This window comes from Balaenoptera ricei, chromosome 11 (genome assembly GCF_028023285.1).
Source record: "Balaenoptera ricei isolate mBalRic1 chromosome 11, mBalRic1.hap2, whole genome shotgun sequence".
Taxonomy (NCBI): domain Eukaryota; kingdom Metazoa; phylum Chordata; class Mammalia; order Artiodactyla; family Balaenopteridae; genus Balaenoptera; species Balaenoptera ricei.
In genome coordinates, this window is record NC_082649.1 from 80216656 (window position 1) to 80784538 (window position 567883).

At 40.9% G+C, this 567883-nt stretch overlaps 3 protein-coding genes across 4 annotated transcripts; all 3 read left to right on the top strand.

Annotated features, from left to right (window-relative positions):
- Nucleotides 1-167924: 167924 nt before the first annotated feature.
- SYNPR (synaptoporin) lies at nucleotides 167925-464643 on the top strand. Of its 2 annotated transcripts, XM_059937693.1 has the most exons (6): nucleotides 167925-168051; nucleotides 168168-168233; nucleotides 350728-350852; nucleotides 423433-423631; nucleotides 459860-460051; nucleotides 464049-464643. In XM_059937693.1, exons 1-6 carry the CDS (start codon nucleotides 168034-168036, stop codon nucleotides 464304-464306), a joined length of 858 nt encoding a protein of 285 aa, XP_059793676.1. In that variant the 5' UTR covers nucleotides 167925-168033; the 3' UTR covers nucleotides 464307-464643. The 2 variants fall into 2 exon arrangements, with proteins under 2 accessions (XP_059793676.1, XP_059793677.1); XM_059937694.1 differs by lacking the exon at nucleotides 459860-460051.
- LOC132374171 (TM2 domain-containing protein 2-like) lies at nucleotides 392923-393537 on the top strand. Its single transcript, XM_059937692.1, has one exon. The coding sequence runs from the start codon at nucleotides 392923-392925 to the stop codon at nucleotides 393535-393537; it is 615 nt and encodes a 204-aa protein (XP_059793675.1).
- Nucleotides 464644-482108: 17465 nt separating the features above from the next.
- Nucleotides 482109-498330, top strand: SNTN (sentan, cilia apical structure protein). Its single transcript, XM_059937695.1, has 4 exons — nucleotides 482109-482218; nucleotides 484228-484262; nucleotides 492495-492634; nucleotides 498172-498330. The coding sequence occupies exons 1-4, from the start codon at nucleotides 482109-482111 to the stop codon at nucleotides 498328-498330; spliced, it is 444 nt and encodes a 147-aa protein (XP_059793678.1).
- The last annotated feature ends 69553 nt before the right edge of the window (nucleotides 498331-567883 follow it).

The window sequence follows — 567883 nt, forward strand, 5'->3', positions numbered from 1 at the left end:
GCAGCGAATAATCCTTGGTTGAATATGATCTTCAAGGTGTCCAAGGGAAAACAGTATTGATGTTGGAAATCACCTCTGTCTTTATCAGAACCGTCCCATGGTCACCAGTTTAGGGCAACTCAGAACTCAATGATAGACTAGTTAGGCTGCTAGGAGACCAGGCAACAGGTGATGGTGACTTGAACTAGGGTGATAGTATTGGCAGTAATGGAAGAAGTGGGGTCATTATGTATCTAGGAGGCAGGACCAGTAAGACTTGCTGCTGATTTGGATATGGGGGATGAATAAAAGAGCCAACTCAGTTGGGCACTGGCTAGGTGGTGGTGCCATTTCCTCAGCTGGGGAAGACTGAGGGAAGACCAGTCCTGGGGCTATGAAGGAAATCAAGAGTTCTATTTTGGCTATGTTAAATTCCAGGTGCCTATGGGAGATCTAAGTGGAGACATCAAGGATGCAGTTGAAGATAGAACATGGGAGCTCGAGGCATGTGTTGGGGCAGGGAATTTACGGAACGCCATTCTGTGTTCTCCAATATGCTCTATTTTGGGAAGGAAACAAAAGAAGTATGGTCACAGAAACGTTGGTAAAGAGAGAAATAACAGGAAAAGAAAGCCAAGAGGTTGAGAGTCTGAGGGCCAAAAAAGTAACTGAGAAAAAAAGGACCGAGCATCCAAAACCTCTTGATTTGAGCTCATACAATGTGCAAGGCATTGTTCTGTGTGTTTTTACACACGATAGCTTGTGTAATGCTCACCAAAACCTATATTACTGTTGAGAAGACCGAGACTCATAGAATTTAAGTAATTTACCTAAGAATCACAGCTACTTAGGGGCAGAGCTGAGACTCTGAACAAAATTTACCTGACCGTAACACCTGGGTTCAGAATGAATGAGGTGGTCATTCTCCCTTGACATTGAAATAATTTGTTAACAATCAGCAAGGAACAAGGCTTGAGAAAGACACAGGATTTCTATGGCCTGCAAGATGCTTGTCCGCAGATCATCATCCACCGGAGGTCATACTCTTTTTGTCTGCACAATACACACCGCATTCGGAGGGAGTGGGGAGAAAAGAAGTAAAAAGAAGACAACAATTCAAGATAGGGTCATTTTTAAAGAAGAGGTAACAGAGAATTTTTTTTAATTATTATCATATGTCATTTCTGTGTACTGTATAACTTCTTTTTGTTTTGTTTCCTATCAACGCTCCTTGTCCTTGCACTGAGAATTCTCTGATAGGCGTCTGGATTAAAACTGTCCTTCCACCCACCCTAGTCAGTCAATTAGAGTTCACATTTAATTGCTCCATCACCTCAGCGCATGGTTACTTTTTATTCTAAGTTTTTAGCAATATTCTTCTGGAATTCATTGGCTTACTTAATTGGAATGTCCAAGGGATGAACATTTTTCAGGCACCATTGGATTTGGGAATTAAGTGGTATTGTCAGGGACTGGAAGATAACTGGCCATGTCTGCGTCACGTGCTTTCCCTTGCATGTGTAAGGTAGGCAAGCCCCTGGGATTTACAGTTCTATTGGTACCATATGGGGCAGGGGAGGGCACTTCACCAACATGAAAACAACAGAGATCTCCTTCAGTGCTTAGATTAGATGGAAGCCATTGCTGTTATTGTTGCAGTTGCTAGCATCGCTGCTATTTTTACTCCAGCCCCGGGGCGGTAACCAAAGCCACACAATAAACCTGAGATTAGCAGCCAGTCCCTGGTTTGATTATTGACATAGAGAGTGGTTTTTTTTCTTTCTCTTTTGATGAGTTACATGAAGCTTGAACTCCAAGTAGCTCTGCAATCAGTTTCTGAGATCTTGTCAAAAGGATGACAAATCAAGTTGGAAGACAGACCCATTGAAATGTGTGAACAGATTCAATCCTCTCTATGACCTAATGATTCGACTTTATAAATCCAAGACTAGAATTTTATGGAGAAGCTGTTCCTTTTCTTCTTGAGTCTAGGAAGGCAAATCTGGCTTCTTATATCTGCAGGATTTAGTGTTCACATAATAATTGTTTTTTGGTGATCCTTTTGTGGGTTTCCTATAAGACCAACCTGAAAAGGGGGTAGTTAATTTAAGACAGAGTTTACAAACTTGACATGCATAGTGCTCAAGAACTGCAGAATTGTAGCTCTCAGACCTGGCTTGGAGGTGTGTTTTGTTTGGCATGCACAATGTTTTACTAATTTGATAGAGTTGCCAGTATTTTAAAAGTGAATGATTTCACATTTTTAAAAAATCTAGATTTCTACTTAATGGAAGATGTGGCAACAGTGGGCCCACATTCCTGTAATCAGTAGTCAGCAGGAGCTGAATAGCAGCTGCCTCTGTAGTTGGGGCATGGAGCAGTTAGGGATGCATTCTGCTGCAAGTAATAGAGGCATAACCCACAGGGACATCTATTGCTTGCTTAAGGAATCTGAAGGTAGGTTTTGGGGCTTCATTCAAGAGCTTTAACAATGGTATCTTTCTATCTTTTGTTGCCATTCTCAGTGTGTTGGGTTTTTTCTTTTTCTTTGCTATCATATCAATAAGAAGGGAAAGGGGTCATTCAAGGGAGCGCTCCTTCCCATTTACCTCTTTTTTAAGGAAGAGAAAGATTTCTGAGAAGCCACTTCAAAGTCTTTCTCTGCATTTCATTGGCCAGATGCTGGGTCACATGTCCACCCCTAGCTACTAGCAAAGGGTAACGGGATATAATCATTTGTTTACATCAATGCTGATTTATCCCTGGGGGTTGAGAACACTATGACCTGAACAGTCAGGGTTCTGTTAGCAAGAGAAAGGGTTTCAGGAGTGACTAGTCCTGAGCAATCAACAGGGACGGCCACAGGGTTTGTGCTCTCTATCTTATCACAAATCCTCTTCAGGGGTATTACCCCTGGCCACCTTCATTCATTTACTTTCCCTCAATGACCTTTGCAAATGTTGGCATTTTTGGCTCCAAGACCAGATCAACGTTTATCACTTTTCTTGTTCTGATCTGGTTCTGGCAAAACAAGATGATTTATTTGCTATATTAGGGGAACTTTGATTCTAAGTCTCCATTGACTATGCCTAGCTCTGTGACCAGGGACATTGAGTACTTTTTGTGATTTTCTTAAATGTAAAACAAAGGTGTTTTATTAGTGCTAAGATTCCCAGAATTTATATTAGTACCTGATAACTAGTAGTTATTCAAGAAATATTTTGTCCTTTCTAACTCTTAAAAGCTTTGAAAAGTCTTATGAAGAATGTCTTCCTTGTACACCCTAGAATAGTGCTTGGTATATAGACAGTTTTTCCTATATAGAGATATTCTGGCCTCCATATAATTCCTCCTCATGTTCGAAGCAGGAGAAGGAGAAAAAGAGAAAGACAGAGACAGAGATTGATGATTGAGGAGATTATATGTTGTGGCAGTTTTTTGCTTGTATTTTTTAAACGAGCTTAGGGCCCAAGAGATAATTTAGAATATAAAAGCTGTCAGTTAAAAAGGTGATAAAATTAGAATATAATTTTTTTCTAGGTTTCAGATGAATTTATTTGGTCTGATAATGAAATTAAATCTGAGATTTTATTTGGTGGCAATCAATCATTTAACATGAACAACTAGAAGTGGTTTCTATCTTCAATTATATCAAATATATTTTTCATAAAACCACATTATTTTCTCCCTTTTTTGTTTCAAGATCTCATTGTCCATTTAAAATTTTTTCACATACTTACATGATAAAATAATAGGTACCATACATTTAAGCAGTGAGTGCTTACTATATGCAAGACTCAATGCCTAATATGTAGTAGGTACACAGTAAATAATTATTGATGTAAGACAAATGAATTCAAGACCAGTAGAAAGATGGAGTCTCGCCCCTTCAACACGGATATGAATGAATACTTACAGAGGTGGTATAGCAGGTAACTAGGCGCTAGAATCAGATTGCCCTGGATTTGAAGCTTGATTCTGCTGCTTGCTAATCGTGCCTTCAGGACACTCCCTTAACTTTTTAAATAGGAGAATCACTCCTACCCCCCCAGATTGTTTAAAATTTTTTTAAAAATCATGAATGTTAAGTCCTTAGTTCAGTGCCTGGCACAGTGGAAGAGCTCAGTTGGTATTAGCTGTTGCTATTAATCTGTCAACTATTGTGCAGTAATGCTGCACAAAAAAAATCACCTAACTCAATAGCTTACAGTAGTAAGCATTTATTTTTCTTGCCCATGGGCCTGAGGGTCAGCTGGAGAGGTTCTGTGTTGTGATGTGGGTTGACTGGTCTTGGCTCACTCAAGGCGATGGGTTGTGTTCAGTTCTTCTCATCCTCCCTGGATCAGTGTCTACCTGGGGATGTTCCTTCTTATGATGAATGGCAGGAGTGCAAGAGAGCAAACCAAAGCATGCCAACATAAGAGATACTAACTTCATGTCCACATTCTATTGGACGAAATGAGTCACATGTCCAGACCCAAAGTCAATGAGGCAGGAAGTGTTCCACTCAAAGTAGGGAAGTAAGTATTTGCTGAAAATAATCTCACCTATCATAATTTGGAAATTTGGCATCCAAGTAAAACAGCATTTTCTTTAAGTGTCCACCTAATTATTTTTACTGCATCCTTTTTTGCTTCACAGTGGCACCACCATCCCTTCTAGAGCACCAATAGACGTTCTATGCCTATTCCCCATGTGTTAATGGGATTTGGTTACTCTGAATTAATTCATACTAAGGCAATAGTAATAATGTGTTGCCTCCTCCCAGGAGTATTTGTATTTTACATAAGATCTGCTGCAAGGAGAATGGGTAACCCCAAGGAGTGAAGGAATAATGCCGGTATGTTGTGGTGCTGTGACACCTGGATGAAGGAGCAGAGATATCTGTGGATCAATGAGACCCAAGGCAGCGTGGCAACGCCCAGCCCTAGACCAAGCAAAGCTCCCTTGCTGGAAAGCTATTCCTCTGTAGTGTCGCCAAAGAGGTGACGTGCTTACTAGTAAATTTCCTTCTAGATAAATCTCCTGGGCTTCTTGGCCTGAGAGGAGTCTTCGAGAGGAATATTTATTTGACAACTTTTGGCTCCTTATTTAATTGGAGTCATATATCTTCTCTAAAGCCATTTATAAACTGTACCACATTCTATTGATGCAAATTCTGTACAGACACAAGCTCCGTGTTTGAGTTCACATTTCTACTTTTCTATTGTAAACTCGGGAGAATATGTTCCATGGAAATTAATGGGAAATTCTTGCCACCAAATAGCTGTCATCAGTTAGTGCTTTTACTATGATATTAGTAGTAACATGGACTTTACCATGAATGTGTTTCCCATGATATTTTAAAGCCACCTCTTTGAAGAAGACAGAAAATCATGGGACTTTGACTTATTTTTTATGCTCTGTCTCCATTTCGGCAACTCTGATATTTCCTGGGAAACCCTACATTATCATTATGGGATGATTGCTTCAGTGAGCTGAACAATCTACTTGGCCTGGTATTAATCCTGAAGTTCTAATAAGTCACTCAGAGGATTACATAATTTCATAGTACAGCATTCTGTAGCTCAGTTATGTTTTAAATTACTTTGTTAGACATTAATATGTTTTTGTCTTTGTCACAAAGCCAGATGGTATTTCAGGGACATTCCTTCTAAAAGTTCACTATTTTACTTCCCAATTATTTGTCAACTCTGCATTAGATCCTGGGTGCATACGGATTTAGGATTTCAGTTATTTGTAAGGGACCCTGAAGGTTAATACCATAAAGGAATCTTAAATTTTTCTAGGACACAAATATAAGTTGTGTGTGTGGGATGAGTCATCTAGCTGGTAAATGGGCTTCGCTGAAAAACCAGCATATATATTTTAAGGTGCTTTGCTGTTCTCTATTCATTGTTGCAGAAGCAATTGCTTTCCTAATATAATTTTTTAAAGCCTTTTAAAAAGTAGTTGCTAATGTATACTGAGCATTTATGAAGTACCAGACACCTAACGAAGTGCTTAAAATAAATGTCACATGGAGATGCTGTCATGACACCATTTTCCAGGTGAGGGAAACGAGGCTTACTCAAGAGAGGTCTTGTCAAGTTCACACAGTACTAGGTGGTGCAGCCTGGATTTGAACCTGGGAAGTCAAACTCCAGAGCCCAACTCCTTGCTTACTTCCTCCTTCCAGCATTTGTGGTCGACATGAAGAGCTTTACACAATTGGGACTTCTTCTAGACATTCCATGTATTGAAGACATGGAAGGGGAGATGTTATATTTGGCAGTGAGTCAGATCTCTGTACTATTAGGAAAGCAAGAACAAAGATTTGTGAAATTGTTTCAGTGAGTGCTCCAGCCAGTATTTATTCTAATGGCTGTGTAAATGACTTTAGTCCTGTATTTCTAGAATCATTAAAGACCAAGGGGATTACTTATAGTTTCTCCACTCTGCTTTACTGCATTTTGTGGGGAAAAATATAATTCAAAGGGATATACTTGAGAATGTGGTAGTTTTCAAAGGCCTCGGAAAATATCCCACTGAGCTTTCAAGGGCTGTCGTATTACTGTCATTACTTTTTGTTTTATGCTATAGGGTTTATCTGCACAAAGGTGAATATAAATGTAAAATACCTAACACAGGGAATATAATGTCAAATTTCTAGCACATAGCAGTTGGTCATGTATTTGAACTCAGAGATTCACAATTTGTGCCTTAAACTTGAGTCTTTAAGGCCACAGCGTGCAGAGGTTGAGCAGATGGGAAGGGCTACTCTGTGTTTAGAGTTTGGAGGGATAAATGAGAAAGAGTAGTGAAGCTTCAGGGCTTGGGGGCAAAAGCCAGCTAGTGGTAAGAGGGGGGTGTCTTCCAAAAGTGATGCCTTTCCAAAAAATTCTAATGTTACTGTGATAATTATTAGGGCTATAAAGGATGTATTTTGGACAAGGCAGAAAAATAGCAAGACCATGCAATAGTAAGGCAAAGCTCTAAGACTGGTCTTTTTTTTTTTTTTAAACAAACTTGTTCACTCATTAATCACTTATCAATACCTCTAGCCCTAGCTCTATAGCCCTCTTCTTCTGGTTCCAGTAACTAGTTTTCTTTTGGAGGAATGAGTTCTCCTCCACTGCATGCCATTTTGGTGGAATTGTCCTTCCAGGTATACCACCCTCCCTTGCCAAGAGGTAGACCTGTAACCCAAGCTGGACAAATTTTCTTTTTTCTTAGTATTCTAAATCTTTAATGGCATGACATGAAGGCTGCAAAAGCAGTTGGAGATGGTTCATTCCAGCTCTGGTGGCTGAAATTTGTCAGTTTGTTCTTGCTGCCAGGATTCTCAGAGCATCAGTGGTTCCTGGTAGCCTTTTCTCTGTCTGGTTCTTCAGCTTTTCCCTTAAATCTGAACATTTCCCCCAGAACTCTCAATGACTTACTTTGTGCTCAAGTTAGACAGATCCAATCAATTTCTGTTGCTTGCAAACTGAGAATCCTAACTGAAATAGTTGGTTTTATTATAATTAGATGTAGAAGAAGGGATTTAATGATATGATTTCTGAAAATATCTAATAAATGGTTTCAGAAGAGTAGCATTATCTGAAATTCTCAGAAAAAAATAAGCACAATTGTTTTCAAAGCTTTTCAACTGTGTATTTTCCTCTACAACCCAATCGATGCCTGGACAGTAGAACTGAAAACAAATTTCCAAACTGATCTCTCCCTGATGGTTCTAGCAAGAACAGAAACAGGTATACTGAATGTTTGTCTGAAAGAGCGCTCCTTGCCCCTCCCCTGCTATATATATGTATATATATACTTGTGTAGTGTATATATGCGTTTATATATATATGTATATATAAACTTATCTTCCATACTTAAGTTTTTGTTTTGTTACTTATGTGTGCATTCATTCAACAAGTATTTTTCTTTTCTTTTTCTCTTTATGTCAGAGAACAAAGCATGATGCTACTGTTTATTCTCAGATTCTTCTAAAAGCCTGGGGGGCGGTAATCAATAGAACACAAAATGGGATGATCTCCATGGCCATCAGATTGCCAAAAATAGATGCATTCTGAACTTATCATCAGAATGACTTGTTACCATTTGAAAGTAGATGAAGAACGGAGATGCCAGTTATTCATCAACATTCAAATTCCAAGAAACGGTTTTCTATCCATTTATTTTTGAGTAAGTCTTTGGGTCTGGCTGGCTTTTGCTTGGCTTTTTCCACTCCTTCCTAGTTTCTCTTCTGCCAAACATCTAATCATGCTCGGATGCATTCTGCATAATCAACACACTCTTTGCACTTTCGATGACTATTTTAGTACAATAACATTTTAATATCAGTCTGTTCCTTCCCCACATCCTTCTTTGGAATAACTATTTAGCATGATTTGGGCTGAATGCTTTTTTCAGAGTTAATGGTAAAAGTAGTAATAATAGTAATAAGGTCTCCATCTTCTGCTTGATAGCTGAGAGTGTGTGTACTAGTTTCTGTGTCAGATATTGAGGAATCCATTGTAATTTAAGGCTTTGCTTGATTCCTTCAGACAGTTGACTGGAACCTCTTCCTTGATATAATCTGAAGGCAACTGTCAGCACTTAATATCTCTAACAACAATGGAAGAACAGCACAGGAATTTTACAATTAGACATACATGTGTGTTTCTTAGGGCTTCCCAAGAACATGACTCTGAGATAAGGATTAGAGTGTGCCCATTTATAAGGGAAATGATCACAGGAAACAGTAGAGGAATAGGGAAGAAAGCCACTGGAACAAACTTTCACAAGCCAGTTACCATGGTGGACAACTGCAGCTTGATACTTTGGGGGGATCCTGAGAGACGATGTAGAACAATGGAATACCCCAATGAAGAAGGAGGGAGTTGGGGTATGTATTTACCAACTGACGTTGGTTGAGGGCAGCCTTAGGGGCATTTATTCTTCAGTCTTTCACCTGGACACACCTAAGTGAAGTTTGTCTCCACGGCCAGACAAAAATACCCTCAGACATCCAGACAAAACTATAATTCAGAAAGATACATGCTCTCCTATGCTCATAGCAGCACTATTCACAATAGCCAAGACATGGAAACAACCTAAATGTCCATCGACAGATGAATGGATAAAGAAGATGTGGTACATAAATACAATGGAATATTACTCAGCCATTAAAGAAACGAAGCAATGTCATTGCAGCAACATGGATGCAACTAGAGATTACCATACTAAGTGAAGTAAGTCAGAAAGAGAAAGACAAATATCATGTGATATCACCTATATGTGGAATCTAAAATATGGCACAAATAAACCGATCGACCAAACAGAAACAGACTCACAGTTATAGAGAACAGACTTATGATTGCCAAGAGGGGAGGAGAGGTGTGGGAGGGATGGACTGGGAGTTGGGGGTTAGTAGATGCAAACTATTACATATAGAATGGAAAAACAACAAGGTCCTACTGTATAGCACAGGAAACTAATATCCTGGGATAAACCATAATGGAAAATATAAAAAAGAATGTATATATGTGTATAACTTAGTCACTTTGTGTACAGCAGAAATTAACACAACATTGTAAATCAACTATACTTCAATAAAAAAAATAGGTAACCCCCCAGAACCATCAGACAGAGGCTCAGGTGTCAGAGTAAGCAGCCTTCAATGTGAAGAGATTGGTACTGGGCAGGGCCCTGACAGCATCATTTATCCACCTTGCAAATCCCAACACAAAGGAAATCGGGGTGGACGCTTATGAAGAGACCGGATTCAACACTTCTTATGCAGTGTGCTTTGAAGGGAAAGGCATTCTTGCTCCAAGGTTTCTGTTTTTCCGGAAAAATTCAGAGATTTCTATATTCTAGACATACAGTCATTAGAGAATAATTCCTTTGGGTTAAGCCAGTGGGATTCAAAGTAAGGTCCCTGAACCATCTTCATCAAAATTTCCTGGGAATGCTTTATAAAAATTCAGATTCCTGGATCTTAACATCCAGACTGACTCAATCAAATCTCTGAGGGGTTGGAGGACAGAAAGCAGCTCCAAGCAATATTTATGGAGTCCTCCAATTTGACAATACCAGAGTATTTGCCCTTTGCCTGATGACCTCAACATTTAAAAAATGAAAATAGTTTATTTTTTTCCATTAAAATATTAATACATACTCAAATCTATGTAAGTCAGACCTGTCTTATTGCACTTCTGCATCTGCAGTGTTTACCTAGCACAGGCTTGTCACATAGTGAATGCTCAACAGATACTAGTCAAATAAGTGAATTCTTATTATAGAAACTAGAATACAAGCATTCTTGGTGACTGAGTGACTCACACCTTAGTGTGTATAAATTTGTCAACTCTTTTCCTCAAGGAAGGAGGAACAGATGCAGTACTAGAACACTGGGAGCCAGAGGGAAGGAACTCATAAAAATGGAATAAGGATCAGTCTTCCAGCTATAAGATTATCCATCCGCAAAATGAAGATATAGTCAGCACCTGATGTTTTTGCCTGCTCGATAACCATTACTTTGCCATTTGATCCTTCACCCTGATATTCCTTTGGGAAACCACTCCTCCTCCATGCACAGTCCATATTGCTTGTGAAGGTCTGACTTAAATGTGGTCGACCATCTGATTTCATCTCCCAGCTCACGGGTGGTTGATTCAAGAATGGATCTGTGATCCAACTGAGATCAGTTGGAGTTAATCCAAATAAGAAGTTAAAGAGGCTTTCTTAAATTTATAGAGCAGGCAAGATAAATACCTGTTGGCTTTGCTCCAATGGTAAGATATAGGCCTGTAACTGGTGGTGGCCATCTTTATCACCACACAGGGAGATGCTGCTTGAGAATGAAACCAAAAGACAAGGAAGGAGAACCAAGAGTTGGAGAGGGACAGACTCACAAGGACACAGTTGGAGCTCCTGGATCCAGCCATGTCTGAAGCTCCTATAACTGGCATGACTTGCCACTTACATGAGCCAAGGTTGGTTATGTTTTCATCACCTGAAGCAAAAAGAGTCCTGACTGAAAAAAAAGAGTTTGAGACTAACTGATGTCCAAGGAATATCACCAGGTTGTCACTGAACATCCATGGTTGTCTGAAAGAGCTGGACCTGAACCCTTGCTGTACCACTTCTTATCTGGGTGAAACTTGAACTGTTACCTAAGGTTTCCAATCCTCAATTTTCTTCTTAGTATAGAGAACTTGGAATATTATTTACCTATTGGCTTGTGAGGATTATACGCACATTAAGAGTAGCCAGGAAGGTGCAAATAAATGGTAGAGTTATTTATTAAAGTTCTTTTATAGGAATTTTTCTCACTTTAGGACATCCTTGGCTACCACCAGTTACTTAGGACCTTTTAATAATTCCAGAAGCCTCCATTAAGTACTACTGCTCATGAATTAAGGCATGCTCCATACAGAGGGTAATTTTTTTCTGGGAGAGTTCAAGACATTGGATAAGCTCTTTTTCTCCTCATTGCCAGATCATTTGAGGCTGGCAGGGAAGTTATTAGCCTCTTGCAAGGTGTTTGATATTCAATATGATAAAATAGGGAAAATGTAAAGTTGAAGATTGTAACAGACTGTATTTTCCAAAGATTGACACAGCAATATCTCCCATTCCATATGTTCTTCAGCCTTGTGACCTTGCCTCCCTCCATCAAGAGGTAGAATCTAATTCCTCTCCCCTTGAATCTGGGCATTTCTTAGTGATCCACTTTTACCACAGAGTACAAAGGAAGTGACACCAAAGATGTGTCTGAAGACTGGAGTGAACACTCGTTCTCCAGATGCTCCCACTTGGGATACTATCTCACAGAACTGAGCTGCCATGCTGGGAGAAGCCCACGCTACATGAAAAGCCCACAGGTAGGTGCAGTTCATGGTCCCAGCCGATCCCAGCCTTTGAGTCATCCTGGCCCAAGTGCCAGGCATGTGAGTGAAGATACTGCTAGATGACTCCAGGCTCTAGACAATACAGTCACCTCCTAGCTCCAAAGTATTTTCAACTAGGGCTGCAGATGTTATAAGCACAGAAGAGCTGTAACTATTATGCCCTTTCCAAATTCCCGACTCAGAGTCTGCTGTTGTTTTACACCACTAAAATTTGAGATGGTTGCTAATCATTAGCAATAGATAACTAGAACATCAGGGACAGCATAGCTATCAGGGAGCATTCCCTGAGCCTTCAAGACATGATGGTGTTCATTGGGCCAAAGCTCTTTCAAACAGGACATATTTACAATGGCTAACACTAAACAAATGGAACATAAACTAACTAAATCCTTTAGAATAGAACTCGGCACTTTAGGCTGCTAGAATTGGAAGTACATCTGATGATCATCAACCAGAACTCTCTCATTTATAGAAGAGGAAACCACCCCAAGAGTTGGTGTTGTGATGGAAATATTTCCCGTTCAGGAGCCAAGACATACAAGTCTATACTTATATGAATGACATAACAAGCAATGTGGTATAGTATTGCTGGAGCCCTGAGGTCATCCAGACCTGGGCTCAAATATTGACTCCTACCCTACTAGTTGAGTGATCTTTCACAAACCTTCACCAATCTAAGCCTCAGTTTCCCCTATCTGCAAAGCGGAGGGACTCATATCTACTTCATAGATTTATTTTCAGTATTAAATGAGACAAAGAAGCACTGAATATATTTCCTGGTACATGGTAAACATTCCACGCCTTAACTATTAATATTATAAAAGCTGTGTTGAATATTGTGCTCAAAGCCAGTTGCAAATTCTTTTTAATTGGATATATTAGACATACAATATTGTGTAAGTTTAAGGTGTACAACATGTTACCTTGACACATTTATATATTGTAATATGGTTGTTGTAATAATGATATTTATCACGTTACATACTTACAAAGCAATATGATTGTCCATATTCAATATACTGTGTATTAGATCTCTATGCCTTATTTAATTGCAAGTTTGTACCCTTAAATGCCATCAGTCTTATCCTCCTGGCCCCCATCCCCTGGTAGCCATCATTTTATTCTCTGGTTTTTGTTGTTGCTATTGTTTGGACTTTTTGGATTCCACAGATAAGTGATATCATACAGTACTTGTCTTTCTTTGTCTGACATACCTCACTGAGCATAATGTGCTCAAGGCCCATCCATGTCATTGCAAATGGCAAAATATCCTCCTTTCTCATGGCTGAATAATCTTCCACTGTGTATATATATCTCATCTTTTTTATCCATTAGTCTGTTGATGGGCATTATGGGTTGTTTTCATATCTTGGCTATTGTGAATAATGCTATGATAAACATGGGAATGCATATATCTAGTCAAACTCTCGTTCCTATTTCCTTTTGGTATATACCCAGAATTGGAATTGCTGGATTCTAAAATGTTACTTTCAATAAATACAGTAACAATATTCTATGGAGGACCAGAATAAGAATTCTAGCTAATATTCATTAATATGCACACATGCATGAAGTATGCCAAGTTTCTTTACAAGAATTGCTTCCCTTAATTATTACAACAGTGCTATGAATCAGACACCATTACGTCCCATTTAAGAACAAGAAATTGATGCATTAAAAGTGTAGGTACTATGCTCCAGGTCACACAGAGATTAAGCGGTAATCAGATTGCAGACCAACAGCTCTTAATCAGTCTGCCATATTGTGTTTCCCTGTTGGATACATTTCGTTTCAGTTTTGATGTGGGAGCCCTCTTTTAGGTCAAGCCACTACCATATTACACTACCAGCACGGTGCACTCTTCTACAGAAACATGAGGTCTCTCAGGGTTACTACACGAGGTGTAAAGCACGTAACTCCCTAACGCATGCAACAGAGTGATTGAAAGAGAGGGAGACATAACTGAGTAGGGAATGAAGATAGATTCATTTTGGTTCCCATGGGTGATTCAGCATTTTCAAGGTGAATTTAATACGGGAAATGTTGCCAGTTCCTGCTCACTGAAGACCTGATGCCTGACGCCAAAACCACATAAGTGACTCAGGAAAATCTGTCCTTATCATTTTGCATTGGATGTGCTTTTTAAAGATGGGACTGCTCTTTTGCTTTGGTCTTCGGCAGGATGGCAAACAACTCTAATGTTTTTTTCAAGGATCCTCAGCTTACAGTGCACTTCCTGCCCTATAGGTGAAGCAGTAAAAATATTCACTAGACTCTCTCTGCTCAAAGAGTGGTCCATGGACCATCAGGATGAGCATCTTCTGGGAGCTTGTTAGACATGCAGAATTTCAAGACACGCCCCACCCCAAACCTACTAACTCAGAACTTGCATTTTAATAAGATACTTAGGTGATTCAAATACACATTAAAGTTTGAAAAGCACTGTTCTAGACACATATTTATTGAAAACCTCCTCTGTGTCACATACTTTTCTAGGCTTTAAAAGAAGCTGAGAAACTTTCTGGATTCATGCAGGAGAATTTATAAGAATCAAGTAAAAAATAACTCCAGTTATTAATAAGTTTTAGTAAGAAAATAAGACAAGAGTGGCTGAGGCTCCTGGGAAACTTTATTTAGCATGATTGGGAAAGGCAACTCCAAAGATCTGAGACCCAAATGAAGAGAAGAGGTAGATGTGTAAAGGTAAGGGGGAAGGATACTAAGGCAGAGGACAAAGGCAAGTGCAAAGGCCAGGAGGCAAGAATGATTCTGGAGTATCCTGAGAACTGAAGGAAGGTCACGGTAGTTCATGACAGCAAATGCCACAGGAGATGAGGTCATTCATTCAACAAATAGTCACTGAACACACAGAGGTGCTAGGAACTGTCCTAGGTGCTGGAGACATGGCTGTCCACAAAACAAAGGTCCCATCCTAAATGAAGCTCATATTCTAGTGACTGAACCAGACAAGTAACAAACAAATGTGAAAATATGTAACAAAAACTAAAGGAGGATATGGGGGTAGCAAGTTATGGAAGGGGTCTTATCTTAGGAGAGGTGTTGACAAATTATGGAACATGGACCCAATCCAGATGACCACCTGTTTTTGTAAATAAAATTTTATCGGAGCACAGGCATACTCATGAATTTATATGCATTCTATCGATGCTCTCATATAACAATGGAAAAATTGAGTAAGAGATGATATAGTCACAGAGATGATATGGTCCCCAAAGTCTAACATATTTACTATCCGGCCCTTCACAGGAAAGTCTATCTTAAAAGATAGAGTGTCTGGTGGTGGGGTGAAGAGATGGCTCTGTGAGAAAACGATACTTGAGTGAAAAGATAGGCAGGACCCAGATGACATAGGGCCTTTTAGACCATGGAAAAGAGTTTAGGTTTTAAGTGTCACAGAATGTCATTGGATAGTTTTAATTAGGGGGGTAAAATAATCTAATTTATCTTTTTAAGAACTCACTAGCAGTCCACAGGGTTCAAAACTATAGTTGAGCTTCTGCCAAGTTTTAGTCAACCAAGGCACCTGGAGATGACAGCCGAGGTGTTTTCCCTTCGATCTTGGCTCTGTCTAGGTGATGTGGATTTTTGGCCAGGATAAGAACTAAAAGATGTCTAATGCAGAGGAGATGTCCCCTTTTCCACCCTTGTGTTTTGTAACAGCATTATGATTAATAGGGCTTTGTACAATTCCTCATGAATGACTGATTTGGAACAATTCTTTGAAAGGGATGTGGTAATCTAGCCACACTGCATATTTACAGAAGAACAAAGCTGCCCTTATTTTTAGCTTAGTGCCACGATTACTTTTGAATGTCTTGGCTGTCTTTATTCATTCATCTATTCAACAAATATTTATCGAGTGCCTATTATGGACAAGGCCCTGCATCTGGCAGGGTAGATGAAAGGCCTACCTTAGAAAGATCTTATGTAGTGAAGCCAGAAAGACTGAAAAGGCAGCTCTAGGAAAAATTACCAGGCGACTACACCATTCAAAAGAATGAAAGAAATGTGGACTCTCTAAAAGGATTAGGGCTTTTATATTAAAAAGAGGAGGTTGAAAGGAGATATAATTGAAACCATTCCAATCCTGAAGGGCATGGACTCCTTCAACAAACCCAAAGATATTAAAATGAGGGTCACACAACAGGATAAGATGCTAAGAGTTCATATACCTGACATTTATGTAGCACTAGTCCTTTTCAGGTACTGGAAAATGCATTGACTGATTTAATCCTCACAATAATTATTAGTAAGCTTATTATTTTAAGACTGAGAGAACAGAGAAACAGAGAGCATAAGTAACTTTTCCAAGATCACACAGCTTATACTGGTGGAACAAGGACTAGAAACCAGGGGTGTCTGACCCCCAAGCTGATATGGAATGTTTCTCATTCACTTGTTCATATCCTAGGTAATACTGCTAGATTCAAGAAGTTTGGAGGACAAGGAGAGGGGAACTCGAAGAATTCTGTCTTTACCTTTTAAAGCTGATTTTCAGGAAGACAGCTATCTCTTCTACAGCTCTCTTCTTGATACCTTTAACAGGGAATGAATGTTGGCCCAGTGTGGGAATCTTTATACTGTGTGGCAAAGAGAAATTAGCTGAGTATGAATCACTCCATTCTCTGGCTCGGAATTGAAAATACTGAAATTCCTCCTACAGATCCAGTCTAAAGGTAATTGAAGGGTACATGCCGAGTCTCAGTTTATTATTTACAAAAGATAATGTATAAAAGCATTAATAGATGTGACGAAGAAAGTTTGAGAAGCTTATGAATAATAATGCTAGCTAAAATGTGTTGAATGGTTAATACGAAGTCAGTTTTGGGCTAAACACATTATGCACATTATGTGCAACAATCCTATGACTTAATTATTACTGTTATGTCCATCTCCTATGTGAAGGAATTGAGGATTAGAGGTGTTGATTGTGTAACTCTTAGGTGACAGAATCAGGACCTATGCATATCTGTCTGGATATAAACAAAGCTTATGCACTTAAGCACTCTCTATTTGACTAGTGTAATTTTCTCTGCTGCTGACTGCATGTATCATTCAATGTGAGTTTTTAACCTTTAATTCAACTGACCTGCTGGATTCTTGGCAAGACGGCCAAGAAAGAACACAAAGGAAGCTGGTAATGTCTCTGATGTGCAACTCGTGATCAGTAGCTCCTGATATGCCTTCAGCTGTGAATTGTAGCCACGCTGACCTTCCCATCAGTGACTTGGGAAATGAGTCACCCTGAATTACACTCCCGAGGAGGCAATGCCCATTGCAACTCCACATAGAGCAAGGCAGAAATAGGGGAAAAGCAGCTTGACAAATTCCAGTCATACCATTTTTATTAGCCATGAGTCACGTGAAAGACCATAGGGAGAGAAGGGGCAGAGCCTTTCATGGCTTTGCAATTAAAAAAACAACCACTGTAAAAGCTATCTCTGTGGCCTCCTTTTATCAGGACTTTACGCTATTGATGTAGTGATGGATTTGCCTTGATTGGTTGATTGATCCATCCATTCATTTATCCATCCAAATATTTATTAAGCCTAACTGTGTTCAAACTTAATATTCCATGTCATCAGGTCCGCGGCCCTCAAAGTGTGGTCCCCACATCAGTAGCAGCAGCAGCAGCACCTGGAAACATGTTAAAAATGCAGAATCTCAGGCCCACTCTGGACAATCAGAAGCTGGGGGTAGGGTCCAGCAATCTGTGTTTTAACGAGCCCTGCCGTCGATTATGATAGATGCTGAATCACGGACCTAGGCAACACCTATGCCAGAAAGACTTCCCTAACCACCCTCTTCTCCCCAGTCTTGACTGGATCCCTTCAAGGCAGGACCCTGCTTCTCTAGATCACTGGTAGGTCTCTACAGCCTAGTGCAGACTAAGCACGTTTTATTCTCTAATTGAATGGATGAACAAGCAAGGGTATAGAGCTTCATATGTGCGGGGTACCCTTCGTTTTGATCCAGTCCAGTTTCATGATTTGTGGATAAGAGACTCAAGAGTAGAGAGCGGGAAGGACCTAGTTAAGATCTCAAGAAAAGTCTCAGACACACCACGGTCCCAATTACTAATCTAATGCCAATGAACAGAGGATATAGATGACTTTATTCCTCACCCCTCCTTTCTCTTGGAGTTTGACACCATGACCTAGGTCTCCTTCAGAGAAAATCATCAAGACAAAAACCTCAGATTAAGACTTCCCTGGTGGCGCAGTGGTTAAGAATCCGCCTACCAATGCAGGGGACACGGGTTCGAGCCCTTGTCAGGGAAGATCCCACATGCCGCGGAGCAACTAAGCCCGTGCGCCACAACTACTGGGCCTGCGCTGTAGAGCCCGCGAGTGTCAACTACTGAAGCCCGCGTGCCACAACTACTGAAGCCCGCGTGCTTAAAGCCTGTGCTCCGCGACAAGAGAAGCCACCGCTATAAGTGTCATGATTTATGATTATATGAAGGGCTCTGACATGGAAGCTGCTGGCCACCTGTTTGCTATTCATCTCTATTGAGGACAGAGCAGGAGGGGATGTACTTTATCTAGAGCAAGAGAAAATAATCTTAGAGAAGAAAAACAATCTCCCAACAATGAAAAAAGTAGCATACATTCTTCAGGAGGCTCACATTGATGCATTCGTTCAGTCATTCACTCAACAATATTTACTGAACATCTATGAGGCAGGCATTGTGCAAGGTGCTGGAGATTCATCAGTGAGACAAATAATCACAAAAATTGATTAGTTGCAATTGAACTAAGTGCTGTGAAGGAAAATTATATGATTCTGTGAAAGTTTTTAATCTGGGGACCTAAACTATTCCAGAAGGGTTCAGGAGGGCTGCCCTAGAAAGTAACATATACTTTGGGACCTGGAGGGTGAGCAGGAATCAGTGAAATAATGAACAGCCATACCTGGGAAACATTTTAAATTTTCTTGTCGGGATGGTTTATCTATGTTAGAGAGAAGATATAGGCAGAAGGGAATTTGTGCCCAAAGTTGAAGCCGTTGGTAACTTCTCAGAGCCCTTTGCCACCTAAGTATTTAGGCTTTCTGGTTACAGCCATCAGAGGGAGTATGAACTCAAGGCAGGATTCAGGCCAAGGTTAGATCATCTTTTGTTTGTTTATAAAGCCAAACCTTGGAATGATGACCATGGTCAAGTAATCAGTAGCCAGGTTCTTAAAAGACAGAGTGTGCTGTGAAAGATAAAGATGATTTGCTTTGACTTTCTATGCCAGACGGTGCCTTGGTTATTGCGAGTGCCTGAGGACAAAGATAGGAACATGGAGACGTGATCTGGAAATGCAAAGTCTAGATTCTGCAGAGACACTGCTTGCTTGCTTGCTTATTTATTTAATTTACTTCAGAGAGTATTGAGAGAGGCAGAAGAAATAAATGGAAGAAAGCCTAACTTTCATACACTGCTTGCAAAAGACAGACCAAGAGAATGAGGATGATCGTAATGTGTGTTCAGGAAAGCATGTGGTGTTGACTGGGAATAGGACTGTCCCACTGGGAGTAGAATGATCCTTATGCCATATACAACTGAAACATCAACGGGTTCTAGATCTCTTGTGCCAGCAACTCAGCCCATTATTCTGCTAATTCTGTTACACCTGGGGTCAAATGGTACCCAATGCAATCCTAGGTGATTAATTTCTGTTGAAATTGAGCTTGCTCATAATGTGGTCATGTCCTGTGCGCTTGCACTGTAATTATTCAGGATGGTCATGGGGCTTTTTCTTGCAGCTGGAATTAGTACTAACTTCACCTTGTAACAACTGCAGTGTAGACAGGTGAATCTTATTGTCAAGTGGCAGGCTGAAGTTATAGACAAGAAAACATTTAGCTTCTTGAAAGTAGGGATAATAGCTTCTTCCTCTCTGTATCCTTTGTACCTAGAACAGCACTTGATACTGTGGAGCCAGAGACTTAGGGAGAGGAAGACTTGAGGGGGTGGACCTGGGGAGGGAAGGAATAAACAGAGGGAAGAAACCTGATCTGAGCTAGCGATAGATGGTTTTCAACTGCCTGCATATCAGACTCACTGAGAGAGTTTCTGCGCATTTTAATTTTTACTGAATATAACAAGCATAAAGATAACTGTCCACACATTAGTGTACAGCTTGATGGACACACATTAAGAAACAGATTATCATCAGCATCTCAGAAGCTCCCCCTATGCCCCTTTCCAGTCATCTCCCAGGACAAAGGGGAAATACTTTCTGGACTTCCAGATGAGTTTTGCCTGTTTTGGAAATATACATATTGGAATTATCAGCATATACTCTGCTGTCTGGCTTCTTTCACTCAATATTAGGTTTGAGATACTGTGTGGAGCGTTCGTTTGTTCATACTCATTGTTTATTGTGTTCCTTTGTGTGAATGCAAAATTTATGTACTCTTCAAAGGCAATTGGTTCCTCTTCTTTTTTGGCTATTTTGAATAGTACGGTTGTGAACATTTTTGGATATGTCTTTTGGCATGCACAGGGACATTTCTGTTGGGATATATCTCTGTTAGGAGTGAAATTTCTAGGTCATAGGGCGCGTGTAAGTTCAGCTTTAGTAGATTTGCCAAGCAGTTTTCCAAAGCGATTGTCCCACTGTTGTCCATACCCACCTGCAGTGTAGAAGAGTCTGGTTGCTCCACATCCTCATCTACACTTAGTTTTGAGTGTCTTTGTCATTTGTACCTTTTTGGTGAGTATGCAGTCATATTGCTTTGTAGTTTTAAGGTGCACTTCCCTGATGAATAATGAAGTTGAGTACCTTTTCCTATGCTTACTGATCCTTTATATAACCACTGTTTCAAATTTACTGCTCTAGTCTTTTGCCCCATTTCCTATTGGGTTTCCTGTCTTTTTCTCCCTGATTTGTGGGAGTTCTTAACACATTCTGGATATGAGTCACTGATGGATTTATGTATTATAAATATCTTCTTCCACTATAGGGTTTACACTTAAACTTTCTTATTGCCCAGTTTCAATGAACAGAGTTCTTAATTTTAATATAGTCTGATTTATCATGTATTTCTTTATAGTTAGTGCTTTTAGCGTCATTTCACAAAGTTTTTATCTACTTCATGGTAATATTTGTTTTACTTTTTCTTCTAAAAGTTTTATTATTTTACTTTCTTCTTTTAGACATGAAATCCTTTTGGAATCAGCATTTGAATATAGTGTGAAGTAGGGGTCAAGATACATTTTTTTTTTTCCATTTGGATATCCAGCTGATCCAGCTTCCTTTACCTTTCCCAACTCACTAGTCTTCCTTTGTCATAAATCAGGTGACCATACATGTGTGTATCTGTTTCTGGACTCTATTCTGTTCCATCTTCCTATTTGTGTGTCCTCGCACCAATACAACACTAGCTTAACTCTGATAGATAACAAGACCTATTATGAGCCTGAGCGTAAGTCCTACAGATTTGTTCTTCTTCAAGATGGTCTTGGTTACACTTGACTCTTTGCATTTCATTATAAGTTTAGCATCAACTTTCCAATTTTTACACAAAAGAACCTGTTGCAATTCTGACTGGGACTGCATTAGATATATTGATCAGTTTGGGAGACTTGACAATTTAGAATATTGTCTTTTTCCTACTCATGTACATGGTATATTTACTTAAGTTTTCTTGTATAGTGTTTTATAGTTTTTGGTAGTAAATAGTCTTGCAATCTTTTGTTAGATTTATTCTTTGATGCTGTTGAACATGGTACCTGGGCAGCTTTTAAACAATGCTGAGAGTGGACCGTACTCCCTAGAGATGCTGATATAATTCATCTGGGATGAGGACCCGTCCTCAGTGTTCTAATACACAGTCAAGTTTGAATACCTATGCTCTTGATCTAGCCCTTTGCCTGCTCTCAGCAAATTGGTTAACCCTTTGAGTCATTTCATTATCTGAAAACATGGAATAAGATTATCTGCCTCAGCAGGTCAAGAGTGTTCTGTGTTTAGAATTCAGTGCTGAATGTAAAACTCGGAAGCATAATTTGACCTAGATATTCTTTTTTTAATGGATAAATGACAAGATTAATTTTATTTACAAAATACAGTAAAAGCAAACTAATCTGAGGTTGATTTGATCTCATTCTCCTGGGGCTGATGAAGGCTCAAGATTGAAAATAGTCATCATCAAGGCAATGTAATTCTTCCCCTCACTCATAGGAGAGCCTTCCACTGCTTCATCTAGAAGCTGTTCACTCTTATGTTCAGAACAGTTCTAACAGGCGTAGTGATCTGGATTCCCAGACTTCAACAGAAGAGCAGAGGCATGAAGAATAGACCAGAAGGCAAGACCATCAGAAACAAACCCACAGGCATCGGGGGAAGTGACACACACAGCAAAGATAGATGAGCTCTAAGGACAGCAGGCTGGAGCCATTTAGTATAAGCTTAAGGGAAAAATGAGTCAGGAACACTGGAGAGTATTATTTTGTTATGCACAGTCCTATAGCTAATTATCATTATGTAAGCCCCAAATCAGCACAAAAATGCTGTGGGCTTTTCTTAGGATGGTAGGAAAATGGGTAACACAGAGAGCTTCCAAAAAGAATGATTAAAGTGAAATGTTGGCCCTTCTGCTATCTGAAAATACACTGAAATGGTGCTGCTCATCTCTTTGAAATATCAGATAAATGGTATTTTCATTGACCACCTCTCTATGGGTAAAGAGGTAAGCCCTTTTCAACCTCTCTCATTTTATTCCATCTTATGGGGAAATGGTATTAATTATCACAGCACAGCTCTGTCATGGAGGAGGTGAGGGGGGGCACCTCACCTCAAGTCTTTCCTTGATGAGTGAGCGTCCCACATTTAACCCTTTGCTTGTTTGTCATTTAATTAGCTTAGGGCTCATGGTTAAAACCTTGCCTGACTCACACATTTGATTTCCCTATGTTGTCTTCAGGAGCAAATTTAGAAGCAGGATATTTCCAAGGGAATCCAAATTATTCCTCCTTGGAGTTACACCATGCTAATTTCTGCTCCAAAACCTCTGTGCCCAATTGTAGAATAGAATGATCGATATTGCTTTTTATCTGTGAAAATAGACCCTATGAAACCATTATTCAGCACTGAAGAAGCCAGAGCACATGTTTACCCACACTGAGACAAACCAACCTCAGATTAGTGTCCTCTCAACATCTGGGGAAATCCTAGGGATCTGGGTGGCAGATGTTGCTTTCTGCCCACAAGCAAGCAAAAACATGAGTAGGAGCCAGACCTTTGAGCATTTCTCTACCTGATTCAGCAAACACTTATTCCGTCAACAAACATTTATTCAGGCGTTTGCTCTGTGTCTGCTGCTGCAGATATCTGGGCAATGGAATCATGGCTCCGACCTACGGGCTTGTTACTCTGGGAACCCGACAACTTGCTGTATTGTTACATTTTCCTAATATTAGTGTTATAGGGAAATTTAGTCAACATTGAAGCTGCTCTATTTTCTGATAGAAAGATGCCTAATGTATTAGGGGAATTGAGATACGGTTCCTCAAAAGATTTACTCAGCTGTAATTTGGGGTGGGGGGCAGTGGTGTATAACTGAAGGCCATCTGGGTTTGTGATGATAAGCATAGACCCTGGGGCTTGACTTCTGGGTTCAGGTCTCAGCTCTCTATCACTTACTAGCTGTGTGACTGTGGGCACAATGATAAGCTTCTTTGGTTCTCAGTATTCTCATCCATAAAATGGGGATAACATGAATACCTTCCTCATAGTTTGTTGCTAAAATTATTAAATGAGTTAATATACATAAAGAAAGTACCTGGTTTTTGAAAACTTGTTCCATCCAGTGGCAAGGTGTGGGGTTGGTAATGGAAGTGATATACCCCAGGGGTGGGGAGAAGTGTTTGATCCATGACATTGTTTAGAATTTCTGATACTTGGTGATAATTCAAAAAAGACTCATTTTAGTTTAGATTATTATTAGTCTAGATTGTTATTCTTTTGAAATTACCCACTGACAATGTACCCCCTTATTGCCTGCACCTGTGGCAGACTGTGCCTCACCCTACACCCCTCCTCATCCACTGCATACACTAGTTCCAACTTCTACATTTAAGGAAGCCCCCTCTCCATATTTCTTATCAAAATCTATGACATTTAAATTACAGGCTGGTGTCAATACCTAAAAGGGATTTGCTTCAATAACTAGCACTAGGGACTTTCCTGGTGGCACAGTGGATAAGAATACGCCTGCCAATGCAGGGGACAAGGGTTTGATCCCTGGTCCGGGAAGATCCCACATGCCACGGAGCAACCAAGCCCATGCGCCACAACTACTGAGCCCAGATAAAATGCTTCCCTTCTTTGTGCCTTGATTTTCTCATCTATGAACTGGAGAAAAATATTGGTCAAAGAGCAGAGGACTTGGTGAGAGAGAACTGCAATTCTTTTGATCCTTCTCCTTTATTACATCATCTGGTATTTTATGGCAGGAAGTCTAGAGCTGGCACACAACTGGCACTCAAGACATGTTTGTTGAATGAATGAATTGATGAATTCTTACATGAATGAGTAAAATAAAAATGATAGGATGACAGACACCTCAGAGAACTTTCCCTTCCTTGACTTAAACATCTTACCAAGATTTGCAAATTGTATTAGAATTACTAGGCCCCATATCTTAGCACTCCACCCTCTTAGAGTCATTTCCAGGCAATGAACTCAGAGCAACACTATTTACCTTCTTTGAAGAAAACTATGGTTTTCACTGATTATGGTGGTAGAAAATTATTAGTAGTATTCACTTGATCATGTATTAACAGAAATCAAAATCTCAGAGTCAGATTGCTAAGGCCACATACAGTTCTTCCTAGTCCACACATCCCCCAGGCAGCCAATTATACATTTTTTTTCTTGCTTTGAAATATGGTGATTTAAAAAGCAATGGTGGTTGAAAATCTTCTCTCCTGTTGTTTAATCTCAACCTTTTAACTCTACCATCTAATGCACCCAGTTATACTTTCCTTTTTTATAATGGTACAGTTTAAAAGTACATGTATGGACGACTACTCAGCAATAAAAAGGCATTGCATGTTGATACACACAATAACTTGGGTGCATCTTTAAACTTGCTGAATTTCAAAAGCCAGTCTCTGGGCTTCCCTGGTGGCACAATGGTTAAGAATCCGCCTGCCAATGCAGGGGACATGGGTTCGAGCCCAGGTCTGGGAAGATCCCACATGCCGTGGAGCAACGAAGCCCATGCGCCACAACTACTGAGCCTGCGCTCTAGAGCCTGCGAGCCACAACTACTGAGCCCACCTGCCACAATTACTGAGGCCCGTGCGCCTAGAGACCGTGCTCTGCAACGGGAGAGGCCGCCGCAATGAGAAGCCCGTGCAGCGCGGCGCAGAGTGGCCCCCGCTCGCCTCAACTAGAGAGGGCCCACACACAGCAGCGAAGACCCAACGTAGCCAAAAAAAAAAAAAGAATAAATAAAATAAATAAATTTTTTAAAAAAAGCCAGTCTCCAAAGATTATATATGTTTGGTTCATATATTGAGTATCAAAAATTAGTAAACAGAGACCTCAATTAAAATAGAGTCAGAAGGCCAGAAGCAGGAAATCTCATGCACCACAGGAAGAAGAAAGACTTCCTCTTTTCGCCTGGCAAGAACTCAGCCAATGAGAGATCTTCACAACTTTGCCAATGAGAAGTCATTCTGCTTTGAACTCTCAATTCCTCCAATGAACTCTTTGTTTGCTGTAGCCCTCCCAACTTCCTTTCCCCTCTTTAAAAGAATTCTCTCCTTGTTGGGTTTGCAGAGGGAAATTCCATGTGGCTCATCATGATTATAGACCTCAAAATGCAATTTTTTGCTGATATCAAATAAACCCATTTTTGCTGGGGAAATAACTGGCAGTCTATTTGTTCTAAGTCAACAACAGCATTCTTGAAATGACAAAATTATAGAGATGGAGAACATACTAGTGGTTGCCAGGGGTTAGGAAGAGGGGAAGGGAAAGAGGTGGCTATGGTTATAAAAACATAGCATGAGGGACCTTTATGATGGCACAGTTCTGTATCTTGACTGTGGTAGTAATATGAATCTATACTTATGATAGAATTGCATACAAGTAACTATACATACACAAATAAGTGTATGCAAAACAGGTGAATCAAATCTATAGATAGTACTAATAGCAATTTCATGGTTTTGATATTGTAATACTACAGTTATATAAGATGTTACTATTGGGGGAAACTTGGGGGAAGAATATATGGGATCTCTATTATTTCATACAACTCAATATGAATTATCTTAAAATTATCTCAGAATTAAAGTTTTTTCAAAGTATATTTGTATTTTACGGGTATCTCTCTCTCTATATATGTATAAACACACACTATAAAACTCTATTTAGACATCCACCTTAAGAACGTAGAACATTATCATTCCTTTGATGGTCCCGCATCCCTCTTTCTAACGCCAATTTCCCTTTCTCACCTCCAAGAGGAAACACTGTCCTGAATTTTTTGTCTATCATTCTCTTGCTTTTCTTTATAATTTTAACACATGGGTATATACAATAAAGATTATACCAGTATTGGTTGTAATAACCAAAAACTGGACATAAACCCAAATATCCATCAAAAAGATAATAACTAATAAGTTTCAGTCAATTCATACAAAGGGAAAATAAAGATGATTGAAATAAACTGGTCGTATGAATCAGCAAGGTGATTCTCAAAAACATAATTTTGGCAAGAAAACAATGTAGCAGAAATACATCTAGTATAAGGCTATTTATATAAAGTACAAAACCTATTTGAAGCCAAACTATATTACGTAGGATAAACCATATTAGTATTTTACTTTGTAAACTGAACTATCAAAAACCCTAAGGCTTTGGGGGAATACAGGAAAATTTGATCATTTGTCTCCAGGACGATGACAGCAGTACCATATCAATGGTCTTTAGAATTTCTTTTGGTGACCCTGGTTCCCTTTTCAAATCTGCTTCCATTCCCTGGTGAAATGATATGAAGTGAAAATGGTGTCATTTCCCCCATTTTTGAGAAGTCACTTGAAAGATCGTGCTGGCTGCCACTTGAAATTTTGACTGGTTCTGGAATAATAAAAGATCACTTGAAGTTCATCTCATTGGAAGACCTGAAGAAAATCGCATTATTTTGCAGAGCTGCTGATAACCTATGCAACCCATCACGTGGTTTATATAAATGCTCAGTCACAGTTATTATCAAGTGAGCAAGGGCTAGGGAGTGCAGGTGCTGATGCATGCGGATTGGTGCAATTTTAAAACAAATCATCAGTTGGTTTTTCGTCTTTAGTATCAGCCTTTTCCTCTCCTCTGAGAATATGCACTTATGGAGCTATGGCTATCCTGATGATTGACGATCTAACAGGAATACTAACAGAGCCCTCATTCCCTTCCAGGTACTATACTAAGACTTCAGATGTGTTGAGTTGCTTAATCCTCACAACAAACCTGTGGGGGAAACTGAGGCATGAGGGGTTAGGGAATCTCTTCAAAATCACAGGGCTGGCTTGGGGCAGAGCTAGGATTCCATCCCAGGCAGTCCACACTCCGAAGAATCATAGGCAACTATTGCTACAAAGCTGAAGACGTACATATGTGTGTTTCATGAATAGACATATTTCAGAATAGACAATGGAAAAGGTCAGCCTAAGTGGTGAAAAATCTGAAATACATTTTTTAAGACATGTGGCTTTATAATTCTTTAGCTCAGTAAACTCATTCTTTCAGTAGTATTTATACTTAACAGAGATAAAACAGGAAGTGTTGCTTAACTAGGGCTATTTTCTTATAGCTTAGACTCTAGCTATATGTTAGGCTTTAGATTTCACCAGGGAGCAAGGAACCACACTCACACACACACACACACACATAAAACTGATCCTTAATAAGCTCAGGGAAAGATTTTCAATGAATGTGTATGAGAAGAAGCAATGGGGGCCAGGTGTCTATCTTTAATACCCTCCCTCCCCACTCCCTTCTCCTCACCTCTCTCCCCACTCCCTTCTCCTCACCTCTCTCCCCGCCCTCCTCATCACTTCTCCCCCTTCCCTCCCCCACCCATCCCACCTCCCTTTTTCCCCCCTTCTGCCCCTCCTCGCCCAGATAATGCTTAAGCTTAGCCAGGGTTAAGAACACTCATCGGTCAACTGTGCTTCTCAAAGAAGAGCTCCTTGAATTACCAGAGAGTAATTTTACCTTGAAAATCAGAGTCATCTAAGGTACTTGTTAAAAATACAGTCACGGGCCACCTGAGTCAGAATCTCTTATAGACACACTGCTTATTTTAAAAGAGTGATGCTCAAAGGTGTATCTTCAAATGAGAAGGTGTGGTGAGAAACAGTCCCCAGCTGTGGGCAGGGTGTAGAGTAATTGTAATAAAGACATTTTCTTAATTCTAGCTGAGGTTGATCATCTTGTCCTATGTTTATGGCCTTATGAATTTCTTCACCTGAAATGCCTGCTAGCTCCCTAAACCAGATCGTATTAGTTTACTTGTCTTTTTCACATTAACTGGCAGGTATAACATATTCTCTATTTATTCAGACTCTGGTAGATATTCATTGAGCATTGTACTATAGCGCCAGGGCTGTTTCAGGTGCTGGTAATACAATCCAATGAAGCACAGCAAGGCTGCTTCTCTTGTGGGGTCTGCTCTATAGATGTGCGGGAAACAGACACTAAAGTACAAAAGAAATGCTGTAATATTAGATTTTGCTAAGTATATAATGAAAAGTCTCAATATAATGAGAAAGTTACTAGTGCAAGAGGGAATAGTTTCTGTTCTGGAATTGGCTTGTACTTGCTTGCGAGAGCTGACTGCTGAATTTTCAGGAGATTTTTAAGCTGGTTGTTAAACACAGCCTTTATTAAAATTTAATTTATGTCAACTTAAAATTAAATAAACTGAATTAAAAACAAAAGCAGTAAGTACTCAAAACTTCGTTTTCTAATTACTGCATGGCCGTGATCGTCCCTATGGGTTATGTAAGGTGTTACCTCTTTCTAATTCCAGCATCAGGATATCACGTTGGGAGCTTGAAAGAGGACATGGTGGGAGTATGTACACCACAGAAATCGGCAAAGGCTACAAATCAGGGCTTGATTTATTGTTTTGTTGATTGTCTAAAACTTAAGAAAGTTATGGAGAGAATATTAATACTGCAAATTCGGCTGAAAAATGTCTCGTATCAGGACCTGTTCCATTGGATTAGCAATCAAAAAATGGAACAAAATATTCTTTCACTTTTTGAGCAGTGTTCTCCAATTCCTCATTTTCTGTTGACCAGGCCATCAGTATTTTCCTCCCCACTCCCATATGCAAACTCCTCCCAAGTTCAGAATTCTCTGGATTATTTAGAAACAAAACCAAAACCCCTGGGGAGAAACGCTGATCAACTGGGAACCAGCCTTTTTGTTTCACGCTGAGGTCCCTCCCTGGCTGAGGCCTCAGTCCCCATTACAGCTTAATAGGCTGGATCTGACAGAGCTCAGAGATGACATGACAAGGCTTGGATTGTTTATCATTCCTGCTGTCAGTCAGTCAAGCCTCCAGAATGGAGACTCTACCAGTCCTTTCCAGTGCCTCCTGGAGATGGCTTGGATTGATCAAGCCTGAAACCACACCCTAAGAATGTTAGGTCTTGGAAGCTTTTATATATAGAATAGATAAACAACAAGGTCCTACTGTATAGCACAGAGAACTATATTCAATATCCTATGATAAACCATAATAGAAAATATTTTTAAAAAATATACAGGGAATTCCTTGGCGGTCCAGTGATTAGGACCTAGCGCTGTCACTGCTGGGGCCTGGGTTAGATCCCTGGTCGGGGAACTAAGATCCTGCAAGCCCTGTGGTGTGGCCGCCCCCCCCCCCCCAAAAAGGGTATATATGTATAACTGAATCACTTTGCTGTACAGCAGTAATTAACAACATTGTAAATCAACTATATTTCAATTTAAAAAAAAAGAATGTTACATCTTGGCCAACTGCATTGAGCTGCCACATGGCTTCTACTCACGTTCTACTATCAATTTTTTCCAACTGTTCTCAATTGTATCTTTCAAGGAAGGTTTTTTAAAAAAATCTCTGTGCCCAGGCGTGCTATAAAACAGGAAATCAAGACATGGAAACCAAGATCTCTGTTTTCTGGGTTTTTCAGGTAGAGTTGTTAGACAAGCTATGTGTGTGTATAAATTCAAGGTCATTCCAATGGCAGGATTTAGTAGGATCTAATAGAATTTTAGTTCAGAAAAGAGTGCTACTCTGAACTAAAACAATCAGCAATAGTCTAAATATGGATTTAATGGGGACTTCCCTGGCGGTCCAGTGGTTCAGACTTCGCCTTCCAATGCAGGGGGTGTGGGTTCAATCCCTGGTTGGGGAGATAGGATCCCACATGCCTTGCAGCCAAAAAACCAAAACATAAAACAGAAGCAATATTGTAACAAATTCAATAAAGACTTTAAAAATGGTCCACATCAAAAAAAAAAAAAAAATCTTTAAAATAAATAAATAAATAAATATGGATTTGATGAAAATCAGAGTTTCAATCCAAATTTGCCTCCCTTGATAGGACCTAAGTATTTAGGAAAGATAGTCAAGGAAGAGAAAAAAGATGCAGTGAGTGGGAGAGGTCAAGAGCATGGTGGGACTAATACCTGCATCCCTGCATGTGATGGAAGGGCTGTGGGACAAGGGAAGCCAGGAATGGCTCCTGTTCTCTTTTTCTTTGGCTCTCCATCCTGCCCTTATTTCTCATCTTGCCTTTCTGCTTCCTCAAGGCAGGAAACAGGGGTGGTGAAAACAAATTTCCCTAAAGCATAGAGATACATATTCTTTCACTTCTCCTCACCTCTCGTGCCAAGAGCATAGAATTTGGAGACAGATTCCAATGCAGATCAGTCCATTTCTGGGCTGTGTGACCTTAAGGGTGTTTTGTTTTGTCTTTTAGCCTCTTTGAATCTCATGTAATTCATCTATAAACGGGGATTCGGAAGATTTTCCTTGTAGAGTCAGAGGGATTGAATGAATCCATGTTATGACTGTCTATCATGTTATGATGTCTGTTATGGCTAACAGACAGTGGCCACAAATGTCAACTCTTCTACAGTGGCTTTTCCTGTGACATTTATTTATCTTTGAATTTATTGCTGGAGGCTGTTTTCCTCCTGCATCCTCTCTGGTCACCTTTGTTCTTCCAAGTCTTACTTGGTTCCTTTGGTGTGGAATCTTTTATATAATTGATGAAGAAACGAATGAATGGGTGGACAGAGCAAGGACCACCCTGAACTCTTGTTTCTGTAGAGAAGATCTGAGGGAAGGTTGTGTGTCACTTTGCTTCCTTTTTGGTTCCAGTTACCCTTTGTCTTTTTTTTAAACTGTAAGATCACAGCAGGCCTTGATCACTATTCCTGCTCTAACATTGCAAGAATGGCTTCCGGGACATTGGCTGGGAGAAAATAGCAGAACTTGGCTTTGAGTTCCATGAACAAAGGAGTTCTGAGCACTTCTAACAGTATTTGATGACATTATTTCTCCCATTGTATGCTGTTTCCTGCATCCTTGCTGCTGTGTATTGATTGAAAGTGTCTAAAAAGGGTACTGCAAAGGGAAAACTGAAATCATAGGATGTCTCCTACAGAGCATGAGACAGAATGGAGGTGGCGGGGGGGAAAGGAAGCAGATATGGAATAAGGCAATTTGGACAAGGGACAATAAGAATAAAAAGAAAAAGAACATTATAGTAGTGACGATAAAGGAGAAATATGTGGAAAATATTCCTTTGTCAATTCCTAGAATTTTAGGCCCCTAAGGGAGGTTCTGAACTCTTTTTTGTCTGAATGTTAGGAGGGGACCTAATTTTATTCTTGGCACAGGAAGGTCAGATGACAGAATTCTCAGGGTTGTAAGGAACTGTATGTTCAAATGGTGTCACACCATCAGTGATACATAGTCTCCTCCTCTGAATCATTGCCTAAAAGGAATCTAAGCTGAACTTGATTGCCACCAAACTTGTGGAGCTCACTACATACAGTAGAGGCCCATTTCCTACTTGCCCTTCTCTGTGCTTAACTGAAATCTACTTCTCCATCATTTCTACATGCTTGCGTTGTATGCAAGCTCCAGCTTCCTCTTGTTGAGGGACCTCTGGAAAGTTACAAGTTCTGAGCTTTAGTTTCTTCATCTACAAGATTAGTATAATAGTATTTAGTTCATCCAGGTGTGGTAAAAGTTAAATAAAAATAATGCATTTAAAACAACGAGCATCCTCAGGTCCTTCCATGAAGTTTATCTGCTGTGTTTTCCAGGTCTCCCCAATCTGAAAGTCTTTCAGTCCAACTATCATCCTTCAAAATCCTTCCTGGTTTTCAGATTCCATTGAAATTATTCGTGACCACTTCCGCCCTCATCTAACGTTTGCATCACCTACACATAGAGCTCACAGAATTTTGAGAATGTGAAAGGATGTAGTTGACCTGATCCATGAATTCAGATTCCCTCCTATTAAGTTAAAGGTCTGACAGCTGCTTTGCACCCTGTGATAGAGATCCCCAAATCCTCAGACACCCTAAGATCCTTTAGATAAGCTACCAATGATTCCAGGAAAACATATAGTGTAGGATCTATCTGCTTAAAAGTACAAATTCATTTTTTATATTATTATTGTCTTTATACTTTAAATCTTACTTTGTTATACTTATAAAAACACTGTATAATTATGATAGACAAAGGAGAAAATAAATATCCAGCTTATACGAAATATTCATAGTTAATTGTTTTAGGAATTTTGTTTATATCCTTCAGAATTTTTTTTTCTGTTTAACATCCAAAAAGAAAACACATTTGTTTTACAAATTATCAACAGATCTTCTGTTCCACTCTTACCATCTATTTGGAAAGATCTTTAAAGTTCAATTCATGTATTTTATAATTTTTAATGCCTGGATAATATTCCAAGAACGGTTTCCTCAATTGCCTACAGATGGGCAATTTTGATTCCAAATCTTTGATTTCGTAAACAGTGCTGCAGTGAACATTCTTGTACACATCTCTCTCTGCACTTATGTGACTCTTCCCTTAGAGTAAGTTTAAAGGGAACTGGTGGATCTAAATGTGTGTGTGTGTATTTTTTTCTTTAGGTGTGCTGGAGAAGATAACCAAGAGGATGTAACCACTGATTGACCCTAGATTGAGGCCTGAGCAATCAGAGAGGCTCCTCACCCCCTCCCCATCCTTGGGAGGAAAGCTCTGCCCACTCGTCCCACAGTGGGAGCCATTTTCAAGGACACGGCCTTGAGAGAGTAAGGTGTGGTTGAGACCATCTGGATGGTTTATGCGACTGAACCCCATTAAGGCCTCTACATGAACTTTTAAGATTGTGGCAGGTGGGTGCAAAAATCTACTTGCTTTGTGACACCCAAGGAAAACCTTGTAAGTAAGTTCCCTTGCTTGTTAAAACCTACCACCTACCAATCTGGAGTGGCCCACCTCCTTCTTCAGTCTCTCTTTGCGCTTCAGTGAGAGGGGTCAGTTTGTGAACCAACAAGGTCTACTGAATTCATATTAACAAATTGACATCAAGAAAGAAGGTACAGTCAGCCCTCCCTATCCACAGGTTCTGCATCCCCAGATTCAACCAACCGCAAATGGCAAATGTATATACTTCCTAATTATAGAAATTTCCAAAAAGCAGAACTTAAATTTGCCACGTCCCAGGAACTATATACATAGATTTACATTGTATTGGGTATTATAAGTAATATAGAGATGATTTAATTATAGGAAAGGATGTACGTAGGTTAGATGCAAATACTACCCCATTTTATATAAGGCACTTGAGCATCCATGGATTTTGGTATCCTTGGGGGTCCTAGAACCAATCCCTCCACGGATAACAAGGGACGACTGTATCTACACGGTGTATAAATGTGCTGATTTCCTCACCTAGTCTATGATTATTAAATAGAAAGAACTTAGAACGATGCCCAGCTCAATAAATGTATCTATTGTGCTCACTGTCACCATTATTCAATTACTGCTGTTTAAAAAAAATTTTTTTTATTGAAGTATAGTTGATTTACAATGTTATGCCAATCTCTGCTGTACAAAAATTCACCCCCTTTTTTTTTTGTCCATACTATGCAGCATGTGGGATTTTTTTCCCTGACCAGGAATCAAACCTGTACCCCTTGCAGTGGAAGCGCAGAGTCTCAACCACTGGACCGCCGGGGAACTCCCTACTGCTGTTTTCTTGATGTTGTCATCATTTTCCATTTTTTTCCTAGTGGATATCTGTGATGTAATTAAAATGGACTACTTGCTTTTTTCCTAAAAGTATCCCACAGCTCAAATCTCTGTATCTTGCTCATGTTTGTTCTGATTGTAATGTCTTTCTCTTTCATCATCACCTGTCAATATCCTCTGCAGCCTTCAAGGTCTATATTATATAAACAAACTTCATTAATTTTTTTTTCTTTTGAAGCCCTCAACTGCATAATCTCTTCATCCTTGTAATCCCTAATAGTTTTCAGGATATCTCTGATGGAATTATAGCCATTTGCGTTCTTGGTTTAGGATGTAACTACAGTTGACCCTTGAACAACTCTGGGGTTAGAGGTGATGACCTCCTCACAGTCAAAATTCCATGTATGACTTTACAGTCAGCCCTCCGTGTGGCAGTTGTGCATCCTCGGATTCAATCGACTATTGGATCATGTAGTACTACTGTAGATATTTATTGAAAAAAATCCACATATAAGTGGACCCATGCAGTTCAAACCCATGTTGTTCAAGGGTCAACTGTATTAGAATGTAGCTTATTTAAATTTGAGGATTGTGTCTTTTTCATAGCTGCATCCCCAGCAGTGCCTAGCACTCTGGCAGAGACGTATTAGGTGTTAACTAAACAAGTGTGGAATTGAAGAGGCTAGATGCTAACAAGGTACCATCATCTTAAGTACCTTTCCATACAACCAACTGTTTATTACAAAGAATCTAATTTGTAGGCAAATCATCATGGAAGGCGATTTGCCATCCCTTTCAGCAGCGTATGTTGCCTTTAGGGACTTTCAGCAAGGGATAGGCTCACTTAATAATCATATCTGAGGTTGCCTTTATGGAAATTTATATCCCAGAAGACAGATTTATGCTTGACTGGCTTCCCCAGGACTCACAAGTCATACCACCCTCCTCCTCTTTGTTGGTCATGGCACATTTGCATTGAACGATTCAAGATGGTTTGCCACACAGAAGTCAATGAAAATTGCTTTTCATAACAATGAGAATTCCTTGCTCCGGCATGGAGATGTTGAGTTTATAAAGTGATTTCACAGATGTTATTGCACACTTTCAAATGCCAGCTGAATAGGCTGAAAACTGTGGTTTAAAAAAAAAAAGATTAACAAAGTTTTCATTTCTGTTGATGTATCGGATAACACTGAGTAACGTGTTTTTAGTGGGTAAGTGTGGTCCACCCAGCAAGACCTACAGACCACAGAGCCCAGGGGCATCCTGAATATCACTATAGTTCTATCCATTTAAGCACTCACCCTGAACCCTAGGTCCGTACCCGTTTCTCATCCTTCAGCTGAGATGAAAGCTAGAGTGCGACTAAGGAGTCGTCAGACAACTGTAATACCTAGTGACTGATATTCATTCCTGAAAGCCAGAGGTGGGGATCATGTCTAATCCAGACCCAAAATATGTTTTTTCAGGTTAATCTCCCAGGCCAAAGTTGTCTTTGTAGTAGTAGCTGACACACTGTGCTTTATGAAAAGTCCAAAGGGGACATAGGGAATTTATAGATAGAAGCTCAGACCTGAATGGCACCTAAATCCTAAGTTCAGTCCTATTGTTGGATGATTTGCCATTTTCAGCCAGGTCCCACGAGGATCTGCTATGGCTTGAGAGATTGCCATTGGATCAATACTCACACTGCAGTGTTTCAGGCTGCAGTTTCTATAATGTGGGAGGAAGGGGGCTCAGGATGTTTAAGTCGCAGGGAAGAGAGGGAGATCTGGAGAGGAGGGGTGTAATTTGTGGAGCCAGGAAGGCTTCTGGCCTCCGAAGCGGTGCAACAAAACCCTTGCTGCCTTCATATTAAGATGTGCTCTCGATGGATTATGTAACTATGAGGGAATGAATGAAATATGCCTTCTATTTCTCTGTAATTCAAGCAGACCCACTTTAAAAAAATATGTTATGAACAGAGCCTTCGAGTATATTAGTAATGTTTTATTTCTTACTCTGGGGAATAAGAATGCAACTTTCTTTGTGTTTTATTTTCTATCTTGTGCTACATCTTAAATGTCACAAAACATATTCTACAAGGGAAGGAAAAAATCTGATGTACGGCTTCTTATAGTTAACTAATAAATGGTTGATTAGTGATATTATAATATTTTTCCTTTACACACCAATTCCACTTCTGGTGATATGGACCCAGCATGGGGTAGGAGAAGTGAAGCATGAGGGTCACTTAAAATTATGTGAAGATAAGGTTACCATGTAGTTATGGAGGCACAGTGACAAGACAGAAAGAAAGGCTTATCTTTCAGCCTTGCGCTTGTGCCCTGTTACTGGACCACATTGCCTGAAGTACACTGTGAATTGTTAATGTAAACAATTATATATATTCATATGCACACCACTATTGTTTAGAATCACGTGTTGGTATTTTGTACACTAAGAGCCTCCAAACACTGGAGGAGTCTGGCCATTCCCTGGCTGCAAAGGAACCCCTGCTGGTGACCTACTCCAGTGCAGAAAAAGACAGTGAACACCGAGTATGGAGGAAAAGGTTCTAGTTTCACACCCAGTGGGCCATGGAGGTCAGTTCTTAGAGCCTTCCTGTCTCTTCTCAAGGCTCAAATGCAGTGAAATATAGCACTCTGATGAATGAGGACTCCTTCAAGGCTTTCAGCATAATTTGTATATTTTAATGACGGCTAAAGTTGATTAAGCCTTTCTTCTGTTCCCAAGTTCTTTACCTATATTATCTTATTTAATCTTCCCAACAGCCCTATGTGATAGGTCCTATGATTATACCCCTTTTGCTGAAGAGGACATCAAGGCTTAGAAGGGTTAAGTATTAGTTTTCTGAGCTAGAATTTAACCTGAGGGCTGTCTAACTTCAGAGCCTATGTGTTTCAACAATTTGGCATTCTGTCTACACCCACTATGGGCAATCAGAAGGCTCTGACTGATTTCTCGACTCTGGCATAGTGATGGAGGGCTCCAGCCTGGCCTGAGTACAGTCAGGGGTTTCTACAAGCCCCTGATATTTCAGCACTACCTGTCTTCATAAGACTTATCCACATTAAACTAGAAGCTAAGGATCATTTACTAATACGATTCCCAAACTGTATGCCTGAAATCCAGCCATTTGGTAAATCTTTGGCTAGAGGTAAGGGGGAGAAATGCAAGTTCTAACTGTAGTATGATTTGGAAAACCATTTTATAACGTTTCTTTTCTTAAGATTTTTCAGATATATTTTGATTTAGCAATAAACAATAAGGAGAGAGGAAGGGAAGACATTTCAATCATCTTACAAATATTGTTAAAAAGATGCATCCCTTTGGGATATGTAATTCTTAACCAAGTGTCACTTTTTAAAATTCAAATGTCCTTGGGTAGGATGACTGACTATGTTAATTGATAGGAAGGCAAGTCTAACAGAACAGTTATGTATCTGGGCTGTGGAATCATACAACTCTGGGTACAAATTCAGCTATCTCATAGTTGGTTTGTGTAGAAAGAAGGTGGATAAAACAATTCAAACCATCCTGTAACCCAGAGCATTTGCCCTAGTAGTGATGAGACATGTACCATCCAGACACACCATAATTTTCTCAAATGCAAACAATAAAAAATTCAATTCAAATTCTTTAAAAAAAAAAAATGAGTTCTGTTTTAGGCACAGTGGGCTCCAAGTTGAAAATTATTTCATGGGGATCCAGGTTCTCTCTCTGTTTCTTTTGGCTACGCTTTGTTCCCTGTTGGCTCCATTCTTTTTTTAAAATTTTTATTTGATATTATAGTTGATTTACAATGTCGTGTTAGTTTCAGGTGTACAGCAAAACGATTCAGTTATATACATATATCCATTCTTTTTTCAGATTCTTTTCCATATAGGAATATTGAGTAGAGTTCCCTGTGCTATACAGTAGGTCCTCATTGATTATCTATTTTATGTATAGTAGTGTGTATATGTTAATACCAAACTCCTAACTTATCCCACTCCCCTCCTCCCCACATTTCCCCTTTGGTAATCATAAGTTTGTTTTCGAAGTCTGTGAGTCTGTTTCTGTTTTGTGAGTCTGTTTCTGTTTTGCAAATAAGTTCATTTGTATCATTTTTTTTTAGATTCCACCTATAAATGATGCCAAATGATATTTGTCTTTCTCTGTCTGACTTACTTCACTTAGAATGATAATCTCTAGGCCCATCCATGTTGGGGCAAATGGCATTATTTTATTCTTTTTTATGGCTGAGTAATATTCTATTGTATATATGTACCACATCTTCTTTATCCATTCCTCTGTCAATGGACATTTAGCTTGTTTCCATGTCTTGACTATTGTAAGTAGTGCTGCAATAAACACTGGGGTGCAGGTGTCTTCTCCAATTGTGGTTTTCTCCAGATATATGACCAGGAGTGGGATTACTGCATCATATGGTAGCTCTATTCCAACAAAGGCTGGAGAGGGTGTGGAGAAAAGGGAACCCTCTTACACTGCTGGTGGGAATGTAAATTGATACAACCATTATGGAGAACAGTATGGGGGTTCCTTAAAAAACCAAAAATGCACTTTCCTAATGGGGTGACAGGATGGCTGCAAGTCAGTCCAGTCTTATGTTCAGTTTCAACTTCAAAACTGCAATGCCTTATTTCCTTTTTTTTTTTCCCAAAGCAAAGTACTGGGTTAGTCTTGATTGAAGATGTTGGCTTGGCCTAGGTAATGTCCCCATTTCTCCAGCCATTCACTCTGGTTAAGAGGATAGGGTGCTTCAAGATATAGGCTTAGTGCCCAGCTCTCCCACAAATCATGTCATGTCAGTAAAGAGGAGAGTGATTTCCTCAAGACAGTTTGAGTATTTTACTAAAGATGGGGGTTGGTGAATTGTGGGCAGGCAAAAGAATAAAATTCTGTACATAAACCTGTAAGAAAGATCTGTGCACTACTGGATATAAATAGGGCCCGTTCCCTCAGTGGCACAGAATATACATCATTCCAGCAGGGAGGCTTGCCAGCCACCTGATGGATGGGTCTGCTGCTTTCTAGGCTGTTCTGAGTTCTGCTGTAGCTGCTGATTTGAAAAGTCCCCTCCTGCATAACACTGACACCTGGCACACTCGCTTAAGAGCCAGAGGGGGAATTTTCTTCATCCTTTCTTAAAGATGCAATTGTTTCTGACAGCCAGTGTCATCTGCAGTGAGAGATGTCACAGCAGACAGCTGAGCTCAAGGAGACTGCTAGTCTTTGATGATGGTATTAACTCTTACCTAGAAAAGCCAGAGCACTGAAATGTTTGGGTTCGAGGGATTTTCTTAGTAAAATATGTAGTAGGGCAAGGGCTCCTGATGCAATTGCACACAACCCATGTACTTCCCCTGTCACCAGCCATCACATGGTGCTCAATTCATTTGTTCAAATATACTACAGTGTAAACTCCACGAGGGGCAAACTTTGGGTCTCGTTGTTTGCTGTGTCTATTGTGGCTAGCACAGTGCTGGGCAGGCAGCAGAAATTTAAAAAGTATCTGCTGAATGGTTGAGTGAATGACTGAATATAGGAATTTTAAAAGAAATTTAGCACTCATGTGGGTATATTTTATATGTGTGTGTGCATATGTGTGTGTGTGTATATGTGATTGCTGTCATTTTCATCTATTGCTCATATGGGAAATTGAGACATAGTTTTTAGGGAATTTGTATAAAGCCCAACAAGAAATTAATATATTAATCTGTAATATATAATAGATTATTTTAGCACTATTTTTGAAGTCTCTCATGGAAATTACCCAGCTGGCTCAAATATATTCCCTTTTTACAGTGTTCTCCAACCCATTTGTATCATACTTCATTCAACATATACTCGCTACAGAATTAGTGCTTTCCAGACATGTTTACTGTCTCATTTTGATGCTGAACCTCACAACTAGTAGGTATTATAACTCAACCTACAAAGGAGGAATAGAGACTTAGCAGGTAATGTGACACGTCCATAAGCAAGAAGAGCCAATGGCAGCCAAGAAGCACACTGAATTCTCCTGATCTCCAGTATGATGCTTGTCTCCACTGGGAAATCTACTGAGTATAGGGTATTGTCTGTTCCCATGGAGTCTCAGGAACTTTCTTCTGTCTAGTGAACTTGGTGTCTGACATGCCCATTTACTGGGCTTCAATGATGCATGGTTATAAAACAAGAGCAGTCAGGCACATTATTTTCCACAATTATGGCTGATGCTGGAACTCAGTCTAGACTTGCTGTTGATTTCTCATTCTTTTCAGACATAAGTTAATGAAATGGAATATGAAACTAAAGGTCACAATAGGCACAATTCTCTTTGGCTCATGAGATCTGAGTCACCATTTTTCAATGATTGATCTTCTGGCAGAAACACAGTTTCAGATTTTGATCGGCTCATCAAAAATAAGGACAGGAGAATAACAGTTTTCAAGTACGAGAAGGATCAGATTTCTCTGTCTATATACCTCACCCGAGCTGGTTTTTGTTTTTTGTTTGTTTGTTTTTTTTTGATGTTGTCAACTCTTGGATGTCTGACTTCTTAATCAAGATTATTAAGAAAAATAATATTTTTGGACTCTGAGCTCCTGTCACAAATACTCCACAAATTTTCTTAAATGTGCACGCTTTGGAGTTTTAAATCATGAATGGTAGAAATAATACTGATAGTAACATGGATAAATAACTATAATTTCTTGAGTCTAACTAGTATCTTTCTTCCAATGAGGTCAAAAAAATCCCCAAGACTTATTTTTCATGTACTTTGTTTATTTCCCATGTAAGCCAATTAGGGTATGGAGAATTTGAGAAAATTTCAAAAGGAGACATTTTAGATCCAGAGGCATGTCCCCAGATTCCTAACATCTCCATTCTACCAGGCTGCTAGTTTTGGTTACACATTTTTGGATAAAACAATAGAGTCTTAAAGAAGACAATTCAAATGAGGTGAGTTGTGAACTACCATTAAGGATGTTTTTGGAGGATAATAAATGAAACAGGAAAGATAACATGTACCCTTCATGGCTTATATGCTTTGCTTTGTTTTATTTTCCGTGGGACAGGGGTCTTGTTTTCATTCATCACTGTATCCCCAGTGTGTAGAGGACTATCAAAATTAGAGTCTCAACATATATTTGAATGAATAATAAAAAAACAATAATACAAGTGAAAAAAGCTCCACTGATTACTTACTGTGTGCCAATTACTATGCTAATACCCTTACATGGATTAGTTTATCTTTACAACAATCCAGTGAAGCTTGTACCATCATTATCCCACTTTACAGGCAAGGAAAAGGCGTCATAGTGAATTCTAAATTACTAGCTCAAGATCGCCAAGTTAGTAGGCACAGGAACTGAGCTGAGAATATAGGACCACATGAAAACAGAGTCCTTATGTCTAGTAGAATCCAAAAACCAAGGACTGCTGGAGACAAGCTAGGTCTGGTGAGAAATGGAATTTGAAATACACTTAGTATTATCTCAGATCTTATTTCTCTCTCCATCTTTCTCTCTCATGGACCACATGGTCTTCTGTTATTTTTGCTAATTTTCTGTTTATCTTGCACTCTTGACTTGCCTATTCCTTCCCTCTTCTCTCAATTTGTTTTCTATACTTCATGACTTCCACTTCCTTATGGATCCTGCTGCTTCATAACTTGGAGTTACCATGACTCTTGCATCCTAATTCTACCTCAGAGGACTAAATCTACCTTATACCTTCATCTTTGAAGAAAAACACCTATTTAATACTTTAAGTTTTAGTTCCTATTGCCAACAATATTAGTCAGTTTGGGCTGCTACAAAAAACAAAAACAAAACCATAGACTGAAGAGCTTATAAACATTGATTTCTCACAGTTCAGGAGGCTGGAAGTCTGAGCTCAGAGCCAGCATAGTTGAGTTCTGGTGAGAATCCTCTTCCGGGTTGGAGACAGCTAATGGCTAACTTCTTGTTGTATCCTCACGCAGTGGAAAGAAAGCAGTGAAGCAGCTGTCTTGTGATTCTTATAAGGGCACTAATTCCATTCAAGAGGGCTCTGCCCTCATGACCCCATCTAATCCTAATTACCTCCCAAAGGCCCCATCTTCTAATACCATCACATTGAGGGGTAGGGTTAAATTTTACATATTTTAAGGGGACACAAACTTTCAGCCCAGAATACCCACCATCTCATTTTTTTTTTTTTTTTTGAGTTTTCTAATTAAAATTGGTGAGAGCAAGAATCCAGTTAGTCAGCTCACTGGCTGCCTTTACATCCAGCGCCTAACCCAGGCCCACTGCCTGGGCTTTGGGCAGGGTACTCACCCTCCTTGGAATAGAGCTGGTTCCATGCCTCTCTCGAGTTTGAATACTATCTAGTTTATATGTCTCTAAGACATCGTCCTTTTTTGGGCTCTTCATCCGTTGGGACTCTTTTAGTTGAATATGATTTTTAAAAATCCAACATGAGGGACTTCCTGGTGGCGCAGTGGTTGAGAGTCTGCCTGCCAATGCAGGGGACACGGGTTCGATCCCTGGTCCGGGAGGAGCCCACGTGCCGCGGAGCAGCTAGGCCCGTGCGCCACAGCTACTGAGCCTGCGCTCTAGAGCCTGCAAGCCACAACTACTGAGCCTGCGTGCCGCAACTACTGAGGCCCACATGCCTAGAGCCTGTGCTCCGCAACAAGAGAAGCCACCGTGATGAGAAGCCCACGCACCGCAATGAGGAGTAGCCCCTGCTCTCCACAACTAGAGAAAGCCCACGCGCAGCAACAAAGACCCAATGCAGCCATAAATAAGTAAATAAATAAAAATCCAACAGGAGAAGCCAGTTTAAAAATAAAAGGAAATATTTATGCTCGATTCAGAGTACTAGCAGTGTTACGGAGTGCCAGCATCTTTCTCTCTTTTGCTCTGGGCTCAGCTCTCCTCTGTGTTAGAGTCACTCTCACGTAAAATCCTTTCTCATATAGCCCATGCAAGCTGAGAGCTTACATTTTAACGTTTCTAAGTTTAGCAAAAAGACAGACTATGCCTCTATCCTTCAACAAGACATAAACCCTAGCAAAAGGAAGTCAGACTGTGTCTTAAAGGCTCATATTGGGTTATGTGCCCATTCCTGATCCAATCTCAGTTGTTGGGTTGAGCGTGGAGGCGATGAAATGCTCAAGTAGGTACGATTCAGTAACTCGCTAGAGATGAGTTAAAACCAATATCACATAAACAGGGTGGACTCGGACTTCCCTGGAGGTCCAGTGGTTAAGACTCCGCTTCCACTGCAAGGGGCATGGGTTCTATCCCTGGTGGGGGAACTAGGATCCTGCATGCCCAGCAGTGCGGCTAAATAAATAAATAAGGTGGACTCTAAGTGGATTGGGGGGACTATTCAGAGGAAAAATTGGGGGGCTGCCCTCAGAAGAGTGAACGAGTGCTGGGTCCATGGATTTCCCAGTTACAGCTTAGGATGCTGTGCTGGGTTTTGAAGCTGAAAGGGAGGTAGTAAAAGTCCATGCTTTCCATTCTAGGTCACTAGTAGCCTCATCATGGCTGAAATTAGGACACATAAAGAAAATGAAGTTTTTCCTTTCTGGCCTCTGGTCTAAGGCCTGCAGCAAGACTTCCATTTCAGAACTTAGTAGGGTGACATCTCCTCAGCAGAAATGCATCTGTGAGTTTGGTCACAACCCCAAACTGCTACAAGAAAGCTCAGTTTCCTTACTTCCCAATGATGGTTGGATGGGTTCTGCTGCCCATTACAGGAAGAAACAGGGTCCTTTAAAGGAAGAATTTTAAATCACAGGAAGTAAAATGGAAGAACAGAAGGCTGAGGTATGAGAGGAGGCACATTATCTGTAAGAAATGGGTTTTTAAAAGTTTTGCTTTCATTCTTGATTAGTTGTGTGACCTCATGTGAATTACTTAACTTCGGGCATCTGAAAGTTTCTTCATCTGAAAGGTGACGGAATTGGATTAGTTGAGCCTTCTACTTATATTTGGGTTTAATCTGTCCTTCTTACTAGCTTCTGAAGATGGAAGCTTACTCAGTTGATTTTAGAGCTTTCTTGTTTACTAATATAGGCATTGGAAACCTATATATTCCACTATCAGCACTACTTTTGCTGCATCCCACAAATTTTGATTTACTGTGTTTTCATTTTACTTCTCTTCAAAATATGTTTTAATTTCCCTTGAGATTTCCATTTTGATCCATGGATTATTTATAAGGGTGTTGTTTAATTTCCAGATATCTGAGTTTTCTGGACATCTTACTGTTAATAACTTCTAACAATATTGTTGCGGTAAAGAGAATTTCAGTCTTAGGACTGGGTCATAAAACAAGTCTCAGTATATTTTTTTTTTTTTTTTTTTTTTTTTTTTAGAGAGAAAGTCTTTATTTATTTATTTATTTATTTATGGCTGTGTTGGGTCTTCGTTTCTGTGCGAGGGCTTTCTCTAGTTGTGGCAAGTGGGGGCCATCTCTTCATCGCGGTGCGCGGGCTTCTCACTATCACGGCCTCTCTTGTTGCAGAGCACAGGCTCCAGACGCGCAGGCTCAGTAATTGTGGCTCACGGGCCCAGTTGCTCCGTGGTATGTGGGATCTTCCCAGACCAGGGCTCGAACCCGTGTCCCCTGCATTGGCAGGCAGATTCTCAACCACTGCGCCACCAGGGAAGCCCAAGTCTCAGTATATTTTACAATGAACGTGCCATGTGCATTTGAAAATCATATATATTCTGCAGTTGTTGGGTATAGTGTTTTAGAAATGTTTATTAGATAAAGTTGGTTGAAAGAATTGTTCAACTTTTCTCTATGCTTGCTGGGCCGTTTTTTGGTCTTTGTGTTCTATTAATTCATGAGACAGAAATTGTCTATTTCTTTCCTTAGTTCTGTCAGATTTTGCTTTACATATTTTAAAGCTTGGAATTGGATGCATATAAATTTAACGGGTTATGGCTTTTTGATGAGTTGACCCTTTTTAATTAGGTAATTTGCCCTCTTATGTCTGGTAATACTCTTTTTCTTGAAGTCTACCTTGTCTGACATTAATGTAGTGCTTACAGCTTTCTTATGCTAAGTGTTTGCATAGTTTATCTTTTCCACCCTCGTATTTTCAGCCTGTCTGTGTCATCATACTTAAAGTGGTGTTTCTTCCAAACATCATTTCAAAATCCAGTCTGATAACCTCTCACTTTTAATTGAAGAATATAATCTGTTTACATTTTATGTAATTATTGATATAGTTGGGTTTAAGCCTACCATCTTGATATTTGTTTTCTATTTGACCCATCTGTTTGTGTGTGTGTGTGTGTTTCTCCTTCCTGTCTTTGGATGAATAGAAATGGTTTTAGAATTTTCTCTCTTTTTAAAATTCTTTAGTTTTATATCTTTATGTATTTTTTCAGTGATAGCTCCAGAGGCCAGAATGTTCACTTTTAACTTAGTGTTATCAACCTTCAAATACTATGGAACTATTTCATGATGTAGTATATTACAACAGTACCCTTCCATTTCCATCTCTCATCTTTTGTCTTCTTGTTTTCATATTTTACTTCTGCATATTCTGTAAGCCCCACAGAATATTCTTATTCTTTCTTCTTTTAAACAGCCAAACATTTTTAAAGAAAGGTATTATTGTAGATATACAAATAGGTCATAAAAAGGTCTTTACATTTACCTACATATTTATTCTTTCTGATGCTCTCCATTCCCAAAGATTCAGGTTTTTCATCTAATGTTTCTTTTCAGCTGGAAAAATTTCTTTTAGCATTCTTAATATACAGACATGCTGAAAATGAATTCTCAACTTTTATATGTCTGAAAGTGTCTCTATTTTACCTTCATTTTTGAAGAATATTTTCATTAAACATAGTCTAGTTTGACTGTGTGTTCTTTCAGTACTTTAAAGATGTTGTTTTGCTGTCTTCTGCCTCTATTCTTTCTGGTAAGAAGTCACCTATAATTTGTATTATTGTTCCTCAAGATGTAGTATTTCTTTTTCTCACTTTGGCTTCTTTTAAATTTTTTTCTTTATTTTTGTTTTTTAGCAGTTTGACCTCTCTGTGCCTAGTAATGGGTACCTTCTGATTTATCCTGGTGACTAGATTTGTGGGTTGATTTTCATCAATCTTCAGGTATTTTTTGTCCTATTCTCTCTCTCTCTCCTTTTTCTGGGACTCCAGGTACATATATGGTAGATGGTTTTGATAGTGATCCACAGATTGCTGATGCTTTGTTTTATGTTTTGCATTCTTTTTCTCTTTGGGTCAGTGTGGGCAACTTTTCTTGACCTATCTTCAAGCTTGTTGATCCCTGCATTTATTGTATTTAGTCTTCTGTTAAAGCCAAATGAATTTTCTACTTCTGACTTTTTTTTTTTTTTTAATTTCTAGCATCTCAATTTGGTTCTTTTTATAGTTTCTGCTAAAATTCCCCATCTGTTCACACACATTGTCCACCATTCCTTCTAGCTCTTTAATCCATTTTCATCATTATTTTAAATTCCCTCTCTTATATTACTAACATTTGGGTCATCTCTGAGTTTTTTGTCTATTGATTATTTCTTATTTGACCATAGGTCACATGCTCTTGCTTCTTCAAAAGGTCTCACATTTTTTATTGTGTCCTACATACTGTGTCCAAAGACCAGCAGAAATATAAGTAAATATTATTTGTCTCCTGAAAGTGGTATGTTCCTTATTCTGTGGGGCTAATCATATCTGGAGCTGAGTCAATTTAATCTATATTTAGCTTTGACTTAACTTTAGTTAGATTCAGTTCACCTGAAGGGTTTTCCCTTCAGAAGGGCTTGAGATCAAAGTCCTGTAAAAGACTTCTTGGACCTCTCTGTTTTACGGCCTCTCTCAGCATTTTGATCTCAGAGAAGTTCTCTTTGCTCTCAGTGCTGGGTACTTGGGGGATTTCCCTTGGCCTCCTACCCCATCCTCAGCCTTTGGAGGACCACTGAAGTACAGCTTGTTCAAAGTCTGGGATCCCTTGAAAGAATTTCTGTCACCTTTCCCTCACCATTTTCAGTCTTCAGCATCACACCCTCAAGCATTTAGTGAAAGCCTATGGGAAAGAGTTGATGAATGGGTGCAGAATTTCTCCATGGTTGAGGCTTCTTAGGATTCTCATTTCTCCTGCCAGCTCGCATGCAGCCATTAAAAGTTTGTTAAATGTTTGGCTGGTTTATCTTAATCCATGTTTTCACAGATTCCTCTCCCCCACCACAATTCTACTAAGGATAAAATAACTATTTGTTCTCCTCTCTCTTAGGAAGGTCTTATCACTTTCTAGAATTTTAGTTCATTCAATTTCCTTGCACCCTTAGCTCTATGTAGCTAATCCAAGAAGTCCCTTTAGGGTCATTTTAATGATAGCTTTTCAATTCTGAAGACACTGGACATCTGAATAAACTGTTGGAGACAAGGCAAGCATTATCTACTTGTATCATCAGAACCTGTCTCAAACTCCCCTCTTGGGCAATTTTTTAATAGTTGAATAATAGACTCAATTACCAACACAGCAGCCAATGGCAGAAAAATATAGGTGATGGAAGATGGCATACTAATAGTCACTGAAGACGATCCCAAGCTGGGACTCAGCACGGCTGAAGCATGTTTTTTTTTTGCTGCTTTATTTTTGTTGCAATTGTCATTTTCTGTAATAGATACTATTTTGAGTAAAAAAAAAAAAATGTCTTCCTGATATGACAGATGTTGAGACGGTTACTTTTGCTTTTATCAAATGCATAGAAGGAAAATCTAAGCTACATTCTGTGGAAAGGAGGTAATTGACCAAATATCAAGTAGTCAGGTCATCAGTGGAGACAGTGTCCCTGCTGGTTCTTCGCTATGGGTCTAGCTGTTTTGGATCTGTTGTGACATTGATGCAGAGGGAAGAAAGAGAGAAAACACTTTGTATCCTGAAGAAGTGAAAGAGGCTGGACTGAGATCTCAGCCTTTTCATGAAGCACTGTCCTTTGCACTGTCCCTGAGAGCTCATGCCCCTCAGTATCCTGGGTCCAACTGAAGTCCCTAATACTATGCCCTATTAATTGTCACCCAGTTCACATAGGCATAAAGAATGTGCTAGGAAGCTGAGACTTTTTGAAAGTAGAATCTTTTTTTTTCCTAGCACATTCTTACATCTCTCAATATTGGTCTTTTATAGTATGAACACTTAGGTCCCCAGAAAGTCTATTAAATCATCTACAAGGGCAAACGAATGACATTAAGTGCAAGGTGAGTTTGCAGTGGAATTGATTATTTTTCCAGCTGATATCAGTGGAAATCTACTGAGTCTTTACTGCAGTCATGAAAAACAGATCATGTTTGACAAATGTGACTGGATATTTTTATACGTTTCCTCTATTGCCTGATAAGTAGGAGTGAGGGAGGTGGAATATTTGTAAAGTGCATGACATTGAACCCATCGGTAGAGTGATTTCTAAACCTAGCAACACCTCCTTTCTTGGAAGAGTGGAAGTCATCTAGCACAGGGCTTAGGAATATAGGCTTTGAAATTAGACTTTCCTGGCTTTGAGTCTTGACTGTGCCATTTATTGGGGCAGATGTCTATGCCTCAATTTCCCAAGGGTAAGAGAAGCATTTGTTATCTATCTACCTCTTGCTTTTCTCTTAAACATAGTGGTATTCATATGCAATTCTGCACACTGTTTGGCACACAGTTGGCGCTTACTAAGTGGTAATAATTATAATATATGAAAATTAGATCCATGATAGAAGGCCTCAAGAAAACCAAATAGCAAGTATGCTAATAACTTTGAAGGACTTTCTCCAGTTGTACTTGTGTACTCATGTTATTCTAACCTGGAGGTCTGAATGATTATTTTTTCTGCCAATACGATTGACTAGCAGAGAATCAGTTGCTCACAATCTTTTTGTTCAATTTTGTAATGCATGGTAGGATTTAGCAGGAGTGTATTGTTTGCTTTTCTATTAGGTTTTTTTCACAATTCAATATTAAATAGAATTTGTACCTAGAGGGAAAGGAGGACAAGAGAAATTCATCTCCTAAGTTCCATGAGTGTTGGGGTGAAACTGTCTGGAATTCAAAATGTTACTGTGGATAATTGAAAGCTGAATGTCTAAAGGTGCAGGAATGGGAGACAAAGTCAAGTGCCTTTTATTTCTTGGATGGCCTCACCAAGATCTAAGCTCCAAAGTCTAACATTTATGCTTAAGCTCAGGTAGGAATGCTTCCAGTGTTTATTAGTAATGAATCTTACATAATCATGCCACATAGAGCATAAGAGTATAGTTATTAATCTTGTCTCTGGTTATTTATCAATTTCCCTCCCCTGCTTCCCATTACCAAAGGAAGAGGCAAAAGGCAGAAAAATAGAGTGGTTAAGATAAGCCAAGAGGTTGAAGTCAGACAACTTGGATTCAAATCTTGGCTTTCCTCTTGGTAGATACTAAGTCTCAGATTACCCAACTGGAAAACCAGGGTAATGCTTACCTCACTGGGTTCTTGTGAGTTTAAAGGAGATATATAAAATATGGTGTTTCATACATCTTGACTCATCTGATTAATTCAGAAAAGAAAGCTTATGCTTATAGATTCTCCCTCTTGAGTCTGAAGATGGGTGAAGGTTCAGATGTGGGGTGGGGTGATTGTGGGCCATAAGCCACATCTTCAAAGGAGGCTCCAGCCATCTTGCTACTTTCACCCATACACCCATAGTGGCTGTCATTTGGGGTTTGCTAAAGAGAAGACCAATTTGGAGGCAAGTGATGAAGTAGCTTTTTCTCTTAAATTCAGATTGAGTACATAGCTGTGTGTAAGAGCTTCAAAACCTGCCCGATATCATGAACATCAATGTCAGGATTAAATAGGGCCAACCCACTGACAGCTGCCCTGGCTGAGCCACGCATTCATCAGTGAAGGTTCAAAGCTTTGAGATGCACGGTGGGAGCTGCTCTAAGATAAGAGTCACTGTTTCCAGAGGCATCAAGTCAGCAACAGTGTGCCCATCCTTCCGTCAGGGGTGCCAGGAAGGCTAATAGGGACCAAGAGACTGCCTGCAGCAAATATCTATACTCAAGGTATTTCACTCTGTGAGCCCTTTTGTGGTTCCTCATCATTTCTATACAATAAAATTCCTTATTTCAATCAGGAAAATTTGGAAATACTGGCTCTATTATGCCAGTTACCTAAAAAGTTAGATGCCCAGAATGATAGAGTGGAGTCTTAACACTCATCTGTGTCTTATTTATCATTGTAGTCCTCTGGGCTTAGCACAAAGCTTAAAATAGGCATTCTTCTTTTTAAAATTTGCTCATCATCTTCTGCATACTCCCTTATTTGCTCATGTATAGAGACCATCCAATCCAATTTACCATGCCCATTATATAGATAAGAATATTGAGGCCCAGAGAGGGGAAGGAAATTGCTCAGGATCACATCCCTATTCAGTAGTTGAGCAAGGCTGGTGTTACTTGATTGCAAGCAACAGCAATCCCATGTAGATTAAGCAATAGACACATAAATAGACAGACAAATAAGATGGTTACTGGACAACTAATGAATTGAAGGAAGAGCTGAAGACCTAGGCATTGGGAGAGAAGGGAACAAGTATCTTCAGTGGTCTTGGTGACAGGACCTCATTAATAGTCTCTCCAAGATTTTTCCATCCAGTCATTCAGCCTCAGCCACCTCATGTATATAATTGTCCACAATTCAAATTCCTGGAGGAAGAGACTTGATTTGTCATCAGTTCTTGGGACCTTCACCTAAGTTGTAGTCAGGGACTCTGGACCCCATGATTGACCTCCCACTAGAATCACCTAGCGTCAGAGTCAGGGGAAAGTCCCCAAAGGATTCTGAGAAAAGAGAATGAAAAATAATATTCATGAAACAAGTGTAAACTACATGTTTAATATAAGACAAACCCTTTTCCTGAGGCAAAACATTTTAAAAATATATAATTCTTAACTTTCTAGAAAGTTTAACAACAGGCACCTTCTTGGCATAAAATGGTTTCTTTAGTGTAGTTTCGGTTTGATGGTTGATGATCAAGGCCCTTGGGCCCGCCTCCAGCTTTTCTTCCTGGGACATGGCCTTGTTTCTGTGTTGGAAGTAAAAGGAAACTTGCTGTTCTGGGGCTTAACCTACATCTAGAGAACGACTCAGACATGGTGAAGAAGGTGCCCAGTGTATAATATCTTACCTCTCAATGAGCATTTCAATCACTTGAAAAGTCTTATTTGCAGGATTTTTTAAAGCTGTATTAAGCATATCTTGGACAGAGCAAGGGTCAGCCTGAAGTAAAACTATGATACAAGGGAAAAACACCATTGCCCGAGAATAAGGAAGATTGGGTTAGGGTTATGTCTCTGACACTTGCTAGTTTGGATGAGGCTGCTTTACCTTCCTTGACCTCAGGTTTCTTTTAATGTGTGTTATGAGGATGTTGAAGTAGATACTTTCTAAAGAATTAGTAGAACAAGTGAATGTGGAAATGTTTTAAAACTTAACAAAACAAAACTTCACTCCATGGATGAGCCTTAATTTGATTCTTTCAAACACAATTACAGGACATGTAGAAGTAGACAAGACAGACATTAATCAAGCATTCCAAAAAATTAGTTTAATTGCATCTTTATTCTGTCTCTAAGTTGTCTTTTGTATGAAAATCATCTTTGAGCTATTATGGCCACTGTCATCCGCCCTATGATGAAGGTGTGATTGTTTTGAATGCCCGAGCCATCTTGGACGCCCCTTCTTTTCACTACTCTTTCCCACGCTGTAAGTCATTTGGACAATCTGGTGGATTAGGATATCTGGTTAGCAGGCCACCCCACCTCTGACCCCCTTTTTTATTACTTTATCAAGAGCAGAAATTTTAGGCAATAATGGCATTGGCTAAATGCCACTTGTGTAACTTCTTCTCTTAATGGAAACATTCGACAGCAAGTAAGCATAATTTCTGGACAAAAGAAGTTTTTAGAAGGATCTTGCAAATATTACACATTTCATTCCCTTTTTTATGTCTAATTTAATTTCTTTGGTGGGGCCCAGAGAGTTTAATAGTCATATTTTGTTAATTTTATTCCTACCCCCTGCAAGGCAAAGAGAAAATTCACCACTTCATATGTCACCAGCTCCCTGGAGAGTCTCCTTGAATAATCCAGGTGCTCTACTGGACTCTAAGTATAGTCTGGATTCTTGCTCTCAAGGAGCCCACATGTGGTGGGCTTGGGAGAGAAGCTTCTTTCTATTTTCCATTCAATGCATCGTCTGTAAGTGTAATCAATACCTACCCTGTGAAGAGGGCTAAAACCCAACTTCACTTGTGCCTAAGCAAGCCCAGGTAGGAGCCCAAGTGCTGTTTTGTCAGCTGTCAATCAGGTTAGGGAAGAGGCAAATCAGATATAGGAGACAGATTTGTTGCGAGTATTTGTTACATCTCTAAATAATCTGCAACTTTTAAGAAAAGGATTCCCCCCCATCAAACCCTGGTACTAGCAAAAAAGTCATCAAAAATACCCTAATATGGGCTTCCCTGGTGGCGCAGTGGTTGAGAATCTGCCTGCCAATGCAGGGGACACGGGTTCGAGCCCTGGTCCGGGAAGATCCCACATGCCGCGGAGCAACTGGACCCGTGAGCCACAACTACTGAGCCTGCGCGTCTGGAGCCTGTGCTCCGCAACGAGAGGCCGCGATAGAGAGAGGCCCGCGCACCGCGATGAAGAGTGGCCCCCACTTGCCGCAACTAGAGAAAGCCCTCGCACAGAAACGAAGACCCAACACAGCCAAAAATAAATAAATAAATAAATAAATTTATTTAAAAAAAAATACCCTAATGCAGTCAAAAGGGACAAACGTCCAAATATAAGATAAATAAGTACTCTAAGTTAATCACTAAAGGGATGCTGCCTATCAGCTTAAATTATACATAGTGGCCCATCTCTGGGAGCCCTGCCTCCCAGGTAATGAGCGTTAAGCTAACATACCTTTGTTTCGCTCACAGGAAACATCCTGACCAGGCCCACCTGTGAATGGCTGCAGGCAGGAAGAAATTAACATATCCCCTCCGGAGTCTGGCCAGGGACTTTAACACCCTACGCTTTTAGTAGAAAAGAAGGCTGAATTCTAACTCGGGGAAGATGGTTCTTTGGGGGTGCTGGTCCACCATCTTCTCGATCTGCTGGCTTTCCAAATAAAGTTGCTATTCCTTGCCCCAGCAGTTTATTGGCCTGTTGTGTGGCAAGCAGTACGAGCTTGGACTTGGTAACACGTGCAGTTAGAATGGGGCTATGTGACTAGATATAGCCAATGATCTGTGAGCAGATGTGACTTGTGTTACTTTCTGAGCTGAGGTAGTTAACAGTTTGTGTGTCTCATCCATCCCTTTTTCCCTGTCACATGTTCCCAGTGGTGCCGGTTGAAGGTGTCAAAGCCTCTGTCAGCCTCTTTCCTTGAGGACTGTGTATAAGCAGAGTCCCTACATTACCAGACATGTCATGAAAGCTAGAAATAAATTTGTTGAATTAAAAAAAATAGCCTAATGAGCAGACTTATCTGCCACTTTGATATTATTAGACTCCAGGGGATAAATATTTCTGATTATTATAAGAGAGAATTACGGCCTATTTCTCTATGAACCACAGACAACCTTATCTCCATCTTTATTCTTCCAGGCAGCTATGGTGAACATGTAAATATTCTCCCTGCTGTGATTATTAGTGCGGCTGGCCAGAGATGCTCTATTTTCAAGATGCTGATGCAAGAAGATAGGCGCATCAGGAGCAAGGCACCAGGTAAGACCCCGCTGGCAGGTGCTGGTTCGGGTAGTGGTAGCAGCGGGCTTTTGTTGGGACAAGGTTGAAATTGTACTTTGTGTGTTACAAGTAACATATGCCCTCCCCCCAAATTAGATGAAACATGAAGGGGGTTATAGTACAAGGGTCCAGGAGCATTTAATGGAATACAGTGGTGTTAATTACAGTCTGACCTCTGAAGAGACTGGGCTGAGAAATCCAACATCTACTCTCTGTATTTCTGAGGTTAGATGGTCTTTCACTTCCCCTTATTTCTGCACCTCAGCTTCATTTTTTTCTTTTCCAGCACTCCTGCCATATCTCCATCTCTGTACATGCAGAAGCTGGCTGCCCCGGGCTTCCTCATTCACCTGCCCTTGACATGCACAAGTCAAACGGTGAATGAAGACTGAAATTCTCATATCTTTGGGGACTCCAAATCCCCAGGATCAGCTAAATTTGGCCCATTTTGTCCACATAGGGTTCCATCAGAGATTGGAAACCCTCAAGCCCAAATACGGACCCTCAGGAAACTCAAGCCTAATGTGAAGAACCTCTTGCTGAGCACTGCCGCGAGCCCTTCAGGTGTATCGTCTTTGTCTGAAATTCACAGAAACCCTACGAGGTAGGGATTATGATCTCACTTTATACATAACACAGCAGGTCATGAAATTTGCCAGGATCAAATACTTTAAATGGCAGAAATTGAATTTAAACCCACCCCACCTCAACTTCAAAATCCAGGTGCTTCACCACTGCCCTCTCCTGCTCCAAAACAGGGCTTCTCAAATTTCAACCAGCTTCTCAATCGCCTGGAGGGCTCATTAAAACCCAGATTTCTAGGCCCTGTACCCAGAGATTCTGATTCTGTAAGTCTAGGATGGGGGTCAAGAATTTGCATTTCTAACAAGCTCTGCTATGAAGCTGATGTTGCCAGCTAAGGACCACACTGAGTAGCACTGCTGCTGTAACTGATCATGAAAGGAACCGTCTTATGAATTGACAGATCTCTGAGCTGTGAGCACACCACAGAGGTACCCAGAATAAAGGAAGTTCTTGGGAGTTCATTAATTTGCTCTTTCTACTCCCAATGTGTTATGCATTCTGCTTTTAACACATATTTCTAAGAAAGAAAACTCTCTCTGACATAGGGACTCTTGGAAACATACATAGTACATAATCTTTGGAGGTCGTTGTGGAAGTTATCTTCCATACTTTTTCGTTTTAGCCCTCCACTCAAATAAAAAGTCACTCTGAAGCTCTTCAGAGAAATAATTCTGAACAACACTGCCTCACTGGGAGATGGCAGAGATCAGTTTTCTGAACTAGGATAAACAACACCTTCACTCTTCTCACCTGCATATTTTTTAAAAGTTCTTTGTATACAGTAATGAGAATGAACTAAGGGCTACTACACATCTTGGGTGATCTCACACATAAATTGTTAAATAAACAAAGCCAAACACGATAAAGTACACACTGCATGGTACCATTTATATAAAGTTGTAAAATAGGCCAAACTCATCTATGGGGATGGAAATAAGGATCCTGGTTGCTCCTGTGACAGGGTAGCAACTGCAGGGCATCGGGTGGGGGTGGGGTGGGGGAGGAGCTGGGGATGGGAGGATGCGAGGATGCGAATGACCTCTGTTTCCTGGTCTGGATGGTGGTCACATGGGCAAGTTTAGTCGGTGGAAATGCATCAGCTTGTACATGTATGAAGTGAGCACTTTTCTGTATGTATATTATATTCTAATATAAAGTTCAGAGGAGGTAAACAAAAGTCCTTTGTAGAAAAGCAGAATCTAAACTTTATTGAGAGCTTTATCACAACCATGCTAAACTTTCACACCTAGAAAGAAAAAGCCTGAAAGGAAACACTCCAAAATGTTAACCATGGCTGACTCTGAGTAGTGAAAATGTGGTTGGATTTTTTTTTAATATTTTTCTGCATTGTTTCAGTTTTTGGCAATATGCTTGTGTTACATTTATAAAGGTATTTTCACCTAAGTTTTAAAACTAATTAAAGGTAACTTTTTATACAGATGCTTTTATTTAAAAATCAATTCTATTAATTTAGAAGTAAGAGAACCCAGTCACAGCAAATTCACAAAAAGAAACCCCATGTCTACAAATGTCTATTTAATACAAATGTCAAAACAAAAAAGTGGCCATGGGAATCGAGGAACCTTGACATTCACTTTACACCCCATAAATGTTATTTCCCAAGGTCTGTTTTCAGCTTCTGTTGGTATTGGTAAAGCAAGATTCATGAGGGAGAGGCACTTAGTAAGTGTGGAAATGATCATTTCATGAGCTTTGCAAAATAAGATACGAGTGTCCAAGGACCAAGTTATAAATAGAGTGATGAATGAGATTTTAGACCAAAGCTCAGAGATGCTCAAATTCCAGGAAACCCATCTCCTGTTCTTTAGTACTTTGAATATTTGTGACAGTAATAAAATTGAATAAAAATATCGATGTGTCTGTGATCGGAATTTTAAAAGCACTCTTTCATTTCTCCTTGAAGCTCTAGAAAAGTGAAGCTTTTCAAAGAGGCGATACTTTTTACGTTCAACATCTCAACATTTTTGACCAAAGGAGCAATAACAGGTTCTTGAGAGTTGAAGAGAAAAAAGAAATGGTGATGTGATCCTCTATTCTGATCTCTACATATTTCCTGGGGTGTTTCCAGCCGTGGGCAACATCCAACACACGAAGGAAGAGGAGGAGCCATTGGGAAAGAGAGGCCAGTGCCAAGTTGGCTGGCCAGGTGCATATTACTTTGCTGCATTTGGGAGACAATTTTTTTTAAAGGCTTCACGGGTATACCCACCTCCCCTAAAAAACAGAGGTAACTCTTCAATTGACAATGAGTTATCCAATGATATATATATATATATATATATACTATGCACACACACACACACACACGAAGCAATATACACGCATGTAAATATATATAAGCAATGGCACAGTGTGCCAGTACCTCTGGAACACAGGCTCTGAAATCAGTCTCCTTGGGTTTGAATCTTCCTACATGTATGACTGTGGAAAAATTATTTATTTGAATCTCAGCTATAAAATGTGAGAAATTTTTATTCCTTCCTTACTGGGTGATTATGAGGATTATGAAAAATTACACGTGTGCCAGTTATCCATGTACTGCCCCTCAGCTCCCAATTCACCCTTCGGTACCTGTTCCGCGATAATGGATGGAATTTAAGCATCTCTCTTTTACAATGAGCACAACGATAAGCTTTCTCTGTAGAGGGCACTGGAGGGACATTTCAGGAGGAAACGGGCTCTCCTGGTGTTCCAGCTGTGGCACTGGCAGTCACTGTATGGATGGGGGGACATCTGGTGGGGTTCTGCCCCGGTGGTGAGCCCAGAACATGAGGTCCTCAGTGACCTAGCAGCCCCAGTTAGTCTCACCTTCTCAAGGTCCTTTCAATAGGACACTGACATCTCGACTCCCTGCCCCAACCTTCCAACTCCTTCTGCAATCTTGCACGCCCAGTTACCAGCTCCACACCACCTTGCCCCAAGAGTTGCTGCCTACTTGCCCAGCCACTGTGGACCAGCTGTGGCCCAACAAACCAGGGAACTTTCCTACCATCTAGTGAGCTGCAACTATACCTTCTCTGGTGACGACTCAACACCAGCCTTGAGAAGGGGGCGAAGTCCGTCCTTTTTTTGGCACTTTCCCTCAGCTCTCCTACCATATTCAGTATTTTATATCTTATAATCACTCTTTTATCATAGGAATCAGCAAACATTTCCTGTAAGCACATAGTGATTTAAGCCAGGGAAGCGTAGGGTCAACAAAATACAGCCCCAAGGCCCAGTGTAGCCACAGGCCTGGTTTTATATGGCCTGTGATCTAAGAATGGTTTTTATATTTTGGAAGAGTTGGTGGGTAAAGATGAGGAGGAAGGAGAAGGGGAAGGTCCCATGACGAAATTTCCTGCTCTCTGTGGATGTTTAAACTTCCCCAGATGTGTCTTTTTCTCTGTTCTATGTGACCCACATATGAAACTCAATTCTCTTTTCCTGATTTCCATGAAATCACTTTTGGGGTCTCAGTGGGCATGGGGACGTGCCCAGACTATGAACCCTACAAGGGTGGTCACTAAAAGGCAGACACGGCTATGTGTGCTCATATGTATTCATTCAGTCACTGTTGGGTTTGAAGCTTGATTTGTTGGCTCAGGTGAACCTATCACATTGATCAATGTCCCCTGGACCCACACACTGGAAAGGGAGGGTGAAAACAGAGCCTCGTCAGATTGGGTAATTGCCAGGTTCATTTGGGGCTGCTCCAGTTCTGTGATCTTGGTAGATTCATTTTCATAGACTTGTAAGTGTCTCTGTTTGGTGGATATCTTCTCCATGTTTTCTGGCTACATCTCTGCTGTACATTCTTAACACTAATATAGTGTGTGTTTTTTTAAGCTAAAATGTGTAGAGCTTGACCTTTTGAATGTATCCCAATGGACTAAACAGATACATGTAGATAGGAAGCATAATTTTTTTTTTAACATCTTTATTGGAGTATAATTGCTTTACATTGTTGTGTTAGTTGCTGCTGTATAGCAAAGTGAATCAGCTATATGTATACATATATCCCCATATCCCCTCCTTCTCGGGTCTCCCTCCCACCCTCCCTATTGCACCCCTCTAGGTGGTCACAAGGCACTGAGCTGATCTCCCAGGAAGCATACTTTTTAAATAAAGGAGCAGAGTAACAGTCACTGAAGTTGGGAAGTGATGCTGCAGCTTTGCATGCAGATAATTTAAAACTAACTATTATGTGTTTCAGGGCTTAACTTCTTTAACCATTTCTGCTAATTCAGACATCAAGCATCAGTCTTCAGCTCAATTTCTTGACTTTCTGTTTTCATCCATTCTTTACTCATTAACCTCCAACAATTAGGAAAAAAAGAAGCTTCCTACTTAATTATAAAGAAAAGTTCATCTCTCTCTGAGTCAAACTCTAAATTCAGTTTGGGATCTCTCTTACACATCTGGAGATTCATTATTGCTCTCCTTTCCCACCTGGAGATTCATTAATGTGTTCAGCCAACAGACAGCCTGCTGCTCTGGTAACAGAGACTGTGGCATATACAAAGATGTACCACCCAGCTACTCCTTCAAGGAAGGACTTGCTGTCTAGCTGTGGGAGAATGGGGTCAACAGACAGACTCTAGATTTCACCTCTTTCAAGGTTGCCCTCGGTTGCAGAGAGCTTCCCTACCTGAGGTCATGCCCTTCCTGGGGAAGCCTGCAGGGAGTGATTCAGCAAGTTGGCGATATAAAGGGCTACCATCTTGGTGATCAAGACACTCTGATAGGCAAAACTGGCTCCAAAGATTCCCTGCCAAGTTGGCGAGTGTTGTTAGATCTGCAACACAGTTTGGCTTCTCTCTGCCCAACCTGGACCTCTCCCTTCTTTTCAGTAATATTGATCCCCAATAAAAATCTTGCACCGCAAATTCTGACTCAAAATCTGCTCCCAGAGAACACAACCTGTGACAGAAACTTATATTCCCGTTAACACCAAATAATCCATATTTAACCAACACATTCTTGAGTGCCTATTATATGCCAGGCACTGTACTAGGTAGTGGGTTCTCAGCAGTAAAATGATACACTGTGGTTTCTGCCCCATGGAGCTTGAGGTATTATGGAGGAAATAGACAAAACACAAATGAATAAAAGTAGATGGGGGGAATGAACTAGAAATGTTTCAGTTTGTTATAGTTGGCTGGTTCATATTTTATATACCTTCAGTAAATTGACCCAATCCAATTTACTTTGGATCTTTAGACAGAACCTGCTTATAGAATATTAGACCAGTTGTCACTGGGTTTTCTTTCAGTTTGGTGAGTTGTCTCTCTGCCTCCTCATTCTTTATTAAGAAAATTATTCAGACTGCAGCTTTCTGGTTTTAGACAACCCCATTGGCAATTGGAGCATCTATTTCGGAGACATAATTGAAAAGACTGAAGAATGCACTGAGGACCTTTTAGCTGACAGATGCTAAAAAAGAAGCCAAGAGAGCTTGGTCAAGATTTCTGGAATGCCAGAGTTTCTAATTAGAAGGGATGGTATTTACTTCCTGACCTAAACAGTGGCAAGGTTTTAGTCAAGGTGATTTAGAGGAGATTAGACAGGGAGGTAGATGCTTGGGGCATATTGAAAGAGAAAATTGGTTATTCTGCCATTAGCTTTTCCTCTGCAATGTTTTTAGCTTCTAAAACACTTTAATATTGACTTGGACTTTTTGTCCCTTGGCAATTGGGCAGGCTCTAGAACTAATACATGCAGATTGGTTGTACATTTTCTCATTAAGTGTTATCTTCGTTAATCTCCCTAGTGGCAAATTACTTAGGTTTGAAGCATTATTATTGTATCCAAGCCATCATGGTTGCTTTGGGATTATGATGTAACCCAGAAAAATTAACCCCCTCACGTGGGTACCTAGAGGCTTGGCAAAGTTTCCCTTAGCTAGCCAATGTTTGAAATAAGTATATAAAAACAATAATAGTTAATTGTTGAATGTTCATTTTATGCTAAGCACTGTGCCATGTACACGATATACACATTTTCCCATTCCATCCTCACAAGTATCCTACAAGGTAGGTATAATTATCATCTCCATTTTGTAGGTGATGAAAATGAGGGTTGGATGGGTTAAATAATTTGCCTGGAGACAAAGCTAGCAGATGGCAAAGTCAATATAAACATCAGTGCACCTGAATCCAAAACCACGATTACATTCATAATAAAGTAAGGCCCCATTCATTTAGAAGCCACTAAAACAAAGTTTATAAGGTAATTGTTTCATATTCAACAATTCATGTCATTCTGCTTACACATTGCTTTCAATAGTGTTCTAATCGGACTCTGTGTCTGGAGTAAAAATGGCTTGGTCCAGTTCATTTTAATTCAATCCACTAGAAGATTCATATAGCCCATGAAGTGTTATAGTTCCCAGGAAGGGAAAGGAACACAAAGATTAAATAAGATACATTTCCTGCCCTCAATGAAGTCCATCAGAAGATTTTGGTCTTTATATGCTTGGAGTCTGTTACTCCTCACTTTTCATTCCTTCTCTATAGTTTGTGGAAGCTAGACTAGGAAAGGAATGAAGGGAGACTCTTAACTAAAGCATTATTGAGACAACAATTCAAGGCTCAATGTGATATTTGGCAAATAGCCAAGCAAATCTCCCTTGCTCATGTGGGGATGGAACCTATGGCCCCTGCCTTAGTACTACTAGTGTTAAGCAGGCAAAGACAGTCTGTTACATAATTACAGTGTAATGAACACCATTTCTTTGGGGTATAATTCCATCTTTCAGGGGACACTGCTATGCACACATCCACAGAAATATGCCCCTAGCAGTCATATTTGAACTGTATAGCCCTTTCCCAAGACATAGCTGGTTAGTCAATGGATTAACACTAACCCAAGCTGGGCCAATCAGATTATTTTCCCCGGCAATTTTGTATGCCCTATCTCTGTCCTTGTGATTGGCTGAACCAGTAATACCTAAACTTGGGAGCTATGGGGTGGCCGTAAATTTGTATGCAACAAGGAACAAATAAAATCTGTCTGCATCTAGAAGACAAATAATACTGGCATGCAAAGGAAAACAGCCATGAGAAATAAAGAGGATGTCCTGAAAGTTTTTGAATTTCTGGTTCCAGGTAGGTTTCATAAATTCTGGTTATATTCCCCAAGTCATTCCTTTATTCTCAGAATAAGTTCCCATTCTTGGCATAAGCTAGCCAAGAAACCAGAGTGGTTTCTGTCACTTGTCCTCACAGATACTTAACTAGTACAGAGACCAAACTTCGTCTTTACCAGAGCTGCCATGTATGGTGGTTCACTGCACAACACAAGGGGGTGATAGTCACGACACAGTTTGCATTATATAACCACTGCATATATGCAGTGGACCCTGATCTTCAAAGTCACCGAGTCCTTGAGCAACTGATCTCCTGTGTTCAACTCAATTCATTCAGTATTGATCGAGTCACATTTCTATGCCAGAGATTGCACTAGGCAAAGGATACAAAGATTCAAAATAAAATGGTCACAACCTAGGAAAGCAAACCAATGAGAAACAATCACAACATCATGTGATATAGATGATACAGAAGAATGTCCGAGGGGACAGTCACTAACTCCCTTGGGGACATCAAGGGTGGGTTTCACAGAAGAGGAACGCTCAGGCAAGTTCTAGGCAGTGGGGACAGCAAGTGTGAAAGTGGAAGTGCAAGAGCAGAGTACGTGTGCAGAACCGCGGATGGTTGGCAGTTGCTGAAAGTAAAAGGAAAGTGAGGCACGGGGCAGAGCTAGAGGCGGGAACAGGGGCCACACCACGAGGAGCTGGGCCTTCCAAGCTAAGCTGGTACCTCATGCTGTGGACTAAGGCTTCTCACCTTGTAATAACATACAAATCATCTGCGAATCTTGCTTGTAGATTCTGATTCAGTACCTCTGGGGACTCTGCATTTCTCACAAGCTCTGTGGTGATGCCAGTGCCGGTGGCCCATAGCCCACGCTTTGAGGAACAAAGATTGAAGCATTGAAGACAATGAAGCAGGGAATACTCAGGTATTCCAGCAACATCACTCCGCTGTACTGGGATGGTCCTATTAGGCATAGGAGGTGGGGAAGACTTAGGCAGGAAACCATTTAGGAAGATATTTCCATATCCACGTGAGAAATGGTGAAAACAGGAATTAGATTTACTGTGTCAAGTGCTAGGGAGCAATAAAAAGACTTATTCTTTTACTTTCCTGATTCCTCTGGATCAATGCTACAGAATGAAGAATTTTAGATTTATATCCTTAAATAGCACAGTATGTCTGCTGAGTGTTTATTTCTGTATCCACTGCATTCTTTTTTTTTTTTTTTGTATCCACTGCATTCTTAAACCCGTTTCAAAATTATTTTCATTTTAACGCACAAAATCAATTCTACTCTTGATCAAATAATTTGCAAGCAAGTGGTCCTTTCAAGGGGGCTGGATTTCGTGCGAAAATAGGTTTGTGATGAAATGAATTTATCACAAGGAAATGGAGGGCATTGTCGTTTTAACTAGGCTCCAAGCACAGAAGTGAGGTGGCACCTTGGTTTGCTTAAGAATCACCTGGGGTGTTTATTAAAAATGCAAACTCTTCCCCCATCCCTCACCTTCCCTCATCCTTATTTTGAATGTCTTACACGGGCTCAAGCACCCACATTTTAAACCAGCACCTCCAAGATGATCTGATGCAGAGGAAATACCCAAGAGAAATTAATACCAGTCTAGCTCATTTTAGCAAAAACGAATTGCCTCCCTATAATGTACTGTCATTACCTATTACTGATTGGTGCCTCCAAATACTCAAGATGATCCCTGCCTCCAAAGGAATAAATATTCTCAATGAGTTAAGTGATCAGGAAGTTTTATATATCTCTACCGGACATCCTTATTCCTACACCATGTTTATAAAGACACTTGTATCTGGCAAGATTCACAATGCATCACCATTGTTAATAACCCAAATGTAATTCCAAAAGTGTTGTAATACTCATTGTTTCCTGGTAATACAACTCCGACTTTCCAGGTCTGTGTAGAAAACCTCAGAAAGTATGGGTCTTGCTCGGCATCATGTTGCTGTTTAGAGGAAGCAACACTGCAGCAGAATTTTGTCCTATCTTCTAAACAAGTAAATCCAGAAATCGGAAATTCTTATGGTCAGCTGCCTCTCCAGGAATCCAAGAAGAGCTGTAGCTCTCAACCTTGGCTAACATCAGAATCATCCTTTCAGCTTTCAATCACCTTGATGCCAAAGCCACACTCCAGACTCAGGTGGGAAACAGGTATCAGTATTTTCAAAGCTCCCCAGTGATTCCAATATACACCCACATTTGGGAAGCCTGATCTGCATCCTCTGCCAGAGGAGACTTTGCTCTGGTGCTAATGAAGCTTAAGCCTCAGGGCTCGCCATTTCCACACAGATTGCTTACAAAGATGTGTATTTAAATTTGTATTTATGATTTATTTTTCTCAGAGAAGGCCCCTTCAGTCAGTTTGGGTCCTCTGAGATGTGGACAGCAAGAGAGTTTACTGAGGAAGGATAAAGGGGAGAGAAAGCAGGAGGAGGTGGGTAGAGCCTTTAGATTGCAATTCAGGCCTGACACCTATGAAGGGAGAGAAAAAAGGAAGAGTTGGGATTGGGTGGAAAGAACCTCAGAACATAGTCAAGTTATAAGAAAGCCTTGGCCAGGCCAAGGTTCCTTGAAGAAGGTTACTCCTTAGAGGAGCGTGGCATCAAGCAGAATGGGTAGGGCTTTGGAACCTCTCTTGCGCTCAGTTATTGGCTGGAACAACCAGAGGAAAGCAAGGCCTCGTCAAGGATGTCCCAGGGGGTCTAAAGGTGCTGCAGCTGAAGACTGTCAGGCCCCCAGACACCTGCAGCATTTTCTCTGGAAGGTAAATGTGAGCAGTGTGCCTCCATGGACACCCCACCCCCCTCTATATAAGCTTCACACCCCAAAACCTAGACCTGCCCCTTCCTCTGTATTCTTGGCTGAGTTGGGGAAGGAGGGAATTAATCTGACTGCACCAGGGTTAACTGTGAGAATTTACATTAGCAATCCATGGGCCACATTCACAACTTCAATTTTTCTCTTAATTTGCCGAGAAAGCTTGGCTGTGATGTGCAAGTGTTTCCTCTCAAGTGAATAAACACTGAGTGAATAAACACCACCAAGTGGTGATCAATCTGCCAGGCTGTTGTCTTCATGGGCCGGCCATGAAGGAAAACAGGTGAAACTTGGATTTATTCCATTAGTCATACAACGATTTTCATTAAGTGCTTTTCTATAAGCCAAACACTATGTGATGCTCATGCCCAGTGTTCTGGATTCAAGATCTGGTTCCCGTTTTCATGAAGCTTATATTTATTACGTGGAGCTAGACCAAAAGCCAGTGAATGTGTAAATAAGTAAAATAATGACAGCTGTAACAAGTGTTTAAGACAGACACAAAGTACCTTGATAGAGGGTAAGGGGATTGGGCACTCTCTTAGATAAGCTTGTTAGAGAAAGCCTCGCTGAAGTAGGGGACATTGAACTTGAACTTTGGGGGATCAGGGTAGGATGAAGACGGGGAAGGGGAGTGCTCCAGGTAGAGAGGAACCCTTGGTTTGTTCTTAGGGTTGTTCTAAATCTGGGGTGTCTACACAACACTGAGCAATGGAAACCCCAGCACAGAATGAGTCTGGAGAGGTGAGAAAGTCGGACAGACCTTATGGGCTATGGTAGGGAGTCTGAACTGTATTTTAAATACAAGGAAAAGTCATAGCAGGATTTTAGGCAACATGGCAATGTCGGTGGGAATGAAGGTAACATGATCTAGTCGGTGTTTTAAGGGGATCGCTTTGGTTGCCTTGTGGGAATGGATAAGGGGGGGAAGGGGGGAACTGGATACACCAGTTACACTGAGTCTTGAGATTTGGCGTTGGGTGGATGGCTCAGGGGGAGTTGGGGTACCTTAAATGCTTCCAGTATCATTTTTCTGCAGAGTATCTCAGTAGCTTCAAGAACAAGATCAAGTCAGTTTTACATATAGACTCTCCATCCCCCTATCAGGAGGAAATTTTGACCTCCTGGGGAAAGGGCTGGTTGGTAAAACGTCTTCAGATATTTGCAAGAATGTTATAAATAACATAAACGTGAGTCTTTTCTATACTTAGCTGCTCTTGGCAATATTACTATATTGATTTCCTGTCCTTGTTTCCATCCCTTGCTCCTTTCAATTCACAGCTGGCCTCTGTCAAGGATTCTTTTCCCCCCATGCATTAAATTCCATTCTGTTCAAAACCAGCTTGAATCAAATATAACTATGAGAGGTGCCTTATGGACAACACAGAGGCCATGCTGATGCTTTGATATGCAATGGAAGACAGAAGGTGCTGAGGATGTTTAGATGGTAAAAAAAAAGTCAGACAGGGTATAAACTCATTCTGCAAATAATGGAAGGGATCCCGTAAAGAAGTGGAACCAAGCCTATTCAGTGAAGCCCCAAAGACGGAATCAAAAGTCATGAGTAAAAAATCACTACCCATTCCATTCGCCCACCCATCTAACAAACTGGAAGGAGAGAGTCACAGGACTCAGTATTTTAATCTAATTGTAGGATTCATGAAAGGTTTTCCTGAGGAAGTGACGTTTAAATTTAGACCTGAAGGATGCCTTCATCGCAGCCAGATGAACAGAAGAGATAAGCATGTCAAGCAGAGGGAACAGAAAAGGTGCAAAGAATTCGGTACCTCCAAGGACCTGAAAGGAAGCCAGTAGCCTAAGCAGAAAAGAGGGACACTTGGAGGAGAGATTGGAAGGAAGCAGAAGCCAGACCATGGAGGTAGGCTGTGAGAGCAAATTGATTCTAGCTGAGTGTAAATAATACAATTCTGCCACTCATCTGTCCAAAGATGAACTGGCCTGCTGATGAACAAAGGTTGTGAGAAGCTGGGTGACCCTCAAGAAAAATATTGGTTAAAGAAATGAAGCAGGAGACAGGGTAGAAGGAGAGAGGGAGGACTGGATCTCACGGTGCGTTGGGGCCCTTCCAATGCTGAGGGTCTATAATTCCATTATTCCAACAAGTGTGCGATGTAGGCATTTTCGTTTCTTAGGAATTCCAAGGCTGCCTGTCTTTCTACAGTAAGTTTGACATGCAACAAACCTTGGGGTTTTAGATGCTGTAAACAACAAAAAATAAAATGGTGAGGGGGAAGAGATCCATGGTGGGAGGTGGTGAGGTGGAGATGATAGGGTGGTAGCGACGATTAGAGACTTGAGGTCAACGCTCTTAACGTGGGGGGCAAATTTCAGCTGCAAGACACAGTACCTATAATATCACAGTCTGTGGCTAAGACAATGGACTGCTGTCTGTTTCCTGCTGCAGCCCTAGGCCTAGTGTGGCATATTTGCTGAATGAATACATGAATGAAAGTCCCTGCTGTGGTGGTGTGCTCACAGCTGCCCCTCGGTCATTACAAAATGATGATCACTCCAACGCTGCCCATAAATTCCTGGCAATGCGTGAGAGAGGCAGAGGGAACGGAGAGTTAATCAGCTCCTAAGTGTAATCTGCTCATAAACCCTTCATTCCCAGGGAAGAAAAATCAGCCATCCTCCCTTTTCACGTGTCCCCGAGGCTCAGCGCTGGTCATTTCTCTTTTCCTTCAAGGCTGCCTGTGATGTTCCTTTGACCTGATTTCTCCTGTACAGTGTGGCAGCTGAGGATTAGCAGGCTTGTCCGTGTCTGCACTGGAGATGCAGGCTTGCCCGTGCCTGCACTGGAGATGCTGGCTGAGACTTCCCCGACGGACAGCCCTACACCTCCAGTGTGGACAGTCGCCCGCTTTATTGGCTCGGACTATAGACCGCCGTTGGCGAGGTCAGCAGCTTCGGTACTAAGTGAAGACCAAGGAAGAAAATCTGGGGAAGGAAACGTAGTGCCTGGCAGCACACACACTAGTGCGTCCTTTTCTGCGCCAGATCTCAGGCATTCCAGCAAGATCCCTCTATGGTCTAGAGCTCCTAGGAATGGCCCATTTAGAACAAGACTCCCTGCCTAGTAAACATTAGGACATTGAAAGGGCAGTCTCCTCTGATTGTGTGGGTTTCCTAGACTCACTCTGTGTCCACCGGTTTCAGTTTGGGCTCCCTGCAGTTTGAGGCTGCAGGGAGTTTGGGCTCCCTGCAGTTTGAGGCTCATGGTTACAGGGACAGAGATCACAGCAATGCTGTACAAAGTGGCCTGGAGCCAGAGCCAGCTAGTGGCTCTTAGTTATTAATTGCCTATGAGGTGCCAGGCACATATATCACGAGCGTGGTGAACACCGTGACGAGCCACCCAGGTCCCCCTGCAAGCTGTCACTGCAGCTGCTCAAAGTGCCCTTGGCAGACAGCCTTCTCTCATCAGCTCCTTTAGGACTTGCCTCAGCTGCAGAGAGCTGCCTTCCCCAAGGTCACGAGCTTTGATGGGCCGTTTTGATGTCAGAGTTTCCTGTGGGGTCGGCTCAGGCTGGCATTGGACCTGTGTGGCAGCTCCACGTTTCCCTCTGCCCAATCCTGTTTCCTTCCCCTCAACAGGGGTTTGTCACAAGCTCCCTCCTTAAAAAAAAATCTTTACGTGTTCAACTTTGTCTCAGAGTCTACTTCAAGGAGAAGCCAACCCATGAGAGTGATGAAGGATAAAAATGATTGACGTGTGATTTTTCTCCACCTTGCATTCCCCTGTTGCTTCTCTGTGACCTTGAACTATTCATTTAACTTTCTCGGACCTTGTGACTAAAAGACAAATCTTAAATGCCAAAAGCACAAGTGAATGAACTACACATTGAGGTCTCTTACAATCCTAAGACCCAGTTCTTTATAGAATAAAAGTTTTTTCCCCTATTGTGATATGATTATATGAAATTAATAAGGTAATTGCAAAGTTTGTTTTAGTATCTTAAGTGATGCCTACATTATATAGTTGGATCATCACTAGTTCCTGTGAAATATGCAGGGATGTACTGTTTTCCCAGCTCACATTTGGAGAAACTAAATCTCAGAGAAACTAAGTCATTAGCGCAAAGATAGTGATGCTTAATTTTAGATCCAAAACACAAACTCACATCTCCTGAAACTTCTTCTAATACTTACCCCATGCTATTACTCCAATTCTCTTTAGTCTGGTGTCCTTGTATTAGTTACCTATTTCTGCATAACAAGTTACCTTAACCATTAGTGGTTTACAGTAACAAACACTCGTAATTTCTCACAGTTTCTGGGTGTTAGGGAGAGGCTTGGCTGGATCTTTCTGGCCCAGAGTCTCTCTTGAGGTTGCAGTCAGGATGTGGGCTGGTGCTGTGGGCATAAAGGCTGGACTGGAATGGGAGAACCCCCTTCCAACATGGTGTGCTCTCTTGGCTGTTGACTGTAGGCCTTCATTTCTCACTGGCTGTTGATAGGAAGCTTCCCTTCTTCGCCACGTGGAACTGTCCCGAGGACTGCTCGAGTGTCTTCACGACACGGCAGCTCATCTCCCCCAAAAACTCTTTCAAGAGGGAGAGCCACGAGGAAGCTGCAGTGCCTTTTATGACCTAGCTCAGAAGTCACACACCATCACTCCTCCCATATTCTATTCATTTGCAGTGATTCATTAAGTCCCACCTTTTTTCAAGAGGAGTGGAATTAAGCTCCAAATCTTGAAAGGAGGAATGTCGAGGAACTGATGGACACATGTTAAAACCACCACAGCCCTGCTCTTTGGTTGGCTTAAACATTATCCACTAAGGGGGAAATTCAAGCCAGCACAAAGAACCAGATTGGCAAAATTGTACTGCATGAAATTTTTTTTCAGGTGTCACATTAGGTGGCAGTTTGATAGCCCTTTATTCCTTGGCCAGGGTTGGCTTTTAAAAAAATTCAAATAATTCTGTGATAATAATGCAATGATGGAGAATAACTACCGTTTTGCCTGCCTAGGATCCATTCCACTTTCTTCTAATTTCACTTGGGAACCCCCATTCACCTCTCTTAGTCCATGTGGAACTGACGATTTTAATCCATTCCTTCAGGTCCAGACATGGTCAGGTGGCCCAGGCCCGGCCCATCAGCATATTCCATTATTCTAGCCACAGTGACTGGTGCTGGGACAGGCACAGAAGTCATACTGGTTCAGTGATAGTCAATTCCCAAATTTTGTTGGAAGCAGTTTTCCTTCTCTAGGGTTTGCTAGGCTCCTTCCATCATACGGGAAGTTTGCTGAGAGTGAAGTTATCACCAAAGCGAAATGGTGCCCAGACATGGAGAGAGAGAGATCCCTGGTGATGTCATTATTTGCATCTAGGAAGTCCAGCATGATTCAGGCCAGCTGTATCCCTGGATTTTGAAAGCCATAAGGCAATAAAATCCCTACTTTGGTTTTCCTAGTTGCAATCAAGAAGTCCTAATATACTAACCTAAGTAAGAATGTCCATCTCTTATTGAATATAATATGCCAGGACATGTGCTAAGACCTAAATATCATCTCATTTATTTCTTAAAGCAATAACATTTTGAGGGAGATACTATCATTCTCTCCTACAGAAGAGGTTCAGTGAAGGTAAAAATGTGTCATCAGTCATCCTTCAAGGAATAAAGAAGTTGGAGTTTGAACAAAGACTTGTGTGACTAGGTAGCCACACTCCTGGCACTGTGCTGCCCTGACCACTCTTATTGGGGAATTTTAAAATATTTACTGAACCAATTAGGTAAGAGTAGCAATTACTACTGACGACTCAGAGCCTGGTGCTATGCTAAACTTACGTGCGTCATCTCATTCAATCCTCACACTGACTTTAGGATGGAAATGCTCATTTCACAGATGAGGAAAGTGAGGGCCAGAACAGTTCAGCATCTCATCCAAGGTTACACAGCTAGTAAGTAGCAGAGCTGGATTTTGACCCAGATATATCAGAGGAGAAGCCACACATATTCACTTTAATATCCATAAAGATTTAACAATTAGAGTCCATGGGTATTTTAGAAAGAACACCAGGGTCCAATTCAGGACTCTGTAAAAAATATTGTCTCTCCTCCTATTAGGGTGACCAACATACCTTGGCTTCCCCAGGACTTTCTCATTTTAAAAACTGGAAGTTAGGCTGTTCTCCCTACCTTCCACAGGCATTGGCAAGTGGGAAGCCTAGGACGTTTGTCCTTGACTGGCAAATAGGAAAAGAGAATTGGGGCTGCAGACTCCTTCCCACCAAATTCCCAAAGAGAACAGACCTTGTCTCAGGATTCAGAGAAGCTAAGAAACCAGGAGAAGCCTGTGGCCTTAGCAGCTCTTCCATGAGATGAGCATGGAAGGCCAGACCTGGGGATGTTCCAGCTGAAGACGCCCTGAGCATCTAGTTCCCATATGCCCTGATCCTACAAGATATGCTTTAGTTAATCAGCACTTTCAGTCGCAGCAGGCAGTGACCTTTGTCAATAAATACACCTTGCAAGGTGGGAACCTTTCCTTGGAGTAGCTGTGTGTAGTAGGCAGAGAGCAGGTCATGGGGTCCTGTGTCCTAGGTTTGCACCCAGCTTGGCCACAGCTCCTGTGTTACCTCTGGGCCTTGGATTCTTTCAGCCTTAAAGCGCTGTGGGTAGTGACCACCTTAGAGTTTTGCAGTGCAGATTAACGAGTTAACATGCAACAATGCTTTGTATGCTGAAATGCTCCTGAAAATAAAGGATGCTGCTAATGATGTGTTTTACATTACATTTCATTGAAATCAGTATCTTTCTAGCTTAGGTTCTCATTTATGTTCTCAACTATGAACACTGCTGAAGCATTCCATCCGAAGACAGAATTTACAAACAGCTCCATGTGATAGGCAGAAGAATGGTCCCCCAAAGATGCCCATATCTTAATTTCTAGAATTTAGAATTATGTTATGTTACATGGCAAAGTTGGTAATCAGCTGTCATTAACAAGGGTCCTTAAATGTGGAAGAGAGAGGTGGTACAGTCAGTATCAGAGTGATGCAACATGAGAAACACAGGACCGACAGGTCATTGTTGACTTTGAAGGTGGAGGAAGGAGCCACAGCCTCTAGAATTTGAAAAAGGACAAGAAAAGGGATTTTCCCTAGAGCCTTCAGAAGGCAATGCAGCCCTGATGACACCTTGAGTTTAGCTCAGTGAGACCCATTTCAGACTTCTGACCTCCAGAACTGTAAGACAGTACATTTGTGTTGTTTTAAACCAACAACTTTGTGATAATTTGTTATAGCAGCAATAGAAAACAAATACACTCTAAAACCAAGATAATCCAGCAAGAAATATACATAGGATTCTCAAATGAAGTGAAGCAATTACCCTTTGCGAGGTGGATTATTTACTCATGTTTCTCTGGGCAGCCTGCCTATGCAAGTGAGTCTTTTAAGAACTTAAGACACAGTGTTTGATGGATGCATCTATAGTATCTCCCCTGGGTGGTTGTAATCCACAGGAAGACACAGAGGTGCAGGGTTCTGGAGGTAAAATTTGGTTAAAAAAAAAAAAAAAAAAAATCATCAATTTCACTTCTAGTTTATGCTTCCAAAGTCATCTAAACTGCTCTCGGCCCCCCTCTCTAGTTTTATTGGAATCAGTGTTTGAAGATAAATGACAAGGCAGCTGGTACTTCTTGTGGGTTGTTGTTGTTTAATTTATTTTATTTTTGGCTGCATTGGGTCTTTGTTGCTGTGCGCCGGCTTTCTTTTAGTTGCGGTGAGCAGGGGCTACTCTTCATTGTGGTGCACAGACCTCTCATTGCGGTGGCCTCTCTTGTTGCGGAGCACGGGCTCTAGGCACACAGGCTTCAGTAGTTGGGGCACACGGGCTTAGTTGCTCTGTGGCATGTGGGATCTTCCCGGACCAGGGCTCGAACCCGTGTCCCCTGCATTGGCAGGCGGATTCTTAACCACTGCACCACCAGGGAAGCCCTGTGGGTTGTTTTTTAATGTGATATATTTTGCATTCTCTCTAAAGAAGAGGTAGTCGAGCAAAACGGCAGAAAGGCTGCAATTTGCAATTAGACTGACAAGGTTTAAATCGTGCTCCTACCATGTACACGCTATGTGACCCTGTGCAAGTTACACAGCATCCCCAAATCTGTTTTCTCGTTGACAAAACTGGGCTTAGAGAAGAGGAGCTCCCTGAAGACTTAGGCATGTTGAACAGAATAATGATGGTAAAGAGTTTTGCGTGGTGCCTGCCTCATGGTAAGTTCTCTGGAAATGTTCACTGTTACCATCATTGTCTATTTCTGATCTGAAAAAATGAAGCAAAGAATCAAAGCAGCCCAGCATGCGGAGTGTCCTGTGCAAGGGTGGGCACAGCAGGATCAACAGAGGCTGAGGGTGGAACCCAGAAAACCAAGGGGGCTGGGCAAACACTGACTCAGTCATTAGCAGATTTTTGCGATGTGGCTGACTCAGTCCTAATGAAAGCTTGTTCACTCTGCCGGTCTTCCAGGCACCTCAAAACCTGTATTTAGAGAACAGCCAACGAGATGTGTGTATACAGTAAGTATTCATCAAAACTCATTTGCAGCCCTGGGTGCTAGTTTACTGGAGTACATATAACTGAAGGCCTTTATGCCGTTAACAGGATCCAAGGGTTCTATCTGAAGTTCACTTAATTTAGTGGGCAGGACAAGGGCTTTGGAGTCATACAGACATCAATTCAAATCCTGGCTCTGCCACTTTCCAGCTGCCCCTGTTTCTTCACCTATGAAAGGGAGATAATGTTATCTTTCCCCTAGAGATGTTTTTCGGGATGAATGGTGATATGCAAGTGAAGGGCTTGAACACTCCAAGGTGGTCCTTGTCATAGTAGTTAATGTATTATTGGTATGTATTATTTGGGTTCGAAAGACTTGATTCTAGCACTAGCTCCACTGCATAATATGACCTTGGGGAAATCCTAAACCAATTCTGAAGTTGTTTTCTCCTTCTGTACATAGAGGATAACAAAAAGTGATGCATCTACTTTATGGGGCTGTTATGCATGTGAAATGAGACAAGGCTTGTATATACAAGTCTTATGTTTGGAGTCAATTAGAATATAAATTTTCCTGGTTGTGCAAAAAGGCCCTAATGCTCCCAATGTTTTCCCTTATGGGAACCTCTGCAAATGGTACAGCCACCACGGAGTTGTGCTAAGGTGGTGAGATTTTAGCGCTTGGATCCTCATGGTTAATGCCCTACGTGGTTGAGCTCAGTAGACACAGGCTGGGGAGGTGATATGAGCATAGGGAGAGGTGTAGTCAACAGACAATCGGTATCCTTCTGTGTAACCAGCAGGATTAAGTTTCTAGATTCCAGCAGTAGAGCAGGGGCCATCAGCATAAGTAACATGAAGGCCACAATATACAAGAAACTGAGCAGGAATTAACCTCGTAGGGACAGGCACTAAGTCACTCACTTTCTACAAATAATCCCAGTTCGTCTACCCAACCACTTGATCAACTAGAAATAGCTTTTCTCATTTTCTAGCAGAGAAAGTTAAGGCCCAGAGAGGTTAAGGAAACTACCTCTGATCACACAGAGAGCAAAGAGTAGACCTAGGATCTGGGCCCAGATGTGTTCGGGCTCCAAAATTGATGCTCTTTCCACACATCCACATTGTATTCCTGAAGTCCCAGTATGATGATTTCATGACTCTGATACCCAGGTCAGATTGGACACCGACAGGATCCAATAGCATGAATAGCATGCTTAAACCATTAAGTCAGAGGACTTCAGGGGACATACTGAAACCTTCGATCCTGTGGGAGACTTGGCAATAGTCTCAGGATTACTCACTTACCAAGTTTCATTGATTGTGGTATGCAAATATTGACATACTTCTCATATAGCATTTCCCAGGGCATATTCTGTATTATATTATTATTATTAACAACAGTAAAACCCATAACTACCACAACTAAACTATAATTCAACAAACTACCACATTTAAAATTTACTGAAGGCTTTTTATCAACCAGGCACCAGTTAAATATTATTTTTTTTTTTTTAACTTTTGGGTTTGTTTGTTTGTTTGTTTGTTTGTTTGTTTATTTATTTATTTATTTATTTATTTATGGCTGTGTCGGGTCTTCGTTTCTGTGCGAGGGCTTTCTCCAGTTGCGGCAAGCGGGGGCCACTCCTCATCGCGGTGCGCGGGCCTCTCACTATCGCGGCCTCTCTTGTTGCAGAGCACAGGCTCCAGACGCGCAAGCTCAGTAGTTGTGGCTCACGGGCCCAGTTGCTCCGCGGCATGTGGGATCCTCCCAGACCAGGGCTCGAACCCGTGTCCCCCGCACCGGCAGGCGGACTCTCAACCACTGCGCCACCAGGGAAGCCCCCTAAATATTATTTTTAAAGCTACCTTATTAAATACTTAAAATGTTCTTTTGAACTAGATTACCTTTATTTTACAGAAGAGGAAACCAAGTCTTGGAGTGGTTAATTATCATTTTGAAAAAAATAAGTTATATTCTCAAATATATTTTGGAATCCCTTAATTAAAACAATTTGAGCAGTTTTTATTTACTACAGGACTTCTCAGAGCCTTTAATGGATTCAGACTCTTCCAGAAGGGGACACTTATTCAGTGATTGACAAACGTATGTGACACAGGTTGCTTTCTCTATTGGAAAGTTCTCTTTGGCTGCCCTTCTATGACTGCTGGCTTGTCTTCTCTCCCTGGGAATCAGGCCTCATATATTGTACTCATGCCATTCCTTATCTGATCATCTTAAAAAGTCATGAAATTTTTTCTTTTTCAGAAGCTCTTCTTGTTTATGGACTCTGAGAGGGGTGGAGGGAGGTGTGAATTGCTTTTTATAGAGGATTGAGTCACTGATAGTTTGGACTTAACATATGAGACAGTGGCTGTTTCCTGAAGAGTTGCAGAGTTTTGTTCTGAAACATGGAGGTGAAGTCAGCTTTCCATTTTGCAAATTGCAGAAGTCCCCGTGGATAAGAAATAAATGGGAAAATTGGGTTTGCAAAGGTGGCAATGTGAATGGTGCTCTGGCAATGTTTAAACCTGGAGGAAAATTATAGGCATGTGTGGGGTTTTTATCCATTCTTAATTTACCTTATATAATACTTATCAAAGAGCTAGGAGTAGTGTGAAAAACAATAGAAGTGTGTGGGTTCCCTGCCCTCTAAGACCTTACGATTATAAGTTTACATGCAAAAAGTGGTAAAACAGGAACAAGATTTTATTTAAATTGCTCCCATTTTTAATCTCCGTTTCATTTTTTTAAAAATTTTATTTATTCTTTTGGCTGCATTGGGTCTTCGTTGCTGCGTGCGAGCTTTCTCAAGTTGCGGCGAGCGGGGGCTACTCTTGATTGCGGTGTGCAGGCTTCTCATTGTAGTGGCTTCTCTTGTTGTGGAGCACAGACTCTAGGTGCGCGGGTTTCAGTAGTTGTGGCACGTGGGCTCAGTAGTTATGCTCACGGGCTCTAGAGCACAGGCTCAGTAGTTGTGGCACACGGGCTTAGATCCACAGCATGTGGGATCTTCCCGGACCAGGGATCAAACCCATGTCCCCTGCATTGGCAGGTGGATTCTTAACCACTGCACCACCAGGGAAGTCCCTATTTCTAATTAATGTAAAAATTACCTCCTTATAAATCAGTTGGCTTCACCATTTATTTACTTTATGTAAAGTCAACTTCCTCCTTTTGAAAATCACCCCCAGAATTTCAAGGAATACAGAAATACAAACTCCACCTTGGATTAAACCATCTTTGATTAAATATATAACTCCCAAACCACAACATATGAAAACAGAAAGCACATATGTAGGTATGGTAAATGACCATTTACTCAGATGTCAGATTGCACTGAAGAACCTCACGAAAGCTCAGGAATTGAAGGCACCTGGTTTTTCAGATTGTGGCAGTCAGGTAGTGATTGAAAACAGGAATATGTTCTTCAAAGTCAGTATAAGGAACAATTGTACCTGCAGGTCCCAAGACCTCTATCTCTAAGACCCTTCACAAGATGAAAAGAATGGTCCCTGATGGAAATGAACCAAAGAGGCTTCAGACTTGGGATCCCAGCTGCAAAGGAGGGTAGGGAATAATTTTGCCACTGTTTGAGGGTAGCTTCCAGGGACATTTGGCTTGTTCACATGTAAGCCAAATGTGTTTCCATGGCCAGAAAAAAAGAAATCACTCATGGATAAAGTCACAGAAGTTTACAATAAGTAGCTGTATATGTTTTCTAGGGCTACTGTAACAAATTACCACAAAACTGAGTGGTTAAATGCAACAAGTTTATTTTCTCACAGCTCAGGAGGCCAGAAGTCCAAAATCAAGGTGTGGGCAGGACTGGTTCCCTCTGAAAGCATAGGGAGAAACCATTCTATTCCTCTCCCCTAGCTTCAGGTGGTTGTTGGCAATCCTAGGCATTCCTTGGCTTGGACACATCACTCCAATCTCTCCCTCCATTGTCAAATTGCCTTTTCTGTGTCTGTGTCCTCTCCTCTCCTTGTAAGGACACTGGCCATTGGATTTAGGGCCAACCCTAACCTAATATGGTCACATCTCAATCCTTAACCTAACTACATCTGCAAAGAGTTTATTTCCAAATAAGGTCACATTCTGAAGTTCCAGGTGGACGTGAATTTAGAGGGGACACTATTCCACCTACTATAGTAACCTTTGGTATGGCGGCAAATGCTGAGAGGATACGGACAGGGAAATACAGTATCAGCATCTGCTACAAAAATGATCGAAGAATACTGCATACTTTGGAGTAAAATACACCTAGGTTTTAATCTCAAAAAAACCCAGAGTTTACATAAGGTTGGATGAAATAACTAGGCACCTCTGATTGGTCTATTCAGGTTTTTAAAGTAAATTAGGATCATTCCATTAAACAAGTATCTTTACTATAGAATATGCCATCCACTGTGAGGCCCAGAGAAGATGTTGTGACACAGTTCTCAGAGTGAGGAGACTTCCAGTGTAGGGGGACAACATGGACACATCTGAGACAGTTAAAGGGCAGTGCAAAGCAATAAGCAATAAAGTGTTCAATTAAAGCATAAAATTCACTGCCTCAAGTTTGGGCAGAAGAAAAAAAGAAGGTTACGAAATTTTCAAGGACTGGAAAACATGAGTCTCCAGATTCAAAGACCCAACTAGGTACACATCATAATGGCAACAGACAGACCTATGCTGACGTGTCATGACATTTCAGAAGACCAGGGATGAAAATAAGACCATCAAATTATCCAGAGTGGGCGGGGGTACAATTCACATTAAAAAAAAAAAAAAAAGGAAATCAGAAAGGCATTAGGGGAAGTTAGGAGAGAATGAAAGAATAGTTTCAAAATTCTGGCAAAGTTATTGGACCTCAAATTTTATGCCTTCTAAACTATCAATCAAGTATAAGCGTGTGGGGGCCACAGCGGAGGGACACTTTTAAGACTTTCACGTTTCAAAATAATTACCTTCAACGCACCTTTTTTCTTTGTTCTGGCAAGATGGAAGAATGAACTAAGCTAGAGGAATGGAATCCAGAGAGGAGGAGCTTCAACCCAGGTTAAGGGAATTTCCATAACGTTAGCTAAAAGAAACCCCGGGGTTCAAGTTACGCTACAGAGATAGCGGGGTCGATTAAAGCAGAATTGAGGGCACAAGGAGAAATGTCTTCAAGAAACTGCTGAAACTAACAGATTCTAACTTTGTCACTGAAAAGTGTTTTGAAGAGTTATTACAAGGTGTGGAGACATTTCATTGGTGTACATAAAACGGAGCAATAAAAAGCAGTCAATTTTAACTCCAGGTGAGACAAAAGTGGGATAAGAGATTAAATGTAATGATGATACACTACTTCACTGAGCAGTGAGAAGTATTTACATAGTCATAATAGTGAAAGCACTGATGTGTAGTTAATCAAAAATTGTGATGTAATTATATTGAAAGGGGTAGAGGTAAGGGAAATGGAATGTAATAGTACTAACATCATCTATCTAAAGAGGAAGTGATGGACAATGTCTAAATTTGAGAATTCAAGAAGAAGCTTAGGCATTTTTTTTTTTTTTTTTAGAAAATATAGGAAAATAACCAGAAGAAACAGCTAAAGGGTTTTCAGTAGTTGCCCCTGGGGAGATCAAGAGATAGTAAGTGAATGTATCTTGGGGGTGTTGAGTATGTCCTGGTGATTTGGGGTTTCTCGTTGTGTTCTTTGAGTCCCAGGTTTCTCCAGCTCTTCTTCCAATCTGTGAGCTGCCTCAGTTTCCTTCACTGCCACATAGTCCAAAAATATATATATTCTGTTTCACTTAGTGCAATTTGAACTGAGATTCTGTTACAACTAAGAGTCCAGGCTACTACAATGATAAATGTGGATCCCATTAATGTATGTATTCTGATGACTCCCTTTAGAAAATTAGTTCTGATCCATGTTCAATGTCCAGTCTATTCCATATGCTGAATAGACCAGGCCCTTATTATGACACGAGGTTGACCACATTCTGCATCTTCCTCAGGCTTCCCTCCCATCACTCCCAGTTTCCTGTCACACTCTATACATACCCAACTCCTTTTCGTTCCTCCACTGTGCCCCTACCTCAACATGCCCCCTGCCCAGCACTCTCTTCTAAATTGCTTTTTCTATAACCTCTTTTTACATCTGGTTAATGCTTACTTATTTTTCAAGACTCAGCTCAACTGTTCCTTCCCACAGCCTTCTCTGATTTAGTAGGTTGGCCTTCATGGTCCTCAACTGCCCAGCTCCGTGTTAACCCTTCAAACATGTTGTGATTCTGCAATTGTACTTCCGTATCCTCCTTTAGACAAGAAGCTACTTAAAGATTAGAACCATGGATTAGTCATTGTTGTATCCCCAGCACTCACAGTAGTTGTTCAATAAGTGTGTATTGAACTGACCAACTCAGCTTATGTCTACATGGAACAGAGATAAGCGTGATTATCTTGATGTTTCAGATGGCTAAAAAAACCCACCCCTAAGTACGGTGGCTTAAAACAATAACTATTCCGTTTTTTATGATTCTGAGGCTAGAGCATGGCAAGTGGGTACAGCTTGTCCCTATGTTATGGGGTGTTGGCTGAGGTCACACATGTGGCTTCCTTGAGCTGAGAGTCCAGCGAGAACTAGAACATCTAAGATTCACTCATGTGTCTGGCATCTCAGCCGCGTTGGCAGCAATGGCTGGGGCTGGCTGGACCTCTCTCTCCAGGCATCATTTAGTAGCATCACCTGAGCTCCTTGACATGGGTGCTAGATGGCAAAAGGGCAAAACCGAAAGCTGCTAATAGTCTTAAGGCCTCGTTGTTTGGAATTCACCATGTCACTTCTGTTACCTTCTCTCGGTTAAAGCAACTTGCAGGCCCAGCTCAAATTCAAGGAGAGAGAACAGGTTCCAAGGGAAGGATTGACAGGACAAGCCTGGGAGAAATTGCTGGCATCCATCTTTACAGACAATCTACATTTGATAATTCAATCATTTCGGGTAACTAAACCAGATAATTCCATTCGTATATTTTGGAACTAAAATATTTCTGTGGGTTAGATTATCCTTGGAAAAGTCAAGAAGGGTGACTGGGGAGGAGGCACCTTGTTTTGCACACATGATGTTAATTTCAAAGATAAAAATAAATGGCTCAATTATGATATTTGAAGAGCCATGCTCGGACACAGTGCTGATGTTCTTTCCTACAAATAGGAAAGGGATAAGTTGCTTCTGTAGAAAGCTAATGGAGGAAGAAGGGGGCTAATGTGGCTCTATGATAATGGAAACTTTTCGTTAAAGATGACCTATATATACACTACCAAGTGTAAAAGAGATAGCTAGTGGGAAGCAGCCGCACAACACAGGGAGATCAGCTCGGTGCTTTGTGACCACCTAGAGGGGTGGGATAGGGAGGGAGGGAGGGAGACGCAAGAGGGAGGGGATATGGGGATATATGTATGCATATAGCTGATTCACTTTGTTATAAAGCAGAAACTAACACACCATTGTAAAGCAATTATACTCCAATAAAGATGTTAAATAAAAAATGACCTAGATGATATTTCTGAAAATATTAACTGTCCTCGGCCAAAATTTAAAATAATGTCCATGTTTAAAATAACCCATTATACATAGCCATTCTGTCTCGGCATATACTTTTGCACATTAATGCTTTCAAGAATATGGAACTCTCAGAGAATAATGAATGGATATACCTGCATTTTAGCCATGTCCATTACAATAATTAAAATCTAGTATGGCCACAGTTTTTAATTACTTTTCATCATTGCTGCAGTCAATGAAGCTAGCTTTATTACCCACGATAATGTCTCACTTGTAATATATCTTCATAAAACCTGAAAAGAGTTTTCAATTCTGAATTCCAGAGATAGGCTTTTCTGTCTAGCTTTGCTTAGAGCAGAATGCATAAATGAGCCTTATTTGCTTGTTACCTGAAAAGACAAACAATGCAAATGAGACTAAATAGGACTCCTGCTTTTTCCTATCTCTATTTGAATATCGTTTTCTGTGTTTCATTGTATTTTTAATTCTGTGTTGATAACATTTACCCCTTAGGAGAGACAAGTCAAGGCATTTAATGCAGCTTGAGAGAACTAAAGGAAAGGTCTGAAATCTTGGGTTCCAGTTTTGGTTCTGCCACATGCTTGCTGTTCTTAGGCCTTAAGCAAGTCCCTTAAACAAACCAAACCTTATTTTTTTCCAGTTGTATCAAAAGGATAAGCTCATCTTTTCTGCTTTCTTCACAGGTAAGAGAAAGACAGTGAAAGGGCTTTACAAACTATAAATCTCTAAGCAGATGGGAGGAAACAAATTGGTGAAACCATAAATGAGACAATAGAAACCGTAAAAAATCAAAAGTAGATTTGGTCTTTCATTATTTACTCATTTAATATTTATTGAGTGTCTAGAATGTGTTAGGCACTGTGTTCAAGGCTGGAGATTAGTGATAAATCAGACAGTTGAGGCGCCCCCCATCTTTGTGAAGCTGGCAGCCTGACAGGGGAGACATATATTAAACAAGTAAGCAAACAGTTAACATCTCTGTAATAAGTGCTAGAAAGGAGAGGAACAGGACATCGTGAGAGAAACAAACGGTAAGAGCTGAATCGGTAAGACTTCCTGGTATGGGAAGTTGAGCCTGGAGGGTGGGATGGAGTCAGACCAGCAGATAAAGGGGTACACAGGCAGGTCCCAAGCAAAAAGCAACTCAAGGAAGACAAGTATGCCTAGAGGAGCCTGAGGAAGAGAGAGAGGGCAGACATATGAGATAAAACAAAACATGTAGACCATGAAGGATGTTGGCTTTGATTCTGAGCCATGGAAAGTGACAGAAGGCATTTAGGCAGGAGAATGATGGGATCAGATATTATGCTTTATAAAGGTCTCTTTTGCCAATGGGTCGTTAAGTGTCAAAAATGGAAAGAGGAAGCTACCGCAGAGGACCAGAAAGGTGAAGATGGTAGCTTAATTCAGGGATAAGCAGTAGAAATAGTGGGGATTTGATGAATTCAAGATATATGTTGGAGGAAACTGACAGGATTCATTGATAGAATAATTATAATTAGGAAGGATTCCAAGATTTCTGGCTTGAGCAATTAGAAGGGTGGTTCTGCTGATTACAGAAATGAGGAAACTGGAACAAGTTTGTAAGGGAAATAAAAATATACTGTTGTGACATGTTGAAACTGACATTCAGATGGAGCTATCAAGAAGGCAGTTGGCTAGAGAATCAAGATATGGGCTGAAGAAATATGAAAGTCCTGAGAATGCAGACCCATGCTTCTAAATGCCCTCTGGCATAGACTGGGTGAAAAGCTACCAACCCAGGCCATCGCTCTGCTGCCAAGCTTAATCATGCCATGCCTGTGACTGGCTGCATAAGTGGTTTTCTTTTCAGGTCAGGATCCAGCCTTTCCCATTCCCTCCGGAATATCCCTATTCAATTTACCAGTTCTATCCATACACCATTGACCAGAGGGTAGGGCAGTATTCAGACAGATGAAGTCACCTTGTTTGTGAAGGAGTCAACTAGCAGACCTTCTACTACCTTTCTTTCTTTCTTCCTTCCTTCCTTTTTTCAGAACCCAAGAACACTGTGTTAAGAAGTGATAAAAAGTAGTTACCAGTAGTCCAGGCCTAGGGTCAGTTCTACTGAACACCTAGCTTAAAGCGGAGGCATGCAACACAGATGTCAAACGTACTTCACCCTGGCCTGTTCAGTCTACATATCAGAGTGGTACATAATTATAACTTTCTGCATTTCTCTATCTATAGTTGGTGTTTTCTTATTTTATGACTAAGGTAAAGGAAATTGATTTCAATTGGAATGCTTTACTGCTTTCCATATTTATTTTTTCCTAATCTGCATAACATTAGTGCTCTCCTTTTCTTTGATACTGCTGATGACTTAAATGATGAAACACTGTCCCCGATAGAACTCCTGTGTGACAATCTAGACTTGAATCCGAGTGCCAGCACTTACAAACTGTATGGCCTTCAGCTTGTCACATATTTCTTGGTCTCAGCACCATTTAACAAATGGGAAAACTAAGTACCTTGTATCAAGTAAATGAAATAGATAGTCTTAACACAATGCTTGGTACAATGTTAGGGATTTGTGGTTGTTACTATTACTAGATGGATCCAAAGCACTGATTAGTCTTGGGGCTGCACATACCAGGGTCTTAGGAGCTCTCGTGAGGAATACAAAATCAGATTAACAACCATCACTGAATAATGAGAAAGTAGGTTGCTATGGTGATAGAAGTGAGGCTGACCTGAGTGGGCATCTTGAAGGTTGTGCTATTCAGGAGTCCAGTCTGTGCAAAGTTTTGTGAAAATTTCTTCCAATGAACTGAGCTTGAGGCATTGTCTACTCCCAAGAAGGCAGTAGGTATCTTGAAGTCAGTATTATTTCCTTGTATCCTACAAATAGGACTGGTGTCCAAGTTTACCATGTTACCCTGGTGGGACACACCCACGAGAGATGAGGATAGGTTTGGGGTGGGGGGGAGGGAGAGAAAAGTCTTGATACTTACAGGCTATAGAAAGAAATGATTGACAAGCAAAGAATGTGTGAAGTGTAGCATACTGCATTTAGAGACAGTCAAACGCTACTATAAATGGCTTGCTTTGGATTTTTAATCATGCCTTACTTTTTCTAATAATTTTCCGTACATAATGCCCTTTATTCATATGAGATCCTCAACCATTTTACAAATAATTAGGGAGCACCCATTCCATACCTGACTCTGAACCTTACCCCACCTCTGCTAGGTAGGCAAGGAAGGTTGGGGAAACTGATTCTTGGGAGGTGACATGATTTGCTTATCAGTGTCAGGCCTATTCAGTGCTGTTCGGTTTTACCCTTAGGAGCTATTTCTAATGCCTTTGGGACTAGGAGAAATGGAATATATATTAGACCCTTGGAATTCAAAGTTACCATTTCTGTTTTTAACTACTTGTGAACAACCTGAAGCTCCCTGACTTGTAGCATGTGTGCATATATTTTCATTTTTACTGAAGCACGAGTCTGAGTTGCAACAAGGCTGCTGTGTGGGAGTGTGTGTACTGTACATCTGTTGTTTTTGCCTGCCTGGCACCTATTCTCCATCCTTCAGTAAGAGCTCTTGGGTTTACTTTGAGGCACTGTGTCTCACTGTGTTGGATACTGCTATAGTGGGAATGTCAGTCAAGGAACCCTGAGAAGGGTCTGGGCATGTGACCCAAGTTCAATCAGCTGGACTCTCTCTCCTAGGAATCTGAAACTTGAAATAAGAGATATAAGGATGGAAAGTGATTGAGGAAGATCTAGCCCCATTATGATATCCTGAAAATACTGTCCATCCATTTCCGTTATGCTACTAAATGATGCCTGGAGAGAGAGGTCCAGCCAGCCCCAGCCATTGCTGCCAACGTGGCTGAGATGCCAGCTAGCAAATATTTTAGGATTTGTGGGGCATTAGGTCTCTGTCTCAACCACTTGATTCACAGGCTTTCCTTTTTACTCTGTGATCTCCTCATCCTTCTAAGGAAATTCCATGTTGGCAGAATTGATTTCTGTTGCTTGCCACTGAAGAACTCTACTAATGTAGGGTGAATCTCTTGGTTAATGAGCGAGTCTAGTTGGCTTCCCAACATCCACACAGCAATGGAGCTTTCTCTTTATGCCTCCTACTAGTGTAGGGAATAACAATTGAGAAGAAATTAATAAAAGAGTGTCTTAGTAAAAGGGCTAGGTCTGTTGACATCAACAAAAAAGTGAAAAGTCTATAAAAAAAGAAGGTGCGTTGTCAGACGTTTAGCATAAGTTAAAAAACAGAGTGTTAAATTTGTCAGTGGCTTAATTCTATGACTTGAGCTAGCCCTTTATAATTAAACAAATGGTGGGTTTATAACATTGTTTTAGTAAGGGTTCCAAAAAAGATTTTTTTAAATGATCAGAGAAAGATTTAAAATGTTAAAAAATTAATATGTTTTTAAAAAAATATTAAAATGAGGTTTACTTGTGGTATAGGTTCATTCTAGGAATCCTGAGCTTTCCATGTTGGAAGATGGTAAGTCTGTGCAAAGCTTTTTACATTGTGAATCTGGGATTGTGCGATGGTCTCTGAGTATATTCTTCCAGAGTGACAAGATTTCACTTCTGTCAGTACTTCTTTCTGTCTCTGTCTCTTTCTGTTCAAAAAGTAAATATTGTCCTATTTAGATGAAGCAGATAAAAATCAAGTTTTTTCACAATCTGGCATTAGAAGGAATACAAAATGAGCACTGTCCCTGCCTTTAAATAACTGTCCACCTAGCTGAGATGAGGACGTTACCTACCCAGGAAACTGAGTAGTAGAAAGTGGTCAGGTCATTTGAACAGAGAACGCATAGGTCACTGAAGATTTCTCTAACAGTGCTAAACCGAGGGATGCAATAAACCTAGCTTCATCTCAAGCAGCATCACAATCCTTGAGTTCCAGTTCCTTAATTTCCCACAGGAAACCTGAAGGCGAAGGGGAGCTAAGTAACTTTGTCTAAGGTCCTACTTCTGATCCTGGTGTCACTGCAACTAGCAGTTGGTGTTCCCGATTCCTATGCTTAGTAACGTGAATGTAGTCACTCAACCTCACAATAATCCTATGAAATAGGTACCATGACTATTTCCATCTTATAGATGAGGAGACAGGAACTCACTGCAAGGTTAAGTAATTTGTCCCTAGGCTCTGTGGTCCTGCAGTGTGTTCTTGAATACCTCTCTCTACTTTGATACCAACAGTGTATGAGTATATTATGCTGTCTATGACTGGACACAGTTTTGAGATGCAATCTTGAGGGAGGCTGTATAGAATGTAGATTTCCTTCTAACATTATTGTCCACTTTGATCGAGGTCTATCAATAATTTTATAGGTGCATATTATGTGTGAGATAGTCCGCTAGGTGTTTTGGAGGCACTATATTTGATTGTTGCAGCAACACTGAAAAGGAGGTATTATTTTCCTCATCTTGAGAGGAGGAACCTGGATTGGTTTGTCCAAGAACACCTTAATAATAAGTTGCAGAATAGAAATTCAAACCGGGGTCTAGATGGTCCCAAAGCCTATGCCCTTTGCTGCCTTCCAAATCTCAGACTCTGCCTTCTTTAATGCTGTGCTCTAACTTACTGAGCATTTTCTATACTTCCATCCTCATGCCTGTAATCAGAAATGAGTTGGATATTCTTGCTCAACAAAATGCATCCTATTCCAGCCAAGTAGTTCGGCCCCTCAAGGTTCCCCAAAGCCAAATCAACCAGTATTTGGAATGGAAGTCAGACAACAAACCCCAGTGTACTGGAACTGAAAGTTACAACCTAGCTGGGTCGGTGGCTGAAAAACGAATGCGAGACACATAGATAATAAACAGCAGGTTTGGGACGGGAAAGCACGGCATTAAATAATTGAAGCCAGTGAAAGTGGAACATGGGGCCAAGTCTACACAGCTATTTATGAAACTGAGAAATGGAATATTGATGTTTGGTACCAGTACTGAGAGCTTTCCAGTTAATTACATTCCTGGGTGAAATCAGAGAGAAATATGATACATTTTTCAGGGAACAAAATAATTTTTAGTCACTCACTGAGAAATCGGTTAACTCTCTAGCTCACTTACTGTCTGTAAAACCTGGAACAGCAGTCACTGTGAAACACTGAATTTGTGGCCTTGATGTGTCCTAATTTTATTATGAATTTACTGAGCACGTGCTACTTCCCAGGCAAAGATCTTCTCAGAGCTCATAGTTGGTGGAACAGCCACAGAGACAGCTAGATCTAACACATGAAAATTACTAGAATAAGATCCCATTCCTTATGGACTTAGGACACGGGGAGGGGGGAGGGTAAGCTGGGACAAAGTGAGAGAATGGCATGGACATATATACACTACCAAACGTAAAACCGATAGCTAGTGGGAAGCAGCAGCACAGCACAGGGAGCCTCGGTGCTTTGTGACCACCTAGAGGGGTGGGATAGGGAGGATGAGAGGGAGACGCAAGAGGGAGGGGATATGGGGATGTATGCATACATATAGCTGATTCACTTTGTTATACAGCAGAAACTAACACACCACTGTAAAGCAATTATACTCCAATAAAGATGTTAAAAAAAGATCCCATTCCTTTCCCCATCAATCACTACCTTACACAGCTTTTTTCATCAATACTGAAAAATATATATTTATTTGCTTATGTGCCTACTGTCTCCCAAAGTAGAATATAGGCGCCAGTGAAGCAAGGGTTTTGCTTCTTGCTCTGTTCCCATCATTTAGAACTGTGCCTGGCAGATGATAGACATCAAATGCTGAATGAAATGGAGGTAACAGATGAAGAGGTGACCCAATTTGTCCAGGGTGGGCTGGTGAAGGCACCAGAGGGGTCAGTGTTTCAAGCAGAGCCTTGGAAGGTGCACCAGGGTTAATCTATGGAGGAATAAGTTACGAGCATCGTGGAGAAAAGGCAAGGTAGAAACAGACAGATGGATGCATGAAACTGCATAACTGCACGATGTGTTTAGGCATTGAGGATGCAAAGGTTGAGTCCGAGGGAGTGACTGTAAATAGTATACAGTGTGGCCAGATGACGCCATACACGACACACAGCGACGACACAATGGGTTAATCCCCATTCATCAGCCCCCACCTTCCTGGTACCCACTGAGTTCCCCTACTTCCCACTTTGGTTTCCAAAGGTACTTTCTCCAAGAAGCCTTCAGCACCTGTGGCTGGGCTCTAGTATGTTAACTAAGCACGCGGCTCTCTTTAGCCATCTCCGATCTATTTCCTTTAAACTTGGATACGTTAACTTGCTCAACCCATCATATGGTTCTAGCAAAAGAATTTTTAATTGACATTCCCAGTGGCAGAGCTGAATTAAATTGCTTTTGATGGTGAAGGTTTTCATTAACCTAAGATAATCAGGTAGTGTTTGAATGGATAAGAAGTAGCCTAAGTAGTCTCCAAATATGTCATAATCCATTATGTGTCACTTTTTGGCTTGTACTCTTTTTCTTTTTGCTTTTTCACAAGCACTACTGTTTGAATGAGTGCCAAGCTGTTTAGAGTTAAAACTCTTCACTGCAATGAACAGAAAACAACAAAAGCTCAAATTATAGAAGGGGGAATTATTGAGAGAACATTGTGTTAACGTTGTGAGAACATGGAACTCCAGAGCACCTGGGCCTCTTAAATGACTTGAAAAAGAAATTTGAAACAGGTAGTTTTTAATCTCTTAATCTCTCACACCCAGCCCTTTGCCCTCTGTGTCTTTGCCTCTGGCTCTGTCTCCTTCCATCACTCTGTTTCTTCTTTTCTTGCTCCCTTTTCTCCCCCTCTCTCTCTCTCTCACTCTTTTTATCATTCTCTTCCTCTCTTATTATTCTCCCTTCCACTGGCTTTCTTTGCTTTTCATGTTCATAGCTAAGCCTTCCTCACAGCTCTCCAGATTATACTTTCTCCATTTAAGAGACCAGCTCAGATGACTGGCTAATTGCTTAAATCTCTCAGGTTTCACAATCCATAGAAAGGAGGATCTGACTGGCTCGGCTTGAGTTAGGTATTATCCATGGTCCAATCAACGGTGAGCAGCGAAACAGTCACATGATACAAATATGCATAGGAGTGGGTGTGCAGAAGTCCTTTGGGGGTATGGAGAGGAGTATTTCTCAGAGAAAGGGTATCACCACGAGTTGAACGTGTAAGCTAAAAGGTATCTGCTACCTCCAAGCACAGAGTCTGGATGAAAATTCATGGATGAGTTAATATTCTTTTTAAACTAATGCTGGCTATCAAGAAAGCTTGATGAGAGATACTATAAGGAATTTCAGCACTTCGTGTGGAGTGATTCTTCCTTGGGAAAGTTGATCAGACTTTTTGAATGTCAGGCCATTCAGTAGATTTGTAGAGTTCAAGTTCCTAGGTCACCCAAGGCCAGAGAAGCAGATTCATGCAACCTGTTGCTTTAGGGGGAACAAATGTACCCGTTAGCTGATAGGCAAATGTCCCTGCCTAATGGTGTCTCTTTGCAAAGTGGTTTCTTTCCTGTCCTTCCTTGGCTTGCTCAGGTGTGAAATTAGACGGGTAGATGTGACAGTCCAAGTTCCCTTTAGTTCTGGTTTGCTATGATTCCCAGTGAAGGTAAGAGAGGCCCCCACAAGGTCTGGGCTGCTCTCGGAAGGAGCTGCCTTCCTAATCACAGCTCACATGTACATTTGTGCTCGCCAGGCCCTCTGAATTCTCCTCAAAGCCATTATAGCTGAATTTGGGATCCTATTTTTTTTTTCCCCTAGGTAGTCTAAAATTAGATTTGCCGACTTCGCAGCTCCTGTCAGGTGTCTGTTTCTCAAAGCAGAGATTTTTTCAGACTGAGCTTTCAGCTCCTGGGGACTGTGGTTACTTTTTCATCTCCCTAGGCAGAACTCTGAATGATAATGTGGACCTCTGAGCAGGGGCTGCTGGGGTCACCCCACCAGCGGTTAACCATGGAGGCCCTGCACCAAAGCACCCAGCTCTCTTCTGTAGGAGCTGTCACCATGAGAACCCTACACTGCAGACAAAGTCCAGGGCACTGAGGCTGAGACTGGATGTACATGGTCTTATCTGGAAATGACACAATTATTGAAGTGGGGTTGTGATTATGCTCAGATTCCTCTGGGCCTTTGGTGGATGGTGTAAAAATAAAGATGAGAGAGGAAGGGTGCTGCTATTAGGGAGAAGACTCCTTTAATTCCTTCCTGTGGAATGGGTTGTTCATTCACTCAACACTCGCCAAGCACTGTGTATCTTCTAGTTCCTGTATGTTCACCGGGTGCTCTGCTGGATGCTGGGGAAGCAGGAATGTAGACACACGGCTCATCCTCCAGGAAGGGAAGACGGGCTGGCAAACATGTGAACATCAGTCTGGGGCTGTGGTCAGGAGTATCTGTATCCTCTCCTAGTCTTCTTTAAACGTTTGGTAGAATTCACCAGTGAAGCCATCTTGTCCTGGGCTTTTCTTTGTTGGCAGGTTTTTGATTACTGATTCAGTCTTCTTGTCATTGGTCTGTTCAGATTTTCCATTTCCTTATGATTCAGTCTCAGCAGGGTGTATGTCTCTAGGAATCTATCCATTTCTACTAGGTTAACAAATTTGTTGGTGTTTAATTGTTCATGGCAGACCCTTGTGATCCTTATTTCTGTGGCATCAGTTGCAATGTCTCAATTCAATTTTTATTTTGAGTCTTCATTTTCCTTCATTAATCTAACTAAGCATTTCAATTTTATCTCTCAAAAACCAACTCTTAGTTTTGTTGATTTTCCTGTTTTTCTATTCTCTATTTTTTTTCCAATCTTCATCATTTCTTTCCTTCTACTAACTGTGGGATTAGTTTGTTCTCCTTTTTCTAGTTTCTACAGGTGTAAAATTAAGATCTTTCTTTTTTTAATGTAGGTATTTATCGCTTTTCTCTTAGTACTGCTTTTGCTGTAGCCTGCAAGTTTTGTGTTTTTATTTTTGATAAAATTCTTAAAAGAAAACGTGGGGGAAAGCTTCATGATGACAACCTAGGCAATGATTTTTCTGGATATGATACCAAGAGCACAGGCAACAAAAAGCAAAAATAGGCAAATGGGACTACATCGAACTGTAAACCTACCTAGCAAAGGAAACAGTCAATGGAGTGAAAATGGAACTTATGGAAAAGGAGAAAATATTTGCTAGTCACATATCTGGTAAGGGGTTAATATCCAAGAAAAAAAAGAAACTCTCATAATTCAATAGCATAACAGCAACTCATTTTAAAATATTGGCAAAGGACTTGACTAGGCATCTCTCTAAAGAAGCATACCAACAGTCAACAGATACATGAAAAGATGTTCAACATCACTAATCATCAGGGAAATGCAAACCAAAACCACAATGAGATATCATCTCACACCTGTTAGGATGGCAATTATCAAAAAAAAAAAAGGTAGTAAGTGTAGAGAAATTGGAACTCTTGTACACGGTTGGTGGGAATGTAAAATGTTGTGCTCACTAGGGAAAACAGTATCTAGCTTCCTCGAGTTAAAAACAGTACTACCATATCGTCCAGCACTCCCATTCCTGGGTATATATCCAGAAGAATGGAAATCAGGATCTTGAAGAGATATTAGCCCTCCCATGTTCGTTGTAGCATTATTCACAATAACCAAGCTACAGAAACAACCTAAATGTCATTGACAGATGACCGGGTAAAAAAATTTGGTATACACACACAATGGAATATCATTAGACTTAGAAAAGAAAGAAATCCTGTTGTATGTGACAACCTGGATGGAACTGGAGGATATTATGCTAAGAAAAATTACCCAGTCACAGAAAGACAAATACCGCATAATTCCACTTATATGAAGTATCTAAAATAGTCAGACTCCGAAACAGAGTAGAAAGGTGGTTGTCAGGGATTACGAGGAGGGGGGAATGAGAAGTTGCTTCTCAAGGGGTATAAAGTTTCAGTCATACAAGATGAATCAGTTCTACAGATGTGCAGCATTACAATATCATGCCTGTATTAACAATGCTGTGCTGTGCACTTAAAATTTAAGAGACTAGATCTCGTGTTAAGCATTCTTACTGCAATAAAAAAATAAATCCATTTCCTCTCCCCCCCAAGGAAATAAGAAAGGATTTATTGTGACTTTCTACCACTCAAGAATTCTTGGAAGCCAAAGGCCTCACAGCCTTATGAATGCTATTCCTCTAAGAAATGAAGCTATTCTTTTTGGGAGGCAGAGGGCCTGCTCTTTTTGGCATGAAACAGATCTTTCTAGATATTCCAGGTTTTTCAAAGGCCCAAGAAGAAACAAAGAAGAGCTGGGCTGAGTCTCCTGAGAGGTCTGCTTATCATCTTTGAATTCAGGCCGGTGCCCCTTCCCCTTTGGGCTGGCTGTCATGGAGGGCAGCCGTGCCCTGTGGCATCTTCAGAGCCTGAGCGCCTTGCAGGATGATCCCCGGGTCTGCTCCAGGCTGTTATTCCAAGGACTGTGCCTTAAGGAAATACAAAGGCCGCCCAGAAGCTCCATCCCTCCTTTAGGATGGTCCTGAATGCAAACTGCTTTTTAGGCAGGGAGAAGCCTCTGGCTAGAATGGAAGAAGGCCACGGAGTCAGGACACCTGGACTCGGGTCCCTGCTCTGGCAGCGTAACCCTTGCTAAGTCCCGTAGCCGTTACTGGTTTTAGTCGCTTTCCCAGCCTGGGAAATAGGTGATCAGCCCATCTCTCGGGCTTTACCACTGTCGGGCTTCGATTTCAAACAGACCTGAGTTTAAATCCCTGCTTTAACACCCCTGTGGCTTTGGACATTCTGTATCAACAACACTGTTTTATCTACTTGCTATTTCAGGTTAAAATAGTTGCATGGATTTTCCACCAAATTTGGATCTTAAATCTTAAGTCAGACCATCCAACTAACTTAAGTCAGATCACATGACCATATGGGCATACTCTATATCCAGGGTAAGAGATGACCAAGAGGGCAAACTGAGAGGTTACTGTGCTCCACACACTGTACTAGGCACCGGACATGCATTATCTCTTTTATTCTTCACCAGCTCAGGAGGTAGTTACTATCATTACCTATTCTTTGCAGAGAAGGAAGTAGCAACTGAGACTTAATTAACCCTGGGGAGAACAGGTAGTAAGTTATGCAGACCCCTTAGCACAGTTAGTTATGCAGGTCACCTAGCACAGTGCTTGGAAACTGGCAGTAATTATTACTAAAGCTGCTTGATAAGCAACTAACTCTAATACAGAAGAAATCAAATAGCAGCTGTCTGTGCAATGGGCTATGTTAGACTTCTGGTTTTGTGCAGATTCAGAAGACTTTATAGAAGGAAAGATGACTGAGCTGAACCTTGAGTAATAAATGGGATTTTCCTATGAAGACAAGGGTATTGAGGTATGCATAGGGGAGGGTGTTGTAGAAGCACCGAGAATGGCAGAAGCAAAGGCATCAAGGAATACGAGTGCAGGATGTGTTTGGGGTTGGGGAACGGCAGGCGCGCTAGAGCCACTGGGGAGGAACAGCAGAAGTCCAGCCTGGGCTGGCAGCAGTTCGCCCATGTTGGGAAAAATCTGAAATTTACCTTATGGGCCAGAGGCCTCAAACTAGTGGGCCTCTGGCCACATTTGGCCAATATATGTCTTTTATGTGTGCGACCCGGAGCTGTTTTCTCTGATGTTTTGAATTACCAACATTAAAAAATCTTATGTTTTCAGCCAAGCATCCTGAACTCCAGATTTTCCTGAAAAATGGGAATATTTGACCATATTGATTCACCCTTCAGCTGTGGGTGATGTGGAATAATTAAAGGTCATCTAAGAATGATTTACTATGTACTTGTTGTTTACCCCTCTGCTAGAGCAAACAAGTGTACGAATCATCATTGTTTCTTTTAAGGAACTGTCACTCGAGGGCTGGCCTAACCAATATCGTAGCCACTTGCCACATGTAACTATTTTAAATGAAATTAAATGAAATTTGATTTCCTCAGTCACACTAGCCACACTGCAAGTACTCAGTGACCACATGTGGCTAGTGATTACCGTATCGGACGGCACAGATACAGAAATTCCCCTCATGGCAGAAAGTTCCATTGGACAGCACTGCTCTAGAGAGCGGCCAAGGATGAGACACATGAGGCAGTCAGAAAAATACACAACATAAAATAGCAAGCTTAAATGGTGCTGGAGGGGCTTCCCTGGTGGCGCAGCGGTTGAGAATCTGCCTGCCAATGCAGGGGACACGGGTTCGAGCCCTGGTCTGGGAATGATCCCACATGCCACGGAGCAACTGGGCCCGTGAGCCACAACTACTGAGCCTGCGCGTCTGGAGCCTGTGCTCCACAGCAAGAGAGGCCGCGACAGTGAGAGGCCCGCGCACCGTGATGAAGAGAGGCCCCCGCTTGCCACAACTAGAGAAAGCCCTCGCACAGAAACGAAGACCCAACACAGCAAAAATAAATTAATTAAAAAAAAAAAAAAATGGTGCTGGAGAGGTTGGGAGAAGGTGGAAATTTTCACGAGCCTTAATGCAAAGGAAGCTTCGTGAGGGAGGCTGACTTAGGATGGATAGGATTAGATTGGAAGAGAAAAAGAGGTTAGGGTATGAGTAAAGAATAGAAAGGGAATCTATCTGGTAGGAATGCAAATCATCGGATAAATAATTAACAGTAGCTTAAGCAAATAGGAGTTTATTTTTCTCACGTAAAGATATCTGTCCCAGGGACCCAGTGATGTCGGGGCCAGCATGTCTGATATTCTCGTGGTCTTTCCCTGATTATTGTAAGATGGATGTTGGAGATCTAGCCTTTGTGTCTTTAATCAAGGTAGGAAAAATGAGGAAGGAAGGTGTGGTGGCCGACTTCCATTCACTGGCCAGAACAGAGCCACGTCATGTCACATGCAAGGTAGTGCAGAGGCTTTTACAGCTTCTAGTACATGAAGGTAAGGACCAAGGGAGTTGTTACTGGCGGTTCAGCAAAGCCATCTGGCGTCTGCCACAGCTGGGGCCTGGGGAGACATGGTGGGGGAAAAGGCAATGGGCTGAAACCCAGAGACGTAGGTTATAATTGTCACCGTCAACTCTCTGTGTGAGACTTGGAAAATCATATTTATGAGCCTCCCAAATCTCATCCCTTTATGATACTTAAGGCCCCTTTTGAGGAGGCCCACAGTCCATGGTATCATGAGATCCCTGAAGCCATCCTTTCACCTTAAAGTGGAACAAAAAATAAAAACCAGTCGAGAAATGATGCTGACTCTGACTCGGTTAATCAGGGAGTAGATTGTATTAGCTTTCTATCGTTGCTGTAACAAGTCACCACAAATTTAGTGAATTAAAACAACACAAATTTATCGCCTGACAGTTCTGTAGGTTAGAGGTCTGACATCAGTCTCACTGGGCTAAAAATCAGGATGTTGGCAGAGCTGTGCTCCTTTCTGGAAGCTCTAGGGGAGAATCCACGTCCTTGCCCTTTCCAGCTACAGGCTGCCCACATTCCTTGGCTCATGGTCTCTTACTTCATCTTTCTTCCTTTCATTCATTCATTCATTCATTCATTTCTTCCTTCATCTTTAAAGCCAACAAAGTTGCACCTCTCTGTGCCTTCCTTCTGTGCTCACATCTTCTGACTTTCTCTTTTGCTTCCCGATTATGTTGGGCCCATCCAAATAATCCAGGATAATCTCCAATTTTAAACATTTATCTAATTAGCAACCTTAACTTCATCTGCAACCTTAATTCCTCCTTGCCACGTAACCTAACATTTTTTCAGGTTCTGGGAATTAGGATATAAACATCTTTGGGGAGGGGGTGCACATCGTTCTGCCTGCCACAGAGACTTGGGCACAAACTAATCGGATACTGATCCAGAAAATCCATTTTAAGAATTACCCAAGAATACGAGGAAGTAAATGTATATGATTGCAACTTATTGTGCAGATATTTATAATAGCAACAATTCAGGAGGAAAAGCGATGTCCATGAAAAGGCTGTGGTCAAAAAAATTATAGTCCATCTGCAGGATGGAAAATTTTGCAGCCATATCTGTTTATTGATATGGTGTCAATAATACATCAAGTGAAAAAAGCAGATTATAGAATAATTGTATGGTATTAGCCCATCAATACTAAATCTATATGCCCACAGAATGTATGTATATACATACCTTGAATGACTACTAGTGATTAATTCTGGGAGCGGTAGATTTGAGATGCAAGAGATTTTCACTAGATATTTTTAGAATGATTATATATATTCAGAGAAAAAATTTCGTCCTTTTAAAGAGAAAAACTCAGTGTTTAAAAAAAAAGAAAAAAAACCAATTTTATCATTCCTGAATTATTCACCAGTACATACTTCTACTGACAGAAGTCTTCCTTTCCACTTGGAATTCAAACAGTAGTGGCTAAACGAAAAACAGGACACTGCTGGGAGCCATTGTGTGTGTCTGCATTCAAAAATCACAGAGATAATTGTTTGCCACTTTACCTATCTTACTCTTCTGAGTTTTTGAATAATCTTCCAAATGCTATTCCCATTTGTTAGCCTAATACATGGAACCACATTCCACCCAGAAACTTGGAGTTCATTTCTTCATTTCTCTCCTGAGATAGACTAAATCTGAAACCTTACGTAGCTTGGTATTTTGATTTCCAGGTGTCTACAGGGAAATGCGTTCACCATCTCAACAACTAAACCTAGCAAGGACCTACTGTGTGCTAGTTGTGATGCTGTCGTTTCTGGTTCGTGTGAAATGTTCTTATATTCTTTCCTTAAACCTCTTCGTTGTGTGACTTAGTTTGAATGTATTCCCCTTTGCAACAGTACATGCCCTAATTCAGTATTTCCCAAACTGCATTTCTTGGTACTAGTGCTCTCTGTAGTGTATAGGTATTCTAAAGATAACATTCATTTTTTTCTCCAAAGTTTCTCTAATATGCATGCACACACGCACGTAAGTGTATCATAATAAAAACACATAACTGACTTGGGAAATGGGGCACCATTCTCAAGATCAAAAGGAACATGAAAGGCTATACTCAATTCATCAATACTATTAATCTGTAAATTAATGCTTGAGACACACTTACCAGCTCACCCTAGACTGGTATACCACCCTATTAATGATCTCTGGTCTCTGTTATGTATCTTATGCCTTATAATTCTAACATATTTGTGATATTATATTTTATTCTATATTAAACAGAATAGTCACATGTTCATTGTTCCTTACCACAGTTATTTCACCTGCAAGAACATTTTACTTTAATCCTATCATGAATTTTAATTTATAAGCATTTGATGCTCCATCAATCCATTATAATTTTAAAAGGAGCATCATGGTCAAATAATTCTTGAGTTGCTGGCTATAAATGAGAGGTGTCAAGTTTAAGAAGGATGATGATATGTATGTACATGAGAGTTACGGAGACATTCTCATAGTAACACATTATAGTGGTACCCAAGCCTGAACACAGACTGGCCGCACCTGGGCAGCCTCTGCTAAAATACAGAGGTTCCGACTCTAGATCCAATCTCACAAATGTGAGTTTCCTACGGAATGAATCCAGGAACCTGTATTGCTCAGAATCTCTCTAGATGATTCTTCTGCAGTATGTCCTGCAGTGTGACCTGGTTTATAATCCATGAGTACATTCCATTTTATTACATTTATAAAGGAAATTATGCAAGATGAAAATAAATTAAGGTTTTTACTGACTTAAGGGGTATAGTAAACTAATGAAGTTTTATAAGTGAACAAATAAAATGTAGGTCTTTTCAGAATGTACAAAAAATGCTTATTAATATTATAGCATGTTTGATGTAGAGAACAAATGTATGGACACCAGGGGGGGGAAAGCGAAGGGCAGGCGGGGGGGTGGTGGTGGTGGGATGAATTGGGAGACTGGGATTGACATGTGTACACTAATATGTATAAAATAGATAACTAATAAGAACCTGCTGTTTAAAAAAATAAAATTAAATTAACTTTACTTTGGTAAGGTTACCAAAATGTGTAAGTGTAGAGGACTATTTTAATAAATGATCACACATACACATAACATTATGCAGCCTTTCCAATTATATTTATGACATTTGGTGGCAAGGGATAAACCTTCAGTGACAAACTGCTTAAACTTTCATGACACTTTGTCCTGGGAACGACAGGAAGGAGGTGTCCTGTGGCTTCCCCCCTCTTGAGAAGCTCCCTCCTTGTGAACAGGAGACGGGATGCCGACCGAGGCCTATCTTTTCTACAGTCCCTTCCTAAAGACAGCTAGGAACACCCCTGGGGGTTCAGCCACGCTTCCAGCTTCAGCCTGCCATCGGGGCCACCGCAGCTCTGAGCAGCAGTCTACACATTTCCTATCATGTTAGTAGATTTACAAGAATCAGTTTGTAGTCCCAACGCTGGTTCCAAGCATGCACACGAGCTTGGAGTTCAACATTTAAAACTCTAGGGTAACATATCCACCACCTTCCCCTTCGCTTTAGTAGAAGAACTGATTATTTGCCATAAGGAAAAATGACCTTGCTCTCAGTACAAAGAGATATTGGGAAGACGCCTCAGCAGCAAAAATCGAAGGGAGGGAAGGAGAGGGGGAGGGAGGGAGGAAGGAAAAATAATTTTTAAATAAAGATTCATTGTTGTCAAATTAGGATTTGCAAACTGGCATCCATAGGCCACATCAAACCCCAAATTATGTTGTGTTAAGCACACAAGTTTACAAAAAAATTGAATTTGAACCCCTTTAAAAGGGGTGTGCAATCTCTGGTTCACCCTAGCACAGTCCTCATGACTACACCGAGGCCGCTTGATGCACTCATGTCACACGATTGGTCTCAACAGGCACTGAGTGATTCATGACCACTAAACTCTGTTCTTTGTCATTTTAAATTCTGGATTCTCTACAAAGGTTGACATGGAATGCTGATCAGTGTTATAGAGATTCCAGCCAAGAACCACCTTCTCTATCCTCTCCTCGAAGGATCTTGGGACACAAACTTGGATCAACTTGTGAATTATTGGCCAACGTTACGCTGAGAAACAGCTTTCCAATTCTGCAGAAACTAACCCAAACTAATTACAGGATTCGCCAGGGATGGGACCTGTGGCTCCATCTGACCCCACTCCACCAGACCACCAGCTGCCCGATTCTGTTTTTTGGCCACACAGAGGCTGAGCTGCAGATCACCAGCAACCATGTGGTGGGACTAAGACAAGACGGGAGCTGGCCAGTGTGCAGGTCCCCTGCAAGGAGGAGCTGTCAGCCCCCACCTTTTCCTTTTATACAGAGGTCCACAGTGCAAAGCAATCCATCTCCCTTTGTCTAAGTGACATGTAAGTTTTTAACTGTTCTGTTCTTTTTTGGAAAGCCCATAGAATGGAAATGTAAAGTTTCAGTTTCTTGTCTGCCCTTTGTTGGATAAATAGAATTCAATATAGATATGGTTTAGGATATTATCTCCCCACCAACCCCAGAGCACTGATTCATACATAAAGAGTTCAACAAATATTAGCTGAATGAATGAACCTATCCTTGGCCTAGCCTATGTAGTCAAGTACCTATAGCTCAAGGCAACATCTGAAATGTTCTGTAGCTGCTACAAGCAAAATCTGCTGGGTGTTTCGAGAAGAAAGGTTCCTTTTTATTAAAGGTTAGGAAAGATTTTTAGAAGTAGTAGTATCTGAGCTGTACCTAGAAGGATAAGGAAGATGCGCACTTCAGCAAGAATAGAAAAGTATGGAATATTTTGACATAGCAATTTCCTTTGGTCCTTGCTCCTATGCTATTAAAGGGAATCCACTTCAAGTGCGAACCGAAAGTTCCTAAATAGAGGAAAATTTGATTGGAAGTTTCTCGAAAATGAAACAAAAACTTACAAAGTAAGTTTATATTTTACAATCTGTCAATTATAATCACAGAAATTTGCTAAGTTAAACGATGGATCAAGGCTGAGGGGTGTGTGTGTGTGTGTGTGTGCAATACCTTTGTCACAACTGTATGGTAACATGAGATGATTGACCTCTTTCACTTCATACTTGACTTTCACAGATTGGCCATGAAGAGGTCATAAAACTTAAGAGTTTTGATTCCCTTTGGGAACATCATCACTACGGAGACTCTGATACATACTCAGGTAATAAGGATCCCTTGTAGTTGACTTTGGCCAGTATATAAGCAATACATTGAGAAGCTGTGGCTAATAAGGATGGCCAGGTTGACTGGGGCCTTGAACACTGGGATGAAGAAGTAGGGCTTTATTTCCTTACTGGACAGTAGGGAGTCAATGAAGATGTTTGAGCATGAAAGTAACAAAGCTGTCCTTTAGGAAGATTTCTCCGGCAATGCTAGGGAGGGTGGGTTGCAGTGGAGGTTACAGGTGTGCAGACAGTCAGGAGGCTGATGTCATCCATCAACACTCGTGTTTCCTTACAGAATGTTTGTCTATGAGGAGAGGCAAAGATTCCTTGTTTATCAATGCTTTCTGTCCTCCTTTGACTTCCACTGCAATTGATGGTGATGCATACCTTCATTTATCTTTGTATCATGAGAGGCATTTTTCAGAGCCGTTTGCATGTTTTAAGCAGCCCACACAGAGAGGAATGCAATTGGCAATTTGGAACATATTGTCTTTATTCAGATCCGGAATCAGGCCTGAGGGAAGAAGGGTTAAGTAAGACGGAAAGCAGCTCCCCCTCACCCTTTCCCACCTCTGTGAAAACACAAAATTAATGTTTCATCTTGTGATGTTTACTTTAGAAGGTAAACTAAATGAGAAGGCTAGACCTTTGTTTAGGCTAAAGACTCAGTGAACTCCCTGAGATGAAGAAGAGATGACTATAGAGCTGTTATTTCCTAAACATCTTTCTAAAGCAACTTATTTAGTACAACTGCATGTTATCTTTTCAGGGCCTCAAATGGAGTGATATAAGTGATGTACTTTTTCCAGAATGTTACATGAAAATGCTTTTCAACTATGGTACTTTTAAAAATGTGAACACATCCACGTTTCCCCTTCATTCTTTCTTTCAAAGCTCCCCAACCCTCAAACACACACACACACACACACACACACACACACGAATGCACACACCTACTCACTCAAAGGATATAGTCCAGGAAGAGGATAAATGGAGGTTCTGTAGAAGAAAATTAACGCCTTCCAAATAAGAATTTCAGAAGTTAACCTCTCTTTCTCTCAATTACAAGTTCTGAACATGGATACTTAACCACCTATGAACCAGGAATGGGTCTATTTCCTAAGCAAATATTAACAATGACAGCGAAGGGAAAACATGGCAATTTCCTTCCTTGAAACATAAGTGTTTCAAAAGGGTATTGCTAGCAGGTAGAAGGGCCTCAAATCTTTTGGTCCATCTCACTTTCTGGGCTACAGATTTTAACAGTTTTTACAGCCTCTCTACTATAATCTATACTGAATCCTATGAAAACCAGAAAAATCCTGAATTGAACATAATGATGATTTCTTTATTTTTAATCCGGTCCTTTACCCTAAAGGCTCAGTGACTCTTTCTTGGCAGGATGATAAAGGCAGGAAGCACATTTCCCCCCTCCATGTCAGGCAGGCAATCTCAATACCTTTGTATTGAGCTCCTAGTGCTTGTTGGCAATGTTCTAGCCATGAACCAGGCAGAGAGGTCCCTGCCCTCAAAATATTAACTTTCCTGAGGGAGGAGAAGAAACAAATGAACGCAATAAATTCCGTAACTGCTAAATGCCGTGAAGAGATAAAAAGAGGAGTTACCTCCTGCCAGGTCATCTGAATAGACCTCCTTAAGGAGGTGACAGTTGAGTCAGACTTAATTTGGACTTGAATTCCTGTTTGGACTCAAAGTCAGGTTGAGCACACTGATCTAGGTTTAGTTGTCCCAAGACAAAACACCCATTTCAAAAACTGTTGTTTTTTATTTTATTTATTTATTTTTGGCTGCGTTGGGTCTTCGTTGCTGTGCACGGGCTTTCTCTAGTTGCGGTGAGCGGGGGCTACTCTTTGCTGCGGTGCACGGGCCTCTCATTGTGGTGGCTTCTCTTGTTGCAGAGCACGGGCCCTAGGCACGCAGGCTTCAATAGTTGTGGCACGCAGGCTCAGTAGTTGTGGCTCACGGGCTCTAGAGCGCAGGCTCAGTAGTTGTGTGGCACGGGCTTTGTTGCTCCACAACATGTGGGATCTTCCCAGAGCAGGGCTCAAACCCTTGTCCCCTGCATTGGCAGGTGGATTCTTAACCACTACGCCACCAGGGAAGTCCCAAAAACTCGTACTTAAATTCTGTAACCTCACAAAGGCCGTCCCTTTCCACCTTCACAGAATGTAGCAAACAGGGAGCTCGTGTTTTCACAAACTTCTTTGTGGAGTAAGAAACTCTACTACCAGTTTTACAGCAAAGGTTAAATAAATGAACAATTTTGTGGGGTTATGGGGTTTATTATTCCCGTATCATGGATGAGGAAATAGTATTCAAAAAGGTTGCGTTAATGGCCAAAGCTTATATGCACAATAGGTTGAAGAACCTTAGTGACTTAGTACAGTGTTTCTTAAAGGTTCTATAGGTTCTTAAATTTTGATAATGTATTAGCTCTCTGTTGCTGCATAACAAATTACCCCCAAATTTAGCAATTTCAGACAACGTACACTATCCCACAGTTTCTCTGAGGCAAGGCCTCCGACTCAGGGTCTCTCACAAAGCTGTGATCACAGTATCAGTGGCGCTCTAGTCACTTCAAGACTGGACTGGAGGAGGACCTGCTTCCACCACCATTTACTCATTGGTTGGCAGGTGTTATGGGCTATTGGCCAGAGATACCAGCTCCTGCCATGTGAACCTCTCCATAAGGCTACTCATGACATCACAGCTTGCTTTCCCCAGAGCCAGGGGTCAGAGGGAAAGAGAGAACGAGGGATGGAAACTGGAGTCTTTTATAGCCTAATCACAGAAGTGATCTATCCCCTCACTTTTACCACATTCTATTCATTAGATCTGAGACCCTTAGTCTAGTCCACACCTAAGAGGAAGGGATTACACAAAAGTGTGGGAACAAGGAGGGGTGGTTGGAAACTATTTTAGAGTCTGCCTACCAAAAAAAGTTATTTTAAAGTAGTATATAAGTCAAAATAAATCTTTCATTAGACAGCTACTTAAAAATTCAATACTGTATTTGGGGGTACACAATTAAATTGAATGGCTTATCAAACTAATGATTAGAGATGAAAAATAACTTCATTGTTAAAATGGAAAAAACAACAAAATCGATAATCAATTCAAACTGACAAGGGAAACTTAAAACATGCAAATATCTTTTCATTTTATTATACTCCATCAATTTAATACCAGCAAAACAAAATCATCCATCAATTAATGTCAATTTGGATTGTATAGGTTGATTGTTTTGGATGCCTTTATTTGTCAACTTCACAGCAACACTTCAGAGCAGGTTCTAAGATGGGCCTCATTCTACAGCTGAGGGGGCATGGGCACTGAGGTAAGGCAACTTGCCCAAGGTCAACAGCAAGTGAGAGCTAGAAGTTAACAAAGGAAATCTGATTCCAGAGCCCACACTCTTAACAATTTTGGTGAGATCCTGAGATCATAAGAAAAATAAACATTTTAATTAACATAGGTTGCCAGCTCAATTATGAAGGGATTACCCCACCCTTATTTGTCAAGGTGCACTGGATGGGAATCAGATGCACTCCTTTCCATTTCCTCTCAATCAAGTAGCACCCACTTTGCACAGGCAAATACTTAAGCTAAGGGAACATCTTACATCACACACTTATCCCTCATCCAACCATCCAATAGTCCAACCATCCATCCATCCACTCATCTATCCATCTAACACTCCTGAATCATCTACACATCTACCCACCCACCCATTTTTCCAACACTCCTAGTTGATCTGTCTTAAATCCGTGTTTCTCAAACTGCAGCCATTAACCCTCTGGTCTCAATATTTATAGTCATAACTACACACTACTTTGTCTAATTTTTTAGAATATCTACTTTAAAAAGATATAAGTGGCTCCTTTGGCTCCTTTCACAATAGTTGTGAAATTGAGGGCTTCATGTGCCAGTTTATTTTTCTTCAAATATACTTTGAAATAAATTCACAGGAGTTAATTTTTTTTAAAAGGGAGTAGAGGGGTGGTTTACCTACCGCAATTGCCAAACCTTGGGACTCAATTTGTCCCTGTCCTGAAGTGTTAAGAAAGAGGAGGGGGAACAGATGTGCTCCTTTGTCTTTATTTCAGGACCCCCCCCCCCCAGAAGAGAAGGGGAGGAAGGGGAGGATCCAATGACCCAGCTTATCCTGAGGCTCTGGGGAGAGGTAAAGGGGGACCGGTAAAGGACTCTCTCCCTCCCCCACCCACCTAGCCTCCGGCTCAGGGCAATTGACTGGTTTGAAATGAGATTGTTTTCCTGAACACCTGTGGGACCATCCTTGAGTCAATATTTCATATTCATTAACTAATGAACAGCTGGAGACTGGTAAGCCTTTCTGTGAAGGCTGCTTCCCGAGCTTGCTCAAGTAATACCCTCCTCTTCATGGTTCCCCTTCTAGTAGCTGCATTTTGGCTGCCTCCTAAGCATTCACTAGTAGGCGTGGACATTGGAGCCTATGTGAACATTGTCTGGTATCATGTTGGGTCTCTGAAATGTGTATTTGGGCTGTTTGTGTGTATGAGAATAAAGGGAACGCTGGTCACTCAGATCTATGGAGGCCTTTTTGAAGGCTCAGGAGCAGCTTTCCCCCCCAGTCTCCCCTCCCTCCTTCTCTTTCCCTTTGTTGCTCTGTCTCTTCTCTCCTTTTCTTCATTTGTTCCCCCCACCCCTCCTTTCTCTCCACCTGCCTGGTCCTATCCTTCCTTCTTCTCGTTATCTTCATCTCTCCTTCCTCTTTGTTTCTCAATCCTCTTAATTCAACGTAAATTTCTTAAATTATCTGTTTATTTCAGATGCTATCCTTATGGAGGAGACTATTTGGATCAGCCCGAAGAGAGGCTAGTGACAATGATCCTTTCCTTACTGAAGTTTGGGGGGAGGGGGGTTCGGTGCCTACCTCTGAGTTGCTGTAGAATATTCAATCATGTTCATAGACATATGTTTGGCATATAGAAATTGCTCTATAAAAGTTTGATTATTTCCTTCTCCATACTAATTAAACAGTAATAACTCTGAGCACCCTTTTTCACTAAACCAGTGTGACAATTCAATTAGATTATTTGAGAATATACCATGTTTGGCAGATAGTAAGTTTTATTTTAGGCCTTGCCTTATTTCTCAGAGATGAACTTGGGCATTCTTGCTCTTTATCCCTTCATCATGGAGCTCTGTAGAATAATTTTAGTTGCAAAACTGACCATGCTTTGCTTTCCTATGCTTAAGAAAAAACATTCATTGTATACTTTAAACTACTTTGGAGGTACTGTTCGCTGCTGCTTAAATATTCGTAGGGTGCCCTCTTCTGTTTCCTGACAGTAGTAGTGCAGATTATTATATCTTAGGCTGAAAAGTCAGATGCAGTTATTCTGTATAAGATACGGAGGAAACTAGGGTGCTGTTAGCATCACCTCTAACTGCCAGGGTAGCTAAAGGATGCTGAGAGTGGACTGGACGTATTAAGAGGGAAGAACAAATCTGACCCCATATTGGATCTGTTTCTTTTACTTTCAGCTTTGTATTCTATTGCTTTTGCTACAAGTTAATCACTAAAGGGATGTTGCCTATAGCTTAAAGTACACCTAATGGTCCATTTCCAGGAACCCTGCCTCCCACGCCTACAAGTAAAGCTAAAATACCTTTGTTTAGCTCATAGGAAACATCCTGACCATGCCCAACACCCAAACTCAGGCAAGATGGTTCTTTGGGACACCAGTCCACCATCTTCTCCATCTGCTGGTTTTCTGAATAAAGTCGCTATTCCTTGCCCTAACACCTGGTCTCTCGATTGGCCTGTCCTGTGAGTGGTAAGAGCTTGGACTCGGTAACAGTCTACACAGCATTGTCAGAATATCCTATTGTTTGTCAAAATTCTCTAGCAAATACTTTTGGTCTTTCCTATAAATTCATAATTTGCACAGGGAAGAAATGTACCATGAGCCCTTATTATCGGTGAAAAGGCGGAGACAAATCTTTCTCCCTATTTATGGACCCTCCCAAGTGAGGATTACAGTTGACCCTTTAGCAACAAGGGTTTGAACTGTGTGGGTCCACTTATACATGGATTTTTCAATAGTAAATACTACAGTACTCCACAATCTGCAGTTGGTTGAATCAGTGAATGTGCAGCTGTGGATTCACAGGAACCTTGGGTACCAGAGCTGACTAACTTATATTCCAATTTTCCACTATACACAATGTCGGCATCCCTAACCTCTGCCTTCCTCAAGGGTCAACTGTATTTCTCACTTGTTTAAGCTGTGAGTAGATGAGTTTTTTCATTCCTTCCTTAGGACCCTTTGATTGTAAGCAACTGAAACCAAATGAATTCAATTTGAGCAAAATGAGTGAAATTTTTCCAAGGTACAGGGGTTCCTCACAGAACCCAAAGACCATGGGCCCTTGGGCAGAGACTGGAACTTGGCACAGCTGAGCCATCAGGACTGGTGTTCTAATTGCCCCCATTTCTCACTCAGCTGCCATCCTTTCTTTCCGCTTTCTAAAAGTTTTCTCTGCTGCCTGTAAGTATGCATGTCTGAGACCACTGAGGCTGTCTGAGACCAACACCCTTTTCATCCCCATCAAATTACTGTGAGACAGAGAATCAGATTGCCCCTGTTTGAGCCAGGTGTCTAGCCGTGGACCAGTATGGTGAGAGGTGCATGGTGACACAGCAGAACACGGAACTCACTCCTGCAGACAGTTCCTGGCAAGAGTTCGTAAGCAGATGGGCCAACGATTGATGCCCTGAGCTACCTGAATGACTAACCATGAAAGCCAGAGCTGGGCTTGACTATATTCTGTGCCTTAAGGAGGAACTTCTGAAGCTAAGAGCCCGGCCCCTCCCATTCCAAGTGGCAATACCCTGGATCACTGGGGCCGCTCAGGGTGCGACCAGTGAAAGGCATGTCCTTTTCAGTTCGTAGCTACAGACCAAATATCTGAGGACATCTAGAACCCTCAGGAGACTAGCAAACAAACTCTTATCTAAGTCTGAGAAGGTCCTGGAAACATTACTGACAACTCAAAGCTTTTATTGTGGGCTTATTTTTTCCCAAATGGTATTATTATTATCATCATTATTATAGCAATGCCTAAGTTTCACTGTCCTCAAAACATATAGAAAAGCGACACAGTAAATTGAAACCCTCTCTAGTTTCTACCCCATCCCAAGAGACAATGAATGATGACACTTGAAAATATACCAAAATATTTTCCCACGAGTATACAAAATTGTATCTGGGAATCCACTGTATGTAAGATAGAACTTGAGGTGCATGAAATATAACATCCTTTATTTTTCTAAACCAGTTCAGTCACTTGCCAGTGTGTGTGTGTGTTTCCTTTCCTACCTTAAAATCATATAGAAATGTTTGGATTTATTGAATCCAGAAATAGGGGGAAGGGTCCCTAGTCCTCAGTCCCCCAGGGTGCCTCTTCTAGTGCTGTCAGCTTGATCTCCATGTTCTCTGTGCAAAGCTTGGGGTTGAGGTTCCCCATGACTCTGAACTCCACCCAGCTCCCCGGGGCCTCGGTTTATGCAGCTTTCTCCTTTCAGGGCTCTGTGACCTGTGGGTGGTTCACGGAGTGGGATTGAGGTCCCTACCATCCCTAGCACCACTTAGTGCCTCATTGTTGCCAAACTCCAGAGAATACGCTTTCTTCCTCAAATAGAGCCCTTCCAGATTTCTGTATGACGCTCCCCCCCTGCCCCGCACTCCCTTTGGGTGACAACTCTGACTTGCCTACAAAGCCTTTTGAAGGAATTTGCCTTTTAATGAATTACAAAGAAAGGTAATTAAACTCTATAATCTGGCTCTACCGAAATTTCTCTCTATATATGATAGTCATTTAATAATTAGACACTTCTTGAAAGCCCTGTACGATATGTAAATAAGTACTTAAATCTATAGTTTTGTGTTAATTATAGCAACCACTTCTGAAAGTTCCCTATGATCCAGACACCACGCTAAGTTCTTAACCTTCATTAGTTTTGATCCTTACAACAATTTACAAAAGAGGAAACAACTTCAGTCATTTACTAAGGTTATAGAGCTGTGCTAGCAAACAAATATGTGACTCACAAAATTTCACATTTGATTTTTAACTTCAAATTTTAGATTTCATAGGCAATTAATATTTTTCTAGAGCCACATTAAAAAGCCAAATTAATTTTTAAAATATATTTAACTCAATATATCCAAAGGTTACCATTTCAACATGAAAATAGAAAAATTGAGTTATTTTATTTTTTTTGCACCAAGTCTTCAAAATATGCATATGTATTTTTCATTTATAGCAGATCTCAATTTGAACTAGCTGATAAAAACTGCATTTAAATAGTTCTGCCTCAACATCACTAATAATCAGGGAAATGCAAGTCAAAACCACAAGGACATACACCTCACCTGTTAGAATGGCTATTATCAAAAAAACAAATAACAAATGTTGGTAAGGACATGGAAAAAAGGAAACCCTTTTACACTGTTGGTCAGAATGTAAACTGGTACAGCCACTGTGGAAAGCAGTATGGAGTTTCCTCAAAAAATTAAAAATAGAGTTACCATACGACCCAGCAATCCCAATTCTGGGAACTTATCTGAAGGAAACAAAACCAGGAACTTAAAGATGTATGCACCCCCCATGTTCACTGCAGCATTATATCTACAATACCCAAGATATGGAAGTAACCTAAGTGTCTACTGACAGATGACTATTATAATTTTGTATATATAAATATACACACAACAGATTATTATTCAGCTATAAAAAAGGAAATCTTGCCATTTGTGATAGCATAATGGATGCTAAGTGAAATAAGTCAGAGAAAGACAAAGATCTCACTTATATGTGGAATCTTAAAAACCAACCAACCAACCAAACAAAAAGTTAACTCATAGATACGGAGAAGAGGGTTTTGGTTGCCAGAAACAGTGGGTGGGGTGTGGACAAAGTGAGTGAAGGTGGTCAGAAGATACAAACTTCTAGTTACAAAATAAATAAGTCATGGGGATATTAAGCACAACATGATGACTACAGTTAGTAATACTATATTGCATATTTGAAAGTTGCTGAGACTAGATTTTAGAATTTCTCATCACAAGAAAAAAAAATTGTAACTGTGTAAGAATGAATGTTAACTAGACTTACTATGGTGATCATTTTGCAATACATACAAATATCAAATCATTATGTTGTATACCTGAAACTAATAATGTTGTCAATTGTATCTAATAAATATTCTGACTGAATAAGCTTTTTTCAGCCTTTGCCTTTGTTTCTGTATGAACTAGGAGAGGTAAGACAATATCCTTGGCATTCTAGACGAAGGAAATGTATACAGGGCACAGACTAATACATTGAGATATAATATCACCACTCTACCTCAAGTTGATTCCTGTTACTTTGAGTCCTACCTAATTAATGCACTTTTCATTGGGAGGCCCTGAAGATTAGTCTCTCACACACCTGAGCCCTAATTCTAGTCTTGTTTTCTTCCTTTGATTTATTCTGGAAGAACTAAAGCAAAGAGTTTTTCTGCCGTTTCAAACAAGGGGCACTTGCAGGGGTCTAGAAATGTGGGCTGATGTGGGAGGTTGGTTTCTCCTGCTGGTACTTTTTAGTATACGGAGACAAGGAGAAGTCTCAGGGAAGAGACTGCCCAAGAATCTGGACAGCATCTGAGTTGAGTCACTAACGTGCTGAAGCTGGGAAGAAGCCCTGACACGGGGACCAGAAGTATCCAGCTGGGGCCTGGAGCGTGGGGACTCCAAGGGGAAGGCGGGAGAAACTCAGTGTCTCAGGTGGGCAATTGTTGCCACCTTCACTGGTGCTTGTGGCTGAGCATTGAGGCCAAGTGGAAGTGATTTACAGCCTGGTCAGCAAGCTGGTAACTGCAACTCAATAAGGCCTTGCTTAGTCACTTAGGTTGCCTTAGGAAAGGGCCTCGGCTATTCACAGCTTTGTCTGAGCAGCTGGAATCCAATGGAATTTTGTTAAACTCAAGTTTGTTTAAAATTTGAGATATAATTTAGGTAGATAAATTTATCCTTTTTAGTCCATGGTTCTATGAGCTTTCATAAACATCACCATAATCATGATATATAACATCTTCCCAAATTCTCATGCCCCTTTGTAGACAATCCGTAACCCCACCTCTGGCCCCTGGCGATCACTGATTAGGTTTCCTGCCTATTCCAGAAAGTCAGATAAGTGTATTCCTAGAGTATGTAGCCTGTTGAGTTGGCTTCTTTCACTCAGCATAATGCTTCTCGGATTCATTCACGTTGTTATGTGTTTTATTAATTTGTTCCTTTTATACTGTGTAGCATTCCACGGTATGGATATGCTACATTATGTTTATCCATTCATAGGCTGAAAAATATTTGGGTTTTTCTAGCTTTTGATGATTATGAATAAAGCTGTCAAACATCTGTGTATAAAGCCAACCCAGAGGCATTCTCATTTGGATTTTATAAATTCTATAATTTCACAGTACTTCAAAGACTTCAAATTAGCCTCCTCAATGTCAAATTATATGTATACACACACACATAAACATACGCTTAAATAACATGAATGTCCATATATACCTGCTACTTAATAATGTAAAATTATTAAAATGTTTTCAACTATTGACTCCTGGGACATCCAGTCTAGGATCAGCAAGAGCTATCCATTTGAGTTTGACTTCATTCATTGGACTTTTTCCCCCAAATATTCTTTTCCCAACTGGTATTCACACAAAGCAGTAATGTAATAAACATTTCCTTTCGTTTTCATCCCACATCACACTGGTCTTCCTTGCTAAACCCCTGCACTGCTCTAGACTGGGGCTGAGGTGTTTCATCCTTGCACCATGATGATTAACTACTTGCTGTCAATGTTCGCATGAGGTAAAGAAAAACTGGGATCCTTCTGAAAAAAATTACTTTGCTTTTACCCATGAAACATGGGTACATCTGCTGGATTTCTCTTCGAATACTCGCCATTTAACACAGATTAGATTTCCTATCTTTTTTAGATATCTAAAAAGAAGTGCTATTATTTCAGCTGTCATATCAGCCATTTGGCTAGGACTAAGACAAAAACTTCCCCACTGGTTACACGGCTAAGTATCTTAGTTTTGCTCTAGAAGAAAAGCTGACAATTGAACTAAAAAGCAAGCACGCTTCACAAGACTCACAACCTCATGTGTGATGGTTGTAGAGCATGGACTCTGTCTTACTGTATGTTCCTTGATGGCTAGAAATAGTTCTTCAGATTTGTCCTGCCCTACTGATAGTCACCATCTAATTTCCTGACTGTTTAGAGGAGGAGAAGCATCCACCAGAGAGGAGGATTTTCTTTTGTTTCTGTCCCCAAGCATTGGGTTTCTATTATACATTTGGGGGCGCTGAAAGGCTGAAGCTCGGATTACAGGTGAATCAAACTTGATCTTAAGTGTGTCAAAAAAAGAAAAATAACATGAACGGCAATAACTACTGATAGCATTTACTGAACACCTGCTACTTGGTTGATATTGTGCAGAGCACTATATTGTATTCATTACAATATTACTCCCCAAAACAACTCCATAAATTAAATACTCTTATATTACCCCTTTTCTACAGATGAGAAAACTCAAACTCACAGAGGTTAAATAGCTTGCTTAAGCAGGCACAGCTAGTATGTGGCAGAGCTGAGATTGGAACATAGCTGTATTTGACTCCAAATGTATGCCATTAATCACTGCATTTAATTGCATCCTGGATCTGTCCAATAACCCCATGATTCTTCTCTCTGTAGGTAATAGTGGAATTGATATGGCCTATATGCTGCACTGAATATTTTGATTTTCTTAACCTCTTATTCATGGAGCTTAGCCCTCACTATGCCATTCCATGAAGTCAATTTGTCTATTCTGTATTTTTTCCTCAATGCATTGCTCTAATGATATTGTATTTAACTCTAGATATTACAGACTCTGGATGACAGATTCCTTTAGGTTAAACTTTCACAAAGAACTTTCTTTTAGATACACAGCTGGCATTTAATTTCTGAAGCTACTTGGGTTGAATACTGAAGTTCAAAGCAGCCAGAGAAAGGAAGGGGAAGCGTACACGCTGAGAGCTTTGATGTGCCAGCAACTGAAAAGATTTTGTAAAGCCTGAGTTGCTGGTCCCAACAATATTCTGAGTAAATATTATCACTTATTTTACAGATGGGGAAACAAGCTCAGAATAATGAAGACATTTATCCAAGGTCCCTCAGCAAGTAAGTAGTGGGACCGTGATTTAGACTCTTGCTTCTTTTTAATTTTTCAGTCTTGCCCCACACTGGGCTGCTACCTGAATCACAGAAAGAAATACTGACTCCAACTTCAAGGTGTTTATTGCCATGGGTGTGGCAGCATTTTAAAGGCAGCTCCCCAAGCATTTTGGAAGATTTATCTGCTTTCTGAGATGAGCAAACATTAGGACCTGGATGTGCTTTTAAGCTGGCCCAAAGGGATGATACATATGTTGTCTTAATAGAAGCAGCAAAATGGGCCAGCAAGAGGCAGATGGGCATGAGTAACTCTAGGTGTATCCAGGTGCTATCACTCCTGTTTAATTCTGGTGCAATTCCATCTGGAAGTATACATTTTGTGTGTGGATTAGGTTCTAAAACTAGCTAGTGAAAGAGAAAATTGCATAGAGCCAAAATGATCCTTAAAAATTCCTGAGAAAGATGAAATGGTTACTGAACCATTGTCTCGGGTTCCCTAAGCCTGGCTATGCTCCAGTATTAGAACAAAGCGCTCTTCCTTCAGTGGAGTACAAGGTGGAGAAGCAGGTTTGTGCGAAGGGGCTGCGTGGCATGGATACTGCTTCTCTGAGTGGCTAAGCTGTGCACATCCGGAGAGACGCCTGTGCATGTCTCCCAGCCAAAACTCATGCTCAGGCAGCGCCATCTCCAGGGATGTAGCTTTCTTCCTGCTGTGGCCCCATCACCCTGTCTGAAAGGCTTAGGTGTTGAATTACAAATGCAAAACATGTATCTGTGTGGGGCAGCAGTGACAGAATGAGCTGAAATTGACTCCCATAAACGCATTGATAAGGATTTTTAGCAGCCTGGATGGCAGAAAGAGCAGAGATAGCAAAACATGACTTTCCTCTCTTAAATGGGTGATACTGATTGGGAGATACTTGCTATCTGCAACCAGAAATTGCAGAAGGGAAAGAGAGAAAAGAAAAAGGAAAGGGAGGTAATTTTCAGAGTCATTTTAACATTTCGTTTAAAGGAAATAAACTCCTTCAAGAAAAGAGAACTTATAATGAATATATCAAAGTGTCAAAGGGGTTATTTTGTGGTAACTTAAAGGGTATCATTTATGTGGTACATGGGTAACTAGTACATAAAACTTTCTAGGGTATTATTTTTTACTATGTGCCAAATTTTCTTCCATGTGTTACTGAATTGGTTTATTGCATTGATTAGCATCGCTCACAGAGAAGGTATGTGCTATTGAGACTCGAATTAATTAGATTGCCTTTTTGGTGATCTTCTTTACATTAGCTATTAATGTCAGGATCAAAGGCTGTCAGGAGTTTAAGTTTTTTAAAAAACCCGAGAAAACATATTTCAAGAGAAGGGGGGGGCTTCCCTGGTGGCGCAGTGGTTGAGAATCTGCCTGCCAATGCAGGGGACACGGGTTCGAGCCCTGGTCTGGGAAGATCCCACATGCCGCGGAGCAACTGGGCCCGTGAGCCACAACTGCTGAGCCTGCGCGTCTGGAGTTTGTGCTCCGCAACAAGACAGGCCGCGACAGTGAGAGGCCCGCGCACCGCGATGAAGAGTGGCCCCCGCTTGCCGCAACTAGAGAAAGCCCTCGCACGGAAACGAAGACCCAACACAGCCAAAAATAAATAAATAAGTAAATAAAAAATTAAAAAAAAAAAAAGAATTTCGAGAAAAAAAAAAAAAAGAGAAGGGGGGCTGGGAGTAGACAGCTCTGATCTCCTTCCAGCTGTCTATTTGGATCAGCTGTGTGGCTTTGGTGCTGTCTCTGGCTATCTATGCCTTAATTTATTTATGAGCAAAATGAGCATTATTTAACCACATGACTCCTAGAATCCTTTCCAGCATTGTTGGTCTTGGTTATGATGGCCAACATTTTGAAGTTTGGGGCTACCCATTTCAAATCACATTTGAACCCGTCGTTTGAAAAAGCATTACAATTCCTTTTGTTCGACTTATTTTTTCCCATACTCTGCTTGTAGAATTGCTTGAGGGCAGATCCCTCAAATGAAACTCAGATGGGAGAAGAGAAGGGGAAAGGAGATTTGAGCTTCACAGATCGTAAGCAGGTATCCCCCCAGCAGGCCACATACTCAGGGAAGAGAGTAAGAGTAGAGGCAAGCTTTCAACTCAGGACTGAGTAGAATTCCCTGGTTCCCAAAGTGGGTTGAGAGCATGAAAATATTTTTTAAAAACCTCTCTGCATGTCCCAAAGTGAATTCGTTAGGATGTTAACAGGTAGTCTTACCTATTTCTGGTTTTGGTTTGACCCAAGGGCATTTCATGATCAAACACATTTGGGGTTCAACTCTTTCTTTACTGTAGAACTTCTCAGAGACTTCATGTTAATACATATTATGACTCTGCAAGCAAGAGGAAACACTAAGAAACTTAGTGTTTAACTCTTCTTGGACTATGGAACATTTTCTGAAACGTGTTTCTCAGAACTCGTGTTCCATGGAACACCATTTGGAAACATCGGTTCAGGTGTTCTGTATTAGTGAATACAGAAAGCTTCATTCCTGTAATCTGGGGTAGTTGGGGGAAAAAAAACTGATCTATTTGGGTGGCTGTTTTGCAAGGTCAGTGATTTGCAACGTTGGCTAAGTCTCACATCTTTCCAATTCATTTCCTGAAGAAACATGCAGGTGAGCAAAAAAGCACACTGGTCCTCACACAGTACCTAGTCATTATTGCCTCATTGCTTCAAAACATTAATTTAACTCCCCCTTGTTCTTAAGAGAAAGACCTTTAACAAGATCTTCTAGGCCCTGTGTGGTCTGGCCTCATCTGTGCTCCAACTGGTTAAACACCAGTCTTAATTCACATGCTCGTTTTCTGGGGCTGCCATAACAAACTACCACAAATTGGAAGGCTTACAGCAACGTAAATTTATTCTCACAGTTCTGGAGGCTACAAGTCTGCAATCAAAGTGTTGACAGGGCCGTGTTCCCTCTGAAGCCTGTAGGGGAGCATCCTTTCTTGCTTTTCCACCTTCTGGGGCATCCAGGTGTCCCCTGCCTCACTACAGCACAGCTCCAATCTCTACCTCCGTCTTCATGTGGTCATTTTCTGTGTCTGTTTCCTTGTCTGATAATGACACCAATCACATTGGATTAACCAACAACCCTACTCCAGTCTGACCTCACCTTAGCCAGTTACATCTGCAATCACCCTACTTCCAAGTAAGGGCACATTTTGAGGTACGAGTGGTTAGGACTTCAGCATATCTTTTGGGGGGACATGATTCAACCCAAAACAACACCTTGCTCTCTGTTAGGAGTCTTCATCAACTTCTTGAATTACTTAGATATCTCCTCCACACCCTTCATCCCAGGACCTCTGCAAACACTTTTCCTTCCAGCTATTCTTCAGCTGGTTACTCCAACCATTACCCCCCTATTGCTCTTTCCCAGGGTCACTGCTCCATTTCCTAGCCTCGCACAATACTGTCCCATAGCATTTACCCCACTTGTTATTTTCTATTATACCTGTGACTCTTCACATCGTCTTCCTCACCTTCCTTCCTCACAGACAGGGGCTGTGTCAGTTCTGCATCCAGGTGTATCCTTAGCACGGAGCACAGTTCCCAGCACAGCTTAGTGAAAACTGTGCCTTGATATGTTTACCATAATGTATGTGAATAGACAAATGAATCACTAAAATCAATGAAATTAGAGCCTTTCTGAACAGACGTTCCAGAAAGAAGTCTCTACCTTTTCACGTACCACCTAGCGCCTAAAATGAAAGAAACAGAAACGCCCTCAGTGTGGTGTGTTCCTCCTCACTCAGGTGGAGGGCTGGGTGTGCCTCTGGAATTTTGGAGTCGCTGTTAAGTTCCTGTCATTGTTAAAGTCGACTCTTGCAAAACAGTGAAATGATCAGCACACTTCTGAGTGCCAGCTCCTGTCTGTAGCCCCTTTGTGGAGCGTGTATGCTCTTCCCTTAACAGATGCTTGAAAAGAGAAGCTGCATCATTTTCATTCAGTGGATCTCTAAGGAGAACTGAGCTCTGATCGCAAAGCTGCCTTTGTATCGACAGGCTTGTATGAGCAATAGGTCTGTTCCCAGCCTGGCAGGAGTACGTAATGTGCTATCTAGCTCAGTTAGAAACTCCCCTGAAATGAGATGTTGCACATCCTTTCATGGGAATAACTGGACGAGTCTGACCACAAGCCCCAGGAGCATGTTAAAGACAGTGGTGAAAATCCACTGGGTAAGCTTGGTTCAGGAATAAGGGTTTGATGGTTCTCCTGGTGGTTGAGAAAGTTTTTAGCAAGGAAAGGATTCCCCAGAAATATGACTGCTTTTCTTCTGTTCTTCCTTCCACTGAAGATCCTTCTCTGAAATTCTTAGCCCTTGTTCTTTTATTTACTCTAGATTCATGTTTTTTCAAACTGCGGCCCATTTACAACTGAATCACCTAGTGAGAGCATGTCCAAATCTTAATTTCTCCCCAGACTTAGACTTCCCAAGGTAGGGCAGAGGAATCCTTTTTAACAAAATTATGGAGGATTCTTACGTGCCCTAAAATTTAATGACCAGTTTAAGATAAAAATCTACAGTAAGATTTCTTCAATGAATATTTTATCAATTCATCCCAATAGAAAAATTACAATACTTAGGTTTTATGATTTATTTGAATCATTTAAAGTTTGCATTGTTGGAGCTAAAACTTTGAATATGCAACATAGAAATGCATTTAGATTCTAAAAGGAATAGCGTGTCCTTTACACTTTGCAATCACTTTGCATACCATGCCTCTCCTTGTGTGAGGAGCACTGATCCTGGTCATAGATCATGCCACTAGAAGTAGGCACCTGATCTGAGCTGGGCCAATCAGATTAACCCAATTAAAATTAGGTTTGAGAACAGGAATCAGGAGTAATCAGGCTGTGGCTGGGATTGGGTTTATGGCTATCGTCTTGCTCCAGTTGCAACAGAGAAGTAGAGAAAACCATTCTGAAGAAGAGAACAGAATGAAGACAGAATGGCATGCATGCATAAAAAGAAGCACGAGGCTCTCAGGGAGAAGGAAGAAGTTTAGTTACTGATTTTCCAGTATCAGGTACCAGGTCTGATGGGCAATGTGCAATATTTTTTGGTAAAAGAATGCCATTTAGTTTTTGTATTCTTGTTATCCTTGTAACCAAGATTTGTTAATAAAAGTGCAGAATTAATTGGGTGATGAATGAGGTAGGGAGGATGAAGGCTCCACACATCTCGTGTTTTTATTCAATGGCATGTACTAGCCTGACATGTATTTAAGTGTTCAACTCAGTATTAATTTTCCTGTATGTGTTCTGGTCTGGTTTCTCCTGTCTTACTGTTTGAAAATACTAATTCTCTTAAAAGTATATTTGAAATCAGGAACCAGAGCAGGTGGAGTTAGTCTTTGACTTGACGACTTATGGCATTGTCACCAAAGGGAAAATGACTCATAGGCAACATTTGTCACTAACAAGATTTAACAACTGAATAAGCATTCTTAAGCCCCTTTTATGTACTGAGACATCTTCATGACATGGATTTCTGAAATAAACCATCTTTTGTATCCTAAACAAAATCACAAAACAATACCCATAACTCAATGTAGTGTGAATCGTGAGGATCGACAAGTAAAATTCTTGAAAACATAGTTCATCAGAAAGGAAAACTGAGATGCTAGAATTGAAAGACAAGTCATCATCGGGTCTCTTAATTTTAATATCAGTAAATCTGTCTAATTACTGTCTTCAGTAGTTTAGAAAAAAAATTTCTATTCAAAAACTCACCATCAAGCATGATGAACTTTAACAGACCTAAAATAATATGAAAACTAAGCAGCCCTTTCTGCTGCTCTACCCCAGCAAGATGCCCATTTTCATTTATTTCAGCAATGCCAATTTGGTGTTTGTTCTCTGGGAAGAGCCCTTCAGAGAAGATCTTGGGTTCGAGATGGCCAGAAGATAAGGGTTTCATTACTTGTACACACACGCACACACTGAGTCATCAACTTCCACATATGTTTGCTTTTAGAGGACAGAGATGGCTGTCTTAATTAGCTTCACATCTAGAGTAATACCCTTCTCTGAATTAAAATTGCATCCAACAGACACCACACCAGGACCTAATTATTGCAAAACTGGCATGGGGTTTAAATTACTTGGGAAACATTAACTGATTTGTCTCCAGAGTTGGTATGAGGAAAGATGTGGGTTTCTATGCTTATCCCGAGAACTCCCTAATTCTGCTATCGAATCCAGCATAGGAGTTATCATTTCTCACTCTGGGGCACATATGGTCTTCTAATGATGCTACTTCATTAGTTAAAAGGGCATCCTACCACATGTCATCTGGTTTGCCTCCTAGAAACAAGGTCTTGTCTGGCATTTTTTTAAATATGTTCCCATAAAACTCAATCTACGTGTTTGGGGGATGCCTAGTACTGATTCTTCTAGATAGGACTAGCAAGCATTTCTCAAATAATGTTCTCTGAGATGCTCTGATGAAAAAAAAATATTCTGCACTCAAGTAATCTTGGGAAGTCCTGCAAAGGCTATTTCCCTCCTGGAGGATCACAATCCGCCTTGCTACATGAGGTCAGGGACTATGTCTTTCACAGTCATTCTATACCCCTGGGCTCAGTCTGACATTGGTATATAGTAGCTTAGTAAGAAACATGGATTAGATAGAATAGTAAAGGCTCAGGAAGTCTTCGATAAGGAACTATTTACCTTTATTTAGCTTACTATTTCCCCCAAAGGTTTTACCTTAAAAAAAAAAAAAAGTTCTTTGGTAACACTGCAACAGAGGAAGAAGAGAACTAATGCCATGTTTTAACTGCCTCCCTCATTCTTTAGGGTATGCATTCTATTACTTTAGCCCTGCATGTCAAGAGCTAAACATTAGAGAAATGTTGCTTGTGCCCAAAGAGCTCATTAAGTTCCCTTAAAGTTTCCATCCCGCAGTTCCGAGTTAGTTGTAGCTATTACTTCTTGTAGAGAAGTTTGCAGCCCGGAAACCTTGCAAATAAGCAGAGTCAAGAATCGTAAAGTGAAAATAACTGTTAACAACTTGACGTTTTACAGAAGCCTTGTGATCTAGCCTACGTGAGAAGAACAAAGTGTTAAGCTTCCCTTGAAGCCCAGGTGGCTCCAAGACTGCAATCCGCCTTTACCCTTTAATCTTGAACCCTCCTGCTTCCCCTTTTTCCCTTAGTGTAAAAGAAGACTAAATTCTACTCCTAGCAAAGATGGTTCTCTAGGACCTTAGTCTGACGTCTTCTTGGTTTGCTGGCTTTCTGAACAAAGTCGTTATTCCTTGCCCCTTGTCTCTCGACTTACTGGCCAGTCCTGTGGCGAGAAGTAGAAGCTTGGACTTGGTAACAGCACCGTATTACATTCACAGACCATAATTTGATAATGATTATTGTCCTGCATTCTCTAAGGTTTACTTTATTCCTTCAGTAACAGAAATTTTTATAAACCTAAACTCAGCTATCATTCAAAAATACACATCTGGTCTGGAAATCTACATAGCATTTTATATTTGAAAGGTCAGGAAAAGGTAAACAATGGGAGAAATTTTAGAATAGATAAGTCCTTTTACCCCAGAATCAGCTGTCACAAGTTCAAGACACTGACAATTTTAATGTACAATCCAGGGCTTACCACGGCAACTTCTGAGTAATTTGGGGCTCAGCTTAAAACAAGACACAGCTAGGGACAGCTTCTCAATCTTATAAGGCCTCTGTCATCCTCTCAGACCCTTTTGGTGCTACTTCTCCCTTGCTAACGGGTTCAGCTACATCACCTTCTTCCTCTGTAGCATTCATCACAATTTTAATCAAATAATTAGGTAATTATTTGCCTAATAACCATCTTCTCTATAGACTGGAAGCTCCACAAGACATAGATGGTGTTGGTCTTGCTCAGTGCTGCCTAAAATCCTGTGCTTGAGGGGCTTTTTTTTTTTTTAATTTCTTGGATTCATTCAGATTTTCCAATTAAATGGGGCTTAGAAAACTCCATAGAACTCATGTTAGCTAACATTTTTTCCCTAACAGGATATTGTTTTTACTAAGAGAAAAAACAGTCAAACATCATTGTGGAAACCATTTGAGTAATTAAGAGATTTCAGTTGTACCTATTGCACTAATGAAAGTCATTTACTTTTATATCTCTGGTCAGCATTAGTTAAGTACTTTTATTTAACTCAGATGCACCGCCTAACTATGCCCTGGTGCTGAGAATAAAGAAAAGGCTATTTTTAGTGATTGCTTTCCTCCAGGAGCAAGTAATCTAGCCGAAAGCTAAATCCTCATGGAAATTAGGACTGATCAGGCCCTAAGAGAAATCTCATTCTAAGTGAAACAGATTGTCGATGAAAATCGTTTTATACAAGTTCTCTACCTTGAATTCCCTCTTTTCTCGGTATCTCAGGATCAGAGTTTGGGCAAGGTTGCTCTAAATCATGTTTGCGGCAAGTAAAGTAGATTTGCTTAGTCTGGGTTCCTACAATCTTATTTTCCATTCTCTTTTCCTTTCCTTTTTAGTCATTTTCACAATCACCATTCCTGCCCTTTTAACCAGCTGTTCAGAAGACTGAGCAACAGGAGAATGGCTGAAGAATGATGGAGGAAGGTAAAACCACTTAGGTTTTAGTTTAAAAAAAAAAAAAGCCATCTAGATTTCCTATAAGCTGTTTTTATTTTTGCTTTCCCTTTTTTTTCCCCCCTCCCTCTTATTTTTTAACCCTTCTTTCTTTCCATCTTCCTGTATACCCTTCCTTTGGATTTTCTTACTAAATATCTGACGGCTGTTTTACCTATTGTCTCTCACCAATATACCGTTTTGTGGATTCTCAAGCGTTTGTATGCCCAACACACATTCCTACCAAAAATTTAACGTTAAAGATGAATCATTAGCCAATTCATTAAACTCGGAGTTTGTTTATATTTGAGAAATTCCACATAAGATTCTCTTCATTAGACTGTTTTTAATAGAAAAATTTCTGCCTAATACTGAAAGCTGTATCAAGTCAGTAGGTGATAGGAAACTGAAGAAATGCAATGTGGAAAACCACCTCACAGAAGAAAAGCCATAATCCCAGAAGGTAATCACCTTTAGGGGAACTTTAGGGCAGGGTCTGTTCTACACTAGAAACTCTCCCAAGTTCTGTAGATCCACACTTAGAATCTGGAGAATCCTAAAGTCACCTAGTATTGTGTCTTTTGAAAGCAGTGAACACATTTTTCGGACACAGAATTAAGACAGTAAGAAGACAGACTGGAGCTGCTGGAGCTGACAGAGAGGTGCAGGCCATCTGATTTGCCCATTCTCTTTCCCCCGTGTCCCCTGGATAAATTATAAAGTTCAGCAGAACCCATTTCAAAAACCGGGTTTAATTTTATCCTAATTGTAGACAAACAGCACTTTTGGTAATCTAACTTCATACTTAACGTCTTCCTGGGTGCTTCACCGATACCTCACACTCGGTATGCAACAAACTCTTATGGCCACCCTTCAGCCTCTTCCCCAAACTCTAATCTCATTTACTTTCACAAATTAGGCTTGTGGGACAGGGACCACGTCTTTTTCTAAGGAGACCCAAAGTGATAGCCTTTTGCAGAAATTGTATTCTGTGGAATCCCTTCTAGACCTCTCTCTCTCCACAGGTTAGTTCTGCTGTCATTTTGTTCCCTTCAGTTTCTACCTGCCTTAGTAGGGAACAGAGACTTTTCAGAGTCCAAGCGATTTTCAACTTTGGTGAAGAAGAAAAATTAGCCTGCCATTTGAACTTCCCAGTGTTACTGAACCGTCTTCGTTTTGCCCGGCACTCAGCAAACCCAAAATGCCCAGACTCCGAGATTTGCAGCAAAAAGGAGGTTTAGTAGGAAGACAGCCAAGCGAGAAGACAAAAGAACACATCTCAAACCCACCGCCCGCCCGAAAGGCAAAAGGCTGGAGGGGGGGGGTAGCTATCTGGGGTGGGCTATTTATGGGACGCGGAATAAAGCAGCAGGGCAGGTATAGGCGTGCGGGGCGTGGGGAAAGGTGATTGGAAAAACGTGCAGGAATCTTCCTTCTGCGCAGGCGTAACTAGGCTACAGGGCTCCGCACGTGCAATTGGAGGTGCTTAGCACGATCTGAGGGTGGAGTTTTCCGCCCTCTGACGTCAAAAGTTCACCGAGCGGACACTGGCACATGCCCAGTTGGAGGCTCAGTGGGCCTATCTTGGCGTTAACAGGCTCAGCTAGAACTAGACACAGCTGAGTCCAAGTTCCTGGAAAACAACGCAGGTGAACGTCTTATGGTTTAAGCTTACGTGCCCCTTGGAGGACAAGCAAGGCTTTTGTAGCAACAATTAAAACGACCTTGATTAGCGAAGGCAGGTTACAGGTGACATGGACTTAACTAATGACTGGGTAATCATTACCCAATGATTTCACCAGGGATTGTAATGAAGTACTCTGCTGAGAAGTCAGGTTTTAGAAAGTAGTTTGGATCTTTCTTTAGTTGGGGATTTTTGAGGACAGACTCCTTAATATGTGCCATGATCTTGGAAGGATACATTGTTAAATCAGAATTTCCTTTTATTTGGGGTGGATTTCCCCAACTCCATCCAAAAGTCTTTGTGAAACTGCTCCGTATAGGAGGCTCCCTAAGAGGAATCGCAAATCCATGCCTTTAAGAGGGAACCTCAGATATGTCAAACCTTATGCCTCCTTTCTTATAACTCTTATTTCTTATTGGCATCTTTATCTCTCTAGTTATTTCTTTTCATTTAGTTGTTTGTCCCCAATTATTTTTAAATTCTCAAGGGCAGGACGACGTCTTACATTTACTGGAGAGCTGAGCAAATTATACAGATGAAAAATTATAAAAATGCATTCATTGATAATCCTGTCCACTAGTTAATAAAATCTGTACCAAGGTTTTGCTGTCTATTTCTCCATTATTTCCTGCAGACTGTTAGCTATTTATGTGTCAATAGATGGACAAAAGGGAATAGGTGAAAGTGTGGGAATTAATATTTATTGAGAACCTACTCTGTGCCACATATTATACCAGGTGCTTTGTGTGTTTTATTTCATTATACCTTTCCAACTATCCTGAAATGTCAGAACTGTAATCTTCACTTTACAGATGAGAGTTGGCATTGGAATCCAATCTTTTTAGAACTCAGTGACCATAGCTTTGTCTCCAACCTAGGATGCCTCCTGGGGTCTCATAAAAACGACCCATAAATCCTTTTCTCTTTGCATTTTGAGAGAGTAAAACTTGATTCTAAGTACTCTGTGGTTGAAAGGTGTTTTTACTGGAGTTAAGCAAGGGGCCAGAGAAGATCCAGCTGAAAGCTTGTGTTCCCCAATGTGTATTAACAAAACATGAGTTCTTCAGGAGGGTTGAGAGATATTACGTTAAGAATGATTCTGTGGGGGCTTCCCTGGTGGCGCAGTGGTTGAGAATCTGCCTGCTAATGCAGGGGACACGGGTTCGAGCCCTGGTCTGGGAAGATCCCACATGCCACGGAGCAGCTGGGCCCGTGAGCCACAACTACTGAGCCTGCGCGTCTGGAGCCTGTGCCCCGCAACGGGAGGGGCCGCGATAGTGAAAGGCCCGCACACCGCGATGAAGAGCGGTCCCCGCACCGCGATGAAGAGTGGCCCCCGCTTGCCGCAACTAGAGAAAGCCCTCGCACGAACCGAAGACCCAACACAGCCAAAATAAATAAATAAATAAATAAATAAATAAAGTAGCTATTAAAAAAAAAAAAGAATGATTCTGTGGCCAAATAAGTTCGGATACTGCTGGGTTAAACAACATTAAACTGACTTCTTGGAGCTTTTAATTGATTAATTCATTCTACAAATATTTATAGAGTAGCTGGCACTGCACTACTTGCTAGACTATAGACACTGATCCTGCTCTCATGAAACTTTCAGTCTAGTGGGGGAGACATATGTCTAACAAGGAAGATAATTACTTAAAATTTTGGCATGTCCAAGAAACTGAAATTTGGCCGCTCTGTTCAGAGCATACAGAAGAAGAGGGACAGCACGGAGTCTGAAGAGGTGGGAAGTCATCAGATCATACCAGACTTTATACTTCATAGAGTTTGGCTTTTTTTCTATAGTATTTGAAATAGAAAAGCCTCTGAAGCTACACAATGTAAAGTAAATTTTAATAGAGCCACCTTGCTGCTCTGGATAGACATGAGTGACTAAAATGAAAGCTCTACAAGGACAGGGCTTCATCTGTTTTGTTCACTGTTGTAATCAAAGTGACTGGGTCGGTTCCTGGTGCATAATAGGTACCCAATAAACCTTTTTTGAATGACTATGTAATTTGGAGGAGAGCAAGAGTGAAATTTAGAAATCCAGTTAGACAGATATTGCCAGAGTCCAGGTTAGAGGTTATGGAGCTTTAGATCAAGTTTATGTCGGGGAAGAAGGAAAAAAGTCAACAAAATTAAGGACTCTTTTGGAGACAGTAGTATCAGGACTTCCTGGTGGATTTGCTGCTGTAGTTAAACAGGAAGAAAGAACCAAGGATAACTGAATTATCAAGTGGCTAATAATGGATAGGTTGATTATTATGTTACTGTCTCTCAGCTTGAAGGCTGCCCTGCTACACTCCGCCGTATGGTTCTGAGGCTGGAACTCAACAAACCACCTTTCTGCTCTCCCAGCTGCTCCCTGTCAATCTCTGCCAATAGCAAGTGTGACAGAGAGACTGAAAAGCAGGAGGAAAGAGAAGGGCCCAGGTCCTTCCTGTAGGCTTTCTGCTCCCATAAAAATCACTCCAGCCTCCGACTTCTTGACCCTAGAAGCTCTTCCTGCCCATGGCAAGGGCTAACCCAGGTGGCAGTTTTCTGACACTCACAGAACCAGCCTCATGGCCCTCCTTTCAGAGACACCAGTGCCAACTGGCACTACTTCCTTGGGTGTCTGACCTTCACCTCTAATTTTTTTTTAATGTTTTTTACTGTGGTAGAAGTCACATAATATAAAACATACTATTTTAACCCTATTTAACTGTACAGTTCAGTGGCACTAAGTACATTCACATTGTTGTGCAACTCTCACCATCATCCATCTCCCGATTTTTCACCTTCCTAAACTGAAACTCTGTCCCCATTAAACACTAACTCCCCCTCCCCCCTCCCCCCCTGGCCCCTGGCATCTACCAATGTACTTTATGACTCTATGAATTTGACTATTCTAGGTACCTCGTAGAAGTGGAATCAAACGGTATTTGTCTGCATTGAATGTATATTGGAATGCATTTTAAACGTTAACTTAATATATGTCCTGCAAACAGATTGTACCTTCTTTTTTTTCCCCCTGTGCTACGCAGTAGGCCCTCACCAGCCGTCTTCATACATAGTAGTGTATATATGTCAATCCCAATCTCCCAATCCATCCCACCCCCCTCCCCCCTTGGTGTCCATACATTTGTTCTCTACGTCTGTTCACCTCTAACTTTAATGAACTCTGACCTTTTCTCTTGGTTCTCCAGCTAGTGACTGTTCCTTCAACGGCCACTTCTATAATAACTTAGTGTTCTTTGGTCTTTGTCAATTATCTGGTTAACAACTCTATACCTATATATCAAATACAAATATATCTTTGTATTTGAACAAGTCTCTGTTCAAATCACTGTTGTGGTTTCTCTCTCCCAACTGGACTCTGCTCGATCCACTTGGCTTCTGATTGGATTGAGAGGAGTATGGGAAAGACTGGAAGAAGCACAAATCAAATTGAAGGGGATGAAGAGAAGAATTTGGAACTAAATATCTTTAGTTTGAAAGCCTGTGATAACTACAAGTGGCGCTGTCAAGCAGACACTAGGGTAGATAAGTTTAGTGTTCCAAGGGGAAGGTTAAATGATACGTAATTTGGGGAGTCAAGACTTTCGATCCACGGGACTGGATGATTTCACCTTGAAAGAGAATGGAAAGAGATTAAAAGAGATTTCACCTAGAGCGAGAAGAAAAAGGAGCCCTAGGATTGAGCAGCTATTCAATATGTTTATACTCACTGTGAATCAACAATTGTTATGAGAAAGAATCAAATATATTTTAGGAAACGCTGGTCTAATCCTGCTCCCCTTCAGCCATGCAAGGGATGCTGCAGGGGAAGGCAGTGTGGTGAGCAGCCAGGCCCTGGGGGCCTCCTCTGGACCACTGAGAACACGGTCCTCCTTGCGGGCTATGTTGGACCGACGGGCATTCTCAGACCCAGATGCTGAAGGGCAGCCTCCCAGGAAAGGAGAGCAGGGAACAGAATCGCCCCTGCAACGTGTGAAGACATTTTGCTGTCAGCTGCAAGAGCTGAACTGCTAGCTGTATAATGTAGCAGATGTCACCATCCACTTGACGCCACGGAAGTTCAGTCTTACAGGTGTCTGTCTTCTCTGCAGTGTCACTGGCAATTTAAGAAGGATACAGATGAACACCAGTCCCTGACAGAGAGTGTCTTACAGAAAGGGGAGAATCTTCTTCAGTGCTTGGTGGATAATACCCCAGTGTAAAGGATGTCCTTGGGAGGATCTCAAAGCAGCCCAGCAAGCTGGAGAGCCATGCAGATGGTCTGTATGACTCTATCTTAGCCTCTCTGGCCGTGCTTGCTGGTTGCATCCTCATCCCTGACAACACGCCATTGGCACAAAGGAGCACGGTGTGAGGGGGTTTGGCCTGGCAGCATCTTCTCAGGCAGAGATGTAATCTGCCAGCCAAAATCTGGCTGGTGGGGGGAAAAAACTTTCAGGGAGTCCTTGCAAGAGCCATTTAACACTGAATTCAAGGGGAAAACTCACTTGTACTAGCTTTAAAATGCCTTTCCCTTCCCTGAAGTAAGGGCTATCAAACTACTCTTTTTTATTTAAAATGAATCCTTCCAAGCTGAAAAAGTATCTCCTGTGTCGGACCTTCTAGGATCCTAAGCAAAGTACAAAGCAGCCAGGAGATAAACAGACGGACTGAGGGGAGGAATATCTCAGCCCTGCATTTGTGACTCTCCTTTCCCCACATGGAAGTCGGCAGAGTTCTGTGGTTAAATGCATGGGCTCTTAAGTCGGCAAAACCAGATTTGAATCCTGGCATTAATGTTATGCAGCTGTAGAATTTTAGGAAAGTTTGCCTTTTCTGAGTCTCAGTTTCCTTGGTGGTAAAATAGGAATAAGAATTTGTACCATACACTGCTGTAGGGAGAACCAAATTAAGTAACATCTCTAAAGGGGTGAGCACAGAGCCAGGCACATTGTTGATTATCAATAAGTGGCAGCTGATGGTAGTAGTTAAGGCAGCCATCAGAACAGAAGTAGAAGAATATCCTATATGCCTCTGTGCAAGAGACCATACCCAATAGCTGCTTGCAAAGTGCTGAGCAGAGCATGGCTCCTTACTGTAAACTTTTTGTTTAATGGAAGTTGTGTGTCAAGCTTCTGCCACTTTAGAGATCCTTTAAGCAAAATATTCTTCCTAATAAAGGGACCAGCAGTGAACAGCTGTGAGCATGGCCTTGGCTGTCTAGATGAAAGAGGTCAACTCCTTATACAGTGTACTGCAAAGTTTCAGGATAATTCATGGCTCAGCCAAACCCAAAAGGAAGGTGGTGAATGGCAGAACCTAAGACTAGAACAATACCGTGAAAACTTAGAAAGACTGATCCGGAGGAGGTCAGAACTGGTGTTATGCCTTGAGTTTGAGGAAAAGGGTCTATTTCAAATTTTAAAATGATTCTCATCTCTTACAAAATGCCTCCTGACCTCTGTCCTATGATTTTTAACTCGAGGTGAAAGGGGGAGTCTATAGGTGGCTGAAAAAAGACCAATCACATTATTTTTATCTTGATGAGCAAAAGGCATTTCAGAATAAGTGCCAGAAAGTTTTTGTTGCATTTGTGTAGTCAAAACCCTGTAACAGGCTAGGCTAGTTTTAGGCATTGGTAACAACTCCCAAATCTCAGTGGTTTAACCATAAGAATGTATTTCTTGATGACTCAAAATCTGCTGTAGATCAAGCACTCCCTCGGCTGCTGTACTCCATGTAGTGACTCAGAGATCTTATGTTCCCACCTCTCAAACCTGGGCTCCACACTCCTCACGGAAAGGGAAGAGGCTCCACAAGAACACAGGGAGGTTTCACTGCTTGAGCCTGGAAGGGACATGGGTCCTTGAAAGTTGGGCTCCCTGAGAAGACTCATAGATGGTGAGTAACATGCAGGAGGATTAATAAAATATATAGGTTGTAAAAAAAAAAAAAAAAAAAAAACCACGCAGGAGGTTTATTAGGGAATACTTTGGGGATCAACATTTTTGGAAGGGAAGGGAAGAAGCAAAGTTGGAAAGAGAGGGTAGTTGGGCTACGACACAGTCTCAACAAAGGCCTCATCCAACCCCACAATAACTCTGAATTTGGAATAGTCCTTCATGGTTGCCCCCTTTGGAAAAAGGATGGGGCTGGGATTTCTATCCCTAAGTCTCTTAGACATTGCATGTGGGCTGCCTCAGAAAGAGTGTGATACTTTCGGAAAGACGGCTCTCTTCAAACAAGGCCATCCTCTAAGTCTAAGAGGTGAATACTGTCACTTAATCTTCCTAAAAGGTAGGAAAATAGACCTTTCTGTTTGAAGGGGAAGATCTGGGATGCACACACAGCACACCTGTAGCAAGTGGGATGAGTAAGGGGGAAACGTAAAAGACAAATCAGAGAGAGAATATTACATAAAATTATTTTTGGCAACTTGAAACAAAAACCAGACAACAGTCACTTAACTGAAAATGGGTGTATTTTTATCACATTAGAAAAAATCTAGAGGTATGGGGTCCAAGGTGGTATCATATTCTGTGCTATCAGGGCCTCAAGATACCTTTATCTTTTGCTTCTCTATATTGAGCATGTAGGCTTTATCCTCATGGTCATGAAATAGTCACTCTCCCTATGGGTATTCCATTCCTAATCAAGGCAGGAAGAAGATAGGTGAAGGGTAAAAGACCCATGCATGCTGAATTTGTCCTTTTTGGAAATGATGGGGAACAAAAGCTTTCCCAGAAAGACCTCACCAGAAGTCTTCCCCTCATACTTCATCAGCTAGAAATGGGTTGTCTGGCTACTCCTAACTCACATGAATCCAGGGAGTTGAGAGTTTATGACTGAGCTCGTGCTGTCACCCACAGCATCAGATTTCTGCTCACAAGAAAGAAGAGAACATTGATACAGCATTGGATAGTCAACCAGCACTGCCTGCCACGGGCAGGCAGACACCAGATCATGTAGGACCTTGGCATCCAGAGGAAGGAGTTTGGATTTTATTCTAACTGTGACGGGTGGCCATCGAAGGGTGTGAAGGAGGAGAGTGCATGATTGAACTGACTCAGGCAGTTGGATGCAGAATGGGTTATAGAGAGGAAGGGAGGGAGGGGGGAGGCCATACAGGAGGCTGTTGTCGTAGGTCACCAGGGAGATGAGATGGCTCAGGTGACAGGGGCAGCAGTGCACATGGGGTTTACGAAGACTCTCCAAATTTGAACATGTAACTGCCATCTTGGCCAGATAAACCCATTCTGCTTAGACTCCTCCTACCATGAGGGGAGAGAGGATCCTGATAGGTAAACACGGTCTCAATTTGATCAGTCCCTTTAACAGAGCCTGCGGTCTTGGAGCTGGAAGCTAGCCTTCCCTCTAGGAAGATAAGGTAGCATTATCTTCATTTTATAGATGAGACAGTTGCAGCTGCGAGAGACCATACCACCTCTTTAACTTATGATTAAAGGCAATTACTTGAATTTGTTTCTGAATCTGACATTTGTGACACTTTGCTGAGTATTACATTTGTTTCCTTCCTTGATCTTTCTCCTTAGTTTCATTTCTCCTTTATTTATTTTCTCCTCAGTTTACTACGCTCTTAAGATTTCCAGATCTCCCCTTCAATACCTTTTTATGGGTTGAAAAATACTGACTGAAGATATGTATAAATAGCAAAGAGGAGAGAACTCCCCGGTAGCCTTATAAGTATAGAAAAAAAAAATGTTTCTGGAAGTTTTTGTCTGCAAATAAACACAGGCCATCTGGCACCACCAAGCGGCTACTCCAGGAGTTGCACAGGAAAAAGGAAAACTTGTTTTTGCTTCCTGCCCACCTGAGACACCAGACACCAGAAAATAGCTTGATTGCATACATCTTGGAGTGATGTTACTTCATGAGCTTCTCTGAACCCTGGGATTCTCTCATATAGATTTGGAGGAGAGTAAATAGTCTTTATAAGATGGGGGAAAGCATCATTGCTTTAGATCTTTCTTTGACGTGAAATATTCTTATCTCCATATATTCTGAATCCCAGAGAGTTTCCCTGATTTATCCAAGGTCCTACAGCTGGTAGGCAGGAAAACTAGGACTTGATCACTTCTCCCTGGCTCTTTGTCCAGTGTTCTGAAAACTATGGTATCATAAATCACTGTTATATATAGACAACAGTGGCCGGAATAAATCATGCACTTTTAATTAGAAAATCAGTCTTGATAATCCGTGAGGGATAAAGATTGGGACTTCTCTGACTCTGATTCCTGTATCATTTACTGGCGTTCTTTAGTAATTAGTAACCTCTACATGATAGGAACTCATCAAATGTATTTTGAATGAAAGGATGAATGAGTTTCCTTTCTTTTCCATTCAGCGTAGCTGGAGTGCAAACAAACCATGTCCCAAGCCATTCTACAAGTGATCGTGTACCCAGAATATTATTTAACTCCTTTCCCATTGGGCTTGTCTCATAGGCGTTTCCTTGACATAGGAGAACAACTACGGATATATGATGATTACAATGTTTGATTCAAGCAATCAGCAATAAGCTTTCTACATCAGTCTAGTCCCTCAAATTACCAGGTTGTTGGATGATGCCAACTGATGCTGCAAAAAATATGTCTGAACAGTTCTATAAGTATGGGGACAGCCATCAGAATCCTGTCATTATCTCAGTAGACTAACTTTTGAGAAAGCCTTTTCAATAATTGGCAGGAGATACAGTAATGGGACCTTAGCTGTGAAAATTTAATACTCACTCTCAGTCCTAGCCTAAATCTAACAGTGACCACCAATGGGTCTTATATGATTGAATCATCTCTTCTTTTAACTTCAGAGCCTTTATCTTCCTTCCAAGAAAATTCTGCTGAACTTATACTTATAGCTCTTTCTTCTATGCCTATGTCTGTTTAGAATTCTCCACTTTCATTATATCAGAAAACAGGGTAGTACGGTAGACATTTGGAACCAAAGAGCTCTGGATTTGAATCCTGGTATTGGCACCTTATGGATTTATGGTCTTGGGCACAAACCTCAGCCTCCCTGACTTACAGTTTCATCAACTACAAATTAAGGGTATTCATACACTGCAAGATTAGAGATGCATAAAATACTGAGCACAGCATCTGATATATACACACACACACATTATATACTAAACAAATGGGTGCAATTCAATCCTTATTACCATTGTTATCATTAAGCTAATTTCCATCCAAAACAGTTATCTACAAATCTACTTTTTTGAAATTTGGCCTGGGTATGTAAGGTCATTAGGATGGTCTCTTCTGTGTGCAGATATTCTAGGTCAGATAAAAGATCAAATGAGGGTATTTTCCCCTCAGCACTATCATGTAACAGGGGAACTCATCAGCTTCCATTCGCCATCTCTTGGGCCACCTTTCTGTGTTGTGCACAGTTGTAATTTTTCCACAGTATGGAAGTTTAAACTGTATTAATAGGGAAAATCTGCATGGACGTGTGACGATATCAAAAATATCAATTGTACTTTTAGTATCTGTTTTTTGGAGAATGTACATTAAGTTCAAGTACCTATGCATTCAGTAGAGTTTTCACTTAAGTTAGTTCAAGTTAATTAAATTCCTAACTAATCATGACAGCATCTATATGCTTTTGTAAATCAGTCATATGTTTACCATTAGGATGTACTGATTGAGTCCCAAGTCATTGCTTACTGAGTACATGAGTTCTCAGATCCTTTGTGGTAATGCCAAGGTCTTCTATGGGTCCATGGTCCCTGGAAGGGCCTCCCTGATCTGGTCTAGACCTCTCATCTTATAGTCAAAGCTACTCTGGATTAGAGGTGTGAAATGGTTTACCCACGGTCATATGGTTGGTCCATTTCAGAACAAGAAATTGGACCCACGTATCTAGAGCCTTTATCATATACTGATTCTGCCATACTAAAGTTTCCCAAACTTCAATCCTTCTTGTATAACACCTTCAAAATTCTTCCCATATATGTCTATCTCTATGAATATTATTCACTTAATACTTTTGTTCAAATCAAATTTGTTTGCTCACTCCTTAAAACCCAGACTTGTCCTAAGAACTATCCATAAAAACCACTGATTTTAGATGCTAGGTTTCCCCCCCTAAAACTCATTTAATTATTATGCAACTATCAACATTTCTCTATAAAAATGTATCCATGTACCATCTTGCATCATCTCAGACACCACCTGTGGTACATGGACCACCCAGTATATACCCAGGCCAATCCTTGGAGTAGGAATTTCAGTGTTTCTCTTTCCTTCCAGTGCTTTTCTTTTCCCTCTTGCATGTTTCAGTGAGCGCTCTAGATAATCTTGTAAAGATGGAGCTTTAAACTCTTGTGAATTGAGGCACATACCTTGATGCCCCAGAAATGTAATTTAAGCTATATCCGAAATAATACCTGTCTCTAATGTGAATATGCATTGCATGTCTAGGTTCTGGTCTTTTTAATATATTTGCTATTTATTCTTTCTGTTTTCAGAGATTCTGAAGGAAGGATTCTGGTCTGCTACAGTAAATAGAGCATGAAAATCAGGTCTGGCTTGAATTTTATCCTAGACATTAACCCTATCTCAGCTTTTGCAGGCTATTCTTACTGGCTGAGGTGTGGCCAATAATTAACCTTTTTTCCCCCTGCTAAGAACATGTTAACCTTAAAGAGAAGATAGATACACATCATGTTTCAATTTTAAATGCGGTTCTGCACCACTGGATACATTTCTCTCTGTGTTGCCATCCTAGGGGCTGTATGTAAACTAAGCATGGGATAACAGAGTGGTGAAGTGCAGGCACTTGTACTTTGCCTGCCTGGATTTAAGTAACAACTCATCTACTTCTAGTTTTTTAATATTAATTCCTTAGTCCATGTCAGTCTCAGTTTCATCATCTGTAAAATGGGGATAATAATAGCAACTACCTCATAAGGTTGTTATGAGGGATAAATAAGATCTGATGGATTAACCTCTTAGCCCCTTGCTTTACACTTACCAGGAGCTTGGCAAAATTAGTTTTTATTATAATAGTAAGGCTGGTTTACACCTTGGGAATTTAGGGTTTTATATAAGTGGGATGCTCAGGAGATACCATTTTAAAGGGCATGAAATGACCGGTGGTTTCCCACTAAAAAGGGGAAAATGTTAGGTTACTGCCTAGTGACTCCTTCTTATACCCCAATTAAATTCTTAAATCTTCCATCTCAGGAAATCACTCCCATCACAACAAAGAAGTAACACTACTGCTACTTCCTCATGGGGATAATACCATAATACCATTGTTGGGCTGGCCAAATACTAGCACCTAGATTGAAAGTGGTCAACATCCTTCTAAGAAAAGGCCATTTTTTCTTTTAGCAGCTCTTGGGGGTGAGAACCATGCCAAAAAAAAAAAAAAAAGCACATGGCTTCACCAGACACTAAGCCATTCAGGGAAGCAAATGCCTCATGTCAGAAAAGAAAGAAAAAAGAAAAAAAAAAAGAGAGAGAGAAAGAAAGTGCAACCCTTTTGCACAGATTTCTTTATCAAAGCCAAGACAACTTAAAATATAAACTGGCTGATTTACTGGAACATTTATACCCACTTCCCTTATTTGACAATGCTCACTTGCTATTGTTCTTTTAAATCCTAATTCGTTTTGTCCTTACTTGGAAGCTATGTTTCCACCATTTAAAAACAACAACAATAAAGCCATGTGCACAAGATCAAAAGACAGAAATCAAAGAGTTTTAACTCAAAACTGGTATAATCCAGCAGAAAAAAGGAAAAAGAGAAGTGGGGAGCTTCATCTACAGAGGAGACACCAGATTTATAAAGTCATTAAGCATGGTTACTTCATACAGCTCTCAAGTCTGTTTCAAATGAATATTTCAGGTTCTGACTCTCATTAGGACTGTAGCTAAAGGAACTAAAATTTGATAATGCAGCATTTCTTTCTCCATCCCCAGCACTCCCAAAATTATCTAAACTTTTTATAAGATGGTTTATGAAAAATGATGTTGAATTGATGGTCAGGCCACCTGGGGTCTATCCTCAACTCCACTACTAACCGTAGAGGCCTTGAGCTAGTTTATTCCTGGGGCTCATGTCTCTCATCTGTAAAACAGAGGAGGTATTATCACTAACATCCTATAATTGCATCACCCAGAATGACAATGTGTTAGCAACTGAGGAAATATTTTAATCTGAGCAAGTCATTTGATTAAACTAGAAAATAACAAAGGGGGAATAAGTTTTCCAAAGAATACTTTTTCTTTTAACATTTCCATGTGGGAAAAAATCCACATTAAAAAAAAGTTTTAAACCCTCTGATTCTCAAAAAAAAAAAACCAAAAAACACCCCAAAACAACAACAACAAAATCGTACAATTTAAACAAGTTTTGTTCAAAACTCAAAATTCTGATATATTACCCTCTAGTGGAGACTGGAAGCAACGTTGCTAATTCCATCTGAAAGTACATTCAGATCTTTTGTTCACAGGACAGGAGTAGGGGGAGTTTTGTTTAAATTGTAATCATTTACAGTCCTCAAAGTGTAATCCAAAGACCTGGGCCCTCAGAATTAACCCAGCTTGCCAGAGCCCACTCAAGAGCAACTCAACCAGGCTCTTTGAGGGTAGGGTCTAGGGGTCAGCACAGTTAACTGAGAGCTCAGCTAATTCCTAAACCCACTGGAGTTCAAAAACCAATGTTCTAGCTCCCTGAGAGGCATGGTATGAATGTGAGCATTATCATAAATCTAGTGTGTAGTTAGGAGGCAAATCTCTAAACCTTGAGGAGAGGTACAAAGTTAAATTCTCTTTTCTTCATCTCAAGAAGTGGAAAATAAATACAACATCAGTTCCCTGGCAACTCCAAGATAAGGATCATGTTCCTTTGCACAAAACACACGGCGCTTCACGGTCCAGACCCTACATCCCAGCCACCAGGCCCTGGTGCTTCTATTACTCTTTGCCTCTGCCCTGTATTGATACTATTGCCACCGTTAAATTCCACCTAGAAATCTATGCAATTGATTCCGCATATTTAAACGTTATTCACTCTACATGGAATATGCCTTCCTCCAACTTAAATTTGATTGGAAATATCATTCCATTTTTATTTACCATTAATGAAACTGAAAAGGATAATGCTACACAAAATTGAGATCAACGGCAGGAGCATCAAGCGTTGTTCTGCAGGCTGCATTTATTCTATCCCATTTCCATACGCCACTTTTTCCAAGTGTTTGCTGTGCAGAGACAGCCTATAGCAATGTTGCCAATGGCCATGGCCATTCCCCTTTCCAATCACATGGCTGACCTCAAGCCCCCTTCTTCTTTACCTAAGTTTTGAAATACTTGAGCAATAGACCCAGGGCAAGTATAAATAAAGATCAAAATGTCAACTTTATTTCTGACAAAAGCTTGGTTGGAGACTGTGGCTAGATCTTTGGGTACCACTGGAGGGAAGGTTTAGGACTACAGAACAGGCATCCTAACCAAGAACTTCTGCCCTGCATTGTTTTGGGGTCAAGATGGAAGAAAAGGAATCATATTCTGATGTTGTAGTCTTTTAGCAGTTTAGCTCTCCCCAATTTATAAAATGAACAAAGGGCTGCCTCTAAGAAGACCCAGATCTCTAGAAACTCTGGAGATGCCCCTCTGCAGAACTGTTAAATGAGAAAAGTCGACTTTCTAAGCTCTGAAATGTATTTTTCAATATCTATTGAAATGATGACTTGCCTGTAAGCAGAGTTCTTGTTAACAGAGTGCAGTATGTTCTGCTCTGGGCCAGCTGGCCTGTGCTGATTGCTTGTTTCTCATAAAAGATGTTGTTTTGTACATGTTACAGGCGATAGTTAAATGCAGTAGCAAAAATTTCAATTATTAATGTGATACTGAAAAGCTATTTCCTTTCTTAACAAAGTTTTTCTTGATGTAATTGTAGGTTCACATGTAACTGTAAGAAATAATACAGAGAGATCCTTATACACTTTGCCTTATTTTTTCAGTCTATTTTCTCTCTCATGCAGATTGGGTGAATTCTACTGTGTCCTCAAGATCACCACTTTCATCCTCTGTCACCTCCACTCTACTCTTGATACGATCCACTGAGTGATTCATTGGTGATGTTGTATTTTTGAGTTCTATAATTTCCATTTGTTTTTTTTTAAGATAATTTTATTTCCTTGCTGAAACTTTCTATTTTTCCATTTATTTCAAGAGACTTTATAATTGATTGCTGAATCATTTTTATGATGACTGCTCTAAAATTCTGGTCAGATAATTCCAACATCTGATTTATGTCTGTGGATGTTGCCATCCGTTGGCTGTCTTCTGTCATTCAAGTTGTGATTTTCTTGGTTCTTGGTATGACATGATTTCAAGTTGTATTGCGGACATTTTTTCTATTATGTTAGGAGACTCTAGGTCCCATCTAAATCTTCCATTTTAACAGGCAGTCACCTGTTTAGATTTCACTTATAGATCTTGGCCTACTTTGTGGGCTGTGGTTTCAATGGCAGTTTAATTTTCAGAGCCTTTGTGGTATTTGTTTGGTCTGCTTGGTTTATGCCTGATGTTGCAAGCATGACTCCTTTTCCATCTGGGAGAAGAATGACCCTACCTGGGCTGTTAGGTAGGTAGGTAGAATGACCCTACCTGTTCTCTTGTTAGGTCAGGGATTGGGATATGATGGGTCCAGGCCATCTGCCCCTGTTGAGGGGCACCTGCCGCTATTTTATTCCTTAAGTCCTGAGGAAACCATCTCACCTTCCTCTTACACCCTTTCAGCATTCTCCTTGGTTGTCTCTTGTGCTGTTTCCAGGGTTTATATTTCTGTGGAGTGGGGAGGAGCAGGGAGAAACTCATCTACGCCATCTTGCTCTGACCCGAAGTCACTCTATTTCATTTTAAGGAAGGAAAAAACTCAACTGAAACAAATAATTCACACCATTTTTTCTGTGAGTCAGTTTCCATCTGCCATAGGGAAGGGGCAACATTCATTCGCCTTATTGGTTTTGCCCCTTTTCCTCCTCAGCAGTTCCTTCTTTTTCCACTCTCCACCTCCCCTTACTTGCCCCCCCTTTAACCCTCCCATCTACGGAGGTATAATTTTGGAATGATTTTTAAACAGGAGAAACCAGTGGCAGGGAATGCAGAAACACAAAATAAAACAGCTTCCATGTTAGGTTAAACACAAAGGCAGCTACAAAACAGGGAGCTTTAGGTACCAGTGGTTTTGTAGTACTATTAAATGAATTCTGTGATTTCCAATAAGAAGAGATCTGACATTTATTCACTTAATTTTAGTGACTGATGGAGCTTGTATGTTTCAACACTCTTAGCGGTTATTTGTATTTCATAGGGATCAAAGTGAAACAAAACAGAGCCCTAAAGGCATAATTTCAGAGAGCAAAGAAGTGAGGATGTTATTTCCTAACAGTGAGTTTTGAAGTGTGTAGAGGATAATTCAGTATATTCGTATCGTGGAGGAAACTATAGTATTTTTAAAGACTGGATTCTAAAAGTATCACTGCTTTGTTATGTTTTTAATCATAATAGTTCATTTAGTTTGAACTTTCAGAAAGTTTAGAGTTAAGATTTTTAGGTGTGATCAAAACCAAGATTGAGCAATATTGTTTTACAGAATGAAGGGAAACAAACTCTGTCTTCCTATGGAGCTGACCACTAATTAGGCCGTAAGGTGCAGGCTCTTGTCCTTTGAGTGTAAGTTGTAGTGTGTGTTTTCCAGCTCTCTCTATAGATGTGGACTCAGTATCTGTCTTTGCTGACATTTTCGTCTAATACTCTGGCACTGGTCCTTCAAATCCACCTTCCCTCCCCCTTGACTGGGAAAGTATGACAGGTGTTACGTAGTCATCTTACCATTGTCAAGCAACGGTTTCATGCTTAAAAGACTTATGAGATGGACTTAGGTCCTTGACAATCTCATTTCTTTCTTTCTATCCCTATTGGGCTAAGGAGATTCAGTTTAATTAGGCTGGGGTTATATGTGAGATGGGGCAGGTGTCTGATATTCTGCATCGCTTTTATTCCTTTATATCTTACTTCCTCACCCCTCATGAGTTTTGGGGTTTTTTTTACTATTTTTTAAAAATATAAAATGCATTAAGGCCATAACATACAAATCAATCAATATTGGCAAGAGAAGAATTTACTTATTTAGCAGGATAAAAATGTACAATCTTCTTTACTCTAAAAACTTAGCTGTTTTCTGTTTTTCCCTTTTTTTGTATTAGAAGCATTCATCCCATTTTAACAGAGCCCTCACCTCCACTGTCTACACTCTAGGAGAAAAACAAATGCTTTCCCTCACCATGCAGACAATGTTAAAGGCAGTTTCCCCTGCACTTATGGAAAGAGAAAATTTTTCCTGTGACTTATGATTTGTGCTCTGGATGGATGGTCCCCTGAAGTCTAGAAGGAAATAAACCAAGAGACACACCTTTTGTGCGGAGCGATAAAGACGGTCTGGAGGTGTGTCTGGAGGTGGGGAAATAAGTGAGGTGATTGATAAATACAAGTGATCTGACCCTGGGGCACTCGTTCCAGAGGGCACTGTATCATAACCTGTGACATGCCCGGTGAGTGAACCAAGACGAGGATCATTGTAAAGGACATGTTAAAAGGCCTATGACCTACAGTGTCTTGGAGTCATTGCCAGTCACCCACATAGCCTTCGTGTGAGAATTTCCCATTATTCATAATGCAGGCCATGCAGCCTGTGCCGGTTGGGACTCCAGTTTGTACCGGATGGAAACCCTGTTCACTTCATACCAGCACATCACCAGCTGACTTCCCCACGGTGGCAGCATCTCCCTATGCCGTGAGACTTTATACTGTCCCCATCCAAAGGCTCCCTGTGTGTGCACCTCTAGACAATGCCATGGGACCTCTGAAGACCAAGTTCTGAAGCAGGACAGGGATGAGTATGGCCCCTATTTAGCTCATACATGGTTCACTCTGAAGATGTGAAAAACATCTAGGCTTTCCATAGGCTGCAAGGTGGTACCAATCACAAGGTTCCACCTTCACTCTTACAGGATAGAGACAGAAACAGTGGTAGTGTCGAAGGTTGCTTGTGCCTTAGCAGGGGCTGGCGTTGGGGGAGGAAAAGGGGATGGCAAACACAGAGGGAAAGGAGCCCAGAGACTGAACCTGCCGAACCTCTCCTAATGCCGACTCTGAGAGACCTGACCTTGCCCAGGAGCTATTTCCCGCTCTCCAAGGTAAGAGATTCCTGATCCTGTTCAGTCGTGGGGCAATCCTGTACTTCAGGGAAGCCTGGACTCATTACCAACCCCAGAGTGGGTCTAACTTGATCTCTGCCATTTGTGGTAACTCTACTTCCCTTGTCAGGGATCGGTTTGAGAACGGGCCTATGACACATTTCTAATTAGAGATGAGGGTTACACCATGAGGACTTCTAGACATTCTTCCTTTCTCTTAAAAAGATACGCTTATGGAAGAACTAAATTCTCTGCTCCCCTTTCCTCCATCTTGATAGATATTCAGGTTGACACGCCTGGAACTGTTACTGTCATCTCGTGACCGTGCGGGGAAAGCGAGAGATATGAGAAGAATTTAAGCTGCAGCAATAATGAGGTCGAGACACTCAGTTAACCGACTCTGAAATGGCCCTATTTTTAGCTCTTGGATAGATAAGAAAAAAAATCTTTCTCATTGTTTAAGCCAATTTTAGTTGAATTTTCTGTTACCTTCAGCCAAAAGCATACCAAATGAATTAACTACCTGATGAGAAAAGAAATCTTTTGCATCATTTCATGGACTTCTTGTGGATTCATGATCAGCGAGGAGTAACAGTATCTTCTTTCTGGTAATGGACTATACCTACACCCCATTCCAGGTGGTTCTGAGATTGCACAGATGACACTCTATGAAAGAATCTTTCTGTAATTATCAAGCGTTTTTTTCTTTCAGCATGGTCAATATGGGGAATAAAACTGAGGAAAGGATCTCCCGAATTAGACCCTGAATAGATAAAATATTATATAAGAAAGTGAAAATTAGGTGAACACATATGCAAATTCAAAACCAGAAGATAGAAATACCCATTTTCAGAATTGCAAAGCAAACTCAAAATCAGAGAGGTGGGAAGGGGCTTAGGTGAAAATGTATTAGAGCTTTACGAGAAGCAGGTGTAGGCCCTAATAGCTGCATTTGGGGGTTTGGATGCCTGTGCAGAGAAGCTAGTCTAGGACACAGACACTATTTATACAGGGAACTAGAGCTGTGATACCTGCAACAAGCCAGGCGTCACGGGGACGGGCAGACTCCAGCCCCACCAGGTGGGGAAATCAGCAAGGAAGCTTGTTTTATATCCAAGGTTGAATTTAGAGAAAAGTAACCCAAGGAAATTCAAACGCATCATCACGTGAATGAGCAGGTCCAAATTCATGCCATCAGTGTGGAGCAGAAGCTCCTAACTGAGAAATCAACATGAAAACTGACCCAGAATGAGTGAAACCTGTGGACTCTGAGAAGCGGCAAAGCCAACATAACACAAGAGGGAAAATTCCACAGCTCAGGGAGCCCAGGATGCCAGGGAAGTAAGCCTCAACTGGACGAGCTCCCAGTTGAAGATTCAAACCATGGAAGGAAGTGAATCACTGAGAAGGAGAATAGGATGGTGCGACAGAAAGAAAAACTTTTACGAACAAGAAATAATAGAATTATCTAAAAGAAGATTTAAATAAGTATTGTTTTAAATGTTTAAATAGGTAAAGAGGAAATAATAAAGATAAAGCAAGCACAAAACAGTATAATAAGGACAGATTTGAGAAATGGAAAAGGATACAATGGAAATCTTTAAATGACAATCACAAAATCACTGCAATTCTTAAAAATCAATTAACTAGTTGAACAACAGTAAAAATACACACACAAAAATAATGTATATATTGGAACACAGATCTAAGGAAGTGACCTAGAGTATGGAAGAGAGAAATAAAAACAAGAGAAGTTGAGGCCTGCAAGATAGGAAGATGGAGTCTAATATATGTCCGATAGGAGTTCTAGGATAAAACAAAGTGAATGAGGGAGACCTAATGTTATAAGAGAAAATGGTTGAGAATTTTCCAGAATTGAAAAATAGTCATCTAAGGCATCCTAAGGTTTAAAGAGTACCCCAATTTCCATATAGGACAGATGCAAGCAAATTCACATCTAAAAGAATCATTGTGATAAAACTGCAGACTATCAAAGACAGGCGAAATTCTTAAAAGCTACCAGAGACTAAGAGACATATTCCTACAAAGGAATGACTATTCATTCGACTGACAAAAGACTTCTAGTCAGCAATAAGAGCTGATATTTTTGAGTAGTTGCTGTAGGCTGGGCAGTATTTTCAGTATCTCTTATTTAATGTTCATAACAATCTGATGGGGAAAATACCTTACTATCCCCATTTCACATATAAATACAGAACAATGAATAAAAGACAATGGAATAACATATTCAAAGTGGTGAGGCATAAACAATTCTACCTGTAACTCTATCTCTTACCATACCTTCATCAAGAGTGAAGCTTGGAGGTTGTTTCTTTCCTGACATATATTTAATAATCCATAAACATTTGGAAGTTGAATAATAATACAAAATATGTGTCAACTATAACCGCCCCAGAAGTGTCATATTGTGGTAAGTGCTTCAGAGTTATATATATGGTTGTTTTGTGTGTACAGTGAGCAAGGTAGAAACTGGTGGAGTAGATATATTTTTAACCAAATCTTTGTTTTCTCACTGCCCAACCAGACTGATTTAAAGAAGTTATGCAATAAAATATTTGGGTTAAACTAGGACAGTGAGTCCTTTCCAAATATTCCTACAGCACAAAAGATGGTCTTCCGTATCAGTAAAAAGAGAGCCCTTTAAGTATCTCAAACCAAAAGAATCTAATACAAGGGACTGCTTACTCAGATGATAGAATAGCTAAGGAACTAAACAGTATTATGAAGCGACCCTGCATTTAGCAAAAGCAAGGAAGCTACCACCAACCTAGGGCTGGAGTGTGAAAAGCAGGAGGTGGTTGTATCAGAGTTCAGGAGTCAGGGTCCCTGGTGGGCCTGTCTGAAGAAAACTGAGACCATGGAGAGAGGGGACATTCTCTAGGAACTGGAGCCACACAGCTATTACAGCAAGTACTGGAGTTGCCACCTGAAACAGAATGGGGGCTATCCTGGCTTTTCCCCTTCTTGCTCTCCACACTTGCACCCAGAGTCTTCCATTAGCTAAACCCATCTAAAAGCAGAAAGCAAGAGAGCCTGGGAAATGTAGTGTCCTCCAGTACGCAACCGAGGAAAGAAGGGCAGAGAATGGATCTGAGAACAAAAGTCAAGGGATGGACCCAGCTCACCCTTAGCTGATGAGTTCAGGTGAGTGGCTGCGATGGCTTTGAGCGTAAGGGCAGACGTGTTCAGTATCAGAGATCTGTTCAGTGTCTGCTCTGTTCTCTAACTCTCCCATCTGCCTGAGTTCCTCCGCTTTAGCTGGCTAGTCAGTGGTGGCTTGAAAATGACACGTGCATTTTGGGTGTGAATGACTAAATGAACTCCTCTTTCAGGAAAAGGCTTTGCCTTCTTCCAATCAAGCTCTACAAATGGGAACTTCATTTAAGACCATCCATCTACGGAGCTTCGTGTAATACATATATCCTCTCAAAGCTGCTACGCCTAGAAACTTATAGTGTAGTATAAAAGTAGCTTTCCCTGTTGGAATGGCTTTTCTTATTTGTATTCTAAGTAACTCATTTAGGCAGATATCAGAAGTTCCTCTTATTTGCATTTATTTTGCCCACAGAAAATTTACAGTTCACGTGACTGTTCTGCTTCAAAGAAATAATCAAAATACAAATTGCTTGAACTATAAAGGCAGGAGCTTAGAAAACCTGGGAGAAGGAAGAGAAATTAGGGCACATTTGAAACATAAGTGAAAGGGGTTTTTGCCATGGCTATCTTCAAATAACATCTCTAAAGCACAAGTAGAAGAGAATTTTGAGATTTACTTACTTCACAGAAACTTCACCCTTCCTGAAATTTTATTTTAGAGTAAGTGAACCAGAAAAGATGTCAATGTTAAAACTCTGCTTTCCTTTGGAGTAGATAACCAGAAACTATAACATGATTTTTCTGGAATCAGAGTTAAGCAATAACTGGTAGTCATCTTTATCTACCCTCAAAAGAAAAGCCTTTGAACAAAGAATATGCAGTTAATCAAATAAAAAGAATGTTATTTTTTATTTAAAAGATATCAAGGGCTATAATATGAAATTTTATCCAAAATATTTTTTCTTTTGTTCAGCTTCTTTTAGCTTTGATAGAGGTGAACGGTTTAATGAAATATCACAGCATCGACTCTGACGGGCATTTTTGGGATTGAAAATATGCTACTTTTGGTGGTGATGTGGTTAACTGTTAACTAATCTGTCTAAAACTGAGGTAGATTTTATAAACTGTCCCAAATTTTAAAAAATTTAGTGCTATTGTTAGGCAATGATTTTGACTTTTGAACTGCCTGAGTTTATAAATTCTCTACTTAATGTTCAGTGCATATAGTTGGTATCACTTGATCAGTTATGTAAGAAAGCTTTCTTGAGCGTGTGTGTGTGTTTGTGTGTGTGCGTGTGTATATTTCATAAAGCATGTTAGCACCCTCTTCTGTATGACTGTTGAGGCTGTAATTCCTACAATCTTTTTTCATTTCCTAACAGTGAACAGCTTGAATATTCATTAAATTTGCTCCTGATTAAAGTAGCACCTCCGAGTAATTTAATTATACTGTATATTTCAGAAACACTGATAAGTGCTGGAGTCAAAAAACACTTCATTGCTAAATGTTACCCACTGGGAATAAGTGTTGGCTTATGAAAAGGGAAAAAAATGCTGCTTCCACATTTCTCAGAATGAGGATTTCCAATGATTTAAATATACAGAGCTATGCAAGGAGGAAGGGAACACAAGGACAGATAAGGAGAGCAGACTTGTATATTCTTCTCCCAGCTGTCAGTGCTTGAAGAAAAAATGGATGCCCTCGTATGCTCTAATACCAGCCACTGACACAATTAAATATTCTTTTATTCAACTGGATTTTTTAAAAAGAAAATCGGACACCTTTTAAATCAGACTTCCTGGAGTCCCCCAGCTGCTCCTGATAGATACTGTATGAGGCTGATGAGGGAGATGTAACTGAAGTTGTTTGATTGATTCATTCATTCACACACTCATTCATGCTACAGATATTTTCTGAGCATCTATTGTGTGCCAGGCACTCTTCCAGCTACTGGAGATCCAGGGAACAGATCCAAGTTCCCAACCTCATAGAGATGACATTTCTAGCTAGGAAAGATGGATACAATGCAGAAATACGTACAGAATATGCCCGATGATAAATTCTATGTAGAAAAATGAGGCAGGGTGAAGGGGATCAGAAGCGTGGGTGTACAGCAGGTGGGTATTTTATACAAAGTGGTTGGAAACGTCCTCACTGATAAGGTGACATTTGAGCAGAGACTTGGGGTCAGTGAAAGTTTAATCCTCGTAGGGTATTTAAAGAAAGAGTATTCCAGGTGGAAGGAAGAGCATGGGCAAGCTCTCTGAGATTGGACCCTTCAAATATTTCAAATGCTGTCTAGAGGCTCAGCATGACACAGTAGTTAAGACCTCGCTTGACTTTTGGAATTCGAAAACTTGGATAAGATTCTGTATATTAGCAAGTGACAAATTATTCAAAATCTCTGAGCCTTTATTTTCTCACCTACAAAATGGGGATTCCTACAACTTCCTTCTTCCCAGTGTTACTGTAAAGACTAAGTGAGAGTGCAGACAAAGATATTAATTGTAATTGGCATTGTGCTGAGTTCAATAAATGTTAGCTATGACCAGGGAAAAAATGCTTCTCAGGGACACTTGAGTTTTCTGCAACATTTATGTATTGAAATGGATCACACGAATGTTGAACTGGAACTCTCTTCTAATATTAGTGCAAAATTATAACATAAGTAGAAATGTTTCTTTTTCTGTGTGGTCCTGAATAAGCTGTTTTCCCTTTATGAACCTTAAGTTTTGCAAAATAAGGAAATTAAGTTAAACCAGTCACTTCAGTCTAAAGTTTTCAAGGTAGTATGAGAGCTACTTTCCCTGTTTGAAAATTCCTGAAAATGAAATTTTATATTTACCTCCTTTTTTAATTGAAGTATAGTTGATTTGCAGTGTGGTGCCAATCTCTGCTGTGCAGCAAAGTGACTCAGTTATACACATACAGACATTTGTTTTTTTAACATTCTTTTGCATTACAGTTTATCACAGCATATTGAATATAGTTCCCTGTGCTATATATTAGGACCCTGCTGTTTATCCATTCTAAATGTAATATATATATTTACTTCTGATAAGGGTAATGAGGGACTTGACCATTAGGCTTGCTTGGGGCTGAATTACAAAGCGTGGAATTCGGTGGCTAAGACCACTGGCTGTGGAGTGTGATAGTACAGCCAAGGTGCTATCCCAAAAGGTTGCCCAATTTACATTTACCTCAAGAGCAATGCTTTCCCCAAATTCTTGTCTTCTTGAGATATTTTCAAACGGCTCCATCATCCAGGTCTAAGTCCAACACTTGGACTACTTTTGGGTCCCTTCCACAGGGTTAATTCTCCTTCCAACCTTTCTCCCCAAATCCTACTCCTTCCCTTTCTGCCTCTAGAGGGAAAGCCATTTTTCCAAGCTCTTTCCATGAATCAGCCTAAATATGGTCAGATGAAGGGTCACAAGGCTGTGGGGGGAGGGCGAACCAAGAAGGAGAAGGCAGCAGAGGAAAGGGTCCATCTACAGCCATCTCCATGAGGAAAATACGGCCAAAAAATGAGATGAGGAGTCCGGAATCTAGTCTATTCCTTATAAGGCATCTTTCTCCGTGTTTGAAAAGCTGTCTAAGGGTCATACAGCACAGACTGCCTTACCCATCCATATAATCTTTAAATGGGATTAAACAGAACTAGTCAGAGCATTGAAGGGACAGTTAACTGCCCAGAGGCAAAATCATGTACAGAGAGGCTTCGGCATTGCTAGCTATTAAGTAGCAGTTCCAGCAAAGTCTATTCTGAGAAATGCTGCAACTCATATTAAAAATCTCCTTCCTTTTCCCTTGCAGAATGTATCAGACCTCAAAACCTGCTACTGCTGATTCTGCAACTTACTGGATGTTGACTTTGGGCAAGTTTTCCAACCTCTCTTGAGTGTCAGGCTCTATTTATAAAATGGGGGTAATGATAATGACCTAGCAGGGTTGCCTGGCACACAGTATGGCTTCAGGACATGGTAGCAATTATCATCAAGAAAAAGGGGCAGGGTGCTGGTTGTAAGGAGTTACTCAGATTGTAAGGTGCTTTCTAGCTGGAAGACAGGATGCTGATTTGGTTAAGATACAGGTAAGTATGAAATCGAAAATATAAGAAATGGACGTGGAGAAGATCTGAAGAGGGAGAAGTCAGATATTTTAGATGTTACGTGATTTGATTAAGGTGTTGAAAACGTAATCACGCAGTTGGCAATCAGTTCTCATTCATTGCTCCTAAAGTTCTTACGTGTCTTAGCTTCTCTGTGGAATTCTTACCGGCAGCAAATCTATTATAGTGGCAATTCTTTGAAGCAGTGACATCATGGGACATGTGAATGGATGTTCTGCAACACTTGAATTGAGACCAAAATCCGTTGTGCTAATTAGTTATTGGAATCTTTGCATAATTACACATGCTCAAGGGCCATTCACTGGCTTTGTTAGCTGTCTCCCATGTCTGCTATCATGTGACCATTGGACCGAATGCCATTTTGATGAGAACTAGCTCCGTGTTTACAGAGTGGAGATATTACAACATTGTTGGAGCATAATTATTGCCTCTGTGTTGGTGACTCAGTTTTTCATCTTCAGATTTATTTTGTTCCTAACCTTATATAATACTTAGTCAGCTGCTGTCAAATGCATTAAAGACTGGGAAGTAGTAGTTGCCTTAAACTCTATACAACCTGCCTCCCAAAACAAAACTCATTCAATCAATCAGTATATAACTCTTGAGAAAAATTCTATTTAAACCACTTTAGAATTATTTAATACCATATTTTCATATCAATAAGCAATTAAGGCGATGCGAACATATATAGGGTGGATAAACAACAAGGTTCTACTGTATAGCACAGGGAACTATATTCAATATCCTGTGATAAACTATAATAGAAAAGAACATATATATATGTACAACTGAGTCATTTTGCTGTACAGCAGAATTAAATACAACACTGTAAATCAACTATACTTTAATAAAATTTTTAAAAAGCAAACAAATAGAAAAAAAAGCAATTGAGGGAACACAAGGTGCAAAATGCTGGAACATCTGTAAGAATATGTTCAATCTCTCTTTTAATTAAAGACACGGAAAATCAGAAAATAAAGAGATAATATTTTCAGCTATCAGTTTGGAAAAAATTTAAACATGTGATGAAAACCTAGTGGATGACACTATGGAGAAACCAGCATTTCTATACAAGACTGTGGTTTTGTAACCTTTCTGGAAAGGAGATGTGGTGATGTCCATTACTATTTACCATACACCTGCCCTTGCCCATTTTTTCCACGAATTCCAACACTAGGATTTTTACTGTCAATATCTGTACATAAACTTCCAAGCTATGTGGGCAAGGACATGTACTGTAGCTTGTAACAGCGACAACATATGGAAACAACATAAATTACTAACTATAAAGAGTCATAAATAGGATATACGCACATATGTGGGATAATATTTGGTAACGTTAGCTGTTTAGGGAGGGCTGTTTGCTTGAATTTCTTTTCTCTCTGTTATACTGCATGCCTTGCTTCAGGGATCAAAGGGCACAGCAGAATGCAAATGTCAAATAAGTAGAAAATGTTTGGCTTCTGAGTTTCAAAAGCCTTGACCCTGATATTTAGAAGCTTGTGCAGTAAATAAGAGAAACTTACCTATCTGGCCCCATAAATTAAAAATTTCCTGGCTTGGGGAAATGAGGGAGTCAGAAGGGGAGCATATACGTGCACTGGAAAGGAGCTTCCATTGAAGGCTGAATCCAGGGGTGGGAAGTAACAAAAGCTACAGACTATTTTGCTGAGTCTGAGCGAAAAGAAAATTTGCTCGTTAGGTAGATGCCTAGAAACGACCAAGCCCTCTCCTGATGCCCTCCCCACCATTTTGAGAGTATCCTGACATAGTGTTAAAAGAGTAGGGACAGAATGGCTGCCTGGTGTAACTAAAAGATGGGTCTAAAGAGCTTGCAAGACCTCCTCCAAGTCACAGCATGGCAAAGTAATCCCGTGTGTGTGAGAGTGACATATACACATGAAGGAGATCCGAAGGATCTAACGGGACTGGAGTGAGAGCCAGAGATGATCATCAGAGATCTACTAGGGTGGAGGACCAGATGGGACAAATACATCTCAGCATCTGTCAGTCAGCATGGAAAGTCAACAACCAAGCACAAGACTCTGCAGCCACGACCTCTGTTCTACCTAAGCCTCGTGGAACTCAGCTAAATGCCAGACCAAGAATTGGCAGATACTAAGTTTGGACTGCCCAGGGGAACAGAATCCTAAAATAAAATTAAGCTGAATTAAAGAAAAATAAGGATGACTGAATGTCTTCCTTGCCTGAGTTAGTGGGATGAGAGAGTCACTCACTTCACATACCATGAAGTAATGTGCAGCTATTGAAAGTAATGAGGCAGGTATATATGCTCCAATGTGAAAGATCTGCAAGATAAACTTTAAGTTAAAAAAGGCAAGAGAAAGAACAATTTGAGTAGTGTGCATTCCATTTGCACAAAAATGTTATATGTTCTAACTGTTCCCAGGATATGGAAGAAATGATTAACTGTGATTTCCTCTAGAAACTGAGACTCTTCATTTAATACCATTTTATAAAGATTTCTTTTAAACCAAGAGCTTATATTATTTTATGATACATATTTATCATATGTAATAAAATATCCTCTTTATCCTTAAGTCATGTTTTGTGATCCATTACATTTAATTAGAATTCCATTTATGTAGCATTTATTTTGATAATTTCAGAATATAGGATGAAAATGTATCTTTAACATCTTTTGAGTATAGCATAAAGCTGCCAAAGAGAATTCATTTGGTTTTCTTTTTCAGTGAGAAGAGATGTTGCAATCTGCCTTAAGGGAAAACTGCCCTCTCTCCATCATTTCTGTAAAAGTGGATATGCAAACTTGTCTCACCACAAAGCTACAGAAAACTTTCTTAAAAATGTGTCAATAACTAGAATAAGGAGGCATAATTTGAAGAATTGGACAAAGTCATACATTTTCATACACTCTAGCATATGGTCAAACATACAGGTCACAGACACTGGGCATATCATCAAAATTTACATATGCATATAAAGAATGGTTCCTTCAAAGTCATCCTATAGTTATTCCAAGTCACAGAAAACATTTAATAAGTCATTTTGGGGGGAATTACTTTCACCGTTATGGCACGTTGTTTTGAATGACCTAGCAGGTGCCAAATCATCACCCTTTAAGGATAAATTTACATTTTAATAGCACTCAAAGGCCATTTAGAGTCAAGTATGGTGAATAAGGCAGTCAGTCAATTTAGATAATAAATTTACAGTAAAAAAAAAAAGCATGGTATAACTAAAATAACATGACTGCTCTACAGTGCTGAAGGAAACAATGCCTAGCCCCCAAAGAAACTTGAGTGTTTTACAAACTATAGCATCCTTTGAACAACTGCATTGTCTTCCTAACAGAATACTTTAAATTAATTTTGATGAATAAATTTTATCTTGTCTGTTAAAAACCAACCTAATGACTTACAGTAGCATTTTCTATATTAAATTGTTTTAAAATATGGAACTACAAGATTTTTAAAGCTATATTTCTAAATACTTTAGATCAGCATTTAAAGTGGGTCATGACCGAATAGCCAGAGCAATCTTGAGGGAAAAAAACAGAGCTGGAGGAATCAGACATCCTGACTTCAGATTATACTACAAAGCTACAGTAATCAAGACAATATGGTACTGGCACAAAAACAGAAATATAGATCAATGGAACAGCATAGAAAGCCCAGAGATAAACCCAGGCACCTATGGTCAACTAATCTATGACAAAGGAGGCAAGGATATACAATGGAGAAAAGACAGTCTCTTCAGTAAGTGGTGCTGGGAAAACTGGACAGCTACATGTAAAAGAATGAAATTGGAACACTCCCTGACACCATACACAAAAATAAACTTAAAATGGATTAAAGACCTAAATGTAAGACCGGACACTATAAAACTCTTAGAAGAAAACATAGGAAGAACACTCTTTGACATAAATCACAGCAAGATCTTTTTTGACCCACCTCCTACAGTAATGGAAATAAAAACAAAAATAAACAAATGGGACCTAATAAAACTTAAAAGCTTTTGCACAGCAAAGGAAACTGTAAACAAGACTAAAAGACAACCCTCAGAATGGGAGAAAATATTTGCAAACAAATCAATGGACAAAGGATTAATCTCCAAAATATATACATAGCTCATGCAGCTCAATATTAAAAAAACAAACAACCCAATCAAAAAATGCACAGAAGACCTAAATAGACATTTCACCAAAGAAGACATATAGATGGCCAAGAGGCGCATGAAAAGATGTTCAACATCACTAATTATTAGAGAAATGCAAATCAAAACTACAATGAAGTATCACTTCACACTGGTTAGAATGGGCATCATCAGAAAATCTACAAACAACAAATGCTGGAGAGGGTGTGGAGAAAAGGGAATCCTCTTGCACTGTTGGTGGGAATGTAAATTGATACTGCCACTATGGAGAACAGTATGGAGGTTCCTTCAAAAACTAAAAATAAAATTACGATATGACCCAGCAATCCCACTACTGGGAAAATACCCAGAGAAAACCATAATTCAAAAAGACACATGCACCCCAATGTTCATTGCAGCACCATTTACAATAGCCAGGTCATGGAAGCAACCAAAATGCCCATCGACAGACAAATGGATAAAGAAGATGTGGTACACATATACAATGGAATATTACTCGGCCACAAAACAGAACGAAATTGGGTCACTTGTAGAGATGTGGATGGACCTAGAGACTGTCATACAGAGTGAAGTAAGTCAGAAAGAGAAAAACAAATATCATATATTATTGCATATATGTAGAATCTAGAAAAACGGTACAGATGAACCGGTTTGCAAGGCAGAAATAGAGACAAAGATGTAGAGAACAAACATATGGACACCAAAGGGGGAAAGCGGGGAGGGTGTTGGTGGTGGCGGGATGAACTGGGAGATTGGGATTGACATATATACACTAATATGTATAAAATAGATAACTAATAAGAACCTGCTGTATAAAAAAAATAATAAAATTAAAAAAAAAATAAAGTGGGTCATGAAACCAATTTAGTGGTTGCAACCAATATTAAAAATACACAAGAGAAAATACCAGAGTGCATCAAATGTAATCGGCATAGGTATGATTTTATCAAACTGTTTCACTTATATATTTTTAGTCAAGCATTCATTATTCAGCAAAAACGTATTGAGCAAACACAATACACTTGTCAGCCATTTGGACCACCAACTGGTCATCTCTCACCTAGATGGTCTCTAAGATCCGTTCAACCTTAACATTCTCTGAAATATTGAAGTCCAAGTTTAATTGTCTTTTCAAATTTTTTTCCCAGATAATATTTTTAAGTGATGACTGTATGCTGGAATTCTGTGAACACTTTACTATAGTATCTCATGTAATCTTTGTTCCAATTAAAATTGCTGCATAACAAACCATTCTAAAACATAGTGGCTCAAAACCACAGCAATTACTTACTTAGTTCACGAATTTTGAGCTCAAACAGCAATCAACAGAGAAGGCTCACGTCTGTTCCATGTTACGTCAGTTGGGGCAGCTTCACTGGGGTTGGAGAATCTGCTGTCAGGATGTGTTACTGCATGGCTGGCAAGTTGGTGCGGCTGCCAGCTGGGAGCTCAGTCATGGCCAAGGGCAAGGAGACACCACTCCTCTCCATGAGTTTCTAGGACTTCTCAGCATGGCTGGGTGGATGGGTTCCTAGAACAAGCATCCCAAGAGATAGTAAGTGGAGCTGCTAGTTTCTTAAGGCTCCAGAATCTGACACCATGTATTCCACTAGTGAAGTGACCATAAAGCCCAGATTAAATAGGAGGAGACACTGACTCTACTCATTTGATGAGAGAAGTGTCCAAAAATTGGGGGGCCATGTTTCAAACTAACACACCTTCAAATAACCACATGAGGTGTATTTTCTATTAATACATCCCAATCTTATAGACAAGGCAACTGACACAAAGAGATATTCATCAATTTTTCCCAAGGTCACGCAGCTTTTACATGTCACCGAAGACCTGAGTCCAGGTCTTCCTTTGTCCACAGCCAGGCTCCAGTGACGCTGCTGTTCTGTCTCTTCTTGTGATTATAAAACTCTATATAAAACTCTAGGGCTTCCCTGGTGGCGCAGTGGTTGAGAATCTGCCTGCCAATGCAGGGGACGCGGGTTCGAGCCCTGGTCTGGGAAGATCCCACATGCCACGGAGCAACTGGGCCCGTGAGCCACAATTACTGAGCCTGCGCGTCTGGAGCCTGTGCTCCGCAACAAGAGAGGCCGCGATGGTGAGAGGCCCGCGCACCGCGATGAAGAGTGGTCCCCACTTGCCGCAACTGGAGAAAGCCCTCGCACAGAAACGAAGACTCAACACAGTCATAAATAAATAAATAAATAAATAAATAAATAAAAGAACGTGAATTTCTAAAAAAAAAAAAAAAACTCTACAGCCTTCATAATTTATAGTCAGGATTTGCTGCTTGAGGTTAAATGACCCAGGAGTTCCATAAATTGAGAAAAATATGGGTAGGGATCTCATCTGATAGTGAGTAGATGAAAAGGTGAAGGAGCTCAGAAATCTGTGGAAGAAATATGGAAGGATTAGCAGATACATGATCAATATGATGCTTGAATTGAAGCAAAATCATAATAAGACAGTCACTCTTGACTTATTAACTGTTTTGAAAAAATTATGCCAGGTAGAGATGCACATCCCTTAAGCATGAACTGAAATTCTTTGAGCCTTTAAGAGGAAAAATGCTCTAAGTGAAAAGTAATTGTATTATAAGCTGAAACAAGCCCTATCAGCACATAGCAGGGGTATGTGTGTTTTTTTCTTATGTCTCCAGAACTGAATACTAAATAGGGTCTAGTATTTTTTTCTGTGATTTTAATTATAAGTGGTACTTAGATATTCAACATGAAACTCAGTTCTACCCTTTGAAAATAACCTTTGCTCTCTAACACAAAATATAAAAATATTCAAAATTCAGTAGGGTGCAAGACACATTATTGGCTTGTTGACAGAACAAATTTCTTCCTAGAAGGAAAACACAGGAGCCATGCAAAGTCATAGAAATAAATGTGTTTTCAAGTGTTCAGCGTAGAGTGGCAGTTTGGTTTCCAACGACATTCTTTAACTTCGAAAGGTGTGCTTTCTGTTTTTAAAAAACAAAAACTCTTTAACCCTGAGAAACAATGTAAGGACTGTTTTTTTGTTGTTTTTTGGGTTTTTTTACATCTTTATTGGATAATTGCTTTACAATGGTGTGTTCATGTCTGCTTTATAACAAAGTGAATCAGCTATACATATACATATATCCCCATATCTCCTCCCTCTTGCATCTCCCTCCCACCCTCCCTATCCCACCCTTCTAGGTGGTCACAAAGCACCAAGCTGATCTCCCTGTGCTATGTGGCTGCTTCCCACTAGCTGACTATTTTACATTTGGTAGTGTACATATGTCCATGCCACTCTCTCACTTTGTCCCAGCTTACCCTTCCCCCTCCCTGTGTCCTCAAGTTCATTCTCTATGTCTGCGTCTTTATTCCTGTCCTGCCCCTAGGTTCTTCAGAACCATTTTCTTTTTTTTTTTTTTTTAGATTCCATATATATGTTAGCATATGATATTTGTTTTTCTCTTTCTGACTTACTTCACTCTGTATCACAGTCTCTAGATCCATCCACCTCACTACAAATAACTCAATTTCATTTCTTTTTATGGCTGAGTAATAGTCCATTGTATATATGTGCCACATCTTCTTTATCCATTCATCTGTCAGTGGACACTTAGGTTGCTTCCATGTCCTGGCTATTGTAAATAGTCCTGCAATGAACATTGTGGTACACAACTCTTTTTGAATTATGGTTTTCTCAGGGTATATGCCCAGTAGAGGGATTGCTGGGTCATATGGCAGTTCTATTTTTAGTTTTTTAAGGAACCTCCATACTGTTCTCCATAGTGGCTGTATCAATTTACATTCCCACCAACGGTGCAAGAGGATTCCCTTTTCTCCACACCCTCTCCAGCATTTATTGTTTGCAGGTTTTTTGATGATGGCCATTCTGACTGGTGTGAGGTGATACCTCATTGTAGTTTTGATTTGCATTTCTCTGATGATTAGTGATGTTGAGCATCCTTTCATGTGTTTGTTGGCAATCTGTATATCTTCTTTGGAGAAATGTCTATTTAGGTCTTCTGCCCATTTTTGGTTTGGGTTGTTTGTTTTTTTGATATTGAGCTGCATGAGCTGCTTATAAATTTTGGACATTAATCCTTTGTCAGTTGCTTCATTTGCAAATATTTTCTCCCATTCTGAGGGTTGTCTTTTAGTCTTGTTTATGGTTTCCTTTGCTGTGCAAAAGTTTTTAAGTTTCATTAGGTCCCATTTGTTTATTTTTGTTTTTATTTCCATTTCTCTAGGAGGTGGGTCAAAAAGGATCTTGCTGTGATTTATGTCATAGAGTGTTCTGCCTATGTTTTCCTCTAAGAGTTTTATAGTGTCTGGCCTTACATTTAGGTCTTTAATCCATTTTGAGTTTATTTTTGTGTATGGTGTTAGGGAGTGTTCTAATTTCATTCTTTTACATGTAGCTGTCCAGTTTTCCCAGCACCACTTATTGAAGAGGCTGTCTTTTCTCCATTATATATTCTTGCCTCCTTTATCAAAAATAAGGTGACAATAGGTGCGTGGGTTTATCTCTGGGCTTTCTATCCTGTTCCATTGATCTATATTTCTGTTTTTGTGCCAGTACCATACTGTCTTGATGACTGTAGCTTTGTAGTATAGTCTGAAGTCCAGGAGCCTGATTCCTCCAGCTCCGTTTTCTTTCTCAAGATTGCTTTGGCTATTCAGGGTCTTTTGTGTTTCCATACAAATTGTGAAATTTTTTGTTCTAGTTCTGTGAAAAATGCCATTGGTAGTTTGATAGGGATTGCATTAATCTGTAGAGTGCTTTGGGTAGTATAGTTATTTTCACAATGTTGATTCTTCCATTCCAAGAACATGGTATATCTCTCCATCTGTTTGTATCATCTTTAATTTCTTTCATCAGTGTCTTATAGTTTTCTGCATACAGGTCTTTTGTCTCCTTAGGTAAGCACTGCTTTTATTTTTCAGTCAGTAATAAAAATCTTGGCTTCCATGATGTTCAGTACACTAACATGTGGAGAACAAGATGATGTATTTGATCACCAGATGTTCACACTCCATCTGCACTGCTGGGACAATGCCTGTTGCATTCATTTTTGTAATGCCAATACTTAGTATTGTGTTTGTGTTAAGGAGACACTCAATAAACAATTGTTGAATGAATGAGATGTTTCATTTGTTTCAAGAAACAATATTTAGTCCTAACCTATGTCCACTTAATGGATTTAAATCAGATTCATCTATATTTAAAAATACACTTTACCTTGCTTCCTTTACTTGTTACAGAGAAACAGGCACCTTAGAGACCATCTCTTCTAAACCTTTGTTACAAATGAAGAAATGGAGGCCTAGAATCACAAAATCTAGCAAACCTTGCCAATGTTTGCAGATGTTGTAGTGATTCAAACCAGGCAGACCTGCATCCAAGTGAACAAAGACGTTGTTATCCTCATTATCAGTTTGAAACATGGCTACCCCTTACCAAACCAAACATGTGCCCACATTCCCCCAAGTGGGGTGTGGCCTGGAATAGAGGAGAATTTATCACATAAACAAATTCAAGCATTTGTTATTTCTTTTTTCTTTTTCTTTTTTTTTAAGCACCATTAGCCTTATTATTCTATCTTTACATCACTTTTTTTTAACTGCTACATTCAAATGTTGAAAAGTATCTGTTGTGTTTGTTACCAGAGTTCCTGGTACCCTGTAGTTTAACAGGAAGAAAACAAATATAAAGTTGTATTTGTTACAGCAACCTCCTGAGTCTCACTTGTTCTATATACTGGTTACGTCTATGGAGACTGGTTTCCCCACTCTGCTCAAGAGGCACAATGACTAGGAACCATGAAGATGGTTTCATTTCTTTTAAAATCAGTAGAAAAAAAGAAACAATCCAGATTGGATTACATTCATCCTTATACCAACAAAGTCATAAAATACAGTTGTCAATGTTTCTGTAGAGAAAGGGCCCATGAAAGCAAAACTTCCCGGGGTCCAAGAAAATCATGATTTGGCCCTGGGCTCTCCTAGGCTGCTTGAAGAACAGATGACCCTACAGGAGTGCACTGAGCTCATTGAAAATTGGGGCTCAATGGGTGTCCCTGGCAGTTGGAAAAAGTGAGCTGATGTCTGGCTCCCATCTGACAAATATCCTGGGTTAGGTAATGGTGGGGAAGTCCAAGCCAGTGGTGGAAACTGTGGGGGACGTGCTCTCTCAAAGTTTGTTGGGAAAAAGGATTCATACGTTTTTCCTGTGGACCAATCCTGGGCCGCACTTAAGGGCACTGTCATAGGGCTTTCCTGGACTGTCAATAAGACCCCAACAAAAGGGTGCCTGAAGGGACTGCCAGGTTCCTAAGCAGCTGCAGAAGGAGGACATGACCAGCTAAGGTAGGGGCACACGCCTCAGCTTAAGGGGGGCCAGGTGAGTGGTCCCTAACAGGAGCTGGGAGTGTCATTTTGAAGAAGAGAAAATCGTTCAGGCTGAAAGAGAATAAAGCAATTTATAACAATGTCAGTTAACTAAGAGCCTTCCTGCTCCACTGACCTCTGTTTGTTTTTGTCAGAAGATGTTAACAAGGGGAAGAGGAAGGGCCAGAAAAAGGAAGAAGAAGCAAACCACACCATCCTCCACCATGTGTAGGCTTCTTTCCTGCATTAGGTCCTGGCTGGGGCATCGGAGATGAGTAAACTTCTACTCAGTTTTGCCATTTTGATGATTATATGGGAATGGGAAGTCTACATTTCAGAATCAAGACTATTTTAAATGACCATCTAACATTTTATTAAGAGAGCAATCCAGTCATGCCTGAGGTTTGTTTCAGAGGCCTCAGGGACCTTCCCCGCCTCCATCAAATGCAGTTTAAAAGGATCAAGGGAAGGGAAACAAAACAAAACCAAACCTGGCAATTTGTTCAGTATCATCCATTTCAACAAAAATATTCTGACATGGTTAAGAATTTCAGAAATGGTTTCACAAATTCAGATTTCCTGTCACTTGAATATTCATTATTTCACACCATGGAATAATCATTCTTCATGCAAACAAACAGACAAAATGAGCACAGAATTTAACACGTGACTTTACATGCCAAGTCATATGTGAGGCAAAAGAGTTCCCAAAGAGCCTTTATAGAGAGGAAGGTGCCAGTCAATAATAACACGACATCCAGGCAGCAGAAAGACTGGGGATTGAGCAAATCCCCACTTCATGTTGTAGATCGTTGATCACATCAATCAGTCCATTCTTGATACATACAAGGCATGTGTTTGATTGTGATCATTTCTGTTTATATAAAAATATTCATGGAAAATATGGAATATTTTGAAAATTTAGAGAACTTAATATCAAACCTGTTTTCTTATGGGGGAGTTGAATGGAGTTGTTTAGCATTCAAAGTGAGTCCCCCAAATATACTATTTTTTGTAATGTCTTCACTGTGTCAATCTTCAATTTCTAGGTAATTTTACTTATATGAAATATTTGTGAAAAATATTTTTTAAATAACTTTAGTGATAATAAATAACTAAGAATCTAGGGCTTCCCTGGTGGCGCAGTGGTTAAGAATCTGCCTGCCAATGCAGGGGACACAGGTTTGATCCCTGGCCTGGGAGGATCCCATATGCCACAGAGCAACTAAGCCTGTGTGCCCCAACTACTGAGCCTGCGCTCTAGAGCCTGCAAGCCACAACTACTGAGCCCACGAGCCACAACTACTGAAGCCTGCGCACCTAGAGCCCGTGCTCTGCGACAAGAGAAGCCACGACAATGAGAAGCCCGCACACAGCAACGAAGACCCAACACAGCCAAAAATAAAAACAAATAAATAAATAAATTTATAAAAAATAAAAATAAAAAATAAATGACTAAGAATCCATTTATATATTTAAGTATCCCCAATATATATTATACCAATTATAATATAAGCATAAATTCTATTTTCCTAATAATATAAAGATATGATGTGCTTATGAATACAGAAAATAATGATAATGATGAATTTTCCTCACAAATGCTTGACCATGGAAAGGTAGTTGTGAGGGTTCAAGTTGAAATGAGTATTCACACAACTGCTTTTAAAATATGGAAAGCCTGGGACTTCCCTGGTGGTCCAATGCAGGGGACGCAGGTTCGATCCCTGGTCGGGGAACTAAGATCCCACCATGATAAAATGTAAAGTGAAAAATGTAGGCCATGTAATAATCTATATGGTATTATCTCATTTCTGTAAAATATAGCATATATACTATTTGAAATATATAATAGTGCATGTATATTATATTTGGGGGATATATACATATACATATATAATATATGCATACATACACACATAATATATGCAAATATATTCATATATTTTATGTGTATATATGCATATATATCTAATATATGCACTTATATATACACACACATGCACATATATCTCTATACAGGAGATTGTATATTCTTCTGGGCAATGAAAGTAGCAGGTAGAAAAGAGGGATTTCTACCTTAAGTAGTTCTATATTATTTGAAATTTTATATGTATTACTCTTAAAATATCTGTAAAATAAAGAGAAGAAAGGCTACCAGAAGTGTTAATGTGCTTGTATTTCTCTCCATAAACTCTCCATATGCACAAACACGTGCAACTTACACATAAAACCAAAAAACATTACCTTTAATTAATCTTTATATAGCGAGATAAAAGCCGTCAGAGAAAATTACATTTTTCTCTTGGTTAATTTAAACCATGCTAAGGAAAAAGTCATCCAACACTCATTTCGTTAAATGAAGACTTTCATAAACATGCTCCATTTCTTATTCTACCATTGAGCTCAATAGGTCCTTGGCTAGAGAAATAACAGCACTAAGTAGTGATTAACATTTTTTTTTAACTTCAAGACATCAACCTGGGATTGCTAGATCTATCATATTTTAAAATTAAATTATTTTTTAGAGCAGTTTTAGGTTCACAGCAAAATTAAGCAGAAGGCACAGCGATTTCTCATATACCCCCTGCTCCCCACTCCCATGAGCATAGCCTCCCCTGTTATCAACTTCCACTACCTGAGTGGTATAATTTTCACAATTGATGAAGCTACACTGACACAACATAATCACCCAAAGTCCATAGTTCACATTATGGTCACTCTTGGTGTTGCATATTAGATGGGATTGGAAAAATGTATGACATGTATCCATCATTATGGTATCATTCAGAGTGTCTTCATTGCCTTAAAAATCCTCTGTGCGCCACCTATTCATCCCTCCCTCCACCCTAACCTCTGGAAACCACTCTTGTTTTTCCTGTCTCCATAGTATTGCCTTTTCCAGAATGTCATATAGCTGGAATCATACAGTATGCAGCCTTTTCAGATTGGCTTCCAATGTTTAAACGTACATTTAAGGTTCCTCCATGTCTTTTCATGAATTAGTAGCTCAATTAATTTTTTTAATCAAGCATGTTCATGTCACCTCATTAGTATTTAACGTCCTATAACACTAAGGTAAAACAAGATATCCTTTGGATATCTTGAAAAATAAATGAGAACAGTGCTTTTCTTGAGAACAAATGATGTTCCAAAAATCATTACTAGGAAGACTGAAACTAAAGAGCATATAAAGATTGAGAACATGGAATATATAAGAATAAACTTAACCAAGGAGGTAAAAGACTTTTACAGTGAAAATTACAAACACTGATGAAAGAAATCAAAGGCATAAATAAACAGAAAGACATCTGTGTTCATGGATTAGAATCCTTAATAAGGTTAAAAATGTCCATAGCACCCAAAGCAATCAATCTACAATCAACGCAATCCCTATTTAAATCCCAAGTGCATTTTCCACAGAAACAGAAAAAAATTTTAAAATGCATATGGAATCACAAAGACCTTAAATAACCAAAACAATCTTTAGAAAGAAGAACAAATCTGAAGGTATCATGCTTCCTGATTTCAAAATACATTATAAAGTTACAGCAATTAAAATAGTTGGTACCCACATAAAGACAGACGTAGACCAATGGAACAAAATAGAGAACCCAGAAATAAACACAGGCATTTACATTTAACAGATCTTCGACAAGATTGCCAAGATTACATAATCGGGAAAGGATAATCTCTTCAACAAAAGGTGTTGGGGAGGCTGGATATCCATGTGTTCTTTACCACAATTAGAAACAGTTGAGAATGTAGGTGATCATCCTCCTAATATTTAATTAGGTAATTGGGCTTGGTAACGAAATAAAAGGCTCATCAATATCTCCAGTTTCCAGCTGTGGTCTGAGAGATGCATATTTTAGACTTTGGATAATTAGAAGGTATTAAAATAAGTTCAAACTCTCAAGAATTACTGGCTTCAAACTTGGCTTCACTTGCATTTAGTTGTATGAACTTGGGCAAGCGATTCATCTGTCGATGCTTCAGTTTCATTATTTGTGAAATATGGATAATAACTAACTCATAGTGTTATAAGGAGCTTATCATAGTGCCTGGCACATAGCAAACTCTCAATAGAAGTAACTTTCAGGGATGCGGTTGATGATAACTGCTGACCATAGTTTGGGGAAAGGATTCTTTCATTTTCTGTCTCATCTCCCTCTTTCTCTCTTCCTTTTTTTCTAGATTCCTTCCTTCTCTCTTTTTTAGTATTTTTTTTAAAATCTGTCTTCTATTTCTGGCAAAGAGCCTGTGTAATTGTACCTTTCTTCTGGGTATTATTTGCCAAGCAGGTGTAAAAGTGCAGTGCAATATAATTTAGTAAAACCTAATTTTAGGTTCTGGATTTGTGCTTCTCTCTGTGTGAGTGGCTCCAGCAGGGTCCTCACACAGCTGTCAAGCCCTGTGAAAGAACCTAGGCCAGCAGAGAATATGACCATGAAGGACCAAAAGAGTCAATTTTCTAATGTTTCATATTTGACTTAATTTTTTTTTTACTTAAAGGTTTAGATTAGGAAGGAATAAGTAAATGTGTTCTTAGAATCACTGTACAGGGTAAGGTTTTCTTTTGCCTCGTTCAGAGCAGATGCAAAAGCCATTTTGTCATATTGCAACACAAGGTCTAAAGACCATCTGGAGAATTTATTAAAATTAAAAGGATGCAATACAATTTGGATTACATACTTTTATTAAAGATATGAGAGGATCGATCTGATCTTTTCTATCTTCACCATCTGTAAGTTTTTTATATATAAATGTTTCTTAAAACAAGAATAAAATTATTAGAGATTGCAAACACTGCCAAGTAAAACTATTTTTTAAGAAAATTATAAAAATCCCTGCCAAAGCTCTAGTTATAAACATTAAAGAAATAAAAAAACTTTCATATTGAACTGTTATTTTTTGAGGTGTATCAGGAAGCCTCCCTCCTAAAAATGTTTTGAATGACTCAATATTCTTACCAACCAAAAAGAGAGCAGTATTTTGGGGGAAAAGAAATATGAATTCTGAAAAGAAGAAAGGAAATAGAAGAAAACAAATGATTTTTCTAAAGTGTTTATTGTAAGTAGTGGTTGTGTGATAACTACTTGGGGTGCAAATATCATAGACCATCTCCTTACCACTGGGGTAGGTCATGTTTCTTGGCCTTTTAGCAGCTTTCTGTATTAGATTCTTCTGAGTGCTTAACTTGTAACTCCTTTATTCTTTCTTACAAAGTGATGTGGGTGGTATAGTTATTAAGCCCATTTTACAGACAAGGAAACTGAGTGACAAGAGTTTAAGGGACTTACTTGTTCAAGATCACACACCTAGTTAGTGATCAAGCCAGCATATGATGAACTCAGTGAATCTGATTCCAGAACTTGTGTCATCACCTTTTATGCTGGACTCTTGCCTGGGGAAGAAGAATTTACCTCATTCAAAAATTGCAGTGAGTGGTGTTAGATTAACTCAATGCTGTTGTGATCCATGAGTCTGTGAAAACAAGGGAGTGATCCAAGGAGAACGTCAAAAATGATGAGCGTTTTGGAAAACACAGCTAATGATGAACGACAAAAATAATTAGAATGATTGAGCCTTTGAGAGGAGAGGGTATTTTTCTACTTGTGTTCATGGAATAACAGTAGTAGTAGTCATAAGAGTAGTAATAGACAATGGTGCCCATCTTTACTTTCTTTCTGCAGAGGAATTTTGTTTATGTTTCAGCAAGAAAAATATTTTTGCCTAAAGCTTGTGACTTTTTCAGATTTGCAATGGAAACTGCACATCCTCTTTTTCTTGGAAAGTTATGAGGGTGGGAGAAAAATCATGACTCTGCTGTTTACTATCCATAAAAGCTTAGCTGAGATTTTTAAATTTCTTTGAGCCTGTGTTTTCTTGTCTGAACAAGAAACAGCAGTACATACTTATATGGTTGATGAGGATATTAAATGAGGTATGCCTATAGGGGTGCTTAGCATTCTGTCTAGCAACTACTTACTACTTAACACATTGCAAGAGTCATTATTATGATTACTGTTACCATTATTCCCTGCGGTCAATGGTAAGTCCTTTGACATGAGTTTTGGTCCTCTATTGAGCAGGTATTAAAGCCTGGTCATACTGACACAGATAACTTTTGTTTAAAACAAAGATGGAAGTAGAAATAGCAAAAGCATTTTGTGATGCGAGTTCATCTTGGCCAACCACCCTTGAAATTTTATATCAGTTCTGATAGTTAATTAAGAATGATCCTACTTGAATGCTAAAAATTCCATAGGAAGCCTATGGAATCTTATTTTGTGACGAAGTTTTAAGCCAAACAAAAAACACACATCCTTACATGTTATTGAAGCCATTTAAGACTGAAACATAGGTAAGTAAAGATGGCTTTACCTGATCATTGGGTGGAGAGATAATGCTGTCTTTATTGTAAAATTAGAGATCATGAAAATACTTCCACACCATCTCCTGTCCTGTGTACCAGTGACCCCATGCAAACCAAACACACAAATAAATATTACACAAACACGCTACTGGCTTTTGCTTTCACCCTCACTAGTTAAGAAAAGATTTGGAAAGATAAGGTTAGTAGTATGAGTAGAGGGTGAAATATGTAATATTTTGAATGACTTTCACTCATTACGTACTTCCAGTATTTTAAATATCATAACGTGTGGGTAGTATTTCCTCCTGTATTAAGTTGCTATGGATAAAATTTTAAATTACTTTTTCCTTTTTGCCACAAGAGATATAGGAAGATTAAACCCAGGTATGTTATTCCCTGAGAATGAGATTTAATTTGCCTGAATAACTCAAGTCTGTCTACAGCAGGTTGCTACTTTGGTTTTTGGTAGTTTTGATTCCGGATTAACCCTCTTTGAGATTCAAAATGGTTTTTTGAATTTTGTTTATTTTCTTGTCATCAAATATTGGAGCTTGAACAAATTGGGCTTATGGTATATCCCACTACAAGGTAAGATCTGTGAATTCAGGAATTTTGTCAAGCTGTTTATAGTTTACAAAGCAATACTAACACACATTAGCAGGCAGTCCTTACTTGTCGAATGCATAAGTCAAGGTTTCTCGACCTTGGCAACTACTGACATTTTCCATTTGATTCTTCGTTGTGGGCAGCTGTCTTCTGCATTGTAGGATGTTGAACAACATCATTGGCCTCTACCCTCTAGATGCCAGTAGGTGTCAGTAGCACCGACCCACCCCGCCCAGGTGTGACAACCTCAAATGTCTCCAATAATTGCCAAATGTCTCTTGGGGGAGGGAAGGGTCCACGTTGCCCTTTATTGAAACCACTGCAGCAAATGAATGTATTGCCTTGACATGTCAAAGGAAATCTTCCAAACTATAAGTTCCTGGCTGAACACGAATGAAGAATTTGGAAGCTATTTGATTTACATAATCAATACAGGGCACTAAAATGGATCATTTACTCTCCACCAATGTTAACAGGATTGTTGAATCATTTCGAGAGATTTGTTATTGTAAGAGGGAAATTATCTTTCGTCATCATGGGGCAGAAGAGAAGGGGTCACCCTCAGTCACTGAGAGTAATATTGTGGCAGTGTTTTATCATCCCTCCTACTTCTCCCAACCTAGTTCTTAAAGGAACCTAATGTTATTTCCAGGTCCGAATATAGAGGTTCTAGCCCCAATGTCTACAAAGTATTTAACATTGCAAATGGGATATGGAACTCTGGGTTATTTTGGTGACGCAGCTGTTGGCAGCTCATACATTTCTGGAACGTGAGAAGCATCCTCTGACAATGTGCAATTGTTGTCTAAGCGACTACATTGCCATTTGCCACAGTTCTGGCTCCCTTCACATGGTGTTTGGAGGACTTGGAAAATTTGCCACCATATTAGCAAGGAGGAATGTTGGGTGTGAAGACAGGCCTGGGGGAATAGGCTCAGTCATCACACTTCATCCTCGCCAAGTTCTCAGCTCAAATGAAATGCAAGTGGGTGGTATTTTTAAATAAATCAATCTCTCTGTCTATAGAGATACAAATGTTTAGATGACCTTGGGCACATTACTTAGCCTTTCTAACCTGGATATACTCTCCATAAAAGAGGGGATGGCGGTGATGCTTAGATGATGTATTTAAAGTACCTAGCACAGTGGCTGGCATGTAGCGAGAACTAAATTGATATAAGCTATTATGATAATTATCATCATTATTAAACATATGCAGGAGGTGTTATACCGCATAAGCTAGTTGACAATAATGGAAAGAGGAAGGATTCAAGGACAATGAAGTCATACAGGGTGGAATCTTGGTTCAGCTACTTACTAGCTGTGTGAACCCTTGTATCAATCAGCCTAGGTTATGCTGCATTGTAGTAACAAAAGACTTTAACATCTCAGTTGCTTACAACTACAACTTCATTTCTTGCTCAGCTCCACATCCATCAAGGTCCAGTTGCAGCTCTACACTACATCAATCTTATGCCAAGACCCAGGCTGTGAGTGCAGCCTCTGTGTAATATTGTACATTGTATTCATCATAGTAGAAGGAAATTAACAAGATGGCAAATCATGAAGGGGTGCTTAAAACTTCCGCTCAGAAATGCATTCATCACTTCTGCCCACAACCATTGGCCAAAGCAAGTAACATTGCAACTCCTGAGTTCAAAGGGGCAAGGATATATAGTGGAGGGACACTGCAGAGAGTGACAAGACGGTGCCACAATCAACTACACCTCTAATGTGGGCCTCTGAGCCTTCACCTTTGCTTCTGTAGAAGTGTTAGCAGTCAGAAATTCAACTAATACACATGGAGAGATTATGATGTACCAGACTCTGCCCAAGATACCTTATCTACAAAACCTCATCGAGTCCTCATAACAACCAGCTAAATTAATGTTGTTGGCTCCCTTTGACAGATTTTTAAAAACCTGAGGTCTTGAGGACGTTAAATAACCTCACACACAAAATCATATACCAAAATTGCAGGACACACAGTATTTGTAGTTGCATAATGGCTTATTTTTGAAACAACTTGTTTCTAATTGTTTTAGACTCTATCTGCATGTAGGAAGAGCAGTAGGAACAAAACTGGCTGGCTGCAGATGGTGCAACTAGCCCTTTGGAGTTCTGACTCACTAACTTTCTAGTTTTTCTCCAACAAAATCCATGGGCAGGGGGCATCTACATTGGACACTCTTTCTTACCCAGTTTTGGCCTGCTGCCTCCCCTTTTCAGACTCTAAACTATTCATTTGCATCTTTCTCCCCAACTCCTGAATATTAATTACTCTCCCTCCTCCTCTTCCCCCCATCCCCCAACTCCAGACCTTTCTGGCAAATCTTATTAGTAAACAGATGGGCTATCTGTGTTGCTGGGAGACCACTTCATACATGGGATCCAGTCCAAAGGGATTGAGAAGGAAGGGGACATATCAACTACATGGTGGAATGGCTAAGGGTGCTGAAGACTCCTCCTTCTTTTCTGATTATTTTGAATTCAACTCTGGCTTCATTCTCTGCACTCCCCTTCCATGGCCCTCAATTCCATCATCTCTAAAATGAGAATAACACTACTACTAACCCATGGGGGTTTTGTGAATATTTAATGAAGTAATGTTTATAAAGCCCTTAACACAATTTCTGATTCATAGAAAGAACTCAGTTGTTTTGTTGTTGTTTACTAGTTTCGGCAAGCTTAGCAGACTAAGGGAGAAAGAGTATGAGTTGAGGTGGGGATGCACTCAGGCCTATTTATGATGGATTGGGGGAGCTTCATTCGAGGGTTGTATCTTAGGCAAAGGATCTCAGTAGAAACAGCATGAGTTTTAAAGGAACTTCAATTCCAATCCCTGTTTAGCCCCTCATGAGCTATGTTAGCTTGGCTAATTCAGCCTCGCGAAGTCTATTCTCTACTTTTTTTTTTTTTCCTACTTTAAAAATGGACCTTATAATTCTCTCCTGACCTCACACAGTGGCCATGGGATTACCTGCCTGGCACACTGTCCCATATTTTCCTGATTCATTCGTTTCCCCTCTCCCCCTCTAGCTCCCTTCCCCCTGACCTGACCCTCTGCTTACCCCTGAGGGAACGGGCAGTGTTTATCCCGTTCCTTGATGTATCCCAGCACCTGGCACTGCTTGGTCACATGGAGAACGTTCCATGAAGGCTCAGAGAAATGACCGAGTCAGCAGTCTTTCTTTGGTGTTCAGAAGTCACCAGAACGCACACACCTCCCCACGTAAGCTGTGGGGTGCCTCTCTCTCTCTTACCTGGAAACCCCGTCCTCAGGCAGGGGACAGTCTTCCTGAGGGTGCCAGCCTGCTTTCCCCAAACCTACAGCCCCAAAGTTGCCCTGGAGCCTCAGGGCACCGGGCGCGAGGGGCGACGCCAGTCCCAAGGTCGCGGTTGGGCCTCGCCCACCTCCTCGCCCTCCCCTCAGGACCTCGCAGCTGGCCAATTGCAGCCTCCGCCGGGCCGCTGGGCGGGTTCGCGGGTTCCCGCCCCATCCCGGTCTCCCGCCTCCACCGTCGCTCCGCCTCCTCGCCCGCCCCTCCCACCCTCGCCGCCTCTGCTCACCGCACCCGCGCGCAGGCTTCGAGAACCCAGCGTCCGCGAGCCCGTGCCGGGCGCCCAGCTCTCCCCGGCCTAGCTCCTCCGGCTCTTTCCGAAAGGGGGCTTCTGGCTCTGAGGACGAGGACGGTGGTGGCCCTCGAACTTCATTTTCAAAGGCACCGCTGGGTGAGAAGCCCGAGCGAGGCGAGCTATGGACCCCGTGAGCCAGGTAGGACCGACTGGGCAGCGCGGGTGATGGCCGCGGGACCCCCGGGCTCCGGATGCTGCGTCTCCAGCCCCTTCCTCACGCTGTCTCTTTCTCTCTCTTGCCTCCTTGGTCCACAGCTGGCCTCGGCAGGCACCTTCCGGGTGCTGAAGGAGCCCCTTGCCTTCCTGCGAGCCCTGGAATTGGTGAGTAGCGGTGTGTGTGCGGGGAGGGGACCGAGGCAGCGAACCAGTAGTTGAGGAGAGGTCGGGTGCGGTGCTGTCTGCTCGGTTCTGCTCCAAGCCTGGGATGCAAAAGCCGCTTCCTTCAATCCTCCCCACTCCCCAGGTGCCATTCCGGGATGGCATGGCGGGGACAGGATGTAGGGTCCCGGCTTGGTGGCGGGAGCGTGGACGAGTTTTTGCAGGCGCTTAGGCGAGGTGTCACGTCTCATGTCACCGAGGCGCTTGCACACGTTCAGGGGCTGGGGAAAGAAGCCTCCTGGGGAGACCGGGAGGGGAGCAGATGGGGGAGCTGCCGCTGGGCTCTGGCTGCTCACCTGGATTATTGCGGGGGTGAGGGCGTGAGAGGAGGGACCCGGGGCTGAGCGGAGTAGCGAGCGGGGAGGGCTTTGCCAAGCTGAGAAAGTTGGTGAGCACTGGGGCAGCTCTCCGCCCCGCCCGGGATGCTTGGAAGCGCTGCGATCCGCGCTCCGCCGCCGGAGCTCCAGGGAGAGAGAAGCTTCGAGGCTGTGAAAGATACTGCCGTCGAGAGCGGGACTCCTTCCCATCTCAGAGTTTCTCTACTCTGGCTGCTCTCGAGGGCTTTTCTGATTTCTTCTAGAACCTCCCAGCCTTCTCTGTGGAGCTTGCTTCAGCGACGGGGCTTTAGGAAGTTATAGTACTCTTCTGTTCTGTCCCCTTAAAAAACAACTTGCTAGTCCTAGGGCAACTTGTCTGTTGGCAGAGGAGGGAGGCGCAGAAACAGTTACCCAGGGGGCCACAGAGCAATGTTAGTGTCGCTGCTTGCATGATGGTTATTCAGAGTGAAATCTGCGGGTCACACATTCTCTTGCTAGGAGCTCTGAAAGGCGAGCGAACCTATCTGAACAGAAAGTTCAGAGCCCGTCATGTAGCATTAATCACAGGCCCTATCACTGACTAGCTGGGAAGTTATGTAAGAGCGTGTTCTGTCCTCCCAGATCTTAGCTCCAAGGCCCAGTATCCAGCTTTGGCAACACAAACTGTGGTACATGCTTACGTGGATGATCTACAGGGTAATCGCATTTGCCTTGTTTGTAAACCTGCATAAAAATGCACGAATATATCAACCGGACATAACATCAGGACAGCATTTGGAAGGCTTGAACTATTGGTTTGGGGATAGCTATTCTAAAACTGTTTTCCTCACAGCCAGGTTAAAGCAAGCAGGACTCACAGTCTGGGCAGCTTTCAGTTGACTTTCTCAGAGTTCTGCCCACATTCGATCATTCAGCCATTCAACAAACATTCTCTGTGGAAGAGTGATTTTTTTTGCTCAGTGTAAAGGCTGCATTGTCGAGCCATTGTCTCTCAAAACAAAATTCAAAGACCTGACATCATTTCTGACATAATCTCTTATTGTTTCACACTGTCACTGTCACTCACCTGAAACATTAGTTTGTATCCCCTTCAGTCCTGTTGCAATGTTATTTCATGTCACTCCCCACACACAGCCTTTATGAGTATCTTTCAGAGTGTGGTAAACCTGGATGAATTTTTTTTCCATGCAGATTTCTGGACACGAAATAAAAATATTGGGAAGGTGGGTGCCCAGGAATCTGCATTTTAAACAAGCTCCCCGGATAATTCTTATGCACATTAAAGTTAGAGGACTACCACCCTAAGCTATACAAGGAGCCCCCCAAACTCCAAAGCGCTTTTTACCTTAAGGCTCTTGTTATTCTTATTAATACTATATGGAATGCCCTCACCGCCCAAGCCGAGAACAAATGTTTGTCTTTTAACCTCAGCTTAAACATTACCTCCTCAGTGAAGATTTCTCTCATATTTGGTTCTTACCCTTTCCTCTACCCCAAACTGAATGATTCACCCCATTCTTTGGGCTTCCATTACATCTTATCCATTCATTTATTCATGAGAATTTATCACACTGCCTTATAGTTTTTTCTTGGTTGTGTGTGTGTGAGAGAGAGAGAGAGGGAGAGCGAACTTACTACATTTAAAATATTTTTTTGATTTATGTATAGTTGGTTTCCTCTCTCTCTTCTGGGCCTCTAAGGCTCTAAGGAAGAAGGGATTTTGCTTGTAAATCAGTGATTAGCCTCTCATTTGTGGGAGAGAACCCGAATAAGGGACCAATGAAACCTTAAAAGGTCAGATAAGTTAGTTGATCACTACCTTTTGAAAGAGCTAAGGTCAAGAGATGAGAGCAGGGACATAGACGCTTTGAGAAAGTTTATCAAAATGGAGAATGGAAAATATCTCTTCTGTGCATGCCATGGGTGAAGAGTCACTGAGGTCTTTGTTTTCTATGGGAGATAGTGATGAGAGAGTTCTAGCTCTTGGATGGCAGGAAATTTGTTCTGTTTGCTTCTGTGTTCCCCCCAGGTGCCTTTCATGGTGCTCTGTAAACAGTAGTGATCAGCAAAAAGTGTAAATTGAGCATGACAGAGCACTAAAACACCTGGTTTCTCCTGTTCTGTGGGGCAACAGCTTCAAAGTTGGTAGTCTTGAAAGACTTTGAACTACAATCCTTTTTATTTTTCAGTATTTATTCTGTAGAAGTAAAAGTGTATGTAAAGATCTATGTTCAAGGCTATTTACTGCAACATCCTTTGTAGAGGAAAGAACTGGAAACAATTAGTAAGTCTGTTAATAGGAAAATCATTAATGTATGATTCATGCATGCTGTGAAATATTATACTGTCATTAAAAAGATGGGTTAAATTAATATGCATTGCGCTGGCAGTCAGCATAGGTAATTGTGTTTGATAAAATTAAGTGCAGAAAAATGAGTTTCATTCTTAGTATTTGATGAAATTGTTATATGGAAAAAAGCGGTTTTCGGTTTTCCTTCTTTTAATCAACACATGGAAAATGTATTCAGTCAGATTTCAGACTAATGTATAGCATACAATATTTTTGTAAAAATAAAAAAGGAAAATATAGTTTTGTGTGTGAATGTGGGTGCGTGTGTTTGTAATTTGTATAACCATAGATGTATACCTCTGAACTGTTAAAACTGATGTTTTTCCCAAAGGGTGTAATTTGAGGTTCAGTGGGGAGAGGAGAGGGTGAAGGAAAGCTGTGGTCTTCAGGAAGAATCACAGGCATATCACTTGTCCACAGTTGTGCACATGAATAATTTTTTAAAAAAAAGCTTACATTTTAAATGATTTTTTATGGATTGACCATATGAAGCAGTATTACTTCTAAATACAGCCTCCACTTTGAGATTTATTGCCTTGGGGGGAAAATGCACTTTATTGATGTGTTCTTTGCTTAGGAAAGGCTCATGTATACAGTAGATTTAAAGCTTAAAAAACATATAAAAGTCAAGGCTTCAGGGAAAAAGCTTTAGCCAATTTCAAAGACCTTGAGGCAAAACTTCCAAATCCTTAATCTCTACTTAATTGAGGTCAGGGGACTTTCCGCTATCTTTTGGGTCAAAACCAAAATTCAGGACACAGCACTGACTCTGGTGGTCTGTTTTGTTTATTCCCTGATGATAAAATAGGTCCAGAAAAATGTCTTAAACCATCATTTGGAGATGGTAAAAAAATTATTTTTAATTGAACTTACCTTTATTTCTCAGACTTACTAAATTGGTGTAGAATCCTGCCTTCCACTGATCATTCTTATTTTGCTACTTCAATTCTTTGCCAGTAGAATTTTGGCCTGCTTTTTTTTTTTCCTTTTAAAGCATTTTTCTTAATACATTCTTTCTTCTCTCTACTATTTACAAGGCTCTGGATTTGCACCTGTGGATTTATGTGTATGGAATGTAGGGACCCCAACAGTTCCAAATTGTCCAGGACTAGAATTGGTGCACATGTAAGGGCATCAAAGGGACTTCAGCTCCCCCAAATTATATTTGCTTGGCTGGCAGGTCCAGACTCCATCCCTCTAAAATTAACTGCTGGGGCAACTTGCTTGATTCCTCTAATTCTTATTCTCTGACCTCCATCCCCCATTTTGCTACTATTTCTGCTACAACCCCTGGACTCCATATCTCCATTCTGCCTTTCCTTTCTGCCTTTCCAAAGGAGGCCAGCTTATCCAGAGATGCAGCATGTCTGACGTACGAGGCATAGAGCTCCTTGATTTAAATGGAGGCACCTGCTTCCCTAATCTTCATTCCTGAATCTAAATTCTGATCTATGTTTTTCAAACGTCATACTGCTTGCTTGATAAGAATAGTATTTCTGATCATGTTATTGATAATAACACAGTAAGCATGTTTATGATATAATATAATATAGTTATCATTTTAAACTCTTAAGGAGAGAAGTAACAGTAGCTACCTCTGTCATGCAGGCTTCATATGAGGCACTATATTCCAGTGCTTTCCATACATCATCGTATTGAATCTGTATGGCTTACATTCCCATTTCACCACGGAATTCAGGGAATGTTTATAACTCATCAGGGACAAAATTGTAGGAAATGGCAAAGCCAAGATTTGACATTGTCACTCCAAACTGTGTTCTCTTAAATGTTACACTCTTCTGCTTCCTTCAGTGCGACAGGCACCTGCCGTAACTTATCCCTAATCCTCAGAAACGTTAAAAGGCAGATGCTATCCGATTTTGCAGTGTTTATATCACCCACTCTGATATGTATTTCAGGCCTTTTCTGAAAATGCCAAGGAGTGTTTATATTTAGAGACTAACTCAAGAGACATCAATTGTCTTTGATATTGTTTTATTTTCTGTTGGTTATTAATTAACCAAGGTAGAGTAGGTTCTAATTAAAAATCAGTATCTTTTCATTTAAAATATATAGAAAAAGATTTTGATTATAAAGCCAGTAATTTAATCTTATTTTATGTGTCTTTTTTTTCTATTTTCTTAAAAATACCTGTGCATGAGTCAGACAATTTTTTTTTTCTAAGCATAAATAAGACAGGAATTCTAACATACAACTTGTTTAAATTATGAGCAGCAATCTGCCATTGAGGGTGGGATGTAATTTCAAAGCCACATTAATTTGGATTTAATTATAACTTCTAGCTTCTCAAGTAACAAATATCATGTGTAAATGAAATATGAATCAATAAATATACTTTTCATAAAAGAGCAGCTCCCCAGTGGGCTAATGGATTTGTCCCTTCATGCTTTTCTGAGTTTCATTAAGACATTGGTATTTCACCCCACGAGTACAGAAAAAAAGATTAAAATACTACTTATGGATTTGAATCCCAATTTTATTCTTCCACTAGCTTGGTGACCTTGGGCAAGTTATTTAACTTTATTAGGTATCATTTTTTTCTCATCTGTAAAATGGGATTGATAACATCAATAGTTGCTACTTCAAAGGATTGCTATAAATGTCTTAATTCACATAAACCACCTTGCACAGTGCCTGGGCTATAAAAAGTGCTCAACAAATGATTGTGAAGGTGATGATGATGATAGTGATGATGATGATGATGGTGATAATGATGATAACAATTTGAGAGATTCTGGGAACGATGAAAAAGGAAGAAGTAGAAATCTACCGGAGAGTAATTTATAACATTATGGCAACTTCTTGCAAGTTAGAGTCTTGGCAAGGTTCTGACATAGAAAATCTATATTCACGCTTATGTGTGTGCCTCTTTTGAGCCCCTCACCCCTTATACCTTGCTGCCAGGGATTTTTTTTTTACCATAGCATGTGTGACTCTCTAGGGAATTGCTCCTTGGAATAATTGCATTCAAGGAACATTCCAGAGAGGCCAGTGTTGGACCTAAAGGAAAAGAAGAATTGCAGGAACTTAGTTCTCAGGAATTTTTTTGTTGAGGTGTGGGGAGACAGTTTTCCTTATCTTTCTGAAATCATAATCCATAGACATTGCTTATTCTTGAAAGAGTTACATGTATCCAACTGAATTCTCCAGGGTGTAGACAAAGGTTCTTATAGCATCAACCACTATAAGGCACTTACTAACCACACCCTAATACCCAGGTACACCTGGCTCTTGGGAATCATCCAGATAAAAATAGGAGAAGAACCCTGCTCTCATGCTCAAGTAGAAACATCACCCTTAGTTCTCTGTTCCCCAGAGGATTCACATTTCTTCCTGATTCAGGTAAGAAAAATAGTCTTATGTTAATATAAAAAAATAATAAAAAGCCTCTAAGGAATACATCTAAAGAACAATGACTTTCCTTTGAGTCTTCACCTTCTGCAGGCATGTCTTTGACCTCAGCTGTATTTGTAATTATTCTCGTTCATTCTGTTAGCTTAGCCATCCTGTGAGAACCTCACTTCCTCACTGAATTTTGGGGACAACGCCCCTTGCCTACCTTCTCATAGTTTTGGAAATTTTAAGTAAGAACAAGCAAGTAAAACACTTTGTAAACTACTAAGTGTCCTCCAAAAGTAAAAGATAGTTGTGATCATGATGATGGTGAAGATAAGGAGCAGTTTTTTCCAATCTAGGAGACTCTGGATTTCATGAGGTAATTGGTGAAGACTGGGGTGTGAAGTATCTCTGTTCCCTGCGGGGCTGAGCCCTTCTCAACCACTCCCCATCCTCTAGCTTTTGCCCCAGTCTTTTTGGTCTCTTTGGAACCCACAAGAGAGAATGTTGCTGTCTGTTGAAACTGATGCATCATCAAAAGTTGGAGGAAATCCACCCTCAACCCTTTTAGCTCTCATACTAAAAGCCTGTTTCTTGCTCTGTACACATTTCACATTTATTAGATATTTGGGGGGCCTGGTGATGGCCTCTTGCTGGGCTGATGGACTTTTGCACATGCCCCTTCCTATGCTTAGAACACACACTCTCTTTTTTCATCAAACCCCCTTTGGCTGGCAAATTCCTCTTCTCTTTTCAGGTGTCAGTTTAGACATCACTTCTTTTGGACTTCTTTTTTTTTTTTTTTAATTTATTTATTTTTGGCTGCATTGGGTCTTTGTTGCTGCACGTGGGCTTTCTCTAGTTGCGGTGAGCGGGGGCTACTCTTCATTGCGGTGTGCGGGCTTCTCACTGCGATGGCTTCTCTTGCTGAGGAGTACGGGCTCTAGGTGCGTGGGCTTCAGTAGTTGTGGCACACGGGCTCAGTAGTTGTGGCTCGTGGGCTTCAGTAGTTGTGGCTCACGGCCTCTAGAGCGCAGGCTCAGTAGTTGTGGCACACGGGCTTAGTTGCTCTGTAGCATGTAGGATCTTCCCGGACCAGGGATCGAACCCATGCCCCCTGCGTTGGCAGGTGGATTCTTAACCACTGCGCCACCAGGGAAGTCCAACATCACTTCTTTTGGGACGGCCTCTCTGAGTAGGGAGGTCCTTCCAGATGAAGTCAGCCTCCTGATGGCTCCCAGAGCACACTGTTTAATGACTTTTTTTTTACATTTTAGCTCCTCAACCAGACTAAAGGCTCTGTGAAATCAAGGATCTTGTTTGTCTTGTTCATCAGTACATTCTAAGTATCTAACACAGTGCTTGACACATGGTAGGAACACCTCCAGGGGCTTTCATAAGTCCCACCAAAACACCCAGGCAGTTGAACATAGGAACCAGGCAATTGACGATATGCAATATCCTGAGATAAACCATAATGGGAAAGAATATAAAAAAGAATGTATATGTGTATGTATAACTGAATCATTTTGCTGTACAGCAGAAATTAACACAACACTATAGATCAACTGTACTTCAATAAAAGACCCAAAACATCCACGCAGTAGGTGCTTAGTAAGTATTGGTTGAAGGAAGTGAGGGAAAAAAGGAGGGAGGAAAGAGAATAGAGAATGAATAAATGAATCCTTGGGAACACATTGGGTGGAGTGTCAAGTACCTTTCATGATCTCCATTGTGAAGAGGAATTGTAGGGACTCCCATAGAAACAGAGGTTTAGCAGTCAGTCTTGGTTGTGGAGGAGAGTAACTCCTGACTCAACTGTCAAGGAACGAGGGCAGCTGCAGGCATGTCCACTGCACAGCGCGGAAGGAGAAAGAACTCTTAGGGAAATAATCGCGCGAGGACTGGCCCAGGCCCAGGCTGCAGGTCTTGGGTTCAAGGCAGCGCCTTAGCAAGAGTGTTGCCGGTATCGCGCCTTGGCCGCCGTCCCACCGCCTTCGTGGTGTGTTCCCTTTCTGCTGCTCATTGAGCGCGTTCTTTCTGTGATTCTCATCTCACGTCCTAAGAGAAGGAATACGATTGGCTCGGCAGATTATTTGTTCAGGGGACACAGCCGTCAGCTCCAGGCGATATCAGGCTATGGATTGGCTGCCCTGGGCCAGAGGTTCACTGCGAGTCGCTGTCACTTGTGGCCTGAATACAGTGTCATGAGATTCAAAACATGCCCCCTAGACTGTTCTTTAAGTCCCGGGCACTTTAGGCACAGGGAGAGGTGTATGTGTCTGGTGGACGAAGAAGGCAGAACTGGTCATTTTCTTAAGGAGAAGACATTGCCTCTTTGAGATTTGGGGAGCAGGCTTCCTGGAATTCGCTCTGACGAGGGGCCATTGGGGGGGATCCACACTGATAATGCGATCTGGAGCGGCTGCGCCTTTGCCCCTTCAACACGTGGACTCTGCCAGCTTGTGCCACTTGTTCATCAGTTGAAAAGCCTCTTTGTGAGAATAACGATGGGGTTTTTCCCTAGTCATGAGATAGCCCATTCGTGAAGGAAAACATATAACACCAAACCACACATACTTCATCTTTGTTCATAAATTGGTAGGTTAATTCAACCCTGGCCCTTAACAGTAGAAGACTACGTTAATGAGTACCTCAGTTATCTGCTTGTGTTTATTAACGTGGTAGAAAAACATGAATGCATGAATGGATGGGGGGGGGGTTGGTTTGTTTTTAATTTAATATCCCTATGCAAATAAAATTTTTTATCCTGAATGTTTACTCATGGGAGAGTCATTGGGTTGCCTGGTGTGATGGGTCCTGTTTGTTTCAGGAGGGTATGGGGGAGGAATTGATTGACAAGCAAGAATCCCATGAAAAACCTGGAAGGTAGCGTGGGGCTTGAAGGAGCCTGGGCTTTGGAATGAACTTTTTGCTGGAAGGCTGGCTCTTCTCTCCAGCCATGGGACGCTGAGCAGATTACATGATTGTGCTTGTCCTCAGCTCCGAGACCATCAAATGAAGGTCATGAAAGTCACATCTTTGGGTTACTGTGAGGGTTCAGTAAGACAGTGTTTATAAAACCCCCAGCAGAGCATCTGGTTTATATTGAGGCTCCCTAACTGTAACTAAGGAAGAGGTTGTTAAGGACAATGATATGCTATCTGTAAATAAAATTAAGCATTCCAGAATTTTTCAAGAGAGTATAAACATAAAGTTTGCTCAATGTATTATCATCATATTGTTTTTTATTTCTATTCTTCTCTCTTCATTGTGAGATAATCATAAAATATACACAGGTAGTAGTAACACTAATACATAGAGACAAGGACTTAACCTAAGTGCCCTACATGTGTTATTTCACTTGATCTCACTTTACTTTTGAAGGACCAAATAATAACCCTTTTTATATGTGAAGGAACTGAGGCCTAGAGAGGGCAAACAACTTGCTTAAAATCATACAGCAAGCATGTGAGATAGCTAGGACTTGAACCCAGGCAACTAGATGCCAGGCCCCTTAATCTTAATCATTTTTCCATATCACCACCCATTAGTAGTGATCACTCATTACCTCTGAATCTTGAAGTTAAATGATTTCCCCAATGAAAATAGCCAGGACAATATATATAATTGCTTCTTAAAGTCATGTCTTCTTATTCCTCATTCAGGTCCCTTTCTGCTATCTCATGTTGTCAGAGCACAAAGAAAAATATAAATGCTCATCCCCATAATGACTAAGGATGTCCAGACCTTCTCAGGGACCTTTTTCCTTCTCAAAAATACTCCTGAACCCTGAGAAAATTTTACTGATCTGTGTATCTTTTCTAACAAAATCTTTATTCACTGATCCATTGCATAAAGAAATTCAGGTTTAGGAACGTGTTGATGAAACACGCCTATAAAGAGTTTTGTAGAAGTCAGAAAGGATCCAGATATTTAGCAAGATGATGAACACTTAAATTCTTTTTGGATGCCTGATAAATTACTTGAGTCAAACAGATTCCATCATGGATGCAGGAAGAGCAAATGAATTGTCTGCCCATTGTGTGTGTGTGTGTGTATGTGTGTGTGTGAGCTGCCATCCTTTGGATTTGTTACTTTGAAGGATTTGTGTGCCAAATAAGACGTACCCCCTATGGCTTTAACAAGAAGCGCTCACACATCCGTCTCGTCTACCATGAGACTGCTTGGCTGTGCTTTCATGCCCTTAATTCACCTGATGGCTTTGCCTGCACCTGATAGACAGTTGGCATTACCTGCGGGATCCTTCCTGAAGCAGAGATCTAGAAGAATTGGGAAGGTAGAAGGGTTAGATTAGAGGAAAAAGAGATACCAGAAAATTAGTAGGCACAAGCCCATCGTCTGAGTGAAGAATGGAGATCCTGGGAGATACTTAAGCTAGAAAAGGGGGTGGCTTGATGAGTAGAGATTGTGACTGTGATTTGGAATGTGCTGCCTTTAGAGCCATACTAGCTTGGGTTCAACCATAGACCTTGAGTGTGTTCAAGGGCAAATCAACCTTACTGAGTCTCAAGCTCCTCGGGGATTTTACTTACCTAAAAGATATCTTTACATGATAAAAATGAATTCATGACTAAAAACCCTTGGACACACCCTTTCTGTCCCTGACTCTCAACTTCTTGAACTGTAAAATGAGGATAAAATCTAGAACACAGACTTGTGAAGTAAGCTGAACCAACATGTATGAAAGTTCCCATAAGAGGGCTCAATAAATATTGAATGTTCCCAAACCTAGAAAACTAAAGCTCAGGTGTCTGGGGACTCTTTACTATAGGAGCAATGCCTGATGTGTTACCTTTACTTTTCATCTACGGCTGCAGTTATCTGAGGAAAGGGAGAAGGCATATGTTCATGTTTCATAATCATTGACTAGACTGTGTAGAAGAACTTTTTTCGTCAGAATCACATCACAGATTCTATTTATGAAGCAGCTGAAAGCAAAACATGAATATACGTATTTGAAATCTATTTTAGATGATGTGCTTCATTGGTTAAAAAAAACAAAGAATATGTATGAAATTGTTCGTGGCATTAAACTCTAACCTAGAGTTTAGAGGGAAAAGTATAGTCTTTCTGGGGCAAAGACTATGCTTATTAGCAAGAATGATAAATTTGAAGTATAAATATTGTTTATACTTTTTATTACTATTTTAAATTGCTGGCTCCTTTTTGTTTTCTTTTTAATGCCTGGCTTTATTCATTACATTTCCCTCATTTGGTAACAGAAAGAATGACTGGGTTTGACTGTCAGCTCCACCACTGACAAGCTAGGTAACCTTGGGCACTTTACTTAACCCCTTCAGGCCTTTCATATATATGAGTAGATATAATAATAATTAGCAGGAAGAATTATTGTATTGGTTAAATGAGATAACACTTGCAAAGAGTGATGGCTCATAGCAAGCACTCAATACATTTTTATTTCCTTTTCTCCTTTCCCTCAGAATGTGTTTTACTGCCAATGTAAATTTCTAAAGAATTGGTGAAATTCTGGAAAATTTCACAAGAGTCTTTTTGTTTCTCTAGGTGTTCCTCGGTGTTCTCATGTTCTCTCTCTCTCTCTCTCATACACACACACACACACACACACACACACACACGCACACGCACACAACGCATTCTTTGTACTAAAGGCCATAAAGAGCAGGTACCTAAGCCCAATGAATTCGAATGGGACAGTATGATCTGGAAGGTGTGGTTGGCAAGGAGAGAATGATTAGAGTAGATCATCAAGTCCTAGATCAGTGTCCCAGACACATTGGAGCCCCAGGCTGTCTGCAGGCTTCGGCTAGATGACCATGAATTTGTGATGCTTTTCTGAAAGGAATAACATACTTTTTTATTTTAAAGAAAAAGCCCCCATGAACAGTGGGAGTTCACTAAATGGCTGTAAATAAATGAGCTCTTGTTATGTGCCAGGCTCTCCTAAATCAGTGCTATGCACATTATATATACAATTTTATTCAACTCTTACATTGACCTCATAAGGTCCACTTGCCCAAAGCTACAGAGCTGATAGATGACCAAGGCAGGATTTCAAGCCACGTATGTTTGACCTCCTGCCTCTCCCACGCTGCTGTGATCTAAACATACTACGTATATGGGTATTGGGGGGTGGATTTCTTTTGACTTGCTATTTACAGCCATTTTTATGCATAAGTTATTTGTTTAGTAATTTAAAATCATAAAACTATAAGCAAAAGTTAGTAAATCAAAATTACCCAATGTCCTTCTATTGAGAGACAACTAAGGTTAATATTTGGAAAAGTATTCTTTCAGACATGTTGATGTACCTTTTTTCCCTGAAAAAAAAATGATGTGTTAGATTGCTAGGGCTGCCATAACATAGTACCACAAACTGGGTGGCTTTAACAACAGAAATTTATTGTCTCAGTTCTGGAGACCAGAGGTCTGAGATCAAGGTGTGGATAGAGTTGGTTCCTTCTGAAGGCCACGAGGGAGAATCTGTTCTTTACCTTTCTCCTCGTTTCTGGGGGTTTGCTGTCAATCTTTGGTGTTCCTTAACTTGTAGATGATGTATTGCCTGAATTTCTGCCTTTGTCTTCACATGGTGTTCTCCCTGTGTGTGTATCTGTGTCCAGATTTCCCTCTTTATATAACACAAGTCATATTGGATTAGGGCCCACCCAATGCCAGTGTGACTTCATCTTCACTAATTACATCTGCAATGGCCCTATTCCCAAATAAGGTCACATTCTTAGGTACTAAAAGTAAGGATTTCAACATATGAATCTTGGAAGGACACACTTCAACCCATAACAGATGGGTTCTTAGAATAGGCACTACTTTGTCATCTGCTTTGCCACTAGATAAAATATCTTTCTTCACAATTTTAATGGCTGTGTATTATTACACTGTATGCCTATACTAGAAATTATTTAACTAGTCTCTAATTTTAATAGTTTTTAAATGGATATTATTTTTAAAACCTGCAAAGAATCCCTTCTTAAAGATAAATGTTTACTGTACCTCTATTATTATTTACTTAGTTTCCAGATGTAGAATTTCTTGTTCAAAAGGTTATGCATTTTTAAGGTATTTGAAACAAATGTCAGATTGCCCTCCAGTGAGGTGCTTCCACTGTGGGCATTTCCAGTTAAAAGGTTTTCCAATTTCGTAGACAAAAATGTAATTTTGATTGAATTTGTACTTCTTTAATTTGCAGTGAGATTGCACATTTTTTTATAAGATTGTTTATATTCTCATTTTCATTTGGAAACATTTTAATGGGCAGAATGGATTTGTAAAGCAGTAGCTGAGGCTGCCAAATTCATGATGCTGTTAACGTGGGCTTTTATATAAGCTGCTGCCTTAATCTTTCTTGGTCATTGTACTACTCCACCATTTGGAAATTACTTAGATTGTTGTACTCTGACTTGGGTAGAGAGGCAAATACTGAGCCTTCCTTTCTCTGAATCATTATATAAGAATAGATTTATGTAATTTTTAGCATACCAAAGTTAACTTCTGTGTTATGAATCTTTAATAATATAATTTTATAATCTAAATGTATCATCCAATTTGCACTTATTTATATTTTTAATATTAAACTTATTTATCATCAGTAACTTATTTTACCTTAAATGATACTCATAAGTGTTGGTCCATGCTCAGTACCTTTCTGAAATGCGAAGCTCACACATATGTGTGTAGTGACTTAGGCATACAGATTTATACCATACCTTCTTCGGGTTTGAGGCACTTGGAACTTTAATAATTCTTTTGAGGGAAAGGCAGAGTGGATGGGCTGCTATTGCATCATCTGAGGAATCATGGGGTGTATCTGGCTCATGAATGTAGAAAGCCCTATCAATAAAATAAAATGAATTCAGCAGCTGCCTGATGCCAAGGGCATTTCCTCTCTTTCTTGGATCACATTCCTGACCACACTTGCTATTAACAATTGTAACATTATGGATGCAGTCTGCCTCTGCCTCACACAGGGCTATTTTGGGCCACCTTGGCCTCTCTGAATTAAAATAACAGTTGTTAACATTCATTGTATACTTACTGAGCTCCAGGCCCTGTGCAAAATGCTTTCAACAAGTATGCCATTTAATTCTAGCAACTCTATTACAAGCATACATCATTATTTCCCCTTCTTTAGGCAAGAAATCTGAAGATTAGAAAAACAAGTTTACTTGTGTATGGTTTAAGTGTGTGTAGTTGATAACAAAAGAGCTGAGATTTGAACCCAGGTCTTCAGTACTTCAAAAAGATCCTGTGTGCTTCACCTAGCAGTTGCAGAGGAAGAAGAGTTCCCATTCTCTCCCAGAGACCAGATCCCTATGGGAAGAACCATCCCAGCCAACAGGGCTGCCGTCTGTATCCCTAAGTGAACCCAACTGAGGGAAAGGCCCAACCATTTAGCCAGACCGATGGTACCTATCAGGGCAAAATCCCCCAAGGTGGTGGTTTGACTGAACCTACTTATTTGTCTCAGTTAGGTGGGGAATTCTCTTGTGGGCCGGCAGAGCATAATTCTTGAGTTCTCTTTGCAGTTCAAAGGCAAGTACTTTTTTAAAAAAAGCATGTCTAATGAATTCACTTGATAAAACAATAAATGAAAGAAAGCATGGTTTTTATTTGCTTTGAATTATAAAAGCAATTCTGATTTGTAGAAATCAGCACCACAGTGGCCTAGGCAAAGGATGGAAAATACTCAGAAAGAGCCGGGGACTGGTTGCTCCCTGCCTTTTCAGTTTGTCAAGAAGGTCTCCGCCACCCTTTAACTGACCCCCATCTGCTTGTAAAAATGCAAAGATCCTTGAGCTTGTAAACCTTTTGTTTTATTGCCTTGTTTTGGGCGACACTCAGTTTCCTCTCCCATACTGGTTAGCCTGCCTTGGAAGAACCTGGGGAACATGCCCATGGCCATCTGGCTGGTAAATGTTGGGGCCAGAATGCAAACCAGGTCTGCTGGGGGCCAGGCAGCTAATGTGTGAGGAAGCAGGAAGCAGGCTGCCATAAGAGGCAACACTGCGGACCAGAGGTGATGGCATTTCTGCCTATAGATGCAGCTGCTTCCACTCTAGCCAGTTGTTGCTGAGCAGGAGCATAGGCCTAAAGTGTCTAGATGTTTCCACTTTTCTTAAGAAAACAGCAATAAGAATTCTGGTGCTATCCTTGGGAGGTTTTGTGTGTTCTTTTTTAAATGTATTTATTGTATTTATTTATTTTTGGCTGCGTTGGGTCTTTGCTGCTACTGGCAGGCTTTCTCTAGTTGCGGTGAGCAGGGGCTACTTTTCACAGTGCATGGGCTTCTCAATGTGGTGGCTTCTCTTGTTGTGGAGTGCGGGCTTCAGTAGTTGTGGCTCACGGGCTCTAGAGCTCAAGCTCAGTAGTTGTGGTGCACAGGCTTAGTTGCTCGGCGGCATGTGGGATCTTCCCGGACCAGGGCTTGAACCCGTGTCCCCTGCATTGGCAGGCGGATTCTTAACCACTGCGCCACCAGGGAAGCCCCTCCTTGGGAGGTTTTAACGTTGGAACTGTCTTCTATTTTTCAAACACCGGGAGGCCCATACTTTGCAGAATACACAAAGCATGGCTGACTTCTGGATGTAGCCCACAGTCTCCAGCTTGTTCCCACTGAACCCCAGAATCCTGGCACCTGGAGGCTTTGTCTCTATGCCGCCAAGGACCTGGCCCAGTTCCTCTTGCACAGAAAGTTCTCAGGAACCATTTGACTGAAGGATGAATGGGAACTTTGGTGTTCAGAAATTAACCCTAGCTTGGTTTTTGAAATGATGGAATTAGTGACTTCAAGGATCCCTTTTGCCTTTTGTCAGATAAAGTAAAAATTTATTTTCACTAAATATCTAGGAAGCATAAAAATATAAGGTCTATGTCTTGGACCAAAACCATAATGGGAATGGAGGCCGTGGCTCCTAGTAGCAATGTAGGATAAGTTAGTAATACAGCTCTGGGTCCCAGACAGTGCATTGAGAAGAACTGAATTTCTCAGTCAACCAGTGTAATCTCAAAGAATTCTGTTCATAAAAAGTGCAGTTTAATTGTTTATAGTTTAAGGAATCAGTGAATAATGGGGGAGAATTCTGTATATTTATCTAGAGTAGGACTGTCCAATAGAACATTCTGCAATAATGGAAATGTTCTATTCTTCACTGTCCAATGCAGCAGTCACTAGCCATGTGTGGCTATGGATCACTTGAAACTGAGCAACCAAATTTTTAATTTAATTTATTTATAATTAATTTAAATTTAAATAGCTAGTGGTTACCATATTGGACAGCCCGTGTGCAGAGAATCAGACCATCTATCTGTTTTGCAAGGGTGATGTGCTAAAACTTCAGCAAAAAACTTAATAGGGACTGGCTCTGTTCTTTAAAACATTCAATTTTACATTTATTTTTCAACACACATCATACAGTTGGTGGCAGGGAGTTTTTCAAGCCAACTTCTAGAAATTTATCAGACCCTGAATTTTCCGAGCTTTACCAGCTGTTTATGCTTTTTATGCATTTTATGTATTTCCATATGTTTGTGAACTTTATACATTTATATGTCAATTTTATAGATTGAAATAAAAAGATAAAACAAACTAATAACCTTTTCTATTTGCCCCCTGATATGAAGCATGATGACAGTTGTTAAAATTTGTACTAATTTGTTAGCACAAGAATATCTCATAATAATAGTTATTATTTTTTAATGAGGATATGCATTTTATTTGGGAAGCAGGCTAAAAGTTACATAGATTACTCAATATCATGTTATGCAGAAAAATTAATTTCTTTAAGGTTTAGTTATCAAGAAATCATGTTGAGACACTTATTTATTCCATGATAAGCAAGGTAGTCTGGTAATGTTTTGACAGTGGCCATATGAGCAGTATAATTAGCATGCAAGTGTACATTTAAGAGGAATAAGAGCACGGTAATCAGATTAAGAGAGCAACAGTGGTACAGATGCATCACTATTGTGGTGTCAGCCATATGAACAAGACCTGAAAATGAGCAAGTCTGCGTGTCTCACACCCTCCTTGCCCGCCGTTTCAGTCACCCATAGATAGTATAGAATTTTCATGTTGGCCCTAGTGTCCTAGTTTTGCAGTGTCTTTGTTTGGGTTCCCTTGAGAGCAACACCTAAGTCAAAAGCAGCATCTATGAGGGTAATTTACTGGGAAGTGATCCCAGGGAATAGGAATGAGGAACCAGGGAAATGAAATGGGCATGGGGAAGGAGACATAACCAATAACTCATAGGGCTTCCTGAGCGAGCTTCATGCAATGCATCTCAGAACTAAGTACCTTGGGGACAAAAGGGGGAAATAGTAACCTTTTGGCTCCCACCCCTGTTACTCAGGGGTGGCCTCATGGAAAGTAACTCCTGTCTTAGTTTGAGTTTCCCAAAAGCAGACTCTGAGGTAAGGATGACAGTGGTTTCTTTGGCAGGTAATTCCCGCTAACACCGGTAAGGGGGTGGAGAAATGGGACAGGAAATGGAAGGCAATAGAGAACACATTATTTAAAATGTTACCACCATTGGCAATTGAAGGTTAATCCCAGTGGGAGATACTGGAGGCCAGCGTAGAACACTCATTGGCTATAATTGTGTCACCTTGCTATTTCTGAAGAGGCTGGAAGATGTAGTTTGTAGCTGCGTGTGTTGATACCTCCAACAGAACTGTTACTAAAGAAGAGGAAGAGACTGGCTCTTGGGGAGTTACCAGTTTCTGACACAGCTACTCAACAGATATTTTTCAAATAGTTGCTGAATTCTCCACTTTGCTTTGGCTGCATTTATATTTTTAAAAAAATCTTTTCTGATCCTTATCAGAGATCATTAAGCAGAAATCATTTGGTTGCAAGGAACAGGAACCCATTCAAACTGGCTTAGGGGAAAAATAGGATATATTGGAAGGAATCAGGGTTATCAAAAAACAAGATTAGTCGGGCTTCACGAGAGAGAGGAAAAGGAAAGGGAGAGCTGGGAGGTGAAAAATCCCGCCATCGTCTTGCCGCGCCCTTGTTTCATCTGCTCTTCGCTCCTCTTTATATCTTGGCTCCATTTCTCTGACTTTTACTGTCAGTATCTTGCTCTGCTTTTTGTATTCAAGGAAGGCACCATCTGCCCCCTGCCTGATTCTAACCACACAGTAGGAGCATCCAACACTGTTGCTCTTGGCACAGATTCTCCAGAGACGGAGAATGGCTGACTCAGCCTCACCTGTGGTGTGGTTCAGCTAAGGTTCTATCCCCAGATCTGGGCAAAGGAGTAGGACCACATAGTGTACAGAGGCTAGCCAGTGTTGGAGGGAAGGAGATTCTTCTATAAGGGGCAATGAGTGGGGAGAAAAGGGTTGCTATCTCTACTTCACTGAGAGTGACTTTCTTCAAGTATGAGAAATTGCAACATTTATAAGAAGGCAGAATCCCAAGGCAGTTGGTAATCATTGCTGAACCACAAACTCCCAGTAGAATGATGGTAGTAGTTCCACAATCATTGAGAAATGAGCACAAATGAGGTGTCTCTGTGGGTGGTGACCGCCACTTAGATGTTGGGGACACTCCTTTTCAGACCATCTCCTGTGCAGCAGGAAGAGGCTCTTCCATGTTTTGAACATGGCATTGTTGAATTCATTAATCATTAGAGGTGCTTGGTATTAAAATTAGCAGCAGATGATGAGTGTCCTTGATTGCAGAATTGGAATATGTTTTTCACTTGTGGTGCTCCAGAGTGATTGGGATATATTTTTGATAACTGTTCCAAGTTTCCCTGCCAGTTTCAGAAGAACTCTTCACAGAAGAGCTGCTTGGGGTACAGAAATGGGGAGCGGAGGAAGGCGGGAATATGACTCACCTCCAAGTGATGCCTTGCAAATTGTACTTTGGCAAGTGACATTTTATAAAATTTGTTACCCAGAACCCCCTTTAAAAATGCTACCTGTGTTCTGAGTTCTGAGTGTGAATTCTAGAAGGTACATTCTCTCTCTCTCTCCATCCATTCATCCATCCATCCATCTTCATTCTAAGGTAATGTCAGCATGGATCTGCTGACTCAAATGCTTTGGTTTAAAAAAATGTGGCACGGTGTTGGTATTCACTAGCTTGATGCCAGACTTCAGGTATGCTTTAAGGATAAAATAATTGTGCTGGGCTCTGATGGTCTCCTGCCCAGATCCCCTTTACCAGGCTCGTGCACGGCTGTCTTCCTCCTTTAGCTATTGTGAATGTTGATTGCTAACAGATCACAACTGTCCCCTACCCAGAAAATTGCCTTTGGCTGAATGAAAGCCACCAAAACTAGGAACTTATTCTCTGCCCCAGGGGAAACCTACAGCTGGTAACTGTCTAATACTGGGGTACACAAAAGACTGGGTCCCTGGCCTCAGGGTGGGATCATGTCTGGTACAATTCACACTTGAGAGCAGCTGGCAGGGTCAGACTGAAGCCGGCTTCTGGCTGACACCACATCCTTGAGCATCCCCTTCCTTGAGCTCTCCAGGAAACAGCTCTCTGCTGTTTCCTGGAGAGCACTTCCCTGGTAAATCAAGAGCACTCCAATCTCTGTCTCAGGCTCTACCTCTAGGGAACCTGTTCAAAGATAGGGATATTACTGCAGTTAGACCCTATTTTTTTAAAAAGCGTATTGGCAAAGGAAGCTGTGGAGGGTTGGAAATAGTTCTATTAAATGCAGTGAAATAAGATTTAGTGAAAAGAGAACTGGATTTGAAAATCCAGGCTTGAATCTCTGTTCCCCCACATGACCTTAAACAAGTCACTTTCTGAGCCTCCGCTCCCTCGTTGGGAAAATAGGAGTATATAGTGATCTTTCCTTCATCATCTCTTGCAAATCTGGTGTTTTGTAGACATATCCTTTTTTTTTCAGTAGTGTTACTGTGACAAGTTGGAGAAGTAGATCTGGATATTTAGATAATGTTTTGAATGACCTTTAGAATAAGATGTGCTTATTATACCTAATGTAGAGTGGGCCCTTAAAAGTGTTGTGAATTTTGAGCAATTCTTTAAAAATATTTATACTTAAAAAGGCATATGTTTGTAACTATTGGCTTACTTCAGAGACAGCTCAAGCCATAGAACAAAATCTAGAAAAGGTTCCATTACAAGGATTTAGCTATTTTTTTTTTAAGTTGGACTGGTAGGGAAGAAATGGGTAGAGGACATGGTTTAGCATCTCATACTGAGTTTCATGCATATACCAACATTCACTAGTTTGATAAATTTATTTTTGTTCTGAAGTGTATCAACAATTAAAATTTCCTACAGAATTCCTTCACCAAAGTAAAAGACCTTCTGTCCTGAGGCTGTGATATGAATCTTCTGGAAATGACATGTTGTAACATATACAACTCTTCCACATTTATTGCTGCAGGCTTATGCTTAAATACATATGATTTAAGGAGGAGAGTTGAACTATTTTAGAAAATTCTCCATAGAAGCTTAGCAGTAACTAGCAAATGGATGCTTATGACATGAATTTGTGTAACTTTCTGATGCCTTTGGATTTTGTCAAGTTCCCATCTTATCTTCTGCAGCAGCTGCTCACCTGTTGTCTGTCTAATGAATTCATTTCACTCTAATATTGAATGTTACCACAAGCTTCACTGGAATGTATGCTTCATGAGGATAAGCCTATCTGTGAACTTCACCTCTACAATTCCATTACCTAGAGCTGTGCCTGTTTCATTGCAGGCGCTCAGATATTTCCTAAATGAATGGATGTATGAATAAACGAATTAGTCCTTTTCCCACCTGGAATGCCATTCCTCATCAGCATCCCTTGTTTGATCATTTTTTCCCCTGTTGAAATTTTACCCATTCTTCTAGAACCATGTCAAATTCTCAGATTGTTCCTTTTACTTACTTGAACTTTCATGAAAGAAATTTCTTCCTCTGTTTTGGGAGACTCACGGTTTCAGTGTCTGCCCTAATGAGTAAGGCTGGTGTTTCCCAACATAAACTAGGCTTTGCAGCAGGACTCTCTTCCTGTTATTATTCAAACATAATGAACATTATGTCCAAAGCCACAGGACTATAAGTCATTGGAACAGAATTAAATCTTATTGGGCCTGACCCCAAGTTTATTATGCAATCCTCTGCAGCAGTTTATTTCAATAGTCTTCAGATTATCTAGGCATATATTACATTCTTCAGTAAAAGATAATTTTTATCAAAAATTTTAATGTATTGGTTTTCATTATTGAAATAAAGCATCGATAATATTCAACAGCCACATTGAATAAATGTGCATAATTTATCCTATTCATTTAAAAATATTTTTTTCTAAATATAAATGTAACAGATGGTCATCATCCTAAATTTAGAAGTGAACAGTGAGTACAGTAAAGAATTCACTTTCAGAAACGTATATTTTCAGAGGTGAAGATCATCAGGTATAAAAAGTTGCAAAACATTCATATAGAAATACTGGCTTAAGAAATATTCTACCCTGTAATTCAGAACTCAGAAAAAAAATCTGAGAATAAAATGCTCTGTATGACCTTATCTTATAAACATCACTGCTATTTTCATGGTGCCCTATATGCAAGTTTCCCTTTCAAGCAGGGTGACGTAGAGGGAGGGAGGCCTGAGTTTGTTCATCAGAAGACCTTGATTCTGGTCCTGGCTCTGCCGTGTACTAGCTGTTAAGATCCTGGGCAAACCACTTCTCTCTGTGAGTGGTACCTGCTTAGCTTATTGCCCAGATTTTGGAGATCAAATAGTATATGAGCCATGTGTGCGATCATGCCTACTAAACTCTGTATGCGCAGAAGGTAATTCATCCTGTGGAGTCGGACAGATTCATTTTCAAGTTTGAACTCAGTTACTTCCACGTGTGGGAAAGTTTTTCATCTTATCTGTAAAACTGGGATTAAGATACTTACCTCAGACATTTATTGTGACCATGAAATTTTCAAATGCATGTAAAATACTTAGGATAAGTACTCGGCAAAGGCTAGCTACTATAAAGAGTTATGAAGAATGAGGACTTTAGTTTCTTCTATTTCTCCTTTTAAAAAAATCCATTTTCACTTCACAGACATGTTAGACTTTGCTAGCAATTTTGGGTGAGGTTTTGAAAAAAGCTACATCATTGTTTGGTGTTACCCAGTCATCTCCTATAAAGCTGAATGGTCCTTTTGAGTTTTACCAAGAGAAAGCTGAGTTATCTGCAGACATTGGCCATCAGGATCTTCTGTGAGGGTTAAGGGCTGAAGGGTTCATGGCCCAATGAGATCCTCTGTAGTTAATGAAACCCTCTCAGTGAGTAATTCTGGGCAGCTGAGGAGCAAAAGTCTGCTGTTACCAAGGGCTGTAGAACTGATCCAGCATAAAAAGCTGCACCAACCAACTTTACCTTGAAACATCACATGAATTCTCCAATGAGTGCTTTTGGTGTTTCTTTGCTTTTCTTATTCTAGGACTGTTCAAAAAAGCCGTTCATTCCACAGTCAGTGATAGCATTTGAATGGCAAATTTTCTTGAAACAAGTAACAGCTGGGTTCATTTTATATTGCATTGTAAATGGCTGCTAGCAGATCCTTTTCTGCAAGTGGATTCTGTTATAGGAGAAAGCATTTGGGAACTAAGGGGAGAGAGAAAGGTATCACCACTGCCAGCCCAGCTTCCCAAACAACTGTAAGGCCTTCAATCACCTTGAGAATCACTCACCTTGAGTAAGAAAAGTGTGGGTGTCAAAGAAATTTTAAATTACTGGTCATTTGGATGTAGTTTGTCTCTTTAAACAATGTCAGAATTGCTAAGAGCAAAGGAAAGACCAGGCCAGAGAAATGGCATAACTTACAAGGCAATTGATCCTTCAGGTTGCAGGGCATGCTACAACCTTTCATTTCTTGTTAAAAGATTTTGTCTTTCTCTCAGAGCCTCCCAGTTGGAGTTCTCTGATTTAAAAATATCACTAGTGAGAATTGTATGAATGACTCATGAAAAAATACTCGACATTTTCTTCCTCTTGGGACTATAAGTATCACAATCTCCCCCACTCTTTTTTAATGAAAACGTCACGTATGTCTCACTGGAAGGAGAGGATTGGTAATGAAGGGTTGGCCTTTCTGGAAGTTAAATTTCTGTTACTTAATTTTATTAATTAGGTTGTTTAATATAAAATGTATAATTGTATTGTTTAGTGATAAGACAAATTAGTGTCTTAGTAAGTACGATTTCATATGATAATTTTTATTAAATGCTTCTTGTGAAGAAGACTACAATAGTTATTACAAGATTTTACACAAGTTAAGGATCGGGGAAAAAAAAAGTTAAAAAAAAAAAAAAGGGAATTCCCTGGTGGTCCAGTGGTTAGGACTCCTCGCTCTCACTGCCGATAGGACCCAGGTTCAATACCTGGTCAGGGAACTAAAATCCCACGAGCCATGCGGTGTGGCCAAAAAAAAAAAAAAAAGTTTAAGGATAAGATAGATCTTGATTTCAGTCTTGACCCTGCCACGTTACCTATAGAACAACGGGGAAAGTGTTATATTCTTTCTGAGCCTCAGTTTCCAGAGGTATATAATGGGTCAAGTTTTGGAATGACATTATGTACTAGCTGGTCTCCAGGATGGTCCCCAATGACCCTCCCTCCTGGTGTTCACATCTTTGTGTGGTCCCCTCACACACTCCCCCGAATTAGTCTGTCCGGTGGAGAGGCCCGGGAGGCAGAAAACTGAAACCTCCAGCCAACAGCCAGAGGGGAAAGGAGGCCTGCAAAACATCACATGAATGACCTTGAAGGTGTATTCTCCAGCCCTGAGTTGAGCCTTGAGATGCCTCTAGCCCAAGCTGACAGTTTGACTGAGTCTCCTGACACACCCTGAGCCAGAATCATCCAGCTAAGCATTCCTGGGTTCCTGGCCCAGAAAGTGTGTGAAATAGTAAATGTTTGGTATTTTAAGTGGCTAATTTTTGAGCTAATTTGCTACGTAGCAGTTGATAACCAACATGCATGACGACAGGAAGAAGAGTATTTCTTGTACTCTACACATTTGAAAACTTGTTGAATATTTAAGTAGGGAGTATACGAGATTTGTGTCTTAGATTTTCTTCCTTACCTAAACCCTATGTTTTCTGTCAGTTCTCAAACTATATTGTGATTAATAATCACCTGGAGAACTTGCTTAAAAACAGTACACCTGGGCCCCACCACCAGAAATTCTGACTTAATAAATCAAGGCCAGGGCTTAGGCATCTTTCTTTTTAACAAGCACCCACACACCACCTCACAGAAACTCTGCCCTTGTCCAGCTGAGCTGTTTCTCTCAGAACCAACTCCGGTCCTTCGTGTATATCTTACAATGACAGTCCATCCTGGTTTGCCATGGACTTTCCCAGGTCTAATCCTATGTCCCAGGAAATCCCTCAACTGTGGGCTCACTAGGAGGATTGGTCATTTTTGCAACTTCCCATACCAGCCTCTGCAACCAGAATGCCCTCTTCACCCCAGTTTCTGCATCTCTACCTGTCAGCGTCTCACCCAACCTTCAAGGCCCGGTTCAGATGCCACGTCTCCATTCCAGACAGCTTTTCGGGTTCCCCTGAAAATCCTGAGAGCCTTTAGATTCTCAGAGCATGTTTCCTTTTACAGCATCTTATAAAAGTAACATTTGTACCTTCTTTATCCTTTGTAAACTCCTGGAGTCAAGAACTGCTGTCTTACTCATCTCATAATGTCAGGCTCTTTGATTTGAAGTGTGGATTCAAGATCAGGTGCCAGCTTGCTGCAGCCCCGAGGAGCAAACCTTTGGGGCAGGGAAGAAAGCCTCTCTCTTTAGTGAGGTTTCTTAATATGCTCCCTTTCAGTATGTTGGAATTTAAAGTAATCCTGTATTCCTCACTCTGGAAACAGTAAATAGGCTGCCATTATGAATAGGACGCTGCACAAAGGCAGGTGACTTCTTTCCTGACACCTGACAGTTCCTCACTGGCAGCGTGAACTGACATTTTCCTAGGGACTGCCACTTATACCCGACCTCTGTCTGTCAGATTTACGCATGATGAAAAACAATATAAAATTAATTTGTAGATGGCCCATTAAAATTTGCCAAGGAGTTCATTATAATGATAAAGATCAAAGTAGCAGGGAACTCAATATGCTTAATTACAACTTCAAAATGCAAAGAAATCCATCAAAGCACTCTCTCATCCTTGAAAAGGATGAAGTTGTCTATGCCCAGCTTCAGATGGATTCTATACAAAAAGAAGACTGCACTTGGGGGACAGGTAATTTTAATCATGGGTTTGACGTCAACTCGGTTTCGACTTGAGGAAGGCAAATTCATTCAGTTGATCTAGGGAGGGGAGGGAGGCTTTTCTTTTCAACTGTCTTCATTTTTTTTTTAAATTGGGATATAGTTGTTTTACAATGTTGTGTTAGTTTGTACTGTACAGCAAAGTGGAGTTCCCTGTGCTATACAGCAGGTTCTTATTAGTTATCTATTTTATACATATTGGTGTATATATGTCAATCCCAATCTCCCAATTCATCCCCCCCCCACCCCTGCTTCCCCCCTTGGTGTCCATATGTTTGTTCTCTAACATCCGTGTCTCTATTTCTGCCTTGCAAACCCGTTCATCTGTACCATTTTTCTAGATTCCGCATATATGCATTAATATAAGATATTTGTTTTTCTCTTTCTGACTTTCTTCACTCTATATGACAGTCTCTAGGTCCATCCACGTCTCTACAAATGACCCAGTTTTGTTCCTTTTTATGGCAGAGTAATATTCCATTGTATATATGTACCACATCTTCTTTATCCATTCATCTGTCGATGGACATTTAGGTTGCTTCCATGACCTGGCTATTGTAAATAGTGCTGCAATTAACATTGGGGTGCATGTGTTTTTTGAATTATGGTTTTCTCTGGGTATATGCCCAGTCAACTGTCTTCATTTTTATTGTGCTTGCTCTCCTAAAATATAAAATGTACAGTCTCCCTGGTGAAGGCAGAATAACTAGAGGACATTTCTGGGCAATAATAATAATACTCGTTGTCATGTATTGAATACTTAGTCTGTTCTAGGATCTGTGCTAAGTGAATGCATCTCTTTTGGGTGAAGTTTCTCACTATGATCCCTTTGTGAATTTAAAGTAGTCTTGTGCTTTATCCAATGTCGGATAGTGCTTTATTCAACTTAGTTTTCCCAGTAAGACAAAGGAGGCGTTACTGTCTCCATTTTACAAGTGAGGAGATAGAGACTCTGAGATGAAGTGCCTCACCCAGGGGTCACACACAAGCTACAAGAATCATCCAGGATTCAAACCCAGGCAGTCCGACTTCCAAACCCAAGTTCATAGCTACTGCATTACTCCACCACCCTCACCACCTTCTTAAACAAGAGGTTTCTATTGAAATCAATTTGCTTCTAGATAAATCATTTAAAAAATGGTTACTAACACATTGACAAAGTATCAAGTTCACTTTAATTCCTTTATTCCTTAATATGTTTGTTTCCCCAGAAGTTGTATACTAATTATTCATATTTTCTTATTGACCAACATATAATTTCAGAAATGTTTCATGCTCCTTTCTCTTTGCCCTTTAATTAGCAGCTTCCTTGGCCTCTAGCTGGCAGTTTTGTGGTCTTTACTTTCCCTGTCATCTCACCTCTGCCAAACAATTTTTAGTTGAAGAAATTTCTTCATGAAAATCCTTTCTCATGCAGATAATCAGCCCTCAATTTACAAGTTCTATAAATTTCGATTTTCATATATTAAATTGTCTTAACAGAGGTCACACAATGAGATGAAGGGAGACATCCTGTGTTGATGAGATTCCTAGGGGGAGTCTATTTAAAAAGGTCACTTTCAAATAAAAGCTAGACTCTGGTCTAATTGCAGTTGGTATTAAGGGGCTAATAGAGATCTGATATCAGACTTGGGAAGGGCATAGTTCATGGCTCACATTAGGGAAAAATAATGAATACGGATTTTTACCAAAGTTAAGGACTTTGAAGGACAAAGAGTAAAGGAAGATTATCTTTAATAATATTAGAAAATATTAAGGAAGAGGAAGACTGAGGGCCTAAGTATCCATTAAATATAAGAAATAATAGAACTAAGAAAACACTGGTGCGATTTATGTCAGAGAATGTTTTGCCTGTGTTCTCTTCTAGGAGTTTTATGGTGTCACGTCTTATACTTAAGTCTTTAAGGCATCTTGAGTTCATTTTTGTGTATGGTGTGAGGGTGTGTTCTAACTTCATTGATTTACATGCTGTCCAACTTTCCCAACACCACTTGCTGAAGAGACCGTCTTTTTTCCGTCGTATATTATTGCCTCCTTTGTCGAACATTAATCGACCGTAAGTGTGTGGGTTTATTTTGGGCTCTCTATTCTATTCCATTAATCCATATGTCTGTTTTTGTGCCAATACCACACTGTTTTGATTACTGTGGCTTTGTAATATTGTCTAAAGTCTGGGAGAGTTATGCCTCCTGCTTTGTTCTTTTTCCTCAGGATTGCTTCGGCAATTCTGGGTCTTTTGTGGTTCCATATAAATTTTAGGATTATTTGTTCTAATTCTGTGAAAAAAGTATGGGTAATTTGACAGGGATCGCATTAAATCTGTAGATTGCTTGGGTAATATGGCCATTTTAAGAAGATTAATTCTTCCAATCCAGGAGCATGGGATATCTTTCCATTTCTTTGAATCATCTTCAGTTTCCTTTATTAATGTTTTATAGTTCTCAGCATATAAAGCTTTCAGTTATACATATGTATACATTCTTTTTTATATTATTTTCCATTATGGTTTATCGCAGGATATTGAATATAGTTCCCTGTGCTATACAATAGGACCTTGTTCTTTATCTATTTCATATACAGTAGTTTGTATCTGCTAATCCCAAACTCCTAATTATTCCCCCCGCCCCAGCCTTTTCTCCTTTGGTAACTATAAGTTTGCTTTCTGTGTCAGACGGATTCTACCTCATGTTGTCAAGATGGCTATGGCAGCCCCAGCCTATGCCTTCTCAGGTCCAAGTCCACTGGAAAAAATGTCTACTCTTGTTCTCTAAGGTCTTAACAAAAGGTTCATGCTGCCCCATTGGCTCTGATGGACTCACGTGCCCAACACTGAGCCAATCCTGAGGCTGCTGTGGGGCACTGGCTGGCTTAGGCCTTAGAACCAGCAGGGGAGTCCTACCTGAACCACAGCATGAATGTTGGGAGGGCTTGTTTTCCTGATAAAATTAGGAAAGGGGCACATGGGAGCAGCTCAGACCATGAGAGTGTCTTGCTTCAGATGCCTGAGGTAAACACGTACAGACCAGTGTGTTAGAGGGGCTGCTGGTGGGCTGTTCCCTGCACTCTCTTGCCTAGCTAGCTCAAGGCCATCCAGAATACACACACACACATCATTTAATGCAGGTGTCCTTCCCACATTCTGCCAAAAATCAGATGTGTAAAGTTGAGTGTGCACGTGTGAACAGAAGGCAAGAGACGGTGGTGGTATTTTTGTTGTTTTGTTGCTTAGTTTCATTTAAAAACCTTTTTGCTTTCTTTGTGTTTTTAATTAACTTCTGGCTTTCCCCTTAACATCTTACTCTAAGAAGAAATGAGATGTAATTACATTCATAAGAGAATCCCAGTTGTTAGTTTGAGAAATTTCATCTGTGCCTCTGACAACCACTGGCTGACGGTGGGGAAAATGATGGTGAAGGAAATCTGATAGACTTTTCCATGGACATGCCCAGTGTGGCATCTGTAGAAATAGGTGATCTTAAAGGTAAAATAGATGACGTACATAATGCAATCTGAATTTAAAGTTGTGTGTATGTATGTGTGAACATATATATGTACAAATATATACACGTATTCATATCCATCTATGCATACTTTGAAATATTACACAGGATATGTCTTTATCTAAAAAATACCTTCAACACCCATGTTAAAGCCAGTTTTCTATGCATTATTTTCAATTTAATACTCTATCTAAACTTAGCATAGGAAAGACCCTTGTGTGACAGTTAGGAGGCCTGGGACACATTTATCTCTGCAGTTCAATCCTTGTAAGACTTAAAAAAAAAACCTTCCTCTTTCTGAGCCTCACTTTCCTCATTTTTAAAAGGAAAAGGCAGGACAAGATGGTCCCTTTCAGATCTAGAATTCCATGGTTCTCTAGACCCTCCCATTGGGAATATCATAAAGTCCAATGCTGTGCAACTAGGAAATAAATCTAACATTGAAGTGACTCATATAGAATAATTCAAACAACAAAGAATAATGTGTACATCAAAGTCACTCACCCTGTAAGTGGATAGTGTTGGACATGTTGATGAAATTCCATCTAGGATTTTCTTTGCCTCTGTGCCCAAAGATACATGCATATGATTTTACATATGTTAAGATTGACTATACTTGCTGTTCTGTAACCTGCTGGTCAAAGACTTAATTTGCTCTTACTAAAACTATAAATTCACGGCCTTTTACCAGCTGGGATCTAGGTGCTGCCTAGCACGCTCTCTGTTTCCTTAGTCAGCTCTCTCTGCTGTTTAGGGGGACTGTTTCAAACTGGGCCACATCTTAAACTTCAGCCACATCCATCTCTCCCTTCCCTGCCGGCAGACACACTCATTTCCTACTTACAGAGAAGAGAGAACCCGTTTCTTTCAATTTCCTGCTGTAAAGCCCACTTACATAACTTACCCGTGTTCACGCACATCCTTTTCTCCTTCCTTCGTGAAAGAGGTTCCAGGCCTGCTCATTACTGTTCTGTCCACCTGTGTCCTGGCTCCCTGCCTCTCCCAGAGTGGCCTTGCCCCATCCAAGTCTGCTGTACTGAGCTCCCCAAAGGTCTCCACTCCCGGCCCACTAGACCCATCCCAGTTCTTTGAAAAGGGCAACTTCTTTCCTGTCCTAGGACTCGTTCTTGTCCCTGTTTCTGAAATGGTCTTTCCTCTACTCTCCCCAGGGCTGGCCACATTCCATCTTTCACATTTCCATTTCCTTTGCAAGTGCTTCTGTAACAGTCTCAGGAGATGTCTCTTCACCTTGATAGATTCTATATCAGTACCACACTTGTTTCTTTCTCAGCAGTGATCACAGTAGAGATTGTAGGATTCTTGGGTTGTTCCTTTGTTCATTGTCTCTCTCACAGAGTTAGAAACTTCATAACGGCAGAAACTCTGTTTTAACGACTAAGGTATACTCAGGGCCAAGCAGAGTACCAAATACTGTTATCATGTGTTGATCGAATGAATGAATGAATGAATGAACAAATATCTTCCTAACTTGGGAAACATTTCACTTGAAGAAAAGTTGACCTAATTTTTTTTGTTTTTGGGGGTTTTTAAAAATAAATTTTATTTATTTATTTATTTATTTTTGGCTGAGTTGGATCTTCGTTGCTGCATGTGGGCTTTCTCTAGTTGCGGTGAGCGGGGGCTACTCTCCGTTGCAGTGCACGGGCTTCTAACTGCAGTGGCTTCTCTTGTTGCAGAGCACGCGCTCTAGGCGTGCGGGCTTCAGTAGTTGCAGCACATGGGCTCAGTAGTTGTGGCTCGTGAGCTCTAGAGTGCAGGCTCAGTAGTTGTGGCGCACGGGCTTAGTTGCTCTGCGGCATGTGGGATCTTCCCGGACCAGGGATCGAACCCGTGTCCCCTGCATTGGCAGGTGGATTGTTAACCACGGCGCCACCAGGGAAGCCCCCTGACCTAATGTTTTATCTAGGCCAGACTCGTAAACATTTAGAGATTAAATTTTGTGGTATTACCCCAAAGTCTTCATGATTCTAATCCAGGTCTTCTTGAAAAGTTTGCACTGTCTTCTCAGAACCAATTGAATGTTACATACACGTTCACCTGAAAAGTAAGATGTGAATAGACATTTTAATATGTTACATGAATTTAACCCTTTTCCTTACTTGTGTGGTAAGAAATTAATATGGAAGAATTTCCATTTGAAATTGCCCTTACTTCATGGATATGATATAACACTGGAGAGTTCTGACAACGTTCTGCCAAGTCAAAACTTGTTGTAGCCTATTCAAGAGGTTTTAAATAACACATTTTCACAGACATGTGAATTTGGGATTTAGAAAAACTACTTAATTCTGTAAGGTCATTTTATTTTTGTCACTCTACTTTGAGTCCAGTAAGTTAGGAGATGTTTAGTGAATGACTGAGTGAGGGAATGAACCATTATTAGCTGGTTGGTGTAACAGAACTTTTAGACCCTAACAACTTATCCGTACATTTCAGGACTTGTAATTACTAATTTTTTTACTGACTTTCTGCATGGAAATGGCATCACTTTGAGAGACAGAAATTTTTAATCGTAGTTTTGTGCTTTACTCTGTGACCTTGTTGTTCTCTGTTTCCCCCTCTGTAAAATGAAGATGCAGGACTCGGTTTTACAGAAATTCCTACCATTTCAAAGAAATTGTAATCCAAAAGCCAGGAGCAGTAACAGTGCTAGAAAACATGTATTATGGAAAAGTCGGGAGAACAAAGGGCATTGTTTGGATAAGCATGCTGGATGTGGATTGGATTCTTAACTCAAAATAACCTAATTACTTAGACTGCATTTGGAAGTTTATACCCATCAGAAATTTCTTTCAATTATAGAAAAGATTTTACATATTGTGGACTTATTTTTTTTTAAATATCAACATTTTATAGCCTTTTCATTTTGTCAAAATATGCCTTCGGGGGCTTAGTCCAATTCTGACCTATAAATACAGTAACACTTTTCTTTATCATCTTAGTATGTAAGTAAAACTTATTTTATTGTAGGAAAATGAGGCTCCTGGGGAAAAGATCAAAGAGGAAAGTGTGCTTTATTCTCTCTCTAATCTTGCTTTGTTGACAATTGTGAGGGTCACATATTTCAGTAAGAATCCATTTCTATTTCTGGAATAGATTAATGTGATTACTGTTACAAAGATTATGAAAGTCAAGTTGTGGGCACAGAGAAAGGAGCAATTAATTTTGAGCCCCTGAAGGATGAGTGGTATGTGTGTCCAAATCTCCTGCGAGTTTGCTGGTTTCTTAAAAATGTGGATTGTGCTTTATTTTGTCTGTCATTCGAATACCCAGTTCATTGCTTAGCACATGGTAGGTGCTTACGCTTTATCATCTAGAGCGGGAGAAACTCTCTCTGCTTCCCTTTTAGGGAGAAGAGTTTAAATTTCTAGCCCTTTGTATATGCATGGAAGTTCTCTGTGTGTGTACACACATGTCTCCGTGTGGGTAGCCAGTCTGAACACAAAGAAAACACCCCTTGAATAAAATCAGCTGAAGGTTTCCTTGTGCCCTAACATTAGAAGCTCCCAGTGGGCCCTCTGAAGTTTCCCTTGAAGGGGGCAGCTAAAAAGCAGCCATGTCATGCTGGCTGCCAGGGAATTTGCAGTTCTCAGCTCTAAGGAGGTTAATGTTGTGGCTGTTCTTGTCACCAAGGCAGTCCACCCTTGTTACTCACCCAGTGAGGTCTGTGACAACAGTCAGTGGGGAGAGATGTTGCCTTGCAGTGTCCCTGCTTGGCCAGAATGCTAGGAAATTATTCCTCATGGAGGAATAGTAGGAGAACCAACACCAGTTGGAGAGGTTCACAGCAATCCTCTGCATTCAGGGCTTAGAGGAATATAGGGTTCCCATGATATCACTGGCAAACATTTGTATAGATGCTGAAGATACGAGCACGTGTAACAGAGGAGATGGACACACACTTTTGAGAGCCACATATGGACTGGTTACTGTGGTAGGCACTTTACTTTCTCTAACTCATTGATTTCCTATAGATTTTCAAGTAAGTGGTGGTATTTCCACTTTCCAGATGAGGAGACAAAGTCAGAGAGGAGAAGCACTCTCTTGAGGTCATATAGTTTGAAGAGGATAAAAGAGAGCTTGGATCCACATCCACTTGGTACCCCAAAAATCTGCGTGCTTGACCACTGGTCTGTACCGCCTCCACAAATATAAATGTATTTAGAAGTGTTACATTACTGATCATATAAAGGCTTTTTTAAATATACGTCTTTAGGTCTTTAATCCCCACAATGATTCTGTGAGTTAGGTGACTCTGTCCCCATCCTACAAAGGAAAAACTAAAGTGCTAAGAGCCAAGTCACTTGCCCATGACACTCAGCCTTTCGGTGTTACAGCTTAGATCTGTGTGGGGTCAAAGGCCAAGCGCTTTTCACTCAGTCCCAGTGTCTCCCCTGCCCTTGAGAAGCTCCTCACGGAGATGAATAGACACAGATGTAAAGAGATTTACAAGTCCCCATCTAAGACTTACTTGTTTCTTAAGAGTGATCTTTTCTGGAAGAGGCTGCAAAGTCACGGTAAGAGCCACCTGTCCATGGGGCATTTCTCCTGCATAATCATCCCCTTAAGGAACGGGGCGAGGCCATTCATTGGGCATGATCCAGTAAGAGCTTGCTCAGGTAGACACTGAAAAGAAAAGATCAGAAGATAAGACCTTAAACCTCAAAGAGACCTCTTTTTCAAGATCCAGGAAAGGCTCAAACAGAAAGAGTAGTTTAAGCACATCAATAGAATTCAAGTAGCAGGACTCTAGCTGCAGAGCCACTGTGCCATTTGTCAGGGCAGATCTTTTGACATTGGTTCCTTTTGAAACAACAACAGAGTTTTTGAATCCTTAGCAAGCTTTCTCTCAAGGGCAAAATGCTCAAAAGCTGGCTCCAGAGGAAATAAGAAAGGGCCAACGGAATAATATAGATTGACTCAAGGATTAACGATGCTCACTTTGCAATGGACAGTCCACCATTTTTCTCTTCATTTTGTGGTTTCAGTTTCTAAACTTCTGGGTCCTTTGGCAAAACAGCTGGGAACTGGATGAAACATAGTCAGTTCCACGAGCATTCACTGAACTCCTACTGTGATAGAAAGATGAAAGATGAAATTAAGTCTCTGTCCTTGAACTTGATAATTGTTGAGATAAAATATACACAGTTCAGTGATTCAGTTAAGATGGCAGAGTGGAAGGATGTGTGCTCACTCCCTTTTCCAAGAGCATCAGAATCACAACTAACTGCTGAACAGTCATCAACAAGAAGACACTGGAACTCACCAAAAAAGATACCCCACATCCAAAGACAAAAGAGAAGCCGCAATGAGATGGTAGGAGGGGCACAATCACAATAAAATCAAATCCCATAACTGCTGGGTGTGTGAATCACAGACTGGAGAACACTTATACCACAGAAGTCCACCCACTGGAGTGAAGGTTCTGAGCCCCACGTCAGGCTTCCCAACCTGGGGGTCCGGCAACCAGAGGAGGAATTCCTAGAGAATCAGACTTTGAAGGCTACTGGGATTTGATTGCAGGACTTCAACAGAACTGGGGGAAACAGAGACTCCACTCTTGGAGGGCACACACAAAGTAGTGTGCGCATCGGGACCCAGGGGAAGGAGCAGTGACAACAGGGGAGACTGAACCAGACCTATGTGCTAGTGTTGGGGGGTCTCCTGCAGAGGCGGGGGGTGGCTGTGGCTCACCGTGGGGACAAGGACACTGGCAGCAGAAGTTCTGGGAAGTACTTCTTAGCGTGAGCCCTCCCAGAGTTCACCATTAGCCCCACCAAAGAGCCCAGGTAGGCTCCAGTGTTGGGTTGCCTCAGGCCAAACAACCAACAGGGAGGGAAGCCAGCCCTACCCATCAGCAGTCAAGCGGATTAAAGGTTTACTGAGCTCTACCCACCAGAGCAACAGTCAACTCTACCCACCACCAGTCCCTCCCATCAGGAAACTTGCATAAGCCTCTTAGATACCCTCATCCACCAGAGGGCAGACAGCAGAAGCAAGAAGAACTACAGTCCTGCAGCCTGTGGAACAAAAACCACATTCACAGAAAGATAGACAAGATGAAAAGGCAGAGGGCTATGTACGAGATGAAGGAACAAGATAAAACCCCAGAAAAACAAGGAAATGAAGTGGAGATAGGCAACCTTCCAGAAAAAGAATTCAGAATAATGATAGTGAAGATGATCCAGGACCTTGGAATAAGAATGGAGGCAAAGATCGAGAAGATGCAAGAAATGTTTAACAAAGACCTAGAAGAATTAAAGAACAAACAAACAGAAATGAACAATACAGTAACTGAAATGAAAACTACACTAGAAGGAATCAATAGCAGAATAACTGAGGCAAAAGAATGGGTAAGTGACCTGGAAGACAGAATGGTGGAATTCACTGCTGCGGAACAGACTAAAGAAAAAAGAATGAAAAGAAATGAAGACAGCCTAAGAGACCTCTGGGAGAACATTAAATGCAACAACATTCGCATTATAGGGGTCCCAAAAGGAGAAGAGAGAGAGAAAGGACCAAGAAAATATTTGAAGAGATTATAGTCGAAAACTTCCCTAACATGGGAAAGGAAATAGCCACCCAAGTCCAGGAAGCACAGAGAGTCCCAGGCAGGATAAACCCTAGGAGAAACACGCCAAGACACATAGTAATCAAATTGCCGAAAATTAAAGACAAAGAAAAATTATTAAAAGCAACCAAGGAAAAACAACAAATAACATACCAGGGAACTCCCATAAGGTTAACAGCTGATTTCTCAGCAGAAACTCTACAAGCCAGAAGGGAGTGGCATGATATATTTAAAGTGATGAAAGGGAAAAGCCTACAACCAAGACTACTCTACCCGGCAAGGATCTCATTCAGATTCAATGGAGAAATCAAAAGCTTTACAGACAAGCAAAAGCTAAGAGAATTCAGCACCACCAAATCAGCTCTACAACAAATGCTAAAGGAACTTCTTTAAGTGGGAAACACAGAGAAGAAAAGGACCTACAAAAACAAACCCAAAACAATTAAGAAAATGGTAATAGGAACATACATATTGATAATTACCTTAAATGTGAATGGATTAAATGCCCCAAACAAAAGACACAGGCTTGCTGAATGGATACAAAAACAAGACCCATATATATGCTGTCTTCAAGAGACCCACTTCAGACCTAGGAACACATACAGACGGAAACTGAGAGGATGGAAAAAGATATTCCATGCAAGTGGAAATCAAAAGAAAGCTGGAGTAGCTATACTCATATCAGATAAAATAGACTTTAAAATAAAGAGTGTTGGGACTTCCCTGGTGGTGCAGTGGTTAAAAATCCGCCTGCCAATGCAGGGGACATGGGTTCAATCCCTGGTCTGGGAAGATCCCATATGCTGCGGAGCAACTAAACCCGTGCGCCACAACTACAGAGCCTGCGCTCTAGAGCCTGCAAGCCACAACTACTGAGCCCGTGTACCACAACTACTGAAACTTGCGCACCTAGAACATGTGCTCCTCAAGAAGAAAAGCCACCACAGTGAGAAGACCACGCACTGCAACAAAGAGTAGCCCCCACTCACTGCAAGTAGAGAAAGCCCACATGTAGCAATGAAGACCCAACACAGCCAAAAATAAATAAATATGTAATTTTTTTAAAGGTTTAATAAAACAAATAAAATAAGGAGTGTTATAAGAGACAAGGAAAGATACTACATAATGATCAAAGGATCAATCCAAGAAGAAGATATAACAATTATAAATATATATGCACCCAACATAGGAGCACCTCAATACATAAGGCAAATGCTAACAGCTATAAAGGAGAAAATCGACAGTAACACAATAACAGTGAGGGACTTTAACACCTCACTTACACCAATGGACAGATCATCCAGACAGAAAATTAATAAGGAAACATGAGATTTAAATGACACAGTAGACCAGATAGATTTAATTGATATTTATAGGACATTCCATCCAAAAACAGCAGATTACACTTTCTTCTCAAGTGCACACGGAACATTCTCCAGGATAGATCACATCTTGGGTCACAAATCAAGCCTTGGTAAATTTAAGAAAATTGAAATCATATCAAGCATCTTTTCCGACCACAATGCTATGAGATTAGAAATCAATTACAGGGAAAAAAACGTAAAAAACACAAACACATGGAGGCTAAACAATACATTACTAAATAAGCAAGAGATCACTGAAGAAATCAAAGAGGAAATCAAAAAATACCTAGAGACAAATGACAACAAAAACATGACGATCCGAAATCTATGGGGTGCAGCAACAGCAGTTCTAAGAGGGAAGCTTATAGCAATAAAATCCTACCTCAAGAAACAAGAAAAATTTCAAGTAAACAATCTAACCTTACACATAAAAGAACTAGAGAAAGAAGAACTAACAAAACCCAAAGTTAGTAGAAGGAAAGAAATCATAAAGATCAGAGCACAAATAAATGAAATAGGAAAAAAGAAAACAATAGCAAAGATCAAGAAAACTAAAAGCTGGTTCTTTGCAAAGATAAACAAAATCAATAAACCTTTAGCCAGACTCATCAAGAAAAAGAGGGAGAGCACTCAATAAAATTAGAAATGAGAAAGGAGAAGTTACAATGGACACCGCAGAAATGCAAAGCATCATAAGAGACTACTACAAACAACTCTATGCCAATAAAATGGACAACCTGGAAGAAATGGACAGATTCTTAGAAAGGTATAACCCTCCAAGACTGAACCAGGAAGAAATAGAAGATATGAACAGACCAATCACAAGTAATGAAATTGAAACTGTGATTAAAAATCTTCCAACAAACCAAAGTCCAGGACCAGATGGCTTCACAGGTGAATTCTATCAAACATTTAGAGAAGAGCTAACACCCATCTTACTCAAACTCTTCCAAAAAATTGCAGAGGAAGGAACACTCCCAAACTCATTCTATGAGGCCACCATCACCCTGATACCAAAACCAGAAAAAGATACAACAAAAAAAGAAAATTCGAGACCAATATCACTGATGAATATGGATGCAGAAATCCTCAACAAAATACTAGCAAACAGAATCCAACAACACATTAAAAGGATCATACACCATGATCAAGTGGGATTTATCCCAGAGATGCAAGGATTCTTCAATATACACAAATCAATCAATGTGATACACCATATTAACAAATTGAAGAATAAAAACCATATGATCATCTCAATAGATGCAGAAAAAGCTTTTGACAAAATTCAACACCCATTTATGATAAAAACTCTCCAGAAAGTGGGCATAGAGGGGATCTACCTCAACATAATAAAGGCTATATACGACAAACCCACAGGAAACATCATTCTCAGTGGTGAAAAACTGAAAGCATTTCCTCTAAGATCAGGAACAAGACAAGGATGTCCACTTTTGCCACTATTATTCAACGTAGTTTTGGAAGTCCTAGCCACGGCAATCAGAGAAGAAAAAGAAATAAAAGGAATCCGAATTGGAAAAGAAGAAGTAAAGCTGTCACTGTTTGCAGATGACATGATACTATACATAGAGAATCCTAAAGATGCCACCAGAAAACAACTAGAGCTAATCAATGAATTTGGTAAAGTAGCAGGATGCAAAATTAATGCAAAGAAATCTCTTGCATTCCTATATACTAACAACAAAAGATCAGAAAGAGAAATTAAGGAAACAATCCCATTCACCATTGCAACAAAAGAATAAAATACCTAGGAGTAAACCTACCTAAGGAGATAAAAGACTTGTACTCAGAAAACTATAAGACACTGATGAAAGAAATCAAAGATGACACAAACAGATGGAGAGATATACCATGTTCTTGGATTGGAAGAATCAATATTGTGAAAATAACTATACTACCCAAAGCAATCTACAGATTCAATGCAATCCCTATCAAATTACCAATGGCATTTTTTACAGAACTAGAACAAAAAAACTTCACAATTTGTATGGGACACAAAAGACCCCAAATAGCCAAAGCAATCTTGATGGGAAAAAAACGGAGCTGGAGGAATCAGACTCCCTGACTTCAGACTATACTACAAAGCTACAGTAATCAAGACAATATGGTACTGGCACAAAAACAGAAATATAGATCAATGGAACAGCATAGAAAGCCCAGAGATAAACCCACGCACCTATGGTCAACTAATCTATGACAAAGGAGGTAAGGATATATAATGGAGAAAAGAAAGTCTTTTCAGTAAGTGATGCTGGGAAAACTGGACAGCTACATGTAAAAGAATGAAATTAGAACACTCCCTAACACCATACACAAAAATAAACTTTAAATGGATTAAAGACCTAAATGTAAGACTGGACACTATAAAACTCTTAGAGGAAAACATAGGAAGAACACTCTTTGACATAAATCACAGCAAGATCTTTTTTGACCCACCTCCTACAGTAATGGAAATAAAAACAAAAATAAACACATGGGACCTAATGAAACTTAAAAGCTTTTGCACAGCAAAGGAAACTATAAAAAAGATGAAAGACAAACCTCAGAATGGGAGAAAATATTTGCAAACGAATCAACGGACAAAGGATTAATCTCCAAAATATATACATAGCTCATGCAGCTCAATGTTAAAAAAACAAACAACTCAATCAAAAAATGCACAGAAGACCTAAATAGACATTTCTCCAAAGAAGACCTACACATGGCCAAGAGGCACATGAAAAGCTGCTCAACATCACTAATTATTAGAGAAATTCAAATGAAAACTACAATGAGGTATCACCTCACACGGGTTAGAATGGGCATCATCAGAAAATCTACAAACAACAAATGCTGGAGAGGGTGTGGAGAAAAGAGAACCCTCTTGCCCTGTTGGTGGGAATGTAAATTGATACAGCCACTATAGAGAACAGTATGGAGGTTCCTTAAAAAACTAAAAATAAAATTACCATATGACCCAGCAATCCCACTCCTGGGCAAATACCCTGAGAAAACCATAATTCAAAAAGACACATGCACCCCAATGTTCATCGCAGCACTATTTACAATAGCCAAGTCATGGAAGCAACCTAAATGCCCATCGACAGACGAATGGATAAAGAAGATGTGGTACATATACACAATGGAATATTAGCCATAAAAAGGAACAAAATTAGGTCATTTGTAGAGACATGGATGGACCTAGAGACTGTCATACAGAGTGAAGTAAGTCAGAAATAGAAAAACAAATACCGTATATTATCGCATATATGTGGAATCTAGAAAAATGGTACAGATGAACCAGTTTGCAAGGCAGAAATAGAGACACAGATGTAGAGAACAAACATATGGACACCAAGGGGGAAAAGCGGGGAGGGGGTTGGTGGTGGTGGGATGAATTGGGAGATTGGATTGACATATATACACTAATATGTATAAAATAGGTAACTAATAAGAACCTGCTGTATAAAAAAAATAAAATAAAATTCCAAAAAATTATACACAGTTCATTGTCAACTAAAAAAATGCACAGCCTACAAGCTGACAGTTATGTTTTATTCCTGGACATTACTTAGGACTATGGCCCAGGAAACAACCTCCCAGATAGCTCTGAGGAACTGTTCCCAAGAGGTAAGGGAGGAACCAGGATATATAGGAGTTTTTGCTCAGGGTTGGGGTGGGGGAAGACTTGTAGTCAAACATCAAAAGATTACTGCTAATCACAAAAAAACAGACATCTCAAGTTAATGATCTCAGTCTGGGCTCATTGAAATTATTTCTTTGATTTGCATCTCAGCTATCTAGGGCCAGTATCCTGTTTTTCTCCATCCTGAATTCCCCTCGGGGTGCACCGTTAAGGTGGCTCCAGTGGCTGATGGCTTTTTGCGGGGAATGGCAGGCAACATTCTTTGTTTACTGAAATAGCAGGCAACATTCTTTGTCCACACCAGAATGCCTCAGTTCTGTTGGAAAGTACTCCTTTATACTCACAGAGTTATTTATTCCTGAGAGGTGATTTCCTGCTAAGACCTCAGGAAAGGCTTCTTGGAGGAGGAAACATTTGAGTAGTTGTTCTGGATTTAAAGACTATAGGACCTGGTGAGTTATAAATAGAGAGAATGGTGGTTCTAGAATAGGGGGGGAAAAGCAAAAGCAAAAGACACAAATGAAAGAAGGTACATTCAAAGAGATTATATTAAAGTAAGTTCAAAATAGGACAGGAAGTAATGCTTGACTTTCCTTCAGCACTTACTTTGTTCCAAGAATTACGTTAAGTTTTTCACATGCATTCTCTCATTTAATACTCAGAACCTCTCCATGAGATAGGTATTATTATTTGCACTTTACTGATGAGGACAGTGAGGCCCAGAAAGGTTAAGTAACTTGCTCAAGTCACACAGTAGACAGCAGACTCATCATTTAACCCCGATCTGATTGCAAAATCCTAATGTTTAGCCACGGACAATGTACTGCCTCAGTAGATAGTCCTTTGTGGCTGGAATATTGGCCAATAGCAAGAAGTAATACTACTGAAAATTTAATAGTAATTATTATAACTATCACCTGCCTCCAAGGAGTATTTTCAGTGTAAAAGTATGAGGCAAATTACTTTGATCTGACTTGATCCCCACCACAGTTGTGTATCATTAATCTCATTTTAAGATGAGTAAACTGAGAGAGTAACTAACTTGATAAAAGGATGTTAAGGAAGCAGTAGATCTGAATCAGTATCAGTGACCTCAACCATTACATTGTATTGCTTCCTAAGACTGGGACCAGATGACTCCTGTAGCTAACATGGAAATATTAAGGTTTGTGAGCTGGGAGATGATATGGCTTGATCTGGGCTTTTGAATGATTAACCTGGAACTGGCATTGGATAGATTATATTGATAGAATGGAAAATCAGAAGAGAGAGAGCAGTTTTAGGACCTACTGCAAGAGTCCATGTAAGAGGTCCTATCCAGGTGAGATGTGTGGTCCAGGTGGTTGGTCCTGAAAGCTGAAAGTGCAATAGAGACCCCTGGGAGGAGAGACAGGAAGCATTCGGTATCGGGTCTATGAATGATAAGGGTGGCTCTTTGGTGCCTTAAAATCTGGATCTCTTGCTAGAGAGAGAGGCTGCCTTTAGTGAATCTGCTGGCCCTTGAGCTAGGAGCTATTTAGTATGGAGAGAACCTGGAGCTGTGATTACCAGACACTGGGTTGCAGCTGCAGCCACCCAGAATTAGCCTGGCCAGATGGTGATGGGTAACTGGCTGTTGTCCACGGACCTCGAGAGAGAACACAACAAATATCACAAGAGAGAGGCGCATGGCTTCCCATGGACTCAGGAAACTTGCGTTGTGCGTTTCTGATTCTCTCAAGGTATTTTCTTCCCATTTTATCTCAGTTATGTGAACTCAGATTGATAATGATGAAGAATGCTTTATACAAATCAGATTTTCTTTTAATGAGGCCATCTGGTAGGTTGTCTGGATTTGTATATCCTGATAGCCAAAAAGTCCTCCCAGCAGGTAAGAAGCTGAAAAATTCTCTGCTTGTACAGTATTAGTAAAAACTATTTATAGCATGGCAGAACAGCCACTGCAATTACAACTTAATTCTGGGGTGACGAGAGACAGGATGTTAATTAGATCTCTCAGATAATGGTAATGACCACTGACTAGTACCAGGCATTTTTTTTCACATGTAAAAGGTATGAATTCTCAGCATGACTCACTTGGGGTATACAAGAAACATAACTTAACAGTTTCTTTGATAAAATAATTTGAGCCCACAATCTACCTAGTGATCAGAACATCATCCACATACTTTGAAGAAAGGTGTGATTCCGAAATGTGTTAGTCAGGCCAGGTTTGGGATTCAATCATGTTCAGAATCACCCTTCCTCCAGTGTATTCCTCCTTTTGACCCGGGGAGGGTACTAAGCCCAGGAGAGCTTACTAAAGTGCCAACCTGGTGACAGTAGGGAGTGGGTGTCCACCTCTCTGTCTGGACCTGCAGGCCCTCTGCTAGCCTCCTACACTCCATGTAAATTCACTTAATCAGATCTTTATAAACCTGCAAATAGAGACCAGATAATCTGCCAGTTCTGACTGGTCCCCATTAGACTCCTGGCTCAGATAACCTGGTGAGGTGAAGCTCAATCCTCCCGTTATTCCCAGTGGAAACTATCTACACAGCGGGCATCTGACACTTAGCTCCTTGTGCCTGTAACAGGACCTGGTACAGGTCCATTTACCTCTCCTCCTCAGCCAACTTTCACTTCCCCTTTAAGACCCAGGGGAAATTTTGCAGGTCCCATCCTCACAACACTTTAGGGCTCTGGAGGTCTTGGGACTATAAGAGGAGATTCATTTCGTCTCCATACCCGTGTGTCTGAGATGGAACCAGAAGCTGAGAAATTGTCATTTTTATTCATTGGTCCACTTCTGAGGACTCCAGCCCCAGGACAAATGGTGACCCATGTCTCCCCACCTGAATGGGGCTAAGGCAGGGAGAGTAAAAGAAGAGATTGGTAAAGACCTCAAATTATGATTCTGCCACACATGGGTGATCTCTAATCTCCACAGCACCTCTTGGTCATGGAAACAATGACTTTAATGAGGAAAATGAGGCCCTGAAAAGTTAAGGGACATATTAGAGGTCCCACTAAAGCCAGCAGCGGTGCAGGAGTTTGCACAGAGCTGTTTGACTGCAAACGGTGAGCTCTTACCCATCACTCTACAGGTAGTAGAGGCAGAGGCTGGCTTATGTTAATCACATAGAACTTATTTCTCAGGGTATGTATTTGGGACTATTGTATGAACCAAATTACCTTGTGATGGAACGACTTTATTCTTCCATTATCAGCTATCAGGAGCAGTAGTTAAGCCATGTCAGTGTTGTGAAAGTCTCCTTCATACAAATGGGATTATGCTGGGATTCCAAAGGACATCACCATTTCTTGTGGATTAAAAGGAACTTCAGAAGGTCACTGGTTGGGATTTTACTTTGTTTACTCCAGATCACCGAGTGGCCAGTTTTGTCCCAAAGGTGATATCCTGTCATGATGAAACTGAAAGCCTGGAAGCCTAGATTCTGGTCCTTGGTCTTCACCTTCCCACAATGATGCCCCGATACCCGTGTCTTCTTCATCCCCTATTGGTGTCTCTCTGTTAAATAGCACCAAGAAAGGGAGTTGTGGTTGTTAATAACTTGGAGATCTTCAGAAGAAAGCAGAAGTCCATGGCAAGAATTGGACTCAGTAACTCATGGAAGTAATTGAAGGGTTGTGCCTGTACTCTTGCTAATATGGAAATATCTTGGATTTAAATGACCATCAGATCTATTTCCCCACTCCTAACTTTTACCAAAATTAGTAGTGATGTTTTCTCAATCCATTAGAAGACTAAATCCCTTCTAGAAATAAAATGAACCACTGACATTTTATTTTTAGCATTTTGTTTTCTTTTTCAGTGACTTGATATATATTAATTACTAGCTATGTTAAAATTGCAATCATTTGTGCAAATTGGGAGGGGGAAAATAGCCACTGACTATGACGAATGGAGATGAATATACACACTATAAAAGGAAATGTGCCGCCACCAAAATGACTAAAATGAACAAAACAATACTACGTGATAACAAGGTTATAGAAGAATGACGTGATTACAAGGTTATAGAAGAATGAAAGCTTTCTTACACTGCTGGTTGGGGATGTCAGTGGATGTGACTTTGGATAACTATTTAGTAGTACCTACTAAAGTAAATATATATATAGATTCATGTGGAATATATGTAGGTATATCATATATATGCAGTATGTAATTGTATATAATATATATTATATACAGTAATATTATATATTATTATATATAATGTAACTTATACGGCCAAGCAGTTCTTAAGTATGTGTTCCCCAAAAGATACAAATAAATATGTTCATAACAGACTATTTGTAAAACCACACATGTTCATCAGTAGCATGATAGGCACATCCATTGTGGTGTATTTATACACTGAACTACTTACAGCAAGAAGAATGATCAGACTATGAGTTCACACAACATGGATGAATTTAACACAAAAAATAAAAAGAAACTAGATACAGAAGAGAATATAGTAGGTAATTCAATTTTAAAAATGATCTACGGTCTTGGAAGTCAAGACAATAGCTAACTTTGCTGGGAAGAGGGTAGGATGGGACTTCTGGGGTTCTGTTATTTTCTTTTTGTTGATCTAGGAACTGAGTTGATAGATGTGTTCACTCTGTAAAAATTCTTTGAGCTCTTTTGCACTTTTCTGTATGTAATAGGTCAAGAAATTTGCTTTGCAAAGGGCAGTGTGTGAAAAGGACCAGGAGAGGCCCAGATGGAAAAAGCAGGGCAAACTAAATATTGTTAACAAATGAATAAGATATAAATTGTGAAATTTTATTCAAACGTAGACTGTCACGTATGCTGAATCTAAAATAGATTTTCATGGGCCCATCACTAGGTGTTAGCATTACTTTTACAAAAGTCTACAAATTTCATATCTGTCATAAGACCAGATATATCATTCAAGATGTTCAATACTAAGCCATAAAAAATATACATACCCTCAGAAAAACTGTGATAGAAGCAGAGAGTTCCTTCTCACTTTTCCCTTTATCCCCAGGCTCCAGAAGCTCAGAGCCGTCCTCTCCCTCTTTGGGTCTGTCCAGATTCTTTTATTCAGGCAGCACATTTCACTACAATTAGGTGACCCGTTTAGCATTCCTAGCCTGAGTCAGCCCATTTCATATCAAATGAAACTGGTCTATATTTAAAAGGAGGAATTCATAATGTACCAGCATGATCGAAAAACTTAATCACTGGGTTGAGGGCTCCGGGCCCCAGTTCCCCTAACATGCCTGTTCTCTCTGGCTTTGACTCACAATCATGTGTTTTTTAAATGGACAAGAGGATGAGCATAAAAGCAAAATTGCTGGTGACTAAGAATAGTAGCCAGCAGTCCTGGGAAGAATGAAATGCTCCAGGGCTGAGCAGGAAAGCTGTGGAGGCTTGTGCACTGTGGTCGTGCAAACCAGCACATGACCGGAGGATGGATGTGACCTCTGAAGAACCGAATTCCCGAGAGCTGGTGTCTGAATCCACTGTGATTAAATAAACCTGCCACGTTTGTTAATGGCTTGTGTGTAGCCACCAGTATTGGATGGCTTTACTTTTTTTCTGCCTTTTACTTATTATAATGTCCAGGAGAGGCCAGGACCTGTTTTTCCAAATTTACTGTCATATCTCCAACATTTATCAAATAAGATGCACTATAGTAACTGCACATTATATTTCTTATTTGAATGATTTGAATACAATCTGTAAGTCAAATCCAACCTGCAGATGATCTCATCTCTCTCAGTTCTGGAAACTAGGGCCAGTCCTCAAGGTCCTTAGTGCAAAAGTAATAATTATTATCAATGAGCCTAGAAAAATACACTGCCTGTTCAAGCAAATAAATGAAAGACTTGGACTATTCAGCAGACTGGCTCCAGAGCTCTCAATTCACAGTCGAGGGTTTTTTAAATATTAAAAATAATAGCTAATAATAATTGAAAGCTCACTATGTATCAGCCACTAACCGCTTAACCTACATTATAATTTAATTCTCACAATAACCCAAAGAGGTAACTACTCTTCTTAGGCCTATTTTACAGGTGAGAAAACTGAGGCACAGAGAGGTAACTTGCCTAAAATGGTACAGCCATTTAGTGGTCAAGTCAGTATTTGAACCCAGGATCTAAAATAGATAAATATATCTAAAATAGTCTAATCCTTTAACCAACCTGCTCTGCTAACCTTTAGCAAGTCATCATGATGTTATAATTTGCTAACCTGCTAAGCAAGTCATCATGATGTTGTAATTTGGAAGAAAATGGAATGAATTTGTTCTTAATACAGATTATTTCTTGAATCAGACTGAATCTCCAAATGTAATGCAACACATTTCTTGAGGAGAGGACTGTACTTCCTAATGACTAGTAAGGTTGATTACGAGTCTTAGGACCATCCTGGTTTACACCTGGGGCCTGGAACAGTTCACAGTATTCCTTTTCACTCACTAAAGTGTCTCAGGACAATAAACTATATGGTTACCCTATGAACATATTTGTCTTTGCCAAAGATGTCCAGACTTCTCAATTAAAGCTCAGGTGTCTAGAATCTATCAAGGATGAGACCAGTTTCTTCAACTGACCCGGGACTTTCAGGATCAAGACCAGGCTGCAGCTTGACTAGAAACAAGCTGTCCAGGCACCTCTGGGTTTTACCCACAAAGGGGATCCTTGGTTGGCCAAGCAGCCCCCTCTCTTACCTTCCCCTTATTAGAGCAGGGAAGTAACAGCACAGTCTTGAAATCAGATGGCCTGCAGGGGGCCATGTAACACCTTGTTCCCAGGGCTATGGGCATCTGGGCAGAGATTTTAGCATCAATTTGGGCTGGCTGAGCTGAGAGAATCCTGTGATCTGACACGTGTCAGCTCAGCTGTGCCTGGTGTTGTCAGGAAGCTCAATGACCCTTTCTGGGCTTTAAAGTGCTTCTCAGCCCTCAGGAGCCTTTTATCCAGCCCAGGTACCCTACAGAAAAGCAGTCCTGGGGCCCTGTCAGTCCTTGCTGGTGGGACTGGTCAGTCTCCTCCAGGTCCTTTGCGTGCATTCTTCTGAAACACACGACTTCAGGAACAGACCTCTACATAAGAGTTAAACGCCCCTCATGGGAATAGTGAGGACTCTTCTAATTGTGAGTGTTAAAAACATTCCTCAACTGGCTTAGGCAAAACAAACAAACAGACAAATAAAAAAATCCTTTAAACTCTGGGTTCAGATTCCTGCATGAGATATGGCTAGTTCCAGGATTTCAAATGATGTCTTTGGGATCTGTCTTTCTCCATCTCTTGGCTGTTCTTCCCTGTAATTGTAGACAGTTTCATCACACGCAGCCACAATGACCACAACCAGGTCCAAGCTTCCATAGTTCTTCATGCTTGAGACCTCAGAAAAAGAGACCACTGCTCTCTGTGTGCGTTTCAGCCCTTAGATAAATGCTCTAACCCAACAAGAGATAAAAGAGGAGATGGTGAACACTTAAGAAGTGTTTTTATATGCTAGTCACAGTTTAATACTTTATTCACATGTATTAGTTCACTAATCTCTCCATAAGCTATATGAAAGAAAAATTATTATTAGTATTACTATCTCTATTTTACAGATAAGGAAACTGAGGTACAAACAGATTAATTTGTTCAAGGTCATATAGCTCGTAATTGGTGAGCTGATTTTTTAAAAATTTTATTGAAGTATAGTTGATTTACAATGTGTTAATTTCTTCTGTACAGCAAAGTGACTCAGTTATACATATATATATTCTTTTTCATATTCTTTTCCATTATGGTTTGTCACAGGATATTGAATGTAGTTCCCTGTGCTATACAGTAGAACCTTGGTTTTTATCCATCCTATATATAATAGTTTGCCTCTGCTAATCCCAAACTCCCATTCCTTCCCTCCCCTCCCCTCCCCTCCCTCCCTGTTGGCAACCAGAAATCTGTTCTTTATGTCTGTAAATCTGTTTTTGTTTCATACATATGTTGATTTGTACTGTATTTTAGATTCCACATATAAGTGATATCATGATATTTGTCTTTCTCTTTCTGATTTATTAATACTTTGCTTAGTATGATAATCTCGAGGTCCATCCAATGTGCTGCAAATGGCATTATTTCATTCTTTTTGATGGCTGAGTAGTATTCCATTGTATATATGTACCACATCTTCTTTAGGTGAGCTGATATTTGAACCCAGGGAGCCTAACTATGGATATCCCACTGTACCATAGAGGCATATAATGGATAGCTCCACCAGATTAGGAAGAAAGTTTTCTAAAATAAAACTTTCTGTTCAGACAAAAAAACTAACAATAATAGAGGTCACTAACATTGTCCAATAGACCTAAATCATACCTGTACAGGTCACTGAACCCTCCAATTCTTCATCCTCATTATAAGGAAAGTACTGGTCTAGATGAGGATCTGAAATATACAACACACATACCACAACCACCATTATGCCCATTCTATTCCCCTGGCAGACATTGCTAATCTATCATCACATTATTTGTCCCTTAAATCTGGATGCAGCCTCAGGATCCTTCTCCACACACTAATCCAGGGAGCCTTGCTAATTGGACAGAGTTTACAAGTGAAAATGAAACCTTTTGCCATTCTAGGATTAAAAGATCGCTAAAGACATTTCCAAGGCTAATGATTCAGAATTCTTCTGAGGCAGCTGAGGCAGCCAGAAAGCATAATTACAAAGCATAATCACAAGAGTTTATTAGTTGCTATGAGCAAGTGTAGTTCTAAGAATCCTTCAAGAATTCTCTAACCGATACTCCAGTTCATCCTGCCAGACTGTTTGGTTTGTTCCGTCCTTTTTCCTCCTCTTCTAATAAGAACAGAAATAGTGATCACATACCATAAACCCCTCTTCTTATATGTACATGTACATTTGTACCCACTCTCTGAAGTGCATTCCATTAGGACCCCTGAGACAAGCCAGCAGTCTCGAAGGGGTCTAGGGCTCCACTATAAACCCAGGTACATATTTTTACCTGGGGAGCTTGAAATAAATTCTTTACAGGGCCTGAACCTGTTCTCAGAAGCTCTGGGTAGTACACTCTCCCACTTCCTTTATGAGAAAATGGAAACTCACAGAGTTCAAGAGACTTTTCTAAAGTTACACAGCTGGAAGTAACAGAATTGGGTCCTGGATCTCAGGCTTCTAGCAACAAATCTACAAATATATACTGAGCTTTTCCAGTCCAGGTTGTGTGTTCAAACCTAGAAGTTGAGGGTTTGAAAGAGGCTTAAGCCAGTGTTTCTATCTGGCATGTACTTTCTAATTGGCGAGACAGGACGAATAAAAACACTGATGAGGTAACAAGTAGGTGCTCTATGAATCCTGAAGTTACCTTTAGCTTGTGGGCAATCTTGAGGGCTGTGCTTTCATCCTCTCCAGGCTGTGGTCTCTTTCAAATGATATCTAGCATATAGATCTAGAATAAAAAGTTCCAAACCAAGCAAGTGAGGAAGGGAATAAGAAGGCTGAGTCTTCTAATTGGACTTCCTGGAGTCTCATGCCTCCTTGCCTTGGAAACTTGAGGCTTGTGGTTCCCAGAGCATGGCTTTCTCTTTGCTCATGTCTCTGACTCATCCTTTACATGAAGCTCCAACCTCCCTTCAGCAGGAAAGTGTTCCCTGATGGCCACCTCCCACTCCTGCCCTCAAATTTGGTCCCCTTTATTGCCTGTGTGGCCCTGGGCAGCTCACCTGTGTTAGGCTCATAAAGTAACTGATCATTTAATGATTGTTTCTCACCCTGGAGTGTAAACTCCACGAGGGTCAAAATATGTCTGTCCCTTCTCCTGTTGGATCCCCAGGACTTAGTTCAGTACTTTGCTCAGAGTTCCCCTTCAATATATTTATTGGAGGAAGAAAGAAGGGAAGGAGGATGCAAGAGAAAAGAAGAGTATACAACTTACGGTCTTAACCTTAATAATAATTATGAAAATGAGACTAACATTTATTGATCCCTTATGATGTCCCAGGCTGCTTCTCTCATTTCCCTCAGATGTAGGTTTCATCATTCCTATTTTGTAAATAAGAGATCAAAGCCCAGAAAGGTTTCATAGCTCACCTAAAATCACTCTGCTATCAGGTGATGCATAGAGGATGTATCACCTCAGTCTGTCTGACTCCAAGGTTCTTCCTGGAGTCTGTATCATTCGAGAGCAGAGTTTCTTGCCATTGGCTCTATTGACATGTGGGGCCGCGTAATCCTTTATTGTTGGGACTCCCTTGTGCCCTGTAGGATGTTTAGCAGCATCCCTGGCCTCGACTCATAGATGCCAGTTGCAGCATCCCCTACCACCATTTCCAAAAATGTTTCCAGACAGGACCAATGTCCCCTGGGAGACAAAATCATCCCTGGCTGAGAACCACTGTCAGAGAATAATAAGCCACATCCTAAAAGCAGCAGATTGAAATTCATACTTTCTCAAGAACAGCCTTTTTCCTCATCCTTATGTTTATCCTTCCTTTGCTGAATTCAAATTAAGGAAACTTTCAAATCTGGTGAACTCTTCACTGGTTACACTCTCTCTTTGGACTTTTCAGAAACTTGACAAGTAGAAAGTTCCTACTGTCCTCAGTTCAGCCTGGTGTCATCTTTGAATCGGAACAGCAAAGACAATAGCCTCAATTTCAAGGGAAGCCAAGCACTAAAGTAATGGCTCAGACTGAAGGGGTAATTTCTGATTTGCTATTAGATTACCTCTTTTTCGTTCATGGCAGTCACTAGTCCAAAGACAATTATAAAACTTAATCTGCAACTGAATTTTGTCTTTTCCAGCTAACTCATTTTTATATGTTTATTCACATTGAGTGCAAAGGGGAATTGTTTTAAAAGCTGAAATGTTTCACTGAAAGATTTTCTAAACAAACTCTATTTAAAGAACGAAGCAATGGTCTATAGTAATAGAGAAATTGGTGACACCTGGTGGTGGACCCTATTAAAGCTTCTTAGAGTTTAAACAGGGTTACTATTAATTTTTTTAAAAAGAATAATCTGTGCTATTTCAGTCACGTACTATATTTTCGGCTCACAGCTGTTTTAATGAGCAGGGCAGGAGTATATAATTACAAATGGTTTAGCAGTGGAATTCAGAATAGCTAATACAGCTTTTCTTCTGGCATGTAAGAGCCTCCTGCAGGCAGGAACGGGGGCAGAGGCAATCCATATGCTTATAAGACCTCCATCAGGAACTGGCTTTGACTCTTACAATCAGAAAGTTAACCTTGGGTGACTGTAAAATGTGGCCCACCTGGAAAGGGTATGGCTTGGACGAGGTTGCTACAAGGGAGAGTCTGGTGAGATGGGAGATGACTGCTGTTTGCCTGGTGTGGCAAAGGATATAGTCAAGAGACACCAGGTAGGTACACATAACAGCCATTGTCACGGCTACCTTTCATTAGCTCCTCTGCTAAAGTTTGGCCTGAGTTGTCACAGTGGAGTGTGTGTGTGTGTGTGTGTGTCTAGGCAGATGATGGTGCTTAGAGGCCCCTTCACTAGTCACAGGCACTCAGAGTGAAAGCTGGCTGCCTCAGAGGAAAATGCTTCTCTTGCTTTTACAAACCCATTGTGCAGATTTTGAATCCTGGGCTGATTCATAATTGCTATTTCCCTGCGGTCACTCCTGACCCAGCCTCTTGCTAATGAGTGTTTCCTTTGCTTCTTTGTAGCTGCTGAAATTCGTTCCATTAGGAGATGCTTAGAAATCATGCTACTGGAAGACAGTTTAATTCTGGAACAGGGACTGAGCCCCCAAAATGGGCCCTGCTCTAACATCTGGAATATAAAGCCAACTGAGAAATAGCCCTGTACTCGGGGGTACAAAGTCCAGGGGAAACAGTGGTCATGTCAGTGTTGGGTTTGGTGCTTTGGAGACAGAGCACCAAGTGCAAGTGGGCATGAAGGAGGGCTGGGCCAGTAGAACCCACCAGATCTGGAAGTCCACGAGCTTTCCACCTTCCTTGAGTTTGGTTGACCCGGTGCCCTAGGAGTGGTCATGCCTTTGGAAAACTGTTCATCTGAGGGCTTCTTCTGAGCTCAGTAGCCTTAACTCACGTGTTCTCTTGATTAACAAAACTCTCTCACCCTCCTGGCCTTGTACGTTCTGTCTGGGCCGTTGTTCTCTACAGACCCTTCTGCTTGCCTGTCTCCTATCTTTTTTAAAGGCCACTTTCCTGGCTGCACTCAAGTTCACAGCAGCTTCCTTTCTTATGTCTCATTTATCAACAAATAGAAATATTGGATACAGCCTAAATGTCTGACCATTAGAATTTGGTTAAATATATCATGGGATGATAGGCAACAGCAAAAAGTGATGACATATAAAATTGCTTAAAAATATATTCATAATATTTAGTTAAGCAAAAAATTAGATTATAAAAGAGTATGCGTAACATATTCCAGTGGCCACTGCCACAAATTGCTGCTTTAGGATGAAACTAGAAATTGTCCCAAGAAAGTACTGAGTGAGGCCAGGGGGTAGAGGGGTAGAGATCATACATAACAGGATTCCAAATACATAAAATACACATATACACACACTACATGGAGTAAAAGACTGATGAAATTTTCACCAAAATGTTAACAGTGATCACCTCTGGGTATTCATAAACGTTTAATATTTTATAACCTAAAAAATTTCTTTTTAAATCTAGCCTCAAGGCAATCCAATGGAGAAAGGATAGTCTTTTCAACAAATGGTGCTGGAACAACTGGACATTTATTAAAAAAAAAATAAAACTAGACACTGACTTATGCCTTTCACAAAATTCAAGTCAAAATGGATCAGAGACCTAAATGTAAGATCAAAATTATATAACTTCTAAAAGAGGACATAGGAGGAAGTCTAGATGACCCTGGGTTTAGTGATGACTTTTTAGATACAACACCAAAAATATGATCTATGAAAGAAAAAAAATTGAAAAATTCAACTTTATTAATTTTAAAAACTTCTCTCTCCTCTGGGAAGGGTACTGTTAAGAAAATGAAAAGATAAGTCACAGACTGGGAGAAAAAATTTGTAGAACACATATCTGATAAAGGCCTACTAACCAAGTTATATATATATATATTTTAAATCTTGAAACAACAATAACAGAACAATGAAAGACTGTACTGACACCTAGCTTAGGAAGACTGTAGATGGAAAATGCGCATATGAAAAGATGCTCAACATCAGATGTCATTAGAGAATTGCAAATTAAAACAACAATGAGATACCACTACATGCCTGTTAGATTGGCTAAAATGCAAAACAATGACAACACCAAATGCTGGTGAGGATGTGGAGCAACAGGAACTCTCATTCATTGATGGTAGGAATGCAAAATTCTACAGCCACTGTGGAAGGCAGTCTCTGCTTATAGTCTCTACTCTGGAAGGCAGTTTGTCGGTTTCTTACACAGCTAAACCTAGCCCACTATATGATGAAGCAAGTGTGCCCTAGATATTTACCCACATGAGTTGAAAACTTATGTATACACACAACATGGCCCACAAATGTTTATAGCAGCCTTATTCACAATTGCCAAATACTGGAAGCAACCAAGATATCCTTCAATAGTTGGATGGATAAACAAACTGTGGTACCTCTGAACACTGAAATATTATTCAGCAATAAAAAGAAATGAGCTATCAAGCCACAAAAGACATGGAAGAACCTTAAACATATATTGCTAAGTGAAAGAAGCTGGTCTGAAGAGGCTACATACTGTGTGATTCCAATTATATGACATTTTAGGGAAGGCAAAACTGCAGAGATAGTAAAATGATCAGTGGTTGCCAGGGCTTTGGGAGGGATGAATAGGTGAAGCTTAAGGGATGTTTAGGGCAGTGAAACTATTCTGTGTGATACCATAATGGTGTATACATGACATCATGCATTTGACAAAACCCATAGAATATATATCACAAAGAGTGAGCCCTAGTGTGAAGTATGGACTTTAGTTAATAATATTGTATCAGTATTGGTTTCCCAGTTGTAACAAATGTCCACACCAATGCAAGATGTTAATAATAGGGGAAATATGTTTTATGGTGGAGGGGGGCAGTGGAGAGAGGGAACGTATGGGAATTATCTGTTCAATTTTTATGTAAACCTAAAACTGCTCTGAGAAATAAAAATCTATTCCTTTTTTTACAAAGAAATCTGGCCTCCAATAAACCCTTCGAAAACTCTCTTCTGACATTTGGCCCTGTGGCATACCAGTCTGGCTTCTCACCCACTCACATTCATGAGATGGCAAGTCATAAGCGGGGGGAAGTCTAGATGTCTAGTTCCCTCAAAATACCAAAGAAAGCACCTGGGGGTGGGGGCATCTGGCTTTCGTGGTCATCCCTTCTCTTCTTTTTTGAACATCTTCAAACAACGAATCAAGTTGATGACAGTAGAGTAAACCTCCCGGTAGGAGATCTGTCTGAGAAGCCTTCTCAGATGCCTTCTGAATGTTTTTCAGAGGCTCCAAATTCGAGCTTATCTCTGTCAACAGCCTGATGTGTAAGAACCATTAGAGAACCATGGCCCAGATCCTAATCTAAGAGTTACATACACACAGGAGTAGGGTTATTAATTCCATTTATACATGAGAAAAATTGCAGCTCAAGGAGTCTGAGTAGTTTGCCCAAAAGGGCACATAGCTGGTGAACACACATAGTGACACTGCAGGGACCAGTGATCATCATCTCTGCTCTGTTCAGACGGGCTTCCCAGAGGCAGGGACATCTCAGGATCCAGCAGTCCCACCACATGCCAACTTGTTTTCTGGCTTCGCTTGCCTCCTTCAACTCTTACTTTGCATTGCAGCTCCATCACCGTCCAAAGTGGGGTGACCATGCCAGTGAACGTTAGGGTACCCTCGAGACACTACTGATGATTTAAGGTCAGGCAGACAGTCCCTTTTCTAGAATCCTTGCCTCATGCTTTGGCTTTTAATTCCCTGAAGACGATGACTTTTCTTGGCTTCATCTCTGTTATCTGGTACACTGTCAGGTGCTTGGGTAGCACTCAATAAACTTCTGTCGGATGAATAAGTGAATGAATGGAATAATACCTCTATCATAACAGTCATTTCATGCTAACATGTTGTCATTGTCGTTTATTAAGCATATTTTTATGAAGCACCTACTAAATTCTGCGGAGCCATGATGGGGATACAGCAGGAAATGTCCCTGCTCACGTGGTGCTTGTTTTCTGCTGGGAAGAGACAGAGAGTAAGCAAATTAACAAATTTTGTAGTGCATTTAATTTTTTAATTGAATTTTTGTTGAGATAATTGTAGATTCACATGCATGTGTAAGAAATATATATCCCGGATGTGAGACAGTGCAGGACCCATATTGGGGGCTCAGTTCCTGTTCCAGAATTAAACTGTCTTCCAACAGCAACATCATAGTACAAAATCACAACCAGGATAGTGACATCGATACAGTCCACCTTCTTTTTAAGACTTCCTCAGTTTTACTTGTACTTGTGTGTGTGTGTGTGTGTGTGTGTGTGTGTCTACACATCTATATGATTTTATCATGTGCAGGCTCATGTATCCTCCACCACAGTCAAGACAGAAAAGGATCAAGGATCTCTTGTGTTGCCTTTATAACCATATTCACCTCCCTTTCCCATCTTGTCCTGAACCCCTGGCAACCAGTGATCGGTTCTCTTTTTCTATAATTTTCTCTTTTTTAAGAATGTTATATAAATGGACTCTTTCAGTATGTAACCTTTGGGGTCTGGCTTTCTTCAGTCAGGGTAATTCCCTTCAGATTGATCCAGGTTGTTCTGTGTATCAATATTTAGTCCTTCTAATTGCTGAGTAGTAAGTAGTCCATGGTATAGGTGGAGCCCAGTTTGTCTAAGAATTCACTCACTGAAGAATATCTAGGCTGGTTTTGGTTCATGGCTGTTAGAAATGCACATTTGTGTATAGGTTTTGTGTGACTGTAAGTTTTTTTCCTCTCAATATTTTATTATAAAATGTTTCAAACATACGGCAAGGTTGAAACAATTTCAGTGAACACCTATATACCCACTACCCAGATTCTATCATTAATTTTTTAATTAATAGGCTTTATTTTTAAAGCAGTACTTGGTTTACAGAACGGTTGACCAGATAGTGTAGAGGGTTTCCATATACCCGTCCTCCTCTGTATACAGTTTCCCCTGTTATTTATATCTTGCATTCATGTGCTATAGTTGTTACAATTAATAAACCAATATTGATAGATTATTATTAACTGAAGTCCGTAGTTTACATTAGGTTTTCACTCTGTATCATAGTCTTACGAGTTTTGTCAAACGCACAGTGTCGTGTATACACCTTTACTGTATCATACAAAATAGTTTCAGCACCCTAAAAATCCTCTGTGCTCTGCCAATTCATCCCTCCCTTCCTCCCCGCTGGGATCCCGGACAACCACTGATCTTTTTACTGTCTCTGAAATTATACAATATGTGGCCTCTCAGACTGGCTTCTTTCACTTCCCAATGTACATTTAAGGTTCTTCCATGTCTTTCATGGCTTCAGAGCTCCTTTCTTTTTATTGCTGAATAATATTCCGTTGTTGGCGGTACCCCAGTTTGTTTATCCATTCAACTATTGAAGGATATCCCGGTTGCTTTTAGTTTCTGGCAATTATCAATAAGACTGCTATAAACATTTGTGGGCAGTTTTTGTGTGAATGTATGCTTCAACTCATTGGAGTGAGTACTGGGGACACAATTGCTGGATTGGATGGTAGACCGGGTTCAGCTTTGTGAGAAACTGCCCAACTGTGTTCTAGAATGATTGTACCATTTTGTATTCCCACCATCAATGAACGAGAGTTCCTGTTGCTCCACATCCTCATCAGCATTTGGTGTTGGGAGTGTTTGAATTTTAACCACTCGTTGATGTGGTATCTCACAGCTTTAATTTGCAATTCCCTAATGACATTTCATGTTGAGCATCTTTTCATATGCTTTTTTTTGCTGTCTGTGAGATATCTGTTCAGACCTTTTACCCAGTTTTCATTGGGTTGTTTGGTTTTTTTATTGTTGAGTTTTCAGAGTTCTTTGTATATTTTGGATACAAGTTCTTTATCAGACAGTGTTTTGCAAATATGTTCTCCTATTCTGTGTCATGCCTCTTCATTTTATTAACAGTGTCTTTTACAGAGCAAAAGTTTTTAACTTTTAATGAAGCCCAACTTATCAGTTATTTTCTTTCATGCATTGTGTTTTTAGTGTTGTATCTAAGGAGTTTTTACCAAATCCAAACCAACTGGATCTTCTCTTGTCATCTTCTAGAAATATTATAGTTTTGCATTTTATATTGAGATGTATGATTCACTCAAGTTAACTTTGTGAAAGTTGTAAGGTCCATGTTTAGATTTTTTTGTTTGTTTGTTTGTTTTGCACGGGAGTAAGTACTTGCTCCAGCACCATTTGTTGAAAACACTATTCTTTCTTCATTGAATTGCCTTTGTTGCATTGTCAAAATCAGTTGACTCTATTGATGCAGGTCTATTTCTGGGCTCTCTGATCAATTCCATTGGTCTAGTCATCTATTCTGTCTCCTATACCACATTGTATTGATTATTGTAGGTGTTCTTTACCAACCTGAAGAAGTTCCTCTTTAGTCCTAGTTTGCCTGGAGTTTTTAATCATGAATGGCTGTTGGATTTTGTCAAATGATTGATATGATTGTACAATTTTATTTGTTTAGTTTGTTGATGTGGTGAGTCACATTGATTGATGAGTGATGAGTCAAATTTGCATACCTAGGATAAATTTTAGGTACATACTTGGTCATGACCAGTGACCAAGTAGTGACCAGGTATACACTTAGTCATGGTATATAATTATTTATCTACATTGTTGGACAAAGTTTGCTAATGTTTTGTTGAAGATTTTATGCATAAATTCATGAGGGATATTGGTCTGCAGTTTTAAATTCTTTGATGTCTTTGTCAGGGTGATGCTGGCCTCATAAAATGAGTTGAAAAGTGTTCCCTTCTCTTCTGTTTTCTGGAAGAGATGGTGTAAAATTGGTGTTAATTATTTTTTAAATGTTTGGTAGAATTTCTAGTGAAACCTTCTGGGATGAGGATTTCTTTATTGGAAGTTCTTTAATTATAAATTCAGTTTCTTTAATGGCTATAGCATTATCCAGATTGTTTATTTCACGTTGATTGAGTTTTGGTAGTTTATTGTTTTGGAGAATTGGTCCATTTCTTCTAAGCTGTAGAATTTATGAGTATAAAGTTATTTGTCATATTCCCTTATTATTCTTTTGCACATGCTTTTAAATAATAAGTGTTACGAATAAAGTAAAACAAGGATGATAAGGAAAGGCCTCTCCAAGGAGGCGATAGGTGAGTTAAGATCTGAAGGAGCCAGCCATGGATAACTGGAGAAAGCATTCCTGGCAGAGGGAGACGTCAGTGCAGAGGCCCAGAGGAGGGGACAGGCTTGGCATGTTTAAGGAAGAGAAAAACAGCCAGAGTAGGAAAAGCAGTAAGAGAGAGGAGGACTGGGGTTAGAGAATGTGGTGGCTTTGGGCCATGGGAAGGGCCTTAGATGTTATTGTAGAAGTGGGACATCGTTGCATGGCTTAAGGCAGGAGAAACCATGCCTGAATTTATATTGATAAAAGATCGTTACGGCTGCTATGTGGGGAATGGATGCCAGGAGAGCCACGAATCAGAAGACAAGTGATGAAGAGTTGGCAGTTTTCTCTCCAAAAGGATGGTGGCTTGGCTCCCAGGGGTTGCTGGGAAGATGGAGAGCTGGAGCCAGAGTGGGAACATGATTTGAAGATACTGTTTCTATCCCTCTTTGCCCAACTGGCCTGAACTTCTTCTCTTGAGGACGAGGATTAGCCATACTTTTTGGTTGCTCTTTCAGCACAGTTACTTTTTTTCAGACCATCTAAATTTGCAAAGTTGAAATAAAGTTCAGACCATCAAAAATCATTTCAGCTATATTTTTTCTTTTCTTCTGTCCAGAAAGACCATAGACTGGGTGGCTTATAAACAACAGAAATTTATTTCTCATAGTTCTGGAGTCTGGAAAGTCCAGGATCAAGATTGGGGCAGGTTTGGGGTCTGTTTCCTGACTGATAAGAGTGCCATCTTCTTGCTCAGTCCTCACATGGCAGAAGAGGTGGGGAAGCTTTCTGGGGTCTCTTTTTAAGGGTATTAATCCCGTTTATAACCTCCTCACCTCCCAAAGACCCCACCTCCAAATACTATCACATTGGAAATGAGGATTTAACATGAGTTTTGGGGGGACACAGACATTCAGTCTGCAGTTCAGACCATCTAAATCTCTGAAGTTTAAATAAAGATCAGACAATCAAAAACCAGAGCAACACTATTCTGGCTTTTCTTCTACAGCGTTAACGACCCTAAAATTTTTGTACAGGCTCATAATTCACAGCCTCACGTTAGAGGGTTTCTCAAAAAGCCTTCAGCCGTTTGTTTTCTCAGAGCTTTAGGCCATTGTTCAGTTTTGAGAGATAACGAGAGTACAGTTTAATGTGCTACAGATGTCTGGGACGGTGACTCAGGCTCCTGGCAGAAATCCACGCCAGGAAACCTGCTGTTGCAATTCGTATTCTTCGTGTCAGTGCCGGAAACGGATCGAGCTGTAATTGCAGAGTTTATAGTGATGGAAATGCAGCCAAACCCCAAGTGAAGCCTCACAGATGTACATCATTAGGAAAGCTCTCAGCCTCGCTCCTATGCTGTTCAGAGGTGATTCATTTGCAATCAATTTCAAAGATTCTGTTTTCGGGAAGAAAGTTCTCTCACATTGTCTAGCTCCCTTTGAAATCTGCCCTCCTGACACTTTGATAAAAGGTAATAACCAGGGCTTCCCTGGTGGCGCAGTAGTTGAGAATCTGCCTGCCGATGCAGGGGACACGGGTTCGAGCCCTGGTCTGGGAAGATCCCACATGCCGCGGAGCAACTAGGCCCGTGAGCCACAACTACTGAGCCTGCGCGTCTGGAGCCCGTGCTCCGCAACAAGAGAGGCCGCGATAGTGAGAGGCCCGCGCACCGCGGTGAAGAGTGGCCCCCGCTTGCCGCAACTAGCGAAAGCCCTCGCACAGAAACGAAGACCCAACACAGCCAAAAATAAATAAATAAATAAAATTAAAAAAAAAAAATTAGTAGACCCAAATTATGAGTGGATGTGTGGTGAGGGAAGGAAAGAGGAGGGAGAAAAAAAAAAAAAGGTAATAACCAAACTTCTTGTGTTCAACAGAATTTGCTTATAATAACAAGCCTGGCATAAAAAAAAAGAAAAAAAGATCCAAAGTATCAACAGTCCTTTAGATAATGGAATACACCATTTTCCACTTGACCCAATTGTCCAATTGTCTGCAGCCTCTCCCTTTTCCTTACCTATTTTATGATTCGTAAGGAGGCAGACACTTGACCTCACAAGTCAGAAAGCCCTGGATTCTCATTTTAGAAGCTCTGCTTTTTTTCTTAATATGAAAGTCCCCCCAAAATTTTTTTTGGTCAACTCCATTGCATAAACTTTTTGAAATATAGAGGCAATAGTTAATATGTAATTATAATATTAAATCTTATCATATTAATATTTAGATTAATTCCTTCTTTAATGTATTCAGATCCCAGTGGGAAACAGGTGCAGAGTCAAAGAAGATGGTTCACTACAAAGGGAGTATTAATAAGAGTGTAGTTGGTATAGGGGGACCGCATGGGGCAGGGCATTTGCCTGGGGTTTGTAGCAGCAGAGAGGTTCTTATCATAAGCCCAGAGGGATGCAGGAAGAAGCGCCTATGGAATCTGGAAAAAGGGAGCTGTCATGAGAGAGTGGTGACCTCCAGTGAGGGGCATAGCCTGGTCGAGGGGCCCTTGCAGGGAACAAGGCTGAGGAATCAATCACTCTCCCCCTCTTCCCCATCCTCTGATCTCTGGCTGGGCTCCCGTTGGCTGAATCCAACCCATAACAGAGCCCAAGGGAGCCCATGGGTGTGGTCTACCCAGGTTATCTCCTGGGGAGAGGATAAGGGAGAGAAAGTTGGGAGGTGGATCTGGAGAGACAAATTCATATGTTTTTAAAAGATTTCTATCCTAAAATATTAATTTTGAAATATTGTCTTTCATTTCCTGAAACTATTTTATTTGAACTCTATTCATGCATCAATTTTGTTTTCATCACTAGAGCCATCTTTGAGTCACCTAATATGGTTTTATGAGATCTTCACTTTTTAAATATAGAACTTCTAAATCTTTCTATGATCCTATTACTGGAATTTTTTACCCAAGTCACAAACAGACTTTCACATATTATTATCTTTTCATTCTTCTTATAGATAAATTATGTTTATATACTTCGCTATGTAACTACTTACTGTTTTACTTCTAAAAATGATTTTAAGAGGTTATTTTTAATGGTATTTGTTCCTACTACTTGAGAGGTCATACTAATAGAAAGTATGAAATATGTATTAAATTTCTTTGCTTCTCTTTTGACCAATTCTATCAGCTTGCCTTAATAAGTGTACAAAAGTAGTATTGATTGAGGTCACTTCAGAACTGTTGTGCCTTCACCAAGTGGCACTTGGTGATGGAATACCCTATAATTTGAGAGATTTTGTAATGATATACAGGTAAGGCTATCCCTGTTTAATTCAGGAATAATTTTATGAGGGAAACATTCTCTTGTTCAGACATATGATGCTAAAACTATCTAGATCTCAGTTTCTTCATCTGTAGAATAAGAATAATACTTGTACTTGCTTCAGAGAATTACTGAGAAAAATTGAGAGAAGGTAATTAACACAAAACTGAGGACATTCTAAGTACCTAATGTCATTTGGTTTATGTTAATTATTTATAAGGTTTCTCAATGGTCCTAAATAATCCATTTCTTTAAAGAACTATTTTTTTAAAAGAATTTATTTATTTGGCTGCACCGTGTCTTAGTTGCGGCATGCAGGATCTTTTTAGTTGCGGCATGTGGACTCTTAGTTGTGACACATGGGATCTAGTTCTCTGACCAGGGATGGAACCCTGCATTGGGAGGGTTCTGCATAGGGAGCGCAGAGTCTTAGCCATTGGACCACGAGGGAAGTCCCTAAAGAGCTATCTTAACTGACGATTACTCTAAGTCAGACTAGTAGGTAGTAGATTAAAGGCATGATTCAGCAATAATGAAATGCAAATGTGTTGTTGAAAAACATTTTCATCTGGTTGCTGTGGATAAATTCCAGCATTTCCAGTTTGAATTTAGGCAGGAGGCAGGCTAGTTTCTGGACGATTAGAGATGGTTTATGAAGACCTATTTATCTTCTGCCGGAATTCCACACCTACCAGAGTCCTTCTGTAAGTAAACTATTGCTGAATCTACTCGCACCTCTTTCTGTTGGTTTGAGAACTGAAGGACCTTCTGCCTCATTTTAAACAATTCTCTTTGCCCAGTAGGTGGCAGAGCATGGGTGAATCAGTTGTACCTGTCTCGGGTACCAAATGATGCTGTTTTGCCTTGCTTTCGATATTTGTCTTTTAGTTCCGTTCTGGTTCTTTTTCTTGTCTTTCTCTTAAAGGTAAAATGCAAAAAATCAGAATAAGCCATTGAGTTTGTCCAATTATATTTAAGCTAATGAAAGCTTAAACTGTAAGCTGTTCTTAATACCCTGGCATTATATTTCTAAAAGGCAGGTCTTTTGTAGTCCCTTCATGCAGAAACTGGTAAGAAGAGCTAACATGTCATGATTTTCCATTTCAGTATCCCTTCTACGGCATTGTAGGAAAGGAATCTTAATTATCACATTTACAATTATAATTAGTACTCCAAATATTAAGGAGAGGGGAAAACATGTAGGTTAATCCCCCCCCAAACACACACACACACACACACACACACACACTTATTAACTTTTCAGTGGACAGGGAGATTTTTCCTTACAATAAGAAACTGTATCATCCTAGTTTCTCATGCTCGCTAAATCGCCTACAAGGTCTTTGCTGGGGATGTGAGACAAGGAATAGGGGAGTTCTGTCTTGTTCATTTTTTTTTTTTTTTGGCAAATGAGGACTTCAGAGTATACCATGATAGAGGGAGAAAGAAAATCCATATTGCTAAAGTCGTGTGTGTGTGTGAGTGTGTGTGCATGCATGTGCATGCGCACATGTGCTTTGTGGTGAAGAGGACAGAGATGTTTCACCATTATACAGAACATCCCAAAGGCATCAGGCAAAAGTGTAAAGTCAGGTGCCTCAGGGGCCAGGCAGGTCACATGATGCAGGAAGCAGGCTGGCTGTTAGAAAACCATCAATGTGTGAAATAGAAATGACTCTTGCACTCAATAGTGACATCACAGAAGTGTGCATGTGTGCACACGAGAGACAGACACACTGGGGCAACTTGGAGAGCCCTTGCCTCTCGTGGTTAATAGTTTAATAACCAGCAGTGTGTGGGCTGAACCATGTCTGTAGCCTGGAGCTACCCCAGAGCCCATCAGTGAGTGATTTCTTGACCTCTCATCAAGGCACAGCTAGCTACTCGTGGGCACCTCTTAATCCCTCCTTGTTTCACCGGTGAGGAATTTGACCCCCACTGGGGTTACCTGAGGTCAAATCCTCACTTTCTTGACTCTGTGCCTTTTCTGAGACACTTTGCTTCCCTCTTGCATATTTTTCCCTCTAGTACTTAATCCTAATTGTTTCTTAGATTGTCCTAAAGTGACCAGTTATCCCTCATCTTTGTTGGTTTTACAGGAAGACATATGCTCAGTGTCTCATAGGTAAGAATTCTGAGTGATCCACTCACTTGGTCTTGGTGAATTTAAGCCTCAGAACAGATAGGCACCGTGAGTACTGTTCGTTTATTTGTTGCAGGTCTTGCTCTGTTCATCTGCTTACTTCATCTGGTTTCAGGGGTAAAAGGACACTCTGTGCCTAATGGGTTTGACAGTTTGAGTTCAAGCTGCAATATGATATACATCCAGTAGAGGGCAGGTGTGCTTTTCAAATCAAGTGTGTGAGTGTGCAGTAGCGGGGAAATCATTTCAGCTGGCTTTCCTCTAATGCTCCAAGAAGCAAGAATTCTTGGTTGTTTGTTGCTTTAAGGAAATTTAGGCCAGGTTTGTCCTAGCTGATAAAGTAGAAACAGTGGTTTTTTTGCACTTTTAGGCAATAGAGATCAAATTTGGGAGCAGTGGATGATATACTGAGAAATATTAACCGAGATGACAAATTTCTAAGGGAAATGTGACATTTGTCTTTGTTAATCCCAGGCTAGTTTTAGAGTAATGTCCTATGTAGCATAGTGTTCAAAGATTATCTAATATTCATGGTTTCCTTTATTCAACTAATTTGAACTCAAACTAAGAACTTGCTATATGATAAGTAAAGTTCTAGGCACTGGGCATACTGCAGAGACAAGAAAAAGCTCATCCGTGTGGCCATGCAACTTACATTCTAAGTAAGGGTGAAGTAAAACAAGTGAACAAACGAATGATGACCGATTCGGGTAGTTATAACTGCTAAGATGCTATGATAGACGGTGTGGAGGTTGAAGGGCAGTGTGGTTCAGGTGATGTGAAACGTGCTCTCTGAGGAGGTGTCATTGGAGCTGACCTGAATGGAAGGCAGGAGACAGCCAGGCAAAGACTTGGAGGAGGGGGTTCCAGACAGAGGGGACAGCAAGTATGACGGTCCTGGGGTGGGAAGGATGCCAGTGAAGCTGGAGTGAGGAGAGCTGGGAGGAGAGAGGATGAAAATATACTGAAAGAGGTGGTGAGGAACCTTGCACCAAGACGTGCAGGTGTTGGCAAAGAGCTGCTGTTTGCCTCGTAAAATTGTAGTTTTAGTGTCATCCACCCGTTGTTCTTGAAGCTCGCAAAAGAATCTCCCAAGGAGCTTGTCAAATAGGCAGAGTCTGCTGGAGATTCTGATTCAAAGGTCTAAGGTGAGGCCTATGGATCTGTCTCTTTAAGCTCCATGGCTTCCCTTTGCAAGGGGTCCGTGGACCACATTTTGAGAAAACGCTGATTTATCAGTTAGGGTTCTGTGGTTGCAAGCAACAGATTTCAACTCCAGCTAAGTGAAGTAAACAGAGAGTTTATGGAAGGCAGCTGGGGAGCTAATGGAACCAGGGGAAGTTGATTAACAAGACCCAAAGATGTTCTAGGCAGCTAGATTTGCAGAAACAATGGGGCATCTTTTCAAGACACTGCAGTGTAGAGATCAAGTCCAAGCCAGGTACTCTGCCTCCCAGTGCTATTTACCCTTTCATTACCACAGAGTTAGTAAGCATCTACCAAGGGCCAGGCATTGTGCTAGGCACTGGTGATACAGTGATAAACAAGAGAGTCCTTTTAAAACCATATCTTCCTTTCTCCGTGTACATTTATTTGTTAATTGAGCAAACATTTATTAACACCTACTGTATACAAGGTGCTGGGGGTGAAATAGAAATCCACCAAAGAGTCTTCATCTTAAGGAAACATATAATCCGGGAAGATAGGCACAACTAGTTTGTTTGGGGAATTCAGAGGAAAAAGAGATTGCTATCAACCCACAGGAGTTGAGATGTCCTCCCAGGAATAAGCTGGATCATCATTATTCGTCTTCCTTGACAGTGAGGGAGAGAGTTCACGAGGCTGCATATAGTTAGGCGTGCCATGGGCTACCTTCCAAAATGGAACCTCTGACTTTGGCCTTGAGCCTCCTGTGGTTTAAGCAGCACATTCTGGGCTTATGTGACATTCATGATGGGTTATAGAGTCCTCGGTCATGCAACACTGGAGTGGAACTTTGGGGATTAGCCAGGAGTTGGATCACAGTGAGGACAGGTCAGTTGGATGATTCCGGCCCTCCGTAGTCACACTCCCGCCTGACTCACTGGTGACTCCAACCCTCCTCATCTCAGCTCCACTCGAAACAAACCATCCCCTCCACTTACAAACGTTTTACATCACTCTAATCTGTGAATGCATCCAGCTAGGTGACTGAGGCGGGCTTCTTAATGCTGGGGGTGGTGATATGATAGGAATCCATGAAGAGGCATTGTCTTAGCATGGAGAGATCTAATTTTTTGTGTGAATTTTAATACACAAAAGTAGAGTGCTGTCAGCTCCTTGTTTTTCACTTACTTGCTCTTCATGCTTTATGTTACATTTATTTATTTTTTTAATTTTTATTTTATATTGGGGTATAGTTGATTTACAATGTTGTTAGTTTCTGACGTAAAGCAAAGTGATTTAGTTATACATATGCATATATCTATTCTTTTTTAGATTCTTTTCTCATATAGGTTATTACAGAATATTGAGTAGAGTTCCGTGTGCTATACAGTAGGTCCTTGTTGATTATCTATTTTTTGTGTTATGTTTAGAAAGACCAACTGACACTTTAAATTTGAAGAGTTTGGCTTTCTTATGAGGTTGTATATAGGAAAGGTAAGAACACAGATTCTGAAGTCACGCTGCCTGTGTTCAAATCTCAGCTCTGGCACTTCCTCGCTACAAGAACTTAGGCAAGTTGCTGAACTTCTCTCTGCTTCAGTTTCCTCTTTGTAGGAGCTCTAATAATAATAACCATCTTATAGAGTGCATCAGTTAGCAGTTGCCATAAAAGTGCTGCATAACAGGCTACCCTATGACTCAGAGGTTGAGTTGTATAAATAAGAGTCAGTTGGGGGTCAGTGGATTACACTGAGCTGAGATCACCTCGGCTGGTTCCGCTCCAAACTGCAAGTTAGGGTTTGCTACTCCCTGGACCAGCAGACTAGCACTTCTTATGGTGATGGCAAAGTCATAAAATAAAAGCACATAAGGTCTGTTAAGAGATAGGCTTGGAATTGGCACACCATTACTTCTGCCTTGTCCTGTTTACCAAAGCACATGGCCAAGCCCAAACTCAAAGGGCAGAGTTATATACTCTGCCCCTTCAGTAAGAGGAACTGCAAAGTCATATGGCAAAGGGAGTGGCTACGGGGAGGAGTGAAGAATGGAGACAAATAATGCACACAACACATAATGTTATTGTGGGAATTAAATATATGAATATGTGCTAAGTGCTTAGAACGATGCCTGATACATAGTAAATACTATATCAGTACTTGTTTTTTATCACCATTCTTTTTCTAATGTCGTCTTGGTCTAGAAAATTTTGCAGGAATGATCATTAGCATCTTGAGACAGAATGGAGCCTGCTTTATAAGCTAGGGACATGCATGTTTATAATAACCATCATCAATATTTGTTGAGTGTGTTTTCATATCCATTATGTAATGTGACCTTTACAGTAAAGCTGGGGAGTACGAATGACTTTGCCTTTTGCAACTAAGGAGGCAGAAGCTCACAGATGCAGACTTACAGGACAAGAGATCTTAGGATTTCACCCAAGGTTTGTCTGGCTTCAAAGCCTGCGGCAGTGAGACCAGCATCTACTGCAGGCCCTAAGCCCCTGCCTCCCAGATCATTCAGATTTCCAGGGCTAAGATAATGGCCATTGATAATCGTTTTCCCACTGGTTGTCCCAGATCTTCACTGGCCCCACTTCCCAATCCATTCTACACTCATCAGCCAGGGTGATTCTTTAAAAATGCAATTTTGAGCATGCTACTCACCTGCATAGAATCTTGAACAAGTCACTATTACTTTCAGAAATCTTAAGATTCTTAACATCTCCTCCAAGACCCTGATGTTCCAGGTCCTACTTTGCTTTGCATTCTGCATCCCCTCCCATTCTCCCTTGCCTCTGGGTGCTCTGACTTCCCCAGCCCTTGCTCAGGCCCCTTCCTTAGCATGAGACCTTTGCAAATGTTCTTCCTCATGCCTGGGCCTCTCTCCCCCTCTCCCTGGCTCTCCACCTGGTTGTTTGACTCATCTACCATGTTGTAACCTGGAAGACCACTTCCTCCAGGAAGGTGCCCTGTCCTCCCCGAAGATCAGTTCCTTATTGCCTGCATTCTCTCAGGGCTGTTCACCTGCATTAATAGCTCTTGTCAAAGCTGTGACCCTCTGTTGGGTATGATGTCGCCATAGGTAGGATGTGGCTCTTCAGCCTGTGACCTTCTCTACATGCCACCCAGCCTTGGGACTCCAAATTCCCTCCTACTCATCCTTGGTCTCAGCTCAAGCCTGTCTCCTTAAGGAGCAGGACATGGCATTGTTAGTCTTGTCATGCCTCATCCTTCTCTTCTGTAGTACTTTCCACAGTTGTAACTTTTTTATTCATTGTCTGCCTTTTGTAGAAATCGGTAAGCTCCGTGAACTTAGCAATGACTGCCGTGCTCATTGTATTGCTAGCAGCCAGCACAGGGGCTGGTGAAGAAGCTTGGTTAGAGTTGTTTCACTAAACAACATTGGAATCACAAGGCATCAAGAGTGTTTCATCACCCTGGTCTGTTTGGCTAACTTCTATGGGGTTCTTTGGAACTTTGTTCAAGGAATACAACAATCGCATGGCATTTATTAAACACTTACTATGTGTTAGACACTATCCTAAATGCTTTACAAACATTAACTCATTTAAACCGCAGAATAACCCTATTAGGATTCTGTTATCATTCTCTCTATTGCTGATGGGGGAATAAAACTGAGAGAGACAGGTAAAACAGTTTGTTCAAGGTCAATAGGCAATGGTGTCTTCCCTGAATCCCCAAGACTGGGTCAGTGCCCTCCTCATTTTGCTGTGCTCCCAAAGGACTCAGGACATGTGTCATTGTCATTACTGCCCCTCTCCTCATGAGACTGTGAGAGCCAATGGTCTCACTCATCTTTCTAGTCCCCATGTCTACATATCAAGTACCCAATTAATGTTCACTGAATATGAAATATATTTGTCCCAATACAAACCCATAAGCAGCTATAGAAATGGAAAAAGAAGGATTTTCCCAATAGATTAAGGCAAATGAAACTAAGCAAGGAAATCAGTAGAGGTAAGCAAAGCAGAAGTAATAAAATCTATACCTTCATTGACTTGTTGTAAGACCGAAATGATTTAACATGTAAAAAATGCTTAAAACAGTGCTTTTCACATAAAAAATGCCCTGCAAATAGTAACTATCGTTATACAAATCTTTGTGACGTGGCCCAGACATCAGAGACCTGTTTCTCACTTCTCTGGAATTGGAATGGGCTTTCTTGGCTTTGGCATGGTTTGGATCCTGTGTCCTAGCTCTGTCCCTGGTTGTGCCTGGGGGGTGAACAGACCTTAGCTCTACTGCTGCCCTAAGGCTCTCACCCGCTCCCTGTTCCCTGGTCCCATGGTATGCTTTCCCATCTGAGACCCAAAGATCCCTCCCACTTTAGGCTGCCTCTTACCAACCTCTCTGGAATCTCCACTTGTACCTTGGAGCCTGGCCTAGCTAGTTTCTGGCTGAGCTAGGATAGTAGCCCAGGCAGTTTGACATTAGAACCACTGAAGGTAAGCACTTCATGATCTACCTCTTCTTCCTCAAGAGTCTCAAATAAAATTTAATGTCCTCCCATTAATTTTTGATGATACTAAGAGTTTGTAAAAAGCCTTCTATTTTATATTAAGAAATGCAAATATTTTCCATGTTTTTCTTCAACATATACACAGTAAAATGCTGAATACCAGGCACTGTGCCAGGCTCTGAGGAGCACATGAGTGAACAAGAGAAACACCCTTCTCCTTCTTCTAGGTAGTAACCTAATGAGAGGCTGGCCTTCAATAAGATCTCCATAGGACCTTATCTTGTACTTCATGTAGATGAATTTTATCAGATTCTCCCAGCGAGAGAGTATACCCACCTCTAAGTATTTGAATGTGAATTGAATGTCTATACCTGGCCACAGAATAATAGCTTGCCCCCCTCCGAATAGCTCTACTGTTAGGAAAATTCACCTCAAAGTTGGATTGTTTGCACTTCGCGACAGAGGCTCAGTGTAAAATCACAGTGTGCTGGCGAAGGAGAAAAAGCAAACTCCCTGTGGCTTTGAGATGCCTCCTGAAATTTCAGGTTGGCAACTGCTGGCTCTCCCAGAGAGATGCTCTTTTCTGTTTGAAGTTGTGCCTCTCTCCAGCCCCTCCTTACCACCAGGAAGTCACTTTGAACTGCACTGTTGGCTCCAGGCCTTTGAAAACTTCTTGCTAAGGAGACCAGGCAGCAGCTGTGTAATATTTGGTGCAGGCAGCAGCTGTGTAATATTCTGACTTAGAGAGGTGGTTATCTTACAAACACACCTGGTTTCAAGTCCCAGCTCTTTGTGACTACCTTTGTGATTTTAGTCAAGTTTCTTAATGTCTCTGAACTTCAGTATTCATATTTACAGAATGGGGATAATAATAATAATTATATGCATATTTACAGAATGGGGATAAATATAATTATATGCATCAGTTTCTGGTTGCAAGCAACAGAAACTTATTTTCATAAATGTAAGGGGACACAAGGTGGAGAATTTATTTGAAGATTATGGGATAACTTGGGTTATCGCGTAATCTATGGGATCCCATAGGTTATCTACCCATAATCTATGGGTAGATATAGTGAAAATACAAAGAAGCCGACTCAAAGAATGACAATTAAGCAGTCCTGGGGATTCATGAATTAGGAATTAAAAGCTAGTCTCATCAGATTGTCAAATATACATCCTAGTTTGTACCCCTCTTCTGAAATCCAGAGTTACATATCCAACTGCCATGTGAAATCTCCACCTAGAGTTATAATAGGCATCTTAAAATTAATATTTATAAAATAAAATTTGCTTCTTCCTCCAAATCCTGGCCATCCCTATTTTTGTAATCATATCCGTTTTCATCCAGTTACTTTAGCCAAAAATCTTATAGACATCTTCGTTGTCTTCTACTCACACCTCACATCCGGTCCATCAGCAAATTCTTTCAGTTGTGCCTTCAACCTATACCTGATTCTCACCACGTCTCACCTCCCACTCGTCAACCACACAGAAGCCCTCCTACCTTAACTGGACCATTGCAATGACCTCTTATCTCTTCTCCCAGCTTCACTTCTTGCCCCTGTCCCAATTCTATTCTATGCAAAGAAGTCACATTAATTATTTTAAAAACAAAACTAAAACATGTCACTTATCCTTGAACCCTCTAATGACTTTCCATTTCATTAAAAATAAAATCCAACATCTTGAGTTTGGCCTACAGGACCCAACATTATCCAGACACTGGCTACCTCTCCAAACGCACTGTGTAGCTCTCTCCGCCTTACTTGGCACTTGAGCCTCCTCCATAGTCATTGAATAGACTATGGATTCAACCAACCTTGGGTCAATATATTCGAAAAAAACCTCCAGAAATTTCCAATAATCAAAACTTGAGTTTGCCATGGGCAGGTAACTATTTAAATAGTATTTACACTGCATTTACAACTATTTACATAGTATTTACATTGTGATAGGTATTATAAATAACGTTGAGATGATTTGAAGTATACAGGAGCACAGGTTATATGCAAATACTACACCATTTTATGTAAGGGACTTGAGCATCCATGGATTTTGGTATGGGAGCCTGGAGGAAGGTATCTTGGAATCAATCCCCCATGGGTATGGAGGGATGACTATATATTGATTCTACTTTCTGACATCTGTTCCTTTCAGTCCTTTCCTTCTAAAACTTGCTCTATACCTTCAGCCTCTTGCTAGACAAGTAATAAGACAAAATTTCATGGAGAGGCAAAGCCATTATCTGAATGATTCCCAAGGAGAGTGACTGTTAGCACCAGTAGAATTACCTGAATTCCAAACAGTTCCCTGAATATGGAGACTGGGTAGTAGTGAGTATGACGCAAAAATTTCTACAGTATTTATGTGCAACTAATCTGCATGGTAGCAAATACAGCTTTAGGTTTTTATACCATCGAGAGTAATGTTCTTGTGTACTTAAAATATTGGAAGCCAGCATCATTTCCCATAATTATTAGTTGTATTGCTATCCGGTGCTGCAATTTAAAAAATTCTCCATGCACACCATCTGTGTTATAGGAGGAAATATCAGATCTTTGATGTTTAGCTATTTAGCTATTTTCTTCTAAGGAAGATAAGAGAAATAGTAATAATAATAATAATAATTTCTCATGTTTAACTACACATTTTCTCCTTTGAGTGTTAAAAAAATAGATAAGCAGAGCCAGCAACATTTTCTCCTTTCCTTTGTGTATGAATACCGAGACTCTGGAAGTTTCTGAGACTTTCCCAGGGACTATAGCTGGTAGGTGACTGAAGAGCAAAGCAAATTCAATTCTCTTGAAACCATGGCTTAGAGACAGATGAGGTGTTTTCAAAATCTGGCAGCTGACATCCATGGGCTTGTGTTGTTGCTCTTACACTGATTCTCTCTGTGATCTTAGGCAAGTCACTTAACCTTTCTGAGCCTCATTTTCCTCATCTAGAATGCAGAAAATGATAGCGAACTCCTGGGGCTATTGTAGGGATTAAACAAGATGAGCTGCTTTGTACTCATGTAATCATTTATTTACTTATTCATTTAAGTATTATTTGAACCCCACGCAGTTTCAGGTAATGTCTAGATACTCAGAATACAGCCCTCAATAAGACAGTCTTTGCTTTTATGTAACATTCAGACTAGTAGGTAACAGTGAAAGTGCTTTAAGGCTCACGTAATAGTATTTCCTTCTGCTCTTTTTTTATAACCTCCTCTGTAGAATCATTGCCTGCACCAATTATGAAAATTGTGTATGATAATGAGGAAGAGCATTAAGTATGAAAGGAAATTTATCACCACTACCTTATTACTATTGTTGGCACTATTATCCCCAAAGAAGCAGGTTCCTGGATTTGGAAGGATGAGAAAATGTTAACAAATACCACTGAGTAATAATAATATTGAAGTTACCATCTGCAAAAGCTTGCCCATACTCAGCTCCTGTTCTTTCTCCCATTTTCTCTGTCAAAAAGAGGGACCATCAGTCTAGAAATGTAAAACACACCACTGCTAAGGATATTGCATCTACATTGATGTGAAGTGGCAGAAATCTGGATGAGTCCATTTGTCTGTTCTAGATGAATTGTACTTTTGTGCAAGGTAATAAGCGAGCTTCTCAGTTTGTTTGGATATTGGTGATGCTTTTTAAAAAGGGGTGGGAGAGGTAAGTAGATAGTACGACTTATAGATTCAGGAGCTTAATGTCAATCCAGTGGCAAATTTTAGATAATCCAATAGACAGATGGCTTATGAGCACATAGAGAAGGAAGAAGGTAAACCAGAAGTATAAACTTCACTGCCTCTTTAAAAAATTAAGGTTAGATCAAAAGAAATTTTGAATGGATATGTCTGGATGTAAGTAAGGTATTTGGAAAAATCACTCAAGAAATTCTTGTTGTCAGCTTGGATAACAGAGTCAGTGAATTCTAAATTGGTTGAGCTGTCAAACATAAACTGTAAATTAAAAGCCACCAGAGTTCAGATGGTCTCTGTCCTTGGTCCTGATCCATGCCCTGCCACCAATGACTTGTATTAAGACCTCAAGGAGTGGTTCCCAAACATTTGAATTACCAGGGGCACATGGGGGAGATAAAGCTACTTAGATCTAATGTTGGAGATTACGATTCTGTGGGCATGAAATGGGACCTGGGGTGCTCTACTCTAAAGAAGTTACTTTCATCAGTCTTGTAAATGACATTAGCTTGGAGGGTAAATGAATACATTAGGTGGCTGAACTGTAATCTCAAGTGACCTGGATAAACTGAAACAAGGGCCAAGTTTAATGAAATGACATCAAAAAATAGGGGTAAGTGCAAAGGTTTACTTTGGAGGGTCTGGAAAGCCATCGGCACAAGTACAGGAAGGGGGAGTGATAGCTTAAGATCAGTCATTACAAAAAATATTTAGAGGTCAGCTGACTGCAAAGTAAAAACGTGCCAGCAGAGGGCTGTGGCTTCCAACCCAGCAAATGTGAGCTGATGCACAGGATATTTGCCAAGGGACGAGAGTTCAACTATACAGTTTATGACTTACCCCGCAGATTCCACCAAGTGACACCCTGTGTGTTCAACAACCAGAATGTCCTTCTAGAAAAATGAAATTTAGAGTTCGGAATGATCTACAACAGTCTAGTTCAGAGGTACTCAAACAGAGTTGCGTGGATCTCAGGGTTCCACAGGGAGGCTTCCTGGCGCGGGGTTGTGTCGGGGAGGCAGTTGATGGTGCTGAGCACTCCCGCCCCCAAGGGAGCTTCAACCCTAGCAGCTCTGCTAATATCTCTTTTACACTTTAGGTGTCCAAATAGAGGCTTGTATGGGAAATTTAATTTTAAATCTGGTTGATTAAAACTTAACGTGGGGAAATAAAGCTGAAGAATTCCTGAAAAGTCTGTCAGCCTTACAATTTGCTGTCAAAAATATCATCAGGGTATATTTTCTCCAGAGGATGCTAAAAGAGGAAAGAAACATATACAGCGCTCTTTCCATTAATTTGGGGAAAAACTGTTACCCAGGGCAAAAAAAAAGGCCTGCCTCTATCTATCTATCTATCTATCTATCTATCTATCTATCTATCTATCTATCATCTATCTTCTGGATGAAATTGTTCTTTTATTACATTTTCTATTGAGCTGAAAAGCAATGCAAATGTTTTGACCCTTGGTACCACTTCAGCGTGATGAGTCTATAATAAGGACATGCCTCATCTTCTGATTATTTCTCACATAAACGTGGTGAGCAAATGATCTGTGCGAAGCTTTTGATGTTCTCTTCCCTGATTTCCTTTGTTGCAGCAACAGCTCTTTGCTATTTTAAATGATACTGAACATTGTCTGTATAATTCATTAATATTTGCATTTAGTGATTATATCAATAAAAGATATGGGAGACAATTACGCTGAACCTATTTTATTTTCTGCAAAAGAGGCAGAATCTTATTTAGTTTTACTCCTGGCACTCATTAACCCATATATATTCTCTGATTATGTATTGAATTCAATTAGAATTTAAATCTTTTCAAGACTTCCCTGGGATAAAATTGAGGGTTTTCTTTTTCCCTATAGGTTTCTTTTTCTTCTAAAATGCTAATTTTATCTGGAGATGGGGTGAGGAGAGGAATATTTATTGTCTTGGATAAATTTAGACAATCTTTATCACTACAATTATAGGGCTAGAAGAGAGTAACTTCACTATGCTATGAAAGGAAAAAAAGCCAAATATGATATAAACCAAAAAAGGTCGCTCTCAGAAACTTCTGGATCACATCTTCAAGTAAAGAATGTACATCTTTAAAGATAACGTTGTCATCTGGTAAATCATTCATTGCCATTCACTGAGCAAGGGTTTATTGTACTTTCTATATGCTGTTTGCTCCTGTTCAGAAAACAGGGTACATAGAAGACACAGCTCCTTCTTGCTGGCAGCTCATCAGTCTAGGCTAGGAAATAGGAGATGGATACACTTGGAACACACATAGTTTTACAGTCTCTATGCTGGAGTTACAATGAGTGTTGCTGAGTAAGAGTCATAGGACCATTAGTGAGAACTTACTCTGTGCCAGGCACTGTCACTTGCATATATTATCACATTCGCTCCTTACAATGTCCCATTTTGAAAATAAAAAACACCCAAGAGTGGTTAAGAAACTTGCCCAGTGTCACACAGCGAGTGTACAGAGTGAGGATTAAATGAGATACTAAATAGTAAGCAGTAGTCACAGTGCCTGACACACGATGTGCTTCTGGAGCGTCAGCTTGTACAGCAGGTGGTGGCAGTGGCAGTAGTAATACCACATGCCAGTGTCCTTCATATCAACCCCATGAGCTCCTTAGCAGTTTTTTTTTTTATGGAGCTGGGCTGAGTTTTATTTATTATTTATTTTTGGCTGTGTTGGGTCTTTGTTTCTGTGCGAGGGCTTTCTCTAGTTGCGGCAAGCGGGGGCCACTCTTCATCGCGGTGCGCGGGCCTCTCACTATCGTGGCCTATCTTGTTGGGGAGCACAGGCTCCAGACGCGCAGGCTCAGTAATTGTGGCTCACGGGCCCAGCTGCTCCGCGGCATGTGGGATCTTCCCAGACCAGGGCTCGAACCCGTGTCCCCTGCATTGGCAGGCAGACTCTCAACCACTGCGCCACCAGGGAAGCCCTCCTTAGCAGTTTTGATCCTAATATTTCAGTTGAGAAACAGGCCCAGTGAGGGTAAATGACTTGCCTGGGGACACCAGACATTGAAATGGCAAAGCGGGAACTCAAATCTGTCCTTTTTGCTCAGGCTTCCTAGCTCTGGAGTTTGGATTTTGTTCTTCAGAGGGCTGGTATACTCACTGAAAAATTTCTGCAGGGGGTGACGGTGACAACACTGTGGTTAAAGTCTGGCATTGTAGTGATATTTTGGAGAGACTGGCTGGTGAAGGTCAAGTCAGGTAGAGATTAGGGGCGTAGGATCAGTTTGGAGATGATCACATCCATCAAGTGGGATAAAAGTGATGTAATGAGAAACAAGATGTGGGTTTTGACAATAAGGAATGGTTAAAAAAAAAAAAAAAAAAAAGAGGAGATGGGCCTGAGTGATGTGTAGAAGGAAGGCTCTATGGAAATTAATATCAGGCTGTGGAGCATGAAAAGGAGGGTTGGCTAGACCAAGAGCAGGTACAAGGCTAAGGGCTGTGTCTCTTTCATTCAACTGGTATCTGCATTGCTTAGCACAGTGTGTATGTCCCAGCAGGGCTCTCCAAACACTTGTAGGATACATTCATGAATGTCCAAGATAATGCCAGGCTGCCAGCCTGAACATCCTGCACAGAAACAAAGAGAGTGCTGGCAAGAGCGCTGGTTTGAGGGAAAGAGGAATGTGATTTTGCAGATTTTTTTTTTTTTTATTGGAGTATAGTTGATTTACAATGTTGTGTTAGTTTCAGGTGTACAGCACAGTGACTCAGTTATACATATATGTATATTCATTCTTTTTCAGATTCTTTACCCATATAGGTTGTTACAGAATATTGAGTAGAGTTCCCTGTGCTATACAGCAGCTCCTTGTTGGTTATCTATTTTATATATACTAGAGTGTGTATGTTAAAACAATTGCGGATGCAGAGCCTAGCATTGAATGTAAGAGACTCAAGTTTGGAGGCAGTTCAGGTCTGGAGATATCACTTCAGGGCCACCTGTGTAGAAGGTGATGGTTGAAGTGAAAAGGGCAGAGTTTTCTTAAGGAAAGTGAGAACAGAGAAGACCCGGAAGAGTGAGGAGCCCTTCGGTGTGGAAAGTTACGGTCCCGAAGGAAGCAATGTATTTCCAAAAGAAGGCAGCGAACAGTGTCCAGTGCTACAGAATGAACCAGGGGAAGTAGGATGGAGAAATGGTCCTTGAATGTGGCCAAAGAACCTTATCGGTAGCTTTGGAAAGAGCTATTTTATTTATATGGTGTTGTTTCAAGTAGATTGCAAAGACTTGCTGCAGGGATTGTAGTGTGAAAATGATGACCTCTCGTTGATAGATACTCAAAGCAGACCTGAGCCCGGGGGTTTCTTAGAGTTGAGAAGGAAGTTTTATGTGAGGATGCCATTATTTTCAAGATTAGGAAAAAATAAAGCATCCGTGCTTATGGTCTGTGTTATGGGCTGAATTTTGTTCCCCCAAATTCACATGTTGATGTCCCAACCCCTAGTAACTCAGAGTTTAGCTGTATTTGGAAGTAAGGTCTTTAAAGGGTTGATTGAATTAAAATGAGCCAATAGGATGGGGTCCAAACCCAATATGACCGTTGTCCTTACAAGAAGAGAAATATGCCAAAGGTGTGTGTGCACAGTGGGTGAGCACGTCATGAGGCAGCAAGAGGACAGTCATCTGCAAGCCACAGGGAGAGGCCTCAGGAGAAACCAACACTCCTCACACATTCTCTTGGACTTCGAGCCTCTAGAATTGTGAGAAAGTAAATTTCTGTTGTGTAAACCCCCAGTGTGTGGTATTCTGGCAGCCAGAGCTGACTAAGGCAGTCTGCAAGGCGGGGACAAGGGTAAATGTGCAAAGAGGGACAGCCTGGAAAAGAACACTGTACATGCAGAAGCAGTATAAAGTCAGTTGAGAAATTAAAACAATTAAGTGCTTATTGCCAAATAACCTGACCGATGTGATATTTCTTGATCATTTACTTTTCTTAAAACATTTCAATTCTTGTCTTTTTCCACTGAACACACCCATCCATTCCTTTGAAATTTGGAGCCAGGTGTTCAAACTCCCTAAGGTCTGATCTCTTTTTCCATTCTGCTGCCTTTTTGTGGCTGTTGTTATTTAATAAATTGCTATCCATTGGTGTGAAGGTGAATGAGAGAGATATTGCTCTCAAGGCCTTCTATGTCCTTTTCTTAATTTGCTCATAATTGGGATATTTCTCAGTCATCTAGTACTATATTTTACTTACCACTTTAAAGCATTTTTTAGACTCCCTTCTTGTTTCTTCATCATTGTATGAAATTCTGAGATTGATTCAGGCCAGTGAAGACTAAGCAGATTTTCCTTCCCCACCCACAGTATCCAGAGATTCAGAAACTCAGAGCTTGTCCAAGTCCTTTTCTTGTCCCATGAGATTTGTCGTGGATGAACTCCTTCACATTAGCTTATTTGAATCTTCCTATCTGAAGCAGAGAATAAAATTCGAAAGTGGTTTGTGTGGCTTCGTCCTTGTGGATTAGTCACATTCTTTCTGGCTTGTTAAAGCCCACATAATCAGCAAGTGGCTAGAGAGATGGAGGAGTGGTGTAGACGAGTTGTGCATTTGTAGATGTCAACATGCAGTGGATATGTTAATCCTCCTTTATCCTCTGAGTTCTCTGTCCTATGGCAGAAGCTTTCCCCAAATCTAGCCCAAGATGAGAACAATGATATTTTAAAATATTTGGCAAGATTTCATTTAGAAAAACCAGGCCCTTGAGAGTGTTCTGAAAGGACTGACTCTGCCTATATCTGGGATTTCTTTAATCTTTTGATCATCCTTTAGGTAAGTTTAAAAAAAAAAAACGTATTGACAAGCTGTTTAGTGTACCAATAAAGAATCTGTTGGACACTTTCTTTTAATAGAACTTCATAATCTTCTGTAGAGATCTGAAAACAAAATTTGTCCTTATCCCAAATATTATCCTGGAACTTAAATGTGCCCATTTCACGCTGGGATGAAAGTGGACCAATGCCACATGGCTTTTTCTATATGATTTGTGTGCATAGTTGGAAATTTCTAGGTCAGAGGCAAAACTGCAGGATGGATCTTTTGGCACATTTTGGGTTTCAAAATAAGGGGAAATTTTCAAATTTTATATTTTATACTATCAGGTTGGGCTCTGAATTCGTGAGTGAGAACCTTGTAAAAATTTAGTGCTGAGTTGAAGAATCCTGTATAAATAGAGTACATTCAGAAGCTCAGAAAATATCCTCCAAGCCACATCGCTGAATGAAAATTTAAGTAATTTCATTTTTGATTGTATGATTAAAGCACTTTTAGACCCTGAGTCTCCAAGTCCTGCAGGGTTTCCAGTTACACTTATATGATATTTTGATTATAGTTGGTATAAATGGAAGTGCCTACCATCAGTTTTTGCTGAAGACTTAGGTTTACAGTTAAATTCTATTCTACACAGCCGCCCTGACATGATATTTAATGTCAGTATAGTGATTTCATTGGGTACTACTTTAAAAAAAATATTATCTAGATGCCAGTGTGTGCAAAACTCCTATCGCCAGCCCTGACCTGCCCTTGAAATTCCAGACTTGAATATGTAATTGTCCACCAGACATGTCTACTTGGATGTCTTAAGGCATCTAAAAATTAACATGTCCAAAAAGGAATTCTTGGTTTCTGCCTTAAAACCTGCTCCTCCAGAATTCTTCTCCTGTCAGGACATAGCACCACCAATCACCCAACTAAACAGCCCCAAACCTAAGAGTCAACCTTGGTTTCTTTCCTTTTCTCTCCCTTCCCTTTCAAATTCATCAGCAAGTGCTGTCAATAGCACTTTCTGGACATATCTCAAATCCATCTGCTTCTCTCCATCTTCACTACTCCTACCCTAGTCCAAGCCATCACCATCTTTCAAAAGGGCTCCTGCAATAGTCTTCTTTTTTATTTTTATTTTTTTGTGATTCAAAATTTTTATAGATTATACACCATTTATTGTTACTGTAAAATATTGGCTACATTCTCTGTGCTATACAATATATCCTTGTAGCTTATTTATTTTATATGGAGTATTTGGTACCTCTTGATCCTCTACTCCTATCTTGCCCCTCCCCTGCATTAGTCTTCTAACCTGAACCTTCTTGTACTCTTGCCCCTTAAAATCCATTTCCCTTAACAGCTTCAGGAATGATCTTGTTATAGTATGAATCAGTTCACATCACTTCCCTGTGAAACCTCTTATGGTTTCTCCTTACACTTAGGATGAAATACAGACTCTGTAACATGGTCCTACATGATATGACCTCTTGCCCACCTCTCTACCTCATTATACACCTCTCTCTACCTTAGTCACTATTCTCCCTTCACCCTGAGCCTCTTTCTATTTCTGTAAATACGTAAAACTTCCCACCCCAGTGCCTTTGCACTTGCTGAATTTCAGCCCAAAACAATGCCCTGCCTACCACTCCCCTTCTCTTTCATTTCTTCCCCTGATGAGGTCTTTCTCCTCATTCAGGCTTTAGCTCAGGTACCAAGTTATGGGAGTGACCTTTCTTGATCATCTCATCCAAAGTAGCTGCATACATCCCCCTTCTCTTTCTATCACTTCCCTTATATTTGATTCATGCAACTAGTTACCATCTAAAAATTCTTTCTTTCTTTCTTTGTTTACTGACTCTTTCCTCCACTACAATGTAAGCTTTACAAAAGCAAAGACCCTACTTGTCTTATTTGCTATTATATTCCTAGTGCATAACACAGCTCCTGGCACATAATAAATGCTTAGATGCAGAGTCATGTCAGTGTTGTATGCTCATTTTAGTGGTTTCCACAAAGTCATGCCTTAGACTAATTTCCCTCCTTACCATTCCCTCTTAAATATCCCCTTTTACCAACTTCAGCTTACTTAGCTCTGTATGAGTTGAGGTGATAGTTCATTTCCTTTTTTTAAAAATTTATTTATTTATTTTTGGTTGTGTTGGGTCTTCGTTTCTGTGCGAGGGCTTTCTCCAGTTGTGGCGAGAGGGGGCCAGTCTTCATCGCAGTGCGCAGGCCTCTCACTATCGCGGCCTCTCCCGTTGCGGAGCACAGGCTCCAGACGCGCAGGCTCAGTAGTTGTGGCTCACGGGCTTAGTTGCTCCACGGCATGTGGGATCTTCCCAGACCAGGGCTCGAACCCGTGTCCCCTGAATTGGCAGGCGGATTCTTAACCACTGCGCCACCAGGGAAGCCCCGATAATTCATCTCTAAATCGTCAGTAAAAAGGTTAAAGAAAAACCAGGATTAATATATGTCGATAGAGTTTATAGATTCTGATGCTATATAATAGAGATAACATTTTTGAAAAGCATCTGCTGGTCAATGATTTAAACATTTATTTAGCAAAGAGCACATGAAAAATAAATATTTAAGCACCAGAAAAATGTTTTCTTACTGAGATCTCTCTACACAATGTGGCATTTTACTTCCAGCTTTTTAGCCAGTGGTTCTCTAGTTTCCTGAAGCTTAAACAGACAAAGTTAACAATTGTAGGTTTAAAGGGCAACTTGCTCCATGTTAGAAGTCACTTTCAGGTAAGAAAAGAAGTCTTATTTTATAAGTATAATTATCAGGTTTAAGTGAAACTGACGGCCTGGAAAGGTACAATAAAATAGCTTCAGGACAATAGCAGATTTCAATAAGGTAATGCCAACGTATCATCTTTAATGAAATCACATACTTTGAGTTAAAGTCTTTGTTTTAGTGTACTATAAAAATAAAAGATGAAAAAATTTTTTAAAGAATCAAACAGCAAGGGTGAAGCATACCAAGTGAGATACGTTTTAGATGCTTTAAAAAACCTGCTTCATGAAGTCACAATGCTCCAGAAAATTGGAATCTATGTTATTAAACAAAAACATTAATTATATGGTTTTATACTAAACAGAGCACTGTAGAGTTATTATACAGAATGTTCAGTGTTTTGTGATTTTTTTACCCTTACTGCCAAGTTGAATCTTTAATAAACAAGTAGAATGGAAACTGGAGGAAAATAAGAAACTTGGACTGTTAGAATAAATAGGCACAAAATATTAAACAGATCAACTTCACTAAAAAGTCTCATTAGTATTGGTTCAGAAAGTAAAGAATAAAAAGTTCAAGTTATGATTCTTTAGAGTTGATCTATGGATCCATATTAATTTACTATAAGCATAAAATCAAACATTTTATAAAGAAAAATGATACAATGTAGTAGACTATTTTCAACAAGGAATAACTCCATATGTGTACTTAGATAAAATTACAGATATTTATAATATTAGTATTATAACTGGATATCTAATACAATATTTCATTATGTGACTTTATGTTGCCCAAAGTCATAGCATTAAATAACATTAGATCATAGACTGGAAAAGGTATTCACTGTCAAATTCTTTCTCTCTTTAAAACTATTATGGAGGGGCTTCCCTGGTGGCGCAGTGGTTGAGAGTCTGCCTGCCAATGCAGGGGACACGGGTTCGAGCCCTGGTCTGGGAAGATCCCACATGCCGCGGAGCAACTAGGCCCGTGAGCCACAGCTGCTGAGCCTGCGCGTCTGGAGCCTGTGCTCCGCAACAAGAGAGGCCGCGACAGTGAGAGGCCCACGCACCGCGATGAAGAGTGGCCCCCACTTGCCGCAACTAGAGAAAGCCCTCGCACAGAAACGAAGACCCAACACAGCCATAAATAAATAAATAAATAAATAAATAAAAACATGTCAATTCGTTAAAAAAAAAAAAAAAAAAAACAACTATTATGGAATTTTGCAAGCACAAACAAAAGAGAGAATAGTATGTTCACACACTGATCACCCAAGTTCATGTCTCTTGCTAAATTTTAGAAATTTTCAGCCATAATTCTTTGGAGCGCTTTTTCAGCTCTATCCTCTTTCTTCTCTCCTTCTGGGACTCCAATGACATGAGCGTTAGATCTTTTGTTTTAGTCCCACAAATCCCTGAGTCTCTGTTCAATCAGCAAGACAGAAAACGTTTAGACACTAGCTAGTCTACACCAAACACCACTGACAACAGCTGTGGACCCCACCTTCCCCCCAGCCAGCAAAGGTCAAGTGGGAAGGCTAGACTTCCAAGTTCGCCGGGCTGTAATGAGGAGCCCTAAGCACCTACTCCTCACCCCCAACCAGGGTGACGGGAGAAGACTGTGTAGGTAGCCAGGACTTCCCTGCTTGCTGAGCAGTAACAAAGCCCCCCCCCAACCCCCCTGCAGGCTCCAGAAAACCACCTAAGGAGCCTGGATTTCCATCCCTGCTGAAGTGGGTCAGAAGAAGCCTAGTAGTGATGCACCTGTGCCCCACTCCCCTGTAATGCATCCCCTGATGCACCTGTGCTCCCCACTCCTCCTCGGTGGAGGGAGCAGTCACCAGCCACTCGTACTGCTCCAAGCCAGGGAGGATCATCAGAGACCTAGGCGGAGGCTGGATTTCCCCCTCCCACCAACACTAACAAGTAACCCTCTGCTCCTTAGGTGTCATTGGAGGCCCGGTGGGGAACTTGGACTTCTCCTCCCATCTGGCAATAATGAGGCAGCTTTCTCCTCCCCAACCCCTCCTAGAGCGGTATCAGAAGGAAGCCAGTTAAAGCAGAGATTTGGAGTATCATCAGATGAGAGAGACCCTGCTCTTTTCCTAGCCCTTTGTCTAAACAGAGTAGGGACGTTTTAATCTGCACCCCTTGGTGTTTTCAGGGTGCTGGTTTCTTCATCTCTGTGTCTGGGATAAAATAGGCAAAAAGCAAACCCAGGGAACTCACCGCCATGTTGTTTCTTCAGTTCCAAGCTCCCTAGCAGCCTGCCTTTTCCTTTCCCCCTTTCAGAGTCTTCTTATGTCTGTTTTCCATATAATTTCCAGGGTTTGTAGTTGTACTTTGCGCGAGGAATAATGAAAACAATGCCTACTCCCATCTTCCCCCTCGGCTGGTTTTTATGTTCTCACCTCATCCCCTTCTCCTGCCATTTATTTGTTGGAAAAAGGAGTGTTTTTATTTTTTTGTTTGTTTTGAAGAATTTCCAACATTCTGGATTGCTGATTGCATTTTTATGTATCATTTAGTAGGTTCTTCTATTTCCTGTATTTCCATAGGCTGACAGAACCAGAGACTTGATTAGTTTTGGGTTTAAGTCTTTAGACAGATATTTTGTAGATGGTGCTGTGACCGTCACACTAGGAGATGCTAAAAATCTGGACCTCTTACTTTCAGGGAAGTACAGATTTATCAGAGAGCTAAGGAGTTGTTGGCTTTACTCATCCATTATATAGTTTCCTATCAACTTTCTCTGATGACTTTCACATTCAGTTCTCTTTTGGTGCTGATAAAATAGCTCACCTTTTACCCAGTGGCATTCTGAACAAAATTGATCGTAAAATTGAGGAGTAGCAAGCACATGGCAGCCATTGAAGGGTTAATTGGGGAAAACAACTTAGCATGAGACTCATTAGCTCCCAAGAGAAAGAAGTGGATCTGAACCAAGATTTTGCTTTATCCTTCCCACATTTATTAAGCAGATAAGTCAGTCTAGCTCTCCTGGAGCAGCATGAGCAAAGGGATGGAAGAGGCCATTAGTTACCCTAGTAGGACTCCTGCCTGTATGTAGTGACAGCTCTCCTCTTTGCCATCCCAAGAAGCACGTCTTGGCTTCCTGTCTTTCTCCTCTACACCAGTTTAATGGGGAGCTGTCAATACAGTTTTACTAAAGTTTAGTAAAATGTTTGTTTTTTACAGATGACTTCTGTTTATAAGATACCAGTTTTTAATTATGATAGTGATAGAAGCTTTCTTTTGAAAAATAAATGTATTAAAATAAAAACATGAAGTAATATAAAGAGTGTAAAGGTAAAGAACAGTATGGTGAAATATAGCTATGACAATAATTGTATAATAACTAAGCATTAGGTAAATGCTTAATATTTGTGATACTCAGATTAAACACCTAATGACATTGTTGTATCGATGTGGACACCCAGAGAGGAAAAATGCCTTGTCCAAAGCATCACATGATTTGAAGGCAGTCAGTGCTGGATCTGAACTCCAGTTACCTAATGCCTACTTGGTTGCTCCTTTCTGGCTATGCCTTTTTCTCGAATAGTGCTAAGAAGATTGTGTGACCTCAGGGCTAGAGTCTGAGAACGTTTCATTGCAGCACTGTGAAGGCAGGGCCCGGGTCTCTCTTATTTATTGCTGTATCCCCAGCACCTAGTGGAGAGTGCAGCCCAGAGTGAGTGCTTCTTAAACATTCCTAAAATTTGTTGGATACTAATCTACATCCTGCAAAATAGTATCTTTTACTTCTAAATAGAGCATCCTTTGTTGAGATTCAATTAAGGTCAATTTCTCACCTCCTTTCTTCCCCAGAGTCTGTTTATGACATTATCTTTGCCTGACCGAAATATGTTTTCAAGTTTCCTATATCTCAACTAGTCAGTCTCAGGGAAAAGCCTTAGAATTCCTTAACCATGGTTAGAATTTGTCCTAGAAAGGAAATTAACAGTATGTCCTAAGGTAGACCGGTTCATGGTGGTAAAAATAACCACCCATTATAATGCTAGAATGTTCAAGCATTTGGCAAAGTTCTGATGTTAAGCCTTTCAGTCAGTATTTTTTCCAGTTTATTGAGGTATGAATGACAAATAAAAATTGTATATATTTAGGTTGTACACGTGATTTTTTAAAGTGTCATACATGATGATTTAATATACATATGTATTGTGAAATGATTACTACAATCAAGTTTAATGAACACATCCATTACCTCACATAGTTAGCTTTTCTTAGTGAATTTCAAGCATACAATATAGTATTAACTCTAGTCACCATGCTGTACATTAGATCCCCAGAACTCATTCATCTTATAACTGGAAGTTTGTACCCTTTGACCAGCATCTCCCCATTTTGCCCACGTCCGAGCCTCTGGAAACCACCGTTCTACTCTCTGGTTTTATGAGTTCAACTTTTTCAGATTCCGTATGTAAGTGAAATCACACAGCATTTACCTATTTGTGTCTGGCTTATTTTACTTAGCATAATGTCCTCCAGGTTCATGCAAATGGCAGGATTTCCTTCTCTGATATGGATAAATAATATTTCATTATATGTCTTTTATAGATATAGGTGAAATAGATATATGTGTTTGAATATATCACATTTTCTTCATTCATATGTTGATGGATACTTTGGTTGGTTCCATAATAATGGAACAGTGAACACTGGAGTGCAGATATCTCTTCGAGATCGAGATTTCATTTTCTTTGGATATACATCCAGAAGGGAGGCTGCTGGATCATATGGTAATTCTATTTTTAATTTCTTGAGGAGCCTCCATGCTGTTTTCCGTAACGGCTGTACCAATTTACATTCCCATCCATGATGTACAAAGGTTTTCTTTTCCCTGCATCCTACCCAACCTGTTATCTCTTGTCTTTTTTGGTAATATCCATCCTAACAGATGCGAGGTGACACGGCATTGTGGTTTTGATCTGCATTTCCCTGGTGATTAATGATGTAGAGCACCTTTTCATGTACCTGTTGGCCATTTGCATGTCTTCTTTGGAAAATGTGTGTTGAGGTCCTTTGCCCATTTTTTAATTGGGTTGTTTGTTTTTTTGCTATTGAGTTGTAGGAATTCCTTATATATTTTGAATGTTAATGCCTTATCATATTTATGGTTTGCAAATATTTTCTCCCATTCCTTAGGTTGCTTTTTCGTTTGGTTGGTTATTTCCTATGCTGTGCAGACGCTTTTCAGTTTGATGTAGTCCCACTGGTTTATTTTTGTTTTTGTTGCCTGTTCTTTGGGTATCATATCTAAAAAAATCACTGCCAAGACCAATGTCAAGTTGGTTTTTCCCTATGTTTTCTTTTAGGATTTTTACCATTTCAGGTCTTACATTTAAGTTTTTAATCCATTTTGAGTTAAGTTTTTTGAATATGAAGATAGGAATCCAGTTTCATTCCTTTGCATGTGGATATCCACTTTTCCTAACACCATTTATTGAAGAGGCTATCCTTTCCTCATTGTATGTTCTTGGTGCCCTTGTCAAAGATTTGCTGACTGTATATGCATGGGTTTATTTCTGGGTTCTTGATTCTGTTCCATTGGTATATGTGTCTGTTTTTATGCCTGTACCATACTGTTTTAATGACTGTAGCTGTAACACAGTTTGTAATATAGTATGAAGAAGGAAGTGTGATGCCTCCAGCTATGTAATCAGTATTTTTTAGTAGAAATTTATGGAGTTCCTATGTGCGTGGACTGTGCCAAATGCTTGATACTGATTTTTCTCTTTCAGACACCATAACAACCCTGTGAGTTAGGTGCTATTATTACCTCCTTTACTAAAAAATAGAGACCAAGGGTTAGAGATGTTAAGTAACTTGTCCAGTGAAGCATAGCTACTGGCTTTGAAACTGGATTCAGTTTCAGATCTTTCTAACTAGAGAGGAGAACTCTTAACCTCTATTCACACTTGTCCTTGAAATGACTTAATAATTTAGAAGGCATTCTTGAGGTGGAAAGAGCACAAGATTTTTAAAAAAATTTTTTTAGTTGAAGTAGAGTTGGTTTACAATGTTGTGTTAATTTCTGCTGTACAATAAAGTGATTCATTTATACATATATATATATATATACATTCTTTTTAAATATTCTTTTCCATCATGGTTTATCATAGGATACTGAATATATTTCCCTGTGCTATACGGTAAGACCTTGTTGTTTATCCATTCTGTGTATAATAGCTTACATCTGCTAACCCCAGCCTCCCACTCCATTCCTCCCCAAACTCACTCCCCCTTGGCAACCACAAGTCTGTTCTCTATGTCTGTGAGTCTGTTTCTGTTTCATAGATAGGTTTACTTGTGTCATATTTTAGATTCCACTTATAAGTGATATCATATGGTATTTGTTTTTCTCTTTCTGACTTACTTCACTTAGTGTGATAATCTCTAGTTGCATCCATGTTGCTGCAAATGGGGAAGAGCATAAGATTTAGATTTGAGAGGACCCCCTGGCCCCAGCTTTCATACTTAACAGCAAATATAAACTTTACTCACCTAAAACCACTTCCTCGGTTTTTGCATTATACTGATACCTCCAGTATTATTATTTACTCAGTATGTACTTGATACCCTTCTTTGAGTAGATAACTCTGAAGGTAACTACAATGAAGAAGAAAGTATTATTAATATCTTCCTAAATACTACTCACTGCTTTGAAGGTGACAATCATATGTTCCCCCCATCCTTTCATTGCCTTCTCTCCCTTCTTCTCTCCTTCCCTTTCTCTCTTGAAGGTTATTTAGTAAGTATTACGGAGGTGTTAAAGATGTGCTAGCACCAAACTGAGACTTTCTCCTGGGTGTAATAAGAAATACTGAAAAATAATGGAAAAGGGAGTAATTTTTGATAGTGTGGTTCAATGTCATTTAATATTGTGTATCACCTAATATTACCTCTCATTCTAAGAATGTGCCCCACAATTTGAAGATCATTGGCTTAAACTCTTTGAGAATGTTCATCAAAATCAAATGGAAGCATGGAAATGAAATCACTCAGTAAACTGGAAATTTCTTTTAGAACTCTTCCCTTCACACTGAAGAAACATAAACTCATAATTTGGCTGTAACATTAATAGCACCGCTAGCTCTCCTCTCTGCTACCACTGATTTATACTTTTCCAAAAATTATCTAGAAAATGTTTTCAAATGAGGTAGTGGCTGAGGACTGGGAGTATGTGGTTAGACTTTCTATGAGGCCAAGAGAAAACCCTCTATTTCAAGTTTGGGAAAACATACATGATATGCTGTTTAATGCTCTTTTAATGATGGAGTCAGTCAACAACTCTTTTGAAGCATGTGCTATATGTAAGTCACTCTATGGAGAAAAAACAAATATGGTTCTTAACCTCTCAGAACTAAAAGTCTTGCATAGACTATCAAAGCTGAGAGACTCAAGACCAAACGTTCGCCCTATCAAGAGCATACCCGATGAATGCTGAATTATATCTTGGGAATCGTAACTAGCTAGAAGGTCATTAACCTTAATTTCGTCTTGTTCAGCACCTCCTGGCTCCCTATAATGCATCAGGTCTATGGTCCGTACTAATTATTGTGGTCGCACACGGCTAACATATTCAGAGTACTTGTTGAAGATGAAGCTCCATGGTGGATGGCTTCCCACATTTCTCATAACCGCCTGTTATTCATTCTTATTTTACGGGTAAGAAATGGAGGCACAGAGTGTGCCTATGCTGAGTGGCATTTGAACCCTGTTTTAATTGACCCCATGGCTTCTGCCTTGGCTGTTGAGCTTGATTGTCTCACCCCCAAAATAAAGAAATAAACTTCTCCTCCGCTGTAGGAGTCCACATGTTCCTTTGCCGCCTGCCATCTTAGAAGGCATGGGGCAGTGCTGAGTTCTGGAGTAATGACAAGGTGTCTGCCTTCCTCATTAACAGGCTTTGTTTGAATCTTTTCGATGGCATTCTTAATGTTCCTGGAACCTGCTGTGTGTTTGTTTAATTATAATATAGTCTGGCACTTTGACATTTAATTTTCTTGTTTGGCTGTAATTATCTTCTATGAGAGTAAGAGCAGAGTTGGATTATATTTACTTCCTTTTTTCTTTTTCTTTTGTTTTTTTTTCTTAACATGCAAATCTGACTGTGACTCACTGTGTTCCGATGAGCCTCCGTTGCTGGTGACTGACCTGGGCTCACCCTTAAGGGATGTGGCTGTACAGCCAGCCAGGGTCAACCTGCTGGGCGCAGGGGGCTGGTCCTGCGGAACGCTGCGTAGGGCTGCCCAAGGTCAGCACATCAGGCTGTGCCAGAGGACGCTTCTGCATCTTGGCCACAGGAGAACCTTGACAAGACAGCGGGGACCCTGCCAACTGGCCTCGGCTCTTCTTTCCAGATAATTAGGATTTTTCAAAACAAATGGTCTTGCGCCTCAAGAATCCCATTTCTCTGGGGTCAGGTTGTATCTGGCCTGGTAGTCCTCTTAGGAGAACTGCCATCTCTCTAAATCGGGACTATCCTTTAATAGATCATGCGATGTGTCATAGAGCAAAGCAAACTCCGGCACTCACACACAGCGTTATGCTCACGTAATAATTTGACCTGATCCCCACAACAGCCCCACAAGAGAGGGTTTCCTCTCATTTAGTTATTTGCATACCACCTTTGCAATTTTCATTACATCCATGTACTACCTCATATCCAAGTAGACAACAGTATTTTTTTTTCAATCACTACTTTTTAAATAAATGTAAAAATGTAGAGCGCCAAAATATTCGGAAGGAAGGGTACAAATCTGTGATTTTCTCATAGATGGGCTTTACGTCTCTTAACCTTTAGAATTTTCCACTGGCAAGTTCATCGTAGTGATCTCTAAATGTCACTGCAGCCCCTGCCTCTTTCCATACTTAAGTTTACCACTATGTTAAGAGAACTTTAGCGCTGCTGTGATCCTATGTGATTAGAACAACTTTGAATGTATTCTCCTAAATCTTTGTCATCCAGCCAAAGACTCCTCTTTACTAACCTAGCTTCAGAATTTGGAGTGTGGGTAGAGAAAGACAGAGCGGGAAGGAATATAGGAACACAATCATAGTCAAAGAGGCCAAGTTTATCAAAGAGCTGGGCCAGAAGGGGGAGCCGGGGAAACAGGAAAAAGGGGGCGGGGGCTATGGAGGGAGCTGGGGGTTTGAAATGAGAGGTGCGAAACCGCTGTGGCTGTGAGAGCTCGAGGGGAGGGAAACATCTTGGGGATGGGTATATCACTGTGTGTGAACGGTTGAGTTTCCCAGGAAGTTGACCCTGAGTCAGAGATGAGTACTCAGGACATTTATCAGCAAGGACTTGAGTCAACACCTGGGGAGAGGAAGCAGGGTCAGGCAGAGGAAGAAGATGAGCCACAGTATAGTCAGAGAAAGACTTCAGCTGAGCCTGCAGGAGTTCTGAAGGCAGGATGACCCTTCAGAGCTGTCCCCACCATCAGTCAGCCATTGATTGTGGGTTGTCCCAGGAAAGGAGGAGAGGACTCTGGGCAAGGCGGCCCTCTTCATCTGAAGCCATCCCTGAAGGGGCTGCCAGCCGGGTGCTGTCTGCTGGCGGCATGACCCACAGCTTGGGTTAATAGGTCGCTTCTTCCTGAAGGGCTATCTGGGTGGCCCTTCACAGCATCCACCATACTGTGCATTATGAACTGGATGCCATTTAATATTCAAGTAAAATCTGGAGTTACTTTTCAAGCTATATGTATATATATTTTTTAATGGTACATTTAAACAGTGGCTGTGCAGAGACTGAGCCCCGTGAGGCCCAGGGAGTTATTAGATTTATACCCAGAAATTTAATATTAGATTCCCAAAGCTATTAATTGATACCAGCTCACACAACACAAATTTCCATAAGTAGAAAAAAAGGGGTAGGGAGAAATGGTTTTTATTATATTTTTAAAAAATAGTGGTCCTGATCTCTGAAATTAGATCTTTTTGGCCTTTGTATGAGGAGATTTAGAATTTTGGCTACAACTTGGCTTTTATTTTTATCAAATTATGATCAGCAAGAGTAAGAGTGGTGGTATCTTTGGAACTGCTGTGAGAGAAGTTAGGAATAAAAGAGTATGTTTCATTGAGCTCCCCTTGTGCATAGCACATGGAGAAACATGGTGTTAAATGGATGGAGTGTGAGTTTGGACTCCAGACAAAATTTTTTTGGGGGGCTCCAAATAAACAAAGCATATCTTAAGCATAAAAAAGAGAGGAAAGAGAAAATTGTGAGGCTCATCCTGACTGGGGCCCAGTCCAAATGATGTTATCAGGTTGGCTCCATTCTCAGGCAGGTTTCCCCTAAGATGGCTATTGGTGATCGTGGGCTTACATCATCCCCGTTTAAGTACTGAACAGAAAGAGTGTCTCCCCTATCAATGGTTCCAGCCAACTCTGGGACTGATGCTCTTTGGCTGTGATATATGGGGTATACGGATGCCAGTCAGATAAAACACCTAACATCTACCATCCTTTCATACCAAAGTGAAAATTACACCTCTGCCACTTTTATTTGGCAAATTACTTCCATTCTTTTCCCCTCACTGTTCTCATATATAAAATGGGGCTGATAATTCTGATTTGGCAGGATTGGTGTTATGATAGTTGTTGATGTGTACATAAAAGCTCTTTGAAACATAGGGGGTGCTCACTAATTAAGAACTATCATTACAGTTAATAGCAAGCACACTCTGGGTTCTATTCTGTTTCCACAGTATTATCTCACTTTCCATCAGGAACCTATGAAAAGCCTTTAAATTGGACCAAGCACTAATGACATCCATCTTTTCATAGGATAGTTAACGTTGTCCTAGCACCATGAAGGGAAAAACATGTGATATCTCAGCATTTTCCACCCTGCACACAAATTGGCAACAGGGAAATAGTTCTCTCTCTAAAGATCATGATCAACAAATATGTTTTGCAGCCCAATTTTGAATCTTAGTCAAAAGATTGAACAGAAGTAGATAGAATTTCAGTCAGGACTTTCTCTTGATGGTGCATTTAACAAATCAGAGTAGCAAGAATACGTTCTCCAGATGGTACCCAGGTGGCTGTTAAATACCTCAAAGGCAGGAAACCCAGAAAGGGATGAATGACTATGAAATTCAAGTGTGATGGGTTTTGATGTGAGTGACTGAAAGGTTAGAGATAAATGAGACTTTACACCTGAAAGAAAGGGATCTGGGCTGATCTCTGAAAGAGGATACAGTGTCATTGATGATTGCTTTCTGAGGACGTGTATCTCTTTTGCCATCGTGGGAATATAATGCCAACAGCACCATGTAAGAGGAAATAGAGCAGTGTTGTGGTCGGACAATCGTGGGCAAGCATCCTCTTGTGTGAACTTGGGCAAAATGTTTTAATGCCCTAGACCTCGGAGTCTTCATCCTTTCACACATTCCTAGTCATCCTCTGGCTCCAGCCTGATTTTTTTCTTTAATTCTCTTAAAAACACACCTTTCCTCAATGCCTTCTCTCACAGCATTTGCTCTGCCTGGAATGCTCATCTCTGACTTCTCCCAGCTACTCCTCCTTGGAAGTTCTCTGTGCTCCCTGGGTTTTCTGATGCCTCCACAGTTCACTGTGCTGCTCCAGAACCCTCTGCCCTCTTTCTTGTGTTTCCCCGTAGACTGTGTGCCCGTGAAGCTTGGGATCATATCTACTGTGCTCCCAGGTGTATGCTCAATGCCAAGGATAGTGCTGGGCCATAGTAAGTCCTCAATATTTTTTGAATGGATTAATTATCATTAAAATTAGATATACTGAATTTCATCACAACCCAGATGCTTCTAATAATAAGCTTTTGGCCTATTTATGGGGGAAAGCATCAGGGATGGACCTTCCTAGAGTCCTCTCCATCTCTACTGAACGTTCTAGCCAGGCTTCAAAATGGGCTGGTGGACTCCTACCTGCCACCCGTCCTTCAGTCCCTCCCTGGGGCCCGCCCTAGGCCACTGCAGACTCTGCCTCACTGTGACACGGCAAGTCCGTAAAACTGGCACCAGTGTGTCTTTGTGACTCTCCATTTCATATAGGCCTTTATTTTGGCTTCCTGAGGACATTTGTATCTGTTAGTCATTCAGGTAACAGGAATCTACTGAGTACCACTTTGCACCTCTCCCTGGATGGAGGAATCCGGCCTCATGTTTATCTGAATTTGAAGAATTCTGTTTCTGAAGGTCAGTAGTATCAATAGCACCATTAGCACCCACTACCATTTGTTGAGGACTTACTATGTGCTGTATACTATATTAGGGCAATCATAATAATTGCTAATACCTATGAGAATTTATGCGCCACACACACATTAGATATGTCTGTGTGTTTGTGGGTGTGTATGTGTGTGTATAAATACATACTGGCTTAATTCTCACAACAACCTTATGAGGTGGGTGCAATTATTACCTCTCCTAAAGGTGAGAAAAATGAGGCAAAAAAAAATATTAAGTAGCTCGTTGGAGATCACAGGAAGATAGTAGCAGAGCTGAGGTGTGAACCCAGATGAATGGGTTCAGAGTCTGCTTGAACTCCTCTGCTAACCCCGTTTGACAGATGAGGAGACTGTAACTTATGAAAGTAATTTTATGTACCCGAAGTCTAATGGCTAAAAAATAACAGAGGCAAAATAATAATTCAAGTATGCCCAACTTTGGTGGTCCTTGATGACCATGTCTGTTGCTCTTCCCTAAGCTGTGCTGCCTCTTATCAGACGTGAGGGATGAACAGAACCTTCTAAGTGTGAGCTTATGTTATCAGTCATCTCCAACTCCATTAGGACTAGCAACTCTATTGCCTAACTAAAATGCCCATCAATAATTAATATTTGTGTAATGATACGTTTATCATGGAGAAGAGAAGACACAAGAATCAGTCCCAGTAATGGCACCGCACATCCCTCCTTCAAGGTCTCGCATTAGTATACTCAGAGTGGGATATTAGATTGCCTAATTCCAGGCAGTCAAGTTTTCAGAGATGATACTGCTCTCTGGTTTCAGAGGCAAAAATCAAATAGATTTTCAGGTTACACTATTGTACACAAACTCTCCAAATTACTGTTTTCCATCCCACATTTGCCCAACCAGAGGGATGACCATATACACAAAAGGACCCCTAAAATAAGGCTCTTCATGATCCTTGAAGAAATGGCATTGTGTGTCTGTGTGTGTCTGTTTATGGAATTTTGGAAATCTGGTGCCTTCTCTGTGGTTTTAAGCATCATCTGGGGAATAGAGCTGCATCCTTATAAGGCTGCTGTGAGAATCTGGGGAGATAATGTATGGGGGAAGAACTTTGAAAACTGCAAAGCGCTGAACAAATGGAAAGTGGTATTATTCATCATCATCCCAGGAATTCAGTTATACCTCAGGTGCCTGATGGTTCAGCCATAATATCCAGCCCAAGTGGAAACTCTGCTTTTTCTTTAAAGTGATAATGAACGAGGCCTCCATTTTCTTAATGCTGTCACTCAGTAAGCAACATTTTCTTTTTATTAGCTTTTCTTAACACAAGTAATGTATGAATGAATTATTCTTGGGAAAAAAACTATATTAAAATAGCATAGGTAAATCTCCAGTTTTTCTTGATTCACATCCCACTTCCCATCTGGCCTCCTTCCTCAGAGGCAAGCACTATAGTGAGTCTATTTTGATTCTTCTAGACATTTTTTATGCTTTTCGATATGTATATGGCCCTGGAAAACTAAATGGTATGGGTGGGAATCTAGCATAAATGATATCGTTCTATATGCATTGTTCTGTAGCTGGACTCAACTATAAATCACTAGAAATATGCTTGGACATTTATTATTTTGTTACATAGAGACATAAACCATTCATTGGAAAAGCTGTGTGATTTTGAACAGGATCAAATACACCAACATTTATTTTATCCCTCTTCTTACTGTTAAATAGCTTCCTTCCTCCGTCCCTTCCTTCCTTCCTTCCTCTCTCTCTCTCCCTTTCTTTCTTTCTTTCTTTCTCTTTCTTTCTTTCTTTCTCCCTTCCTTCCTTCCTTCCTTTCTTTCTTTCTTTCTCTCTTTCTTTCTTTCTTTTTTTCTTTCTTTCTTTCTTACTTTCTTTCTTTCTTTCTTTCTCTCTCTCTCTCTCTCTCTCTCTCTCTGTAACATAGATAAGGCTACAATAAATAGTCTCATGCATGTTTCCTTCTGCATGTTATGTGAGTGTTTTCCTAAGGTAAATACTAAGTACAGTTATTGGGCCACAGAGTATACAGGTCTCTGAAGTGGCTGCACATTTTATATTTACTCCTTTCATCAGTGTTAGAGAGTGACTATTCCCCCACATTTTCATGGAAATATTGACGTATTTCTTTATGTTTGCTAATTTAATGAATAATAAATGGTATGCCATTGCTATCTCCTTGTTGATGGAGAGCTTTTCATTTCATAGCCTTTGTTTATTTGTCTACAGAACATTTTCTTTTTTTCATTGAAAAAAAGTTCTTTACATATTATGGCTCCTATTTTTGGTCTGTTATATACATATTATAAATACTTTCTAAGTAGGCAAAATTTTAACACCTATCTAAAAGTGTATATAAATAAAATTTTCCTTTTCATACTTCATGTCCTTACATAAATGTCTCCTCTTCAGGGAAATCTTTTTTGACCTCCCAGATCAGATCAGGTCTCTTGGTATACTCCTTCAAGACACCGTGTGCTTTTCCTTCATTGCATCTGGCATAATGCTAATTAATTATTTGACTAATCATTATTTTTTATATCTGTTTCTCCTGTCAGAATGTAATCTTCCCAAGGTCAGGATTGTGTTTCATCTTAGCCAATACTTTTCCCCAGATCATAGCACTATCACATAGTAGGTAAAAAATAAATATATGCTTGGTGATCATATGAGCTTTGGAACAAGTCTCAAGTGACCTTGAACAAGTCTTTTAAAGCTCTCTTAGCCTTTTTCCTTACCTGTAACACATTTTGTAATTCTATTTTCTGCTTGTTCTTCCTTTTTGTTTAATTTGATGTTGGAGTCTAGTTTTTAACTCTACTCATTCTAATCCAGAATTTGGTCTAAATTAAATCTTGTTTTGACTCTGTCCCAAGGGATTATTACTAGAAAAACTGGAAAAAACTGGAAAACTACATTCATATTGAGGATCTCCTGGTTTGGTCCCTGAGGACAATATTGAATGAGAGTCTAAGTGTACTTAACTTTTTGTTCTTGCTTTCTTAAGAATTAGGCAATTGCATCCACATTTTTTTTTTAATCATGGTGAAATCTCTTACCTTTAAAGCAAACCATTTGCAACCTTTTTTGGATCAAAGGAGCCATTCAGCTTTCTTCTAAAGAGGAAATGCTCCCCAGATTTCCGTGGGCGGTAAGTATGTTGAATTGCTATAGGCCACACTGCCAATATCTAACCAAAGAAAGCTGAAATACCAAGTCTCATTCTGTTCAGAATCACTTCTCCAGGATTTTACCTCTGAGAGAATAGAAATATGTTCAAAGAAATAAAAATGTCTTAAGTAATCATGCTTTAAACAGTGCTTTAGCCAAAAGCCAATATTAACCGCTAAAGCAATTCTGAGCTTTAGCATCAGATAAAGTTTACAGTTATCTCATATTTATGGGGCAAAGTTTATTTGAAAAAATCTTCAGTTTAAATAGGCACATTCATTAGGATATGAATCTACTAGCTTATACCACCATATGAAAAGCAGTGCGCTATTATAACCCACACATGGTGGGTAATAATAAGTTTAAATCAGACTTGCTTCAGGGCTTGACTACTGATTATTAAACGGTTTTGATGCTTGAAGGGGAAATCATACTGGTTGCTGGTTTCTGGCTCCGGTTTCCATGTTATTCAGAGAGTTGTGTTGGATGTCCATCCTTCTTTGCCTCAACCACAAGATTATTGAAGATAATGCTACCAAAGGCAATTTGCATGTTGCTTCTTTACTCTGTTAAATTATTTCCTTATAATAAATTTCCAGAAGTAGAAATAGCCTCTTTATGACTCTTAGTATGTGAATTTATCCTAGTGTTTTTCCAGAAGGGTGGCACACATTTTCAGTGCTGCTGGCAAAATATCTGCAATAATAATAATAACCGTAAGAAAACGACTAGCTTCTGTTTGTTGAGTGGTTGTTGTGTGTTAGGCACTGTGCTAAGCACTTTACACACACATTATCTTTTCTGAACCTCCCAACAACCCTGTGTCGTAGGTACTATAATTATGCCTAGTTCCGGATGGAGGTGATGAGATTCAGAGAATCAGAGAGACTAATCAAGTTCCCTAAGGTCACACAGCTCATAAGTGTTGTCTTTCCATTACATGTGAAGTAATAGTAGTATTAACTAGCAATAACAGATAATAAGTATTGAATGTTTAATATATACCAAGTATTGCATGTATAGACATTATATATTATCTATATTATATATATATTATCTGTACATTATCTTTTTAATGTATTTAACTTTATCACTATAACCTTATCTGCATTGGATATTGTACTTCAAATTTTCTTTCTATCTTCTTCTCTTTTTCTTATTTAGTGCGTACAAAATCATCCCTTGGGGTTAAAAAAAATGTTTCTTAATTGTAAAGGTGAGCATCTCTCCTATTCAATATCCAATTTCCTCATCCTTTTTAAGGATTTAATGAGTGAAAACATGGAAAGCATTGAGAGCATTCCCAGCCCATAGTAAGCAGCCTAATAAAGTTAGCTATTACTTAAGAATAACCTAATAATAACCACTCAAGCATAACCAGCCATCTACAGTTGAACTCCTGCCCAGACAGAGACCAGCTGTTGCTGGCTGCGTATTTACCCCCTTGGGGTGATAATACCCGCACATTGGACAGTCCCTTGTATGACGTCAGCTCCACAATTAATTAATTCTGAGGCTGGCATGCCCTCTCCAGGAAAGGACTCTCTGCCCTTCAGTTCAGTGATTCATCATATCACAAGACTCCTCAAGATCTTTCTTCCAAGAAAAGCTATTAGTCTAAAAATGAAACTTCAAGAGCTCCCTTTCTGACAAAACAGGTTTTATAGAAACCCGAGGAAGAAAATTATAAAACCAACTCTGTGGGCTAGTCAATATCCCACGTCTAGAGGGAGAGGGTGCGGGAGAAGTTTTCAATCACTCCTTCCCAAGACATCCTTAAATCAACTTCCCTTTCAGAAACAATATTAGTTCAGGTATCGCCTCTTTCCAACCAACATCTTCAGTTCCCAGACTGGCACTGGCAACATCTTAACCCGTCAAGAACACTCCTGATTAAGTCTCTGGGCTGTCAGGTCATTGGTTTGAAAAGATGTGTGATGGGGGGCTGAGTTCTCCCTCCAGCTCAGGGACCACCAGTACTCAAAATCTGACAAAGAGGCAAACAGTAAAAGTTAAATATTTCATACCTGTGTTTTATTTTGTTTTCTGTGAGAACTCTCTGCTTATGATTCTCTAGTAATAGAATAAGGGAGCAGTCTGAAGCCTTAAGGGCATTGACATGAAAATATGGTGGAGTAGGTTAGCTCTAAGAGGCTTTAAAGAAGGGAGAGAAGAGGAAGTGTTTTGTTGGGTGACAAGGTATCTGGGAGTAGTCTTGGCACTGCGTTTACTGAGACCTGGAGCCCACCACTTAACCTCTCTCCAGTCGTGGATCTAGAAAATGAGAGAGCTGATTCAAATTGGTAGTTTTTAAACTTTTTAATGCAGTGGAACCCTTTAACAAACTCTTACTTGGAACTCTGATGTATGGAACAGACAGAAATCAAGCTACTCTGGTTGAAGTAGAACTGAGGGGCCCAAAGTGCTTGGGCCTTCATTTCACTTATTTCTTCCTTTCCTTTCCCCTCCTCTGATTACTCCCCCATTCTCCTCTTCTGGCAGCTTCTGAGGTACCTTTGAGGAACTCTTGGACCCAGACTGCCACAGTTAGGAAATCATGGCTTTCAGCAATTCCTAAGGTCTTAATGGTTCTGAAGACTTTTGATGTCAGAAGCCAGGTCAGTATCAGGCCATTGAGCATGGTGTAGAAAAAAAGACTGTCAACTTGGGAATTAGGCAGACTTGGGTTTCAATCCATGCTCTGCCATGGGCTAGCCATAGAACGTTGGACAAGTCAGTTATCTTCTTTACAAAAACCCTTTTCTCTTCTGAGGAAGATGAATGCTTCCTCAAAAAACAAAAAGTAATAAAGCCCATGACCAGTGTTCAAGAGATATTAATTCTCTTCTTTCCCGTGTCCCAAGAATTGTCTTTGAAGTAAGTAAAAAGTGACACTGAGATAGGCATTCCGGTAGTTTTGGCAAAGAAATCATTTGGGGGTATGTAACATACTCATAATGGAAAACAGAATCTCCAGTTATCCTTGGAGATGGACAGAGGAGGGAGAAGCTTTTCGCTGTTCCAAGAGGGTTTTATGAAGAGGAGGATGAAAGCTTTCTTAGAAGAACCTAGGATACAAAATGATCAAGTAACCAATTTGGCTCTTGGGAGCATGACTTAGCCCAAGTTTGATTGTTCTTTGCCGTCTGTAAATGAAGTCAGTTGCCAAAGGAAGGAAGGAGTCTTCATTTCAAGTGGTGACAAATTTGACTGTGTAAATAGAGTATGGAGGAAGCGTCTTAGGAGCAGTGCCTTATAAAAAGATTTTGAGTGATCAGTAAAAGCAAATGGCATCTTGGGCTCTGTTAACAAAAACCTGGTCTCTATGACAAAGAGATATGCTCTCTTTACTCTCTGCTGCTTCAAACATGCACGAAGAACTGTATTTGAATCTGACCACTTTAGAGTATTCTTTCAGAGGGATCTATCAGATGATGAGAACTAAATGAGGCAGGAATGAAGAACACATCCCATGGGGCTTCCCTGGCGGTGCAGTGGTTAAGAATCCACCTGCCAATGCAGGGGACATGGGTTCAAGCCCTGGTCCGGGAAAATCCCACATGCCGTGGAGCAACTAAGCCCATGCGCCACAACTACTGAGCCTGCGCTCTAGAGCCCGTGAACCACAACTACTAAGGCCCACGTGCCTGGAGCCCGTGCTCCGCAACAAGAGAAGCCACCGCAATGAGAAGCCCGCACACCACAATGAAGAGTAGGCCCCGCTCATCACAACTAGAGAAAGCCTGCGTGCAGCAACGAAGACCCAACGCAGCCAAAAATAAATAAATAAATAAATAAAAAGAACACATCCCATGAGGAATGTTTGAACGAGACCCAGGCTGGGAAATAGGCAGAAATGAAGACATTTCTTGGGCGAGGAAGCAGGAACACATGACTGCTTTTATGGTAGGAAAAGCTCACCAGGACCTACAGCTAGAACAAATCAGATGCAAGATGTTGGAGAAAGTTTCTCCAACCTTGAACCATTCAGTCTGAGATGCAGAACTCATGCGGAAACTGTCTGATTAGATCAGCTTAGGTCACAATGCCTAGTGCATCGAGGATCTGGCTGTGGTAGACTAGATTATCATGCCAACACTTTACCTCCTCCCAAGTAACAGAATTATACATCCACAGTCATTGCCACGTGCCTTTGTAGTTCGTTTCACTAAATTATATATTTTTGTGTCTTGACTTTGTATTCAGCTATGTAGGTTGCTTTGTCCAATCGAAAGAGGTAGAAGTGACGTGTCAATTCCTAGTCTAGGCCTTGAAAGGTTTCCCATATTTCTGCTTGTTCTTTTGTTCCTCTGCTACTTCTGTGAGAAGGCAATACCTTTATTGTTCAATGGACATGAGAGTCACTGGAAGCTGAGCCAACCCCCAACAAATTCTGTAGAGAAATGAGTGAGCTCAGCCAAGATCAACCAAGCCATCCCACCTGACCCGTAGATGTGTGAGGAAAAGAATGCTGATATGTATATGCAAACAAGATCTGGGGGCTCTTACACAGCAATAGCTTGTTTTCTCAATGAGATACAGTGTATTAGTTATCTGTCACTGCATAGCAAATTAGCCCAAACTTAAAGGCTCAAAATAATAGTAAGTTTTTATTATCTCAAATAATTTCTGTGGGTCAGGCATCCAGAAGCAGCTTAGTTGAAAGGATCTGACTTGGGGTTTTATATGAAGCCACAGTTAAGATGTCAGCCAGGGCTACAACTACCTGAAGGGCTGGGTGGTTTACTTCCAAGATAGCTTACTCACATGGATGGTGAGCTGGAGCTGTCTGTTGGCAGAACACCTCAGTTCCTTGTCACACGGACTTCCCTGCTCATGTGTCCTCACAACCCTGGCAGCTGGCCTTCCCCACAGCAAGAAATTCCCCAAGAGAGAGCTCAAAGAGGGGGCCCAAATTCCTTCTTGGTGATGGATTGGGAAGTCGGCCACCATGACTGTTGCAACATTCTATTCCTTTGAAAAGAGTCTCTAAGTTTAGCCCCCACTTAAGGGGAGGAGAATTCCGCTCCACCATTCAAAAGTAGGTGTGTCAAAGAATCTGGACATATTTTAAAGCCCCACAGGCAGGTACTAGATTAAGAGATCATTGAATCAAACAAAATGCAGGAGAGGTAGTTCCCCAAAATAAAATAAGGTAATTCCCCCCCCCAAAAAAATATTTGAGTTATTTCTCAAAATAAAATGCTAAAGGAAGGGGAAGTGGAAGCAGAGAAATCAAAAAATAAACACAAAAGGAGGAAATGTCATGTAAAGTAGGCTTAGACTCCCTTGATATGCCCTGAGGAAAAGGAATAGGGTAATGTGTGTAAAAGCTCCAGCAAGACAGATATACTGTATACTGACAGATATACTGTGATGGAAGATCCTCTGAGATTGTCCAGAAGAAAGCAAAATTGGCAGTAGAGTGACCAATGGCAGAGGCAAGGTCAGGGCACAAGAACTAGATGTAATACACACAGAAGGTTTAATTATGATGCTGATGAAGAAGAGATTCCAGCTTGAGAGGCATATGTTTATAAATCCTACAGTGCTTTAAAACCTATAATGCAGGTGGATAAAGGAAGAGAGATAGAAAGATGGAATTCATGCACTCATAAAGGTATTATGAGGAAGTCTGGGAGGAGGGTGGCAGCTGCAAGTGAAAGGCAAAGCAGGCATCGAAGAAGATGATTGGATTTGCTGATGAGTGGCCTGTAGTGTAGGCGTGCACTCAACACACAGGCCAGGAATCAAATAAATGCTCGATAAAAGCCATTCAGTTAAGAGCATGCCATTGCTATGGTCAATTAGAAATAAGAAGAAAACGGTGATGATGTTCCTGGTGTTCACCACCAAGTGGAACTCTACCAAAGTGAGGCCAGGAAGTGCTACTTCAATCACGGGCCACTGGTGCTCAGGCCTTGCTGCCTCCCACCATGTCACAGGGGAACTGGCTTAAGGACAAACAGCAAGAGGGTAGGGGGGAAAGGAAATAAAGCACTGTTATCTGCTCGCCGACTTACCTAGGTTGTCTGTGCAAGGTTTGAATGTCATGAACTGTGAACTTTGCAGAGGGCCCTGCATCTAGCCCAGAGCAGAAAACAAACTGCAGGATCAAGTCGATGAGAGAATGAAGACTTAGCTGTTCTGTCAGGAAGGGATAGCACATCCCTGGTACTCTGCCGGCATTCATGGCAGACATCACTAGTTGACTGCACTTCTTTGCAGGTCTGAATGTGGCCATGGGAATCCTTATGGGAATCAAAATGGTGCTCCAAACAGAGTTGCTCCAGTCAATCAGAGTTGTTGCAGGGTGAGCCCTATTTGCCATCCCTAGATCAGTCTCTCTGAAAGTTGAGGAATTCTTGGTCAGTAGGAGATGAAGAAAGCAGCATCCTTGGAAAGGGAGACACCAGAGAAGACAGTATTCTCCAATCTGCTGATCCTCAGAGACACACACTGCTCCCTTGAGACAAAGAGGCCCCTGCTGTTCATCCTTAATTTCATATGTTCAAGCCTGTCTACTCATGAAGAAAGAGGACTATTGCAGAAGAAGGAGCCCCTGCTGTTCTAGTTAAAGATGCAGGTGGAAGTAGCAAAAGGGGTTTGCAGAAGACCACTTTCTACGTCAGGTAATACTGGCATTTGGGGCTGGATAATTCTTTGTTGTGGGGTCCATCCTGTGCATTATCAGATGCTTAGCACCTTATCCTCTGGACACCAGTAGCGCTCCCCACTAAGTTGTGACAATCAAACATGTCTTCGCATATTGTCAAGTTTCCTGCGGTGTTTAAAGGGTGCAGAATCTCCCTCAGTTGAAAACCACTGCTCTAAATGATAAAAATCACAGGGTTGAATTCCAACATGAATTCCAGTTCCCATCTCAAAAATGAAAAAGTATTTTGTAATATTTTTGTCCATGATGATCAGAGCACTGAAGGATTGTAGAAACTCTGCCCTTTCATCATTTTTTCTGCATTAACCCCTCTGGCAGCTTCCCCCTAACAGGAGAAAGGGCCAGTCTGTTTGTGGGTAGAGCTGGGGAGGCTCCCTCCCATTCTGGTAACTCCAAGATGGAGGGAGTGGGTGGGGTATGGACTGTGTATTCACTGAAGGAGAGGGAAGCAAGTAGGGCCACAAGTCTAAGGCCAGTCCCACCTTCAAGCCTTTGCTTTAGCTGTTTCCTCTGCCTGGAGCTCTCTTCTCACAGATCTGCATATGGCTAGTTCTTTTTGATCAAACAGGGCTCAGTTCTAATGTCACTTTTTCAGAGACCACCCAACCAAAAATAGTGCACCCCCTCAATCATGCTTTATCTCATTATACTGTTGCTTTTTTTTTTTACCATAATATTTAACCTCTGAATTTGTTTTCTTAGTTTGAACATGTACTTATTTCCTATTTCCAAACACTCACTAGAGTGTGAGCCCCACTGGGGCAAGGACCTTATCTTTTTCATTCATTGCTGTATTCCTTGTACCTGGCACTGAGTGGCAGCTCAAACAATCTGTGTTGTACAAATGAGTACAGCGTACTGTGCTTGACATGGTCATTACAAGTGTGATGGTAATGCAAATGTGGAAATACAGGGGGCCGTGGGAGTGAGCACAGAGCTTGGAGATCTAAACTGTCTCATAACATGATACGAGACCAGAAGGCTTTGGCCAGGAGTAAAGACTAAAACAGTAAACAGCTATATATATATTCTAGAATGTATATATTAACCCATTTAATCCTCGCAGTAACCCCACGAAGTGGGTACCTTTGTTGGATACCATCACCATTTAACAAATGAGAAAATCAAATGGGTACCCAGAGGCTAAGCTAACTTGCTCAAGGTCATACTACTCGCGGTATGGAGAGCTGAGATGTGAAACTGAATGTTCTCATATTAGAGTCGCACCCTGAACCATCGCACTAATGGAGGAAGACAGAGGTGATGTTGCAGAGGTGAGAGAGAACATGATGTTGGAAGCCGGAATGAGTCCAGGTGGATTATGTGGAGAGAATAAAGAAGAGGGTGGCGAGGGATGAAGTAAGCCGGATAGAAAGGAAGATGATCAAGGAAGACCTCATCAAAAGACCATCATTAGCAAACTCTGGGAGTCTTCCTTAAAGGAACACAACTCTCACATTGCAGCTTAACATCAGCCTTCCCATAAGCCATTGGGTGGATTTAATTTCTTATGACCAGGTCCAATTTATCAGTTGGTGATATTTAGAAAGGTGTTCATGGTAGCTGTCCTACCTTCAACCACCATTTTCTTTTTTTTTTAAATTAATTAATTAATTTATTTATTTTGGCTGTGTTGGGTCTTCGTTTCTGTGCGAGGGCTTTCTCTAGTTGCGGCGAGCAGGGGCCGCTCTTCATCGCGGTGCGCGGGCCTCTCATTATCGCGGCCTCTCTTGTTGCGGAGCACAGGCTCCAGACGCGCAGGCTCAGTAGTTGTGGCTCACGGGCCTAGTTGCTCCACGGCATGTGGGATCTTCCCAGACCAGGGCTCGAATCCGTGTCCCCTGCATTGGCAGGCGGAGTCTCAACCACTGCGCCACCAGGGAAGCCCCCAACCACCATTTACAGGGAGAACAAAAATACTGAGCCGAGATGCATAGCATCCTGGTTTGTTTTTTTTTTTTCAAGAAAAGGCAACAGCATTAGTTTTTATCCTGGAATAGATGGTTTGTCCAGTTGTAGATGCTGTAGAAAGGAAGCTGAATGTTAATTAGATGTCAACAGTAATCATGGTGATTATGTTTTTTGAATAGTTATTGGGAATAGCTGGATCCACATCTAGAATGTGATGTGAATGACATTTTAATAGTTTTTAAGAGAAAAAGAGAGCAGCCTGTTACTAAGAAAATTACAGTGAATAGAATTAGAGTAAAATAGGTTTCTTAACAAAGGAGTGTAACAATGATAATAGTCACACATGAAGTATATAGGATATATTGAGGAAAATCATAAAAAAGAGGTTTTGAGACAGGATCCCTTATTTAAAAGAAAACCAATTATCTTAAATCTCTGCCTCAAGGTTTCATTGGAATATTTTAGGCTGTATCCTTCTGATTTTCCTTAGAACTGGGTCATATCACAGATTTTATAAACGTATCATTTTAATGATATTTTAATTACATGCTTTTTATCTACTACAGGGACTCTGGTTCTGCAATAACTTCTATGATCATCCATTTCATAAGACATTTTTATTTAATTTCTTTTTAGTGTTTTTTAAAATCACAATTTGGAGTATCAATATTTAAGGCAGATATTTATTCTTTTTTTTAATATTGAAGGAGCCCTCCTTATTTATTTATTTAAAGGATGTTCTATTTAAAAGAATCAAGTCACTTGATTCTTTTAAATAGAGCATCTGCTTCATGTATTTAACACATTTCATATAAACCTTGAAGGTAAGGCAAGAGTAATCTACCCTCTCAATCTGGAATTTAAAAATCTACAGAAGGGAAAAGCATTGCTCTAATTCTTTGTAATCACAAATTACCAGTAGGCAGTGTCAAAGAACATCCTAGCATTTATTTAGTCATTCATTCAAAAATATTTGTTTCAGACCTACCAGTGTCACGTGTCACGGAAGAGGAGTGGGCAGTAATCCACACCATTACTTGGTGACATTCCTAAGGAAAAGGACATATTGCCATCGGTATTAGTGGCTCCCTACCACAGCTACTGCAGCCCAGGTGATGGCTGTCCCTCCCCTATCGCAGTTGAGAAACGCGGTTGACATACAGTGATGAACAAGAGAGGCTCAGTCCCTGTCCGTAACCATCTATGGGGGGTCTTCAGGATGCAATAGGTGTGATCAATAGTCTAACAGAAGAAATACCTGAAACTGTGGATCACATGGATGGTATACAACAAGGGTTAAGGAAACCTTTCCAGAAGAAATGGCCTATCAACTGATAGAAGGTGGTACCAACTGCAGAGGTAGGGCAAGAGTGAACATCAGATGCAGAGCACTGAAGGCAAGAGTGTGGGACCCCCACAAGGAAGTGAAAATAGTTGTGTAAGGCCAGCTTGTGAAAGATGGAGGAGGCTATGTTTAGTGTTGAGTTCAGCTAAGTTTAGGACCCTGTGACAGCCAGGACTTTATCTTAAGAGCAATCAGAAGCAGATAAAAAGTGTTGAGCAAGAGAGCGAACAGATCAGATTAACCTTTGAGGAGGCTCCTGCAGGCTGCCATGTGCTGAGTGGTTTGGAAAGACCGAGGCTGTCATCAGGGAGAGTGGTTTGGAGGCGCCTTCCTGCGAGATCCTGGGTAGGAGATGGTGGTGGCTGGAGCTAAGGGGTAAAAAAGAGTAAATGGATTTGAAGAGAGCATTAAGTAACAATCCACAAAACTTGGTTTACTGTAGCTTGACTTCTATGTTACTGGAGAACATTTCGATGTGCTGGGTTCAACAATAATACCAAAATAATAACAGCAATCATAATAATGGCACTTATTGGGTGTCTACTCCATGAAGAGCACTTTTGATTAACACTTCTTATTTAATCTTCACACCACCACCATGAATTAGACACTGTCAGGGATAGAGAGAGAAAACTAGGGACCAGGGAAGTTGAATCTCTTGCCCAGGATCACACTACGAGTAGGTGGCAGAGCCGTGATTTGAGTGCTGGCAGTCTGACTACAGAGACCATGTCCTTGCTGGAAATAAATGTTGGAGACCAATAATGGGATTCATATAGCATCTGAGTCTTGAGGTATGTGGGCTAAGAGTGTAGTTTTTTTATTTTTTACTACCAATACTCTGTTTACTTGTCAGGACCAATATCCTTGGGTTTTCAATGGGATTTATTCCTTTTGCTATGGAGAAAACGTACGTTTGGGGTGGGAAAGAGAAAAAGAGTGAAGAAATCAAATATTTAACAGTCTAAGCATGGATTAGGTATCTAGTACTTTACCTATACCAGGTACTTTTCTAGGTGCTTCATTTTTATTTCTCACTCTGCCAGGTGCAGGGGATGTATTCTTTTTAATCTTCTAAGAAACTCTAGGAGGCAGGAGGTGTGGTTCCATTTGACGGATTCAGAACCCAAGATTGACAGTGGTTTAGCTTTATGTCCAAGGTCATTCCACTAGGACAGGGCAGAGCCCAGCCAGGCTCTTGTTCTCTTTCCAGAGCACACCGCTGCCTCTCGAAGAGAAAAGTAAGACAGAGATGTGCAAGGCAGGTAGACCATGGTGCAGAAAGAAACAAGGATGCAAAAAGTAGAGAAGAAAAAGGAAAGCTTTAATGAGTGTAGAATTTAGAGCTGGGCAATCCCACAGCAGGTGTCATTAGAATAACAGGCTTCTCCTCTCTTTGCATTGGTGCCAAGTTCCTTGATAGCGTGTGTTCTATTAGCTTTAGTGCCCCACTTTGAACTCCACAACAATTAGAAGTCAGGACCAGAACCTAAGTTCCAGTCTAGATATTTTTACTGCTGGTAGAAGTGGTTTGGTGCCCTTTGGATTGTTAAAGATCAGTCCTTGTTGAATAATTGAGAGTCCAAGGAATGTTAGCTCACCTCTGAGTTTCCTTGGAGCAGATGATACCTCGACCCACAGTCCATCTGTCCTTCCCCAGGGTCTTAAAATTGGAGGCCTGAAGCACTGGCAGTTTAAATAATTTATTTACTTATTGAAAGTCACACATGTCCCTGGTGGTAAAGCTTACACAGAGTGATTTCCATCGCATCTTGGCTTTCCATGGAGCAGTCACCTGAACCGTTTACGGCTACAGCAGCAATAACCCATTGCAGCACAGACCAGGAGTGGTTCAAGAGTAGTAATGCTCTGTCCAGGTGGCTTCTTTATCCCTGTGACTGACAGAGGGTCTAAGTTACAGCAAGCTCTCGAAAAATGCTTGAATGAATGAAGAGTAGCAGGAATGATGAGCAGCTTATTCCTGTATAGTGAGGCAGTGTAGTTTAGTGGTCAAGCCTCTGGATGCTGAGATCAGATTGTCTAGGTTCAGATCATCCTAGCTACGTGTTTGACATTTAGCTCTCTTGCCTTCAGTTTTCTCCCCTGTAAAATGGAAATAATACTGTGGTAAGATATTCCACTTCAAGTGCTGAGTAAGGCCTGATGTATAGTAAGTGCTCAGTGTGTTAGCTGTTACTTATTTGTCAGTTTTAATAACTTACAAGTGAAATGCCTTATTTATATATAATCTTCTATCATTTCCCAAAGATACCTTTGCTCAAGAGAAGAAAAAGAAATACACATGCAGAAATCATTCTTTGGAGAGGTGAATCCAGAGGTGCAATCTAATCTTGTTGGGGAGCAAAACAAATGGGGTGAATAGAAAGGGTACTTGGATGTTAGACTATAACCCAGAGTGGGTGTCTCCATTTTCCCACCCAAGTACAGATGCTTGGGCTCTCCCGGCAGTAACATCATGTTGATATTGATGGCCTGTCTTTCAGAAGGTTAGACTACCCAGGTCCATTTGAAGGGGCTGAAACTGTCCACTCGGATTGGGGTCAGCAAAGACGCTGGACCTACTAAGGGCATCTTTCTATTGAATGATTCACAGGCATCTTTAGCACACTGGCTAACTGGGCTCCTTGGAGAGGGGACACGGAGCGCTCACCCGTGGAAGTTCATAGGCTTTGGCTTGGCTTCCCCATGGCTGCCCACAGAGAGCGTGTGCAGTATCCCTGCTCACTCTACCCTCTACTCCTCTTCATGAAGTCTCTCCTCTGTGACTCCACCACCGTCCCTCGGGATTTTGAGCCCCACTCCTCTCTTCCTCTCTTCTCTACCCTCTGGGGCTGAGGCACCCTTGTCTTGTCTCCCTACAGATGGGTCAATCTGCAGCTTGCTTTCTTCTCGTTCTGATAAGATCAGAGCGTAAACCCGATCTCCTTCCTTCCTTCCTCAGAGGCTTCCATTTTGATTCTCAAAAGCCCTTTCTTCTCTCAGCAGCATTCCTTATATATCAAAAGCCATGGTTTCAAAGCTGTTGTTTCTGATGTGGGCTTCAAGAACATAGTTTGGAATTCAGAAACACTGAACATCAATTTCTTTTGTGCTTTTTACATTTCTGCTATAACCACACCAGTTCTCCTTGAGGCAATGTGGTGCTTCTGACTGACAGGATGAAGGGTCATAATCAAGGAAAGGAAGAAAAGTACAACGATGGATGTTTTAAGATCCTATCATGCTACATTACATCCGCTCATTCTGAGTCCCATTTTCAGGTTTCAGCAAGTTGGCCCCTGTCTTTGACTCCATGCTGACACTGGTCCCTGGGCTCTGCTATCATACCCTCACGAAGATATAATATGAGGACCAGTGTGATGTGGGTTTCCTGAGGTTCACACTCATTCATCACAACATCTTTCATCCTTATTTTACAGAGGAGGAAACTGAGATTCAGAAAAGTTGAGGCCATCATTTTTGCTGTTCATCACATTTTCAGCTCCCCTTTTAAGTGCTGTTCCACCCCCTTGGTATTAAGTATACCTATATAATTTATTTGGTAAATATGAGTAGAAGTGATGCATGTTACTTATGGGTGAAACTCTGAGAGTCAATGCACAATTCACCATGCTCTCTTTCTCTGTGTCTCAACAATGTGTTCCAGGTGGTGGAAACTCAATTCACTTACATCCTGGAATAAGAATGACATAGAGCAGAGCCCTGTCTAACCCTTAGTGGACAGGTAATAACACACAAGAAAGATAACTTTGTTGCTTTAAGCCACTGGGTTTTGGAGGTTGTTTGTAAGCCTAACTTGACCTTGATCATCCTGATTAATACAGAAGTCATTCATTCATGCCGTTATTTATCCATTAACTCATTCAACAAATGATTAGTGAATATCTACTCTGTGCCAGATATGGGCTAGGTACTGCAAAAACAAAGCATGATACTTGTTGTTATAGCCTCTGACAACTTATCCACTAAAGTCATGCACTTAATGAAATGATTAAGTTGGGTTTCATACTTAAACCATTGGATTCCAGAGTTTGTGCTCTGAAATGCTGCATTCTACTATCTCAAATAGAGATTTCTAGAATAGTTTACAATTGGTTTTTAAAAATCTTTCAGGGGCTGGGTCTCGTCTATCTTAGCATAGCAGGCTAAATTCCTTACATGTTGTCAGTTCAGTTGTAATGGACAAAGCAAAATAACTTAGACTCACCACCAAAGAGAGGTTGAACAAGATGCCAGAACTTTGGCCATGTTTTATGGGAAAGGCATCAGTCATGTCTTCTGGCTGCCTAGCATCTTTTAAATCCTCTTGTTATGTTTACAGGATTCTCCCACTTGATGGTTCCCACCTCCCCAGTGTGGGAGCCCGAAAACTCACTTCCAGCCTCCTTTGCAGCTAGAACACAGAGCCATATAACAATTCTCTAGGAAGCAGACTCACCCCCTCTAGTCTTTAATTCAGAAACGAGCAATCAGAGGGAGAAGGCTTACTGTGGAATCCGTTTAGCTGGGGAAGGGCAACAGAGAGGTCCCGGTGTTGAGAGCAGTGCTGTTAGGGGTGAGTGCCTGGCATGTGTGTCGCATCTGTAATGAGGCTGCAGTGTTGAAAGCATCGCCTTCAATAGCACCCCTGCTGGGGGGAGCAGCGTTCTTCTCATCAGGCTATTTCTAGAACATGATTTGGGACATTATTCCTGGACGTTTGGCATTAAGCCCAGTTCTCTAAACGTCCCAATAATTCTGTGAGCTACCCACTATCCTTTAATGAACTTGTTTTCTGCTTAATCAGCCACAGTCAGCTTCTGCTTCTTGTAAGGAAGAGCCCCAACTGACGCAGTGTGGAAGCTGAGTCAGAAAAGTTTCCAGCCAGATCCTGGGGAAAGAGAGCAGCAAATGGCTAATCTAAAGGCACGTGGGTGGGAGGGTGGAGAATTAAAGTCTATGAAATCTGAGATCAAAGGTGGGAAGGGTTGAAAAGGAGGCGAGCCTCGGGTTCCCCATGAACAAATTGGGGTGAACAGCATCCTTCTGCAGGCCCATGACTCTTAGATCCATTCATTTAGTCGTTCAACAAATATTTAGAGAGCACAGACTGTGGGCCTGGCTCCACGCTGGGCACCGGAGGATATAATGGTGGATAAACCAGGCATAATCCCAATAGTTTTATGTAATGGGAAGGCTGGTCATAATCAAATGATTGCACTAATGAACAAATACACAATTACAAACGAATAATAAAAGAAAGTGATGTTCTAAGTGCATATAATAGGATGACATGACCAAGTGTGGGAGAGCAGTGAAGCCTTCCTGAGGAGGTGATTTTGGAGCTGAGATCAGAAGAGTAAGGACAAGCAGGGGGTGGGACACAGCAGTAGAACATTCCAGTAGACGTGAGCAGCATGTGCACAGATGCCAGAGACAGAGTGAACATGGTCTATTTGAAGAACTATAAACCTGATGAGATTGAGGGGAACAGAAAAGGTGATAATGGAGTGAGGTAAGGCTGTAGTGATACAGCAGAGTCAGGGAAAACCATGTAGAGTCCAGAAGCTCTATTAAGGATTTTGATCTTTTTCCTAAAATCAACAGGAGGCTCTTGAATTAAGTCATGCGCTAACACTGCCAAATTTGCATTCTGAAATGCCATGCTGATTATAGTGGGGACAGAGTATGTGGTCCAGGAGTGGAATGAATACAAGAAAGTGAATTAGGAGCCTATTGCAATAGTCTAGGCATGAGTGGGTTGCTAGATCAGGCTAGGGCATTGGCAGGAGAGATGGAGAAGGGTAGAGTGATTGGAGGGATGGAGAGGAGGAAAATCAATGAACTTCACAATGAGCTAGATATGTGATTTGTGGGCCCCAGCTTTTATGACTTGGGCAACTTACATAAGGACCATTGGAATAGCAACAGTTTGAGCAACAAAAGAGCAGGGACACTACATGCTGAGACTGGGGTGTCTTTGTAACATTCAAGGGAGGAAATAAGTACAGAGGTAGCTGAATATGAAGATCTGAAGCTCCATGGAGAGTTTTGCCCTGGAGATGTCTCTCTATTGATCTCAAAAGCAGAATCTTCTGTTAATCCCATACCCCTAATTTGTCCCTTCCCCCTCCCCTCTCCCCTTTGGTAACCACAAGTTTGCTTTCTGTGTCAATAAGTCTGTTTCTGTTTTGCATATACATTCATTTGTATTAATTTTTAGATCCCGCAAATAAGTGATATCACATAGTATTTGTCTTTCTCTGTCTGACTTATCTCACTAAGCAAAATATTCTCTAGGTCCATCCACATTGCTGCAAATGGCAGTGTTTCATTCCTTTTTACAGCTGAGTAATTTTTTAAATATTTCATTGTGTATATATACCACATTTTCTTAATGCCATATATAAAATAGATAAGCAATAAGGATATACTGTATAGCACAGGGAATTATACCCATTATCTTGTAATAACCTATAATGGAATATAATCTGCAAAAATACCGAATGACTATGCAGTATACCTGAAACTAATACAATATTGTAATCAACTATACTTCAATTAAAAATAAATAAAATTTTTAAAACTCCACAAAACTGGGGAAGAAAAAATCAGAATCTTCTGAAACTACAATCTGACTAAATCCAGACTGAAAAACCCAAGTTTGGTACATTCAACCATTTATTCAATGCAGTTTTATCGAGCATAGACTTTGCACCAAGTGTGGGCATACAGAGACAAGAAGGGGACGCGGACTTAGAGGAGCGTATAGTATAGTTGCGAAGTAGAAGAGTCAAGACACGAGCATAATAAAATGTAAGTACTGGAGGTATGGACAGAAGTCTTTAAAAAGGCGCATTTTGGAGGGCGTATTTTAGGGTTGAGGTACAGGTATGAGTTTTGTTCTGAGAATGGGGGATAGTGCTGCAAAGGCTTAGAGACATCGGTCAGTACATTGTTCTTAAGGAATCACCAATATTATTAAGTAAGGCTGAAGCAAGGGAATTGGGGGCTGGGCAGTAGTAGAAGGTGAGGCTAGAGATTTAGGCAGAATCCTGGTATCAGCAATCCTATAAACATTTTTAACTTTAACCTAAAGATTGCCAGGTGTCACAGAAGCATTTCAAGAATGGGAGAATGGAATCAGATTTGTGTCTTGCATAGATAGGTGGATGGCTTTAACAAGAGATCAATCTCCAATATCCAAACTTGCTCTCTGCATCTTTTCGGTAGAGGATTTTATATTTATTAGTACCTTTACGGTTCCAAGTGTCCATGTCATTATCTTATCTCACGTGAAGCATGGCAGTTAGAAAATGCATACTTCATCCTTTTCACGGTTAAATTAGATAACGATCACAAAATGTCATTGGCTTGCTCACTTGTTAGAAGCCGTAAAAATCTTCCTCATTAAGCAACCATATTCTCATCACAAAGCAAATTTGGAACAAGGTACAGCGTGTCTTTAATCTCTCTTTAATCGATGTAGATTACCTTCTGTCATATTCCATGACTCGCCATGTCTTGACTATAGGTGACTTGAACTATGAAGTCCTCTTACATCATTCTGCCACAATTTGCCAAAGGCTCAGAAGGTAGCTTGGGTTTGTTTGGTCTTAATTTAAATGAGTAAATAATTGAGACAAATTCTAAGGAGTCCCTGCAGGCTTATGTAATGACTTATTTGGTCCACCAATAAAGCAAGACAGAAAATTAAGTTTTGCTAGTTAGGCTAAAGCCATTTTATGTTTCTTCATTGACGTAGGTGATGAGGACAAAAATTAAGACAAGATACTTGGAACAAATAGAGCCCCAAGTACCACTTCAGCAGAGAACAGCTATGCTAAGCTAGGACTTCAAATAGCACTACTATGGATGCTTCTGGCTTAGCCTATTCAAATCACCGTGAGTGCTGGTCGTTCTGTATGTTGTTACATGTAAGTTGCCGGCAGCTGCTGCTCATGGTGATTGCTGCTTGGGAAAGAGGAAATAAGGGACTGGGGAAAAACATCGCCACCAAATGTGTTTTCCACGCTGCCCAGATGCTAAAAGGTTCTGGTGCTATGGAAATTATGGGGGAGTTGAACATTAACAAAAGAAATGATCTTTTAAAAGCAACGAGCCGCAGTATCATCAAATAAGGAAACTTCTCCGTTTATTTCTTTAGTGACAATTGGAGGTGAGAATAAGAATCTCCAAGAGGAAAAAACATATATATATCTCTGAAATAAAAACAAAGACCCATGGTTGTTTTTCAGGTGGTAACTTGAGTATCTTGATTGACAGCCTCTGTTATGAAGCCAATATTGTGAATAAAAAATGATTCTTATGTGGGAAGAAAAACAAAGGAGGCTTACAGTGGTTTAATAACAGCCTTCTGCTAGCTGGGTAGTTGAAAACTTAAAATATAGTTGACAGTAATTAGTTTTGTGTTTCTTTTTTCTTAACAACATTAAACATTCAATATCTTTTTTAAAAAACTCACACACAATAGAAACCCATCTGATGAACTCCTTACTCTTTGGAGTTTTATTAAGCTGTGAACGTTTCCCCTGAGCCTGGGTTCTAAGTCTATTGAATTGGAAGAAGTGTAAAAAGAGATTTTACACAGCAAATCTGCCAAGTGCCTTCATCATGGGAACAATGATAATAAGATGTCAGCAATGCTGGGGCAAAAAAAAAAACCTACCCCTGTCTCTTCATTATTGCAATTTATAAATATTGTGAATATTCAAGGTGATTACAATAACTTTCAAAACCACCCACCACTAATGAAAAACTGGAAGATTTATCCACTAAATATTTTGAAACAAGATGAAATCCACCTGCTACTGAGGTGTTTTGTTGTTGTTGTTGTTGTTAAAAGAGAATGTATTTGGCATGGAGAGTATGAGAGTCTGATTGCTGACTGACTGTATAAATGGCAGCTTTTCAGGTTAGATATATAGTAATTCAACCAAATCATTTGCACATGAGATGACGTTCTTTAGCAAACATGTTCGTGCTTAAGTCTTCCCCTTAAGTGTATGTGTATATTTTGAAATTTACCACTTTCTAACTTATAGTAAGGTAGTAAAGTGCTTTCTTTTTCTCTCTCAGCAGTGAATATTTCCTAAACTCAGTGATGTGTGCAGGAGGCTTGTCCTGGCTCCCAAGAGCCAATGGTCCAGTTTTCAAGCACTCTGTGAGCTGGTTGTTAAACATGGTCATTTTAAAAAATTAAATCATATAGACTTAGAACTGAATAGGTTATATTAAAAAAAGAATAAACACGTAAAAGTCACCATTTTCTAATTATTTCACTACCTCTTACTGTAATCTGTGCTCTTAGGGTGATTCACGTGTGTTGTATTATTCCATTTCAGTTCACATCGCTATATGTAGTAAGAAGCTTGGCATTATATTGTATTTCATTCTATTTTATATGAGTGTGTTTATATGTAGCTACATAGATATCTTATATTCATACTCAAGATATGTATCAAACATGCCTAAGGTCTGAACATTCTCACTGTTCTCAGTCTTTCCACCCAATAATCTGGAAAGTCTCGTTACAACCGCCCAGATTTTAGGCCCATGAGCCACTAAGATTTAATGGAATATTTTGCTTAATAGAGCCTTAATAGTTTGTATGCATTTTTAATTTCTTCTTGAAGGGCAACATTTATGTACGTGTGCGTTCTTCCCACTTTGTCTAGGGTTCCTCCACATGCATGCTGACAAGGAACTGTGCCTTACTAGTATCTCACCTGTTAAACAAACTCTTATTTATTTGAGGGCTTGTGGGAAGGGCCACAGCCTGGCCCTCGAAGGCTCTCTAAATAATCAGGCAGCGTGAGTAATGGTACGCCTACTCAATGTGGACTCAGCCCACCTGAGTTCTAGGTTTGACCTTGCCTCTAGGTCACTGGGTTGACCTGGACTAGGTGTTTCCCTGCCTTAGCCTCAAAACTGCTATAACCATCAAAATGGAAGTAGGGGTAGACAAAGTCTAGTCTAATATCCCTTAGAGCTCACACTGTGATGTCAGATACTTAGAACTGCAAAGTGTTTCCCAGGCACGTTATTACTGCCTTGCCCACCCTCCTGGGCTCAAGGAGAGTGGTGCAAGGGGAGGAGGGGGGCTAAACTGAGAATCTTGTGGTGACAGAGTTACCCCTAGGGTTGCAAACTGGCAGCCCTTGTGTCATATCAGGTCTCAAGCCTGATAATTTGTCCCATATAACGTTTAGTGTTTTTTAAAAATTATTTGCCAGTGTTTAAAAGTCAAAATTTCGTATTGGATTGCCAGCTTTTCTTGAAAAATTGAGGTCTAGCAACCTTGGTCCTCACATTTCCTGATTGCAGTGGGATCTGGGGCCTAGTAGCTGCTGCCTCCATTAAGTGGGTCAGGGACGTTATAAGATAATCGTACCTTGAATCCTGACTATAGGAGATGATTTTCCAGGAAAGACATATGGAACTCTCACGTGAGGCATCACAACACTCAACTTTCTAAACGTAAGATAGAGAAAACATCATTGTAGACATCAGCTTATAAACAATACCAGGAGTAGGTTCATTTTCTTTGCTGAAAGTAGTCCACTTGTTGAAATTCCAGTTTCTTCACAGTAAAACCTTCCTAGGGAAATAGCTATGATGGTTTGCATAAAATTTTAAGACTGTATCTACATAGGAATAAATCTAACAAAGGAAGTCTAAGATCTTATGGGAAAAAATGCAAAATTTTATTAAGACATCTAAAAGAAGATAAGAAAAATTGGTTAGATTAAAAAAATACCCATGGTAGAAGACTCAGTATTGTAAAGATGCAAATTTCTCCAAATTGGTCTATAAATTCAGTGCAATTCAAATTTTTAAAAATGTGTCAAATGTTTTTAGATAAATTTATTTTCCACTTTATCTGAAGAAGTAAAATCCAGGAAAGGCCAAGATAATTCTGAAAGAGAAGGTGAAAGAGATAGGGGAGGGGTAAGATGTGACAGGGTGAGAGAGTGGCATGGACATATATACACTACCAAATGTAAAATAGATAGCTAGTGGGAAGCAGCCGCATAGCACAGGGAGATCAGCTCGGTGCTTTGTGACCACCTAGACGGGTGGGATAAGGAGGGTGGGAGGGAGGGAGATGCAAGAGGGAAGAGGTATGGGAACATATGTATATGTATAACTGATTCACTTTGTTATAAAGCAGAAACCAACACACCATTGTAAAGCAATTATACTCCAATAAAGATGTTAAAAAAAAAAAAAAAAAGAGATAGGGACCTTCAAGATGGCTGAGGAGTAAGACATGGAGATCACCTCCCTCCACACAAATACATCAAAACTACATCTACATGTGGAACAACTCCTACAGAACACCTACTGAACGCTGGCAGAAGACCTCAGACTTCCCAAAAGACAAGAAACTCCCCACGTACCTGCCCGTGTGGCTGACAGAGTTTTGGTGCTCTGGCCAGGTGTCAGGCCTGAGCCTCTGAGGTGGGAGAGCCAAGTTCAGGACATTGGACCACCAGAGACCTCCTGGCTCCACATAATATCAATCAGCAGGAGCTATCCCAGAGATCTCCGTCTCAACGCTAAGACCCAGCTTGACTCAATGACCAGCAAGCTCCAGTGCTGGACACCCCATGCCAAACAACTAGCAAGACAGGAACACCACCCCACCCATTAGCAGAGAGGCTGCCTAAAATCATACTAAGTTCACAGACACCCCAAAACACACCACCGGACACGGTCCTGCCCACCAGAAAGACAAGGTCCAGCCTCATCCACCAGAACACAGGCACCAGTCACCTCCACCAGAAAGCCTACACAACCCACTGAACCAACCTTACCCACTGGGAGCAGACACCAAAAACAATGGGAACTATGAAACTGCAGCCTGCAAAAAGGAGACCCCAAACACAGTAAGTTAAGCAAAATGAGAAGACAGAGGAATACTCGACAGATGAAGGAGCAAGGTAAAAACCCACCAGGCCAAACAAACTAAGAGGAAATAGGCAGTCTACCTGAAAAAAATTCAGAGTAATGATAGTAAAGATGATCCAAAATCTTGGAAATAGAATGGAGAAAATACAAGAAATGTTTAACAAGGACCTAGAAGAACTAAAGAGCAAACAGACAATGATGAACAACACAATAAATGAAATTAAAAGTTCTCTAGAAGGAATCAATAGCAGAATAACTGAGGCAGATAAGTGACCTGGAAGATAAAATAGTGGAAGTAACTACCACAGAGCAGAATAAAGAAAAAAGAATGAAAAGAATTGAGGACAGTCTTAGAGACCTCTGGGACAACATTAAACACACCAACATTCAAATTATAGGGGTCCCAGAAGAAGAAGAGAAAAAGAAAGGGACTGAGAAAATATTTGAAGAGATTATAGTTGAAAACTTCCCTAGTATGGGAAATGAAATAATCAATCAAGTCCAGTAACACAGAGAGTCCCATACAGGATAAATCCAAGGAGAAACATGCCAAGACACATATTAATCAAGCTATCAGAAATTAAGTACAAAGAAAAAATAGTAAAAGCAGCAAGGGAAAGGCAACAAATAACATACAAGGGAATCCCCACAAGGTTAACAGCTGATCTTTCAGCAGAAACTCTGCAAGCCAGAAGAGAGTGGCAGGACATATTTAAAGTGATGAAAGGGAAAAACCTACAACCAAGATGACTCTACCCAGCAAGGATCTCATTCAGGTTCGGTGGAGAAATTAAAACCTTTACAAACAAGCAAAAGCTGAGAGAGTTCAGCACCACCAAACCAGCTTTACAAAAAAATGCTAAAGGAACTTCTCTAGGCAGGAAACACAAGACAACGAAAAGACATACAATAATAAACCCAAAACAATTAAGAAAATGGTAATAGGAACATACATATCGATAATTACCTTAACTGTAAATGGATTAAATGCTCCAACCAAAAGACATAGACTGCTTGAATGGATACAAAAACAAGACCCATATATATGCTGTCTACAAGAGACCCACTTCAGACCTAGGGACACATACAGACTGAAAGTGAGGGGATGGAAAAAGATATTCCATGAAAACAGAAATCAAAAGAAAGCTGGAGTAGCAATTCTCATATCAGACAAAATAGACTTTAAAATAAAGACTATTACAAGAGTCAAAGAAGGACACTACATAATGATCAAGGGATCAATCCAAGAAGAAGATATAACAACGGTAAATATTTATGCACCCAACATAGGAGCACCTCAATACATAAGGCAAATACTAACAGCCATAAAAGGGGAAATCGACAGTAACACAATCATAGTAGGGGACTTTAACACCCCACTTTCACCAATGGACAGATCATCCAAAATGAAAATAAATAAGGAAACACAAGCTTTAAATGTTACATTAAACAAGATGGACTTAATTGATATTTATAGGACATTCCATCCAAAAACAACAGAATACACTCTCTTCTCAAGTGCTCATGGAACATTCTCCAGGATAGATCATATCTTGGGTCACAAATCAAGCCTTGGTAAATTTAAGAAAATTGAAATCATATCAAGTATCTTTTCTGACCACAACACTATGAGACGAGATATCAATTACAGGAAAAGATCTGTAAAAAATACAAACACATGGAGGCTAAACAATACACTACTTAGTAACGAAGTGATCACTGAAGAAATCAAAGGGGAAATCAAAAAATACCTAGAAACAAATGACAATGGAGACACCATGACCCAAAACCTATGGGATGCAGCAAAAGCAGTTCTAAGAGGGAAGTTTATAGCAATACAATACTACCTTAAGAAACAGGAAACATCTCAAATAAACAACCTAACCTTGCACCTAAAGCAATTAGAGAAAGAAGAACAAAAAAACCCCAAAGTTAGCAGAAGGAAAGAAATCATAAAGATCAGATCAGAAATAAATGAAAAAGAAATGAAAGAAATGATAGCAAAGATCAATAAAACTAAAAGCTGGTTCTTTGAGAAGATAAACAAAATTGATAAACCATTAGCCAGACTCATCAAGAAAAAAAGGGAGAAGACTCAAATCAATAGAATTAGAAATGAAAAAGGAGAAGTAACAACTGACACTGCAGAAATACAGAGGAACATGAGAGATTACTACAAGCAACTCTATGCCAATAAAATAGACAACCTGGAACAAATGGATAAATTCTACAAACAATAAATGCTGGAGAGGGTATGGAGAAAAGGGAACCCTTTTGCACTGTTGGTGGGAAGGTAAACTGATACAGCGACTATGGAGAACAGTATGGAGGTTCCTTAAAAAACTAAAAACAGAATTACCATATGACCCAGCAATCCCACTACTGGGCATATACCCTGAGAAAACTGTAATTCAAAAAGAGTCATGCACCACAATGTTCATTGCAGGTCTATTTGCGATAGCCAGGACATGGAAGCAACCTAAGTGTCCACTGACAGATGAATGGATAAAGAAGATGTGACACATATATACAATGGAATATTACTCAGCCATAAAAAGAAACGAAATTGAGTTATTTGTAGTGAGGTGGATGGACCTAGAGACTGTCATACAGAGTGAAGTAAGTCAGAAAGAGAAAAAGAAATACTGTACGGTAACACATATATATGGAATCTAAAAAAAAAAAATGTTCTGAAGAACCTAGGCAGGGGCAGGACAGGAATAAAGACGCAGACGTAGAAAATGGACTTGAGGACGTGGGGAGGGGGAAGGGTAAGCTGGGACAAAGTGAGAGAGTGGCATGGACTTATTTATACTACCAAATGTAAAATAGATAGGTAGTGGGAAGCAGCCGCATAGCACAGGGAGATCAGCTTGGTGCTTTGTGACCACCTAGAGGGGTGGGATAGGGAGGGAGATGCAAGAGGGAGGAAATATGGGGATATATGTATATGTATAGCTGATTCACTTTGTTATACAGCAGAAACTAACACACCATTGTAAAGCAATTATACTCCAATAAAGATGTTAAAAATAAAAAAAAAGTTTTTAAGTCTACAAATTTAAAAAAAAGATGAAAGAGAAGCAAATGTCATAAATGTCATATGAAGCTGATTGCAAAGATATTATATTTAAAACAGTGTCATATTAGTTCATTAATAATCAAGTACACCAGTGCATCAGAATAGAAAGCTGAAAAATAGATCCATGCACATATGAGAATTGTTATATCAGACATTGAAAATCAGTGGAATAAGAATGAACTATTTGATAAGTAGAGTTAAGAAAATTGGCTTTCCTTATAGAAAAAAAAAAATTGTGCCCCTACCTCTCTTCATACAAAAATAAACTCCAGAAGGATTGAAGATGTTAATGGGAAAAACAAAACTCTTAAAACTATGATAAAAAAAAATTAAGAAAATATCTTTATAACAGGTCTGGGAGGGGTTTCTTAAAACAAGTAATAAAAACAAACATTTTTAAGATAAATTACTTAGACTTTATTAAAATTAAAATTTTATATGACAAAGGATATCTTAAACAAAGTTAAAAGACAGTAGTCAACTTGGAAAAGATGTTTTCAACATGTATAAGGCTAAACAAAGAACTTGCATTTGTAATACATGAAGAACTCTTACGAATCAGTGAGGCAAAAACCACAAAATAACCCAATAGAAAAATGGCAGAAGATAGTAAGAGGCCATTCACAGGAGAGGACACTCAAGGAGGCAATAAAATAGGAAAAATTAATCAATGGTACCAATCAAGAAAATTAAAATAAGAGAGATGAAAACATATGTCCACACAAGACTTGTGGTTTTATTTGTAATTTCCAAAAAACTGGAAACTCCCTAAATGTCCATTAATGTATAGACAAAATGCGGTGTATCCATACACTGAATAGAAACTAAGTACTGATATACAACAAAATGGGTGAATCTGAAAAATTATTATGCTGAGTGAAAATCCAGACCAAAGGGGGAAAAAAAGTATATGCTGAATGATTCCATTAATTTAAAAAATCTAGAAAATGCAAACTGATCTTTGGTGAAAGAAAGCAGATCAGTTGTTACGTGGTGTATTCATTTTCCATTACTGCATGATAATTATAACAAACTTACAGACCTAAAGCAACACATTTATTATTTCACAGTTCCCACGGGACAGCAGTTAGCTGGGTTATCTGCTCAGGCTGAAATCAGGGCTGCAAACTCTTCTGAGGCTCTGGGTCCTCTTTCAAACTCTCTGGTTGTTGGCAGAATTCAGTTCCTTGCAGCTGTAGGATTGAGACCCTAAACTCTGCAGGCAGCTGTCTTTGTTATGTGGCTGTCTCTACAACACTGCAGTTTGGTTCTTCTTGTCTGCTTTTTCAAATCTTTGTGGCTTCTTTCTCTGACCTTTAGAACCTCTTTTAAAGGGCTCACATGCTTAGATCAGACCCATCTGGGATGACCTTCCTTTTGATTAACTTAATCAAGTTAATCAGCCTGATTGGGAACCTTAAGTCAACTGATTAGGAACCTTAATTATATTTGCAAAATTTCTTCACCTTTGCCACATATGTAACGTAATCACTGGAGTGCTGTTCCATCCTCTGTACAGGTCTCATTCATGTTCAAGGTGAGAAGATTACATAGGATATGTATAACTGTGGGGAAACTTGAGAGCCGTCTTAGAATTTTGTTTATCATACCAGGGTCAGAAGTTGAGAGAGATGCAGAGAGGTACTTATTACTCCAATTTTATTATAATTATTATTACCTCAGATGTGTTCTGTATCAGGTAAGAAAACCATAGTATCCAGAATCCATATTTGTTTTTTTTAAAAAAAGCAAGCTTGGGACTTCCCTGGTGGTGCAGTGGTTAAGAATCCACCTGCCAATGCAGGGGACACGGGTTCGAGCCCTGGTCCAGGAAGATCCCATATGCCACAACTAAGATCCCTTAGTTGCTCCGTGGAAGATCCCATGGAGCAACTAAGCCTGTGCGCCACAACTACTGAGCATGGGCTCTAGAGCCCGCGAGCCACAACTACTGAAGCCCGTCCGCCTAGAGCCCGTGCTCCACAACAAAAGAAGCCACTGCAATGAGAAGCCCACGCACCACAACGAAGAGTAGCCCCCGCTCGCTGCAACTAGAGAAAGCCCACGCGCAGCAACAAAGACCCAACGCAGCCAAAAATAATTAATTAATTAATTAATTAATTAATTATTTTTAAAAAGCAAGCTTGAATTGTCTGAGTTTAATATACCAATGCCCCAGGACAGGCTTCTAATCCCTCTATTAACAAACACACATAATGTTTGTAAATGTGTGTAAAACGTACACAATGTTAACAGTCCCTTTGACAATATGGGACACTTAGGAGAGTGGAGGCATATCCGTAAGGTATACTAGGCATTATGTTTACGCAGGAGAATTTTCTCTCCCACTCTTCATAAATCCAAAGCCAAATCTCATTACACCACGCTCTATCCAGAGAGAAGAGAGAACAAAGGAAAAAGTGCAAATGACGGTTATCTTCCTCCTTCAGCCAAATTAAGGGAGGGAGACAAGGGGAAAGCAAGAGCCCTGGGTATGAGTATTTAACACTGTGATCTTTCTTAATAGGGTGTGTGCAGGATCCCAGTCACATTAGCCCCATCCTCTAGGGAGGCAGGAGAGGGAAAGGGCAGAGTCTGCCTACCTCTCTACACGGTTTGTTTATAAAATGAAATGATGTGCCATTGAAAACTCCTGTTTTCACAGACTAGTATGTGGAATGGGGGAAATACTTAGAATATAATCATCAGGAAGGGAAGGCAAGATTAAATCCTATGTGTAGAGTAATTCACATTTTGGTAAAAAAAAAAAAAAAAAAGAGTGAATATTCATTTGCATAGAGAAAAGACTGGAAAGATCTACTCTTCACTAAAAGTGTATTTATCTGAACGGTGGGATTCGGTGAATACTTTTCTGCATATTTCTGACCATAATAGACAGAATTTGAAAGAGAAGGAAAAGATGCAGGTGTAAGTTAATTTATTATTATAGGTATATGCACTAGGAATCATTAAAGGCACACATGAAGGTAGCTTACAGCTCTAGCAGAGGGTTCCCCATTAAGTAATCCATCTCAAGGTATTCCTCTGCCAATAATGGTATTAGAACCACCGTTTTTGAGCTTTCACTATTTCCAAGCACATTTCCAAGCACTTGGTAGAGAACATCTTATTTATTCCTTGTAGCACTTCATAAAGACCGATTCACTGTAGCCTAGTTGCTACAAGCTTAGGTTCCAGAATCAGCCTGCCTAGTTTCAAATTTATCCCTCACTGCTATGTGACCTAGACGAGTTAACCCCTCTGAGCCTCAGTCTCTGCATCTATAAAATGGGGATAATAGTAGCACCTACATCAGAGTTCTTATAAGTAATAGATGAAATAATGATATGCGGTAAATGTTGAGCATTCAAAAAAAGTGTGCTATAATTATCCCCATTATATGGATGAAGGTGTTCAGAGAAGCTGAGTTATTTTCCAAGGCCACTTGCCTCTAAGTAGAGAAGCATTCAAACACTTGTCTTCTCAAGTGTCAAGCTTTTAATCATTATACTAGGAATTACTTTCCTTGCTAAACCACATGGAGCTTAAGACTTTACAGATAATTAAGTTGGGCTGGAATTTTTCTTTTTGTCTCTGTAAATAATTTGACTTGCTTTGAGCTGGAATTCAACTTCCAAATTAATTTAAAATAATTTTTAAATAACTCTAAAACCCTATCAATCCTTCCAGGTCTACCAAAATAAATACTCTTGTTGTGATACCTATCTTGACAGCTCCATTTCTTAAAGAAATAACATGACAAAAGAATGTCTTCCCAAACCTTGAATTTGGAAGACAAAACAAATCTTGTGCTATTTGTTTGAAAGGATGAGTTATATGGAGCGGTAAGCTCTTTATCTTAAAAAAAAAAGTATTACAAAACTTCATGGAGACAATAAAATTTAGAAGAATCTGTTGTCTTGATTTTATTTACTGCTGTTTTTTCTTGAAAGCTAACACTGAGCTCTATATTGATATACAAGATAAACTAGGTCTTGGTATATTTCAACTTGTCTGAAAGTCAGTTACTTTGGTTACAGTTCAAAGGACATGTTCTCAGTGAAGAAAAAAAAATATTCACATTAATCATTTCCCCAGTGTATAACGTATGTATCAATGAAGATGAGGTGAAGGCTGGCCTTGGGAAGAAAAGTTAAGTGCTTGGAACAAGGGTCTCAGCAGATTTCTGTCCTTTGATGAACTCAGAATTACTCTCCCAGTTGTAAGCCATATGGGAACAGTGGCCCAGAAGTCCCAAGGCGTAGGTTCCAATCCCAGCTCAGCCATTGCTTGATTCCCTAAGGAGATTTGAGCTTCTTCTTTCATCTTTCTTGGTCTTGATCTTCCACCTGAAAAATGAGGAGAGCATGGTTAATAAGGCAGTGATTCCCCGAACTGGCTGTATAGCAGAATCACATGGGCAAAATCTTAAAACATACAGATTCTTGGACCCAACTCCAGACCTATTAATGCCTCAGAATCTTTGGCTTTGTGCCTCTCAAGAATCTGTATGTTAGGGGACTTCCCTGGTGGCGCAGTGGTGAAGACTCCACACTCCCAATGCAGGGGGCCCAGGTTCGATCCCTGGCCAGGGAACTGGATGCCACATGCATGCCGCAACTAAGACCCGGTGCAACCAGATAAATAAAGAATCTGTATGTTAAATAAGTTCATTGGCTCACGCTTGTATACCCACTTAGTTCTTGCCGGGCACTGGTGTTTGGAAACCACCAGACTGCTGACTTCTGACTTACAAGGTCCAGGACAGTTGTACTGTTGTCGGACACTGATTCTTGCAGTGCTTCTCATCTCAATAAAAGCTGAATAGATGAAATGGAAGCTGAGTAAACCCGTAATTCCCTCTAAGCACTGGTTTCCTCAGATGCATTGTTGTCTATCTGCTTATTTATATTTAACGTGTGATATTATGATATCACAAGAAATATATATTTTAAATATAAAATATATATTTTGGTCTTCATCCCCAGTTTTTTGTGCGGAGATCCTAAAACCTTGTAAACGTCTGAGTGATGGGGCTGATAGGACTGTCTTACACAGAGCTCCTAAATCCCTTGCAATTTCCTGACTGATAGGAATGTATATTGTTCTCATGAGGCAGGCCCCAAGATAGCTTCAAGATGGGGGCTGGTCACCAGAAAGACCAAATCTTTTATTTATTTATTTTTGGCTGTGTTGGGTCTTCGTTTCTGTGCGAGGGCTTTCTCTAGTTGCGGCGAGCGGGGGTCACTCTTCATCGCGGTGCGTGGGCCTCTTACTGTCGCGGCCTCTCTTGTTGCGGAGCACAGCCTCCAGAGGCGCAGGCTCAGCAGTTGTGGCTCACGGGCCCAGTTGCTCCGCGGCATGTGGGATCCTCCCAGACCAGGGTTCGAACCCGTGTCCCCTGCATTGGCAGGCGGATTCTCAACCACTGCACCACCAGGGAAGCCCCAAAAGACCAAATCTTGATGAGAAGCTTAAAACTTTCAACCCCACTCCCCAACCTCCAGGGACTGGAAATGGGCTAAAGATTGAGTTAATAATCCATCACGCCTGTGTGATGAAACCTTCATAAAAACCCCTAAATGATGGGGTTTAAAGAACTCCTGGGGGGACTTCCCTGGTGGCTCAGTGGTTAAGAATCTGCCTGCCAAAGCAGGGGACACGGGTTTGAGCCCTGGTCCAGGAAGATCCCACATGCTGTGGAGCAACTAAGCCCATGCGCCACAACTACTGAGCCCATGAGCCACAACTACTGAAGCCCGTGCTCTAGAGCCCATGCTCCGCAACAAGAGAAGCCACTGCAATGAGAAGCCCACGCACCATAACGAAGAGTAGCCCCCGCTCGCTGCAACTAGAGAAAGCCCACGCGCAGCAACGAAGACCCAATGCGGCCAAAAATTAATTAATTAATTGATTAATTAAAAAAAAAAAAAGAACTCCCGGGTTTGTGACTGCATCCACATGCTAGAAGGGTAGCATAACTCCAACTCCGCAGGAATAGAAGCTCCTGTGCTCAGGATCCTCCCAGACCTTGCCCTATGTACCTCTTCATCTGGCTGTTCATTTGCATCCTTGATAATATCCTTTATAATAAACCAGTAATAGCAAGTGAAGCGTTTCCCTGAGTTCTGTGAGCCATTGCAGCAAATTAGAAGACCAATAACATGCTCATTGCACTGCATCATTGCCTCTCCTAAGTAACTGTAGACAATTTAAATATCCAGCAATAGAGGGAATATTTAAATAAATTTTTATATATCCATTGTATGATATGTCAGAGAGCCATTAAAAAGCATGACTTATAACATGATTACCACTAGGTCAACTATATGCATGCATATGTTGTCAGCTATTGCTACATAACAAACCACATAACAGTAGGCATTTATTATTTCTCACTGACCTATGGATAAACAGGCTTACTGATGATGAGCTGGGCTTGCTCTTGTGTCTATAGTCAGCTGTCAAGTCAGCCAGAGACTCACTAGTCTAGAACAACCTCATGGCCATATTTAAGCGGTCAGCTGGCTGTTGGCTGGGCAATGGTAATGACTAGACCATGGGTCTTTTCCAAATCATTCATCAGGCTATCCCAGCATTATTCACATGCTTGGAAAACTTCCAAGAAAGAGTGGAAGCTGCAAGATAAGTTGAGACCTAGGCTGAGAACGGGCACAACTTCACTTCTGCCACATTCTATTGACCAAAGCAAGTAATCAGTGAGTCCAGATTCAAGCAGGGCAGAAATGGACTCTATTTCTTACCTAAGAAGAGCTGCAAAGTCTCACTGAATGAGCGTGGATGAAAGGAATAAGAGCATCACTTTTTTGCATCAATATACCACATATATGAACAAAAACTGGACGACATAGTTTAAAAAAGCAAAGGACGTGTTCACAGGTTAGGGCTGTGGGCTTTTTTTCCTTTTCCTTTATGACTTTGTTATTTCATGTAGGTAGCTATAACATTGTTGGTGCAATAAACAGTGATTGAAAGCAAAAACACAGTAAGAGGAACCACGGTGAGAATAAGATCAACCACTTCATTACTCACTATACTGAGAGAATTGGATCCATAATTTGCATATCACAAACCAATCAATATAGCCTTCTCTTCTTGCATGCAAGTGGGTAACAATGGAAAGACCCTGAAATTGCCAAAGCAAAGTAGTTCTCTAAGGTACATCCAGTGTCCTTGGATCTCAAGTGGAATTTAGCCATGAGATATACAATTATTCTTAGCCCTCTGCACACTCCGCATATTACCAGAGCTGGCACTGTCTCAGATCTGTTAAGGCTTTAGCAATCTCTGGAACCCCCAGGGAACAATTCGTTCTTTAATTGCCATGATTTCTGATAGTTGAAGTTTTGCCCATTTAAGAACCAAAATTTTAGTTCCTTTTTAAAAAAAGATCGTAACTATTTTGAACAGAAGTCATTCTTTAAAAGTATAAGTTGTTCATGTCCTTGTGTTTTAAAATAGAGTTGATAAAAACCATTTGAACATAACATAGTTTTTGACAATATTGTTCTTTTCCATAATGCAATGACATCTTCAGTTCTTTGTGGAGCAAAGTAGGGTTTCTTCACCCTTACATAAAATATTCTGAGAATGTTATGCTTTCAAGTTCTCATTTATGCCCTTTTTATTTTTTCCGTGCTCTCTCTTGCTCCCATGGGCTTTAAGAGTGCCTGCCTCTGACAGTTTGTTCCATTTTACTTGGCCTCTTCTAATATGCTGTCATCTTAGAAAAACCCACTTTATTAAGATTATTTGTAGGATAAGAGTAATTATGCCCTGAGTAAGGACCAGGAAGCCTCTAATCTGAGTAAGGTGTATGACCTTTAGTGTACAGAAGCTTGGTAACATGTCCTTTGGCTGCTTATTTTCTTGGTCTTGCCTCTATCCAAGGAAAGACAAGAGCCAGATCTGGGAATCCAAAGCACATTAAATCCAAAGCACATTATCAGATGTCAAGGAGGTAAAGATATGAGCTACCGGAATGAATAAATAAAATACATTCTAGGTGGGCTCACTGTGCTAAGGACGTTAAGCATTCCATAACCCTGTTTTGCCAAAGGTTAGTTTGTCACATAAATTATGGACTTTTCCAAAGCATTGACTTATTTTTACATGATAATTTAGGGTGTAGGGTGAGTTTGTTCATTCATTCCACACATTCATTTATTTACTCCTACTCTGAAGATGTGTGTGTGTGCACATGTGTGTGCGTACACACACACAGTGAGAGAAACCCTATCCACGTGGAAACTGTATTGTCATTTGGAAAATAGAAATACAAGCACATAATTGTGAAGTATTAAAACAAATACCATAACTGAGACATGTCAGCCACTATGGAAGAAGAGAAAATGGAGGCAAGAAAAGACCCCCTAGGTCTCTCTGTCCTGTAAAGTGTGGTTGATAATATCCAACTAACAGCTTTATTGTGAGGATTTAATTATAACCCTGAGTAAGGACATGTAAACTCAAAGCTTATTATATAAAGTATTACATATAAGGCAAGACTTGGATTCAAATCTTGATTTCATCACATATTAGCTAGGTTTTTGCTTAGCCCCACTTTTCTGGAGAATGGGGCTAATGCCTGCCTTGCGGTGTTGTTGGGAGAATAAAATAAAAGAACATAAGTGCCCCACACAGTGCCTGGAAAAGAATAAGTGCTCCACAAATGTCAGCTCCTTTATCCTTTTCCTCTTCACCAGAGGGGTGACAAATGAGCTGGGTTTCAAAGGATGAGTAGGAGTTCACAAACCAAACCAAATAACAAATCCCCAACAGGGAAAGAGGCTTTTCAACAAAAAACACATGGAGATTTGCTTTTGAAAGTGGAGGGTGATTTGTGAGGCTGTTGCCCTTCTCAACAGAGTCAACAGTGCTTCTCTATTTCTTTCACTGTCTTCAGTAAAAATAGTTCACTGACTAGTGTGATTTGTCAACTCACTGGCACCACCTCACTACTAAAACATTATTTGAGCCCTCATTGCAATCAGACAGTATTGGGCCTTTATGAAGGAAGGGGAGGAAAATGCTAGAAATCCATAACACTGCATGAACTAACAGAATTTTGAAATTGTACAAAGAGGGACAAGATATCCCTTCCACCATCATATGCCTAGGGTCTGAAGATAAATCATAGGGAAGAAGCTTGAAATCTCTTTATTTAGAAGTAGTGTGTCCATCTATTTAATACACATTTATTGAGCACCTATCACTTGCAAAAAATTGGATTAAAAGGGAGAGACAAACATCAAGATGGTTAACTGTGAGTCAGACCAAAGGAAAGAGGGACTATAAATGAAAAAAACAAACAAACTAAAATGGATAGCAGAGGCGATTGCATTGGTCTTTGAAGGGCCAGTAGGGATGTAGTTACCCAAGAGGAAAAGTGAAGGCATTTTATTGGCAGGAACAGCACAAGCAAAGGGGCAGAAACGTTAAAGCAAACAGGTGAAAAGAGAAGCTTGGTCTGTTCCAAAAATCGCCAAGCCCCTTAAAAACCAAACAAACACAAAGAAAAAAATCACACAGGAGAAATAGAGCAACAACCAACATAGTCTTTCCTTGATGCCCTCATAAAAAAAAGTCATGGTTTCCTTCTTCCCTTTTTTTTCCTTTCCTGCTGATGACTTAGACCTTTCAAAGGTACCTGTAGGCTGTGCAGCAGTCAGTGCCAATGCCATACCTTATCCTGAGCACTCACTGCACCAACATAGGCCCTTGGTGTCATTCTACAGGGACCCGGCCTCCCAGCCTGAGGGCTTTAGCCCCTCAAGTGGGATTGGCAGAGTGTTTAATGCTTGCGGGAGCCGAAAAAGGATTGGAGAATAACTGGGCCAGCTTCCTGCACCTCATGGTGACCTACCCATTAATGCATCCTTTGCTAGCTCCCTTCCCTTCCCCGGCTCAATCCCTCCCTGCCTTTCCTCGAATCACCTTCCGAATAAACTACTTGCCCTTAGAGTATTGTCTCAGGAGGAAGCTTGCTGGAGAAGACAACCGAAGACGGCCTGCTCCTGGCTCCTGGAAAGGGTTGGGGCTGGTTTCATGGGAGAGGACAGGATCCAGGCTGATTCTGGGAAACGGCTCAAGGAGCATTTTTGTTGGTTGGGGGACTTTGATTTTTTTAGTTGGTTATATTTTCGGAGGGATGAAATGAGTTAATTCATATGAAGTGTTCAGGCCGGGGCCTGGCACATAAATACCCGCCATGGTCATTGCCATCATTATCTTTGTATTGGTCTCCCCTCTTGTCTGTGTGTGTGAGAGCGTGCTTACTGAAATCTCACTCCCACCGCCACGGCACAGATTCTGGAAGGCAGCCTTCCTTTCTGGAGGTGAGACTCTTCTTCCTACTCAGAGCCTTGGGTGAATATGGATCTCGCCTTGTGTGACAAGCATCGTGGCTGTGTTGACTATAATTTAATCCAAGCACTGACCTCATCCACTGTGCAGGGGGTCGCTAACACCTGTGTCCTATCAAATTCCCACTGGGGAGAACGAGGTGGGGACCCTTCTGGCTTATGATTCAGGAGGTCTGAGTTTGGAACTGGTAATTCCTGATTCGTCTGAGCTGCTCAGGTGATCCAAATGTGCAGCCAGGTTTGAGAACCGTACTTCTCAGTGGCTTTGATCCCCAGGATCCACATCCCAGAGCAACGTGGTATCCGAACAGAAAGGGTGGACTCTTTTTCTTTTTCTGAACAGAATGCAAGGCTGACTTCCCTTAGACTACTACAGCTAATGTCAGAACAAGATGTGTTTCTAGTCCCTTACAGGGAGTTTCTGTGCCCACAGTTCCCTAGAGATAGGAGGAAAAGGGCTGCTCTTAGAGTTGAGATAAGTGACATTCTGCAAATATCAGAATGTCCTGTTCTTCAGCTTCACTCTCTTAATTTGTATCATTTAACAACTCGGGGATGGTTTATGAAGGAGCTAACATTTTAAGGGAGACATTGGTAAAGCAGCCTGTTTTAAAAATAGATGCACAGCTGAAAAAGAAAACTGGTTTCCCTCTGTGTGAGTGCACATGGCATGTTGAACCATTCTAAGCTGGCCTGCAATAATAAATAATCAACTAATACAGTAGGAATGGTTGCATAATGTGTTTATGGAGGCAGACACTGAGCACAGACATGAACAGGAACTCTCTTTAGAATTGTAAATTTCAGTTCTCACAGTATTGTCACCAAAGATGTCTTGTGTTGGCATCACAACTGCCCTGTGAGATAGCCAAGGCTGCAACATCTTTCTTGGTAGTCCTGAATCCAAGGATTTGGGAAAAATATCAATTAAGAATGCAGGAAGCATCCCCAGATAGGAGGGATCTTTTGGCTTTGTAAAATTATGAGAAATTTTATTGGCCAGATGAATTGGCCCACAGAGACTTAATTAGCTTTAAGCCAAATGGCCAAATCCCATATCATAGGAATCCAGAGACACCTCTGGGTAGGACATACTCTGGCCAAAAAGAGAGGTTTTTCAAAGATTCCTAAGCCCTTAAGTTAAAATAATGCTCCAGGTCTCTTTGACAGACCCCATTCTCTTGCTGCACCCCATCATAACAAATCACATCCCTAAGCTGGGGCTGCGGTGGGAAGGTGGGACGGACTGGGCATAGTTTCAGATGGAATCAACCAAATAGGCCTTGGCTAGTATCCTTGGAGCTCCACGGCTCTCATTTTTCAAATTCTACATTTTGCAAACTACGTGGGGTGGACGCAGACCTCATTCTCTTTCCTACCAACGCCCTATTTTATTAAGAGCTGTAATTTAGTGTGGGTTTTGGAGGCATGTTTGTTGGGAAGGAAAGGAAAACCTGAAAGCCATTTTGCACGAGTTTGATTCTTAAATCTATCTGGCCTTAAGCTTTAGCAGGGAGAGACAGTGCAAGACACTCGCGTTGTTATAATTACCATCAGGCTTCCTCCCCTGTGTTATTTATAACACATTAGCATCAGCATTATCATTCCCATTTTACAGGTGAAGAAATTGAAGTTTAGAAAGGCTCAAAGGGGCCCACAAGTGTACACACTTGGCCATGACCCCTCTCTTCATGAGGAGCCCTTCAGTGAAGTCACATAGCTCATGACCTGACTTACTATTCATTTCTCAGTGTACTGAGCAAGATTATTGAAAATAGTCTCCATGTTTTTCTTCCCTCCCTCTTATTACATTACCAGCAAGATTCATGTAAAAAATGGACCTCAGGGATTCTTTCTGATATAAAGTCTTAATCCTTAATCATAGCAACCCGTATTCATCTTGTGGTTCCACACCAGGGTTTAAGAAATATGTGTCAGGAACAGCCAAACTTGTAAGCTGATGGAGCTCTCTCTATTATAAAAAAAAATGATAGGAAAACAGAGAGCTGTGTCTTTGCTCTTTCCGATTAGAATTATGAATGTGGGCTTAAGAAAGTTCATTCATTTTCTCTTCCTGATTTAACAAAGACGTATTTAGTACCTACTATATGCAGAGCAGTAATTGGGTGCTATGCAAGATTAGTGGGAAGAATGAGTCTATTGTCTAGAGGTTTCTGGTGAGACCACTTTTAACCGTCTACAACAGAACAGCAGATATTATCATCAGAAATTATGCCATTGAAATACATCATCATTTTTGTTTTCCAGTAAGTATAAGCTCAGTCAGAGAAGTGACGGACAGCTGCCCACCTTGTATATACAGTACATGCTAAAATTGCACACATTAGCAAGGCTGGTAATGAGATTTACAACCAGGACTTTTGAGTCAGACAACCTAGGTTCAAACCCTAGCTCTAACACTGTTTATCTGTGCAGATTTGGGCCAAGTTCTGAACTGCAGTAAACATTAGGTTCCTCATTGGTAAAATGAAAATAACAATAGCTTCTAGATCACAGGGTTGAATGATAATCAGATGAGATAGTGCATGAACAGAGCTTAGGCTAATACCCAGGAATAAACATTAGCATCGTTGTTTGTATCACAAAAACCCACTGCAAGAAATGGCAATTGCCAAACAGAGGAATGGATAAAGAAGATGTGGTGCATATATACAGTGGAATATTACTCAGCCATAAAAAGGAATGAAATAATGCCATTTGCAGCAATATGGATGGGCCTAGAGACTGTCATACTGAGTGAAGTAAGTCAGACACAGAAAGACAAATATCATATGATACTGCTTATACGTGGAATCCAAAAATAAGGGTACAAATGAACTTATTTACAAAACAGAAGTAGAGTCACGGATGTAGAACACAAACTTATGGTTACCAGGGTATAAGGTGGGGGAGGGATAAATTGGAAGATTGGGATTGACACATACACACTACTATATGTAAAATAGATAACTAATAAGAACCTGCTGTATAACACAGGGAACTCTACTCAATACTCTGTAATGGCCTTTATGGGAAAAGAATCAAAAAAAAAAAAAAAAAAGAAGAGTGGATATATGTATATGTATAACTGATTCACTTTGCTGTACACCTGAAACTAACACAACCTTGTAAATCAATTATACGCCAATAAAAAAAAATTTTTAAGTCATAATTAAGATGTAGATTTAGAGAGTTTATTACAGCTAAAAAAAAAAATAACAATTGCCAAAGTCCTCCATTGCATCAGTGGTTCTCCATGCTTTTTTGCTTAAGACATAGAACTTTCTGTTCTTATACCACCGTATATAGAAGCCTGGGATATAGAATAGCAACCAGTGGAGTGGAGTGGAGGGGTTGGAGCAAAGAAGGGTGTGGAGCCCCTTGCACCATCTTCCCACCTCCATTGTGTGCCAAGGAGCCCCTTGCACCATCTTCCCACCTCCATTGTGTGCCAAGGAGCCCCTTGCACCATCTTCCCACCTCCATTGTGTGCCAAGGAGCAGCTCCATGGAATTCCTGGCATTCAGCTTGAAAGCTATGATATTAAAGATTATCCTTAGAATTATATTGTGAGCTGAGATGATCTGGTCATTTGGATGTGCTATCTATATTCTGGTACATACAAGAACTTAACAGCAATATTTATTTTATGGTTATATTTTACATGTGAGGGTAGGCCAATATGTTCACGTGTTTACCTCTATAATTAAGAAGTACATCTGAGTAATTCAGCACTATTCATTCAATCATTAAACAAATATGTTTTGAGCGCTATTTATACACCAAGCCCCGGTAGGTTCCTGACTTACGCAGATAAATCAGAAAGATCCTAAGAACCTATCAGGCAGGGACTGTTACTTATCTTTTTCACCACTGAATCCACCGAACTTAGCACATGCCTGACATATAGCACTCACTCCATGAACAATTGTTGAACTGAAATTTTAGACTAATGAATGACTGTCCTTTCATTGTGGGAGAATAACAAAGTTCTCGTGGATTTGAGGATTGTTCTTCCCTATTGAAAACATGAGCCCCAAGTAGGCTTTAGCTGTGATATATAAAACCTGAGTCCCCTTCTCTCCAGAGTTAGTTTTTCTGGGATCTCTAGAGAGTTTCTAAAGGTACTCAATCCCTCCATTGGCTTGAAATATTTAATTAGAGCAGGAATGAAAGCAGAAATTACCCAGCATATAATAGTTCTGGAGTTATTGCCTGAGGTCCAGGAGATCATGGATGGATATTGGGGAATCCCTAGACTGCCCTCCATGAAGTGTCAGAAGGAAGTAACTCTCCAAAGACCTGCTCTGTAGACCGAGTAGATGGACCCATGTATATACTGTGAATATTCAGAAATGTCAACATTCAAAACCATTTTCAACAAATACTTATTTACTTTAAGCCTTATGCCTCAGTGTCATTTGTATAACTCCCTCATAGTTGAGGAAAATATGTTAAGTCTTTCTGAACAAGGCATGGGCTGTCCTTTTCTTTCCAAAACCTGACCATCTCTTCCCTCTAAAGGAGAAATGAAACAGCCCGGCATCATCTCTATAAAGCAAACAGGACCTGGCAAAGAGTATCACTATCAAGAGTATAAGTGTCCCCACCTTGTTAGATGCTGTACGTTTGCTCTGTACTTACACTCTGCATGCAGCAGTTTACAAGTACTCTATCTTATAGGTTATGGCGAGTGAAAAGATGGCATGGACTAAGGGACAGAACTGGAACTCAGATCCCCCTGTTTGTGTAGTCAGGCTCCAGGTAGGAAAGAGCTGGCACACTCAAACTGGGTGATTAAGGGGAGTTTGTTGTTTTTTTTTAAGGGGAGGGGACTTACTAAAAAGGAGTAGGAAAGACTTAAGTAAAGCAAAAAGGGATGGTGCCCATGCAGCACCTTAAGGATAGCAACTGAGACCAGCTGTTACCCGCCCCCCCCCAGGCCCAAAGGGTCAAGTGAAGCAGGGGAGGAGAGACAGAAAGAGAGACAAAGTGTGTGGAGAAGGCAACTTTACAGCACCTGTGCCCTTTGCTAGAGGGACGGAACCCACTTAGAAACCCATCAGGAGGGACCGAGAGAATAAGTACCCAGGCTTCAGTCTCCTCTTGGCCTCAGACCTCCTGGCAGTACTTCCCATTGGCTGTGCCTCCACTGGGATGCCTCAGGAGACGGGAGCTCATTCATGTGGTCCAGTTAGGTCAGCCTGGGACACAGAGTTGGGGGGGAAAGGGGAGCTGGAGGGACAAATAGAAGCTGTCCAGCACAGTGTCTGCCCGAAAGGTCGTCGTGCACTTCACCATACATATCTTACCCCCCAGTCCTTCTGTCCTCCCGCATTCAGCAAATCGTCTTTGCTTGGCTGCTCTGTGTCAGGCACTTTGCTTTGAGGGTACAGAGATGGATAAGGTGTGATCCTGCTTAGACTCACAGTTTTCAGAGAATTTGTCAAACATTTTTCACTTGCTGGGGTCTTTTAGGTTTTTTGTTTTAAATTTTATCATTTTTTTATTAAAGTATAGTTGATTTACAATGTTTAAGGTCTACAGTAAAGTGATTCAGTTATATATATATTCTTATGCAGATTCTTTTCCATTATAGGTTATTATAAGATATTGACTATAGCTCCCTGTGCTCTACAGTAGGTCCTTGTTGGTTATCTAGTTTATATATAGTTGTATCTGTTCATCCCAAACTCCTAATCCATCCCTCCCCCGCCTTTCTCCTTTGGTAAGCATAAGTTTGTTTTCTCGGTCTGCTTCATTTGCTATGTTCATTATCATTTGTCTCCCTTGTCCTCCTAGGCAGGGCTGTGTTTCCACCCCAATACCCAAACACTCCTCAAACCTTGTTCCACTATATTTCTTAGTTTCTCTTGTTTCCACAAACTTCTTCTCTGTGTTCAGCTTCTGTTTGCCAGCCTTGAACTCTCCTGAGGAAAGCTAATAACCTAATAAATGTTCAAATGTTATTGATATTACTTTACCTCATTCGGTCTCTGAAAAAGAAAAGAGACAGAGTTGGAGGAAAACACTCTTTCTCCCTCCAGAGAAATAAATAACAAGAGGTCTAGAAAGTTCTGCCCTGACCCTATTTACCTGTCCATGTCAGAATAAATGGCCTTTTATTCCTGCCAGGAGCTGTTTGCAGTCAGAGTAAGGAAGGCACCATTAAAGATTTCAAGGTTGTTCCGTAAATAGATTGAATATAAGTGCTCTCATTACTATAGCTTGAAAGAGTTGAAATTGTTTTGGGAGCAAAATGGAAGAAACTTAGCTAATGCCCTCAGTCATTTATTAGTGTGGCCAGAGTAGTCTTCTTGTCTTGGATTACCTTCCTCCCCCTGCAGCAATGGAGGGAGAGATACTCATGGCGCTGCAATTTTCCTTTCAGTGTTTGCTAAATGCTTAGAAAGCTAGACCTCCCACCGTCCCAACCTGAAGCAGACAGGCCTGAAAGGACCCCTTGTGAGAAGCCAGATGTTTGGAAATAGAAGCTGTAAGGGAAAGGAGCTATTGCATTTACCAGGAGGTGTGTCCAGCAAAGGGGAGACAAGCATTTCGGTTTAGAAAACAAATTCATTTGAAGTTGTCTGAAGGCCACGCTCAGTTGAAAGATCAGAGGTGAAGATCTGACCGTATTGGAAGTTAGCATTGCTGATGATGTTTTCAGAGAATCACAGATTATTTTCATCTATTTAACCTTCTCTATAAATACCCAACTCAGAGAACACTGTACTATTTTTAATAGTCTAATAATGGGTAAATGTTATTTTGAAGGCAGTAGTGACAACGCTAATATCATTTTTTCCAAACAAGAACCATCAAACAATGGCATATTGCTTTATTCATGTCAGTTCCAATGGCACGTTACAGAGTGGTAGCCGACTATCTGAGCTGTCTGCTAGAATGGAAGTCAGGACAGTGTAAGTGGCTGGCTGACAAGACTATTTGCTCTCTGATGACAAACTTACAGTCAAGTATTCAAATATCCAAATATCTGTGTGGGCCTAGATAAACAACCCTGGGCACCCAAGCTTCTGTAGAACACCTGATCCATATGGTTTACAAAAGGAGCTCTCCACTGTCTTTGATATGGCCTCCACTTAAATCAACATGATACAGAAATCTGCAACCTTTCAAGAAGGTTCCCCGAATGAGGAAGCACAAGAAGTCTGTGTCCATTAATATGAGTCAGTCAATCACCTTTGTTCACCTGTGCTGCATTTCAAGTCTAAGGTCTTTTGAGAAGCAGGTTTCTTTTCCTCTGTCTCAAGACTAACCTGTTCTCATGTTGATTGATTGATTCATTCATGAGATGTTATTAAGCATCTACTAAGTGTCAAGCATTCTCTTAGACACTGAGGATACAGTGTTATGCAAAACAAACAGACTTCCTACTTTCCCAGAGGTTATCTCCTAGTGAAAGAAGATAATTAAAAAAACAAGTAGACAAGAACAAAAAGGCAATAAGAGGTACAAAAAACCCACATCACACACACACACACACACACACCATCACCACCACCACCAGCAGCACTGCCACCACAACAACAAAATACAAGGTAACATGAAAAAGAGTGACTGGGAAGAGAGAGGGTGTTTTTAGGTCTGGTGGTCAGGGAAGAAGGACCCTCTAAAGAGTGGACGATAGAACTAAGTATCCAGTGACAAAGGAAGAGAGCAGGCAAAGATCTGAGGAAACAATGTTCCAGGCAGAAGAAATAGCGAGTGCAAAGGTATAAAAGGCTAGTGTGGCTGAAGAGTAGGGAGGCAGAGGGTTGGAATTAGATTAAAAACAAAAAGGCAGATGGGAGCCGGGTCACATAAGTCTTTGGAGACACAGTAAAGAGTTTGAGTTTTACGTGCAACCTACCGGACGGTGACGGAAATATTTTTCCCAGACGAGTGATATGATCTAATTTATATTCTAAATAGCTCAATCTGGATAACATATGGAGAATGCTTTATCGGGATAAGAGTGAAGGCAGGGAGATCTGCAGGGGGTCTATCACAGTGGCCCAGGTGAGAGATGAAGGGAGGGAGGGGGTGGCAGGGAGCCGGAGAGAATGTTGACGCTTTATCTGGAACAAAATAGGAGGCAGGAGGAGCAGACCCCAGCAGCAGAATAGAATCATACCATTAGTCTTAGAACCTTATCTGGTCAAAGTTGACCCCACAAGCCCTTTAGAGATCACTCAGTGGAAACCCTTCCGTTTAACATGAGAAAACCTGAAAGATGGACAAGTGAAGGGACACGCCCAGGGTCACTGAGCAGGCCACCGGCAATCCCGAGACTGGGCCCCGCGCCTCCCGTCTTCCAGGGGCTTAAACGAGGTCAAGTCCACACAGAATGCAGCAGACCCCGGGCGGGGGCTGTGGCAGCTTGGTAGGCCCCCTTTCTGCAGTTGGGCCTCCCGGTCTCTGTGGTGTGAGGTGTGAATCCAAGCAGTGGGAAGAGCTGTGGTTATGCCAGGGTCCGTGGAGCCGTATGCAGATCATGCACACCCTGGAGGCTGAGTCAATAAAAATGTAAAAGCCGCAGTGTGACATCTAGAACAGAGAGGTTAACCGCTTGGCGCCTGGCATCCAACTGAGTTCCAATCTTGGCTTTACCCATTGTCGACTGTGTGCCTTTGGATAAGTTACTTCACTCTTTGGGTCTTGGTTTCCTCTTCAGTAAACCGGAATGAAAATCGTAACTTTTCTTGGTTCTGGGAGGCCCACATAGGATAACACACTGATACAAACAAACAAACAAACAAACAACTTAGACTAGTACCTGACACAAACAGATATTCAAGAAATGTTTGGCATCATTATATGGAATTCAAAACTTCTTTTACTGGAAATGGGGCTCTTAATACTCAAAACCCTGATAAAAGCGACTCACTCTCCACCCTGAAGAAACTGTTAAGAGCGCGTCTGCCCTACAGGTGCGTGGCTGGAACTGCATCGCTTTCACTCGGCTCTAACACGGCGGGTCACCAGCTGCCCGGCAGGAACTGTGGCCTTTAGCACAGGGACCCGATTCCTTCAGTCAGTCTTTCATTCATTTAGTCCACAAATGCCTACTGAGAGCTAATGGATCTGCCTGGTGGTTCTCAGACTTTTTTTTTTTTTTTCTTGCTTCAACTGGGTTCATTTGCTTAATTTACTCCCCTGAGTAACTTCTCTCCTTAAAATGCAGTGATCTTGCAACTGGCAGGTGAGGAGTGGCAGTGGGGAGAGTGGAGGTGAGAGTGTGGGGAGAATGAGATTCCAATCAGAATTGCAAAGGGACCGCGTACAGGTTGAAACTTTCAAGAGTCTCCTGGAGGGTGACGTGTGAGGAGCAGGCACTTCACAGGAGGGGGAGGAGGAAACACGGCTGCAGGATGCTGAGCCCAGGTTGTGCGTGCAGTGAAAGCCTTAGCCATTTTTCATCTGTTCCCCTCCCCTCCACCAGCAGCTCTATGAGGTGTTAGCGTGCCCATTTCACAGAAGACAAACTGAGGCTCGGAGACCTTAAGGTACTTCCCAAGTCACGTGACGAGTCAGTGGAAGGCTGGGGCTGGAACCCGGGTGGCCTGACTCCTCATCAGGTTTGGTTTGTTTGTTTGGTTCCCGACCTCCTTGAGTTGTCACCGTGTGTTTGGAGGAGGAGAGGGAGGAGGGAGATGTGATGGTAATGACTGCTGTTGCCGTGCTGGTGTGTATGTGAGACAGAGACAGAGAGAGGGACCCAAAGAAACACTCAGGGCAGAGTCCGAATTAACAAGCACCAATAAAAAGGCTGGCCAGCCGAGGTGAGTTTCCGTCGGGCCATCACAGACCGTACAAAAGATAAAGCGGAGACGCCTGGGCCGTCCTAACACTATTCCTGTCCCGAGTGGGCTCCTGATGGGGAATGTGAAGGGAAGAGGCATGTGGGTTTCTTACTCCTTTGCTGTGGTGTAGACCTCAGAGAGAAGGGGTCCTCAGGAAGCCAGCGTGCGGAGAGTGTCTAACCTGTGGGCACCCTGTCCGTGAATTCAGTGCCAGTCCCTCCAAATCGTGCTGCCTCAGGATGCCATGCTTTCGGCCCCTTGAACTTGTCAAGCTCATCTCCCTCCTAGAGAGGCCCATTTGTAGACAAAGCAGACCCAGGTCACACTGAAACCTCTGAAACCTTTTCGATTTTCAGATTTGGCTGGGGAGACTTTAAGTCACACTCCTGGGACGAGTAGGCAACCGAGTCATAATTCGTCCCTTCCCCAGTTGCCAGAGCCCGAAAAACCTGTCTTCAGGTACCATCGCCTTAGTGATTATTTATGGGTGGTGTATGAATTTCCCAAATGGGCATCAGGCATCGTATCCAGGCACTTCCATAAAAACGAGGGCAATTTTTTCTAAGTAAACGTATACACATCTCCTTAATCTATGCAAATCTATTCATAAGGATTTTCTAAAACCACCACTTCCCCCACGCACCCCGGACACACAAAATCCCAGCTCCTTTTGATTTCCCAGTTTGTTTTTAAGCACTGGGTGGAGGGAGGAGGGAGCTTGCAGATTCAAGGGGGAGATGGTGCTCCCTGGGTGATGCAGCTGGCTTGCTCAAAGCAGCCGGTCCTGCCCTTGCAGTTGGGAGCAAAGAGCCAAGTGTGGGATGGTAACCACCTCCCAAAAAGCAGGCAGCCTTTCACCAGAGGGAAGTATCAGGTTGCCGTACTTCGGCTGTGGGTTGTCACTGTCTAATAATATGACCGTTTTGCCATCTCTCTGCAAATAAGGCAGAAGCTGCTACCTGATTGGTATAACATCTCACTTACCCTCCTCATTGATTTTCTTGTTCTCCTCCTTTGCTTCATAAAAAGAGGGACCAGTGGCTCGTGCTGTGGACAGAGAAGCTTGATTTTTAGTATGAGAGAGCCTCTATTTTCTTTCAGGAGAGGGAAGTTGGATTATCAATTCTTTTGTAAATGTGTATGGTGATATTTGCTCCGGTAAGTTTATATCTCTCTTGATTTACAGCTGGCTGGGGGTGGTGTGTGTGTGTGTGTGTGTGTTTGCATAGATTTAGACTGTACAGTCACTTATCTTTCCAAATATCATTTTCTGAAATCTTTAGAGATAATGTCTTTTTTTTTTCTTACTTTGCTTGCTCGTATTCATCTGTTTAAGCCAAAGAGCTCTGCTGTGTAATAGTGTGATGCTTACCTTAGTTGTTGAAGGATGCGCTGGGTTCCTCTGAACATAGTAAGGAAACTATTTAAGCAAACTTACATTTGGCTTCATAAAAATGTAATGTCATTCTGCCTCCCACCGGGAGTGTTTAATGTCTTAAGTATGTTCATTGTGCCATAATCTGCATATCATTTTAATTAAAGTTTCTTCCTCAATGTCAGAGCAAGAATTTCGTAAACTCCATAAATAGCTACCAAATATTTTGTGCTGTGCCAAGCAGAGGTGTGCTAATTTCATGAGGCCTTAAGCCAGGGTAGAATGGATGAGATGAGTTTCCTCTAAGATGAGGTATGTGCACCTTTAAAAGAACTGAATTTATGAAAAGTGTTCAGATCATTAGAGTACATCTCTAGAATTCCGTGAAAATATCTAATCACAAGTGGCTGTTGCTTCTCTTCTGTATGTCTTTGCACTGTGTGTTTGTGCCACCGTCTGTCAGATGCCCAGCCCTGGCTCTCATGTTTCTGTATCTGACGCTGATCAAGAGAAAAGTTGCTGTTATTCAATTCAAACTAGTGCCATACCGTGATCTGCTCACCACTGCTAGTTATGATTTTTAAAGGCATTACCTGGTTAACTGCTTTTTTTCTATCTGTTTTTCCAGAGTGTTAGAGCATCTGAATTCTTTGTTGTTAATTCAGAAGTCTGAGAGAAAGTCTGTCAATATAATTATCCTAGACCGAGATGATTGGATGATTAAATAATTGCTCTAATGGAAATAAACTGAGGTTTTCATCTTCTCTTTTTGTTACACAATCAACAAATCTGCGTAGTCTTTTTCATGGTGAAATGGATTAGAGAATATATTTGTAATGAAAGTTAAAGGCACCACTGAATAAGAAGCAAGAGGGGGTCTGACTATCTATTCTTCAGAGATTTTGAAAGTAAAGTTAGGAACGTCATGTGTGCCTAGACCTCTAAGGCATAGAATTCTTTTTCGGAAGAGCAATGATTCAGATCCTGAAGTAATCTAGGGGCAGCTCATGGAAACACTAGTGTCTGGGAATCTAGGAATGTGGTCCTCACGACTACTTCTTTTGGGCATTCTGCCCCTCACACACCCTTTGCAAGCTGGAATGGAACTACTCATTCTGACAAACAGAATTTTGAATTTTGGTTAATTGAGTTCAGCCTCAAAAATCCTCCAGTAAAAATTAAAAAAAAATAAGACTACATTTAAGGTATTCATTTGAATGTATGGTAATAAACTATTATACATTTTTTTAAAATCTTCTAAACCCATATGAACTTACATTGCCTTTTACTGGTCACAAGAAGCATGTTCCTTATAACAGCCTTAGATACCATAAAGCCTCACGAGAACCAAGTGTTCCTTAGTTGGTAGTTTGTTGAAAAAAGAAAACTTCTATCCTTGGGCTGTTGGCATTTACCGCTAAGGAAACTCAACAGCACTGAACATCTGTCTTTGTCTCCCCAAACACCCACTCCCCCAACATCCCTTAATATTTTTGTCATCCCTCTCCTTACATGGCTGTCATTAACAGGTTATGTACAAAGTCGCTAGCTGTAAACGGAGTTGATCATCCTCTGAAGCTGTTTGGTAACAGAAATGAATGCAGATCTGGGGGTGGGGGGGCACCCTGCAGGTGAAAGCATCTGTCTTGTCCTGCGGGTTGCCAGTTTACAAAACTGTTAGGGCTCCCAGCAGGCTCGCACCCACTGATATAGGAAGGACAGTGGGGCGTCTGTATCTTGAAGAGGTCAAGACCTTTTGTGTGATTTAGGATGAACGTGCCTGGTCTTGAAAGCATCCCTTTGGAAAAGTCCAGAATGCCATTACCCCCAAAACTGTTGTAATCTCTTCAAAGGAATAAAAATCTGTGCCATGTAGGGGAGAATAACAAAGGGAATTTTGATTTCACGATGAGACCACTTATTCTTTTTAGCAAGATGAGGAATGCAGTCGTCATTTCCATTTAGTAAATACCTACTATATGCCTGGCACTGTGCTAAGCATTTTACGTGGCTTGTTTCCTTGAATCTTCACAGCCATCCCAGGAGGGAGATTTACAGATAAATCCCCGTTTTACAGACAAGAAAACGGAGACAGAGGGCAAGTGTGCCATTTGTTTGTGGCAACACAGTGATAATGATGAAACTCAGAGCCAGACAGGCTCATTCCAGAGTCAAGCTCTTCATCTCTCCCCTCAGCCAGGGTTTCACTTCATCAGTACAATCTACAGCCAACTCCTAGTCTGCAGTGATTTGCAGGGGCGTACCATAACACACCATATTTTTTTTTACACCATATTTTCATTAGTGCTTTTCCCCCCTCTGAAGCTACGTAGCCTCCTTCTCAGGCTCTGCTTTTGTGACTCCAAGCTAATTATGTGTTTGTAACCAGAGAGTGTGCATTGTATTTCCACTCAACTCTAAAGATGTGGATCTGACAAGAGGGAGCGGGAGAGCTATATGCAGAAGTGGCTGAATTAAGGTAGCTTTTTTTAATTGATCACAAGAAATCCATCCCTTTGGTTTTCAATCTTTCGAACCTAGAGTCAAAATTAAGATGTGATGATAACACACATATCAATACCTCAAGGTATCTGGTTTATCACTGATGCAAAATATAAAAAGCAGTTGCTACTGAATTGATGTATTTGTGGAGACTTTGTAGAATTCTCACCTTTTTTTTTTTTTACTCACCCCCAGCATGCGTTTCTTGCACTTTGTGGCCAGCTGGAAAGCACTGACGTGGCCCTTCAGGTAGAATATTGCAAAGCGCCTATACCACCTGGGTAATTAAAAAATGAAAACAGCTGCCGATAAGCATGCTGAGAAGTGTGACAAAGTTGAAATTCAGAGGCCCCAAATGCATTCTTTTGCACCTGAGCACTGAACTCTCCATTTGAAATCCATTTAAGCCAATAAAATTCAACTGGATCTTCTAGGAGGAAAATGCAACTGAGTAAAATCAGTATGTTTGAAATTTCTCCTCCACTGGCAGTTTTCAGACTAGAAGCAGGGCACACCCGTCATGAGGTGAGCCTGTGAAATGCTGCATTTTCTTCCCTCAGTGAGAGAGAAAGGATTGTGAGTGATGAAAATGTTGCTAGAAGAGAGCGCCTAGCTTAGGACACTTTTGCTCTATTTCACCCCAAACCAGAGGGATCTAAAAACACAAATGAACAAACAAACCAACAAAAACAACCCATCCCAAATTGGGAGCATTAAGAGTCCAGTTTTGAAGTGTTGACACAATATTGACTTCTTGGTGTGGTCTGCGGCATCTAATAGTGATAGCTTTTGGATTACTCCTGGTGTAGAGTAAATTAAAGAGATCAGAGTGCAGTACTCAGTAAGATGTATTTCCAAAATGATAGTCATTTTTGTCAGAGGCAAAACTTATTGACCTCTTTTTCTTGCTCTTAAAAAATAATAATTGGATGGTTTAATCAGAGACTGTGGTATTAGAGCCAGTCAGGATAAAGAAATTTAAATCAATCTGCGTTTTCCACCAGCATTTATGAGAGTTTTAAATATATTAACAGTCATCAAATGAGCACTTTTACTTTAAAGAAATATGTTGTACTCATCCACAGCGTTCATGAAATATAGGCTTATCCCTTAAAACTAAACTTAGAGACAATTTTATAAAGCATATCTGTATGTCAGTCTCCATCTACAAGATAGAGCTTTCTTCCGAGAGGAGACCAAATCCAAAATAAATCACAGTAGAGATTGTCTTTCATCTTACCTACATTTCCTTCTGCCTTTTCTTTGGCTGTGGATGTGTGTACTTAATCAAGTGGATCCTTAAGAGCTTAAAAATGATCTATTGAGTATGCAGGAATAGCATCTGGTGTTAAGACATAATGAGCGTGGGACGAAGCTTGAATTTGTCATCAAACATTCTAAGCTGGTGTACAAACAGAGCTGGTGGTCCTGTGCCATCCTTGTCTAAGAAGATGGAATCAGGGAGGATTTTGAGCCTGAAAGGAACACATGAGGCATTCAATCCTCTAGAAGAGGCTCTTGGTCATTGGTGTGCCTTTAAATGTTTAAAGATTAGGGATGAGTTGAAAATGGAAGCACCTCAGTCACTCTACTCTGCAGACTAATGGATCTGCATAATTAATATATTTTACAGTGATCATTTTTGAACAGATTCTAGCCAAAAGTCTTAATGGAAAATGGTTCCTGGGCAACTTCAAACGCATTCCACTACGGTTTCTGGAAAGCTTATTCCCAACACAGGGCAATCAGTTCACTGTGGAGCTTTGGGTTGGCCAAATGTGAGGGGGTAATCATTTCATTAGGGTTTTTTGGGGGGACTGGGAGGCTGGGGGTAAAAGGCTTCTATTGATTGTCCCCATGTGACTTCTCTAGCCCTGCTTACAGAATCTTTAAATCCTCCCAAATTACCACACATTGTCTCTGTGTAGGCTTTCTGGCAAAGATATGACAAATATTTTAGACTTGTTTTATTTCTGGTAAAAAAAATGGCTTTAAGAACATTTGTGCCCAATATAGATTATTACTTGAGGACTTTTCAAGTCACCATAGTGACATCTACCTCTCAATGATGAACCCGTATATCTTTATCTAGCTTTGGATAAGGGAAGAAACGGGATATAATTTTTCAAACCCTATGACATTCAGTTTGCCTTCCTATGAAATTGAATGGTTGAGACCAAAAAATAATTTTTTTTAACTGGGGGCAGATTTGAGGGAAGGCTTGGAGTGTTGACTTCACCAGGCTATTCTTGCATTCAGCAAATATTTAAGGATGCTTACCAAGTGCCAGGTACCATACTAGGCTTCGGAGATTCCGTGATGAACAGATCGACATAATATCTGTGCTCCCAGAACTAAATGCCTTCATTTTCCTTTTTCTCATCTAAACCTAGTTTCTTTTTCATGGCTCAGGATGTGTCTTTTTAAAAGCATAATTGCACTGTTCTAGTAAGACATTTGCAGGAAATATGTGCTTTTGGTCCTGTCTGTTTATGCTCAGTGAAGGAATCCATTTCCTTCAGAGAGTGAATCCATTTATTTACTGATGTGATTATTCGTCTGGCTGAAATGGAGTGGTCTGAAGGTGGGGAGCCAGGGGAAGTCTTGTAGTTGTGCCTTCTAAACACTATTTATCGCTACAAGGCATCCTCAGATTTGATACGCTGTTCTCACTCTTGCCCGATGTTGGGAGAAGGAAAGAGGGATGAAGCTACAACAGGACAGAAGAGTAAAGAAGCTAGAAGAGTAGACAGAGAGGGTGCCTAGAGGAAATAAGACTTGCACTGGCAGTATGAATTAGTTCTAACTGGCATTATCGGGTTCTCTGTGGGTGTTCATTCACTTGTTCATTTATTCAGAATATATATATGGTGTCCACTTTGTGCCAAGTGCAGCACTAGGTGCTAGAACACAGGAATAAATACGGTATACTCGTTTCTGAACTCAAGCAACTTCTAGTAGGCCAGGAGTTCTCAACTTCAACACTATTAACAGTTTGGCCCGGATAATTCATTGATGTGGGGCTGTTATAAGCATTGCAGGGTGTTTTGCAGCATCCCTTGCCTCTACCCACTAGATGTCAGTAGCCAAGTGCCCCCCCAACCCACCAAGTTGTAAGAACCAAAATTATCTCCAGACAATGCCAAATAATCCCTAGTTAAAACCTTGCAAGAAACTGAGTAATAACCACCAGCTTTGACCGAATCTTCCCTTAGCATTTCTACTTCCCTGACTTTCAGATACACTGCTACATGGTTAACTCCAGGATTTTTCAGTGGTTTTCCCCAAATATTCTGTACAACTTGTCTAACAAAGACAAGTAAGGCATCTCTAAGTCTTTTTTTTTTTACTATTATATCCCTTCTGTATAACACTTTACCATGTTCATTTGCCTCACATTTTGTCTCATTTGATTCCAGCAATCAACAAATGAGGCAATAGGAAAATACTATAACCTTTTAATAGATGAATAAATGGACATTTAGAATTGTTATATGCCCAAATTCTTGCAACTAATAGTGGATAGAGCTTAGATTCATACTCAGATGTCCTGACACAAAAATCCAGTGTTTTTCTACAGAGTTATAAAATCTAATGAGAAAACCAAGGTAAATATTTTTAAAGCACACTCTCTCTTTGAGGCTGTACTGGAAATAACAGCAATGTAGCCGTGGATGGAGGTCCACAGGCTTGGCTCCTTACTAAGTATTTGTTAACTGGGTGGTTTTGCACTCTTAGTGCAAATAGCAAATAGCAGCATCCCTTCTTCATTCCCATCCTCAGTAGTTCAAGGAATGTGGAGTGATACATCACAAAAACCACAGGAAGCTCTAGAGATCAGTCCAGCAGAGTGGATGGGGCGCACGGGCTTTGAAGTCAGATGTACCTACTGTATGAGTCAGCATCCCAGCAGGAAGAGATGACATCCTCAAGCCATCTGACCTCTTGCCAGTGACAGTAAAACATTAAACCTTAATTTCTTTAAGTCAGAAAATTGAAGCCCTGAAAGGTGAGTTGTGTTTCTGCAGGCCTTATGGTGAAATCAGTACAGAAGGATGATAAGAGCAGAGCTCAATGGACTTCCAGTCCAATGAGCTGAAGAATCATTTCAAATGGAGAAAGGCCAGTTTATGGATCTGGCACATACCAGAAATGTGTGTGTTCTGGGTTTTCACCAGAAGTCTGAGTGCCTGAGATCGGACCCTAGATTTTGAACTGGGTACACCCAAGAATCTTTGGGGTTAGTTTAACCATATTTCAGCCTCGTTAGAGGCTACAGGAGACATTGAGCTCCTGGATGGATCTTAAAAGAGTTGTGGACATGAATCTGGAACACATTAAAGACAGGTAGTAATTTGCAATGGTGCTCATCACACGTACTCCTGAGCTTGGATAGATGCAGGGCTTTCCCAGGAGAAGGCCTCCAACTGTACCTGGGCCCACATCTTTCATCATCTGATGAACTTTTAAAAGGTATCTGTCACTACTGAGACCTTTGTGGCTTTTGCCAAGATAAGAGGCATTCCAAGCATATTGCTCTGGCAGAATGCCCATCAAGAAAGCTATCTTCTGCCTGCATTGTCTTAAAGAACTGAACTTAGAATGAGAGGAAATAGATTCAGATCCTGGCTCTGCCACTCATGGTCTTAGACAATTCATTAGTCTTCTCTGGGCCTCAGTCTCTACATCTGTAAAATGGAAATAATGGGTCCCCTCCCCAGAGTTCTGGAGAGGATCGCTCTCATAAATGATATGAGAAAACCCTTTTGAGACCACGTGGGCCTAGACGATTGTATCATTATGTCCTTCCCTCTGTAATCAAAGTTCATTCTGCTGTCAGTTTTCACTCGGTGCCCTTGATGTGTGCATGAGGTGAGGGGGAATGTTTCCCCAGTCTACCAAGAAAATGACTGCAGTTATGGGATGGGTCTAAAGTAGTCTATCAATGGTTTGATGAGTAATTCTATCTCAAGCAGGGACTTATGTCCATATTATAAATTGCAGAGACAGAGTATCTTCACTGAAGAATAACTATAATAAAACCAAATGCAATATGGATAAAGCAATTCCCTGTGATCAGCTCAGCTCAGGGAATGCTTCTGTGTTTCCCTTTCAACTTCCTCGGAAGCCTTTCCCTGCCATCTGTCCAGGCATAATCCATTCGTTATGAGGGGTTGGGAAGAGGGGGGTTGACATGATCTCTGACCTAATATTGTGTGACCTTAACCCTCTTCTCTCTCCACCTGAGAGAGCTCCTCAGGCGAATTGACAAATCCCAATTTTTTCCTCCCTAAGGATCAAAGCTCAGGGAAAGCCTCCTGCTGCCCACCCTGAGTTTCTCATTAGCCCCTGATGTAGGAAATTCAAAGGTTTCTCATTTCTCATATTTTATTTACCTCAAAGCATCTCCTGACACATTTGATCCAAAAACTTGGTTAGCTGGTATTTTTTCCAAGAGCATTATCTGCTGGCAGCCCTCTCCCAGTCTCCTTCCCTCGACTCACCTCTTTCCTCTGAGTGGTATTTATAAATTCCTCATCCTCCGAGGAGTTTGGAAGACATCGCCTCCAACCCTCCCCCAGACCAGTTTCCCAATATGCTTGCCTTCTCTCCCTCCAACTGCCTCTACACTGTAAGAGAGTGTTTCTCAAGGCTTTTTTTTTCCCCTGTGGATCTCTTCAGGAAGGCAAGCATGTTTTCTCAATCATTCACTCATTCATTTGTTCTCACACTCATTCATTTATGTTTCTACTGTATATTTATTGAGCAGCAACTGTGTGCTAGGCACAATGTTAAGATGTAGGATACAGAGGTGACTAAAACAGATGTAGTCCCTACTCTCCTAAGATTTGCAGTGTAATGAGGGAAGAGGCAATTTAAAAATCCCTCAAAGGTGACTTAATTATCATTGTAGTAAGGGCTAAAAATAAAAGCTAAGCCATCTTGGGTACTAATTATGTGACAGGCACAGCTCCAAGTGTTTCATGCATATTAATTCATTTAATCCTCATAATAACTCTTTGAGGGGGTTTGAAGAGGGAAGGATTAGAGCTCATAAAATCCTGAAAAGCTTGGACTCCTTTCATAAGCCTAGGAATATTGGAATGAGGGTCACACAACATGATGCTAAGAGTTCACGTAGCTGACGTTTGGACAGCACTTACTGTTTACCAGGCACTGTGCTCTGCATCTCACACAGTCTGAACCTTCCCAACAGCATCCTGAGGGATTGCTATTAGTATTTTCAAGGTGGGGAAAAGGAGGTGTAGAGAGCCTGAGCCGCTTGTCCAAGGTCACAAGGTCACACATTTTATGAGTGGTGATTCTGAGACTATAGCTTAGGTGTGTTTGACCCCAAGCCTGGGCTCTTAGACACAATGATAACCTGTGAAAGGCTGATTAGGACATTCCTCATTTGGTTCCTATTCTGGAAAATACTCTAGAATGGGGACAGAGAGGGTTATGTTAATGTGCATCTGAGTAAGAAATACAGTGATCCTTCTTGGAGTAAATCAGAGCTTGTGGGACCGGGAGTGTTGTGTCCTTACATGTGCTTAATCCTTAAGCATATTCCAAGGGGGACAACCAGCTGCTTCTACAACTTCCTATTCAAAGCATGGACTGAGGACCAGCATCGCCTGGGAGCTTGTTAGAAATGCAGACTCTCCAGTTACACCCCAGACCTACTGAGTACTGAAATCCACATTTAGGTGATCTCCATATGGTTCACATGCACAGTTAAGTTTCACAAGCTCAGCTCTAGAACAAGTTAAGAGACTGGGCTTTCAGCTTTCAGCTCTGGTTGTGATGCTAACTGACCAGTTGTTCGATCTCCCCAGATTTTCTTTGCTCTGTGTCTTCAATGGGGATGACTTCAACCCTCCTTGTGGATGGGATCACGGGTCATCCCATGGAAGAGCCTGGAGCTGTTGGGGAGGAAGGTTCTGTAGAAGCTCTGAGTCTCTCTTTTATCTCCAGAATTGTTTTTGCTACTGTGGTCCGTGGACCACCTATATCAGAATCACCTGGGGAATTCATTTAAAATGATGCCTAGATTGAAAGTAGACTTCTCAGAACAGCAGTAAATGCCAAAATACATAGTGTAACGATGTCTTCAAACACCAGGAGAAAATGACTGCCAGATTAACATTGAATAGCCTTCCTAAGGTTTTTATCCAGAACAAGGATGCAGTAAAGACATTATCAGATTACATTAAATCACATTTAATTTTTACATTTAATGAATCCTCTTTTGGGAGGAACTATCTCTGTGGAATGATCCATCCAGACCTTGGTTTCAGATTCTGGTTCCCATTCCCCACTAGCTGTGTGATTTTTAATTAAGTGACTTAACATCTGTGAAATGAGGAAAGGACTCTCACCATTGGAGGAGGGAGATGCTGTTGTGAGGTTCTCAATAGTGTATATAAGTATGTGGCATGGAGTACTACACTAAATAGATTGTAATTATTATCATTGGTTGTTGAATGAAGTTTCATAAAGTCAGTACTCTCAAATTATCTATATTATCATGACATAATTATGGAATTATAGATTAGTTGCTATAAAGAAAAACCTACTTGGAATACTTTAGAAGTGATGTTTAACTTAATTTAGCATGTATATCTTATCATTTCATTCATTCATTTATTTATTCATTCAACAAACATTTATTAAGATTCTACTAAGTGCAAGGGACTTCCCCAGGCACTGGAGGTGCAGCAGTATTTCATGTTACTCAGCAGGGTGGAGATGGGCAATAATAAACAAAGAAAAGAAAATGTTAGATAGTGGGCAGAGCTGTTAGATAAATCAGGTAGAGGGAATGGGCTGTTCTTTCAAACCCATATTTTTATAAATTGAATTAAACAGTAAATTTATCAAGGGAAACCTCCAGAAAAGTTTTAGTAGTGTACATAACTATTTTTCACATTCGTGAATTTTAGGATTTCATCTTTAGGTTTTCTTTAAAATGAAGAATCAGCCTGTTGGAAAAACTTAAATTGGTTCAAGACTTAGTGACCAATGGTACCACCTTTCCATCTTCCTTAAAGTTGACAAAGTCGTGCATCATTCCATGTGATACTAACAGTAACCCCAGGAAACAAACAGATTAGTTGTTTATTGAGTTTTCTGTCAAGGGAGGGAAACTATGGCCCAGAAAAACCATTTTCAATTGACCAGAGGTTTACCACTGGTCAATGATGATGCAAAGATCCTCTCCCCTCGAATTCAACAATGGACTCTACCGCAGAATCTCTCCTTATTTGACGATCTCTACAAAGCCTTGTAAAATAAAGGTCAGGGCTCTAGAATATTGGTCTGCAATGTGGGGACTTGTTGAGGTTATTTTAGGTTTAAGCTCTTACGATTGTCTAAATATGATGGTGCTGAGAATGAAAATGGAATTCAATAATATAATGGCAAATGGAATTTATGAAGCATGGAACATCAGCTTCAAAACAGTTTGGAACATATGGAATTTTCCAAAGCAACTTTACTTAAGTTTTAGAATGGTATTTTAAAGCCTTTTATTCCTAATACTGCTCTCTTAACACCTTCTGATTAAAATTTAGGAACAGTTTATTCTTACTGACTCAAAATTGGAATTATATCCTAGTGAATTCTACCAGCTAAACATCCAAATGTACCTTGAAGCTGTAACATTTCTACTTCTTATTCTCTCACTAGTCCACAAACAATGCTACACTCTAATAATGAAGATATTAGATGGAATATGTTAAAAGAGAAAAATATTAGAAGTGGATCTAACTATTATGTTAACTCTTCCAGCACGATTAGAACACAACTGGGCTCCATTGGAGCCATGGCTACCTCTGGACTCTAGAACAGCCTCATTAATTTTCTCATCTTATTACATTGAGGTTAAAATTCACATTACACTGTTCAAACTCCGCTTGCAATTATTTCTCTAATGAAATAATGAAATTTTCTACTGTCATAATTGGTCATGTCTTTGTTACTCATGCACACAATGCTACATTTTTCCCCCCAACTACATATGGAACATAAAATTTAGGAAACACCCAGTGTATGCAGCCATCCTTGATGGCAGTACAAACAGCTAAAAACATAGTACACATGGTTTTCTAATGTATGTGGCCCCAAAGTTCTGACAAGGCAGATATGTATCCAGAAATGTGTCAACTTTAAGATTGTCAGTTAAAAAGAAATTGGTTCATAAATAATGCAGCATGATTGAAGGACAATTTTCCCTGTAATCATAATTTTAAAGACAGTAATGTTCTGAAAGCATCTTTCTTTAGCCTCATTCTTCTAGGTCCTCAAAGCTAAGAGCTATAGTTCATCATGGTTAGCTTTGGTGTCTGCCATGTGCAGATGGGTTGGAGCTAGAAATCAGAACATATCAAGAGTAGAGAGACCTGGGCATAAGGTTTCGGTCAAGTTAGAGGAATAAGCTCTATAGAGCTGCTGTACAACATTGTACCTTAGTCAACTATAATATATTGTACACTGAAAAATTTATTAAGAGGGTAGATCTCATATTAAGTGCTCTTTCCACAGTTAAAAAAAAAAAGAGTAGAGGGACCTGATGGTGTTAGAAAATAATAATATTTTATTATTTGCAAACACAGTAGAAGCTCTTTAAAAAAAACCCTGCTCTTTGTACTTGTTGGATTAATCACTGTTCTTATTCCCTCTTTAAAAAAAAATTAATTCCTGCAGCATGTTGAATTCTTATGGAAAGTTGGTAATAGCCACAGTCTGCTGAATCCACCAACTGATTTGTGTATTTATTCACACAGTAAGTTGGTTGTACTAAACCTCAAAAAACATGCCCCCATTTTTCCTCTCATTTTGCTTTGTGTATAGTCGTGTGTGTGTGTGTGTGTGTGTGTGTGTGTGTGTGTGTGTATCTTCAGTAATCTCAATGCTAAACGTCAAGTATTTTATCCTGTTTCCATTAAATTGTTTACTCTGAAATAAACCCCAAATATCAAGGCCCTGTTCTTTTTGCTGTCATTCCACCGTCTCTGAGTCCTGGTGCTTGGCAGAGAGGAGGCCCTCAGTAAATGTTTGTCGAATGAATAACTGACAACCATGTAGAATTTGCTCTTTCAGCAGGAACATTCCATTGCATCAGTACCTTTAAGACTCCTCAGGTGAACCCACTCTCCAGCCAGCCGATTTCTGTTTGTTTGTTTTTGTGTGGGGGATTGTTTATCTGTTTAACTGTGTTTGTTATTGAAGTATAGTTGATTTACAATATTATATTAGTCTCAGGTGTACAGCATTGTGATTCAGTATTTTTACAGATTATACTCCATTAAAAGTTATTACAAGTTAATGGCTATAATTCCCTGTGCTATACAATATATCCTTGTTGCTTATTTGTTTTTGTTTTTTTTTTTTAATTTTTTTTTTTTTTTTAACTTTGTGTTTATTTATTTATTTATTTTTATGGCTGTGTTGGGTCTTCGTTTCTGTGTGAGGGCTCTCTCTAGTTGCGGCAAGTGGGGGCCGTTCTTCATCGCAGTGCGCGGGCCTCTCATTATCGTGGCCTCTCTTGTTGCGGAGCACAGGCTCCAGACGCGCAGGCTCAGTAATTGTGGCTCACGGGCCCAGTTGCTCCGCGGCATGTGGGATCTTCCCAGACCAGGGCTCGAACCCGTATCCTCTGCATTGGCAGGCAGATTCTCAACCACTGCGCCACCAGGGAAGCCCTGCTTATTTGTTTTATACATAGTAGTTTGTATCTCTTAATCCCATACCCCTAATTTGCCCCTCCCTCTTTCCCTCTCCCCTTTGGTAGCTACTAGTCTCTTTGGTTGTGTTTGTTTGTTCATTTGTTTTCCCCTGCCTTGAAGTCCTTTTCCTCAAATCCATCCTGAGAGCCCCCTCAGCTGTTATAAGATTGGAGCTGTGCACCCCAAATGAGGACCAAACACAAATACCAACAAAAAGTGCCCTGTATTTTCTGCCAGAATTGGTAGACCCGGGGAAGTTCCCCTCTTTGCTGAGTGGCACCTCAACAGTGGCCTCCCCTGGGCTGTGCTGCAGGGCCAGCCCAGCTGGGGGTTAAGTTGGTCCACTTACCATCCTGGGCCTTTGCTCTTTTCTCTTTATCTGGGGTCATCATTCTCCAAGCTAAGAATGTCTTCCCTAGCTTGCCTCAGAGTACCTCTGTGGGAGTTATCTGAGGCTCTGATACATGCCTGAGCGCTGTTGTTTTCCCTCTCTCAGGGCAAGAATCATCTTCCTGGTAAACCCCTCTGTGTTTTTGTGTAAACCCTGACTTGCCAAGGATAGTTTTCAATTCCAGTTAGGTTTTTTATTCTAGTAACTTCGTTCTCTTGAATTGATATTTCCACTTAGAATGATCCTTTTTTTATTATTTCCTTTTTGTTCCTTAAAGTTCTAATAGGTCATTGTTTTTCCCCTAAGCAATTAAGGACATGTGAGAATTCACCAATACGCATAGCATGAGAAGCACAGAAGGGTCATTTTAATGAGTTCTTCGGTGAAGTTTCTTGCATCCGCTATAATAAATTAGGTCACAGTAAGATTGAAGAGAGCTTCAAGTGCCCCAACATCTAACAAACTGACTTTATTAGCTAGAAAACAAGAAGAAGTGAAAAGAACTTGCAGAATAAGAAAGTCATTAAACTCCTGCACTTAATAAAGGGTCACAAGTCTCAGTGGAGCAAACTCTAATTTGCATTACCTTAGAAAGAGGGAAAAGGTTCCCTGAAGAATTACACAGGCCCACAGAGCTCAAACTCTATTAAGGGCACATTGAATACTTAGCAAGTATTGGTCCAGGAAGGGGCAAGTCTCCACTGCCTGGACACTGCTCATGCCTGGCACATGGAAGGTTATGTAATTACCTTACTCCTGGCTGATGATTTGGATATTACTGATCACAATAAGTTTGTATTGGCTTGCCCGACTTGCCTTTGTTTACTCTAAATGGAGGAATTTTCAACCTACTTCTTATGAATCGTACTCTCCTTTCGAGACCTTCAATTAATTTTCTTCTTACCTCGTCTACTCATAATCCTAGTTGTGCACACACCTTTTATGAAAATCAGGATATTTGGGACCCTAAAAGTTTGTTTTTGATATATGATAAGGTCATTGAATTGTTACATTCATAAAGTCACATAAAATCTACTAACAAGGTTCATTCTTCCTTGAATTTATATACTTTACTTAGATAGCACTGCCCTCTGCTTTTTCTCCTCTCTCTCTCTGTCTCTCTCTCAGAGTTTATGTATCAGTTAGTTTTTGCTGCATAACAAACCACCCCAGAACTTCATGGCTTCAATCCACACTATTTATGTAGCTCATGATTCTGTGGCTCAACAAGTTGGCCTGAGCTCAGCTAAGTACTATGTCTGCTGGTCTTGACCAGCTCACTCATGATGCATCTATGGTCATCTTCTAGTTAATAAGATGGTTTTCTTTCTAGAGGTTATCTGAACTATCTCTCACTTGGGAAAATGGCGATGACTGGGCAACCTACCTCTCAACATCTAGGAGGCTAGCTTAGGTTTGTTTCCATAGCAATCTTGAGGTTCCAAGAGTGAGCATGAAAGCTGCAAGCGCTTTAAAGGCTTAAGCTTGAAAATCACAGAATGTCACTTTCATCACAGTCTATTGCTCAAGGCAAGTCACAAGGCCACCACAAATTCAAGAGTTGGAAAAATAGACTCTACCTCTTGATGGGAGTAGCTGCAAAGCATTTCACCCATTTTTGCAACCTATCCAGTACTCTACTATGATTTCTCTACCTCCAAGCTCTAGGAACACACTGCCTTCACTCATTCAAAAACATTGTCCTTGACACCTCGCTTGCCCATCAACATCCAACTGAACACTAAATCCTGTCACTTTTGCCTCCGGAATATCCCTTCATCTGTCTAGTTCTCTCCATCTCCACTCTCTCTCGCTTTCCCTTGTTCTCTTGCAACTTCCCATAAAAGGTCTCACCATTTTTCACTCTTCTGCCCACCCACATCATCCTCCAAGCATTCTCCACATAGTGACAAGAGCGATCATTTCTCAATTCAAGGCTGCTCATCCAGCTCCCCTGCTTAAAACTTTCCAATAAATTTTCAGTGTTAGGTTAGAGGTCAGTATCTTTAATGGAAGCCATAGACCCTGTGGCATCCAGCCCCTGCCTGCTGCTCCAGATCATGCCCTCCCATCGTGCCCCTACTGACCTGCTTCATCCAGCTCAGCTCCTCAAATGCTCCATCTTCCCACAGAGCCTTTGCGTGTTCCGTTCCCTCTGCCCACCCTGAGTACCTTTCATCCAATTTTATACATCCTTCAGTCACCTCAGATTCTTTTGGGGGTGATTTAATTGATGTTCACTCTTCCATCAAGCTATAAGCTCCTTGAAGACAGGAAGCCTCTGTTTTTGCTCTTCAGTGCATTTACTGAACATAGCAGTGTCTGGTGCATGTTAAACACTCAATAAATAGTATATATTTGAAGGAGAAAATGAGTGAACGAATGAATGAATGAATGGCCGTGTATGTTTTAGCCCTATGCTCATGCATAAATATGCAAGAGATGCAGTTTCTGCCTTTAAGCATTTATATTCTTGTTAGGAGAGGAAGGTATGTAAATTATAAAGTATGAAGGGTCCAAGAGAGGTGTAAAGACAGAAGGGTCAATTTTCCCTTGTGGTGGAGGGAAGGAAGGGCAGGGAATGTGTATTAATTTCCCATGGCCGCAGTTACCACAAAATTTGTGACAAAAAAATGGAAGTTTATCTTGGAGTTCTGGAGATGAGAAATCTTAAAATCAAGGTGTCATTGGGGCTGCATTCCTTCTGGAGGCTCTAGGGGAGAATTATTTTTCTTTGCTTTTTTCCAATTTCTAGAAGCCTCCTGCATTCCTTGTGGCCCCTTCTTCTAGCTTCAAAACTGGTAGCCTGGTTCAGCCACCTTTAAATTCGCTCTCTCTCTCCCTCTCTCACCTCTCCTTCTGCCATGACATCTTCTTCTCTGACTCTGACCTGTCTCCCTCTTATACGGACCCTTGTGCTTGCATTGAGCCCACCCAGATAATCCAGCATAATCTCCCCATCTCAGTGTCCTTAATTTAATTACATTTGCCAAGTCCCTTTTACTGTGTAAGATAATTACATGTTAGGAGATTAGTACGTGGATATCCTTGGGGGTGGGGGGAGTCATTATTCTGTCTACCACCAAGTTATAAAGGAGTGATATAAGGATAGCTTCATGGCGAAAATGGCACTTGGACTGAGTCTTAAAACACAAAGATGATGAAGGCACTCACATAGGTGAGGGCTTATATGCAAAGAATGGCTAATAACCTGGCGGGGTGGGTCGTAAGTAATTTGTTGTTCACAGAAAATAATGAGAGATGAGGCCAGAGAGGCCGGGAGGGAGGGACCCGAAGATAGAAGGCCTTGCGTGCCATGCTAAGGAAGCCACACTTGATCTGGTAGGCAGTGGAGGGCCATTCAATGGTGATAAGTGGAAAAGGGAAGCAAGGTAGTTAAACTTGGATTCTGGAAAGGTGACCCTTGCAGCAGAATGGAGCCTGGATGTCCTGGGGCAAGGTTGAAGGCAGGTACAGCTGAGAGGAGACCACACCATTACTCTGGGCCAGTGGTGATGGTGGCCTGGGTCAAAGAAGTAGCAAGTGAATAGAGAAGCTCTGATCAATATTAAGAATGCAGAACCAACAAAGCCAGGGGACTGTTTGAATGAATGAGGTGAAGGAGGACTCTCAGGTTTTTGACTTTGATGATGGGACAGAAGGAGGTACCATGGGCTTAGTGGAGCATATCTCAAAGGAGGCTGTTCTCATGGGTTCTAGGAGTCACCTTCATGGGAACACAGCCTTTCAATACTCATTAAGCCCGGAGTCTCTATGCCATACCAGGTAAATGGGTTTGTTATTTCATTTCCAATGTTTCATTGAACTTGTAGCATTAAGAAATGAGAACACTGTAATTATCATAACCATTAAAGAGATCAGCTTCCTATGAAGCAAGCTCTGCATTACCCAGCTCTTTCTACTTCCCTCTGGCGTTTGTCAACCATTTCTTCCCAGGGAATATAAACACATCAACCGATAAAAGCCAAATGCAGCAGCTTCCTCCTTTTACTTGAGCAAGTCTGACACCTTCTTACATCTTTGTTCCGGCCTTTTCCAGAGCTTGTGTCAAAATATCTCTTCTAATCCTCTCCCCACAGACAACTGGTTCTCTTAGGATTCTGGATTCCATCCCAGCATCTGCCAGATGCGATGGTAAGGCTCAGTGAGATCAAAAGAGGTCCCCTCTTCTAGTTCTACTTATTTCTTTCCAGACTCTTTTACTTTAACCACTTCTGGTGGACCCCCTACCCACCCTCGCACCAAGTACTTTGATATAAACTTGTGGGTCCCGCCCTGTTTGGAGGGAGATAAGGGATGTATTTCCATTAGTTCAAAAAATTACTATGAAATGCCTGCTATGAGCTAAGTATTACGTTTACCCTGATGACAGTTCTGACATGCTGCTCTTTATTTACCTTCATCAAAGAACTTTGGCTCTACTATTCTATCCTACTTTTTAGCTTACTTCTGTGTGTATCTGACAGGTCCTGGAGGTGTGCTCTGGGTGTACTTGCACGAATTGAGGAGATTATTTAATTTACAGACATGATGAGAGCACTTCTGCAATATGGGGGATGTGAAGATAACCAAGAGATGGTCCCTGCCCTCAGAGGGCTTCCAACCAAGCAAGGCAAATAGCATAACGACATCATGCCCTTTTGTAATTCTTGTTTCATTTTTAGTTCATTTCTTTCCACCTCTTCAGTAGGTATTTGAGCTTTTTTTCCTAGTTCCTCAAATTCCTCATCTCCTCCTTCACTTCCATTCATTATTTGATTTCACTGATCCATCCACTAAGAAAATTAAGATCCTTTCACATAGGACTCCTCAATTTCCCTCCTTTCCAACTCAGCATGATTCCCTGGAGCCCCATCCAGTGACTACTTCTTGTTCTTTAGAGGAAGAATTATCCCTCACATTCATTAAGTGCATTTTTATTGGACATCTACTATTTGCGAGACAGTTCCCACTTACATTTCTGTTACCCACATCTTCCAGTTTGCTCTAGCCCATGCAAATCCCTTCTTTTAGAATTGTGTCACTTTTTGTTTTGTTTTGGTTTGCAGAATCATCTTTGAGTCCCATGAACAAATAAAATGATTCTCTGATGGTATTTTAACCTTGCTAGATGTGTTAAAAAGTGGCTTAAGTTTAACTTGGGAGCCAGAAGCTAAGATGTTTAGAAAAGGTCACTCTGTCCATAGTCACTAGATGGCTACATATTTGCAGGCTCTTCTGCAGTGCTGGAGTTGGGATAATATTTATGTCTGTATTTATGGGTATGGTCTATATGAACTCCACTTAACAACATTAGTACTCAGAAACTAAAGCCAATCTGTTAAATATTAAGTAATTTGATATATTTTTTTACCTCTTGAATTTAATCAATAGAAAGACATTACTGAATGATGGTGGGAATTTTTGTCTTATTGTCTAAGAAATAATGTCCTTTACTTAGAATGTATAGTCCTTTAGGCTATGGTGATCTTTCATCTCATTAAAACATAGTGAGAAAAGGCTGCTCTCTCATAATGAGGCAGAACTAAGTGGGTTCTTGGAACAATCAATAAAAGATTATTAAGAAAGAAAATTTGTGTTAAAGAAAAGAGAATATATTTTCCTCTAAGTCCTGCAGTATTATAATAATAAAACAGAATGAGACTTCCTTACTTTAAAAAGTGATCCTCTCAGGACGTGGATCGACCTAGAGACTGTCATACAGAGTGAAGTAAGTCAGAAAGAGGAGAACAAATATCGTATATTAACGTATATATGTGGAATCTGAAAAAATTGGTATAGACGATCTTATTTACAAAGCAGAAATAGAGACACAGACGTAGAGAACAAACGTACGGATACCAAGGGGGAAAGGGGGGGTGGGATGAATTGAGAGATTGTGATTGACATATATACACTATTGATACCATGTATAAAATAGATAACTAATGAGAACCTACTATATAGCGCAGGGAACTCTACTCAATGCTCTGTGGTGACCTAAATGGGAAGGAAATCCAAAAAAGAGGGGATATATGTATACGTATAGCTGATTCACTTTGCTATACAATAGAAACTAACACAACATTGTAAAGCAACTATACTCCAATAAAATTTTTTTTTTTAAAAAGTGATCCTCTTGGAAATTTTAAGATTATTCTTGAATATCCTTAAACAAAAAATCTTGAAAACTGTTCACATACATATTAAATTTTAAAAACTATTGAATTTTGACTACACATGGACATGTATATCTAGATTGGTTTATAATATGATCTCAAATTTGTAAAAACTTTTAATAATGGAAAATTTCAAGCATATAAAAAACACAGAATAATATAATGAGCCTCTGTTTCCTCATCGTTCCAGCAATAATCAACTCATAACTAACATTATTCCTTTTATACTCCCCAAACATTAGATCATTTCTTCTGTAATAAATTGGTGTGTATCTCTCAAAGGTACTGAAAACAAAAACACTACAATACCATTTCACATGTCTTAAAAATGAGCAATAATTCAGTTGTCATCAAATATCTATAAATTTCCAAATATCTCTCTTAATCTCATGACTTTTTTTTTAGTTTTCTGAAATCTGGATTTTTGATATATCTATTAGACCTTTTCATGCATAAGCTCTTCTCTCTCAGTCTCCTCTTCTGTGTCATTATTCATACAGTTTAATAATTTATTGTTGTTATTCTTGAACAAACAAGGTATTTACACCTGGAGAGTTTCTCGGCATCTGGATTTTGCTGATTTCACCCTTGTGATGTCATTTTATACGTGTCTTTCTTTCCTGTGTTTTTTTGTAAATTGGCAGTTGGACATAGAGACTTGATCAAATTCAGCTTTTGGGTTGTTTTTTGCAGAGAATACCTCAAAACTGGTAAGATCTTCTTCCATTAGAGGCACATAATATCTGGCTGTCTCTCTTTTTGTGTTGTCAGTCCTCAGTGCTTAGATTAATTTGTTAAGGGTTGTGTCTTAGCTTGGGCTGCCATAACAAAGTACCACAGACTGGGTGGCTTAAAAATTAGAAATTTATTTCTCACAGTTCTGGAGGCTGACAAGTCCAAGATTTACATGCTTGCAAGGTAGATTTCATTCTCAGGCCTCTTCTCTTGGCTTGTAAGTGGCTGCCACCTTGCTGTGTGCTCCTTTCCTTGGTCAGCACACACAGGGAGAGATACAGAGAAAGGGAGCAAGCCCTGGTGTTTCTTCTTTTAAGAACACTAATCCTTTCCCTTTCTGACTTACTTTACTTAGTATGATAATCTCTAGTTGCAGACAAATACCGTATGATATCACTTATATGTGGAATCTAAAATATGGCACAAATGAACCTATCTACAAAACAGAAACATACTCACAGACATAGAGATCAGACTTTTGGTTGCCGTAAGGGAGGGCAGGAGGGAGAGGGATGGACTGGGAGTTTGGGGTTGCTAGATGCAAACTATTACATTTAGAATGGACAGACAACAAGGTCCTAATGTATAGCCCAGGGAACTATGTTCAATATCCTGTTATAAACTGTAATGCAAAAGAATATAAAAAAAGAATGTCTATATGTGTACAACTGAGTCACTTTGCTGTACAGCAGAGATTGGCACCACATTGCAAATCAACTATATGTCAATAAAAAAATAATAATAAAAGAACACTAATCCTATGGGATCAGGGCCCCACCCTTAACTTCATTTAACCTGAATTACTTCCTTAGAGGCATCATCCCCAAATACAGCCACAGTGGGTTAGGGATTCAACATATGCATTAGGGTAGGGGCACAAATATTCAGTCCATAACAGGTTGCAAAATGGTGATATTCTAATTCTTTGTCATTATTAGGTGAATAGTTCTATGAAGGCAAATTTCTTCTCTACTCTTAAGTCACTTACTAGTAGCATTCTTAAAGAAAAGGCAAGATAAATGATTTATGCTTCCCTTTCATTTACGAGTGTTTTAGTTCACTAGTATCCTCTAACAGTGACCAATTAGATTTTTATGATTAATTGTTCCTTTTAGTATAGTTATGACCTCATGGATTCAAACCGTCATTCTCTATCTGTGTGGTCTTGGATGAGTCACTTAACCCCTCAATGCCATGGTTTACCCAGCTCTGAAATGGGGGTGATGATGATACCTACCTCACAGAGTTATCAGATTTTAATGAGATAATGTCTGTAAAGCACATTACAGTCATTAAAGACAAGTGTATTGCCGGACACAAGTAGAAGCTCCCTAAATAGTAGCAGCAGTTGTGTTGTTATGGTTAGAATTATAATTAGAAAATATTACTTTAGAATATACTTCAAACTGTTCCTCCAGAACTTCTACTCTAGTATTTTGGGTATTTTTCAAATGAATAAATGCTACCTTTTAACTGCCTATGTCAGGCTTGCTTCTTTTCCATTACATAGTCAAAATAATACATGGTAGCAAGTGCCCTGTTATTCCAGAGGTGATTTGATGACTATGCATTATGTTTGGGAGGTTCAGACATTGATTCCCAGGTCAAGAATCAGAACAATCAGAACTTCACAAATATCTTGAGTATGAACAGTAGAGAGATGCAACTTGCCAGTGAGGTGTGTGCAAAGCAAGTAGAATGTAGAAAGGCCTTCGAATCTCTCTACATAGTTATTTGCATGTTTTAAAATTCTTCTGACAATAAATGGTTTTATGACTCATTCTGGGTTTCTGCCTCTTAGTTCAGGAGCTTAAATATGATGCCTGTTCATATTCCTGGCTTATAGTTGATAAGCCCTGGATTTTATTTATTTATAATATAGCCACAAGCATAAAAATGGCTAAACAAGCAGAAAAAATCAGCTCCTTCTGTTCTCTTCATGGGACCCTGTGCTTGTCTTTCATTAAAGTGAAGCTGCATTTAAGACAAAATTTTTTTGTTTTAATTTTTTTTTTTAAAGGAGAGCGAATGAGAGAAACTTCTCTGGTTAATGAGCCATACAGTCTAATGAAAAGAATTAATTGAATGTGGCCAGTTGGTTATGGATCAGTATTTTTCCCCCAAATAATCCTATTTTATTCTAATTTGCTTTATGGATATAAATATAACTCTGTTTCATAAAATGTTCGAATTTTAAAGAAGACACATGAAATACACCGAATTCATCCAGAATAGAATCCCAACCTGACTTTTACTTTCTATTTAGAGACATGGTAACTAAAGCCTGCTCTTTATTAAAAAAAAATGGGGTTAAAGGATTATGACTTTAGTTTTTAAAAAAATTCTAAACATTCTACATTATCATGAAAACATGGCTTCTGGCAAGGAATAGTTCATGCCAGCATATTCTATACATGTTATTAAATTACAGAACAGTGGCTGTGTTCCATGCATTTATCTTACTCTAATTTTCCTATCAAGCAAAAGTGTGCAGTTAAGATATCTATCAATGATTTTCTTCAGTGATCTAAGATCAAATTTCTCCAGAAAAATGTCAAGTTCAAAAACACTACAATAGGCAAGAAATTAATTCATAAGACTTTTAAGTCAGGTGTCAGAGAAATGGTTTCAGTTCTCGGTGAGAAGTTCTGTGGAATTTTTATTTTTTCTTGTTATTCTGTTATGACGGATATGAGAGAATGGGAGTGGAGTCCTTTAAAAACAATGACCATCACTGAATCTGACAAAAGATAAGTTACACTTTTACTCAACTAAAGATTGACACATTCTTAAGCATATATTCCCATGGTATATTTTGAAATAGTCTTACCTTGATTGTAAACAGTGACTTTGCCAAAGTATTTTAATAAATGAGCAAGTCAAAAATGTGATTCCATTTACACTCTCTATAAATGTAAATAATTTTTTAACTTTTTTTATTGAATGAAAGATTCTTTAAGTTCTATAGTGCTTTACAATTTTCAGAAGTTTCACACACATGATTTCATATAATCCCATAATAACCCTTTCCGCCCCATTCTTATATTGTTCCTCCCCCAAATGTAAATAACTTGAAGGTATTATGAAGATAATTCTGAAAGGGAGTGGGTTTTCTTCAATTTTACATTTTTTCATCAAAATGGAAGTTAAAAATAGCATAGCTGTCTAATGACAGGCCTGAATTTACTTTGTTCAAGTTACCCAGAGGTTGTCTAAATTTGCAATTTTAGTAAGATCTTTTTTTTAAGTTGAAGTATAGTTGATTTACAATATTGTGTTTGTTTCAGATGTACAGCAAAGTGATTCAGTTATATATTTTTTCAGGCTATTTTCCATTGTAGGTTATTACAAGATATTGAATATAATTCCCTGTGCTATACAGTAAATCCTATTGCTTATCTATTTTATGTATAGTAGTTTGTATCTGTTAATCCCATATGCCTAATTTGTCCTTCCCACCCTCCCTCTCCCCTTTGGTAATGGTAAGATTGCTTTAATAAAATTTTTTTTTTAGTTACGAAAGTTATACATGCTTATTGGAAGAAGTTGAAACAATACAAAAATAATTTAAAAATAAGATTCTGCTTCCAAAATTCATTCTTTAATGTTAAAAACTGATAATACTTCAGTACAACCTTTCTAGACCTTTTCAAGTCCATTAAAAATGTATACATGTATAAATACTTCCTTTTACAAAAATGTAATGCACATATGTCATACTTGGCAATTTGATTTTTTTTTTTTTTGCTTTACATAAGATCACCTATAACTTTCTATACTGCTTTTCATACTTTTTAACTATCGCATAATAATAGTTCATTGATTGACTACTTCAAAATTTATTTGATTATTTTTTTAATAGGCATGAGGTTTCCAATTTATTTTTACTATTTCAGTCATGCATTTTACTTTAAAGATTTATGTCAGGCTTTATGTTGGAAAATAAAATTCAAGTAGAAATTTACATTTCTCTTCATGGGCAAGTGTTAAATTTAGCATATAAGGCACAGGACTTTCTAGGTACTGTCCAGGGAAAAGGAAATGACTAGATGCTGAATGGGCTTGACTATGCTATCTTGCCTTTATAAAATGCCATGAATGCTTGTTTTACTTCTTCATCTTTCTCCCGTAAATTTCTGGGGCAGACAGTGGCAACTGGCTGACTGAATAACCATTCCCAGCCCTTGTACCATTGCCTACCTCCCCTCTGCAGCCCAGGAAAGCCAAATATTTACTTCTCAGGCTCCCGTGCAGCTAAGGATATCCATGGAAATGCAACAACCATTTTTTGGTGATGAGGCAGAGACCACAGGAAACAAAGTGATGTTGGCTCAGACATCATCATACCAGCAGCCACTTAGTTCTGGACTTCTCAATACGTATGAAAAACAAAGTCCTCTTTGTTTAAGCCACTATTTATCAAGCTTTCTGTTACCTGTGCCCAAATACGTTATTAAGTGATCCATCTCCAGGCTACAGGTTTAAGAAAATGAAAACAGAAACTTTTTATGCTATATAAGTAATTTGGGGTTCTCCTTCTGCAGGGCCTGGTCAGAATTCCTCAGGTGCTACTATGAAGTACCAATTTTATGAGGCTGCCTTTGCTTGGGAAGATTTCATATAAATCACAAAGCAGCTAGAAGGGCACAGTATACAATTCTTGACAGGTAGCCTGAAATGGAAAGCAGCGTGGAAGATATTGGAGCTGGTTAAGAACACAGATAGTTATATACAACGACAAGAAAAAACATACAGCTCTATGGGGGAGAGCTTTTTGACCATGGTTTTCAGTGCCTCCAAATAAGATAGAATTAGATTGTCTTCCAGGGATGACCTGCAGTTTTTATCTTCACGGGAAGGTCTCATCTGAGATTTTACAGGGTTGTTCACAAAAACCTTCTGGGTCAGAGTGTTGCAGTGACCATAAACTGATGGCAAGAATAGGTGCTTTGTCAATTTCTTTGGAAGAATCCAATTATCAATAAGAGAAGAAACACTAGAAGAAAGAAGAATTGGACCAAAATGAGTAGAATTGGAACATTAAGTTTTAGAGGTGTTCATCAGTCAGCTGAGGGCCTCCTGGGCAGCCTCTGGGATATGAGGGAAGCCACAGTTAACCAAACACTCTTTCTGCACCAGAAAATACCCTGACAGTGTGTATTCCTCACTTTTCCAGGGCTACTAGTGAGTAATCAGCTCTTTTAAACAACTGTGTTCCCAGAAATGCTCCTCAGGGGTGCTAAGGACCAATGACTCATCAGCCCAAGACAAATCACAAAAGGAGAAGGCACCAGAGGGGTTCATCAGAGGCAGGTAGAGAGGCAGGAACTGGGTCTCTTTCACCTATAAGCTGTTGAATGATGGACGGGAGTGAAAGTGAGGAACTCCCACCCCGACCCACCACGGGTGGCTGAGAATTAGGATGAGGGGCTTGTTAAATGTAATTGGCAGAACTACTCCTGGCAGCCTTCTTCAGTGTTCTTATCATACCAGATTCTAAGTCCCTCCCCACTAATGTCCTGTGATACTGCAGAGCGAAGGCTTGTGAGGCTGAGGCAAGATCCACGAGCTGCCACTGGCATCCACGTGGATGATCAGAGCTTTGTCTTACAGATGCTTCATTCCATCCTCACTTGGCTTCCTGAGCATTGATGTGACAGAGAAAGCCTTAACTAGCCCATAATTGATATTAGTCTTTCCATAGTCTGCTCCAGCCAAGTGAGATGCCCTTCACAGCCCTGGGAGAGTTGGGAAGAAGGAAGATAAACTTTAGAGAAAGGCAGATCCGAGTTCAAACCACGACTACTTAGCATACTAATAACCCATGTGATCTTGGCGTGCAGTTTGACCCAGTTTCTTCATGTGAAAAACGAGGGGTTATGTTTCCACTTCAGACGGTTGTTGAGAGGATTAAATGGGCTCATATAAATAATGTATTTATTGAAGAGACTGGCCCCGAGAATCAAATGTGGTTGATTTTTTTAGTGCTATCATCATCGTTATCATTGCCGTCATCATCGCCTTCACAGTGTTTATTATTCTGGGCTTCGGTACCAGGGTTCACGTTTTCAAGCCCGTCATCCTCTCACCTTGTCTTGCTCATTCATTCATATTTTCATTCACTTGACAACATTTATGAGCCGCCTACCATGTTTTGGCACAGCAAGGATACAAAGAGAGCTGAAGTGTGGTCCTGCTGGCCAAGCGTCTGCAGACTGTCTGGGGAAGTGAGACACTTGCTCATCTTCCAGCGTCAGGTCCTGCCCTCTCTCCGTCCGCACTCTCCACTGTTGCCAGTGTGGCTTTTCTGAAATGCAGATTTGTCACTCCCCTCCCCTGCCGAGAACCCAACCCCCTCCTAAAACCCAGGTTTCCTCATATGGATGGACAATTTCTGTAACGACCAGATAGTAAATAGGTTTGCCTTTTTGGACTGTAGAATCTTTTTGTTTGTTTGTTTGTTTGTTTATTTATTTTTGGCTGTGTTGGGTCCTTGTTGCTGCGCGCCGGCTTTCTCTAGTGGCGGCAAGCGGGGGCTACTCTTCGTTGCGGTGCGTGGGCTTCTCATTATGGTGGCTTCTCTTGTTGCGGAGCATGGGCTCTAAGCGCAAGGGCTCAGTAGTTGTGGCACGCAGGCTCAGTAGTTGTGGCACGCGGGCTCTAGAGTGCAGGCTCAGTAGTTGTGGCGCACAGGCTTAGTTGCTCCGCGGCATGTGGGATCTTCCAGGACCAGGGCTCGAACCCATGTCCCCTGCATTGGCAGGCGGATTCTTAACCACTGCACCACCAGGGAAGTCCCTGGACCGTAGAATCTTTACTGTCCGTACTCGGCTCTCTCATTGTCACCTGAAAGCAGCCGTAGACCATGCACGAGTGAATGGATGTGTCTAGACATGGCTCAGGGGCCGTAGTTTTCAAATCCTTCCTAGACCAGACCTGACACATCCCTCTTGCCTCCTGAATGGAGTCACCGCTTTCTTCCCATCTTACAGTGTCTGCTCCTGTCCTACCAACTGCACGGCCGAGATGTGCCTCACTTGCTCACTTGAGTATCTTTGACTTGTTGCTCCCTCTGCCTAAAACACTCATTTTCTCCCTCCTACCTGGCTAAACCTGACATGCTTGCCTGGTGTCTGCTTAGCTCTCCATTCCTGCGGACTCCACTCCACGCCTCACATCCCCTCCACTCCTCTGCAAGCATGCACCACATTTTCCTCTAGCATGCTCCAGTGACTGCCACCACCGTAAAGCACTGTCACTGCACCTGTTCATCCACTGGTCCGCATCCCCAAATGGACAGCAAGTTCCCTGGAGGTAGGGGAGCCGAATATATTTACGTATTTAGTCAGTGTGTGTTTAGGGAGCACCTACTTCGTGCCAAGGGCTGGGATTCATCAGTAAACACAGACAAGGGTATTACCTTTCCTCGGGGAAGTGGTCAGACAAAACGTAAACAGGTGAATACACTATGCTGAACAAATACAGGTTTTTAAATGTCTGCTCAGGTAAACAACAACAGCGGCCGGGAATAATGGGAGTCAGGGTGGGGTGGGCTGGGGTCAGGAGCCCTCCTCTGGATGACGTAGTCCAAGAAGACTTTCTGTTTGCAAAGGGGCTCAGCTTCTTTGGAGAGGCCTGCAGAGATGAGAGCGTGGCGAGCTAGAAGCTGAGAGGCATGAGCTAAGGTGCGCTGGGTGGTACCAGTCCTTTCATTAATACAGTCCTAGGGCCACTGCATTGCCTAGAGACTAATCGGTGCTGGGTCCGTGTTTGGTAACTGTCTCAGTTGCATTCCTCAAAAGCAGATCCTGAGACCTGCTTTTTGAAAATACAAGAATTTAGACTCAGCAAGGTCACCTGAGAAGTAATGCCAGGAAGCACAATGATGAGTGGGGAAATGAGACAGAAAAAGGAAAACGCCCACCAAGGGTGTCGTTCGTGAGCAGATGTTGCTGTGGGCAACAGGGGCTTAATCCCATTGGAAGAAACTATATTGAACATACCTCAGACTTTCCCCACAGACAGACAAGGACACTGGGGGTTTATCCACCAGTTTCCATCCCACATTGTTTGGAAGCTGCCAGGGAATTGACTCCCAGAGACTTGCACCGTGCCCCAGTCACAGGCTGCATTCCTGCTGCCTGAGAAAGCCGGCAGCGGAGAGCCTCGAGTGTTTGGGGAGGAGCCTTTGATGCATATGAGGACTGTCCCCCTGAAAATGCAGGTGGCCTGTAGGGTGGGCTGCGGGGATCTCAGCAGAGCATCAGCGGTCTCTCCTACAATAGCTAAATCAGTAAGTGAATAATAAGTGATTGGATGGATAAATGAATGAATAATTGAAGTGAAATCAGTGAAAGAAACCCAAGGTGAGTGATATGAAATAAGAGAAAATATGAGATATGAAATAAGAGAAAATATGAAAAAAGAGGAGTGAATCAATGAAATTAGTCCATGGTTCTTGCTCCAGGGGAGAGTCAGGGAAATTCCTTTGGTGGCAGTGGTGTGCTAGAGCACAGCTGACTGTGCAGCTCTCTTCCCAATCAAGGTTCAGAGGTGTTATGTTGGTAGCTTGGCATTGGCCATCGTGGGAGTATTTACACCATGGAAATTGGCAAATGCTATAAACCAAAGCTTTATCCTCCGGAGATCTGATTGTCAGCACACACAGCTTGGTGGTAAGAGAAGTACCAATAGTTGGTCCCAGGATCCCACTCACTTTCCAGGCAAGCTCCTTACTCTCATTTATTTCTTCCATGTTCATGTCTGAGACTGTGTATCAGGCCTTGGAAGATGTCCCCTCCCTGACTTCACTGCAGACCACAATCCCCATGAGAGCCATTAATCAGCCTGATTTCCTGTCCTCCTCCAACCTATTGCTTTCAACTATGCCTTGCAAATTAACCAGAAGGATTAATAGCACCTTTCACTGATATTCCTTGTGTGGTTCAATTTATTCGAAGGAGGGAGCTGCTTGACCTCTTTCCAGGGGAAAACCTTTGATATCGTCAACTGTGTAAAGATATTCCTGCTCTGCTATGGGGGATTTTCGTTTGTGGATGCTCATTAAGCCAGAAAGTGCAAGGCAGTGCTTCTGTTCTCTTTCATCCGAATGTATTCCGAATCAGGCTGCATGCAAGGGAAATCTCTGCTGGCTAATTTCTCCCATTTAGAGAGTAATTTTTGCTGTTAGGAACAGAGCCGTAGATCATCCAGGACAGTAGTGAAATGAGAGTTCATCATAGGAGATTTATATCAGTACCCTGAACTCAAGGGAGGTGAATGATTGGGCCAGTGGTTATGATATTGATTATCTTAGAATGTGCTGGAGGGTGAGGTGTCTGCTCTGTTTAAGGAGAATTGGGACCTTGAGGAAAGATAGCAACACAGAGCATTTTTTTCTTTTTTAATTTTTATTGAAATATAGTTGATTTACAATGTTGTGTTAGTTTCAGGTGTACAGCAAAGTGATTCAGTTATATATATATATTCTTTTTTAGATTCTTTTCCATTATAGGTTATTACAAGATATTGAGTAGAATTTCCAGTGCTGTACAGTAGGTCCTTGTTGGTTATCTATTTTATATATAGTAGTGTATATATTTTACTCCCAAATTCCTGATTTATCCCTCCCCACCCTTTGCCCTCTGGTAACCATAAGTTTGTTTTCTATGTCTGTGAGTCTATTTCTGTTTTGTATCATTTTTTTAGAAACCACATATAAGCACATATCATATGGTATTTGTCTTTCTCTTTCTCACTTGCTTCACTTAGTATGACAATCTCTAGATCCATCCATGTTGCTGCACATGGCATTATTTCATTCTTTTTTATGACTGAGTAATATTCCATTGTATATGTACCACATCTTCTTTATCCACTCATCTGTCGATGGACACTTAAATTGTATCCGTGTCTTGGCTGTTGTAAATAGTGCTGCTGTGAACATTGGGGTGCAAGTATGTTTTCAAACTGTGGTTTTATCCAGATATCTGCCCAGGAGTAGGATCTCTGGATCATATGGTAACTCTTTTTTTAGTTTTTTAAGGAACCTCAATACTGCTCTTTATAGTGGCTGCACCAATTTACATTCCCACCAACAGTGTAGGAGGGTTCCTTTTTCTCCACACTCTCTCCAGCATTTGTTATTTGTAGACTTTTTGATGATGGCCATTCTGACTGAACAGAAAGCTCTTATGATTTCACTTGTTTTGGGTAAGTGGACTTTTACCCCTGGACATGCCCTCGATGTCTAGGACGGTGAGCAAGTACACTGCGTTACCAGAAAGAAGGCAAAGGTTTGGCTTAGGATGAACACAGAGCGCGGAGCTTAGAGAAAATCACACATGGGCACGTGCACACACACAAACACAGTGTCTTTATGTCTGTCATCAAGTCACATGTAATCCTTAGAGAATTGGCCTCAGATGGAAATTTTTCTCTTGAGCTCGTCTCTCTCATCTCTACACCTCACACACACAGGTCCCCTCAGGCTCTTCTCCCTCTTGAGCCTTCCAGGACCCACCCCTAGTCCTCATTCCTTCCTGGCTGCATAACACAAAGTTTTCCCATCTCTTCCATCTCCCAGGAGGGTATATTGTCTGTCTCAGGAATCAGCATTAGTCTTGCAGAGCCAAGCATCTACAAGACACACAAGCCGTCCTCTTGGTAGTATTGATGGCCTCTCTGAGCAACACTTGTCAAGCAGAGAAATTTATGTCTCTTTACAGCATCTTCCAATATTCTTCTTCTAAAATCTTCCACCCCATCAAGGGTGAAAAGAGGAAGGACGGGGTTGGGGGAGGAAGGAAGGAAGGAAGAAAGGAAGAGAGGAAAGGAAAGAAAGAAGGAAAGGAGAAAAAGAGAGCAAAGTACACACTTGGCAGTGGACTTTGCAGTATGTGTTTGTGAGACCCTAATGGAGGACATGGAAAACCTCAGGCCACTAAAACCCTGTGGTACATTTCTTGGCAAAGAAGCCTGGACCATTTGACAATCCTTCTATCCATGTGGCCAAAAATTGTTCTTCCTGTTATTCTAGAGCTAATTAGAAGACTGCTGACTGAGGGAGTCTACAGACGAGGATTCTAGTTCCAACTCTGCTCTAGCTGAGTTGGGACAAGTGAATTTTCTTCTCTAGTCCTCAATTTCTTCAATAGTGCGGTGGTGGGAGGAGGGGGGTGGAGGAGAAGGAAGAGGAGGGGATACTTTAATGGTTTGGTGAGGGCTCTGAGCCTGATGCTTCACATCAGCTAATGTACACAAAGTCACGTGCAGTAAATTACTCTCAACCTCGTTCACCATCCACCTGCCACATTGACCTTCCATTGGATCCTTGAACTTGTCAAGCCTTTCCTCCCTCAGAGCCTTCACTTAAGCTGTGCCCTCTGCCCAGAGCTCTTCCCTCCACCCCACCCTCCATCACCCGTGGCTTCCTCTCCTTCATCCTCAAGGGCTTAGTGTAAATGTGACATCCTCGGGTATAACACCCTGTCTGGAAGAGGTTCCCCTCCCAACATTGAGCACAATTTGTAATTTTTTTTTTTATTTTGCATAACAAGTTTATTTTTAAAAGGCATATAGACAGTAAACAAAGTAAACATCCCATCAAGATCTTAACTTCTGCCAAGTATTATCTGTCCTAGAATTGCTCCATTAAGTCCCAGTCTCTAGACATCTTAAATTCAATAATCGTCATCTTCATCAGAGTCCATTACTTTTCTTCTGCTGAATTTAACTGTTGTTTTCTTTTCTGTTTGTTGGCTTACTTTCTCGAGGATTTCTATTAAACCTTGTTCTGACACCTTCCCACTTAGTTGTCCATACCGTGCCATCTGTATAAGGTAATTCTCTACTGCTTTAGTTTTCTCAGGCTTTACAAGTGCTAAGTTACTTAATCGGGCCCGGCTGACTGATCCAGAACTTGGGCTAAGATACTGTTTCTCATTTCTGCTTCCCTTTGCTTTGCTTCCTGTTGTGCTACATCGCCAGGGTCCTGGCACACGGCAGACCCTTGGGTCGGAACAATTAAATTCTAGAAAACATTCGGCAGGAACGCTAGTCGAAGCAGGCTAAATCCATGAGCTAAGGGCACCGAGAGACCCGAGGGGCTGAGAATTCTGTTTGGGACCAATGCCTGCCCGGGCGAGAGCCAGCCCCTGCCCGGGAGAGGCCCCCCCCCACCCGCCCGGGGCAGCACGTGGTCCTCTGGCCGCCCGAGACCCCGCACGGCCTGTAATTATTTTATTTGTATGTTCTTTTGCTTCTGTCCCAACCCCCATCCAACATTAAGCTCCAGAGCAGGCAGGGACCTACTTTTTCTTTGTCTTTTCTCTGACCTTTTTACCTTTCTGTGCCCCACCATCTGGCACCTGGTAAATACACCATTAAACAGCTGCTAAATAAGCCAGTGAATTAGTCCTGATTTAGTGGATTTAGGACTGAGGTTTGGAGAAGTTAAAATAACCCACTCAATGTCAGACAGCTAGGTATTGGACTCAAGCTCACATCCACCTGACTCCAGAACTGCTCCCCTGTACCACCAGGGTGGAGTAGCTGGATGGACTTCTGGAAGGGGAATCAGTGAGAGGATTTCCAAAGTTCCCTCCCACTCTACATTTTTCTGCAACACCAAGAGAATTTCAAACCCCCAAAGAGTTTCCATTTCTCTCTCTCCACTCTGTCCTGATGTATTGTAATTACAGAACCAGGTCCCTGGCTGATATAGACTGAAGGAGTTAATTTCACTCTCCCAAATATGGAATCAACCATCCCTGTAATACGTTATTCACTCAGCAGGATCTGACTCTTCCAATGTTATACAGACATTATCTGTTTAACCCTCACCAAACCCATGTGAGTTTGATATCGGTCACACAGTATGATTTCCCTTTAATCAGTGAGGACTGTGGGGAAGGAAAGGTAACCAGAAAGCCCATAGGTATCATATTTAACTCAAGTACAACGTCTCATGTTTTCACAGATCAATAGAAGTTAAAAGAAAAAATAGTGGTTTGTGTGGTTTCAATACTCTGATGCCTTCCTTCTATGCATCAAACATTTTGAACTAAATACATAATTTAAACACATAATAATCATTCCATCTTAAGTTCACTGCATGGTAGTATTAATAATATCTTACAGTATGTAAAGCACTTTAATATAAAATGAAAAGCCAAAGGTAGTTTCTTTGTAGCCATATAAGCACTGAATTTAAAGGATTTGTCTTTAGGTCCTTTACCTCTAAATCACTACATTTTAACGTTTCAGGGAATTTTTAAGAATACAACTGTTTGAAACCATTATGCTATTCTGCCACATTTTTAATATAGGAATATTAAGCTTCACACACACACACTCTGTTGTTGTCAAGAGGAAATATGATCACATATGTTAAGCGCTGGACACATAGCTAGCCCATGGTACGTAGTTAATAATGGCAACAACAGATAATTCCTCCTAACCTTTACCTGTACAAGTGTTGATTACACGCTTAGAACTCTTGCCCCAGAGAAGTGCACATGTGTAAATACCACACAAATCTCTGCATGAATTGAGAGGGGGCTACATGTAAATATATACGCCATCTCATTTTATTCTCTCAGTGATTTGGGAAGATACAGAGGATACCTCTGTTGTACAGGTGAGGAAAGGGCTATCTCCACGACGTATCACAGGGCTTTGGGCCCCATGACTCCATCCTTTCTTCTAGAAGAAATCGTACCAAAGGTGCTATCATGACATGGCACAAAGGGCTGAAACATCCAGTATTGTATGATGAAATCTAGATTTCAGCATTGAGCGATTAAAATCACGTCCTCCTTATTCCTACCAGTACTAAAGGCTGACAGAAAGAGCGCATTTGGTCATGAGCACATCCACGTCACAGCGATAAAGATCTGATTCCCTTCAGCCTTGGTGTTCTGTGTGTGTCATCCCCAGATTTCACAGTGGGTTGGAGTAGCTTCTAAATGCCTCCTCAAGTCCCATCGGTGGTACAAACTAGGAAGAAAAGCAAACAAAGCAAAAAAGATCAGTGTTTCTGGAGTGCTTAGATGTTGGTTCACTGGGGCTGATGGTCATATAGATTTAGCTAGGGAGTAAGTCTAAATTCCCTATTTTATGTCCTGCAAGATCTTACCAAAAAGTTCAAGTAATAACCCTTGTTAACATTTATTGAGTGCTTTTTCTGTGCCAGGATCTGTTCTAAATGCTTTAGCGCATCAGCACATTTTGCTTTTACTACATCTATTATATCGTTTGGTCAAGTTGTTTCTATTTTAAAATACTGATTTTAAAAACTAATAACTCGGTGAATTCTGGATCAAGATGGCAGAGTAGGAAGATACTGAGCTCACCTCCTCCCACAGACACAAAAAAACTACAACTACATGTAGAACAACTATCTCTGAGAATGACCTGAAGACTAGCAGAACAGGTTTTCTAAAACTAAGGATACAAGGAAAAGGCCACATTGAGATGGGTAGAGGAGCAGAGATGTGGTCTAGTCAGAACCTACACCCCTGGTGCCCTAACCTACAGAGGGAGGGATATCACAGCCATGGTGGTTTCCCCTGAGGAGCGAGGGGTTTGAGCCCCACATTGGGCTCCCCAGCCTGGGGGAGCTGCACCAGAAAGATGAGCCCCTATAACGTCTGGCTTTGAAAGCCAGAGCAGCTTCTGTCCAGGAAAGCTGGAGGGCTGTGGAAAACTGAGACTTAGTTCTTGAAGAGCATACACACATACTCACTTGCTCCAAGTCCCAGTGCAGAAGCAGCAGCTTAAAAAGTGCCTGTGTCAGGCTTCCCTGGTGGTGCAGTGGTTAAGAATCCGCCTACCAGTGCAGGGGACACGAGTTCGAGACCTGGTCCGGGAAGATCCCACATGCCATGGAGCAACTAAGCCCATGAGCCACAACTACTGAAGCCCACGTGCCTAGAGCCCATGCTCCGCAACAAGAGAAGCCACTGCAATGAGAAGCCCATGCACCGCAACAAAGAGCAGCCCCCGCTCACTGCAACTAGAGAAAGCCCGTGCGCAGCAACGAAGACCCAACGCAGCCAAAAATAAAATAAATAAAATAAATAAATTTTTTTTAAGCAGTGCCTGTGTCATAGAAGAAAGAGATTCATTGACTAAATTTTAGGGCATGTGCTGGAGGGGCAGAGATCTGGTGAAATTTTCTCCAGGGACAGAAGAAGTGGCAGGTGCCATTTTTTTTTAAAACTCTCCTTCCACCTCGCGGGCCCAGCATGGGCATGTACCATTTCTGTCACTCTCCATCAACTTAACTAACACCATGTGCACCAACCAAGTATTTCCCTGAGGACCTACCCTGCCCAACCTGCCTGCCCCAACTGGCTCCCCCAAAGCAGCTGCTGCCACGTTCTACCCAGCAGGCATCCCCAGCTGGCACTGGCACCCCTCCAGGTGTCTCCTGCTCCAGGGGTCCAGCCCCACATACCAGCATACCCACAACAGTCTCAGTCAGGCCTCAAAGCCACTTCAGAGTGAAAGACACACAGTGAAGAAGTGGAAAAAGATATTCTATGCAAATGGAAACAAAAAGAAAGCTGGGGTATCAATACTTGCATCAGATTAAATAGACTTTAAAGCAAAGACTGTAAAAAGAGACAAAGAAGGACCTTACATAATAATAGAAAAGATTAATCCAACAGCAAAGCAAATATTAACAGACATAAAGGAGAAATTGACAGCAATACAATAATAGTAGGGGACTTTAACACCCCACTTATATCAATGGATAGATCATCCAGACAGAAAATCAATCAGGAAACATTGACCTTAAATGACACATTATATCTGATTGACTTAATATATAAATACAGAATATTCCACCCCAAAAGAGCAGGATATGCATTTTTCTGAAATGCACTTAGAACATTCTCCAGGATCACGTTAGACGAGAAAATGAGTCTCAAATGTAAGAAGACTGAAATCATTTCAAGCATCTTTTCCCACCACAATGGTATAAGACTAGACTCTCAGTTACAAGAAGAAAACTGTGAAAAACACAAAGACTTAAAGGCTAAACAACATGCTACCAAACATGCTTCTTCTGGTCCATGGATCACTGAAGAAATCAAGGAGGAAATCACAAAATACCTGGAGACAAATGAAAATAGAAACAAAACATTCCAAAATCTGTGGGACTCAGCAAAGGCAGATCTAAGAGGGAAGTTTATAGCAATAGAGGCCTACATCAGGAAACAAGAAAAATCTCAAATAAACAATCTAACATTACACCTACAGGAACTAGAAAAAGAAGAACAAAGCCCAAAGTTAGTAGAAGAAAAAGAAATAATAGAGATCAAAGTGGTAATAAATGAAAGAGACTAAAAACCAATAGAAAAGATCAATGAAACTAAGAGCTGGTTCTTTGAGAAGATAGACAAAATTGATAAACCTTTAGCTAGACTCATCAAGAAAGAAAGAGAAAGGGCCCAAATGAATAAAATCAAAAATGAAAGAGAAGTTACAACCGACACCACAGAAATACAAAGAATCATAAGAGATTACTACAAACAATTATATGCCAACAAATTAGATAACTGCAAAGAAATGGATAAATTCCTGGAAACATACAATCTTCCAAGACTGAATCAGGAATGGGGCAGGGGCGGGGGGGTGTTTGTGGTGGTGATGGGATGACTTGGGAGACTGGGATTGACATATGTACACTAATATGTATAAAATAGATAACTAAGAAGAACCTGCTGTATAAAAAAAAAATAAAATTCAAAAAACAACAAAAAAAGACTGAATCAGGAAGAAACAGAAAATCTGAACAAACTGATCACTAGTAATGAAATTGAATCAGTAATCAAAAAAACCCCAACAAACAAAAGTTCAGGACCAGCCGGCCTCACAGGTGAATTAAGCAACTTTCCCAAGGTCACATTCCAGAGCCCATGCACTTAACCCTTACACAAGAATTCCTCTCGCTATACAAAGTGATCTGGTGTTCCTAATGGGGACTCCAAGCTACTATAAGAAGCTGAGTTCCAAAATTAAAATAAAATAAATGGGAGTATTACAGAATGGGTGAGTGTTAAGTGCACTTGATTGACTTTCTTTGGAAATGAGCAGGAAGTTCTTTTGAATTTAGCCAAACTAAGTGGGCCAAGTTTGGCATTTGTTTCCTTCCCATCTTAGGCCATTCTCACCTTCTCAGATGTATCTTCTCTCTGGAAGACTTCTCTGAGTTCCTGCTCTTAATTTTCAGTACCTAATTCCCATAGATGCATGTTCTACACTAGGATAGACTATGACATTAGTTCGTAACCAGCTGAACCTTTTAGTAGTTGACTCAGAAAGAGCAAGGAATACAGAGTTGTAACCACCTAAGGGGCATTGAGGCTGACATATACTGAGATCTTGTCCTCTGGAAGAGCATATTTTAGATACTCACCTCCTCTTCCTCTACCCATCAACTCTAAAATTCTCCAACTATGCATTTTTTAAAATCTGTATTATTCCAAAAGACAAAACATGTGTATTGCAAAAAATACAGATAAACAAAAAGAAACAAGCAAGGAAACATACCAAATTCTTCCCACCTGGAGATATCCATCATTAATCCCTTGGTGTGTAGCTCTCCAGAGCCTTTGATGTGAGATTACCTTCTCTACCTTCTGATGTGTGACAGCTCTTTACACCGATATTTGGCCTCAAACACAGATATTTTGTCCTTGTGTTTAATTTTTCTCCAAACAAAATTACTCCAGCTTTCCAGACAATTTTTTCAGACCCCACCACCCCATTCCCCATCATCACCCTGGCCTTCATTCCAGCCTGAACTAAATAAGATGCCGCACTTTAGAAGAACTCCAACCTTTCTCAGTGTGAGACGCTGAGCTCCTGTTGACAGATCTCGTGAGATCAGCACCATCCTAATAGCCACCTTCTCTTTTGTTTCTTTGTTCTCCACAGCTTTTTGCAATCTTTGCATTTGCAACATGCGGTGGCTATTCCGGAGGCCTGCGGCTGAGTGTGGACTGTGTCAACAAGACGGAAAGTAACCTCAGCATTGACGTAGCGTTTGCCTACCCGTTCAGGTAGGGAATGGTGACTTGTGCTCACTCGTCTTCCGGAGGGGCAGGGCACTTTCTTCTTTCTGTGGTTTCTTTAAAAAATGCAATCTCCCAGGGACTTCCGAGTAAAAAGAGAGGATTTTTCCTGAGCCTGCAGAATGCCCAAACAAGTAAAATGCCCACCTAACACCCTACCCTGGGAAAAATTATTCCATGGGAGTTGTACTTTCAAACGAGAATTAACTCTCCCTCCCCCCAAAAATGCTACAGATTGCCCAGTATTGGGGTCCATCAATATGGAGACCTCAGTTATACAATTTCTTCCTCCCCGTCCATAATTCTTTAAGGTCTCCCAAATTCTCTCTAGAATTGTGTGGTCACCCCTCATTTCATACTGACTATGCGATCCTGGCTGATAATGCGTTTAATGATATTAATAGCTAATACTGTTTCCATGTGCCATTGTGCTTAGCTTGAATATCATTAAGTCATCACAGTGACCTTTTGAGGGGAGTACAAGTACCATCGCCATTTTCAAATGAGGAAACTGAGGCGCAGATACATTTGCCCACATTCCCTTGGCCAGTAGGTGGCAGAGTCAGTGTTCGAGCCCACTCGGGTTAAGCCCAGGACTCACATCTACTTCCGTTGCTTGAGATAACTCTTTCAACCTCTTTATAAGTTCACTATGAAAGGTAAGACCTGTCTATAAAATGATGACTAGATACCTACTAGGACTTGTCCCACATCAGACATCCTGTGATTCTGATCCATCTACCCAAAGTGGATTAATTGAATTCAATTTCTAAATAATTTGTTTCTGTAAAAGTACCAAGCACTTGGTACCAAATAACTGGCGTGATTGTAAAACACTTTCAACATAATATTTTGACATCTTATTAATATACTCTCATGTGTGCCCTTCAATTTAGCAAACATTTGTCAAATATTCATTCTGTGCCAGATACAGTGCTGGCTCTGGAATTACAGAGAAAAGTAGAAATTAGCCCCTAAAAACTTTTCTTAAATAGGCAAGTACAGTGTTTTCCAAAATCTTACCCATGGAGCCCTAGATATTTAATGTTTCTAAAAAGAAAGGAAAAGAGGAAGAAAGTAAGAAGAAAGAGATAGAGAATAAGAGGGAGAGAGGGAAGGAAGGAGAGAGGGAGGGAGGGAGGCAGAATTTTTTTAATATAAATTTATTTATTTATTTATCTATTTATTTATTTATTTTTGGCTGTGTTGGGTCTTCGTTGCTGCTCACGGGCTTTCTCTAGTTGCGGCGAGCGGGGGCTACTCTTCATCATGGTGCGCGGGCTTCTCATTGCGGTGGCTTCTCTTGTTGCAGAGCATGGGCTCTGGGTGCGTGGGCTTCAGTAGTTGCTGCACATGGGCTCAGTAGTTGTGGCTCACGGGCTTTAAAGCGCAGGCTCAGTAGTTGTGGCGCACGGGCTTAGTTGCTCCGCGGCATATGGGATCTTCCCAGACCAGGGCTCGAACCCGTGTCCCCTGCATTGACAGGCAGATTCTTAACCACTGTGCAACCAGGGAAGTCCCAGAATTTTTAAATTATATGATAAAATAAGTTTAAGAAATACTTCTTAGCACTTTGCCATTCTAATACACATTTTGAATCACCAAGAACACAGTGTTTCCCCAAACATATTTGGCCACAGAAACCCTTTCTCACTGAGCATCTCAGAAGATTTGTATATCATGGAACGCATCCTTAGTATACTGATCTAGTGAACTTTTCCTAGTCCAAAACAAAAGTGACTCAGTTCACAGCCAATGAATCACGCAGACAGGGCATTTATACCAATGTATTAAATGGTTTTTAAGAGTCATACAGTGATAAAAGTTGCAAACACCTCTGCTCAAGTAGATACTCTCCTAATTAACTAATAAGGAGTCCAAAGCAGAGAAATATTAAGTATAGAATGCCTGGTAATTTAGTAATAAGAGCTTCCTATGCTAGTGGAAGTGGGAGTGGGGATGCTTGACACATCTGAAGGTTCTGGAGGAACTCCTTGGCTTTAGTGTGGAATGGCCAAGCCAATGCATGCTTACTCATCAACACAGGGGATCTAGAAGAGGAGATGAGAATTTTCTCTGGCTGAGCAACAGGGGTGGGATGCTTAGTAATAACATTATTCGTGACATTGTAAGGTCTGCATTGCTTTCTACCAGGATTTCCCACCAAGAGATATGGTAGAAGCAGATGACTTGAAGATCAGTCCCTTAATTTTTTTTTTTTATAAATTTATTTACTTATTTATTTATTGGCTGTGTTGGGTCTTTGTTACGGTGGACGGACTTCTCATTGTGGTGGCTTCTCTTGTTGCGGAGCACGGGCTCTAGGCGCGTGGGCTTCAGTAGTTGTGGCTCGCGGGCTCTAGAGCACAGGCTCAGTAGTTGTGGCGCACGGGCTCAGTTGCTCCGTGGCATGTGGGATCTTCCTGGACCAGGGATCGAACCCATGTCCCCTGCATTGGCAGGCAGATTCTTAACCACTGCGCCACTGGGGAAGTCCCAGTCCCTTAGTATTTAAAGAGCAACAGGTCGCTGAACATTGAACACAGGTCTCTCTGTCCCTCAAACTAAAAGATACCAGTCAAGAAACCTGTGTAGTTGGAAAACCAGTGCCTAGGTTGGGGTGGTGGTGGAGAGCAGGGTGATATGTAACTTCACGCAGCCCTTAGCTAAGTGAACAATTTGAAAAGGGCTTTCACACAAACATTTTCCAGGCTTGGGCTTCTTCATTTTCTTCCTAAGCCATATTACTGGCCCAATTAAAAGCAACTGGAGAAACTGGATAAAAAGGTTTATTACCATCTGTAAGTATAGTGGCCTGCTCATTTGAAAGATTTTTACTTGGGTTCTGAAACAAAAATTATGAACCTTTTTTTTTTTTTTTTTAACAGCAGAACTTTTCTTCCATACCTTATCTTGCTCTGAAGCTCTCTCTATATAACAGATATGAGTCATTGAAAAAGTTGAACAAGAGGAGGAAGGGGACTTGAAGCATCCAGCTGGTCTTCCTGAGCCCTCTCCCTGCCACACACATTGCCCACCCCCAGCTGTACCGCGCTTGTAATATCTCTTCAGAACCCTAGGTCTCCTAGAAGCATTTTAAAAACCACCATTCTAGGGCTTCCCTGGTGGCGCAGTGGTTGGGAGTCTACCTGCCAATGCAGGGGACACGGGTTCGAGCCCTGGTCTGGGAAGATCCCACATGCCGCGGAACAACTAAGCCCGTGAGCCACAGCTACTGAGCCTGCGCGTCTGGAGCCTGTGCTCCGCAACAAGAGAGGCCGCGATAGTGAGAGGCCTGCGCACCGCAATGAAGAGTGGCCCCCGCTCGCCGCAACTGGAAAAAGCCCTCACACAGAAACGAAGACCCAACACAGCCAAAAATAAATGAATAACTTAGCATTTTTAAAAAAAAAAAAAACCACCATTCTAGAAAAAAGCAAGAAAGCTTTTGCCACTCTGCAGATCACATCTGTACAATATTTACTGTCTATACTGTTAAGAAATCAAGATTAGCCTATCTCCTCCCACAGAATGTCTTACCTTTTTGTCCCATTAATGTCCATGTAGGAGATATACATTCCAAAGAGGCCCAATTTTACTAGAGTTGCAATTTCACTTGTGCATTTGGGTACTTTAAAATATTGTGCCACTATCTTTTCGGGGAATATTTCAGTAGTAAGAGACACATCTAGAATTTATTCAGATTACTCTGAAGTCATTTGTTTCAGAAGTAAGGTGGTTTAGCAAGATGCTGGTGATGGAAATCATCAAAAAGTTATTTTCTTCTAAAATTTTACAAGCCAATGTCTTTGCACAGCAAAGGAAACCATAAACAAGACGAAAAGACAACCCTCAGAATGGGAGAAAATATTTGCAACTGAAACAACGGACAAAAGATTAATCTCCAAAATATACAAACAGCTCATGGAGCTCAATATCAAAAAAACAAACAATCCAATCAAAAAATGGGAGGAACACCTAAATATACCAAAGAAGACATACAGATGGCCAAGAGGCACATGAAAAGAAGCTCAACATCACTAATAATTAGAGAAATGAAAATCAAAACTACAATGAGGTGTCACCTCACACCAGTCAGAATGGCCATTATCAAAAAATCTAGAAACAGTAAATGCTGGAAAGGGTGTGGTGAAAAGGGAACCTTCCTGCACTGTTGGTGGGAATGTAAATTGATACAGCCACTATGGAGAACAGTATGGAGGTTCCTTAAAAAACTAAAAATAGAACTACCATATGACCCAGCAATCCCACTACTGGGTATATACCCTGAGAAAACCATAATTCAAAAAGAGACATGTATCACAGTGTTCATTGTGGCACTATTTACAATAGCCAGGATGTGGAAATAACCTAAACGTCCACCAACAGATGAATGGTTAAAGAAGATGTGGCACATATATACAATGGAATATTACTCAGCCATAAAAAGAAATGAAATTGAGTTATTTGTAGTGAGGTGGATGGACCTAGAGTCTGTCATACAGAGTGAAGTAAGTCAGAAAGAGAAAAACAAATACTGTATGCTAACATATATATGCAGTCTAAAAAAAAAAAAAATGGTATTGATGAACCTAGTGGCAGGGCAGGAATGAAGACATAGACATAGAGAACGGATTTGCGGGGAGGGGGAAGCTGGGGCGAAGTGAGAGTAGCATCGACATATATACACTACCAAATGTAAAATAGTCAGCTAGTGGGAAGCAGCAGCATAGCACAGGGAGATCAGCTCGGTGCTTTGCGACAACCTAGAGAGGTGGGATAGGGAGGGTGGGAGGGAGGCTCAAAAGGTAGGGGATATGGGAATATATGTATGCATATGGCTGATTCACTTTGTTGTACAACAGAAACTAACACAGTATTGTGAAGCAATTATACTCCAATAAAGATCTATTAAAAAAATAATATAAATAAATAAATAAAATTTTACAAACCAATGTCAATGATTTGATCATAATCTTAGAAACAAAACGAGAGTATTCAGCAGTTTCTGATTATTCTGTTTATTGCAAACACAAGGAAGACAGTAAACTCTAATGCCAAGTCATTTGAACAAAAACAATTAGTCTGTAAATGACAGATCAAAGGAAGCTACTTAACTTCCTTATCAGATTATCAAATGTGAGATAATGTCAATTTACAAAATGATAGATAATTTACAAAATATTCATGTGCTGCTTCCAATAAATATGCCCAAACTGTAACTCCTTCACACCACCACATGTATGCATTTTTCATGCACGCTTCTATCAGAAGGAATTTAATTCAGCAATATGTCCTTTTACTATGGGAATAAAACATTTGTCACCTGACCTGTTTGGTCTGTGATTAAAATGAACAAACAGCATTTAACTGTTTTTCTCATCTACTGTAATATGCTACTTTCATAGAAAACTCATTTTGATAATTTGGGGGGTTCTGTGTTCAATATTTTTAGCACTTTATTTATACACAAAAATGGGAAGTAGAGTTTCTTATTTTAAAGAAATTTAACACATTTGGAGGAAGCCTACTTGAGGAATGCCAACTAACACTTTGCATTTATATATGATGCCTGTCACACAACAGAGGAAATCAGAGTGGAGAGCTTAGGGACTATGGGAATAAAAGTTTTCATGGCAAAGGTTAGTTTTGAAGGGTCAGAGTATACTACATAATTATTGCACCATATCTATGAAGGGGGTTCTGAGGTTCCGTTTGAGAAGACTGAGCTGAGAGAAATTTGTTCAGCATCACATAGAAAATCAAACTCAAGATTCTGGATTTCATATGTTGTGTAATATGATCTACTAATTTGAACAAAAACTGAAGAAAGCAATGTTCAGGTTGTTTGAAGCATGCTGAGTAGAGCCAAAAATGATGATGGAGTAAAGTGATAAAGCTGGAAAGATGACTTTGGACAAGATTTTAGAAGACCTTGAACTCCTATGTGATTGAATATGGGGAAAGAGTCCAAGAAGGTAAGGAGAGAATAATAAGGAAAACCATTTTAAAGTGGAGAAGATAAATTTGGATTTGATCATGCTGAGTTTGTGTTTTCTATCAAGAAGTTTCATGCTTGAACCCCATGTAAGAAGAGATAGGGTAAGCCTGGAAATGGGGCTCCAAAAGTCATCTTCATGGAGTGAAAAGTAAGTCCTAGATGAAGAGAGGTCTTCAAGACAGATGGAAGAGTGGGCACACAGGGCTAAGTTCTGGGAGATGCCCACACTTAGAAGAAAGGAAGGAGAGCAGTGACTGAGCGAGAGCAAGAAGAGCCAGAAGGAAAAGGGGTGGGACAACCAGGCAAGTGTAGGCTTCACAGAAGGTAGGGCTACGTCATGAATGAGTGATACCACTCAGCGCTTCAAAGAAAAGTGAAAGCTAAAAGGCCATTGGAGGTAATGAATGGTGGTCATTAAGGAATTTCATGAGATATTTCCGTAGGAAGGAAAGCATGCCAGGCTGTTGGACAATGGCAAATAGAATTCGGTATGTTTTTCCCTCAGACAAGTAAAATGCAAAATGCTAAGGCTCGAACCATTTTCCCTTAAGCCTGTGTGAGATGATGTTTGTGAAGAAAGAGAGCAAGGTTGTTAATGACCTTCTTATAGAGAAGGCGTTCACCTCTGGCTTTTTGAAAGTAATCAGCTCATTTGATGAAGGGTGATAAACTTGCCGCCTTGGCTAGACAGTCAAAAAGGTTTCCATAATAAAGGCGTAAAAATCTTCCATCATTTGAGAACAACTGAGTATAGAGAATAACAGCAGATTCATCATGAAAAGTAAATTAAGTTGTTATGTCACTTTTATGTCTGGAGTCAACTGTCAGGATAAAAAAAGATATTGAGTTTTCTATCAATGTCAAGCACTCTTCTAGATATGGGATTAGTAATCCCTGCTTTAGATAATTAACAAAATTGCCCTTGATTAATTTATCCTAAAGAAATAACCAGAGATATAGAGAAAGAAGTGTGTACAAAGGTATTTATTGTTGAATTATTCTAAGTACCTCAAAATTAGAAGTAACTTATGTGTCCAAAAATAGGGAATCAGTTAAATAAAATGTGGTAGGCAGACACTGAAAGTCATTTCCTCAAATAACATTTAAGGATATATATATATATATAATGATTCCAGTTTTGTTTCATTTTATACTAGCTGGCTGTAGCACGTGCTGCCATTGCCCATACCTGTTAGTCCCTCACGATTCACACCTACACTTTTTATTGTAAACCCATATAGCTGTTAAAGGGCTTTCTCAAGCCACAGGAACTTGCTTGGTCAGTATGCAGGGCAAGCCAGAAATGCTGGGGAGTTAATATCTCCTGGAGCAGCCTTCATCCAATGACAAATGTGAGTTGGAGGATAAATATCCTAAGTGCCTCACCTCTCCTGGGGCACAGCTCTGAGCCAGGTCCCACACCATCTCTCAGAAGAACCCAGCAGGTACTTCCCACAGTGGAAACACGGTCATTAACACACCTTTTACTACCTGCTTTCCCTTTCCTGTCTCAATTCTCCACTGGCCTATTGGTGTTTCCAGAGATGAATCTTCCAAAAACAAGTTGCACTCAAATCTTGATCTCAGGGTCTGCTTCTGGGTAATCCAACCTAAGACACTACCATTGTGTGAATTACCAACATTAAAGAAAGTGGATGGATGAATGGGTAGGTGAGTGGGTGGGTGGATGGATGGATGGACAGGTGGATGGATAGATAGGTAAAGAGAGAGAGAGGTACAGATAGATAAGTAGATAGATGGATAGATAGATAGATAGATAGATCCCTATTTTCTCTCACTCTAAAAGATGTTGTACACTGTTGCTCATATGAAAACCAGCTTGGTCAGAAATCTCCTTCAGTGGTTTTCAGTTCAGGTTTCAAATTTGAAGCCACGGTTGGTTTCCTCTGTTCATGGTATCTTAGCATATGTGGTAGGTCTTTTCCAATTGACAGTCATAATAGCATGTGCTCAACCTCGGTTTCTGAAAAATAGATGATTGCTTAGATTTGGGAGATGATCCATGAGGCCTCCAAAATGAATGTTGTCTAAGACGTACTCCATGGTTTGTCAGTCCACCGCAAATATATTCTCCAAATTTGGTGATTAACCACACAGCTTTTCACTTGGGATAACAACAAAAACTATGTCCTATTTATAGAGATTATGTCATGATCACTGCATCAACATGTTAATTTATTTCTAGGTGGTGAGATTATGAATGCATCAAATATTCTTTGTACACTTGTCCACATTTTCCAGATTTTCTCCAATAAGTTTTATGACTTTTTACACTGTGAATTTACTGAAGCAACATAATGTAGCTTGAACTCTAGAGGTGGATTGCCTGGGTTCAAGTACCCACTCTGGAACTTCCTTGCTGTGTTTTGTTGAGAATATTGCTTACCACCTCTGTTCCTTATCTGGAAAACAGAGACAGTGTTAACTATTTCATAGTAATGTTGTACTAAATAAATCATGTATAGGGAATGGTTAAAACAAGACCTGGCACTCAATAAAGTCTCTTTTAGTATATTGTTTTTACTTTCATTACCAAGAAAAGGTAATTAAAAATAGAGAGCTGAAGAAGATATTCTAGTTAATTAGCAAAATGACCCACAAGACGACAAAATGACCCCTTTATTATGTTATATTTTATGCAGAATGGGAACTTCCCCATCCCTCTCTCTCCCAATATGCAAACATTAAGAGATGTGTACATATTTAACTATCTCTCATTTATTAACTTGCTTTAACTCTTTGACGCTTATTTGGGTTGCCCTGGAAGGTATTCTTATCGGGCCTGTATTTTTTTTTCTCATTAAGCTAATGGGAGAATGAAAGCCTCCCAAAGTACAGAACAGAAACACTCAGTGGCACAAGCATGATCTTCCCGGGGTTGTCTGGTGGGAGTGGGATGGGAGAATGAGATTCTGAGTCTGATCTTTGTGATCCTTGAAACAGAATTTACGATGGGTCTTCTGTGTTGAGGGAAGGGCAAGCCAGGGCGGCTTGCTGGGCACCGGCTGCAGAAGCACTGTTCTGTCTATGACTCTGGCCACTTGCTCTGATTCGCCCGCTTCTGTTTGGAACGTGGGGACAGGTGGAGTGGAGGTTGATGCCAGGACAGCTGTGGAGTTTGGGCCTTCATTTGGTAATGCTAGCTCTGTCATGGGGGGCAAACATTTTCCCCTAAGATCCTTGTCCTAGAGCAATGGTGATAAACTCTTTTTTATCATAAAGGCCAAATTGGGGAAAATAAAAATGTTAAGAGCTGCAATTTTTTATATCTTGTGTTCAGGAAATGCTGCATTTGCAATTACATTTGAGCATGTGTTTATTGTTTCTCATTACCAGAGGGTTTCACTCTTTTTGGCTAAAATTTCAGAAACTTTATAACTACAGTATCTCATTTTAATGTTATGCCTTCAAATAAATTTTGGATGTGGTGAGACCTGGTGGTTCTCTGGGGCAGGCAGATGGGGAGATTGGAAGATGGTATAGCCAAAGGATTAATGGTGGATCTCTGGCCACACCCCTGGCTTCACATCCAAGCTCTGCCACCCAGCAGATGGGCAAGTTATAGTCTCTCTGGGCCTAGGTTTCCTACTCTAAGCAGAAAATGAGAGTACTTTCCTCATAGTATGGTTGTAATCATTCAGTTAGGTCATGCAAGTTGTTTGTGCAACAGAGTCTGGCGCACATCAAGTATTCACTGAATGGTATCTTCCTTGCTGTTAATTGTATCAATAGAATTTGGTGCAAGGAACTGGCAGAGTACAGCTGTAGACCAAGGACAGTCCTATTTGGAGATATCTACAATAAAGAGAGGAGCTATCATTTGTAGGGAATGTCTGCAGAGATCACAGAAAATGTGGCACACTGGCTGCTGCCATGGAATGGGTTAAATTAAAAAATTAGAGAATGACCAATTCATTTACTCCATCCCCACCGCACTGTTCCCCTGGCAACCTGAGTAACTGATAGAATGGGAACATTTTTGTTGCAGCACTTCTCCAAAAGGACAGTGGTGGGGAGTTCCATAGAAGGATGTCTTAGTTTGGGTTCTCCCAAAAGCACATGCGGAGACAAGGATTTGTAGTTTTCTTGGCAGGTGATCCCTGGAAATACCAGTAAGGTGTGGGGTAGTGAGACAAGGAAGGGAAAAAAGCCAGTGAAGGGTGGATTAATGAGCAAGGTACCACGGTGGGCCCTGGGGCAACTGAGACTTCCAGGAAAGCGTGGATAACATGCTTCACTTCTGGCAAGTAATGAAGCTGGGGTAATTATCTACCAACTCCTGTTGGCCATCAAAAGCTGCTCCTACAGGCATTAACTCGCCAGCAGTGCATGCAGACCAAGCATGCACTTGCAGCCCGTGAAAGCCTTCAGGCAGAGATCATGATGCTTGCTTTAGAAAGCCATCATCGTATACAGAAATGGTGAGTACCAGAGAGATATGAGTGGGCAACCAATGGCTTCTAATACAATGGGGAGACTCTTTAATCATCTCTCCTAGATCTGTGACTGATCCCATGTTGGATCATTTATTCTTTCTCTCCATAAATACTTACTGAGCACTTAGAGTGTACAAGGCCCTGAACTATCTAGGCACTTGGTATGTATTGGTTGGTAAAGTAGACACAGCCTCTTCCCTCATGAAATTTACAATCATTTGGGAATGGGAGGAAGGGAGAAGACATTACAGAGCTAGACAAAGAACACACACACACTCACACTCACATACACACACACTCACATACACACTCACACACACACACACACACACACACACACACTTACAGTAGTGGCGGTTTATAAGAAAAGGTGAACATTGTACAGAAATGTGAAATGGGGATGGAGAGGGTTAAAGGACACCTACCCATATAGGATGATCCAGAAGGGCCTCCCTGAGGAGATGGCATTTAAGCCATCAGTTGAAAGAGGAGAAGAAGGGAGGTGGGCAGGGAAGGATTGGGAGTTGGAGATTAGCAGATGCAAACTAGTATATATAGGATGGATAAACAACAAGGTCCTACTGTATAGCACAGGGAAGTATATTCAATATCCTGTTGTGATAAACCATAATGGCAAAGAATATGAAAAATATATATATATGTATAACTGAATCACTTTGCTGTACAGCAGAAATTAAACACAACATTGTAAATCAACTATACTTCAATAAAAAGATTTTTTTTTTTTATTTTAAAACACACAAAAAAAAAACCAAAGGAGGAGAGGAGGAATGATCTAAGCCAAGGGAACAGCATGTGCCATGCGGAGGAGATAAGACGATGAGTGGAACTGTGCTGTATTAGATTAGCTGGCTGGGGAAAATCTCTCTGATGAAGTGACAGTGGAGTGCAGACCTGCAAGAATTAAGAGAGAGAGAAGAGAGAGCTGTGCTCCTCAGAGATCCCTGAGGTTGTGTTCCGGGGAGAGGGCAGAGCCAGTGCGGGGGCCTGACGTCTGAGCTTGGGGAGAGTCTGGGAGCCAGCGAGGGACACCAGCACTGTAGGTTGGAAGGAGGAGGAGGAGGAGGAGGAGGGAGGGAGGAGATGAGCTGGAAGAAGAGGGCAGCAGCTGGATCACATAGGGTCTGGTGAGATAACGTGACGAATTGGCATTTTATACTGAGTGAGGTGGGAAGTCATTGGAGGTTTTGTACAGCGGAGCCATGCAATTTATGTTTTTAAAAGATCTGGCTTGCAGCTGTGAAGATAGTCTTAAGGGAGCATGGGGCGGGGTGAAGTCAGGGAGGCCGGTTAGGAGGCAGCTGCAGCTGTGCAGGGAAGAGACAGTGGGGGGTTAGACACATGTGGACGCAGCGGGGAGGGTACTGTGTGGTACGTAGCGCGTCAGATTCGCATGGTCATCCTCGCCTCACCTCTTCCGGCAATTTGCATCTACAACCCAGCCCGGTTTGTCATCTTTTGCCAGTGATGTTGGGTAGCATTTGGTCAGTCTGGGGATCAGCTTTAATATTTTCAGTTTCTTGTTCCCAGCATTAGCTGTGGGCAACCCCTTGGGAAGGGTCACTAGTTTTTCAACACTGCATGTCATCTAGGACAGTCAAAACACAAGTAGGCAGCCAGCTGACTTAACTTGGAAGGAAACTTACACGATTCCATCGAGACATGTGTGTGAATGCGTTTCTGAAAGCAATAAGAAGTATATGAAGTGGATAATAATTCCTCTTCATGGAATATGGTTTGAAACAAATCATTGCCTCTATCAGTCAGGGTCCAGTCAGGAAAGGAGACCTCATGCCAAGTGATTCAATTTTAAAAAGTTAATATGGGGAACTAGGGAGGCAGGGTTTGGATCAGGAGGCAATCCAGAGATTAGGGACTAGGAATCCACCACAACCCCTAAGCCCAGAGCGTGGATGGCAAAGTCAAGCCCTTGAGCCAAATCCGGCCAGCCTGCAGCCTGCTTTTACTTAGTCCATGAGCTAAGAATGGCTTTACGTTTTTTTAATGATTACTTACATTTTAAACATTATAGTTGTGTAAGTACCTACAATTTATCCTTGGTTTTGCCCGTTGGCCCGAAAAGCCTGAAGTATTTACTATCTGTTCCTTTAAAAAGAGAAGTTTACTGACCCCTGGGCAAGAGGCGTAAAGGGAGAGGTGGTCTTATTAGAGCACAAGATGGGGCACCCGTGTGACAGAAGCTGGGACCATGGATGGAGGAGGTGTCCAGAGGAGCATGAACCAAGGTAGAGATGCAGCCACTGCTGGGCATGTGACCCAAAGCAGCAAGAGAAAGAGGGGGAGAGATATTCTGGCTTCTCCCTTGCTCCTGCCCTCTAGCCTCCCACCAGAGCTTCCCATTGGCCCAGCCTCGCTGAAAGCCAGTTGGAAAGGATATCAGGCCCCTGAGATGCAGAGCAGAGCAGGGGAGGAGCAGGTCATGGAACTGAGAACAAGCAGGCAATGGCCAGCACAGAGTTCCTCTCTGAACAGCAGTTTCCTCATCTACAAAATGAGCAAACTGGATTGATGCTTTCTTAAGAGAATTAGACCTCTAATTCGATGAAAGCAGAGATACATTTTCCTAACTTCCTTTTAGGGGGAACAGTTATACTTGACCTCGGCTGGGAACCCGGATAGCACCCCAGCCACTGCTGCTTCAGAGAGAGCAGAAGAAAATATAAAAATTCAACAGACTTACTCTATATGTCCTTTTCTTTCAGCCTCATAGGGCTTCCTCTGATATTTATCCTATTTTGGTAAAATCTGAACAGGGCTTTTAAAACCGGGATTTGGGCCCTTTCTGAAAATAATTGCAGGTTATATAATCAAGGCTGTTGTTTCTGTTGAGCTCCCATAGGGAGGTGACAAGTGGCAGAGATTAAATCAGTGTATGCTGGGTGAGCCTTTTCTGTAGTTCTCCGTCTCCCTGTGTGTCATTTTACAGAGCAGGTGTGGGGCAGTGTGGTGGGCAGAGCCTTATTACCTGGGAGAAGCGCTACTCCCTAGAAGAATGCAAACATTGCTTTTTTCAAAGTTATAAAAAACAAGTTCTAGTTCTTCCTTTCAGCTGTTTTCCTTCCTAGAATTGGGGGCAGGAGGTGGGGGACGAGGGTTGAGTTGCCTAGACAAGGATAAAGGAATTCAGCTATAGCAATAGCCCAGGAATGTCAGAAGGAAACATCCCACTCACATCTGTCTGTATGTCCCTTGGAAATGTTAGGTGCGTGCTCCATCCTATTAACCTCCGTCTCTGCTTCCTTCTCTTTGGGAACCAGAGGAATATTGAATCATTCTTCGCATTCCCTGGAGCTATCAAGCAGGTAGCCAGAAGTCACACAGTATACTTTAGGAGGTTCAGCTGGTATCATTTGAGTGATGGAGACCTGTGTGCCCCATCCTTCCCCAGCCGCACCCCTTCCCTGAGAGAATGGCATTTTGTGAGCTGTGAGCAGAATTGAATTCTCTGGGGACCATGAGCTCAAAAAGGAGACAAATGCTCAACTGCCTTGCTGGCCAGATGCTGGGCAGTCAGAACGGAAAAGCAAATGCACGGGGGCCTGGGGCATCAAATGGTAACATCTGGGGCTTCCCTGGTGGCACAGTGGTTGAGCATCTGCCTGCTAATGCAGGGGACACGGGTTCGAGCCCTGGTCTGGGAAGACCCCACATGCCGCGGAGCAACTAGGCCCGTGAGCCACAACTACTGAGCCTGCACGTCTGGAGCCTGTGCTCCGCAACGAGAGACCACGATAGTGAGAGGCCCTTGCACGGCGATGAAGAGTGGCCCCCGCTCGCTGCAACTAGAGAAAGCCCTCACACAGAAACGAAGACCCAACGCAGCCAAAAATAAATAAATAAATAAATTAATTAATTAATTAATTAATTTTAAAAAAAAAATGGTAACATCTGTGAGGCTGGGCTTTGCATTCCTAATTCCTCTTCCAGGATCCAGCTGTGGGAATTCAGAGGCCTGGACCTGAGTTGGGACTTTAGACTGTCTCTCAAAGTCAGGTTCAGGGACCCCCCACCCCAAACCTGCATACCATGTAGAAAGCTTGTTAAAAATGGAGATCCCAGGATCCTAGCCCGGACCTACCTAATCAGCATGACTGCTGCTGGGGCCCAGGATTGACACTTCCGAAGTCCCAAATGACTCCTAGGCACACAGAAATTGGAGAACTGCTGATTCAAGGAGAAATAAATAGGTAGAACTTCAATTTGCAATTGCCTAATACTTTGTGATTTAACACTGACAGATTTTTTTAAAATATTTGGGGTTACACTTTGGTTTAAGCAAACACTTGCCTTATTTATCATACTTAACAGGGTAAAATAGAAAAAGGAAAGTACCATGACTAAGCAAATGAATGTTTCTATTTTCTGTTATTCCCAAATTTCCTGTTGTGATCTATATTTCTCTTAGAATGAAAAACAATAAGTGATGAAAAAGCAAATGGTAATTTAAATTTGGCAGTAATGGACAAACTAGCAATTTCACTACCTCCCCCCCCCATAATGTGCTTTTGAGCATGTCCCCCCAAAAAGGGGCTGAAAAGGCAAGTGGTAGTTGCCTTTCCTCCCTAGGCCAAGTAGCAGTTAGGGCAGAAATCAAAAAGTAGTAGTGTATTTTATATACGTGTGTATATATGTATATACCCGCATACACATGTATATATATATTTCCATATATATATAATGACTGACAGTTATTGGTAGGGTCATTATCCCCTTGACTGTCACAAGCAGCACTGCAGAGCTAGAGTATTTTCCCCCCATTTTGCAGATAGCACACAGAGCCTTAAAACTTTTTTCAAGGTTACACAACTAGTAAATGCCAAACCTGGAAACCTGTCCAAGTCTTGTGACTTCCGTGGGTGTCTCAGTGGAGTTGTTGACCAACTACTCCAACCTCTATTTTAACAACAAAGAATGATGACGGAGATGATGATGAAGGTAATGATGATGATGATCATCAACATCATTATCATCAAACAAAGGCCACTATTTATTGGTCATTTTACCATATGTGAGGAACTGTACAAAACCCATCACATGTATTGTATGCTTTAGTGCTGACAACATCCCAGGGGGATAGCTACTCTGAACTCCACTTGACGGGTGAGAAAACTAAAGCTCACTGAGGTTGAATAACTTGCCCAAGGCCACACAGCTAATAAGTGGCAGGACCAGACTTTTAACAGCTGGGTTTGGCTTCCCTCAAAGGCCATGTGCTTCACCATCACGCTGAGGGGGGCAGTAGTGATGTCCTTGAGTTGACAAACCACCACAATAGCAGAGATTCTTTCCTCACTCCTAGACTTCGAGTCTGCTCCCCACCAGCAGGCAAGCTGGGCAGGCAAGAGGGATGTAGGGAATGGTTCTTGGGGACATCGTGTTCCTTGGGACTCAGAATTACAGGCATTTATTTTCCAGTTGGTTTCCCAGGTCCAGGAATAAACTCTGAAGGCAAAACAATCCCAGGCTGGGACTATCATGACCACCCTTTTTCCTTTTGCAGCTGGCTAGAATTTGAAAGAAATGAGCTGTTGCTCATACCATTTGCAGAATATTTTACTCTTTAATTTGAAAGATTCTATGCCAAAGTAGCAGCTGTCACTTGGAGACTGTTAAGGACTCACAGAAATGACAGGATTTTCTAAGAATGTAGTTACACCGAAGGGTTTAGTGCCACAACAGATTCTCGTTTCCCTGGCAAAGGGATGGATTGTGGAGGGAAGCAGGAGTTGGGGAGTGGAGGTTTCCCAGATACCAATTGAGGGACTTCAACATCTTTGATCACAGTGAAGGATCTTTAGTTATAACGCTCCTTAAGCCTAACACTGAGATATCAGAAATAAGGAAAAAGTGCAGAGAACCGTTTTTCCTTAAGTGCAGAGTTCGGACTTCTTCCGAGATGTCCTTGATTAGCTCTAGGGTTCTTTAGAAATTAGCTGAGAATTATGCTCAACAACCTCTACATAAGTGAACTGGGGGTTCATTTTCCACCCTTTCTTCCACCATTTGATATTCCATCGTCTAAGACACTTACATTCTGTTGTTTATAACCACATTTTTAAATATCTCTTTTTTTATTAGAAAAAGGAACACGTTATTTTTTCTGTTCTAAAAAACCCCATTGATTGGGATTGACATATATACACTAATATGTATAAAATGGATAACTAATAAGAACCTGCTGTATAAAAAAATAAAATGAAATTCAAAAATTCAAAAAATAAAAAATAAAATAAAAACCCCATTGTATAAAAACTAATGAAGTAGAATATCAGAATCCTCCTTAATGTAACTTCTCAGAGATAATCACTGTCAAGAGTTGCAATGTGTATCATTTCAGACTTTTTCTTTGAATGTACTCATTTTTATGCAAACTGATTTCGGTGTAAATATCATTTGCAAATTAATTCTTATTTTTTAAAAAAACAACTGTAAATATCCTCCCACATCAGCTTTTATGGATCTACCACATTCTTTGCCCTCATAGCTGTACCATAATTTATTAAGCCAATCACTTATTGATAGATATTTAGGTTGTTTTAGTTTTTCACTGTTACGAACAATGCTGCAATTAACATAGTTTTATAACTTCATTTGTAAGGTAAGTTCCTGGGACAAAAGGTATATAAGCCTTAAATTTTCAGAGATTTTGCCAAACTCCTCTCCAGAAAGCAATTAGATGTCCACCAGGAGGATATGAAGGTGCCTGGTTCTTCACATTCTACCCAATAATGGAATCCTATAGAGGTACATATTTAATTATTAGTGAGGATAAGTGTGTTGTTATATAATTATTAGATATTTGTATTCCTGGCAAAAATTTTTGAAGAGCAGTGTGCACTCATCTTTTTTTTTTTTTTTTTTTTTTAATTTATTTATCTATTCATGGCTGTGTTGGGTCTTTGTTTCTGTGCGAGGGCTCTCTCTAGTTGTGGCGAGCGGGGGCCACTCTTCATCGCGGTGCGCGGGCCTCTCACTGTCGCGGCCTCTCTTGTTGCGGAGCACAGGCTCCAGACGTGCAGGCTCAGTAATTGTGGCTCACGGGCCTACTTGCTCCGCGGCATGTGGGATCTTCCCAGACCAGGGCTCGAACCCGTGTCCCCTGCATTGGCAGGCGGATTCTCAACCACTGCGCCACCAGGGAAGCCCCACTCATCTTTCTTTATATCTGATCCCTGACACGTTCACCTTATCACTTCCCACTACCCCTGTTACCTCATTAAAGCAGCATTCCTCAGTGCACTCTGATGAGATTTGCTAATCGATGAAACATTCACTATGGGCTGAGCATGGTGCCTGGCAATGATGGAAATTTAAAAATGAAAAGAGAACAGGTTCTCTTTCCGTGGAGCTTAGTCTTTTAAAAGAATACTCGACAAGGATGAAATTGAGACATACGTGGCTCGTCAGGACCCAGAGTAAGTCCTCAATTTTATAGGAATTTGCACTAATGTCCCTGAAATCCTTCCCCAATATCACCAACACACAGAGTCACAGTGCAGATAATTAGAATTAAGGCCCTCTTAATCTTTACTAGCGACAGGGGGGTCTAGAACAAATTGCCTAAATTGACAAATTAATATTTACACAGTGTGATAGAACTTTTTAAGAATTCACATATCAAATTAATTTACGCCATGGTGCTCATCTTAACACATCCTCATTAAATGTTGGCTTTGAAAACAGTCTACCCAATAGTGATGCAAAGAGAACTCATTTGCCAACCCCTGGTCCCTTACAGATACAAAAATGTCATAAAAGAATTTGTCTTCAGGGTTCATTTTTAAGGGTTTAGTCTTATTTAACTCTGTGTTTAGTTTCTTGCTTGTCAAAGTGAGAAAGGACTGGTTTCTCTGATCTTTTCACCAGTCACCATAAGCGATTGTTAAGAGAAAATAAATGCTGTCAATTGTGCCCCATTAAATATGATTTTCTGTCAGTTTAAGTCATCGTCTTAGACTGACATGAACTTTACCATTTCGAAACCTGAAATTACTACTCTGATTACTATGGTCTTTAGAGATGGAATTCAGTCTCTCTGCAGACCGAATGTTCTCTGAAAAAAAATGACAAAGTTTAATGTTTCCTTTATGCAGATTAAAAAAAAAGTAAAGCACAAATATTCCATATTGGAACAAACAGCGCCATAGACGAAAATGAATGTAAATGCCTTATGTTGCACAAGACTAAATGAAAATGTGATGTGAATTACTTTCTAGCTCATCACTAGTGCCCAAATGACTGTGTTTCTGTAGTCTTAAAAATCACTTCAATTTTCAACCAAATGCCGCTAGCCAAATAAACAATGTGTGTCTCTAACACTTTTTATAATGCTTTCTGGAAGAGAAATACAGACAGTATGAAAAAAAAGAAAAGAAAAGCGTACTCAGCTCATCTTGCAGAGTCTCACTGTACATCACCAGGAGTCGTCAGAGACTTGTTGAACTTTTGAACTTGTCCATTTACTCATTTGGTCAGTCAGTGCATGAACCAGGTGAGTGTAGAGTGCTTGCCCTCTGCTGCAGATCCAGCCCATACTCAGCCATGTTTGGGTCCTAGGGGCCCCACCCATCTTAGCTAATTGGATGATAGGTAGGCACTGAATTATTAGTTGGTCAACAATCTGTACATGGTTGCTGGGACAAAGAGAGACTCATTCATTCATTTAGCACATTTTTTAAATTTAATTGTTCTTTTATATTGGCGTGTAGTTGATTTACAATGTTGTGTTAGTTTCAGGTGTACAGCAAAGTAATTCAGTTATACATATACATATATCCACTCTTTTTCAGATTCTTTTCCCATATAAGTTATTACAGAATATTGAGTAAAGTTCCCTGTGCTATACAGTAGGTCCTGTTGATTATCAGTTTTATATATAGTAGTGTGTATCTGCTGGTCCCAAACTCCTAATTTATCCCTCCCCCCACCACGTTTCCCCTTTGGTAACCATAAATTTGTTTTCGAAGTCTGTGAGTCTGTTTCTGTTTTGTAAATAAGTTCATTTGTATCATTTTTTTAGATTCCACATATAAATAGTATCATATAATATTTGTCTTTCTCTGTCTGACTTACTTCACTTAGAATGATCATCTCTAGGTCCATCATGTTGCTGCAAATGGCATTATTTCATTCTTTTTTATGGCTGAGTAATATTCCATTGTATATGTATATACAACATCTTCTTTATCCATTCCTCTGTTGATGGACATTTAGGTTGCTTCCATGTCTTGGCTATTGTAGACTGTGCTGCAGTGAACATTGAAATGCATGTATCTTTTTGAATTATGTTTTTCTCCAGATATATAGCACATTTTTTTGAATGCCTCCTCTGTGCAAGGAACTGTTCTTGGTGATGGAGATCAAGTGGAGAGCAAGTTACATTGGTTCTTTCTTCTCCTGGAGCTTAACATTGTAGTGAGGGCAAGGAATAGAGAAAAGAAACACGCGAACAAGCCAAAGACGAAGATCATGTCAAACAGGCACGATGACAAGAATTAAACAGAGTGATACAGTGGCTGATAACTGGGAATGGAGTAGGCAAGGAGGTCTCTCTTATGAGGGGACATTTAGGCTGAGAATGACAAGAAGGGTGAACCATGAAAGGTCTAGGTGGAACGTGAAGATGGAAGAGCAAGTGGAAAGGCAGAAGGGAACCTGGTGCTGTAGAGGAATAGATAGAAGAACAGCACAGGGAGAACACAGTGGATAAAGAGGAGAGTGGGGTACAGTGAGTCATGCAGGGGCCAATAAGAGATAGGGCCTCACGGGCCATGTAAGGTACTTGAATTTTATTCTGGATGCAGTGGGAATCCTTTGCTTAAGACTAAAGGAGTGACATGACCTGACTTACATATTTTAAGAATTATTTTAGCTGTTGTGTGCAAAATATATTTTTCAGTTAATCTAGGCAAGAGAAGATAGTGGCTTAAATAGGGTCTTAGTGATTAAGAGGGAGAAAACTGGAAAGATTTGGGATGTATTTAAAGAGATGGTACATAGAACTGGCTTCTAGAAACTATATGTGGGGAGAAGGCAAGGCAAAGAAGGATTCAAGGCTTGGGGTCCAAGAATGGGGAGGATAGTAGTGGGAGGTTGGTGGGACATGGATCAACTGTTCCATTTTGAACATGTAAAGTTGAGGTGCCTATTAGATGCAACAGTTGTTTTAAAACAAATGAATGAATGGCCTGTTGTAGAAAGCTATGGTAGGCCAATCAGATTCCCTATTTGTGGTATGTGCACTAAGGAACTGGAGAGAGGGAGGGGGTTGCAGATGAGCCAAAGCCAAAATTATAAGGAAGCAGAAACTGAATCAAAAAGGAAGCCAGTTGGAGGAAGGAAAGTATCAGATCAAAAGAGTTAAATACATCTCGAGGAGTCGTCAGTGTACATGGCCCGAGAGGGAGATGTGAGGTGAGTTGTTGCTCCCTAGACCTGCCTCTACTTTCTTACTTTCTAGTTCTGCCCATAGGTACCCTTCCAAAAATATGCTGTTTTCTTGATGTAATTTAGGTGGGTTGCTGTTTCTTTCCTATGAACTAACCTAGTTGAAATAAATAACTCAACACACTGAGGACCACAAAGATGAGTCATATAAAGTCACTGTCCTCAATGAGTTCACAGCCCAGGAAAGAAGATAATCGTGCAAAGAACAGTTATGTAAAGTCCAAATGGAATGCTAAGGGTGTTAAAACGTTATTTATCTGCCATTTAGTATTACATGTTCTTTTATAAGCAAACAAAAAATTAAATGTACAAGTTGTCTGTTGGAATCTGCATCAAGTAATAGAAACTGCAAATGATGATTTCTAGTAGGAAATACATGGCATTATATAAGGTTTCCCAGATTTTGATCATGGGTTTTACCAAATGTGCATCCCACCTGGACTATTATTTACTTAATGTTTTCATGTAGTTAAACTCACTTTTGTAACTTAAATACATACTGCTGCCTCATCCTAAGCAATAAAGCCCTGAAATAATGGTTTGTTTGCTATTTACATAGTTTTCTAATATTCATAAAAATAAATACAGACTCTGAAAATAGAGAGCCGACCTGCATGTGGCTAAAATCATACCACAACCACCAGGGCTACAAGTACCAGATTTTTGGAAACAGTGACATAGAGAGGAAAGCACTAGACTCAAATTTACAAGATCTGACTTTGAACTTGGCTCCTTAACCAAGAAGCTACTGTGCAGTTCTGGGCAAATCAGTCTCTTTTCCCCTCAGCAATAAAAGGATTGTATACCTTCCCTGCCCATCTTACAAAGTGATTATAGGGATCACATAAGCCAGGGTATGTTCAGATGCTTTGCAAAAGACAAAGTGCCTAACAAATTGCAGTGCTTATTGAGAATGTAGTTGTGGACCATAATGATTGTACCTGTGGGTTCCTAATGTAGGTGCCACTTGGGCAAAGCTGGCATTTAAAAACCAAAACGAATATTTTCTCCTCTAAGCTGTGCTCCAGAATCCTCCAGCTCTTAAAACTTGTCTTCACTTATTATCAGAACCACACAATTTGGACTGTGCTCAAAACAATTTTCAATTATTTCTAGCAAGCAAGCCTTGTCTTCCCAAGGGTATGAGGGAGCCCCCAGAGAAGGTACCTTCTTTGATCAAATGAGTTCATTGTAAATAGACTGTCCCTTACAGTGTACGGCGTGGCATGAGCAAAGATTTAGTGCCCCTTTTTGGCTACAGTCTTTGTATGAGATAATAAAGCTCTCTGAATCTATTTCCTAATTTGTAAAATGGAAATAATAATCCCTATTTTGCAAGGGTTTTGTGAATTTTAGTGACATAATGACAGTTAATTGTTTAATATAGTGCCTGAGCCATAGATAGCTCTAAATAAATATCAGCCACTATTATTTTACTGCATGAAGGATGAGAATTGCTATTCACATTGGTGACATCTATTAGGAGTCTATGATTCCAAGTATCATAGTACCCACCTCTTAGAGTTATTGTGAGAAATAAATCGAAGTTCTCACATGTAAACGGTGTCTGGCACGTGATAAGTGCTTAATAAACGTAAGCCTTTGCTGTCCGCATCAGCTTTTGTTATCTCAGTGTTTATTACAGTACATCGTATTTTGGATGAAGCAGGGTTCGATGACAGGATTCTTAGTTGTAGAAAATTCTCTGTTAAATCGGAATTGATTGTCTGTGTTGTTGTCTCTGTTCCATTGTTCAAAAAATACTATAGGAGTTTAGCATAGTGTTAGAGAATAATAGTTGTTCAAAAGATACTACATGAGAAACAGGAGAGATTAGCCTCTGGTTTGATTTGAATACCTAAAGCTCTTTATTGATAAGAATCTAGACTTGTGCTATTATACACTAGCTATGTGTGGCCACAAGCCCATGAAATGTGGCTAGTCTGAACAGAGATATGCTGTAAAGTGTGAAATGCATACTAGATTTCAAAGACTTAGTGTGAAAAAAAAATTTTTAATTTCATTAATAATGTTTTATATTGATTAGACATTGACATAGTAATATTTGGGGTATATTGGTTTAAATAGATTATTTCAATTCATTTTACCTGTTTCTTTTTACTTTTATAATGGGGCTACTAGAAAATTTAAAATTAAACCTGTGGCTCCCATTGTGGTTTGCATTATATTTCTATTAGACAGCACTACTCTAAGCCATTTCATAGTTCAAATGTTGACAAAATATCATGGCCCATCTTACAGTAGCAAAGTTTTTTCAGAATTTTAATGTAAACTATTTTTGTAATAGTTTTTATCTGTTGAAACCACTTTCTAAACTTATTGTTTTATAGCAAGCCACGATTTTAAGTGGGTAGAGTTTGGCCATCTAGTTCTGTTATTTGTTTATATCTTAGTGTACAGTATTTAAAATGCATTACATTGTAACATAAAATTTAACATAGTTGTTTCCACTGAATGAAAGAGTTGAGAAAGGGACAGTTTACCTTAAAATTAACAAAATAGCAAACACAAAAATGACTAATGTTATAATTAATGTTATAAATAATCTTGAGGGGGAGTCAGTGGCTGAAATTAGGGGATGAGTCTGAAAACAGTGATGGATTGTTTAAATATCAATAGTATTTTGATTAATTTATAACAGTAAAATACTTTCAGTTGTGCCATTATGCCCAGCAATAATGTAGGTTATTGATTACCATGTCCTACACAATATACTGTATTAATTTGTGAATCCAGTGGGTTTTTACTGAAAATAATCTTATATAACATGCACATTCCCAAATCTCCATCAAGTAGACAGTATGTATAACAGGGTGACCTCTTAATGAGTCAATTTAGTTCACTTTTGAAATGAAAACATTTTATAAAATAATGTGTTGATAACTTTTAAAATCTTATATGGATGCACATGTTTTGGCCACGTGTAGGTCTGGGTATTCGAGCTTTGGAGAAGGTTCTAAATGAAGAGCCCTTGTCAGCTAAGAGCAGAGAGAAACTGCTTTGCTTTATGGAGATCTTCTTAACAACATTCCAGAACCGTTCTGAAGCACCCAAAGTAACTTCCTGTAAAGAGGTATTAAGCACCAACTTGCTTTAGCTTAGAATTCATAACTCACAAAATAAAACAAGTGGAACATCACTGATTCTGTAATCCCGTCCCCTGCACCTTCCTCCTTTGTTCTACAGGATTTTAACAATATACCCGTCTCCAAACTTACAAATGATTTCCTTTTCCAAAGTTCATCTCCAAGGAATGACCAGGAGCTTTTCAAAGCAAGGTTGAGGGTTGGGTATAGAGCAGAACCAGTCATTTGAATACACAGGTTACTTGTATGTCTGCTTTGTAGCTTGAAATGTGTCTGCATTAAATACTTTATATCTGTAGAAAAAAGTTAATCCGTAGAGTAAAGGCCATTTCTACGATAGCATGCTTACATTGTAACATGGTTTAGATATAAGACAGACATTTTAATCTCCCCTCACCCTACTAGGAAAGCATGGTTTTATGGGTTCTCAATAGCTCACGTCTTATGCAAATTACTCTACTCCACTTGGCTCTCAGTTTCAGTGAACAGCATTCCAGCAGTGAGAGGTGTTCAGTCAATGACAGTAATGTCTTGTAAGGGACCTTCTTTGTAGACCTTTCTATTGATTTTTATATTTTCACATCCCTGAATATTTCATCCCTGAACTGAAACCTCTATCCATCAATAAATGCATCTCCATCTGTTGTTCTGGGCTTAACTTGTCATTCCTTCTGGAGATTAACACAGCACAGAGATTATTCCTGTGCATATTGTGTCCTCAGACTTAGCCCCTGATCTCTCCCTTCCTTCCTCCCTCCCTTCCTTCCTCCCTCCCTCCCTTTCTCGCTTCCTCCTTTCCTCCCTCCCTCCTTCCATCTGTGTTTTTTCCTCTTCCTGACTGAGCCTTGTAGAGCAAATCTGTGAAAGGAATTGTTGGCTGGACATGGGCCCCAGTACCCTGAGGAGGCAGTGGGACAGGCCTGAGGTGGCTGATGGAGGAGACATGCATCTTTCCAAGTTTGCAATTCCTACTTCTCAACAATGTGCCCCCAATGCAAGTACTTACCAATTGCATGCCACGAAATTCCCCGAATGTCCCTTCTGAAATATTTTGAGAAAAACCTCTTTGCCTCACTAGGTAGATAAGTTTGGCCAGTGATACCCAAAGGGATTTTTGAGAAACATTAGCCCTATGAAATGCTCTTCAAAGAAGGATTCACACTGTCTCAAAGAAATATCTGTCCTTCCATGTTCATTGCCCCATTACTCACAATAGCCAAGACATGGAAACATCAACAAATGAATGGATAAAGAAAAAAAAATATGTATATCACATTCATATATATGTGCACATATATTTATATATCACATAGATATATTGATATGTATGTATAAATATATATGCAATGGAATATTATTCAGCCATAAAAAAGAAAGAAGTCTTGCCATTTGCAACAATATGGGTGGACCTCGAGGGCATTATGCTAAGGGAAATAAATCAGACAGAGAAAGAAAGATACTATATGATCTCACTTAAGTGTGGAATCTAAAAAAGCCAAACTCAGAAACAGAGAGTAGGAGGGTGGTTGCCTGGGCGGGGGGGTCAGGTAAATGGGGAGATGCTGGTCAAAGGATACAAACTTGCAGTTGTAAGATGAGTGGGTTCTGGGGATCTAATGGACAGCATGGTGACTATAGTCAACAGTACTGCATTCTGTACTTCAAAGTTGCTAAGATCTTAAATATTCTCACCACACACACACAAAAAGGTAATTATGCGAGGTGATGGAGGTGTTAACTAACGTTACTGTGCTAATCATTTTGCAATATATACCTGTATCAAATCATCACGCTGGGGCTTCCCTGGTGGCGCAGTGGTTAAGAATCTGCCTGCCAATGCAGGGGACACGGGTTCGAGCCCTGGTCCGGGAAGATCCCACATGCCGCAGAGCAACTAAGCTCGTGTGCCACAGCTACTGAGCCTGCGCTCTAGAGCCCGCGAGCCACAACTACTGAGCCCAAGTGCCACAACTACTGAAGCCCACGCGCCTAGAGCCCGTGCTCCGCAACAAGAGAAGCCACCGCAATGAGAAGCCTGCGCACCGCAGTGAAGAGTAGCCCCCGCTCGCCGCAACTAGAGAAAGCCCGCACACAGCAACAAAGACCCAACACAGCCAAAAATAAATAAATAAAATAAATTTATTTGAAAAAAAAAAATCATCACGCCGTACACCTTAAATTTACACAATGTTATGTATCAATTATATCTCAATAATGCTAGAAAAATAAATAAATAATAATGAAAGACTGGGGGAAAAAATTTAAATGTTGAGAAACACCATTTACTGGCCCCCTTCACAGTGCACATTGGAATAGTACCCTGTGTACATCTGTTTATCTCTGTTAACCCAGCATCTCCCTAACTCATTTGATCATAAAACCTTGTTTTAAAATATAACATCGGGGCTTCCCTGGTGGTGCAGTGGTTGAGAATCCGCCTGCCAGTGCGGGGGGCACGGGTTCGAGCCCTGGTCTGGGAGGATCCCACATGCCACGGAGCAACTGGGCCCGTGAGCCACAATTACTGAGCCTGCGCGTCTGGAGCCTGTGCTCCGCAACAAGAGAGGCCACGATAGTGAGAGGCCCGCGCACCGCGATGAAGAGTGGCCCCCGCTCGCCGCACCTAGAGAAGGCCCTGGCACAGAAACGAAGACCCAACACAGCCAAAAATAAATTAATTAATTAATTAATAAAAAAAAAAATACAACATCTATTAACATCACATAACTAGACTTCCCCAGAACACACTTTGGAAATCTTGAGTTAGATATTAGTGAATTTTCATTCCAGCTGCAAAAGAAGAGCTATATCTCTTAAAAGGATCATTTAAAAATAAAAATTAAAAGCTTCCATGCTGCCTCAGACCCATACACTTTCCATTTTATGGATCTGTCTTTGATGGGGATGGAAATGATGTTCTATGGGTTAACACATTCAAATCTATGTTGTCCATTCATTAATCAGTGTGTTATACTAACTCTGCTGGCCTGACTTAGTGGCGATGCTGAGAGAGGTAGATAAAGATCTAAGGACTGCTAAGTGTCTGATGTGACAGAAGCGTTGGTCAAATGCAAATGGAGGGAGAAGAAGGGGTCAAGGATGTCTCCTGTAATTTTATCTTGGGTGGCCAAGTAATTAGCAAATTATAAATTGGAGGTGTGTCTTAATCATCCTCCATTTTCCTTGATTGTAAATAGACAGTTCATAAGTATATGGCCAGACAAAATTTACTAATGAGTGAAGGTCCCAGTCTTATGCCCCAACACCTCGCCTGTGAAACAGCACTAGGCTTTACAGCTTTGCTTCCTCCCTTCCCCTACTCTGAAGAGAAAGTACAGGATCTAAATAGTGACCAAGATGGGGGAATAAGACAACATGGATGAACTTGAGCTCTTCTGAGGCAGTCAAATAAACATCTCCCAAGAATAAGAGAGGATTGGAATTTGTATTAGGAGTTGCTGTTGTAGAACCCATTTAATGTTTAAGAGAATCACGTGCAATGACTGAGATTCTAAGTAAGCTACTCTGTTATATATGACAGTTCACGAGCACTGGGCTATGAGATCCTTGGCTTCATAGATAATGGGCCCATTTCAAGGAGGCTGCAAACTCAAATACCAGCAGTGCCAGGCAGGTACCATCGATGATGAAGTGGACAGAGTATAAAAACACCACAGTGCAAGAGGAATGGAGAAACAGCCACTGTCACTCAGGTCTAAGAAGAACCACCTCAGAAATGATGGGATCCTCACTGACAGATGCTAAAAACGGTCCAGGAAAGTTTGAGGAGAAACTGGATATTTGCCTAATTTCAAATATCTCTCCTAAGATACTTACAAAAGATATTTATAAATTACAAAATACTAAACTTCACAGTGGAGAAACCCAGCAGACACCACCTTAACCAAGGTTAACATCACCAGAAATAAGATAACGTTAACATCATGGACCCCATGATAAGATGCACTGGTATCACAGAATTGCTTCCGTGGCCTTCTTGGTACAAATGCATAGCTTCAATCTAATCATGAGGGAAAAGTAGGCAAACCCAGAATGAGGCATTCTGTGAAATAATTGACTAGTAATTATCAGAAGTGCCACAGTCATAAGACCAGGAGAAACTAGGAACTGTCACCAATTGAAGAAGACTAAAGAGGCATAATAATTAAATGCAATGTGGGATCCTGGATCGTGTCCTGGGACAGAAAAGGGGCATTAAGAGGAAAACAGTTGCAATTTGAATAAGGTCTATAGTTTAGTTAAAAATATTCAGATATTAACATTAGGGGAAAGTGGAGGAAGGATATACATGAACTCTTTATGCTATTTTTTGCAAATTTTCTATCAGTCTAAAATTAGTTTAAAAAATAAGCATAGCAGGAAAATAAAGAAAAAGAAATGATGGGATTCAGAACCTCCAACATCACACTAACCTATAGAAATATAGTGTGAGCCGTGAATATGAGTCACATACGTCATTTGAAATTTTCTAGGAGCAAGTTAAAGAAAGTAAAAAAAGATTGGGGAGATGAATTTTAGTAAGTTAACTCAATATATCAAAAATATTATCACTTCAACATATAATCAATATAGAAAATTACTGAGATCTTTTATATTCTTTCTTGCTCTAAGTCTTCAAGAGCCAGTCTCAATTCAGACTGGCTGCCTCTCCCGTTCTCAATAGCCTAGTGCGGCTGGTGGCTACCATATTGAACGACACACATCTACCACCATCAAGACACATTCTGTTTGCATCTCTTATTATTTCTGCTTCTTCCTATGAGTGTTTTGTTCTTTCCTACTATAGACTCCTCCTTCCTTCCCTCACTTATGAGAATTTGTATGTTCCAGACATTATTCTATGCACAAAACTGACAAAAATTTCCAACTTCCTGGAGCACCCATTCTTGAGGGAGTGATTGACATAAACAGTAGCTATAGTAAATAAGTAAATTATACAGTAATTAGAAGATAGTAAGTGCTGTGGAGTGAGGGTGTGAGGGGCACAGAGCTGAGTAAGGTGACTCAGATATGCTGGGGGTAGGAAAGCTAAAAGAGGCAAGACCTAAAAATCAAACCCAGATCACCTATGACTTCATTCTGGTACTTTCCATTCTTTAATTTCAACAGACAATTTTGAATGGAGGGAATAATGGGAAAGTAAAAACAATGTTCTGCTTTGACTTATTTAGTACTTAATAAGGTCCAGTGCAGCTCCGTCATAGAGGGCAACACCTGACTGCCATTTTCAATGTCTGGTTTAAAGGAGGTGATAGCATTCTGAACAGCCAGCCCTCCAGCTAACCGAAGCAGAAATATGCAGGAGCTATCTTATAAGGACTAGGATATCTCAGCAGAAAACGGAGGGTTTTGAAATTATGCAGCCCACTGCTATTTCTTGACATGAGTCCAGAAAGGTTTGATCTTTCTTGCCCTGAAATTTGAATAATTACCTACAGCCTGGTGAATTTAACATATTTGGAAAACTGATTTCTTCTCTCTAGAGGATTGTGAATTTTGTTTACTCTCCTTGTGATGGAGTATGAGATTCATTGTTTTTTTAAACTTTTGGTCAGTAATAGTTACTCATTGAAATACCTTCCAATCACAGTTCTTTCTGCTCTGGGATGTGAGAAAAGAGTGGCTGCCAGAAATGTGTACAAGGAATCCTGCAACCTCTGCTTTTCAGAGTCTGAGATACCTTAAAGAAGTTAAAAGAAAGGAGGTGCAACAGAAAGAAAAAGAAAGAGAAAGAGAGAGGGAATTTGTCCTATGTTGTGTGTGTATTTTTCCTGCATCCGATTATGTGAGGTGCCTGTTGGAATGGAGAGTCTTGGACCTAGCCCCAGATCTCTAGATTCCACATCTTTGGAAGATGGAGCCTGAGAATCTGGGTGGTTCATAAGGTTCCTAAGTGATTCTTATGCCCACTGGGTATTGAGAACCATAGATCCTGGTGCCAGAAAGGCCCAGATTTGAATCCTGATGCCTCTGCTTACTGGCTGGGGTGCTCAGAGGGTCTCTTCTAAGGAAGGGACACTGCACTGCCCCCCTGCGTGTAGTGTTCTCTGTCTATCAGGCTTTGTAACAAGAAGACCAGGGAATTTGGATCCAGCATACTAACTCCCACTGTGCTGGGTCCAGCAGGAGAATTCTTCAGATCTCTTAATTGTGACATTTTAACAAACTATTCTGTTCCCATTTTTTAATGCAGCTGGCATAGAGGCTGCTTTTGTCCCTTTGTTTTGCTAAGGGGAATGCAGGCATTTGTTTCTACTCCTTTTCTTTTCACTTGTATTCCTATAATGCACGTATTTATAGTCCAAGGAGGCAAGAAAGAGAACTAGGACAGACTTGTGTTTTCAAGGCCTGCCATGTGGACCTGGGCAGGGACATGTCAGGCCTCCAAAAATGAGCCAGTAAGTTCTTTGTTTGCGATCTGGGCATAGCCCTTTTATCATCTGTGGTCCCATCTAAATAGCTTTTCTTAAGGGATAAAAGCATATTATCAGGGCCTAAGAAATAACTTGTAATTATGGGCTCTCGAATGGACTCAGGTACTGTTTAAAAGCACCAGATGAAAGAGAAACTTATGAGGATTTTGCTCTTTAACTAGGCCTTGGAGCCCTGGATGAACTTACTTTTTATGTTACAGTCTCGTATTTTTACCTCATTTTTAAAATTACAAAAGTAATAGATGCCCATTGTACAATATTCAAATAATACAGATCTATTAAGTAAAAAATGAAAGCTCCCGGGACTTCCCTGGCGGTCCAGTGGTTAAGACTCTGTGCTTCCACTGCAGAGGGCACGGGTTCCATCCCTGGTCGGGGAGCTAGGATCCTGCGTGCTGTGCAGCGCGGCCAAAACAAATAAAATAAAAGCTACCACATACCAAGCACTTCAGTTCTATTCTCTGCTATTTTTCTAGACATATATAAACACATATGATTAACACACACACACACACAAGAGTAATTAGGACTCTTTAAAGTGTAAATGAGACTAACCCAATTCAAAAAATTTTTGAGAAATAGGAGAAATCTCTTGGCTTACATAATCATACTTAATTGAGGTGAATAAGCTTCAAGAATGGCCAGATCCAGGGTGTCCAACAGGCTAGTCTTTCTTTCTCTCATCTCTCTCTCTCTCTCTCTCTCTCTCTCTCTCTCTCTCTCTCTCTCTCTCAGCGTGTCCTCTTTCTGTGCATCTGCCTCATTTTCCCCCCTCACTTAGCTTTCCCCAGGTGCTGGGGAGGATAGCTTTCTGCAGACCTGGATTTGCTCTAGATTCAAGACAAAATAATGCCCCTTCTCCCCGCAAAAATGTGGACATCCTAATCCCCAGAACCTGTAAATATGTTGTCTTAACATGGCAAAGGAGAATTAAAATTGCAGATGGAATTAAAGTTGTTCATCAACTGACCTTTGAAGATGGAAGAATGGGGCTGTGAGCCAAGGAAGTGGATGCCTCTGGAAGCTGGAAAAGGCAAGGAAATGGATCCCCCCCAGCCCGCCTCAGATCCTCCAGAAGGGAACACAGCTCTACTGACACCTTGAGACTTGTGTCATATTTCTGATCTACATAATGATAAGATAATAAATTTGTGTTCTTTTAAGCCACCAAGTTTGTGCTAATTTGTTCTAGCAGCTGGAGAGACCTAATATAGGGCCCCAAAGGCAAGAGACTTTTTCTCCTCAAAATCAAAATTTTTAAAAATCCTTGGAAGGCTTCTGAGTAGCCTAGCTTGGTTTTCAGCCAACCTCCATCCCTGGCACCACAGTCAACAGCATCGGATACTATAGTTGTCTAGATCTGGTTACTCTTTATGGCAGGGAAAGGGGATCGAGAGGCTGTGATTGGCAGCCCTTCTCCTCAGAATCACATAACTGGCATGGGAACAGAGCAATTCCCCCAGAGGAGGATTGTGTGGGTTTGTTGTTTATAGTTTGCTTTTTAGAATGGGTTTGTGACATATATTTTGTTCTATAATTTGCTTATTTCTCTTTACAACATATTTTGGGGATATTTTCATTTCAATTTATACAAATCCTACTTTGTTCTTTTTAGTAGCTGCCTGGTATTCCATTGGGTAGATGAACCAAACTCATTCAACCATGTTTCCTGTTGATGGACATTTAGGATGTTTCCAATCTTTGCTTCCAAACAAGACTGAATGTTGTGTCCTTCGATATATCTCTGTGCATGTCATAGGACTTGCTTTTGATTTTTTTCTAAACATTGGTAATGTGAGGGTGCAATGGAGAAAAGAACAAGGATAGGCGTAGTGGGTTGAATAGTGGCCCCCCCCCCAAAATATGTGCAAGTCTGAACCCTCAGTACTTGTGAATGTGACCTTACTTGGAAACAAGGTCGTTGCAGATGTAATTAAGTTAAGGGTCTTGAGATGAGATCATTCTAGATTTAGGGTGGGCCCTAAATCCAATGACAAGTGTCCTTATTAAGTACAGAAAAAGGGAGCTCACAGAGACACAGGGGAAGGCCATGTGAAGACGGAGGCTGAGATTGAAATGATGCCTCTGCAAACCAAGGAATGCTAAGAATTACCAACAGCCACCAGAAGCTAGGGGAGAGACATGGTATAGACTCTCCCCCAGAGCCTCTAGAAGGAAACAACCCTGCTGACACCTGACTTCTGATTTCTGGCCCTCAGAATTGTGACAGAATAAATTTCTGTTATTTTAAGCCACCCAGTTAATGGCAATTTGTTATGGCAGCCCTAGAAAACTAAAACACAGGTTGTGAAAGCAACTGGTTCTCCTGCCCTCCTCCGTTTGGCTTGTGGCCAGCTGTCAATCATCTGGGAAGACAGAGGAATGTTAGGTCAGATCACAAAAGCCATGTAGCACACAGGAGTCATTTCAGTGTCCATTTCTGTGAATGTGCTTTGTGATTTTTATCTTCTAGTGCCATTTTGCTTAAACAAATGATGAAATTAGTATATACTTCAGAGTCAGCTCCCAGTGGATATATGGAAGAGAGGCAGACCCAGTGTGAAATGAGAGACAAAGCAAAGTGAAGGCTTAGGCAGAATCCTCTCTGGTGATCTATAGCATCATAGATTTTTAGTGGTTGTGCATAAGAGGAATGAATAAGTAGACAAAGGAAGGAAGGAAGGAAGGGAGGAAGGAAGAAAGGAAGGAAGGGAAGAAGGAAGGAAGGAGGGGGGAAGGAGGAAAAAAGACAGATAAAGTAGACCATGATATGACCAGTGGAGACCTTTGAATGCCCCCTTTCAATCAATGCCCTGTAGGGCATTAAGCCCTTTATATTTAATTCACAAATGGCTGAAAATGCTCAGAATGTGCTTGGTGTCCACTACGATGACACAAGCTGGCCATGCCTCCACTCTCACCACCCTCACTGTTTCAAGTCAAATATTGAAATGCAGTGAACAATATCCCAAGCAGAGAGCTAGGAATCTGATTCTTTTTGATCAGTAAAGCACTAAAAACAAAACCAAAAAAAAAGGCAATAACGCATACAGGTATAATCACAGCACACAGGTATATTTACTGCATTGGACTTTTTCTCATCTGACTTCTGACATATGTGAATTAACGTTGGGCCAGGAAGCTCATACTTGGTAATTGGCAGCTGTATTTTAACTGCAGGCTTGAATGTTTTGGGGGGGGTGAAAAAAAGGAAGAGCAGATGTTGAGATGCCTGTTTTGGTTATGTGTAGTGTATCACTGCCTGTTCTTAAACCTGCTGAAGGAGACAGAGTAGGTCATGGAAAATCATGGAAAATGGAGCAAAACTCTAAAGAAATCTCTGCTTATGGTAACTGCTGGACCGTAGTATAATGCCTGCCTTTGGCTTTCAGCTTTTCAGCACACGCATGGCCTTGGCTTCTGCCACTCCCTCTTCTGGATTTTCCTCCCCTCATCAAGGCCCATTGCAAAATCTACCTCTCGTCTTCCTACCCTGGATAGAACTTCGAGGGAACAGATCACAGATCTTATTAAATTGGAATAATTGATATTTATTGTAGGATAAAGCCACTGGGGACCAGTAATTGAGTGAGAATGTAAACCCGTGTTAATAAGAATTGGGGGACTTCCCTGGTGGCGCAGTGGTTAAGAATCCGCCTGCCAATGCAGGGGACACGGGTTCGATCCCTGGTCTGGGAAGATCCCACATGCTGCGGAGCAACTAAGCCCATGCGCCACAACTACTGAGCCTGCACTCTAGAGCCCACGAGCCACAACTACTGAGCCCACGTGCCGCATCTACTGAAGCCCGTGAGCCTAGAGCCCATGCTCCGCAACAAGAGAAGCCACCACAATGAGAAGCCTGCGCACCGCAACGAAGAGTAGTCCCCGCTCGCCACGCTAGAGAAAGCCCGCACGCAGCAACGAAGACCCAACGCAGCCAAAAATAAATAAATACAATAAAGAAATTTATTTAAAAAAAAATAAGAATTGGACCAACCAAGAACTGCAGAGTCCCAAATGAGCATTTTTCTATTTCAGCATTTCCTTGAGCTCCTGATGAATAACCTTCTGCTTTTAGGATGACTTACTCTTTTGATAGCCTCTGATGTGCTTGTTTTCTCCGTGCATTTAAATTGGGTCATGGGGCAGGAGCCGGCCGTGCTCTAAAGCTTCCCCCAAGAACATGGGTCTGGGATGTGTGTTTAATGTTTTCCCTGTAACAGAGAGAAATGTCGTCGGTAATTCTTATTGGCAGGCCCAATGTTTAAAGCTTTTGGAATTATCTGAGTCGCAGTGTCGCAGGAATCGTTCTGCATTCAAATATTTACAAGGCATAATTAAATGGATTAATGATGTGGGGTTCTAGAAACAATACGGTGGTGTTAAATTTTCCAGCAGCCTTCTACTAGTTTCATCATTCCTTTTTCCCCCCTTCTCTATCTTTTCGATTTATGATTTTTGCTTTCAGCCCTCTATGAGCTTCTGATATCTCAGACTTTGCACTGAATTTCTCACTTGGCCCCTCTTGTTACTGCCCCTCGGTTAATTTCATCTCCTCAGTATCCAAAGGCCCCCTCCTGCTTCTTAGATTAAATCCTCCACTCTTGTCATTGTCTTCCTCACTTTGCTTAGATAACATCTGATACAGCTTTGAAGATGTGAGGTGCTGTCCCAGTGCTAAGTGGGATGGTTCTAATTATTATCTTGAAGCCTCGCATCACCATATTCTCTTTCTCTCTCATTGTTTTCTCTCTCTTAGTCATCTGGGTGTGAATAATGAACACAATGTTTCCTTAAGTGGAAGAATGGAAATATAGTTGAGTTCTTTTTCCCAGGTTGCCTGTTAGCAGAAATTGAGGCATATCCATGTGCTTTTGGCCTGGGAAAACGAAAAGGGAAGATTGAGACACTAGAATGTGTATTGTGAATGATCACAGTCTTAGAGATTTTTTAAATGACTTCTGTTTTTATTACAAAACCAACAAAAAATTGTTGTAGAGAATTTGGATAATTCAGAAAAGCACACAGATGAGAAGACATGTGACATGAGTTTTCATCTTGCAAATTTTGTGTGTATAATATATACTATCGTCATATTAATCTATTTTCACACACAAAATAGGGTCAACCTGAACATAATGTTTTCTAACTTACGCTTAAACTTAATGCACTGTGAACATTTAAATTACATTTTTTTCCCATCATCATGACCACAGGCCCCCTCTTATACAGATGGACCACAACTTATTTAACCAGTTCCCACAGGTGAACAATTAGTTGGTTTCCAATCATCAACTAGTTCAGCAATTAATTGGACTAAAATAAACAATGCTGCAATCAGCATCCTTTATACATAGCCAGCATAGTTTTTTAAAAATAATTATTTCTTCAACAAAAATTTCTGAAGTTAGATTTGCTGTTCAAAGGATATAAAAGTTTAGTAAGCATTGGCTATTTAGAAAGACACCCAGAAAATGGTACTAACTCAAGCTGCCCATCTTGGATGGGTTAGAAAAGGACACCCCATGTCAGAGTGTCTCTTTCCTGGTCTTTCCTTAGCTTAGACATCTAACACTGGATTGGTCTTCTTTGCTTTGGAAATATCACTTGGATTCTTAGAATGGTTCTAAAGAATGGTCCAGGGCTCCTCATGACTCATCAGCAAGGTCCTGTATCCCTAGGACATCAGTTGTATCAGAGGCAAATTCATGTTTAAAGAACCGCCCACTGGAAGCAGTTACACTGGTTTTAGGCCAAATCAGAAGAGAAATTGTAAAGAAGGAAGAAGGAATATTAATGCTTAGTGACCACCTATACAGTGCTGACATTGTTTTCTCTTGACAATCTTATAAGATAGTGAAGTTTCACCTTCATTTTGTAGTTGAACTAGATTCAAATCCATCTCTACCTGATGCCAAAGACCATGGTCTTTACTCCCCTCTATAACTCAGTTTTGTAGTTTAACTACTCAGAGCAGAGTTCCAAAAGCCATGAAGAGTCTGCCTCTCACTTAGCTCTATTTATGTTCTGTCAATTTTTTCTTTCTCTTTAAATATCAATTTGGTACACATTTGGCTTTCCAAGTGTTAGAAAGCAACATTTCTCTTGTTTTACTTGTAGGTCATGTTTTCACTAGAATCCTTGATGTATTATTCTTTTTTCTCTTTGCCTAAAAATGTAATATAAATTCATGAAGGCTTTGAATAGTGTTATATATGGGATGTCATTTAACCTGCCTTGCAAAGTCTGTTTATCAAAGCAAGAACTACTTGTTGGAGGATGTTAACGTCCTGAGTCAAAGGAAAAATAAACTGTGGGCTTTAGAGTGATCTTTCTACATATGTATTGACTGAATGCTTAAGGAGAATTCTGACATCTCTAGCCGCAGATGGTTTAGGAACCAAACAGTGAACTAGACAAGCTTGTATCCATAAACTGAAGACTCTAGCAAAGATGAGAACAATATAGCATAGGGGTTATCAGCACAGATTGACAGCTTTGGAACTGATCTTACCTCTAAGTCTCATTTTCCTTTTCCGTATAATGGGGATAGTAAGGTTTACTTGGAGAATCATCCTAATGGTTAAATGAGTTCATGTGCTTTCAAGTGCTTAGTAGGGTGAGATCAAACCTGAGTTTGATCTCAGTGGATGATCATGGAGGAAAAGATATTTTAAGAAACAGAAAAAAATCATACACTAAGTGAATCTGTACTGGAAAAGCATTAAAGGGATGTAAAAACTGCCTCTCCTAATGTAGACATCAAGGATATAGCATCCCTTTTTCTTTATTATAGAAAAAAAGTACTGTGAAGAGCCCAGAGTTACTTCATAAACTTAATTTATTTAATTACAGGAGAAATTCTTAACTTCTTTTGGAACCTTGTTCCCTCCTCCCCTCACCCAATTTGAGAATCTGATGAAGCTTTGAATTCTCCATAGAAAGGTGCACATTCACATCATATGCTGCAACTTCGGGGGCACCAATCTATTCCAGGTTAAAATTGCCCCCAAACATAGAGGTTGTAGACACATTTTCATTTATCTGAACAGGGTCAGAAGGGAGAGGGCTGTAGCTGGGAATACCCAACGCCAAAGCCAGAGATTCTAATCATTGCTGTATGCTGGATACATTCTGTGCCCTTGAGCACTCATAATGTAGAAAAGAAGACAAATAGGGAAATGAATGAGCGCTGTGCAATGTGGCAAGAGTGACAATATGCACATATACTGAAAGGAATGACTTCATGATGCAGATTGAGGAGGGAGGGCTGCAAACAATATGATTTCACAAGTGCAGCAGTGGTCCCAGGGTCTTTCAGAATCTTCGGAGATTCTGTGAACCATGTGGCATATATATTTCATCAAAATCAAAGTCCCAGATCACAGGTAACTCAAAGAATCACCCATGTCCTCTCCCACTAAGTCCATCCTCCTTCTCTATATGAGAGAGATGGAACAGGGGATATGGATGAATGGAAACTTATCAGGAGACATATCTTCATCTTTGCTTGATAAGTTTTATCTCACCTATATTATTCTATAATGTCTGGAATACCCACACCTTGAAATTCCTGAATTCTTGATTTGAAATATCTGGAGGAGGGAACAGACACACCGCTTCACCTGGCACACACAGCCTTGTTTATGGAGGCCTCTAGCTGTGTCCCAGGCCTTGAGGCCTGCTTGCTCAGCAAAGGGCTCTAACATGGACAAACAAGAAAAGGAAGGTACTAAGGAAATGCCCTGGCCATTCAGTGATGCTCAAGTGAGCATGGGAGCAAAATTAGAGCAGTTCTCTATTTTTAAGTGCATTGCTAACTCCATTTGCATTAGCCCATCACTACTAAGTATTTTCCTTTAGACACACCTAAATTCAAATCATAGCCCTACCACCTGCCAGCCTCAGACAAGCGACCTAACCTCTCTGAATACTGAGTTAACATGTACTGAATGCCACCTGTATCTGTGGTCCTGTCCTAAGTGTTTTACATATGTGGACTCGGCCCACCCTCAAAATAACTCTATGAAGAAGGAATTATTATTATTACCATTGAATATTGCTCAGGATCACACAGCAAGTGGGCAGAGCTGGAAATGGAGCCCAAGCTATTCAGCCCCAAGGCTGGAACCCTCACTCCCAAGGCCATGGTGCCTCCAAGGGCCACAGGTCAATTTCAGCATTTGTGATAAAGGGACGATGCTGACCATTCTTCAGAGTAGTGGTTGGGTTAAACAAGACTGTTTTTGTCAATCATTGAATACTAGGGTCCCTGACCATAAAGGGAATCCTTCTGGGAGAATCCATAGGCATGGGAGAAATCAGGTTGGCCACAGAAAGTCACACACCGCTGACCACAGCAAGCCAACCCACTGTCTATATCAACAATGCTTTTTATCTGTTCTCTTTTTTTCATCTCGCCACCTTCTGTTTTCTTCTGCACTGCTCCCAAGTGACTGTTCAAATAGATGAAACTGATAGCATTTCATTTCCTTGTGGTCTTCATTCCTGGCTCCCGTGATCCTTCTTAGTGAACAAATGACTTGGCTTTTCTGAAACTGTCTGACTTGATATGTTTCGTTTCAACTGCAATCTGTTCTTTCAAAGGTGAATGATCAGAAACCATTGTCGGAAAGTCGAGAATGCACTCAGAGTCCGAGAGCCAATACAGTTTTGTTTGTTGCTTTAATTACTGTGTAGATGTGCTTAGGTTGTTTGGATTGCTGTTCTTGTTGAAGAGAATTGGAGGCACATAGCTAACTCTTCAATAAACGTTTTTGAGCCCTAGTTTTGTGTATAATGCAGGTCTAGCACTAAGCAAAGAGAAAGGAACTTCCAGAGACCTCAGACCTGGACCTAGTCTTTCGAGTGGGGCAGGGGGTAGGGGGTACATAACAGGCTGGAGAGATAAATAAGACAAAGAGAGCTACTGTCCATTAGAAGGGTAAAGGAATAGGCTGTGGTGGTTTACAGAGGAGAGAGATTGCGTCCATCTGGAATGATCACGGAAGGCTTCCTGAAGGTGGTGGCAACTGAATAGAACTTTGAAGGACATAGAGAATCTGGACTAGGATATGGTAAACCAGAAAGGGTGAAGGACATTCCAGCTATGCAGAATGTATCTGGAGAGTAGCATATGATAAAGAGACTTTATGCAGGAGGTTAATTTTTATAAAGAAAAAAACCCTCATTTGCTGAGGTAATAAAGAGGGAATGAATCAAATTGACATCTCTGACTTCATTTCTTACCATTCTCCCCCTGTCCACAATTCCTCCAATACAATACTGCCTCAGGGCCTTTGCACTTGCCGTTCCCTCTGATCTGAACACTTTTCACAGATCTTTGTGGTCCCTGACTATGACAAAATCCATGTTTGTTTCAAAGCACTTTACATACTGTCTTGTTTAATATTCTATGCCTGGCACAGGAAATCTCACATCTAGTGTGTTCCTATTCCCTGCCCACCCATGTATCTATATCACTTCAAAATACTAGTTTTTATGCAAGCCTAGGTAATTGAAATTCTTGATTTCTCCTTCTGTGAAAATGGAGGTGAAAATGCTTACTTCCCTTTGAGCAGTGATTCTCAGCCTGAAGCACATAAGAATCAACCGTGGACCTTTTGAAACCACAGATGCCCAGGTCTTACACCAGACCAGTTAAGCCCGAACCTCTGCAGCTGAGACCCAGGCATTATCAGTATCTTGACAAAACTCTCCACATGGTTTTGGTGGACAGCCCTCACTGAGAACCTCTGCTTTAGAAGGAGAAGTCAAGGGCAGTGGCCTTTGCTGATGATATTTCTCTTCCCTGCTCACTCTGGCAGGGTGGAGTGAGTAGCAGTATCCAAAGCAAAGAGACGCAATCCGGAAGGCAGAAGCAATACACGTTTCCTTCATTCCACAAAGGATGAAGGTGTGTCTGCTGTGTGCCAGGCACTGTCCAAAAGGGATGAAGAGTGTAGGGAACCAGAGAGAAGGCAATGAACCCTTTGGGTCCCCTGAAATGCCCCCATCTCTTGGAGACAAGACTGCTGACTGCAGGGTTTGGTCATGAACCAAGAACGATGTTCCAATTAGGAGGCCGAAGGAGATTTCCCTCAGATCTTCACTGAACGAAAGGCGTTATTTCCCAGAGCGCAGTAGCATGTTCTAGAATCTCCATCCCTTTATGAATCAGTCATTGCCTTAGTCCATGAGGCTTGACATGCTGTTGTTCTTGCTTCTGTCTCTGACCTCATTTCCTGGTGCTCCTCCCCTCCCTCAGTACACTCCAGCCACACTCCCCTCCTCCAGAACTTGAGATAAAATCCACCTCCATAGAGGCCTTGAGATACCATCAAGAGCGATTCCCTTCTCTGGACCATGATGTCTGCTCTTACCTGCACTCTTTAAGCCTCTGCTTCCTTATAGTTGCCTGATTTGCTCTTCCCGGTCTCTGCTCAAATATCACCTCCTCAGAGAGGCCCTTCCTGACCTCTTTATCTAAATAGTACCCTACTTCCTCTCCATCTCTTTGCCCTGCTTCATTTGCTTTATAGCTTTTATTGTGGTGTATTTACTGTTTGGCGGTTCATCTTCCATTTTCCCTGATAGAGTGTAAACCCAAAGAGCTGGGACTTGTTCATTGCCGTATCCCAGTTCCTAGCACAGTGCCCAGTACAGAGTGAATGCTCAATAAATATTTGTCAAATGAGTGAATTCAATAAGGTTTTATTCTCATTGTATTCATATGTATATTTATCTTCTATTAAAGGCAAGTGATACTAGACTTTTAATTCGAGGTAAATGGTCTACTTTTTAAATGAGTTAGTGTCAGGAGAAGAGGAATCAATTTAAAGAAAGATATTAAGTAAGTGGAAGCATAAGAGATCCACAGATGTGATATGACTCATGAGAGTGATGAGAATGACTGGCGTTTGGGAAACACTGGTCTAGAAGCAGATCGGGAAACAAAGAAAGAAGCACAAGCCGAGAAGTAAGGGGAATATCATCTAGTCATCCAAATCAGGATGCTGAATGATAAACTTGGCCTACCTGCAACTGCAGTCTCTTGCAGTGTTGAGGTACAATTCATCTGGCATTTACTGAACATCAGCTGTGAGCTCAGTGTGACGGGGGGGTAAGTGAGATATAGAATCCAATCCCATTTTCAAAGGTGAACCTCGGAGATAACCGTGGGCACTATGACAGTAGAAATCAAAATGTGATCAATGCTATACGAAAGGGCCAAAGAGACCACAGAAGGGTAGCATTTGTTTCTCTGGAGGTAATCAGGAAACCCTTCTCTGAAGAGGAGAAATTTGCATGGGGCCTTGAAGAATGGGTAAGATCTCAATAGGCAGAAATGGGGGCCAAGGCATTCTGGACAGGGGGAACACCAGGCAGAATAGCAGCAAATAATATAGGGAAATGAGCTCACAGGGCACAGTGAAAAAAATATCTATGGGGGGCTGCTTGGAGAGGCCTGACCAGGCGGGGCTTGGGTCAGCGGTGCTGGCCGGGGTTTGCTGTTGAGGCCGGGTCTCCACCCCTGGACCCGGGAAGATGGTGCCAGGTGGTTGCCCGGTGAGTTACTTACTTCTCTGCGACCAGGTGGCTTTGCTGATGGGGAATCTCCTTCTGCTGCATTGTGTCTCTCGGAGCCACTGGCACAACACTACCGCCGAGCCCGAGCCCACCTCCGCTGGCGCCACCCACCGGCTCTGCGAGCTGGGACTAGGGCGACCCCACTCTCCAGTCATCCTTTGCTCTTACCGACCCGATGAATTTATAGAGTGTGAAGACCCAGTGGACCATGTTGGAAATGCAGCGGCATCCCAGGAACTTGGTTATGGCTGTCTCAAGTTCAGTGGTCAGGCCTACAGTGATGTGGAACACACCTCCGTCCAATGCCGCGCCCTGGACGGAATTGAATGTGCCAGTCCTAGGACCTTCCTACGAGAGAATAAACCTTGTATAAAGTGTACTGGACAGTACTTCATAAGCACTTTGCTCGACTCCTTCTTCCTGGGATGTTCTGGAGTAGGTCGTTTCTGTCTGAGACACGCTGGCACAGCAGTAGGGAAGCTCTTGACACTTGGAGGACTTGGGATTTGGTGGTTTGTTGACCTTATTTTGCTTATTCCTGGAGGGCTGACGCCAAGTGACGGCAGCAATTAGTGCACTGTTTACTAAAAAGAGCTGCTGCCGTGACCCAGAGAGGCAAGTCTCCTGAATTCATCTCTACAGGCTCAGAACTCTTCCTTGTTATCAGTCCTGACCATTGCCTTCCTCTTTGGAGGGAATGGCTTTGGCGAGGGAGGTTTCTTTGGACTGTGGATTTTCAACCCAAACTTTACCTTGCAGACTAGAAATGACAAGCAAACAGTATTGTGGGTATCAAGTTTGTACCTTTCCTCATGTACAAAAAATATAAAGGATAGTGATTAACTTATAAGCTGCAGAAGGGTTTCCATACTCTTTATTTCTGTGCGCTGCTGTATAATCAATCCTTTGGAGCAAGTCGACCCAACAGGATAAGTAAAGTGAATATTTTTAGCCTTGTGTCTTTTGTGACCCTGAGTCCTCATGCGGTGGAGATGGGAAGCTGAACCAATGAAAATCTTCAGCAGAAGTAGAAACGGCGATGGATTTTAATACACACTGAAATTCTGACTTTCTGAATTTAAATTGCAGAATAAATGTTGCCAACCTGGAATGCTCATTTGGGTGTTTTCAATAGGTAGAGTGAAACTCAAAATTATATTTGTTGTGCTTAAAGCTAAGCGTTTGAACTGAGCCTGTTAATAAACCCTATTGTTTCATCATTATTATGCCTGAGAGGGAATATATCCAGTACAGTAATTTCCTCTCTCCAATTATGTTTTGGATAGCTAAACATGTCTGAGTTCAGCTATCCTCTTGGCAGACTTGTCCTATCAAAAAAGTAGTATTTACCAGTTTAGAGAGCCCATGCTGTAGACTGGTTAAAAAAAAAAAAAAAAAAGATTTCATACAAGTAACTATAAATCTGTTCTTCATGATTAGGTAAGAAAATATGAGGGACCTCGTGCCCTTGGAAAGAAAAGCAGACTCTTCCTTAAAGGATATTACTATTTAGTGCTGGGTAGAGTTAGGATGTGATTCGGGGGGCAAAGAGAAACTGAACACATTCTGTCAAAATAAGCATGGTACCAGAATCTCTCAGCATGGGCTACAGCAGTCAGTCATAGGGAAAGAGACAGCCAAGGTTTTGAGTTCCCAAATCACTGGGAATAAAAGAAAATGTTCTGAATTATAAGTGGTTTTTAAAACTTAGTTCCTATCCCTTGCAATCTGAGTTGAAAAGAACTGTTAAATATAAGGTAAAAATGGGGTTTGGAAGGTAAATCAAACTAAGAGCCTGCTATTTGGGCAACTTATAAATTCTAGAAACAATTAAGGTAGAACTGCTCAAAGTTTAGTCTCATAATAATTGACATAAAGACCAAGAATCCCAGTTAAAATAACTCTGAATATGCTCTGTCATTATGAAGCAGTTTTCCTAAGAGTTTCAGCTTCATTATCCCTGATTAATATGACCACTGTTCTTATGGTATTAAATGGTGGCAATTATGTAAAAGTTAAAACAGATTATTCTATTTTGTCCTGAAAGTTCTGTACCATATTGACCTTAACCTTCTTTATAACAGTAATAATTGATAGATTCTTACTTATAATCTCTACACTCTAAGGCAGTATATTTTAAATTGTTGTGGGTCATGAAGAAACTGGACCTTCTCCCCAGAAAAATGCATAGAAACATAAAATTTTGCATAGAACTTAAGAGGGTTCAAGGATGCCCGTTTTTAAAAAGAAAAAGAAAAAAAACTTACTTCTAAGAAAAATCTGGAAAACAAACTAAAATTGAAATCTTACCCCAAATAAGATACTACTTTAAAACCACAAATCCTGCTTCATCTCACAAGTTAAAAAAAAAAAAAATCTCCTTAAGGATATTCATAAACCCCATCAAAAGCTATTTTCTTTTAAAAATAAAAAATAAACTGTGGCAGCTTTCAGACTCAAAATCATTAATTGTTAATGTTTCCAGGAGGAAGAGCTTGGGTAAAGAGGTAAAAGTCTGTAAGTTATTAAAGTTTCTCTTTTATGGAAGAAGCCCTTCTCACAGAAGAGGTGATGGGGATCAAAGTTGTTTCCACTGCTAGGTGACAGCCTGAGAATCTTTACATTCCTCTGTGATGATTCGCATTTGTCAGTTCCAGTGCAGCTTCTAGGTGATGCCCATCCGCTGTATTCACAAACCCTGGCCAAATGTGATACAACCTGAAAAACTATTTGAATAAAGGAATATTTTTTTAAACGTGAAAAAAAATATCTATGGACTTCAGTGGAAAACCCATGTAGCACTTGCAATCTGCCTGCTTTCGTGTCTCTTTGTATAACAGATGGCAGATGCATCATCCAAAAGGCATTTCAGGTGATTGTGTCCATGTCCTCACAGAGACGAGCTTCAGGAAGACATCTCTACTTCCAAATAACCAACCTCAAATCCACTCTTTATTTCTGAAAAGAAAATACCTGGGAAACCCCATCCTGTCATTTCCGTTGTAATTGCACAGGCAGTGATCAACCACTGCCCTAGACTTGCATTAAAGGGATGCCTGTCCTTGATAAAAACTCCAGAGAATGGGGGCATTACTTGCCAGAACCCTGAGAAGCTCTGTGGACCAGGAGCTGCTCTTCATCAGTGCCAGGAATCCAGATAAATCTACCCTTGGAACTATCCGGAGTCCACCCCAAGCAAAAAGGCTCTTAACGAAGTCCTTCATCTCAAGAGGAAAAGAATCCTTGAAAAGAGATTTCCTCTGGTAGCCAAATGCATACGCCTTCCTGCTCCCTCTCCCCAGCAACACCCTGATGGGTAATTAATGTCTTTTGCATGGCTTTATCCTGCTACTTTGCAATACCACGCCCCCCCTGTGTCAAGCCTATGACCTTGGTGATCATTTTTAAAAGTTAGTATGATTTAATGTGGCACTTTATCTTCCCATTGTGCTTCAGAATTAGCATCCTACTTAATTTTATCAAAGGTCTTTGTCTTGAGTTACAGCATGGAACAGAAGATTCTAGGGAGGACGTTATATTAAATAATGCGTAGAGATGAACCGTTCTTCCTAGTGATTCAGGAGCTCATGCTGGTTCTAGCTCTTCCCACATGCTAATACCTCATTTTGAGAAAATTTCCACTTCGAAGAATACTACAGGAGAGAAATCTCTCTTTCTCTCTCTGTCTCTGTCTCTCTCTCTCTCTGTGTGTGTCTGTTTCTCTCTCAATTAAAAAGCAACCCATGAATTGAACCTCTCTCTTAATCTCCCTTTGTCATTAACATCTCATTTTAAACCAAAGTGCCCTTCACAGAATGTGAATGGCTGTTACATAACCTTAATTTGGAGTCGAATAAACTTTACGGAAAACTGAGTTAAACCAAGCTAAGTAGGTATATTTACCGAGGTCATAGAATGAAGCCTTTAATAGGTGGCTCTACACTATTAATATTCAAGAAGGCTGTTTAATTTGCAGCATTTCCCAAAATGAGTGTTTCCATGGAACCCTTTTTTGATGGAGTATCTGGAGAGACACGGGTTCATCAGCTAAGTGTTAAGCTAGCAAAAAGAGGCCTATGTCAGCAACAGATGCTCAGATTTCCCCCTGAACTTCCAACCCCCTGCACAGCTACGAGTGTTGCCTGAAAAACCACTAGGTAGGCCAAGTCATGGGAGTTGTGTTGAACTGGGAAGAGAGGTGGGAATATTCCCTGCAGTTTCCAATCTAGCTTCCCTCCAATCTTCTCATCTGTGTAATGGGGTAATAAATACGTACCTTGAAGAATTGCCAATAGTCTTGTTGAGATGTCTAATTTGGAATAATGTCAGTAAAAACACTCAGCTAAGTAGCAGACGCAAAGGATACATTCAATAAATAGTCGCTGGTATGTCAAGGTCCTCTAGGAGTTGCTTCTCAAATTTTACTATCTGTGCAATCTCACAGGAGCCTGTTACAATGCAGATCCTGATTTGGGTCTGGGATGGGGACTGAGTTTCTCTGAACTTATTCTCCTAGTTTGAGGACTGTACTTTGAGAAGCAAGCATCTCAGAGATACAAAAGGAAGTGAACAGTCTCAACTTTTAAAGAGTTATAATATATGGAGAGAACCTAGACATGCAGTCAGCTGGCTAAATGGCAAGCAGAGTGCTGGTACAAACAGTCCGCTTTGGGGGGCAGTGTTACTCTTGCTCACTCAGGATTGATGGGGGAGTTTTCCCTTTGAGCTGACTTTGAATGATGAGTAGACTTTGCGCAGACCCGGCGTCCCGGGTTCTGGCTGTGCCAGGAAAGCAGCACACTCCCAGAAGTGGGAAAGCATATGGGAAACTTAGGAGATGCTCAGGGAGCGTAGAGCAAAAGACATGGTTTGGAGGAGGAGGTAGGTATAAAGTGGACCACTGACCTGGATGTCTGAGTCTCAGGTATCAATAAAATACAATCTAGGAGAGTTTTAAGCAAATGTATGAGTTTCCCAGGGCTGCCGTAACAAAGTACCACAAACTGCATGGCTTAAAACAACAGAAATTTATTATCTCATAGTTCTGAAGTCTAGAAGTCTGAGACCAAAGTGTCAACAGGGCCAGGCTCCCTCTGAAACCTGCAGGGGAACCATTCCTGGCCTCTTCCTGGCTCCTGGAGGTTTGCTGGCAATCCTTGGCATTCCCTGGCTTAGTCGTCACATGGCGTTCTCCCTGTGTCTCTGTCTTCACGTGGCCATCTTCTTGTGAGGGTACGAATCATATTGGATCAGGGGCCCATCCTACTCCAGCATGGCATCATTTTAATTAATTACATCTGCAGTGACCCTATTTCCAAATAAGGTCACAGTCTGAGGTACTGGGAATTAAGAATTCAGCATATCTTTTATGGAGGACTCAATTCAACGCATAACAGCAAATATGTATGCACCCATTGGGCCCCAGAAATCTCCTCTGCCCTATAGGATAAACTTCAGAAGTGACTTTTTCCCACTGGGAAAAAATGAAGGACCATAGCGCTGAAGACCTCTGCCTTCTCTATCTACACCCCTTCCCAAGTATGAAAAATCGTTAGGACATGCCAGTGGTCACTGAACTGAGCTGGAAATTCAGGGCACTGAGGCTGGGGAAATCAGGGTAGCATTAGAATTCCCACTGAAGCCTTCTTTCCTCTTTTCTGCCGACTTCTATAGGAATGTTATGTTGTTCCCAAGGAGCTTCTGGGAATGTGAGCCCCAGAAGCACCATCCCTAACATGTTCACACAGCAGAGTTCAATAAAATAATGACGTACAAAGTCTTTCTTCCTGAACTCTGTAAGAAGCAATGGCCTTCCATTTTTTCCCTTTGCTCTTGTCCGATAGAAGACTAATGTAAACACTGTCCACAATATGAATTTTGTAGGTAGATGAAAGGGGGCACTGGGCTACTTATTTTATCAAATTTAATTGTCCTCTTGGAAAAATGGGAACTTTTTTAAAAAAGAAGTGGCTTTCTCTCTTTCAATTATATACTCTCTGGCTAGATAGATGAATTCGTTGTCACCTAGGTACACAACATTTTGTGTTCCAAATAACACTGCCTCCTAATGTCTTCAAGGTTAGCAGCATGAAAGGAGCATTTCACGCAAAACCCCTGCCAGTATGACCGTGAACAGTAATAAGTTTTTCAGGCCCGTTCTGTCAGACCAATTGTCCATCCCAGATTTATTCAGAGCATCCTTTCTCTGTTAAAATGAAGAAGAACGTTGGCCATATTATGTGGGCAGAAGAAAGGAAGATGTGGAAATAAAAGGGTGTGAAAGGAATATCTGTTTTCAAGGCAGCTGAGAACGAGTTGCAGGCTTGGTGTAGCCGCTGTCCCCATTTGAAGAAAATAAGCCCACGTGGCTACTTGGAGGTGGTAGTTAATTTTAAACCATATTTAAAGACTGCTGAGAAACACATTGGCCCCAATTCAGACCACGGTCAGTTGTCTCTTGGTCCCACTGACTAGAATGATGCAAACACCAGGCCCCAGACATACTAGGCACAGACCAGCAAGGTTTGACATCCTTATGTTCTCAGTCCTGTCCTAAGCAATTTAGTACATTGGCCAAGAAGGCATAAACCTTGGAAACTGTAATATGGCATGCTAAGAGAAAATAAACGATCTTCTGCAGGCCAGGCTTAATTTTGCAAACTCCATTTCCTGGAGATGATTGGCCACTGGACACTTACAGGAGGATTAGTCGGCTGGAAGTTTCACCTCCTCCCCTGAAATCTTCCCCAGTCCTTCCAGCCTGAATTAATCTTCCCTCCTTTGTGCTCTTTTAGCACTTGATCTGTACCTCAGTTGTAGCTCTTATCACAGTCTCTGTTGGCATTACCACTATTTCTGTGTGTCTTATCTCCCCTACTAGACTCTAGGCTCTCTAAGGGACAAGACTCAGTCCTAGTCATTTTTGTATTTCTAGCATCTAGGACAGGGCAAGTATGCCCTCATTAGATATTTATTGAAAAACTGAAGGATGGAGGGGAAAGAAGGATTTTGTGGTTTTCTCCATCATTATCAAATGTCACTTTCTCTATCACACATGGTTTCAATCAAATACTTTGGAGGAGAGTTCTGGAACTCTTAAGAGTTTCTGAAACTTAGAAGGAAAAGGAGACTTTCAAGGGAGTTTACGGACGGGTTTTTCGGGAGATTAAATGAGTTAACAAACGAATGCATACCGAAAACTTGCTAAAAGTAGCCCTACTTCTTTTGGATGGTATGGGAATGGGCAGGGATGGAGGCAGACTTTGTATCCCTCAGAGTTTGGGAGGTTGCAAGTAACAGAAATTGCCTTTGAGTAAAAGTGAAGTAATTTCTTGGAAGGATTTAGGGATGTTCACATAACGAAAGGGAATGCTGAGGAACTGGGCTGCAAAAAATACAGGAAACAAAGCAGCTCAAGACATATATATGGTTGAAACCATATATGGCTAAGGAATGGCTTCATTTTGTAGTCAAATCTGTGCATTGCTATAGGAATGATTCAACTCAGCCCCTCATCCCATTCTTACACAATACCACTCAAGGTCCAAAATCCAAAAACATAATCTAGTTGTCTAAGCTGGGCCACACACCCACCCCTCTTGGCTCAGGAATGTTCCTTTTGTAGAACAGATGCCATCCCCCAAGAGATGTGATTCTCCAAAAGAAATCAAGGTGCTATTAATAAGAGAAAGGAGAATGAGTGCTTGGTAACCAAAACACAGCTAATGTCCACTACCGTTTACCTTGGAAAGTATACAAGTCAGAAAACTATTTAAAGGAATGAAACTCCCTTATAGCTAATGGGAAAGATGAGACACTAGGAAACTTTTATTTATTAAGTAGATTAGACTTGAAATTCAAGTACGGTACATTTGGACAAGTGCTTTCAAATAGTTTATTCATCATTCGTGTTGCCCACATATTTCAGGAGTTTTTTACATGTTAAATTGCTTAGAAAACCATCTTTTTTATAGAAAGATAAAAGGACCAATCTTGGAAGAAGTCATCAAATAAAGACTAAATCAGAGATAAGAGTTGGTGGAAACATTAAGGTAACTAAATGTCTGTCAACACTATTCTACTTTCTCATGTGAGTATGGGACCAAGTTACAGCTAGGCGGAAAGATAAACAAACTGAGCTTATTTAGTGAAACAGAACTCTAGGAATTGCATTATTGTCCATTTCCAGTTCTTTAATTAACACATGAAAATTACATTTTTTCAACAGATACTCATTGTGCACCTCCTACTAATACTCGAATAGTAAAAGCTAATAGTCTAAGCCTTTTAAGTGCTTCTGTGTATCAGACACTCTACTAAGATCTTTATATGCATTTCTCATTTAATATTTATAAGAACTCAATGAGAGGAGGTACTCAGTATTAGGAAAATAGGAGTCAGAGAAATTATGTAACTTGCCCAAGGTTGCACAGCTAAGTGGCAGAAAGTAAAATAATAAAGTAAAATACAGAAAATACTGATGTGGAAAATGAATACACTACACATATATTAATACATACCATTACAAACATGGTTATTAACTTTAGAAATTATTTTCTGAAGCATTTAGATGAAATATACTTGCAAAGAGCGGGTTCTCAATAAATGCATATTAAAGGCAGGAATTTATAATGTGATTCAAAAATGTGACTTCCAGGAAATGTTTGTGGGTAGGGAAAAAGATCCATCAGCATAAAAGAGCTTTTCATAGAGAACATGATGACCTGTAATTCTTTCTACTTACTCTGAAAATGGTTTTCAGTTGTTATATTATGACTAAATTGAGATTAAAAAAACTAATTGATTAATTTTTCCACCCTTGGGTCTGTTTGCCTCTTGAATAGTTTATTAAAGGTAGAGGTGTAATGTAGTTCTCTGACATTTTTTTTTTTAATCAGGGTAATCAAGAAAATGTGGTATTGGCATAAGAATAGACATACAGACAAATGGCATAGAATTGAGTCCAGAAATAAACCTTTACTTTTACAGTCAATTGATTTTTCAACGAGGGTTCCAGGCTTGTTAATGGAGAAAGAATAGTCTTTTCAACAAATGGTATAGGGACGACTGAATACTGACATGGAAGACAATGAAGTTGGACCCCCTACGTCACACCATATCCCAAAATTTAACTCAAAATGGATCATAGATGATATAAAAGCTTAAAAATCTATAAAACTCTTAGAAGAAAACATAGGAGTAAATCTATATGATCTCGAGTTATGCAGTGATTTTTTAGGTACGGCACCTAAAGCATAAGCAACAAAAGAAATAACAGATAAATTGGATTACATCAAATTAAAAAAAAAAAACCAATTTTGTGCTTCAAAAGACACTATCAAGAAAGTGAAAAGACAACCCACAGAATGGGAGAGAAATCTTGCAGATCATAAACTGAAAAAGGAACTTGAATCCAGAATATATAAAGAACTCTAACAATTTGGCAATAAAAAGGCAACTCAGTTTTTAAATGGGCAAGGATTTGAATAAACATTTATCCAAAGAAGACATACAGATATCCAATAAGCACATGAAAGTATGCTCAACATCACTAGTCATTAGGGAAATGCAAATCAAACCCCACTACAATGTCTAAAATCAAAAAGACAGGTAATAACAAGTATTGACGACGATGAGGAAAAATAGGATGTTCCTACATTGCTAGCGGGATTGTAAATGGTACAGCCACCTTGGAAAATGGTTTGACAGTGTCTCAGTATTAGGAATATATGTGTCAGAGAAATTATGTAACTTGCCCAAGGTTGTTAAATCATATGATTTTACATAAACATACTCATGTGTTTAACTTATTCACATGTTAAACATACGAGTATGTTTATGTAAAATCATGTGATCCAACAATTCCACTCCTCGGTGTATACCTAAGAGAAGTGAAAACATACATCCAAACAAAAATCTGTACAAGAATGTTCCTAGTAGCATTATTTTTAACAGTCCAAAAGTGGAAACAACCCAAATGTCCATCAGCTAACGAATGGATAAGCAAGATGTGGTATATCCATACAACAGAATATTACTCAGCGATATAAAAGGAATGTTCAACAACATGGAACCTTGAAAACATTATGCTAAGTGGGACTCCCCTGGGGGTCCAGTGATCAAGACTCCGTGCTTCCACTGCAGGGGGCACAGGTTCGATCTCTGGTCGGGAAACTAAGATCCTGCATGCTGCGTGGCACGGCCAAAAAAAAAAAAATTATGCTAAGTAAAAAACCCAGTCACAAAATGCTACATATTGTTTGATGCTATTTATATGAAATATCTCGAATATGCAAATTTATGGAAACAAAGTATATTAGTAGTTTCCAGGGGATAAGGAATGGGAGAATGGAGAATGACTACTAATGGATAGGAGACTTCTTTGGGGGTGATGAAAATGTTCCGAAATCAGACAGTGGTGTAGGTTGCTCTGTGACTGTACTAAACTCTATAAATATACAAAAAAACACTGAATTGCACACTTTAAAAGGATGAATTTTGTGGTATTATATTATGGTTAATTATATTTCAATAAAGCTGTTGCTTAACCCTAAAAACCATGGTCAGTCATTATCTCTCTGTGATGGTAAGTTTGTGGAGTGACTTGTAGTTCCCCAGACTTGCTATTTTCATACATTTCTATACCTATCCACTCACCTTACCATTCGTCTACAAACTTCTCACTTCCCTGTCCCCGCTCTAACCCCTTTCCTGCCATGTAAATTTTCTATTTCTCTTTCATGAGTTGGCTTAGATGTCCTCTCTACTAGGAAATCTCCCTGAATCCCTAGTTCAACCTTGAGCTGCATTTATCTGAAGGTTCCAGTGAACGTTATACACGTCTTCTTTCCAGCAAAGATCATATTCCATGGTAATTATCTGTTTATGTGTCTGTGTCCCCACTAGTGTATAAGCTCCTTGAGGCATTGTCTTTGTGTTTTGAGGTATGGTACGATGTCTGGCACGTAATGGGTACTTAGAAATGTTTACTGAATGAATCAATGAATGAATGCTTAAAGATAGAAAATTTAATGTTCCCGCATTGAAGGATTCTGTGATATCAGGATATTGTCTGATCTCAGAAAGTGTCTTGGACTTAAACTTTAAATACTTTTGTGTGATGAATTCAGATTACCTGTGGAAATCAATGCTACAATAAATAAATATTTGCCTTCTAAATGTGAGAAGCTAACTCAGTTCTCACATGTCCCAGGATAAGCTGAGCTCCCTAGGATGAACAAGTAATTTTTTCTACTACATGGAATACTCTTGTACAATTAACCAGCTATGTTGCAGGATCCTAAAACATTTCATTGGAGAATTTAGCCTTGGTTGTCAATAAGCCCAAGATAATTTAAGCTTTGAATCTTGAGTCTCTTGTGGTGGGAAATAGAGCCTCCGGTGAATAAATTTTATCCAGATTACTGTCCTTCCAAAACAATATCTCGATGCTCTGCTACTTAAGCATATTGTGGGTTGAAACATCTGAACAAAGTTATCACATAGACAAATGGATTAAGAATATACAATGAATTTTGATCAATAAGACTTTTGGACTCAAATCCCAATATATAAGCAGCTGGTGGCATCTGAGAGATGAGAAGTCACCATCCATGAACAAAATAGACCCTCAAGAAATTGCCTTCATGGAGTTTACATTATAGAAGTGGAAGAAATGTAAGGGGAGATAATTTCAAGCAGAGAGAATAATTAAGGTAAAGGTGATAAGATGTTTGGTAAACTGAAGGAGAACAGGGTGACTGGGACATAATGAACATTGGAAAGCAGTGTGATCATTAATATTATTCCCTGTGGCAGACAGACTTATTGGTCACAATTCTTTATCAACTTCCCCAAACTAGTTTTTGCAACACCACCTTTTGTCACCATGGTCACATAGAGACAGATTATATTTCCCTACCCATTGATGTTGAGTTTGGCAGGTGACTTGCTTTGGCTAATGGAAGGTGGACAGAATGGTATGTCATTTTCCAGATGAGACCTTAACAGGCATGGCGTGTTGCTGCTTACCTTCCTGTGCCTCTGCCATCAGCAAGAAAAGGCCTCCAGGTGGATGTGCCCCCCCTTCATCCTGAGCACCAGAAATAACATGAATACACCAAGCAGAGCTGCTCCAGCCAACCTAGGCACACAGGGGCAGGAGGTTGTTATAAGCCTCTGAGTTAGGGCATGATTTATTATGCAAACTTATCATGGCAATAGTTTACCCATACAGTCTTCAATACTAATCTTACACACTATTAGTATACCTTTCTTTCTATTTTTTACTTTTTTAAACATTATTTATTGTTTATATAATCTACAGTTCCCAAAACATTTCTGAAAATGGCAGGTCATTTGTAAGCCATAAATAAAACAAACATGAGCCTAACTATTTTACTGGAAAGAATAAACCTCACCTGACCAGACTCCTAATTTATTCTAGCCATTGTTTAGTAGAAGGAAACAAAGGCCTTTTCTCTTTTCCCCATTTCTGTTTCCACCTCTACACCAGGACATCTTGTTCTTCAGTTCCATAGTTTGAAGGTTTTCCATTACTTAAAAAAATATACAACTCTGTAGCTTGTCGTGTATATTTTGGCATCTTTGTGTGTTAGTACTAGTCACTCAATAGACGGGTGATTCCTCAACAAAGTAAAATCCACCAAACGAAGTGTGAAGTTATTTTTCTAAATATATGCTGTTTATGGCTCATTTTCACAATTTACAGTTCCTAGGTGAAATTTTCCAAAAAGGGGTCAAGCTTTCATAACTTTGTATTCCAAACTTGCACCTAACAGGAATACAAAGAGAAAATTAAGCCCATCAGCTGTGATGAGAACTATCATAGGACTTCCTTGTCTTCAATCTAAATATTAAAAATTTTCTCAAAATATATCAGTCACTCAGCAAGGAGTTCTTGGGTGTAGGTCCACAAGACATGTCAAGCCATACAGAGGCAAGGGGTTCGGGATGGGCAAAACGGGTGAAGGCAGTCGAAAGGTGCAAACTTCCAACTATAAGATGAATAAGTCCTGGGGATATAATGTACAGCATGGTGACTGTAGTTAACAATACTGTATTCTGTATTTGAAAGTTGCTAAGATCATAAAAGCTTTCATCACAAGAAAAAAAATTGTGACTATATGTGGTCATGGATGTTAACTAAACTTATTATGGTAATAATTTCACAATATATACATAAATCAAATCATTATGTTGTATACCTAAAAATAATACAAGGTTATATGTCAATTATACCTCAATTAAAAGAAAAAGGGTGAGATCCCTGCCTTATGTAAATGTGCCCTGAGAAATGACTCTAACAGTTGAAACTGCTGGGAGCTGTCTTAATTCGGGTTCCCCACAAGGCAGACCTTGTGACAAAGACTTGGGAACAGGGAGCTCCTGTGTGAGGTGATCCCAAGAGGCACAAGCAAAAAAGTGAAGAAAGTGAGACAGAGAAGGGAGAAAAGCCAAAAGAATTTGCATTAGTGAGCAGGTTACCACCATGGGCAACTGGGACCCAATCCTGCTGGCCTCCTCTGAGAAACTGTGTGGAACACACCCAAGACTCCTAAGACCAGGGGCCAGGGAGGCTGGGACTTTTATCCCCAAGTGTTTACAGGCTGCATTCAAGAGAGTTAACCCCGCACACACTTCCAACTGCCCTTCCCTGCAGCAGAACAGGCTTCCTCGGGCCAAGGGAGGCCCTCAGACAGAGAAGAGAGCGTAAGATGGGAGGTTTATCAACATCTCCAGCAGCTGCCTGAACTCAGGTAGGCCAAGGAAATACGGTACAGGGCATCACCTGTGTCTGCGACATGGCACACAGCTCTTCATTCCATCAGATATAATGATAGTATTTAGTGAGCACTTACTCTGTACCAGGCACAGTGCTAATCAGCTTTTTATGTATATCATATCATTTAATCCTTGCAGCAACCCTAAGAAGTAGATACTGGGATTAGCATCCTCTGCAGACAAAGAAATTGAGAAATTTGCTAAGGTGACAAAGCAAGTAAATGGTGGAGGTTTGAACGTGGGTAGTCAGACTCTAGGGGTCTAAACAACACTTTACTCATGAAGGGCTAAGTGCAGAAAACAGAAGCACGTGTAACTCAAAGATGGGGAAAGTAGTGAGGCATGTAATCCTCAGAAAAGGCTTCTTTGTGGAAATGTACTTGAGTAGTACTTTAAGTGGGAAAGTGCAGAAAAAGAAACGAGCCTGTGCATGGTAAGGACGGGGGAAGAGGAAGACGGAAGGGAGCTGTAACATAAGGAGCATGAATTCAGCAAAATATCCTCATTGGAGAGTACACAGAGCTGGTCCTTGTTATGGAGTAAGGCACATATAATATTGCATGTAATTCTATGTTTATTATCATCTGAATCTTCATCTCATAATCTGAGATAAAGGTGTATGCCCTCTAGGTGAGGCATGCACAGTCAGCTGGATAGAGGATGTCTAGGTAGTGTCATCTAGAGTTCCGATACAAGAGCCCTTTATTCAGTATTTGCCAAGGACAGGGAGCTAATACATACTCTACACACTCGTTGACTGATAACAATAAAAACGATTGCTTAGTGTGATGACGTGCACATGATAGGTCCTCAGTATCAGGCCATGCATGCCCATATAACTTGAATATCAAAAACAGGCATAAGAAAAATGAAAAATTTGGGGAAAGTAAAAAATCATCATTTAGAGCAGCCATTCTCAAACATTAAGTCCCAAGACCCCTCTACATTCTTAAAAATGATTGAAGACCACAAAGAACTTTTCACTTGTGTGGAATATGTCTATGAATATTTAGAAGATTACCGTATTAGAAATCAAAGCTAAGAAATGTATAAAATATAAAAATATGCAAATACACGTTTTATTAGCCATCAGAACAATGGCTACATCCCACAACAGTTTTCCTTCTGGAAAACTCCACCATATACCTGCAAGAGAATGAGATTGAAAATGACAAATAGTATCTTTGTATTATTATTTAATAATAATACTATTATAATATATTATTATATTATTATGCTATTATACTACTATAATAATACTATTATAATATATTATCTATCTTATAATATATTATTATATATTATTATAATATAATAATACTATTTCACAATAGTATTATTGTGAAAATAGTTTTGATTTCATGACCCCCCTGGAAGGGTTTCAGATATCCTCAGGGGTCTTTGAACCACAGTTTGAAGAGTTCTGATCTAGAATTTTCAGAAACGTTAAGTATTTCCAGGGAGCTAAATAAAAATATTGAATATGAAATTAATTGCAAGACTTATTTGCAGCATATATTCACATGGTTTAGACCTTGATTTCTAACTATCAGGGGAAGAAGGTGGATTTAGCTTCTGCTCTCTTCCATTTAAGCATTCTATGACTCAAGAAGAAAAAAACACAGGAGAAGCATTTTTGGTTTTGTTTTGTTTGAAATCTTTCCAATGACTAAATACTGTTTTCCTTTTGAAGACTTTTTGGACCCTTCAATGAATAGCTTGGTATCACTGGCCTCATTGAAAAATTCAAAGTCTTTCTGGTAGAATCCTTGCTAGACATTGTATACAACGGTCTTTCATGGAAGATTGCTCCAAATTGGGGTGAGTTATTTGGAGACAGAAGTTCAGGAGGCTGGCTTGGATAAGCAGGGTGCAATTAAGCAGGACATAGAAAAGGACTGCCTGGGACCACAAACATGTATGTAGACTAGGATGGGCGATGGGAGGAAGCTACCTCATGCCTTCCCCTGGGCAGTGTGAAGGACAAAGTCTCATTCTTGATGTTAGCTTTAAAGGCACCAAGTCAGTCCCTAAGAGTTCTTTTCCAGGGATGGTGTGGGGTGGCCCTGAGGATCTCTGTTCATTCCCACCAGAACCAAATATGCAAGAAAGCCATTTCCCTTGAGCCAATTCCCCAAATAATCATTTTGCTGAAAGATTTTTCTCTCCTAAAATATTTCCAGTGTATTAGCTGCACTGGACCAAGCCCTGTACCACACTCCAACATACACACACACACACACACACACACACACACACACACACACACACACACACACACACACACACACACACACCCCTACATCTTTACCAGGCTTCCAGTTGAGGAGCATCTTTAACCTCAAACATGGCGGCAAAACGGCTGCGGTAAAAGTCTCCTTGACAGTTTCAGGTTAATTGATTCTTCGGCAAATTGGTTTTTCAGCCAATTAATTTTTTTTTTAATTTAATTTTATTTATTTTTTTATATAGCAGGTTCTTATTAGTCATCAATTTTATACACATCAGTGTATACATGTCAATCCCAATCACCCAATTCATCACACCACCACCACCACAGCCAATTAATTTTTAACAAGCTAGTTTCTCGTGCATCAACCATTCTGAAAATTTTACCCAGCTCCTCCCCACTACAGGTGAATAGGGAACTGGCTCAGATGAACCCCTGGGAATAGCTGAGGAGACATCCTGTCTGCTGGAAAGCATAACATATGCCTGGGAGAGGCAAGGTGAAGAACGCTCCATTGTGCAAGAAGAGTCTCTCTGGACAGACCAGTTGTATTAGGCTAGAACAGGTAGGGATGGAAGCCAGCTCATTCCTTTTAGGACTATGCTCGGCCTCAGTCTCCTCATCTGTAGAATAGGGATAATAATGATTATACCTCTCAGGTCCCTGGTAAAGGGTAAAGGAAATACGGTACATAAAGCACAGAGTGCGGTGGCTGGCACGAAGGCAGGGATCTATACCTGCTAGCTGTTATTGTTATTATTATCACCATTAATGATAGAAGTGACTATGGCAATCCTGTTTCCATTTTCTGAAAGAAAGCAGTGCCTCAAAGTACACACTTTCTCACCTCTAGGCGTGGAGCCCTCCCTTCCCCAGCTCTCTAGCCACTATACCCTCTTCACCCTCCAGGCTTCACTTAAACATCACCTCCCCCAGGAAGCCTTCTCTGGTTGCCTAGATTAGCTTAGGGCCCCTATAAACCCCTGGACTTAAACCCCTCATCGCCATTTATTGAAACGGATTGTTCAGTTGTCTACCTCTTCTTAGAACAAAGACTCTGAGAGCAGAGACCATCTCCATATTGTTTACTCTGATATCCGTAATCTCTGGCAGAGTGTTTCCGTGTAGGATTTGGCTGGATGAATAAATGAATGAGTGGGGGATAGGCTGGAAGTGTGATCCTGCAGCCTGGTCCTGACAGGCTGGGGCAAAGGCAGCACCCAGCTGCACAGGTGTGGCTCAGACACGCAGGGTCGATGGGGAATGCCTGAGAAGGCCTGGAGGGTCGGGCTCTTTGTTGGGCTTCTCCAGCAGGCCCCCAGGCCCCCGAGGTTGCCTTCCATTTTGGGCTTCTAGTCCTCTGGCTCTTCCAGCCTCCAGGTATGGCCTCTCTGGGCCACCAGAGAGTTTCTTCCTCATAGGAATTTCACCGTAGTGGAAGGTCCCCCGATCTAGGAGCAGAGAGCTTGCGTCGTGATTCTTGCCGTATGTGACTTTGGTCCAGTGCCTGCACCTCTCTGAGTCTTGGTTTCCTCTGACACAACAGGTGAGGCATCTCTTTCTACTCTTCTGCAAGGGTAAGAGCAGGGTCAGCTTCCAGACAAATACCTCTTCTTAGGAATTTAATGAGATCTATCCCTTCTCTTTCTACTCGTTCTTCTTCCCTGCGTCCCTTCCCTCCATCCCTCCTTTCTTCTTCATTTAACAGATACGTATGGGGTCTTCACTGGGAACCAGATTTGCCCTGGTGCTCAGTCACAGAGAGGCAGCGAAAATCAACAGGATCCCTGCTTTCAGGCTACTTAGAACGCCTAGGGGGAGAGACAGGCAAAACACGGGTTCACAAATAAGAAGGGAAATTTCACACAGACAGTAGAGCAAACAACAAGATACATTAAGCAGTGAAATGGGATACTGTGGAAGATAATGACTAGGGGTGGGACATGCACTTTGGGTGGTCACGGGAGGCCTCTCAGAGGTGGTGACATTTGCACTGCAACCCGAATGAAGAGAGGAAGCTGACCGTGGACAACATGGAGGCCAGTTCAGAGGCCCCGGTGGGTGAGGGTAGTTGTGTTCAGGAAGAGAAAGTGGCAAGTGGGCCCGAAGACAGCAAAGAAGTGGGCAAGACCCAGATGATGTCGGTCCTCGTAGGCCACAGTGAGGGCTTTGGATATGGCCGTGAGCGGGAGGGGAAGCCTTGAAGGAGAGCTTTATGCAGGGGAGTGACACGTTCCTATTTATGTTTCTAAGAGATTTCTGGTTGCTGTGCAAAATGAATTCTTACCTGTCATGTTCCAGATGCAACTTGAAAAAAGTATGATTAATCCCCTGACACTGGCAAAGCATCAGAAACATGGGTGACATTATATCTGCTGACAACAAAGAGCACTTTTTCCATGCTGAGCTGATAAATATATTGAACAAACGGTGTTTAGTTAACTAAGATGAACAGTGTGTCCTTGTGCCTCAGGCTTTTTTTTTTTCCCAAAAAGCATTTGTGTATTTGTGGTAATATTCAATATTAACCACCGAAGAATTGGAAATTTACAATTCCATAGCCGCTTGACAGGGCAATCGCTTTTCAGTGGTTTAAAGGAGATTGCATTTTGTTCTATGTGTATAAACGATTTCTGCTTATTTTATTATAATCTGGCAGATATATTGAATTTCCTACCCAGCAAGGGTTCTGTTAGTTTCCCTATCCTGAACATTCAGCGAGGTCATTATTATGTGAAGAATGAAATGACAGCAGGCAGCAGCAGAAACTGACCAAATAACTGCTTGATAGGGTGACTTTTTGACAGAGCAATATAGTAATAGAACACGTCATATTTCTAGGTCTCGGAATTCTGCTTTTTGAAAGCATTTGCATTTTTAAAATCAATTTTAGTAATTAGACTTAACACCTTGAATTTTGAGCATTGGAAACTGTTTGCAGTTCACCTAGTAGTAGTAGCTGTAATTGCCCATTGCATGCAAGCACTACAATAAATGCAATGTATTATATTATCTCATAATGTGAGTGGGCCCCATCCAATCAGTTGAAGGTCTGATGAGCAAAACCTGAGGTTTCTTGTGAAAAGAGGAATTCTGCCTTCGGACTGCAACACAGAAATTCTAGTTGTCCAGGCTTTTGGACTCTCGTTGGTAGCATCTACTCTTACTTGATCGCCAGCCTGCTGGCTTGCCCTGTGCATTTCAGACTTGCCAGCCCCCATAGTCACGTGAGTAATTCCTTAAATCCCTTAAAATATCTATCCTATTAGTCCCTGGAGAACCCGGACTAATTTACTCCTTTCCCCAGCAGCTCTGCTTCTACAAATTTATCCAAAGAAAGCAATCATACAGATATCCAAAAATACACGTTCACGGCATTGTTTTAATGGTTACAGATGAGAAACAATCAAAATTTCCACCGCTGGGGGATCATTAAGAAAACTGTTGTGCAACGTGTGCTAATACAGAACATTCTACACAATATAATTTATATATCCTGTAGGTATATTATATGACTGTTAAGAATAAGCTAAATCTTCCTAAAAAATAAGGTATTTACTGGTCATATTATTAGGTAATAAACAGCAGATTAAAGAACCTGTTTGATTTCCATTTTTTAAGTTGTTAATACTGAATGAAATTATGAGGAACCTTACATTTTCCTCCTTTAATCATTTCTGTATTGACTGAATTTTTATACATAGCCTATTTTGACTGTTAATGAATCAAATCAATTTGACCTAAATTCTAAACAAAAGGTCAGCTCAGATAGATTTCTGTGGCCCTCTCCCATGCGACCTGTGTGTGTGTTCTGAATGTCATAAATATCTTTTAGTCACACCCTTTAAATTGTTTATTCGTGAAGCATTTCTATACTAACGAAATAAAATGGGCAGAGATAGGCAGTTGTCTGGACATTCAAGCGTAGAAACAAACTCTGGGACTTGTTTGTTTCATAATTCACTTGAGCACAGCACCACAGTTCAGGGAAGGCAAACAAGAGGGGAAAAAAAAGATTTTCCCTGAAATACAAGATAATGACCACATTATCTATTTTAATTTGACAATGTAGGGGCAGTCTGAGTTCCCTATGACTCAAATTCTATTTGAAGAAACTAAAATTAATAAATCATAGCTTACTGAGAATGGCAGTGCCTCTTTGCAAGCCATTATATGGGTTTCATAGAGTTTTTCTTCTTTCAGTCCTACTCCAGGCCATGCCCTGGCTTCCACTGATCCATTCCTTTTTTATCACCTTGGAGTCTTCCTCTGTACTTTGAAATGTTTATCTGTATAAATGCAGACTTGCGGGGGGAGGGATGAAATTTGAAAAGATCCTTCTAGCATAACGCACTTTCAGTAAATTGGATAAATATCTTTGTGGCCCATGGAGATGACACGCACACACTGAGGGGAGAGCCGGTCACTTTCCAGCCTTGTCCTCATATGAACAAGCACAGTGAATTGTGTAGAAAAGAGTAGTGTTTGCAGTAACCCTGATTGCACTTTCCAGTGTCTAGCTCAGTTCCCTCTGCCTGATATTTATTATTACTCTCCCTAAGAAAACAACTATCTTCCCTGATGGTGAAGTGAAGAGCACAAAAAGTAATGGAAAGTTCCTCCCACGGAAACAGTAAGCTTTAGTACATTTAATATATAATCACACCAGAGAGAAATGCCCTTGTGTTTAAGAGCAGAAATGCATACAGCATTTTGTCTTTCCCTTAGTTTTGATTTCTTCTTCTAGGAAAATATTTTTAGTGAACGCCTGATGTGCTTTTGTTGCAAGTCTTGGTGAAGCTGGTTTTGACTCAACCAAGGTTAGGGCAAAAATATCCGGAAAAATGATTCTGGCTGCCTAGACAATGCCATTTACCTGCAAATAAGGGAGCTGGAAGTCAGCTCTCAGGTCTAGCAGACAGGAGTGTAGGTACCACCTCCAGGTCCACTGACCTTCCTGGGAACAAACAGCATCATTAAAATCCCTGAGGTGCTCCTAGAAGAATATTTGTGAACTGTATTGCTTTCTATTTCTGCTGTTTCTTTGATGTTGGCTAGAGCCTAGTAATAACCCCTTTTGTCAACAGAGGCATTCCAGGTAAACGGATCCTTATCAACTTATGGTCAGTGAGTCCTGTATCTCAGACAGAGTCTCTCCAGTCTTCTTTGCAAGATGAGGACTTCAAACTTGTGTCCAACTTCAGCAACCTGAGGGCAGATGCTGGAGCCTTCTCACAGCTCTCACTGCAACCAGCATATTTCCCAAGACCCTTCTCAGTCCTCACCTTGTCCCCATCTTCTGCCTTGTCCACTCCAAGTAGATCCTATACCTGAGGCTCTGTGAAGTGAGACACTCCCCAGATTTTGACCACAGCATATAAATACGCCTTATGAGGTGCTGGTGGCGTAAAGGAAAACCTTGCTGTAATCAACGTGTGAGTCTTCAGAAACAGTTTGAAATCGCCCATGAGCCTGGGGAGCGTGGACCCCATCCATACATTCAGACATTCAGCCCGTGACCACTCTCCTGTTGAGAAACAACCAGAAGTGGAGAGATTAAGAGAGAGAGCCGACTATAAGAAGTCTCTCAGAAAAGGCAGCCATGGTGTGGGAAGTCAGTAAATATGTGAGTGATAAAAACAATGAATAGGGCTTCCCTGGTGGCGCAGTGGTTGAGAGTCTGCCTGCCAATGCAGGGGACACGGGTTCGAGCCCTGGTCTGGGAAGATCCCACATGCCAGGGAGCAACTAGGCCCATGAGCCACAACTACTGAGCCTGCGCGTCTGGAGCCTGTGCTCCGCAACAAGAGAGGCCGCGATAGTGAGAGGCCCGCGCACCGCGATGAAGAGTGGCCCCCGCTCGCCACAACTAGAGAAAGCCCTCGCACAGAAACGAGGACCCAACACAGCCATAAATAAATAAATTAATTAAATAATAATAATAATAATGAAAATCTTTGGTTATAAAAAAAAAAAACAATGAATAGCATTATATTTTTTTCATGTGGGAGGCCAAGAGTAAAAACTTTGGGGTTGGATAGACTCTTTTCAAGGCCCTTGCTTCAAAAAGTTGTATTACCACTCTGTTCCTCACTTTCCTCACTGCTAAAGGAAGGGAAATAGTACCCACTTTATCAAGCTTGAAGGTTTAAGTGAGATAATACGTGAAAACCTTTGGCATGGTGCCTGGCCTAGTATGTGCTCAATAGTGTTGTCAGTTGGTGATTAGCACCCGGTGGTAGTAGAGGTGGACTCGTTATCACTATCCTAAGTAGTGTCGCCAGATGCCATGTTTCAGGTTCAGTAGGAAAACCAGGGGAAATGACAGTCAGAGGGGACTTGTCCTTTTCAACCTCCTATACATAATCTCTGCTCGCATCATTCACAACTCATTGCCTTCCCATCTTAGCTTCTCTGATGCCTGGCACTCAGGGCTCAATACATCCTTCCTGAATGAACGAAGGACCTGAGCATAGTGGAGTTTGCCTTCTCTGTGCCGACTGGGCGATCTTTGATGATTCTTTTCAGATGTCTGAGCTCCAGCTTCCTCGTCTGTCAAATGGAGAAGGTTGCTGGGGGAAAAACAATGAGATGTAGTGTGTGAAAGTGTGTGTAAACTCCCAGGATCTTGTAGTGATTTACGTTGTGAATCATACAGGCTGAGCGAGTAGGGGTGTCTGTGAGCGTGTGAATGCACACGCAAATGCACTTATTATACACACACACACACACACACACACACACGACTAGCAAAGGAAAAGTCAATCTAAAACCAGACAAATGCCAGTATTTCCTACTGGGAAGAGAGAAAGAACTGGAGCAAGAGGGTTAGAGTCTTTATCAACTGGGATCGAAAAGGATTGAAACAAGGGCTGTAGAAAATTATCTGGGGGAAGAGAAACGTGCTCAGCACCACAACTGGCCAGTTGCCCTCTGGTCCCCGCCTTGGCCACTTTAATCCTGGCCGTCAGAAATTCAGTGGCAGCAGCTTGCTCCCCAACACCCTAATGCTTCCCACATTAACTCCTGGGTGGGATCACCACCCTTGGGACGTGTCATCACTGTCTTGCACTGAACCACCCCCAGGTGTGCTATTAGGAGCTTTAGTCCCATTTCCTTCCACACCCGGTGAAAGATACTGTCAACAACTTCAAAAGTCTTACTACCAGATGCCCTTAATGGTACAGTGCTATCTGAAGATGAATTTGTGCTGCCTTTACCCCCCTTCTATAAAGAACCATGGATACTATGATGATCACAATTTCAGTACGTGAAGCAGTCAGGTTCGTTTGCCCTCTACTTGCTTCTAAAGGAAATGTTAGAATAACCCAGGACAAAATTTGGAAACTAGGAAGCTTTTAATGACTTCCTGTTGGTCGGCCTAAAGGGATTCAACTCCATCATTGCTAGGTACCTTGTACGATGCCTAATTCACGTGCTTCGAGGTGGAAGCAGAACGAATGTTGGTTTAGAATCTTATTCAGTGTAAACTATCCATCTACCATTAGATTAGATGGCATGGGAAAGCTGGCTTAGTCGTTTTTATACAAACATTTGTCTGGAAATCTAAGGATGCTGTAACATTTTTTTTTTTTCTAACATCTTTATTGGAGTATAATTACAATGGTGTGTTAGTTTCTGCTTTATAACAAAGTGAATCAATTATACATATACATATGTCCCCATATCTCTTCCCTCTTGCGTCTCCCTCCCTCCCACCCTCCCTGTCCCACCCCTCTAAGTGGTCACAAAGCACCAAGCTGATCTCCCTGTGCTATGCGGCTGCTTCCCACTAGCTATCTATTTTACGTTTGGTAGTGTACAGAAGCAGAGAGGCAGGGCTGTGCCGTAGTTACTAGTATAGGTCCTCCTAATCTGCTTGCATTCAGACTCACCTCTGCCCTCCACTACCACGTGACCTCCAGCAAGCTCACTACCCACCTCAAGCCTCAGTTTCCTCATCTGTATAATGGTGACAGATAGTACCTACTTAAGAAAGTTGTTATGAGCATTAAGTGAGATATGAGCCAGTAAAGAAGCTAACACAATGCCTGGAGGTTGAAAAATGGTGGTGGTGTTATAAATATTTTTATTAATGAAGCAACACCAACTTGCTTAATATTTTTTCAAGCCATACAAACAGAACTAAAAACTATGGGTGCCCAGCTGTTCCTTTAGTTTAATTGAAGCAGGAGTGAAATGCTTTAAAGGCTGTGTTTAAGTGTTGGTAAAATTTTTAAAAGAAAAAAGAAGAACCTACTCTCACATGGAGGGTTTTTTTGTGGATTGACACAATGCAGTAAAACCCAACAAAAGCAATTACCCCTTGATTGAGTCAGGGCAGCTGAGGAGGGAATTATACATTTGAAATCAACAAATTGGATATGATCCTTTTGCAGGCTCAGCAATTGCTGCCTGACTAGTCCTTCAGAAGATCAGAGGTGGCCCCCTCAGTTTCCAGATTCCATCAGCTGATGCGCTCTGTCTGTACAGAACAGTTTTCCCCTTGTTTAGGTTCTAAATGAATGATATTTGCTTCCAAAGTTATTATAGCTGCTAAACACATGCTGACTCTAAAATCTCTCCCTCCAAAATAAAGCATATATATTTATGCATATGTATGTAACTGTTACCTAAAAGAACCTTTCTGGTAAAATATATTTAGTAATAGATGCCATCCCATAGCATTCAAAATGTTCAGTGATATGAATTATAATGCTCAGACCATTTTGAGCTGATGTGCTCTTCCTTTATAAACGATCCCTATTCCCTTCCATGGAATAGACACCAGCATAGAGCTTCACTTCTGTTTTCCCTCTTGCTCCTGATTTACCCCATGTGGCTTGAGAGCTAAATACCAAGCTATAGATCACTGGTATTAATAAGCACGGCAAATTTGTTAGTGATTTTTTTTTTTGCCTTGTGCCAATAAGCACCATTAACATTTACTGAAAATGAATGCAATAAGTTAGCAACGAGGAAAATGTTGATATTCAGCTGACTGCGTAGAAAAAAATTATTTTATTCTCCCCCTTCCTGCTGCTCTCAGAGTACACAAAAATTGCAGACCCAGTCTGTACGTGTGAGCTGAGGGAACTGGCGTTTGGAAGCATTGCTGATCCTAACACCTGGAAAGCAAGTGTGCATGCTTCTAAATAGTTGCCACACGTGACGTGGTCCTGCCTGCTATTTTTGTTTTACATGTTGTTTATTATAAAAAAATCTTTCCAATCTTGGTCTTCAGATAAAGATCCACTCCTAGGTATTTATCCAAAGAAAACAAAAACACTAAGTAGAAAAGATATATGCACCCCTGTATTCACTGCATCATTATTTACAATAGCCAAGATATGGAAGCAGCCTAAGTGCCCATTAATAGATGAAAGGATAAAGATATATATGCAGTGGAATATTAGCCATAAAAAAGAATGAAACCTTGCCATTTTCGACAACATGGATGAACCTAAAGGGTATTATGCTTAGTGGAATAAGTCAGACAGAGAAAGACAAATACTGTGTGATTTCACTTACATGTGGAATCTAAAAAACAAAACAAATGATCAAACATAACAAAACAGAAACAGAGTTATAGATACAGAGAACAAACAGGTGATTGCCAGAGGGAGGAGACTGGAGGGAGGAGAGAAATAGTTGAGGGAGATTAAGAGGTACAAACTTCCAGTTGCAAAATAAGTGAGTGACAGGTATGAAATGTGCAGTGTGGGGAATATAGTCAATAACTATGTAATATCTTTGTGTTGTAGTATCATAACTAGACTTATCACGGTGATCATTTTGAAATGTATAGAAATATCAAATCACTGTGTTGTGCAATGGGAACTAACGTAGTGTTGTAGGTCAATTATACTTCAGAAACAAACAAACTCATAGAAAAAAAGATCAACTTTGTGGGTACTGGGGGGTCGAGGTTGGGGGGAGGGGGAATTGGATGAAGACATTCAAAAGGTACAAATTTCCAGTTATAAGATAAATAAGTACTAGGGAATGTAATGTACAACATGATAAATATAACATACTGTATGTTATATATGAAAGTTAAGAGAATAAATCCTAAAAGTTGTCATCACTAGGAAAAATTTAAAAAGTTATAAAGACCCAAGTCTATATCCTGACCCACAAGACCCTGCAGTGAGAGTCTCTGGCTACTTTTCCATCTCATCCTCCATCACTCATCCCCTTTCCTGCCGTATGCCAGATCCCTAGTCATATTTCATCTGTTCCCATGTGCTGTGCTCCTTGCCTTTGCAGGATCTTGATACATGCTTTCATCTCTATTTTTTAACAGCTTTATTGAAATATAATTCACATACCATACAATTCATTCATTTAAAATGTACTATTGGATGGATTTTAATATATTCACAGAGTGTGCGTCCATCACCACCATCAATTCTAAAGTATTTTCGTTACCCCAAGAAGAAATCCTGTACCACTAAGCCATCATCCCCAATCCTCCCCCATCAGCCCTAGGCAAACACTAACCTACTTTTTGTCTCCATAAATTTGTCTATTCTGAACATTTCCTATACATGGAATCATACAATGTGTGGTCCTTTGTGATGGGCTTCTTTCACTTAGCATAATGATTTCAAGGATCATCTATGCTGTAACTTGGATCAGTACTTCATTCCTTCATATTGACAAATAATATTTCACCCTAAGGCTATACCACATTTCATTTATCCATTCATCAGCTCACAGATGTTTGGGTTGTTTCCACTTTTTGGCTGTTATGAATAATGCTGATATGAACATTCTAGTACAAGTTTAGTGCAGACAAATGTTATCATTTCTCTTGGATATGTATCTAGGAGTGGAATTGTCAGACCATGTGATAACTCTTATGTTTAACCCCTTGTAGAACTGCCAGACTGTTTTTCCAAAGTGGCTGTACCATTCACATTTCCACCAACAATGTATGAAAGTTCCCAGCTTTCTAATTGGAACTTATTATTCCAATCCTATCTTGTTATTCCAATCTAATCTCACTAACTCTTCTTATTCCAATTTTATAATCATTTTGATTGTAGCCATCCTAGCAGGTGTGAAGTCATATTTCATTGTGCTTTTTTCTCAGCTTTTGATCTAGACAATTTCTACTCACTTTTCAAACTGCAGCTTAAAAATCACTTCCACAGGGACTCTTACCCTGACCACCCCACCCCCAGACTAGCCTGGGGCTCCTTTCAGAAAAGCTATCTTTTCCCTCTAAACTTGAATTTCAACATGAGCAGGGACCAGCCCATCTATCTTTGTTCCCTACGTTATCCCCAGAATCTAGACATTGCGTGAACTACAGAGCTTCTTGTTAAAAATATAGGTTGAGTGTTTCTTTTTCTGGCTGAGTAATATTCCATTGTATAAATGTGCCACATCTTCTTTATCCATTCATCTGTCGATGGACATTTAGGTTGCGTCCATGTCCTGGCTATTGTAAATAGTGCTGCAGTGAACATTGTGGTACATGACTCTTTTTGAATTATGGATTTCTCAGGGTATATGCCCAGTAGTGGGATTGCTGGGTCGTATGGTAGTTCTATTTTTAGTTTTTCAAGGAACCTCCATACCGTTCTCCATAGTGGCTGTATCAATTTACATTCCCACCAACAGTGCAAGAGGGTTCCCTCTGTCATACAGAGTGAAGTAAGTCAGAAAGAGAAAAACTTTCTCTGTATGCTAACACATATATATGGAATCTAAAAAAAAAAAAATGGTTCTGATGAACCTAGGGGCAGGACAGGAATAAAGACACAGATGTAGAGAATGGACTTGAGGACACAAGGAGGGGGAAGGGTAAGCTGGGACGAAGTGAGAGAATAACACTGACATATATACACTACCAAATGTAAAATAGATGGCTAGTGGGAAACAGCCGCATAGCACAGGGAGATCAGCGCGGTGCTTTGCGACCACCTAGAGGAGTGGGATAGGGAGGGTGGGAGGGAGATGCAAGAGGGAGGGGATATGGGGATATACGTATGCATGTAGCTGATTCACTTTGTTATACAGCAGAAACTAACACAACACTGTAAAGCAATTATACTCCAATAAAGATGTTAAAAAAATATATGTTGAGTGGGTGACGTATACAAGATAGTAAGAAAAAAAGGGTTCATTTTTTGAAAATCACCTCTATCAGAATAATTGGCATGATTACCTTTTCAGTCTATTTCATTTTTCAGCATTCCCACAGACTCAGCTATTGAGAAATATCTTAGTATCTCTGGCAAGGGAAGGAAAGGGTCTCTACAGCATAACCATGATGAATGCTTCTATTTTCCTGAATTTTACTGAAGCTGTACACTTTTCAGGTTGACAAGAAACAAGAGGATCTTCAGTATAAATAAGCAAAATCAAGCTGACTATGTAAACAGTTTTCTCAAGTCAAGCAATAAATGAAAAAGAATAGGTTTCTGAGAAATAAGGAACTTAGGGGGACTGGAGTTTTCTGCTTTGGTTGTCAGCTAGGCTACACCCCTAGAGATTTCAGTTCAGTAGGTCTGGGACAGACCCTGGAATATACATTTTTTTTTTTTTTTTAGAAAGCCATGTGGAGAGGGCTGTCTTTTTTTTTTTTTTTTTTTTTTATGGCTGTGTTGGGTCTTCGTTTCTGTGCGAGGGCTTTTCTCTAGCTGTGGCAAGCGGGGGCCACTCTTCATCGCGGTGCGCGGGCCTCTCACTATCGCGGCCTCTCTTGTTGCAGAGCACAGGCTCCAGACACGCAGGCTCAGTAATTGTGGCTCACGGGCCTAGTTGCTCCGCGGCACGTGGGATCCTCCCAGACCAGGGCTCGAACCCGTGTCCCCTGAATTAGCAGGCAGACTCTCAACCAGTGCGCCACCAGGGAAGCCCCTGGAATGTACATTTTTAACAAGACCCATAGTTATGATGCTAATTGTCCATGGGCTCCACTTTTTAAAAAACTCATCCTAGTTTTAATATTCTCATTATTTAATAGAAACAGATTAACGTAGAAGTTAAAAAGTTCCTGGCCCTATTTACTAGCTTTGTGGTTTAGCACAAGTTACTTAATCTTTTCTAAGCCTGTTTCTTCATGTGTAAAGGGGGAAGGGGCAATAAAATGCCTACATCCTAGGGCTGCTGTGAGCATTAAATGAAACAATACATATAAAGCACAATATCTAGCACATAAATGCTCCCGTATGTTAGTTGCTATTAGTATTACTATTTTATCATTTTGTCATTATCCGAATTGTAAGAGAATGTACACAAAAAATATATTTTAAAGGAATCAAGTTTTGCTAAGTAAGAGAAATACTTCTTAAGCAGAAGTTGGGAATTTATCGTGTTCGTCAATGGTTTTATCATCATTGTTAGTTTTGTAGGTAATTTTCCAGGTGTTCCTTTACTGATATCACTGAGTGTCATTCATGTCTGTTTCCAAGTGCCTCCCTAAACCTCAAGGAATAATTTAGTCATTTCTGAAGAAGCAGAATTTTGGCTCCTATATTGAATTACAGATCACCACCCAGTTCACAACATGAGCTATGTACTAGATGTAACACATCTTCCTTAGGTGTCATTTATTGAGCAGAATGTACTGCCCTCCAAAATCTTATTTTTCTCTATTAAGTAATATATTGGGCCTGGATGCTGTCCTGATAGAACTTATTCTCTAAGGTAGAAGTTCTCAAAGTTCAATCAAACTAGGGTGTATCAGTCATCTTACAGAATCAAGAATGTTTGTTCACTTATCCAAGTCCTGTTTACTGAGTGTCTAACAAGTGTCAGGCATTCAGAATTTACAGAGAAGAAGAAAGTCAAGATCCCAAATCAAGTGGAGACAGAAAAAAAAAAAAACAAGTAATTAAATACATTACCGAGGAAGTGTGGTTGGTGATGGACGCTATGAATGACAGGGAGATATGGTAGAAATGTCTAAGGGAAAAGAACTATTTTAGATTAATAATCAGGAAAAGGCTTTCCCAGGAGATGACATTTTGAGCTGTCACCTGAATGCCACGAAGGAACCAGCCATGGGCAATGCCAGGAGACAGAGTGATTGAGGAAAAGGGAACAGTCAGTGAAAAGACCCTAAGCCAGGACCTGGTGGGCCACATTTAGGAGTTAGGGTGTGAGTCCAAGTATAATGAGAAACCACTGGAGAATTTCAGGGGGAGGATGTCATAGTCTAACCCATCATCATTTCAGGATCACTTTCCCCTTCCCTCCTCCCCTCTCTCTAAAGCGACTAGCTACTGTGAAACCTAATGGAATGATGTTTAACTGCAGTATCTGCTTCCACGAGTCCAGCTACAATCTCTGTAATTTCTCTAATGAACTTGTCACAGAGGCATGCCATGAACGTCCCAAATCACATCTCACTTATGGCATCGAGTTTTCTCTCCATAGCATTTTAACGATTCTCCTCTCTGGTGTCTCTGGTACTTTAGGTTACACCAGGTGACGTTTGAGGTGCCCACCTGTGAGGGGAAGGAGCGGCAGAAGGTGGCCCTGATTGGCGACTCCTCATCTTCGGCAGAGTTCTTTGTCACCGTGGCTGTCTTTGCCTTCCTCTACTCCTTGGCCGCCACTGTCGTTTACATTTTCTTCCAGAACAAGTATCGAGAAAACAACCGGGGTCCACTCATCGTAAGTGGTTTGCTTTATGAAATAACTTTTTCTGTCCCTTCTAATTTCTTTTTTCCAGTGCTTAAAGGCTTTGGAGTTACCTGAGCCCTCAGGGCAGGTGTTTGAAAGGCAATCACATTCTTTTTCATCCAAATCTCTTAGATCTAAAACGAAAACATGATGCCTGTCATTCTTTTGTGCCCATGCCTGTCATTCTTTTGTGCCCCTGCGCTGGAGAAGTATTGTAAGAGTTGCTAGAAACTCCTCTGCAATAAATGCTTGGAAATCTCATGAGATCAAGGAAAGAGTAGTGAGGCTTGCTGCAGATTTATTTATAATTCCAGTATTATGGAGTTAGTCGACCATTGTTTCTCACCGGTTGTTTAGACAATGTGACTTGTACTTATTGAAATGTGTTATTCCTTTGGTATATGATAGACTGGTCATAGAATGGTTTAGTTTGAAGATGGAGTTCTCTGTCTCTGAATCTCTCTTTCTCTCTCTCTCTCTCTCTCTCTCTCTCTCTCCCCCTCGATCTTATCTCTTTCCACCACCAACCCTCCCCCACTTTCTTTTTCCTTATACAATGGTTCAAGGACTCACCTGGGTGAAACCAGTCTAGCTCAGCATGTCCAAATAGGGACACACAGATACCTAGGCGGACACAACAACTCTCAGAGGGATACATAAGCGTGGATAACTTTAAGGAAATACATTTAAAATTTTTCAGCTTTCTCATGTACATTTGCCTAAAACTTATCTTCCTGAGAATGCCCTGCTCCTGAAAATGTTACTGCTTCTTTCTTAATCACCTATTCCCCTTTTATAAAACAAAAGCATCCTTCTTTTCCATCCCCATACACGGGATATTGCTAGGTTGCGAAGCCTTGGAGTCATTAAAAAAAAGGACCATTTGAAATATCGGTGTTGCTGTTGACAAAAGTGAGGTATTCAAATGGCTGGGTAGTGTATCCTTTTGCATCTAAGGAGGTTTCCAATTTTTTCCTTTCAGTAAAATAGAAATTCCTAATCTACGTCAGCTGATAGATCATTAAAAAGTAATTTTTGATGACAGATCACTCTGTGGTCTGGGACATATTACTCAGAAGGAATTCAGAGAAATTAATGGCATCACTATAACAAAACCCCATCCATTCTCATCTACTCATTTCTGTGAGCAAACCTTCTCAACACATCTGTACAACGAGAAATGGAAATAGAATTTATGCTGAATCAAGTCCCATGTTAGAAGTAAGTAATATTTGTCCCTCGAAAGTACATCAGCTAATTGAAGAAAAAACAGTCCCATACATTTCTAATAAAAATTTTACTTTTAAAATTTAATAATTATTAACATGTATAATATATTTATGTTGTTTTGGACAATTGTGCATTAATAACATTTTTAATGATTACCCAACTCAAAAGAAAAATTTTTGATACTTAAAGCATTAGGGTCATGGGTAATCAGAGAGTAATTTTAATTTATATACATATTTTTGTTGCAAAGAAATGTAACAGAGTGATCGATAAAATGCTTTCCAGTATAAAAAAATGTTATATGAGGCTATGATTCGGTGGGGGAAGTATAATGGAAATACAAGTTCAAGGAGAACAAAAAGAACATGTAAAGTTTCTGACTGTTAATGAGGAATTTGTTTAATAATTTTTAAATGGGTAATAGAGAGTATCAAATAACAATTCCATTGAATTCATCTAAAAATTGATACAATGGGATATATTTTTAAATATCAATACTTATGCCCAACATTACACTCTTGCAACTGTTTAGACTTTTAATAAAAACAAAATTATATGTCAACTTTATACGAATAGGCACACAGTTTTTACAAATTCTTTTAGGGAGTATGTGAGTGAAATAAATTTTACAGATCTCTAGTCTAATCTATATATTATAGAGACTAGAAACTTAAAATCAACATGTTTTGAAGGGTAACTGGGAGAAACCCCTATTTGTAAAACATCATGATTAAGTTTGAAGGGACTGGGGAAAGATCTGTTTTATAGCACTTCAGTATGTTATTGTGGAAAAAGAAGAGTCAATCAGCAGAACTTGAACCTTTGGACAGATGTCTTTTTTTAAATTTTCCCTCCCAAATTGGAGCTACTGGTCTTAATGGTTTTAAAATATCTTTAACAGTGTCACCTACCTTGGGGTTAACCCTCGCATGATGTGCAGATAGATACATCAGAGAGGTTGACATACGTGTGTGTGTGTGTGTGTGTGTGTGTGTGTGTGTGTGTGTGTGTATACTATAAAACTGACATGTGTATATCCTTCCTGGATACATGTAGATACTCTCATAGAATTCTAAAGTCTGAGGAAATACTCTGACTTCCAGAGAGAAGAAACTGACTCAGTTAGTTTGCCCATAAAGTGGGAAAAGCTCTGTTTTGTTATATAAAACTACATTCTCCTCATAAGAAGTAATCTGGTAAGGCCATGCTATTTCATCTCTGTGTAAATAGTCTTTCCCATCAAGCAGGATATAATGAAATCCTGAATTGTGTACTACATTGGGTAGGTTTTGTTTTATTACATCGTGGAAGAAGGGGAGGAGCGGGGAGTTAATTCTAGTAATAAAAAGGGAAAGGCTCCTAGGTGAGACTTCAGTGATATTAAAAAACTGATGTGCTCATTACTTAGCAGATAAAAGTTAATTTAAAAGCGAGCCCGAATCCTAAGAGTCACAGAGACAGAATGAATGTAGAGGATCAGTATGACGCCATTGCAGCTGCAAATGACAAGCCTTTCCAGTTCTAATCCCACCACAATGGGGCCGTGACTGGGGAAGGAGGGGTGGGCTGTGGTACCCACCCTTAACTGTGAGTTAGCAGGTTAAGGCCAATCCACAGTGTGAGCAAGATCTCAAGAAGGTGGTTCATACCTAAGAAAACCTTCAAATACTAAACTAACAGTAATTGTACTTTTTAAATAAATTTATTTATTTATTTACTTATTTTTGGCTGTGCTGGGTCTTCGTTTCTGTGCGAGGGCTTTCGCTAGTTGCGGCGAGCGGGGGCCACTCTTCATCACGGCGTGCGGGCTTCTCACTGTCGCGGGCTCTCTTGTTGCGGAGCACAGGCTCCAGACGCGCAGGCTCAGTAGCTGTGGCTCACGGGCCCAGTCGCTTCGCGGCATGTGGGATCTTCCCAGACCAGGGCTGGAACCCGCGTCCACTGCACCGGCAGACAGACTCTCAACCACTGCGCCACCAGGGAAGCCCCTAATTGTACTTTTTTAAAGCCAAGCCTATTTATTCAGAAAGATGGCTACTGATCATTACTTGTTCTCTCTGTTCCTGTCACTAACTATTCTTTTGTTATTGTTGCTTTGTTTTTTACGAAACCCACATTTTTCCCTTTATTCTGTAGTTCGGGATTCTCTATAATCCTCTAGGACATGACAGGATACATCATGCACAGATCAGATCAATGTGGAGGAAAGTGATGAGGATGGCGATGGTGTTGATAATAGTAACAACAATAATACCGGCTGGTATTGATAGACTTTCTTACTCTGTGTGGAGTTGATTTAATACTCACAACAACCGTAGCTTGTATTGTTTTACACTTTTATAGGTGAGGAAAGGGAGGCTCAAAGTTACCCAATTAACTCTCCCAGATCACATCACTAATAGTCAGAGGGTAGAGTTTGAACCCAGGTCTCTCCAAATCCAGGGCCCAAATTCATAACTACCACGCAAGAGGGTCCAAAATCCTGATAGGCAACGTGCTACAAATTTGGAGGGGCATAGGTGGGTAGGACAAATTGGTTTATACACCTGGACAGCTCCTGTTATTTTCTTGCTCAGGATATAGAGAAACCAAACCCTAGAACCCCTAGACTTTTCTGCTTATTTGACTGTCATAGAGGGTTTTTTTTAAATTTGGCTTCAGAATCCATTTGGAGTTATAGAACTGCTGCCGTGAATCTATGATGCTTGGATAACTAGAGGGTTCTGCTGTTTATCTCTGTTGCACATGAAGGATGTCAGTGATAGAAAACAGGCTTTAAACATGCCCAAGATCAATGGCTATTATAAATCAGAGATTACCAGGACTGATTACTATATATTTGTAAGCCGTCATGAGCAATTTCAGGCAGACTGGAGCCAATGGCTATTATCAATGGCTATTTTTTAAGGTATCTTTCTCTACTGAACATGCTTGACAAGATTGCCCACCTTTAAGTGAAAATGAGAATCTGCATGTCTTTAGAAGTAACATAATTGTTAATGATGCTGAATGACACAATAGTGAGAAAATCAGGCCAAAAGAATCAGCCAGCTACTGTACGTCACTACAGTGAGTGCCTTCTTGTACAGATGAATAAATATCTTTCTCAGAAAGCAGAAGTGGCCACCTGAATGGTGCATGATTGTGGAATTGAAATGTCACCTCTGGTTATATCATTCTGTCATGTTCCTTAGAGTACAGTTTTAAAGCCAAATCTCCTGCCTAGATTTCTGAGACAGGATGTTCTGAACCATTTTCAGATCTCATGTCAAATAGTGACGATGTGAGGCTTCAGGGTTTTTTTTTTAAATATTAATGTAAAGTAGTTTAAAAAACTAATCAACACCATCCCACATTTTGGTGAATCCTTCTCACGAGAGATTTGGCTTAAAGTAACTACTCTAAATGTCAAGTAGAATCAATATTCACTTTAAGATTTTGTGGGAAAGGAAGTGGCTGCGTTGTTGAAGCTCTCCTTTTCCCATAAAGGAGACCAGGTTGACCAGAGGCAGTTTATGGGGCTAGAAGTGTTTACCCATTGCGGTCACACGGTGGTACCATGGCTCACGTTTGTTTTATGCCTGATGCATTCCTAATATTTTCATATTTCCCATCCAGCCTCAAAACAATCCTGAGAGAGACGTGGAGCGATTACAATCAGCCTCATTCTACAGATTCACTGTGACTCCTCTTTATCAAGCACCAGGCATGGGAAAATGAATCCCTGGGAGATTAGGGACCTTGTCTGTGGTCAAAGAAGTTAACGGCAGAACAAGGACTCAGACTCTTAGGCCAGTGATCTTGAGGGTAGTGGCTAAACTATGGGGTCCTGGATTTTAATCCCCCTGTATGACCTGTTATTTAACAGTTGGAAGCCTACAACTTTATCGATAGAATGAAGCTAATAATAATACACATGTCACAAGGCTGCTGTAAGAAAAGGAAGAGTTAATGCCTACAGAGCGCTTTGCACAGGGAGAGGCACACCAGCAAGTGCTGGATTAATGGTATCTAATTGTAGCCCTGTTGTTACCCTTCATGTTAATTTTTCTCCTGCCCATTACTAGGTAGTACCTTAGCCCCCTAAAGAGGAATTACAGGCGCCTTCCTTTAATTGCCTGAAGCCCTCACAATCCTACTCTCCTCCAGTCCCCTTACCCCAGGCACTTTCTTCCCTCGCCCCCGACCCGCTGCCAAGTCCCACACGATCAAGCTTGACTCAGGACTACTTCTAAGATCGCAATTGCTAGGTTGAGCCTTTCAATTAACCTTTCTGTTTCTGGAAGCCTGCTCTATGAGATGAATGGAAGGTGGATTTTTAACCCCCTAACAAAATAGGGCTCCCCATTGTCAAGTAGGGGCTGAGGCCATCACTGAGAGGAGACTAGGAGGCAGGCACAGAGCTGGTTGCTCAGAGAATCCAACGCGTGTTCCTACTCTCAACTGCATCTTTCTTGGCTGTCATTAGAGATGGAAATCAGAATTGCAGTCTCTGAGCTATTCAGCAATTGCTGAGAAGCCCCTCTCTCGCCTCTCCTCTTCTCTCTCCTCCCCTTCCTCACCCTTTTTCCCTCTTTTCTTCTCTTTCTTCCCTCTCTCTTCTCTCTTCTCTCATCGTGTTAGTTATACTTCATGTCTAAGTGTATTTCACTTAAATTGTATCTTCAATAGGCCAAGCAATGTGTGTATATGGGTGAACTAAAAGCATCCAGCCTGATGAGGAAAATTATTTAATAATTATGACTCTCCTACAAATGACCTGCTAGAGGTTATGTAGTTGGGCTTTGGTGACCTACCAGGAGGAGGAAGTGAACCTCCACCCGGAAGCCAAGGCACTCCCTCCCCAGGTGGGCTGGGCTAATAGGAAAGACAACTTCACAGCATGTGGTGGAGGATGAGAGGATAAACGGAGGAGATTATTTTGAAATTCTGCCTCAAGTATAATGTATTTGGTGCAAAAAAAGAATAACATCATTTGAAGCCTCCCAAATGTGTATCTTCTTAGGGGTAGGCATACCTGTCAGAATCTGACATTCTGGCTTGTGGGGTGTGTGTGTGTGTGTGTGTGTGTGTGTCTGTAGTTTCCACTTCCTCACTCTTTAAACCAAGAAGTGTTGGCAGTACAAAATGGCATGGACCTAAAAAGAAAGGAAATTGAGTTTGTTTTTTTTTGTTTGTTTGTTTGGTTGGTTGGTTCTTAAATTTTTATTTATTTATTTATTTATTTTTGGCTGTGTTGGGTCTTCGTTTCTGTGCGAGGGCTTTCTCTAGTTGTGGCAAGCGGGGGCCACTCTTCATCGCGGTGCGCGGGCCTCTCACTATCGCGGCCTCTCTTGTTGCAGAGCACAAGCTCCAGACGCGCAGGCTCAGTAGTTGTGGCTCACGGGCCCAGTTGCCCCGCGGCATGTGGGATCTTCCCAGGCCAGGGCTCGAACCCGTGTCCCCTGCATTGGCAGGCAGATTCTCGACTACTGCGCCACCAGGGAAGCCCCAAAATTGAGTTTTTTGTAGTGAGGTGGATGGACCTAGAGTCTGTCATACAGAGTGAAGTAAGTCAGAAAGAGAAAAACAAATACCATATGCTAACACATATATATGGAATCTAAAAAAATAATAATAATGGTTCTGAAGAACCTAGGGTCAGGACAGGAATAAAGAGGCAGACGTAGAGAATGGATTCGAGGACACGGGGAGGGGGAAGGGTAAGCTGGGAGGAAGTGAGAGAGTGGCATGGACATGTATACACTACCAAATGTAAAATAGATAGCTAGTGGGAAGCAGCCGCATAGCACAGGGAGATCAGCTCGGTGCTTTGTGACCACCTAGAGGGGTGGGATAGGGAGGGTGGGAGGGAGGGAGGGAGATGCAAGAGGGAAGATATATGGGGATATATGTGTATGTATAACTGATTCACTTTGTTATAAAGCAGAAACTAACACACCATTGTAAAGCAATTATACTCCAATGAAGATGTTAAAAAAAAAAAAAATGGGCATGGACCTAACCTTACGCAAACTGTTAATCTAAACTACTATATATTTTGCATCAACAAATACATCGTCCCAGAATCGGCACCACAGATGAAGGCAAATAAATTAATCCACTTTAAATGTTCCCAGCACAACGTCTACACGTTTCATCAGATTTTACATCCTCAGCTCTTTTCCAGCTTTCTTATGATTAGCAGATTCTTAATTAAAGCTTAGATCAGGGTTAATTCCCACCGTATTTGGTACCACATTTCTCCAATTAACTAGTTAAACAAAGAGACGAGCTGTAGTCCGATAGCCTTAATCAAAGCAGTGAACTGCTTACGGAATTAGTGTGATTATTCAGGGGCCCAGAGCTCTTCCTGTCCTGCGTTGGAGCCGGTGCCTTCAGAGGACTAGCAGAGAGTGTGTGTCCAAACTCCATCCATTTTTGTCAGATTTCCTCTCATTCCAGGGAACTCATCATTCAGTTAGACAAACCAGAACCTAGTGGAAATTTGGCAAAGCCCCAAATGTGTTTCCTTTTTGATTACAAGACAAAGCTCTTCCTTGGATTCAAGAGTAATGATCAAGGCTGTCTAAGTCCTGCTGGGTCCCGGGCCCTGTGCTAGGCACCAAGGACACACCGCAGAGTAAGACCTAGCTGCTGGCCTCAAGTTCCCTGCTTTATTCTTACTACCCTTGAAGGCCAAATCTGTCATGGGAAGATAGTAGGGTACCAGTGGTTAAGAATTCAGGCTCTGTACCCATACTGCTTGTGTCCAAATCTCAGCACCACTGTCTGTCACCTGTGTGACTTTGGACGGGTTATAGAACCTCTCTGTACTTGTGTTTCTTCACCTGTAAGATAGAGATAACAATGGTTCCCAGCCTGTAAAGTCGTCGATCAGATTAAATGAGTTATTGCACAGAAAGCAATTAGAACAGGAGCAAGTGCTCATGAATGCACGCCATTATCTTCCATCATGTAGCCCGGTGTCCATACTGTGCTGTCCATGCAGCTAGAGTATATTACATTTCAGTGGACTGATGAGCAAACAAAGTGGATACATACGAACTCCAGTGACTCTCATCTTGAGAAATGCTTTGGAAGGCTTCTTGTTGCACTGTTGACATCAAACACTCTTATATATTGTTTTTGTTGTTTTTTAGAGCTTCCAAATTCAGTATAAGCTGCTGTCATTTGAGACAGATGCAGTCAGCCCTAAGATGGGGTCACTCTGTCCCCATCACTCAGGTCCCCTCCCTTCAGCTCTCCCACCCCCATCCTGGCACTCAGATCTCATATTTTAGGGAAAGAGGGGAAAGAACACAGTTCCATTAAATAAGCCAGGCTCCAGAGAACAGGAGCTTGAATCCCTTGTCAGTTGGCAAGTCTGAAAATAGCAGAGTGTGAAGAGCAAAGTGGTGTAACAGGTAGAAACTTGGAAAATTTGATTGTTTGGGGGCATCCAACTGAGAAACTAGATTCAGACTTTTACCCTCCTCCTATCATTTTTTGAAAGTGGTGAAATATCGCCCACCTCACCCCGCCCCCATGATGGCAAAAATATCCTTACTCTTTGCTGAGTTTATTTCTTTGATTCCAGAACAAGCAGACACTCACACATGCAGCTTGGATTCACTGGGGCTTTCAGCAGTTCAGTAATGTCTTGCGCTAATACCCACGGTTCATTAAACTTTCAAATAATTGGCACAAAGTCCAGAGCTTGGATTTTTTGCAGCCCTCTTAGCTCTTTCTCCCAGCTGGACATCTTCATTTCCATTGCTTATTAGCAGGACTCTAATCAAAGCCACAGAGCCATGCAAGGGAGAGCTTCAAACCTTGCCCAGGGAACAGAAGAGAATGTGACTCAAGGTAAAACTGGCTTGGATCCCTTATGAGGGACATGGTTAATTGAAAATACCTGAGAGCTTGGGCAAGCTGTGATCTCCCCTTCACTCAAACACCCACTTATCTGAGACCTGCAACTTGGAATCTGTCTCTAAGTTATTCTGAAATGTCTAAGAAAGATCTAATTGATTCATATACTGCCTCAAGAACACCTAAGCCTGAATTGCAGTGACTTTTATTTATAGCTTTGTGGGTCCACTACCCAATTGACTAGCCACCCCTGTAGGCAGAAAAGTATGTAGATATTGATAACCTAGAAATTACAAGACCAAAAAAAAAAAAAAAGGAAATTATTACAATGGAAAAAGAACTTAGAAAAATTGCAGTTGAGGCTAAGGAAAAGAAGGCTAAAATGCCACTCTTTGAGCTGCCATTTACTCTTGAGCACTTTCCACAGGCCAGAAATTAAATTAGATAGTAGTTAACTCATTTAATTCTCCAAACATCTTTAAGGCGGGTATTATTGTGCCCATTTTACAGATACTGGATCAGATTTACAGAGGTTAAGCAACTTGTACTGTGATGCACAGAGAGTGAGGCTTCAGAGACACACTCTTCATCATGGTACTCTGCTGCCACCCCACTTTTACCTGGAAGTATGAAAATGAAATCCAAGAATGTCTATCAGCCTATTCAGCATCCCCTATGTGCAAGACTTATGGGGCCTGCAGTGGCATGAAATATACAAACCCTCACTGTGCTGCAACTGACAGTCAAGTCAATAAGACAGGACAAAGACACATCATGATAAAAGCACAAGAGAAGTGTGTTTTACTAGTGCTGGTGATAGAGACATCATGTAGGAATCAATGGGAAACAGCAAGTGCCATTTATTGGCTTGAGTGGTCAGAGAAGGTTTATGGAGTCTGTGAGACTTGACAAAGAGTAGAGACCAGCTGGATGGAGGGGAGGGCTTTTTGACTAGGGGAATGGCTTGAGCAAGAATGTAGGGGGAAATAATATAATAGTAGACATTTTTGTTAGCCTGCCACCTTCCTTCGTAGACTCATATCGTCCTGCTGAACTATCAGTCATGGTGCCTCACCCAATAACATAAAATGGTCAGGTGACTCAAGCCAGGCAGTCAGAGTCTCCTCTGGGATTTATCTATGGAGTGAAGTTCTTCCTCTGGAATTGTGAGGCTAGGAAGATGTGAGTTTAGTTGATAGTGGTCACACTGCCCACAATGTGGAAGGAATCTGTGAAAAGAATAAAGCTGAGCAGAGATAAGCAGATCCTAGATATGGAGAGAAAGAAAGGTAAAGAGAGACAGAGTGACTTGACCAAAACCAAAAATGAGCACCTGGATTTAGCCATACCTGAAGCCAGACACACTCTAGACTATCCATTTTTGTAAGTTACTGAATTTCCCTTTATGCTTACTAGTTTGGGGTTTCTCATACTTGCCAAATGAAATAATCTTGACCTATACATAATTTCTGCCTCCTCTATAAAAAAGGTATAAGAACCCATATGTCAAAAGATATTTGCTAAGATTAAATAACAAATGTCTAATATGATGGTTAGGTGCTAAGCACATAGTAGATGCTTAAAAACAGTTTATTTATTCATAGGACCAAGAAAGAATAAGATAGAATAACTCTGGCAGTACTTCAATATTCATTATTATTTAACTCTAGTTCTTTCCATTTGTAATGGCTGCATAATATTCCATTATCACAAGATAATACAAACTATTTAACCAACCTCTCATTGTTGGATTTTGAATTTTGTGTGGTTTTGAATTTTTCTCTCTCTTCAGCAATGCTGTGATGATCAGCCTTGTGCTTCAATCTTGACATGTATTTTAAATCATTTCTTTAGGATAAAAACTCAGAAATTGATTGTTCTCTTGATTTTTATAGAAGTTTCTATTTTAAGTCCATATAAAATATATCCCTAACAAATTACCTCTGATCTGAATGAAAAATTTGGATTCTACCATAGACCCTTCAATCTTACGCTGTTGGAGAAGAGCTCTCCCAAAAACGATCTGCAAAGAGAATATTTTCTTCTGAGGGGGAAAAAATAAAACCACTTGCTTTAAGGAGGCTGCCACTGAAACATTTGCTTTGAAACTTGGGATACTAAGGGGACGTCAAAAATTCAATTCAAGCCATGTTTAAGGATGCAGAAGCTCAGGCTTTAATTACTAGGGAGAATCCCCAAGACAGGCATTAACCTGCATGGCAGCGTACACCTGGCCCCAGAGCTGGGCTCTGCAGACCTTTAGCTTTGGCAATCTCCTTTCTCACTGAGGCTCAGTAAGTGAAATTCAAGATCATTAACTCCTCCTCTGGCCACACACAGAAGAAGAAAACAAACATACAGAAGTTGCATGTGATGATTTTTTAAAATAAGGAAGCGCTTTATAAGTTTCATCCCGGGGTGTCTCTCGTGCCTGCAGTTCCGTGTGTGGCACACCAGCAGATAGCCGGGCAGCAACAGGCTCAGCAGGCATCTGTGCCCAGCCCTGCCCGGCTGCCCTCGGCCTCCCATGAGCTTCTGCGTAAATCTGGTGGCTTCTTTCAAACCCCCAGTTAAGCTATATCCCACAGCCTTCCTTCCCTTTTTTTTTTTCACTTGTTCTATAAATTGTTGATTCAGGATTGAAAAAAACCAAGACCAAACTATATGGGATTCGTGTCCCTGATTAGAAGATCTGGCTGCTGAAAACGCCATTCTGAGCTTTATGAAACCCTCAGGCCTGGAGGATTGGCAAAGTTTATAGGGAACGGGCAGGGGGAGGGGCTCTGGAAAGGAGAGAATTGATTCGTATTAGGTCATATTTGTGGAGACTCTCAATGAAGTGGTCCCCCACCTCCTGTCTTGCATTCTTCCAGCCATCACTCCAAACACAGCTGCGTTTATGCCATGGTCCATCTCTGGCTCACCTCTCCTCACTCCAGCCTTCAAGGCCCTCCTAAGCCATGACCCTTCACCTACTCTTCAAAACCATGTCCTACCATTCCCTATATCCCAAGTTTTCACCAAACTGGACGACTCACCATTCCCTAAACATGCTGTTTACAGGCCTACTTCTGCATAATTACTGAGCACTTGCCACCTGGAAGGTTCTCCTCTCCTACCCTATCTCAACCCATCAAAATCTGACTCATCCTCAAAGACCCAGCTCAAACGCTGTCTGCTCCCTGCAATATTTCCTCATCGTCCACATCCTTCTTCCAGAAGATATCTGAGTTCTCCCTCCTCAAACTTCCATACCTCCGTGTGGAAATCTTTCTTTGTTCAAGTACTGCTCTGTACTTGAGTTAGATGTTGTTTTGTCGGATTCCATGACTAACCCTCAAATATCTGAAGGGCAAGGGCTATTTCTAACACAGCTATAACAGTTCCCTAAAGTCAGTATGAAAGTGAAACGAATGTCCTTCCAAGCTGGTCATCAAGGATAGGGTCTGTTGTGTGCATTCCTTCAACACGTATTTGTTGAGAGTTCCTGTTGTATGCCAGGAACTGTGGCTAGCACCGGCTGCACACAGCAAATGTGTATTCCAAGAGAGACACAGGAAGAACCGCCAGAAATATAGAATATGCACTGTCTTGTCAAGATCTGGATCTCTAGATATTGGAGGTATCCATCGGCACTGCTACACTTCAAGCAACAGAATCCCAGAAATCTAAATAAGCATCATTGTTATGAAGACAATCCCTCAGCTCAGAAGAAACTGAGCTTGCTGTTTCAAAATGTTGGGCCCTAGCTCTTCTGAAATTCCGCCTGCAGCAAGCATACTACAACGTACAAGGAGTCTGCCCAACCAAAGTAGCTTAAGGTATCTCTGTCATGTACTTTGTTCTGATTAGGCATTTTGTAAGGGGGAAATGGAATCAAAATATAGTACACTAGCTTCTCTGTCATCTTTGTTCCTCTCTGAAATGTGAAACTTGGCCTTAATTCATACTGTTCATTTAAAAGAGGTATTTATAATTGTGCTTCATCGAGGCAAATTCAAATTTATAAACTTCTGAAGCATTCTTTCAGCCACTGGTTACTGACACCTATCTGCTTTGTGCTTGTGGGAGATTATTTGGGAAATGTATAATCAGAAAACTAAAGAATTACTCTTGAATAAGAGCGATTCTCTTAAAGACCTCAGATATGAATTTTCTCCACAAGGAAGTCGAGATCTGGTAATAGTCTATCTTCAAAATTCAGCTCTTTTCCAAGTGCTTGTAAAATAAAAGAAACAACTTTTCTATCACGCCTAATAAAATAAAGCTCATTCACCAAGACTTTATACTCTTGCTGATATAAAGTAATTTGATGACAGAATATATATATATGAATGGATTGCTGGGGTGAGTGGAAATTAAGTCAACTTATTTCTTTGAAACAAGTGAAATTCCCTGGAAGAAAAAATCTTCCTAGCAGGACAGGGTGACCCGCTCTCTCCACATCTCTGATCCCAGGACAGTGCCACATTTTCAGTTGTCTGCTTGTGTGTCAGTTTCCTGTGCTGGAAAAAGAGCTTCTTGAAGGTAGGACTGAGTTTGTTATCTCTGAAGAACCAGCACTAACTGGGTCAGAGCAGGAATTCACCAAGTGCTTATTAATGGAATGAACTCCAAGCTCCAATGTGTGTGTACGTGGTCCTTTAACTAGAATTCCGACCCCTACATCCACTTGTCTGTCTGTTTAAGGCAATCCTACATCTACGTGAGAGTTCTCCATGCTATACCATAGGTGCTGCGTTAGCAGAACAGATGGCTCTTTCCGTTGTAATTCAACTCAAAAGTCTTTCCAGTTGGTTTTTTTCTACCTACTGAACCAAATTACTCTAACAGGCCTTCATTTCCATCAAAATTCCATTTCTAACTGTGCATTCTTTGTATGTGCTCTTAACTGCCTCATTGCTCTGAGATTATTCAGCCTTTGCTCCTGTCTTAGGCATTGTTCTTGCAACAAAGATTAGTGCCTGCTGACTCTGAGTAAAGCATTATGCAAGGCACCATCGCCTAAGCCTGTGTCTCTGCATCCTCGTTTGCCCTCTCATTTAATAGTTTATCTCTGCAAAACAGAAATACTTTCCTTCCCCAAAGCTCTTGAATTAGGGGAAGAGGTCAGATATTAAATGCTATCCCATCACTCTTGTTTAGACATACAGAATTCTTATTGGTTTGTTAAAGTGAGAAATAGGAACCCATTTTTCCCGTCTAAAACAGCTAAGTAGAAGTGAAGGGATAGATTTAAATTAGAAAGGCTATATTAAATCAGCCTAAATCAAAGCCAATTTCACTCCAGGAACTGTATGCATGAAAAGGTATAATTATAAAAATTTGATATTCTGCTGCCTTTATGCATATTCACCTTATGAACTTAGACCTCCAAAAGCCTCCTAGGACTGCTTCCCCATTTTTAATAAATGCTGAGAATGAGATGCTTCCTGAAGGAATTAAAGGAGGGAGAAGATTTTTTTTTTTTAAGCTTAGCAGCAACATTAAAACAAAGAAGCAGCTCTTCTGCTCAGTTTTGTGTGTGCTTTGACAGTGCTACAAATAAAATGAACCTCTGGGGAGTCAGCAAAGAAATGATGATTTGGCGATTAGGGGGACAACTAATTCCTCCAGCGGGGAAATATTATTAATTGCAACTTCTAAATAACATCAGTGGGTCTCCGTGCAGTCGCTGGGAATATTTACCTTGGGAGAAAGAAGAGGTTTCAGAGAATTCCCAGAGATTTGTTAACCTAAAGCCCAGGGCTACCAGCTGGATCATGTTCCAGTCCATGGGTGCCATAATGGTCAACTCCATACCAGCTAGAGGACACTGGGAGCTAGCTCAGACTAAGCAAGTCATCACGCCCACTCATTCTCTGTGGCTGCCGACCTCAGAACTCTGTTCTGTGAGGTTTCATCAGATGTCACATCACACTGTTTTTTTTAATTTAATTTTTTTTTAAAGATTTATTGATTGATTGATTGATTGATTGCTATGTTGGGTGTTCGTTTCTGTGCTAGGGCTTTCTCTAGCTGCGGCAAGTGGAGGCCACTCTTCATCGCGGTGCGCGGGCCTCTCACTGTCGTGGCCTCTCTTGTTGCGGAGCACAGGCTCCAGACACGCAGGCTCAGTAATTGTGGCTCACAGGCCCAGCTGCTCTGCGGCATGTGGGATCTTCCCAGACCAGGGCTCGAACCCGTGTGCCCTGCATTGGCAGGCGGATTCTCAACCACTGCGCCACCAGGGAAGCCCCCTAATTTTTATTTTATATTGGAGTAGAGTTGATTTACAATATTGTGTTAGTTTCAGATGTACAGCAAAGTGATTTAGTTACACATATACATATATCCATTCGTTCCCAGATTCTTTTGCCATATAGGTTATTACACAATACTGAGTAGAGTTCCCTGTGCTATACAGTAGGTCCTTGTTGATTATCTATTTTATATATAGTAGTGTGTATATGTTAATCCCAAACTCCTAATTTATCCCTCTCCCCACCATGGTTCCCCTTTGGTTACCATAAATTTGTTTTCGAAGTCTGTGAGTCTGTTTCTGTTTTGTAAATAAGTTCATTTGTATCATTTTTTTTAGATTCCACATATAAGTGATATCATACGATATTTGTCTTTCTCTGTCTGACTTACCTCACTTAGTATGATAATCTCTAAGTCCATCCACGTTAGTGCAAATGGCATTATTTCATTCTTTTTTAATGAGTGAGTAATATTCCATTGTGTGTATGTATGTATGTATGTATATATATGTGTGTGTGTGTATACACACATACACACACACACACACACACACACATATATATATATATAGGGTTGGCCAATATGTACCACATCTTCTTTATCCATGCGTCTGTCGACGGACATTTAGGTTGCTTCCATGTCTTGGCTATTGTAAATAGTGCTGCAGTGAACATTGAGGTGCATGTATTTTTCAAAGTATGGTTTTCTCTGGATATATGCCCAGGAGTGGGATTGCTGGATCATATGGTACTTCTATGTTTAGTTTTTTAAGGAACATCCATACTGTTCTCCATAGTGGTTGTACCAATTTACATTCCCACCAACAGTGTAGGAGGGTTCCCTTTTCTCCATGCCCTCTCCCACATTTATTGTTTGTAGACTTTTTGGTGATGGCCATTCTGACCAGTGTGAGGTGATACCTTATTGTAGTTTTGACATTACATTATTAAGGAGGTATGTCAGGACTATTGACAGGCTGGCTTTTGTTTGACATTTCTTCCCCACCCCCAAAATCAAAATTAATGCTGTGAACCCCTCAATTCCATTAATCTTTAAGGATGTAAAACTATAAATATAATCTTGAATGCTGTGAGCAGCTTTGAAATCACTGCTTTCTACACCCTCTGTCTTACCCAGAGAAGTTGTCACTTGCCCAGAGTCACATAGCTTGTTCTGGAAAGCTCCGTTATTGTTCAGCACATCCAAGTCCATGAAGACAGGCCAACATGTGGATCAAGCTTGTCTTGCCAATCAGCCCTGCTGTCCCATTCCTCATGTCAGTCTGGTTCAGGGCAGAGGCTGTGTGAAAGGAATATGTGGGTTGTACTGTGAATTTTTTTTGTCCTCATTTACATCGAAACAATATCTGACTCGGGGACGAATGCCTCAGCCAAAGTTGGAACAGATTTAACTGTATTTTGCAAAGAACATTTACTTCCAAGATGCACTAGGTCTCAAGCTACCAGGTGGGTTGCATCAGTAGGTAAAGCCATTAGTTGAATGTCAGGGCTTTTTTTTTTTCCCCTCTTAGAATCTGGATTCTTTTCTTTCCTTGCTGTGGCTGATGAAATCTAAAATATTTATGTGGCTTTATAATGACTAGTTAACATTTAATATTTAGCACCTGATATTTGCCCAAGTGCTTGACAATCAGTATTTATTAACAGGAAAATAACTGCTAGAAAATCTGCACTGTGACATTTAGGCAGCCAGTCCCTTTGGGGGCAACGTAGGGTGTGTCTGGGAACAATGTTGGTGCCGATGATTCAGAGTGAAATTCATTGGCCAAATTCTGCCTAAGGCCTCATACTTAAACATCCCCCTAACTTACTAGACTTCATTCTAAGACTCCTGAAGGGTAGCATGCTATTATGCATTCCATTCACTTATCACGTACTTACTGAGGATTGACTAGGTGTTGAGCATGAAGAATTAACAAGACTGTGCTCAAGTCTGAGTCAGGTGCTCCTCCCAGGATGCCTCGGGACTAACCTTAATGGGACGAGTGGTTCTCAATGGCGGGACCTGGGGGTGGGGGGACTAAAGGGAGTATGAAATCCAGTAATGTTTGGAGACATTTTTGGTTGTCACTACTGGAGGGCGTGCTACTGGTATCTAGTGGTAGAGGCCCAGGATGCTGTAAACATTCTAGGGTGCACAGGACACCCTGACACAGTAAAGAATTATGTGGTCCAAAATGTCAATGGTGCCGAGGTAGAGGAGCCCTGTGGTGAGCGCTCTCTGGTTTGTAATTGTTTGGTTATATGTCAGATATATCAGTCTCCCTCATCATACTGTAAGATTTTTGAGTGCAGAAACCACTTACCTTTCATTGTGTCCCAGTACCTGACACATGTAATCCAGAACTCCATACATAGTGTTGAATGAATTAATGAAGACAGCATCCTATCCCTGAGAGAGCCCATGATCTCAGAAATGGAGATCAGTAAACAGGCAATTCAGGGACAAAATGTGTCTGGTCTTCAGAGTATGGTCAGATAAGAGAGCTATTTTGTGTGACTTTGTAAGTTATCCTCCAAACAGATACACTTTTGAGAACGGAAGTGAGCACTTCCAAATATCCGAGGCAGGGCGACAGGTGAAACCCTTCTACAGCCCCCACGTTACTGCGAACCCACCAGGAAGCAGGCACTGTTGCTTCACAGAATCCACCACCACACACGTGAGGGATTCGTGAGGGATTCGACTAGGGAAGACGGCATGAGTTGCTGGAGAAGTTTACACTGCATGTCACACAACAAAAAGTTAATGTCAATAAATAAGTAAAACTTTGTCAGAGGCTGGGTCTTCATCCCAGGCCCCCATTTCATGCCCACCCTCTGGCAGGTGCTCTGAGGCCAGCACCTGTCTCTTCCGCTTCTTGAACTTCCCCCCACCAGCCTCTCCAGCCTTCCTCTCCAGGTGCTTCTTTCATGGTCCCCGTGCTCCCCTTTTTTATCACAAACATGCAGCTCTCTCTCAGCTTGCATCCCCAAACCCATTAGCCTTGCGCAGTCACCAAGGGGTCCTCCCTGCATGGGAACCAGTTAGAGATTGTAAATAAAAGTAACCTTTCCCAGTGTGGAGTAGGGATAAATTAGGAGGTTGGGATTAGCAGATACACACTACTATATATAAAATAGGTAATCAACAAGGACCTACTGTATAGCACAGGGAACTCTACTCAATATTTTACAATAACCTATATGGGAAAAGAACCTGAACAAGATGTATGTATATGTATAACTGAATCACTTTGCTGTACACCTGAAACTAACACAACATTGTAAATCAGCTATACTCCAATATAAAATAAATTTTTTTTTTAAAAAAGTGACCTTTCCTAGATGTGGTTTTCACGGCTCCAAGCTACAGTTGGGGTTTCTGCCGTACTGTGGCTACAGACAGAAGGGCAAGGTTAACCTTGGCTAGGATTGCGGGGAGAAGCTTTAGAGAAGAGACAATGTTCAAACAGGCTCTGCGGTCAGTTTACTCAAAGGAAATTGAATCATCAAGCCCATGGAAACCTGACAGAAGGTCTGGGCCTCCTGCTTTCTGGGTAGGTAAAGTTATCTTCAGCCGCAGGCGTTCTTTGTTGGGGGATCAGGAAGATCTTATGTAGAAACTTGCTAAAGAGTAAGGTAAATGACGAGTTTGGTTTGTGATTTCTCAAAGCCTAGGCTTTGAAAGAAAGACATTGAGGCTTCAAGTTAACTTTTTATTTTGCTTTTATACTAAACTCTTTTTTCAATAAGAACCAATTGTTTATAATTTTTAGGACAGTGATTGTGAAAATAAACACCTACTTTATTATGATCCAGAGTGTCATAATATCTGAGCAAATATTAGGGACAATAAAGTTACTATCTTTAACTTTAGGTAAAATAGCCTCCTTTATTCTGTAGTCCATCTGACACACTACTGCAGTAGAGAAATCCCCAACTGAGCCTGTAATGCACTGCCTCTTCCTACACTAGATTAAAAAGATTCTCCTTGACACAAAATCAACAGAGGTCATCACCCTTGTAAAGATTTAGAGATTTCACAACTTTGTACATCAGTTTGATATCAGGTGGACCTTTCAGAATAAAATGTTACTGGTAGTTGATATACTCTATTCCAGTTGGCTTTCTGTGAGTACGTGAAACAAACACCAGATGGTAATTTATATAAAGATAAGGGAACCAATCGGTGCTAATTTTGGAAAGTTCTTGGCCATTTCTCTCACCCAGAGTTAGGAAGGGAATTCTCAGTTGGAATGACTTTCCAGGTTTCGAAAAGCACCTGTCTGATTTTCTTAAAACTGTGCTATCATTCTGCTTAACAGTATGTCAGGCCAGACCACAGTATCCCATGCATAGAAAACATGTTAGCTAAGTCTTCTTCCCAATCATCGGTAAACATATTGACCAGGACAGAGGTGCGCCTCAGAAACCCGTGACCTGTTTGCACATTCCCTCTGCCCCTAACCGATACCGTTTTTTTAGAGAGTCAAACTGGATGAACTGGTTTTTAATCTCTGGTCTAAACTGTCAGGTGGCAAATCTCACCCAAAAGGCTCACTGGTGGGGAGAACTAAACATAAGGTGTAGTGATGCAAAGACGGGGTAAATCCGGGCCTGTTGGCAATGTGTAAGACAGATGGCTATGCAAATAGGATTCTCACACTCAGTTGTAAGGTAAACTGTGAACCAGGCAGCAGCAGGTGGCTGGGTAAACGCAATGCTTAAATGCTGTCTGGATGTTTACATTTAGCTCTCAGAAACTGAAATCATCCTAATTGAATTCAACAAACAGTTATTGGGAAATTGTTATGTGCAAAACATTGTGCTAGGTTCTGAGAAAGCTGAAATATAGAGTCCTAGCTTTAGAGTTCTTTGATTCACTCTGCCAAGGGCTATAATAAGGGGAAAGCAAATGAGGGAAAAGCAATGAGGAAGAAAGAACAAACAAGGGATTGATTTCAACTGGAAAAACTTGGGAAGTTTTTTTTGAGGAGCAGGTCAAAGAGGGGAACATAGGTTGGCTTCTATGGGTAAATATGGTGGGAAGCTTCCTCTATGAGGAGAGACGTGGAGTGAGGGGCCAGACAGAAGAGAGCAGAAAGGAGTGTGTATGTGTGAGTGTAGGTACGTGTGAGTGAGGGTGAGTGTATTTAAAAGTGGGGGATTAGTACGACCTGAGGTTATTAGAGGTGGGATGAGCCTAATTGTGGAGCATAGATTTACATTCTATAAAAGATCTCTGTCCCTTCCTCCTCCCCTGCCCCCCCAAAAATACTCCCAAGGCACGATGAATTCTAATACACTTACCTATACAATTGGAAGTTTTCAGATAGAGAAGGGTATTTAACAATTAAGTAACATGCTGGTACTAGAGATGGGGGACTGAAGAGCAGACAGTTGCAATAGTCTAAAGAGGAAGCAATAAGAGCCTAAATAGAACATCATCTCTTTCTTGAGCAACTTTTCTTGAGCACCAGGCAGGGAACCAAGGGCTTTGCATGCATGACTCATTTAAAGCTCACAGAAACCCTATGAGCTAAATGTTTTTATTCCCATTTCAAGAGAGGGCCAAGGTCAGTAACATGGCTGGTGAATGGCTGAGCCAGGAGTGAAACCAGATCTGCCTGATCCAGGGCCTGGGCTGGCAGTCACCACCCGACACTATCCCACAGGAAGGCAGGGATAGGGAGGAGGAGCTTAAGAAGGCTTCCCCGTGTAACATGAGATTTTGCCTTCAGCCAAGCTGATACCTGCAGATGGAGAAGTAGGTTTAGGAAAGAGACGGACTTCTTTTTCCAACAAATTAAATTGAAGGAGTGTAGGACATCCATACGCGGCTAGTAGCAAAGAAAGGGGATGCGGATCTGAAATTCAGAGGAGGTCATGACAGTGGATGAGAGTGTGGAGAGAGGGGAGTGAAAAGAGAAGTTATGACCTTACAAACTCCCATATTTTAGGGATAAACAAGAAAAGGGCCCTCAAAGAGAACTCTTACGAACTTAAGGTAATAGAACTGACCATCAGAAGGCCTCCCATCTAAAAGATTTTAAAATGAATAAATGAGAGGTTTTCCTGAATCATCCCTATTCAAAAAGAACATTTAGAAATATGGTAGTACTTTTTTTCATGTAATTTTAATGGAGTAAACAGATCCCAAACCTGTATCTTGATTAAATGACCGTCCAAGAGCCTGACCCGCCCGTACCCCAAAACTTACTGAGTTCAGCAGGGCAGGTCTACCAAGCCAACATACTGAGGTGGTAGAACTTGCTATTGTGAAATATCCTGGAATCATAGATTCTCAGAGTTGGGTATCCAGTAAATGATCTTCCCAGCCAGAAACCTGGGTACTTTCTATGACACCTTCTCTCCACCTCTAAATCAAATCCCTCACTAAACTCCATTAAATCCATCTCATTATCTCTTGCTTGAATCCAACCAACACTTCCCTAATTCAGACTATTGTCACTTCTTTTTGACAATGTGACCACAATCTCCTACTTCCCCTCCTCATCCTTCACCAGATCCAATTTCCCTGGAGCAATACATGTACATTTGTTATCACATCCTTATAAAGGGTCTCTGACCCTAAAAAGGTAAAGAACTACTGTTCATTTAAAGTGAATTACTCCAAGCTTTCATTTTTCTGGATTGATAAGCCCACCAGGCTCTCTCCCATCTCGGAGCCCTTGTGCCTGCTCTTCTCTCTGCCTGAAAAGTTCTACCCAGATGTCCACGTGGCTGGTTCCCTTATTTTCTACAGGTCTTTACTCAAAACCTCCCTTCTTAATAAGGTTTCCCTGGCCACCCCAGCTAGAATTTCAGCATCCACGTCCCCATCACAGCCCTTCCTTTCCTTCTTCCCTGCATTATTTTTTCTCCATAACACTCACCACTATTCAAACCACTACATACTTCACTTATTTACCTTGTTCGTTGTCTCCTCCACAAGAAAGTACACTCTGCAAGGCAGGGATTTTTGTCTGCTTTTGTCCACTCCTATATTTCTAGGGTCTAGGAGCCCACTTGATACATGGTGGAAAGTAAATGAATGATCAATGATGTTTACTGATTTTTTTTTTGTTTCTTTTGGTGTTTTTTATTGTCCTGGATTATCTAGCTAATTTTTCTAGTTCTCACTTGAAGTGAGTAAGTAATTTCAAATTCTTTTTGAGGTTGGTTCCTCGTATTAAGCTACAAAAACAAACAGAATACTTGATGTCTATCATTTTAAGGAAGAACACTCCGGTATTTCTCTTTAGTTTTGAATGCCAAGCATGGCAGGGGTGGGGTGGATTAGAGGACTGTTCCATTTAAAATTATGAAAAATGAATTAGGAATTTTCATTTGCAAGGTCTTCCCATTCATTAAATTCATAAATAGCTATTATATGACCCCATGGAGGTAGGTGCTCTCAAATAACTGAGGTGAAATTAGCCTTTGCATCCATTTTGTATTTAGAAACGAAGAAGTTGGTGAATGCTAGAAAAAGAAAGCTCTCTATTTCACTACTTTTTTATGAGCAAAGTTAATCAAAACCTCTTCAGGACAGACTCACCGTTGTGAGAAAGTTTGCCTTGCTTGTGGAAAATATGTGTACTGATAAAACGCAGGTGGCTTAGCAAACACAACAGTATCTGTGGGAAAGATTGCATTTTTTTCCCCAAATTCATGGAATTAAGTGCCTTGGGGCAACTGAAACTGTGACTCGGAAAAATACTTTAATAACTATTCTTTGCTCATAGCAATACAAATCCTAAGTCAGGCATGGCCTGTGGAGAGTTAAAAGGCAGTGTCGCTCTCAGAATAAGCAGAAAGAAATACCCACAAGAGCCAGGCACACAGTGCAGTACAGGTGCCTCAGTGGGAGGAATTCAGCTGGGCAACTGCTGCTGAGTATCCAAGAAGCCGAAGCCAATGTCAGTCTTTTCATTAAAGTGATGTCAAAACTAGTTAGATTTAGTTACCACTCAGCCAGTCTCTGGCCCTGAAAGCCAATGGGTGGCTCTCATTCTAGTCAAGTGGGTTGGCATCCAGCATCTACAGTCTCACTTCCAGAAAGGCTACACCTCTGCCACCAATGATCTGCTCTGGGAACTCGTTCTTGACAAGTATGTCTCCTCGTTAAACAATTCTGCCCTGTGTCTAGTTCACCCGAAGAACTAGGAAGGAATAATGCTAACAGTCAATATTTATTGAGTAGTTAGTGAGAGTCAGGCATCCTGTAATGAGTGTTTCGTGTGTGACATCTCAGTTAATCCTCACAAAAGTTTTTGGAGGTAGGTATTGTCCCACCATTTTACTGATGGGGAAACCGAGGTTGAGAGGGTTCAGGGATCTTGGCTAAAGTCACACAGTGAATCAGCCATGAAGAATCCAGCACTGACTTCAAAACTATAGCAATTAACCCCTGTGCCCTCCTGACCCTCTAAAGAATGAAAACTAAGGAGATGGGAAAATGGTAAAGAAGTGACCTCCAAGGGGTGTGTTTCTACCACTGTCCTGAATATTGTCAGAAAAGCTACATACTAAACCAGGAACAAGACTTATCCAGTCTCAGTTCCAAATTGACACTTCACAAAGTGGTTCAAGGGAGCCCTAGGTTGGGAACCATTGTTTTGAAACCTTTGGGTAAGGTAGGGGCAGGGAGTTGTCACTAAAACCAAACCAAACAAACAGACCTGATGGCCATTCCAAGCCCACAACATAGCCGAGTGCACTGTATGTGCATCTGACATATGATCATTCAATGATCAATTCAAAAACAAAAAAAATGTGTGCCCACATATAAGAAAGATAAATAGAAACATAAAACATTTCCAACCTGTGGCCACTTGGTCTTCCATCCAACCAAAAAGCATCAACACAGCAATATGGTCCATCTCAGTGGGAACATCTCCCTGAACTGAAGAAATTCCAGGGCTCAGAGCTCCGTATGTTTCATACATGGCCTCCAAACACAAGCCCACAACCTTATGCATACACAACAGCTAGGACGGCCCTCAGTGTGGGAGACTTGAAAGGTTTATCAAAGATTATTTCCACTCTAGGTGATTTTTCTCATTACAAAAAAATCTTAGACCCCATCTCTAATTGTGCATGATTCAACTCGTATTTCTAACACATTTTAAAAGGTTATTATTATTGCAAGTGTGGATTTCTTTTTACCTTAAGCTACACACAATTACTTTAACAGGTACCGTAATTTAGCTTTCAGATTCTCTCCAAATCATCAAAACAAGGTACTTGCAAAATGTTTATTTCCCAGGTGTTTTCCGCTAGTTTCAATACTGTTTGCCACGGTGCATAAATGGAATGAGGGTGGTTCCTGAAATCTGGAACCAGGGTGTTATATACGTACTTCCAGAACAGGGTGCAGCTTTCTTTGTGCTCCAAAATAAAAACCCACTTTCTATTTGGCTTCATTTTTGTAATAGTGGAAAAGATTTTTTCTTTTTAAAAAAAGAATATTATGAGTGGCACTTAGCAGGGGCAGCTCTGCAAACTGGTGCGAGATTATTACATCTTCAACTAATTTCTGCAAATTTGTGTGGAATCATGGTCCTCTTTGTGACTAAGAATATCTTATGTAGAACCTTCACTTTTTTAACAGCTCATTTCTTCCTCTCATCAACAGGATACAATATGGTATATAATGAGATCTCATTATAGCAGATTTTAATATACCATAGGTCAAGTTGTGTCCACATAGCATAACTTCTCGAGACCAGATTCTAATAATATGCAGTTTTAGCTAAGTGCCTATTATTGGACTTTCGTATGATAATGTTAGTCCTAATCCCCTGATACTCAGCTCCACAGGTTTCATTAAGCCATCAGTTTGGGAAGCAAAAATGAAAAAAAAGGAAAAAAGAGCCTACGTGTTTCTTCTTTATTTGTATAATAGATTTTTATTCTCTCTGCTTATATCTATTAAAAATAATACTGGACTAGGTGTGGCAGTAGGTATAAAAATATATTTGACACAGTTTCAATAAGACATAATCTTAGCAAAGCCATAATGGTTGAGGGCCCAGGCTCTGGAGTCAAACTGTGTATATGTCCTGGGCCTACCACTTGCTTGCTGGGTGACCCTGGGCAATTTCTTTCAACTCACTGTGCCTCTATATTCTCAGTTGTTAATTGATGGTAATAATAGTACCTACCTTATCACTGAGAATTAAATGAGGTTAACACTCAGCACAGTGCCTGGTGGATAGCAATTACTCAATAAATGCTGGAAGAGAGAAAATAAGAAGAAAGTTATCTTAAAATTGAAGTGGGAAAATGAGACCTACCTATATGAAAGTGAGGCAGGGTGGCAATGTGTACAAAATAGCGGGAAAGCCCTTGAGAGCAGAAGTGGAGAGCAGTGGCTTCTGGTGTGGGCTGGGCCGCTTTTAGGGAGGAAGTTTCCACACAGACTAGGACCCGGCTTCTCAAAGTCTGTCCCTGGACAGCAGCCCTGGCATCACTTGGAAGCTTGTTAGAAGTACAAACTCTCAGACCTACGCCAGACCTGCTGAACCAGAATCAGAATCCACATCTCAACCAGATACCCAGGTGATCCATGGCACCTAAAGTGGAGAAGCGCTGCTCTTGGACACACCTTGCTTCTCAGAGCTTTCAGGCCTGCCATTCTCTCTTATCACGCACATTGGCACTTAGAAAAGAATAGCACTGGGGAAAAGGAAGCTATCCTCCCCAAAACTCCCACTGCAAAAAAACTGTGAGTGTTACATTCTAACAGTTATATGTTGGGAATATGATAGAACTGACAAAAATAAGTGGAATCAGCTAAATAAAGCAAGAAACATAAGTTATGATTCCATTAATATTTATGCCTCGACAGGGTATAAATCACAAATATTTATTTCATCCAGACTGAAAACGAAAACCAAGAAAACATATGATGACTCTTTGGGGGAGTGTTTGGGCAGAAGTCCCTGGTCCCTTCAGGCTTACAAAATACGGATTCCTGCAGAAGGCAATGACATTTCAATTCCACGCATCTCCCTGTTCATTCTCCTCAAACACACACCAAACAACAACACCGTGTTTCCATGAGTTACACTATGCACGCAGCACACATTGCAGACAGACACACAGACACACACTCAGATTCATCCACACCTTGCCACTTTTTCATGTTTGCCTTCCTTCTGTCCTTAGGCACCTGCTCAAATCTTGCCTGCCAGAGACACAGGATCTTCCATCTGGAATAGACTTATGAGAAATAGGCTAAGAACAGAAGGAAGAACTGATGATGAAAATAATAATACCTATCATTTATTGGGTACCTAGTTGTGCAAGATATTGTCCCACAGATTAGCCATTCTTTTTTCATTCCCGCAGTAACTCTCTAAGACAGGCCATTAACTGTCTACTATTTCAGTTAAGGAAATAAGGACCCACAAGGTCAAATAAACTGCCAAAGGCTACGCAGCTGAGAACCAGCATAACTGAGACTTGAACCCAGGTCTGTCTTCTCCCCAACTGGCAGAGTGAAGCCAACATCGATGAATCCAATAACCATCCTCTCGGGAAATGGCTTCTAATTTGTAATTCAAATGTAGTATTTTCCCTCGTTTTCACTTTGTATGATGAGCGGGGAAGTGGCGAAGGAATTTTCTTGAGTCAGGCTGAATTTAAGCTGTGGATGGTGAAGTGCAGGATAATTTCCTCGTTGGTATTTTGGAAGTTCTCCGTTTTAACCATCTGTTGCAGGCTGACAGATGGGTTGATATATGACAGAATAATGGGTCTTCAATTCTAGGAAGGCAGAAGGAATGCTTGAAAAATAGCAGCTCTTTTCATGAACCTAACTGTGCTAACACCGCTTGCTCACTTGCAAAAAAAAAAAAAAAAAAAAAGTCGGTGGGAGGGACGTGTGAAATATAATCATAATCATTCCCCTAAACAGAAAGTTTCTCACAATTGCCGAAGGTCAAATCCAGTAAAATATGCCTATTCTAAAATTATACTAAAGTTTTCAAATCCAGTTATTTGAAAGGGTGTACGGGGGGATAGATATAAAGAAAAATAATAAAAAACAACCCCCCCCCAAACCCTTCTTCCATCCCTTTCTTCCAGTCATGTAATTTTTTATAGGCAGCCAGTGTTAGGAGTTTCTTATATCTTTGAAATAATTTACAAAACGTGAGATTTTTGAAATCCAAATGATTTCCACTCTGGGTGACTGCCAAATGTGAAGTCTCTTCCCTTTCTTCTTGCGTTCAGTGGGTATAGATGAGAAGTCACGCCAGACGTTTGGCTAGGCACAGGGACACAGGTGGCTAAGACTGTTCCATCCCCAAGGAACTCACATTCCAGTGAATGAGGTCAACATATGAACAGAATTTAAATAGCACATACTGTGTGCCTTCTGAGAATGTAGCAGTGACCAGTGTATCCCAGGCAGAACTTCTTCAAATGGCCTTTCATGTCTTAACACAATTATCCCAGTTCTTTTCTATCATGTATTGTAACCGGATGATATATTCACACACGCACACACACATGCACAGGCACACTCCTGGTCGTTGCCAAATAGGTTTGAAGCTCTATCCGCAGAGAACCACTGACTCGAACTTTAGACTGTATTAAGAAAATACAAAGTTTTGGCCATATGAATTTAACCTCAGCAGAGTGAATCTATTTTTGAAAGAACGTCAGAATACAGAGTGGGGAAGGGGGGAAAAGCAAGTCATTACAGCTGAATTCATTGTCAAATATCACTGACTATGACATAATCAGGCCATGTCTCTTGAAGCTTACATCATCTTTACCACCTTCATAAATGCAACAATGAAAATACTACAGTCTCCATGATTAACATTTGTATTTAATTTTAATCCTCACACCAATCCTGTAAGGTAGGCACTCCTATTCCATGTTACAGATGTCAGCACCGAAGCCCAGAGAATTTCTAAGTCTGTGTATTATTTCCAGCCATGCATATCAATTCTTCCATGTCCTATCTGGAGATATCAGTAGTGTAGAATAGTAAGTTAATAATAGGATTATGTTTTCAAAGGAGTATTTGACAGCCTGGATTTATCTCCTCAGCAGTTCCTTCCCACTCTAATATTATGTAATTCCAGAGAAGCATTTTTTTTTCCAGTTTCAGGGAAGGCGATAGCAAGAGAGCACAGAGCAGGGTTCAAAAAGGAGCTGACTTGTTTCGGAAGGTGGCCCCTTAAAGGTCCGCTAGCATTTTCTGAGTCACAGTTTCTCAGTGTAGCTTACTTGAAATGATTTCCTATAAAACGTATCCATTCTTAAATATAGGTTGGTGGTGGGGCAACTTAAATTTTTAGACAGTTTAAGAAATTACTTTGGATTGCCTCGTATTTTAACTATCCATGTCTCTGCTGTTTGCCATTGTATGGAGGAAAAAAAGTAGTTGTGTGTCATCTGTTTTTTTAAAAGTGTGCATGTGCTATCACATATATATGACTCCCAAGTCATATCTATCTGTCTACCTATCTATCTATCTGTTCACACATTGAAGGAACATTGTAGTCCAAGGTACATGTGAGTGATGAAGTTCAAATCGGGCTGCTTTTGACTTCAAGCCTCCCACCGTGTCTCCTATATACTGCATTTCCTCCAGATGTTTCATCTATATGCTGCCTGACATCTGGTGTTTTCCAGATATGTTTACTATGCACAGATGTTTCATGTTAAGTAGACAAAGCTGGTGAATTGTTTAAACCTTAGTATTTTCATCTAGTTGCTTCGATGGCAGGCCCAAAAATATTTTAGAAATGCTAAATAATACATAAAAATAAAAAAGGTTGATAAGATGCTCAATAAGCATCTCTAAATTTCCAGACTTATCCTTGACTAACTCTACAAATATGATTTTTCCCAATTATTTTTAAGACATCTAAACTGGTTTCAGCAGTTGCCTCACCTCTGGTCTAAGACTTGGGCATCTTACTTGTTTCTATACTTACTGGTAGATGTGTCAAAACCAGTATGCAACTATTTGGAAAGAGTGTCATTTTCTACATAAGCTAGCGACTCACCTGGAAACAGTAGCATCCCTGGTTGTTTCCCTAGGCTTACAGACTTGTAGAGTACAAGGGTCCGGAAAGGCAGGAATACTCTTCTGCCAACATTTAGATATATAAGCAGATCCATCCTAGATCTTTTTACCCCTGGGTCTCACTCTGTTTATTGCTTGGCTTTCTTAGAGGGAGAGAATTATAGGTAAGCAAGTGCAGAAAGCTGATAGCCTCAGCAGACATGTGGGCCACCAAAATTCCCAATAAACAAGCTTCCCCGCCTCCCACTCAAACTTCCCTCTTGGTCCTGACCAATGTCAGCATGCATCCTTCTTGGGCATGGATTAAGCAGGTAGTAAAGAGAAGCCCAAAGCTCCCTCTACACGCCAATTCATAGGCCTTCCAGATAAGTCATTTTGCAGTGTGTTTATTATTCAACATGAGTCTGCTTTGAGAGCCACCCAAGGAACAAACCTAAAAGAATTCTGGATACAACCAGATCTGTGCAGCTTTCCCCATCCCTCTAGACTGGCCAGTGACCCACACGCATTTTTTGTTTGTTTTAAAAACACGAAGTCCCTTTCCTGCAAAGCCATTATCACCATTTGCAATTACACATTATTCTGTGGTTATGCGAGTCAGGTTTCTCTCCTCCAACAGGATGAATACTGGGGCCATGTCTGTTTTTATGAACTACTGTATTCCTAAGACCTGGCATCTAATCGGTTCTTACTAGAGATCTGTTGAATAAATGAATGAACCACCTAATTTGACCATCAAAACCCACTGAATAATACTAATACACTTTTCTATACTGTTATATATTTAATTATTATGTATAGAATTTGCCTATATATGTGTTTGTGTGTGTAAATTCATTGAGGGCTTGCTATGTGTCAGGCACTGAGCAAAGCATTTTATTGAATTAACTCATTTATCCTTAGCAAAAACCCTATGAAAATATATGTTATTATTGCCCCTTTTTACAGATGGGAAAACTGAGGCTTAAAGGGTCCCAGAGCTACTTAGAAAGAATTGAGATTTGAACCCAGGGCTACCAGATTCCAAAGACTGTAGAGTGAACTACTAGGTGATTCTTTCCTAAAAACCTATATATAAGACCTACCTCACAAATTCTTGGTGAAGAAAGTAGAATAATGTATGTAAAGTTCTTAGCACAGTGCCTGGCTTATAGTAAACACTGAATCAATAGCAGCTACTACTAGTAATATTATTACTATTAATTTATTTTGAGCAGTTACTAATTTTCTTATATTATTATGGACTTGTTTGGAAATGTTTGTGCTATTTGTAATGAAAGGTTTAGGCTGGATCGATTGGAATTCAGAGCAGGTTATAAGGAATGTTTTTAACCTGTGATTTACAACAGCATTGCAGCAAGCTACGGAAGAGCTTGCATCTACTCCAAGATCGCCAAACAGCCAAGAACACCTCCTTCTTGCACCCAGATTATGAAATCAGTTGTCTCTCACTGAGCTACAGGGAGAGATGCATAAAAAATTTTTTTCTTTTCTTAAGAAAAGTTTAAAACAAGAAGAAACAGAAGGCCTCAGTTCCACAGCTGAACAACCACAAATCAATTGATAAAGTTCTCTGGGAACAGACTGAAAAAGTGCAGTGTGTCGATCATAATCAAATTTAACTTAAGAGAAAAAGAAATGAAATCCTACATTGATTCTCCATTGTCAGCCAGATTCTTCACATGTGGAACCAGATGACTGATTATTACTCAGCCCCTGTAACAGAACAACCCCATCCACTGCAGCTTTCTTTCTGCAAGATCCTGATTAGCTGATAGTGTATCTCGCAGTAATAACATAAAACAACCCAGACAGTGCAGAAAGGGCAGAGATGTAAACCACCTGAGGGCCGAGAACAGTTCTTTGGCCAGTGTTTGCCAGCCCCTCCTCCATTTTTAGAACAGTACCCAGCCCAGAGTGGGAAAATAATCGATACTGAACATATGATTGGGAAAAGGGACAAGTAAAATGATGGACCAATGAACGAATCAGTGGGATTTGGAGTCAGATCTGAGTTTGGTACCCAATTCCTCTAATCACTTACCTTCTCTAAGCCCTCCTCCTTCATCTGTAAAATAGAAAAACTAACGCTAATCCATAGGGCTGTGGTTAGGCTGAACTGAGGCTAAACGTGTAAAGCACATCAACCTCAGGCCTGACACACGGTGTGCCCCCCGTCAAAGCTGGTTTGGAATATAATGAGGTTCACCTTCTGATGAGAGACACAGACTTTGAAGCCCTGCCACCCTTGGTCGCAAACAAAGCTCAGCAACTTAGTGACTCTCAGACCTCCAGCAACTCACTTGATCTTTCTGAACATTGATTTTCTCATCTGTAAAGTGGGGTCAATAATAGCCACTTCAAAGTGTTATTATGAGACTTAAATGAGTGATACATGAAATACACAGTGTCTGGTACATAGTAACTGCTCTGTAAATGATAGCCATAACTATGAATATTGCAACTTAATTTTTATTATGAGTCAATAAAATCATGGGCCTCTAAAAGCAACAGAGTGCTTTTATAATAGATTAAGAACACAGATTCTGATATATGTACATGTGTAACTGATTCACTTTGCTGTACACCTGAAACTAACACAGCATTGTAAATCAACTGTCCTCCAATAAATATTTTAGAAAAAAAACACAGATTCTGGAGCCGAACTCCCTGGGTCCGAATCCTGGCTCTGCATCTTTCAAGCTGGGTTTAAGCAATTTATCCCATCTGTAAAATGGGACTCCATATTTCATCCCATTTCACCAGTCACCATCCTGGCACATGTGTTGAGAATAGAGGGGTCAAGTCAGACTTTCCCCCTACATCTAGGCTGAAATGTAGCTCCCACTTAGTGGAGCTGTTTCTGTGGGCCCATCTCTTCCCTTGGCTGCCAGTACCAAAAACCCACGCCTCCCTTTGGTCATTGATCTGCCTTCAGTCCTCCACCAGACCACTGGGGCAATGGATTGTGCCATCCTATCAACCTACGTAAGAAATCCTATAGGCCAGGACAGATGCAAGAGGCGTGCTGGCCTTGTAAAAGCTAAGCTGAAAGATGGCTACCAGGGCCATCTCAGACTCAAGTACCAAGAAAAATTGTGACATCAGTGACCCAAAACAAGACAAAGGGCATCACTTTCAGTGGACCCTCAACAAGTGCTTCCACTTGTTAATTGTGGATTGGAGTTATGCCGTCCCATAGCACATGTGACTGCTGAACACTTGAAATGGAGCTAATACCAAATTAAGATGTGCTGTAGGTATAAATTACACCAGGTTTTAAAGACTTAATACCAAAAAAAGTAAAATGTCTTATTTATAATTTTATAATCTATGAAATGATAATATTTTTATATATTGAGCTGTATTATATAAATACATATAATGTATTAATATGATTAATTGCACCAATCTCTCTTTGCTTTTTTTTTTAATGTGTTTACTATAAAACTGAAAGTTACATATGTGACTCGCATCTCTGGCTCCCATTCTGTGCCTATGAGATAGTACTGGGTTAGAGTCTCAGTGTTCCCAGCCCAGGATGTGGCCATGCAGATCTTTCCAAACCTCAGACATTCTCTGCCCTGCTTCTGTCATGTGGGCCAGAAATTATTTACTGTTATTCTTTAAATTAAATTATTTGGTAACTTAAATAAAATTTATTTTTTAAGAAACTCCTGTACCACTCCTGGATACAGAAATCCAGTATTATTTGACATAATTAGAAGATAAACATAGAAATGAATCATTGGAAAATGAAGAGTACTGTATTCCAGCCAGGTACCATTGTTTGCCTGAAGGCTCTGAGCCTGGGGCCAATTTTCTTTGATAGGTAGGTATTAAATATTTGTTAAATAGGTGTTAGAGACATATTAACATCCAGCTGAGACTTTCTCCTTTACTACTCAGATCACAAGAGAATCGTGAAGGAGAAAGCATTTCTTCCTGTGTAGCTCATTGTTATTTATTGCTATGTCTGTGTCTCCACAATTAGGTAGCCCAAATTTCAGAACACCTGGGCGTAATGGAAAACCACTCATTAAACATGGAGCCCAATGTCCTGAATTCAAATCTCTGTTACTTATGACAACTCGGACACATATTTAACTTCCCTGAATCTGTAAAATGGGTATAATTGTCTTCGCCTTCATGCAGTTACTGTGAAGATCAAATGATCTTCTGCCATAGTGTGTTAAAAACTAGACATTCTCTAGAAGTCATATGTCACTTTTATTAGTGTTCCAAATGAAATAATGAAATCAATCTGTGAGTGGACCCAGAAAGTTATCCCATCCAGCCACTGCTTAGCGATACTCTCTTCGAAAAATCCAAAGCTCTTCTGTGAGCTGAGCTTCTATCTTGCTGTTTGATTTCTGTGTTTCCTGATTCACAGCTTCATTCTGGTATTCCTGAAAGCTGACTTAGCAAAGTGAATCCAGCTACACTGAGGGTGAGGGTGAGCTCATGATACGTACGGCACAGTTGTCAAGCCAGGCACTAGTTATAAGGAAAGTATTTGACCTGTCTGTGTTTCAGTTTCCTCCTAAGAAAAGCAGGGCTAACCTCAGTACCTCGCTGTGAGGCGAATGATGTCTGTAAGTGGTTAGCAGAGTGCCTGGCATTTAGGAGGCACTCTAAATGTGACAGCACATTTAATGTGACAGCAGCTGTTTCCTAAGACAGCCACTAGTTTGGGACAGCTTTTGATGGACGCTCTGCCCTGTCCACCATGTTCTGTGTCCAAGAGGTGACTTACATGGATCACATGGGGTTCCAATTGGGTTTGGCCAGTTGGAGGGAAACCGTGGGTTAAATCCATTTCACCTGCCTTCCTTAATCAAGGTTGTTTTAAGACTTGCCTGTCCTCCAGGCAGAAGGAACTTGGAGTCAGCTGTGTCTAGTTTCAGATGAGCTGGTCAAGAGAGGATGGGACCAACAACCCTTCATCTGGGCATGCGCCAGTGTCCTCTAGGTGACCTTTTGACGTCAGAGGGTCGAAAACGCCACGTGCAGAGGCGTGTAGCCTCATTACGGCTGCGCAGGATGAGGATTCCTGCACCTTTTTCCAATCACCTTTCCCCACGCCCCGCACGCCTCTGCCCGCCCTGCTGCTTTGTTCCTCATCCCATAAATACCCCACCGCCCAGCAGCCCCTTGCTTTCTTGGGGGGGGGGGGGGGGATTTGTTCTCCCGTCCCTGCGCTTGGCTCTATTGCGGAAAAAAATCTTTTGTTTGCTGCAGTCCTAGGCCTGTCGGGGTTTTGGCTTGCTGAGCATTGGGCAAAATGAACCTGGTTTGGTAGATTAAAGAATGGGAGGAAAGTGGGGTCAGGGCTTTGCTCCCACATCTCTCCCTGAATGTAGCTTCAAACTTAGGCTTAGCAAAAGACCCAAAAAAAGTTGAAGCTAATTTATACTCTAGCTAGAATTTTGACATAGTTGCCAAATTGTCACACTTTGCTCAGGTATAGGAAACTTGGCTTGAGGCTGCTTTCTGAAACCTTTGATGCTAAAACTCTCAATTCTAATGACATTTATTATTTGGTCTAATTATAAATCCTGGTGCTACTGTAAGGACAAATAGGGCCACCTGAAGTTTTGTCTGGGCGAGCCATTGATATAATCAATCAGTGCCTTGATCACATTGCCATGCTGTTTTTATTTGGTCTAATTATAAAATGTTTTAAAATATACAAGTTTATATAAAACAAAAGTCATCTTTAATCCTACCATTACCACCTGGTAAACTCCTATACAGAAATTTATAGAACCCAATTGGGACCATTTTGTATACTCATTTATTCTTTTTTTCATTTATTTTCTCAACAAATGTTGCTGGCACCTCTTCTGCCAATACCCAACAATAAGCAAAAGAGACAGGCCCTGCCCTCGTGGAGCTGACATCTTAAAGGGGAAAAGAGGCAAACATACACATTTTCACTCTTCACCACCATCCAGTGAGACAGATACTGTTATTATCCCAATTGACAGAGGGTTAAATTGAGGCTTCAAGTATTAATAGTTTAGCAAAGTGCGTAAGGACACAGAGCTCTTAAGCAGAAAAGTCAGGATTCATCCCCAGGCCTATAGATGACAGACTGAGCTTTTAACTCATATGAGATACCTTAGTACAATATACCATCCCTCTGTATAAAATGGTACTAGGGGGGAAAAGGGTTGCATTAGCTCCCCAAAATAACATATTTACTCCAAGGACATAGATCCTAACTTCAGCCATAAAGTTTGTTTATGGAAAGTGATTCATTTTTATTGTGTCATATTTAACTTAAGCAGGACCTCAATCTTTTTAACTTTCTTAATGTCTTGTTTTAAATAAAAACATGAATGTTCCTTAAAGCAGACATGAAAAGCAGTATAGAATAGTCAAGCTCACTGGTCCTGGAAGCAGATGGCCAGGCTTAGAATCCTGTCCACCCCCCCCACCCCCCACCACTTACTAACTCATGACTCTGAGAATCTTTTTTAACCTCTTCGTGCCTCAGTTTCCTCAACTGTAAAATGGGGATAGGATTCGCATCTATTTCATAGTGCTGTTGTTAGGATCAAATGAATTAATACATGTAAACTTGGAATAATACTTCACATAATAAGTGCTCAGTAAAAGTTATTACTATTGTGATTTTAATAAGTCTATTTTCTAGAAATATAAATACAGTATCACAAAACTTTCTTTTATTCGTTTCTCAACATGGTTCCAATGCTATGGGGTCTTGGAATTTTTCAAAAGGCAAACCGAAGAGTTGTATAAACGAATCAATTTGTTTCTAGAACTCACTTTTCTCTTCCTGTTTTATCTTTCTGTTTGTCTCTGTAGGACTTCATCGTCACTGTAGTCTTTTCTTTCTTGTGGTTGGTGGGTTCATCAGCTTGGGCAAAAGGGCTGTCTGATGTCAAGGTTGCTACGGATCCCAAAGAAGTATTGTTACTGATGTCAGCTTGCAAACAGCCGTCCAACAAATGCATGGCTGTCCATAGCCCTGTGATGTCCAGCCTAAACACTTCTGTGGTACGTTTCCCTCTATGCTTTACCTCCCAGATCTTTGTTTGCCAGTCACAGGAATCAGAAAAACATCTCAGGAGTCTTCTGGGGAATTTTTGCCTCTGAAATGAGTCCAGTCTAAAAGGTGATAGTTCACTCCACAGGCTAGATGATCCTTTGGCCTTCCAGTTTTCTACCCATAGACTTTAATGCTGCCAATTAGAGAGTTCTTAATAAGAGCCCAGCAGGTACTGGCAGCTGTTGCTTGGATGACAGTCAAGTCAGAATTCTAAGCCAGAAGCAGATATAAAATCTGAACTTTAAGTCTGAAGTCTGCCGGAAGTTAAAAGGAATATTTGATGGCATAGAGGTTTCCTGGGAAGAAAACACTGTTCAAGCCACACATAGTTAGAATACACCCAGTTGATTGTCTAGAGAAAAATACGCAGACCCAGTAGGGTACAGATAGAAATGCAAAGTATAAAAAATACCTGTAATAGTTATGGTAATTTTTTTAATCTTCTCCATGCTTCTGGTTTAGTTGCTTGATAACTTTGGAAAAGCCGAACTGTATTAGTTGAACAGCCAAATATTATCCTCAAGTGTATGGCTCTTACAGGGAGACAGAACACCTGACAGATAACAGGGCCACTAAATTGGATTCTTATTTTATGAGTGTAAGAACTTGTGTTATTCCAAAGAAAGAAACTGTATCTGAGAAACAGAAGCTATAGTAGCAGCAAAAAGCAGTAGTTACCGAATAATAGAGGGCTCCGTGTTTGATTAAGGATCGACATTCTTTAGCCAACCTTAAAAATTAATTATCTTTGCTTCAAGGTTAACTTATGTTTCTACAGCTTTCTGGAATTTAATCTGAGAAGGCATTTAAGAAGGGAAAAAGTGTGGCTAATCAGCTGCTGGTGATTTGACTGTGAATCTTGCCTTAGTAATAAGATAGTAAACATTGAAATAAACTATATATTAGGGTCTCACAGTAATTTTTATTTACTTCTGGCCACAGCTGTGGATGAATACTTTGAGGTGTACATTAAAATACATTCTTACTACTTCTGTAGTTTGTTTACAGGCAGTGCTTAATAAAAGTTATTATAACCCTGATCTCAGACTCTAAGAGAACAAAGATAAAATCATTCAGTGTGTTTGTTAGTTCTTCTAGTAAATTATGACATCCTGCACAGTCCATTTAATTCTGCTTCTGATGTCTCTAATAAGTTTAGACTAGGAGATGCAAATTTGGAATGCGAAACAATGTGACGTATGTCTTAAAAATCAAAAGAAGAATGGATGGAAAGCAAATCACGTCGTGTGTGGCAGGGCAGGTCTGGTGCTGTTATAGTTCTGGATCTATGTTTGTGTGCTCGAGTTCCTAGTGGCAGAAAACTCCATTTAAACTGGCTAAAGCAAAACAGTCTTCGTATCCTTAAAATCCATTCTTTGTATCCCACTGCTGGTACCAAGGTCTATATGGGGTATAATGGTTGGGTCACAAGTAACAGAAACGGACGAACCATCCATAATTTCTACTTCTGTTCCTCCAGCTTCACGGACGCAATGCTGGTACATGTCCTCAGATAATCTAGATGTCTTCTCTCCATTCTTTCTCATGTTATGTACTGTGTTTTCCAGTCTCTCTTTCTGTTGTCCCACATCTAGGCTAGACTCAAAATCCCTACTCTGATTTCAGTTGCAACAATATGGCAAGAACAAATTCGAGGGCTCATGTGCCCCTAAAATGTGCCAGGCAAGAGATCTGTGATACCTCTGTGATGACAATAAAGATATCACCGCTCCTTAAATAGGCCCATGGCAATGCCTTGTTTATGTACTTACTTTTAAGTTGCATTTCCCTAATTTCTAGGCTCTTCTCGAACATCCCTTTTTTAGAAACGAAGTAGCATCAGGGGAAAGGGAGGGACCAAGGAATAGAAAACAGGTAAAATTATAGTCCTGGGCAGAGCCATCCCTTCATATCTGAAAAGATTCCAAGATCATTTTTTCTGCTCATATATCAACCTATACTTACAGAGGTGTAATTTAATCAAGCTCTCCCCTTTGATGGAAAATATCCTAGCTATTGTACACATGGTTAAAAGGTCCTATATGTAAATTAGAGTTGTATCAGTGATTACCTAATTCATTTTGATCATGCAACTGTTATACTATAAGTACCTTATTTGTGTTTTGTATCTCCCTCAGCAAGGAGCCTAGAGCATGGCACAAAATTATGTTAAATAAATCTCAGTTAAGATTACAGGAAGAAAAAAGGATGGGATGGGGAGAGAGAAGAAGGAAGGGAGGGAGGGAGGTCTGGATAAACCAGTCTTCAGTGAGATTGGTTAGAGGCCTAGATGCTCAATTTTGGCTCTTGACACCTCAAGAATATGGCCTCAAAGCCCTGCTTCAGTTTATGCCTCAGCAAAAGAGTCAGCTGAATACAATTCATGGAAATATTTTAGAAAGTGATTCACAGCACAGCTTAGCAATCAGTAAGCATTTACTAACGTGTCCAGCACTGTCTAGCTGCTTCACACACATCCGCTTTAATCCTCACAACTATCCCCCAAGGAAGGAATAACTGTCTTCATTTCACAGAATTTTTAAAATGCTGATGTTCAGAGGCTAACTGCCGTGTCCAGAATCATAAAGCAAAAATTTGCAGAGCCCAGGCCGCTCGAATTCCAAAGCCAGAGGGGATGGCTCCAAGGCTGAGAATTCAGGTAGTGTGCCCTGATCCACTTGCTGCTAAAATTCTGAAGCTTGGAGCCCGTGTTCCAAGCCCCCGAAGTCCCTCATCTTGACTACCTAGCCTGCTACTCCCACCCCCAGGGCACTCTGAAGCATCCCACCATCCAACAAATAAGGGATAAATTATTTTGACACTGCAGGGGACTTCTAGAAGCCTACTCCAGAGCTATGGCCTCTGCCCAAGTCCATTTTGTTTGGTCAGCATCGTGCTGGAGTGGCTATTAAATATACTTTAATGTCATCACAGCTTTGTGCCACACTATCGTTGTCTGTCTCCAAAAGGGGGCTGTTAAAACTGACTGCCTTGCTTAATTCCCAGTCAATCAGTCCGCCTTGGAAGAGGCTGCAGAACAACTGTTCTGTTTGGGCCTCTTACAGAAGCAAACAGTTCTGCTTCCGTCAAACACTCAGGCCCCAGGGAAGTGACACCCGGTCCTCTGGCTCACCGAGGACACCCTTCTGGAGAGTGAGAGGAGTTTCCATAGGAAAGTCTCACATTCAGTTCTTGAGAAAACATTTCATACCTCTCTGCAACCTGAACTTCATTCAGAGTGTGGTTTGGACGTTCACTTCTGACTGTGAGAGGCACAGAAAGTACAATTATTCAAAGAAGCACAACCTCTGTCTACACTACCATGCATGTGCTTGTCTGCATTCCACCTGTACCATTGCTTACTCCATACTTTTTAGGTTGACTCATTTTATTTATATCATTTCAATAAATGGAAAAGTAGTAACTCTAGCATTAAAGTGAAGGTAACCTTATAAATTAATGCACCATCATTAAAGTGAAAATACTCAACCCTGTGTCCCCTGAAGATATCTTACACACCATGAGGATTACCTCATCTGGGGAGGTAATGATAGATTAGGTAGGCACTCTGTCTATGGAGTTAGATGGAACAGGGCTTGTCCCAGGTCTACTACTAACCACGCCATGCGACCTTGAATAAGATCCTTATCTTTGCTGAACCTCAGTTTTCACATCTTTAATATGGGTGTAATAATAGCACCTTCTTTGCCTAAATGAATGGATATACATAAAGCCTTTTATGCAGTGCCTAACATGTATTGTAGCAAGCCTTCATGAAAAGTCAGATATTCTAAATGAAACAGTGACTCCAAATGTGAAACTGGAAGAGGCCCCCACATTGAGGTGAAAAGTGACATTTTGTGTTGTGAAGGATTTTTCTGAAACTGAGATTTTTCTGGGGTTTCTGTCCAGTCTATCAACTCACTTGCTTTGATCCTCCTTCAGGTCTTTGGATTCTTGAACTTTATCCTCTGGGCTGGAAACATCTGGTTTGTTTTCAAGGAGACCGGCTGGCATTCCTCGAGCCAGAGATATCTTTCAGACCCAATGGAGAGACACTCCAGTAGCTATAACCAAGGCGGGTACAACCAAGACAGCTATGGATCAAGCAGTGGGTACAACCAGCAGGCGAGTTTGGGGCCCTCCTCGGATGAGTTTGGCCAACAGCCCAGTGGCCCTGCTTCTTTTACCAATCAGATTTAACAGGGTAGTGTTGGCATTCTTCCAAAGACGGCCTCACCACCTTCCATGTCAGTGGCAGGAGAATTTTTTAAGAGTTTCAATCAGTTATTAATTCAGGGAGTGTTGAATGTAAATAAGAGATCTGTAGTCCTCATTAAAGCAGAAAGGCCTGGGTCGTGATGAATGGTACTTAGAGATGAGATGACATGAGGAGATACATGATTCATTAAGATGGCTAATTGGAGAGCACCTTGTTATATACACAGATACTTTTATGGTCGTTTTGTATGTGTGTTGAGATAGTAGAAGCATTTTGTAGCTTAAAGTCTCTGGTATGTAATGTGCATAAAGTAAATTAAACAGCATTGAGTTTTCTTACAGTTTTTGACGTGAAAGGCATTTTAATGATTTCTCTAATACTGTTTGGTGCATCACAACGTGCATGTATTATTATTTTTTAGTTGCAGACCCTGTAGAATTGTGAGTCTCTAAGTATTGGTTTCAGACAATTACTCTGTATTTTTTTTTATTTGATGAATCAGTGCTCATATGATTTAGTGCATGAATAAGCATTTTCTCACAAAATGAACATTTGAACTGTATTTATGAAAATTTTCCAGTTTGTACCACGAATTTGTTAAATGGACGTTTAAAGAAATATATTCACTACTTTGTATACTTGCAAATTTGTCTCTCTGGCTTTATCCAATTCTGAATGCATTGTAACTAAGGTTTGGGGTTTTTGTTTTTCCCTGATTAGTAGATATTCAGTGTTGTAGATGGAAATTGCCCAATATTTATTTAGTTAGCTAAATATTTACATTCTTGCAACTTTCTATGGTGTTTTGTGGCTTTTATTCTATGGACCATGAACAATGGGCCCAATAACTATGAGTGTGGATGGAGTTTTGTTTCCTTAGAATAATGGAGATGTAGGTATCAGAAACCATAGTCAAGATATTGTGCTAACATGTTAATTTATGAAGGATTGTCTGTGGAACCTACACTACCAGCTAAACTTTTAAATCCTGTTTATTTGTAAAGTTAATATGTCCTAGATCCAATTATTAAAAATTCTCAAGTTTCGGCTCAACTTACAAAGTCTGATTTGAATGTTACCCATAAATTAAAAATGACTTCCTCTCTGTCCTCTCATTAAATATTCCCCAGAATGTATTCATTATCAAGAAAATGTTAATCTTCGCCTCTTTGTTTTAACTCAATTGAAATGCCAGGGCCCAACAGTGAGAGCAAGCTGAGCATCTGTATTTCCAGATAAAAGTCGTTATCGATGTATAAACTCATTGTGTGATCTGTGATGTTGGAAACATTTTAGCCCAAAACAGCTGTGTGTCTTAGATGATATGTATAAGCCATTTCTGGATCCTGTTGGATAAATCTGTATTGTGATATCTCTTTGACCTTAATAAAGTTATTGCATACAGTGCTGGCTGGATAATAGAGAATTACAGTAATAGAACCTTGTGAGCTTGAACAATGAGAGAGCGAAGGACAAGTGCACAGTCTTTCCAGTGTCTCACCCTGACCTTGCTTTATGAGCCCAGGGCTGTTCATTCGTTGATTCCGTCATTCCAGGACCTCCTGTATACCCACTGCTCTGCCAGGCACTGGGGATACGATAGCGAAAGCAGAAACACGCCCCACCTCAGGAAGCTTACATTCTATTGAGGAGACAGACAGTAAAATAATCATACCCCAGTTACACTGCGTGCAACAAAGACACATGATTCCATGAGAATGTTTATCAGAGGGACTCGAGCTGCTTAGGGGAAAGTCAAGGAGCTTGAATCTGCCTCAAGACAGCACAGAATTTCACAAGGACAAGGTGGAAGGGAGAATATCCCAGGCAGAGAGTAGGCTTGCAGAGCTGTCAGATGGCAGGAGACAGGATGGATATGTAGCGCGTAATGTGTGAGGGGGGCTTTGAGAGAGGTGTCGCTGCTGATGGGAGGGGGGAGTCCCGCTTGGGCACCATGATCAAGAATTCTGTCTTTGTCCTAAAGAAGCTAAGGGAAAGCACTGCAGGATTTAAGCAGAGGAGGGACGTGATGAGATCAGCATTTTGACAAGATCTCGGTGGGTGTGGGATAGAGTGGAGGACATCCTGGGGATAGGAAATAGCCTTGACCTAACACCCATTAGGCAGTGGGCTGGGAGTGGGAGAAGGAGAACAGGCATGAGTTCTTCCCACATCCACCTCTGATTTCCTGGGATAGCGGCTGGATTGGACTGCTTTCTTCAGCACTGTCCAGGGGCACAGAGTGGCCTCTGATTCTTATGCTGTCATGAATTCTCCAAAGTGGAGAAATCCTCAGAATCAACAGTTCTTTTTACCAAACTTAACAGTCCCAAAATACACTGGGGCTCTGTCATGGAAAGCACTATCCGCCCTGGTCCAGATAGAGGCATGCTTCCAGAGTCCACTGCAGATTTGCAGTAAAATGCTGCTGTAGTCCAACGGGGATTTCGTTAAGCTGGTTTTATTCCTTCTAGTTTCAAGAAAAGAACAGTAGATCTGGCCTTTTGAAAAGGAGAGTAATCAGTGTGGTAGGAGACCTCGGGTCTATGTTTCCAGTAGACCTCATTTGGCCTCGAAGCCTCTCTGCTCAGTAGCTGTATTTCAGGATGTGACTTCACCTCCCGAGCCTTCGTTACCTCGGAGGAGGTAAAGCATCCAAATAAAAAGAGTGGGCTCTGAGATCCCACCGCCTGGGATAGAATCCCTGTGCTGCCATCTACTTGCCTGTCCTTTGTCTTCCTCCGCGCCTTCTCCAAAGCCCAGGGGCTCCTCTGGAGCCACAACCTGAAGGCAGGTGCACCCTGGAACGCAGGGGAGTTTACACCCTAGGGACCACCTTCAATCATTGGGGATTGTGGGCAGGTCAGTAAATACCTTTGCAAGATGCTAAACTCACTCATTCAGTTCCCCTGTCTCTACAATGAAGATAAGCTCTGCCTCATAGGGTTGGTATCAGGATGAAAAAGGTAAGCCGTGTAAAGACATCGTAGCAGCCTCTGGCATACAGCAGGCACATTCTCAGTCTGGGTTCTAGGTGATTCTAGGATGCAGGACTGACAAGGGGGGAGAGTGAGACAGGAAAGGAGGAAAATCCATCCAATAAAAGAGCGCATTAGTTGTTGCTGGTAAGAACAATAGGAGCTCAGTTCCGTCAGGATCTCTGACTAGTGTTCAGAATGGCTCCGGCAATTTTCAAGCAAGGGACAAGAGTGGGAATATTTATCTACCAACCTCTATCCCCCCAACTGGTTGAGAGTTGCCCAAAGGGTTGATAACTTTCCCACGTTTCCAGGTTGCACTTGCCTGTAGACTGAGCAGGCTCTTGTGACCTTGAGTCCTAGCAGCTATTAGGCAGCGTGCTGGCAGTGGGAGGAGGGGAACTGACATGAGTCCTATCACCGCCCTCCCCTTCCCCATTTCCCCCATTCCTGGGGACAGTGGCCTTGAGGAAGGATAAGGGGGGAGCCACAGAAGGTGCAGGTCACTGTCAACGTGAGCAGGAACTACCCCTCACAACTGCGGCTGAAGTTAGAGACTGGCCGAGAGAAAACAGCACAGAGCATCAAAATCACCTACTACGGTGATCAGTGATCGATGAACGTTACTATTATTGCTTAGAATGTAAGATGGGAATGCAGATAATCCTGCTTCATAGGGTAATGACAAGAACCGACCTGGTGGTGTGCGGGAAAGGTTGATGAACTGTACAGCACTCTACAAATATTAGTTGTCTATTGAATGTCTACTTCACACTTATAAATGCCTGAGATCTTATAAGTCAGAGACTTGTAATCATAGTGAGGTGAGCAAAATACAGCTCCTAGCGTCTTGGAGCTCAAGATTGAAAGGCTCAAATAATGGACAAGTAATGCCAGGAAGAATACTAGAACTTTTCCCTTTCCTAAGAGATTTTTTTTCCCATTAACTCCCATCTATGCAGCATATAAATAAGACTTTAATTTCAATATGCCATGTGATTTTTATCTGGCTGTCCAAAGATAAGAATTTTTAATAACAACTATCAAGTAACAACTAACATTTATTGAGCACGTACAGTGTGCCAGCCCCTGAGCTAATAAGCATTTTGCACTTAACCATAACAGCACTATGAGATAGATGCTAGCAGTACTCCCATGTATCAGGTTAGAAAACCAAAGGTCAAGGAAGTGAGATAACAACAAAATCCTTGTGAGTACCTTCAGTAATAAAAATCATTCTTAATTGCTACTATCTACTGAGCATCTAGTCTACACAGAGAACAATGCCACACGCTTTATCTCCACTTTCCTATTTAATGCGAGATCAAGTACTGTTTTTTTTTTTAAAGCATTTTTAATTTTTTATTTATTTATTTATTTATTTTTGGCTGCGTTGGGTCTTCGTTTCTGTGCGAGGGCTTTCTCTAGTTGCGGCAAGCGGGCGCCACTCTTCATCGCGGTGAGCGGGCCTCTCACTATCGCGGCCTCTCCTGTTGCAGAGCACAGGCTCCAGACGTGCAGGCTCAGTAGTTGTGGCTCATGGGCCTAGTTGCTCCGCGGCATGTGGGATCTTCCCAAACCAGGGCTGGAACCCGTGTCCCCTGCATTGGCAGGCAGACTCCCAACCACTGCGCCACCAGGGAAGCCCCTCAAGTACTATTTTTATACCAGTTGAGCAGATGAGAAAACTGAGATGCATAAAGATCAAGGAACCTCTTAGCTCAAGGTGACTGAGTGGAAGTGGGAAGACGCCAAATTCAAATCCAGGTCTCCGCATCCAAAACAACTTGCTCTAAACCTTGTTAAACCACGACAGTGCTACCCCCCCACTGTTCTCCTACATTTTAAGCCAGATGTGCTTTGTCTGTCCAACTGGGGTACATTCAACAATAACCCAGACCATCAAATGCTTCATTTGACCTTCCATAGGGATGCTGAGTCCCTCATAGATATAAGGATAGCTTTTGTCAGAATCATTTGCCGACGTGAATAAAATCAAACTCAGTTCACTGAATAAGTTCATTAAGTCATTAAGAGTGTGAAAGGTCCAGCTGAATGAAGAATTATTTCTTAACCTGCTTGACTTGGAGTCTGAGGCTTTGCTGGGTTTTCGGGCTCAGCTAAATGCTCTTCAGAGCCTGTTGGCAGCAAGTGCTTCCAAGAATGGCCCTGGCTTCTCCAGTCCTCTCTGGACCTCCATGAATAATGGACATTGGACATTAAAAGGCCAAGATGAGAACAGAAGAAGGCTTCCTGGAAGTCCTGTGTTTCTGTGGGAAACATTTTAAGTCCAGTTGAATATTTTCCTTAAATGGGCAGGCCCCCTGGTTTATCAAACAAAACACTTGAAGGAGGTTGTAATAAGTCTAATAGGTTTCCTGGTGGCTGAAAAAGGATTTGCCTTTGAGCCTCTGCTATTTTATTTATATTTTCATTACCTGACCTCTTGGAGCTTAAGAGAATCTAACTGGCTTGTGCTGTGAACTTAGACTCACTGGCTCATACGAACTTGAAGTCATCTCCCTACTTACTAGAAACAATCTCATGTGACGTTACTTGCTTTCATGCCACTTTGGTGAGTGAGAGAAAAGCAAAATACAAACTCAGTAGTTTTCCTTACTTCAAGTATTTTCCCTTCTTGCCTGTGAATTGACATTTCTCCTGATATTATCTCCCCTAGTCTCTTCAGACCTTCAGGTTTCTTCTGATTGATCTCCACTATCATGTTCCTTCTAGAATGTGATACATTTCATAGCTTACACGTTGCCCTAAGCGTTGCTGCCCTTTTCTACAAGTCCATTGTTAATCTCACTCTCTGAAAGCTCCTAGACCTTCTGTGAAAATTTCACAGTGAGTAATGACATACGTTTCCACAGAACTTTGCAACACGGCGCCACACACACTCAGGAGGAACATGTTTTTAATCACAGTTTCCTCAGATAAGACCTGAGGTCCAGATCTGTGTTCTAGGAGCTTAGAGCTGGGTCACATCTTTAGGCATTGGTAGATGTTGTCATTAGCTTTATCAGCGTTAACTGATCGTGTAAATTCCTACCAGCAGTGGGTAAGCATCAGCTTGTAGTCAGATAGACCTAGATTCCTATCTTGGTTCCATCATTGAAACCAGGCTGTGTGATCCTGGGAAAGTGCCCCAAAGTCTCTGAGCCTCGGCTCTCATCCATACAATGGGAGATAAAGATATCAACCTGTTTGTTTTCTCTGACTGCTGAAACAAATGACCACAAACTTAGTAGCTTAAACAACACGAATGTATTATCATACTATTCTGTAGGAGAAACCCAGCAGAAGTCTCACTGGGTAAAATCCAGGGGTGGGCTACACTCTGTTCCCTTCTGGAGGCTCTAGGAGACAACGCATTTCCTTGTCTCTTCCATCTTTTAGAAGCCGTTGCTGATGGCCCTCTTTCTCCATTTTCAGAGCCAGCGGCAGCAGGTCAAGTTCTTTGCGTGTTGCATCACTCTGACCTCCTCTTGGCCTCTCTTCCACTTTTAAGGAAGTTTGTGATTACATTGGGCCAACCTGGATAATCCAGGATAATCTCCTGATTTTAAGGTCCACTGACTAGCAAACTTGATTCCATCAGCAACCTTAGTTCCCTTTGCCACAGAACCTAACATATCCATAGACTCCAGGGATTAGAATGTGGGCATCCTGGGGGCGGGAAGGGGAGCATTATTCTACCTAACACACTATCCCACCAGTAAAGGGTACAATGATATAACATAAGCAAATTTCATAGCAGATTCACTCGTCAGAGTGCTCAGTAGCTGATAACGATGATTAAAACTGATAATTGTTCCAATCAGTAGCATTACCTTTTCTGGGAAAAAATGACCCGGCCTGTAGCATTAATGTGGGGCAACTGAGGGCTTTTCAGTGCTCGGGTACTGAGAGACCAACTTTGACAGAGTTCCCATCAGGTAACCAATGTTTATCGCATTCCCTGCTAAGGTGCTGGAGTAGATTAACAGGCATTGTTTACAGATGGAATCCTTGAGGTGCCAAATATTCCTTCAGCCCAGCTCACGACTGGAGAAACAGCTGGGTAAATACAATGCTTGCCTCAATGTACTTACAGCCCAGTGGGAGAGATTACCTACAGACCTGAAATTACATTATGTATTCATTTGTTTACTTGTGTCTTAGATCTCTCCCGCTCCCATATAAACTCCACTAAGGGCTGGGACTTTATTTACTAGATTGTACACACCTGTGTCCTCAACACCTGGAACAGTGCCTAGACTATACTAGGTACTCAGTAAATATTTGTTTTGAACAACTATAATGTGATACATTTGAATACGCAAACTTAGAGGTGATATAACAGATCGACTCGCCAGAGAGGAAGAAGAATCTTAACGCTCCTTTGAAAAGTTTCCAGCATGTTTACAGATAGCTCACAGCGGGGCACGCAACTCCTGGCCCTCGTGACTCACCGACTCACGACTCACGTTCCCCTGTTTGCAAACTGCACCACCCCCAGATCGCAAGCCAGGAATGACCTGAAGCCCATAGGTTAAGGACTATCCATGGTATCATTCCTGTCCCTCTGCACCACTCACCCCCCAATAAGCTGCAAGTAAGCAAATTGCAGATATTGATAAGCCATGGAGGAGACGAAAAAGAGGGATGGAATAAAGGATTCCTGGAGGGGTGAGATGTTTATATGGAAGCTACAGGCAATCACAAAAGGACCATCAAAGCACAAGGGTCATCTCTCCATGGTACAGGCACTCTTAACAATTAAATACATTTTGAATGTGTTCCAGTACATAGAGCCCTAAACTCAAAGTTACACAAAACAAATCTTACCTTAACCACACGAGACACTCTGTTTTCCACTAAATTCAGTACTGTCCCACTCCATGGTACTTCATTTGTTTTTTAAAGCTGTTCTTCACTCACTTGATTCATGTGCACTAAAGGGTCCCTAATGGTTCAGCCAGGTCATTAGGGGCCCTGAGTCTCCATGACACACACAGTTTTGACCAGATCAGAGGTGTGGTTTAGTGCAAAAGAGCAAAGCTTAGAACCTAGAAGAAGATGTTTATCCTGGTACTAACCAGTTCTCTTTGCCACGGCTGCTTTTCTTCCCCCAAATATACTATTGGATCCAGCAGAGGCTTCATTTGTTGGGAAACAAAGAATAAGTGGGGAGGTTGCTTTGTTGTCATGAGGAGATTTCTGGGGTCCAGGAGAGATGAAGGCAGGGCTAATATTCCCTTGTATGGACATACCATAATTTATCCAGGCCAGGAGTGAGCAAATGATAGCCCACAGCCAAATGCAGTCAACCCCCTGTTTTGGTAAGTCACGTTTTATTGGAACACAGCCATGGCCATTCATTTGTACATTGTCTGTGGCTGCTTTCACACTATGACAGAGACCTTGTGACCCACAAAGCCTAAAACATTTACTGTCTGGCCCTTTACAGAAAAAGTGTGCCAAGCCCTGGTTTATTCTCTACCAAATCAATTCTGTACTGTTAGATCATCAAGTTTCACAGCAACTGATATTCTAGGACATATATCTTTGAGCACATTTGCAAGAATATCTAAAAGATAAATTCATGGGAGTGGGTTTCTTGGGCCAAAAGATATGTATATTCTTTTTTTTTTTTTTTAACATCTTTATTGAAGTATAATTGCTTCACAATGGTGTGTTAGTTTCTGCTTTATAACAAAGTGAATCAGCTACACATATACACACGTTCCCATATCTCCTCCCTCCTGCATCTCCCTCCCTCCCACCCTCCCCATCCCACCCCCCCCCAGGCGGTCACAAAGCACTGAGCTGATCTCCCTGTGCTATGCGGCTGCTTCCCACCATTCTTAATCTTCATAGATATTTCCAATTCCTTCCCTATAATTGATGTAACCTCCCTAGAGGTTACATCATTTATACTCCCACCAGCAGTGTACAGGCATACCTTTTTACCTCTCCCTAGCCAGATGAGGATGTTATCTCATTTTCAGTTTTTGCCAGTCTCATAGGTAAAAGAAAACTGTTATAACCTTGTTGTTTATATATTTATTTTGTGATGAGATAGAGTGTTTTTCTTAATGAATACCTTCCTTTAAGAGAAAACAACTCCAACAGTAGCTGGCAGATACTGTGTCCAAGAGTCTTATCTTTGTAACAATTCATGTGAGCTAGGTAGCATTATTCCTATTTTACAGATGAGGAAACTGAGGCACAAAGAAGTTGAGTTCAGACCCATGGGAGTACTGTAGTTAAAAAAACTGACCTTGGAATCAGACTACCTGGGTTTCATCCACATCTCCACCACGACTATTAGCTGTGTGACCTTGGGCAAGTAATTTAACCCCTCTCTGCTTCGGTTTCCTTTTTCTTCTTTAATGAGAGTAACAATAGTATTTACCTTATAGTGTGATGTCAGGAAATAAACTAGGGCTTTTATGCTATTGGTTTTAAGTGGTGAAGCCACGATTCAAATCCAGATTTCTGTGATCTGGAATAGAAGCTCTTAAACACTTAAGCTATTTCTTTTAGTGACAGTGTATGATTACTAAACATTTTATATTCACTGAATTTATAGCTAGGCCTTTCCTCCTGCTTAGAGGCTTTTAGGAAAAGCACCAACTCCATGCATTGCTGCGAACATACAAACCCGAGCATGTCTCGACTTGCTTAGTCACAACTGTTTGGAAATTCTGGAACATGAAACCATTCAGGGAAAGGACTGCCAAGGAAACATGAAAGCTATTAAATCCTTCAGGTGTTTCAGATCATTCCCATCTGAAATAGCACAGACAGTACAGAATTAGCTTTTAGAAAGACACATATAAGAGAGATGTTTTGAATGTTTGTTATCTACACATAACTATGCAGCCTCAGTTCATTTTTTGAGTGGAGCTGACTCTCCTCACAAAACAGCCTCTCAACCAATTAAACAATCAATCGATTCGTGTTTATTGAGTACCCGTGTGCTAAGTACTATGTGCTTAATACCCAAAATACAGCAGTAAACAAAGTTGACACATTCTCCATCAACACAGAATTTAAAATCTAGTGCAGTGCTGTCCAATAGCAATTTCTACAATGATAAAGACATTCAACTTCTGTACTGTCCAATATGGTAACCTCCAGCCACATGTGGCTATTAATCACTTAAAATGTGACGAAGGAACTGAATTTTTACTTTCAATTAACTTGATTGCGTTTAGATAGCCCTAAGCCCTTGACACAGTGCCTGGTACACAATTGGCACCCAACCTGTGTTGGTTAGTGAACGTCAAATGATGAATGACTCTGTAAATGGATGGATCGATGGATGGATGGACATATATATATAAAGCAAGAATCTCTTCTCACTCATGCAACTATAAAGAAATGATTCCAAAGTGTGTTCCTTCCAAAAGTAACACTTGTTCTAAATTAGATATTTGAAAAGAGGTGATCTCAGAGTGTACGAATAGATGGGAATTCTTGCTGATCAGTGGTGTCGGTGACAGTCAGGCGGAGGTAACTGAGGTATCAGCTCATTTTTATTTAGGTGTTATTTTTAGGTATACTCTGTGCTCTGTGAACCCTACAAAGGGCTTAGCAACTTAAAATTGCTAGTGGGATTTGCTCAAGCAGACATGCTGTGTAACAATTTATCATCATGACAGGCGCTAAGGGGTTCAAGGCAACTTGCTGATGCCCCACTTCCCAGAGTCAGAGCTCAGGAGGAAATATACTGTGTTAGGGAGATTAGAACCCTCCAAATAGATTCTTCAGTGTATTAATGTCTCTGCTGGGCTCAACATTGGCTATTTCTGTTTACAACTTGCTTATCTTTATTTGTATCCGTCCAATTTCAAACATACCACTAGGAAGACATATTGCCAGCTGTTTCAAGTTTTAAAAGGACAGTTTGATCAACACCATCTATTTAAACTGCATATGCACACTATGGTGAGAATGTGGTCCAAAGTAGAGTAAAACAAAAGTGCTAAAGGAAAATAGATCTTGCGAGTATTCTGGGAATGCAAGTCTCTCCAGGTTAAGTCACATTCCCTTCAGCACAGAAGCACCAGTGGAGATTTATATCATACTGTATTTTACTTCTTCAGTGCAGATTAGTCTCAAACTCTAACACCAGCCTAGAAAAAAGCTTCTATTGGGTTTGAAAATTCATGTGCTGGAGACATAAACTGAGAAAAAGAAAGGCCTGAATGAAGGCTGAGCCCTGCAATTCCCTGGGGCAGGTCAGGAGTAGATAAGTAAGCTACTATATATAGAATGGATAAGCAACAAGGTCCTACTGTATAACACAGGTAACTATATTCAGTATCCCATGATAAACCAGAATGGAAAAGAATATGAAAAAAAAGAATGTATATATTTGTGTAACAATCGCTTTGCTGTACAGCAGAAATTAACACAACAATGTAAATCAACCATACTTCAATATAAAAAAAAGAGTAAAGGAAACAGGGGAGGGGACGGCCAAGATCCCCACCAGGACAATAGCAAAGGCTCAAAACACTCCCAATTATTGAGCTGAGCAGTGCTATGACTTCTCCCACTCTCGGAAACACAGGAAGTGGCTTATTAGAAATCAGGCAGCAGGCACACAGCCTCTGAAAGGTCCACAAGGGAGAGAGAGGGGAAAACATCACTCTATCATGTCTCCCCTGGATCCTTGGTTTTATAGTTTGGGATTTATGTCCTCATTTATTCTGTGCCTGGTCCCCTAAAGGACGTAAGACAATCGCGATTCTGTATGAGAACCATGCACGGGATTTTTTGAGAAAAAAAAAAAAAAAAATTCAGACTTTCTAACTAATTCAGATGAAGGTGGTTATAAGGGGAAAGAAAAAAACTGGGGAAATGAGGCACAGGAATAGCAAGGAAATTTTTACTCTATGCCTTTTATATGTTTGGTTTAAAGCCTGAAAATGTGATGTTTATTCAAAAAATAAATAAGTTTGAATGTATATCATTAAACACTCTGAGATGACTTTGAAAGCAAGCCTTTTCCCCACCTAAGCTACCATCTCAGGAAAATACAAGCAAGCATGTCATCGTCAGGATGAACAATTCCTTCAGTCTTTCAAACATCAAACCTCTTTAAGCATATTTTCTGGAGCTGAGCATTTTCGTCTGATTTCTTCCCCCCATGGGCATTAAAATCCTAAATTAAGAACCCAAGGATTAACCAAAGAAATTAGAGACCCTCTTCGTGAGTGGGGGATTCCCGACAATCACAAAGCTTAAAATCTTTTTAATTATCTCTGTTAATTGACGGGATAATAAGCATCGATTCTACATACATGTGTGTTGGCCGCATCACAGAAATTACCTGGCATGTTTTATTCACACAGGGGCCGCAGGCTGCTCCAGTGACCAGCAGAAGCAGTTTCTCCCTCTCAAGCAAGCGTCAGAAAGGTCTGCAAAATGACAGTCACCAGTGGAAAATGAAAGGCTCTCGCTTTTTCTCCCATTACATTGTAAGATAATTAAAGCCCAGACCAATAAAACATCGAGCATTCTTATTCAGAAATCCAATTTTCACTACATCAGGACAGGTAGTTAAATGCTTTAAGCCATCTGCTGGCAACTTCACCAGCCCGGCCCATAGCAAAGCCACGTTTTTGTTTTTGTTTTGTTTTTTTCAGGTGGTTTTGCCAACAATGACCAACCAAAGAGAGGAGAAGAGTCTGACAAGGGAGCCCCTTGCATTGTTGACGAGCTTGGGGTCCCAGTGCCTGCTGTCTCGTGGATAACAAATCCAAAATAACTGTTTGATTAAAAACAGACGGACGAAAAAAGTATCACGTAAAATATGTAACGTGTGAGGGTCAAATTCTGCTACGTACTAACTGTATTTTCAGAAAGCCTGACTCTCTACCCTTCTGTGGGAGTGTGCTGGCCGTCACCATAGGGGGTTAATAGCAGGGTCCCATTACAAAGACAGGATCATTCCAGTGCCAACCATTAGGGCATCACAACAGCACGGACAGACAGAAATAGGTTAACAAAATGTAGATACCAAAGTTATTAGAGAGGCTAAATAAATAAATAAGGACCCAGCTACACAGTATATGGAGGCAGCTAGGACACTGACAGAGATGCATGGCGTTCCATAAAGGCAGGTACCATTATTGGTAAAGAAGCATCGTGAGTGAGGGTATATAAGCTGTAGGGATCGGGTCCGAAAACAGGCTCTTGGGCAAGTTACTTAAGCTCTCTGAGCTTGTTCGTAATTACACTGCAAGTATTTAAATAAGCTAATGTTTCTAAAGTTACACAGGGACTTCCATTTCTGGGAAGATGAAGTAGACATATTTTCCCTAATCCTCCTACTAAGTGCAACTAAAAACCCTGGACGTTATACGTAAAACAAACACAAGTGTAAAAGATGAAGGAGAGAAGACAGACTGTAAGGGACTCCAGGACTCGAACCACAAGGCACTGGATTCCCTGGGGTTTCTTTTTGCCACATATATTCCAGGCTGGGTGCCGCCCACCTGAAACACCAAGTGGCACAGACAATAATAGCCCCAACAAAAGCTCGCTCTCTCTGTAGCCAAAGGGGCAGGAAAAGAACAGCCCAGCAGGACAGAATACTTTTAGGAAATAACTATTCTACTGCAGCCAGTCACCATTACAACTATGCCCTACCCGCAACCAAACCAACAAAGATGAAGTGATGAACCTAGACTCCACCCCCCAGGCTGTAACGAAGGGTCTCAGCCAGCACATCAGGTGGTATCAGAGAAGACTGAGAAAGCGGTTAGGACACTGATCCTCCAAAGGCGCTAATGAGTCCTCCCACCTGGCATGGTGTCAGTTGAGACCATGTGGGAACCCTGGACTTCTACCCCACCTGGTGGTACTGAGGTACCCTCCCCATGCCGTGTAAGAGAATTAACAAATTCTAGTAGCCAGCAGATCTAATCTGCCTACTCAAATGTGTGCTGTAGGAGGGCAGTGTTCTTTGTTTCGTTTCTTCACTGTTGTATCCTCATTACTTTTAATAGTGTCAGACTTATAGTGAGGACTCAATAAATATTTTGGGGGGGAATGAATTGCAAGTTCATTTCTCTATGTGTATTGCAAGGTCCTCGGCTATAGAGTTGAGTTAATGACACTTCTATTCCATGTTATTATGAAGATTATATGAGATAATATTCAAAAACAAAACTTTCCTAGGGTATATAAAGAACTCTTACAATACAAAAAAAAAGAGAGAGAGAGAGAGAGAACAACCCAGTTTAAAGTTGAGAACTTTAAATAGACACTTTAAATAGAACTGGAATAGACATTTCTCCGAAGAAGATAGGCAAATGCCCAATAAATACACGAAAAGATGCTTAACATCACTAATCCTTAGGGAAATGCAAACCAAAACCACAATAAGATAACGCCTCATTAGAATGGCTACTATCAAAAGAAAAAGCGAGGAGAGGGAAGAAAAATAAAGTATTGGCAAGGAGGTGGAGAAACAAAAACACGTGCACTGCTGGTAAGAATATAAAATGGTGTAGCTGCTATGGAAAACAGTATGGTGGCTCCTCCAAAAATTAAAAATGGAATTACCATATGCTCCAGCAATTTCACTCCTGGTTATAAACCCCAAAAGAGTTGAAAACAAGGATTCAAACATATATTTGTACACCACAGTCAGAGCACCATTATTCATAACAGCCGAAAGGTGGAAGCCCCCCAGGTATCCACTGATGGATGGATGGGTAAACAAAAGGTGGTACGTACGTACAATGGGGAGAAGGGGAAGTGGGCAATTATTGCTGAATGGGTACCAAGTTTCACGTTGCAAGATGAAAAGAGTTCTGGAGATGGATGGCAGTGATGGTTGCACAACAATGTGAACACACTTAATGCCACTAAACTGCACACTTTAAATGATTAACATGGTAAATTTTATGTTACATCTATTTTACCATAATTTTATACATTAAAAACATACCTTGCACCATATCAACAACATAGTAAACACTCATTAAATGATAGAGTACAGAGATGGAGTATAAAATTTATAGCAGAACCACCTTGTGTTTCTTGCCTATAGTTATGTCTCACAAAAGAGGATCTAGCTATAGAAGTAGGCCTCACAGTCCTTTTGCACCAGCGTGGCAAAATCAACGAAGAAAAAGGGGAGTGTCAGGGAAGGACCAGTGCCAGTAGCTGCAAGGACGCTTCCATCTCAAAGTTAGATTGCTATTGCCTAGCTACATAAGACACTGTCTCAGCAGGAAAGAAAGTAAGTTTCTCGTCTCCTTTTACTGCAGAAAAAGAACAGAGCTGCCTATAGAATAACAGAATTGGATTAGGCCTTGAAAAAAAAAAATCAATACCCGTTATCCCAGTGCCTGGAGCCCAGCTCTGTAGTTGTGACACGCTCTGTTGTGACACGCTCTGTATTGACACGCTCTGTAGTTGTGACACTCAGGTTCAGTAGTTGTGGCTCGCGGGCTCTACAGCGTGGGCTCAGTAGTTGTGGCTTGCAGGCTCAGTAGTTGTGGCTCACGGGCTTAGTTGCTCCACGGCATGTGGGGTCTTCCTGGACCAGGGCTCGAACCCGTATCCCCTGCCTTGGCAGGTGGATTCTTAACCACTGTGCCACCAGGGAAGCCCTGCTACGCCTTTTTGATCCTAAGTTTGATTCATTCTTGAGGAGAAGGTTATCAATAAACCTGATTCCCAGTATTTTGCTTCCATCAGCACCATCGTCCTCACCATCATCACCATCATCACCATCATCATCATGTTTCTTCCCATTTGTTTACCCCACCCTCCTATTCCAGTCTCTGCCCCAGGAGGTTGATTCCTCAGACTCCACCTCCCAGGCCTCCTTCCTGCTGGTTCCCTGATTGGTTTGGTTAATGGGAGGCACAGGCTGGAGATCAGAGCCTGGGGTATCTTTTCCCCACTCCCTCCCTGATTTGCCTGATTTGCAGCCGCGGCTGTCTCCCTTCATCCACGGCTTCTGTCAAGTGGCCCCTGCTCCAAGAATCCTGCTCTCTCTGGGCTCCGTCATCCGATTTCCTCTCCTTGCTCCTTCAGGACAAGAGTGGTAAGTCTCCCATCGCTTCTAGTCTCTGGGTGCCTCGACATCCTTGTTTATTTTCCTAACTGTGACCGCTGAGTGATCCCTTCATGGGTGTCTCTGATGCCATCCAAGTTAGAGTCTTTGTTCTGCCAGGATCCTGATGACATGTCATCTCTACTGTCATCTTCTCCGTGTCTATTATTGATTGCTCCCTGTGTATCAGACACTGTGCTTTCCACGAGAAACGTATTTCCATGAGGAGAGTATTATTTTATAAATGAGAAAGTAGACTTAGCCATTTTAAGGATCTTATCCCAGGTAACACAGCTAGTAAATGGCAGAGTCAGAATTCAAACTACTCCAGAGCCTCTGTTTAACCACCGCCAACAGTTCTGCAATACAGTCCATGTCAGAATCATCTGGCGTGTTTCTTACAAATCCAGATTCTCAGAAACCTACTCAGAGCTCTCCGCTGAGGAAACCAGCTGTTGGTTTTAACGTGGGCAGTGAAGCTGGCTTAGGGTCCTCACCTGCTCCGAGGGAGCTAATTGCATAGGTTAATTGACAACCGATGGGGCGGGCTGGCATTAAAACTCTGACCAGTATGGACAACAGTAATTAGTGAGATCAATCAAACTCTCTCTCACTCCCATATTTAAATGAAAAATGCTAAGGAAATTAGGAGGTAGAGGGAGAACAGAAAAGAAAACCATAAAGAGAAGCAGGCAATGAGCAAGTGGAGGGGCCATATGGTGGAGCAGTGACCAGTGATGCAGTAACGACAGCAGCGTCCCTGGAGCCAAGCGGAAGCCGGAACAATGACTATTCCTGGCTTCTCTTGAGATCTATCTCCTCTCACCCATCAACTCACCAGTGATCTAAGTAATCGCTGGTCATGTCTTCCCTGACCCAGACTCATTTGACTGAGCTGACATCCCCCAGCTTTTACAGAACAAGCTCTAAGCAAACACAAGTGAAATAGCCTTCCTACTGGTCTTCCTGAATTTACTCTGTTCCTTTCTCTAAACCATTATTCACACTGAAGCCAGAGTGACGTCTCCAGACTGTAAATCTAAGTTTATCAGCCTCCTTGCCTAAAACTCACAAATGGTTTCCTATTCTGTTGACATAAAGTGAAAATTCCCTACCGTGGCCTCCCAGTTCCTGCGTCGTCCAGTCACCGTGCCTCCTCTTCCTCCTCACCTGGAGCCTCCCTCCCCCTCAGCCTCTCTGGTCCAGCTACCCTGGCCTTCTCTCAGTCCCTCCCGATCACCACACTCCCTCCTGCCACTGGGTTTCCCACAGGCTGTTCCATCTGCCTACCATGTGGATCCCTTGCCCTCTCACCTACTTCGTTCCTTCCTACTCGGCATCACACATCACCTCCCCAGGGATGTCTCCCTCACCTCCCTGACTGACACCAAACTCATAGCATCCCCCTTGCACGGTATTGTCACAGGGGTGACTTCTTTTGTGATTATGTGATTAATATCAGCCTTGACCACTAAGCTCCCTGGGATCAAAATCCATGTCTGAGTTTTCTCACTGTTGTGTCCCCAGTACCTTGTACGGTGTCTGGCCCACAGCAGATACTCAAATATTTGTTGACTGCATAAGTGGTTTAATGTCTGCCTGCAAATAACACTAGGGAAAGGCTCTTCTACGAGGGCCACTGTATAGTTGCCATGGAACGAATGACAATAGTAACAGTGGGCAAGTAACTGTCGCTTAGGAAGGGCCGACACACAACAGGAGACCAGAGTATGTGTGGCTGTATGCACAGTACCCAGGACCAAGCACTCCACTTGGAAGGGGAGCCCAATCCTTCTGCAGCCGCAACATCTACTTTAGCACCTAGGACAATGCCCAGAAGGTCAGTGGCGCTTGGCTCTCCTTTATCGAGTTTCATTTAAGCTTGCAGGTCTATTTCCAGAGTTCATGGCTACAACTTGGTAGCCCAAATGGTGCCAGTTTGGTGCCTGTTACCCACCTCAATCCTGCTTTCAATTGAGTTGGAAAATTAAAGAGAACAAATTTGCAGCTTTGATTGCAAACTGAAAAAGTGATACAATTAACACAAATGTCTTTGATTGCCTCTTGAAAAACATTTGTAAATCAAAATTGCTAATGTTTTTAAGGGTATGACATATTCTTTCAAATTATCCATGAGAGAGGGAAATGGTTTTGGATCATGCAAATGTGTGAAATTATGCCTAATAAATGAGAAATATTCTTCCTTACGTAATTCCCTTTAGGGGACCTGCTTTAGTTCAAAAAACTTTTTGAGCACTTGACAGGTGCCAGGTATTCTGCGGGGCCAGGGGTAGGAGATATGGAGAATCTGCAGAACTCTTGCTGTCAAGGGCCTCACGCTCTGATGGAGGAGATCGTGGCAAAAGAAAATAACACGAGCCATGTTGCAAGTGTACATCGTGTAAAGTGTACGTAGGGTAAAGTGCACATCCTTTATCCTATGAAGGAGATAATAAGGGTGCAGAAAGGTAATAAGGGTGCATTTTTAGAAAATTAGGAGTAGCTCATGGAGAAGACCGTAAAAGGTCCAAGATATCATAGAGTCCAGCTTCCTAACTTCACAAGGAAGAAAAATGAGGCCCCCAAAGGTCACGATCTCTTGACTAGTTAGTGCCAAACCAGATCTCAAACCCAAAAGTTCCCTTTAAAGAGCTGTCAAAGATATGACCAAGTTCTACTGTTCTTACTGGCTTTCTCCAACCACTCCAGCCACTGGGGGTTGAAGTATCAAGCAGATGTTGTTTGCTTTTTATAAGGGAGCAGCAAGGTCCACCTCCCTGCCTCCCATCTGGTCCCTTTCCACTCTCCTTCCCATATATCAGGTGGAATAACTTCCCCAAATGCAAATCTGATCATGCTGCCCCTTTCCTTCCCACCACCCTTAGGTTAACAACCTGGGTCCACCCTAAGGCTCACTCCAAGTGCTCTGGTCCTGACCCTTGACTGCAGCCTCCTCTTCCACCGCTATCTCCTTCCCTCTCCATGTTCCAGCCACACTGTTCTTCCTCTGGTTCTTCAATCTTGCCATGCTTTCTCCCGCTTCCGGGGCTCAGCACACACTCTTCCCTCTGCTTGGAACACTCTTCCTCCTTCATCACCTAATGATTCATTTGGTTCGGATAAAATACCATTACCCTGACCTGCAGACTGGGTTAGTCCTTCCCTGCCCTCTGTATGCGCTCTGCCATTGCTCTGTATTGAATCACGGGTTGAACATCTGCCTTCTGCACTAGACTCTAAGCCCCAAGAGTGTGGGGACATCTCAATCATTCACTGATGCGTCCCCAGCCCCTAGCACAGTACGTAGATTCTTAGGCAGGCTAAGCTGCTGGAACAAATACACTTCAAATCCTTAGTCTTTTACAGAGCAAGAGGTTATTTTTTTCTTTTTCATGTGACAGGTCAGAGTCGGGGTTCCAGGTTGGTGGCAGTTTTACTCCATGCCACCATGTAGGGACACAGGCTGATGTGGCTTGTGGCTTCAAGATGCGGCTTCCAAAGTACTCCTGATAATTTCTGTGTTAACTGACTGGAAACAGGAAAGGGCACGGAAGAGGCTGCGTAGAAGGTGACCACTTCTCTTCTGCTCCTTTTCCATTGGAGGGCATTTGGTCATATGGTCACAAAAGGCTAGGATATGTGGGCCAGCCATTGCCAAGTACTGTACTTCTTTACCATGTGACAAGGGGAGAAAGGATTTTGAAAGACAGATGGCAGCTCCACCAGAACACTCAGGGCAGATTTACTGAAAATAAATTAATTTTTAAATCATTATATTGCTCTACTTTAGATGCTGATATCAATACCCAAACTCCCAGAATCATTATGTTTCTATCATTTTGTTGGCAGCATTTCAATATCCAAACAACTGGCTTCAATAAAAGGTAAGGCCTGGGGTGACAGAGACATCTGTGTTTCTTCTCTACCATGAGAGCATGCCAAGAGTTAAAAATAATAGGACACCAAAGAACGCCAACGATGTAAGAGAGCTTGTAGATAAATCATCAAGCATTTATGATGTTCTTTTTATTCTTATTTTTATTTTTTTATAAATTTATTTATTTATTTATCTTTGGCTGCGTTGGGTCTTCGTTGCTGCGCGCGGGCTTTCTCTAGTTGCGGCGAGCGGGGGCTACTCTTCCTTGCGGTGTGCAGGCTTCTCATTGCGGTGGCTTCCCTTTGTTGTGGAGCATGGGCTCTAGGCATGCAGGCGCCAATAGTTGTGGCTTGCGAGCTGTAGAGCACAGGCTTACTACTTGTGGCCCACAGGCTTAGTTGCTCCTCGGCACGTGGGATCTTCCCAGACCAGGGCTCGAACCTGTGTCCCCTGCATTGGTAGGCGGATTCTTAACCACTGCGCCATCAGGGAAGTCCCTGATGTTCTTTTTAAACATTTGGGAATTGAGGTCCAGTGATAGGAATGAGCTCACCCAAATTTAAAGGCCCAGCTATAATAGGAGCATGGATCCCTGACTCCTAATTCAGTGTTCATCCCACCATGGCCAGTTGGCCCTCCGTGGGCAGTATCCTCAGTGTGTCCAGAGCAAGACCATCAGCATCGGACTCATAAACCTTCAGTGGTATTCAGGGTGCAATCAGTCCCCAACTGCCTCTGTTGATTGAGCAAAACATAGTGTGGCAAACTCCCAAGGTGTAAACATTTGCCCTCAGCACTCCATTTTATAGGTAAAATATTTTTAGAGCCAACAATACTGTCATGGAAATAACAATATAAGAAAAAATACACTCATATACTGGGATCATTATCTTATTCCAAAACATGTGGCTTCTTTATAGAGTAACAAGCACAGCTGGATTCTACTCTATTGCAGTTATTTTTCCTCCTAGATGGCTGGTCTATGTCTCCAGAGGAGATGCTTTATATTTCTATTTAAATAAATCTTCAACTTGGTGAGAATATTATTGTTACACTATCACAACACAAGAGACCCATGATTTCTGTTTCACAATTTCAGGCACTTTTGATAATGTCAATGACAAAATATCATGTCCGTGACATGATAAATATCCATGTCATTTCTCGTATAACAGCCCCCTCTGGGAGGCTGAGGGGGGAGTGTAACTCTCTATCATCCACGCTGCCCACCAATACATACACACACACACACACACACACACACACACACACACACACACACACATCATTCCTGGCACCAGACTCCTTCCAGTAGACAACTGGGCCACATTTATTCCCATGCCTTAAGAAAACACAGGATAAATATGGCTCACCTTGCCAGAATGTATTTTATTCAATGGTAATTTTAAGTGTTATTCACTGAAATCAAGCAGGGCTAGATCATGGAATAGAAGTCAGTACCAACCCACATTTTCACTTCTGGCTGTTTGGGCTTATGCCCTTGATCTCTTGGGGGAGGTGGATAGAAATGGGTGTTGAGTACATATTTGCCTGTAGCATCCAAAGTAGTTTTATAGTGGAAAAGTTTGAAAAGTGCTAGAATATTGGGGAAACTATCAATCTAGCAAGAAAACAGAAGAGATCTAATTTTTAGTTCTGCCATGTACGACTGATGCATACTGGGAAAAACCACGTTTCTCCTGTAGGTCTTCATTTCTTCCTTTGAAAAAATAACTAATATTAAGAGAAGTTCTAAAATGAGGTGATTCTGACACTTTGCTGTACTGAGGTTTGTGTTTCTACTACACTAAAGTGTTAGGAACTCACTAGATGAAATGTTTCACATTTTAGGTTCCACTTTCCAGGGCAGGTGAGGAGAAAGAGGCAGGGATTGTTCTAAGTTCAAGTCAGCTCAGTTCAGCACACGTCTATGCTAAGGCCTACAACACGCCAGGGCCTGGGAATGAACGCGATGATAAATAAGATGCAGTGACTGCCCTCAGGGAACATACAGCCTAGAGCTGCACTGTCCAATATGGTAGCCACTAGCCACCTGTGGATATGGAACACTTAAAGTGTGGTTAGTTTGAATCGAATTGTGCTGTAAGTGTAAAATATATGACAGATTTAAGAGACTTAGTAAGAAAAAGTGTAACATATCTGAGTAATTTGTTCATGTTGATCACATGCTGAAATGATATTTTGATAAATTGGGTTAAATAATATATTTCTAAAATAATTTTATCTGCATCATTTTACTTTTTTAATGTGGCTACTTAGAAAAAATTTCATTATAATTCGGGCTGGTATTACATTTCTTTTGGACAGCACTGATCTAGAAGGTAATTGAGACAGATAAACAGTGTTTCAGTCGGAAGGTTATGACAAGCTTATGTTTAGGGAAGTCGAGAAGCACAAAGGAGGGGCAGGTAGCCCTATCCCAGGGTTTGGGAAAGAATCCTGCAGGATACACTGTCTGAAAAGCAAGATCTAGAGGCAGCATGTGTCACGGTGAGGAACCAGACTGACTGTGTGACCTTGAGCAAGCTATTTAACCTCTCTGTGCTTCAGTTTCCTCATCTATAAAGTGGAGGTGATACTGGAACCCACCTCGGAGGACTGATGTAAGAACTAAATAAGTCAAATCATATGCCTCCCGTAAAGAAAGTGGCGGCATACAGAGCGTGGGCTCCGTAATCGTCCATCACGATGCAAAAGCTCCAGGAACCAAGGAGCTGTTCTCTTAACATGGCTCACTGCTCTCTCCCCAGAACTGGGACAAGGCCCGGCAATAAGTACTTGCTGGGAGGACGGAGTGTGTAAGGAGCTGCAGACAGTTTAGTATTATTAAAGCATAAAAAGTGAGGTAGGAGCTAGCAGGAAATGTGGACATGAAGTGCCTAGATTAACACCCTCCCCCCACCCCCATTCCAAAGGCAAGAGAGGCCATAAAAGACGCCCAAAAAGAAACATCAATCCTTTGCATTTTTAATGGCACTTCGCCCTTTACAATAGGCTTTCACATATTCGCTCACAACTCTGTGAGGCAGACAGGGCAGGAATTAAGAGGCAACACGCTGAGTTTATTAAGGGAAGAACCCAACCATAAAAAGAGGAAACCAAAAAACGCCTCACAAAGTCTCATCAGTATCGGTAGGATAACCGGAGCTCGTTTTTATCTTTTATTTTAAATTTTTTTCTAGTTCGGTTTTTACCACGAGCATATGTTATTTTATAGTCAGGGAAAATGCATGCTGTGTTAAAATGAATGGAGGAGAGGGAAGAGAAGTGGGCTAGTCCAGATGGAGTCCCCATTTAGAGAGCAGTCAGACCTGAACTTCATCAGAGGACTGGGAAATGTCTGGTTCCACAGCCTCCATGGAGATGCTCTTAAAAGGAGTTATTCCGAAGTGGCAGATCTTTCTATGGCCTTTGAAGGCAGACAGACTTTCGAATATTTCCTCTGCCACCTGGCAGCAATGTGACCTTAAGATTCTTAATCTCTCCATGTGTCAGTTTCCAATATGTAAAATAGAGACACAAATAGTACCTACCTTTCTGGGTTTATGAAGCATTAAATAAGCTTATGTTTGAAAGGCATCTGGCACACAGTAAACAAGAAAGGTGTCTATCATTACTTGCAAGCTCACTCACAGCTTGGAAGCTCACCCGTTCCTTTCCAGAAGGGCACAGCCAGGAGAGGAAGAGATTACTGTCCCCCATGAGAAGTCTCAGGCCCAGTAGAACAAGCCATACTAAAGCCCTGTCTAGTTATTCTGGGTTATGAATAAATAAATCAACTGATAAAAGTTACAGAAGGGATATTTACCTCCGAAGGAATTAAGATGTTTCTTCTAAGCACTTTGCTTCTTAAAAACAAGACTATTTATAAACAGAGTTTATTCTTTAGCCACGTAAATGCCAAGTTACCACCATACAGCTCCTCACCACCTCAACCCCACCTCCCAGGAAAGGGAGACATGAGCTAAAAGAAATATGCCATCTCCTTGTTTTTGATGAGCAGGAAAGTCTTGGGTGATTGAGGAAAAAATCCCAATTTTACTTTTTATTTTTATTTTTTTAATTTATTTATTTAATTTATTTATTTTTGGCTGCGTTGGGTCTTCGTTGCTGCGCGTGGGCTTTCTCTAGTTGCAGTGAGCGGGGGCCACTCTTTGTTGCGGTGTGTGGGCTTCTCATTGCGGTGGCCTCTCCTGTTGCGGAGCACGGGCTCTAGGCACGTGGGCTTCAGTTGTTGTGGCATGCGGGCTCTAGAGTGCAGGCTCAGTAGTTGTGGCACACGGGCTCAGTTTCTTCGCAGCATGTGGGATCTTCCCGGACCAGGGCTCGAACCCGTGTCCCCTGCATTGGCAGGCGGACTTCCAACCACTGCGCCACCAGGGAAGCCAAAAAAATCCCAATTTTCAATGTGAGTTTCAGGATGTGGCAGAAGTGAAGGGAAGAGGTGGATAAGGATAGGAGGAAAAGAGCTAAAAATTGAGTGCAAAGAAACAGGGAACTTTCTGAGTCTGGGAGAGTAGTCTAGATGGAGGGCCAGCCACTGGACTAGCAGACAGAAGCCACAGGTCAGAATGAGACTGAGGATCAGAGACCAAAGAGGAAATCAAGGAGTAAGAAGCTAAGGATACAGGTTCTGCAGACATTGATTCCACAGATATTTATGAAACACCTCCTAGGTCCTAGGCACTGTTCTAAGTGCTGAAGTTTCCACAGAAGAGAAGACAGGCAAAACATTCCTATCTTCATGAGGCTTATGTTTTCAACATGGATTCAAATTCAACCTCTGCCACTTATTAATGTGTCCTCAGCAAGATCCTATCCTTTCTTCATCTATGGAATGGTATAATCATGGAGAGATGCACTGTGTTCATGGGTTGGAAGAGTCAACATAGTAGATATCAGTTCTCCCCAAGTTGCTCTCTAAGTTTAATGAAATATCACAAAATTCAAGTTGTTTTTTAAAAAAAAACAGACAAACTTATTCTAAACTTTACGTGGGAATGGGAAAGCCCTAAAATAGTCAAAACTGTAAACATCTCAAATGTCCTTCGGTGGTGAATGTGGTACATTCATATCATGGAATACTACTCAATGAAAAGGAAAATACCATCAATACATGCAACAACTTGGATAAAACGCAAGGGAGGGGCTTCCCTGGTGGCGAAATTGTTAAGAATCCGCCTCCCAATGCAGGGGACATGGGTTCGAGCCCTGGTCCGGGAAGATCCCACATGCCGCAGAGCAACTAAGCCCGTGCGCCACAACTACTGAGCCTGTGTGCCCAAACTACTGAAGCCCATGCGCCTAGAGCCCGTGCTCCACAGCAAGAGAAGCCACGACAATGAGAAGCCCGCGCACCGCAACAAAGAGTAGCTCTGCTCGCTGCAGCTAGAGAAAACCTGCTCGCAGCAACGGAGACCCAACACAGTCAAAAATCAAATAAATAAATAAATAAATTTATTAAAAAAAAAAAAAGCGCAAGGGAATCACAACATTGTAAAGCAACTATACCCCAATAAAAAAATAAAAACAGAAAAAAAACTCAAGGGAATGATGCTGAGTTTAAAAAGCCATTCTCAGAGAACTTCTGTATGATTCCATTCACAGAACATTTGTTGTTTCATAACATATGAAGATGGAGAACAGATTAGTGATTGCCAGGGGTTAGGGATGGGGGAGGGGGCAGGTAGAAAGATTGGCTGTAACTATAAAGGGTTACTATGAGAGAATCTTGAGTTGGTGGTACAGTTCTGTATATTGATTGTGGTGATAGTTACACAAAGGTACACATTTGGTAACATTGCCTAGAACTACACACACACACACGCACACACACAGGATGAGTGCATATGTAACTGGTAAAATCTGAACAAACTGTGGATCGTATCAATGTCAGTTTCTTGCTTTGGATGTTGTACTGTAATTATGCAAGATGTTTCTTGGGGGAACCAGTGCAGGAGATTGTTTTTGCATATTTATTGGCAATTTCCTATAAATTTATAATCATATCAAAATAAAACGTTTAAAAACACAATAAAAATTTAAATGGTATAATAATCCCTATGGTGGTTATGAGAAGTAAATATACAACTTATTAAAGTATCTGGCACACAATAGATGCACAATAAATGGCAGCTCCAACTTCCTATCCCAACCAGATTGCTTGACTTGCTCTAGCTTGTCCTTGACTTGCTCTAGCTTGCGAGCAAATAAGTGGGTACTCTTGAGTGAGGGGCAAGAAAGAGTTATCCATTTGCAGGACCAGGAAGTCCGAATGCCTCAAGCTTCGGCCTAATTGTGGGTGAGATGGCATGGGGGGATGGAGAGGACGCACATTTCCTCATGCAAGAGAAAGAGAGGCCAACACATTGATTAGAATGCTTTGGCAGATGTTTATATACACAATTTACCATTTAGTCGGAGTCCTGTTCAGAGATACAGTAAAAACTGAGAAGGTCCACAGTTTTTTTCCCTTCATCCATTCCTCTTAACTCTTGTCATTCCATCTAACTTTTTTTTAAATTTTTATTTTATATTGGGGTATAGTTGATTAACCATGTTGTGTATTGAACTTTAATTTAAAAAAAAAAAACTAAATGCTTAAAATCTTTTAAAGCCTTCTCTGTACATGTGATGGAAAATCCTGATTCCTTTCCACAACCTAGGAGCCCTGCATGGTCTAGCCCCTGCCAACCTTTCTAATGAAACACCCTTTCAGCTTCTAGAATCCAGCCACAACTGTCTCCTTTCAGCTCCTCCAACGTGCCAGGCTCCTGATCTGAGCCTTCACATATGCTGTTCCCTGAGCCTGGAACACTCAACACAACCCTAATCCCAGGCTGACCCACCCCACCCTTTAGATGGCAGGTCCTTCCCACCGTATTGGTCTTAGCTTAAATATTAATCTACTTATATAATAGATGCCTCCAAGACAACCTATCTCAGTACTTTTCCTCTGAGACCCACTCTGTAATTTTCTATTTCTTCTGTTTCTATACCTTCTTTGCCCCATACAAGTTGCAAATATGCATAATATATGTGTATATGGAGAAATAAATAATTATCAAATATGTATAAAACAAATATATGTATATACACATATCCTCTTGATTATTATTTATTACCCCACTAGATTGTAATATAGATGAGGGCAGAGGCCACATCTGGTTGTGTCACTTCCATGTGCTGAACAGCTCAGAAAGTACCAGAAACACAGTAAGTGCTCGATACAAAAGTCACAAATATCTGACTGATCATCTTTCTTTGAATCCATGATTGTTGCACATTACCTGGGCAGAAAGCTGTTGGATTTTGTTTTTCTCTTCTCTTCTTCCTATTCATTCATTCAACAGCATTTACTGGCACCTACTTCATAGCAGGCATTTGTACTGGTCACTGGGAATATAGTGATAAAAAAAGCTATGATCTCTGGCCTCATGGAGCTTGTATTATAGTTAGAGAGAAAGATGATTAAACATGTAATAACTGTAAAGCAGGAAAAGTTCTATAATAGGGGTATATTGGGGACTGAGAGAACAGAGAGGATAAGAATTTCTTCACTGTCCTTTGTGCAGTTCTCAGAGTTCACTGTGTGCTACCCACTGGAAGGGACTGAGCTAGTACCAGCCTTTCAAGGAATTTAAATCAGAGAAACCAGCTAGATCACTGTGATTGAGGTCATGATTCAAAGAGATCCCTTGTCTACCATGGTATCAAAGGACTTGTCCTGGATGTCATTCTCCTTTATCACACTGGCATGTGGTGATGCTCTATCTGACACAGAATATAGACTCCAAAAGAGCAGGACTTTGTCTTATTCAATGAGGTATCCTTAATGCCAGGGACTGAGCCAAGCACACAGTAGATGCTCTATAAATATTTGTTGAATAACTGAATGAAATTACACATCGGAAGACCAAGGCTTAGAGAGGTCAGGTGTTTTCCCAAGGTCACAGGGGAAGAGGGTGATAAATCTCATCCTAATTCTACTAATTCTAATTGCTACTGAGGGACTTTTGTTCTCCATTGTTTAAAGATCAAGGATCAGACACCCCCATGTCCCACTCCCAGATAGGTGGCAAAGAGCCCAAGGCCAGGATCACATTGACACAAACCTTCCAGCCCTGTTCCCTAAGTTCCCCTGGAAGGTAGAGCCTCATGTCTGGGGAAGGGTCATTTCTAACCTAGGCTACACAGTTGTACATTTCTTCTCTCACAGCTCTACGCAAGGGTTCAGATCTGGAAAAAGCCATCGCCACTGCCGCTATGATTTTCAGAAACTTTTCTGACCCTGATGGTAAACTTGGGAAAGCTACTGCCAAAAATCTACTGCAAACCCAATTTAGGAATTTCACAGAGGTAAGAGAACTAACAGGTACCAAGAAACAGGGGCCCACGCCATAACGGCTGGCCTGAAGAGTCAACAACTCCAGCTCAGAGGCACCATTATGTTGCTTCATTCCACAAATGTTTATTGGACACCTACCCTATGCCAGGAAGTGACCTGAGCACTGGGGTTAATGCAGTGAACAAGCTAACAATGCAGCAGAATAGAGAGATGTGCTGAAAAAGTAATTAGAAATAGAGAACCGTGAAAGAGTAGAACATGCAGTGAGAGAATAAAACAGAGGGACCATCTTGGGCTTGGTGGTCAAAAAAGAGCTCCTGGGAAATTAAGGTATAGCTAAGATCTGAAGAACGAGCTCAAGAGTGAGCAGGGACTGGGGGCGGGGTGCGTGCGGCATGAGAGTGATGGCATTCCCAGCAGAGGATTTGGCATAAAGCGTGTCAAAGACCTACGAGGGCCAGTAAGTATTGGTGAGAAGAGAGACGGAAGTAGGAAGCAGTGGAAGAGGAGGCCGAGGAGGTGGAGAGAAGCCACTTCTTACAGAGGCATAGTGTGAGGGCAGGAGGAAGCCAGGGAAGTTTCTAAATCCAGGTCAAAGAAATTACACCAGCTGCAGTAGGAGATGAGACTGGTTGGGATGGGGAGTGAAACAAAGGAAAGGGGAACTGTGGGGAAGGAATCCAAACAAAAGATGTTGGTTTGGACTAAGGTGGCAAATATGGGAGGCATCTGGAAGGTGGAATGAACGGGATCTGATAACCATGAAGGCTGAAGAACAAGGGGGGACAAATAATGATACCTCGGTTCTGACTGTGGGAAGAAGTGGGTGGTGGTCCCATTTCCAGAGAAGAGGAAGGCTGGAGAATAAGCAGATTTGAGGTGGGGTGGGAGGTGGGGGCAGGTGATGAGTTCTGTTAGCACGTGTCAAGTTTAAGATGTCCTTGAAACTGTCAAGTGGAGAAACTCGGACAGCAACAGGATACGTGAGCAGGAAGGTCAGAATAGAGATCTGTAACAGTGAGAGTGAGCCATATGAACATGGTTACTGAACAGAAGGGAGTGACCTAAACCGTCTAGAGGCATCTTTCTCAAACCTCAGCCACATGAATACCATCTTCAATATTTTCCGCATATCTGCCTATAGCCTGTATTATAATTTACTTAGAACTTGTTAAGAGAACACTCTACTTAAATTATTTTATAAGGAGCCTTGATCACCATTTTAAATGTAAATTCAGTGGGTAAAAGTGAAAGGTAGTAAAAAAAATATAGATGACTGTTCATTCTTATTTAATATTTATTCTTGCATCACCTAAAATTGTGTTACATTCTACCGGCAGTACATGTTCAAACTTTGGAAAATACTAGCCTAGGGAAAATGCATAAGAAAAAAGGAGGGCCTCACACAGAACCTAAACCACCAACATTTAATGGTAGATTGAGCAAGAAAAAACTTAAAAGTAAACAGTCTCTCAGGTTCTATGTGTATTCTGAGACGGTTAAAAGAGAAGTATTATAGTTCCTTTAAGATATAAATATATACGGTTTTAGCCTACCACAGTTAAATAAGGTGCCACCCACTGGGGGAATCTGGGTCAAGGGTACAACTTCCCGTGAATCTATGATTGTTTCAAAAGAGTGTGTGTGAAATCGGCTTTTTTTTTTAATTCCACAAGTAAGTGATTTTTTTTAAAGCCTGTTTCATAGAAACAGTGACTAGATTGGTGGTTGCCAGGAGCTAGGGGGAGGGGAAAGTGGCATGGTATAGGTCAGAGGGTGCAAATTTCCAATTTTAAGAAGAATAAGTTCTGAGGCTCTAATGCACAGCATGGTGACTATAGCTAGTAATACGGTACTGCATGCTTGAAGGTCACTGAGGTAGATCTTGGGCATTCTCCCCACACACACGCACACACACACACACAAGTTAACTCTGTGAGGTGATGGATGTGTTAATTATCTTGATCTTGGTAATCATTCCACAACGCATGTGTATTAAACCATCACACTGTACACTTTAAATATATACAATTATATTTGTCAATTATTCCATAATAAAGTTAAAAAGGAGTGTGTGCAGCAAGATCCTTTTTGAGCCACCTCCTAGACAAACAGAAATAAAAGCAAAAATAAACAAATGGGACCTAATGAAACTTCAAAGCTTTTGCACAGCAAAGGAAACCATAAACAAGACGAAAAGACAACCCTCAGAATGGGAGAAAATATTTGCAAATGAAGCAACTGACAAAGGATTAATCTCCAAAATTTACAGGCAGCTCATGCAGCTCAATATCAAAAAAACAAACAACCCAAACCAAAAATGGGCAGAAGACCTAAATAGACATTTCTCCAAAGAAGACTTACAGATTGCCAGCAAATACATGAAAGGCTGCTCAACATCACTAATCGTCAGAGAAATGCAAATCAAAATTACAATGAGGTATCACCTCACACCAGTCAGAATGGCCATCATCAAAAAATCTACAAACAATAAATGCTGGAGAGGGTGTGGAGAAAAGGGAACCCTCTTGCACTGTTGGTGGGAATGTAAATTGATACAGCCACTACAGAGAACAGTATGGAGGTTCCTTAAAAAACTAAAAATAGAACTGCCATATGACCCAGCAATCCCTCTACTGGGCATATACCCTGAGAAAACCATAATTCAAAAAGAGTCATGTACCACAATGTTCACTGCAGCACTATTTACAATAGCCAGGACATGGAAGCAACCTAAGTGTCCACTGACAGATGAATGGATAAAGAAGATGTGGCACATATATACAATGGAATATTACTCAGCCATAAAAAGAAATGAAACTGAGTTATTTGTAGTGAGGTGGATGGACTTAGAGACTGTCATACAGAGTGAAGTAAGTCAGAAGGAGAAAAATAAATACTGTATGCTAACACATATATATGGAATCTAAAAAAAAAAAAGTGGTTCTGAAGAACATAGGGGCAGGAGAGGAATAAAGACGCAGACATAGAGAATGGGCTTGAGGACGTGGGGAGGGGGAAGGGTAAGCTGAGACGAAGTGAGAGAGTGGCATGGACTTATATATACTACCAAATGTAAAACAGATAGCTAGTGGGAAGCAGCTGCATAGCACAAGATCAGCTCGGTGCTTTGTGACCACCTAGAGGGGAGGGATAGGGAGGGTGGGAGGGAGACGCAAGAGGGAGGAGATATGGGGATATATGTATATGTATAGCTGATTCACTTTGTTATAAAGCAGAAAGTAACACACCATTGTGAAGCAATTATACTCCAATAAAGATGTTAAAAAATTAATTAATTAAAATAAATTTTTTAAAAAAGGAGTGTGTGCGTGTGTGTGTGTGTGCCTGTGAGTGTGAAAGAGAGAGAGAGAGAAAGAGACAAGACACAGAAAAAGACTGGAAAGAAATGTTAATAATAGTAAGCTATCTTTGGGTAACGGGGTAAAGGGTTATTTTTACATACTCTTATTTTTTCTAAATGTCCAATATTAAACACATATCATTTTTGAAATAATTTTTTTAAGAAAAGCTGTTTTTTCAGCCAGAAACATCAGGCAGAATTAGACAAGAGATCCAAAGTTCTGGGGAGTCTTTACAGAGAGGGTGGGAGAACAAATCCTGTATCACCGGCTTACATCAGAGGCCGAAAGAAATGACAGATCCTAGAGAGAAAAAGAATGCTGCGCGTACCTGGCAAAACCTCAGCGAGCTTTTAACAAGCGTGAAGATGAGGACCTAGTAGACGGATCATCCTGGTGTGATGCACCATCCCTCTGAGGACATCAGAGGAAAAGAATTAAAACCAAAGTCACCAGGAAAGACACCTTCAGCCTCGTGTCCCTCAGTGTAGGCTAAACCCGGGAAAGGCAGCCGTTCTGGGATCGCTAGCAGCGGACTCAGCCAGACCACGGTGCAATGCCGCCCTCTCCTCCAGATGAGAGCAGAGACTGACTTCAGGGGCCTTGAGGGGACTGCTCGTCCCTGGCAACCTCAGTCTCAGTGGTGATAACTTCCCTCCACTGAGCAGACATGGAGCGTCATGGCAGAATGCTGTCTTGGGGGACTGCCCTGGCGGTCCAGCGGGTAAGACTCCGCGGTCCCAATGCAGGGGGCCCGGGTTCCATCCCTGGTCGGGGAACTAGATCCCGCATGCGTGCTGCAGCTAAGTCCGCATGCCACAACTAACAAGCCCGCCTGCCACAGCTAAGAGCCGGCACAGCAAAAATAAATTTAATTAATTAATTAATTAGATAAAAAAGAATGCCGTCTTGGACCAGCCACCCAGCTCTGCCCCGTGAGAGTCCCTAAGGCAGGTACAGCATAAGAGTCTCCACTGCTAACTGGGCCTTCTCCTAAATCCTCACACAGGGTTCTCTGGTAAACTGAGCCAGACCTTCTGGCTGAGGCCTGGGTCTGAAAGGAATATGTCCTTTCTCATAAGCCTAAACATAATTTGGGGGATCTGATTTAGCCCTCTATAGCCAGTCAGAGATAGTAAAACTGAGGACCTAAAAGCACTGCTAAGAAGATAAAAAGTAAGATGGTGGGTCAGGCCCCAAGAAGTCTGGACCTCCGCCAGCTCCGTGGTCTTAAAATATGCAGCAAAAAAGAGGAGGAAGACCTCCAGCCATCTCTGACCTTTGAGCAAAGTGCTTTACGCTAGTAAAGGGCTTCTCTCTCTGTCTTATCTCCAGCTCTTCCTGGAGGGAGACAGACACAGGTCCTTTCACCCTCACTGGTAGGTGTGACCTCTTGAGGAACAGCCTAGAGAAACATGAAAGGTCTAAGCCTGTAAGAGGAAGGTATCATCACTCTTAAAGTGCCTTAGTCATTGCTGTGATGGCTTTTTTTGCAGCCAGCACATGGATGAGTGTTTGGGGTTAAACTAAATGCAGTGAATCAAATGACCTTAACGTTTTTGATGCACTTGGGAAGATATGTCACGAGCTATGGCTGGAACTGAAAATCCCCTCCATTTAGGTGTTTTCACATGTTTTCCTTCACTCTGTTGCTGAGGACTATGAAGTTGGGTTTGATTCATGATCAAACTTAGGGCTGAACAATCTTCCACAGCACATATTTTCTTTTAGCATATTTTATTCCATATTTCTGGATAATCTTATGCTCAGTGGAGCACATAGTGGATACCTCCAATAACAAAGGGATTGTACTCTGAAACCATAACAGTATCTGTATCTGTAGAGAAGTGAGGTAGCAGTTGAGTGTGGGCTCCAGAATCAGGTAGCCAATGCGCTGAATCCTGGTTCCACACTCATGGCTGCCTAGCTTGGGGCAAATCACTTCATTCTCACTGAGTCTCTGGCATTGCCTCTGTAGGGTGGGAAAATAATAGTTCATATTCAATAAGGTCACTGTGAGCACTCAGTGAGATAACCCATGAAAAGATTTAATACAGCGCTCAACTAGTAGCAATGGTAGCAACTTGACGTGTTGTTAATAGCATGTTTACTATTGCGTATTATCTGTAAAACTGAGGTGGCATGATGAATTTGGTTTTTTTGCTTTTTCTTCTTTATGCTTACATGGACAAGAAACCAAACCAAGATACAAAGACCTCCTTTCTGAACTCGACGAACATACAGAAAATAAGCTGGATTTTGAGGATTTCATGATCTTACTGTTAAGCATCACTGTAATGTCAGATTTGCTACAAAATATACGGAGTGTAAAAATTATGCAATAAACAGCTTTAAATATATAGTTAGACAAATTAAGGGCAAAAGACAGTATTAAATTATTGAATTTTTTTTCATTTTATTTTTAATTAATTGAAGGTACTGATCATGCACCTGGGGTTGCCTAGGATGGTTCTGATTGCTAATATTCAAACCCAGTGTAACTAAAAAGTCTATGCATACTCTTCAAAAATGTTTAAATAATATAGTCTCTGGTGCTTTACAATATGATAGATTTGATACCACTGAATATTGCATTGCTTTTGCTGCATCAATAGTGTCTTAGAGCACTTTCCTTATAATCATTGAGTCCCTCATTCATTCACTCATTAAACAATGTGTGTTGAACCTCTACTTGATGTTACTGCTGAGGATACAGTAATGAACCAGCCAATCTCTGCCTTCAGATATGCCTGCAGAAGTCCAGCAGTAGAGATAGGCTACGAACAATTTATCAATCAATTGCATATACAGTATAATTATAATTGTGATAAGGGCTACAGGATGCTAAAAGAGCTGTTATCACCAGACCTGGGATCAAAGTCAGATAAGCTCTACTGATATTCTGCAAAAGGCAAAACTAGAGCGGTGCTTGCCACGGCTGCAGGTGGGAAATGGAGTTGTCCACAAATAGGCACGAGGGAACTTTTAGGGGGGTTGGGAATGTTCTATAGCTTGATTGTGGTGATGGTTACATGACTGCACACATCTGTCAAGCTCTTAGAACTGCACACTAAAAAGGGTGAATTTTACTGTATGTGAATTCTACCTAAATAAATATGACTTAAAACCCCCAAATCCCAATATTTTTGTAATTTCTGGCCATGATTTAACCAACAACTCCTTGAGAATATGATCTAAAGGTGGGCATGTCTTAAGGATACACATCCCCTATGGCTATACCTGTGTTCCTGAGTTTAAATTATACACACACACCCATCAATGCCTGAATCTTTGAGATAGACTTGCACAAAGACTTTTACTCATTATAATATTATTGTAGCTTCCTGAGTTCCCTCCCTCATCTCCTCTTTTCGTCCCAGCCCAAAACGTTAAGGAACCCTTTCTAAAGGGAGACCCCTGACCCTGGTCTGGAGAAGCATTATCTCATCTTGCAGTGTTCCAAATCCACCAAGACCCGACTCCTTAGCCCTCCCTACTTTCCAAACCTTAGGCATTCTAAGTCCAAGAGTTTATGTACCATGTCAGGGAAAGCCCCAGACTTTACTCTGTCACCATCTTAATAGGAGGAATGTGTGTTCAACAAGACTCAACCCCTGTGCCAGGTACTGTTTTAGAAGCTTTACAAATATTAACTCCCATCATAACCCTCTGAGGTAGGTATTAGTATTATCATCTCACAGATGAGGAAACCAAAGCACAGAGGTTTTGATTTTCCCAAAGTCACACAGCTGGCAGGTTGGAGAGTTCTCTGCCCTCTCTGTGGGCATTGCTAATTTTGTTTTAATATTAGACTTCTTCATGAGCAATAATATAATTCAACAAAAATAACTGTGCACACTTCCGGCACTGTGTGAGAGAGAGCGTGGTACCAGCTGGGTCCTGGAGAACCATTTGGCATTCCTCAAATAGAATCTGTGGGCTGTGCTCCCTCCAAGCCCTTTGTATCTTAGTCACAAGTAGCTGAATACGGCAACCTTGGTGACCAATCGAAAGGTCAGATTCACACCTTTCAGAGAAGGAAAAAAGAGACCCTGGCCAATGGTGTGAGGAGGAATCTTGGAGCCATTCCAACCCTTGGGGCTCCCAAAGGATTTATGAATCTCCATCCCAGATGGGAAATCACACTCCTCTGAGGGGGAAATCAACTATAGAATCTATTTTAGCCCAATGCAAAGAATGAAAACAGAGAAAAAGCTCTTGGAGCATCAGTGACAGATAAATCGATGAGCCCTACGCTAAGACACTAGATCACAGGAGCCTCACCTCTTGGTTCTGGTCCCAGGACCGTGAGCTCTACTCTTCCAACAAAGGTTCCATCTTGAAAATATTACTGGTCATCACAGGTGATTATGGATGCAAATCTGTCCTGGGATCCCTTGGTTGCAAAGAACAAAGCCCACTGGAATCACATACACACATACACATATACACACACACACGAAGGAAAAAGGCACAGGTTGTGTTTATCAACAAGGTACAGCAGCATATGACAAAATGAAAGGGCAGAGAATGCAACTAATGTCCACGAAACATTGGAAACAGCGATAGAAAGCAAAATCAAGATTTTGCTCTTAGTGTCTCTTAAATGAATTGGTTTCTTGGCTCTGCTTCTGTCTGCATGTGGTCTCTCCCTCATTTCTATCTCTACCTCTTGACTAGTTGTTTTTTTGGTTGTTTTTGTTTTTTTCTGATTCTAGGCCCAAAAGCCAAACACATTGTCCCCATTGCTGGCTTCACTTCTCTCTTTAAATGCTCAACCAACACTCACTAGCATCTCAGAAGCCCAATTCCAATCCCCCAGCACGAGAACCTGATTGGCTGGATTCAAGTAGGGATCACTCCAGATCTAGCTGTCTGTGTTCAGGGATGCAAGTCATGTGCCCCCTGAGCAGGGCCTGTGGGAACTGACTCTGCAAAGTATATGGACAGGTTCTCAATGAAGGAAGGGAGGAGCCAGGGAGGAAATGACTGACAGAAAATTATAAGAATCTCTAATACAAAATCCATAACTTGAACAAGAAGGGCAGTGTTATTTGCTTCTCAGGCATGGGCTCAGCAAACATAGGAATTGATGGAATAATCTCCTTTGTTACTCCAGGTAAAACCTTTCTTGCATCACTGTATAAAAGGAGCAAACCTGAGCCTCCCTGGGAAGGTTTCCTGTGATTAAATATAGTTAAGATCTTCCTGTACAAGAGCTGTGAGCACCCTTGCAATTTGGTGAGCATGACAGAAACATACCCAGTCCTGAAACTCCTAATTTTCTTTATTTTAGCCTCTAAAAATGGGTCTGAGTATGAGATCAGGAATTGTGCTTTAAATAGTCCTTTGTGAGAAAGGGGGAAAGTGCTGGAAGGAAACCAACAGGAGTCCTGCACATCAGCTGACCTTCGGCACTGGTAAAGCTAACGAGAGTTCTCAGTGGAATTCTGAGCTAAGAGAAGGAAGGCCAGTTCGCTGAATCTGGCGAAAGCTGACACAGTCCACGGACAAGGGGCGAAAGTAACCCAGCAAATTGGCCTTGAAAGACTTATTGTGCCAGTCTCTTTCCTCTAATTTCAATCTAGGACACATGGATTCAGATTTCTCTCTGATCTTTTGTGGGGTACGGTTTTGAAATGACCAACTTCTGGAGTAAAGCGGGGTCTCTGCCTGGTCTCCTCTACCGCGCACTTGAGGATTACATTCCTGTCCCACACGTTCAATACTTCGTCCACAATTCTGAATGTAAGAAAAGTGGATGCTGACGTTTTTCGTATTCATTTGGTGACAAAACATAAACCGTAACTAACTAGAGGCTCTTGGTGGTCTTGATTTCTCCCACTTCGCACGAGTGTTCAGATGGTACGGCTGCGGGGTCTATGCCTCTGGGGGAATCGCTGGTCTGGAGAAGCGGATCAGTCCAGAGGGCTGGACTCTGGTCCCAGCTCCGCCACCACCAGCCCTGTGGCCCTGAAAAAGCCCTCCACCTTTTCTGAGGGAGCCTCATATTTTTTCAAATATAAATGTGGGATCAGAGTGGGACCTATTTTCTTAGCCAAGTCACTGTGAGACTTAAGGAAGCATAGAAATACTTCAGGAATGCAAAGTGGGCCTGTGTACATGTCTCATATCCATTCTGATTTGTCTAATTCTGGACAAATGGTCATTTTCATTATTCTTGCTCATGGCTGCCCCTAATAGAGCATCTACTACACTCAGGTATTGCCAGATGGTCCTTTGCTTAATTCCCTAAACAACTTTAAGAGATTGGTATTATGATCTCTATTCCACCAAAGAGAATGAAATTTAGAGAGGTCGAGTGACTTACCAGGGTCACAGAGCAATAAGTGGAAGATAAAACCCAGGCTTCCAATCCACATCTATCTCGTGCCACAGTCTGGCTCCTCTCTGTGAGGACAAGTGTGGATATAAAACTCCCCAAAGGAGAGCATCGCCATGATTTACAGCTTATACCTGATTATAATTACCTGTTCTCCAAAACAAGGAGGAGGAAGAGAGAAAGAGGAAGAGCAAGCAGCAGCGGAAGCATCTCACGCATCCGGAACCCAAAGGGAATCAAGAAGCATTAAGGGGAAAAGCAGTAACAGTATAACTTGGTTTTCCTTGCCTTTCTGTGTCATTTAGGAAGGCAATTCTTCCTTTGGGGAAAGACCATGGAATTTTAAAATCTGTGTGGTCTGTAGCCCATGGTTTTGCTTGAAGAAAGTATAAGTGGCAGGAGGGAGGCCATGGAAGAAGGGAAGGAAGGGCAGAAGGGCCCTTGGGAGAGGAAGGGGGTCCCGACATGCACCTGCTAGGCGGGGCGTTGTGGATGCTGATGTGGACGGCAGAACCCGGACTTTTCTTCCCAGCTCTGCTCCTGACCCCCTGCTTCCAGGTCTCAGATTCTTCCTTACTTAGTGAGAGGGTGCCCTGTGACCAGATGTCCCCCAAATCCCTTCCCATTCTGAAATAATCTTTTGTATTAACCAGGACTTTTTTTTTTTAAGAAAATTATAGCAAGTGCCAGTGACCATATGAACAAATTTTAATCACTTAAAAAGCTGTCTCTTCTACTCCTCTTTCCTAACTTTGACCTTGGCAGTCTGTGGTATAAGCCCAATACACAGAGGGCTAAACATCCGTAAGCAAGAGGTGTCCCAGAGAAAAAAGAGATAGATTTAAAAAAAAAAAAAAGCTGATGATTTCTCAATGCTTTGTAGATTAAAAACATGTAGCTATGCTTTATATAAGTTTTGAAAGTGCCACGTAAGTCACACAATTCATGTGGCCATTTACTGGCTTGTAAGTAACATCTTTAAAAGTAAGTGCCCTGCCCGTCTTGTATAGTATCCTCAACACCTAGAACAGCACCTAGAATGTAGGGGGTGCTTGATGAACATGAAACAAAAAAAATTAATGAATGAATGAGTCCTTCTCAGACAGAAGAGGTGGAAAACGGGAACATGAAGATATTTGCTTGGACACAGCTTAATGTCTTGCTGAAAAAAAAGAAAACATGGTGTGCTTTAATGGTACATGAGCAAACTGGGTCTGATGACAAAGACTGCGCTAGCTTTAAAAATCGGTAAGAATGAAGATTTATACTCAGTTTAAGATTGCTTTCGCTTTAGCTTAGCTCAGAACCAGCAAATCAGCCGTGCAAAGTATATTGTCAAGATCAAAGACACAGAGAGTGAAACATCCTCATTGTCTAGGGGCCAATAATGCCCACACAGAGTGGACAATCCATCAAGACAGTGGAGCTCAGAACCCAGAACCGCTCTCCAGCTGTGATTATCTGGGGGCAGAGCCTCAAGTACACTTCCAGCTCTTTCTGTTTCTTATGTATTATGGGACCTCAGCCAGGTCCAAAGGCACATTTTTATTTATAAGATGAAGCTTTTTCAAAATGCAATGATTTGTCTTTATATTCCAAGAAATTTCACTGGCCTCATCTGCTTCTCATTATAGTTTCTTGTCCTTTTTTACTTTAAGAGTATGCTTTGACCTCAAGCAGATTTGCAGCCCACAGTGGGACAGGTTAATCCTGGTAAAGCTTTGGACCCTTCACCAGGGAGAGAGATGGAGGCCTCAGGAGCAGGACCGGGTTGATCTGGTCGTAAGGCAGCCACATCTCTTGTGGCCTGTGAAAGCTGGGAACTGGCTGCTTTCTCTAAATCTCTCTCTTTGAAGGAAAGAAAGCTGGAGGTATTGGGAGCCTCGAAGGACTTAATGAAAATCAATAACGAAATTAAAAGTGGGAAAAGGAGAACTTCGATTACTCTGACACTTTGGTCTTCAAGGAAAGAGCTTCGATTCCCCCTGCAAGGCATGTGTGGAATAGCGAAGACATTAAATGGCAGAGCAATGGGGCTTATGACTCATGAGCTGTCCACGCTGGATTCCCTCCACCCACCCGCTCCCTGAAATCAGAAAGGGAGGAGAGGTGAAGGATGGAAATTACTTCTAATCTCTGGGGGACCATGTGGGAATGAACTGCGGTTTCTTGACCAGGAAACCCCTTTGAAATTAAGCTCGATGCAGGTGATGGGGCTCAGAGGAATGGGAGGCTTTTGTCAGCACCCTGAGGCCACACACGAAGCCAGCTTGCTTATGATGTCAGTTCTGATCTTCATTTCAACTGTCCTGAGCTGCTTCGGGGCTGATGCAAAACCTCAGGAAGAGGAGGTCATCACTCTTCCTGAGAAAGATGACCTGAGACATCATGTCAGTTGTGCCTGGAGCATCTCAGCCTGAGAACTAAGACTCTTACTCGTGTCTGTATCCTTACGAGGATGGGTTGATTGTACTCGTTGGCATGTACACAGCACACATTCACAATCAGCATCTATGCCCATTGCTCTGGGCTGATGTCATACGAGTCATAGATTTTGAATGTCACTACGTAGCAGATGATGCTGATGCCCAGCACGTATCTTCTCAGCACACCTGAGTCCCCCTGTCACCTCAGGAGACTATCTCCAGCTCGCTGACCACTTCCTACCTCAGGTACACACGTCTTTCTTCTCTGGAGCCCTGGGAGCTTGTTCTATAGCCGGCAGGGGACATATGGGCATGTGGAGAGTTAAAACCCCCAGTGGCAACTCTCAGCCAATGAGGAGGAAAGTCAATGACTAAATCCTCAAAGCCTCCCCACCCTTTGATTATGAGGCAAGTCCTTCACAGCTTCTCAGAAGGTCCCCAGGGAGACTGAGACCCAGTTGCCTCCAGTGGTAAATTACCCGTTAATATACTTTTATTACTTTTCCTCCTTTCTTTAATTCACTTTCCCAATTTCCTTACTTTTGCTTCCTAGGCTCGCCTTCCTATAAACTTCCTGCACTTAGTTTCCTGTCTCACGGTCTGCTTTGGGGGAGGTGGGTGAGTGTGGAATCCAAACTGAGAGAACCCCTCCCCTGACCCCTATACTAAGAACAGTTTTTCTTTCTATTTTTTAAATTCTTATTGGAGTATAGTTGCTTTACAATGTTGTGTTAGTTTCTGCTGTACAGCAAAGTGAATCAGCTATACGTATATATATATCCCCTCCTTTTTGGATTTCCTTTCCATTTAGGCCACCACAGAGCATTGAGTAGAGTTCCCCGTGCTATACAGTAGGTTCTCATTAGTTACCTATTTTATACATAGTATCCATAGTGTATATATGATGTGGATGGACCTAGAGACTGTCATACAGAGTGAAGTCAGAAAAAGAAAAACAAATATCGTATATTAACGCATATATGTGGAATCTGATAAAATTGGTGTAGACAATCTTATTTACAAAGCAGAAACAGAGACACAGATGTAGAGAACAAACTTACGGATACCAAGGGGGAAAGGGGGGTGGTGGGATGAATTGGGAGATTGAGAACAGTTTTTCGTACATCATAAGTAATCAAAAAGTACATATGAATGTCTTGGGAAATCTTGCTAATGGTAATTCCAGCTATTCCTTAGAATCCTTTGGGAGATGATTCACAGTTGGAGATCATGAGACAGAGAAGATGAAATACTTCCTTTCTTCGAAGAAGAGGGACAGCATATATATGAAAGCAGGGCCATGTGTGGTAAATGCAGGGAAATGTTATAGTTCTGCATGCCTGGGACTTGGGTAGGTGGTAGATGAATGGTGGGGAAGGAGACAGGAAATAGGTATCTATCAATTCTCCCTCTTATTGACTCATTTTATTCCAGGTACCGCAGTAAAGGAGATTTCCGTATAGAATTGAGCTCAACCTTAACCTAAACAGGCAAAGAAGACTTTGATCAAAACTATTCAAATAGGGGAGAGAAATTGAACTCAACTCTAAATATAAAAGGGAGAAGCGGAGGTTTAGAGGCAATGGTCAGAGTGAGGGAGTAGGTGAAAAATTAGTAAGAAGAAATTGATTAGATATCAAGAGTGGGAGGATTCTCACTAAACTTGCTAATCCTGGGCTTGGCGGCCGCAGGAGAGGCCTGGTCAAGAGCTGGGCTCAAAGGCGCCAGGTTAAAGTTTGACCAAGAAGCTGGTCAAACCCTACCAGTGTGCTACCTCTGCTCCAACACAAGGAGTACGTGAAGCATTCAACCGTCCATCCACACTGTCAACAGGTTCTTATGAAGCACTTCTGCTGGGTTCCGGGATACAGTGGGGGAGGAAGACAGACACGGTCCTTATTCTTATGAAGCTACATGGTTTGGAGGGAAGGTAGACACAAACTGGGAATTGCGTGGTTCGGTAAACACCGTGATACGGGAAGCCCGGGAATATCCAGGAGGAACACCTGCTTTTTTTTTTTTTGGATGACTTCCAGGATGACATGACATTGTATTTAAAGCCTTAAGGGTGAGTAGGTGTTGGCAAGGCAACAAGGAAGGAGAATAACATCATTAAGAATATGGTGGTTTCAAGAAATTGAAAAAAAGCTTGAGATGGGTGACATATATACACTAATATGCACAAAATAGAAAACTAATAAAAAAATAAATAAATTTTAAAAAAAGAAAGAACACTTTCCTATTCATAGCGGGAAAAAAAGTATTGTGAGCTACCTTCTTTTTAATGTACACTGTATGTTTATTACATTAAAAAAGTCTATGAAGATTATAAATATGAAAATGGAATTATACTTTATTTTTATAAGTAAATATTTCCTTAAATTGGCCACACATAGTCATACACAGAACCTAGATGTCAACTCAGCTGAATATTTTATAATATTCATTCATTTACTTATTCTTTCAAAATATATTATTGAATATCTATTATGTGCCAGGCATTATTATAGGTATTGAAGATAAACAAAATTCCTGCTGTCAAAGTATATATGTATTTAAGCAGAATAGGCTCAATAAATAAATGAAATAAAAAGAAGAAAAATAGAAAAAAAAAAAAAGCTTGAGATGAGTGGGGGAGAGTTGAGGAAAATTAGGCTGGGAAGTTGGATAGAAGCCAGATTTAAAAAAAAAAAAAAAAAGCCTTGAGGGCCAAATTAAGAAGATATGTATATGTTTACTACAGGACTTCTCAGAGCCCTTAATTGGTAGGTATCTTAGTTTGCATTCCACCAGAAGCACACTAAGAATCAGAACAGAATTAGTTTGTTTGGGAGGTGATTTCAAAGAACTCCACTAGGGGAAGTGAGGACAATCAGTAAAGGTGCATTAATGAGCAGGCTGATCCCTGTGGACAGTGGGGTCTTGGTCCCTCAGGTGAGCTCTAGGAGACAGTGTAGATCATGCCTCAGAGTTTTCCCAACCAACACGCAAGGAAGCTGAGGAATTCTCTCCCTTATACTGTCTATCGTTGATTGATGTCTGCTTTCAAGGTCATTGATTCTCCAGTGCTTCCAGCTTGCCCTGCACCCTGGGTCAGGAGGAAAAGACAACAAATAACAGAACAAGAACCTAGGGCAAGAGCCGCAGGTGCGTACAGTAAGCAGGGTGTGCAGTGCATGTGGGCACAGCATGGACAGGGGCTGCTGCAGCAGGGTGATGGGGTCTGTGAAGTTTCAAGAGGGGAGATAAGGTTTGTGCATTTTCCAAATATATTTGACCATATCATACTTTTGTACAGAGCATCCTGAAAGACTAGTAGTTTCCATATAACACATTGTGAGCGTTCCTTGTCTAGGTCAGTGGTCAACACATTTTGTCTATAAAGGGCCAGACAATAAATATGTTTGGGCTTGCAGGCCATATGGTCTCTGTTATAGCATCTTCACTCTGTTGTATCATGAAAGCAGCCATAGACGACACGCAAATGACTGGCCATGGCTACGGTCCAGTGAAACTTTATTTACAAAATCAGGCAGCGGGGCCAGATTTGGCCCTTGACCTATCTATAGTTTGCTGACCCCTGGTCTAGATCATTCCTATAGCTCATCCAGCTCTAAGATTCTAAAACATGTTTGTGGTCATCCTGCTCAGCAGAAAGGTCTGATTGAGTGATTTTACAAAGCCTTCGCTACCTCCTTCCCATGTGGCTCCATGGTAAATGTGTCTCAGATCATAGTGCCTAGTCTCTCTGGAACCCATCCCAACCAGCCCTCTGCAGCAGCCTCTTCATCCCATTTTGCCCACAGCCTCTCTACTAGGGAAAAGTAACTGAGCCTAAATTTAATTACTTTGCTGGGGAAATAAAAATAGTGTTGTCCTGAGGCTGCCTGATGCCAGGAATTTTCCATGGCATGGGAAGAGAAAAAAATAAATAGCAGTTTGAAATAAACAAGTCCTACCCACACTTCAGCAGGGGCCTAGAAAGGTGTGAAGACTGGGGGAAGCAGGGGAGGGGGTGAGGTGGCAGGACCCCGCTCCCTCTTCTTTATTTTTGAAGTTGAAGACTTAGGACAATAGTCCCTCCTGATACGCCCACTTAACCTGCATTTATTGACCACCTAATGATGACAGGCATTCATTCCTTCATTCAGTAAACACATTTTAAGTGCCTAATTTGTGCACTGATTATTAAGAATTCTCAATAACTATTAAGAATTTCAGTGGTGACAGCAGAGCATTAAACCAAGCATGGACTCCTTCTAAGCACTGTGTGATTACATATGTCACACCCATGAAGCCAGCCTTGGTGCTTGATGTTATAAAGATACATGTGCTGTTACAAAGAAGACTCCATTGCTCGCCCTAGAGAAGTTACTATCCAAGGAGGGAGGGAAGATGTGTGTAATAAAAGACCTATCAGCGCTTCACCCCATCATTTTCGATTTCTTTACCGCTTTTGTCCACATCAGATCCCAGTGAGCATCCATATTCAACAGCCAGACCCTCCATCCCTTTGTTAATGTCTGACCACAGGCTGCTGGAGCCACTTTGCCTGAGAGCTCAGAGAACTCAAAGTCCTTCGCCAATGACTGACTTGTGTGGGAATCCATCTAATTGGCCCCTTGCCTCTGATGGGGTCAACTCTGAAGCCAGCTGTGCACTGACCCCCAGACCAACCTCCCCTGCAGCATTGAGTCACACCCTACCTTGGTTCCCTTCCCATCCTTCTTCCCACCTCCCTACCGGTTCTTCCTGGAGCACTTCCTAATGGATCACCTTGACACAAAAATCTCATGTCCGAGTCTGCCTTGGGGGAACCCAACCTAAGAACCATGCATATAAGTTATGGGGAAGTGAGGTTCAGAATGAGAAGTGCTATGACAGAGATCCTGAGAAAGCACTTGGCACATTCAGAGGTGAGGAAAAGTACATCCAGCTGGAGGGCTGTGAAGGGCATAGGTGGGAGGAATCGTGGATGAATTGGCATCCATGTTGGGTCTCAATTAATGGATGTTATTTTAAAAGGTTGAGATGAATGGTGAAAGCAGTTGGGAAGGGGGGTGGTCTTATGTTTATTCTCTGTTTATGCCTCCGGGTCTTCTCTGCACTCGTTTCTCCCTGCTCTGTGTCCGGGACAGCTGACCTGTGTGGATGGCACTAACAGGCAATCTTGCCTTCTGTCTTCTTGTTGGATTAGGCCAATGACCTCCGAGGTGATGGGAGGGTGGCGGAGTGTGAGACTTCTCCATAGAGCCCCTCCTTCTGTTTCCGGTAGCTGCTCCATCTCTTGCCCCTTCTGGTCTGGAGGTGGTCATGGGTAGCTGTGGGGACCGTCCCATCTCATGCTGGTTCGCCTCAACCCTGCCAACATCTATGTAAGTACGCAGTCTCTTTTTTAATCCTTCTGAGCTGCCTCATTTGAGGGTACCAACAGGAATGTGCTGGAAGCCTGACTCACACAGATATGAAGAGGATGAGGACAGTGCAGGTGAAATGAAGAGCTCAACCAAGGGCGCAGAAGCCAGACTCAAAGCTGCGACGAGAGTAGTGAGCTGAGAGCGTAGTAGGATTTAAACTACAAAGGTTGGTTACAGACAAAACGCGAACAGCCTCGAGCGGTAGCCTAAGGAGTTGGGACTTGGAGCCACAGTATGTCTGACCAGATGTACTTGGGGGGAGGTGCTCTGACAAAAGTGAGAAGGATACGCACTGAAGATAAACTGGAACGGAGCTGAAGGATTTGGAGCCTACTGCGGTGATGTAGTCAGAGCCAGATTCAAGTGCAGACCGGCTGGACAAGGTACAATTGGAAATGTAATGAGATGTAGAAAGCCATCTGTATCTGACCCCCACCTTGAAGCCTTTATTCATGCTGTTCCTATTGCCTGGTGCATGCTTCCTCCCTTGCCTGGCTAATTCCTTCTCACCTCCAGGTTTAGCTTAAACATTATTTCTCCCAGGAAGCTTGTGCTGGTCCTCCCTTCTGGACTGCCTGAGGTCCCCTTGTTAATGTGCTCATATAATGAATGTCTTGTACCTATTTAAAACAGATCATACTACACTATGGCTATTTAATTTTCCAAGTGCCCCTTTGCACCATAAGATCCGGGAGGGCAGAGATGATGTCTGTCTTGCTCACTATTGTTTCTTTAGAGCCCAGTCTAATTCCCTAGCAACAGATAAATATATAATGGATGGATGGACAAAAGGAAGGAAAGATGGATGGAATCAGTGGCCTCTGAACGTTGCTGTTAGAAAAGTGTCTTGACCTTGACTTTCTAGTATCTGTTTGGATAGAATCATTCATTCATCCTCCTGTGATATTTCTTAGGTTCTTCTTTCATTCTACAGCTGAGCTTCAGAAGTCTCATTTCAGAGAGTAATTAATAGAGTCATATGTCTTCTGAAAAGGTCGGAATCTCTGAGGCTCCTGGCATAAAAGAGAATACTGACAAGAGGATGCATTTGCCAAGAAAAAAAAAAAAAAAGGAAATTATGAGAAGCGTTTTGCAGAGTAAACATCATTAGGAGGAAGGAGTAATGAAGCTAAAATAAATGTTTCCTGTTGAAGCCTACTTTGCGTTACAAATCATGAAGGGGCTTGATTGGCTTGCCTGTTAGTGACAAATAGCCTGCAATTCATTTCTTTCTCCTGCTGACTTTTGGCCAACATGCTGCAAGATTCACGTAACTGTTATTTGACAACCCCTTTCTATATGTTGGGAGGAGGTGAGACAGGGCTTTGCCCAGAGAAACACCTGGCTTGGGGGACCAGCTCTACTGCACACTACTCCCAACCAGACACGCTGTTGTACCAATCAAGGCCCCTGCCTGGCACAGCTAACACACCCAAGCAGGCTAGTTGAGGAGACATTAACAAAGGAACCATTTACAGAAGTGTGGACAGGGTAAGAGAAACCAACAAGGGGTGATGTATCACCCTGGACCTAGTGACAGTGGGAGCTGCTGGTACCACTTCTGGAGCAGACATACTATCTACAATTTACAGGTGAGAAAACTGGAGTTGAGTCTCCCACCCAGGTGGTCCAAGGGAGGCTCAAAGAGGAAAACGTAGGGGACAGCATTTGGAAAACTGAAACTCTCTGAATGTATTACTGCATCATTCCCATCTCCTTGCCTCTACCACCTCCAGTCCGTGCTGCCCCCTTGAGTTTTGTTTGCTGTTCTTCAAACAAAGCACACTCCGTGGTTTTAAACAGGGGTCCCTTCATTCTAGAGGCTTTCACTGGCCACCTTTCCAACATTTGGGAGCATACATCTGCTGTCTTTGCTTACCTAGTGTCCATTCCCCCTTCTCACGACCGTACCTCAGTTTCCTCTTGAAAAATGAACGGGGTGGGCCATCAGAGGCACCCATAGAGCTTACCATCCTCCCTGAACCTTAGGTGGGCCCACAGTCACAAGGACCAGTTCAGGGATGGGCATGCATCCAATTCAAAGAGTTAGTGCTGAAAATGTGGTCGTTACTCATTAGTGAAAGGACTTCTCTTGGACTTTCTGGTGGCACAGTGGTTAAGAACCCACCTGCCAATGCAGGGGACACGGGTTCGAGCCCTGGTCCGGGAAGATCCCACAGGCCGCGGAGTAGCTAAGCCCATGCACCACAACTACTGGAGCCCACATGCTGCAACTACTGAAGCCCACGCACCTAGAGCCCCTGCTCTGCAACAAGAGAAGCCACCACAATGAGAAGCCTGCGCACCGCAACAAAGAGTAGCCCCCGCTCGCCGCAACTAGAGAAAGTCTTGGGCAGCAACGAAGACCCAATGCAGCCAAAAATAAATAAATAAAAATAAAATAAAATAAAATAAATTTTTTAAAGGAAAAAAGGACTTCTCTTTCAGCCAGGGTTTCTAAGCCATTGGAATGTAAGCTGGAGAGAGCCGCCTGAGAATGAAAGCACCACGGAAGGACCCAGAGCTCAGAGGTGTGGAGATGGATTCATGACGACTTTGTGCGAGCCCCCGACTCCAGTCTGGCTGGAGGGCAGCAGTCCATGAAGCCAGCCTCCCCCCTTACCTCTTGGTGAGGTGAGCCAGCGAGGAGGAAGCAACTGACAAAGGATTGATCTCCAAAATATACAAGCAGCTCATGCAGCCCAATATCAGAAAAACAAAAAACCCAATCCCAAAATGGTCAGAAGACCTAAATAGACATTTCTCCAAAGAAGATATACAGATTGCCAACAAACACATGAAAGGATGCTCAACATCACTAATCATTAGAGAAATGCAAATCAAAACTACAATGAGGTATCACCTCACACCGGTCAGAATGGCCATCATCAAAAAATCTACAAACAATAAATGCTGGAGAGGGTGTGGAGAAAAGGGAACCCTCCTGCACTGTTGGTGGGCATGTAAATTGATACAGCCACTATGGAGAACAGTATGGAGGTTCCTTAAAAAACTAAAAATAGAACTGCCATACGACCCAGCAATCCCACTACTGGGCATATATCCTGAGAAAACCATAATTCAAAAAGAGTCATGTACCACAATGTTCATTGCAGCACTATTTACAATACCCAGGACATGGAAGCCACCTAAGTGTCCAATGACAGATGAATGGATAAAGAAGATGTGGCACATATATACAATGGAATATTACTCAGCCATAAAAAGAAATGAAATTGAGTTATTTGTAGTGAGGTGGATGGACCTAGAGTCTGTCACACAGAGTGAAGTAAGTCAGAAAGAGAAAAACAAATACCATATGCTAACACATATATATGAAATCTAAAAAAAAAAAAAATGGTTCTGAAGAACCTAGGGGCAGGACAGGAATAAAGACGCAGATGTAGAGAACGGACTTGAGGACACGGGGAGGGGGAAGGGTAAGCTGGGACGAAGTGAGAGAGTGGCATGGACATATATACACTACCAAATGTAAAGTAGATAGCTAGTGGGAAGCAGCCACATAGCACAGGGAGATCAACTCAGTGTTTTGTGACCACCTGGAGGGGTGGGAGGGAGGCTCAAGAGGGAGGGGATATGGGGATATATGTACACGTATAGCTGATTCACATTCTTATACAGCAGAAACTAACACAGCAATGTAAAGCAATTATACTCCAATAAAGATGTTTTTAAAAATTCAAAAAAAAAAAAAAAGAACAAGGCAAGGATACCCACTCCTACCACTTCTATTCAACCTTGTACTGGAAGTCCTACCACTTCAACCATAAGGGTCTATGATTAGGTTTTGTGCTCTGCTCTGACGAATTCCAGTTGGGGGAGTGACCCAAAGCTCATAGTGGCTGAGAAGCTGTCACCTGCTGGAAGGTCATCTCTGCACAGCTGTACTAAGAAGGCTCCACATCCCACTTCAGCTGAGGAGGGGGAATAACACCTCCCTTTCATTTAACTTTTAGACCTCACGTTTTCATGTTTGCAGTGTGTTAACTCCCAACCTCCCTGCAAAACTCCTGTCTGAGGTCCCCAAGATTAAAGGTCTGATGGGAGCCAAAAAGGTTATTTCTGCCTGTCCTCAAAAGTGCAGTCAATAGGGAAGGAGAACAGAAGAGGGAGGAGGGTACCATTTGGAAGCTTCACCTAGGCAGTGACCTGGTTGACAGTGCTATTGTTTTCTTCCTAAAATCTTTATGGCATTTTGCAGAACAACTAAATGTAAAACCTGGTCTTAAACTGGATCCTGTACCAGGGAAAACTAATTTAAAAGGCATTAATAAGTCAACTGACAAAAATGGAAAAATAGATGATGGGTTAAAGAAAAGTTTAACATTTAAGGAAATGTCAAATTCCTCAACACTTTAACTTTACTGGGGTTTTTGGAAGAGAATATTCTTTTTAGGAAATATACACGGAAGTATTTATGGACAAGGGAGCTTGGTATATACAACTTATTCTCAAATGGTTCAGAAAAAAATCATAGAGCAAATAATGAAGCAATTACAACGAAATGTGAATAGCTGGTGAATCTGGGTGTAGGGTGCATAAGAGTTCTTTGTGCTGTTCCTGAAACTTTTTCTATAAGATTAAAATCATTTCCAAATAAAAAGCTGAAAACATTTAAAAGAGTCTGAGAAATATACCAAAGGCCTACAATGTGGTAGGAGGAATGACAGACAGCTCACTGACTCACTCTTTTATTCATTCATTCAGTCATTCCATAAACATTCACCACATACGTCCTAGTGTCTTGCACTAGTGCTACAGACATGAATAAGACATAGTCCTGCCTTCAAGGAGTTTACTTCGTGATAAGGAAGGAAAATTATCCAAAAATTGAGCGGATCAGGGAAGAGTAACACCTTTTGCCTAATCTTGTATTTTCTGTACATTACTTATCCAAAGCAATGGTCTTGAAGTTTACTGCGGTCAAAAACAAATGTCATAGTCATTAACTGAGAGACTTGAAGATTTTAGCAATCCTGTCAGATTATAAGGGAAGAAGTGGAGGCCCAGTGACTTAACATGTTCACAGCAAGACTGTCTTTTCTAGGGTACCCGATGTATCTCTAGCCATCTCACTGCATGCTTTTATGAGTTCCCAAAACTTCTCAGAGGTACAGGTCAAGGAACCAGACCCTCAGCTTTTACCAGCTTTCCTAAATTCAAGGAGAAGAACTCTCTGCTTGAATTAATCCAATGGTTCTCAGTTGGGGGCGATTCTCCACCCCATCCCCATCAGGGGACGTGCGGCAATGTCCAGAGACATTTTTGGTAGCAGAAGCTACTGGCATTTAGTGGTAGAGTCCAGGGATGCTTCTAAACATCCTACAATGCACGGGACACACAACAAAGAATCATCTAACCCAAAATGTCAATAGTGCAGAAATTAAGAAATTCCGAACTAGTCCAAAATCTTGGACCAGTTCAATTAAAGGGAAAGGAGGGAAAGGAGAAGGGCAGGAAGAAGAGTATATCAGTTAGGAATAAGTTCAACTGCAAGAGAGAGAAACCCCAAAATAAAGATGGCTTAAGCAAGATAGATATTTATTTCTCTTTTTTTCTAGAGAAGCACACTGTTGAGAAGTGCAGGGCTAGCATGACACCGCCCAGTCATCAGGGAGTTGATCTGCCATCTGCCCCAGCTGTTTTCTTCTCATGGTCCAAGTTAGGATGTGATGGTTTAAGCTCAAATGTCTAATTCCAGCCAGCAGGAAGGAGGAAGACGTGCCCAGCCTTGAAGAACACATCCCAGGAGCCACACCTACTGTCCATTTGGACAGATTTATCACACGGCCACACTGAATTGAAAAGGAGGATGGAAAAAGGCAATCCTTCTTCCAGGAAGCCATGAGCCCAACTAAAAATCAGGAGGTTCTCCTCCTACACTGTTGGTAGGAATGTAAATTGGTGCCGCCACTAAGGAACAAAGTATGGAGATTCCTTAAAAAACTAAAAACAGAGCTACCATATGATCTAGCAATCCCACTCCTGGATATATATCTGTAGAAAACTCTAATTCGAAAATATCCATGCACCCCAATGTTCATTGCAGCACTATTTATGATAGCCAAGACATGGAAGCAACCTAAATGTCCATCAACCACTGAATTGATAAAGAAGATGTGGTATGTATACACAATGGAATATTACTCAGCCATAAAAAAACAATGAAATAATGCCATTTGCAGCGAAATGGATGGACTTAGAGATTGTCATACTGAGTGAAGTAAGTCAGAGAAAGACAAATATCATATGATATCACTTATATGTGGAATCTAAAAAAAAAATGATACAAATGAGCATATTTACAAAACAGACTCACAGACATAGAAAACAAACTTATGGTTACCAAAGGGGAAAGGGGGCAGGGAGGGATAAACTAGGAGTTTGGGATTAGCAGATATAAACTACTATATATAAAATAGATAAACAACAAGGTCCTACTGTATAGCACAGGGAACTATATTCAATACCTTGTAATAACCTATAATGGAAAAGAATCTGAAAAAAAAATATATATATATATATATCTGAATCACATTGCTGTACACCTGAAACTAACACAACATTGTAAGTCAACTTTACTTAAATTTTTAAAAATGCAAAGTGCAATAAAGCAAAGAGAAATAAAATGAGGTCTGCCTGTAATCATAAGAGCAAAAATAGAAATTAAAAAGAAGTGAAAAAAAATCAGGGGGGTTCTATTACTGAAGTACAAGGGATGAATGAATGCTGGAAGACAGCTCACAGAGTCTGCCGCAGATGCACAAACTAGATATTTGCTCTGGGGATGTCTGTAGTGTTTTTGTCTTTGTATTCACCCAACTGTTTTTCTAATAGTCTTCCATTGCACTTGGTGTCTGTAACTGTTGAAGCAACAAGTGCCATTTTATAATTCTACAAAGTGCATAATAATTAAGGGATACACCTCTTTAGGGAAAGGTGACAGGGAGGACTTGCATTGTTCCCAAATAGGAAACCAATAACCTCAGTAAGAGTGAAGATCGTACAGAAATGTGAGCCTGGGAAAAATAAGACCACAAAATTCCTAAACGGCCCACACGACTTCCCAAATGAGTTAGTTAACCAAGGATGCCAATTTAAAACTAAAAACTAAAACATGGGGGTAGGGGGATATATTTTTATACATTCTACATATTTATATATTTATATATTGCATATGTATATGCGTGTGTGTGGTGTGTATACATGTGTGTGTGTATTTATACTCCCCCGCATTTTCTCTTCCTATATATATGTATTCTCAACCAAATTAATGTTTGCGCTAATAACAGCTTTCAACAAAACCTATCCCAATTTGCTTGCGGTTGTTTCTTATATATCTTGTCACACTAATAATATTCAACAAATTTTAGACTGTTGTCACATTACTGTGTTCTTAACAATGACTTTCCTACTTCTTCAAGTACTCTGTCAGGCTATCAACAGATTGGTGACCAGTCTGTTGTTCAAACTGTGTATTTCTGAAAGGTAATTTTTAACCCTAGGACACAGTGCTTCTGTTGCTGAAATAGTTGCTCTAGAATCTCTTGGAAGTGCCAACTGCTTCATTAATCGCCCACATATTGTTTCACACTTTCTGATGAAATGCCACTGTCTAACTTTATCATCCAGACCTAAACACGCAGAGCATAAAGCTGGGTTTACAGACAGATTTACCATCCACGATGTCAAACAAATTAAAAATGTTTAAGTGTCAACGACCTGATATTGAATTGCAAACAACTCTGGCTTCATTTGGGTGAGTGGGTTGGGCTAAATGGAACCTGAAGCTTTGAAATAGAATTCACCCACCGTTTCTGCTTAGCAATTATGCCAGCTTTTTTTCCTTGGAGATTGGAGCCTGGTTATGGAAATCGCATTTATGCCTCTTCTAAATATGCAGACTCATACTCCAAACCTCTCATTTGTGATTCTATGATAAAGAAAAGAAGCTGAGAGGAAGGAAGACAACATTCGTGTTTCTGAACTTAATCTGAAGCTGGCTTAACTCACTCTGAGCCACGGAAAAGAATAAGAGCAATTCCTCCTTAACTGCCAATTAGCGCAAACCTCTCTTACCACGATAGAGTGGAGGTTCGGGGGGGGGGGGTCTGGTTATTTAGATAGACTGGGTTATTAAGAGTCAATCTGTGGGGCAGGGGAGGGGCTGTTTATCCCCCGAAATTTTGGACAAATTTTTTTCTTTCCCTACATATCACAACAATATCTAGCATTTACTGGAAGCATGTTATATGCCAGGCACGGTGCTAAGCTCTCTATTTAATCCGTTAAAAACATCCCTCTAATTTAGATATCATTTCCGTTTGTACAGATTAAGAAGCAGAGGCTCAGAGATGTTAAGTAACTTTCCCAGGTCACAGAGCTTCTGGCTGGACTTCTATTTGAGCTCTGGTGAGCCTGATTCACTTATGTTTTCTTAGTTTTCTTTTTAGAGTTTTGAAACATCTTTAATCCCTCTGGAATTTATTTTGGAACATGACATGAAATGAGACATCAGTATTTTGTTTTCTACAAATGTACAAATATACATTTTCTACAAATGTAACCAATTGACCCTGCCACAACTTAAAAAAAAAGGGGGGGGGGTGGTTTGTTTAACAATTTAATGACAAGAGGAAATGCTATGACAAAAGTTAAGTAGAGGAAAAGGAGGAATACTAAGCTATATATACAGTGTAAGTAACTACATTAACATATATATATGACCATTGATATAATGTCTATTGAACAGTTGCATGGAAATATTGATATAACCCTGGATGCTGTTGAAGAGTCTGAGGTCTGGCTGCAGACTGCCTGGGTGGGTCTAAATCCCACATCTACCTCTTACTCCCTCTGGGTGGCCTCCTGCAAATTACTTAACCTCTCTGCGCCCCGTCTCTCATCTATAAAGTGTGGGTAGTAATATTACTCATCTCCTGAAGTGACTGAAAGGGTTAAATAAGTTGATCCATGCAAACACTTAGCATAGTGCTGGGCACCTAAAAAATACTGCACATATAAATATGCCAAATCCGATGTTTATAGTTGTTATAACTGAATGGTGTCATCGTATGCATTCTAATTTTTTTCAAATTGTCTACAATGACTTCTTTTGGTTGTTTTGCATGTTATACTCAGAAAAAAAGTATAATTTTTTTTAAAAGCCTGGGTCTTCAGCATTCCATGAATGCCGAAATACTCTGAAAGCAAAAAGGTACCCCCCTTACAAACTTCCTTTTGAGATGCACCCTCATTGGGAGAACCCACTGTCCCCCCAGCAGAAAACAAGTTCCTTATTTCCATAAGCTGATAACACAGGGAACTTGGGCTCAAGGATTCAGTTTAAAAAAAAAAGATCCTTAAATAACAAATAGGAGGTATTTGGCATTATGAAAACAAGAAGCAATAAAAGTAAATAACTCCCAGGTAAATTATCTCTTCAAGTCCTTAAGGTGTTGTGAGATTCTGGAATATGTTATATTGCATTATAATTTATCATTGGGTCTAGAAATCTGTTCTATAATAGGTCTAGTAACAGGGGTTGGAATTAATCCACCATTTGCACCTCATTGAGTTGCTGGGAATATCACCGAACTGGACTCCACGTGAGACAGACTTTCGTGTAAGGGGGCCAGACATAGGAATCTAATGCAAGTACTTTCTGACACATAGGGAAATGCTAAGGTAGAAAGCTGATATTCAATATAATGCAGTTCTCTGGCTAAACTTCCCCAGGCTTCAGATGAAGCTAATGAAGCAGAGGTTTAATCTGTGTTTCTTCCGAGATGATTGATGAACAAATCAGCTGCAAGTAAGTGGGAAAACAACTGGGAGAAAAGCTTAATATGTTTCCTCCAGCACTGAGTCTGTCACGGCTCTGTAACTCCTTCTGTTCAGAAATTCAATGTATACAAGAAAAGGCTAGGCAACTAGTCCTGGCAACCTGTTACTCTTCTGGGAAATGGTGGTCAAACATTTCCTTCTAAGTAGTTAAATCCCTTCTCTCACTAGGGCCTTAGAAGCCTGAGAATGTTAAACAGTAGCTGTGTGACTTTGAGCTTGTTTCTTGACCTCTCTGAACTTCATTTTCATCTGTCCAGGAAGAATACTTACCTTGCAGTAATTCTGTGAGGACTCCAGACAATTCATTTAAAGTGCTTATATTAGAACCTGACACCTAATGAGTGCACAGTAGCTGTCTGTATAATGCCTGGGGTTCTGATTTCAAGAGCCTTGGAAGGGTCTCTAGGTCACCTGCTCCCCCAACTAATTTGCTCATGTTTGAATCCCTTTAGGTGGAGAATTGGCTTTTATTCCACTATCATAGGTCAGGCTTAACCACAAATATCTAGGAGGGGTAGCAATTTACTTAAATTTACACTAAGGTAGAAATGATCCATATCAGAGTCTAGCAGATTCTGAAGGGCTAGAAGGGAGACAGAAAACCTAATGACTCATTAAGCATTTTTTTAGCAACAACTACCTGCTGGGTTTGCACTGGTCCTGGGAGACGGAGGCCAGAAAAGGCTTATGGACATTGAACGTGTTCCTCTCTCTCCTGGCTCACTCCTACTTCTCATCCTTGCTGCCTTCTTGGCTTGGTGCACTTCTTAGGTAACGTAGGCACTCAGATTCTGCAGTACAGACTCCAACACTTCAACTCCTACAGCAGAATCCTCCCTAGAACGTGCCAGTCTTAGCCCCATGCTCAGATGTAAGACACTGCTATTTCTTTGTTTTAATCAAACTCAGTTTAAATCAGTTTCCAAGCCTGACCCCCTCCAGGCTGGGTAGAACTTCCATCTCCATCACCATTGAGCATTTACCTCTCTGGGAGTCACTTTAGAATCCAGGAGATTTTCGTGGTACCCAGGAGATAGAGAAAGGGCACCAAACTTCCCATCCCCATGGCCCTCACCAGCCTCCTCATGGGCCATGCTGGCAGCGGTCCCTCCCACTCTCGGAAGCGCTCAGCTTCTGTGGGAACACAACTCCTATGAAAGCGGAGAGCCTGGGTTTCTTCAGTCCGGCCACCCCATTGATGTCTGGCTGCCCTGGGAGGTACTGCCACTCTGCAATGTAAGCATCCTGACATTTCTCACCCTCCGACTCTGGTCTCTTCTTGAGTCCAGACAGCTTCTTCTATCCCAGGGCTCTGCAAACATTTTCTGCAAAGGGCCAGATAGTAAATACTTTAGGCTTCACAGGCCATGCCATCTGGGTCACAACCACTCAGCTCTGCTGTAGCGCTAAAGCAGCCCTAGACAAGGCATAAATGGATGAAGGGGCCTTCATCCCCATGACCCTTTACTTATGGACTCTCAAATTTCATTTTCACAAAATGTTCATATGTCACAAAATTTTATTCTTCATCTGATTTTTTTAGAACTGGATTTTGAGAAACCATTCTTAGTGTTCAGGACACTGAAAAAAAACAGACAGCGGGCCAGCTTTGGCACACGACAAGTAACTGGCCAATCCCTGCTCCGGCCTCTTGTCCTCAAAGAAACTTAATCTCTTCAGTGAGTGTGGACTTTTGGAAAACAAAAGCCATTTATTGCTTCATTCATTTGTTTAGCAAAGCTTTGTAGGGTGACCAACCATCCCAGATTGCCTGGAATTGAGCAGGTTCTCAGGATGTGGCATTTTCAGAACTACAACTTGGAAAATTCCGGGCCAACTAGGACAGTTGATCACCCAATCTATTAAATGCCAGGCAATGACGTTTCCAGAGTGCAGAAAACCAAGTCTTTTGTCTTTATGAGGCTGGGATGCTCTTCAGGAAGACAGGTGCCTCCGCCCACAACTCCTGTTCTTGGCTTTGTGTCCACACTGTCCCCCACCCCAGGGCAGACGATGCAAAAAGGCCTGTGAAAGGAGACCAAGGGATAATGCTTGGGGAAAAAGCCCAAATTATCCATTCAACAGATTTTCCTAAACACAGCGAAGTAGATAGTGTTAAAAAACAAAATTCAACTGAGTAAATTTTCAGGATCTCACTGACTTTATTCAGTGATTCATAAGTCAAGCAGCAGCCAATCTAGTAGAGAGAAAGGCAAGAGATTTTACAGGCAGAAGGGAGCGGGAACAGGGAAGTTATACTAGGCAGAAAGTAGACAGGTTATGGCAAGGTTACTTTCCCTTAGGGGATGGTGGGGGTCTCTCAGGCACATGACCTAACTGAAGCTGATCGGGCAATTCCTGATTGGCTGGTTTAAGATTCCATTTCTGAGAGAGCTGAAACTGAATTAAGTCTTGATTTGGTGAGTGGGGGACTCAGCACAAGTAACTCCATTTTGGGCCTCTTGTCTTTACAGTAGTGTTGGTTCCAAGGCTCAAAGAAAGAGTGGAAAGAGTAGACAGGGGAAGGTTCTCTCTAATGCAATGTGAGTGAACCAACACCTAACCACACCCCTACCCATGTTGCAGGACGAAACCCCGGCTGGGTCATCTAGGCCTAGGAAGCCGAGCAAGGCCTCCCAGAGTGGCTCAAACCTCTTTCACACCTAGAGACTCCTCTTGTACTAGAAAATGGAAACATCCCAAAACCACATTATAAAAATTGTGGGCTAGCTTACTTGTTCAATCCTATTGGTCCAACCCTGTGCTGTATTTAGACACTCAATTGGACTTCATGAGAAAAGTCTAAACTTGAGGCCCTTTGGAAATGTGAGGTCCAGGCAAAAAAGCTCTCCTCTTCTCCCTCATCCACACCCCCAAACCCATTTTCCTCCATGATAGGGTTTGGTAAAGTAATACAGCCTCAGCGGAGCCCCTGTGAGGCTGTTCAGACCCTTTACTTAATTAGGAAAGTTTCCCACTCTGGGACCACATGCCAGAGTGGTGAGTGATGCACAGACTGGATCTCCCTATTGGGCCCCCTTTGTCAGGCAGCTTTGTGCAGTGTACAACCTGTGCCACCATACAAAGCCACCCTGAGACAACTGTCTGACCCTTCAGGAAAGAAATCAGACCATTTGTCCGAAGTTGAAGGGATAAAAGAGAGGGTGAATCAGTTGCATCAGACATCTTCGGCCCCATTGTGCAGCGCGTTCAGGGTAACTGGGATCCAGACTACTTGTCTCTGACTCCAGAGCAGTAACTTGCTCCTTAAGGAAGTGATTTCTGTCTTCCAATCACTTGTGTTTTTGATAACTGGCTGTTTCTTGCCTATTGTGTCTCCCTGTAGTTCTACTTGCAGAATGTGCCCGCAAAGGATGGGCTGAAGCATGGGTTGGGAAAGCTTTGAAAGCCAGCCAGGTGGAAACTTGAAGACAAAAGGTCTTCAAGCAGATACTATTTGCAGTCTTGGGTTAAGCAGCTGCTGGGGGTGGGGGAGGACAATAAGAAGTGAACCCTAAATTAAGCTTCAAAGGGGGGGCTTCTTTAGCTTGGCGGGGGGCGGGGTGGGAAAGGAGGCCCTAGGACAAGGGCTTTTATACATCCGCCACTCCCCTCCCCCAGCTGAGAATTGTTAATCAGGTACGGGTGGTAAAGTCCCCTATATGCATGGCCTGACAACACTGCCTGACAGCTGGTAGTCAGGTTGCCATGTCAACAGGAAGAGACCCTATTGGGGTTTTTATTTACTCATCACCAAGTTCTCTGTCTAAGTAGCTCCTAGCTATGGGAGAAGCTAAGTAAGCTGATCTCTGACTCGCAGACTGTTTTCCTAGGCAATGGAATTATTTTGACCCCAGTGGGGAAGACTGGGGTCCTGCAAAGGCACCCAGAGTATGGGAAGGAGAGGTGGGAGAGTGAGAGGGATGGAACCTTCCCATGAAGCCTCCTGTTTTACTGACAGGGAGATTCACATTTATGGGGTGTCTATCATGTGACTGAAATTCTGCTAGAAGCTACACAGATTAGATTTTATTTCATTCTCACAGCTATCATATAGGATTGCTATTAGTGTTCCCATTTTACAGATGAGTAAAGAGAGGCTAAAGGGCCAAACAGCAGAGCAATGTTTAACTGAGGATAGGTCGACAAGATGGACTATTATGCAGCCATTTAAAAATCATCTTTTTGAAGATATATCTTGACACATTCTCAAAAGTATATAGCATGTTCATATGATAAAATATACATGATGAACAAATATCCATAGGAAAAAAGTATGGATAATAATATTGTGGAAATCACCAAAAACCACCCAACTGAGAGCAGGCAAAGACTATGTATTCAGAGCTTGCTACACAAGGGAGTTTGCCACCATCACTTGCATGTGGCAGAGACTGAAAGGCAGGCAGAGGAATGAAAAAGCTTTGTAGTAGAAAAAAAGAGAGGCTTCAGGCGTGACCAGATAGGAGGCTGTTGGCACAGGGAAGCTGGAGAAGGGCTGTCTACGAGCGGGGCGTCCTGTGTGATTTGTTAGGGGAGCATATTTGGCTTTCTCTGATTGGTCCTAAGATCCAACTATATGCTGCCTACAAGAGATGCACTTTAAATATAAAGACACAAATAGGTTAACATAGATGGAAAAATATATTCAATGCTAACAATAGCATAAAAAGGCTAGAGTAGCCATATTAATAAAAGATGAAAAAGACTTCAAGATAAAGAATATTAAAAAAAAAAAAGATAAAGAATATTACCAAAGAGGTATGCTTCATAATGATCAAAGGAATTTGATTTATTCAATTCATCAGGAAGACATAATAATCATAAATATATTAACACCAGAACTTCATAATAAATGAAGCAAAAAGAATGCCAGATTCCCTGCATGTACAGGTTTTCTGTGGCCTCGCTGTGAGCTGAGTATATTTCCCTACACCTTGACTTTGGCCATATGACTTGCTTTGCCCAATGGCATGAAGGTGGAAGAGGCAACGTGCCAATTCCAACCCCAGACGTGAAGAGGCATAGCAGACTTCTGCTTACTTTCTTGTGTGTCTGCATTACCCAGGCGAGGAAAGTGCCCAAGCCGGCCCACTGGTCCTAATATGATGACAGACACATAATGAAGAATTACCTGACCGACCAGCAGACTTGCAGCTTAGACCCACCCAGCCTAACCCAGAATTAGGGAGTATTATAAACAACTTTACGTCAACAAATACGGCAACTAGATTTAGGGACAGCCCCCTCCAAAAGATAACAAATTCCCATTGTCCAGGACATTGAAACTGTCTACTGCAAAGAGGGATGTTCATGGAGAACACTGAGAGACATCACCAGGGTTTCTCAGAACAATGTTTTTATATATGAATCCCAATTCAGGAGACCCTCTAAATTGGCCACAGTGTGCTGGCTCAGGAAAAGTGAGAAAAAGGACGGACTATAAGCAAGTTTCCAAGTGAGTTAGGTGCTTCTTTTCTTTCCGAAAATTAAATACAGCTGCAGGAGTCCCTTCATTGTAAGTGGAGTGATCAGTGACAGTCCATCCATAAAGTGCAATCATCCAACCTCTAGATAACATATTTGGATGACCTTGCAAGGTTCTGGTAACATAAACAAAAAGGTCAGAGTGCCATGGAACTTACAATATTCATGAGAAGTTGTATTTATTGTGTTTATTTTGCAACAATAAAAATACAGTCTATTGACTGCATTGCTACTACATATCAAGTGTGACGCTAAAAAATTTTCTAAACGTTGGCTTGAAAGAAACCCTATGAAGTTGATAGCATAAACTCCACTTCATAAGCCAGGAAACTTAGGGTAATATGTCCAAAGTCACATCATGATTTAGGCCAGATGATATCTCAGTGGTTTAGAACACAGAGTCTGCAGCCAGCCCCGGAATTGAATTCCAGCCCCACCCTTTCATAGCCTGGGGAATCTTGGGCAAGTTACTTAATGTGTCAGCGCTTCATCTTCTTTATGTGTAAATGGAAATAAGAATGGACCCCGTTCGGGCCCAGCCTGGCCGAGGCTCTCTGCCTCGGCAGGGGAGGGTTCTTTTTTCCCTTTGGGTTCCCTTTGGAGGACATGCAAGTCTTAAAACGACCTTGATTAGTGAAGGCAGGTGAAATGGATCAGAGTAATCACTACCCACAGTTTCAGAGGCAGAAGGTGTGCAGACATCATAACCATTTCACAGATAAGGAAAATGAGGCTTGGTGGGATGTGTGACTAGGCCAGGGTTAGTCTGGGGTGCACTGGGGATTTGAACACTGGTTGCCTGACTTTACCTCGAGCGAAGAACCTAAGGGTGAACTGGAGGCATCGCCAGCTTTTCTTCACCAGACCATTCTGCTCCGGGGTCTAGGAAAAGGCCTCCTGATTAAAAATATTCAGCAAGGAAATGTATTGGCTCAAAAACGAAATAGACTCGGGGTTTATCTAGATATTCTGAACTCCTAATGGAATAAAAGAAAAACCAAATTGCCAGTCTCTTTTCTTTGCTTCTTCCTGTGTATCAGAATCCTGTTCCTTTTTTATTGGAGTACAGTTGATTTACAATGTTGTGTTAGTTTCAGGTGTACAGCAAAGTGAATCAGTTCTACATATACATGTATCCACTCTTTTTTAGATCAGAACCCTGTTCTTCATCCAAAGTTGGAGTGGATGCTTTTGGTACCTGCCCCCCTCCGCACTCATCTTTATACACAGAAAGATCCTGACTAGGGTCTGCAGTCTCTGCCTGACGGTTTTGAAACCGGAGCTGAGATAATGAAACCGGAGCTGAGATCAACACAGCACAAGCTTTATTCAGTGGCCAAAGAATGGAGAAGTGGGAACTAAGTTCACAGATCACCTTCTCACCATGTGGGGAGAGGGATTTAATTTTAAAGAGTAAAAACAAAGGGAGGAGGAGTGAGGCTAATGACGGGGAGGCATGTGCATTAGTCTACTGGAGAAGGGCCGGGGCTTTTTTCTAGGGAGTGGGGTGCCACCCCCTTTTTATCCTCTTTTGGTCCTTAATGTCTGGTCAGGGCCACCGGTAGGTGTGTCATTTAACATGCTAATACAGTAAAATCAGCATAATGAGACTCTGTTGGAGAGTCGTTGCCATCTTGGTCCCAGCTGGTTCCATCTGGGTTTTTTGTTTGTAGTTTCCTTTCTTATCTCTGGACCCTTTCACTTAAAGATTTATGTTAACTCCTGCTAAAGGTGGGGTTTGGTGGGTTTTGAGCCAAGACCTGGAGCAGCTCTGGCAACACACCTCCCCTTCAGATTCAAAAGGGAATTTAGATAAAATGTTGATGAAACATGGTGAGACTTGAGCTAGAGTTTCATCTTGATTTGTGTTCCCCAGAAGCAGACCCTGCGACAGAGATTTGAGTGCAAGTAGCTGAGGTGGGAAGTAGTCCCACGAATGTGGGTGCGGGAGTCGGGGAAGTGAGACAGGGAACGGGAGGCAGCCAGGGAGGGGTGTTACCAAGCAGATCTCACTGTGGACAGTGGAGCTCAGAGCTGCTGGGGAACCATAGGACACTGTCACATGTGCCTTGGTCATCCCAGCTGCGCGGTGAGGAAGCTGGAGGGTTCACCCACAGGCTCCCTGTCCGGCACTGATTGAGAACCGCTCCTGAGAGCATTAGCTTGACGGTGCTGTTGGTTTGCTCAGGGCCAAGCGTGCTCCTACAGCCAGGAAAAAAACGTCAGGCAGAGACTACAGACACTCCTAGTCAGGATCTTTCTGTGTGTAGAGATGAGTGCGGAGGGGGGCAGGTACCAAAAGCATCCACTCCAACTTTGGATGAAGAACAGGGTTCTGATCTAAAAATGAGTGGATACATGTATATGCAGAACTGATTCACTTTGCTGTACGCCTGAAACTAACACAACATTGTAAATCAACTGTACTCCAATAAAAAAGGAACAGGATTCTGATACACAGGAAGAAGCAAAGAAAAGAGACTGGCAATTTGGTTTTTCTTTTATTCCATTAGGAGTTCAGAATATCTAGATAAACCCCGAGTCTATTTCGTTTTTGAGCCAATACATTTCCTTGCTGAATATTTTTAATCAGGAGGCCTTTTCCTAGACCCCGGAGCAGAATGGTCTGGTGAAGAAAAGCTGGCGATGCCTCCAGTTCACCCTTAGGTTCTTCGCTCGAGGTAAAGTCAGGCAACCAGTGTTCAAATCCCCAGTGCACCCCAGACTAACCCTGGCCTAGTCACACATCCCACCAAGCCTCATTTTCCTTATCTGTGAAATGGTTATGATGTCTGCACACCTTCTGCCTCTGAAACTGTGGGTAATGATTACTCTGATCCATTTCACCTGCCTTCACTAATCAAGGTCGTTTTAAGACTTGCATGTCCTCCAAGCTGCACGGAGCCTAAACAATAAGATGTTTGCCTGAGTTGTTTTCCAGAAACTTGGAATCAGCTGTGTCTAGTTGTAGCTGAGCTGGTTAAGACTGAATAGGAGCACTGACCCTCCAACTGGGCATGCGCCTGTGTCCTCTCCGTGACCTTTTGACATCAGAGGGCTAAAAGCTCCACCCTCAGATCGTGCTAAGCCCCGGGAATTGCCCGTGCAGAGGCCTGTAGCCTCGTTACGCCTGCGCAGAAGGAGGATTCCTGCACCTTTTTCCAATCACCTTTCCCCACGCCCCGCATGTCCCCCACGCCTCAGCCCGCCCTGCTGCTTTGTTCCTCGTCCTATAAATACAACCCTCCCACCAGCCCCTTGTCTTCCGGGGGGGTGGGTTTGAGGTCTGTTCTGTGGTCCCCACGGTTGGTCTCCTTGCAAAAAAAAACCTCTCTTTGCTACAAACCTCTGCGTTTCAGCATTTTGGCTTGCTGAGCGTCAGGTAAGACGAACCTAGTTCAGTAAGATCTCTCTCTGAGTGCAACATTTTTTCAAAAGCCTCTACGTGTGCCACATATCCTGTGGTACAGCTAGGAACTGAAAGATAACGCAGATAAGGCCTTAATTTGCAAAGCTCTTACTATCTAACAGAGAAAACAAGTAAACCAGGGATTTTAATACAATGGAAATGGTGTTCTAGCAGAGGCAATCGCCTAAGGCTAAGAGAACAGAAAGAAATGGGGTGGGAGAGAAAGAGCAAGTCTGAAGGAGGTGACACAAGCTTGATCCTTGCAGACAGACCTCCGCTCCAGGGAGGGTAGCTGACTGAGGGCTGCAGCCGCCGCTGCTCTGCACCTAGACCAAGGCCACGCTCCACGGGCTGACTTTGGCTCAAGGACCCCTCAATGACTGCTGAACCTTTCTTAGGTGGGGTAGTGGGGTAGCAGGCCAGATGCTTCCACTCAGCCTTCTCTCCTTGTCTCCTTGCTTTCCAGTCAGGCGGCTTTCCCAGCCTTTTCCAGCTCCCTCCCAAACTCTTTGCATTCAGGTATTTCTCCTTAAAAAATTCTTTAGTGTTTAATTCTATCTTGGCATCTGCTTCTTGGAGGAGCCAGACTCATTGTCCGGAAGGATAAATAGGAGTAGCTTGGCAAAGAGAGTCAGAGGAAACGGTGGGAGCACAGGCAAGGAGGCAGAAGAAGCTACAAGTACAAGAAATGGAGCCTCATACAGTACCTGACCAGGAAGGAAGGGCGGGCGTGGAGTGGGAAATGTGTTCCCGAGCTAAATGGTACATTAGATGGGGAAAGTGATCAGGGTCAGATCATCAAGGACCTGTTAGGGCAGCGGTCCCCAACCTTCTTGGCACCAGGGACTGGTTTCGTGGGAGACAATGTTTCCACAGATCAGGGTTGGGGGCGGAATGGTTCAGGAGGTAATACGAGTGATGGGGGGCAGAGGAAGCTTCGCTCACTGGCCCGCTGCTCACCTCCTGCTGTGCAGCTGCTCCGAGGCCCAGAGTTTGGGGACCCCTGTGTTAGGGGATTTAGAAACCTGGCCAGGTACGATGCAAGGGACGGACTGTCGAGTTGTAGGAAAGAGTTACAAAATCAGGTGTGCCTTCCCCGCAGGCAGCAAGGGAAGATGGACTGCTGGAGAGCCGGACTGGGAGGTCGGATAGAAGACCCTGCAGTGATGCAGGTGAGTAGTCACGAGGGCCTCACCTGGGGAGGGTAAAATGATGGAGAAGAGAGAAAAGATAGATGCAAGTGATATGCACAAGGTGAAATTGTTACAACTTTATATTCTTGGACTCTGGTGAATATGGAGGGTGGCTGAAAGTAAGGAGCTGAGGAAAATACCCAGGTTTCTAGGGGGAGCAGCCTATTATATAGAAGCCTAACAGTTCACTGGAAACAAACTGGCCAAGAAGCACACACCTGTCTTCATTAAGCTCCATGATGTTCACAACTTGCAATTCATGTGAAATTTAAAAACAAGCAAATAAGTTGTCCTTCCCCAAAAGAAACCGCCCAAATCCTCAGAAGCCACTGAAATCATCTCATGTGACACACGTTGCTAGAAGTGTGGTTTCGTCAAATCAATAATCTGGCCAACCAGTCGTGTAATGAAGAGTGCCCGTGGCGTTGGAGGTACATAGAGCCCAGGTGGAGCTATGCCTCAACCATAAGAGAGAGGTGAAGGTTAAGGAGTCCTTGGTATACAGGTAGAAATTGAAGTCAGGAGGCTTTAAGTGGGTAAGCCTGCTCTGGAAAGGAAGAGCCGGAGGCCAATTTATGAGTTCTCTTGCTGCTGTAGCAAACTACCACGATCATGGTGGCTTAAAGCAACATAAATTTATAACTATTAGTTCCTGAGGTCAGAAGTCCAAAATGGGCCTGACAGGGTTAAAATCAGGGTGTGGGCAGAACTACATTACTTCTAGAAGCTCTAGGGGAAAATCTGTCTGTCCCTTGCCTTTTCTGGCTTCTAGAACCTGCCTGATCCCTTAGCTCATGGCTGCTTCCCAGCAGTGGACTGACTAATCTCTCTTTTTTTTTTTTTTTTTTTTTTATGGTCATCATAGTTTGTTCTTTGACTCTGACCTTCTTGCCTCCCTCTTTGACTTATAAGGACCTTTGTGATTACATTGGGCCCACTCAAATAATCCAGGAAAATCTCCCCATCTCAAGATCCTTAAATCACATCTGCAAAGACCCTTTTGCCATTAAGTAACATATTCCAGGCTCTGAGGATTAGGATGTGGGTATCTTTGGAGACCATTATTCTGCCCTTCTGCAGCCAGGGACTAAATCCCGGTAAAACAAGACTATTTATGGAACAGACAAGCCTTGGAACAGGACGGATAAGGAATTAAGGGCGGGGATAACTTCCAGGCAGCCAGTTATCAGTGATACTTTCAACTCCAAGATACCTCAGCTGTAGTTAAAGTTGCTGTGTTAGAAGAAAGGTTTTGGGTTTCTCTCTCTCTCTCTTTTCCTGCCTGTGATCTGCTTTACCAACTCATTAAAAAGCTGAGACGGAGTGAGAGAGTGGCGTGGACATATATACACTACCAAACGTAAAACAGATAGCTAGTGGGAAGCAGCCGCATAGCACAGGGAGATCAGCTCAGTGCTTTGTGACCACCCAGAGGGGTGGGATAGGGAGGGTGGGAGGGAGACGCAAGAGGGAGGGGATATGGGGATATATATATATACATATAGCTGATTCACTTTATTGTACAGCAGAAACTAACACAACATTTAAAGCAATTATAATCCGATAAAGATGGAAAAAAATAAATATCACCCTGGTGAGAGAAGAAAAAAAAAAAAAGAACAATATCTTTCTCCTTCCCTCTACCCTGTATATGTGTGGGGATAGGGGTGGAGACTAGGGTCCATGAGAAATTTATTTCACTTCATTTCATCTTTATTTCCTTCTTTTTACGCTTCCAGCTGAAATGGACCTTACCAATATTCCTCATCCTTATATTTTACCCACGTCCTTTTCAGGATCTTCTCTCGGTAGTCAGTAAAGCATGCAGCCAGGGTCTGTGAAAGCACAGCATCACAGCAATGCCAAGGACACTATGATGGTGATAAATGAACTTAAACTCAAAAGAAATCTGGGACCCTCCAAGGAGAACAGATGAAAAATCACCTTTTTCCAGTGTGATTTATCTAAAGTCATTTATGAAAAGACTTAGCAAGGCAAACAGGCCACATCAGAGGTGCATATCTCTCAGGGAAATTCAACCACCAAAGAGGACAAGATCGTTTCTGTACAGCAAGGCCCTTAAATGCAAGCCAACTGCTTCATCTGGAGCTCAACATGAGAGGGGGGGAAAAATGACTTTGTAGCTTTTTAAACAGAGAGTACTGAGTATACACAAAGTCGTGGTTTTTTTGACACTTTATTGATGATTTAAAAGATTTTCAAGGGTAATTTTGACTCTACACAATTTTTGCCTTATGTGCTGACTTTACACCCTAACTCCCACATAAGACATTACTCCACTCTTAAGTCTTTTAGCTCCTGAGGCCTCAAGAGTCATTCATATTATATGAGTTTCTCAAAAGGCTCTCTGATTTTTTTTTTTACAAAGACATTTTTGAAGCATGATTTATACTTTTTTTTTTTAAACATCTTTATTGAAGTATAATTGCCTTACAATGGCGTGTTAGCTTCTGCTTTATAACAAAGTGAATCAGTTATACGTATACAATATGTTCCCATTTCTCTTCCTTCTTGCATCTCCCTCCCTCCCACCCTCCCCATCCCACCCCTCTAGGTGGTCACAAAGCACCGAGCTGATCTCCCTGTGCTATGCAGCTGCTTCCCACTAGCTATATATTTTACATTTGGTAGTGTTAATATGTCCATGACACTCTCTTACCATGTCACATCTCACCCCACCCCCTCCCCATATCCTCAAGTCCATTCTCTAGTAGGTCTGTGTCTTTATTCCCGTCTTGCCACTAGGTTCTTCATGGCTTTTTTTCCCCTTAGATTCCGTATATATGTGTTAGCATACTGTATTTGTTTTTCTCTTTCTGACTTACTTCACTCTGTATGACAGACTCTAACTCCATCCACCTCATTACAAATACCTCCATTTCATTTCTTTTTATGGCTGAGTAATATTCCATTGTATATATGTGCCACATCTTCTTTATCCATTCATCTGTCGATGGACATTTAGGTTGCTTCCATGTCCTGGCTATTGTAAATAGAGCTGCAATGAACATTTTGGTACATGACTCTTTTTGACCTATGGTTTTCTCAGGGTATATGCCCAGTAGTGGGATTGCCGAGTTGTATGGTAGTTCTATTCATAGTTTTTTAAGGAACCTCCATACTGTTCTCCATAGTGGCTGTATCAATTTACATTCCCACCACCAGTGCAAGAGAGTTCCCTTTCCTCCACACCCTCTCCAGCATTTATTGTTTCTAGATTTTTTGATGATGGCCATTCTGACCTGTGTGAGATGATATCTCATTGTAGTTTTGATTTGCATTTCTCTAATGATTAATGATGTTGAGCATTCTTTCATGTGTCTGTAGGCCATCTGTATATCTTCTTTGGAGAAATGTCTATTTAGGTCTTCTGCCCATTTTTGGATTGGGTTGTTCGTTTTTTTGTTATTGAGCTGCATGAGCTGCTTGTAAATCTTGGAGATTAATCCTTTGTCAGTTGCTTCATTTGCAAATATTTTCTCCCATTCTGATGGTTGTCTTTTGGTCTTGTTTATGGTTTCCTTTGCTGTGCAAAAGCTTTTAAGTTTCATTAGGTCCCATTTGTTTGTGTTCTTATTTCCATTTCTCTGGGAGCTGGGTCAAAAAGAATCTTGCTGTGATGTATGTCATAGAGTGTTCTGCCTATGTTTTCCTCTAAGAGTTTGATAGTGTCTGCCCTTACACTTAGGTCTTTAATCCATTTTGAGTTTATTTTTGTGCATGGTGTCAGGGAGTGTTCTAATTTCATACTTTTACATGTATCTGTCCAATTTTCCCAGCACCACTTATTGAAGAGGCTGTCTTTTCTCCACTGTATATGCTTGCCTCCTTTATCAAAGATAAGGTGACCATATGTGTGTGGGTTTATCTCTGGGCTTTCTATCCTGTTCCATTGATCTATATTTCTGTTTTTGTGCCAGTACCAAACTGTCTTGATTACTGAAGCTTTGTAATATAGTCTCAAGTCAGGGAGCCTGATTCCTCCAGCTCCATTTTTCGTTCTCAAGATTGCTTTGGCTATTCGGGGTCTTTTGTGTTTCCATACAAATTGTGAAATTTTTTGTTCTAGTTCTGTGAAAAATGCCAGTGGTAGTTTGATAGGGATTGCATTGAATCTGTAGATTGCTTTAGGTAGTAGAGTCATTTTCACAATGTTGATTCTTCCAATCCAGGAACATGGTATATCTCTCCATCTATTTGTATCATCTTTAATTTCTTTCATCAGTGTCTTATAATTTTCTGCATACAGGTCTTTTGTCTCCTTAGGTAGGTTTATTCCTAGATATTTTATTCTTTTTGTTGCAATGGTAAACGGGAGTGTTTTCTTAATTTCACTTTCAGATTTTTCGTCATTAGTGTATAGAAATGCAAGAGATTTCTGTGCATTAATTTTGTATCCTGCTACTTTACCAAATTCATTGATTAGCTCTAGGAGTTTTCTGGTAGCATCTTTAGGATTCTCTATGTATAGTATCATGTCATCTGCAAACAGTGACAGCTTTACTTCTTCTTTTCCGATTTGGATTCCTTTTATTTCTTTGTCTTCTCTGATTGCTGTGGCTAACACTTCCAAAACTATGTTGAATAATAGTGGTGAGAGTGGGCAGCCTTGTCTTGTTCCTGATCTTAGTGGAAATGGTTTCAGTTTTTCACCATTGAGGACAATGTTGGCTGTGGGTTTGTCATATATAGCCTTTATTATGTTGAGGAAAGTTCCCTCTATGCCTACTTTCTGCAGGGCTTTTATCATAAATGGGTGTTGAATTTTGTCGAAAGCTTTCTCTGCATCTATTGAGATGATCATATGGTTTTTCTCCTTCAATTTGTTAATATGGTGTATCACATTGATTGATTTGCGTATGTTGAAGAATCCTTGCATTCCTGGGATAAACCCCACTTGATCATGGTGTATGATCCTTTTAATGTGCTGTTGGATTCTGTTTGCTAGTATTTTGTTGAGGATTTTTGCATCTATGTTCATGAGTGATATTGGCCTGTAGTTTTCTTTCTTTGTGACATCTTTGTCTGGTTTTGGTATCAGGGTGATGGTGGCCTCGTAGAATGAGTTTGGGAGTGTTCCTCCCTCTGCAATATTTTGGAAGAGTTTGAGAAGGATAGGTGTTAGCTCTTCTCTAAATGTTTGATAGAATTCACCTGTGAAGCCATCTGGTCCTGGGCTTTTGTTTGTTGGAAGGTTTTTAATCACAGTTTCAATTTCAGTGCTTGTGATTGGTCTGTTCATATTTTCTATTCCTGGTTCAGTCTCGGCAGTTTGTGCATTTCTAAGAATCTGTCCATTTCTTCCAGGTTGTCCATTTTATTGGCATAGAGTTGCTTGTAGTAATCTCTCATGATCGTTTCTGTTTCTGCAGTGTTGTCAGTGGTCACTTCTCCTTTTTCATTTCTAATTCTATTGATTTGAGTCTTCTCCCCTTTTCTCTTGAGTCTGGCTAATGGTTTATCAATTTTGTTTATCTTCTCAAAGAACCAGCTTTTAGTTTCATTGATTTTTGCTATTGTTTCCTTCATTTCTTTTTCATTTATTTCTGACCTAATCTTTATGATTTCTTTCCTTCTGCTGACTTTGGGGTTTTTTTGTTCTTCTTTCTCTAATTGCTTTAGGTGCAAGGTTAGGTTGTTTATTCGAGATGTTTCCTGTTTCTTGAGGTAGGCTTGTATTGCTATAAACTTCCCTCTTAGCACTGCTTTTGCTGCGTCCCATAGGTTTTGGGTCATCGTATCTCCATTGTCATTTGTTTCTAGGTATTTTTTGATTTCCCCTTTGATTTCTTTCTTTCTTTTTTTTTTTTTTTTTAATTTTTATTTATTTATTTATTTATGGCTGTGTTGGGTCTTCGTTTCTGTGCGAGGGCTTTCTCTAGTTGCGGCAAGTGGGGGCCACTCTTCATCGCGATGCGCGGGCCTCTCACTATCGCGGCCTCCGTTGTTGCGGAGCACAGGCTCCAGACGCGCAGGCTCAGTAATTGTGGCTCACGGGCCCAGTTGCTCCGCGGCATGTGGGATACTCCCAGACCAGGGCTCGAACCCGCGTCCCCCGCACTAGCAGGCAGACTCTCAACCACTGCGCCACCAGGGAAGCCCCCCTTTGATTTCTTCAGTGATCACTTCGTTATTAAGTAGTGTATTGTGTAGCCTCCATGTGTTTGTATTTTTTACAGATCTTTTCCTGTAATTGATATCTAGTCTCATAGCGTTGTGGTCGGAAAAGATACTTGATACGATTTCAATTTTCTTAAATTTACCAAGGCTTGATTTGTGACCCAAGATATGATCTATCCTGGAGAATGTTCCATGAGCACTTGAGAAAAATGTGTATTCTGTTGTTTTTGGGTGGAATGTCCTATAAATATCAAGGGGCTCTCTGATTCTAATCGAAACTGTCCCACTAAATCCTAGTGTTCATGTTTGCTTTTAAACAACACACACCTGGCTTTAAGTTGTAGGAGCCTTTTCCCATCTCGTTTTGGCTTCTTTTTTAGCATTGGGAGCTCCGGCCCCAAAGAGCTTAGGATCAGATGGGCTTTGAAGTTAATTATTAAAGCAGCAATTATACAAGTGAGAAGAGTGAAATTGGAAATGAATCCAGCCGCAGATGGCGGGGTGAGTTTGAGAGGACCGAGGGCCACAGACACAACCAAGCAATCAACCGGGGGTTTACATAACCAAATGAGAAGGACCCCCATGTGCTTTAGGAAATAACCAAATGGACCTTTCTCTGTATTATTTACACTTGGTATCAAGAGTGAATACAGTTCTCAAACATTGCCTGGCCGTAGGGAGAGAGATGATGACCCTAAAAGGAGGCACACCTCTGCTTCAGACTAATCTTTCAGTTCAGCACCTGGGGGACCTTGAAAAATGACTTCATTTTCTTATTTAAAAAGAGAAGAGGGTCTTCTCACAGTGTGTTCCATGGAACGCCAGTTGTGAACAGTGGTTCCATTTTGTAAAAGTGTTCTACAGTCAAATAAGTCCAGCCTTGCAAGTTTCCTTTGCCATATTCCATGTCCCCTGCATCGGCAGGCGGACTCTTAACCACTGCGCCACCAGGGAAGTCCAGAGAAGGAGTGTTTTGAAACATGCTCAGGGTTTCACGTCCCTTACCTGGAGACCACCTCCCCAGACAGAACTCTGAGACCAGTGGTTCTCGAGCAGGTAGCTTGTGCCCCCTGGGAGCCATTTGACAATGTCTGAAGACATTGAGTTGTCACCACCACTGGTGGGAGGTGGGTATTGCTGACATGTAGTGGGTGAGGCCAGGGATGCTGCTAAACATCCTACAATGCACAGGACAGCCCCCAGCGACGAAGAACTATCCAGCCCCAAATGTCAATGGTGCCACAATTGAGAAACCCTCTCTTAGACAACGAAGGACGTTATTTGAATGGTTTGAAGGAAGGCATGAGTTTTTGCTGAAATGAGTCAAAGCAGCAGTAACTGGCTGTATCCTCTGTGGCCTGCAGGCCAAAGAAGGATTTGGGTTTGTCTATTTTGGGGGAATTATTGGAATGTTCTGAGTATCTTGATTGTATCACTATCAGTGAGCACTGGCCTTAGGAAGGACAGGCATGGAAAATGGACTTAATTCCACATGCCAGCCCCAATCTAGTGGCAGGGACTGCCATGTTGGGTTCTCCGGAAGCAGACCCTGAAACCTTGAGAGTCTGGAGTTTGAGGTGTTTATTAGGGATCAACACCTAGGAAGAGAAGGGGAAAGAAGCAGTATTGGGTAGAGGGAGAAAACAGCACAAAGCAAGGCTGACAAAGCATCAGCCAACTTCAGGTTGTAGATGAGCAGGGCTCTGGAGCTGGCTTTTTCCATCAGAGTTGTCCAACAGTGCCCTGGAATGGCTGGGCCGTCATGACCACCGTTCCCCACACCCCACACCCCCACCTCAACCACCTACCTGGCTCAGTCACTAGGTGAAGGCTGCCCTGGGAAGCCTTCCAGGCAGGGGACACTCTGCAGCTGGAGCTGACCTCAAAGATGCTAGCAGCTAGAGTGTCTGCTGACCATACTCCTTGCAGCTGGACAGCAAATATTTCCTTGAAAGGGAATCTGGATGCCGCAACTCCGTGTCTGCCGCAGGGTGCGTACACGCTCAACAGAAAGGCGGTGCTGCAATCCATTAGCAATGTCTGTCACGGTCCATGTGCAGAACAGCAGCGTCTGTGCCAGATATTTGGCAACCCTGCGTTAGTAACAGGGGCAATGGGTAAGGCCTATAATTGCAATATCATGGTGATAGCCCAAAATAGACTGGATCTGGAAGAGAACCCAAAAGCATACAAGTCAAAAGGGGAATGCAACCTGCCTGCCGTGTGGTTAACTATCAAGTTGCCCAGATTGAAAATGGAAACACTCCTCTGGTTTCTGATAAGCAATCTCACCTTCCTTTGTTTATTGCATATTCACTTATTAAGTACCCACTATGGGCCATGCGTGGAGCTTGATGCCAGAACACAACAGTGGAGAGCAAGCCATAAGTAATGGATGATTTTAACCCCTACGTCATCAGGCTTGCACTTCTTGCCTGCTGGATTTGACTTTTACCCAGTTAATTGTGCCATCAGCCCATGGGTTTCTTCAGTCTCTACAGCCTGAGCTAGGAGAGCCCAGAACTATAATAACAGAGCCTTTGGGATTCTACCTGACCCTCTCCGCCAAGCCTTCACTAGCTTTTGACCTCAGAAGGCGGCCAAGAAGAAGGTTTATTGCCATAGTTATTTTAGTTCTTGGATTAGATGAAAACAACCTAGTTTTGTCTGGGAAGGAGAGAGTGAATGTGCTGGTAGGGAAGGGTTAGAGGATCCAGTATATTGTGTGATGATCTAGAAAGCTCGCAAGGCTAAGAACAGTCACAGTACTACTGGCTAGTAATTATTATTATAATAAATACAATTGAGGACTTTTCTCAAACACTGCATTAGATATTTTATTGATCATTTAATATAAATTGAATAGAGACTTTCATATTGACTTATTCTAAAAGGATGAGTGAGAGAGAGAACTTAACTAATAGTCTTTGTCCTTGAGCCTTACCTACAATCAGGCAGGTTGGTGAATGTTAAGATACCTCGTAACATTAAATAGGAACTGTTTAACGTTATTTTTCACTACAATAAACACAAATTTGTTTTCGATCCAATGGAGTGCCTGGACTGGCCCTGTAACCGTGTGTACTCATAAGCAATGTTTGCAATACATCAAGAACACAATAAAAGTGCCAATTTTTCCTATTTAAAGACTTCCAGAGAGTTAAGATGATGAGCTAACAAAATGAGATGCCGTTAATTACATTCTTAGGTAATTTTAATCCAAAAGGGATCGTTTTGCTTTTTCCAGCTAAAGGTAAATCATTTATTACAGATGAAAGAGTGTAATTTTGGAGCTGGATAGAATTTAAGGTAACAATGATAAGTGGAAACTATTATGCAGATGTTCTGATCCATAGCAGCTTGTTTATCAGCCCGTGAAAATATGCCCGTTTCATCCAAGGGGGCGTCTTAACGAGGGAAGAACTCACACCTGTGAATTGTTGAGTTTAGATTTCACACTGCCAACTAGATTTCTTCTTTGCTTCAACAAAATATTTCTAATAATTATTGTTATCCCACAAAGGAGATAGCTGTCTGGTAGGTAGTGAGTACCCCGTCATGAAGATGCTTAAGCAGACCCGGGACCAAGAATGGAAATACTGCAGGGAAAACTTTTCTCACTTAGTCTCTCAGATAAGGATTTGACTGGGAATATTCAGAAGTTATTTATTTAATAAATGTTGGGCCCATCTCTTGGGCCAGGGGCTATGGAATGGAACTTTGGGTAGGACACAGCCCCGTATCTTGAAGCAAAATACAGTCCAGTATTTTTAACTCTGAGGTTCTACAACTTCTCTTAGTGCAAGTTATATCAGATCTCTTTTTTCCACCTGTTAAATATTTTCTTTGGTCTCCTTTTTTTTGTTTTTGTTTTTTAACAACACTTACTTGTTAACTCTTTTTGAAATAGAAATATAAAAGACAGCATCCCACCTCCTTGCTGTTACATAGCAATTAGCTGTTACTATGTAACAAACCAGTGGCTTTGAACAACTCTCATTTATTGTTGTCCTTCACATGCTTGAGGGTCAGCTAAAGGTTAGGTTATCTAGGCTGGCCATAGCTGGGCAGTTCTGCTCACTTGAGCTGGACGAATGCACCTGTAGATCGGCTGGGGTTCTTGCTTGAGGCTGGGCTCGACTGGGTGGGGCAGCTCCAGGTGGTGTGTAGATAAGGCATGGAGGAAGTAATTGAAAGTCTGCCAAGATTTTCTCCCCTTCAAACCAGAAGAGAACCACAGGACCAGCACAGGAGAGCCTCATTGCATGGACCTGAAAGGGAAGATCTCACTTTTGGAGCTCAAGCTCACTGGGCACCCACTACCCCACCAGAGAGAATAGTACATTAACCAATATAGAGATGCCATGTCTCCCTGACCCCCATAGACCTGCAGAAGCACTGAGAGAGTCTGGGAGAAGGTCCTCTGTCCCTGCAACTGAGAAGCCAAGGGAAGCCCCATTGTCACAAGAGGTCTGAATGCCTGCTTCTGCTGTACCATCAGCCCACCCAGGAGAGACAGCAGTGGCTCCACCACTGCCTCAGAAAAGTCCATAGCAACTCGACCTCAGCCCCAAAGCAGACAGACAAAAATGACAAGAAGCCCAAGGGGCCCAAGAGCCTATGGGAACCAGGAACCTTGTGGAATAAAATATAAAATATTCAGAACAGACCTCTACTAAAATGGACAACTTCAACAAAAATAGATAATAAGATGACTTAGATTCCATGAATAATGTACACGTGTGCACACCTCCCCTACACACACACACACACACACACACACACCCCCACCCACCCACCCACCCCCTTCCTGGAACTGAAAACATGATTTTAAAACTTAAAAAGTCATCAGATGAGCTGAAACTGAGTGGTCACTGGTGAGACCCAAATTAGTGACGAAGATCAAGTGAAAGAAATCTCTGAAACAGCAGAGCAATAATTCAATGTGTTAGAAATCATGAGCGGAAAAGATAAGAGATTAGCTACTAAATCCTGGAGACCTAACAGGAGAATAATCAATTTCACAAGGAGAAAAAGAGGCAGATGGAAGAGCAACAATAATTATACAAATCAAGGAAGAAAATATACGAAGCAGTAGAAAGATCTGATCCTAGTTTCAAGTTGATTTGAAAGAAAAGCCTCAGACTTCTTATAAAACTTGACAATGAGGTATTAAAAAAAGAAATGAATGTCCTAAATTCTCACCACCAGATAAATTCTACTTACATTATTAAAAAATAAAAATAACACATGTATAAGTTTAGAAAATTCAGTGGTTCATAAAACTATGAAAAGTAAAATACTTCCTTCATCCTCTGCATTTCCCTCCCCCAGAATTTCTCTAAAAAGATAATCACTATTTAGAGTTCTCTGTGATTTCTCACTGCCCCCTAAACTTTATGCATATACCAACATATGTATCTGTACAGATGCTGATTTTTATTTACGTATATTAATAAGGATTGTGTAGTTTGCCAAACTTTATCACTTAATATATCTTCCATATCAATATATGCCTAATTATTTTTAATAGCCACATCGTACATTCCATAATAAGAATATAAACTCAGTGTGATTTTCCAACTAATCCCTTATGAATGGACACTTTGATATTATTCCAGTTTTTCTCTTACACACAATGCTACCATCAGCTACCATCTAAAAAATAACTTTTTGTAGATCATTTGTAAGCATATCTTCAGGGAAATTCCAATCAGTAAAACTACCAGGTCACAGGCATCTGCACTTTTATTGATTAAAGGCCTTAAAACAATTTCGGCACACTGTAGGTACTCAAATATTTTTTAAATAAAGTAAAATAGTCATGTTGTCCACCAGAAAGAGTGTGTTGATTTATATACCTCATATTAAAGATTTTCTTTTATTTCATTTATTTATTTATTTTTGGCTGCGTTGGGTCTTCATTGCTGCACGTGGGCTTTCTCTAGTGGCGGCGAGCGGGGTCTACTCTTCGTTGCGGTGTGCAGGCTTCTCATTGTGGTGGCTTCTCTTGTTGTGGAGCATGGGCTCTAGGTACGTGGGCTTCAATAGTTGTGGCACGCAAGCTCAGTAGTTGTGGCTCACGGGCTCTAGAATGCAGGCTCAGTAGCTGTGGCACACGGGCTTAGTTGCTCTGTGGCATGTGGGATCTTCCCGGACCAGGGCTCGAACCCGTGTCCCCTGCATTGGCAGGTGGATCCTTAACCACTGCGCCACCAGGAAAATCCTAGATTTCCAAAATTATTATAGTTTGTTGAATGATAACCCCCAAAAAGATTTGTCCGCGTCCTAATCCTCAGAACCTTTGAAGATGACCTTATTTGAAAAAGCCTTTCCAGATGTGAGTAAGTTGAGGATCTTGAGATGAGGAGATCCACCTGGATTATCCGGTGGGCCCTGTATCCAATACCCAATGTCCTTTATAAGAGTGAGGCAGAGGGAAATTTGACAGACACCTAGAAGAGAAAACAAAGTAACGCCGAGTCAGAGCGGAGAGGGATGCAGCCACAAACCCAGGAAGGCCACGGCAGGCCCCAGAAGCTGGAAGAGGCAAGGAATGGATTTGAGAGCCTCCCGAGGGAATGTGGCCCTGCCAACCTTCAATTTTAGAATTTTAGCTTCCATCGCTTCTCGGCCTTTTGGCTAAGATCAAGTATAGAATTTTAGCTTCCAGAACTGTGAGAGAATAAATTTCTCTTGTTTCAAGCCACAGTTTATTGGCGATTTGTTATGGCAGCCTCAGCAAACTAATACAATCCTTATTAAACTGGAGGAGAAAAGAACATCTAGAGTTTGGAGGCAAATGGATTCTGACCTAATAGAGAGGTCAAATTCCAGAGCCGTGCCCCTGAAAGCAGCCCTCTTTAGCTGCCTCCCAAACAACTCCTTTACTGCTGTCACCAGCTCGGACTTTCTTCCTCGGCCATGTCTGAAACTGAGACCCAAGACAGCTCAACGGAAGAAAGTAAATACTCAAGTAAACACTCAACGGAAGAAAGTAAACACTCAACACTCAAGAAAGTAAACACCAATTTTTCTTGATTTGGCACAGGCAGATTAAGTACTAATTGATCCAATCCAGACTTTGAAAAGGAAGTTTATAAAAGCTTGCTTTTTTTTTTCTCAAAAGCTCAGGTGATGGCAGATGGAGACTCACATATCTACATCCATCTTAGCATAACTGATCCAGTGAGAGCCTTGCTGGAGAGGGGAGAGCATTTTCGCAGAGAATCCTTGGTCTCTCCCCTAGTGAAGAATTATCCTGCCATCTGGAACAAGGCAGTATATTCCTTTCACAGAAGTTGTGAAGCTAATTATCAACCAATTCCAACATAGACTGGCCTAGAAACATGCAGTGACCGTCTCTGTATTCCAAGTCACTGCTCTCTGAGCAGCCAATTTTGACTTAATGAAACTAATCCTATTTTACTCTTAAATAGTGCTTGCAGTTCAAAAAGTGCCGCCAAGTGTAGAATCTCAACCGTTTTATGCTGTTTCTCACAACAGAACTATGAGATAGAAATGGGGCAGGAATGACAGTGTACATTTTCCAGAAGAAGAAAAGTGAATTTCTGAGAGGCGGTGTGACTTGTCCAAGCTCCAAACTTCAAATCCACCGATGTCCTCCACACCGGCACCTCCTGAGGATCGACCCATGTGAGCTACATACATAAAATAGGAGCCTGTTTATTTTCAGGTGCTCTCATGTTGGGAAGTGAGGTGTTCCTGGACTGAAAAGAAATCTGTGTGTACACGTGCAAAGGGGCATAAATATCAAGGCTGATATTTCTGACCATCCAAGTCCCCATTATCCTCTGACTCAAATATATTTTAGTTCTTTGCTCATGGTCAGTTTTACTTTGAATAAGATTTGTTTTAAAAAAATTATCCCAGCTTGAACTCTATTTGGGGTTAAGTGTGGATTTACCCTCTACCATCAACAATCCTTCTGGTCTCTGCTATTGTGTCTTCTACAACCAAGGATGATCATCAGAGAGCTCCTAGGTATTTAAGAACTACTAGTCTGAGTACATAGCTCTCAAAAGACTGGATGTTTCTTTGGCAATTCATTAATAAGTGAAGTTTTCAGGTGGTCATTCTCCAGAGCGCTATAAAAAGAAAATTAAAAGCAAGGTCAATGGTGCTTTTTAAAAATGCTGAGAAAAATCCTGCATTTTTTTATGACTTCCAAAAACCTAAAAAAGTTCTTTTCTAAAGATAATTCCCATTTCTGCTCCATGGGTCATAGGAGTAACAAGTAATGTGAATTAAAGGCAAGAGATCTGAATTCATATATTCAAAGATATTTATTCACCAAATATTCATGGAGTCCCCACTAGGTGTCAAGCATATGCTGGGGCTACAGCAGTGAGGAAAACAAAGTCTCCAGTCGTAACAAGCATGCCTTCCACTGGGCAAAGTCAGGCAAGGAACGTGTATCAGTTGAGTCGCTAGTTTGCAGCAAAACATATTCAGAGACTCAAGGTTGACCATACCTGCTGCCCTCAGTCAGCATTGAACTGGAAGATTACAGAAGGCTATAAACACAAGCAAAGCAGCTGGCCTCACATCTACAATTTAATTTTAGATAGCCAAGGGTAAAGTGCCTGATGATAGTGACAGACACTAAAAAAGCAATCAGAGACCCAGGAAGACACTAGCCTTGCACAGGAGTTTTTAAGATTGTAGACTGCTCAGAAGGATGGGCCTCTGGGATCAAGTATATGTTTGCCCAGGACCCCTCCCGGTACCTGGGGGCTTCTTCCATTTTCTTGCATCTGTTCTGCTATTATATTCATACACGTTCCCAGAGACCCGGGGGAGAAGGATCCAAAACACAGAGAAAGTGAATTATAATGAAGTTACAAAGCATTTATTCGTCCCACAAAGAGTCTACTGAACGTTTGCTGTATAGCCAGCCTAGTGACGAGTTGCTCATCTTCTCAAGTTTTGCTTTGTTACCAAAAGAAAAATTAGAAGCAAAACTTGAAGCAGCATGTGATTTCACATGCATTAAACATTGCCCCTTTAGCACAAGAGAGCACTTTTGCGGTGAAGGAACAGTTCTTTCTCTTGACTGTGGTTGTGGTGATATAAATCTATATAGGTGATTAAATGTCACGGAACTAAACACAGAGACATATAAAAAAATAAGTGCATGTAAAAACTGGTCAAGTCAGAGCAAAGGCTGTAGTCTAGTTAATTGTATTGTAGAAATGTCAGTGTCCAGGTTTTGGTACTGTGGTTATGAAAGATGTTGCCTTTGAGGGAAGCTAGGTGATGAGTACACAATCCTCTCTGTACCATTTTTTGCAATTTCTTGTAAGCCTATAATTATTGTAAAATCAAAAGTTTTAAAAAAAGAATACACCAAGCTATTTTTTTAATTGTCCCTAAAGTGGTGTGCCTTTTACGGTGTCTGAGTTTAATCAGTCAATCCTTCATAGAAACAATAATGAAATAAGAATAATATAAGAGAAAATAAACAGGTAAATAGGGCCTGATATAGTAGGAAGTCAACCAATTGTTGTTTCTTAGGTGACTAGGGTATAATTAATAAATAAAATAATAATAACAATAATAGCAGTTGACTTCTTATTTACTATATGTTAGACTGTTTTTATATATTAATTCATTTAATCCATTCAACATCCTTGTGAGATATATACATATTATGAGCCACATTTTAGAGATGAGGAAACTGGGGCACAGAAACGTTAAGTAACTTGCTAAGGCCACGCCATGTGTAAGTGGCAGACCTAGATTTGAACCCAGGGAGTCCAGCTACAGAGCTGTAACCACTAACCACCTAGGGTAGGGGGATGCCTTCTTTCACTTTGATTAGACTCCATGAATAAAGCAATGCCTAATGCATCATATTCTGGGTTCCCCAGAACATTTGATAAATGATGGAATGTCCCAATGCAAACAGCTAACCTTATTTTTATTTTAAAACGTTTCTCTTCTCTAAGTGTCATGTGACACTTCAATGTGCTGAGTCACCTCTCAAAAATCCATTAATTGAAAGGTGATTCTTCTTCCAGGGCCCCTGGGCTAGGGTGGACAATGCACTTCCCTCACAGACCTGTCCCTCCACCAAAAAAATCTACACCGTTACTCAATAGTGCACACTGGAAATTGAAAACTGATTGCTGAGTCACACATCAAACATCCAGGTTCAAAATAAAGCCAAATGCATGGGTCTAAACACACAAGTAACTGTCCTCAGTATTGAGAAAACCAAAGGCAATGAGGGTCAGTCAAACGCTAAAGGGGCAAAAAGGGATTGCAGTTGCTTGTTGTCTTTGTTACACCACGTACACTTGTTTTTGGTTTTGTTTTGTAGAAGGGAGCAATCTAGGGCCCAGTGTTTGTTAATGCACTGGTTTTTACCAGGCCATTGGCAGGAAAGGTCATGACTTGTGTAAGGGGAGGGTTCCCATGTCAGACTTTTAATCCTGACTCTTTCCTCTCACTGGGGAAGTTATGATTCTGGGGAAGTTACCTTGTGTCTTTGTGCCACGGTTTCTCATTTGTAAAACGAGGGTAATAATAATAGTCGCTATCTCATAAATAGCAGTGAGAATGAACAATTCATACAAAAGCATTTTTAACCATACTAAGAATTCAACAAATGTTTTCTATGATTTGATATTAGAAATGCCCTAAAAACATCTTGTAATCAGTCTACAAATGCATCAATATAAAATCTTTGTGTGCAAGGAATAATATTAAAATTAAATAGGTTATATAACAACATGAATAGCCAGAAGGTGGAAGCAATCCATATGCCCATTGCTGGATGAATGGATAAATGAGATCTATACATACAATGGAATATCTTAAGGAAGGAAATTCTCAAACATGCTACAACATGGATGGACCTTGAAGATGTTATGCTTAGTGAATAAAGCCATCACAAAGGACAAATACTGTATGATTCCACTTATAGGAGGTGGCTAGAATAGTCATTCATAGAGACAGAAAGGAGAATGGTGATCGTCAGGGCCTGGGTGGGAGGAAGGAATGCAGAGTTAGTGTTTAATGAATTCAGTTGGGAAAGATGAAAAAGTTCTGGAGATGAATGGTGATGATGGTTGCACAGCAATGTGAATGTACTTAATACCACAGAAATGTACATTTAAAAATAGTTAAAATGGTAAATTTTATGTCACATATATTTAACATAATAAAAAAATTAAATAGGTTAATAATTATAAAGTTCTTAGAACAACCCTGGTACACTGAAAGTGCTAAATAGCTGTTTATTAAAGACTCATTTAAAAAACTTTTAGATGGAAACAAGAAATGGCAGGTAGTAATTTTTATTATTTTCAATAGTAATAGTTAAGTACAAAAAGAACCAGGAGAAGAGCCCTAAGGTCTGTTGCAGGCCACTCTGCCATTCCTCCACCAAGAGGTCTGGTACAAGACCCTCCACCCACTGCGAGCACATGACAGTTTTCTCGTGCTCTTGTAGCCAAGTACCTACCTACCTCCATCCATCTGCCTCTGTTCTACCACAATTAAGATTCAGTCTCTGTTCCAAAAGCTCCACCAACTTTTCTCCTTCCTTTCTTTGAAAGGAAAGAAAGCTGTGTGACCCTAAACACATTCCCTAACCTCTCTGAGCCTCTGTTTCAATGTGTATAAAATGGACACAATACTTTGATGGAGTCGAGTTATAGCCATGTCCCCCAAGCATCAGTTGCCATTGATAACTGAACTTAGTGTCTTACGTGGGCCCTTTCAGTCATTTATTTTACCTGCCTGGCCCTTGAATGGTTTGCTTTAGGACAGAGTCTCATTATGCAAAGCATAATGAATAAGTAATTCGTTCACATGGCTTCACATCCAAATAGACAAAATGTGCTAAACTCAAAAGATATTCAAGCACCACACCTGGATCAATGGCTTCTCCATGAAACACAGTCTCATACACAGTGGTTTCCTTTTAAAAGGCACAAAATGTTAGCAGTAAAGTCAGTTTGATAAAATTAGTTTTGACGTATATTGAGTACTTTGAGCAGATCGTTTCTTATAAATTACCTCATCTTTCTAGTGTATAGAAGGCTAGCATCCTAAGGTCCAAAAACTCCTTGCTATTCCTGTCTCCTCTCAGCCCCAATCTCCACTCAGTCTGCCCACCACGCTCTCCCTGAGCTCAGATCTTTGTATTGATGTGAAGTCTCTCACTTGGATGGGAGGTGTTATGGGCTGAATTGGGTTCTCCCAAATTTCATATGTTCAAACCCTGACCCCCAGTACGTCAGAATGTGGAGATAGGACCTTAAAGAGGTGATTAAAGTAAAATGAGGTCATATAGGTGGGCCTTAATCCAATATGACTGGTGCTGTTAAAGAACAAGAGCTTAGGACACAGACAACACAGATGGGGAAGAACAATGTGAGGACATAAGAAGAAGCACCATCTGCAAGCCAAGCAAAGAGCCTTCGGAAGACACAAAACCTGCCAATACCTTCATCCTGGACTTCTAACCTCCAGAACTGAGAGAAAATAAATGTCTGTTGTGGAAGCCACACAGTCTGTGGTATTTTGCAATGGCAGCCCGAGCAAACTAATACAGGAGATTAGCAATAGATTTTACCATCTATTAAGAAACTCCAGGGTTGAAGAACTTATGCGGCTCTATGACGTCTATAACCTATTTTCAAATCTAGATCTTATTTTTAAGAAATGGTGGATAAAGCTGGATTTCCGTTTTCCTAGAGTTGTTTGTGCTGAATACACATAAAATATTTATGGCAAATTTTGACCTAAGCCAAACTCTAAGACTGGATCTGAAAATCCCAGATGTTAATACACAGAAATTCAGCAGAAGCACATGAATTGAAAGGATTGTATCTCTTTTCCATGATACCTGACTAGATTTACCATATGTTAATACGGAGGAATTTTCCATTGAGCCATAATTACAGAGAAAATGTACTCCTCTTTCTTCTACTGGGGAGGGATTGCAAAAATGTACCTACTGTTAATGCTTCTAGTTTTTTATTTCTGTTTCCAGTGACAAACTTTTCCTTTGGATTTCTATCTCCTGTTGCAAAAATAAATAAATAAATAAATGGCAGTTATTGGATGGGTGGCTTTCTTTTTTTAAACCACACAATTCAGGATAATCGTGTGACAACTAGCAAGCTGTATCTTACCTGCCATATACGTTATTCCTCTGTAGGAAAAGAAAAATTTGACAAAACATCAGCTTCATTATGCTAATACATGGCAAAAAACATATTTCAATTTTTTACAGCACATGACTGTTACCCAGTCTTCTCCCACTCTCATTTTTTAAAAAATGCTGTATGGGGAATAATAAACGGGTCTCATTAACCATCACTTCCCTCCACGCTGAATCATACATTGTCTCTACTTAGCTAATAAAAATTCATATCCAACTCTATTTTTGAAGCCAGGGCATTCTGTGCCCTGAAGAACTGTTTTCAGATGGTGATGAAAGCGGCTGCATTTTCTATCCACTTCTTTGGTCTCTCTGCCCAGCCTCACACAGATTCAAAAAAGATATGGAGAGGGTACCTGGCCTTATCACCTGCCTCCGGGCTAGTTCCCAGTGGTTGTCAACCACTGCCCATGCATCCAAATAATGTAGGGAGTTGCTGGGTATGTCTGCTCACAAATTGGTTTGTTGAAAATACATTCTTACAGAAAATCTGTTTCAGATGTTCTAAGGTAGAACCCAAGAAAATGTTGTTGATGTTTAAACAAATCTCCCCAACTGTTTCTGACAGTAGGTTTGGAGCAATGGTGAAAGGGGACCATCGAGTTTGGTATCCCAAGTACTTGGCTCTGTGCCCCTCAAAATTGGCAAAATTAGGCAGAAGCTTTTAGAGTAAGATCGCCAAACCCCAAATGACTTCAACTCTTTATAAAAGAAGCTTAGAAAGAAAACTCACATACTTGGGTTTGGTCTTGGAGACTTCCTTGGCCATTTTCTGACAGCATCCTATTGTGTTCCCATATCTCCAAAGCAGGAAACATATCTAGGAAACCAACCCAGCAAAAGAAAATAATCATCAGAGTGAAGATGAAAGGAATGAACCAGTCACTGGATTTGTATGTGTTGCTAGCTGTGTACATAATGGTCAGACTTTTTCTTTGCTGAGAAATATTCTTTCAAAGCAAACAGCATTAGTCTCTGTTTCCAGAGAGCATCTGTTTACACGTAATAGCACCAGTGCAGAGCTATGGTCCTATAGACAGTGGGGTATTGACTCAGACATGTGGAATTTTTAAATACCACAGATGATACTAAGGAACACACATGCCTAGAGAAGGCAGCAATTTAAGGATCTGAAGACTTGAATTGCACACAATGACTGCTCTGTGAACTTGAACAAAACCATCTCTCCTCTTTGACCTCAGTTTTCTCATCTGTAAAATCAAGGAGTTGAACTAGATGACATCTGACGTTCTTTTAGGCTTGTATGCCTCTATTATCTACTCAGAGCAGGGTAAACCCTTTCGTGCAGTGTGAGAGAATAGTGTGTTCTTGAAAATCAAATATCCTGGTGGAAAGATTTACATCCATGTTTGGATAATCCATCCTTTGAAAAAGAAGACAGTAAAATACACTAACCATAGGGCTTCCCTGGTGGCGCAGTGGTTGAGAATCTGCCTGCCAATGCAGGGGACACGGGTTCCAGCCCTGGTCTGGGAAGATCCCACATGCCGCGGAGCAACTGGGCCTGTGAGCCACAGCTACTGAGCCTGCGCGTCTGGAGCCTGTGCCCCGCAACAAGAGAGGCCGCGATAGTGAAAGGCCCGCGCACCGCGATGAAGAGTGACCCCCGCTCGCCACAACTAGAGAAAGCCCTCGCACAGAAACGAAGAACCAATGCAGCCAAAAATAAATAAATAAATAAATTTAAAAAAAAAAATACACTAACCATAAAACCTACTGAACAGACTTCATCCTTGGGTGACTCAGAAGCCACTCTGGAGTTCCGCAGAGGCTTTGCACATCTTTTTTTTGAAATAAAATGCTGAAGGGTCTGTTCAACTTCATAGGATTAGATCAAAGATTAGATGAAATGAAGAATATAAGCCCTGGAGCACAGTGCCTGGCACGGGGTAGGTGTCCATTGCTATGAATAACATTGCCACTAGGCAATAATGTTTAAAAGTGCCCAATTATAGAGATGTTTCATTGACAGAATTCATTGATGAGTGTGACTTCCTGGTGGGCAGGACTTTCAGATCATTTACATACAATCAGTTGCTCAGGGGTCCTCTATGCTCCGCCTTCAATGATCACAAATTCTCTTACCCACCCAGTGGATTCTCACAGATGTACATTCTAAAATGTGGCCTGGTGGCTGGATGGGGTGGTGTCCAGGTGAAAGGCCTTTGGGTGAAGGTACTGCCCTGAGTAGCCTTTTAGCCTTTTTAGATGAAACTTGAATTTGCAGTAGAACATTTCCCACACACAGACCCAAATTAAATTCCATAACTCCTTACTTCAGAGCTGGTGGTTGGAGGAGGTGGCGTATTGGCCCTTGTCACATAAATATGTATAATAGTGGTGCCTGTCTTGGGCTTGGTGGCTTTGCCATATTTCAGGTTGTCATCAATTATGCACACTACAAGATGGTACTACTGCTGCAGTTCAGCTCCAGATTCAAATTTAAAAGGATTCTTCGCAATTAATTTTGGAGTATTTGAACCTCAAGTTGAGTCAAATCCAAAATGATGGTTCACGTTTCCTTTAAAAGAGATAAATCAAAAATTATAAGTATATTAATATATGTTAAAAGGTTTTCTCAAGCTACTTTACACAGATTCCGAAACACAGTAGGTGTAAATAAATAGAATTTTTATTATTCTCTGAATCCTATACCTATACAAGGCTGAAAATAAAATTGAAATCAAGTAAGCAATAAATTGTTGGCTGGAAAAAATTGTATTAAAGGTTAAGATCATATGAGACTGATCCCCATATGTGGTCAGCAAGCTTCACAGTATTATCAAGTTATTCTGCCTAAATGCTTTCCCTTCCTTTATCTCCCACTCAGAGAATTTTATTCCCACTTTCAGCTTAGTCTGGATCAATATCAAATGGGCCAGTCAGACCACAAATGTATATTGAGCTCCTACTAAATTTCAAGTCAAGTCTCAGTGGTCCTGGAGACACTGTTGTAAATAAGATGCATACAGTCTCCACCTTCATGAAGCTTATCATCTAGCAAGAGGAGGAGACATTGAACTAGCCTTTACAATTAGTTGGGGACATAGTAACTCACATCCATGCTCCCTTTCTTTCATCTACATGACAGCAGGTCTGACCTCCATACCTTAAGTACTTCTTGTTATATTCTCTCATGATACCCAGTAGTTTTCCTTTATAAAACTTGTCATATTTTATAATTTTATAGTCGTTGATGTTACTACTAGTTTAATGAACCATGAATTCCATGAATACAAGATCTCTACCTGTCTTGTACACTTCTGTGTACCCTCCTTCTAGCACATATTTGGTTTCTGATACGTTTCTTCCATATGCCCCAAGATCATGCCTAAAGTTGATATGGATCTGTGTAAATCCAACACTAATGCAGTAGAAAACATCTATCCTAGTGGATCTGTATTAGCATCACATAGAAAAACAGCTGCTATTTTCAGCAAGTACCATCGACAGCAGACATTGTTACTTGTAACTTAATCTGGCAGGTCCAAGTTCTCTTCATTGTCAAGTATCATCGAAATCATGGATAGTTCCACCATAGGAGGAATTAGATAGGACATATAGAAGTGAAAAGATTCCTTGAGGAAACTTAATGCCATAGGTATGAAATAGTTTAATCTTTGTAAACATAGTTATTTCTAAGATTATATTATTTACGTCAAAGAGGTTATATCAATTTGATGCATGCTCATGATTAAAAGAAATAATAAAAGTATCCACCAGAAACCATCTCAAAGCGCATTTCAAAATCTTGTGAATCTCTGTCATGGCAGTGTAGCTGGAAACCATTGACGTTTGTCCCAGCGACAACATTGTCACAAATGACTGCCTTGTACAGAGAGGGCGTGCAGACAGGTGCTTCGTCATTCTCATCTAAGATGTCAACCGTGACCTGTCAGCAGTGAGGGAGGAAGAAACAACACATCCATGTCATGTGACTATTTATACACAAAATCAGAATGAAGCAGCTGGGTAGAGACAGATCATTTAGAATTATTAAATAAAAAGTCTGGGATTTTGAGTTGGAAGAAATGTTCCTGCAGATTTGGGTTCTGGCTGCCAATCAACTAGTCAGTTGGCTTATTATTCCTGGGTCAACTGTGACATGCAGTGTGGCCATTAGGGAGAGTTTTGGGCTTATTAGAAGGACCTGTGGAAAGCTCACGAGTTACATAAATTGTAAGAAAAGGAAAGCTGAAGAATAATGTCTCTAAAAATTGCAATGCCTTGAATCTTTTAAATCTCTGTGCTTAGTGGCAAACATAGCCTAAGTTTGCTGCCTCCTTCTCAACTTAGGGGCCTCCTCTGAACAATTCTTTCAAGCACAGTATATTTTTTAGTAACAATATGATTACTTCAAAGTATGCTCTGACCTTAATTAGGGGCTGTTATCAACCTTTTCTTAATTAAAATGCCGTAAACCGGGAAACTGATTTACATGGGAAAAGGTCAAAATATCAAGGATTTTAAAATGTCAGTGATCAAATGCCAGTTAGCCTAGAAAGATTATCTGCCCACCTCTTACATGAGTAATAACTTTCTCAGCAACATTCACAGAAGAATCACAGAAGAATCTCTGGTGTGCTCATATTTTCAAGTACTACCTTTTAAAAATGTTTTCTGTAATGTTTTAACAACACCGCTAAATTCCTGGGGAACAATTCTTTTTTTTTTTTTGTGCTGTGGGGACTTTTTTGTGTCGTGCCGATGCTCCAGGGACCGTCACTATGTCCGGGGTTATGCGTGGGTGCGGTTGGTTGTAGTCTTTTTTTTTTTTTTAATAAATTTATTTATTTATTTTTGGCTGTGTTGGGTCTTCGTTTCTGTGCGAGGGCTTTCTCTAGTTGTGGCAAGCGGGGGCCACTCTTCATCGCGGTGCGTGGGCCTCTCACTATCGCGGCCTCTCTTGTTACGGAGCACAGGCTCCAGACGCGCAGGCTCAGTAGTTGTGGCTCACGGGCCCAGTTGCTCCGCGGCATGTGGGATCTTCCCAGACCAGGGCTCGAACCCGTGTCCCCTGCATTGGCAGGCAGATTCTCAACCGCTGCGCCACCAGGGAAGCCCACAATTCATTTTTAATGCTACTTCTATAGATTGAGTATAGCTATGTGTTCTGTTTAATATGATTTTAGGAAGATTGCTGTGATATAATGGAAACAGCACAGGACTTGGAATCAGAACTCTTTATTAAAACCTTGGGCCTTCCATTTGTCAGATGTTTTGTTTGGTACAAGGGACTTGATGTCACTTTGCTCATCTGTAAAAGGGAGATCTCAATCCCTCCATTCCTAGGATTGTCAGGAGGATCAGTTCATCCATTCAATGAACATTTATTGAACACTATATGCTAAGCACTGGTCTAGACACAGAAGATACAAAGGTAAATCTAAGTCCCTCTCCCATGGCAACTGATATTCTAAAGGAGGAGGTAAAGCAATAAACAAGTCAACAAAATAGTATAGCAGGCAATGTCATATGGAAATTGGCGCTCTGCAGGTTAAGGAGATAGAGAATAGTTGACGGAACTGTTTTAATAGAGTGTTTAAAGAAGGGCTTTAAAGAAAGCCTTCTCCCCTATATTTGATACATGTCCTTAAGCAAGTATGTATCCTTGCAGAGTATGTCGTGTTTGGTCACATGATTTTGATTTGCTTAAATGATATTGTGGTATAGATCTTTCCCGTTTCCTACTTTTCTCATCCAGCACCATTTTTTCTTGCTTTTCCCATGTTGCTGTTTATAGAACTAACTTTCTATTTCTTCTTGATTCTTAGTATCCCGTCGTTTGCATCTACCATATTTTACTTATTCATTCTGTTAATGATTAACACATGGGTTGCTTCAAAATTCCAGAAACAGGAAAGATCTTTGTGAGCAAGTTTCCTTTGGGCAGAAATATGATTAAGGTAAGAATGTGAGTCATGTGGCTGTCTGGAGGACAAGCATGACAGCCTTGGGCAGTCTCTGAGGTGTAAACATTTTTGATGTGTTGAAGAAACTGCAAGAAATTCATGTGGCTGGATTGAAGCAAGAGGGAGAGAGCTAGGAGCTGAACACAAACATCCAGGGTCCAGTTCACACAGAGCAATGCAGACCTTGGAAATGACATTGGAACTTTGCTAAGTGTGATGGGAAGCCATTGGAGAGCTTTGAGGAGGAGGGTGAATTGTCCTTTGAAAGGATCGCTCTGGCTACTATGTGAACAGTAGATTATCATAGATAATCATAAAGAGTACAAGCGGAAGTGAAGATTCCAGTTAGGAGGCTGCTGCACTAGACCAGGTTAGGGACAATGGTGGCACAACCAGAGTGTTAGCTGTGGGTCACTGAGAAGTGGATGCATTCAAGATACATTTTGAAAGTAGAGACAACAGGATTTGCTGATGGATCAGAGAGATAATTTAGGGTACATGATAGTGATTAAGTGCCCAGAGTTAATCTTTCTACCTCTTTCTAGCTGAGTAAACTTGGATAAGTTGCTTGACTTCTAAACCTTGGAAATGAAATTCTTCTAGCTATAAGAAGGAGTATCAGTAGCTAACTCATGGGATGGGATTGAGACAAAATGAGGTATCGTAGTCTTGGCTTTTATTAGGTTCTCAATAAAGGGTGGGTGATAATGATGATGATGGTGACCACAATGATGATTATGGGTTCCTATAATTTGGGATCTAAAGAACTATTTACCTTTTCTGAACTCAAAAGTCACATTTATTTACATCATCAATTTACTTGCTATATACTGTTTAACTTTGCATGTGTTAAAAAGTTAAGCTACCTGAAGGCATATATGGTGCCTTACACTTCTTTGTAATCCAGGATGATGTGCACACTCAACAGATATTTGTTAAAAGAAAGAGGGAATGAATAAGTTCCTGCTTTATCTTTAGTTAAATTACACACCCTTTTCATAAATAGCCAAGATGTGAAATAACCTAAATGTCCATCGACAGATGAATGGATGAAGAAGATGTGGTACATACATACAATGAAATATTACTCAGCCATTAAAAAAAATGAAATACTGCCATTTGCAGCAACATGGAAGGACCTAGAGATGATCACACTAAGTGAAGTAAGTCAGATAGAGAACAACAAATATCAAACGATTCACTTATATGTGGAATCTAAAATATGGCACAAATAAACCTATCTATGAGACAGAAACAGACTCACGGACATAGAGGACAGACTTGTGGTTGCCAAGGGGGAAGGGGCTGGGGTTAGCAGATGTAAGCTATTATATAGAGAATGGATAAACAAGAAGGTACTGATGTATAGCACAGGAACTGTATTCAATATCCTATGATAAACTGTAATGGAAAAGAATATTAAAAAAATAATGTATATATATGTATAACTGAATCACTTTGCTGTACAGCAGAAATTAACACAACATTGTAAATCAACTATACTTCAATTTTAAAAAATGGAAGAAAATCCTTTTTGTAAGAACAGAGTCACTTGAAGTTGTTTTTTAATTATCTGCTTTCCCCTCTTACATTTTTGTAATAAGTGGATGATCATTGCAAGTGGTGGCATTCTATACAATTTTAGGAGTTCATAAAAACTACCACAGGTACTTAGGTGTAAAGATCACTCTCATAGGTACCTTCCTGAGACAATCAAGACACTTAATCCTGTCCACATGACTGGAGTTCAGTCCCTGTGAAAGTCATTCTGACTGTTGATGTGAGTGGACCTGATGTTTTCCTCACAATGACACACTCAGGAAGCCTAATCACTACACAAGCAGCAAGCCTGGGGACTCTTACAGGAAGAGGAAACGTATACTGAATCATCAGGCCAAATGAGGACCTTAATATTCTTCAAACCTACCTCTGTCTCTTCTCTGATGACAAAACCTTAGAGTCGTTAAAAACACATACCACATCATCAATACAGCAGTATTGACTCTGGAGGTTTTTCAAGAGTCCTTTGTTGCTAAAATAATTTAGAGCCTCACACTTTCTCCTACTGTGATGTCAAAAGAACACACCTTGGGTAACTACCTTCATTCTAAACATCACCTCTTAATGAGAGGCAGCCTAGGTATGAGTCGAGTTCTACAAACCCTGAGTAACTTCACATAAGTTTCCCAAACTCTGTGCCTGAGTTTCCTCATCTGTAGAGTAGAAATGATGATAATGTTGTCCACCTTGAAGACTAAAGGTAAAGATTAACTACATCAATGTATAAAATGTACCTAGAACAGGAACTGGCACAAGTGCTAGATGCATATTTGCTATTATTATAATTCTTTAATCTCATGAGATTATTGTTGTAATGATTTGGCAATTTCAATTGTAATAAATTAGAACTTAACACATCATCTCTATCACATCAAAACCTGGCACTTTCTAGGGACTTCCCTGGTGGTCCAGTGGTTAAGACTTTGTGCTTCCACTGCAGGAGGCGCAGGTTCGATCCCTGGTCAGGGAACTAAGATCCCACATGCTGCATGGTGTGGCAAAAAAAAAAAAATTTTTTTTTAATTGTAAAAAAACAAAACAAACCTGGGGCTTTCTACTTACCAGGGCCATCGCTGTACAAGGATGACACCTCCACAGTGAGGTTATATTGCTTCACAGTCTCGTGGTCTGGCTCTGTGACGGGCTCAATCATTCCAGAGAGAGGGTGAATCCAGAATCTTTGTATAACCTGGATGTCACCATTGGTTATCTTGTACGTCACACAGTTTGGTGGGTGGTCTTCATCAATGGCTGTCACTCTTCCAACTTTGTAGAAAGCTGCCAATAATATTTATTAAGGTTCATTCTTGTCATGCAGATACACCATTTTAAAAAGCTTAACATGTCTTTGCCTTCCAAATAGTATCATAGTTTCTCAGAGGGTCAACCTGCATCCTTTTGGGCAATGCAGTGTGTCTGAAAAGCACCACTCTATATGATGGAAGGTGGATTTATAGACGGTCCACTTTAAGCCACATGGCATGGGTCAAATGATATGAGTTAACACTAACTTTATAAAAATAATAAGTAGCTTCCATGTAGTGCATGTTTGTTTTCTTCCAGGCATTATGCTAAGATTAGCATCAGATAATGGCTCACAGCACAGATTCTGAAACTAGACTGCCTAGGTTCTGAAACTCAGCTCTACCACTCATTAGCTGTAACTCATCAGAAAGTTCTATAATCTCTCTGGGCCTCATATTCTTTATCTGCAAACTAGGAATAATGACAGTATCTACCAAAGAGAGTTGCTGTGAGGATTAAATGAGTTAAAATACATAAGACATAGAACAGTGCCTGGTATATAGTAAGTGTTATATAAGAATTAGCTATTATTTATGCACATTATCTCATTAAATCTTCTCAACAGCCTTATGATGTAGGTGCTATCACTGTCCCCACTTTATAGATAAGGAAACTACAGCCCAGTGGTACTAACTTGCCCAAGGTCACAGAGCTACTAAAGGTAGAGTCAGGATTCAAATCTGTGCTTGCTGAATCTACAGCCCACATTTTAGAAATGACTTGCTGTAAGTTCAGTGTGCAGTTCTCCCAAATAATCTTCTAGAAGAAACACAGGTGTGGTAGATGGGTTGCATTAATAGGCTCAGATTCTTTACCCTTCTTACGTTCGTGCTCTTCTCTGTGTAAACTTATAGTGCCCTCCCACGTGGCTTGTTTTGGCCAATGGGACATGAGCAAACCTGCCGCCAGCAGAGGCCTGAAAAGCCCTTTTGTGACTAGGCTTGCCTCATTCCTGTACCTCTTCCTCTGCCCTGAGACCTGCTCAGACTAGCCTGTTGGAGGATGAGAGGAGCCAGACCATCCAGCCGTGCCCACTGAAGCCAGGCTAGATCCGCAAAAAGCCAGCAAATTCCCGCGATTCTGAGCAAGCACAGTCCAGCCAATTCTCAGACTCATGGGCTAGATAAATGTTTGCTGTTGCGTTACTCTAATTGTTTGTGGGTTTCGTTACATGGCATACTTATAGATAACTGACACAACAGAGTTACCCCTCAATCATTTTCTGCCTGGATAATAAAAAACTCCAGGGAAGATACCTGACCTTCTCCATTTAGTGAAATTCCACCACACAATGACTATGCTCACCAACATGTATTATCTAGGACAGCGGTCCCCAACATTTTTGGCACCAGGGACCGGTTTTGTTGGAAGACAATTTTTCCACGGAATGGGGCGGGGAGGCGGAAGGGGGCGCGGGGAGGATGGTTCAGGTGGTAATGCAAGCGATGGGGGGCAATGGGGGGCGATGGGGAGCAGCAAATGAAGCCTCACTCGCTCACCGGCCCCTCACCTCCTGCTGTGTGGCCCGGTTCCTAACAGGCCACGGCCCGGGGGTTAGGGACCCCTGATCTAGGACGTCTGGGTTACTGATAACCAAGAATGAAAATTAGGGTGAAGACAGCATTTCATGTACTGTCCCCACCCCTTTCAACCTACGGGGGTTCTTTCTCTGTTTGCATTCTTCCTTTACCAAGATTCATCAGTCTCTGAAAATGTATCATTAAGCAGGCAATGAACACAACCCAGAATACCAAGAACAGAGAAAACGCATTTGTGAAAAAGGACTTACTGTTTCTTTATGGCAAATCCAGAATCTAAAAAGTCCAACCTATTGGTTGTGTGAAAGCATCACTAGTAAGAGAAAGGTGTCATAACTGATACAGGACCACGTAAAAATAGATTAAGGGTAAAGTTGCCATCTCTAGCATACATTCCTGAGCAAAGATGGTGCCATTTTCACATTTAACACCTGGCAAAGTAAAATGGGAAGCTTATTTTTCTGTAGGTGTAAAATTAACCTTTCAATAAAACTAAAAGCTATCTTGAACATCTTTAGCTAAGTTTAAAATAGAGTAATTATGAAACTGTAAGTCTGCCAAAATTCCTCATCAAAAAAACGATTGGAAGTGAAATATGTTTTCCTTTGTGACTTGCAACCCAGCGTGACTTAATTTTCATATGTTTCCCCCGCAGTCATTTCTGATAAAGGAATTTCTTTGCCTATGCCTCCCTCCCTCCAGAAGCCTTTTGTCAATGAGAGATTCAGGTATTCGCTACATACCATCAGAAATTTTTTTTTTTTTACTTTAAAGATGATAGACACCCATAATTTTTTTAAGATGAAAAAACTCACGTAGTCCTCAAGGCACACTCAAATCCTCTGTGCTAATCAACACAGCAGGAAAAAAGACCTCCACGGTAATAGATTTTTAATATCCTCAAGGTCTATAGGCTAAATGTTCGATATTCTGAGGAGAGTTTGTTTTCCGAGTAGTATTAACTTGCCAATTTCCTCCTTTAAAGCAAATTGCCACCAAGTTGTGAGGATTTTGTCTTCTCTGATGGGCATCGCCTCAAAACACTAACCTTTCCCTAATTTTATTTACTATGGTAGGGAAAATCAAGGGATGATTTTAAAAAGCAAGGAAAAGGTTCTAGCACGTTGTAGAACGTTGAGTGTAACATTCACTCAATCAATGTTAGTGGTTATTTTAATTATTGGTGTTATTGTTGTTGTTATTACTATTATTATTATTGGCAATGCTGTCATGGCTACTGTTAGTATGTATCATGTAATTTCAGTACCTACAACGATCAGTGAATCCTCATCGCAACTCCATGACATGATTCTTACAAGCTCCATTCTGCAGATGTGAACTCGAAGGCACACAGAGGTTGTGGGAATAGCCTAAGGTCATTTAACTGACAGTGGCAGAGATAGAATTGGAATCCAGTTCGTTTTGACTCCAGTTCTGTTTGACCCCAACCGTCACGGTATTTCTGCTACATCATGTTGCTTTCTTATGAAGACCTAGACGTCTTCTCTCTGCTACAGCGGGTCAGTAGCCAGCTATTTGGAGATCAGTACACATTAGAATGACTCACTTATCTCTTTGTATGAATTCTCAGCACTTGTTTTCAGACTTCTGGTGACAGTCATCCAAATCCATCCCCAAAAAAGCAGCCTGGAATACTAAACAGAGAACTGGACCAGAAATGATAGCATTTAGCTGTCATCTCTGCCACTCACTAGCTGTGTGACCCAAGTCTCTCTCCAGCCCCAGTTTTCTCATAGTAAAATAAACAGGTTGAATCTTTCCAGCCCTCCCAAATCGGTGATGCTGTAATTTAAAAATTCTGAATCCTTCTCCTCAGCTATCAATAAGGCATTACATTTTCCTTAAGAAAACGTAGAAGTGTTCAACACATTTAGAAAGTTTTGCCTTCAAAATATAAAACTACATTTCAGGACAACTTTGGATAGTTGGAAAAGAAACCGACATAAAACAGTTGATTCCCATAAAACACTGATTTTTTTTAACGTCAGTCTTAAAAGGTAAAACTATAGAGATGTTAAAAAGAGCAGAGGTTGGGGAAAGGGAAGAGTGACTAGGCAGAGCATGGAAGAGAAGACCACTGGGGCAGAGAAACAATTGTGTATGATACTGTAGTGGTGGATACATGTCATTATACGTTTGTCAAACCCATGGAATGTACAACACCAAGAGTGAGCTCTAATGTAAACTCTGGACTTTGGGTCATAAGGATGTGTTAATGCAGGTTCCTCAATTGTAGTAAATGTTCCACTCTGGTGGGGGTGCTGAGAGTGGAGGAGGCTCTGCATGTGTGGGAAATCTCTTTCCCTTTTGCTCAATTTTGCTGTAAACCTAAACTGCACTAAAATATAGTCAATTTATTTTAATGCAGGTCTCTATTTTAAAGTCTACATCGATTGTCATTAACTTTGGAGGGTCATGGAATCCCTTTGATAATCTCATGAAGGCTATAGGTCGTTTCCCTCAAAGCCAATGCTCAGACCCTCTGGTCCAGATTTACAATTTATAAGCTAGGAGATAACACTCCATTAACTCTAGAACCCCCTAGAGCTAGAAGAGCACCACAGAACTGGGAGAATGCAAAGGGAGGAAAGAAATTACAGTTATGAGGCTCCCTCATTACTCAGAAATCAATTCTGAGTACTTCTGAAAGAATAGCAAAAGTCTATGGGGGGGAAACCAGGATCCTGTTTACAATAATTCGATTTACATGTAATTTTTCTGAAAGAGTCTGGTCATACACTGTAAGATTCAACTGTGTTATGTTCTAGAACTAGGATATAGTTATTTATTTTACAGAGAGGTTAAGAACTTGTCCAAAACGGCATGGTGAGGCAAACAAAGAACTGAAATCCAAATACGTGGGTTTTTTATTTCCTAGTCTTGCCTCAGAACAACTGTCTAAAGAATGTATTTGTCTGCCAAGGAAATAAGCTGGTTTGAAGTAGTGTGGGTTTCACCCAGTGATATGCTGTCAAATGTTTAACAACCAGCTCTGGGGGAGAAAAAAAAGAGTGTGTGAATGTGTGTGTTTGTAAGTGTGTATGTGAATATATATCCACATAAATACATAAGTTTATTAAAAATTTTACTGATATAAAAGATGTATAGAATACATTTTATAAATAATAACAAAATATACAATACTCTTTATTGTAAATTCCCATATAGACAATTGATTCTTTTTTTTTTTTAAATGATAAACCTAATTTTTTTTCTTTTTTTTGGCTGCATTGGGTCTCTGTTGCTGCGCGCAGGCTTTTCTCTAGTTGTGGCAAGTGGGGGTTACTCTTCATTGCGGTGCGCGGGCTTCTCATTGTGGTGGCTTCTCTTGTTGCGTAGCACGGGCTCTAGGCGTGCGGGCTTCAGTAGTTGGGGCACGCGGGTTCAGTAGTTGTGGCTCATGAGCTCTAGAGGGCAGGCTCAGTAGTTGTGGCGCACGGGCTCAGTTGCTCCGCGGCATGTGGGATCTTCCCGGACCAGGGCTCGAACCCGTGTCCCCTGCATTGGCAGGAGGATTCTTAACCACTGCGCCACCAGGGAAGCCCTACAATTGATTCTTATGGAATGCTTTAATTGATTTTTGCCAAGCTCTCCTTTCCATAGCCATTGCAATTGACAAATGAAGGTAGTTCCAACATGAATGTTACTTGATGTTTTCCTTTGTTTCACTTCCATCTTACTCTTTAACAATGTCTAGAGCTTCACTAGTTCATCAGTGAAGGGCATGACTTCTTTGTTGAACTGGATAATAGTTACTGATTTCTAGAAGAATATTTCCACAGTTTTTGTGGTACTCACAATAATAGCTGCAGATACACCAGATGTAAGTTTAATCTGCATTGATAACATTTTCTCTATCACTTTCTTAAGTCTAGATAATCAAAAAATTAATGAATCAAGCCCTGATATGTAGTATTTGCCTATTTCCCTGGTGTAAATACTCCCACCACTGTCAACTTTAAGCTATCAACATAATGACACTAAGTTGGGAAGAGAGTTGCAGTAGCACACCATTATGTATACAGAATTTCCCCCATGCACATCCAACAGATGTAAATAACATCAAGAGTATAGATAATAGTAACATAATAGTAACATAATTAAGAAGTTCTGAGTTTTGAGTATTTACTAATTTTGTTTTTAATATAATTTATGTAACTAAGTATATATAATTTTATTTTTAATGATAGTTATTAATAATCAGGTCATAGAATTCCTGAAAATTCCCTTGAAGTATTCAAACCAAGCCTGGAGGACCCACTGTACAGGGATGCTGTGCAAGGGATGGGTTCCTCTCTTGGATGACAGAAAATAGTAATTACGTCTGCCATCCCTTCCAAGTCTAATGTTCCTTGGTTTATGCTGGCAAATTATCTTTGACAAAGGAGGCAAGAATATATAATGGAGAAAAGACAGCCTCTTCAATAAGTGGTGCTGGGAAAACTGGACAGCTACATGTAAAAGAATGGAATTAGAACACTTCCTAACACCATACACAAAAATAAACTCAAAATGGATTAAAGACCTAAATGTAAGGCCAGACACTATAAAACTCTTAGAGGAAAACATAGGCAGAACACCCTATGACATAGATCACAGCAAGATCCTTTTTGACCCACCTCCTAGAGAAATGGAAATAAAAACAAAAATAAACAAATGGGACCTAATGAAACTTAAGTTTCATTAGGAGTTGTTCAGAAGCAGAGCAATCATGCAAAGGCCAAAATTTTAGTTAGCATCATGTTTACAAAACTGCCATCTTTATCCAAACTGCATTTTTTTTTTTTTAGTAAAAGGCAAAAGATTTATTTGATCTGAAGAGAAACCAGAGTATCAAACTCCATTTTTAAAATGACAGTTTTCCATTGCATTTCAAAAGGAACATCAACCCAGGAAACCTCTTGGCTCAGTGCCTAAGCTTCCAAATTCACAACATACATAAATGCTCAGCTTGTAACTTGTGAAGTTTTCCAGAAAATTTAGGGTTTGGACCAAAAACTGAGAGAGATCATCAGTGGCTTTCTCAGCCATGTCTTCTGGCTGAGGGGGAGTATTTGGTGATGTTTTGGTTAAGGAACAATTAAGCCAACCTAACAAGGATGGGTACTTTGAAAAAAAGACCTGTGGAAATTAGAAGGAGGATTCTCCCAAAGTAGAATTCCATCTTGTGAAGGGAAAAAAAAAGCAAGCTTAATGGGCTTCCCTGGTGGCGCAGTGGTTGAGAATCTGCCTGCCAATGCAGGGGACACGGGTTTGAGCCCTGGTCTGGGAAGATCCCACATGCCGCGGAGCAACTAGGCCCGTGAGCCATAATTACTGAGCCTGCGTGTCTGGAGCCTGTGCTCCGCAACAAGAGAGGCCGCGATAGTGAGAGGCCCGCGCACCGCTATGAAGAGTGGCCCCCGCTCGCCGCAACTAGAGAAAACCCTCGCACAGAAGTGAAGACCCAACACAGCCAAAAATAAATAAATAAATAAAATTTAAAAAAAAAAAAAGAGTATTCTTTTTTTAAAAAAAAAAAAAAAGCTTACTGTGTCCATCCTCTGCTAACGGTGAAGGTTTACAATCTCAAGAGGGTGGGGAAAGGAGGAGCTGATCTATCACTCCCAGTGCCAGGAGAATCAGCCATCATCACACTTGTAGGCAGACTTATCTTTAAGGAAATCAGCGTGATTTTTAGCCTCTGATTCATTTCCCCAGCTAAATAGGAAGTAAATTATATTGTGCTCATGACAAGAAGGAGAAAATGATGGCCGGCAAAAACTAATGAAGGACTTGCCCAAATGCCTTCCAGCAAGACAGCAGAGAAGGCCAGACTCCTCTCTGCTGTGTCCCAGCTCCTTTTGCAGAATCTACCAACACTAACTACACTGTGGCCATGAAATGGCTCCATCTCCTTGGGGAAAAAATCTCCCTGGAGATGCACCACCTGGTGCTCACCTGGATGAAATTTCCAGCAGTTGGCACTTGCTCAAAGAGTTGGCCAGAACCAATTGGCCCCAAGCTAGAAGCGTAATGGATCACATCAGGAGGTTCATCCAGGTCATGACACAAGAGTTTTGCAACTCCTGTATCTTTTGCAATCATCTCTTTGCCTGTGTACCTGTTTTATTTTGTAAGGAGAAAAAACACTTTAGGTGGATAATCTTAAAAGGTAGTGCTTTTCCCACATAAATATCCACTAGTTTGGGTAATGCACACGTGTGACAGCCCTGCTTATCCTGGGACAGACAGTTCAGCTGTGGAGCCTCGTCTGGGAGCCATTTCCCAAAGGGTGCTATGAATTTGGTCTGACTTTGTTCCTTTTCTGGGAGTATTTCCTTTCTACACCCAGCTGGGTACTTGTTTGGAAGTCTATCAAGGACATCACTTCAATAGAGCAGACGTAGGTGGGAATCAGATAATTCTCAGAGATTGTTCCAATCTACAGCATCTGCATGGTGTGGTCAAGAGGGACAATCTTAACCTAGTGGTCATAGTGGACTTACTTCCATCTCTGTATAGTCACCCATTTCTTCACTGGGGTCCCTCTGCCCCAAATGCTCACCCTTAAGCCTCCAACCTCTAAATTCTAGTCATTCTTCAAAGACTCACATAGATCTCACCCCTTGAGGAAGCTCCCCTGAATACTCTAGTCCCACGTGTTCTTCTTTTAATGTAAAATCATCTTGTATTTTTTTACTGTCTTTTTACATGTATTTATCATATCATCCTGACAAGATACAACCTCCTTACAGCAAAGGAGCACAGCAAATACTCCTGTCACCTCCAGGGGCTATAGTACTGGGGTCAGCATGTAGCAGGTGTTTGGTTAATTAACTCTAATCCCGGGGAAGCGGGGTGGAGAAGAAGGAGAAAGAAAAGGAAAAGGAAGGTATCATTTACTGTGTCTGCCAACTGCTATACAGAACAGATTCCAAGCATTGTATTTGATCCTTAAACCAGTGCTATGAGGTAGATGCAGTTATCATCTCGATTCCAAAGGCAGAGTAAGTGGGGCCCAAACAAAACCACATGGCTTGTAATTAGCAGAAACTAGGTTTTAGTTCTCATTAGATAATCAGGAATAAAGCTTAGGAAACAGGGCATGGGGTGGGGTGGGACAGCCGTCCTATGTGTAGCTGAGAGATTGGTTGGAGGCGGGGGGAGGGGAGACACAGAAAAGTGACAGAAAGGTAGGTTTGGAGACTTAGCTTCAAATAATAAAAATAGCCATACTGACAGAAATACAACCCCATAATCCCTTATCCAAATTCCAAAATCCAAAAGCCCAGAACTCAGGATTTTCTCATAACTTATTGAGATCATCAAAGCCTGACCTAACCTGACCTGCCAGATCTTTTTTTGTCCCACTTAGTGTGACTGTTTCTATGTACCACTGCAGTGCTATTCATTGATTTGAATAGGGGGTGCTTGCAAAATATATGATAGACACACATTACCTTTCTAAAATTCAAAAAAATCTTTATCTTGAAACATAGCCAGTGCTAAAGTTTCCAAATCAGGGATTATGAAACTGTGATAAATAACATTTATGAAATTCACACCACATGCTCAGCACTGTGCTGAGAATGTTTTTGTAAATTATCCCATTTATTCTTCACAACCACCCTAAAGAGTACGTATTACTGTTATCCCGTTTTATAAAGAAAGAAACTGAAGATCAAAGGGTTTCAGTAAATTACCCAAGATCACAGAGCTCATGTGTGATAGAACCAGGATGCCAAGCCAGGTCTGTGACTCCAAAACTTAAGCTATCAACAACTTACTGTCAGATCCAGGAAACGCAGATTTCAACAGGTCATTTCTGAGGACCAGAATATGAGATTAAACAAGAGTCATTGTGATCGCCAACCACATATCCAGTTGAGCCAATAAACATAGCAACGCCTCTGCTTTCCACTCACTTCAAATTTTTAACCCTGACCACCCATCTCAGCTCACCTAATCAGATATTGATCACAGGAAGGTGCATTGTCATTAATGCCGTGGATATAGACAGTCAGTCACTGGAATGGCCGCACACCGCTGGTCATGGTCACAAGCCTTAACGGGGAAGG

Coding starts and splice junctions, on each gene's coding strand:
- SYNPR (XM_059937693.1), top strand. Junction 423,632..459,859: donor ACAACCGGGGTCCACTCATC/GTAAGTGGTTTG, acceptor TTGTCTCTGTAG/GACTTCATCGTCACTGTAGT. Junction 460,052..464,048: donor CCAGCCTAAACACTTCTGTG/GTACGTTTCCCT, acceptor ATCCTCCTTCAG/GTCTTTGGATTCTTGAACTT.
- LOC132374171 (XM_059937692.1), top strand. CDS start 392,923: ATGGTGCCAGGTGGTTGCCCGGTGAGTTACTTACTTCTCTGCGACCAG.
- SNTN (XM_059937695.1), top strand. CDS start 482,109: ATGTGTGGCTGTATGCACAGTACCCAGGACCAAGCACTCCACTTGGAA. Junction 482,219..484,227: donor CCTAGGACAATGCCCAGAAG/GTCAGTGGCGCT, acceptor TTTTGTTGGCAG/CATTTCAATATCCAAACAAC. Junction 492,635..498,171: donor AATTTAGGAATTTCACAGAG/GTAAGAGAACTA, acceptor TTATGCTTACAT/GGACAAGAAACCAAACCAAG.